Here is a 476,420-nt window from a genome sequence, read left to right as displayed (position 1 = left end):
CCTCTTCTGGGGTAAGAAAGCAAGTCCAACAAACTAAAGTCCGACACCTCATACTGAGTTTGTGGTCCAAATCCAGACATACTAGTCGTTTGAACCCTGGCCTCCAGGGTCCTGGCACTGTTTTTGGAGGGCCAAAAGGGGAATCCAGGCTCTCCCTCTCCTCCACCCCCCACCGTCTGCCTCCACCTCCCCCCCGTGTCTGCCTCCCTGTAGTCATAGCTCCTGTGGTGGGTCTCAAAATGGAGCTAACTCTCTTCCTGTGGATCTTCCCAGTTCTCCTCTCTCTTAACTTCTATTAGACCAATCTCAGAGAGAAGGAACTCCCAAACTCCTGTCTTTTGGGTCTCCTTAATACGAATGGGAAAAGGTACTAACATATTTGCAATTGCACAGTGCGTTTTTTGAGGCATAAACTATATGTCTTATGAAGTGTTATTAGCATGCAAAGGGAAGCTAATAGATCAGCCTATTGAAATGCTGTGAATGAATGTGATGCTTTCATCCTGGGTGCACTCACATACTATGATGATGGGCAATTTATAAACATCTGCAGCTTGTAATTCCTCTTCTTTTTACATATGTAAAAGTCACCAAACAATTTTAATGTCATTTGTAATCATTAACTGAACAAGTCATCTAGTCTCTCTTCCCCTCCTCCACCCTGAAGCCTAGGCCATCCCTGACAGATATTTGTCTAACCTGTTCTTAAAAACCTCCAAAGACAGGGATTCCACAACCCCAACGTATTCAAAATAGTGTCCTACACCCTTTAGTTTTCCCAATTTTGTACATGCCAGTTGAGAGGTATCTAATGGAAAAATCTGAATTAAAAATGTGTAATGTCTCCTAAAGCACACTTTCAATGGTTCTCTCAGAATTTACTAAAAAGTTAGCAAAAAATTATAAAGAAATATTTCTAGATGAGATTAAACCTTATTCAGTCATATTTGAGTCAAGAGTTAACAAGTTAAGAGAGACGAGCAGATAACACATTATCCCTTTAGATTTTTTTTTAAATTCTATTATGCATATAACTCAATATATTAAATTTTCTTTTAAGAATTGACTGACATTGCAAAGTTATGGATTTTCTACAAAAGAGCATAAAAGTCCTTATAGGGAGATGGTTCCTTGGTGCCCCTGCACAAGCTAAGAAAGGGGACTGAAAAACCCCAGATAGAAATTAATTGGGAGAGAGGGAAGATTCTGTTGAACATGATAGTCACTGAAATTTGTATATACTTATTAAGTAAAACAAGTTTCTTATGAAATCACATTTAAAAGGCCAACTTTTGTACAGTGAACTGTATTATGGCTGTTTTCACTGCATCGCTGAATAAGATATATCCATCATACAGAGTTTAGTAGAGCTTGAGTCATGAGGTTTTACACCAATGCAATTTATTTGAAACCAATGGCATTATAGCTGCATAAAATTGGAGAAACACAGTAGTAAATCAGGCCCAATATAATCACAGCTCTGCGTTGCACACATGCACAGAGTTTTATTAAAACATCTAGTGGTATATCCCTAGCAAACCCATTCTGTGCTCTATGGATATACGAAGAACAAGTCTCCATTGCCTCATGCTTTATGTAATAATTTTCACGTAGTGGACCTGAGATACAACCACTGATTTCATTAGAATTACATTGGCATAAAACTGGCGTGCCATAGTAGTGAAATAAACCCAATAAGTACAAAATTGGTGTACTTTGGTAGCATTTGATAGGTGTAAGTGCCTACACCTGTACAAGGCAATGGAGAATCAAACCCATGATCTCCAACCAATAAAATGGAAACCTTGTATGCTTCAGGATATACAATATATTCTGCATTCTCCTTCCATCTCATTTGAACATCCTCTAGTGATGAAAGGTAAGTTTGGTTTTTAGGATGGGCAAAATGGCCTAGATAAAATAGAAATGTCCTGCTGAAACTTATACCAACCCTTTCAGAGAGTCAAACAAAATCTTTGTGGCCTTAAAAAACCAAAATTCCATGAGGAAAGCTGTTCTTGTATTTTTGGCCTATAAATATGTATATATAGGCGGTCTTGTGAAAGAGTCTATACTCATGACATTTGCAGACCCAAGAAGTTTAGTTCTGCTTTCCATACAAGCTTTTCATTTTTCAGGACATACAATATTAAGAGCACGTGATCTTCTAAATTCTGTTTAAGTTCTGGGCACCTCATTATCAGAAAAAAGGAATAAAAATGATTAGGATGTTGGATGGATTGACTTCCAAGGAAAGACTGAAAGCTCAGGCAGCCGAGGCTAAGAAATGACAAGCTAACCACTTACAACTATTTGAAGGGTATGAGCGTAAAAGAAGAATTGGGATTATTTAGGATGGAACAAGATGGTATAATTAGGAGCAATAAAAATTACTAGTTAAAGGAAACTTTAAGCCCAATGTCATTAAAGTCTTTGCAACAGTGAGATTTGTGATGATGAACATTTATATAGCACCATTGCTATACACAGCAATTTATACACACATAAGGTAAATTCCCTTTCCTGAAGAGTTTCAAGTAAGAGTTTCCTATCTAATTAAAACAAGTAAACTAAATCATAGCACAGGGCAATAGGGCATGGGCTAGAGGACCAGACTATTATTGATAAGGGAGGGGAGAGTGCATGAAGAGGTGGGTTATATGGAGGAGAGAGGTTGCTATTGTTATCCCCATTTACAGTGGCGGTATTGAGCTACACAGAGATTAATTGATTTGCCCAGGGTCATATAGGAAGCCTATGGTAGAGCTGGGAGTAGAGCCCAGATCCCCTGGATCCCAGTCCTGTGTCTTAACCACAACCATCTTTTCATGATAGCAAAACAAAACAGCGGTCAGAAGTAAATACTGTTTTAGATGTTCCTCAGACACCTATCACTGTTATATCTAGCCAGCTCCCTAGTCTCTCATTGTTAGAGTAAGTTTTTATTCATTTTTATTTACATGGATTGTTTTTTAGTATTTTTATTTTTTCATATTTCACATGAACTTCATGTTCTTCATTGCTCTAAAGTGTAAGATGTGAGAACTTTTTATTTAGCCTTTTTAAGAAAAACCACAATGTTAATGGATATCATAGTGGTAATGTTATGCAAGGCTCCATTCAAGGTCCATTGAAGCCCTGACTGACAGTGCTCTGGAGAGAACAACATATATGCAAAAAGCCCTTAGGGAAAACTTTGAGTGGTGCTGAATAAGTCATAATTCCTGTTTGAATTATTAGACTGCAGAAGGACTGAGAGTTCAGTGAAGATGCAGCACCACCAAACTTTTATCCAGAAGCTTCTTGGACGTCACGATGGGCAGGTTATTACAGGAACTCCTCACTTAAAGTCGTCCTGGTTAACATTGTGTCGTTGTTACATTGCTGATCTATTAGGGAACATGCTTGTTTAAAGTTGTGAAATGCTCCCTTCTAACGTTGTTTGGCAGTCGCCTGGAACCAGACTGCTGGCACTAAACATTAAAAAGGTTGTAGAGCAGTTTTTAAACTAGGAGATGGGGGAAAGCCGACTGCTGCAGAGGAGCGTGTGGATCGGACACAGACTTCTCTTAGGGGAGAGTCTGATGATAGAGAATCTCCAGGTTATAGTCAGGAGCAGAGGAATGAGAAGTATAATGTAAGGGCCGGATCAGAGGATAAACAGTCACATAAAAAAGAATCTGGCACATCAGAAAAAGGCAGGCTAATAAACAGGGACAAGTTTTTAAAGTGCTTGTACACAAATGCCAGAAGTCTAAATAATAAGATGGGTGAACTAGAGTGCTTTGTGATAAAGGAGGATATAGATATAATAGGCATCACAGAAACCTGGTGGACTGAGAGCAATCAATGGGACACAATCATTCCGAGGTACAAAATATATTGGAAGGACAGAACAGGCCGTGCAGGGGGAGGAGTGGCACTATATGTTAAAGAAAGTGTAGATTCAAATGAAGTAAAAATCTTAAGCGAATCCACAGGTTCCATAGAGTCTCTATGGATAGAAATTTCATCCTCTAGTAAAAATATAACAGTAGGGATCTATTATCGACCACCTGACCAGGACAGTAATAGTGATGATGAAATGCTAAAGGAAATTAGAGAGGCTATCAAAATTAAGAACCCAATAATAGTGGGGGATTTCAATTATCCCCATATTGACTGGGAACATTTCACTTCAGGACGAAATGCAGAGATAAAATTTCTCGATACTTTAAATGACTGCTTCATGGAGCAGCTGTTACGGGAACCCACAAGGGGAGAGGCGACTCTAGATTTAATCCTGAGTGGAGCGCAGGAGCTGGTCCAAGAGGTAACTATAGCAGGACCGCTTGGAAATAGTGACCATAATACAATAGCATTCAACATCCCTGTGGTGGGAAGAACATCTCAACTGCCCAACACTGTGGCCTTTAATTTCAAAAAGGGAACTATACAAAAATGAGGGGTTAGTTAGACAAAAGATAAAAGGTACAGTGACTAAAGTGAAATCCCTGCAAGTTGCATGGGCCCTTTTTAAAGACACCATAATAGAGGCCCAACTTCAATGTATACCCCAAATTAAGAAAAACAGTAAAAGAACTAAAGAGCCACCATGGCTTAACAACCATGTAAAAGAAGCAGTGAGAGATAAAAAGACTTCCTTTAAAAAGTGGAAGTCAAATCCTAGTGAGGCAAATAGAAAGGAGCACAAACACTGCCAGCTTAAGTGCAAGAGTGTAATAAGAAAGGCCAAAGAGGAGTTTGAAGAACGGCTAGCCAAAAACTCCAAAGGTAATAACAAAATGTTTTTAAGTACATCAGAAGCAGGAAGCCTGCTAAACAACCAGTGGGGCCCCTTGATGATGAAAATACAAAAGGAGCGCTTAAAGATGATAAAGTCATTGCGGAGAAACTAAATGGATTCTTTGCTTCAGTCTTCACAGCTGAGGATGTTAGGGAGATTCCCAAACCTGAGCTGGCTTTTGTAGGTGACAAATCTGAGGAACTGTCACAGATTGAAGTATCACTAGAGGAGGTTTTGGAATTAATTGATAAACTCAACATTAACAAGTCACCAGGACCAGATGGCATTCACCCAAGAGTTCTGAAAGAACTCAAATGTGAAGTTGCGGAACTATTAACTAAGGTTTGTAACCTGTCCTTTAAATCGGCTTCGGTACCCAATGACTGGAAGTTAGCTAATGTAACGCCAATATTTAAAAAGGGCTCTGGGGTGATCCCGGCAATTACAGACCGGTAAGTCTAACGTCGGTACCGGGCAAATTAGTTGAAACAATAGTAAAGAATAAAATTGTCAGACACATAGAAAAACATAAACTCTTGAGCAATAGTCAACATGGTTTCTGTAAAGGGAAATCGTGTCTTACTAAGCTATTAGAGTTCTTTGAAGAGGTCAACATACATGTGGACAAGGGGGATCTGGTGGACATAGTGTACTTAGAATTCCAGAAAGCCTTTGACAAAGTCCCTCACCAAAAGCTCTTACGTAAATTAAGCTGTCATGGGATAAAAGGAAAGGTCCTTTCATGGATTGAGAACTGGTTAAAGGACAGGGAACAAAGGGTAGGAATTAATGGTAAATTCTCAGAATGGAGAGGAGTAACTAGTGGTGTTCCCCAAGGGTCAGTCCTAGGACCAATCCTATTCAATTTATTCATAAATGATCTGGAGAAAGGGGTAAACAGTGAGGTGGCCAAGTTTGCAGATGATACTAAACTACTCAAGATAGTTAAGACCAAAGCAGATTGTGAAGAACTTCAAAAAGATCTCACAAAACTAAGTGATTGGGCAACAAAATGGCAAATGAAATTTAATGTGGATAAATGTAAAGTAATGCACATTGGAAAAAATAACCCCAACTATACATACAACATGATGGGGGCTAATTTAGTTACAATGAGTCAGGAAAAAGATCTTGGAGTTATCGTGGATAGTTCTCTGAAGATGTCCACGCAGTGTGCAGAGGCGGTCAAAAAAGCAAACAGGATGTTAGGAATCATTAAAAAGGGGATAGAGAATAAGACTGAGAATATATTATTGCCCTTATATAAATCCATGGTATGCCCACATCTCGAATACTGTGTACAGATGTGGTCTCCTCACCTCCAAAAAGATATTCTAGCACTAGAAAAGGTTCAGAAAAGAGCAACTAAAATGATTAGGGGTTTAGAGAGGGTCCCATATGAGGAAAGATTAAAGAGGCTAGGACTCTTCAGTTTGGAAAAGAGAAGACTAAGGGGGGACATGATAGAGGTATATAAAATCATGAGTGATGTTGAGAAAGTGGATAAGGAAAAGTTATTTACTTATTCCCATAATACAAGAACTAGGGGTCACCAAATGAAATTAATAGGCAGCAGGTTTAAAACAAATAAAAGGAAGTTCTTCTTCACGCAGCGCACAGTCAACTTGTGGAACTCCTTACCTGAGGAGGTTGTGAAGGCTAGGACTATAACAATGTTTAAAAGGGGACTGGATAAATTCATGGTGGCTAAGTCCATAAATGGCTATTAGCCAGGATGGGTAAGAATGGTGTCCCTAGCCTCTGTTCGTCAGAGGATGGAGATGGATGGCAGGAGAGAGATCACTTGATCATTGCCTGTTAGGTTCACTTCCTCAGGGGCACCTGGCATTGGCCACTGTCGGTAGACAGATACTGGGCTAGATGGACCTTTGGTCTGACCCGGTACGGCCTTTCTTATGTTCTTATGTTATGTTATGTTCTGTTTTGTCCACTGCTTGCAGGAAGAACAGCCCTTGCAGCTAGCTGGTGGGTGGTTGGAACCAGGGTGGACCAGCAGCCCCCTATCAGCTCCCCACTCCCCTAAGTTCCCTGTGCAGCAGCTGTCCCTCCCTCCATGCCATGTGCTGCTCCTGCCCTCTGCCTTGTTGCTGCTCCCAGAGACTCCTTGGAGCTGCTCCCAGAGACTCTTGTTTGCTGTACGGGGGAGGGAGAAAGAGGGGGGCTAATGTCAGGGTGTCTCCTCCTCCCCCCTACTCCTGCACTCTGCTTACCCCATCTTCCATAGGGCAGGGGGGACACACGACCAAGGGAGGGAGCTTCTAGGCAGTAGCTGTGGGTCTCAGGTCTCAGCAAGTTGATTTAATTAACAAGGCAGTGTACTTAAACCTGGGGTCAGCTACTTAAAGGGGAAATGCACATTTTTTCTCTCACACACAGGGTGTGTGTCTCTGTCTGCCTTCCCTCCTTTCCTGGTGCCTTGTAGAGTGTTGTGAGAGTTAACCCTTGAGGGCTCAGTCAATTGCTAGTTCATTTAGCAGTAAGGCATTCCCTGGGAAATATCTCACCCTCTGACTCCTCCACCTCAACCAAGCTTCACAATCATCATCACTGTGTACCAGTATTAAATTGTTTGTTTAAAACTTATACTGCATGTGTGTATATATATGTAACGCTTCTGCCAGGCTGAAATGATAGCAGCAAGGGCCGGGTTCAATACATAGGGGTCCCTTCCCCACAACGTAATGCAAACCAGCTCGAGCCCCCACCCAATGACCTGGGAAAATCTTACACACACCCCTGGGCGCCTCAAGGAGGCAATACTTCCCCTCTCGCAAGCACAGACTCTTGGTGTAACAGAAAAGGTTTAATTACATGAGATAAACAACAAGCATTAAATTGGGAAAATACCTCAACTAGAGTTCATAGGTCAAACTGTGAGCAAAGACCCACCCCAGCAAATTGGGCTGTGCCCTTCTCTCTGGGCCCTTGAGTCCAGCAACCCCCAAATCACCCACAGTCCCAAAAGTCCCACAATCCAAAAGTCTCTGTCCCGGGTCAGTGCAGTCCCAGAGTTCAAGAGTCTCTCTGCAGAGGTCCCCCTCCCCAGCCTGGGTAGAAAGGGGCACCTTACGTGGTTCGGGGCCAACTGCCCTGCCTCTTTGTGGGGTTCTGCTTCCACTAGTCATCCCCGCAAACAGCTCAGCTCCGCTGGCTCTGTGGGCTGCTCCGCTCTGCCAGCTGCTCTGGTCCACCAGCTGTCCTGTGATCTGCTCCGGCCGTCCTCGCAAGCTGCTCGGCTCCACTCACCCAGTGGCTGCACAAACTGCTCCACTCCACTCTGCCAGCTGCTCTGCTCCACGGTATTGCTTCAGGCTCCCCCACTCATTAGCACAGTACTCAATGCTCTCAGCTCAGCAAGTCCAGCTTTTCAGCGATTTCAGCTCTTAGTGATTCCAGCTCATAGTAGGGGAACCCCAGTGCTAGTGAATTCAGATCAGTAACCCGTATCTAGATTCTTAAGGGAATCAAAAATTAACTCTGACATTCCACAGTGGAGAGGTATAGGTGGAACTGGTGCTTCTGGCTCACACAAGGCGCTTCTACCACCAAGTACAGATCTCTGTCCCCAGCCTCTCTCTTTTAATGGGTTTTGGAACCCATGTCCCTTGTCTAGCAAGTGCTTTTTAGTTGATAGTGAAACCCTTTATCATAAGACAACTTTGTAGTTCCTCATTTACTTAATCAGGGTGACAACATTTTATTCCTCCTGCCCCAATAACAAAGAATTTGGGGATCCCACAGCTGTGAAAATAACCATCCCAGGCTGCTAAGTGGGGTGGGAGTGCCAATGCAAATAACTGAAATGCTAATGCGAATACTTGAAACTTCTTTCTGCACTCCCCATAATTTACCACCAGATGTCAGGGTAGAGCTCATCCTGACTCTGCTTACATATATATAATATAGTCTTTTGTCTGGTGAAAAAAAATTCCCTGGAACCTAACCCCGTCATTTACATTAATTCTTATGGGGAAATTGGATTCGCATAACATTGTTTCGCTTAAAGTTGCATTTTTCAGGAACATAACTACAACATTAAGTGAGGAGTTACTGTACATAATTAATGTTCTATCCTCTGAATCACCTGATACTGTGCAATTTTGGAAACAGGACGCTGAACTAGATGGACCAATAGCCTGATCTCTTATGACAGTTTTGGTGTTCTTAAGTTATTTAGACAACCTATTGATGGTATCTGGTGGAAGATGACAGAGTGCCCTTTGCAATGATCCATATGCTTGTACTCTCATTCAGTCACAAAGGAATCAGATTCTGCTAATTTAAAAGTATCAGCTTTTAAATTTGCTACTAGCACTACAGAAAATACTTTGCTACTTTCATCAACAGCTGTTTAGTGGTAAGAATTTTTGCAAGAGCTCCTGACACTAGAGGACAAGACCACCACAGATCACTGTATTCTGCCAAGCAGTGTAAAGTACATTAGAAGTCCATTCTAAAATTAAGTTATGTGAAATGTGGATTATAGACTCAAATACAGAGGAGAGGGGTACATGTGAAAGTAGTCAGGAGTCCATTACAAATATCAAAGTACGGGATTTAAGAGCCTATAAAAAGTGAATTTTCACTTACACAGTCTCAGTAGCAACACATATGAAATAGTGTTCCCTTTATAAAATTCCTTCCTAAGGCCAAGAAGGCATCTGACTCAAATCCTTGAGCTGAAATCTAACCCGTACTGAGTCCTGACCTGGATTAAGTTCCTAAACCGAGTTTTTTCAAAACTAAAGCAAGCTTTAGAGACACTTGGCTCCAGCTCTTATTGGTTTTAGCCAGTCATCCCCTTCTACCTCAATGTATTTTTTTTCTTCTTTCTTTATGCTGTTTTTCCTGGTAAGAGTCGCAGCAGCAGCAGGAAGAGTAGGGCGGACCAGACTTCCTTTTCTTCTGCAACAAGTGCCAGCTCCTCCTGGAAGATTCCCCAGCGTTCCCAGGCCAACCGGGAAATATAATCGCTTCAGCATGTCCTGGGTTGGTCCCAGGGCTTCCTCCAGTGGGACATACCCGGGGCATCCTTATCAGCAGCCCAAAGCACCTCAGCTGGCTTTTCTCGATCTAGAGAAGTAGTGGCTCTACGCGGAGGCTCTCCTGAATAGCTGAGCCCCTCACCCTGTGTAGGAGAGTAAGCCCAGCCCACCCTGCAGAGAAACCTCATTTCCGCTGTTTGTACCCATGATCTCATCCTTTCGGTCATTACCCAAAGTTCATGACCATAGGTGAGGATGGGAATATAATTCCCCACAATGAACTCTCTTTTTTTAACTTTTCTTTTTCTGGTCAGGAAAGCATTGGGCTACCACTAACAAACCACCTAAAGCCAACTAATATGTACAACTTTTCCCACTCTCTAGGGGAAGCTGCAGTGCCTCCTTCCTAACACCAGATAATTATAAATTGCACTTAGAAGCCCCCTCTCATGGTCCATATTGGAGAGCACTGGTCTGCAGCAAGCACCATGGCTTCTCCTGGACTTAGGAAATACACTACCAAAAGGCAACAATCCCACAGGCAACAATCCCCAAAATTTCTACTCACTAAAATAAGAGCAAATGGAAGAAAGATGAGGCCTGCTCTATAGTGTATACCCTGCAGTAGGATTTTTCTCTTTTCCTTGGAAATTTACATATAACTCAGTTTAACTTTAATACAGGTAATGCACGTTGTTAAATTAATCCTTTCACAGATCTACCTCTTGGATTTCCATATTGTCTATGGTGGCTTGTTTGGATGCATAAATCAAATACAGTAACATAATTCCAGCTGCCCTGGGAATAGATAGGAAGCACTTTAGCTGTGCTTTGCCAGTCTAATTATGCTCCAGACATATCCATAACAGTTCCATGAAAGTCCTGAAATTGCTTGGACTGAGCTTGTGTGGTACCACTGAATCCCTCCTTATTACAGAGGAATCTGTTTTTAGTTTTTCAGCAATTGCTATATAGCATGGAACTCAGTTGCAACAGGGATCTTCCTGTGGAAAGAAAATAACTGATTTGCTGTTCACTGCTATTTTATTTTTTGCATCAGTTTAGTTCTGTTGAATCAGTATGCCATAAATCTAATAACCTTGGGTTGGTTATCAAATTAAACTTTTCCATGTATATCATCATATTATTTTACTTCACAAACATAGAATAGGAGTAAAAAATTCATCTAACGTATGTTTTAAGAAATATATTTTAATGCATTAAACTAAAGCTTCATAGCATATCTTTAAGTGTCTCTTCACATATTATTAGTGTGTCTGACGCATTCAGCTGTGCTACACCATTCTCTCAGCCTAAAACACAAGAGACACTTTAAAGATAACTGAAGCTAAAGTTTCTAATAGAAACACCATTTTAATAATTCCTTTGTAGCTGTCAGACCTATGGCTCCAGTCATTACATTCTAATATAGATGTAAATTTTCTTTTGGAGTTGGGAAAGTTTTAAATGTCATAATGATTTCCAGAGAGAAAGTGAGTCATTCATCTCTAGCACATTTAATCTTTATTGTTTGCCTTATATCAAGCAATCTTTTCAGACAGCTTTCATAAAATATGATTGAATTACTATTTTATAAGAAATATAGCGCAGATTCTATATAAAAATGTTTATAAGAAAGAATTAATCTCGCACTCTGGAGGTGATCAGGGCTGACAAAAGGAGGCAAGTGTACCAGGGCCCCAAGCTCCAGGGGACCCAACATGTATGTAGCCTCTGTGTAAATAAAGTGAGATGGGCTGGGTGGGGCCCCTTTGAACATGATGTATCAGGGCCTGGAGAATTTTCCCTCAATGGGCCTGGAGAAAACACTGAGAAATTAGCAAAAAACAATCAACACTTGACTTCTCACATTTTTATCAGAAAAAACACTTGGGCTCTATGACAGGGTGCACTCACCTCTCCTGCAGTGAGCGCCTCCTGTCGGCTGGATGCAAACCTGCACTCTCTCTCTGCTCACAGAGCCCCCTGTCAGCTGTTGCCCTTGTCAGGTAGGTTCAGATGGTTCTTCATTGACTAGCTCTCAGGCTAAGTCACACAGCCTCAAATGGATGAACCCCTGCCAGCGTAACAAAGGTCCTGCAAATGGTTGGCCCTCTGCAGTCTTCAGCCCCCTCTGTAAGCCCTTTAAATTCCAGCCCTGTGCTTGGGCCTCCAAATGAAGCCTGTCCCCTTCTCAGGACTTTGGCCACCCTGCCAGTGGGGGAACCCAAAGCCCATCCGTGGCCCCTACAAATAGCAGCCACATGCTGCTTTCTTTAATTGTTGCTGCTGCTGCATTCCCTGAGTTGCTTCCCACTCGGTTACATCACCTTCATCCACTACCTTAGGGTTACGGTCCTTGGGTCCCTCTGTCCTAGCCCTTCTGATCACAGCCAGAAACAGACCTGCTCAGTAGCAACTTTTATCTGAGCCTGCTGTGCTGACTGGCGGCTTTCTTGCAGTCCTGCTAGGCAGGCCTGAAGAACCCACCTTTCCTGCTCCTTTCCTGGGGCGGGGTGTGGTAGAACTACAAGGTCCTTCAACATCTCAAATTAAATCATGTGGCTATGACTTTGATTTTTCCCTGCGGTTAACAGATTATAGGACAGAATGTGGATTACAGGCACACTATGGAGTAAGTCCTCCACGAAGTGTAGATATGCCACCTTTCCGGTACACTCTAGATGCAGTTTTTGGTTTCTGATGACACACTTCCTGCTGGGGCAGAAACAAAGCCGTCCAGTCCAGGCCAGTGACAGGTTCTAGGTCCACAGAAAAGTAGGAAGTTGTTTATCTCATTTATGTATATAGTTTCTGTTCATAATAAAGTGTTTAACTTGATACCAGTCTGCTTGCTAATAAGCTACTGTAATAGCCAGGCCCAGAGTTAGTGGTGGTGTGGTGCTGCATGAGAAGGGAAGCATTGGCGGACATTCTCCTAGGAAGCAGAATGTTTCTCAGAGATCCCCAACTGGCAATGGAAAGAAAGCTAGCAGCACCACATTAGAGGGTATCACACACTCCCACTATGTGGCCAGTCTCCTGGCTGGTGAATAAAGGGGAGAGAGCTAAGTCTGCATCGATTTCCTGCTTAAGGAAATCACTGTTACTTGGTAGGGTTGAACCCTCATTTTCCCATGGTCTCAGCATGCACTTACTCTATCCATTTACCCTGCTTATTTACCATTTGATCCCCTAGTTCAGAGGAAGGTTCGCTAGTTCTTTGTGGGGACTGCCCTTGAAATAATATATGACATCTCAGCTCTGGCTGCTAAGTCTGTCATTCTAGCATCTGAAAAAGGTTTTTCATCACATGCATACCCTGACTATAGACGCAAACACAACTTGCTTTGGAATCTTTCCAAACAAATTTTATTGAACAAAATTCCAGTTAGTAAGTCAGATATGAACCTATTTTGCTGTAAAATGTGGAGTTTTTAGGAGACTAAATTGTTGTCTGCCACAGATGGAAACCAGAAAAGATGGAGGTGGCACCAGTGTCTGAAGCCTCTGCAATGGCAGGAAACTGGTGGTGTCAGACAGGCCAAAATGATTCTTGCTGACAACCCCTGTTCAATGTTGAAGAGGAAGTTGTAAAGCCAAAGTCTTGGCCAGTCTGATCTGGTGGAAAATTCCTTCCTAAATCTAAATCTGGTGATTGGTTTAAGCATGAGCATGAGAGCAAGAGTGGCACAGCTAGGGCCACAGAATTTCTTGAACTGCATCAGACCACTGGTTCCACCTAGCCTGGTGTCCTGCTTCCAGCTGCAGATGATATCTGATGCTTCAGAGGGAGTTGAAAAAAATCCCCATAATTCATCAGGCCAGTTTTGAACTAGGGGGAAAAAATTTCTTCCTTGCCCCTGTGCAGATGATCAGCCCTGAAGCATGAGATTAGATTATTCTTTTCTCAGCTACATAGAGTGTTCACATTATGGGAGCAAAACACAGGTTCATTTTCTTTCCATGGTGTGGAGCGATTAATTGTGCCACCCTTACTCACCTTGAGTAGTACCATACTCCACAAGTAGTACCATTCATTTCAAAAGCAGCTGCTGTGGAGTAAGGCACTTCTCAGTCTGAATAAGGGTGGCACATGGGAACCCTTATGGAACATAGCAAATGTGTACAGATACATGCCCAGGACTTGGCCCTCCCCAAATAAACAAAGGGCCAGACTCTGGAGAAGCTGCTTATCGTGGTGAGCTCGCTCTTGTTTGCAGTGGTCTAAAGGGTTCACAGTCTGGTCTTAAATAAGAACTTCAATCTCTGCTTCTTTGCACTGTCAGGTGCAAGACAGACTCTGATCCTCATGGTGTCTCCTGGTCTTCCTTGATAGTCACTCTCTTTCTCTCTGTCTTTCATCCTCTTTATTTCTCTCTCCACCTCTCTCTCTTTCTGTGTATGGAGTGCGGATGCTTTATGCACTGTGGGACCTGTGGAAAGAAATGTCATTATTAGAGCTAAAATCTCTAATGTGGCACCCCACTGATACCTTCCATTTGAACTGCTGCTGACCAGCTAAATGATGCATTTTCTCTAAACTCCTTCCCTAGTACATGCTCAGCTACCATCTGAAATAATAGCAATAATTATTGTGTTAAGAGAGTGCCTAGATACCCCAATCCCACTGGGGATCCCACTGTGCTAGTTGCTATAGAAATCCAGAGTAAGAGACAGTCTGTGCCTTGAAAAGCTTCAAGTCTAGACAGTCAAAACAAGCATGACAAAATGATGGAGAGAAGCAGAGACAAAGTGACTTGTCAAGGGAGACAGCAGGTCAGAAGCAGGGAGGAAAATACAACCCAGGTTGCCTGATTGCCACTCCAGGGCCCTTCAATTGGCTATTTTACTCAGCAGAGTGAGAAAAGACCATTTGGACCATTCTTATATTGTAAAATAATTTACAAAAATCTTTAGCCAAGTCACTGTGCAAGTATGAAAAGGGCACCAAAGGTTTATCATGAGAAGATCAGAGAAGGAAAACTGCACAAGAGATAAGTAAGAAGGAAAGAGAGAGATTGGAAAGTAACCTTCTTTGAATGATTGCACATGTCCCTTCCCCTGTAGGTGTGTGTGTGCCTCGTGCATAGCTGTCAGTACCCATCAGGGGTGCATGAGTTGCCCTCTGGTGCTTTGCACCACTGCACACAGGCAGGGGCGGCTCTAGGAATTTGGCCGCCCCAAGCACGGCGGCATGCCGCAGGGGGCGCGCTGCCAGTCCCGCGGCTCTGGGGGACGTCTTGCAGACATGCCTGCGGAGGGTACGCTGGGAGGGCGGCAGGCGGCTCCGGCGGACCCTCCGCAGTCATGCCTGCGGGAGGTCCACCAGAGCTGCGGGACCAGCGAACCCTCCGCAGTCATGCCTGCAGGAGGTCCACTGGTCCCGCGGCTCTGGTGGACCTCCCGCAGGCATGACAGCGGAAGGTCCACCGGAGCCGCCCGCCACCCTGCCGGCAAAATGCCGCCCCAAGCGCGCGCTTGGTGCGCTGGGGTCTGGAGCCGGCCCTGCACACAGGTATAAAGAGCTGTGCTGCTCCTGACCCAACCTCAGTTACTTCTTACCACCAGTGACAGTTGTTGTTGGAGCTGCAATCTTAATACCTTCGTATCTTCCCTCTCTTAGTGTATATAGCGCAATCAGTGTTAGTTTTAGTCTGGTATAGTAGTTCTATAAATAGTTATCAGTATAAATGTACAATACTATCTTTTTAGTATGTGGTTACCAGTGCCAAGTTTGGAATTGGAATTGGTGCTGGAATGATGCTCCATTTTTCTAGCTTCAAGGCCTGTATTTCATGTAATAGGTCTATGCCAGTGAATAGCCCTCGTCCCAGCTGCCTTAAGTGTCTGGGAGAGGCACAGGTGAGTGACCAATGTCACAAGTGTAGGCAGTTCAAACCGCATTCGGAAAAGGACAGGGCTACCAGGGCTGTTTCACCAAAAGGGTACTGAGCACATGAGAGTCTGTTAGGAATGCTCCTCCAGTTCTTACAGTCATCAGCCAGATGTGTCACCGATACCTAAGAGACTGCATAAATCTCCTAACAACTCAGTACCAGGACCTTCTAAGAGGAAGGCACCAAAGACTCATGGAGTGCCCTAAAAAGTTACACCCCCAGGAGCAATCTCTAAGCCAGGAGGGATTGTTGACTCCAGAACCCAGGAAGGGTCCATAGAGACCAATTCCTAAAGCATTGATGCACCTCTCAGTACCACAGGCTCAAGATCTCTTTCCGGTGCCGTTAACACCCAGGCATTCAAGGAAGCCAGGGAGTTACTTAACTTGTTGGTACTGGCTTCTCTTGAAATTCTAGAGCCTCAGTTAGTACTGACACTGGAACCACATGCTCCTGTGGTCCCAACTCAAGAGCCAGAGCGCCACCTGGAACCAGCCACTTCTTGCGGTGCCTCTGCATAGGATTGTGTCTCGATTTTGCTGGTACCCCCTTCTCCAGACTTGGAGCCCTGTTCCCTGGTACTGATGGGTAGAGCCCTGCATGGGACTATTGTAGAGCCCTGCAGTGGGACTGGGATCCTGCAGGTCCTCCTGGACCCACTGCCATAATAGTGGGAGTGTGGGATTAAAGAATAGTCCCATGCAGGGCTCTACCAATGGGTTCAGTGGTTAGAGTTTATCAGATAAGGTTGGGTTGTTAATTCATCCCTAATTGCTGGATCCCTACTCTGGAGAAATAACATCTCCAGAAGAAAGTGTAGGGGTGACTTCAGCTTCATCACCATCAGAAGGTGCAGTATTATTCTACAAGCTAGTGGATAGAATGACAAGGACACTGGACATTCCTTCAGTGACCACTGAAGAATCTACACACCCTGTATTTGACCTTTTAGATGGTTTATCTGAGCTGGCAAAGATAGTATGGGTAGCACCTTCATCAGTTCAACCTATGTCAAAAAAGACTGATAAAGTATATGAGTTTTCTCAGGTCTGCCTATGTTCCACACCCTCCTTTCCCCAATTTTGTTCATGGTTGAAGCTGCAATTCAAAGATCTAAAGGAGATCAAGCTCATTCCATGCCAACTGATAAGGAAAATAAAATAATGGATGTGGAGGGAAGGAAAATCATTTTGTCTGCTATTCTGGGTTTGCGAGCAAATTATCAGGCGGTGATGGCAAGATACCAGTATCATTTATGTGGGTAAATGTCACCTTATATAAATAATCTCCCGGAGAGCACACAGTCAAGCTGTTAGTGTTCAAACTCTGTCTAAATGGGGAAGACTCTGCATAAAAGAAGTTTATAAAGTAGCTGCAATCTGACTTTCTGAAGTAGTTAGCCATTAGTGCATACTCTACCAGAGTGGTGGCTTTTACTAAACACATTCCTCTAGTAGAGAGCTTTGTAGAGAAGCTACATGGAGTTCAGGTCATGCTCTTATTCAGCACAGAGTCTAAAGCATATGCTAAGTTTTATAGGCACTCTTTCAGTCCTTAGTCAGTTAGGACTCTGTGTCCAACCTTCCTGGGTAGGATGTACTACTTGTTAGTCTATCCCCTAAGTAGGAATGTGCAGAGGACACTCAAAGAAGAAATGAAGGTTACTTCCTGTAACTGGAGTTCCTCGAGATGGACTCTGCCTATTCACACTCCCTTCCATCTTTCCCTACTTCCTCAGAATCCTACCTGCCAAAGGACCTAGGGTCATGGCAGAAGGAATTGAGGTGTCTGGAGTGCTGGTCCCCTTTTATACTCTGTCCCTCACAATCACTTAGGGGAAGGGCAAACAAAGTGCATGTGCACGCCAATGGACACTGCTAATCAAGCCTCCACCATGCAGTCTGCACCAGTTGGAGCATCCCGTAAGTGGGAATATACAGGGTTCATCTGGAAGAACTCCAGTTAAAGGTAAGTAACCTTCAACCTCCAACCTTGTCCCCGTGGGTCCCCGCACTTCTAGGTGGTTTATGCTAGCCTCAGAGGCTCACTGCGACCCTCCACGTAGCCCTTCTCTCTCTAGGGCCAGGGTACAATCTACTGAGCCCTTTTCATCATAAGCCAGCAAGGAGATTGGTGAGAGAACTCCCACAGTCTCTGTTGTCCCTACAGGCTTATTCAAGAACAGTTGAGTCTCCTGTCCTGACAGGGGCCTGTCTTCCCTTCCCAGGAGGTGTTTCTGTAGTGGCGGGTTTGGGGGGAACATGGGCCCACCCTCTACTCTGGGTTCCGGCCTAGGGACCCTAATGGCGGCAGCTTTTTGGCAGCCAACCTTTCACTGCCAGAGTTGCTACATTTCCCTGGGCCACTTCCTCACAGCTCCCCTGCTTCTCTCTCTCAACGCCTTCTTCACCCTTACCTTAGAGCTCCCTTTCCAGTGGTTTCAGGGTGTCTTCGTTACCCAGCCCTTCAGCTGCACTTCCTCTCCCCTGGCTCCATGGCTCTCTTTGGCCTGACTGGAGTGAGCCCTTTTTATAGTATCAGCAGGGCCTTAATTAGAGTCAGGTGGTCACATTAGCTTAATGGCCTCACCTGACTCTTTGCAGGTTAATTAGAGTCAGGTGTTCTCATTAGCCTGGAGCAGCCCCCGCTCTGGTCAGTCGGGGAACAGAAAACTGTTAATCCAGTGGCCAGTATATCTGCCTTCTACTACTCTGCTGTTCCCAACTGGCCTGGGTCTATCTTAATATATACAAAGAAAGAATAAAATATCTTTCCCTGCTCCTTTCCAGTAACTTTGGGAGTTGTCCATCTAACTCCGCCAGCTGGTGAGAATGTCTGAGAGAGAAAAATACATTGACTGCTTTTACTTCACCCACCCACGAAACCCCACTCACGTTTGGGATCAGCAAATTGCTGTAGGCCAAGTATCTCTTTGCACGTCTGTCTCCAGTCCCAAGGTTGTTCCTTGCCTGGTCCCACCATGAGGCATCACTACCCTGGGTAGGTGTCTCAGTGTGGCCAATATCTGATGGTTCAGAGGATGATTGGGTATGTTTAGTCTGGAGAAGAGAAGACTGAGAGGAGACATGATAACAGTTTTCAAATACATAATAATGTTACAAGGAGGAGGGAGAAAAATTTGGCATTTTAGGTTGGACATTAGGAAAAACTTCCTGTCAGGGTGGTTAAGCACTGGAACAAATTGCCTAGGGATGTTGTGGAATCTCTGTCATTGGGGATTTTTAAGAGCAGGTTAGACAAACACCTGTCAGGGATGATCTAGATAATACTTAGCCCTGCCATGAGTGCAGGGGACTGGACTAAATTACCTCTCGAGGTCCTTTCCAGTCCTATGATTCTATGATACCTAAGCTGGTTTAATGATTCAGCTTTATTAAGATGCTGGGTAGGCAGGACCTCAGTGGAATCCATGCACCTCTGCTGCTCTTTTCTTCATTGGCTCTCATAGCAAAGTCCCTGGTCTGTTTAATTTCTTGCAGCAAGCTCCACTATCGATGTAGTCTTTCTCGGCAAAGTCCCCACCAAAGGGGAGACAAGAGCACTTTTGGAGCCTTGACTAGAGTCCTGGCTGCTTGGAAATAAGATCTCTCCTCTCACTGAGCCTACTACTGCCCCAAATCCAAGTTAATTTATACTTATGCTGATCACTGAGATGCCACTAAAGGAACTGTGGGTCGGTAGCCTGTGCAAAGGAAGCTACCTATAGCAGAAGTTTTTTCTTTTCACCAATACAAGAAGTAGAAAGTTCTTTTTCCCTCTGGAGCTTCTGGCCATAGGTCATACATGCATAAAAAAATTCTAAAGAACTGAGGTCTTTTAGGGGCTTGAGAGTCTCCTTGTATGTGTGTGTGTTACCAGAAGACAAGGAGCTCTCAGGCTACCAGTGTATTGCTCAGCCACTTTGGACATTTGTTACCCCGATGCTAAGGAAAGGGTGATAATGCTTTGATCCTCCAGATCATGCGCTAGTATTTCTTTGAAGACTGGTGAAAAAAACTCCATAATTCATCTGGCCAATTTTGAATTAGGGGAGAAAAAAAATTCCTTCCTGGCCTTTGTGCAGGCAACCAGCAAATGCCCTGAAGCATGAGATTTGATTGTTCTTATCGCAGCTAGAGAGACAAATGTTAATGTGCAAGCAAAGACAAGTTTCCTATTCTTTCTATGTTCAAACGTATTTTGTAATGTGTGCAAGACATCTAAAACTTATTTTTCGGAACAGAGGCCAGGTCCTCAGTCCAGTTAAATATGCATTCCCTAATCCTACTTTGCAAAACAGAGTTAAATAGCGAGATTAAGATTTCCCCAGAACTGGGAAATTCCTGGGTGCTGTAGGGTCATTATTAGCATCTCCTGTGCCTCTTCCACTCCTAGGCCCAATATAGGAGGTGTGGCCAGAGAGAAGAGTATGTGGCCAAGGATGCTGTTGCATTCAGCTGATTCCTATGCTGAAACAGCATCTGTTGTTGGCGGGTGCTGTAAAATAGAACAGAGTTTAGCGAGACAAAGTATGTGAGGTCATACCTTTCACAGGACCAACTTCTCTTGGTGAGAGAAACAAGCTTTCGAGCTTACCCAGAGCTCTTATTCAGGTCTGGGCAACTTAGAGTGTCATAGCTAAATAGAAGAGAGAAGAGATTGTTTAGCATAAATAGTTAACACATATTTCAAGGGACCGTTCACCATCTCCACGAGAGGTGTAGAGTAAAGGTCGATGTAGTTAGGTCAACACAGTGTCAGTGCAGACACTGCGTTGCTTATGTTGACTGTTACTGGCTTTCAGAAACTGTCCCACAATGCCCCACACTGACAGTACAACCAGTACAAGTGTTCCTGGTAAGGATGCACATGGACGACTTGTAGTGTATTAGCAGTGGTCCCTCCCACTCTGGGTCCGTGGGAGGCCACTCTGCTTCATTACATCATTGGGCGTTGCCCACAGTTAGGGAATTAGCCAGGCAACCCACAGCTTGTGCCTCTGGCCAGCAGTCTGGGCAGAGCGGTAGTCAGGGTCTCTAGCCCGCAACCAGGGCAAAGGCACAAATAATTATGAGTCCAAGCAGGGCAGCAAAGAGTCTATGGCTCAGGCCTGTACTCGGGGCCGAACAGCAAACAAACAGTTATGGGCCCGTCTTTAGTCAGGGTGGGGCAGAAAAGAGTCTATAGCTCAGGCCTGTATTCAGGGCCAAGCAGCAAGAGGGTTGGGCATCCTAGCTCCGGCATACGCCCGACAATCACAGGCTCCTTGGCTTAGAGAGGGTGGACTGCTACCCCAGAGGTGGGGTGGCAGGGTAGGGGGCACAGGTTCTCCCAACTCCACTGCGTTCCGCCACTGGGTCAGCGGGGAATCCAGCTGCAACACGCTGATGGGGTCTCTGGCAGCAATGCAGCCAGACTAGGGTCACTTCCTCCCCTCACCTCAGGGAATACCTGGATCCGTAGGGGGTCCTCCGGTTCATCTGGGTAGAAGGCCAGTGGCAGTCCCAGCGGCTCCTCGGTGCCTTGGTCAGCAGGTGGCTCCAACAGCTCTGGCCAGTCCTCAGCTCGGTGGGGATCCACTGCAGTTTCCCAGCTTGGGAGCAGTCAGGAGGCGTCTGTCTCCTTCGGCAGCTGCAGCCCAACTGAGCCCCAGGACCTGCCCTTTACACTTCCCGTTCCGCCCTCAGACTTCTGGTGGAAGGGGTGAGCATGCCCTGGCTCCGCCCACCAGGGTTCACAGAGTCGTCCCTCCCCCTCTGGCTCAGTGGGAGACCACTCCACCTCACTACACCGACACAAGGAGAAAAACACGAGCGAAGCATGAGCGATGTAATTACTGTGGTGGCTATATGCTGACGTAAGGGAGATGGACTTAATTTTGTAGTGTAGACATGCCCTGAGTTAGTTTCTCAGACCTGAGGAAGAACTCTGTGTATCTGGAAAGCTTGCCTCTCTTGCCAACAGAAGTAGGCCCAATAAAAGATATTACCTCACTCACCCTTGTCTCTCTAATGTCCTGGGACTGACCCGGCTACAATAATACTGCATAGAACACAATTTAGGCTGGTGCTAGTGACTGAAGCTGGCACCTGCCAGGCTCAGGGAGCTGCCCTTTCTCACCCTCACTCCACAGATTTAAGTTCAGTACAGCTCAAAAGATCTGGACCCAGGTTTCCTTTAGAATTTGGTCAACATAGGGTGAAAGGCAATAAATTTAGAACAATACATGTAAACAAGAGTGGGCAGTCTGCCAAATATTTCCGTAAAGCATCCTAGGGCCCCAACCCTGCAAAGACTTATGCTGGTGCTTCATTTACACACAGTGAGTAGCTCCATTAAAGTCAAAGACATGACTCACAGCACAGAAAATGAAGCATCTGTATAAACCTTAGCAAGACTGGGGCCCAATGTAGAGATGGGAAATCCATTTGCTTAGACTCTGTCAAATGTGTTCTTCATATTCATTTGCACATAAAGGGTCAATAAAAAGAACATATTGCATATACAGACCTGATGCAAGGAATGGAGGTTCTTTTTACAGAAACTCAGTGTTATTCAGTGAAATTACAATTCCCCCCATGCAACACAGGGGGAAACTGTAAAGAGCCAGGACTGTAGGAACACATTTGTGTCCTGCCAGTTTTTCTGCCAGTTTCTGCACTTTCTAGTCCATACATTTTAGTATACAAATAATAGGAGATTTGCTCTCCCTTCCTTTCTGTGTGTGGTTTTTTTTTAATGTCCTTCTTGGCAGAAAATTCCGCCCTATTTCTCACAACACAGCTCTCAGTTTCTATAGCACTCACTTTGGCAACCCTTTTAAATGTGGCTTCCCCCCTGGCTGCTATTTTCCAGCAATTTGGGGTTTTCCTTTACAATTTCATTTTGGAAACAAAAAAGTGTACTACAGAACTACTGGCATAGTCACAGTGAGACAGGCTTCTAAGTCATGTAGACACTTGAAAATTTTGCTCTAAGTTCCATTTCCAACAGTGATTTAGGGACTTTTGAAAATCAGATATAGGTTCCTAAATTTCACTGAAACTCAGTAGGACTTAGTCTCTAGGACCCAGATCCTAAAAGACATTTAGGTACCTAACTCCTATTGAAATCACTAGGAGTTAGGCACCTAAATGCCTTTGAGGCTCTGGGCTTAAGTAACTAGGATGTTTTTTAAATTGTTACCTACAGCCTAATTTTCTGCCATCATCAGAAAATTATAAACCGATCAAGTATATTGTGAGCTATAAAGGGATCTAAAAGAATACAATATAAATCATAATATGTTTATTGTAAACTTATTTTTCATAATGAGTATCACATTGTCTTGAGTTCTTTGATCTCCTTGGTCCAAAATTCTGCCATATGTCTCTCGTGCTCCTGTTCTTCTCAGGCTTTCAGGTGCTGCAATATCAATTTATAACCACCTCCCTCAAAATGAGCAATGGCTCTTGGGGCAACTTATAAAGTGTTTACTCTGTGTTGCAGTACTGTGTTGCACTGCTCAACACCTCCAAGGTATGATGCAAAAGAAAAGGGTAGCATGACTTCTAAGTTACTAAAAGTGCACATCACCAGGTTTCTATCCATCCCCAAGCTCCCTCACTTCCAAAATGAGCCAATAAAAGTTAGTTGCTTGTCCATCATCCTGAACTCAGAAAAACCCTCCATTGCAAATCTGGAGTAACTGCAAGAGTCAGAAGTAAATGGATTTCCTTTCTTCTTTTTCTTGCCACTTTCATGCCTTGGAAAATTACACATTAATCAGCTTGTGCCGTTTTGATTACTCTTGAGTACAATTATTTAAGGATTGAGTATGAGTTAAGGATATAATCTCTATTAATATTTTATACTATTCTGATGCCTATCATCTGGGGATCTCTGTGCTTTTAAAAATACCAGTTCAGCCTTACAACACCTCTGAGAGGCAGGTAATTATACACATTTTTTTAAATGGGCAAAATGATACAGATCTGGCTTGAATCTTTAGCAGTCTGGAAATTCACACCCACCACTCAGCTGAGCTGTTAAATGACCAGCATAACAGAGCAACTCAGTAGCAATGGAGAAAATGGATGGGACGCTGGACTGGGATGCCGCAGATGCAGGGTTTAGGCCTGGTTCTTCCACTCACTTGGGCAAGTGATATCACTTCACTTCTCTGTGCCTGTTTTCCCTCCCACCCTTTGGCTGCTTGTTCTGTTAAGATTTCATGCTGACCAGGTCAGGAACTCTCACTAAGGGAAGGTCTACACTACAGGGCTCAGGCGACCTAAGTTACGCAACTCCAGGTATGTGAATAACAGAGCTGGAGTCGATGTACCTTAGGTCGATCTTTAGCGGTGTCTACAACATGCTGGATCGACGGGAGAAACTCTCCCATCAACTTACCTTATGCTTCTTGTTCCGGTGGAGTACCGGAGTTGATGGGAGAGCCATTGGCGGTCGATGTAGCAGGTCTAGTGAGACCCGCTAAATCAACCCATGGTGCATTGATTGTCATGCATCGATCCCCTGGTAAGTGGAGACAAGCCTTATCTGTGTATGTTGCCTAGCACAATGGGGCTTCAATGGTAGTTCAGGTCTCTAGGCACTACAGCAATGCAAATAACCCCCCCCACGCAGTAATTTCTGATTATTAAACCAGCTAAGTGAGCTTTTCATGATATGCATGGTAAGAAACACATACTTACTCTGATAGAAAAAAAAAGTAGATTAAATATATAGATTCAATAAGCATCCCTCGTGTTCCAACAATACAAATGCAAGCACTTCTCTGTATTGAAATATGAGTTCCACACTACGTGCACCTCTAAACAGACTACTGAATAATTTACACCATAGTAAAACTGAACAAATCTCATATGCTTGCAAGAAATATTTATACTAGTTTCTTTGGTTTGATGAGTATTTCCTGCTGGCTGAATGCCTACCAGGAAAAAACAAACACCATACAGTGATAAGGGCAGAAATTCACATATGACAACTAGATTACATTAGGATAAAGTTAAAAGGCCAGATTCTGGATTCTGAAAAGGCTGAGCTGGCTGCTCTGGTGTAGGGGGCTGTTTTGGGAGGAGGCCTGTAGCCAGTGCACACTGTACTCCTCTGATCCGCAGCTTGTGTAATGGCCCTGAGGCTGCTCCAGTTTGTGGTGTGGGAGTGCAAATGTGGCACACAGTCTCCTTTACCTCCCACTTCTCCACTGGCCCTGCCCCACAGGGAACATGGCTAGACTTGGGGCAAAAGGGCTGACTCAGGCTTATTGGCTCCTCTGCTGAGTGTCTCAGAAGGGCGGGTAGTGAACTGAGAGCAAAAAAACCGTATGAATGGAGGCTTTGGCACAATAGGGTGAGTTGTGGATGGAGTTTTTGGCTTGAACTGTGAATTTCCAGACGGCTGAAGATTCAAGCCAAACCCTTAGCTTTAGTTTAATGTGGTTTTATGTTTGAATATGTCACAGTCGTGCGTACAGCTATGGTTACTGTTAATATACATGTTTTTTAAGAAAAGAAAAAAGTAAACTGAGTGATTATGATTCTGAGGGTGGCTTTGGTATGAAATTAGCTCATTTTATCTGTTTTTTTCCTTAACTGAAAATGAGGATTAAAAAAGAAGAAACACCTGCATGCTATATTGAAAGGGGGACTTTACATTATTTATTTTTGTGACCCTGAAGTCACTTTCTGCCTGAGCCGGCATTTGCTCTCTTGAATTTTGATTTTTCCTTTTGGTCTTTTGAACTCCCATGAGAATCAAATTACAAAACAATCCCACGTAGACAAAGTGGTTGGAGGAACACCAAAATAAACAGCCAACTGGTTTTCCAGATGCATACAAAGAGATTCTCTGTGCTGAAGGGCTATCACTAGAGTTTGGTCAAATGGGGCTGACTTGTGTTAGGTTAGGGGTTCTCAAACTGGGGGATCGCGAGGTTATTACATGGGGAGTCGTGAGCTGTCAACCTCCACCCAGACCCCTCTTTGCCTCCAGCATTTATAATGGTGTTAAATATATAAAAAAGTGGTTTTGTTTTATAAGGACGGGGGTCGCACTTATAGGCTTCCTATGAGAAAGGGGTCACCAGTACAAAAGTTTGAGAACCACTGTGTTAGGTGATTATTAATCACAAAACAAAACCGTCTTAACACGCTGTCACTATGGAAGGTCAATACAGCCTTCAACCCTTGACACTAGCGCATCATTTTTTGTAGCCATGCTTCTCCGTCTAAGGTTTTATGTGTAGAAATAGCCCTGTACTTAGCCACCCCTGCAGTTATGGTGAAGATGTACCCCCCAATTGTAAAAGACAACAGGTATAGCAAAAATAAAAAGTCTGGAGTGCTGCTGAGAATGAAGGACTGTATTAAATAGTGAAATTAAGATTTACAGCAATGAAAGCGGAACAAGATGGCAGCGAAAATAATAGGAACAAGATTAACTATATTTCCAGTTCTATTAAATGACTCCCCAATATTATATATTATTATTATTAATAATATGAATAATGGAAGTATTAATAAATAATACTAGCAGTAATTATACCTTTTGAGGAGAGTGGGTTATGGGCATGTAGGAAGAGAGGATTTACACTATTGCAGTTGCAGAAGTTCTCTGCTGAAGTGAATGGAAACTATGGATTTGATGGTTATTTCTGCAGGGTCACATTAACAGCCTTATGGTGCGGTGCTGTATTTCAATAAACAGATGAGTTGATCTATAAAAGCTCTTTGCTACTGGGAGTGTGCCTGATTCAAACTGCTTTTGTCTGTTTGTAGTTTAACATGATCTGGGTGTGTTCCGGCTGGAGAAAGAGAGGGAGTATTGCCAAGCCCAAGTATTTACCACTCATGAGTCTGGCTTCCCAAAATTATGAGATTTTAAAATATATGTATTGTGTTCGTCTGTGCCTTCGGTTTTCTGAGACTTTAGGGGGCATTCAGATCATGTTTTCAAGATTTTTTTCCACAAGCATGAGGGCTGGAAAATACTTTTGAAAAATGAAAGTTGAGATTCACACAAAATCATTTGGGAGCTGGGGCTTTAAGTAAAACATCAAATACTGTCAGAGTCAGGATAAGATCATGAGAGCTGGCAATACTGCATATGGTACCAAACATACCAATAGCCAGCCCGCATTGGCTTAAGCTGAATAACAGAGCCAGATTCTATAAAAACATACAGAATCAAGGTCTTTAGAACTGCAGACTTTTTCTCTGCCTTGAAAATATGGTTTGTTGATTTAGCATCTGTTCCAGTAGTGCATACTCAGGCAAATGCCCACTGATGCCAAAGGGAGATTTTCCTCACTGTCCTGTAAGGTTTCCCATTTTTTATGATCTTTCTGTTCAATATACCATGACTTATGATAAAGAATAGATTTTTCTTCATATTCATACATGGTAGGTCAGGGAAATATTTTTTCTCTTTTAAATCTTAAAGGTACAAAGCTTAACTGCATTGAACCACCTGCACTTTAAGCAGGGATTTATAGTATTAAAGAGAAATATTGCATAGATAATGTTTCACTTTTTTTTGGATGGGCTTTATAAAATACTTCTGGGCGAATTCTGCACCATAAAATTAAAAATTTTGTGAGCAATATTTTAAAATTCTGCAAAATTATGTATATTTTGTCAAAATAACACAATATAATCAATTATTTCGATCATTTATTTCAAAATACCTTTCAGAAAATATGTCTGTAACAATACAGACAACAAAAAAACAGGAAATGTTTTTTGACAAATAGATCCCTTACTAGGCATATGAATACAGAACTTTGAGTAATAATTCATTTAAATGACAATACGGAAACATATTTCCCACAACTCTCAGAAGCAGTGAGGGAGTTAGGGGTGATGGAGGTGCTGAAGGAGAGGGAAGTAATTGCTGGGAAGGAACCTGTGTGTGAACTTGGAGGGTTGTTGGGTGTGGGTGGGAGAAGTATGGAACAGGGTTGTTGTTGTTTTTTGGCGGGGGGGGGGGGAATTGTTAGGGAGTTGAGGAGCCTCCACCATGCAGACCCTGGCTGACCCCTAGCCTCTCTCAGTCAGGCACATCTGCCCCATCGCCCCTGTACCATCCCATCCCAATGTGTCCTTGCACACCCACTCAGCCACCCCTCCTCCTCCTGTGGCCCTGAATCCCCACTCAGCCACCTCCTCCTCCCATGTGGCCCTGCACCCCCTTCCCCATCCCCATGTGTACCCGCACCTCCACTCAACCACCCCCGCACCCCATCCCCATGTGTCACTACACCCCCACCCCATCCTCATGTGTCCCTACACTCCCCATTCCCATACATTCCTGCACCTCCCCTCAGCCACCCCCTCCTTTCTGGTCCCATGTCTCTGCATCCCCACTCCCATTCAGCTCCTGTCCCACTCTGTTCCCCCCATTAGTCCTTTTGAACCCATCTGGACCCCCCCCTCCCAAGCAGCTCCATCCCTTCCACACTGTCCATCCCCCCATATTCTGTGCCTCCTGATCTGGCCTCATGGGTGGGGCACTGTGAGGAATGCAGCCCCCTTCTCTTCCCTATCCACACCTGGGGTGGGTCCTGCCCAGGAGCAGCTGCCCTCTGTTTTGGTGCCACAGCAGCCCCTGATGGGCAAAAGGTGTAACTGCAGCATCTCTTCAGCAGAATACATTTTCTGTGGAGAACAAAAAATTCTGTGCAGCAGATAAATTCTGCGCATGCACAGCGGTACAGAATTCCCTCAGGAGTAATAAAACCACAATACATTTAAAAGCAGGGTTTACTTCAAAGGAGAGGGAGTAGGAGGCAAATAATACAGAAATTCACCTATAGAGACAGGAGTTCAAATCCTGACTCTAAGCACAAGTGAAGTTGTAGTGGAGCACTCTGATCCAAGTTTCCATGTGTACACACTACAAAACCACCAATTAATAGTGGAAATTACTGTTAGTGGGAAACCCACTAATAAAATAACAGAAGTATTACAGTTCACAGTGGGGGTGTGTATTAAACAGGACACTAGTAGCTTCCCACTGTGACGAACACAACACAGGTTCAACTGATTGGGCCCAGAGGAGGTTCCCATTTGGCTCAGCTGGTAAAACTGTTGCCAACAACCTAGCAGGGCCCAGTTTAACTGCCAGGTGTGCCTGATGTAATATTGTCCACAAACTTCTACTACCCAAGTTGAAAGAGAATCTCGTTTATCTAGCAGTAGTAATAAGGATTTTATCCTCTGTAGCCCAGCCACAGTGTGTTATGCTTTATACACCATTCAGTACATTCCACTATCTAGTCCATTTTAACCTCACTGTATTATGCTCTCAAAGCCAACATTATTGGTCCCAGTTTATAATTATTCTAGTGCCACCTGTCTGTTTTTCTGTATTGTAAAGTCCCAAGTAGACTGTTTCCCTGAAAGCTGACAGTCTAAATGACAGAAAGACTGACAGAAAAGACCAGACATAATCTAGTGGTGAAGGATAGTTTAGGCTTTGGAATGATTTCATCCTCACTTTCATAACCCAGTCGGTTATGTTTAATAAGACATGTATAATTGAACCACAAAAGACAATCCCCACAGATACCTAGCTAAATATCAGCCTGTATGTAGACCACACAAGGGTGAATGGGCACATTCTCAAAAAGATGACTCCATTTGCCAATAAATGCTTTCTAAGCCAAAGCTTCACCTTTGCCATCTTCAAGCAAATCCATTGATCCGATGACTGATGCATTCCAGATGGAAACCACATTCACTTTCCAATGTGTACACACACAATGAGCCTCACTGTTCTGTGGTCTGAATTAGTTCTGACTGTGATAAACCGTGACGCCCCAGAATTCTCCAGTCATCATTTTCTTTGTAAGGCATAAAAAAAAGTCAGAATGACAATAACAACGGGAATATCACAGTGACAACAAAATGAGTCAGTGCCAGTTTAGCTAGTCAGTATGCCATGATATACAGAGATGATACTCAAGGAAATGCTCTTTGTGCAAAACAGGTCTGCAGTATAACAGGTGGAGGGAATAGCTAAGGGTATGGCTACACTTGCAGCTGTACAGTGCCAGGAGTTAAACTTGTCTTCGTACAGCTGTGTAGGGAAAGCGCTGCAGTCTGGCCACACTGACAGCTACCAGCGCGCTGTCGTGGCCACATTTGCAGCATTTGCAGCGGTGTTGGGAGTGGTGCATTATGGGCAGCTATCCCACAGAGCACCTCTTCCCATTCTGGCGCTGTGGGTTGTGGGAAGGGGGCAGAGGGTGCGGGTCATTCTGGTTCCTGTCCCAATGCCCCGTGATGCATCGCTTCACATCCCAGCAATCCCTGTGTTTCCGTCCACATTTGGCACCATCTTTCCACAGTTTCTGTGCAGCGCGATTCTGTGTTCCATTTCGGTCTGCGGGAAATGGAGCCCTAACTGCTGAGGAGTATGCTGATGAGTCTCGCCAGCACATCACGTTTGGCAGTTGAGCTATTCCTTAAGATCCAAAGTGACAGTGAGGAGTCCGACAATGATAGTGAGTCGCGTAATGCGTACGACTCGAAATTGCTTGTGGCATTCACAGACATGCTCAGCACCGTGGAACACCGCTTTTGGGCTCAGGAAACAAGCACTGAATGGTGGGATCACATCGTTAGCAAGTCTGGGATGACGAGCAGTGGCTGCAGAACTTTCGGATGAAAAAAGCCACTTTCATGGGACTGTGTGAGGAGCTTGCCTCCACCTTGCGGCGCAAGGACACTAGATTGAGAGCTGCCCTGCCGGTGGAGAAGCGGGTGGCTATTGCAATCTGGAAGCTGGCAACTCCAGACAGCTACTGATCGGTCGTGAACCAGTTTGGTGTGGGAAAGTCGACCGTTGGAATCATGTTGATGCACATTTGCAGGGCCATTAATCGCATCCTGCTAAGAAGAACCGTGGCTCTGGGGAAAGTGCAGGACATTGTGGATGGCTTTGGACAAATGGGTTTCCCTAACTGTGGAGGGGTGATAGATGGGACACATATACCTATTCTGGCACCACCCCACCTAGCATCCGAGTACGTTAATCAGAAGGGGTATTTCTCTATGGTTCTCCAGGCGCTTGTGGATCACCGTGGGCATTTCATTGACATTAACTCAGGCTGGCCTGAAAAGGTGCATGATGCACGCATCTTTCGGAACAGTGGGCTCTTCAGGATGCTGCAGGCCGGGACTTTTTTCCCAGAGTGGAAGATCACAGTAGGGGACGTCGAAATGCCCATTGTGATCCTTGGAGATCCCGCTTATCCGTTAATGCCGTGGCTCATGAAACCGTACATAGGGAGCCTTGACAGCAGCAAGGACCAGTTCAACTACAGGCTGAGCCGGTGCCGAATGACTGTGGAGTGTGCTTTTGGCCATTTTGGCGATCTCTGTATGGGAAGCTGGACTTGGGGGAAAGCAGCATCCCCGCGGTTATATCCGCGTGCTGTACCCTCCCTAATATTTGTGAAGGGAAGGGTGAAACATTCAGTCAGGCATGGACCTCCGAGGTTCAACGCCTGGAGGCTGAATTTGCACAGCCAGAGAGCAGAGCTACTAGAGAGGCCCAGCACAGGGCTGCAAGGATTAGGGATGCCTTGAGGGAGGAATTTGAGGCTGAAAACCAACAGTAATGTTTGGTGCCCTGCACAGGAGCGAAGTACAGTGGTTACAATGTTAGTAGGAATCTGTGTTTGCTAATTTGATTTGCAGTGCCTGTTTCTTTCCTGGGCTAAGGTAACTTTAACTTTATGCAATAATAAAGACTGTTTTCAAAGCCAAAAATTCATTTATTGAAAAAAATTACTTTATTGAAAGAAACACAACTTTTTGGGAATCTGAAAGGGCAAGGGGGTGGGGTGGGGAACTGTACAATCACAGATTTGCATATGTCCTGTCTGGAGTGCTGTGCAGTGATTGCTGCACTTCAGGATGGCTATACTGCATGGTGATGGGGGTTGAGTGCAGAGGGTAAGGGTTGTAGTTCGCAGGGCTGGTTGGTGAACATACAGATGTTGAAGGCAGCTGGTGGTGGTAAGAACCCGGATGTTGGGGAAGGGGGATTGGAGCTGACATGGGGGCACAAGGGAAGGAGCTTTGGGACAAGGGGTGCAGGGCGGGGGCGGTAGTGCTCTGCCTGCATGGCTATGAGCGCCTGGATAGAGTCTGCTTGGCGCTCCAGGATGCTTATCAGCCGCTCCGTGCTTTGCTTCCTGTGCGCTGCGTTTTCCTTGCGGAACCTGCTTTCCCTCTCCCTCCACTCCTGCGCTTTTTGATTCTCTGTGAGAGATTGGTGCATCACTTCGTGCAGCATGTCGTCTTTGCTTTTTCGTGGTCTCTTCCGGAGATTTTGCAGTCTCTCAGCCGGTGATAACATGGACAGCCGAGATCTCAAGTTTGCATCTGTAAAGGCAAAATGCAACACTTAACAGAGGCAGCATTGTTTATACCAGACAGAGTAATTCCCCTTAAGGAGGCCACATACAGTCTTCACAATAGCATAATTTTCCCATCCCAAAGAGAGCTCACATAACCCACGGGAGCCCTGAAATGGTGAGTAAGGGGGACTGATTGTTTCAGGGCTGTACTGTCCTTGGCGTTTCTGTGCATTGGGGAGAGCCAACAGCTGCAGGGGGCACCTACACTGAACACTATCCCAACATTTTCCACAGGAGTTTATCCTGGAAGATATCTCGCTGCTGAGGGACACCTGGGAAGCAAGGGAGGGTCTTCTACTGCAATGCGGATTCTGCCCTGGCCCCTATGCAGCTTGCCTGTGTGCAGCAATGGTCCCCCCACCCCTTGTGGCACAGTGGTGCGGACGCATTAGGTTGACTGGGACAAGGACCACAGTGGCTTTCCCAATAAACCTGCGCAAGCGCATTGCCCATGTTCTGGATGAGACTTTTGAAGAGATTACCGAGGCCGATTACCGTGACGTGATAATCACATCAATGCGCTATTCCACATCTAGGCATGCATGCATGCAGCCCTAACCCTCCCTCCTCTCCCGAAAAATTTCCATCCTGAAAATAAAAGCCACTTACCTGGAACCTGCTCCTCTGTTTGTCCTCCACTAAGTACCGGCTGCTGTGACTGGCTACCTTCCTCCTAGCTTGAGAAAAGCTCCTGGCTGCATGCCTCCAGGGACTCCGAGGTGTCTCCCCCCACCCCAGTACCCTCACTCTCACTTTCCTCCTCCTTCTCCTCCTCCCCCTGCTCTGAAGTGTCCACGGTGGTCCTCGGAGTGGAGGTGGGGTCACCCCCAAGTATCGCATCCAGCTCTTTGTAGAAACGGCAGGTCGTGGGGGCAGCACCGGAGCGGCGGTTTCCCTCGCGGGCTTTGCAGTAGGCACTCTGCAGCTCCTTCACTTTAACCCTGCACTGCAGTGCGTCCCGGTCATGGCCCCTTTCCATCATGGCCCTTGATACCTGCCCAAAGGTATCGTAATTCCTACGGCTGGAGCGCAGCTGGGACTGCACAGCTTCCTCCCCTCAAACACTGATGAGATCCAGCAACTCACCATTGCTCCATGCTGGGGCTCGTTTGGTGCGTGGAGGCATGGTCACCTGGAAAGATTCACTGATTGCACTCCACACCTGGCTGAGCAAACAGGAAGGGGATTTTTCAAATTCCCAGGGAATTTAAAGGGCGGGTCTGATGGTTGGTCACCTGAGGCCAGGGCAGTAGAGTTCGAACTGATGAGCAGAGTGGCTAGAACAGGCATTCTGGGATACCTCCAAATATTTCTGGAGGCCAATAACGGCGCTTTTGGTGGCCACACTGGTGGGGCAGCACTGCATCAGCAGTGCTATAGTCTTTATTCCTCTTGTGGAAGTGGAGTACAAGCAGTGCTGTAGCCAGGGAGATAAAGCGCTGTATGTACCTTGCCAGTGTGGACGGTGAGTGAGTTACAGCGCTGTAAAGCCACCACCAGCGCTGCAACTCTCAAGTGTAGCCAAGGCCTTAGCGTCCTACATATCAGGTTTAGAACAGCTAGAATCAAAGCAGTGTTGACTAAAAAAACTGCATAGAACTCAGTTTTGTTTACTTTAGAAGAATGAAAGTCTACATAGCGGGGGCCTTTTTTGCAGGACACCCTAAAAATTGTGGTCCTATCTACACTTTTTCCCTATTAAGAATCCCAAGGCACTGTTAATAAGAGTTAGTATTTATGCTAGAATCCTTAGAGAAAGTCTTCCCACGCCCCAGACTTGATAGCATTTCAGAGATGGGTGAAGTGATAGGTAGTCTGCCTGAAAGCTGTCCTCCACCCAGAGATGGGTGCATTTCAGTTGTGGGCAAGGTGAAGTGATCCTTCTGTGTACGTACTGTAGTTTAGAAAGGGTTCAATTCTGCCAGCCTTGCTCGTGTTGAGTAGTGCTTTCCTCCAAAGTCAGGTCAATTGAAGTCAATGAATGACTTGTGGAGTTCACTTCTCAACTAAATAAGGCAGGCAGAATTGGCCCCAAATACTTTTTTGGGGATGAAAAAAGATCTACTGTAAATGTAAGACAGCATTAGGAAATAAACATTGTCACAAAGGGAGTAGTGTTTATCTACTTTGACTGAATTTAGCTTGACTGCTAGTTGGCTCTAATGGTAAATGTGCTAATCATGACAAAAGCAGAGCAATTAATGTGAACACTGGTAGACATAATGTTGGCATTGCTGACTACGAGCAAAGGAAATCTTCCCCTATTACAACACACATTTTCTTCCCCAGGGAGCTTTTAGGATAGTTATTATAGAATTGTTCATTTCAGTTACACCAGGGGAATGGTGCAGTGACATGTAATTGAGATTTTAATTAAGCCACTAATGATTATGATGTGTGAGAGGAGTCTTTGTTTACTTGCTTGTGTACTCAGAGTTAGATTTCTGTACAAGCTATGGGTTTTTCTTTGCTGCGTAGACATACCCTGTGTGACCTCACACAAGTCACTTAACCTGTCTGTATCAGATCCCCCTCTGTATAAGGGGGATAATTATATTGCCCTTCTTGGGGGGGTGCTGTACTTTCATTAATGTTTTTGAGGCGCTTAAATATGATTGTGATGGTGGCCATATAAATATTGAAACAGAACCATAAAGCATACTCTTTATTGAATCCTCAACAGCAAAGGGTTTTTTGCTGGGTCACCTACAGGAGGACCCACCTGTGGGGACGTGGTGGGAAATCGTTGGCAACAAAAAGTCTCTCTATCTAAGTCAACCCCTCCTCCAGCATTCCCTTGGATCCAAAACTATATGGGGGGGGAACCTCCTCAAGCTCTGGAGATGCTCGGACCTGGATAGTGCCCCCCCTCCTCCCCCATGCACATCATGTGACCTTGGGGGATAACTGCAGAGAGGAACCAGTAAGAGACTCCAGCTGGTAGGACCAAGAGCTGCCAAAACAGGAGCCACTAGACATTCCAGATAAAAATGTAGAATGTTCTCAGCCAGTCTGTGATTGGCTGTTTGCTCCAACCCTCTCCTCCCACTCAGAGTCATTTCACCTCAGTTTCACTCCACATAGATTCATAGATTCATAGACTCTAGGACTGGAAGGGACCTCAAGAGGTCATCGAGTCCAGTCCCCTGCCCTCATGGCAGGACCAAATACTGTCTAGACCATCCCTGATAGACATTTATCTAACCTACTCTTAAATATCTCCAGAGATGGAGATTCCACAACCTCCCTAGGCAATTTATTCCAGTGTTTAACCACCCTGACAGTTAGGAACTTTTTCCTAATGTCCAACCTAAACCTCCCTTGCTGCAGTTTAAGCCCATTGTTTCTTGTTCTATCCTTAGAGGCTAAGGTGAACAAGTTTTCTCCCTCCTCCTGATGACACCCTTTTAGATACCTGAAAACTGCTATCATGTCCCCTCTCAGACTTCTCTTTTCCAACTAATTGGAAACTAATATCTGCCCCTCTTGTCTTCTTCTCCTCCTCCCGACCACCTCATGCCAGTGTCCTTCCCTTTTATTTCAATATAACAGATCCCTTCTTACCAGCCCAGACCTCAAAAAACTGTGGAATGAACATGCCATCTGCTGCCATCACATTGTTCCTTCTGCTTGTGTGTTCCAACCCTTTGCCTATTTGGATTATAAACTCTTTGGCACAGGAGTGTCTACCTCTCTGTGTTTGTGCAGTGCCTAGCACAATGGGGCCCCATTCTTGGCTGGCCCTTAGGCACTATGTAATAAACACAATAATCATCCTATATTTCAAGAACTACACTGATTTCTCCTTGCAGGATTTTATTACCTCACAGTTGCAAGCAGAATAAGCCAGAGTGGCTTGGTTTAGCACTCCAATAGCAGAGATGAAAATAAATGTAGGAATATGTTTCCCAGTATGTTCTTCCCCATTAAAGTGAGACAAAGCCATGCTGCTGCAATCCACTTACAGATGACAGGTGGTTTCTTTCTCCACAAAACATTGAACAGCCAGAGGACAAATACCTCCAATATGCAATTTTACAGCTGGGGTCTTGTTTTGTCTAGAACCACTGTAATTCAGGTTTACATTCAGCTGTTTGCCAAGGTTATGAACTCTGATAAAGAGTCTCATGTGAAAATGGTCCCTATATTAGATTTATATGTTTTAAGACTAGAAGGGACGATCATAATAACCTCATCTGACATCCCGCAGTTGTGAAAAAGGCTAGTATCATTCTGGGGTGTATTAACAGGAATTTCATATGTAAGACAAGGGAGGTGAATTGCCCTGCTCTACTCAGCACAGGTTAAGCCTCAGCTGGAGTACTGCATCCAATTCTGGGCACCACATTGAGCAACAAAAATGCTAAAAGGGTTAGAAAACTTGACCTATGAGGAAAGGTTAAAAAACTAGCCATGTTTAGTCTTGAGAAAAGAAGACTAAGAGGGGACCTAATAACAGTATTCAAATATGTTAAGGGTTGTCATAAAGAGGATGGTGATCAATTGTTCTTCTTCAAGTGATTGCTCATATGCATTCCAGTTAGGTGTTCGCACGCCGCGTGCACGTTCGTCGGAAGATTTTTACCCTAGCAACACTCGGTGGGTCGGCTGGGCGCCCCCTGGAGTGGCGTCACTATAGCCAGGTATATACCCCTGCCGACCCACCCGCCCCTCAGTTCTTTCTTACCGCCCGTGTCGGTCGTTGGAACAGTGGAGCGCGGCTTAGCTGACCTCCACTTCCCTAGCTACTCGTAGTTTCTCTCGTTAATTCTTGTGTGTATATATAGTTCAGATTTATATAGTTGTAGTTAACTTTATTCGTTTGTAGTATAGTTAATGTATATAGTTCACAGGGGTTTGGGGATTATCTCCTTCCCCGCACCCGGTGCCGGGTACTATGCCCGGTTCTCAGGGTTTCACACCGTGCTCGGCCGGCCACAAGCCGATGCCGACAAGAGATCCTCTCCTAAGTGCCTCGAGGAATCTCACCTAACAGATAAGTGCCGCATTTGTAAGGCCTTTAAGCCGAGAACAAAAGGCGAGCGGGACTTTCGTCTCAAGCAGCTCCTGGGGGAGGCAGCTCTTACTCCTCCGCTCTCAGCACCGAGCGCTGGTCAGTCTTCAAGAAGCGCTCCCTTGGCACCGGATCGCTGGTACCGCCAAGGCCTCTCGGCACCGGCCGTCGCTGGCTCTGATGTCCGCTCGGCACGGATCCCTCTCCTGGAGGATGAAGAGGCACAAGACTCCTGCTGCGTCCGAGCTGCCTGCTCCGCAGCCCAAGCGCTATACTAAGTCAGACCGCCTGGCACCGATATCTGCCGTGGCACTGACAATATCGGCACCGTCGACTCCGGCCACGCATATACTAAGTCAGACCGCCCGGCACTGATATCTGCCGTGGCACTGACAATATCGGCACCGTCGACTCCGGCCACGCAAGAGCCGTCGAGTCCAGTGCCGAAAAGCTCCCCGGTACGAGCCGTGGTTGAGCTCACTATTAAGCTGCGTCAGAGCCGCCTGCTCCGCAGCCCGAGCGCTATACTAAGTCGGACTGCCCAGTTCCGATACCTGCTGCGGCACCGATAATATCGGCACCGTCGACTCCGGCCACGCAAGAGCCGTTGAGTCCAGTGCCTGAACGCTCCCCGGTGCAAGCCGTGGTTGAGCTCACTATTCCCTCCACGCCGGAGACATTTCCACAGCGAGGGAGTTGATTGCAATGATGGCGCCTGCGCTGCCTCAACCCCCAGCACCGCCGGTGCGGGTTATATAGTCGATCGGCAAGCCTGCCTTGATCAGACCACCCTGCGTTGGCACCGCAGAGCAGCACCATTCACGATCGCGGTCCCATAGATGTTCTCGGTCCCGTTGCCAAGCCAGGTGCCGATGCCGCTCGCAGTCCCGGCACCGTTCTCCATTTTGGTACCGGTCATACTCGCAGCACCGATCAGCATCCCTTTCGCCGACCCGGTACATTCGGCGCTGATCCAGCTCCCGGCACTGCTCCAGGCACTGGACTCCCGTAGCCACTCCCGACGTCGAGCCTCGAGATCTCAGTCGACCTCCCGGCACTGCTCCGGTCGCAGGTCCCGTTCTCGCTCCCGGTACCGGTATGCCTCCCGTTACCGATCCCCGGTGCCGCGTCGAGCGACATCAGCTGGAGAGGGAGACTCTACCCAGGGCTTTTTAGCTCCTCCATGGCCATCCATTCGGATGTGCACACGAGAGTCTTCCAGGTGCCCCAGGCCCAGGACCCTGACCCCCATCAGTGGTCACCCTGTACATCTCGGGCGTGCCATCAGACCAAAGGCGAGATGGGATCGCAGGTAGGCTCTGTTCCGTCAGAGCATTGGGTGCCAGAGGCGACAGTTAGCCGCCCCCCTCCGACCCGTACGGAGGAAGCCCCGGTTCAGCCACCGGATTCCAACATCCCACTGGATCAGGAGGTCATCCAGGAGTGTGAGCCCACACAGGACCCGCTTGTCCCCAGCCTTTCTTCTCCCTCCTCCTCCCCATATGAGGCGGTGGCAGGAGCGTACTCCTCGGGCCCATCAGGACCTCCTGAGACGGGTGGCACTCAATATGAATCTCCAAATGGAGGAAGTCTCGGAGATACAGGATCTGGTCATAGACATTCTGTCGGCTGACACCCCCACTAGAGTGGCCCTACCGTTCATTCCGACGATCAAGGCCGATGCGGATACCATCTGACAGTCTCAAGCTACTATCCCGCCCGCGGGCACGGGAGTCGAACGTATGTACATGGTATCCTCCAGGGGCTATGGGCACCTATATGTACATCTTCCCCCCTGCTCCCTTGTTGTCCAGTCCGTCAATGAGATGGAACGCCATGGCCAGCAGGCACCAGCCCCTAAATCCAAGGAGGCTAGGCGAATGGACTTAACTGGGCCGTAAGATGTACTCAGCAGGGGCCCTGCAACTTCGCGTAGCAAACAAGCAAGCCCTGCTTAGCCGCTACTATGGGCGGCGGTGGGCAAATTTACGGAGTCAGTTCCTCAGAACTCCCGTCAAGAGTTTGATGCCCTCCTTGAAAAAGGGACGAAGGTGGCGAGAGCTTCCCTCCAGGCCTCGTTGGATGTAGCTGACTCCGCAGCCACGACTCTGGCCTCGGGTGTTGCCACGAGGCGCATTTCATGGCTCCAGTTATCGAACCTTCCCTCGCAGCTGCTGCACACTATACAGGACTTGCCCTTCAGTGGCAAAGGCCTGTTCTCTGGGGGAAAAAAAAATGACCCTAGGCTGCAAAGCCTAAAGGACAGCAAGGTCACTATGCGCTGCCTCTCGGCATGCACACGCCGATGACTCAGCGCCGACCTTTCCGCCCCAGCCTCACCGCCCTTACCCTGCGCCTAGACAAAGACAGGACTTTGCCAGCAGGCATCGCTGAGGCAGTCGTAGGCGTCGGTCAGGACCCCAAAGGGGCCAAAATCAGGGTCCTCCTAACCACCAATGGGGCAAAAGCCTATCCATCCTCGTCCCTCTTAGGGACCCCTCTCACGAGCAATTCCTCTTGCAAGAGGTGCGGACGCTCCTCACCATCGGAGTTATAGAGGAGGTTCCAAAGGACGAAAGGAGCAAAGGGTTCTACTCCCACTAATTCCTAATCCCCAAGGAGAAGGGAGGTCTCAGACCTATCCTAGACCTGCGGGAACTCAACAAGTTCATGATACACCTGAAGTTCCGCGTGGTATCCATGGGGACCGTCATCCCATCCTTGGATCCCGGAGTCTGGTATGCCACCCTCAATATGAAGGGCGCGTATTTTCACATCGCCATTTATCCTCCACACAGAAGGTACCTCCGGTTTGTGGCCAACCGTCATCATTTCCAGTTTACGGTCCTCCCGGTTGGCCTCTATACAGCCCCAAGTGTATTCAAAGTGCATGACTGTAGTCGCCGCCTCTCTCTGCCACCGTCAGATACACGTTCTCCGTATCTAGACGATTGGCTCATTCGAGGGACCACCGGGGCCCAAGTTACCAGTCATGTGGGCGTCGACAAGGATCTATTCCTGTGTCTAGGCCGGATGATCCATATATAGAAATCCACTCTGATTCCCACACAGGGAATAGAATTCATTGGGGCCATCCTGGACTCCAGTCTCACCAGAGCCTGCTTACCTCAGCCTTGGTTTCACACAATGGTAACAATTATACAAGGTCTACGGACCTTCCCGACAACTTTGGCTCGCACTTGCCTAGGTTTCCTGGGTCACATGGCTGCCTGCACATTCATAACCAAACATGCCAGGCTTCGCCTCCGTCCACGCCAATCGTGGCTCACCTCGGTGTACCACCCGGGCAGAGACAGCATAGTCATGGTCGCCTCGATACCCCCCGAGCGTTCTAGGCTCCCTCAACTGGGGGTCGACGCCCTCCCTGGTGTGTGCAGGGATGCTGTTCCATCCACCTCACCCCTCGGTGTCCCTCATGATGGACGCCCCATCTCTCGGCTGGGGGCTCACCTGGGTCAGTTTCACACTCAAGGCCTTCAGTCGGCTCAAGAGCTGGCCTTGCACATCAATGTCCAGCTGACCCACCGAGTGTTGCTAGGGTAAAAATCTTCCGACGAACGTGCACGCGGCGCGCACACCTAACTGGAATGGATATGAGCAACACATCTCAAAGAACAACAGTTACAACGGTGAGTAACCGTCTTTCCTCCATGTCCACTGACGGTAGGACAAGAAGTAATGGGCTTAACCTGAAGCAAGGGAGATTTAGGTTAGCTGTTAGGGAAAAATTTCTAACTGTAAGGATAGTTAAGCTCTAGAAAAGATTTCCAGAGGAGGTTGTGAAATCCCGATCACTGAAAAACTTATAAGAACAGGTTGGGCTAACATCTTTTAGCTATGGTCTATCATGGGTGGCATGTAATGGAGGCTAAGCCTCCCCAAACCTCCACTAATGTTCCCTGCCATGCCCCAGGTCTGGGCTGTGGTGGGGCTCAGAGCTCCTCCAGGCAGCCAGAGCTTGGGGTGGGCAGGCACGAAGGCTAGCACTTGGGACAACTCAGGCAGGCGGGCTGGGGCTCCTCCAGCTGTGGTGGGGGGCTCAGGGTTCTGGCCCCAGCGAGTGAGAGCTGGGGGCGGGGTGGGGGTAGGGCCTCGGGCAGAAGGGATTGTCTAGGGGTCAGGCCTCAAGAAGAAGGGGTGGGGTAAGGGGCTAGCCTCCCCAAAAGGGGAGTTCCTGTGCTGCCCATGTGGTCTAGGTTTACTGGGTTCTGCCTTAGTGCAGAGGGCTGGATTTGATGACTTCTTGAGCTCCCTTCCAGCCCTGCATTCCCATGATAACATAGGCCACAAACCAGAGCTCTATGAACAGAAGATCTTGAAGAAGAATCTGCTGTCTCCCTTTCTCTCGCTAACACATACAGGAACTCAGATATCAGTGAAAAAGAAGTTTCCCATTGAGGAAATACTTTTGTCAGAGTTGATATGTAAAGAATGATAACACATAGACTCTATGCTGGCTGAGGGAATTTTAGAGGCATCGTACTCTGTGGAGGCCTCTGTCCATAGGAATGATACACCACAGACTTTAGGCTGACAGCACAAGGAACCCAGATATCAGTAAAACCAATACATTTTCCCCTGTGAAACAGACAGAGATACAAAATCAAAATAAGACTGTTCCCAGGCAAATTACAGAATGTAATAAAATGTAATAGGCCATTGTCTGCCAGAGTCTCACAAACCAGGGTTGAAGAAAATGATTTCCCCCCCTAGATTTTTCCAGCAGGACTAGAAAATGGAATTAAATTGACATCCTATTGAGAAACTAACAGATAATCATCTGAGCTGATGACAGGGAATTGACAGCCAAAGTGGAGAAACGTAAGAAATACTTGTTCATTGGGATAGGTGACATAGTGAAAATGACAAAGGCTTGAATTCAAAATACACCATGAACACCAGGAGGATAAATTTTCCAGGAAAAGGGAAGGGAAAGAAAAGCACTAAAACACACAAACGAAGGATTCTCCCCATTTATAACAATAGCAGGTACATAATTTTCAGATAGAAATGTGACTGGTTTTGTTCCACATTACCCCTAAAATTACAGTAACTGAAAGAGACTAGAGAAAACATTATTGAATTTTGTATATAGTCAGCTCCACTATTTGAATGACGCATGCCCTTCTCAGGACCTGCAAAAGAATGATTGCCAGTGATACCAGCCACAGAGCTGAAGCCAAACAGGCTGGTGTGCCCATAAGGTGATGGGGAAGCCAGTCTGAGCATGTTTGATGGTGTTGCTCTCAAGTCTTCACAAAAGACCAATCTACACCTTAAACAGGGATGCAGAACCAATCCTATAACATTCTAACGTAATTTGAAAAATGTTTCAAAATCTGCTATTTCAAGGATGTTCTATCAGAAGTTTCATTAGTTAATTTCCCCAAAACTTCAACTGGGCAGTGTTCCTTTAAGCACTCCATTGTGTTTTTGCCGATGCAGTTGGAACTTGAAATCACCCCTTGTTCAAGTTCTTTTATTAAAACAATGTGAACAGCAGGAAAGCGTGTAGGGTGTTTAACAAAACATGTAAAGATAGCATGTTATGATCTAACAGACAAAAGCTATACACAGGACGATAATGCAAATCCGAAGAGTTATTAAGAGTTATTAAGGAGGGGTTTGAAAGAAAGTGTTTGTTTGGGAACTGTGAGGATGTGCTCCTTGCATGTGGCAGCATAAAAAAGACTCACAGCAGAGAATGAGAGAAGTAGCCAAAGGAAACAGGCCAGGAATGAAAGGGCGTGTAGGAAGAAGTAATGTAATAAAGGAATTTAAGCCACAGATGGACATAACCTTAAAACAGACATTTTCACGACAGGAAGGAACCTTAAGCTTTACTTAGAGCTGCAAGATCTTAAAATCAGCCTCTGCAAGGTTACAGCTGTTTCTAAATACATAAATTAGTTAGGGACCAGCTTCCAGTTTTGGACGAAGAGTTCATATAGTTTATTTTCTCTTGCTGGCTTTTTCAGATGGCATAATTTTAGCAAAGTAGAAATGCACACTTCATTCTGACGATGAGGGACCCTAGAGATTTTTTCCCTTAATACAAGAAAATGAAATTTCCTGTGTAAGGATTTCGGAACTTTCCCCTTAGATGGAGCTCTTGTTCAAGAAAGCAGCCCATTGTGATGTGGATTAAAATCACACTAAAGGGAGACACGGCTCCTGTACAAGACAATCAGTTTTAAATAGCTTGTTTGTGCAATAATTGTGGATCCCCAGTTGGTCTTAGTACCAGTTCCCACAGGATAGGTACCTGTGTCACAAACCAGGATTTTTACAGGGCTTGGGACAAGACAGACAACACTTCCCAGGCCTAATGGGAGCACAGGGATGCAATGGGGAGTTGGTAACATATGAAGGTGAGCAAAACTGACAAATGAAGGTGGACTTAGCCAGTGTGTAGGGTAAAGACCACACTTAGTTTTAGAGGGTGCTGTACAATCCTACAGTGGCCTATACCTGATTTCCTATTTATGTCTAATAACGAAAAAATACTAAGGGCTTGTCTACACTGCAATGTTGTCGACAAAACCTTTGTCTTTCTCGGGAACTTAAAAAAGGCTCCCCCCCACGAAAGACAAATGTTTTGCTGACGAAAGTGGCAGTGAGAATGCGGCTTTGTCAGCAGGAGCGCTCTACTGCTAACAAAGCTAATGCCGTTCGCAGGGCTGGAAGTATTTTGTCAGGAGGACCGGCAGACCTCCTGCAGGCAAGCCGTTGAAGGCTGCCTGAGTGCTGCCCTCGCGGGGACTGGCAGGGTACCCCCTGCGGTTTGCCACCCCCAGGCACGCGCTTGGAGCGCTGGTGCCTGGAGCCGCCGCTGAACATTCTACAGTCACAGGCTGGCAAAGGGATACTGGTGCTGAAGCTGAGTTGGACTTGTGCTGTTACCACATTTGGATACCAGGGGGCAGCAGCCCACAGATCCAGTCTGAGTGTGGTTGGACAGCCTCTTTCCACCCAAAGGGAGTTGTAGGAAGTCAGGTTGTCACCTGAGGAATGCACTCAAGATGTGCCAAAGGGGTCTCGGGTGCAGGTCACCCATTGACTTTCAATGACCTGTAGGCACTTTCGAAAATGTGACCCGGTAAAATTTTCAAAAATAACATAGTCATTCAAGAGTTTTAGTCAAGTTTCTAGTGTTATGTGTAAGGTAAATTTTCACACATCACTACTATTGCTAACCACATATATTAACTGTAAGGATAAAAGATTAATGCATTTTATATTAGGTTGCACAATTTGCTGTAGCAATCTTAACTGTCCGCCAATACATTTTTGTGAGTAGGAATAAATGGAAGCTGTAGTCTCCAAGGCTTTTAAATCAACAGCTTTCATGACAATAAATTTGCTTTATTTAGGATAATTGGTATTAAGTGCCTAGGACAAATTAGAAAAATAACAACAGTGCTTATTAAGATAAATTAATTAATCTACACAGTCTGAAGATGAAGAGGGGAAATTCTCTGTGCAGGAGAGACCAGTTGAGACCATCTCTCTTTGAACTAAACTTGGAGAAATCGTTAGCAAGGCTATAAACATGCAAGCAGCCATTTTTTAAAAAAACTGGTCAATCAGTGATCCTGACGCCAGCAAACTGTTACTTAGCAACTACCCGGAGCTGATTAACCCTTTCGTGAGTACCATGTACGCCACACAATTAAAAAGAATGAAATACAGAATTTCAAAAATACCAGCCCACTGTTTGTAATGATCTGGATGGAGCATAAATTCTGACTCTTAGGCCTTGTCTACACTACCGGGGTAAGTCAACCTAAGTTACGCTACTCCAGCTCTGTAAATAATGTAACTGGAGTCGACATAGCTTCGGTCGACTCACTGCAGTGTCTACACTGTGCTGCATCGATGGGAGATGCTCTCTGGTCGACTTCCCTTACTCCTCTCATTCCAGTGCAGTACCGGAGTCAACTGGAGAGTGCTCTGCGGTCAATTTAGTGGGTCTTCCCTAAACCCGCTAAATTGATTCCTGTTGCATCGATCGCAGCAGCGTCAATACCCAGTAAGTGTAGACATGGCCTTACTGTAAAAGAGTATGGCAAGACAGAAGTAAATTAATTTAGTGCTGTCATCAGCAGTCAGATTTTTCCCAGTGCGTCATCCTTTGTCAGAAAAGGGTCAATAGATGCACGAAAGCTACTAGTGAAAAGGAATTAGAATTCATTTGCTGGCAGCTTTCAGCATTTACTCACATCCAGGAGGACCATTATTTCCATATTACACACAAACGCAGGGATTTATGATATAAGCCTTCTAATTTAGCTTTTTCAGTAAAAAGGAAAAATGTCAAGTGTTTCTGAAGGGTGCAGCTGCTGTGACACCTGTTGTCAGGGGCTGGGGGAAGGGGAATGCTGATTTTTAAACTCAAAGTGCCAGCCTGCGAGTAGGAGGCCATTGCATAGTAGCAAGAAGGGTGAGGGTAGAGTGGATGGGCCAGGAAAGCTGAATAAGACAAAGCAAAACTGTGTGGAGGACAAATGGTAACAGGAGAGGAACAGCTGATAAACTGTGCTGGAAGAATGGGAAACACGGTATATTTTGCCATTGTTTTGTAGGAATTATTCGAGGAAGGCTAGAACCCCTGGCTATATTTATATACTGCAATACACAGCTGAGGCCCCATTCCTAAAGATGTGTTCGTGACTAATCTAAATTTCATCATTTGGAACAGAGATTCCTAAGCACTGGTACCTCTTCACTAGGTTTTAATAGCAAATTGGCCTCAATTCTTGGTTTCCCCATTCCAGTGCTTGGGATAGGAACATGGTGTCTGTGTGGCCTGGTCTACACTAGGCGTTTAAATCGGTTTTACGAGTGTAAAACCGATTTAACGCCACAACCGTCCACACTAGGAGGCACCTTATATCGATTTTAATGGCTCTTTAAATCGGTTTCTGTACTCCTGCCCGACGAGAGGAGTAGCGCTAATATCGGTATTAACATATCGGAATAGGGTTAGTGTGGCCGCAATCGATGGTATTGGCCTCCGGGAGCTATCCCACAGTGCACCACTGACCGCTCTGGACAGCATTCTCAACTCGGATGCACTGGCCAGGTAGACAGGAAAAGCCCCGCGAACTTTTGAAATTCATTTCCTGCTTCGACAGCGTGGAGAGCTCATCATCACAGGTGACCACGCACAGCTCATCAGCACAGTTAACAATGCAGTCTCCTGAGAATCGAAAAAGAGCCCCAGCATGGACCGCTCGGGAGGTACTGGATCTGATCGCTATATGGGGAGAGGATTCAGTGCTAACAGAACTGCGTTCCAAAAGACGAAATGAAAAAGTATTTGAAAGAATTTCTAAGGCTATGACTGCTAAAGGCCACAGCAGGGACTCCGTGCAGTGCAGAGTGAAAGTTAAGGAGCTCAGACAAGCCTACCAGAAAACCAAAGAAGCAAATGGAAGGTCCGGGGCAGGTCGAAAAACATGCCGCTTCTATGCTGAGCTGCATGCAATTTTAGGGGGCTGCGCCACAAGTACCCCACCCCTGACTGTGGATTCCGAGGTGGGGGTTGTAATCTCTGCCATGTCTGAGGATTATGCAGATGGGAAGATGAAGAGGAAGAAGAAGAGGAAGACCTGCAGAGAGCACACAGCACTCCGTGACCCCAGCAGCCAGGAGCTTTTTATCACCCTGACGGAATTACCCTGCTCCCAGCCCTCACAAGCAACTATTGCAGAGAATGACGCCCTGGAAGGGAGCTCTGTGAGTGTACCTTTGCAAATAGCAAACAGTGTTTTTTAAGCAAGCCTTTTTTAATGATTGATTTGCCCTGAGGACTTGGGATGCATTCGCAGACAGTATAGTTACTTAGAAAAGTTTGTTAACATGTCCGGGGATTGAGAGGAAATCCTCCAGGGACATCTCGATGAAGCGCTCCTGTAGGTACTCCAGAAGCCTTTGCAGAAGGTTTCTGGGCAAGGCATCCTTGTTCTGCCCACCGTGGTAGGACACTTTACCATGCCATGCATGTAGCAAGTAATCAGGTATCATTGCGTGGCAAAGCATCGCAGCGTATGGTCCCGGGACTGCTGGCATTCAAGAAGCATCCGCTCTTTATCTTGTTCTGTTATCCTCAGCAAAGTGATATCGTTCAGGATAACCTGGTTAAAAATCAGGAATTTAAGTAAGGGGGGTGGCCATTTTTCTACTGGGTTCGTGGAATGCAGCAGCTTAAAAACACTTTCCTGCACGTAGCGAAGCGGGGAGGAGGGGTGAAATGCCGATGATCTTTTCTGTTTGGTCACCGGCGAGGCGATCTTCCCAAGCTACCGGACAAGCAGTGGGTGGGGAGGGGAAGGTTGTTGATTAGCAGGAGCTAGCGTGGTATTAGCCATGCGTTGGGGAGGGGTAAATCACTGAGACAGTGGCTTACCATGGCCGCATGCAAGCTGAATCCTGATGCCTGGACCTGTGTCTGTGAGATCTGTAACCCCAGAGATGCAAGCAGTCACTATTAAGATGAAAAATGCGACCTTGTAGGGAAATCACATGTGCTATGTAAGGTGAATAGTGCTTTTCACTGTGAAAGAGTATAACCATTGTTCTGTAAAATGTATCTTTCTAAATATTTATCTCCCTCATGCAGCTGCAAATTTTTCAAGCGTCCCTCCTCCATCCCAAAGGCTAGCACAGATAAGGCGGAGGAAAAGAAGACGCGAGATGAGATGTTCTCAGATATTATGGAAGTTACACGCAATGAAAGAGCTCATCTGAATGAGTGGAAGGACGTGGTTTCAAATTACAGGAAAGAGGCCAGTGAACGTGAGGACAGGAGGGATGAACGTGAGGACAGGAGAGACAACCGAGATGAGAGGTGGCGGCAGGAAGACCGGCAGGAAAATCAGCGGTGGCGGCAGGAAGATCAGCGGTGGCGGGATGCAACTCTGGGGCTGCTGCGTGATCAAACTGACATGCTCCGGCGTCTTGTGGAGCTTCAGGAACGGCAGCAGGATCACAGAGTGCCGCTGCAGCCCTGTATAACCACCCTCCCCTCACCATGTTCCTTAGCCTCCTCACCCAGACGTAAGAACGCGTGGGGAGGCTCTGCACCCGCCCACTCCACCCCGTGGACAGCCCAACCAGAAGGATGCCGTTACTCTGAATTTTTTTAATGGCCTTCTCCATCCCTCCTTTCCTCCTCCCAAAGCACACCCTTACTTCTCTCCCTCTTTTATAATGAAAAATAAAGAATTCATGCTTTTAAATGAGAGTGACTTTATTTGCATAAGTAAGCTGTACTCGAAGGGGAGGGGAGTTGCTTACAGGGACTGAGTCAATCAAGGGGTTGGGTGTTCATCAACAAACACAGCAGTCACACTGTACCCTGGCCATTGATGAAGCTCGTTTTCAAAGCTTCTCTGATGCGCACCGCTTCCTGGTGTGCTCTTCTAATCTCCCTGGTGTCTGGCTGCGCGTAATCAGCGGCCAGGTGATTTGCCTCAGCCTCCCACCCCGCCATAAAGGTCTCCCCTTACTCTCACAGAGATTGTGGAGAATACAGCAAGCAGCAATAACATAGGGGACATTGGTTTGGCTGAGGTCTGAGCGAGTCAGTAATGTGCGCCAGCGAGCCTTTAAACGGCCAAATGCACATTCCACCACCATTCTGCACTTGCTCAGCCTGTAATTGAACAGATCCTGACCACTGTCCAGGCTGCCTGTGTATGGCTTCATGAGCCATGGCATCAAGGGGTAGGCTGGGTCCCCCAGGATAATGACAGGCATTTCAACATCCCCAACTGTTATTTTCTGGTCTGGGAAGTAAGTCCCTTGCTGCAGCCGTTTAAACAGAGTAGTGCTTCTGAATACGCGAGCATCATGAACCCTCCCTGGCCATCCCACGTGGATGTTTGTGAAACGCCCTTGTGATCCACCAGTGCTTGCAGCACCATTGAAAAGTACCCCTTCCGGTTTACGACTGGGTGCCCTGGTGCTGCGGTGCCAAGATAGGGATATGGGTTCCATCTATCGCCCCACAGTTAGGGAATCCCATTGCAGCAAAGCCATCCACTATGGCCTGCACGTTTCCCAGAGTCACAACCTTTCGTAGCAGCAGCTTAGTGATTGCTTTGGCTACTTGCATCACAGCAGCCCCCACAGTAGATTTTCCAACTCCAAATTGATTCCCGACTGACCGGTAGCTGTCTGGTGTTGCAAGCTTCCACAGGGCTATCGCCACTCGCTTCTCTACTGTGAGGGCTGCTCTCATCTTGGTATTATGGCGTTTCAGGGCAGGGGCAAGCAAGTCACAAAGTTCCATGAAAGTGCCCTTACGCATGCGAAAGTTTCGCAGCCACTGGGAATCGTCCCACACCTGCAACACAATGCGGTCCCACCAGTCAGTGCTTGTTTCCGGCCCAAAATTGGCGTTCAGTGGATAGAATCTGCCCCATTACCATCAGGATCTCCAAAGCGCCGGGGCCCGCGGTTTGAGATAATTCTGTGTCCACGTCCTCATCACTGTCATCGCCGTGCTGCCGTATCCGCCTCTTACTCGCCTCGGTTCGAAGGTCCTGGTTCAGCATATACTGCACGAGAGTGCGCGAGGTGTTTAAAACATCCACGATTGCGGTATGGAGCTGAGCAGGGTCCATGCTTGCTGTGCTATGGCGTCTGCACGGTTCACCAAGCAAAAAGGGCGCGAAACGGTTGTCTGCCGCTGTCAGGGAGGGAGGGAGGGGTGAGGCTGTACCCAGAACCACCCGCGAAAACGATTATTGCCCCACCCGGCACTGGGATCTCAACCCGGAAAAGCCAAGGGGCGGGGGAGGCTGCGGGAACTATGGGATAGCTACGGAGTAGCTACCCACAGTGCAATGCTCCAGAAATCGACGCTAGCCTCGGACCGTGGACGCACACCACCGATTTAATGTGTTTAGTGTGGCCACGCACACTCGATTTTATAAAATCTGTTTTACAAAACCGGTTTATGCAAATTCGGAATAGTCCCGTAGTGTAGACGTACCCTGGGTGTTGAAGAGGAGGTGGGAGAGGCAGTGATGGCGTTAAGCCATTGAGCTACCTATATCTATGCTCCCCAGAGTCTGGGACAGACTTAGGGCTACTCTAATTCTATGCTCTGCCACCACGGGCCCCTGGAAAACAGAGAACAGCAGAGTGCTCTGGCCACGTCCCTTCTTTGTTTAAGCTCCCTCTCATATCTCCCGCACCCCACTCCTGTCATATCTCTGATCTGGAAGGTTGAGAGCAGGGCTGGAGTGAGAAATGTTAAGCCAGCTCTTCTTCAGCCAAAAAGACAAGGATAAAGCTTCCAGAGGGGCTGTAGTGTAACTGAGAATTGAGCCCATTAGTTCTCCAATTCACTACCAGGATCTGAGTTCAAGATTCTGTTTCCCTCTCAACAGTTAATGATACCACTGAAAGAAGGGCAGAGAATGGTATTCTCTGAACTATTTTAGGTGTTAGGATATCCTACGTGATTCTTAGACCATGATTCAGCATCGCCTCCCATTCGATCAGGGAGGGAGAAAGCTGCAGCCACAACCCAGAGCACTACAGTCTCAAATGACTTCATTATTCAAATCCTGCAAAGATGTCTCCTTTAGCACAGGCAGGGAAAAAGAGAGTCCAATACGGCTGTCTTGATCAGCTTTTACATGCTAAATATTTTATTCTTTCAAAGAAAGGTTGAAGCCATCATTCATCACCAAGAGCAGGAAAGGGCAAAAGATTAAATAAAAAAACCTCAATCTTTATAGTTAAACTTTAAAAATCTGCTAGTTTTGCATTCTAGGCCTTCATGTGTTGAACCTGGTTTTTTTAAGTTATTTATTGCTTGTTTTCTTTTCTGCCTGTTAGATACCACAGTGAAAGGCACCATAGAACCTTGAGATATAACAGTCATGGCAAAGGAGAGTGTGGTTTAAGTTTTGCTAAGGCTCACATTATCCTAAGGGATCAATACTGGTGTAAAGGTTTGCCCTGTGAATTTCCATGCAGGATCAGGCACTAAGGTTGCAACAGCACTTCTGTATAAGCCACCGTTTTAAGAAGCTTGTAACTTTCCATATATGTGATTTTATATTTGTGCATAGCCTTTTTTGAATGATGCCTTATAAAATGACAATCAGTAACCAAGGTAGCCCTAAATGGAAGGCAGAATAAATTTAAGCAGGGCTGGCATTTTGTCTCTAGCATTGTAGGCACGACTCTTTTTGGCCTTGTATGCACATACTATTAATAGCAATATTCACATCTTCCATCAAAGCACTATGTAAAATATTAAGGTCCCAACTGAGCAAGGTACTTCCGAGTGCATAAATAACTAAGCTTCACTGCACTCCTTAGAGTAGGTAAATTCTGCACAGAAATGAAAGAGATTGATTGTAAGCTCATTTGGACAGAAGGCATTTTTAGTGACATTACAACACTATGTATACTTATAGTCACTCATTAGTAATATAAATATTATTTTACTTTTGCATTGGGGTTAACTGCAGCATGGTCAGCAGGGTCCCAATTCCACAAAGTGATGAGGGTCCTTGACTCTGACTGAAGCTTCATTGGGAGTTGCGGATGCTCTGTACCTTGTAGGATGATGCTGTAAGTCACAAAGCAAGTCTGTGTCTGAGCTAAGAAGAGAACTAAGGAACAGTGACACCAAATCCCCTGTCCTAACCACTAGATGACATCCCCTTCATTTTAAGTTGATATTGGTGTATGTGGATGACTAGTGTTCCTTCTACTGGCCTAAAACTTATTTAATAAAGAGTTAAATTTTATGGCATAGTCCGTCCCACCCTTCTTTTCCCCGCCCCACTCAAACCATAGTCATATCATTTATTTAAATTAGAGCATATTGGGCATGCATCTAAATGTGCAGGTGTCGTTTTACATTCAGCCATGTAGAGAAGCAGGTTGTTTTTTCTAATCTTGGAAAAAGGCCATTTTTAAATCAAAACAATGTTGTTATCTTATGAAAACCGAGGCCCTTGCAAGAATACCTTCTTTGCTTTGTTTGGGTATTTTTATGGGTCTGGGGCCAACAGAAGGCAAGAGAGTTCAAGAGGGAGAAAGGTTCAGGTCTTACAGTTCTGAACGTTATGAATGTACTTGGGCAATACACTGTCACAATTTTACTACAGGACTCTAGCTTCTGTTTGCTTAACAACAACATGGAGACTTTATAGAGGTAAGAAGAGTTCAAAGGACTCGACATATTAAGATGTAGTTACAGTAATCAGAATGAACACCCTGTGGACAGAAATCCTACTGAGACAGGGTTGAGTATAAATTACACAGTTGCAAATTCAGACAGTGTGACTTGCTCATGGGTAACTGACATCAACGCTACATGCACTCCTGGCTGCATAACAGGCAACCCGCACAGGACTCACTTTTAATGCCATGGGCCAAACTGAAGTCACCTGCTTTTTCCATATTAAGGGAGACAATTGTTTAACTACTGGTAAATCCATCATTAAACAACACAATGCCACTCCCATCCGAGGCTGTTAGAGCAATTTACAAGCATTAATTGACGATCCATTTGAAGATTGATGAAGGGAACTACAGACAGATTAAGGTAAATATTTCCTCCCTAGCTTCCAGCCCAGGTAGATTAGCACGGGAGTTCTCTGCAGGTGGATTTGGGATTGCCTACACTGTGAAGTGGCAGCAGAGCCAATACAAGGAAGCTATCCCATTTAGGGTGACCAGACAGCAAATGTGAAAAATCGGGACGAGGGTGGGGGGTAATAGGAGCCTATATAAGAAAAAGACCCCAAAATTGGGACTGTCCCTATAAAATCGGGACATCTGGTCACCTTAATGCCATCCTAAAGGCTTATGTAGTTTTCACGACCCAAGTCATCTTCTTTCCCTTTACAAACATAGGGGAGAGAGGAAGACTGGAGGAATCACTGAGTGGCAATCATTTGGGCCAGACTAGGGTTGCCAGGTGTCCGGTTTTTGACCGGAATGTCTGGTTGAAAAGGGACCCTGGCACCTCTGGTCAGAATAGCTGACCGGGCCACTAAAAGTCTGGTTGGCTGCATTACCTCCAACTCTAGTGAGTACAACAGCACAAAGAGCCCTCTCTCCCTTCTCCATAGCTGCACTCTGTCTTGGCGGCAGAGGGAGGATCTCTCGAGTGGCAACCCCACAACGTGCCTGCAGCAAGAGAAACTTCTGTACCTATGGAGAAGAGGGCTGAATTTGGTGTTAGAAGACTTATTCAGGGCCATACAGGGAACCAATGGCAAAGCCAGGACTAGAAGCCCCAGCATGCAGATCCCAGGCCCAGTCTCTAAACATGAGACCATAACCCTACAACAACTTTAAACCAACACAAGGAATTTAAAGAATTCAGAGCATTCATGAATATGGTCATGTACGTATAAGGCATCAATGTCTTCATACTAAGGCATGTGCCCCAGGGGTTCCCCTATTCGTGATAAAATACTAATCCAAGTATAGAGATGAATGTCTTTACATGGGAACAAATTGAGCCGGTGCGCTTTCCAAAAGCAAGGATTCATTTGTCTATTACTCAAATTTAAAAACAACAACAATGAACAGTCCAGGATATCACATACCCCTCCTGCACCAGGCAAAGTTGAATGATAATTGTGTCCCCATTACATTGGTCATGTGTTTAGGAACAGGCAATCTTTCATGCATGGTCCTGTACTTTTCTCATCGATAAAAAGCTCTGAGCAAAGAAATACATTTAAAATGCAATTACTGATCATTTACAATAATTCCATCATGACTTTAAGAGACTGGACTATAGTACAGGATATGTGTGTCCCTACATTCCCTCTAAGCTGCGCAGCCACCTATTAAGCCATGCACAGGGGCTCAGGGCTGCGGCGGGGAGAGATGCCTCTCCCCCAGCATGGACCTGCCCTGGACTTGCCGCGGCCAGGGGAGAGGCACCTCTGCCCCAGCCCTGAGCCCCCTCCCACACTCCAAACCCCTCAGCCCCACCCTCACCACATGAATTTTGTTATGTGCACCACTATGAAGGAGTCACACATCACCTCCATATTGGTGCACATAACGAAATTCATTCCACACATGGACGTAAAAAAATTGAGGGAACAGGTGCTCTTCCCATTTCTCCCACTAATTTGTCATAGGGATCACAGAAATGTAGGGCTGGTAGGGGCCTTGAGAGATCATCAAGCCCTGATCCCTGCTCTGAGGCAGAACCAAGTAAACCTAGACCATCCCTGACAAGCGTTTGTCCAACCTGGTCTTAAAAATGATGGAAATTCCTCCCTGAGAAGCCTATTCCAGAAGTTAGCTATGCTCTCTACCCACCTTTGGAGTGTCTGGTGTAGGTGGTGTTCAACTGTAATCCATGGTGCACTTGCTGGTGGTCCTTGGCCAGAGGGTCATAAAGTTATAGTCAGAAAGTTTTTCCTAATATCTAACCTAAATCTCCCTTGCTGCAGATGAAGGCCATTATTTCTTTTCCTACCTGCAGTGGACATGGAGAACAACTGATCACCATCCTCTTTATAGAAGCCCTTAACATATTTGAAGACTCTTATCAGATCCACCCTCAGTCTTCTGTTCTCAAGACTAAACATGGCCAGGTTTTTTTAACCTTGCCTCATTGGTCAGGTTTTCTGTCCCTTTTATAATTTTTGTTGCTCTCCTCTGGACTCTCTCCAATTTGTCCATGTCTTTCTTAAAGTGTGGTGCCCAGAATTGGATGCAGGACAATTACCTCCCATGTTAATACACTCCAGAATGATATTAGCCTTTTTTTGCACCTGCATCAAATTGTTAATTTGTATACATTTTGTGATCCGCTATAACTCCCAGTTCCTTGTCAGCAGTACTACCACCTAGCCAGTTATTCCCAATTGCATAGTTATGAATTTGATTTTTCCTTTCCTAGGTGAAGTACTTTGTCAAACCACCTCTCCCTGCCTGTTTCCCCTCCCACTCTGTCTTTTCTTGTTAGGGCCAAGGAGTGTCTCTTGTGTTTGTACAGCACCTGACCCACTGGGATTCTGATCACAGTTGGGGTTTCTATGCATTACAGTAACATAAAATAATAATTTGTATTCCTAATGGAATAACACCTTTTTCAGCATTGGAAAATTGCCTCTACAATGAATTCAGATATTTGGAATTAGTAGCTACAATCTCTAAAAATACAGGTTTTTGTTCCACTACTATGAGGATTTTAGTCTCCAAAAAACTACTGTGGTAGCAGCTCTCTAACTACCTTTGGAGTGTCTGGTGTAGGTGGTGTTCAACTGTAGTCCCTGGAGCACTTGCTGGTGGTCCTTGGCCAAAGGGTCATATGATGCTTGCTGCTTTTCCTTGCTTCCACAGGCTATTTATTACAGTCATATTAAAGACAGCTAAAATGCCTGGTTAGCTTCCTAATAGTACTTTTTACATGTAAGCAGTTGTTGTAAATGCAACAGGGATGCTGGTTCTTTGGGAACGTGAGGGGAGTTGTCAAAGAGAAACCTTTAAGCTGCAATCCATACTCTGCGAAAGTGTGAGAATTCCTCTTGTATAATGCATACCTAATGGCACAATTCTGTACGATTTCTTGGTGTTTTTTTTTTTGTGAGGCCTATTGATCAGTTTATGCTCTGAAGAGTAACTATTAAAAACTCAAAAGTCAGGACACTTTGTTATGATTGAACACACAACCTTAACTCTGCACCCTGCTATTGCAGATTTAACAGTACAACTTTGATTTCTCAGTTCTCAAGCAGTTATTTGAAATGTAGTTATCTATGTCACATGGCTGCAGCTGTCCCCATCCATTGATACTAAAGACTTGATGAGACTAATTACATGCTTAAAGTTAGAAATGTGGTTATATATAGATGTAAAATGGCTGCAGCTGTCTCCTTTCCATTGATACTAACTAAAGCCTTGATAAGACTACATGCTTAAAGTTAAGCATGTGCTTAAGTGCAGATTTAACAGTACAACTTTGATTTCTCAGTTCTCAGGCAGTTATTTTAAATGTAGTTATTTATATCACATGGCTGCAGCTGTCCCCATCCATTGATACTAACTAGAGTGACCAGACAGCAAGTGTGAAAAATTGGGATGGGGGTGGGGGATAATAGGAGCCTATATAAGAACGGCCATACCGGGTCAGACCAAAGGTCCATCTAGCCCAGTATCTGTCTACCGACAGTGGCCAATGCCAGGTGCCCCAGAGGGAGTGAACCTAACAGGAAATGATCAAGTGATCTCTCTCCTGCCATCCATCTCCATCCTCTGACAAACAGAGGCTAGGGACACCCTTCCTTACCCATCCTGGCTAATAGTCATTAATGGACTTAACCACCATGAATTTACCCAGTTATCTTTTAAACGCTGTTATAGTCCTAGCCTTCACAACCTCCTCAGGCAAGGAGTTCCACAAATTGACTGTGTGCTGCGTGAAGAAGAACTAAGACAAGGGCAGGAGGGATGGCTCAGTGGTTTGAGCACTGGCCTGCTAAACCCAGAAGTGTGAGTTCAATCCTTGAGGGGGCCATTTATGGATCTGGGGCAAAAATTTGTCTGGGGATTAGTCCTGCTTTAAGCAGGGGATTGGATTAGATGACCCCCTTCCAACCCTGACATTCTATGAAAAAGACCCAAACATTGGGATTATCCCTATAAAATCAGGACATCTGGTCACCCTAATACTGACTAAAGGCTAATTACATGCTTAAAGTTAGAAATGTGGTTTTATATATGTAAAATGGCAGCAGCTGTCTCCTTTCCATTGATACTAACTAAAGCCTTGATGAGACTACATGCTTAAAGTTAAGCAAGTGCTTTGCTGGATCAGGCCCAGAGTGCTCAATATCTTGTTGGCTCAAGCCTTAACTACTTACTGTAGTCAGTACTTAGGGGTATCTTAGTATCTGCATCTGTCATTCTTATGGTTTGTAAACTATGCAAAGTGTGCTATAACTAATAATGATGATCATGTTTTCAAACTCTTTATGTCTCTTTGCTCAAGGAAGGATGCTAATGGAATGACCTGACAGTGTGAGCAAGCCCGAACTCGGGCATTTTTCAGTTTCACTTTTGTAAAGTGTGCACTTGCCCTCCCCCGTGAACAACGAAGGAACATAGTTCCATGGACTCAGATGACAGCAGTATTGTCAAAGGGAGCTCATGTCACTGATTCCCCATACAACATCAGTGTACCCCACAATCCAGCACATCGTTCTGAAAAGCAACACACTATATATGCAGGGAGCTCCCTTTAAAGACAATCCAGGACCTTATTTAAACTTCCTCTCGATTTAGTGACTGGCAGGTAATAGATGTAATGGAGATTATGTGCAGGACGTCGTGGGAAAGCAGTACAGAAGTGTAGCATTAAGCAAGGCCCATAATTACCAGTGAAATATAGCACCTATTGCCTTCTTGACTTCTTTCCTGAAACACTAGTTGCAGACATGTAATAGGGGTCCCATTGTATTAGGGTCCCATTGCATGAGATACAGACAGAGGTGGCTCCAGGCCCCAGCACGCTAAGCGCGTGCTTGGGGCGGCATGCCGCGGGGGGCGCTCTGCCGGTTGCTGGAAGGGCGGCAGGCAGCTCCGGTGGACCTCCTGCAGGCACGCCTGCGGGAGGGTCCGCTGGTCCCGTGGCTTCGGTGGAGCATCCGCAGGCACTCCTGCGGGAGGTCCACTGGAGCCGCAGGACCAGCAGACCCTCCGCAGGCACGTCTGCAGGAGGTCCACCGGAGCCGCGGGACTGGCGACTGGCAGTGCCCCCCGTGGCGTGCTGCCGTGCTTGGGGCGGCGAAATGACTAGAGCTGCCCCTGGATACAGACCTCTCCAGGGAAGAGCTGAATACCTTCTGTCACTGAAGCGAATGGCATATAAGGACACTTGGCCCTGGGCCAGATTAGGCCCTTAGCCTGTGGAGCAGTCAGATTTCAGCAGAGCTGGCTTCTAAAGAAGAAAAACAATACTCCTGGGGATCTTCCATGCCACGGAGTTACAACCTGGGGCTGTATTTTTTTTCAATTTATTTCTATGTCAGAGGATGAATGGCACAGCAAGGGTCAGAACCCAGGAGTCCGGGTTCCTAATCCGCTGCCCTGGTTCATGTTGTAAAATTAGTGTGATAACTAAAGTGACTTTCTCAAGGTCAGACTGTGCCTCACTTTACCAGATAATTCATTCTAAAATACCCTGGCAATTTAAAAATACTTTAGTCCAATCAGATTTTGAAGAGCAAGAGAGGGGAAGGACAGCAGGTGTGAATTGTTCTGGGCATAACTTGTGGAGTTGGTGGGTATGTGGTGTAGTTATCTTACAAGAAGCAGGCTAGTGATGATGAGAGAGGCAGGCAGAGTTCAAGGGTTCTCTCAGGCCTGGTCTACACTAGGACTTTAATTCGAATTTATCAGCGTTAATTCGAACTAACCGCTCAACCGTCCACACCAGGAAGCCATTTAATTCGAACTAGAGGGCTCTTTAGTTCCTCCACCCCGGCAGGTGGAGTAACGCTAAATTCGCACTTGCTAGCTCGAATTAGGCTTGGTGTGGATGCTAATCGAACTTAGCAGCTCCGGGAGCTATCCCACAGTGCACCACTCTGTTGACGCTCTGGACAGCAGTCCGAGCTTGGATTCTCTGGCCAGCCACACAGGAAATGACCCGCGAAAATTTGAATTCATTTTCCTGTCTGGGCGGTTTGAATCTGACGTTCTGGTTGCACATCGGGGCGAGCTCCGCAGCACCTGCAACGATGCAGAGCTCTCCAGCAGAGGAGTCCGGGCAATCCCAGAATAGAAAGAGGTCCCCAGCATGGAGTGACCGGGAAGTCCAGGATCTGATCGCTGTGTGGGGCGAGGAGTCTGTGCTCGGAGCTGCGCTCCAACAAGCGGAACGCCAAGACCTTCGAGAAGGTCTCTAAAGCCATGAAAGACAAAGGATACAGCCGGGATGCGATGCAGTGCCGCGAAAGTGAAGGACCTAAGACAAGGGTATCAAAAAGTCAGAGCGGCAAACGGACGCCCGAGCCCAGCCCCAGACATGCCGCTTCTACGAGGCACTGCATGCCATTCTAGGTGGGTCTGCCACCAGTGCCCCACCAGTGACGGTGGACTCCGAGGACGGAATAGTGTACCGGGACAGTTTCCCCTCCCTGTTCGCCGATGGGGAAGATGAGGAAGGGTCTTTAGAGGACGGCGCAGGCGACATCGAACCCACTCCCGCTTTCCCTGACAGCCAGGATCTCTTCATCACCCTCACAGAGATCCCCTACCAACCGCCCCCGCCTGCTAACCAGGACTCGGAATCAGGGGAAGGATCAGGCGTGTAAGTGCTACAAACAGGGAAACATTTATTAATTTAAGAAACAGGGATTTATATAAACAATAGAAATACTATATAAACATTTTTAAATATTTAACTAAACAAACAGCAGGTCTACACAAACAGCAATGGAGCAATAGTCCTCTGGGGATATTTCAAAAAGCTCTCAGAGAGCAGCTGGAAAAGCCTCAGCAAGAGGTTTCTTGGGAGAGGTGCTTTATTGGGTGCTCCGTTGAAGCACACTCTTCCGCGCCATGCCATCCTCAGGTAGAGGGGGACCATCGCATCTACGAGCATGGCAGCGGAGGGTCCTGGTCTGTGCAGGGCTTCTATTAACATCCGCTCTCTGTGTGCGCCTGACTCGCCTCAGGGTGATTTCGTTGTGGAAGTGCTGCATCTAATTAGTGGAATTTGTGTACTGTTACTATTGTGCATGGTAGACTTTTACTGTGCATAAGAAAGACCCTCGCTTAACAGAGTTTTACTTTGCATAAGAATGACCTCGCTTAACAGAGTTTTACTTTGCATAAGAATGACCTCGCTAACAGCCACGTGTTGCAGGCCTCAGAGGAAAAGCATACAGGGTCTTTCGCTCACTGGCGGGAGATGCCGATAACGCTCATCTTTTCTGCTTTGCACATTGCCTCCAGCAGGAGAGCAGCTAAGCACTATCTGATAAGCAGTCTGTACTGTAAGGCTTACCAGGACTTTGTGCAAGAGGGATGCAGCTGTCTCTCTCGCCAGCGCGCTATCCAGTGCAATCGCGCCGCCAATGAGAGCGTATTCCGAAATCTCGGACTAGTTCCGAGATCTCCTGAGACTTGGGTCCCTGTTTGGTCTTCTTAACTGAAAATGACTAGACTGTGTTTACTGTTGGCAAACATGTATTTGTTCAAGGAAATCACCTACTTTTTCGCATCACACAGCTTCGGCTCCTTCACGGACTGCCCCGCCATCCTCACGCAGAGGCTGGCTCAGATTAGACGCCGAAAGAAAAAGACAAGGGACGACATGTTCCAGGAACTGATGGCCAGCTCCAGAGCGGAGGCGGCAGAGCAGAGACAGTCGAGGAGAGCCTGTGTCAGCAGCATCGCACACACATGGAACGGGAGGATAGGTGGCGGCAGGAAGACCAGCAGGTGACTCAAACGCTGCTTGGTCTCATGAGGGAGCAAACGGACACGCCCGGCGCCTTGTAGATGTTCTGCAAGACCACAGGCAGGAGGAGAGCCCCCTGCAGTGCATCTGCAACCGCCTCCAACGCCAAGAAGTCCTGTCCCCTCACCCAAAGTGACAAGAAGGAGGCGGTAGGGGCCGTGAGAACTGTCACTGCACCGCAGCAGAGCGCTAATGTACAAGACACCTCTCGCTGTAAATTTGTAGAAGTTCTTCCCTTACAGGATCACCCAGTCCCAAATCCAAGTTTCAACCCCACTGTGTATAACATTATTAAAAGCGGTTTGTTGTTACTCTCTGTTTCCACGTTTCTCGTGTCAGAAGACTTTGTGGGGATTTAATTACAGTGCATAGCCCACATTACCAGGGTACAGACTTGGGGCAGGGTCAACTGCAGGGCACACACAGACTGCAGTCACTAGGCACCAGGGACAGTGTGTGTGGTGTATGCTGCCCCGGTCTTTCCTTGATGTGTAGGGTCCTGGTGCCTGACATCCCGAATGTAAAGGCAGGCTTCCCTTCACATGCATTTGGACCGTAGTCACGATCCTCCCGGTGCCCCGAGCCCCAAAAAGAGACCTCATCCAGGGGCAGATACTCACCCTTCCCCACACCCTCACCCTTCCAACGCCCAAACCCACAGCCGTCATGGTAACCCCTATCCAAGGACGGCACCCTCGCCCTTCCTGCAAACCCACCCATCAGTGCACACCTTAACCAGCACAGAATGCTTCCATGTTTCAACGAAGAAACAGAAATGCAAAGTCAACGAAAGATTTATTATTAATTACTAAAACATGTCCTTAGTTTTAAAACGTCCTTGGGAAGTGGGGAAAACTTGGTTTATGATCAGGCTCTCTTAAAATCAAGTGGACAGTCACAGGTTACCCTGCTCTGCGAGGAAACTCGCTTTCAAAGCCTCCTGATGCATATCGCTTCCCGCTGGGATATTCTCTCAGCACGGGTGTCTGGCTGATCATAAACAGCAGCCAGGCGATTTGCCTCAACCTCCCAAGCGGCCAAAAGGTCTCGCCCTTGCTCTCACAGAGATTGTGGAGCACACAGCAAGCAGCAATAACTACGGGATATTCTTCTCGCTGATGTCCGAGCGAGTCAGTAAGGTCCGCCATCTCCTTGAGACGTCCGAAAGCACACTCCACCACCATTCTGCACTTGCTCAGCCGGTAGTTGAAGAGTTCCTTTTCAGTGTCCAAGGCGCCTGTATAGGGCTTCATGAGCCAGGGCATTAGCGGGTAGGCCGGGTCCCCGAGGATCACTGTAGGCATCTGCACATCCCCAACCGTTATTTTGTGGTCCGGGAAGAAAGTGCCTGCCTGGAGGCGTCTAAACAGACCAGAGTTCCTGAACACACGCGCCATGAACCTTGCCCGCCCACCCGACGCTGATGTTGGTAAACGCCCCTATGGTCCACCACAGCTTGCAGCACCATTGAAAAGTAGCCCTTCGGTTAATGTACTCGCTGGCCTGGTGGGCTGGTGCCAGGATAGGGATGTGAGTCCCATCTATAGCCCCACCGCAGTTTGGGAATCCCATCGCGGCGAAGCCATCTATGATGACCTGGACATTTCCGACAGTCACTACCTTTGAGAGCAGTTGCTCAACGATTGCGTGGGCTACTTGAATGACAGCAATCCCCACGGTAGATTTGCCCACGCCAAAGTGGTTCGCTACTGACCGGTAGCTGTCTGGCGTGGCAAGTTTCCAGAGGGCTATGGCCACTCGCTTCTGCACAGTCAGGGCTGCTCGCATCCTTGTGTCCTGGCGCCTCAGGGCAGGGGACAGCAAGTCACACAGTTCAAGGAAAGTGTCCACGCATCCTGAAGTTTCGCAGCCACTCTGTGTCATCCCAGACCTGCAGCACTATGCGGTCCCACCAGTCTGTGCTTGTTTCCCGGGCCCAGAATCGCTGTTCCACACCATGAACTTGACCCATTGCCACCATGATCTCCACTGCCCGGCGTTCTGCTTTGTGAGAGGTCTGCGCCACTCCTCACCGTGCTGCCGGAGCCTCCTCGCCCGGTTTCTCAGCATCTGACTGTGGAAGAGGTGGACGATAACGTGCGAGGAGTTGACAACGGCCATAAGTGCAGCGATGATCGCAGCGGGCTCCATGCTCGCAGTGCTGTGGCGTCCGCGCTGTAACCGACCAGAGAAGGGCGCGAACAGATTTCGCGCTTTCAAGGAAGAGAGGGAGGGCGGGATTGACGGTTCAATGACGACACATTTTTCCCCCCAGCATGCATTGGGGGGAAATCCCACAATTCCAATGGGCAGCGGGGAGTGCGGGAACTGTGGGATAGCTTCCCACAGTGCACCGCTTCCAAAGTCGAAGCTGGCCCCGTGAATGTGGACTCAGAAGTTCGAATTTGTGTATTTAGTATGGATACACAAATTCGACTTATTAAGGTCGAATCCACAAATTCGACTTAAGTAGATTCGAAATAGTCCTGTAGTGTAGACAAGCCCTCAGTCAAATACTGAGACCTTGTGTTTCATCCATTGGCTGGATGAGATGAGACTGCCCACAGTACATCTCTATTCTGCAAGGCTGCACCTACTGGAATATAAATTCAGAGGGAGCTAGAAGTAGAGCAAAGTTGAACCTTTGGAGTTTCTTTGAAAATCAGGCCCCTGTTTTGCAAAAAATGTGATAGTGGCTATAACTTACATTGAAGCCAATGGGAACTGGAGGGGCTGAGATGTGGGTAGGACATGATTTTCTTGCTACCAGTAGGAATTATCTAATTTTCAAATGGGGAATAACTGAATAGCTAATAACAAATAGCTGAATTTGGCTTGTAATTTTATAAAGGACTTAAACTTTGTACCTCAGTTAAATGGGTATAGATCAGGAATACGTTCACTCAGGTCAGTGCAGGTACTTCTGATTGACATTGGCATACATGTGAGCAGAATTTGGCCCTCTGGACAAGTACAGGAAATCCACTTGCAGTCAATCATTGTAGTCAGGGGATTTGACTGCCTGCCACTTAAATGGTCTTATTGAAGTTGTAGTAAAGAGTCATTAATCATATGCAACATCCGTGTCCAGGCAGGCAGAATACCACAAAATCTGTCAGCAGCATGAAAATAACTCTCCGAAGGCTGGAAGGGAAAAAGGAAAGGACAATATGGAGAAAAGATCATCAATCTACTGGGACAAGAACCAAAGGAGGTGTTAAAATATACATTTGAGCCTACAAATGTAGTTAATGAAACATAAGGACAAGATAGGACAAGAAGCAATGGGCTTAAATTGCAGCAAGGGAGGTTTAGGTTGGACATTAGGAAAAACTTCCTGTCAGGGTGGTTAAGCACTGAAATAAATTGCCTGGGGAGGTTGTGGAATCTCCAACATTGGAGATTTTTAAGAGCAGGTTAGACAAACACCTGTCAGGAATGGTCTAGATAATTAGTCCTGCCACGAGTGCAGGGGACTGGACTAGATGACCTCTCAAGGTCCCTTCCAGTTCTATGATTCTATAAGATGCTCTGTCTACATTAAGGCTCTATGGCTATAAATATTTTGAAGAGGGTAAACCACAAAAAGGTAATTTCAACTCAGAAAAGCTTTGAGTTCTGCGTTGTCCTCGGTGGCTTGATATCTACTAACAGGTGGCTGAGGCGGGTTTCTGACATCAGCAGGGATGGGTAGAATGATTCCAGGTAAATGCTGGAAGTGCAGCTAGACATCATGCACCCACCAGTTACATGGGGTACACCACTTCTTGCTACTGGGGTTTTCTGCACCACGAATATGTTGCTAGCATAACAAGGTTCAGTATTATAGTAATAGGGAATCCGAATATTTATGCTAATAGTGCTCTCCAAGATTTCAGATACACTTCCCAGTCCCACTCTAGATGCAACAACAGGCAGTAGAAAGTTCTCATATTTTTTCAGTAAAATCTCAATATTTCCTATCATATCTAATGATGGATGAAGTACGAAAACTTAGATTAGAGTAGCTGGTCCACATTCTTTGTTTTGTTTTCAGTTCTGTGATAATCACAAAACCAGTGCGTCTTCAGGAGAGTAATGCAGAGGTGTTATGGTAAGAGGTGTACTGTTAAGGCAATACAAACATGAAATGTCACTCTTAATAGGTTAATGCAAGAAAACTCCTTTAAAAACTGCACGTTGAAAGGAAACCATTGACAGTACTTGTTAATTTCCCTTCTGGTGTTTCATAAATAAAAGGGGATTTGAGATAACATGTTCCCTGCATGTGGGCCTCTCTTATGTGTTGAGAAATTAATTCGAACTACCCTACTAAAGCACAGCCTTTCTACCGATTTTCATCATTGCCAAATTGTTTAATATAAGATGATCTAAAAGAATAAAAATAAAGAAGGAGAAACAGGAAACACTAAAATCACGGTAAAAATAACCAGTTTCATACTTTTACTCATTTTCAGTGAGGTTAGTACTCAAGAAGGAACTGGAGAGAAAACTTCACTGCTAAAGCTGTCACTATCCGAACTGGTACAGCACTGGGGACTGATTATACCAGCTTCAACACACAGCCCCCATGTGTCTGTCCAGCAGGGTAATTTAGTCCCACGCTCGTTCAACCGTTAATTTATATGGCAAATTTGAGGGCTAGTTATTGTAGTGCTAGTTATATGGAAGGTGCCTTCAGTCCAGTTCTCAGTAGAGAGCTCTACACATAACTGAAAACAAGCTATTTTATCTGCTTGGCAAATATGCAAATCAGGAGAATAAATCACCCCCCCCCACCGTATTTATTATGTACGATTTATTTATCTTACATAATAAATACAACACCACACAGTGGGACAGCTCAATCCCCTCACAAATCAAATGCCCCCCAACTTATCCACCACATAATAAACGACTATAATATCAGAGTGGCATCACCCTGCCTGCCCCCTCAGCACTCCAGCTCCGCAAATACCTGGGAAAAAAGACGGGCCTCTCAGCCTCTTCAGAGATCTAACAAATCCGGGCTCTGTGAGGCCAAGAGAAGACATGGTGCAGAGTTGAGGACCCACACAGAGAACACTCTGCTGGCAGCTTCCTCCTTCTGTCTAGAGTAAAGGAGCTATAGCTCATACCCCTCCACCTACTGCAATGGTGGTACAGGTAGAGAGGCAGCCTAAGGGATAGGTATGTACCAACCCATGTAGGGCTTCAAAAGTAAAAACCAACACTGAATTGCATGCTGTTTAATGCAGCTGGATAGTCTCATTATCCACATAAAGGGCCTAAGATTCTCGGCTGGTGTACATTGGCATATCTCCAGCGAAGACAATGGAGCTATGCTGATTGACCCAATGGACCAGATCTTCAACCTTTTGCTACGTTGAAAATCTACAGCAGCTAACACAGGGGTGTGTGTGGGAGTGTGTGTGTGTGCGTGTGCTCACCAGAGGAATTCTGTACTAGGACTGGAGTGTTTAAAGACCTGGCTCCTCACCAGTGGCGGCTCCAGGCACCAGCGGTCCAAGCGCGTGCCTGGGTGGCAAGCCGCAAGGGGCGCCCTGCTGGTCCCTGTAAGGGCGGTGGTCAGGCTGCCTTCGGCGGCTTGCCTGTGGGAGGTCCGCCGGTCCCGTGGATTCAGTGGCAATTTGGCGGTGGGTACGCCGAAGCCGCGGGACTGGGGACCTTCCGCAGGCAAGCCATCGAAGGCTGCCTGACTGCTGTGCTTGGGGCGGCAAAAAAGCTAGAGCCGCCTTTGCTCCTTACAGCTGATTGAAGTATTAAATACCATAAAAAACAGATGCATGTTGTTTAGGTTAATGACAACTGAAAAAATGTGGCCACCTCCTTTTCGGGTTCAACTGGGTTTAAGTAAAAAGTTACTTTACAGATAGCCCTTTGTAAAGGTAGAATGATGTGTTTGCTACAACACAGCAGTTATCGGTGTAGATATACCCATGATGAGTAACCTCAGCAAGATAATCAAAAGGAACTGAAATGTTATCAGACTAATGCTGAAATGTGAGGAAATCAAGTTGAGCACCTTATCTCAAAATGATGCTTGTTTCATTGCACTATGGGAATACACACATTCAGTGAAATAACCCAATCCATAGGAAAGTACCATTTAAAATTCTGTAAAAAATTCATGTTTTCTTTGTAAACTTTACCACTTACCTTTCACATTAGGGTGCCTATAGACGCCTTCAGCAGCACAGCCACTGTCTAACTGACTATGGCCCATCATGCATCTATTTCTGTGGAGTGGAGAGGATGGAAGGCGTGCACATTGCTATGCTCACAGGGTATCAAGCTGCCTGGGGCACCTGGATGATGGGGAGGGGAGAGGTGGTTTGTGACAAGTCATTTTTTTAAAAGTAACAAATGTACAAACAAAATATTAAGTTATAACAAACTAACAAGACTTGAGCAGCTTACAATTTGTTCACGTCAAGACAGATCTGTATTTCTCTATATGTTTCCACACTGCTGAGTGTTGTGTGATTCTGTTTGAAGCTCCTAGGTGCTAACATAATATAAATGTTAATAATCAGAAAACAACTGAATGTCTTGTTATTGTAACAACAGTCCTCCAGTGAAGAGTCTCAAATTATACTATAGATGAAAAGGGGGCATAACATCTGAAAACACAGTAAAAGGAACAAATTAAAAGTCACTAATTAGCTAGCTCTGCTTCTCTCTTCTCAACTGATAATTTATCTAGCCAAAGATTAGATCTTTATCATTTAACTTCACAAGCAATTGTATTAACAGGTACATACATGAAATAATGGACCTAGAATAAAGAAAAACAGTCAAGCACAGCAATATTTACTTTCCATTAAACATTTGACTTTTTTGGAGTGGGGGTGACGGGATGGAACATCAGACAATGCAAGAAGACCTTGTTAAATATACAAATTTCCCCTTGGCACTAGTACTTTTGCTTGTCTTTCTATTATTTATGTTTCCCATCACATCCATTTGTATCAGCTTGAGTCTTCAGTACGTAATTTCTTTAAAAAATGGATGGAAAACTAATCATTGCCAACACAGTGCACACAAATACATTATTAGAAATCATGGCTCTCATTTCTGTTCCTCATTATGAGGAAGGGGGTTATTTTTAATAGCTTTGTTTTTATTTATTTTTTAGAAAAAACATCTTTCTGGTCTCCAAATCTCTGCTGTGGCTGTTTGGTAACTTTTGTATTTTTAATGGCTTAATCCGGAGAAACTGTGGCCAACTGGATTGTTACAATCATAATATTTTTAAAATCTGTATTAGTGGAGTCCATTTGGAAAAAAGTTTCCATTAATAGTATAAATCAAAAATGACGAGCATCCAGAGGACAGGGGAAATGACCGAACATACTGAAGACAAAAAAACATGCAGGAGAAAATTGCTCCAGACAATACAGCTACTATACCGCAGGGGAGCATGAAAACAAATATCTTAGATATTTTATTGGGAAAATTTTATTTAATGGCTATAGTGCTGTTATTCAGTCAAATAAATATTTTTCTTTAGGTCAAGTTGGAATTCAGATGCGTATTATCTGGCAGTAATTTGAACCTGCCTTTGATTATCCCTTCAAAAATGGCCTCTGATTTTCTTCAGCCTGTCAGAGTCAAAACTGAAGCGGTGTTGATTTTGGCCCTATTGCAAAATGTTTACATTGATATTGCTAAAATAAGCTGCAAAAACAAATATGCTCCTTTATGGGCTTGATTTTACTGTCACATTTTCCTTGTAGCATCTCATTTACACAAGTGTAAATCAGTAGTAACTTCACTGAAGTCAATAAAGAGAATCAGCTCCAAAGGTATATTGACTGTTGAAGACAAATAAAGACAAATAATTCAGAAAAAAAATCTTTTTACTGGCAGTAAATGTATCTATTAAATCCAAGATGGCCATTTTCTTCTTTGGAATATAAAGTTATACTACTGAGAGTGCCCAGGAGGAATAAGTTTGCCCACCATAATTCCAGAATTTCATATGTTCTCCTTAAACAGTTGCTAGGGTATTTTTACACCTAGGTCATCCCCAATTTAAAATATGGCTTACTTCTGTGGAGGCTAATGACTTTTGGTCAATATCCTATAATGGCTGGACAGCAGCTTTCGTGGATTTGGGGATGTGGATAGCTGTGAGCTGGGCTGAGACCTCTGGCAACAAGAATGCACTGCCGTTTATGATTGTCAACTGGGTTAATCTCAACAGAGAAGGCAAGAGCTGAACAGACTCAAAGTGTCTCTATCTCCATCATAACCTGGCAGAACCTCCACTAGGACTAACGCAGGCAAGGCATTTGTGGACAGTTGTGTTGCTGCTGGCCATTGCTCTAGTTGTTCTGGAATTATTAATATAGAACACAAAAAAACCGTGTTAAAAGAACATTCAGGTTCCATAGTCCAGCACTCCAAAGCCAGCAGGTGCCTGAAGCCAGGCTGGCTGTACAACCTGAATTCATTTCCCTTGGGGGCTGCAATTTATTTCAAGAAAGTTTCAGTGTAATTTAAGGAATGTAATTTACATATTCATTTTGATACAGCCTTTAATTCCATGATCACATACTATTTTTCCCCACAGGAATCTCCACCATTCTCCCCTAAGCCAATTGGCTCGCAGTCTCAGTCTCCTTGCCCAAACATTCCCGCTTCCTCTCCCCACCAGCTCCCAGTCTCCTTGCCCAACCAGTCCTATCCTTCCCTGGCTCCCAATCCCATTCTCCTTTCCCAGCCAGCCCCTGTTTTCCCCTCCAACTTCTGGTCACAGTTTCTCTACTCCTACTCTCTCAGTCCCAGTCTCACCAGACTCCTTGTCCCAATCTACTCTTTCCCTCCCCTGTGATCTGGCTTTTGTCCCCTCTGCATTCAAAGCAGATGGTTTCTTCCTCATGCTGCTTGAGTTATGCGGGGATGAGGGGGTGTGGTCATTGAGTGCCCAGCCTCACTCCAGCACACAGAGCAGCTAGGAGCAGCAATTACAGGGAAAGTCCAACTTTGCCCCATAGCCCTGCATAGGAATATGCCCACTCGCTCTGTGGGAATGGCACATGTACAGTGTGGTCAACACTAAGAGCCGTGAGAGGGCTGAGCATGCCCAGGGAAGCAAAATATGTTCTCTCCTAGCCTTGTTCTGGGATATGGCTGAACTGTTTAGACTGAAATTTTCCCCAAAAAATCAGCCTGAGGCAGATACCTAGCATGGAAAATTTCAGCCCAGATAGTTAGCTTGGCAAAGCTATAACCACTGAAAACAGGGTCTTATAATGGGAAATATCGGACAAACTTCATAGGCAGTGCTACTAACTCTACCAATGTTTTATATTTACACTTTGGTCTGCAGGGTTGACCAACCTGTACTTTTCATAAATGACTGATATGCTCCTTTTCATATGAGTTTTGATAGACTGCAAGCACAATGCTAGCAAAATTAACTCCTTTTTATTAACTTTTTGACTTTCCAGTATAAAGACAAAACCTGCAAAGACAAAAATGTTGAACTTCATACCAATTCCCCATTCCCACTGAGGGAAATAATTTTGGTTTTACTTAATTCTAGAGATAGGAAAAATTCACCTAAATGCAGATCATTGGTTTGAACCAGAATATATGGTTTGTAGGAAGCCACTATCTAAAATGGGGTTAGCTGAAAGAGGGTTACACACACCCTCAATAAGCATAAGATAGCCTCTGATGGAAGAAACTTTCCCTGTAGGCCATTCCATAACTGACCATTATGGAGTTTCTTGTTCTTTCTTCTGAATCATCTGGGGGCCACGGTCAGAAATGGGAGCTGCCATACTGAATCAGATCAGTGGTCCAGCTAGTTAGGTATCTTGTGTTCAACATCTGGATCTGAACTTTATGACTAAAGAATCTTTTATCTTAATTCATTTCAAAATGTATAATCTCCACCAAATCTGAATCTGGAGCAAAGACAGCATGCACACACAAACATACACCCCTCCTCTGCACCCAAACTCACTCCCTCACATATAGTAATCAAGTGCTTTTGGTGCACCTGTTTGCAGCAGGATCATTAGACCTGTGAAGGGGATTAGACGATAAGGCAACAAACAGTATCAATGAATTACACTGAAATTTTCTTGAAATCAATTGTAGCTTCACAATGACATAGCACTTCAGATCAGAGCCACTTGAGATTGATTATTTTAAAATGTGAGACTAAGGATGCAAGTCTTCATTCATCTTCCATACACATCCAGAACAATGGACTTTGTGAAGTGTGAAGAATAATTGTTATTATGTGTCTGTATTGAACCTGACCCTTGGTAGAACTGTACAGTCAATGGGGAACAGTTACTCATATTATTCAAGTGCTCTGTATTCTTATTCTCTTTATTTTTTAAGATCAAGTGAACCTTAAAATGGGTTTTAAACTAATGAAGGTTACCTTCAAGAATTTCTTGTTAATGTAATGATATACTCGCATTAGTTTCAAATACTTTATCACTCACCAGCTACATTTTGAGATCAAGTCAGATCAAGTGAGCAAAGTGAGCAAAGGCAAATTATAAACAGATATGTGAGGCCATTACTACTGTCTCTTGTAATCTTTTCTGGAGGAAATCCTGAATTATAATTGACAGTGAGCTATTAGTGAAATGTCCACTCACATACTAATAAACCAAAGAAAACTAAACTTTGGGAATATCTTAAGTCTCTCTCCCCATGCTCAGCCAGAAGTTAACTGATTAGCTCAAATGACCATCCATATTTGTCAGTTACCAATATATTGCTTTATTTCTTGGTAGTAAATTAAGGCTTTATAGTGAGATTCACACAGTACAGGCCAATTGAAGACATTGGAGCCTTTAAAAACCATGTAGCAGTATTCATTCAATTTAGCATAGCCAGAAAGGTAGCAACTTTTTATAAACACTTAAATGTCACTAATGAGACCTCGAGTGCAAATGGCTCAGCCAAATTCACACCAACCTTGAGAATGGATTCAACAGCTTCACTCTCCTTGAGGACGGTGAAGAGAATAGCTAGCTGGGATAAAATCCACTGTGCAACCTCCTGAGAAATCAGCTTTGTAAAAAAAGGAAGCTAAACTGATGTTAATTGACATAAAATGGCACCACTCCCTAACATACACCGATTAGTGACAGAGTGGTAATGAGCAGCTGTAAGAGCTTTTCCCCGCAATCATTTTGGCTCCGACCCCTCGTCTCTTTTGGACAGTATTATTTAATTCAGAGGGAACTGAAGGATGCTTAATGAGTTTGCCCATGAAACCACAATATCTTGCAAGTGAAAAAATACACAAACTGACAAACGGAGAAGCAATATGCACAGGCTAAAGATCTTTTCTCACAAGTAGGACACATCCTGCCAGCTTTGCCTTTAAACATTGTGTGAGTGTGGCTACAGATTATTTCCTTAGTGATTATGTATGTTCTTAAAACACATGGATTTTCATTTCATCTCAGTGACATTATTAATGTTGTCTGGAGACGATGCAGCTACTGTTCTATGAAAACCAGACAGAGCGTTTTCCTCCCCACATCTCTCTAGCAGAGACATTTACAGTGATTGAGCCTAACATATGAATCAGTTGTCAATCATGTGCAGGGGGCCTGCCTGAAAATATCATCACTTCTAATGAGTCTGGCTTTCAGATCTAAGGACTGGATGGGACTTGCCAGAAATAAGTGGGGAAGAACTTCCATTACAGTCTTCTGGCAACTAATCATGAAATGATCACATGCTCAGGGAAAGAAGGGGACAATGAATAGGGGTAAGCCTCAAAATTGATTGCATTGGCAAGAGAGAGCAGCTATAACAGTAACACCTGTTAGACTAACAGTCTTCAACCATATGAGGCAGTACTGATACTGCAATTCTTTGCTCAACAGCGGCCATTTCTTCAGTTGAAAGGAACATGGTTATGGGACTTCCGAGAAGATGCTACTTAGACAAGGTGGTGTTGCATCAGCCATGTTGGAGGAATTTGGGGGGTGGGTTTCGAGACAAATAGTGCCTCTGCAGCTTCTTGAGCACAGCTGGAGCTCAGATTTAATGCTGCTCAAGTTGCACCTCAAAGGGAGTGATTATGTGCTATTCCCTTTGGAGAGCTAGTTCAGGCTAGGAAAGCGTCAGGGCTACCAGGGGTATAGCACTGCCATGGTGCTGTGGAGTACTCACTGCTTTTAGGTTAAGGAAGCATCTCCACAGAGACCCAATCAAATAAAAAAGTGATAGTTTAAAACAAAAAATATTCTTTTTAAAAAACAAACCTCACTAGCACCATACAAGAAAGCTGACTCCCACGAGCCATACAGAGAAAATCTAGGTACTGTATGTGGGAGCATGTGTTTATACATCAATGTTTTTAATCAACAGGTGCAGAGTGTCCTTTCAGAAAAAAGCGGGGTTGGTGTGCTCAATAATACAGCGCTTGCAATGGCGTTTAACAAAACGTAGAGCGTCCACGGAAACCTCACAGTCCTGCACGTTCAGCATCTGCAGGTCAAAGCAGTTCGCAGCTACGATCTGTAGGCCCTGGCCTGTGATGCTCTCACATGACTTCAGGCTCAGGCGCTTCAAGTTGAAGCAGTTCAGGGCCAGAAACTCCAGGCCGGTGTCTGAGACCAGCGGGCACTTGCCAATATCCAATGATTTGAGTTTTGTGCAATTTTTGGCGAGGTACTCCACGCCATGGTCCGTGATTCCCTCGCAGCCCCGCGCATTGAGGTAGCGCAGCTTGCTGCAGTATTTGGCAATGTAACGGATGCCCACGTCTGTGATGCGACCGCAGTGTGCGATGCTGAGGTACCGCAGGCGCGACTCCAACTTGGCGATCTCCCGCATGCCGAAGTCGCTGACGAAGCGGCAGTCGCTCACGCTCAGCTCCTTGATGGATGTGCAGTAAATCATTAGGTAACGGAGGCCTTCATCGGTGATGCGGACGCAGCGGCGCAGGTACAGATGAGTCAGCTGAGTGCAGTGTGCGGCGATGGTGTGCAGGCCTTCGTCCTCAAGCACAAAACAGTCTGTCATGTCCAGGTAGCGGATAGAGATCTGTTTGCCATGTAATGGGGACAGCTTGATGGAGGCTTCGCGGGTCAAACTAATGCATGTCACTTTGGAACAGCCTACATGGAAAAACACAATGTTAATAAGTTGCAAAGCAACTCCTCTGGCAGGATGGGGGAGGTTGGCGTGTAACTGCAGACCTCAACACACAGCTAGTTATGCAGGCATCTCAGTGCTGCCAGACCCCAGAAAGTACTTTGATGAAACAGACACTAGTCCAGGTTCTGCCACAGCAGCCATTCATCTTAAATAACTCCACTGAAGTCAATAAAGTTACTCCAGTAATCTAAACAACATCAGAACCACACAAGTGTGGTTTTGTCCATGTCCCAAATTAGGTCAGATCATGGCCCTCAATTTCTTTATGCAGGGACAGATTTTGATCTCTGTTACCCCAGCACAAATCCAGTAATGGTTTTGGACAGCACATCACACACTGTTCTCTGTACTGTGGCGACATCATCACTGATTTATTTAGGGCATGTCTATGCTGCCCCTCAGTTCAAACTACAAATGTGAATACCAGTGTGCACTGAAGTGCTGCACTGTATCACTTCCCTGTGGATACTGTGGGTGCAAATTAAAAGGTCCCTAGGTTATATTAATGTAGCCCATTTCTGACAGGGAGATGTTAACATGAGCTAGCAACCTTTTAGTTTGTGCCCGTAGTGCAACATGGGGGAGCTACAGCTCAGCACTTTGGTGCACACGGCTATTCATACCCACCGAGTCCAAACTGTGGGGCAGCGTAGACATGTCCCCAATTGGTGTTCCAGCATCAGAACCCATATTATGTTCAAGCATTGCAAGAAACAAAAGGGAAACCTCCAGGCCCAGATGGGCGAATGTTTGGGGAACAGAAATGTATGGTCTGCCCTACTGATGCAAATCGGGATAGTAACCAAGTGACACCCATCTAGCAACTGGATCACAATAATATTGTATGTCATGGCATCTTACATTCAAACAACACAACCAGCCTCACCCAACACAACCAGTGGAGAAAATCTGGAAAATCACATGCAGCGCTCAAGTGCTAACCTCTTCCCTCTCCATTGTGATTCCCTTTCAAAGTACATTATATTAAGCAGAGGACCTTTTATTTCTTATTTTCCATAATAAATAAATAATAATAATGCAGAGCACTAACCACCAAGCCAGCCAGCCATAGGATCAAACACAGAGCTACCAGGAATTCAGTCCAGGGACCAGCTTCAGCCCTGACGTGAACAAGTGCATTTCTCTCATTTCGTCCTTCTCACGGTCATGGGGAACTAAGGAGTGCAGCAGAGGAAGCATGGTCCTTCCCTGAGAGAGGGATGGGGTAGAGGAAGAAAGCACCAAATGTCACCCTAAAGCCCATTAACTCTGTAGTGACACATCTGGACTGCTTACGGGCAGAGTGTTCCATTCTACAGTCTTTAGCCAAGGAAGACAGGACAATGCAGCACAGGCCCTTTGGGGTGTGAGGAAAAGTAAAGCAAGAAAATCAGTGTAGATGCCAGGAGGAAACAAGTAAAGCAGGGAAATTAGAGGTGGCGTTAGAGCTGTAGGACCCTCAAAAATTGCCGGTTTGATTTATGCACTCATCATACTAGGTTTGCAGGATGAGTTTTGATTTAGACTTTTGCTTTCGTCAAACAGATGCAAAGTTTAGCTGAAATCTCACACAAAGTGCAAGTGGCAAGTACTGCACAGCACCGGGGGAAGCTCTAGGACCTTGAGACAGGGAGAACCATTTTGATTAGTCAACAGTGTCCTCAGAAAATCAATACCGCCTTTTCTCTTTTAGATATTCTGGTTCGTGTCCCTGCAGTTAACGGTCTGGTTTATAATGAGAACAAATGATCTAACCTGGCGCGCACACACGCACACACACAATGGATGCAAGGAGAGTTCCAAAGGGAAGCGATACAATTGGAGTTCAGCCATGTAAACCTTCCTTAGACTAGACAACAGAAGATGGCACAAGGGCCTACTCCTCCACTTGGGTCTGCACAAGTGGATGCTGGCAACCTGGCAGAGCCCCACTTATGTCAGTGGAGTTTGGCGTGAGCACGAGGGTCTCTCTGCACGAATCTGACTGCAAGACAGTGGTATAAATGTGGACTCTTTACAAACAGATGTGGATTTATTTTTAAAATTAGGATAGTGAGAATAAAGGTCTGCAGACAGAGAGAAGGACAAGAAAATTCTGCCTGTGGAATATTTGAGAAAGAGGGACATATGAATGACTAATGCATTTCTGATATGAAAATGAAAAGGTTGAAAGTCTCCCCGCAGGGCTGGATTTACTGTACATGGCCATGTGATCACAGTTTTGACAGGCTCAGCATCTTCTTGTTGTCTAGTTACTTTGGCTACAGCATATGGTATTTGATGGGAAGGGTGTTCAGAATGGTTCCACCAGAAGAAAAGAGTGCATGTTGATTATAGACTATTTTTTTTAAGTGAAGTGACATTTTTCTGGGTCTGTAACAATTTTTCTGTCCCAAATAATAAAGATATAAAAACAAACCCTCATACAGCAAGATTTTTCCATAGAGGAAATGTAACTAATTTAAAAGGCAGGAGAAACTTCCAAGTGAAATGAAAGAACCTTGGCCAGCATATGTTAGATAATAGTTTGCAGTCAAGCTCAAACAGCTCCTGGAGTTATCTGAGGCCTGCTAAAGGAGTGGATGTTGAGAGTTTATTTATTTATGTTGTGGAAAACTCTGATAGTTAATAGGGATGCCTGTTTTTGACATTAAAATACATCGCTACCTTGATATAACGCCACCCGGTATAACACGAATTTGGATATAACGCGGTAAAGCAGTGCTCCAGGCGGGGTGGGGCTGTTCACTCTGGTGGATCAAAGCAAGTTCAATATAAAACGGTTTCACCTATAACACGGTAAGATTTTTTGGCTCCCAAGGACAGCATTATATCGAGGTAGAGGTGTATTGATATCTTACCAGTGCCAAAGAATAGCCCTTAAGAACAAAGAGACAGGCTGAATTAAACATATGGAAGTGAAATTCTTTGAATTAATTCGGTTTTCTATTGGGTCAAAGAGATCTAGACTTTCATAGTCATATTGATAGACCATTTACTGTGACCAAGACTGCCAAGGTCTCCATTATGTCACACAGCACACCCACCCAAGCTTTCATGCTTGTTACTACACCACACGTCATGTGTAGGCCCAAGCCTTTTTGTTTCAACTGCCCCTAGCATTTAATCACAGAAGAATCTCATTATTTTGGGCTAGATTTTGGCCAAGAGTCCATCAGAGTCCAGCTAGACACATTACGTTCAGAGAGAGACTGCAGCTGTCGGAGCTGCCAGGAGAACATTACAACCAGAATTCCTCCTGGGGGCCCCCAAGCAGCACACTCTGGTGTGTGTCCTGCATCAGCCTTGAAGAAGGAGCATTCTCGCATCTCTATGCTCTACTAGTGCCTCCCTCACTCTTGGCCCCTTACGGGCACTTAGGTTCCACAGGGACTCTAGGAGAGAAAAGCATCGAATCTCCCCATTAGGATCCCACCTAGTCCCTGTGCACAGGCTAAAGAGGGAGGGGAACCTCTTTGTACCCTCTGCCACTTGTGCACCTGCACAGAGGCTGACCAGAATTTGACCCCTGGCTCTTAAACACCGCTCATGCAGAGCTGCACATTTGCAGAGCACTTCTTCTATTTAGGCTGCAAGCTCCTTGGAACAGGAATCCCCTCTTACTCTGCTTGCAAAGATAAAAACATGAGGAAAGGGAGTGGATTATTGATGAGAAGACAGTAGGAACTGTGGCTTGAATAGGAGCCGTCCATAGAGCTATTGTTTGTACAGCCCAATCTTCCCCTCCAGTTCCTGGGGTATCACCTACAAACTCTACACATGCTAATCCCCTTCTCTTCCCCTAAGCCCTGTTCTCCCCTCATCTCCCACATGACCCTTCTGTATCAGGGTGTCTCTTCCTGGTGACCCCCCCAGAAACTCACAAGGGAGAAGCAGTTTCCTGATGGCCCAGATATTCGGGTAGCGGGCTACCTGTCCCTCAGACGATGGGGGCAGAGCCAGTCCCTTCTTGAAATGGATGTAAAGAGAAATGGGAAACAGCAACTGGAAGGTCTAGGCTGGTTCCTAATGGTGACAAGAAATGAACCCGAATCTCCGTACGATCCAGATTTGGGAACCCCAACCTGCAAGGCCCTGATAGCCCCGGAGACACACATTAGAGCAGATCAGAGGGTAGGCGCGCCTCCCTGGCTACCCCCTCACCGCACTCGGATTCTGCGGCTCCCGGAAGTGTGAGCCGCCGCTGCCCCTCCCACAGCTCCCCCCCTCCTGCTGCCTCAGCACTCTACGTGGAGTTTTGCCTCCACATGCAGCCAGCATCTGACTGGCATGGGCCTGGTAAGGGGAGTCCCGGGGAGCAGTCAGGGAGCAGGGGGAGGGTTGGATGGGTCGGGAGTTCTGGGGGTCCTGTCAGGGGGAGGGGAATGGTTGGATGGGGTGTGGGTGTGGGATCTGTCTGGGGGCAGGGGTGTAGATAAGGGTTGGGGCAGTCAGGGGACAGGTAGGGGGTAGGGTTCTAGGGGGGCAGTTAGGATGGGGGGGTCTCAGGAGGGGGCAGTCAGGGGACAAGGAGCAGGGAGGCTTAGGTAGGGGGTGGGGTTCTGGGGGGCAGTTAGGGGCAGGGGTCCCAGGAGTGTGCAGTCAGGAGACAAGGAGCAGGGGGGGTTGGGGTTTCTGACGGGGGCAGTCGGGGTGGGAAGTGGGAGGGAGTGGATGGGGGCGGGGCTAGGGCAGGGCTCTCCCCTCTTTTTTGATTGTTGAAATATGGTAACCCTAGGCGAGGGGAGATCCGGGGGGCACATGGGGGCTGGCGCCCACATACATCCACTGCAGCCTGCAGGAGCCCCCGGGGGGGTGCCAGGCCGCAGCCTGGGCAGGAGGGGTGGGGGGAGCAGCTACTACCTGCTAGTGGCACCGCCATCTTTGCAGGGCTGCTGCCCCCCTGTACCGCGCCGGCTCCTCCATGGCTGGGGCTCGCTGCTGCTGCAAGCGGGACGCTCTGGCTCTCCAGTGCCTCCAGAAGGCGGCTCCTCCCTGCTGAGCTGCTGCAGCAGCCCAAGCTCAGCAAAGCCAGTGAGTAGACTCAGAGTGGGGGCCACCTGGGTGGGGTGGGGAGGGCTCGCGGGGGGGCTGTGCACCCTCCAGGGGAGTTCAGGGGGAGGGGAGGGGGGAACCTGGTCTGGGGAGCAGCCCCTGGGCACAGCTGGCCCCTGGGGTCTATAAAGGCTCGTTGGAATTTGCCCCTCAATGAACTGATGTGCAAGGGGGGAGGGCAAGGTGGAAGTTTTGCCTAAGTTGCAAAATATCCTTGCACTGGCCCTGCCCCAGGGGGGTGCGTGCACCCCAGGTTAAGAACCACTGCACTAAACTGATAAGATCTGCATTTTAATTTAATTTTAAATGAAGCTTCTTAAACATTTTAAAAAACTTGTTTACTTTACATACAACAATAGTTTATAGACTTATAGAGAGAGACCTTCTAAAAACGTTAAAATGTATTACCAGCATGCGAAACCTTAAATTAGAGGAATAAATGAAGACTTGGCTCACCACTTCTGAAAGGTTGCCGACCCCTGCCCTATCGGGTTGCATTTGGTTTGTTTAGGTAGATGCATTTCACCTCTCTTTGCATATGCCGGCAAGGACAGAGTAGGGTGCAAAGCATTTGAACAGTGACGTTACTCAGCAAGATCATTACACAGCATGGCATACTGCCAAGCAGCCCTTCACACACCATAGGCTGGCAGTGAAGAGGAGGTCAAAATAATACTCAGCCGTCGAGAGGAAGGAGAAATAATGGGATCTTGTTTTCGAAGCACTTTCATAAGTATCCTATATAACAAACACTTTGAAAATTAATTTAGAAGTGGGCTCAAGTCAAACTCCAGAGCAGAATGTTCCTGAGCTCCAAAAAACAAAGGCTAGCTGAAGATGCAAAACCTAGTTCTGGATTTTAAGCACCCCCAAAGTTCAAGAGTATTGGTTTAGTCCTCTATAGAGGTTAGGGCTATTCTGAAACGTCTGATGTTCAAATACGACCTTTCTACCATACGGATATTATAACTAGTTAGTTTAATATTATAACCCTCCATTTACGCATGGGTAATTTAAACCAAAGAGGCTAAAGGTTTCATATTAAGCAACACAATTACATCTTAGCTATTATGCTGACAATTAGTCAGACAGCTCCTGCTCACTTCCCTTTATTAAACCTCTTTCAGTTACCACCAACAGCCTTGTTTAGGCTTTGGCAAGCTACAAGCGCTGCGCCAAGCGCGGCAGCGCAAGTAGCAGTGTCGCCAGCCAGCGGCTCTCCCTCTCTCCCAGCTCTGTCCTCACTCTCCCTCCTGTGGGGGGTACAGCGCTGAGCTGGCTGCGCGCGCGCGCTGCTGACCACACTGCACTGGCGCTTTTTGCAGCGCAATTTGCAGCGCTGGAGAGGATGTGTTTTCACACCCTGCTGCAGCGCTGCAAATTTTTAAGTGTAGCCAAGCCCTCACTTACACTATAGTAGGAAAACCATGGAACTGACTGTACACAGTGTTGCCAAATGCACAATTTCCCCTGTTTGTTTGGATGTTTCATGCAGCAAGACAGCAAAGAAGAACATCTTCAAAATAGGAAGATGTGACTGGAAGGCCACAAAAATTGGCAGGGGAACTCGGGCTCCTTTGGAAACCCCAGCGTTTGTCAGTTTCCAAAAAGGAGTTAAAAGTAGCTCTTTGTTCTACTCCTGCCTCTAAAGAAGTTGGGCACCTAACTCCTTAAGGCTCTGTTGTGTCCTTTTAAGGGACTTTCCAGTCAACTGGGATTTGCATCTGGGATTCTCCAAGATTACTGTGGGAGTCACTACTGGAGCCAGGAACTGAAGCGTTCTAATCTCTGCTCTCAGTTCACTGAGCCAGGAGACGTGTGGTCTGAGCACAGGACTGCACATCCAATTCATTGCATGCTTTTCCTTTGCTCTTTGGACTAATCTTGCACCACTGAATGTAACTGGAAATTTCCTCTTGATTCAATGGTGATAAGATCAGGCCAATGTGTTATGAAGGCTTCACCATGGAGTCTGATGAATGCCATTTAAATGAATTATTAAAGCAAAGTTACAAGAAAACATTAACCTGCTACACCGTACATTACTTATTCAGGATCAGGTTAATACTCAAAGAACTTGGCTCAAGATTCTGGCTTGCTGGCTGGGGACCCCCCCTTCTCTGGACTATACTAAAGAGGGGGGACAACATTTCTAAATACCTATCCTCTTTTTGGTACTTCTCTTGTGCACATACTTGGTGTGAAAGCTTTTCCATTACAAGGACAATCCATATTTTACTATCCCACAATTCCATAGGAGGAGGGAGGGGGTCACATTTTTCCAATAATGTGTAATACAATGTCTAGCTGCTGACAATAAAAAATAAATTAATTTTACTGGCTTCTTTACTGGAGCATTAAGTAAGCAGGTCCAGGGATCTCTAGGAAGCTGGCGTTTTGTCATAAGAATCTCTTTCATTTCCTCGCAAGTGGTCATAGGGTCACAACCACCAAACGTGCAAGTATGTTTCCCTTTCCCCACAACCCCCCACAGAATGCCTCTTAGGAGCACAAATCTGATTGCTCTTAACTGGAGTCAAATGCCACCTATACAATAATTTATAAAAATTTTCTTTAGGAGCTACACAACTTGAAGAAAGTATATCCCCTTTCCGATATAGTGACCCGTTAATCCAGATCAGTTTCTTTTTGTCCAAATCTGTCTCCGATCTTTTCATCTGGGTTTATGCCTATCAAAGCATTTTTCAATCAAAATTATATGCATCTTAGAAATTAAACATTTTGTTCCAACTTGCTCCTGGGCTAACTCCTCAAATGTGGTTAAGATCTATATAGAGCTGCCGCATATCCAGATTTCACAATAAAATGTTTGATTTGTAAATACTGAAAATACGGGATCTTTATATTATTTATATTATTACATATCTCTTGGTCTGATTTCAAACCAGGACCCAGGAACAGCTGTCTGAACAGAGCATTCTCAGCTCCTACCTGCAACAAAGAGTAACTTTGAAATTTCCTAGGGATAAATTCCTGATTATTAATGCAAGTAAATAAGGGAGAAGGCCACTCTGACAGAAATGTAAAAAAATTGTCCAAAGCTGCTAAGGTGGTCTGGATGAAAAGGGGATTTTTTATTTCTGATCACCTACATTTCTTTTTAACGCAACAATTACTATGAATAGCTACATTTGGGCTCCAGTCTTATTTGAGTTATACCCAGTGTTTGGATGGTCGATTGTTAATCCAATTGATCTAATATTTTAATTGTTATGTGGTGAGTGCTATTTTTATGTCAGAGTGGGAGCATGCTCTGCAGTAACAATCTTTACAAAAATAAATACAGAGAAACTAATGGTTGACTACATTTTATATTTGTATCATGCTTTTTCTCCCAAGGCATTTCAATTACACACACATTTGATCACTGAAGCGCAGACACTTATGATGCACACCTCTAGAAACTAAGGCTCCCTATGTCACTTTCCATAAATTGTAGAGATTTAACTTGATCTTTAATGTCCATACAGAGTAGAAAGGGACTCCTCTTTTAAGGTCAACCCATAAGATTCCCCCTGGCTAATCTGCATGGCATTTAGTTTATCTACCTAAAGAATGTGAAGGGCTGAGTTCACAATGAAGAGATTTGAATCAGTGGTATAAAAGGGCCTCTTGTGTGGCTCCAGTGACTTCTGCTGAATACAGGACTCTGGTAGCCAGAGTTGATGGCTTAGTGGCCTAAGCATCAGGTTCAAAATTGCCATAGTTGCTCGTTTACTGTGCTTGCACAAACATGCATAATAGCAGATTTCCCAAAAGAGGCAGTGAAGTGCGTGTTGAAAGGTAGAAAAGTGGGCGCATGTGGGCCTGAGAGAGCTTGTCTGGCTTCAGTGTTGCCAACTCTTGTTAGTTTATCATGAGTTCCACAAACTTTTCTTTCTGGAGCAATGTCCGGTTGAGCATTGGCTCACCAGGCAACTGCTTCTTCACCAGTACAGCTAACATTTGTACTGGATGGAAATCAAGTATAACTGATTATTGCTGTAATATTACTAGGAGCTTTCAAGCAAGCTGATAAACTGTCACTTGTTTGTAATTTGATCTAGTCACCATCAAAAACATATGGAAACATTTTTAAAAATGCCTGAGTGGTGAGGTTTGTAGGATATTTGCAACCTCTTAAACATAAGATTTCCTGACATTTTCATTTTATGGATGTTCCCATGATACTGTGTGAGTTTTATGATTAAAATAAGCATTTAATAATAGAATGGCCACCTGATATAAACTTCAGAGAGAATGTCAAGATAAAATCTTTTTTTTTTAAAAAGTGTTATTACATATATTTATCTGTGTACTTGCCTGTAACTATGTCTAGAAATCAGAGTTAAAAACCTCTTACCTGTGTTGCTATTAATTATTATAATTCTTCATGCACTTATTTCAGCTGAACTCCTAGAACTTGGTCTAAATTCTACTCTTAATTGCACCAGTGTAAGTTCATGTACATCAATGAAGTCACTCCAGTTTTATACTGATGTAACTAAAGAGAGAGAAGAGACCAAATTCTGCTGTCAGTCAATCTTCTCCCCATATCTCGGACTGATTTACTATCAGCCTCTTCCTGCTCCTTTGGCAATTTCACTTCTTTGGATACAAGAAAATCTTCATCTGTAACTCTGGGCATTTGGAACAGTCCACCTGTTTTTAAATTTAGTATGAAAGTGTCCGCTCATATTTGCATAGACTCTAGTTTTCCTTTCCTTCTGCTTTCATTTTTAACTGTAATTCTATTTAACTATGCACAGTATGGTACACAGTATGTAAGAAGATTCTATAAAAATATAGTTGCACTGTATTGTTCAGAAACAATTTTAAAATCCACGTTATTTTTCAGTACCTATGGCATTCAGGCTAAATCCTAAAGTCATTCTTCTAATAAAAGATCCATCAGATCTGGTTCTGAACTCAGACTGATGGGACTTCATTGGCTTTAATTAGTTTATGTGAGAGTTAAAATCCCACTGAAATCAATGGTCCTAATTTTGCTCTGAATAAAGGTTGACGGCTTTCAACTTCCACTGAAGTTAGTCGCAGGTGAAGTGCTTAGGACCTCATGGGTCCAGGCCCCAGGGCACAGCCTGTGTTTACTTTTGTGGATCACTCAGTTTGGGGACAGGACAGGAAGACTTTTTCATTTCTAGTTACTTCCATTTCCTGGGTCTCACACACACTAGTCCAGTACTGAGTATAAAGGACTTTAGCTCTGCAGATGAATGTTTAAATGAAACACAAGGCAACCCTGACTGACACATTTTATATTTCTAGTTCTATTTTTGTAGGGGATCTTAGCCACATTTTTCATCCTGGTGGACTCTGTAGAGAGGGTGAGGTAATATCTTTTATAGGACCAACTTCTGTTAGTGAGAGAGACAAGCATTCCAGCTTGCACAGAGCTCTTCAGGTCTGTGAAAGTTATTCAGAGTATCACAGCTAAATAAAAGGTTTAAACAGATTGTTTAGCATAAGTAGTTAACACATATTTCAAGGGACCAATCAACCATTAACACACTTCCAGTCATAAAGAGGAAGCGGGGGGGCGGGGGGGCGGAAGCAGCTGGGGTGGGGTTGTTAGTGGGTTATAGATTGTTGTAATAAGCCATAAATCCAGTTTCTCTATTCAGTCCATGATTTTTAGTGTCTAGCAAAGTTATGAATTTAAGCTCCCGTCAACACAGCTACTACCTGTCGTGGGGGTGGATTAACTACATTGACGGGAGAAGCTCTACCACTGGCATAGTGGCATCTTCACTGAAGCGCTGCAGCAGCACAGCTGCACCGGTGCAATGTTTTAAGTGTAGACCTGCCCTCAGACACTTGTAACCACTGTATCAAAGTTCCTCTGACTAGTCTCTAGCGTTATGTGGATTAATAATGTACAAGAACCTTAGTGAAATCGAGTTCCAAATTCAAATTACACAGCAGGCTTTCACCTACATAATAGACCGAACCCAAACTTTTGGATCCAGACACCCCAAACACTGGAACAGCTTTTATCTAGATTTGTATTTTGCAGCTTAGATCTTGAGCTTGTAGATTGCACGGGGGAGCATACACCAGCCCTAGACAACTCCTGTGCTGGGTAAATTTTCCCCTGGATTGTTGCAGCTCCTGTGTGTCACTGGAGTAGTGACTGAGGATGGGGTGGGGAACAGATTCTTTGTTACTATTTCTCAGTTATTTTTAATATTTTCCTCTTTATAATTAAAAGTTCTCTCTCTGCTCCAGCACTTCATGAGACTGCAGTTCAGTACAGTAACTCCTCACTTAACGTTGTAGTTATGTTCCTGAAAAACGTGACTTTAAGGGAAACGATGTTAAGCATATCCAATTTCCCCATAAGAATTAATGTAAATGAGGGGGTTAGGTTCCAGGGAAAGACTATATATATATATATATATACACACACACACACACACACACAGTATAAGACTATATTATTATATATATATATATATACACACACAGTATAAGTTTTAAACAAACAATTTAATACTGGTACACAGTGATGATGATTGTGAAGCTTGGTTGAGGTGGAGGAGTCAGAGGGTGGGATATTTCCCAGGGAATGCCTTACTGCCAAATGAACTAGCAATTGACTGAGCCCTCAAGTGTTAACTCTCACACTCTACAAGGCAGCAGGAAAGGAGGGAGGGCAGACAGAGACAGAGACACACACCCTGTGTGTGTGTGAGAGATGCGTATTTTCCCTTTAAGTATGAAGAGTGGGGTCAGAAGTACACTGCCTTGTTAATTAGTTCAGCAAGCTGAGACCAGACCGCAGCTGCTGCTGCCTGGAAGCTCCCTCTGTCGTGTGTCCCCTCTGCTCTATGGAAGATGGGGTAAGCGGGCGCAGGAGCAGGGGGGAGGGGGTCACCCTGACATTAGCCCCCCTCCACACAACTAGCAGGAGTCTCGGGAAGCAGCTCCAAGGCAGAGGGCAGGAGCAGCACATGGCAGTGGGGGGAGGGACAGCTGCAACTGCTAGCCTGCTGGGCAGCTGCTGCACAGGGAACTTAGGGGAGCGGGGAGCTGATAGGGAGAGCTGATAGGGGGGCTGTCAGTCCACCCTAGTTCCAAGCCCCCACCAGCTAGCTCCACTGGGCTGCTCTTCCTGCAAGCAGTGGACAAAGCAGGCGGCTGCCAAACGAGGTTAGAAGGGAGCATTGCACAACTTTAAGCGAGCATGTTCCCTAATAGATCAGCAATGTAACAACAACACAGTGTTAACCAGGACGACTTTAAGTGAGGAGTTACTGTATCTGCAAAGGATGAATGCCTTTCAGTAAGGTCATTGCCAATAGGCTGTGTGGGTCTGATTCTCTGTTGCCCTGAACCTCTTGCAAACTGAGCTCAACACACTACTATTCTGATCCACTAGCAGCAATGTAAATAACTGCACAATGTGCAGGGCAACAGGGAGTCAAGTCCTGTGCTCATCCACAGATCAAAAGACACCCTGCTACCCTGGAGACAGATTTCATCTGCGAGAAGGGCAGTAACGTTCAAATCACCAGTTATAACCCAGAACACCAGAGTGAAATAAAATCAGAGAGAGTCAACGGGCCTGATTTTCCACGGCCACGTGCCTGGTGCAGTCATTTATACCTATGGAAAGTGGGTGAACTGCCATTCTGAGGGGGTAGTACTTCACACCATTTTGCCCAGCTCCCTATGTCATCATTTATGTCTGTGCAACGGGTAAGCAGAACCAGGTAACTTAATTCAGCCGTGGACTACACCCAGTGCAGTTGTGGGATCATGCAGAGGGTCCAACTCAGTGCTGAATTTAATCCCAGTGCCTCCACTGAGGCCCATCCTCCAACTCAAGCTCTGATCAATGCACAGGAGGAGCAAAATTCCCTATGGTTGACCTCTAATGAGAACCTCCTGCCTCCAGACAGAACATCTGGGGACCATCAGCAAAAGCATCTCTGCTGCTCTAAATCATTGCCACACCACACAGAAGCTAAGGAGGTCCCTAACGTACATTAGTCAAGTCTCAAACAAAATTAGGCAGTGCCTAGATGTCAAAATGTATCCCTAGCTGTGGGTCTTGGCCTTCCAAACTTCACTGTCCTTACCTCAGGGCTATATAGCTTTTGCGCTCCCAGAAAGCCCAGTTGCTGTGCTACTCACCCTTAAAGAGGATGTAGTGTGCACTCCTCACTGTAGGGCCAGCTGTGCTGGCTGGTTCAGAGGGAGAGGTGCGGAAACAACTCCTGCAGTACAAAGACTGCCACTACACCCTGTGCACTGATACAATGTGATGAGGAGTATTAACACCTAGATAGGTAAGACAAAAGGGGCGGGAGGAGGGGCTTGTCTTCTTGGTGCAGCTATAGGGGCCAGGTTATTCTCTGCCCCTCTGTGCCTTACCTCCCCCTTTTCACTTCTACACAGGATTGTCCTGTCTCTCTCAACCCGGATTATATTATTTAAATACTTTCACTTACCTGACACATCCAGGTGCTCAAGGTTTGGACACAGCGACACCACATCAAAGACTGCTTCATTGGAGATGTTGTAACAGCCCGACACCTCTAGCCTCCTCAGCTCTGGACAGCACTGGGCAATGGTGTAGAGTCCTCTGTCTGTGAGCCGCCTGCAGCCACTAACAATTACCGTCTCCAACATGAGACATACATTTGGCGTGTCCTGACAAAGCCTCCGGGTCAGCACTTTAAGAGCCCTGTCTACGTTGATTGTTTCGCCTGTCAGGCGAATAGTCCTCCAAAGCCGTGGGTCCCAGGCAAGGTTATACCAGCGGCGACACACTCGTGCACAACGGCACAACTGGTTGGTAGGCAGGAAAGAGAAAATTTGGATCATGGAGTGGTCTGGGAGACGGTCTATGTTGGCCTGTTCTTTCTGCTGTCTGGATGCCAGCCGGATGAGAGGATGAGTAAGGCGGGTTGGAGGAGGTGAATGGACCATAGCAACTGTCTCCCCGGTGACTGAGGATGAAGAAGTGGAAGATCCTCGGCCATTTTGGAAGCTGTGAGAATTCTGCGGACATATTAGCGCTGGGCTGGGTGTGCTGAGTGTCCGCATGCTCAGGTCGGAATCTGAAAGATACCAAAGCACAGAACAGTGTCCATTTATAGCATTCAATAGCAATTACAGTGTTTCTTTTGAAAAATAAATTGACCCTGATTTTAGGGAGGCTTGTCCCACCTACCAATATTGCAGGCAAGAAACTGTGAGCATGATTAATGGCACCTCTCTGAGACACACTGTGATTTCCAGGTACAGCCAGGGTCAGTGGTTAGACATCTAAATGCAATACATCAGCAACACTGGATGCCATTTACATGTAACCTCTGGTGTATGACCTCTCCTGTCCCACACAACTATGAAACTCACATTCTGGTGTTCTGAACTGTAAAAAATAATTGAACACACACACTTGCCAATCTTTCACTGCTGGCTGGAGCTGTGTGGCACTTGGCAGTTTCAGTTCACAGGGATTCATTTCCTTCAGCGTTGGTTCATGTAGTTTCACATCTCCTGAGCTTTGCTTTACGTTTCCATTTGGTTCAAAACTTGAAAATCAGAGCTGGCAAGTTTCACTGTGCTGAGGGCCAGAAACCAGGAATGTTGACTGCAAGTTCTCTCTTTCTGTATGTTGCTGCATGGAAGGAGAGCACCGTGTCCCAAATAGGGTGACCAGACAGCAAATGTGAAAAATCAGGACAGGGGGTGGGGGGTAATAGGAGCCTACATAAGAAAAAGACCCAAAAAATCAGGACTGTCCCTATAAAATCGGGACATCTGGTCACCCTAGTCCCAAGTGAGGTGTATTGGGTGACAGCACTGGCCCACCTGCATGCTCTGATAGGGTTGTAGGTGCCCTGCAGACAAATAAATGGTACTTGAGAGCATTGATTACGTCACTGTTTCACCGCTCTGAGCTCTGAGGATTTCAGTATGTCTCAGACTCTGCTCTCCTGCCTGTTATCAACACATCCTGAAGAGAGACTTCAATTCTTCAAAGGTTTGTTTAAAAAATGTAAGCTACCCCCCTGCAGAACTTGCGGCTAGAATTTTCAAGCTTGCATGTGTAAAACTGGGTGCCTAATTTCATGTTTCAACATGAAACAGTCAGAAATGCTGATCATCCTGCTGAAGTCGATGGGAGTTTTGACTGTTCAACACCTTTGAAAATCCAGTCACTTAATTAAGTGCCAAAATATGAACGGGGAGGGGCTAACTTTAGGCCTCTAAGTTTGAAAATTTTGTCCTTTCGTTTTATGGGCGCCCTTTCTGCTTGCTATGCCCTCTTAAATCATTTGCAATAATGGAAGTTCCAGATGTGTCTCCTGAATAGAGCATACCCCCTACACCTAAACTTGATATTCTTCATCTTCAGATCTGCTCCCCACCTCTGGTGTGGAAGCCTCCATATACACACCTACATCCCCAAGAGTAGTTCAGAATGAGATCACAGGATTGTGTTCTCGCTCAGACATGAGAGCCGGGAGAGCTATTACCATGCTATTGAACTCATAACGAAATTTTCGACTAGACTGGAATTCTTCCGGCAGCTTAGTGGCACATTTTACAGCAGTATTTCAGGCCCACTGTTCAATGCATGCTGATGAGGGGGGAGAAAAAGCAGGTGAGTCCCAGAGCTTTTTGCCAGTAAAATCATGGAGAGCCTTTCACTCGAGTTTAATCTCTATGAAGCACTTCACCGTAATCACATACCCTCCACTCTGTACAGTATTCTAGGGAGGGACTTAAAGAATTATCTAAACCCACAGCAGCTTTCTAAAACTTCTATTTTCCAATATTTACTAAGTGCTGGCCTACAGTTTGAGTCACTCTAAGATAGGATTTAATGACAGTGTGGCATCCGTAAATACAATTCCAAAAGGGCAATTTAATGCACACATGGCAATTTTCAACAGTTTCTCCCCAGCTAGATAATTGGCTGTTTTATGCAGGCACTTTTTTCAATGCACTGTTTGTTACAGCCCTGGAATACATATTTACATTTTGGTGACCTTAGAAAATCAAAATTTACAAAGCAGCCCTGCACTTTTTCCCTTTGATTACCAATGCTTTTGTACAAGATGCTTTTTATTATAGCCTTGTTCAGAGCCTAAGGATTGTTTGCTGCCATAAAAAAAAATGAAGTTTCTTAATGGTCATAAAAAACCTCAGAGGAAGGCTGGGCCAGCAGCAGAGCTATAAAAGCTGACATGAAGTGGGGGGAGAAGCGGGTGTGCACTTTGGGAGAACTTCCTTAGTCCATTAGGGAGCTCTGTTTTATTTCAAAAGTTTTTGGTTTTTATTTCCTTCCTAATTAATTTATAAGTTGTAGGGAATATATGTAAATAGAGATGAACCAAATCAAAATCTAGTGTCTGAACACCCATGCTTTAGTGAGGATGTGTAATCCCTGAATTTTAGTCAGTTGGACACAGAGGATGCACTTGGGATCTAACCAAAGCATGACATCCCCAAATATGCGATCATTGAAATCTAGCTTCTCTCTCTACATTTGCAATGTGCCCCTATTCTGATAAGACGACTTAGCCAAGATGGTCAGAAGAACAACATCATACTTCGTGGGTGTCTCTAAACCTTCAACTGCCAGAAGCTGGGACTGAATGACAAAGGATGGATTGCTTGAAATTGCCCTGTTCTGTTAACTCCTTCTGAAGCACCTGGCACTGGCCACTGTCAGAAGACTAGTGGCTGGCTAGATGGACCATTGGGTCTGCCCCAGTATGAACATCACCAACAGCCTTGAATTGTTTCTTCTATGTCCCACAGCAATATAGCCTCCAAGGAATTGTCATGTTCCCTTCGGCTCCTCTTGCAGCTCTGCAAATACTGCAGGATCAGGTGCTCCTGCATGCAATGCTCATAGCAATAGTGCAGGGCAGTGCAGCTCCAGGCTTCTGTCAGAGATGGCAGACAGCAAGGAGGGACATGCGAGTTTAGAGGGATTTTGAAAAGAGGTGTGAAATATTATGGGCTGCAGATGAAGTTATGGGATGGAGAACACTGCATTATGGCAGGTTTGCCCCCCATGTTCCCATCCCCGCTGTGTGACTCATTTTGGTCCCATGAGGCATTGCAAAAACTTCCCAAAACACACAGTGCTGGATGATGACGAGTTGCACAGTGGGATACCTACCCACAGTGCATTACCCTCTGCACTCTGATACAAGCACTCCTGGTGAGGACACGCACCCCTGACACAAAAAGAATAGTGTTTACACACACAAGCGACGTAATTCTCCGGAGACTGTATGTCGATGTAACTTAGATCGACATAATTTTGTAGTGTAGACATGGCCTAAGTTTCAGAGTTTCAGCTGCCAGACAAATAAGGATGCTCAATGTTACTTTCAGTTAACTCAGTGTTACTTTAGGTGCAGTTACTGCATGACATCTTTAGTTCTCTTTATGGGGAGTTTCATCCCGAGTGCTTATGTCAGTGATCCACAATGGGCAAGCCATTAGCAACTTTTACCATAACAATAACAATACAACCTCTATTATAAGGGCTTGTCTCCATGGGAAAGTTTTACCATTTATACCAGTATAATTAAAATCGATATGCGCTACCTCCGATTGAATTCCAGAATAAGAGTTGCTTTTTTTTTTTGCTTTAGTTTAAACCGCTTTCCAAGTGACATAAACTAAATTGAAAAAAGCACTCTTATGCTGGAAAAAACGTGTCCACATGAGGAGTCATCCTGCTATAACTCTCTGGGTTAAAATTCACACCTTCGGGCTCATCTAAGATATACTAGTATTAGCCAAGTTTTTTTTCATTCATAAACTGCTCTAAATATATTAATTGTTGTTTGCACTTTCTTTCACCAATAGCCGTTGGTCCAACAAAAGATCTTACCTCACCCACCTTGTCTCTCTAAATATATTAAGAACTGATACTTGCACAACCAGAATCAGAGTTAATGTCAAATGGCATTGAAAGTGAAGTAATTGCTATAGCTTTTATTAAGCAAATAAATTTTTCCTTCTGAGAATGCATTTGTGAAAAGCTGGAACTAATTCCCCCCTCCTCTGCTTCCCCCACTGATTTTGTCCCTTGCCACTTGGCAAGCTTGATTTTTCTTCCCGTATTTTGAACAGAGCTAAAAATACCATGGCTGTTGTTGGTTAAAACACAACAGTAATCTACATAAAAATCTACACAAAAAAACATCTGCAGCAGCTCTATGGGTGAGTTTGTAGGGCCGTCCCTAGCCATTTTGGTGCCCTACACAGCTCCCCTGCCTTGGCTATGGCGGTGAGGCTGGGAGCCAGGGGAGCGGAGCCGGCTGGGGCCGGGTTGCTCCACTTACCACGCAGTGAGTGCAGGGTCCGGCCCCTGCAGCAGTCCTCCGGGGAGTGGGGGCGGGGCTGGGGCAGAGCAGGGGCGGGAGCTTTGGGAAAGGGGCAGAGTGGGGGCAGGGCTGGGGTGGAGCAGGGGTGGGAAGGGGCAGGGTGGGGTGGAGCAGGGGTGGAGGCTTTGGGGAAGGGGTGGAGTGGAGGCGGGGCTGGGGTGGAGCAGGGGTGGGGTTTGGGAAGGGGTGGAGTGGGGTGGGGCTGGGGTGGAGCAGGGGTGGGGTTTGGGGAAGGGGTGGAGTGGGGGTGGGGCTGGAGTGGAGTGGAGCAGAGGTGGGAAGAGGCGGGGCAGGGCGGAGCATGGGTGAGGGCTGTGGGGAAGGGGTGGAGTGGAGGTGGGGCTGGGGTGCAGCAGGAGTGGGAAGAGGCAGGGTGGGGGCTTTGGGGAAGGGGTGGAGTGGGGGCAGGGCTGGGGTGGAGCAGGATTCACCTTTTAAGATTACAACAGATGAGCAACTTTAAATCAAGTTACTTGACATAAAATTATGGGAGGGATGCATTTTCAAAGTATCTCCAGTTTGTTCATGTGGATCAAACCCAAAACTTTAAGTGAGCCTGCAGGCTCATGCAAATTAAACATACAGGGTTTGCACAGCCCTAAGCCGGATGAAGTCCAGAAGGAAGAGGAATGTTTGTGTCTTAGCAACATTGAACGATGGAAAGATGTGACCACATGGTTGTGCAACTGAGATGAATTTTATCCCCTGTTGGCTACAAACAGTGTTCTGCAGCAAACATTCAACTTCCCCAAGAATGGATCCTCCAGCATATTTTCCACTTTTCCTCATCAGAAAATCATACTGTGTGAAATGTAGTGTTTTCTTCCAGGATCAAATCCTGCCTGCTTTAAAACACAAAACACTCAGTGAAGTTATGGGGACTGTTGAATGAAGAGGGTGAGCAGAATGTGGCCCTCAAAACTTTAATACTGAGAGAGGAGATTAGTGGAAAGGAGTAAGCTAAACAGTGGAAGATGGAAAGGCTGAAGGAGGCTTAAAGCTAAGGGTCAAGCCACAGTTAAAATTGATGTGCTCCACCCTAAACACTGTGATATTTAGATGCAAAGAATTATTTTAGTTGACTTCGGGCTTAGTCTAAATGCCTTCCTTGAAATAGGCCGAGGGTTTAGTAAACATAGGATTAACCTCTAATTCTGGAAAAAAAGAGCCCTTGAGATTTGGGTACGGTAATGCAGATGCCCAGAGCAAGGATCTCTAAACAAAGGGAGAGGAAGGTATGAAAGTGAGTTCCACGTGAGACAAACAGCCCAACTTGTAGTGGTCTGATCAGAGGAAGACTATTTTGGCTTATTTGGTCCAGCTGCTTCCTGTAGCCCACAGGTGACCTGGGTGGTTCTGCAGTGGTGGTGACATGCAGAACAGAAATGTTGACCCGTGTAATGTCTGTATTTTAATGCCTCAAACCAGCAGTGTAATTGAGTGGATTGGTTAATCTCCAGACACCATCTTTCCTACTATTCACATGAATGTATATGCCAGGCCTGTAAGGCAGATGAAAAAGGGGAAATAATACCTACAATGGAAAAAATATATACACCCTTATTCTGCGAAGCAGCTCTTCAGGTTTTTATCCTATGCTCATCACCATGTTAGCTGAGCACCTAAACCACAACAATAAGAGACTACAACTGAGGCTACTGACCAAGTAAGGTTTTTCCAGGCTTCTAACTAAAGGTATTCACCTCCTGCCTGACACTACTACAGACCCCTGCAATTTGAGAGGTGTGGCTGTAACTGAAAGCTAAATCGGGGCACCTGCTCTATATCAGATCTATTTATACTGCAGTTTCCTGAGTTTATTTTCCTTTCCAGTTCTGAAACTGATCCATCACACCTGCTAGTAGGCTGCCGAGTATTCTCCTTTTAGCTAGCAAACACCATATTTTTCTGGTTGTTGTTTCTTTCCCCCTTCCTTTTGAAATGTGGCCAAATTGCAAAAGCCTTTCAGAATTGAGATTTTTCTGGTAGCAGAGCAAGTCCTAGAGACTTTGTACAAGCTATTTATGAGACACCACAATTTTTCCGAATTTTAACTCTTTGTCTCCAGCCTCAAAACCATGCAATGCCACCTCTACCAAAGAATTATATAGGACTGTTTTAAGAGTCTTTAAAGCCATCCTTAATGAGATGAAGGAGTCATGGCTAATGATAAAAGTTCCTTCTTCAGGAGAGAAGCACGCTAAGTCCTAAATTTCCAACCCAGGGATTAAGAGGCTCTCCAGTATGGCAGGTCAGGGTATCACTCCAGTCTGACTGGTACACAAGAGCCAAGAGCAAATTGCAGCTTAAGCATTATAATTCAGAGATGTGGCACCCCGGAACTCTAGAAAAGACCCTCCATCTTTAAACCCTCGGCCAGACACAGGGTCTGGTTTACTAGGCTGAGGGTTTGAAAATGGAGCTCCTTTTCCAGAGTTCTACTTCTGTCTCAAAAACTGCTCACAGTGCTGAGAACCTCCTGTGAGGCACCCTCAGGCCTGTCTGCCTTTGGGAGTAGCACCAGTTCAGCACTGGTGGCCAGCAATTCATGTAGCTCATCAAGCGCTAAGTGTAGACAAGGACAAGCTGGGGCTTGGACCAACTGAGCGTGCAGCAGAGGAAAGTCTCTGTTAGTTCAATTGATCTATGTGTGTCCTTGTGTATATTTAGCAGTCAGCATTGGTGCAGCGTTGATTGCTACCACAGAATACTGAATTGGGGTTATTACTGCGTCTAGACCAGAACTTTGAGGGTACTCAGTGGAAACTGAGGGTGCTCGGCCCCTTTCATGATATATTCTGAACCTTGTGGAATCGGGCCCTTAGTCCTCAACTCACCCTCTTCATTATGTGTATTTGGCAATTACAACATACAAATCCCACAAGGATTTGCATATCAGGGATCCTCCCTTTTAACATAAGGGCTAAAGTATCTCTTGTTAAAGCCCCTCAGGTTGAAGGCACGTGTTGTCCTGACCAATGAACTCAACTACTAGAAATCTGCTTGGTTCAACAAGTTAACTTTTTCTGCTAAGAGACAGAAATCTCCAATATATTCTAGCTCATTCAGATGTATTTTTCTCTTAATCTCATTTTAGACCCACCATTTAACTGCACAATGGTGGGTCTAAAAATGAAAAGAAAGTGAAGGGAACTTAATGCTTTGAAAAAGGGCTGGATTGACAACCATGGAGATGGAAGTGTTCATTTGACACCCCCCTCCCAAAAAAAAAAAAAAGGTGTAGGTGCAAGCAGTTTGAATGCCAGTTTCCTAACATGCCACATTAGACTAACAGTATCCTGTATTTGTGTGAATTTCAGTAGCTTCCCAACCTCTCAGAAGCCATGACATGTAATTTCAAGTTTATTTATTGTATGTTACAACAAATATTAAATGAGTGCAATTTTCTTCTATTCTTGTCTTAACTGGTTTTATGCTACTGCGATGTCATTCAATAAAAATTAATATTAGAAACTAAGGAACATTTCCACAAACAGGGTGCATATCACTTAAAAAGTTTGAAAAAAACATTATTATCTAAATATCCTTCAGCATATATCTCAGCCTATTATTTTTCATGTCAATTTAATCCATGCTGGAGCTACAACTGTATCAAACACCACCACAGATGTTTGGTGGAATATGCAGATATTACATATGTCCTGGGGTGTAGTATTACCAACCCATGGAGTCATCTTAACAAGTAGGTTTAAACTGTGGGCATGCAGAATCAGCCTTTGAAATAAAGACAAGTTTGGGGATCCTGATAAAATAAAAAGCAAGGTTTCTTTTCCTTATTGAGCCAGAGGAAAAGATCCTCCATACAGCATAACTTTACCCGCTAATGTCCCCAGCCCGCCAGAAATGAAAAGCAAAGTAATTACCTTCTTCGAACAGCATGCGTATGACATTATTTGGAACTATCACACTATAGTTCTGAGCCTGACTGTAAAAGGTTCTAAGCACCTCCAGGGATGACTTTCATTCAGTTCCCATTGACCGCAGTGGGAGATGAAGGCTCTTAGTGCAGCATTACAAGATTAATCTTCACCACAAAGTTAACTCAAGTTGAAACTCGAGTGTTGCACCTAACCTGCATTCTGTTCACACACAGAACTCCTTGAGTATGATGGGGCTGGTAATCGAGTTAGCTGACCCATCTGGGGGAATAGGTTAGAACTCAAGTGAGCACAACCGAGCTGTTAACAAAACAACTCTGCAGTGTGGATGCAGGCTAGTGCACTTGAGTGCTGCTAGTTCTCCAATGGCTTCACATTATTCCTACCATGTGGCCAAACAAGTTCTCCCACAATTCATCGTGTACATTCATAAAACATCTCAGGTTACTACAGTGCAAAGAATTATGGGATTTGCCCTTATAAGTTTTAGTGCCACACACGAGTGAGTGCAGCTTCAGTGAGGACACAGCAACTCAAGGGTTATTTCACAGTGTAGACAATTCCAGTTAACTCTGCAGTGAAGGCCTACCCTCAGCAGCAGTTCAGAATTGTGCATTTGAAAATGTAGGAGACACAAAAATTAAAGCTTGTGAAGGGTGCCAGGATGACAACCTTCATGATTACTTAACAGAACAGGTCCAACATCATCCACAGTAGTACAAGTTTCCCCACACAGCCCTGGCAACATGATTTAGCTCTGTTCTGGACGGGATACTTCCTGGGGTAAAAGGGTGGTTCAAGTCTCTGGTCTTTTGGCTACTGTTTGGGCCTTGGATGCTCTGCTGTGAATGGCAATTGTGGCATTTTATTTTATTTGTAGCACCCAGTCTACTGAAAATGTCAGTCTAATTACTATCTGTCCATCCATCTAGGTACTTATAGAGCTCTCACTGCTATAGTATTTGAGCATCTAATGATCATCAAAAATTTTCACAGAGGCCATTGAACAGTCTTCAGATGATACTGGCTTTTGGTCAGGATTCACTTGCTCTAGATTTAAACGAGTGACCCCAAGGTGAAAGGCTCTGTAGCCATTAATAATCCGAAGAGCCTTCCAATCTCTTTTCCTGGGAACCTTGGAGGAAAGAATATACTGTAGATAAATTTGAGACAATCCAGAGAGGGAGGATAAAGGAATGATAAAAAGATTAGAGTACATGAACCAAGTTGAAAGGCTAAGGAAACTTACCATGCGCCGCTTGATGGAAAGGTGATTAAAAAGGACTGTGCTAACTCACATTATTGCTTCAAATATTTGTAGATATGAGGTAGGAGAGGGATTATTTACAATGCTTGAAAATGGAGATAAAAAGCAGCAACAAGTTTCAAACTAAAAGTTACATGTTAAAATTATCAGCAGTATGAGCAACTCGACAAAGGCACAATCTGCCTAAAGAGGGAATTGGGGTGGGCTGTCTGGAGCTGTTTAGCAGGCAGCTTGATAAAACAAATGAGAAACCAGTCTAGGAGGAAAATTGTGCTTTATGTTGCTGTTTAGACAAGATGACCCAAGAAGTCTTTCCCATGCTCTGTCATCAACAAGAGATTACTATTTTTCTGCCAGCCTAGCTTTTCTATCAGACACTACACACAAAGCTTTTATTATTATTTTTTTAAAAGCAACTCTTCATTGAAAAATGTTGGCACATAAAGGTAGGATGTAGGAAAAGCAAGGGGCAGGGATAAGCTAATCAAACTACGTACCCAAAGGGACACTGATACTGTGAACCAGATTCTTCCCCAATGGAGCTATGCCAGTTTACACCTGCTCAAGATCTGGTCCATTGTTTCCCCATCTAGTTTGCATAAATATTTATTTTAAGCTAGGAAGTGACACATTGGTTACAGTTTTCCAAGATCAGTAGAGTACCTTTCAGAATGGACTTCTATAACTCCATAATCAGATCATATTTCACAGACGTCTAAAATGATTACCCCTCTAGGGTAGAAAGAAGGTGAAATTCACTCCAGAGCACAAGGCCCACACAAGGTCACACGAGACCCAAGTTAAATGGTACAAGATTACCTCTGCCCTTGCGTGAATTTTACCTAATTTTCCTCCCCTACTTTGGCTGGAGTGTGCTGAACACTTTGATAATTCTTGTATAAATAACAATGATACAAATATGGCTGGGAGATCATTTATTGAATGGTTGTATGTTTGACCAGTTCTGAACTGGTTCACAGAAACTTCTGAGTGGCAGATTCTGTTGCATTGTTCTTCAGGCTGTGGGGCCATTTAATTGTGTAGACTTCCAGGCTGGAGCCTGAGCTCTGGGACCCTCCCACATCACAGGGTCCTAGAACCAGACTCTAGCTAGTGCTGGAGCTTTCCAGTTATACAAGAATGGACCGCCGCTCCTGACTCTTTGGTGATCACAGTCATAGAGCGAGGTCAGCCAAGGAGTACAACAAAGGGGACTTTCTATATAATTCAACAAGGTTCAGTATACAAAGCATGGGGAAAATGGGTTTTAAGGAGGGACTTAAAAGTGAAGGAGACAGGGGCCTAGTACAGGAACTCTCAATCTTCCTTTGTGTGGACCACTAGAGTGATGTGGACCCTCCTCCTCTTTCTCTCTCATTCACAACTGCACAACCCACCTCCCCTCCAAGTCACAATCACATAACATCCTCGTGGCAACTAAAGTGATAACTTACAGAGAAAAGTAACATAAGAAAATAGTCAGTGTATTTTTAGCAGCTTTTAATGTATTTGGAAACAAGGAGGAGAGCCAGCACCATGTGACCATAAAGTAAAACAGTCACAATTTTAGCTCCTCCAATGAGGAGATTAAAAATAGCTTATATTAGGAAATATTTCAGAGAAACACAGTGACTTCATATTTTCCAAGCTCCTGATTTACAAGCTGAGAGTCCAATCCTGTAGGGTGCTAAGTGCTTCCTGAGAGGTACAGAGCAACTTTCACTGCCAATGGCTAATGGAAATTGAGCACCCTCAGCATCCAGCAGGATCAGAACTTCACAGTCTATGTTAAGTCTGCAATTTTTACTGTGTTGGTACAGTCTCATTGCTATATTCTATTTATGGCAAGAGTCATGTTTTGCTAACATTATTGATAATTGTCTGTAAAGTATACCTCTAATTTTACACTGCTGAATTAGATTCCACAAATGCCAAGTTTGTGTCTATTTATAGCATAGGCCAAGTTCCCAGGAAGCATATAGCACATACAGTAACACAACACAGAAAAAGCATCAGTAAGTGAACTCCTGTGTTAAGGAAAGAAGAGAGGCTGCTAAATCTGGTCCATTATTATTAAAAGTGGTTTCAGCTGCATTTACTGATTCCCTCATCTTTAATTCAGTTTAGATAACATCCAGTTCAAATGCCATTTGGTGACCACATCTTTTTGTGTATTAGACACCATTTTGGAAATTATTATTGCAGTTTGGAGGGAACTGGGCAATTTGGGGATGGGGGTTGATAAAGAAATGTGGAATCCTTCACCATTTAAAATCCCATCTAATTTGAAAGTAACAGCTTTCATTCGCTACCTCCTGGCTGTTCCTTAGCCTATGTGAACAGGTATCTGCATCACAAACCACCATCACTAATTGGAATGCCGGTTGACAGTCTCAGCAAAAACCAAGGAAAGAGTAACCAAACAGACCAAAGCATCACCTTCCTCTGTTGGTGAGGAAATGCACGGATGCTTACATGCTACAGAGGACCTTGCAGCTCCATGGTGTTGAATTTCTTGGGCCGGATTCTGATCTTACACCAGTGTAATTCAGGGGCTACTTTTAAGATGATTCAACTCTACGGACTCAGTGAGAGAACAGGCTTAGGTCTTTTGTGAACCTTTACCTGTTCACTTGCACATTGCAGTATGGTAAAATGGAACACTTTATAATGAATTGAAAGCTGGGAAATGAGGTGTCAAAGAGATGCCTGGAAATCTTTGGGCTTGATCGCATAACAATACTGGTTTAGAAACAGAGTTAAAGTGGTACAACACATTTATATGGACACAGTTCTACTAGTATTAAGGTTTTCATACCAGTATAGTTTATTCCTATCTATGCTGGCCTTTCATAGGCTGGTGCAGAATACTAATGGGAGGGCAGACTGGGATAAGTACTTCCATAGATGCAGATTATTTGAGCTTTAGGTTGGTGGAATGGCTTTTGCTGTTATTGAATAATAGTTTCCCCTTAAGGAAAATGGCTATTCGTAGGTAGTTAGCCTCGTCAACTTCTTGTAGCTGTAGTTAAAATCAACCAGGCTTTAATATTGCATTGCCACTCTGTTTATTTCTACAGTCGTCTCTATTCCCTCACTACCTTTTAAAGAACATAAGCTTGTATTCCCAAATGATCTCGTTTTCTACAAGTCAGCTAGACCATCTGAAAAGCATGTGATAAGAAAATGCTTCAGGAGTCAGGATGGATAAAATTGATAGAAAGACTTTAAGTTAAATACAGTTTTTAATAAACCTATTTAAAATTAATTTTGAAATTGGCAATCTAAACTTACTATAATATACTAAAATCATTTACATTAAAAACAAAAAATAATATTAAGCAGTACATATTTGGTGCCAAGGTTTAAAGTAAGTCAAACCCCTGAACTGGTGGAACTCACTGGCTAAGCGCTTGGCTAAGCAGAGTTTGCAGAAGTGCTAAACCTGCTTTTGAGACCAGCAGTTGATTCTGCAGGAGCAGAAATTTTTTTTCTTCATTTTAGTTAAGAACATAGCATAAGAATGGCCATTCTGAGTCAGACTAATGGTCGATCTAGCTCAGTATCCTGTCTTCTGACAGTGGCCAATGCCAGATGCTTGAGAGGGAATGAACATTGAGAAGAGGCAATCATTGAGTGATCCAACCTCTGTTATCCACTCCCAGCTTCTGGCAGTTAGAGGCTAGAGACACCCAGAGCATGGGGTTGCAACCCTACCCATTGTGGCTAATAGCCATTAATGGACCTATCCTCCATGAACTTATTTAGTTCTTTCTTGAATCTCATTAGAGTTTTGCCCTTCACACCATAACCTGGTAATGCTCCACAGGCTGACTGAGTGTTGTGTGAAGAAGTACTTTCTTTTGTTTGTTTAAAACCTGCTACCTATTAATTTCATTGGATGACCCTTGGTTCTTGTGTTATGAGTAAATAGCACTTCCTTATTCACTTTCTCCACACCAGTCATGATTTTATAGACCTCTATCATATTCCCCCATAGTCATCTCTTTTCCAAGATGAAAGTCCCAGTCTTTATTCTCTCCTTATATGGAAGCTATTCCATACCTCTAATAATTTTGTTGTCCTTTTCTGTACCTTTTCCAATTCTAATATATTTTTTCTGAGGTGGGGGTGACCAGAACTTCACGCAGTATTCAAGGTGGGTACCATGGATATATATACAGACGCCCCGCGGGTTATACAAACCCGACTTACACAAATCCGCACTTATGGAAAAAGTTCCGTAAGCTAGAAATAGGAGTGGGATTTTTTGGGTTTTTTTTTTGCGTCATTGTCGGGTATATGTTTCCGACTTATGCAAAATTAGAGTTACAGTGGAACGCTTGCCTAAGTCGGGAGCGTCTGTAGTGACATTACATTTTCTGTCTAGTTTAGTTCAATGACTAGTTCATACAAAGTTAAGAAACCAATTAGGAGCTGAAAAAGTAGAAAAGCTTATTTTCCTCTTCCAATCTCTGTCTAAAAACTAGGTGTGAGAGAATGAGATCTGCTAGCTTTAAAATCTTGAAGGACACAGTGACCAGAAATCATCAGTTCAATTCACCAACATTCCCCAACATTTTTCTTTATATTTTTCTTTATATTTTCAGCACAGTAAAGGTAAAAAGATTAAAGTGCTATTTTTGTGCATTTAATTGGATTTGAATTTCCATCCAAATAGACCATGACACAAATCACATGTAAAAAAATGAATAATCTAGTAAATAAGAAATGCATCCATCACCATTTTCAAAATAAAAGAAACTATGAATCTGAATAAGTAAGATAATTAAGTACTAAGTAAGCTAGCAAGTACTTAAATAAATGCGTATAGAAACTGTGTATCCTTCTGGTTAGCAAAAAGAAGCACCAAATTGGTGTAAAGACTGTATTTTAGTTGCAAATCAACATATTTTAATGGTTACCAACCAAAGAGAAGCAACTTTTCTTTAGGAAGATAACTAAAAAGTTCAAATATAAAACACAATTAAAATCAATTATTTAAATCAAGATTTCCTGCTTGCTGATTTAAATTATTATTAAAATTAGTGATTTAAATCACTTTGACTTAAATGAATCCACCTTGTTCAGAGGTACCCAGAAAGTAAATTCTGCCTCCGCACACCTGAGCTCATATGTAGAACTAGCCCTGCCCAGAGAGGACCCTGGACGCATACTTGAGCAGCTGATACCCATGTTACCTCAGCTGTACTGCTATTATTACTGGAGATAGCTTTGATCTAGCTAGAACAAAGAGATTATTTAAAGCTTTACATTTTTTAGATTACTTTGGTTTGGTTATATTCAAATCCATCATAATTTTGAAAATACAGAGGGATGAAGATCCTTGTGTCACCAGCACTGATTTTAGTATCCTGGGTAGCGTGCACACACATTGGGGGTGCCTGTGTGCCTTCTGTACATCACCTAAGAATCATAAAATCATTGCTAGCACTGGTACCAAGACAGGCAAGTCTAAGCCAATGGCTCTCAACCAGGGATATACCTACTTCTGGGGGGTAACTCAGAGGTCTTCCAGGGGGTACATCAATTCATCTAGATCAGTGGTTTTCAAACTTTTTTTCTGACAACCTAGTTGAAGAAAACTGTTGATGCCCACGACCCAGTGGAACTGGGAATGAGGGGTTTGGGGTGTGGAAGGGGGCTCAGGGCTGGGGCAGAGGGTTGGGGTGCAGGGGTGAGGGCTGTGGGGTGGGGCTGGGAATGAGGGGTTCAGAGTATGGGAGGGGGCTCAGGGCTGGGGCAGGGAGTTGGGGTGCAGAAGGGGGTCAGGGCTATGGGCTGGGGGTGCGGGCTCTGGGGTGGGGCCAGGGATTGGGGTGCAGGCTTACCTATAGCGGCTCCCAGTCAGCGTTGCAGCAGGGGTGCTAAGGCAGGCTTCCTGCCTGTCCTGGCACCATGGACCGTGCTGCGCCCCAGAAGTGGCCAGCAGCAGATCCAGCTCCTAGGTGGAGGCGTGCAAGTGGCTCCGCGCAGCTGTCACCTGCAGGCACTGCCCCCGCACAGCTCCCATTGGCCGGCTTCCAGCAAATGGGAGTGCAGAGCGGGTACTCAGGGCTGCGAGCTGGAACTGCTGCTAGTCGCTACTGGGGTGCACTGTAGTGTCAGAACAGGTAGGGACTACTAGTTTTTACTGGCAAGCCACCAGGGTCCCTGGGTGCTGGGCAAGGTGACCCAGTGCCTTGCATTCTACGACCCAGTACTGGGTCGTGACCTGAACTTTGAAAACCACCGATCTAGATATTTGCCTAGTTTTACAACAGGCTACATAAAAAGCACCAGCGAAGTCAGTACAAACTAAAATGTCATACAGATAATGACTTGTTTATACTGCTCCATAGACTATACACTGAAATATAAGTACAATATTTATATTCCAATTATTTGGTAAAAAATGAGAAAGTAAGCAACTTTTAAGTAGTAGTGTGTGTATTTTTATGTCTGATTTTGTAAGCAAAGTATTTTTAAATGTGGTCAAGCTTAGGGGTATGCAAATCAGAGGCCTGAAAGGGGGACAGCAGTCTGGAAAGGCTGAGAGCCACCGATCTAAGCAAGCACGGTTACGGTGATTCCGGCACTTGCTCCCATCCCCAGAATACAACAAAGAGGAGGTATAATACAACTATTGATACCCAAGAAATGGCCCCTATTTCCTCATATGGCCCCTGTAGTGAGGCGGCCTGGCTCCCAGCCGCCCCAGAGAGGGACGAGCCCCTCTGGATGCCAAAGTGGGCGGAGCCACTGAAGCCTGCGCCCACCCCCCAGAAGTAAAGGCGCAGGACAGAAAGTATAAAAGCCCAACCCCAGGGCTCAGAAGCTGCCTGGCCGCCGGAGAGGCCGGATGCTGGTGCCCTAGCTCCCACTGGGGAGACTCCTGCCGCCTGTGACCGCCCTGAGGACTGGCCCTACCTGTTGAGGCCGGACGCCGACCAGACGCCGGAGAAGCCAGTAAGCCTACCAGTGAGAAGGGACCCAGAGGAGCTGCCCAGCTTATCGCTCGCGGAGCACCCCGAGGAGCCCATGGTGCTTGATGCCGTGGAAGATGCCGACCAGACGCAGGTACTGCTAGAGGGGGAGGTCGGAAGTAGCCCGGGGGCAGCCGACTCTAGTCGGGCTATGGCACACCCAGAGCTGAGGTCAGTGTGTTGCGGCCAGGATCCCCACTGACACAGCAGCAGGTTGCCTGCCGCTGTCAGGGCCCTGGGCTGGGACGCAGAGGAGTGGGTGGGCCTGCGTCCCCCCTGCCACCCCACTCCTGGGTGGCAGTCTCCCCCTCTCCCCGACGCTCAGGAGCCTGGGCTTTGCTCTTGAACTGTGTGTTTGCTGCCCCCCCCGACCTAGGGCCTGGGCTTATTAATGAACTCTCTGCTCAGCCCCTGCCTGAGGGTCTGAGCCCTGAACTGTTTGTTTGCTGCCCCGCCCCGATCAGGGCCTGGGCTTACCATTGAACTCTGTGCTCAGCCCCGATCTGAGGGCCTGAGCCCTTGACTGTTTCCTGCCCCACCAGGCTAACTCCCCGACTCACCGGACTTGTGTAGCAAGGCGACCTGGCTCCCAGCTACCCCAGAGAGAGGCAACCCCAACAACACATGCCTACAGCCCCCATTTCCAATTACAAATGAATGTAGACGTTCAAGCCCTAGGTTAACAAACCCAGGGTCTGCTAACTCGAGTTCTACTATTCCTGGAATTACATTGCAGTGTGGACATACCCACAGAGAACACATAGTTCTATCAAGGCTAATACCAAGACTTAAAACTGCATTTGGGGACCGATATTCTGCAGTGTTGAGTACTTGCAATTGACTTCAGTTGCTCAGCACTCTAAAATCAGGGTCTTGGTGCTCAGATACTTCACAGGTTAATGGAATACATATACACACAGAATACTGTGATTAAAGACAGCCAAAATTAATTCAGCAGCATTGTCAGCTTTTAGAATTTTATCATAAATCTCATGACATTTGGTGGTGTTCCTAAATCCCCGGTGCCTAGAGTCATATGAATGCATGAAAATCTCAGCTTTCATTTATAGCAATGCTTCTAGCCCACAGGGCATGTAAAAAGAACCCAAAATAGGCTTAAAAATAATTTCATGTGTCTGGGAGGCAGGGACACCATTTAGGGGTGTGTGTGTGTGGGGATCCCCTGCCACAACCCAGGCTTCATACTGCATGTTAAAACTAAAATTAAAACTTACCTATTTGCCCTTTGCTGGTAGTTTGGTTGTAGTAAACTTATATGAATTATTATTGAATATATAGAAAATAATCACAACAAATGTTCTCCATATAGCCTGATTTGTATATTTTATCCTTCAAAAAAATCCAAGAACTTCCAGGGGCCTAAGTGACGCCAGACCCCTGCTGAAAGTTGCCACCCCACACTGAAATCTGTAAGAGCACCCCCGTTGGGAGATTCTTAGTCATAATTTTTGAATGCTTGGAGTTGATGATACTGAATTAGGTCTACACCATTTCAGCTGTGTTCCTCATGAAAAATTAGGGTGACCAGATGTCCTGTTTTTAAAGGGACAGTCCCATATTTAGGCACTCCTGCAGGTGTCCCGACTTTTTCTTAAAAACAGGCAAATTGTTCCGTATTATCTGTCTCTCCTCCGTCAGTAGTGGTGGGTCCTGCTGCTGGCTGGATCCCTGCTCACCAGGCACCTGCCCACCAGTGGTGAGTGGGGGAGTGGGGTTCCAGTGGCCAATGATGTGGGTGGCTGTGCAAGGCTGGTGGCGGGGCAAAGCTGCAGTGTTCAGGGCTGGCCGCTCCCTCTGCTGGTCCCTCAGTGCAGCCCCCGCTGCATGCCAGCTCTCAGCCAGCAGGGCCCCTGTCCCCCGTCCCATTTCTGGCCGGCACTGGCTGCGCGCTGTGAGCTGCGGTGACTGGTGAGCGTGGGAAGGCGCCAGGCAGCGGCTGGCTACATGTTGCCTCTGCTGCCCACCTAGCAGCCCTTTACGTGCTCCCCGTCTCGCTGTCCTCTTCCTGCTTTGTCCCTTCACCCGCCACCCCCCCACCCAGCCCCGCTGTTTCTCCGTGTCTGTCTAGGCAGGGCATGCCCTGCTCCCAGTGCTGTGTGGAGAACCAGCCACTGGTCAGTGGGCTCAGCTCACCAACAGCCTGGCTGGCAGGCTCCTTCCTTCCCCCACTGGGCCAGCGCCCTGGGAAAGCCCAAGATTCTCCGGCTTGGGGTTCTGGCCAGGAGGAGCCAACCCCTGCATGTGCCAAAGCCCCACGCAGCACTGGCACGGGGCAGCCTCTCTGCCCCTCAGGTAAGCTGTGGAGTGGCAGGGAGGAAGCGATTTCTAGCCTGTCCGTGCCCCGACCTTGCAGGCTCAACAGCAGTCCCCTGGGCAGGGGCTTAGCACCCTCTTCATCTGACACCCTCCCGGGACCTTCCCCCAGGGAGCGTCAGACTGCTCTGTCCCCTAGGCACCCTCCTCTGCTGAATCACCTCTCTGGCCGAGTTTGCTGAAGCCCCTGCAGTCGGGTTCCCTGGGCCCTGGTGCACTGTGCATCCTTAGGGCTTAACCGCTTCCTGCCGCGCTGTAGCTGGCCGCTTGGTTATGTCAGTGGCCAGCAGCAGCCTGGAGGCGTTAGCTGCCTTTTGACAGTGTGCAGGCAGGAAGGGACAAGCTGCTTTCAGCCACAGGGGAGTGTGGAAGAGATGAGCTCTGCAAAGACACGGGCCAGGTCATCCGTTCCCCACGCCTTCCTCCCCTGTAGCTGGAAGCAACTCACGTCCTTTCTCTCCTGCACAGTGCAGAAAGGCTGCTCCTCGCCACACTAAGAACATAAGAACGGCCGTACTGGGTCAGATCAAAGGTCCATCTAGCCCTGAATCCTGTCTTCCAACAGTGGCCAATGCCAGGGGCCCCAGAGGGAATGAACAGAAGAGGTAATCATCAAGTGATCCATCCCCTGTTGCCCATTCCCAGCTTCTGGCAAACAGAGGCTAGGGACACCATCCCTGCCCATCCTGGCTAATATCCATTGACGGACCTATCCTCCATGAATTTATCTAGTTCTTTTTTGAATCCTGTTATAGTCTTGGCCTTCACAACATCCTCTGGCAAAGAATTCCACAGGTTGACTGTACATTGTGTGAAGAAATACTTCCTTTTGTTTGTTTTAAATCTGCTGCCTATTAATTTCATTTGGTGAACCCTAGTGCGTGTGTTATGAGAAGGGGTAAATAACACTTCCATATTTACTTTCTCCACACCTGTCATGATTTTATAGACCTCCGTCATAATCGTCTCTTTTCCAAGCTGAAAAGTCCCAATCTTATTAATCTCTCCTCGTACAGAAGCCATTCGATACCCCTAATCATTTTTGTTGTCATTTTCTGAACCTTTTCCAATTCCAATACATCTTTTTTGAGAAGGGGTGACCACATCGGCATGCAGTATTCAAGATGTGGGCTTACCATGGATTTATATAGAGGCAATATGATATTTTCTGTCTTATTATCTATCCCCTTCTTAATGATTCCCAACATTCTGTTTGCTTTTTTGACTGCTGATGCACATTGAGTGGATGTTTTCAGAGAACTACCCACTCCAAGATCTCTTTCTTGAGTGGTAACAGCTAATTTAGACCTCATCATTTTATATGTATAGTTGGGATTATGTTTTCCAACGTGCATTACTTTGCATTTATCCACACTGAATTTCATCTGACATTTTGTTGCCCAGTCACCCACTTTTGAGAGATCCTTTTGTAGCTCTCCACAGTCTGCCTGGGATTTAACTATCTTGAGTAGTTTTGTATCATCTGCAAATTTTGCCACCTCACTGTTTATCCCCTTTTCCAGATCATTTATGAATATGTTGAATAGGACTGGTCCCAGTACAGACCCCTGGGAGACACCACTATTTACCTCTCTCCATTCTGAAAATTGACCATTTATTTCTGCCCTTTGTTTCCTATCTTTTAACCAGTTACCAATCCATGGGAGGACCTTCCCTCTTATCCCATGACAGCTTACTTTGCTTAGGAGTCTTTGGTGAGGGACCTTGTCAAAGGCTTTCTGAAAATCTAAGTACACTATATCCACTGGATCCCCCTTGTCCACAGGCTTGTTGACCCCCTCAAAGAATTCTAGTAGATTGGTGAGGCATGATTTTCCTTTAAAAAAACCATGTTGACTCTTCCCCAACAAATTATGTTCATCAATATGTCTGACAATTTTGTTCTTTACTATAGTTTTAACCAGTTTTCCCAGTACGGAAGTCAAGGTTTTTACTGTAATTGCCAGGATCACCTCTGGGGCCCTTTTTAAAAATTGGCATCACATTAGCTATCCTCCAGTCATTTGGTACAGAAGCTGATTTAAATGATAGGCTACAGACTACAATTAGTAGTTCTGCAATTTCACATTTGAGTTCCTTCAGAATTCTTGGGTGAATACCATCTGGTCCTGGTGACTTATTACTGTTTAGTTTATCAATTTGTTCCAAAACCTCCTCTAATTACACCTCTATCTGAGACAGTTTCATTCTGGTGTGAACCCTGGCAGAAATCTGGGGAGGGGAGGTATGTGACCCTATGTGCCCCCTCCCCCCCACCGTGTTGCCTTGGGAAGACACGGTGCCAGGTACCAGGAGATGCGGGTCCATCCCAGGCCTGGAGCGTGGAGAGCGCGGGCAGGGAGGGTTGGGTCGGTTGGTCGCCCCCCTGTGTGAGAGAGGTGTATGGGAATGTGTGTATGTCTCCTCTCCCTGTGTAAACCCTAAAGCCTTAAAGATACAAAAGTAAATTAAAAGATCCAACTACACAGTATTTCTCAGTCAACTTGATGTTAATTTGAACGTTTGTACTGCATAGATTTGATTGATTTAGGGTTGCCAACTGTCTAATCACACAAACCCAAACACCCTTGCCCCATCCCTTCCCCAAGGCCCCACCCCCCTCCTTCCATTGCTCACTCTCCCTGAGACTCACTCACTTTCACTGAGCTGGGGCAGGAGGTTGGGGTGAGGGAAGGGGAGCAGGCTCTGGGCTTGGGCTGAGGGGTTTGGAGTATGGGAGGGGGCTCTGGGCTGAGCCTGGGGCAGGAGGTGCAGAAGGAGGTGTGGGGTGCAAGCTTTGGGAGGGAGTTTGGGTGCAGGAGGGGGCTCCGGGCTGGGGTAGAGTGCAAGAGAGGTGTGGGGTGCAGGCTCTGGGAGGTCGCTCAGGGCTGGGGCTGGGGACTGGAGTGCAGGGACGGACCCTGCCTTAGCCCCGCTGGGCCACCGACCGGGAGCTGCCTGAGGTAATTGGGGCCAAGGAACTCCATGTGCTGCCCCCTCCGTGTGCCGCTCTTGGAAGTGGCCAGCACGTCCCTGAGGCCCTGGGGGAGTGCAGGAGACTCCACGTGCTGCCCATGCCCGTGGGCATCACCCATGCAGCTACCACTGGCTGCAATTCCTGGCCACTGGTAGCTGTGAAGTTGGTGCTCGGGGCAGGGGCAGCGAGCGGAAACCCCTCCCCCCTCTCCAGCGGCCACAGGGACTTGCTGGCTGCTTCTGGGATCGGTGCTGTGCCAGGGTAGGCCCGGAGCCTGTCTTAGCCCTGCTGCGCCACCAGACTTTTAGTGGTCTAAAATCTCCCAGTTTGGCTTCAGTAGCCTCCGGGAGATAGGGCCTGATTCTGGGGGACTCCCAGAAACTTGGAGGGTTGGCAACCCTACATTAATTGCCATTGAACTCACTCGAACACAAATAATTTTACCAGGTGTCCCGTATTCAGCATAGGGAAATATGGTCTCCCTATATAAAACACACATAACATTTTAGCAAATCGGTTTTACCCCTTTCACTATTTCATTATAAAGTTACCTAAAATGTTTCTGAGCAACAATTTGCCTGTAGCAATAGACTGTCTTGTAGTGTTCCCAAAACTCAGCCTGAGTCAGAGGCACTTTTCCTGGGGTCAGGCCATTTTTAAGCTCAGTTCATGTTAAGTCCTAAAAACAATCACAGACTAAGTCAGCCCACCTTTTTTTTTCTTTTAACAAGCATTAGACATATTTACAAGGAAGAAGCACTTACATAGTTTTCATTGCAGCACTCTTCAATACTGCTCTGCTCATTGGTGCAACACAAAATTAAGGCAGTTTACTACAGTATGGTACAATAATCGGAGATGATATGCTGCTAAATAATAAAATTTCTACTGGATTCCAAAAGACTTATACCTTGTTAAACTAAATCCAAGCTACATATAGAGAACAACTTTTAGCTGAGCCACAGATCCCCTGATGCCCAATAAGGTGAAAGCTCCCTAATTCATACACCTGGCAACGATGCTCTTTATGTTTCCAAGGGCTTTGTTTGGGGCCTCAGCTGCAGTAATTTGTGTAATGCATACACTGCAAGCTCAGTCACTACGTGGACTCTGCTAACTGGTCAATAAAAATTAACACTTTTTCTTCTTCAAAAGGCTTTCCAAACATTCACTAATCAATTCTCCCAATACCCTAGTGAAGCAGGTGGCTTAACCTTTATATTACAGATGAAAAAAAAACAAAAAAACAATGCAGCTACATGAATTGACCTGTCCTAAACCACAGAGTCAGTGTCAGGAGTTTCAAGCTCCTAGCCCTGTGTCCAGACCACTAAATTACACCTCTCTGGCAACTGGCAGATAGCAGATATAACAGTAATTTATAGCAAAAAAATGACATGTACGAAGTATTGCTATTCATTATACATAATTTTAGGGATGACCCTTAAGTGTGAACGACACTCACAGAAGATCAGACGTTACACATAATAGCAACACCACATTTGCCCTTCCATAAGCCAGTTTGTACCTTTTGCTTTTTGTCTCTCCGTAACTACGCCTGCCACTATGACTTCCTCTTGAGAAATTCCCAGAGCCAGCTCCTTTGTCTGCTATAAACACAAGGAGCGAAACGTCAGCTAGAATGTAAACTTGGCGGAGGCTCACAAAATACACAACCAAACAATTCAGGGCCTTGTTGAGTCCAGCCCTTTTATTGCACGCAACCATAACCTTGACCAGCCCGCCCTATTTATATGGCTTCTCAAGTATATAAACTGTTGCTGTTAAATTATGAGTATCCTACGTTTATGAGAGCAATTAGTCTGTTTGTTTAGAAAAGCTATTTGTCTGTCTCCTGTATTATAAATGCTTCCCCTCCTTCTTTTGCCCAAAGCAAAACAAAATAATGTTTGGATTTTTAATTGAGGGTGGGCTACAGCCAAAGTTCACTTAATGCAAGGAAATCGCTATTATATTCAACATTATTGGGGGATGATAAACATTCATTAGAACTGGAATGTCTCTTTATGATGAGCATGTGTGTGTCAGGCATACATAAGAGTTTTATTTTTAAACCTTTTTATCCAAGTTCATTAAGAGAGGAGATCGTTTTGTTAGGAAATATTGCATTAAAAACTGCGCAAAGTGAATGACAGAAACCAGAATGCTTTTTATTTGAGGGTTGGGTTGGTGGTGATAGTTTTGTCCTCATGATCAGGACAGGTCTGGAGATAGAGTTGTATGACTGGGAATGTATCCCTTTAAATTTAATTTTGCAGTGGATTGAAGGAAGGGATGGAATAAAGGGGGCATGAGACTTTTGGTGGGATGGATTAAAACCCATTTTCAAAAGGAGAACTAAGCCTCTCTAATGTTGCTCTACTGTATGTTACCGCTCACGGTGGCAAATGCATCCAAAGGCAGTTACTGGGATATGTATCACCCACTGTGCCTGTCTTTCTGGATAATCTTCGCAGCCAGGGATAAAAATATGCAAATCCTGGTCTAACAGACACAGACTTCCACTACATATTGCAAAAACAAGATCCTAGATACCAGCAGTATTATTTCTACAACTCGGAGCCTGAAGCACTTGTATGAAGAGTTGTGTGGCTGGTGGCCAATAGGCTATTTACTTCTATGAGTGCAGTTCATTCTCCCTTAGAGGGACTAGCATTCCAAGCCCTCTGCTTTAGGGGACCCACAGATTAAGTCTTAAATCTTCAATTTCATGAAAAAGAAAACTTACAAGGCAAATTCAGCAGCTGGGGAAGTTAAGAGACTAGAGTTACCCTTCTCAGCACCTTTGCTTTGCTATTCTGTGTGAGCTAGTCTCTCCTCTTTCATATGCATGTAGCTCTGGTTAGTGTGGATGAAAGTTCTACGTTCTCATCACTATATATACCCTTGTAAAGGAGACCCATTGCAACACTTACAAGCAGATGATCCTGCAGTGGGTCTCAGAAGGGAAGTGAGGACAAATTAGGAGTAGTGGAGTGGCCATCTTGGAAAAAGGAAAAGTTTTTAAAACCAGAATTGCATAGTTCAATCTATAAATGCAAGGAAATACATGACTAGCTGGCATTATGAGAGTTGTGATATAGACAGAGAATCTCCAGTTAGTATTGGGACAAAGAATGTAAACACAGAATGAAGGAAGATTTAAAGGAAAACTGTGCCTGATTTGCTCAGCATGATGAGAACAAACTTGGTTAAAGGCACTTCTTATGTGTTACTCCTGGGGCAATTTTGCACCACTGCATATGCCACTGTGCCGTGCATATTTTTTTCTGCAGAAAATAACTTCTGCCAGAAAGTTGCTGCCTTTTCTCCACCAGAAGCCACTGTGGCGCTAGAACAGAGAAGCTGCTTCCGAGCCCTCCCCAACTGTGATAGGGAAGAGAAGAGGCTGCTCTGGTTTATGGATTTTGGATGGCAGGTAGAATACCCCTGGTCGGGGCTCTAGGGGTGTGTCAGTGTAGATTTGTTCCAGTGTAGGTTTGGTCATCTGCTCAAGAAACTCCCTAAAGAAGCACAGGAACAAATCTGCACTGACACACCCCTAGAGCCCCGACCAGGGATATTCTACCTGCTACCTGGCTATGTAGACTCTCCCCTCAGGCTCTACACTACCAGCACTCCCAGCTATCTTTGAGACACCACTGACTTCCTGAGGAAACTACAATCCTTTGGTTATCTTCCAGAAAACACCATCCTAGCCACTATGGATGTAGAAGCCCTCTACACCAACATTCCACATAAGCCATCAGGAATAACATCTCCAATATCATCACGGCAAACCTGGTGGCTGAACTTTGTAACTTTATCCTCATCCACAACTATTTCAGATTTGGGGACAATTTATACCTTCAAGTCAGCAGGACTGCTATGGGTACCTGCATGGCCCCTCAGTATGCCAACATTTTTATGGCTGATTTAGAATGCTTCCTCAGCTCTCGTCCCCTTATGCCCCTACTCTACTTGCGCTACATTGATGACAACTTCATCATCTGGACCCATGGGAAGGAGGCCCTTGAGGAATTCCACCAAGATTTCAACGATTTCCACCCTACCATCAACCACACAAGAGGTCCACTTCCTAGACACTACAGTGCTAATAAGCAATGGTCACATAAACACCACCCTATACCGGAAACCTACTGACCGCTACACTTACCTACATGCCTCCAACTTTCATCAAGATCACATCACACGATCCATTGTCTACAGCCAAGCCCTAAGATACAACCGCATTTGCTCTGATGCCTCGGACAGAGACAAACACCTACAGAATCTCTATCAAGTGTTCCTAAAACTGCAATACCCACCTAGTGAAGTGAAGAAACAGATTGACAGAGCCAGAAGGGTACCGAGAAGTCACCTATTACAAGACAGGCCCAACAAAGAAAGTAACAGAACGTCACTAGCCGTCACCTACAGCCCCCAACTAAAACCTCTACATCATCAAGGATCTACAAGCTATCCTGAAGGATGATCCCTCACTTTCACAGACCTTGGGAGACAGGCCAGTCCTTGCCTACTGACAGCTCCTCCCAATCTGAAACAAATACTCACCAGCAACTACACACCACACAACAAAAACACCAACCCAGGAACCAAATCCTGCTACAAACCCCAGTGCCAACTCTGTCCCCGTATCTATTCAAGGGACACCATCATAGGACCTAACCACATCAGCCACACCATCCAGGGCTTGTTCACCTGCACATCTACCAATGTGATATGTGCCAGCAATGCCCCTCTGCCATGTACATTGGCCAAACCGGAGAGTTTCTACACAAAAGAATAAATGGACACAAATCTGACATCAGGAATCATAACATTCAAAAACCAGTAGGAGAACACTTCAATCTCTCTGGTCACTCAATAACAGAAAGTGGCAATTCTTCAACAAAAAACTTCAAAAACAGACTCCAACATAAAACTGCAGAACTGGAATTAATTTGCAAACTGGATACCATCAGATTAGGCCTGAATAAAGACTGGGAGTGGTTGGGTCATTACAAAACCTAAACTTAATTTCCCCAATACTAATTTCTCCCTACTGTTACTTACACCTTCTTGTCAACTGTCTGTAATGGGCCACTCTCTTACCACTTCAAAACTTATTTTTCCTCCTTTGGTATCCTGCTGTTAATTGATTTATCTCATTAGACTGACCTCACACTTGGTAAAGCAACCCCCATCCTTTCATGTATTTATACCTGCTCCTGTATTTTTCACTTCATGCATCTGATGAAGTGGGCTCTAGCCCACGAAAGTTTATGCCCAAATAAATTAGTTCATCTCTAAGGTGCCACAAGGACTCCTCGTTGTTTTTGCTGATACAGACTAACATGGCTACCACTCTGAAACCTGTCACAATATTATATTGATATTCTGACAAATAAAATATGCAGAATTTTAAAATGTCTGAATAATTTGTTATTTTTTGGTGCAGAATTTGTAATTGTTTGGCACAGAATTCCCCCAGGAGTAATGTGTAAACTCTGAAATCTATTTCAGAATTAGGGTGTAGTGAGACATAATATTGTCAGGTAAACCAATGCCTTTGTGCAAGAGTCAGTAGCCATTTTATTCGTAGTGTGGTTGCAGCCTGTCACCCAGGAGACACTCACTCTGTGCTCTTAAGTGAAGACTATACTTTTTTATTTTAAAGGAAATCCAGAATGAACTCTAATTTTTAAGCTGAAAGTATTTGATGTCTTTTGTAAATTAAATTAAAACCTATACCACACATATATATATACATGACCAACATTCTGGAATTTATGGGAGATCGGTGACATCTTGTAAAGTAGATGTTTGTGACACTTGTTGTGGGACATACACATCACATCGAAACACATGAACTCATTTTCAGAGGTGCTGAGCACCAACAGACCACACTGGATTAGCAATGCAGGTCCTCAGCACCTCTGAAAATCATACTAGAGGTTCCCATTTTGCTTCTTGCTATTTTGTACTTTCAAATCACAGAGCAAAGCTAAATGGGTGCAGTTTTGTTTTAATGGAAAAGAGGAGAGAATAACCCTGAAAAATATCCAGAGGAGATCACAGTAGTATTAAATACCATTCTACTTTCCAGAAGCAGTGTATCTAGTCCCTGTTCCTCAATTTATTTATGTACCTTTTACCATCAACAACTGTTTTTATGAAGTAACTTTATGCCAGGCCCTAAACATGGATTTTATAGAAAGCTTTTGCTGTAAAAATAGTTGTCTGGTTTGATTAATGGTCATCTTGAACAGGAAATACTTGCATAATGTGAATACATCTTGGACACAGATCAGGCTCACAGTAGGTCTTTTGTGCTGCAGAGGCTAACCTGGAACTGTTCCCATTGATATCAGTTTGAATAGTCCTGCTGGACTGCAGAGTGTGGATACCCTTACGCAGCTCCACAGTTTTTAGGCTATGTGGTTTCAGAAGATGATTTATAAAATGCAAACTGTACCAGCTAGTCTGGTGGGGGTAAGAATCCAACAACAAGCTGTACCAACGAGCCTTGTATGCATTCAGTAAGGATCCCTTTATACATACGGTGCAGCATGCAGATCCACAGTATGGCTCTAGAGAATTTGGAAAGTAAGAGTCCAAAATCTGGAAAGTTGAAAAGCATTCAAGGAATTCTTCATAATCCGACAAACAGATTTTACAAAACCCCTGCAGGAAGGCGCCCTAAACAAAAAATCTTTCAAAAATTACCAAAAGAACATTTTAAAAAAACAGATCTGGAATAGACCCAGGACAGAAAAGGGATCAGCAGAAAGAGAGCCCAACAAGATAGGGGAGTGTTGCTGTCCAATAAGATAACTGGCATCCTTGTTCATTTTCAGCACAATGTGATTGATATGTAACTAATGCAGTATATTTAGTAGCAAAAGGTTCAAGCTCCTTTAGGTTCAAGGGGATGCTAGATCTGTAAATCCTTTTAGTGTTTACTTCCTGGTCTCTTCCAGTTTCACAGTTTTACTATTGAAAGCCAGCTGCTTTCGTATTGCTCTTCATTCTGTGGCCCAGTACTCGGAACTGACAATTCCTAGGTGAACAAATAATCTTTGGGGATGGCTACTGCAGGCTGACTGGTACAGAAAGTTATAAAACTCAGGGTTTATTGAGCACCTGGAAACTGAGGCTTTTGCAGATTGCATGGAAATGCTTGTGTCATAAACAGATAGTAAGGGTTAAGGTCTCTTTTACCTGTAAAGGGTTAACAAGCTCAGTAACCTGAGGAACACCTGACCAGAGGACCAATCAAGGGACAGGATAATTTCAAATCTCTGTGGAGGGAAGTCTTTGTCTGTGTCCTTTGTTTGGATTGCCGTTCTCTCTTTGGATTTAAGAGAGGCCAGACATATTATTCAAGTTCTCCAAGGTTTCCTGAAGTATTTTCTTCTATTCAATATAGTGAGTATTAGAAGGCGGTTTAGTCTTATAATTGATTTCTACATTTGCAATTGTGTGTTTGCTGAAGAAATATCTTTATTTCTGTTTGCTGTTACTTTGATTATTCTGAGGAAGGAGGAGAGGGGGAAAAGCCTCTCCAGGCTTCTAAGTTAGACCCTGTATTTTTTCATCCTGGTAATACAGAGATAGTGTACTTTTTTCTTTCTTTAATAAAATCTTTTCTTTTTAGAACTTGATTGATTTCTTCCCTTGTTTGGATTTTCAGGGGAAGGGGAGGGGGAAAAGTGAATCCCTCTTTGTTTGATTCAAGGAGTTTGAATCAAGGTATCTCTCCCAAGGACAAGGGGAGGGGGAAAATGGTGGGGGGGAATGGATTATTTCCCTTTGTGTTAAGATCCAAGGAAGTTGGGATCTGTGTTCCCCAGGGAAAGTTTGGGGGAACAGGAAGTGTACTAGACACTGGAATTTCTAGTTGGTGGCAGCGTACCAGATCTAAACTAGGATTTTAGTTTAGAGGAGCCTATGCAGGTCCCCATCTTGTGAACGCTAAAGTTCAAAGTGGGGAATAAACCTATGACAGCTTGAGAAAGTGATAGGCCTTCCTGAACCATGCTGAACTAGTACTGGGGATGGGGAGGGGATGGGGGGAAGGGACAAGGATAGGCCTTGGCAAGGGCACAGTGGCTTCAGTGCAATCCTGCACTTGTGTTAAGGATACACTTAAGGATACTCTTGCTTCAACCTAGAAGTGTTACTTAACCATCTTAAACTGACCTCAGGAGACCAGCTCCTGTAAGATTTCCACATAGCTCCAATTGGTTCTTCCATAGGAATCAGACTGGGCATCACCAGGTGCAGAGGAGTTTGCATGCCTCATTAAAAGGCCAATGCAGCAGTCTCCTACAGAGATTTCTTTTGCTACTGCAATGACTCTGTTTTCAGAGTAGCTGCATGGCCTGGCAGAGTTTCCTCATGCTTTGCTCCAGGTGCTACTGTTTGGTAGTGAGAGCAGCCACCAAGCTACTTACCAGACCTCTCTACGTAAGACCATTGCCTAGAGGCTTCTGTGTTCCTAACTGCCCTGGGTGTGTTTAACTGCTTGTTCTGTGCAGTTAAGTAACGGGCACAAAGAGGCTCTGATCTCATTTGGGCCCTTTAGGCAATAATGTAATACAAATAATAAATACCCAGGGAACCTTCTAGAACTTAAGCTCTAGAGTGCTCCAGAAAGATCTTATGACCCTATATTGTTTGTAAATAAGGAAATATTTTGCTCCCTCTCAAAAAAAATCTTGCCTAAATGCATTTATTTTAATAGGTCTTCCAATACATATGTAATAACATTATCAACTGGCCACACACCTTGAATGAGCGCTCCTGAAAGCAAGGTGGGGAATGTAACACTTGCTGTTTTACTATGAGTGTGAGTACTTCTTTGGAACTGAGTTCTTTGGAACTTATTATGGATGAAGTCATCTAAGAATAGACAGACGTGTCTAGATTCAAGGGAACACAGTCCTGTCAGCTGTTTTAATCCCAGGAAGGGAGCAGTCAGTTTATGTGAAGTTTACTTGGCAGTAGGCATTCAGTGAATTGTTCATGCTGACCTTAAAGGCAGCTCTGATTTACCAGTGCAGAAAGGTCACCTTTTCAATTATGTGCAACTTACTCTCAACAAAAACAACATTTTAAGAGCAGTGCTCTGGATACTAATTACATAAAACTGAAAAAACAAACAAACAAGAAAACCCTTTTAGAGTGTTTTCACAGACACAGTCAGAGGAGGGCAGAGTAAAACTGATTTCTGATGTAAAAACACCGAGGGAAAGGAAGTAATATTTTGAGCCATAAATGACAATTTTAAAAAAGAGGTTCCTTTTCATGCATAGTTTATTTCAGTGTTTCTGCTGTTTCTCCCATGGTTCTGATATGCTCTGGAAACAATTAGGACACTGGAAAGAGCCCAGAGATATAAGGTTCCCTAAAATGTGGATGACAGCATCTCTACGATTTACTTTACACCTTTTGAAATACAGAGCAGAACAATACTGCAGATAAAGACTCACTGATGCACCTCACTGGCCACAGCAAGAAAATAATTACTTAAAGAGGCCTTAAATTATATCCCTGCATGTTTTCACTAGAATCAAACATGCCCACAGTCCTGCCTCAAAGAGTTTACAACCCAGAGTACAAGAAATGCATTAACCATTGGCTGTATATAACCCCTTTTATTCATAGATGTCAAAGTGTTTTACAAAAGGTGGATATGTTACTTCCATTTTACAGACAGAGAAACGGACATTCAGAAAGTTTAAGTGAATTGTCCTAGGACAAGGTCATTCACTGAATCAGAATTAGAACAAGGAACAAAAATCCCATGTCCTGACTTTCAATACAGGCCAACAGGAATATCCTGTCTGCAATTCAAAGATCAAACACAAACACACTGGAAGACTCAGATGAAGATTAAAACATACATTTTGAAGTCAATTGTGACAGCAAGGTGAGATAACCAACAACCCTGAATTGGGGGAAAAAACGTTTCTTGCTACTAACAGAAAGGTTTTTGAAGGCTAGTGAAAGACGTGGAGGTTACTTATTGTAACTGGAGGTTCTTTGAAATGTATGGTCCCTATCTGTATTCCACATATGGGTATGCATGTGCACTATGCATCTGAGTTCGAAGATTTTAACAAGCAGTCTCTGTTGGCCCCATCCTAGTAGTGACACATCTGTTACAACAGTGGCACTGGGAATGGTGAAGGGAACTCCCACTTGCACCTTGCCTGGGTTTGACCACCAAGCGAAGGAGGTGATGATCCTGGTGGGGTCAGTCACCCTGGAATTGACGTGGTCTTTGTTGGGTGACTAAACTGAATTGAGCAAGGCCTGCAGGAAACATAGATGAAGCCTGGGAAAGGGTGTCCAAAAAGTACATGCAGTAAAGTATATGGCCTAACAGTGACAGACACATCTCACTGTAGTCCTTGGTCTGTGGGAAATCAAATAAATTAGGTGGTGCATCATCTGAAACCTTCCTGCAGGGAGGAAGGCTCTTGTGCAAACAAAGTCCAACATTGCCCTCAAAGTTTATTGTCCTTGAGGGGGATAAAGCAGACTTTTCTCTGTTCTTGCAGTCCCCCAGGGCTGTGAGGATTTGAATGAGATATTGAATAGCTGACCTGACCTCCTGTCAAGATCAACCTCTCAGGAGCCAACTGTCGAGATAGAGAAAAATTGTGTGGCTCTGATGTCTCATCTGGGCCATCCCCATGGAGAAAACACAAACACGCTGGGGGATGCTCTCGCTAGTGTGAAGGGGAGGATCCGGAATTGGAAGTGTTCCTGGCCCATGATAAACCGTAGGAATCTCCTGTGGGAAGGGTGAATGTCTACACAGAAATATGTGTCCTTCAGGTTGACAGCTGTGAACCACATTCCTTCTTGAAGAGACGGGATTATTGATGCCAGTATGAACATTCTGATTTTTGACTTCTGCATGAAGATACTGAAGATCCAGAATGGGTCTCCACCATCCATCTTTTTTGGGGACCAGGAAATACAGAGAATAGAACCCCCTTCATTGATACTGAGACGGGCCAGAATCTATTGCCCCTCGACATAATAGGGATTCCACTTCATGTTGAAGAATTACTTTGTGTGAGTGTTTCCTGAAGAGGGGAGGCAGGAAGAGGGTTTGTAGGGAGGGAAGGAGATGAACTCTCTGGAGTATTCCTGATGGATAATGTCCAAGACTCAACTGTTCATTGTGATTAGCTCTCAACTGCAGGCAAATAGAGTCAGATGGCCTCCAAAAGTGACAGAAGAAGGGGCAGGGTGGCACTAGTGATGGTGAGAGGGTCTTGACAAAAATGTCACAAATGGCTCCTAGTCATGGGCTGAGAATGGGTAGTGATCATGGTGGTAGAGGGGGCTGAAAAGCGGAGCCCCTGATTCTTTTGTCTCCAGCTGGGAGGCTTGGCAGGATGCTGGTAGTAGAATGGATGAGAAGGCGGCGGCGGTCTTGATTTATAAGTCTGCGTCTAGTACTTTCTCCTTGCGTCCGAGGTGTAGATCCCCAGGAAGTGGAGGGTAGACCATGAGTCCTTAATGAGTGGAGAGAATCACCAGTCTTCTTGTTAAAGAGGCTGGATTTGTCAAAGGGAAGGTCTTGGATAGTATTCTGGACCTCCCTGCAGAAGCCCGAGGACTGCAGCCACGAATCCCTCCTCATAACAATACCAGCGGCCAAGCTTCTGGATGCTGTATTAGCTGCATCAAATGTGGCCTCAAGAGCCGTTTTTGCCACCAGATTGCCCTCCTCTAGAAGGGAGAGGAACTGGGCTCTGTCCTCAGAGGAAAGTTTGTCCTGAAAGCCGCCAGCCTAGAGTAGATATTAAAGTCATTCTTGGCTAACAGGGCCTGGTAATTGGTGATGTGGAATTGCAAGCCCGCATAGGACAAGACTTTTCTCCCCGGGTGGTCGAGTCTCTTGGATCCCTTCTCTGATGGGGTAGTCATTAGGTATTAAGACCTATTACATTCCGTGGCAGCCTGTGCCACCAGGGATTGGGAGCAGGGTGGGAGAACAGAAATTCAGCTTGCTTTGCTGGAATGAAATAGTGTTTCTCACCCCTCTTTGATATGGGGGTACAGGATGCTGGGATGTGCCAGACCAATCTCGCCGGTTCCACTGTGGCCTTGTTAACTGCGAGAGCCACCTTACTTTGGCCCTGAGGCAGCAGAATGTCCAACAGTTGGTGGTGTAGCTCTTGGACTTTCTCCCAGGGATATTTGGAGATCACTAGCCACTCTTTGTAGTAAGTCCTCGTATTTTTCTATCATGAACAGAGAAAAGTATAAACAAGGCACTGTGTAACTGCTTGGAAAAATTACAGGTACTAAAAATATTGATAACAGTGTACCAAACCACTTCATAGGTTAAGCCAAGCCATAAAGTGGTCAGGAAAACAGAAATGTTCACCCTGAGTTCACCTTGAAAGAAAAATGGAAAGAATAATATAACCAGTAATAATATATACAGCCCATACTACTGGATTCAAAGTCAAGTAGCTGCCAATTTCTAAAAAGGGCCATGTTCCACATTTATCGTGTAAACTCTGGAAGTTTGGTTCTAATATGTGCTTCTCAATATGACTAGATGGTGCTGAACAGTAGTTTTGGTTAGTACAAGGTAACCTTTTGCAATAGTTTAAGTTCATATAGTTATACTGTATTGGACAAATGGTTTTGCTTCTTTATCACTCAAGTTTAAGTTATTCAAACTTTTAAACAATATTTTCTGTGCAATTTGAGGGTATGAAAACACCATAAAGTGAGAAAAATTACTTGATTCTGCCTGTCTTTAGAAAAAATGTATTTTATTTGTTGAGTCTTTATTTGCATATAGAGCATAAAGATTCTGTGGTTTAGCACTTATGGGAGTTGCAAGTTTCAATACTGGAAAATTTTGAGACAGACAACTGAGACTATAAAATGGAACTGAAGAAACTCTTGAGCAGCTGGGAATTGAGACAGCATGGGCTGCATTGTGTCCTTATTTGTTTTCAGGGAATTAAGACTTTTTCCTGACAGTCTGGAATTACTGGAAATGCGTATTAACCAGAAGAGAATTTATGATATCTGCACAAGACCTACTGTATGCCAAGGTAACATTTTTTGATCTGGAAATCTAACTCAATATTTATACTTGCAATTATTTTCCAATGATGAAAGTTTACATTTACACAATGCAGCATTCTTGCATACATTTTTTTTATATTAAAGAAGGGACAAATTCTTAAGCCTTCATTCAATTTTTACTCTAATCATAAGTCTGTGGGAGTTTTGCTGAAGACAGGTCTAAGAAAAGTACATGTGATCTATCAGAATCTTCCAGATCCTAGCAAAAATGTCACTGAAAGGAAAGGACCATATCATATAACTGTCCTAGCTAGCCAAACATATATTTTTCAGTTATACAAAATCCAAACATCTCTAGGGAGGACAATGTTAATAAACTTGATCATATAAACTTTACAATGAAATTCAATTTTACGTTTAATAGGTCTGTTAAATAGTAAAGTTTCTTACAAGACCAATAACCTTTAATCAGATTCTATCACAGAGATCAGGTGTTTCATTTTCATTTTTTATTCCATTTCTACAGTAGAGTCTTAGAACATTCCATGTCTCCCAAAAAGAGAAAATAAAAAATGCCAATAAAAAATGTTATGTTCTGCAGAATATTGGAATGATGCCTTCCCTTTTTTTGTCCAGAAAAACTTGCCTTAGGAGAGAAAAGCACATCTTTGCTTCTGTGATCCCATATTTGAGAATATCAAAATCTTCAGCCCCTAAAAAAGTTAAAAAGGCCAAATGTTGTTTTCATACAACAGTGAACTTCAGGTATAACTGCACTGAAAAGAGCAGACTTCCTTTAGTGTTTCAGACTACTGTCACTGAGAAAATAATTTGATCCAAGTTCTGTCACTCTAGCAATGGCAAGACTGTTGTCATGTAAGTTCACCAAGCAGGTCACAGGTCTCCATTCTTCCACCTTGAGATTAGGCTTCCCTACTACACTGTAGTATGCATACATACAAGGGTCCATACTCTTCTGCCAGCCATTTCTGGAAAAACTCTCATGTACTCAGGGCCGCCCAGAGGGGGGGGCAAAGGGGGCAATTTGCCCCGGGCCCCGGGCTCTGCAGGGGCCCCCAAGAGAACAGCTGAGGCTCCCGCCTCCGCCCCTCTCCTGGAGCCCTAGCGCATCAAGCGGCGTCCTCAGACAGCGCCGCAGCGTGTCTCCGCTGGGGCCCCTGAGCCCCGCCCCGCTCAGAGCTGCGTGGTGAGGGGGTGGAGCTGCGAGCTCCAGGCTAAGCTCAGCTCCCTCAGCTCGGCGTGGAGCTCACAGCCCCGCCCCCTCCCCACGCGGCTCTGAGCGGGACAGAGCTCAGGCCCCGCCGGAAACACGCTGCGGCTGTTCAGCGACGTGCTGAGGCTCCGGGTGAGGAGGAAGCCGGGGGTAAGAGGCTGGGGCCGGGGGGGTTGGCTAAGGGGCAGGGAGTCCTGGGGACAGTCAGGGCACAGGGAGGGGGCAGAGGTTGGGGGAGCGGTCAGGGGGCAGGGAATGGGGGGGTTGGATTGTGGGTGTTCTGGGGGGGGGTGGATAGGGTCAGGGCCGCCCAGAGGGGGCGGGGCAAGAGGGTGCAGGAGCTTCTTCGCTCCCGGTCTTCGCTGGTGGGGGGTCCTTCTGCTCCAGGGCAGAAGGACCCCCCACTGGCGAATTACCGCTGAAGCGGGACCTGCCGCCGATGTGCAGCCCGGTCTTCGGCGGTAATTCGGCGGCAGGGGGCTCCCGCCGCAGGTCTTCGGGGCACTTCGGCGGTGGGTCCCGGAACGGAAGGGCCCCCCGCCGCCGAAGACCCCGGGCCCCTGGAATCCTCTGGGCGGCCCTGCATGTACTTATATACTGTATTTGTTCCAGCATTTCTAAGATAACAACATGGGCATTTGCTAGATTTTCCAGTAATTCCGCCCTAGAAGGAAATCCCCAGAAGGAATTCAGTGGGGGAATCTGATCAACATTTTAAATATCTGTACATAAATGCATGGAGTATTGAGAATAAGCAGAAAGAACAGGAAGTATTAGTACATAAGATAACTTATGATTTAATTGGCATCACAGAGACCTGGGGTACGTCTACACTTACCTGCCGGTTCGATGCGGAGAGTTCGACTTTTTGGAGTTCGAACTATCGCGTCTGATCTAGACACGATAGTTCGAACTCCGGAAGCGCCGCGGTCGACTTTGGTACTCCACCTCGGCAGAAGGAGTTGGCGGAGTCAACGGGGGAGCCGCGGAGTTCGACCGCGCCGCGTCTGGACGGGTGAGTAGGTCGAACTAGGGTACTTCGAATTCAGCTACGCTATTCACGTAGCTGAATTTGCGTACCCTAATTCGAACCCCCTTCTTAGTGTAGACCAGGCCTTGGAGGGAAAAGTCTCTTGACTGGAATATTGGTATAGAGTGGTATAGCTTGTTCAGAAAGGACAGGTAGGAACAAAAGGGAGTAATGGGGGACTTTAACTACCCAGACATCTGTTGGAAAAGTAGTATGGCAAAACACAAAATCTCCAGTAAATTCTTGGCATGTATTGGGGACAGCTTTTTGTTCCAAAAAATGGAGGAAGTAGCTAGGGGGACATTCATTTTAAACTTGATTTTGAGCAACAGGGTAGCGACTCTAAAGGATAAAGGCAATTTAGGTGAAAGTGATCATGAAATATAGATGTCATGATTCTAAGGAAAGGAAAGAGTGAGAGCAGCAGAATAAGGATAATGGACTTCAAAAAAGCAGACTTTAACAAACTTAGAACTGGTAAGAAGAAAATCTAAGGGAAAAAGGAGTTGAGGAGAGCTGGCAGTTCCTCAAGGAGACAATATTAAAGGCACAACTGCAAACTATTCCAATTCAAAGGAAGATATGAAGAATAGTAAGAGGCCAATATTGCTTCATCAGCAGCTCTTTAATGACCTGAAAATAAAAAAGGAATCCTACAGAAAGTGGAAACATGGTGAAATCGATAAGGAGGAGTACAAAAGAATAGCACAAATATTTTGGGACAAAAATCAGAAAGGCTAAGGCACAAAATGAGTTACACCTGGCAAGGGACATGAAAGGCAATAAGAAGAGGTCCTTTAAATATATTAGGAGCAAGAGAAAGGAAAGTGAAGGTCCTCTGCTTAGCTGGGAATGAGAGCTAATAACTGATGACATCAAAAAAACTGAGGTACTTAATGCCTGTTTTGCTTTAGTCTTCACTAAAAAGGTTAATGACCAAATACTCAACACAATTAATATTGACAATGAGGGGGAAGGAATGGAAGCCAAAATAGGGAAAGAACAGGTTAAAGAATATTTAGATAAGTTAGATGTATTCAAGTCAGCACGACCTGATGAAATTCATCTGAGGGTACTTAAGGAACTAGCTGAAGCAATCTTGGAGCCTTTAGTAATTATCTTTGAGAACAAACTCCTGTAGGATAGGAGAGGTCCCAGAAGATGGGAGAAGGACAAACATAGTATCGACCTTAAAAAAAAAAAAGGGCGGGGAGGGGGGAACAAGCAGGACTCAGGGAATTACAATATAACTTCAATACCTGGAAAGATACTGGAGAAAATTATTAAACAATCAATTTGTAAGCACCTGGAAGATAATAGGATTATAAAGAATAGTCAACATGATTTGTCAAGAACAAATCATGCCAAACCAACTTAATTTCCTTCTTTGATCATGGATATGGGGGAAGCAGTAGATGTGACATACCTTGATTTTAATAAGGCTTTTGACACAATTCCATATGACATTCTCATTAGCAAACTAGGGAAAAGCAGTCTAGATGAAATTACAATAAGTTGGTGCACAACTAGCCGAAAGACCATACTCAACGGGTCGTTATCAATGGTTTGCTTGCAAATTGGGTGGGTGTCCTGAAGGGGTCATTCCTGTATCCAGTACTATTCAATATTTTCATTAATTACTTGGATAATGGAGTAGAAAGTATTCTTATAAAATTTGCAGATGACACCAAGCTTGGAGGGGTTACAAGCACTTTGGAGGACTGGTTCAAAATGACCAAGACAAAATGGAAAATTGGTCTGAATTCAACAAGATGAAATTCTATACAGACAAGAGCAAAATACTTCCCTTAAGAAGGAGAAATCAAATGCACAACTACAAAATTGGGAATAATTGTTTAGGTGGTAGTACGGCTGGAAAGGATCTGGGGTTATAGTGGACCACAAACTGAATATGAATCATGAGTGTGATGCAGCTGCAAAAAAAAGTTAATATGATTCCAGGGTGTATTAACAGGAGTGTTGTATGTAAGACGCAGGAGGCAATGTATGTAAGACGCCACTCTACTTGACACTGGTGAGGCCCCAGCTGGAGTGCTTTGTCCAATTCTGGGTACCACAATCTAGGAAGGACATGGACAAATTGGAAAGAGTCCAAAGGAGAGCAACAACGTTTTAGATAAACGTTTTAGAAAACCTGATCTATGGAGAAAACTGGGCATGTTTAGTGTTGAGAAAAGAAGACCGAGGGATGACCTGATAACAGTCTTCCAGTATGTTAAGGGCTGTTATACTGTTTTCCACGTCCACTGAAAGTAGGACAAGAAGTAATGAACTTAATCTGCAGCAAGGTAGATTTAGATTATATATCAGAAAAAAGCTTTCTAACTATAAGGGTAGTAAAGCCCCAGAATAGGCTTCCAAGGGAAGTCATGGAATCTCCATCACTGGCAGATTTTAAGAACAAGTTGGAAAACACCAGTCAGGGACAGTTTAGGTTTACTTGGCCCTGCCACAGCACAGGGGCCTGGACTTGACTTCTCGAGGTCCCTTCCAGTCCTACATTTCAATGATTCTATGATCATTTAAGGCTTTATTGTCCTTCACAGGCAAGCTTCTAATTTAGTAGATACTTATTTCTCCTTCCCAAGACATAATGTTTCTAGCACATTTAACAGCAATTCTACACTCTCACATGCTACTCTTATATATCAGTTCATTTAGTAATCAACAGAGTTGCAGCAGTGGCTGCTATTTACCCTTTCCCCCTCCCCCAGCAAGCATAAAAAGATACTCTGCCTGCTCATGATCTCTGTACAATGGATTTTCAAAAGTAGCCTTTTATTTGGGGTGCCTCCATTTTTGGGTGGTCATCTTGAGACACCGAGGACCTGATTTTCAGAGACACAGCACTCACAGTGCCCCTGATTTCAAGTGGAGCACTGAAGTGCTTAGCAACTCTGAAAAGTCAGACCCAAAGTGTCTCAAGTTGGGAAAACAAAAATTAAGGCACCCAAAAATCAAAGGGTGCATGTGACAGGGCGGACTGGCCCCGCATTGGGACTGAGAGAGTTAACCCTTCCCAGGTCTGGCTCCAGGCATCAGCGTAGCAAGCAGGTGCCTGGGGTGGCCAATGAAGAGAGGGGCAGCACGTGTGGCCGTTGAGCGGCAATTCGGTGGCAGGGCCGTCACTCCCTCTCGGAGCCAAGGACCTGCCGCCGAATTGCCGCTGTAGAAGAAGCGGTGGTAGAGCTGCCGCCGATCGCGAACGCCGCTTTTTTTTTTTTTTTCCGCTTGGGGCGGCAAAAACGCTAGAGCTGGCCCTGACCCTTCCCTGCTGGCAAAGAAAGCCACACCCCTGAGGCTCTGCTGGGCATGCTCCGACCGGGAGTCAAGCATAAAAGCCTGCAGAATGGTTCAGTCAGGGCTGGCAGCTGGGGAAGGAGGATGCCTAGTGGAAGCTCCAGCCCAGGAACAGTTGCGACCCTTACTGGAGGGAGCTGAGGAGCCAGGAAGTGGGCCCAGAGACTGGCAGCTGTTGGAACCCCAGGGAGCGCCAGATGCTGAGGAACCTGAAGACCCTGATGCCACAGGGACTGCTACGTTTTGAGAACTGGTAGGAAGTGACCCAGGGAAGGGAAAGGAGTGTTATCTACCCCCACTCTGAGGGCAGCATGTTGTGGTAGGATTCCCGACTGACCCGTGGTGGATCATGCTGTTACTGACAGGGTCCTGGGTTGGAGCCTGGTGAAGGCAGGTGGGCCCGGGCTCCCCTACCGGCGGTCCCCCCCCCCTTTGTGATGACATAGTTCACTGACCCCTCTCTCACCCCAAAGGAGATAGATGGACTCTGGCCACTGGGCCACGCTATCCCTCAAGGGGAAAAGAATTTAGAGACTCTGGCCATTAGGCCACGCTGCTTTAGGAGCATACTATAGGGACTCTGGCTTCTAGGCTGCGCTATCCCACCAGGGGAAGAAAGTGTAGAGAGACTCTGGCCATTAGGCCACGCTGCTTTAGGAGCACACTATAGGGACTCTGGCCGCTAGGCCGCACTATCCTACCAGGGGAAGAAAGTGTAGAGAGACTCTGGCCATTAGGCCATGCTGCTTTAGGAGCATACTATAGGGACTCTGGCCGCTAGGCCGCACTATCCTACCAGGGGAAGCAGATTTAGATGGACTGTGGCCATTGGGCCATTCAGCTCTGACTACCGGGGAGGTAGTAAGACAGACATAGATGTATCAAAGAAGGTACAAAACCCACCACAGTGCGTCAGAATATTTTGATTAATGCCTCTCACTACCACTGCTGGTGTGGTACTGCCCACAAGTAGCTACAAATTTGAAAAGCTACAATGTGGTCCCAAAGCTTCTGGCAAATTGAGGACAGTTATGGTAGAATTTTGTGTACATTTATAGTCACCGTTACCTTATTGCAATATTTTGGCTTTAATAGATCTAAAACAAAAATTAAGTTAGTTATGCCATCTCTCCTTGCTCTGTTTGGCTCCATTGAATAAACAATGGATTTGCAGCATATGAAGAAATCTGTCTACCCAATTTGTAACCACAAATGCAATTTGCAGACACAAGTCTGAGTTATGTGTGCACACAAACTTTAAAACAGAAAATGTTAGTCACAATTTTTGGATCCCCAGGTTAAACATTTGACCCTTAGTGCTAGATATACTGAATAAACAGGCCAATCTTTAATTTTGTGTGCTTTATTTTTTTAAAGTAATGTTTAGCACAATGTAAAATGTTTACCACAAAAGGGAAACAAATGTCTTGGTTATCAGGATACAGGATCCACATTCATAAGGCCAACCACTAATTGAAGGGTTAGGAAGAAATTTTCCTGTGGACAGAAACTGTCCATGATGGGGCCTTCCTGCACCTTCCACTGAAGTATCTGGTAATGGTCACTATTGAGACTATTGCATCAGAAGAAGTGAGCTGTAGCTCATGAAAGCTCATGCTAAAATAAATTTGTTAGTCTCTAAGGTGCCACAAGTACTCCTGTTCTTATTGAGAAAAAGATTCTGGACTAGATGTACTTGTTGTCTCTTGTGGCGTGGCTATTCTTATGTTCTATGAACCATTCCTAAACTCAGTATTTAGAAATTTTAGAGAATTTTCTATTTAAAAAAAATCTAATTTATTTGCTGAGCTTTTTGGTGTGTGTAAAGTGTGGTAGAATTTTTTATAAGTGTAAAATTAGTCTTGTATATAAGAAGTTCAGTTAATTATAACAGATATGTTAATGACTGAATGACTTTGTACTCAACAAGGAAATAAAGCAAGAAGAAAAGTAAGGTAGAAAAGAAAAAACAGGCTGATATGAAGGAAACCCACCTATACAATCCCTTTACAAATGTTGTAATTTTCTGAAATGTGTTGTTTTATTAAGTCCATTAGTTACGTTCTTGTACATTAAATTTTAGTGTTGTCCTAAATGCCTCTGAGATCTTCCTATATAAACACAGGGGATAATTCATTGATTGTTTAAGTTTAAAAAGGATGCCATGAAATCCATATGTGCAAACCAGCCCTTTCCTGTTGTCTCCTCACATGCCCAGTTCTTGGCACAATCAAATCCACCCAGCAACATTTAGAGGTTGTAGACAATTTTAGCATACTGGCATACGTTAACAGTGTTTAACCCTCTTTCATTTAATTGCCATGGTCACAGGCTTATGCTTTTTCCTAAGATTCTTTAGACGGGGGGATGCAGGGAGAGTTGCAGAGTATGGGGATGCAGCTGGACATCTACTTTTAGTATTAATCCCAAACCCAGAAGATATAAAAAAATAGACAAATGTTTGGAGGGCACCAACTCAAAGCAGCAGAAGCTCCCCGAGATGGAGATTCAGAGAGAAAGACAGAGAGTGAGCCTGCCTTCCAATATGGTTTTTACTACACATAGAACATATCCTTCTGCCAATGAACAAATAAGCAGGTGGCACTGATCATGGGATTGTTTGAGCTTCTCTGGAGTTTAGAAGAGTCACATTATCTGGGGAGCCACAGTAGCAAGTTATTTGAGAGGCTGCCTCTCTCGTTGAGATCAGCAGAAGCATTTGAGCTGAGGTTCCTTCAATATAAATGAGGGGTATTGTGGTGGGAAGTACTGAGAAATGGGGTCTACAGAGTGAAAGGAATGAGATAGAAGTCTGCGGAATGGAGAATGATATAGAGAGTGGTGGGATGCAAGACCTAATTTTGAGAGGTTCCAAAGAGAAAAATACCAGTCCTTGCCTCTCTCTGCAGAGTCAGAAGGTGTGTGAAGTACACACCTGTTCCCATTCCTACCTCTCTTGTACCCTGAGAAGGGAAACAAAATGTTTGATTGATTAGTTCTACTGTCCACTGAGCTAGTTGTTTAATCCATCTATTTCTATTTCCTATTTTTTAATCTTTGACATTTCTCTAACATAGGACTCAAATTAAAAGAAGACGACGACACACTTGCATGTTGAATATGTCGTAAGAATAAGTGGCATGTTCTTATTACAGTAGGATCAGCTTAAACTGAATTCACATATAATAAAATTCCGCACAGACTGAAATGGACTCCAAGTCCTAATAGCTTCAGTGGAATTAAATGGACTGAATTAAGTGGGGATTACTCACATGCTTAAAAGATAAGCATATCTTTAAATCCATCTCAGCAAAGCACATGCTTATAATCAGATGCTTAAAGCTCAGCATGTGCTTAAGCATGTTGCTGGATTGGTGCCAGAATGATGCTTTATACTACTTACAGTGAATATTTACACCACTATAAGTGAGTCCCATTGTACTAATGCATTTGAAATGCAGCTCTTCACAACGGGGTTTAAAATCCTTCTTCCATTCACAAGAGATGGGGATGAAAACCTATTGTTTTCTCCCCCCCGCCCTCCCAAGGAAGAAGGGGTAGAGGAAACTGACTTCCAAGCTTGTTGTATTGGTTCCCCACATATTTTATGTGGCCTAAGTGACTAATACCAGGCTTTTGGTCTGAGTTTCAAACAGGTTTTGGGAAGATTTCTCAGGCACTCTGGATTATTTTAGAAAGTTTTTTATTTTAATGGTGCTATGGGCAAGAGCACTATGAAAATCCTATTGAACAGAATACCAAAAAAGGAAGCCATTCCAGCCAGGTTCCATAAGAAGCTAGCTATAGATGTCTTGAGCCCTATTAACTGAGCGGATTGACTTCAAGTAGGTTATATATCATCTTTCCATTTAAACTTTTCAAAAATGCATGCCAATTTTCTTTTCATGTGTCAAAGAGAAACACATGTGATTCATGTGTGGCCTGGGGTCGGCATATGGCAGTAGAGATGAAAATGTTAGCATTTTCAATGTCCCATTATAGGCAGCTTTGGCATATGGCCATATGCTCGTGCAGGAGTAGCACATTAGTTACTGATTAAAGGGACTAACATTTGTCACATCAATTAGATTCTATTCAGTGTAGTCACAGTGTATAAAACAACAAGATACCATACGAGTAACATGGTGATCATAAGGCTGTTATGAGAATTGTGTGTCACAGTTGCTAGGTTGTAAGCCTACCTAATTTATCTGCAGAGTTACATACTTGTGTGGGATGAAGGAAAGGGAACACAGTCTAGTGGCTATTGCACAGGACTAGGAGTCAGGACAGCTGGATTTTGTTCTCATCTCCGCTATGTTTGCTCTGTGACACTGGGTAAGTCAGTTTACCTTTGTGTGCCTCAGTGTCCCTATGTGCAATATGGAGATAATATCTACCTGACAGGGTTGTTGTGAGGCTTCATTCATTACTGTTTGTAAAATGTTTTAAGATTCTCTGATGGACGGCATAATACAAGCGCAAAATAGATTATCTAGAGCCACATATAGTAATTTTACCTTAAAAAGGTGTACTAAATATAAACACAATAAAAATAACTAATTTCAGGGCCAGATTGTGGTCACCCCTTACCAGACAGCAAGTGTGACCAGACAGCAAGTGTGAAAAATCAGGATGGGGATGGGGGGTAATAGGAGCCTATATAAGAGAAAGACCCAAAAATCGGGACATCTGGTCACCCTACCCCTTACATAGGTGCACAGAGGAGGAGGAGGAAGTGAGGGTGTAGAGATCCTCTCCCCATGCCTCCTGCACAGGGGCATGCCACTGTTACAGTCCTTATGCATCCTACTACACTCCCCCCCAAATGTGATAATGGGCCGAGACCTAACCTAGCTTCCCACTCACTTCTAGCAGAAGGGCACATAAGCAGCACACCCTTAGGAGATGGAGCAGTGACTGTACTCATTGGGTGTGCCTAAGAGATCAGGGAGGCATTGCTACTTTCAAAGCAGGAGGCCTCCCACAGTACCAAGGCTGCTCCCAAGGCTGTAGTTAAACTCAGTCTGAAATGTTCAGAGTTAAGCATGCAGTCTACTAGCAATCTGCTTTTAAATTGTTTTCTACCTCCAAGTCAAGCTCCAAGTACTGCTGGCCAGGCCCTTCTCAACTCCATGTGATTTACTGTCCATGCAGAAGCCCATGATTGTGATTCATCCCCCAAGTCTTTAAGAACTGCAGGCTATTTTCTGTGTCTATATTTACACTGAAAACTTCTCTATTGTTTATATGTCCTCTCACAGCCGCCAGACTGTTTATTAAGGCATCAAGTAACGTCCTCACTATCAGTGATGTCCTCCAGGCTGGTGGTACTCTACGCTTACCACACAGATCAGACTGTGCCCCAAACTGACTGAACTGTCAAATAAGAGCATGGTCAGAATGATTTCAGATCCCTTAGGGAGACATCGCTTATCCCAAAGTATGCTCTACACTCCCAAACATCCAGTAAATATTTTGAGAAATGCTGTATTGTGTGGCTGCTTGGTTTCTTTAACCCCTTTTAAAAGACAGTTTGATGGATTAAATGGGAATTTCTCAACATGTGAAAAATGAATATACCGTGCAAGCTTCTTTTTCTGTAGTTGTTAACAAGTGAAAGGATACAGACGGCAGATAAACTGAGAGACTCAAAATGAGATGGGGTGGCATTGTGCTAAGCTTTACATGATTAGTAAGACAGTTACTACTTTGTAAAGCTTATGTAACCTACTGGGAAGTATTACAGGTACTCCTCTGTGTCGGAGCCACAAAGTTTGTGAGTCCATTACAGTCCTAGCTAGAGAGCATTGCTTTCCCCCTCATGCTGTAGCAGCCCATGATTTTAGCTATGGAGGTCCCAAGTTCAATCCAAAGTGTGCTTGTCAACATGGTAGCCTTCACATTTCAATCTAAATAGACAAAACACACAAAGTGTGAACAAGGAAGAATAATTCAAGTTTGTCCAGATGGGGATGGGAAACTGAGGCATAGAAGAGTGAGGGACTTGCCCCAAATTGCACCGAAGTCTGCAGGAGAGCAGACTGGAACTCAGACAGAGGTGAGAGTCTATTACAAACCTCAAAACCCTGGTGTCACTTAAGATGGTGGCTACCAGACTACTTTCTTTTCTACATAGGTTATGTGGAACGAGGGGATGGATTTACATGGTGGCATTATGATATTATTTGTCTTATTATCTATCCCTTTCCTAATGATTCTCAACATTCTGTTAGCTCTTTTGGCTGCCGCTGCACATTGAGCGGATGTTTACGGAGAACTATCCACAATGACTCCAAGATCTCTTTCTTGAGTGGTAACAGCTAATTTAGACCCCATCATTTCGTATGCATAGTTGGCATTATGTTTTCCAATGTGCATTACTTTACATTTGCCAACACTGAATTTCATCTGCTATTTTGTCACCTAGTCACCCAGTTTAGTATGATCTCTTTGTAACTTTTTCCGGTCAGAGTTGGACTTAACTATCAAGTAATTTTGTATCTGCAAACTTTGTCTCCTCACTGTTTACCCCTTTCTCCAAATCATGTATCAATATGTTGAACAGCACTGGTGCCAGTACAGATCCCTGGGGGACCCTGCTATTTACCTCTCTCCACTGTGAGAACTGACCATCTATTACAATCCTTTGTTTCCTTTCTTTTAACCAGTTACTGATCCATGAGAGGACCTTCCCTCTTATTCCATGACTGCTTAGTCTACTTAAGAGTCATTGGTGAGGGACCTTGTTAAAGGCTTTCTGAAACGCCAAGTACACTCTATCTACTGGATCACTCTTGTGGCTCTTCTGGCAGGTTTGGAGCTTCAGTCAAAAAAGCTAACAAAATATTAGGAACATTAGGAAAGGGATAGATAATAAAACAGAAAATATCATAATGCCACTATATAAATCCATGGTATGGCCACACCTATGGATATGGCATGGAGTTCTGGTCACCTCATCTCAAAAAAGATATACATAGAATTGGAAAAGTTGTAGAGAAGGGCAACAAAAAATGACCAGGAATATGGAACAGCTTCCATAGGAGGAGAGATTAAAAGCACTGGGACGTTTCAGTTTAGAAGAGATGACTAAGCAGGAGTATGATAGCTTAGATCTATAAAATCATGAATGGTGTGTAGAAAGTGAATAGGGAAAATGTTATTTACTCCGTCACATAGCACAAGAACTAAAGGTCACCCGATTAAAAGAAACAAAAGAAAGTACTTCTTCGCACAATGCACAGTCAACCTGTGGAACTCGTTGGCATGGGATGTTATGAAGGCCAAAAATATAACAGGGTTCAATAAAAAAATTAGATAAGTTCCTGGAGGATAGGTCCATCAATGGCTATTAGCTAATATGGTCAGGGATGCAACCCCATGCTCTGGGTATTGTTAAACTCTGACCGCTGGAAGCTGGGACTGGGCGATAGATGGATCACTCAATAATTGTCATGTTCTGTTCATTCCTTCTGAAGCATCAAGTACCAACCATTGTCAGAGACAGGATACTGGGCTAGATGGACCATTGGTCTGACCCAGTATGGCCATTTTAATGTTCATAAGAATGATCAGTGAATTAGAAATCGTGCCTTATAGTGATAGACTCAAGGAGCTCAATCTATTTAGTTTATCAAAGAGAAGATTAATAGGAACTTGATCATAGTCAATATACCTAGATGGGGAACAGAAATTTGTTCAGAGGGCTCTGCAGTCTAGCAGAGAGAGGTATAAAAAGATCCTGGGACTGAAAGCTCACACTAGACAAATTCAGATTAGAAATACAGCATACATTTTTAACACTGAGGGTAATTAACCATTGGAACAATTTACTAAGGATTGTGATGGAATCTCCCTCTCCATCACTGAAAATATTTAAATCAAGATTGGATGTTTTTTTATGAGACATACTGAAGTTAAAACAGGAATTAATTCAGAGAAGGCCCATGGCCTATGTTAAACAGGAAGTCAGACTAGATAATCACAATAGTCCCTTATAACCTATATATAAATTCACAAATATTTTAATGATTATCATCTTTTTGGAACTTTTAAAAATGACTTTTCTTAATTTGGAAAAATTTAGCTGAGTCTGGAAATTGTTACCATCAGGAGGTAATCTGGTGGATGAATTGGTTTATTGGTGTGATACTAGCAGACCAGCTGGCCAGTGTATAACTCATAACAACTTAACAAGAGGCACTGCAATTGTAATCAAGACAATCCACTTATGAATGGTATCAAAGAAATGTTAATTAGGCTAGCAACCCCCAACTCATTCACTTTGTATTGATAAGACTCAAACAATAGTTGCTAAGTGTATTTTTCTGCTTTTACCTGTATCCTGTTAGACGTTTACTAACGTAAACTAATTAGATTTTAGATGCTAATTCCCTTTCATGTCTTAATTGCCTTATATTATGTATGTGTCTGTGTTCAGTTAACCTTAAGATGAAAAATGTGAGATTCTGTGGGAAATTAATAATATCTACATTATCTTAACTGTCTCTTGTTATAATGGAGGACTGGTTAATTGCCTTATGTAAATAAGTGTAACTAGTTTACCTGTATATGCATAGGAAATAGAGGATTACCCTCAAAGCAAAAGGTCCATAATCCATCTGCGTTGCCTATTCTTCCTTAGAGGAAAGCCCTGCTGTGACGATTTCTGTGAAGCGGCTTGTTAGCCTCACAGAGAGCTACAAAAGAGAAACCCGAGGCCTGATCCTTTCATCACAGATCTGCTTAAACTTTAACAGGGAAGGTCTAAACCACAGGACAGAGATCTCCAGGTAGTTACTTCGATTATCCTGGAATTCTCATGGAAAAACTCTACAGGCTCTACACCTGAACTGCCTACTGGACTATAACCCTTTGAATTGATGCCAGAGTGACTTTTCCAAACCAGCAGATATACCAGGGGTCCTCAGACTGGGGGTTGGGACCCCTCAGGAGGTTGCAAGGTCATTACATGGGGGAGGGGGGTGCACGAGCTGTCAACCTCCAGCTCAAACCCCGCTTTGCCGCCAGCATTTATAATGGTGTTAAATATATAAAAATGTGTTTTTAATTGATAAGAGGGGGGTCACACTCAGAGGCTTGCTGTGTGAAAGGGGTCACCTGTACAGTAGTTTGAGAACCACTGAGATATACCATCACTGCTCTGATCCTGATCTATGAATGCTGAGAATCACTTGTATGTATGACTCCTTAACTATTAATAACTCTTCTTTTCTTAATACATCTTAGATTTAGTTATTAAGGATCGGCTGTACGCATGTATTTGGAAAAGATCTGAAATTCATACTGACCTGAGGGTAAGTGTCCGAGCCTTTGGGATTGGCAGAACTTTAAGTATGGAGAACAGGGTTTTCAGTAACCCCTCACTATATTAGACTTGATTGTCTAGATGGGAGCAAGGGCTGGAGTGCCTAAAGGGGACAGTGTTTGGCTTCTTGTTAATCAGTGGGATGCTACAGAAGCTCTTTTGTTACTGGCTCGTTGAATCTCATTATAGAACAAACCAACACTTTGGGGGATTGCCTGCCCTATTTCTTGCAGCCTGCCCTGAATGTGGCACTCTCAGTGTGGCCCTTCCAGGGACCCAGTCACAAGTGGTTTCTAATGTTAGGAAATATTATTGTGCTGCTATCATCACTGTAACTAGTAAAATCAATGTCTCTGAATTAATATGAAGAATTATAATGAAACATTGGAAAGAGTGATTTATGATCTTTGAGTCAAAAGCCTAATGTAAAATTTAGCACGCGAGGGCGTCCTCCACAGTACTAAATCATTTCATTTGCTGAAAATTTCAAGAACCGAAAGCAACTGCTACTTTCTGTGCCTGTAATTAAAAAAAATAATAATAAAGATGAGAACATTCACATTTTTTCTTATCTCCTAATCTCCTTAATGACTGACTGTGCAGCCAATGAACAACCATGTGCACTTTTACAAGTGTCTCCTTGTTCCCTGGTGTGGCTGCCAGGCTGTTCAATGTAGCACTGGCACCCTCTCAGAAAAGCTGCTGCTGCATTTATACAGAATCTTAGTATTCATGTACTCAGTGTAATGCACTCGCTTTTTCATTTGTGCGCACATGTAAATGTCGCCTTTTAGTGACTAGCGCCCAAGGAGGGTCATCCATTTACCGAACCAATCTGGGCTCTAATAGGGGTCAGTGACCAAGAATAGTGTGATTGGTGCACTGCGTTCATGTGTGTTTTAACTGTCACTTCTCCTCTCTCGTGTATGTTGACAGCATCTCCCTGTCCTCTTTTCCTGCTTCAAATACTATCCATCCAATACCATCCACAGGGGAGGGGTGGACTGCTGGCTGTTATTAGTGTAATGTCAACAGACCCTGGTTGTCGGTGGCGGGATCGAACCTGGGACCTTTGAAGCTTAGTGCATGACCCTCTACCGCATGAACTAAAAGCCAACTGGCTGTTAGCTAAGGCTGTAGAGCAGACTCAGGGTACGTCTACACTACGGGACTATTCCGAATTTGCATAAACCGGTTTTGTAAAACAGATTTTATAAAATCGAGTGTGCGTGGCCACACTAAACACATTAAATCGGTGGTGTGCGTCCACGGTCCGAGGCTAGCGTCAATTTCTGGAGCATTGCACTGTGGGTAGCTACTCCGTAGCTATCCCATAGTTCCCGCAGCCTCCCCCGCCTCTTTGAATTTCCGGGTTGAGAAATTCATTGTCGCGGGTGGTTCTGGGTAAATGTCGTCAGTCACTCCTTCCGCTGGGAAAGCAACGGCAGACAAGCATTTCATGCCTTTTTTCCCTGGATTGCCCTGGCAGATGCCATAGCATGGCAATCATGGAGCCTGTGTAGCCTTTTGTGACTGTCACCGTATGTGGACTAGATGCCGCTCACAGAGGCGATTCAGCAGCGCTACACAGCAGCATGCTTTTGCTTTTGCATGATAGCAGGGATGGTTATCAGCCATATTGCACCATCTACCATACCATAAATTGGTAATAAGATGATTGTGGCTACCAGTCCTTTTGCACTGTTCCATTTGCTGCTGTCATAAGTGCCCCTGGCTGCTCTTAGCCAGGGCGCAAAGCCAAAATTGGGAATGACTCCCTGAGTCAATCCCTCCTTTTTGGTATCTAAAAATAGAATCAGTCCTGCCTAGAATATGGGCAAGTCCCCTAGAATATGGGCAAGTCCCCTAGTCCTGCCTAGAATATGGGCAAGTGTACTAGAGAACCACTGTATCAGAGAACCAGAGAGCACAGCTGCTCTGTGTCAGATCCTGCAGAAATTATGAGCTGTATTCTATTCACAGGGGGTGCTCCTGCAACAACCCCACCTGTTGATTCCGTTCTTCCCTCAGCCTTCCTGGGCTACCATAGCATTGTCCCCCCACTTGTGTGATGAAGTAATAAAGAATGCAGGAATAAGACACAGTGATTTGTTAGTGAGATATGAGTGGAAGGCAGCCTCCAGCTGCTATGATAGTCCAGACAGGACAGTAAGGAGTGTGTAGGAGAGGAGCCCAGCATCCCTCTGCTAGTTCAGGGTCAGTTGAATCTTTTCTTTACAATTGAAGGGTGGGTGCTGATGGTTCTCAGCCCCGTGTTTCTATGACGATGATGGTTATCAGCCATACTGCACCATCTACCATGAAAAATTAGGACCAGGCACCCTTGATCGACCTAACAGATGCTGGTCATCATGGTTACCAGTCCTTTTGCACTGCCCCTTTTGCCAATAGGCTGATGATGAGGACGGGTACCAGTCTTATTGCACCATCAGCCACCCATGGCGGGGCGAAGCAAGGATGTTGGTGTTGAGTGCTGCAGCATCGGGTCTATCTGCAGCATTCAGTAAAGATAGGGTGACATGTTAGAGTCAAGAGAGGATTGTTTTCCCTTTCACTTCTGGGGTGGGTAGGGGGGTGTGTAAATTGCCGAGCTATGCCCTGACCCACCGCGGACACTGTGTTTGACCCTAGAAGCATTTGGAGCTCAGCCAAGAATGCAAATACTTTTCGGAGACTGCAGGAACTGTGGGATAGCTTGAGTCCTCCAGTCCATGAGCGTCCATTTGATTCTTGGGCTTTCCGTTACGTTTGTCACGCAGCAGTGCGCTGAGCCCCTGCTATGGCGTCTGTCTGGAGATTTTTTAAAAATGATTTTGAATTTCGTCTTCTGTAACGGAGCGCTGATAGAACAGATTTGCCTGCCCTTACAGCGATCACATCCGCATGGTCCATGCGGGAGCTCTTTCTTTATTTTGATTTTTAACTGCATCGCCACCCGTGCTGATCGGAGCTCCACGCTGGGCAAACAGGAAATATTCAAAAGTTCGCGGGGCTTTTCCTGTCTACCTGGCCACTGCATCCGAGCTCAGATTGCTGTCCAGAGCGGTCAGTGGTGCACTGTGGGATAGCTCCCGGAGGCCAATACCGTCGATCAGCGTCCACACTAACCATAATCCGATATGTTAATACCGATGCTAGCGTTACTCCTCTCGTTAATGAGGAGTACAGAAACCGGTTTAAAGAGCCATTAAAATCGATATATGGTGCCTCCTAGTGTGGACGGTTGTGGCGTTAAATCGGTTTTACGCTCGTAAAACCGATTTAAACGCCTAGTGTAGACCAGGCCTCATTCTCTCTCTCTCTCTCTCTCTCTCTCAGTGGCCTTAGTGCCACTAGATGGGACAGAACACCACCCGCAGAAGGTCTGTGGGTTATATTAGCATAAACAGAGGCAAACAGCACAGTGGCAGCAGCAACAGCTGAAGTCTGTTTAAAGTTCATCAATGTAAAAATGACCCTTGACAAATGAAAACACAAGGGAATCTCCCAAAGACTCCAACCCTCCTGCTATGGCAAAGAACTTCTGAAGTGAAGTTGTTTTCACATAGAATCTCACCAGTCTCTGAAGTCTTAATATAGTATACTGGCATGAAGCAGAGAGGTCAGCGACACTCTGGAGAGGACTTTGATTAACTTTCTGACAATAGAAAGTGAAAGAACAATGGTATCCTGCCTGAGTTCTTTAAATGTCAGTTAAGTTTAATTACTGACTTCCTTTTCCCTGCACTTCTTTAAAATAGAGACTTTACTAATATTATACCAGACTAACCAAAAGAAAAAAAAATAATGTCTACACACAATAAATGAGAAAACCAGAAAGAGAAAATCAATATTATACTTTGTAAAGCTCTTTGAGGTCCTTGGATGGAAGATGTTATTTGACCACAAACATTTATGATCTATTAATACCCAGTGACTTAACACCCACGTAAGGTAGGAATTTTACAAGATGTCAAGCAATTGCCCAAGGTCAAAAGAGCGTGTATCACAGATGGGTATAGAATCCTGATTTCCAGACATGGATGTTAGACAATTTTTCCATTCATGACATTAGATTCGGGGAGGGGGTTCTTTCTTTGAAGACATGCAATGTTATAATTTTAGCTATAGAGCACCAAGCTAAGAAATATGTATCCATGAGAACCATTACTGAGAATTATACAAAGTCAGTCTAAGTCTGGGATACACAACTAAATGCACTTAAAATTACCTTCACTGAATGACAACACTCCCTCATAGAAGTAGACTGCATCATAGAATGGGCCACCCAGATACCCTGAGAGAACCTGTTTCAATACAGGGGAAAAAAAACCCATATTAACCACACATCCCTACTCGTCACCTACCACCTCATACTGGAACCGGTATGTGGTATAATCAAACAATTATAATGCATATTTGATGGGGACCCACATCCAGAATGAAATCGTTCATAAACCGCCTCTTCTGGTCTTCAAACAACCTGCCAAACTCATCATCAGAAGTAAGCTCCCCGGAGACCCGGACACACCAACTCAAAGTGGCACCAGACCCTGCGAGAACAGCAGGTGCAAAACCTGCAGACATACCTCCACTGCTATGATTATCAATGTCCCCCACAACACACCTTTCAAGATCCAAGCATCCTACACATGCCTATCACAATATGTGGTGTACCTCATCCAGTGGATCAAATGCCCCAACAATTATGTGGGTGAAATGAGACAGTCACTGTGCTCTCAAATGAGCTCACATTGAAAAATGATAAAAGACAAAAACATCCTCCTCATCTTCAAAAAAACCCTGCACAACACCTTCAAAAGATGAGCCTGGGAACTTAAATTCCTAACTCTGCTAGACACTAAAAATCATTGACTTAAAGACACTGGTTTTATGACTCATTACAACAATTTGTAACACATCCTACTGCCTGTTAACCCTTAATTGCCCATTTCATTTTAAGTGGTCTTCTACAGCACATGTGAATCCCTTATGCTTAACAATCTGACCCAACTTGTTATTTAGCTTAGACATTCCAATTACCTTCCCCAGATCTGAAGAGCTCCATGAATCTCAAAAGTTTTCCCTCTCCACCAACAGAGGTTGGTCCAATAAAAGATATCACCTCAGCCACCTTGTCTCTAGTATAATGTAGAACAGACGGTGATGCAACTTTCAGAACAAAGCAGCATACATTTGGAGAATGTGAGGATTTAGTGAATTACTGGCTGGTTATTGGCTACCTACATTGTTTCTTAAAATTACTTATAAAAGTCCAAGATAAAAATGGTTTATTTATGAATCTACAAACCATCTGCAACTGGAAATTACTTTATGGACTGAAAAATCTTATAGATAGTTAAAAACATACATATAGCTGAAGAATATAAAATAAAAAGGAGCGACTATGAAATAACCTGGCAACTTTGTCCTCAGGAAATAGCTGCGGAATGTGTATCCCTGCTGATTACGTGTATAATAGCTCCTAAAGCCATGTTCTATATCAAACAAAGCTGTACAGGACAACCTTGTTTTCTTTTGCAAACAGCTCTCTAATTAAGCACTTTTGGAATGATGCACGTCTGTTTTTACAAAGGAGCAAAAAAAGTCAAGACTTGATTTATAGAAGTAACACATATGCACTGCTACATGAAATATGGCCAATACACACATACAATAAGCTCTATTAAAAACCAGACATTTCCTTTACCATGGCATCTACCTGTTCCAAAGTCTTTTTGGTATTCTCTATGCTCGTAGAGTCAGAAATATTGCAGTACATAGTGAATTTACCTACTGTTTCTATCAAATGGGATCCAATGTATCGTATAAACCCAAACTATAAAAATACGGTACACACACAGTAAGTACAGTTGAGGTGAACACTGAGACATATTGACACAGAACAAAACAAACCAGCAACTGAGCTGAAGGAGGTCCTCTGATTGGGATGAAGTCAAATTGTTTGAAGCCAAGAACTACATTCTAATCCCAGCTCTGACACAGACACCCCTTTGTACTTCAGCCAACTCATTTAGATAAGTCAAGCCAGTATTTCATTGAAATAAAGGGAGATAACAGTAAAGAATTTACCTACCTCAGGAGAAGTGGGGGTGTTGTGAGGCATAAATTATTCTTTGATGATTAAACATTACATAATGCTAACTACTTAATCACAGTGACCTGAAAGACTTCATTCACTACAGACATTGATTACTATTCAATGCTTTGACTAGAGCTGGGCAGAAGACAGAAGTTCCATTTCATGAAGGACTTTATCATTTTAAAATGTGGCTCCATTTTAAATAAGAACAAAACCTTCAAATTTAAAATTTATCTAAAGGAAAATTCTGAAAAAAAAATCATTTTGAATTGATCAAAATGTTTTGTTTTGATTTAGATTTTTTATTTTATAACTCAATTTCAAAAATTTCAAAACAAAAAGCATTTAAAAAACAGAAATCAAAATGTTCCTTTCCTAAAATGTGTAAATGGGATGCTTCAGTGGTGTTCGAACTTTTTTCCCTTTTTGACTCCAAAATGAAATTTTGGCAAAAACATGATTCCGTGAAATAGTATGATTTAGCTAGAATTTCATTTTCCATCAGAAAACGGTTCTGTTAATGTTTCCCCAACCAGCTCTACTTTTAAGCTGCTCATGATTTGCTCCCTCCCACAAAGCAAAACCCTGATGGCACACAGTTGAGTACTGCTGTTCAGCCCTGTATGCCAGGTCACATTTTGAAAGCAGTACTTTTGAATAGATGCAGAAGCTTGAAAACATCTTCTATTTGTATGGATTTCTAGAAAATAACTGATCAAATGGTCTTTAATGAAAGCATATCCAAATTCCTTTAAAATCCTTTCACTGTTCTCTGCTGATCGCTATTGGAAAATCAAAAGCTTCAGAAACTAGTCAATTAATAGATCTGTTGCTCTGTTCCAAAAGGATGCTGGCCAAATTAAACCAGTTGAAGATTTTCAACTGGATTGCTCTTAGGGTTGACAGTTTAGGGATAGAAGACAAGGTGTTTTAAAAAATAGGTAACAGGTATTCTTCCTGTCCTTGGCACTAGAACTAAGCTAAAGAAAGAAAATCTAAATAAAACCATTCTGCATGTAATTAAAAGCTCCTACTCACAACTGGCCATCCTGCTGCCTACTCAGCAGAGTCTTTTATGCTGATATTTATGAGGATGTGCCTGTGACTGGCCAGAGCCTGCACTGACAGCCACAGCTGGAAACAGCACAACAGTGAAGCTGATTCACCAAAGGGATGGAGGGAGCTTTTGTTTGTTTTTGTTTTGGATGAATGACATTTCTCTCACAATTACCAATCCCCAGGGAGAGAGGTAAGTAGTGGGGTCCCCCAAGGATCTGTACTGGGACTTGTGCTGTTCAACATATTCATAAATGATCTGGAAAAAGGGGTGAAGAGTGTGGTGCAAAATTTGCAGACAATACAAAAATTACTCAAGCTGGTTAAGTCCAAAGCTGGCTGCAAAGAGTTACAAAGAGATCTCACAAAACTGGGCAGGAAAATGTCAATGTTGATAAGTACAAAGTAATGCACATTGGAAAATAAAATCCCAACTATACATACAAATTGATGGGTTTTAAATTAGCTGTTACCACTTAAGAAAGATCTTGGAGTCACAGTGGACAGTTCTTTGAAAACATCCATTCAACATGTAGTAGCAGTCAAAAAAGCAAACAGAATGTTAGGATATCATTACTGAAAGAAAGTATCATACTGCCACTTTATAAATCCAAGGTACGCTCACACTTTTAATAGTGTGTGCAGTTCTGTTCTCCCCTCCCAGAAAATATATATTAGAATTGGACAAGATGACCAACAATGTTCCCTCTAATTTTTGACAGGCCATGTGCGCAAAAATTTTCTTCTGTGCAAATTTTTGAAGCAGAGTTCAAATTTGTGCGCCATGAGGCAAATGCGCCCAAGCGAGTAAAATACTTATACATTTAAAAAGTTTTAATTTGCACTTTGTGATAATAATAGTTTTACACCATGTGATTTTATAAATGTCATTTTTAAATACTTAGAAAAAGGAAATGTAACTATTCTTCATGAAGCAGAAGTTAGTTTTAAGCATTACGCTTTAGGATCTTTTTTATAGACAATCACAAGCATATATCAAGCACATATTAATCATGATCATTATCAGTCCATAGGCTTCTGCCCGTTGGTGTCCACTTTTACCTTTCATTCTATACACATGTCCCAAAAGATTTTGATAAACATATAATAAAGACAATTTAATAAGTATGCCATTATGTCAATTTATATGGGTTTTCAGATAGAGACATCATAAGTAAAAAAAGGAAAACAAGAGTTTGTGTTTTACATTTAAAATTTTCCTAAAAAATATCAATAAATGATTATCAGCCAAGAATAAGATATGTGATTACAAATGCATTTTAATTTCCTTATTGGTCAAAATGTCAAAGACTGCTAAACTAACCTTACTGTTTTTCCCTGCGATCTTTTTCATTTGCCCATTCAATATAAACTCTGTCCAGACCTATCAGTCCTCCGTCCAGCTGGTAACTCTTAATACACATCAGCATGTCCACATGATCTACTTGTAAACGATTCCGTAGTTTGTTTTTTAGAGAGTTCATTAAGCTAAAGCCACGCTCACAGTCTGTACTTGATGCTAGGAATGTTCCTCCAATGTCCATCAACTTTGCAAGATCCTGAAACTGTTCGTTCTGGTGAGCAAATGTCACCATATCCAGGAAACTTAAAACCAATTGGCTTTTGATTCTTTGGGCTACTGCAAACTTGAAGTCATTGTACTGACTGACTATAACAATCTCTTCAGCAAGAATGTCTTTGTATTTGAACATAGGGATTTGATCTGATGAATTCCAAAATTGAAGTCACACTTAACTATTGCTGCACAATCAAAAGTGGACTACTCCTGGACTTCATCCTCTGGAAATCTGTCTGCTAAATGTGCACACAAGATGTTTATGAAAGTTATTATGGAATTGGTATCAATTTCATTATTTTATTGAGAGCTCATATCTAAGGGAGCCTTAACTTTGTCACTCCATAAGACTGAATCTCCAAGGTACTGTCTTCTGATCTTATTCAGTTTACCTCAGGCAAGAGATATAAGGCCCCGTTACTGGAGCAGCGTGGATAGTTACGCCAGCTCCGACAAAACATCATTCAAAACTTCTGTTATTCAGTATTCAGCTTTTTGTGGCAGTATTTAGAAACTGGATCAGTATCTTTGTCTTGCTCAAAATATTCCAGAAGAGGATTATAGTTGCGAATAACTGCTCAAAGCACAAAGTGCCTAGATAACCAGCACACTTCACTGAGTGGCCTGAAAGCCACGGACTCATATTCAGAAGCATCCACTATTTCCTGAAATTTTCTCCTGGATGACTGACAGAAGACCGTGTAGACAGTTCTCTTGAAGGTTTCGATGTCTCTTATAAGTTTGACCTCCTTCCATGCACTGGAAATCCCCAAGTCTTCCCGGTGTGCAATGCTGTGTTGCTGGACTAAGTGTGGAATATCACATTTCAGCTGAGCTGCCAAACCATTGAGTTTGCCCAATATCATGGAGGCACCATGAGATGTGAACATCACCATTTTCATTAGATCAAGTTGGTGTTTTTTATAAAACTCTTTGATTGCAGACACTATTGAAACAGCATCACATTCTTGCAATTGTAATAGTTCACCAAATGAAGTTTTACAGTCTGCAGAATTTATGGATCTATATTTAAAGTAGAATATCAAGTATCTGTTAATGGATATAATAATAATATGGAGATATACCTATCTCATAGAGCTGGAAGGGGCCTTGAAAGGTCAGCAAGTCCAGTCCCCTGTCTTCACTAGCAGAACCAACTACTATCCCTAACAGGTCTCCCCTCCCCATCATCCCTAAATGGCCTCCTCCACGATTGAACTCATAACCCTGAGTTTAGCAGGCCAATGCTCAAACCACTGAGCTATCCCTCCAGGGCTTTCATCAACAGCTAGAGTATGAAACATTGCCGATGCTATTTCATGCATGAGGTCATTTTGGACAATGCAGCTGATAATTTCGAGAAATTCAAAAGCATAATTTTTACTTCTCCAGCTCGCTGGTATGCGCACATACTTTTCCATATGATTATTAAGAAAGCATTGAGCTGTTCATTTTAATAGCCAATGCCACACTGTCAATAAGTACCTTGATTTCTTCTGGGTTTGAGCACTTGCATTCAAGATTAATTTGCCTCCTCTGTTTTTCAGCTGGACTTTCAAGAATCATGCCAAGCAATCTGCTCCATAAGGAAGGGTTTTTGTTTCTAAGTCTTGTTACACCACCTATAAGAGTCTTACTTGACAGATGACGCTTTAAGAAATCCAACTTCCATACATCGTTCCACAGTCTTCCTGTTGAAAATTCTCTGGCATCTCGACAATATACACAAACCACTCCATTGTCCTCATCATATGTGAGTATTTCACGAAGTTTAACAAGCATTACACGATGTGACTTAGGTGTAACCGTGTCTATAGTCTCATCCAGCCATCCAGATTTAAAAGAAGTCGTTGTTCTTTTACGCTTTAGACCTCTAGACAGTGACATTTTGCGATTGATTTTTTACCAGATTGGTTTATTTAAAACTAATACTTTTAGTATATGGCTACTATTTCAATGCACTTAACAGCATGACTCGAGAAAAGAACAAACAGGAGATCATTCAGATCAGGATAAAAGCAAAAAAACGGGGGAAAATGGTAAAACATCACGAGTAACTGTATGAAGTCCAATGCCTTTGAAAGATTTCAATTACGAAAACAACACTTACTTTTGTTCATTTCTGGGAAATCTTTGCAGTTCTTTAGCAACTACGGCCAGGCATTTTGACTTATTCACACGTACTTGAGTTTGTACACAGCCAAATGAACAGACTACAAGGAGATGCGTGGGTCCCAACAGTCAGCATTTCGAACGTGGAACGTTGATCATGTCGGGACGGTCGGGACCCACACATCTCCTTGTAGTCTGTTCATTTGGCTGTGTACAAACTCAAGTACGTGTGAATAAGTCAAAATGCCTGGTCGTAGTTGTGAACAATGTCAAAAGTCGCCTGTAAATGATATTTCGGCCTGGTTCCGATGTAGTATTTCATTGTTTGTGTTTCACCATGTGTGCAGGGTGTGCACATGCGCACAGCTTAGAGGGAACAGTGGTAACCAATGCCAAGTTAAAACTGAAAAAGAAAAACTAGTACCCATGCAACCAAAGGAATAGCAATTCCTATTCGTAATGGCTCTACTTTCGAATATTAACAAATAGTTCTAGCAATACTCATTTTCTGCATTTAAAAAACCCACATATGTTTGAACATTGTATTTATCTGTTCATACTTTGATAGTAATATAAATTAATTGACAAATGAATAAAGGAGCCAAAAATCCATTAATATTAAGTAGTGGTATTATTTACATGATAGTTTTTATCTAAATATAGAAATTCTGCAATTATTCTAGTGACTATTTGTTCACATTTGAAAGCAGATGAATAAAATGGGAGTCCTAATCCTTCTTAAATTTAACAAAATAGTTTGTTCTTTATGCCTGTGGAAAAACTGACTCAGAACAGCTTGGGAACATGTGGCGACAATGGCAGAGGGCTCTGATGTTTGTGGAAAAAATGAAGCAGTGCCAGGCCAGTTGTAGCCCTCAAATGTCATATCTTTAGAAATAGTATTATTAATGCCTAGCTCTTCTATAGCACTTTTCATTGTTAGAGCTCAAAGCACTTTGCAAAGGTGGTCAGTATCTCCATTTTACAGATGGGGAAGACTGAGGCACAGAGCAAGGAAATTACTTGCCCAAAATCACACAGCTAGCCTGGGTCATAGACAGGAATGTAACCCATGTTTCCTGGGTTCCAGTCCAGTGTTCTATCCACTAGGCCGCACTGCTTCCCACAGGGTGGGATAAAATGGTGTAATGTTTTAAGTTACATAATATCTTACATTATATTAGAACTATCTGCAAGATAAGTTCTGCAACCCTCACTTATGTTGAGTAGTATAATTAAAATAAATTGGATTAGGTGTGTAGTAAGGTGGTATACAATATAACTCAAGGAGGCAGAAGCGGGAAATATGAGCTACGTGTAACCTACAAAAAGATCTGCAGAGTATCTCTAATTGCCGAACAGAGCAGATCTATGCATTCTACTGTAATTGCAGGTATGAACTGCTTGTTATAATGTACCAGTGTCTATACATTCTGCTGCTTTCCAGAAGATGCTAAAGCACAGCGGAACACATTGGTGAGCAGAAGAGAGAGGAGACCCTAATCACATGTTTTTCTGAGTGGCTCTTTCCTCATCTCCCTTCCCCAATAACCTATAGAACTATGGTATTCTGAGAACCCTTATGCAGATTATAATTGCAGCCTTGATTCAGAATTAAAAACCCCATAATAGAATGCTTTCAGAGACCTTGCCTCTCTTGTTCATTAAGTGGCTAAAATTGCACACCTTAATTTGACAGACATAACCTGGTTGCATGCACAGATACCACTGACACATGCACATTTGTTCTTTGGCAAGTCCAAGTTTAGAGGCCATTTTGGAAAATTTGGCCCTAAATAGCTATATTTAACCATGCAATTACAGCAGCACTCAGACCTCCCAGGTGTGAATGCCCTGGAACCTTAAAGTGCCCAGGTTTTCGCTACCTAAGCAAGATTTAACCAGACCACTGAAATACTAACCTGTCATCTGAGGAGGTTGAGTATCTCTGTTGCATACCTTTATGTGGCTAAACATTTTCCTAACAAGATTTTTTTTGTACTCCTGAAATGTTTTAGATCCTATCATTTTTGTGCTTAGGAAAAATGAGAATTTATTTTTCCATACAAAAAGCAAAATTGGTATAGTTATAACAGTTATAATTAATATTTTTTCAATTCAAACAGCTCGTACCCACAAATCTTCCTATAAAAATCAATTGCACAAATTCATCCCTGATGTGAATAGGCACATTTCTAGGGCTGAGTTTGATTTTCAGTGTTAATCACCCAGCTACATAAAAATCCAATTTAAAGTTAGAGCTTTGACATTAATTATTTTGCCAGTGTAAGTATATTTCTGGGCACCCATCAAATGGTTAATTGCTTGGCTGCTGCTGCACTAAGCACAACCAAATCCCCACACTGTTTATGCCTCTATACATGCCTATAGTTATATCCTGACATAATACTAATTACAGAAAAAAGTGTCAACACAACACAGTAATACAGAAACACATAGGAGATAGGAAGGCAGGCATAAGGAGCGAGGAAAGACAGGGGATAAGTCAACAGCAAGGAGTTAGAGAATGCACTTTGAATGCTTAACACCTAAATCTACATGCAACCACAATTGTATCAAATTAAAGTACTATTTATGATATATTGCTTCTTTTATTACGAGCCTTTAAAAACAAAACAACAACATTCCTTGTTAGAAGCATTTACATGACACCCATGCATGGTATCCTGTATTTGGAAAGGTGTATTGCTTTTAGATTTAGCAAAATAGTCACCACTTGATTTAAAAAAAGAAATAGATGCCTTATTCCACTTTTGCTAACAAAAATAAACAGGGTTTCAGCTGATACCACTACACAATTTTTAGTTATCAATTCTGTGAATTTGCATTTCTTAATTTAGCCAGCAGGGGGAGCCCATACTACTCTGTAAATGAAAAAAAAACAAATTACAAAGAACTATTAAAGCTACAATTGTTTTTAAAAAGGATAGGAGAATTCAAACATGCATTTTTGAATTCATAATGGGATTTTCCACCATAAATTAATCTTAGTTTTCATGAAATGTTTAACTAAAAGTGTGATGTTGGAATGGTTAAATAGGTGCAAACAAATGTCTAGCATTCTGGTAATGGTAATACCCCAAACTCTCCATCAAGGTTAGTTCTGTAGAGGCCCTATTTGTAATTTGGCTTTGACTGTGACTCTCCATACAAGAATAAAGCTCTTAGGAAGCAATTAAATCACAGATTAGCTTGAGAGGCTGAATGACAATCAGCTCTATTATTTTTTCCAAAAGTAATGTCAGGACTCCAGTATTTGGCTGGGTTTATCCTCTCTGCTGCCTTTTTTTCCAGCATGCTTGCCTTAAATGTCACTCCCAATTAGGCAAAAATGGCCTTGTTAAAACCATTTTAATCCTTGCGAAACAGAACTGAATTCTGTGGTTAGCTGCTTTAAACTGTGAATTGGAATGCAAGCAAAGCAGATGTAAGTTATTTTCTCGTAATATTTGCCTGCAGAGACTAGACAGAAATTTATATCTTCTGAATTTTCTTGTATTCATTCTACAGTACTGAGAACTACGTAAGAGAAATCAGGAAGTAATTTAAAGAGTATTTCATTATTATCTATAGGTAGGGAGAAAAAACTTGAAATATTATGTATACAAAATGTATCTCTAACTAAAATATAAATATACATATCTACTTGCCAGTGTTTTAAACAAGTATATTTTTATTTGTACTTTCCTTTATTTACATTTCTAATTGTCATTTTTTTGCCATTTTCCATTTTGCAAACAATAATTCTACCCATAATTCCTAAACCAGTCTCAGTTTGGAATGATGCTAAAGTTAAACATGATTCGTGGGAATCAGATGGCTTAGGAAACTGAGTACTTACAGCTCTAGGATGCTAGCATAAAAATAGTTCTGCACATTAATGAATATAGGCTTTTTTATTTTTATTTTTACTGTCTGCTGGCTATTTGGTGACATATTGGATATGAGTTAGTGGTATCAGTCCAGAGCCTACCCGACAAGTACCTTTGTAACATGATTGACAGCCTAGTTAAAAATCTCAGTTTGTCCAAGGAGTCAATGGTCTACAAAAGAAGCCATTAAGAAGTTAGCATTTGCCAGCTGTCACTAGATAGTTACCACAGATTTATCTGATTAACTATACCCTCAACCCTAGAGATCATCTTTCCCAGTCAGAGGACAATGTGGAGAAGCCTAAAACACCACAATATATCTGTTCCATGGATAAAGAGAAGCTTTCCACATTCAGCACCTTTCACCTTTACACCAGATCCAGTAACAGATTCACAGCATTTGGATCTAAATGCAAAATTCACCTCTTCAGTAAGCTCCTCCCTTACTAATGAAATTCTCCCATCACCATTTCATGAAAGAAAGGAAGGGGGAAAGGGGAAGAAAAGCAGCACCATGACAAGGATGAAGAGAAATTTTTTTTGACAGACTAGACTTTTGGGTCAAGTACAATGCTACTTTTAATTGTACTCCTATACCCAGATACCACAGTGGCCAGTATTTGGAGGGTTGTGCATGTACGATGTAGTCATATTATAGGATAACAATCCTTCCATTCTGCAAGAGAATGTTAAATTAGACATTTTAAAATCAGCAGGTCCCGATAATTTGCATCCAAGGGTTTAAAAATAGCTGGCTGAGGAGTTCATTGGACCATTAATGATGATTTTCAATAAGTCTTGGAACACTGGGGAAGTTCCAGAAGACTGGAGGAAAACTGATGTTGTGCCAATATTTAAAAAGCGTAAATGGGATGACCTGGATAATTATAGACCTTTCAGTCTGACATCAATCCCAGGCAAGATAATGAAGTGGCTGACGCTGAAACTCAATTAATAAAGAATGAAAGGAGACTCATATAATGCCAATCAACATGGGTTGATGAAAAATAGATCATGTCAAACGAACTTTATTTTTTTGGTTGAGATTACACGTTTGGTTGATAAAGGTAATACTGTTGATGAAATACACTTAGATTTCTGTAAGGCATTTGGCTTGGTACCACATGGCATTTTAATTAAAAAGCTAGAACAATACAAAATTAATAATGAACACCTGAAATAGATTAAAAACTGGCTAAATGATAGCTCTCAAAATCTAATTGTAAACTGGGAATCATAACTGAGCAGGTGGGTGTTTAATGGGTCCGACAGGGATCGGTTCTCAGCATGCTATTTAACATTTTTAATCAGTGAAAAGAAATAAAACATAAAATTACTGATAAAGTTTTTGGACAACAGAGAGAGATTGGGGAAATGATAAATAACGAAGAGGACAGGTCACTGATACAGCGTGATCTGGATCACTTAGTAAACTGGGCTCAAGAAAACAATATGCTTTTAATACAGCCAAATGTAAATGTATACAAAGAATGCAGGTCATATTTACAGGATAGGGGAGTCTATAGTGGGAAGCAGTGACTCTGAAAAAGATCTGGGGTCATGATGGACAATCAGCTGAACGTGAGCTCCCAGTATGACACTGTGGCTGAATGGGTTAATGCGATCCTTGCATCCATAAGCAGGGGACTCCTAAGTAGGAGTAGAGAGGGTATTTTACCTTTGTATTTGGCATTGCTGTGAATGCTGCTGCAATACTGTGTCTAGTTCTGGTGTCCACTCTTCAAAGAGGATATTGATAAATTGAAGAGGGTTCAGAGAAGAGTCACGAGAAAGATTAATGGATTAGAAAACATGCTATTCAGTGACAGATTTAAGAAGCTAAATGTATTTAGCTTAACGGAGAGATGGTTAAGTCTAGCTAGCTAATTATCTTTGGCATTTGCAATATGCCCTTAACCACAGATTTGCAAATTTCACCTCTTCCACATGTAAGGTTGGCTTGCGGCCATCATTTGTTTCTTGACTACTGTCCTACCATACCTGGGACACCATGTAAGACAATCCAAAGATTCAGAATCCACAAATGAGCAAGGGAGATGATTGGGTGGGTGAGGTGTAAGGAACAGAAAGCCTCAGTTTGGCTTCATTACCAGCTTTAGGTTCATTTAACTTTTAAGTTTTGCCTGGATTTAGTCTCGTGACAAATATCTAATTTTGTGTGCTTTCCGTCCATAACCATGAACTAATCTAGATTCACTGAAATGACACTGCCAAGGTTAGGAAGCCTCTGGTCCAAGGTTTGGATTTATAATGAAACCCTGAAATCAAAAGTATTTTTGAGCTGGTTTTGGCTTTTGATGAATGTTTTCGATAACTAATGTGAAAGTGAAGTCTAAAATGTAGAGCACTGCAAATCTGCATATATCCACGGACCATGTTTGCAGATCACAGATTGGATGCAGATACAAATTTTGTATCCACACAGGGCTCTATTAATATTCTGTGCAGCTACCTTCCAGAAAGATCTGCTAGGGAAACAAAATCCTGCATTTACAATGAAATAATAAATCAATCATCATTCTGGACCTGATTCAACACTACATTATTCCAGTTTCACATTCGTGTAAATCCACTGAAATCAACAGAGTGACTTAATTATGACTAGAATTACACAGTGGCGGTGAAAGTCCTTTTTTTTTTGTCCTCCAGCTCCCATCATAGCAGTTGGCATTTACACCCTAAGTACTGACAGTTAAAAACAGCACAAGTGATACCCCTTTAAAACTTCAACAATCCAGAGTGAAAGAAAAGATAAAGGGGGATGGAAAAGACAAAATACAGGGGCAAGAGTGGCAAAGCTAAAAAGTTTGAAAATTAAAAGCATTTTTTAAAGAAGTGGGAAGAGATTAAATGAAAGGTTTCAAAGGGGATTAACTTCAATTTAAGACCCATTGCTTACCACCTCATGGCTACATAGGGTGACCAGATATCCCGATCTTACAAGGACAGTCCCAATATTCAGGGCTTTTACTTATATTGGCACCTATCACCCTCAAACCCCATCTCAATTTTTCACACTTGCTATCTGGTCACCCTATGGCCACATAACGGGACTCACCACCTTGGCAGCCGCCTGAGGCCCACAGAGGTGGTTTCTGATGTAGCTAGGAGCTGCAACAACAAGGGCTTTAATTAGCAATAGAGCCATCTCATCAACCAATCCACCACTTCATAGGCAGCCAATGGAAAGAAGTCTTACTGTGATCACAGCTGTGAGAGCCAGCCTCTACATTTTGAATGTGTTGTACATGATGGAGCAGCCATGAGTAGAAGAAGTTACAGTAACTGAACTTTGACTATAAAGACATGTGTTGCTGTTCCAAGAACGTGGCACAAAGAAGTGTGCAGTCTGTGCACATTGTGGAACTGAATGACACTTCTGTATCATGTTTAACTTATTTCCATATTTAATACAGTACCCTGTCAGGTTCTGTCTTTATGTAATGCAATCTGTCTTTTGCCCACTGGTTAGAACTCACACACACAACTAAGGAGGTGTTCAGATATTGTTATGGTAGGGGCCATGAAAATACCTTGAAAGATAGGCAGGAAGAAAATAAAAAACCCAGAGTATAATACCACTGCCAGAAAAACACCAAACAAATCACACTGAGGCATATCACCTAGCTAATATTGTTTGCGTACCTTGACAACAGCCAGAGTGTTCCCAGAGGCCCATTTTCAACTACTGCCAATGATGCACAAGCAAATTAGTTTCTAGTTAATGGAGTCTGCTCTTTATTGAAGCAGTTAAGGGGGAAAAAAAAACAGCTTCTCACACATAGCCAGTATCTACAAACAAAAGAAGGAGCAGTAGGGCTTTGTTTTCACTTAAATTTAATTATTCTGTATATATTAAGAATGAGTATAACTTAGAACTGCTCTGGTTTCAAACCCCTGTGTGTGACAGAATGAGCGCCCCTATTCCCCGACTTTTGGAAGTGGAATTTGCCAAACGACCCTCTTCTTCCCAAAATATAAATAACCTTATCAATAAACATATCAAACAGACCTGAACCAAACTCCCAATCCAGACATCTGTGAACTCTTGGAGTGGTCACAACTGGTTCAACATTAGAGGTGAATCGGAACCACACAATGATAATTGAACTTGGAGAAAAGGGAAGGCTCACAGCATCAATCCAGAGCAGACAAAACACAACTGAAACTTGGTTGTTTCAGACATATCAAACTCTGAAAATAAATGTGGGCAGCCAGGAGCCCCAGTTAATGAACACTGCTGCATCTGCAAACTCTTTCTGTCCCTTTGTGCTACTTGTGTATTTTAGCAGCCGAGTCAAGTCCTTTAGATTTGTGTTGTGGCCTACTGTGTCCCATTTATTCATGTAACCCACATGGCTGTCTGCAGAAGAAAACAATTAAATGAAGCAACATATTGTTATTCTTAATTTCTCAAGTGATGCAAACAACTCCCAGCCAAAAGGTGATAACATGGATAAATTAGTTGCCTATGGCAGCAGTTCTCAACCAGTGGTCCGAGGCCCCCTGGGGGAGCTGTGAGCAGGTTTTGGGGGGTCTGCCAAAAAGGGCTAGCATTAAGACTCATTGGGGCCCAGGGGAGAAAGCCAAAGGCCCACCAGCCCGAACCCTGCGAACCGGGCCTCAAGCTGAAGCCTGAGCAGCTTAGCTTTGCGGGGCCCCGGGTGGCATGGGGCCCTGGTAGTTGCCCTGTTAGCTACCTCCTAATGCCAGCCTCGTTTTTACATGCAGAAAAACAGTTGTGGCACATGTGAGCCATGCAATTTTATAGCACATTAGGGGGGCCTTAGAAAGAAAAAGGTTGAGAACCCCTGGCTTAAGGAACTTTGCAGGCTTTGAAGTGATAGCGAGTGCACTACTGATTGGAGGAAGGGCTAACCTTCCAAGAGTCAAGAGTCAACTCTTCGATGGGAGCTAATGATGCCCAGTCCCCCATTGCAGGCCCTCCGCACCTTGAAGAGGCAGGCTCAGTGGGAACGGGTGTCATTTGCAATCGCTGGGTAGCACAGATTTGACTTCACTCCTTTACTATGAAAAATGCATGTTCAATCCTTACATCATTTTTGTACTGCCTGCCTTATTAACATACAAATTCCAACCTTTCATTACTCAATGGAGTGCATTTATGAACAAAAACAAAGTGTAAGAGCAATTAGATCAGCAATTACAGTGTTATGTCAGAGGCTAAAATATGGCAGCTGGATGCCTGTCATTTTGAGCAGAAAAAACAGAAAAGCCCTTAGAAGTAACTTCTGCATGCTGTATGTTAACAGGGACTAAAGGTCTCTTTAAAAGAGTAAAGCTGGAAGCCTTTGTGAGGCACTCATAAGTTCATGGATTTTCATCAGGGAATCAGAGGATTGATTATAATGATTTATAACTAAAAGTTCTGAAGTGGTATTTCTGTCAGCATTTTGGGGAGTCCTGTGTGACTGTGGCATCATCCACCATTTGTGTATCTCTCTTTTTCCCTCCAGTTTAGCCAGCAAGCAGACTTTCTTAGCGCACTCTCCAAGTTCTAGCTGCCTGTGTTTCTACCAAAAACGAGACAGGATAGAGACCAGCCAACAAATATGATACACAGCACATTGGACACAGGCTATCACACAGACAGCAACAACTTTTGTTCCAATGTAGAGGTGAATTTTAACTCAGAATTTATAGATGAAAGGCTCTGTAGCTCATTAGCACTCCCCGAGCCATCCGGTTTACATCTGATTGATTAGCTTAATCCCCCTCCACCCCGCCAAAAAAACAAAAACAAAAAACCCAGCAACAGTAATCTTAGAATGAAAAAAAAAAACCTTTTTTCACAGGCACAGTGCCCACAAAGCTTCCACCGCAGGCATGCTTTGAAAGAGTGCCCAAGAAAAATAAAAATACTTTGCATCTCCAGCAGCTCTGTTGTGTTTCAACCAGAAATTTGTTCTGCAAGAACTGCTATGGAAGGGCAACTACTACAGTTTCAAACTGCTGCCATCATCTAGCTCATTATTTTTATTTAAGAAAAGTGGTTTTCTTTAATCTGTTTCCAATACACATTGCCGTCCACAAGAATACTGTGAAGTAGTAAGCAAGGGTCCGGCAAACTTTCTCTGACAGTGGCCACTAAAGGTCTGGCAAATTGTTCAATGCTGCATGGAGGGGAACGGGGATTCTCTCACGACCCCTGTGAATGGGGATGTGCAATGAATGGAACGATAGTAGATAGCAATGGAAGAAAATGGTATTTGACCCTCAAATTTGTTACACTTCTAGGGAATGCTCATCCCCAGTATTCCTAGATAAAAGCCCAGATCCAATGCCCCTGATAGTCTTTCCATTGATTTCAGCGAGCTTTGAATCAGGCCCAAATGGGCTACTTTGCTGAATTATAGAACAGCATTACCCTGTAAAATGGGAAACCGAGGCACAATTCTACTCAATTTAGCTTAATCAATTTTTCACCTTTATTTATATATTTTCAGACAGTATCATTGTCACTTATAGTTTCAAATAATATACATATGACACACAATAAGATAAATAAGGTAGGGGGCCCAAGTTACCAAGTTCCAGAGTTCCAGGATACATCATCGTTGGCTACCCCTTAGTACAAGGATGATATCTGCCAGAGGGAAAAGTCATTGATGAAACTTAAGATGGCTGAGGAGTCCAATTTGTGCTTTACAGGTTTCTTCCCATATGTGACAAGTGGTTGCTTGGAGACAGCACAACTGCTGGCCAGGATGCTGTAACCTTTCCCTCCTCCTCTGCCATTTCTTAGCCTCTTGAGCAAGGCGATTCTCTTCAAAACGGGCTGAGGCTTGATGTATGATGTGATGACATTGCAGTCTATTGCCAGACAGCTCTTCCTAATTCGTGGGGTCAGTGCCTCCCTGTGACATTATCTGATTAAAATATGACTATATAGATAATTGTTGCAACTACTGTTCTATATTTGCAGCAAGTATTGTACAAAGGTTGTCGAGTGATGTGTCCATGAAAAGGTTTTGATCTGCTGGTTATGATTATGCTATCTGTATGCATACATCATTTTTGTATTTCAAGTTATAAGTATTGATTATTTACTATATTTGATTTTTCTCAGATATGACCTAGGTGATTTGTATTTAATTTTAATAAAGACTTTAGATGTAGGTTTCATTTAGTACTAGGCATGTTGTAAAGTTGGGGAGCAACTGTATGGTCTCAAAACAAAAGCTTGGTCAACTTTTTATTACTACTGGTTCAACAAATTTGGTTATACGTATTACATTGACTGATCCAATTATGGTTTCAAATTTAAGGATAAAACACCAAGTGGACTGATTAACTGGGAACATTCTCCCCTCCTCCCCCCATAATTGTATTTTAACTGTTATGTGACCAAACAATATTCTACATTTTCCACATATGTGGCTCATACGTGGCATCTATTCCAGGCACTCAGCTACACTGGCAATCAAGGTACAACCTTTCTTGGAGTTCATAGAGCATCACATTGGCAAATCCATCTTGCTCGCACTTCTGTGGAACAGTCCAGAAGGGGTGCTGTCCATCATTCAGTAGTATCACAGCACCTTTGCAGGTTCAGTTTCACTTCCTTTTACTTTCTAAAGAATTAAAGAGTTAATTTAAGTGCTCACTGCGCCCCACTGGGTTCAGGCCCCACTTCCCAGTGAGCTCACCACTGCAAGCTGGTGCAACACCCATGCTCTTTAGTCCTGTCTCCAGTCCCCACCACCAAGCTCCAACAATGTACAGATTATTTACAGGCTTGGTCTAGCACAGGCCTCAGTGGCAACAGGGTAGCAGGCTCCTTCTGTGCCCCCACACCAGACTCACTTCCTGCCAAGCTTTTAGCCCCTGTTAACGAGTCTGGCAGATGTGGCCAGTTTCCAGGCGAGTCCTAGGTAGTGGCCCAGCCCCAACCCGTTTCCCCTGAATGGGGCTGGAGTGGCAGGGGCTGATATGGGCTTCCCCTGCAGTGCCCTGCCACATACCTCCCCACCTAAGTAACTGCGGGGGGGTGGGGGGGGGAGCCCTGCCCCTTCTCCCCCTACCCGGGAGGTGATTTCAGGGAAGCTTACTGCCCTCTGCTGGGAGGTCCCCTGGATCCTCCTCACGGGGTTTGTCTGTTGCCCACCTACAAAAGTCATGGGGGGTGGACCACCGCACAACTCTACTTCTGCCCAGAGGTCTGCACACCAATCACAACAGGGTGGTTCCCCTCTCGGCTGGTCCTCCTTCTTGCTTGTCAGGGGAGTCGGCTGGGCCTGGCCCCCACACCGGCTGTCCTGGGCCTCTGGTGCAGGTACCAAGCCCAAGGGGGCCTGGCCCTCACTGCCTGGAGGATCCCCCTGCAGACATTCCCCGGGGTCTTCCCCCTTTAAACCTTGGATCTCTTCTCCTGGGGTTTCCACAGCAGGGCACCCCTTCGGTCGCTCGCTCTCCCCTTCTTTCCTGTCTTCTCTCTGGCTTTGTTGTCTAGTACCTGCTTCTGTCTTGTGGAGACCTGGATCCCGCCCGCCACACCGGGGCGGCCGGGCATAGGAGTTTGACCCCCTTTCCTGGGGGCTCCTCTCTCCTCCCACCCGGGGGTCTCCTCCGACGGCTGTTTTCCTCCTTGGGATGGGGCCCCCAATCTGTCTCCAGCACAACAGGGTACGGCAGCACATCTACTACCCCCACCCATTGCCAGGCGAATCTACCCCCCCAACCTCCATGTGCACCTGCGCCACGGGACAGGGCCTCCAATCCCCGTGGATGCACTCTAGCATCATTTGTCTCCCGGGGATGAACCAGTGTGGCTTCACCGGTCCGCGCTGAATGAGGGAGCTGCCTGAGGCCGTATCGACCAAACCCCTCTGGGGCTTCCTCCCCACCTGTATGGGGATGGTTGCTAGCCCTTGCCCCTGTTTCTTCTCTCCCTCACCCGTCCAACCACAAAATTCGGCAAGCCCGCACTCCATCACTGGGCAGTCCCAGGATTTGCGGCTCTGCTGCCTGCATCGCCAGCAGACCGGTTGACCTGGGTGACTGGGGGCCCCCTTAGCTTCCTCCTTTTTTTCCAGGCTTCTTCCAGGGGGAAGTTCTTGGGGCTTCTTCCCCCAGTCCAGGTTGCGTACTCCTTCATCATTTTGATGGAAGTCACCACGATTGTCGGCTGGTGCCTCTGGACCCAGACCCACATGTTCTCCAGGATGCCCTGCACAAATTGCTCGAGAATCACCTGGTCCATTATTTCTCCCGCCATCTGGGTGTTGGGCCGTAGCCACTGTGTAGCCCAGTCGGTCAATTTTTGGGCAGAAGCTCAGGGCTGCAAACCCCCCATCCACCGGGCCGCCCAAAAGTTTTGCCTGTATTTCTTGGCCAACAGTCCCATCTGGTCCAGGACAGCCGCCTTCACTGTCTCATAATCTTTGGCCTGGTTGTTGCTTAAGGCCATATAGGCTGCCTCACCTCGCCAGCCAGATAAGGAGCTAGTCTCAGGGCTCACGTCGCCTTATCCCAGCCCGCGCCCATGGCTACCGGTTTGAAAGTACATAAGAAGGTGCCGGGGTCATTGGCGGGACCCATTTTACAGAGACCCAGCCCTGTCGCGCGGTTTCCATCATCGCTCGGGGGACTCACCACCCGCTGCAGAGCCGTTGCTGTATATTGGCCCACTCCCAGGTAGAGTCCTGGAGGGATTTTTGTTGTTCAGCCTGCCACACAAGTAAGGCCTGCCTCTCGGCCTGGTGGGACTGTTGGAAAGCCTGCAGGGTCTTCTGCAGCTCCTCCTGCTCCTTAGCCAGCCACTGCACCGTGCCCTCCATTCTCTCAGATTGCCATTCTCTGGTGGTGGCTTTCAAATCCTGGACAAGCCTCCACGCGTAACAGGGTGCTCACCACACCTTGCTGGGTTCAGCCTCCTGGCCTCATTCCCCAATGAGTCAGGACCACTTCAAGCTGGTGCAACACCCATGCTCTTTATTCCTGTGTCCGGTCCCCACCACCAAGCTCCAACTATTTACAGATTATTTACAGGTTTGGCCTAGCACAGGCCTCAGTAGCAACCAGGTAACAGACTCCTACCCCAACCCATTTCCCCTGATTGGGGCTGGAGTGCCAGAAGCTGATTAGGGCTTCCCCTGCAGCGCCCTGCCACATGTTGCATACAACTTAAAGAATGATACTTAAAACTACTACTCTGAAGTTTTAAAGCCACAGCTGGACCAGTAAAATTGTTCTCTGCTAGAAATAGTACTACAAGGGGCTGAACCATTTTGACTGCTCAGTTAAGAGTTTACTTTTATGTAGCATTCATCATTCAGACCATCACAAAAAGACCTACACGGCCCCAGTCATAAGCTAAAGAGAAAAGGCAGTTTTTCAGTTGATATATCATGCCCCAATGGTTGGAAGAGAGAGAGTTCCAGACAGACTGCACAGCACAAAGATAGGAAGCACACGATAACTCCTAGTGGTGAAGTGTCAAGTGGCATCCTCTATTACACGAGTGGACTGTAGAACAGGTGCATTAGGGGCCAGAGGGGTATGATGGAGCAAGTCTACGGAGTAACTCAAAATTGCCAAAAACTTTCACAAACTTTTCCAGAGATAGATGTGAAACCAGGGAAGGCAAGAGAAAACAGGACTTATAAAAGACTACTTGGAGTGAGAAGGGAGTCTGATGAAACTGATCTAGACTCTCTAATGTTCAGAATAAGATTTATGAAGAAAGAAGAAACAATGATTGCAATAAAAGTGATTAAAGTTATAAATAAGAATTTTAGCAAAGACAAGGCCATGGTAAGGACAAATTCTGGCAATGCAGCACGTATGTATGCGGCATTACAGACAAAGGAAACAAAATCTGTGGGGAAAAAGGAATTAATTTACAATCCTCCCAGTTCATTTTATCTTTGAATGTAAGAGTGGTTTTCATCTGCAAAAAGCTGAGACTGCAATAGTTGGAATAATGGCAGAAAGACAGACATTTTTCTTCAGACCAGTGGGTTAAAGCTAAACGGTTTTAAAAATAGATTCTCTTTGATTAATTTCAATTACAGTAAAGATAACTGTACTCACAATTTTCTCTGCAATCATCAATGTCCTTGACTGAAGGAGAGTCTATATGTGATCAGGAGAACTGATTCCCAAGTCCCCTGCTCTGAGTTCTCTTTCTGAACTGAATTGCTGTGCGACTTTGAGCAAATGTGACTTGATTTACCTATCATGGTGTAATAATCAATATTTATTTTTACCTAGTCTTTCAGGGAAATTGTGAAGCATAGTTAATATTTGTACATCGTGTGGAGACCCTTAGATGAAAGATTCTGTAAAAGACCAAAGTGTTATTAACAGGATACACTGGAACATAACAGACTAGCAGTTTCTCTCTTTGGAAACTGAGTTACTGGCTCATCAAGCTAAGGGCATGTCTACATTGGCGCAGTTACAGCGCTGCTCAGAGAGCGCCGAAGGAAAACCATTGTTGTGCATTCACACTGACAGCTGCCTGAGCAATAGTGTGTTCACACTTGTGGCACTTGCAGCGCTATTTGGAGCGTTGCACTCTGGGCAGCTATTCCATAGAGAGCCTCTTTCTTTTTTGCTGCTAAAACTTGTGGGAAGGCAGGGAGGGGATCGTGGGGAATCCTGGGTCCAGTCCCAATGCCCCATGATGCATTGCTTCGCATCCCAGCAATCCCTGTGCTTCTGTCCGCATTTGGCACCATCTGTACTGCACGCCCTGCCTCTTTCAGGCTCCAGGAATGGATCCTGAACTGCTGACCAGTATGCTGCTCTCTCTGACCAACACGTCACGAGTGGCAGTGGAGTTATTCCTTAAACTACAAAGGCAAGAGGAGTGAAAGCTGCTTTACTGCGCAGAAACTTGCCACTGTAGACGGGGCCTGAGAGACTATCAACATTCCTTCTCTTTTTTTCGCTTCCTCAGCTCATTTAGCATTGGACTCCTCTCTACCCATGTCTATGTGACTTCAGTGGACACTGGATGAGAGACTTAGAACACAGAAGACAGTTCCTGCCTTTAGAGTTTTATATGCTTGTATAGTGCCTAGCACATTTGGGACACTACGGTAATATAAATAGTTAATTATTAATCAAGCCTATTATTTATTTAACAACAACCCCAACACCATGAACCACCTCCACTCACCACAAAAATAATATAGATATATCCAGAACAAGTAAAAGAAATAATGGCAAGACACTGTAAATCTGGAAACAAAATTTGTAGACTCCTGCTTTAAATGTCAGGTGACCCCAGCAATTTCAGCCAGGCCCTTCCCTCTAAATTATTTCCTTACTTTTGTGGGTTTAAATCAAGTTTAACCCTTAAAGTTCTGTAGGTTTGATTAATTTACAGCTTGACCCACTACGCTAATATTTTCATTCCCTGCTTTGCTGCCATTAGTTTTTCCTCTTGTTCCTTCTGTTAGGAATGGATCCTTTTCACAGCAACATCACAGCTACTTGGAGTCCTGTGTCCAGGGGTGCTTGGAACAATTTGTATAGTGGAGGTGCTAAGAGCCATTGAACCAAACGGTAAGCCCTGTCATGTCCCCTGGGACACTGCGATAGCACAGTGAAAGTCTCAGAGTGCAGCTTGGCTTACTCCAGGATTTTTACTCTGCTGTAGGTTCACACCTTGGCTTGCTGCACAGTAATGTGCCATGTAAACAAGCTCTAATAAGGGTAAGTGAAAAGCACAGGAAAATACCAGGCAGTGGACGAGGAGACAACTGAATCCATGTTCTCCTGTCTCAAACTAAATGCACATTCCCCTAAGACATAGGGCATTTTGAAGGGAAAGTCTCTCCCTTGAAATCCAGGCAGACTTGGAAGTCATGGTAAATGTGTCACACAAAATGCAGGTCTGGCACAAACTGTTTTTTCTTGAGTAAATAACAAGAGGTTGCCAGCGAGAGTGCATCAGTATCTCATAAATCTTGGTGCAGGCTCTTCTCTTTGATCCCATGGAATTACAAAGTAATTAAATGAGTGCAGTCTGAAATAGGTTAATGTAATAGCTGTAATTCATCCAGTAAATCTAATTCTTCCCATAAATCACCTTTAATCCTGCTTTCGACAATAATTTGAAGCCGCTGAATTATTTAGAGCCTGGCATAGGGGATGCAGGTAAACATATCTTGGACAGTTATAATCTATTTTATTTCCCTAATTGCAGATTTAGGGTGTGATTCAAAGCCCTCTAGTCAATTAAATTGAAGTCAGTGGAAAGACTCAATGAAAGTCTTTCCACTGACTGCAATGGTCTTTGGATAATGCCCATCACCAGTGTCTTGGCCAAATAGGAGAGGAGACTGAAGCTTCAGAAAGAAATAGTTCTAAGATTTCTTGCCCTGAACAGTGTAAATTGAGGTTGTTTTTTATTGTAAATGTCATGACAGCCACCCGACTGTGTGAGGTTCATTTTACATATTCTTTTATAAATTAATTAAACTGGTTGATATGATATTTATTTTCATCCTTTCCATGGTCAAATCAATTTGCATAAATAAAACAGAACAATTAATTGTAAACACTGCCAAATTACATATAAATGCAATAATGTTACAAAATAATTTAGTGAGTAATTGCTATTTTTTCCAAATATGAAATTTAAAATGAAGAGAATATTAATACAGGAGCCTTGATCTTATTGCTCTAGACTAGAAGACAGAAACCTCCTCAATCTAATGTTCTCAACAGAGATCCAGATTCAGTCCCCATGCCGAGTAGAGCTTTGCTTTGTGGGATGCCCCACTGACATAACTGGTGTCTTGCAGAGTAAAATACTATACAATTTAAGTAAGGGTGACAGTTTGCCCTCTTTTACATAAGAACAGCCATACTGGGTCAGACCAAAGGTTCATGTAGCCCAGTATCTGGTCTTCCAACAGTGGCCAGTGCCAATGCCAGAGGAAAAGAACAGAACAGGTAATCAAGTGATCCATCCCCTGTTGCCCATTCCCAGCTTCTGACAAACAGAGGCTAGGGACACCATCCCTGCCCATCCTGGTTAATAGCTATTGATGGACTGATTACCCTCTATGAACTTACCTAGGTTTTTTTTTAATGCTGTTATAGTCTTGGCCTTCACAACATCCTCTGGCAAGGAATTCCACAACTTGACTGTGCGTTGTGTGAAGAAATACTTCCTTTTGTTTGTTTTAAACCTGCAGCCTATTAATTTCATTTGATGACTCCTAGTTCTTGTGTTATGAGGAGTAAATAAAACTTCCTTATTTACTTTCTCCACACCAGTCATGATTGTATAGACCTCTATCATATCTCCCCTTAGTCATCTCTTTTCCAACCTGAAAATTCCCAGCCTTATTAATCTCTCCTCATATGGAAGCCGTTCTGTACTCCTAATCATTTTTATTGCCCTTTTCTGAACCTTTTCCAATTCCAATATATCTTTTTTGAGATGGGGCGACCACATCTGCATGCAATATTCAAGATGTGGGCATACCATGGACTTATATAGAAGCAATATGATATTTTCTGTCTTATTATCTAGCCCCTTCTTAATGATTTCCAACGTTCTGTTGCTTTTTTTCTGCTGCACATTGAGTGGATGTTGTCAGAGAACTATCCACAATGACTCCAAGATCTCTTTCTTGAGTGGTAGCAGCTAATTTAGACCCCATCATTTTATATGTATAGTGGGGATTATGTTTTCCAGTGTGCATTACTTTGCATTTATCCACATTGAATTTCATCTGACATTTTGTTGCCCAGTCACCCAGTTTTGTGAGATCCTTTTGTAGCTCTTCGCTGTCTGCCTGGGACTTAACTATCTTAAATAGCTTTGTATCATCTGCAAATTTTGCCGCCTCACTGTTTACCCCTTTTTCCAGGTCATTTATAATATGCTGAATAGAATTGGTCCCAGTACAGACCCCTGGGGAACACCACTATTTACCTCTCTCCATTCTGAAAACAGGGCCCCCATTCTAGTCATAAAGAGCCCCATGGTGCCACCCTACCCATTGTTATTTGTAAAATTATCTTACATGTAGTCCCGTTAACGTCAAGAGGGTCATTCATAAGTGAATGCCCTCTTGAACATGAGCCAAGGTATCAGAATGTGCCCAAATGTGACTATTAAAGATGGCAAAATTTGGACAAAAAGGACTGGCTGACAAAGAACCTGATTCTGATCGCACAATGGTGAAACTTCATTTAAAGAAATGAAGTTAATCTTGATTTATGCCAGCGTACAGGAGATCATAATTAAGCCCAAACACCTGACACATTCATCATCAGCAGGTACAGTAACATTAGTTTATAATTGTATTATCTTTTTTTATTTCCCTTGCATTGCAAAATGTACTTCAATTTTTTTTTAAAAATAAAAAAGGCAGCTGCTGATCAAGCTCATAATACATCTTTGAAAAAATGCCTTCAAACATCTCTCTAAACAATGGCTCGGTATTTAAAAGGATCTTGAATTCCAACTTAAAGTAGCCCCCTGTAAAACTGTACTGTGTTACAGCCAGGCCCGCTGACAAAAATTCCGGGCCCCATGGCCAGGGCCATCTCTGGGGAGGCAGGGCCTGGGCAGAAGTGATGAATACGTCACTTCTGGGACTGCCCGAGCTGGCCAATCACGCTGGCCTACGAGGCCCCGCCAAAGCACAGGGCCCAGAGTGGTCTCACGTGCCTAGAAGCCCAATTTAAAAGGTCCCAGGGTTCCTGGCCGCCACTGCCACTACTGCGGTAGCAGCCAGGCACCCACGGGCCAGGGGCAGCTCTAGGCACCAGCTAAACAAGCAGGTGCCTAGGGCGGCAAAATATATGGGGCGGCATAATGCTGGGGCCCCAACTCATACCTGAAGCAGCATCCCAGGCTGGATCCTGACCGCCTCGGCAGGCGGTAACCAGCCTGTTGTTCTGTCACCGGGTGCAGTGGGGCAGGGAGCCAGCTAAGTGGGGAATGTGTCCCTGCCACTCTCCTGCGGGCAGTGGCCACCCCCGACCCCTCAGGAGGGAGCCGGTAGCACGGCCCTGCCCTGGCTGCAGAGGACAGGCTACTCCTCCTCGCTTGTCCCCACTGCTGCAAGCCGAGGAGCGGCCTGTCCTCTGCAGCCGGGGCAGGGCCGCGCTACTGGCTCCCGCTTGGGAGGGTGAGGGGGTGGCCGCTGACCATGGGAGAGCGGAGCGAACAAGCCGAGGAGGAGCAGCCCGTCCTCTGCAGCCGGACAGGGCCATGCTACTGGCTCCCGCCTGGGAGGTGAGGGGTGGCCACTGACCGCGGAAGAGCATTGCAAACAAGCTGAGGAGCGGCCCATCCTCTGCAGCTGGGGCAGGGCTGTGCTACCGGCTACCGCCTGGTGGGGGTGGGGTGGCTGCTGACCGTGGAAGAGCAGCGGGAGCCGGTAGCGCGGCCCTTCCACAGCTGCAGAGGACGGGCCGCTCCTCCTCGGCTTGTCCCCGCCGCTCTCCCGTGGTCAGCGGCCACTCCCCACCCCCCAGGCGGGAGCCGGTAGCGCGGCCCTGCTCTGGCTGCAGAGGACGGGGGGGGAACGTGGTGCCCGGGCGGGCCGTTCCTCCTCCTCCTCCCCTCTGTGCCGTCTCCTGCCAGGGGAGGGGAGCAGAGCAGCAGCCCGGGCTGAGCCTAGCTCGTGCCAGGGCCAAGGCAAAGACCAAGGATGAGCGAGGCTGGGATCCAGCAGCAGCCCCAACCCCTGGCCCTGGGAGCGGTGGTGATGGGAGCTGAATCTGCCTCGGGCCAGATCCGCAGCAAGGTAAGAGTTGGGCCAGGTGGGAGGGTTTTGTTAAAATTAAATGTTAAAATTACACTAGTAGGAAATTGTTTTATTTCACTAACTACAAATTCTCTGTTTTCATTTTTTTTAAATTTTAAATAGTCAAAACAAAACTGCAAAGTGCAAATGTGTAAAAGCAAAAAAAGAGCTGGGGGGGGCAGCCAACATTTTTTTTTGCTTGGGGCAGCAAAAAACCTAGAGCCGGCTCTGCCCCGGGCCCTTTTAAATCATCCAGGCCCTTGGGAAATTGCCCCTTTTGCTCCCCCCCTCCACTGTCAGTGGGCCTGGTTACAGCAACCATTTCATTTAGTATGCACCAGATACTCTTTGCTTAAAGAATCATTTACACCAAGAGCTATGCAAAACTATCATAATCAAAGTGGTAAGCTTGGGTCTGGTTCACCCAAAGCTTTGAGAAAGTCTGCCAGGACTTCAATATCAGGAAAGGATTTATGGCTTCAGAAGGAAACCATGGCACCTTATGACAGGTTTCTGCCTGCAGCAGATCTTAATGGGTATATTAGAAACAGTCTTATTGTTGAGGTTTATAATGGAAATGTCAACAATTCCTAATTCTAGATAGACCAGAGGGTGCCCCTGTCTATTTGAAAACACCTCTAGCTTCCACTGTAGAGCTGATGTTACCCGTTACAAAAAGCATTTATTCAGTTTAATTTTCAAGACACATGCATTGATTTACCTGCATAGACCCAGACCACATTTTGGGGATATAACAATTTCCATAAAACAAACCACATCATCATTACCTTATAATCCACAGTAAAACACAATCCCAGATTTGCATCTTCATTTGCATCTTTCATGACTGGAAAACATAACCTGACAGTATTTTATCATTCCAGGTTTCAAAAAAAATTATCAGCCCTTACTCTTTTCACTCTCACTATGTTTACACTGGTGTAACTGATTGCCATGGATTTATTCCTAGTTTAGTAGAATATTTTGCCTGTCTTGGCAATCATCTCTCACCAGGGGCGGCTCTATGTATTTTTCTGCCCCAAGCACGGCAGTCAGGCAGCCATCGGCGGCATGCCTGCGGGACGTCCTCCGGTAATGCGGATTCGGCGGCATGGCTGCAGGAGGTCCGCCGGTCCCGTGCCTTCGGTGTACCCACCGCCGAATTGCTGCCGAAACTGCAGGACCAGTGGACCTCCCGCAGGCATGCCGCCGAAGGCAGCCTGACTGCCACCCTCACGGCAGCCCGCTGGTTGCCATGAGGGCGGCTTGACACCCCAGGCACACGCTTGGTGCACTGGTGCCTGGAGCTTCTCACAGAGAGCAGACACAGACATCGAGATTGAGCACAGACTCCGCTGTGCCAGCTTTGCCTTTGGCAGACTGTCTTGCCGGGTGTTCAACAATCACATCATCAGAACACACACTAGACTTTTAGTTCATAAAGTGGTGGTAAGCCCAACTCTCCTCTACAGCTGTGAGACTTGGGTGACCTATAGAAAATACCCGAAAAACCTGGAACATTAGCACCAGCACTTTCTTTGGAAGATCCTCAACATAAAGTGGGAGGATCACCGCACTAATGTCAGTGTCCTCACAGAGGCCAACAGCTTCAGTGTTGAGGCCCTGATTATCCAGCACCAGCTGAGGTGGAGCAGGCACTGTGTGTGCATGCCTGATGTATGCTTCCCAAAACAACTGCTGTACGCCCTACTCACCAAAGGAGAAAGGAAATGGAGAGGCCAAAAGAAACACTTTAAGGACACCCTCAAGATACACATCAAGAGATGTGGCATTGACACCACAGAGTGGGAGTCAGTAGCCCAGGATAGGGATAACTGGTGAAGACTTGTCAGGGAAGGAACATCCACTCACTTTTGAAGAAAATCACCTTACTCTGGTTGCAGAAAAACACAAAAAAGGACAGACGACCGTCACACAGCAATTGTGGCCCAACCTTGACTTCCAACACAACCTGCAACATCTGCCAATGAGCCTGTGGCTCAAGGATCGGACTCCTCAGTCACCAAAGGACCCATAAAAAATAACACCTGTGAAAGAGATCATCCTCGACCTTGAGGAATCCCCGCCACTGCCAGTTCCATTGTAAGTGAGAGAATAATTAGACCCATTAACTCTGGATTAATTTATTAGTGAGACAGTATTGCATTCTTCACCTTACTGGTGCTTTATACTTTAGGTTGGACACTCACCTAAATAACACGTATCACCCCAAACAATACAATTTGCCATAAAACCATTGATTTCCACATGATGAACACTGAATCCCATGGGCAATTTTCTTAGGGAAAAATCCTAATTTAATACTGAGAAAACTGCCAGTGCTCTTCAAACACAATTGTGTTCCAGAGTATGCAACAATTCAAGACAGGCACAGTATGAAAGCATCTGGCCCTCAAGTTTCCTTATAAAGGTAGTAAGCCTGTTGCAGGGAAGGAGGAATTAGGATCTAGTGGCTGGACTGGCAACAAGTTATCAGACAAAGTGGTACAAGCTACAAGCAGTCACCCATTCCTGGTTTCAAGAACTCACCGTTCCCCAGATATCAAAACCATCTGTACTTCTGCCCATTGCCAATGTGACAATTGCATCTATTTTATAAGGGTTTTGCTTTTTTACTTCAAAACTTTGGTCACCTTATCAGAGTGCTGCTAGTACCCGGAGTCATATTATTTTTCAAAAGGTGGAAAAGCAGCTTTATAATGCAAACACTAACATACACCCACACTCTGTGATGCAAATTTGATTTTACAAACAGAATAGGCTCCTCTCCTGATTTAAACTGGGGTAATTCCAATTAACATAATACTGTCATGATTGTGCAAATCCAGTTTAAGTGAGTGGCGAATCAGGCCCTGAATTTTTAGTGGCAAAGAAGAGAAGCTGAAACCATAATCTTGTCTCATCTCATTTCATTGTGATCTTTTATGTAAAGCACTCATTTATCCAATTCCCCAGTATTTTTTTTAGGAAGAATAACTCACAAAGAGGTTCTGTAAAACGTCTGCAATAAAAAAAGACCTTTGTTGCATCATTGTTCAAATTGAACCTCTTATTAATTACTCATCTAGGAACAACTACCTGACACTCATTCTATTCCCTCACTTTTGCTAACAACCAATGAAAAATAGAGTGATCGTGTATTACTCTCCATTTGTCTTTCTGCCATCTATGGCAACTTTTTGAAACTGTGATATTGCACCCATCTTCTTAGGCTGGTATAGTGACTTTAACGAAGTTACTCCTGTTTTATCTCAGAGCAAGTTAGATCAGAATCAGGACCATGGTCTTCAAAACTTGCTGGTGCAATATTCATGAGACTCACAAATATCCATCATCAAGGTAAGCATTATCAAACTAGTCTCCCACCCTCTATTGGTGGGTAGGCAGGCTACTCACACCCCACACTCAATTCTCTTTGAAATCAAAGTAAAGCTTAAGTGAAATTATTATTCTAGTACCACCTGTATATGGGGCATAACACTTCCAGCGTTCCACCTGCACACTCAGTTCAGCCCACTTCAAGTGATGACACTCCGGTGGAACACTAATGATTTGAAGTATGTTACTCCAATTAACTGCTGCAGAAGGGCTACAGAAGGTATCAATAAAATTGTCCCAATTTATTACAGTTAACTTCTCACCACATCCACAAACACTGGTTTTGTTTTACTTCAAAATCTGTTACTGTGCAAATTCCAAGAAGCAGAGTTCCACCAGCCCACTTTCAGCTCACCACTGTTCATGAACACAATACCTTACTATAATGTATAATAAGGATAATATCCCATTGAGAAAATCCCATTATTTACAGTATTTACATTTGTAATCCCTCCAAGAATTGACCTCTGCAGCTTGGAAAGAGGATCAAAAATAAAACTAGCATATTTATCTGGAGAAAACACACAAAAGCCTTTCCTGTTTAGAAATAAATTAAATTTTCTAATTCAGTCTTCTGGATATTTCTGGATAACCCCTTCCCCCACAAAAGCAATTAACTTTGATTATCACCTGCAAGTGGATAATTCTATAGAAATATGCCAGTGCTGTGCACAAAGCAAGCATTACTTTTAGAATGTGTGCCATTAGTCAATACTGTGTTTGAATTAAGAAGAAATAGGTCAAAGGCCTCCTGTACCACATTGGTCTGAACAAATTAGGGTGACCACATGTCTTGATTGTATAGAGACAGTCCTGATTTTTGGGGCTTTTTCTTATATAGGTACCTATTACCCCCAACCCGGTCCTGATTTTTCACACTTGCTATCTGGTCATCCTAGAGCAAATGGAAGGCATGTGATCTGTTGCTGCCCTGCTTTAAGATATAAACAGCAGGAATATGCAATGCGCATGGCATCCCTGTAGAGCACTCTAAACCATCAGCAAGCAGTGAGGTGGTGACTTGTTCAACCTGTGAAATGGCTACCAAAAGTGTTTACAACTCCTTACCAGGTTCTGGATCAAGCCAATAGTTAACTGGAACATCACATTCTGATATTTGGTGCTATGTTGACACAAATTAGCTTCCTATATGTTATGACATATTTTGCTCATTAACTTCATTGCATCAGTGTTAATGTGAACAGTAATTCTGTTCAGTACAACATAATTACTTTGTGAAGGATCACCACACTGTACTGCAGGATAACAACGAAGTTAGCTAGTGTCCCCATTGTGGTATCATGCACTCTTCTTTCTATGCTAGTTCACTGTAAAGAATGCCAGAAGGGGTGGTCTCCCTGATTTTCATTTTGAGGGATTCTTTAATAGCTCTTTGCTTCCCATCATAATTCCACAGTATACTCTGCTGTCACTTCCCAAACAGAAAGTAGAAAACTGGAAGAGGGAGGTATTCTTTATTCAAGTGATTGTAAAGAAAAACCCAAACTTTCAGCACTGCAAGCCCACAACTTCCTGCTTAAGACAACATGTTCCACCCATCTTCAATGGACTGTTATTGATTGATAGCAGCAGCTTTGTTACCTACTTCAATGGTGCATTTAGAAGTTTTACAGCAGTATGCTACTCCTTGCCAAACTTTAGCTGCTTAGTGTGCCATTTTCTGAGCGCTCAATGCAAACAGCTAGGGTAGAGGAAAGATTTTTGTTTTGCTTGTAGAAGCCAAGTTGTCTAGATCATTGCAAATCTTCCTGGTGGTCTGAATTATAAACAAAGCTTCTTCATTCAACTTTTTTTTTTTTTGCTATTACAGCTTTGAACAATCAGTGGAAACTAAAATCCTCCTTCAGCCCCTTCTTTAAAGGAATTCCTCATACTTGGAGTAAGGGGTTGCATACTGTAGTGACTAATTTTCTCACCCTAAAATTTTGACCACGATTTTCAAAAGTGACTGGGGACTTTGGGTATCTAACTTGACACACCTTATCAGACTCTGATTCTCAGAAAGTGCTGACCACCCCCCCCCTTGGAAACCAGGCCCATTCTGTTGTGTCAAGTTGGTCACATAAAAAACCTCTAGTCACTTTTGAAAACCTTGGACTTTGCGCATGTGATGCACCATCCCAGACAGAAAGATCCCTGTCTCTATCAACCACATACACGCTACCATTGAGAGAATATAATTTTGTGCTCCCTGGTCTTTTCTACCTGTTCTCTGCCATTTGCTCTTCAGTTAGCCTGTTACTAATGGTAAGGTAGAGAAAAATATTTATTGTTACAGGATCTACCTGGCTTAGGGGCTGAACATTTCCCTCCATGTTCACAAAGAGGCTGGGGTAACAAAATAGAGTCCTCTGGAATCCCCTCACTCAAGCCACTAAGATACACAGTGTAAGTTAATATAGTGTGAGTTTGTGTGAAGCTGCACAAAGTTTTGCCTTCATGCTTTCTGAGGAGGTGCTCCAGGCATAGCTTCTGCAAAATCATGGTTTCTGCAAAAGCCACTTACAAAACAGGGTAGTAGAACAGAGGAGCACCCACAGGGATGTTTCTTGACTTCAGGGAAATCTGAGTGAATCTTGAGGGACCTGTGGTTTAAGAAAAAACTGCTTGTCCCACAGAAGGCAGAAGGGAAAGGGTAGAGAGGGCAGAGGTAAAGATCAGAAAATGAGAGCGTAAACCCTTGAGGAATTTGGAAAGTGTTGAGGAAACCAAATTTCCTCTCTAGAGTGCATTCCAGTACAGAGCAAAAAGTGGCCCTTGGTGTTTCTTGCCCCGTTATACATGCTCAGCACCTCATGTAGCAGGGCCCCCAATCTCTGACTGGGACCTCTGGGCAGCAGCACTGTCACTATAAGCCACCACAACTAAAGTAATGAGGGCTGCATATCAGCTGGGTGGATACATTTCAGCAATCTAATTTTGTGTTCAAAATACTGTTTGAATTCTCAGACCTACTATCCCAGTTCTGAATAGCAGCTAACGTAATGAAGATGGAGGCCAAAAAAAAATCTGTTAGTCATTTAAGTATGATGTGTACTCATGCAATTTAGAGTATAAGGTCTCTGGCAGATGTAAAAGAAGCTAAGTATATAGACCCTACCAAGACTGCCTCTCTCGCTGTTTACCGTTGATATTGACTGAGCCTTAGTGGACTATGCGCTAGTTTTAAATGGATTTAAGGTACAGCACTTGAGACATCTGTGATACAGACACCCTAACAAGAGTGGCTTTTAACCTCTTTTCGGAACCCCTCTAAGAATATTTAATTGTTATGGTGTTTAAAAAAGAACAAGCTGGTCCCTGATCAGGAAGAACTTTTTCACTTTGAGGGTCTTGATCTGCAACCTTCTTTGATACAGATGAACAACTGTGGTGTGGAAAAAGAATTCTGCATGGCTAGTAAAACAGATCAGCAAAATTCCCAGTCCTTTCAAGTCACAGCACTACAGTGAATTCTCAAAGGAAAGAAAACAAGGCAGAATTTACAACCTAGCCCCAAATATTTCAGCTCTGCATGTCCACTCCAAGATCAGGCACGATGAGTCAAAATTTGAGTTGTGATGTTAGTGATCACAAAGCACTCTCTTACACTTGTCAAATTTTTCTTGCAAGCAAATCAAGATTTAGGTCATTTACACCATGAAAATTACCTAGAAAAGACTCAATGAGTGAACAAAATTCTTCAACGCCTGAGAATATCATGCTGGACTGTGTATCTTAGTTATTTGCCAGAAAGAATATACAGCTTTTTAAAGCTCTTGCTACCAGACTGGTTCAGGAACAGTTTCATTCTAGTAATATGTATTAACAGTAAATCAGGACTTCTAAATTGAAATTCCAGTTTCTACTGATGATGGGATTTAACAGAGAAAGCCTCCTCCTGTTAAAATAGATCAGTGAGTGGTTTTAATTCTTCTTCTTTAAAAGGCTCGGTTCCACTTCTCCACCTGTCGAGAAAGTCTTCCTTAACTCTCTAAGCACCCACAAGTCTCACTGAAAACAACAGGCTCTGTGGGTGCTCAACAGCTTTGATAATCTAGGCCAGTTAACTTTACCTGTTTTAGGGTTTTAAAATGTCACCAATCACCATGGTATCTGCTACTGCCATCAGAGTCTCTGGCTCCCTTACTTTTTCAGTATGAAATCTCTTCTTGAGGTATTTGTATACTTTTGATTGTTTTCTTGGTCACACAGGTTTTATGATGGGGCTTGGGTATCTGAAGATTTCACTTTATCACCCATAAATTATAAACATTTTATGTCTTCCTTAATTCCATCTGCCACAGTGAAGGGTAGTAAGGAAGCAAAACTACACCTGGCAGCACACAAACTTGCTCTGGATCCAACTACAGATGTTTGATATTTCGAAAGGAGCTGCATGGGGAAAAAAGGAGAATGTTTTGAATCCACCCTTTCTCTTCTCACTGGTAGGTGAGAGGTGTCGTGCATTAGCCTGTCCATCACCTTAGATATATTGGTTGTCATACCGCCAAACCCAATTAATTTCCCCATTTTTTCCCATTATTTGCCGACAGTTGTTTTACGTAAAAAAACACCTTTGGTCAATAGACTCATTTACTACACATTTGACTAACACAGCAATCAAGCTTTCAGAAATTTTGGAAAATGAAAGAATTTTTTTCAGAAAATGAGGAGGACGTGCAGTTGATCCTGTGGTAGTGAAAAATCTGGGATTTACAGTCTGTCTCCTTCTGATCAAACATTTTTGTCCTTAATTGTCCCTTCCATTATCTGAATGAGTGAACTGCCTTGATTTTTTTAATAGAAATTTATGCTAATGAAATATCTTGTTAGTCATTGGACAGAGAAAACCTTCTGCTTGCCTCTCTCACCTCCTGCATTTCTAATTAAAGAGAGATTAATGCAACAGTCTCCCGCTTTGCTAAAAACTCACATTTAGTGTGCAACTGTTAAATGGAAGTTGTTAACCACTTTAATAAAAACACCAATGCCTGATCCTGTGAGATCCTGAGTGCCTCCTGCAAACCCTTAACTTGCTATGGCTTCAGTAGCAGTTAATTGAACTAAGCATCTTCCAGGATTGGGGCCCTTAAAGAGCTTAGCAAGTTTGCATGTATAATATGTTAGTAAAGATCTTTGTTTCCATGGAGGGAGCAGAGCTATTCTCCATCCAAGCCCTGCTTAGTGCTGTTAATTAATGTTTTCTTCTCTCTAAGGGGCATCTCATCATTCACACACTGAGATAAGTAGCTGCAATAATGTTATAGAATGCCAATAAGGACAGAGTGGCTATTGAGAAAGTTTCAACAACAACTGGGAAGGAAAAGGACACGTCTAGCACCAAAGTGTCAAAAAGATGTTGTAACTGAAAATTAAAGCTCTCTCTATATAAGTAATTATATATTTTATGTTACTATTGACAATTTATGTTTCTAGAGATGTTGAAGATGAAATGGTTGTGAAAGGCAGCAGACTACTGTACTGTGTATATAGTCACAGATGGCTCCATTTGAGAGTCGTACATAGGGCCTGATTCATTCACTGGTTTCTGTTACTAGGACCTCGGGTACAGATCCCTAACTGGGAATTCCACCAGAAGTATTGCTGCAGTGGTGCAAGGTGCCTGCAAACTCCACTTGGCTGGGAAGCTGAGGGCTTGCTGGCATAGACTGGCATAGGAAGCTGTTAGGGCCAGCAGAGTGAGGTGGGGGATATGCCACTACCCTTGGGGATGAATTCCTTATCATGCACAATATAGGTACTGAAGTGGGCCCATAGCACCTTCTGTGCCTGCAGTGATGAATCTGGCCTTTATGGTCTGTAAAGTGATTTGGGATCTTTATAAGAGGTAACACCATTTTATCTGGATCTAACAAGAACACCCAAACAAGAAGATGATCAGCTGGAGACTTCAAACAGATCTCACCACACCCACAAATACCAGCCCTTAACATGTCCTTATCTCACCAAAACTTTCAGTATAAAGATTGTGTCCAATATGTTTTCAAGCACAAAAGGTCATTTCATTAGTCCACCCAGCCCCTGATCCCAGCACATCCATTTTTTAAATTTTATTTTACAGCACTCAAGTGCTCTAGGTGTCTCATAGCTACAGTTGGTCAGGAATTTTTTGATAATGTTTTTTCCATCAGAAATTGCCAATTCATCAAGTTTTCTCAGGTCTAGGATAGACTCTCTGGTCAGAGTGAGAGAGAGCGCTCAGTGGGTAGGGCCCTCACCTGGGATGAGGGTGAACCAGGTTCAAGTCCAAACTTGCCTGATTTACTGGACTGCTGGCTATCCTTGGGTTGTTTCTTTCTGAAAAATTTCCAAAGGTCTGTTTTGCCCCACTGTAAAATGGGAAAAATTCTGAAATCTCAAAAGTTTAAATATTTTTTTTCAGGACAGGAAAACCATTTCCCGCCCAGCTCTACTCACAGTAGAGAAAGTACACATGGGCCCAGCCACAAAGAATTTATCATCTGATTTCAGACAACACACAATGAAGGGAGGCAATGAAACAATAGGATGGATATGGGGAAGAATGACTGTGATTGCAGCAGTGAGATTATATGGTTACTTAACAATAGCATCTGCTGCTGTATTATATGGGCACAGGTACACTTGCTTATTTGCTGTTTGAACAAAAAGCCTACCAGTAACATATGGAACAGCATGACCTACATTGCTATAGTTTTTGATCATGACAACTACATGAAATGACAACAGTGACTTTAATTCAACCACGGCTTCTCCATAAAATAAGTAAGATGACTGAGATGCTCAAAGGACTGGTAATGGGATGCAGATCTTTTAACAACTGACAAACTAGAAAAAACTCAGCTGATGTGAAAAGTGTCTAAATCACTAGCAGCTGATATTTGTTTGGTGATGAATGAAAAGTGAGTTGGGGGAATCTCAGTCCAGTTTTCTAGGGATCTCACTGCATCACAAAATCTGAAATTAAGTGTGTCACTTGTTGCATTCTTTGCAGAAAGAGATGGATGAATCATTGGAAGTGGAGAAGTGCTCACATTTGGGGCTCGTCTTTACAGAAAAATGATAAACTTGCTGAGAACTTTGGGTGCGATAAAATTCTTTAGACAGTGAGTAACTTGTTAGTTCAGCTTAGTCTCTAGAAAGTGTATTATTATTTTGTTTTATATGTGTAAGCAGAGTCAGGATGAGCTCTACCCTGACATCTGGTGGTAGATTATGGGGAGTGCGGAAAGAAGTTTCAAATATTCGTATTAGCATTTCAGTTATTTGCATGGGCACTCCCACCCCACTTAGCATACCACAAAGCAGCCTGGGATGGTTATTTTCACAGCTATGGGAGCCCCAATTTTGTTGTTATTGGGGCAGGAGCAATAAAATGTTGTCATCCCGATTAAGTAAATGAGGAACTACAAAACTGTCTTATGATAGAGGGTTTCATTGTCAACTAAATAGCACTTGCTATTTCCAAAACCCAGTCAAGAGAGAGAGGCTGGGGACAGAGATCTGTACTTGGTGGTGCAGGCTCCTTGTGTGAGCCAGAAGCACCAGTTCCACCTATGCCTCTCTCCACTGTGGAATGTCAGAGTTAATTTTTGATTCCCTTAAGAATCTAAATGCAGGTTACTGAGCTGAATTCACTGGTACTGGGGCTCCCCTACTAAGAGCTGGAATCACTAAGAGCTGAAATCACCGAAGAGCTGGACTTGCTGAGCTGAGAGCACTGAGCACTGTGCTAATGAGTGGGGGAGCCTGAAGCCATACTGTGGAGCAGAGCAGCTGGCAGAGCGGAGTGGAGCAGTTTGTGCAGCCACTGGGTGAGTGGAGCCAAGCAGCTCGCGAGGACGGCTGGAGTGGCTCACAGGACAGCTGGTGGACCAGAGCAGCTGGCAGAGCGGAGCAGCCCACAGAGCCAGCGGAGCTGAGCTGTTTGCGGAGATGACTAGTGGAAGCAGAACCCCACAAAGAGGCAGGGCAGTTGGCCCCGAAACCATGTAAGGTGCCCCTTTCTACCCAGGCTGGGGAGGGTGACCTCTGCAGAGAGACTCTTAAGCTCTGGGGCTGCACTGACCTGGGACAGAGACTTTTGGATTGTGGGACTTTTGGGACTGTGGGTGATTTGGGGGTTGCTGGACTCAAGGGCCCCGAGAGAAGGACATGGCCCAATTTGCTGGAGTGGGTCTTTGCTCAAGGTTTGACCTATGAACTCTAGCTGAGGTATTTTCCCAATTTAATGCTTGTTGTTTGTCATGTAATTAAACCTTTTCTGCTACACCAAGACTCTGTGCTTGCGAGAGGGGAAGTATTGCCTCTTCGAGGCGCCCAGGGGTGAGTGTAAGATTTTCCCAGGTCACTGGGTGGGGGCTCGAGCTGGTTTTGCATTATGTTGTGGGGAAGGGACCCCTATGTATTGAACCCGGCCCTTGCTGCTATCGTTTCGGCCCGGCAGAAGGGTTACATATGTTACCATGTATTTCCAATATTCTGACTTGCTATCTTCTGAATCTCTGTTCTTTGATAATAAACTTATTCTTGTTTTCACTATAAATATATCTAAGTGCAGTAGTGTTAAGCAAAGTGGTGATCCTAAATTTAATCTTACATGCTGGTGTGTTCTGTTCCTTTGAGAATGGCAGGCCTGGTAATTCTCTCGGTGTTCAGTGGATAAGAGGTTGGACACTACAGGGAATGCTTCAAAGACTATGGGGTTGATATGTGCCTATTGCTACCTGTACAGAGACAGCAAGGCCTGGAAGGTGGTGCTTTTGTTGCCAGAGGCTAGTGGGTTCAGGGAGCTGCTCCACAGCAGGCACAGGCAAGACTTCCTCATGCTAAGAGAACATAGTAATGAGATGCCTCACAACCCCGGATAGTGTTACACTATCTGAAGTTCTGAGCTTTGACCTACTTTGCTCTCACTGAAGTCAATATGGGTTCTGCCATTGACTCTGATGGGAGAAGAATTAGGTAAATGTTGAACAGGGTTTGAAAATCCCACACTTCATCTGGGTGCAAATTTACACCAACACGATGCTGATACCAATGGTGAGTGCAATTGAAAACAAATTATATACATAGTGACGCTGATGTTTCTTTTTGAGATGCAGTGAAGGTTGATTTTTAGCATTTTTATGAGCACTAAGATGAAGACAAAGATGTAGCTTATTCAAGAGCTGGGATGTGACTAAACCAGTGACAGCCAAGCTGGTGTGTGCAGCTCCTGTGAACTGTTAAGGGACTAGATGAATAGAAGTTTAATGCAGTGCAATTTGCTGGGGAGCCAAGGCTAGGCAGATCTTGTTTTAAATATGACCCCTTTCCATGATCTTAAACATGTGGTTACTCAGCACCAGAACACTTTCCTCAGTTCTTTCTGGTTGCATGCTTCTGTTTAGAGTTTTATTTTTCTTCCCCTCTCCTCTAGAATGCAAAGGTTTGAATGCATACTGTTTCAAAGAACTCATCGAATACAGTTTAGAAGTGTTTCTTGCTATGCAGAGCAGGTGAACTTGTGATCATTCCGGAAGTTCTTGGGTTTTTCCACCTCACCAGTGTACATGTACCCAGCACTACTTAGAGCTGTGTGAAACTTGGTGGCATTTCTCTGAGTGTATTTCCCATCCCCCAGCTATTTGTTTTACATGTCTGATCTAAATTAAACTACAAACAAAGCAAAACACATCTGAAAATTCCTTTGCCTGGTTTAAGGGTCAAAATGAGATGGAAACCATGGGGTTTCGTTTAGTTTCCATCTTTACCATGTATCATCCTAAGTGAATCTAAAGTTGGCCTAGGCTCCCCTAAACATTGACCCTGGTTGGAGAAATTTGGTGAATGTTCTGAGACCCTAAGAAGAGTTTAGAATTTCCTAAGGGGCCAGACTCCGATACCCCTTAATCACATGCAATAATGCTTTATTCCACATAAACTATCCCACTGAAGTCAACAAAATACCTATGGAGTCAGGTGCTACCTGAGATGAGTCAGAGGGCACCAGAATCTGGTCCTTTATTTTGGTCTTCAAATACAATTAGAACTGCAAAATCTTTTCTTCATTTTGTATCAAACTCAGTATTGTCTCAGGAAAATAAAACACGAGGATTTCAGTTGTGAAACATGGGATTTTTCATTACATCTGATACAAAGACTCCTACTACTTCAGAAATAACAAAGGTGTTGTCCTGTTACTGTGCTATAGAGCTGCTGCTGCTGCTACTATAATGATGTCACTAATGGCTCTTAAAATATTTTATTCTAAAGGGGCAAAGATGCCGAGAAATATTTAAAGTTAACACATCTGGCCAAAACAAAAGTAACAGCAGTACTTCATTAAGACTTGAACCATGCAGAGACTCCAGGATCTGTCATCAGTAGACCCAAGTTCAGGGGATTTTTCCCCCCCCACAGAAACAGGAGAGCATGTGATAGGTGAAAGAGAAGCCTAAGCTGAACTGTTTCTTTTCTAAACTGTCCTTATGGAAAAAAAAAAAGAGAGACTTTCAAGGGAGAAGTGTGTGTGAAATTTGGCTAGTCGACTGCTGTGTGTGCTGCAGCACAGATGTTTTGATTATCTGCCATCACAAATAGCAAAATCATTCCAGCAACATACAGAACAGTGGTCTCAGTAATGTTGCTACAGCTCATGATAGCTATGCCATGTGATAGCAGTTGTTTTTAACTGAGCCACTGCTTTTTCATTTGCTCTCTCTGGGACAATAGATTGTTTACCTATTCAAAAAATAAAAAAGAGAGGAATGGATAGCTCAAGCCATTAGTATTGAACTATTCAGCCTTTAACCTCTAGGTCACCTATCAAAATTCAACTCATGTCAGCAGTGATCAAAATAGTCACTACTTTCCAATGTGTGGTGACTTCGTGAAACATAGTATGCATCTGTACACTTCCCAGCAGAGGCAGACAACACCAGGGTTGGACATTTTAATCTGAATGGTTAAAGAGTCAATGGCCATAGACCAGTGATTCTCAAACTTTATTGGTTCAAGTATGTGATGGTTTCTGGAGGTGCCCAGGCTTGTGAGGCACCTCACTATCACCTGGCTTGTCTGTGCCTGCCATGGGTCTGCTCCTCCACAAGCACTGCCCTCTAGGCCACATAGGCCCTGTAGTCACACTGCAGGGTGGCAATAGGCACACCCCACCCATGATTCCTCCAAGAGTCTCCCTGGAGTGTCCAACTTCAGGTCCACTGGACCCTCACAGTATTCACCAATCCGCTGCTTCCAAAAAAGCAGAACACCCCAGTTCCACCTCAGATCACCTCTCCATTTAACTCACACCACTTGATTTTACTATAAACAAATCTAAGCATAAGTTTATTTAACAAAGCATAGAGACTCAAGTAGTAGCAAGTAGAAATATTGGAAACAAATGGTTACATATAAAATAAAATCACAATATGCAATCTAAAGCCTAGACTTAAACAACAAGATACTCTCACTCATGTCTATAAAGTATTGCTCACCCAAAATCCCATCAGTGCTTTACAGCCAGGCAGGCTGAGACCCTTCGTTTATGAGACATGCAAGCTGTTGTCTTTATTCATAAATAGGATACCCCACTGTTTGTTCCCTCCTATAGATTTCCTTTCTAGTAGACTATGCAATTTCTTACTTTGCACTTTGCTCAGTATGCAAATAGGCCCATAATACACAATACACAAATGGCCAGACAAGGTGATAGGTGTCAGTTATCTTGCAAATGTTCCTTTCAGGCAGAAGGTATGTCACCTCCTGGTGACCTGCCTTAACTCAAAGACCTTAAGAACTTAATTTTTATTATAGATACATAACTCTGTAAATATTATCTGTACATACATTTGCAATGATCATGATGGGCTACTGGCTCTCAATACAGACCTTACATGTCACCCTTCAGTGAACTATTATGCAGATATTCGATCCGGGGGATGAGAAGGTTACTCTGTGCAGTAACTGAGGTTCTTCAAGATGTATGTCACTGTGGGTGCTCCACTTTAGGTGATTGTGCCTGTAGTCGAAGAATTTCGACAGCATATGTGCTCTCCCCATCTCGCGCCTGTAGCGGCACTTAACTAGTACTGTGCGACCAACCCTCCCCTCAGTTCCTTCTCTACTGCAAAGGACCTTACTAGAACTCTGAAGTCGAGGGGAGAGAGGGAGAGAAGTGGAGCATCCACAGAGACACATATCTTGAAGAACCTCAGTTACTTCACAAAGTGAGTTACCTTCTTTTCTTCTTTGAGTGATGTCCCTATGGGTGCTCCACTTCAGGTGACTGTTGAGCAGTTCCCCTCAGTGGAAAGGAGGGGCTTCGGATTTCGGTCTGTGATTGATAAGACTGCGTCCTAATAAAGTATCAGATGTTGAGTCCTGCTCAATTGCAGAGTGGTGAATGAATTTATGGGCAGATGCCCAAGTGACTGCTTTACATATGTCTGTAATAGGTACATTATTAAGGAAGGCTGCTGATGTGGAGAGTGACCTGGTAGGATGTGTTCTAACCCTTGATGGGGCTTGTAGTTTGTGTTAATGGCAGCAAAGATAAATGCGCTTTGAAATCCATTTGGAGAGTCTCTGCTTAGATATGGAGAGATCTAAAGGAGAAGCTATATTTGAAAGAAAGAGCATTGATGCCTTCCTGAATGGTTTAGTCCATTTGAGATAAAAGGCTAGTGCCCTTCTGACATCCAGAATATGGAATGACGCTTTTTGCCTGTTCTTATGAGGTTTAGGGAAGAATGCGGGAAGTTGGATGGGTTGGTTGAGGTGGAATGAAGAGGACACCTGGGAAGTGGGAGGATGTGTGGTGGACATCTGTTGTAGGTATGGGAACAAAGTTTGCCAGGGCTATGTGGGGGCTATCAGGATGACCCTGGAACAATTTTTATAGTGGGGGTGCTGAGACCCATTGAAACAAACTGTAAACCCTGTATATAATGGAAACCACTTCAAGTCAGGGGATGCTGCAGCACCCCCTGAACCCCTAGTTCCAGCACCTGTGCCTGGGTTGGTCGGTCTTGATCTTTTGAACCTGGACAACAACAGGGTAGGAGGGAAAGCATAAAGAAGAGGAGCATCCCATCTCAAGGAGGAAGGTGTTGCCTCTGAATCTTGGTCCCAAGCCCGCTATGCAACAAAATGTTAGACATTTGCTGTTCTGATGCATGGAAAATAGATGTATTGTGGGGAATTCCCATTGTTGGAATATGTCTTGTATCACTGAGGTGTTTATTTGCCACTTGTGATTGTGGGAGAATTTTCTGCTTAATATGTCCGCTGTGGTGTTCTGACATTCTGGTAGATAGGCAGCTGATACGGTGATGTTGTGTTGGATGCACCGGTTCCACAGTCTTAAGGCCCCGGTGCAAAGGGAGTGTGACCTCGCTCCCCGGTTTGTTTATATGGAACATGCAGCTGATGTTGTCCATCAAGATCTGTATGGATTTGTTTTTGATCAGGACAGGAAGTGTGCACATGTTGTGCGAACTGCTCACAGTTCCATAATGTTTATGTGCAGTAGTGATTTAGAAGGAGGCCACCTGCTCTGTACTGTCTGGTTGTTTAAATTGGTGCCCCAGCCCACTAGGAAAGTGTCCGTTGTGATTATCATTGCAAGGGAAATCTGTACAAAGGGGACCCCTACATACACATCGTGTGAAGGGTCCACTACTGTAGCGAGTCCTTGACCTTTTGTGGCACATTGAGAGGCTTACTCAGACTGTGTTTGTATGGGATGTACACTGTCCTGAGCCACCCTTGAGGGCAGTGCCTGCATAATCTGGCATGTTTTACAATGTAGGTGGTTGCCCCCATGCGGCCTTATAGTCGGAAGCAAGTCCTGGCAGATGTTTGTGGACTGTTCACTGGAGCACTGATCAGGTTCATCAGGCTGGAGAATCTGTGCAGTGTTAATGAGGCTTTTGCCTCCACTAAGTTTAGGTGAGCCCCAGTGAATTCTAGTTCTTCCATTGGTGTCACTGTTGACTTTTGAATGTTTATTTGGAGGCTGAGTTTTGTAAAGAGTAACATTGTCTTTTGTGTGGCTAGGACAGCTTCTTCCCGAGTGGAGGCCTTGAGTAGACTCATCTAAATATGGATAGAGCATGACCTCTGGCTTGCGTATGTGGGCCGCTGCCCCTGCTGGAACTTTGGAAAAAACGTTGGGAGCCATGGAGACGCCAAAGGGCAGTACCATGTATTAGTAATGATCTTGTCCCAAAACAAAATTGGAGAAACCGCCTGTGTGATGGACGTATGGCAACGTGAAAGTATGCGTCTTCCAAATCAAGAGCTGAAAACCAGTCTCCTTGTTCCAGTGCTGGAATTACTGTTGCTGAAGTGACCATCCTGAACCATTGTGTTTTCATGAATTTGTTTAGGTTTCTCAGACCAAGAATGGGCCCTCAACCCTCAGTCTTTTTCTGGATTACAAAACAATCGGAATAAAACCCCTTCCCTCTGTGTTGTACCAACACTGGTTCTACTGCTCCCAATTGCAGGAGATGGTCTTCTTCCTGTCTCAGAAGGTGCTTGTGAGAGGAGTCCCTGAAGAGGGATGGGGCAGGAGGGTGGATTGGGGGAATGGAGGTGAACTGGACAGAATAATCAGTGTTGATAATTTCCAGTACCCATTTTTCCAAAGTAAAAATTCGCCAGGCTGGGTAGAATGGTGTTAAATGATCTGTAAATGGATGGTTCATAGAAAGTGGTTTCAGCAACTGGAATTGGGGGAGGTCTGTTGAGCCCTCAACCAAACCTTCAAATTTGATGTTCCGATGCTGGTTGTCGCAATGTGGGAGGTTGAGATGGTGTTGGCCTACATCTTGTGGGTCTTTGTGTCTGCCTCTGGGTATCATATTGCCTCTGTGGCGGTGTGTTTGGCGCCGGTCTTGAGCATTGCACTGAGTAATATCTGCCTTGTTTTCATTTTTGTGCAGGTGTGTACATGCCTAAAGACCGAAAAGTCACTCTAGAGTCCTTCAGTGTATGGAGGAACTCGTCAGTCTTACCTGCAAACAATTTTGGACATTCAAAAGAGAGATCCTCTACAGAGGATTGCACTTCTCTTGGGAATTAAGACAGGTGAAGCCAAAAGGCCCATTGCATCACTATGGAGATCGCAATGGATCTCGCTGCCATGTCTGCAGAGTCTAAGGATGCCTGGAGAGTTGTTCATGCCAGGAGGTGACCTTCAGAGATGACTGACTTAAATTGCTCGTTCTTGTCTTTCAATATTAAGTCAATAAATTCAGACAGTTTGGAGTAATTGGTGTGATTTTATTTTGCCATCAAGGCCTCATAGTTGGCAATTCTGAACTGTAATGTTGCTGATGAAAGGGCCTTGCAACCAAAGAGATCCAATCTTTTCCACTCTTTTTCATATGGGATGGTCATTGAATAGTGTTGCCTGACCCATTCATTGACCACCTCTACCACCAATGAGTTTGGCTGGGGGTGTGAAAATAAAAATCCTAGTCCCTTTAATGGGATATAATATTTTTTATCCGCCCGTTTAAAGGTAGGGGGAATTGTAGCGGGGGTCTGCCAGAAGTTCTTGGCAGGCTCCATGCATGTTTCATTTATGGGAAGAGCAATTTTGGATGAGGCTGACATGTGCAGTATGTCCAACAACTGGTGTTGGGACTCAGCAACCTCTTCCAGGGGCATTTGGTGCATGTCTGCAATTCTTTTAAACAGCTCCTGAAATTGCTTAAAATCTTCTCCTGTTGTAGGTAGCGGAGTCATGCTGGTCTTGCCTTGAGAGGAGGAGGTATTAATTGCAGGAGTGGCCTCCTGATTTAAAGCCTCCTCTGTTTCTTCAAAAGTCTCTTCAGGGAGCTCATGGGGTCCTTCCTCTGACGTTCATGAGAAGCATCTCTGTCTTTCCCTGGAGGTACTGGGAGGCTTGGAGTAATGTTGCCTATATACTGCCCATAGGTTCCAGTATGGCCATTGTAGTGGGAATGGCATTGGTGATGGCATCCATGGATGTCCATACCATTCCTGGGTGCCAGCTCTGGAACAGTGTCCTGGCTGTTCCTGTAGCTCTGATCTGATGCTCCCCTGTATGAGTGAAGAGTGTTTTGATAAAATCTCACCGTCCTCATCGTCTTCCCCCTTGCAAGAAAAAGGAGGGGTAGATCTGTCTGTTGGCATTGAAGCTGTGCCACGTTGTATCAGTGAATCCGGTGTCACAGCAACTGTTAAGTCCTTATGCCAGAAGAACTGTTGCATTCCAAGAGGTCTTGGTACCGATGGTGGCAGTTGTAGTTATTGCTGTACTGGGAATTGTTGTGGTACTGGAAGGTGTTGCGGTGCCGGGAGAATCAGTGCCAAGGATGTCTGTTCTGAAGGAGATAAAGTAGACTTCAGTACTGATGTCTCTGTGCTATGCGCAAGAGGGCAAGAAGATAGTACCATCAGCTGACGCACTGCAGAGGTGCTCGGTACCAAATGTTTTGCTGCTGCAGTCTGTGCCATGGTAGCAAGGGAAGTCTTGTCTGCATAGGGTCTTTGGCTTTAGTGGTACCAGAAGATCCTGCCAACTCATAGGTACCGAGCTGTGGTGCAGTTGGTACCAATGATGTGGAGCGAGTTGGAGAAGGCTGTCTTTGTAGAAGTGGTATTTTTCTTCTTCACCCCTTTTTTTAGGGGACAAGTCAGAAGCTGAGGTAGGCGACTGATGACCAGGAGGAGTTTGTGGTCCTGGGTCTGAGGCCGGGCAGAGAGATTTCTCAATAAGGATACGTCTGATGTTAAGGTCCCTCGCTTTCCTGGTGTGGGCCTTAAGGTTGTGGCAATGGGAGCATTTCTGGGTATGTGCATGTCCCCCAAGCAGAAGACACACTGGGAATGTCCGTCTGAAACTGAAATTGCCTCTCAGCAGGAGAGGCAACATTTAAACCCGGAGATCTTAGGAATTCTCAGGTGAAGTTATTCCCGAAAGGGATGAACGAAACGTAAGGTAAAATAATATATGTTTTTTTAATGGGGAGAAAGAAAAGGGATAATACAAGTTCTAATTAACAATTCTGTCTACTACTATACAGTTAATCCTAAATCTAGATATAAAGTAAGTTGTGTAGAGGCACCGCCAGAGCTCCGACTCAGACCAAGAGCGGTTGAAAAGGAACTGAGAGGTGGTTGGTCGCACAGTGCTAGTTAACCACCACTACAGATGTGAGACAGGGAGAGCGCATGTGCGGCCCAACTGGGTACTGCTGTCGAAATTCTCCACCTAGAGGTGCAGGGGCTCACAATCACTTGAAGTGGAGCACCCACAGGGACATCATTTGAAGAAGAAACCTGTAAATCCCTATGCACCCATATGCCCTCTGTCAGTTGGCTCCAAGGGGTCACTGGGTCCACATCACTTACTTAAAATTTTTTTTCTGAAGTGAAATGATGAAACATCAAATGTATATACCACCAGTGATAAATGTACCACACTTGGGGAACCACTGACAGTGGATGAACTACCCAGCCCTACACCTCAAGTTCATAAATGAAACCATATCAAAAGAGTTGGGGCAGTTGGGAAGGTACGAGCCCCCATGAGGGACATTCAAATATTGTGGTGCTAAGAACTACATCTATTGATATCAACTGGTAAGCAGAAAGTTGGTATATGTCCCATGTTGTTCCACAGATAAAGAGACAAAGATTTTAGTCAGGTCATCACATCTCAAACAATACTGAATTCAGGTATAAAAAGAAGGTTAACACATGGCTACACTTACGATTAAAATCTGAAAAACAGTTAATTCTTGTTCACATGGATCACAGACACATTACAGGACAGAGAAACTGAAGACTAGAGATGACTAGAAACTAGGTGCCTGACTGGGACTCCTCAAGATAAACTGCAGTGCAGTGCCAGTGCCAAGGCACAGGTGAAAGAAGAGTTTTTTCCATTACAAAATTCATTTCTGATTTACATGATATGAAATGGAATAAAGCAAAAGCCTCCTACAAAACTGTTGTGAAGCATGTTTAAATTAAACCCTAAACTAAAAAGAAAAAAAAAAAGAAAGAAAAGCCACAGCAAGCAGCATATAGCAGTGGTCAAGTGGTCAATGCAGTGGTTCCACTCCACCTGCCAAAGCCAAAGGAAAGGAAAGCTAGGCAGAGCACCAGCATTACCGACACAGATGAGGTTAATTAATTCATTTTCATTTTTCATTGCTGCCAAAAAAGGAAGCAAGGCTCAAATTAGATCCTATTGAATTTTGAATGGCACCTTTGGGAAGAAGGGTACTTACAAAAGAGGTGCTTTGAACTCTAAATACTTTATTGATTTGTCAACTTTAAACAAAAAAAGCAAAGCAAAAACCTGTTTAAAAAAAAAACAATGAATTAAATAGTTTGGTATATATTTTTTTTTTACAGGTGTAGTCAGGAACTGGCACTAATTCTTTCTAATCCAATATAGTATAGCAGTACTAACCTACTTACCAATCTTTCACATATGTTATTGGAAAACATTTATCTTAGGGAGACACGTTTAAGTCTGCTCCTCATGCTTCCAATGGCAGCACAAAACAACTAGCTTTTACCGATGCATACACAGCAGAAGAACAATGGAATGTTCTGAAAGGTTATTCCAAAAATCCTCTCCTGGTTATTATCATCACCACAGATCAACATCCCTCTTCCAAAAGTGGAGCTTGGCAGAAAGAAATTGAACATTAATTTGCTCCAGCTATAAGCCAGCACAACCAGTTGATTTCAATTACTTGATTTTTCAAATGTCACTTTACTGTAGATAGTAGCATTCTGTTGAAAACTCTTTCAAAATTATCCTTGCCTGCTAGAATTTGCAACAGACAAGGGAAGAGAAATTAAGATGGCAATTACAGTGTTATCTTCAAATTAATTATGGAGCGATACCAATAGCAGTTCACCAATAATTTAAAATTAGTTTCCCAGTTCACCCGTATCTCACGGAATGTGAAACCTCTTGCTGTTTGTTTTACAGGTAATTCTTGCCATGCCCCTGCCAATCTGTTTAAATTCTTTTAATCATGAAACATTGGGAGCATATCTGGAATATTAAGAACTGCCAAAGACAGTAGAGTACCAACACCATCTGCACACAATAGATGTAGATTATTAAATACATTATGCGGAGAAGCAAAAAGACTTGCCTCAGTCTTTAACATAGTCAAATGGAGAATAAACCTGACAGAGCAACTGTTTGCATGCAATAAATACACACTGTCAGAAATTAGAACTCAAGCCTAACCCTCTTCCCACCTACACACAAATTGCACAAACCCATGGCTCAGACCCAGGATCCCAGGACCCCATGGGGAAGGAGAGTCCGAGCCCGTATCAAGCTGGGACCGAGGGTTGACGCCCTATTGCTTTGCAGTGTAGATGCAGCCCCATTGGACTTGTGCTCTCAGAGTCTGCCAAAAGTTTCCCACAATTCAATGAGCTGACTTTCTTTGTCCTCTGGACAGTCATGCTTTCCCACAGTGCACCATGACCAAAGGGGCTAGACCAGTCACATTTTGTGAGGACTCTAGGAAGTCTGGGACATGGGTGCTTGGACTCAGGCCCACGTAATGCAGTGTAGACACTGGTCCCCCAGTTGGGACCCAGGGTTCAACAATTCCTAAACTGGTATTAAAAATGAGCGTAGATGCGTAACCTCCAGGTTAACAAACTCAGGATCTGCTAATTCGAGTTCTACTAACCCTGGGCTTGCACTGCAGTATAGACATATTCTGAGATTGCTGAGGGTCCTGTCACTGCTGCTGTTATTGGAGTGCAGTCTAGCCTTGAAGATCCTTCATAAAATTTCAGCAAAACCTGAACTACTGCTGCTGTTCCAGCACAATTTCAGGATAGCTTTCATTTTCTCTTTTTTATACCTCCATAGAAGCAGGGATTAATAACCTACCTCAGCACCACTGCTGAGCTGGTGCCTTTCCAAATCTGCTCTCCAACAGTTCACTCACTATAAAGAGTCCAAACTCACCCTCTTTGTTGAGCTCAGTTACAGTAACACAGAAATATACAGTGATCTAATGTAAATTTCAGCACCAACCTTCTCCCCAAGGCTTGGCTGCTCCTAGTTTCGTTCCTCTGTGTTGCTCAGTCTGTGCCCTAGATTAGAGGTTCTCAACCTTTTTCCTTCTGAGCCCCCACAACATGCTATAAAAATACCATGGCCCACCTGTGGCACAACAACTGTTCTTCTGCATATAAAAGCCAGGGCCAGCATTAGGGGATAGCAAGCAGGGCAATTGCTCCATGCCACAGGGGCCCTGTGAAGCTAAATTGCTCAGGCTTTGGCTTCAGCCCCAGGTGGCAGAGCCTGGAGCCCTGGGCTTCCGCCTCAGGCGGTGAGGCTTCAGCTTTCTGCCCTGGGCCCCAGCAAGTCTAGTGCCAGCCCTGCTTTGCAGACCCCCTCAAACCTGCTTGCAGCCCCTCAGTGGGTCTCGGACCCCTTGTTGAGAACCACTGCCCTAGATCCTCTCTCTAGAAAACCAAACCCACCTCCATTTGTATAGTATTGTATTATGTCCGTTTGGGTTATGAGTCACCTGTTTCATTGTGTCAGCATTATCCATTTAACATTCCTCCAGCAAGATCAATGCCTGCTAGAAGGGTGGAGTTTCAGCTCGTTAAATAATCATTCCTCTGAATAGTGTGATATTGGACACTGTGTAAGAGAGGATAGTGGATTAGGACCATTGCTGGTCTGATCTGGTGAAGACACTGTATGCATTTCTAACATATGTAAGGTTGTCCAGATACTACAAAGCTGGAACATAGAAAAATGTGTAATAATTTCTGGGGAAATTTTCACAGAGACTTTAGCCTTGGCATGATTTTGCAGGTGCAAATTAATGTGGACAAACAAAATTTATACATGCAAATACTACTGGCACACAATTTGCAAGTACAAATACTGAGGCAACACAGAGGGTAGCAAAATATGCCATACTAGCTGGAAGCCCATACTGTTGTACAGGTGTCATTTGCAAAAGCGTAAAAAAGAGGAAAATGTCTGAGAACTTAAAACTTGGATGGTAACAAACTGTGGATTCCAGTGATGATTGACCCTGGTGATAGGCTGAACAAAAAACAATAAAAGCTCATCGCTTCACTCTGTCTAAGACATTCTAGGCTTCAGAGTGACAATCCTGGAATCCTATTATGTAGATTATGGGCCAAGCCCCTGATTGTAGGATAGCCGTAGCATCTCTTGGGTCCCGGAAAGTGTTAAGCAATCCAAAATGAAGTTAGGGTTCCAGAGCTCTGGGGGTAGAGCCAAGCAGCAACTTTGGAGTTTACATGCTTTCTGGGAACCAGGGAATTTCCAAGAGGAAATCTACCCACAAGTAATGCAGGTTAAACCCTTTGGGAGGGGACAGGATTGGGTGCAGCCAACCTAAGTGGAGAAATATTCATGACAGTACCGGTCCTGAGAGACCCATTTTTGGGACTTCAAATTAGATTTGGGATTGGAGCCACTCTGTGCTATCACAATCATCTTCAGGGCTAGATTTCTGCCACTAGCAGCCTTATGTCCTGGTTTACTGCAGCAGAAGCTGATGCATCCCAGAGATGAATATGGCTCAAGGTATTTATTGCATTGTTGGGCGCACCATTAAGCATTCTCTAACTGAGATATACTCTTAAAGAGGTCTATTGTACCCCTTGATCCACTGATCTTAATACTTTTATGTGTGCATATCAAGGGCAGGACAGAGTTTTTTTCCTTTTAAAAACAATGCTGTAGCACAGCCAAATAGTTCCAGATTTCCAGTGCCAGTGCTGACATCACTGGCTCAGAAAGATTCATACACCTTGCTTGATTTTGCAATCACATTTTTAAATGTCTTCTCTAGCAATCAGTGGGACTGTATGCTGAAGTGAAAATACAAAAGAGAAAAGCTTTCCCCAGAGATTAATTCCTCTGTTAGTTCTTGCCTGTTGCTAAGCCAAATCTCTATCTGTAGAGGAAAGACCTTTGTGATTTTTTCCTGCATTATTATGATGTTGAAAACAATAGACTTTTTGTTCTGGGGCAGGCGTACAGGAGCCGAACCTCAGCACACAATGGTGTGATCATCACACAGGCCTGCATCCCAACCTTTTAGAAATGCTTCAGCCACAGAGCCAAGTGACTGACTTCTGAAAAGATAAAGGAGAGTCCCAGGGAAACAATGAACAAGATTGTCACTTTGTACAATGCAGAAGGCCACTTCTTTATTCCCACAAAGGCTTGCCAATTTTTCCTTTCCCTGTTCATGCTCTCCTCTCTGTTAAAATAGGTGATATTAGTTTTAACCTCTGCATGTTTAAGCAATTTATTATTCTGAATATAAATATTCTTGGGAAGGATGAAAAGACAGGCCTCGTAGAGCTCTGACAGGCCCCAGAAGAAACATCTGCTGTTTTGTTTTTTCATAAATATTATAATAATCGTGCTAACTTCATGCCTCTGCATGTGAACAATAAAGGGAGCCTGATTACATGGGATGAGCCACACTTGAGAAATGTGAAGAACCAGATGATGCTCGATACCTCAGAAATAATGCTCAAAGTCTCACAGGTTCAAGGCCTTAGTCATCATTTCTCCCAGTCACTGTGGATGATGTTTAAAAACAGGAGGCAGGGAAGGGGCAGAAACTAACAGAACTGTCAAACCATGTAGAAAGCGTCATTCTAGGAAGGAAACTAATTTCTAGGATCCAGTGGTTGACCTGTTATAATATATTTAGAGCTTTAATGGTATAGATTGGAAGAATCCTGGAATAGTGACTTTGGTTCAGATCCTCAACTGGTATAAACTGATGTACCTCCACTGAATCCAATGGAGACACACCGATTTACACCAGGTGAGGATATAGCCCAATGTCTTTATCTTTGTTCCATATAGCACTGAAGACACTGCTGGTATTCCTTTGTTAGAAGTTAATTGCTTCACCCAAGTTTTACTAGCATAAAATCTGCAAATTTACACTAGTGTAGTGCATCTACTCTGGGTGTTTCCTACATGCAAAAATCCTTAATGTAGATAAGCCCTCAAGACCTGAATCTCCAGCAACTGGTACCTTGAATTGTCATTAACATTTATTTAAATCAGAACATTTAGCATTTTTACGCCTGCTTTGTACAAGTATAAATAACTACGCAAAGTGTAAGCCAGTGGTGAATCATATTAGATATATTTGCACTGGTATAACTACACTGATGTACTAAGGTAAGTTACCAAATTTAGCTGCACTGGTGCGGCGCACATACATTTGAGGATTGCACTTATATAACTTAACTACAGCAATATAGTTATAGAGTGCAAGTTTTAACAGGTAAGCCTTTACTCCCCCTGGATTTGTTAGTTCTTGTTTTAGTAAAGTTTCCAGATTGCCCTGTGCACAGACACAAATAATGCCAAGCATGAAATGATCAAGTTTTAAGCCATCTCATACATTCAGTGCAGCAAAGCAAGATTACACAGAAATCTCACAGTATTCAATATTGGCTGCCGAATCCGCGGGACCGGGGACCTCCCGCAAGCAAGCCGCTGAAGGCAGCCTGCCTGCCATGCTTGGGGTGGCAAAACACCTAGAGCCGCCCCTGTTCACTATTATGCTAAACTGATGCTCTCGGAAATTGAAAGAGAAAGAGCTTTTTAGGAGAAGAAACTGCTAATAGTTAAGCAAAATGTATTATTTGCAGACCCTTATATTTTCTGCAATTTAACAGGATGCAGGGGGATGATTATTTTGGGAAGATGGCCTAGTGAGATTGGCAAGGAGCAATCATGGAATGAATCATGAATTTGAGAAAATTTTTACAACTATTTAGTCATGGTAAGTTATGGCTCATAAACAGCTGAAGGTAAGTAGATGACTTCACTGCATAAGAAAAAATGAGCCTATTATCACCCCTCCCCTGTGCTGGAGCTAGGGCTATCAGTATCTTGCCGGCATGAACACTAAGAATATCCAGAGAAATGTAAACAAAAGAGACAAGACTTCATACACACACAGCCCCATCAAAACTGAACTCAACTGTGCACTGTAAGCCCGATTATCCACTGCATTGCACCTTGCATAGTCATGCATGCTTGTGCAAAGAACAAAAAAATCATAATGGTAACATTTTGCTCATTCTGCAGTGCCTGCTACTTGATGCACTACAGGAAGACAGGTCACAGGTCTTAAAGCTCTGATGTTTTAAGACAGCAGAGGACAGGAAAAAGACGGTTACTCACCTGTAGTAACTGGTGTTCTTCGAGATGTGTTGCTCCAATCCATTCCAGTTAGGTGTGCGCGCCGCGCGTGCACGGCATCTCGGAACTTTTTTCCCTAGCAACCCCGGCGGGCCGGCTGTCGCCCCCTGGAGTGGCGCCGCCATGGCGCTAAATATATACCCCAGCCGGCCCGTCCGCTCCTCAGTTCCTTCTTGCCGGCTACTCCGACAGTGGGGAAGGAGGGCGGGTCTGGAATGGATTGGAGCAACACATCTCGAAGAACACCAGTTACTACAGGTGAGTAACCGTCTTTTCTTCTTCGAGTGATTGCTCCAATGCATTCCAGTTAGGTGATTCCCAAGCCTTACCTTAGGCGGTGGGGTCGGAGTGAGACGTGGCGGAGTGTAATACCGCAGAGCCGAAGGCTGCATCGTCTCTAGACTGCTGCACCAACGCGTAGTGAGAGGCGAAGGTGTGGACTGAAGACCAGGTGGCCGCTCGACAGATGTCCTGGATCGGGACGTTGGCCAGGAAGGCAACCGATGAGGCGTGCGCCCTTGTCGAGTGGGCGGTGAGGCGGCATGGCGGCACGCGAGCAAGCTCGTAACAGGTTCGAATGCATGCAGTCACCCAGGACGAAATTGTCTGGGAGGAGACCGGCTCACCCTTCATGCGGTCGGCGACGGCGACAAACAACTGGGTCGAACGCCGGAAAGGCTTCGTCCGCTCGATGTAAAAGGCGAGCGCCCTGCGGACGTCCAGGGTGTGAAGCTGTTGTTCCCGAGGCGAGGCATGCGGCTTCGGGAAGAAGACCGGGAGGAAGATCTCCTGGTTGAGGTGGAAGGCCGATACCACCTTAGGGAGGAAGGCCGGATGTGGCCGAAGCTGTACCTTGTCTGCATGGAAGACGGTGTAAGGTGGGCCCACCGTTAGCGCTCGAAGCTCCGAAACTCGTCTCGCGGATGTGATGGCGACGAGGAAAGCTGCCTTCCAGGAGAGGTAGAGTAGTGAACACGTGGCCAAGGGCTCGAAGGGGGGACCCATCAGTTTGGCCAGGACGAGGTTCAAATCCCAGGTCGGGGTCGGACGCCGCACCGGCGGGTATAAGCGGTCCAAGCCTTTAAGGAAGCGGGAAACCATCTGGTTGGAGAAGATGGACCGACCTTCCAGCGATGGACGAAAGGCGGACACTGCCGCGAGGTGAACCTTCAATGAGGAGACTGCAAGACCTTGCTCCTTAAGGTACCACAGGTAGTCGAGGATGGTAGGTACCGGAACGACGAATGGATTCAGAGAACGCTGATCGCACCAAAGCGCGAACCTCTTCCACTTCGCGAGGTAAGTGGAGCGCGTGGAAGGCTTGCGGCTTTCCAGGAGGACCTGCTGAACTGCCGCGGAGCAGCCCCTCTCTGCGTGGGTCAGCCACTCAGGTACCAAGCTGTAAGATGGAGGGACTGCAGGTTCGGATGGCGGAGTCTGCCGAAGTTCTGGGTGATGAGGTCCGGCCACAGCGGGAGGGGGATGGGTTCCCGAACGGAGAGCTCGAGCAGCAGGGTGTACCAGTGCTGCCTCGGCCAGGCCGGCGCTATGAGAATGACGTGGGCTCTGTCTCTCCGAAGCTTCAGGAGCACTCGGTGCACGAGCGGAACTGGAGGGAAGGCATAGAGGAGGCGATCCGTCCAGGGGTAGAGAAAGGCGTCGGACAGGGAGCCTGGCGAGCGACCCTGGAATGAACAAAACCGGTGGCACTTCCTGTTCTCCCTGGAGGCGAATAGGTCTATCTGGGGAAACCCCCACCTCCGGAAGATTGTGTGGGCGACGTCTGGACGGAGGGACCACTCGTGTGAGAGGAACGACCTGCTGAGCCGGTCGGCCAGCGTGTTCTGCACTCCCGGAAGAAAGGATGCTTGAAGGTGAATGGAGTGGGTCACACAGAAGTCCCACAGAAGCATCGCCTCCCTGCATAGGGGGGAAGAGCGCGCTCCGCCCTGCTTGTTCACGTAGAACATTGCTGTCGTATTGTCCGTGCATACTGTCACACATCGGCCTTGCAGATGGGGGCAGAAAGTTTGGCAGGCTAGACGGATCGCACGCAGCTCGCGGACATTGATATGCAGGGCGAGCTCCTGGGTCGACCAGAGGCCTTGGGTGTGGAGATCGCCCAGGTGGGCCCCCCAACCGAGTGCCGAGGCGTCCGTGGTGAGCGTGGCGGACGGGCGCGGAGGGTGGAACGGGATCCCGGCACACACGGTCTCCGGGTCGAGCCACCATCGGAGGGACTCGAGGGCCACTCTGGAGACCGTCACCACCATCTCGAGCGGGTCCCGATGTGGCCGGTACACCGACGCCAGCCAGGACTGGAACGGGCGGAGGTGGAGCCGCGCGTACGCGGTCACATACGTGCAAGCCGCCATGTGGCCCAGGAGGCGGAGGCAGGAGCGCACCGTCGTGGTCGGGAAGGTGACTAGGTCCGTGATGAGGGTGACCATCGTTTGATGGACGTCGCGATCGAGACATGCCCGGGCTATGGTGGAGTCGAGGACCGCTCCGATGAACTCCACGCGCTGAGAAGGGATGAAAGTGGACTTCTCGACGTTGATGAGGAGGCCGAGCCGCCGGAAGAGGGACCGGATCTCTGCCACCTGGCCCAGCACTAGTTGTCGAGATTGTCCGCGAACCAGCCAGTCGTCCAGGTACGGATACACGTGGATCTGACGACGGCGGAGGGCTGCGGCGACCACCGCCATGCATTTGGTAAAGACCCTCGGTGCGGTGGAGAGACCGAATGGCAACACCGCAAACTGGTAGTGGGCGTTGCCGAGCACAAATCGGAGGTAACGTCGATGAGGAGGATAGATGGCGACATGGAAGTAAGCGTCCTTCATGTCGAGGGCGGCAAACCAATCTCCCGGATCCAGGGAGGGAATGATGGTCCCCAAGGTGACCATGCGAAACTTGGGCTTGAGCAGGAACTTGTTCAGCTCGCGAAGGTCCAGGATAGGACGTAGCCCGCCTTTCGCTTTGGGGATAAGGAAATAGCGGGAGTAGAATCCCCTGCCCCGCCTGTCTTGAGGCACTGCTTCTATGGCACCCACGCTCAACAGAGTCTGGACCTCTTGCAAGAGGACTTGCTCGTGAGAGGGGTCCCTGAAGAGGGACAGGGAGGGTGGGTGGGAAGGCGGGGGCGAAACAAATTGAAGGCGGTATCCTGACTGGACTGTTTGCAACACCCAGCTGTCCGATGTCAAATGGGACCACGCCGAAAAGAAATGGGAAAGGCGGTTGTAAAATAACGGGGAAGGATCCGGTAGGGAGAGAGATGGGCCGTCCTCGAGCGTCCCATCAAAAAGCGGACTTGGCCCCCTGTGGAGCCTTGGACGAGGCCTGCCCCTGGTTCCGCCGATTGCCCGACGGGCGACGGCGGTTTTGGGCCGGTCGCCGGCTAGAATACGGCCGATAGCGCTGTTGGTAGCGGGCTGGTTGCGGCCGGAAGGGTCTGCGCTGTGTCGCCGGCGTGTGCATTCCGAGCGTGCGGATGGCGATGCGACCGTCCTTCAGGGTCTGGATCCGAGAATCCGTCTTCTCGGAAAACAGACCCTGGGTGTCGAACGGGAGATCCTGGAGAGTATACTGCACCTCCGGCGGCAGGGTAGAAGATTGCAGCCAGGAGATGCGCCTCATCGTCACGCCCGATGCCAAGGTCCGAGCCCCGGAGTCCGCGGCGTCGAGGGCAGCCGTGATAGAGGATCTGGAGGACCTCTTTCCCTCCTCCAACAAGGCCGAGAACTCCTGACGAGATGTTGATGGCAGGAGCTCCGTGAATTTCGCCAGGGACGTCAGGATGTCAAAGACGTACCTGGCGAGAAGGACCATAATGTTGGCAATCCGCATTTGTAAGCCCCCTGCGGAGTAGACCTTACGGCCGAGCAGGTCCATGCGGCGGGCGTCCTTGGATTTGGGCGCTGGGGCAGGTTGGCCGTGTCTCTCCCGGTCGTTGACGGATTGAACGACCAGGGAGTCCGGAGTAGGGTGGGAATAGAGGTACTCATAGCCAGTCGGGGGGGCTAAGTACTTACGCTCGACCCCGCGTGCTGTAGGCTGAAGAGAAGCGGGGGTTTGCCAGAGCGTAGTTGCATTTTTTTGAATTGTCCGCACAAAGGGCAATGCCACTCGGACGGGAGTGTCCGCGCCGACCACATTGGTGATCGGGTCCTCATCCTCCTGGACCTCCGCCACGGGAAGGCCCATGGCCGCCGCCACGCGGCGAAGCAGTTCCTGAAAGGCCCGAAGGTCAATGGGCGGGGGCTCGTTGGCCACAGCCCCTGCCACCGCCTCGTCCGGCGAGGACGATGAAGAGACGCCCTGCCCGATAGGTTCTGGCACCGGGGCTGGTGGCTGGACCTCCGCTTTCTCTTGCGGAGTGGCGGGTTGGCGGTCCGTAGGAGCGGGGACCTCGTGCGGAGGAGAGGGAGGCGGTCGGCTAACTGTCGCCTCGGGGAGTCTGGTCCCGGCGGTCCCATCCCGCAAAGGAAAGGGGGTGCCCTGTGCCTCATGGTGCGCCCAGGGGACCCAGTAGCCCCACTGCTCGTGATGGAGTCCTTGCGGGGTCGGCAACTGCTGGGCGGCATCGTCTGCACCGGAGGCCACCGACGCTGGGCGGGATGGCCAAGGCGGTGCCGAGGCGCCGAGGGAATGACCCGCAGAGGACGGGAGACCCTCCGCCGACGGAGCCGAAGGTCGATAAGAGTAGCGACGGCTGGACGGCGATCGCGACCGTCGGCCACCACGGTGCCGGGAGCTCGACCGGCGCCGGGAGCTCGACCGGGACCGGGATCTGCGGTGCCGGGAAGGACTTCGCGAGTCGCGGTGCCGCGAGCGGTGCCGGGATGGAGATCTCCGGCGGTACCTGCGGTACGGTGACCTGGATCTGGACCGGTGCCGGGAGTACGACCGGTACCGAGATTGAGAACGGTACCGGGACTCAGACCGGCGACGGGATGGTGCCCGGTGGCGGGATGAGGAACGGCGTCGGGATGGTGCTCGGTGCCGAGATGAGGAGCGGCGTCGAGATCCCGAGCGACGGGACGGCGACCTGCGGCGGGACCGGGATCGGGACCGGGAGCGCCTTCCGTGCCGTTCGTCCAGGGAGGGCGGCCGTGTCATCCTGGCCGGTTTCCCCACTGATGTGACAGTCCGCACCGGCGGTGCCGGGGGCTGGAGGCTCGGTGCCTCTATGAGCCGGATTAGCTCACGCGCAGAGGAGAACGTCTCCGGCGTTGACGGCAGCCTTGGCTCCACCACGGTCGGTGCCGGGGAGCGCGGCGATGCCGGACTCGACGGCGCTTGCGGTGCCGGAGTCGAGGGCCCAGGGCACGCCTTTCGCACGGCCGCAGCCACTCTCGCGGCATCCTCCGTGCGGGCTTTTGCCACTGCTTTCGCGAGCTGCTGACTGTCTGAAGGCGAAAGCGAGCGGCGCCGGGTCTTCTTGGTCGCCGGCTTAGGCACCGGGGCCGCGGTGCCGGAACGGCTCGGTGCCGCAGGTGCACTCTGCACCGACGAAGCCCTCGGTGCCGGCGCGGGCGGTGCCGGGGGTTGGAGGGACGCCTCCATAAGGAGCTGTTTGAGGCGAATGTCTCGCTCCTTACGGGTCCGCGGCTTGAAAGCCGAGCAGATAGCGCACTTGTCCGTGCGGTGTCCTTCGCCCAGGCAACGGAGGCAAGAGCCGTGGGGATCACCAACCGGCATAGGCCTCTGGCACGCTGCGCAGGGCTTAAAGCCCGGTGCCTTGGGCATGAGCCCGCACCGGGGGAGGAAAGGGAGGAACTACCCCCCTTATCCTTACCTAAATCACTAACTAACTAACTATTGAACTAACTATACTAACACTAAACGAACTATGTACAAGGAAAAGTAGCGAGAGCTAGGGTTGTGGAGGACAGAGAGCACTCCACAGTTCCAACTGGCCGTCACGGGCGGTAAGAAGGAACTGAGGAGCGGACGGGCCGGCTGGGGTATATATTTAGCGCCATGGCGGCGCCACTCCAGGGGGCGACAGCCGGCCCGCCGGGGTTGCTAGGGAAAAAAGTTCCGAGATGCCGTGCACGCGCGGCGCGCACACCTAACTGGAATGCATTGGAGCAATCACTCGAAGAAGAACAAGTATAGAACCAAGTATTTGCTGGAATTACTTCTTCTTTCAAATGGAAAATGTATATAATAATAGTGACAGCAGGTTGGAAAGAGAAAAAAAGGAGCACTATTTTAGAGGTTGGTAGGAACCACAGGCCTGACTTTCCTCTATCTTGCATCTTGTGCATGTATCTCTGTGCAAAGTGCATGCAAAACAGGTATAAAAATCATGGTAGGATGGTATAATTTTACACTGATTTTTAACCAATGTAGAAGCAGCAAAGAATCCTGTGGCACCTTATAGACTAACAGATGTTTTGCAGCATGAGCTTTCGTGGGTGAATACCCACTTCTTCGGATGCAAGCAGTGGAAATTTCCAGGGGCAGGTGTGTATATATAAGCAAGCAAGAAGCAGGCTAGAGATAACGAGGTTAGATCAATCAGGGAGGATGGGGCCCTGTTCCAGCAGCTGAGGTGTGAAAACCAAGGGAGGAGAAACTGGTTCTGTAATTGGCAAGCCATTCACAGTCTTTGTTTAGTCCTAAACTGATGGTGTTAAATTTGCAAATGAATTGGAGCTCAGCAGTTTCTCTCTGGAGTCTGGTCCTAAAGTTTTTTTGCTGGAGGATGGCCACCTTAAGATCTGCTATTGTGTGGCCAGGGAGGTTCAACCTCTAGCAGATCTTAAGGTGGCCATCCTCCAGCAAAAAAACTTTAGGACCAGACTCCAGAGAGAAACTGCTGAGCTCCAATTCATTTGCAAATTTAACACCATCAGTTTAGGACTAAACAAAGACTGTGAATGGCTTGCCAATTACAGAACCAGTTTCTCCTCCCTTGGTTTTCACACCTCAGCTGCTGGAACAGGGCCCCATCCTCCCTGATTGATCTAACCTCGTTATCTCTAGCCTGCTTCTTGCTTGCTTATATATACACACCTGCCCCTGGAAATTTCCACTGCTTGCATCCGAAGAAGTGGGTATTCACCCACGAAAGCTCATGCTGCAAAACATCTGTTAGTCTATAAGGTGCCACAGGATTCTTTGCTGCTTCTACAGAACCAGACTAACACGGCTACCCCTCTGATACTTAACCAATGTAAATGATTGCACACAAGGTGGAGGGCCAGGGAGTAGGAGGCCCCATGCCTGTCAGGAATTCAGCTGCCTCTAGGCTCAAAAGCACCCTCACAACACAATGAGCACAGCTAGGCCCAATAAACCCGCCCTGATTGGTCAGAAAAGCCAACAGATCACTATGTAAGCCCTGTAGCAACAGCAGCACAGTAGCTACTCAATGCATTCCACAGCTGCAGCTGCATAGACCTGTTTTGTGCTGCTGGTCCAGCCCTTGCTCCAGCCCTCACTGCTCTATTCCAAACCTAGTCCCTGCCTACCTCTGAACTCCTAATTCTTGACTCCTTGCTCTGACAATTGGCTTGTCCCCTGACTGCAACTCCATTTCTGCCTTCTGAATCTTCTCTGACCACTAGGCAAGACACCTGCTCTGACCAGTAGATCGTACCACCTACACCTGGGTGTGTGATAGTGTGAGCAGCCCACAAGAAGATATGTAGGGACTGCACCCCACGGCATGGAGCTCCTTTTGGATTGGCCCCAGCAGGAGCCTAACACACCTACTCGTATGTTGATGGATCCTGCAGGCTCAACCTGCACGTTACAAGACCAGAATGCAGCCCTCGAGCCACAGGTACAAGCCCAGACAGAATGTTCTGTCCCCACAGATCTTGCATCCACTTGTGACTGCTGGCAATTACATTACTGCCCATCACAGCCTTAGGAGAAAAACAAAGCGCAGACAACAGCCTATTTAGACAGTCTGGCTTGCTGGGGAAATCAAAGCGAAGGAAGAATTGTGCACCTTGAACAAAAAACCCAGGTCTCTGCCCAAGAGAGGTGACAGCTAGGAGCCAGGAGCCTAGAGTGGTAATACAGGTGCAGGTGCCCTGAACTGTGAAAGGTACATCTCCAGATATACCCTAGTCCTGATCCACATTAATGTGAAATGTAAAAATAGTAATAGCAAACCATGGGCCTGATTTCAATCTCTTGTAAATAGAGAATAACTACAAACATTGGTAACTCCTGAGAGAGATCAGAATAAGTCCTGTACAAGGGGATGAAAAGAAAACTAACATAGATGTACCAAAAAGAATAAAAAGATGGAAGAGAAACATATCTACATCTTTAGTATAAATGTGATAAATTTAATATTTGAAAAAGCAATACAGTTCTGAAATCCTTATGGAGTAAAATAGTTTCACCTAAGAAACATGAAATCCAGAGATGATATATTTGCAAAGAAATGCCATCTTCATAAATGAAAATTGTGGTAACTAACCAAATATCTTTGAATATAAGAAACTATAGGGAGAACTGAGAAATTTACAGACTAGCTAAAGGGTGACTATACTAACCAGCATGGGGATACCAGAGACCTGAGTTTTCATCTCTGTGTCTTCTCCCTACCTGACTGTCTTCATCTGAGTTATGTATAATAGGCTTATTATAATATGTTACAAAATATTCCTAGCCCTTCTGCTGCTAGTCTGCATTAAGCAGTGTGTAGTCGTACTCAACAAAAATTATAAAAAGCAATTCAGACAACTCATGGCTGCCCAAGAAAAGACTGATTTATGTTAGCCCTTGTGGAAGATGGTACAATGAATATCAAATTGCAAAACTTTTTCATGGACACATGAACAACCAGACTGTGGATTAGTGGCACCTCACTATTGTACAGTCGATCTTTCAGAACACCAGCTGTAGTGCTTACCACTGCAACCTAATAGACAAAGCAACTGAAGAGAGTTGGCAGGTCAAACCAAAACCAAAATGTGTTTTTATAGGTTAGCATATACCCACATAAAACAGTAGTGCAACACAAGCCCAGTCAATATTGGACCATAGGGACTTCTGTTTATGTATCGTGAAGCCAGCACACATTAAACTCTCAAGTTCTTTCTAGTGTTGGAGGTTTGCAGTGTGCCTTGTACAGACATTGGAAGGACTTCTGCTTTACTCTGCCAGTGAAAACATTACAGATGGATCCATCAAGTCCTCTTGTTTAGTGTCTCCTGCTTTTCTAACTAAACATGCTAAGTAACAAGTATCACTCATCAAATGGTGAACTCAAATTCTCTTCCATCACCCGTGAACCATGTTTCCAGGACAGAGTGAGCAAGCGTCGAGACAGACAGTTTTATGTTACCCTCAGAATTCACAGTATAGCTATTCTAGACTCTGTTTTAGACCTACTGCATTGCAACTTGCTACACTCTTGAATGCTAACCTCAATCCAAAAATCACCAAAGTGATTTTTCCCATTACTTATGACGTATTCACCCTTTTCCTTATTGTTTATCTGTGGGCAAACCATGGACATTTGTTTGACTGTACAGTTATCCTAAGGGTAAGTCAGTGTGTATAACAATGCTAAAAACTGATATTGAATTTGATACTGTTTAGGGTATGATTCTATTACCTCCACTCACCGTTGAATTACTCATAGAAGTAGTCCCACTGAAATTAGATAACTATTCATGTAGGACAGAATTTTCAAAAGTAGCCAGCATTTGTTTGTCTCACTAAAGTTAATGGGAGTTTTACTGTTTACTTCAATATGAGCAAAGTTAGGTCAACACTGAAGGCTTTTGAAAATCCCACAAATAAGTGTTTCAGAATCAGGCCCTAAAGGGTATACAGGACAAAAGGGAATATTGGGCTCACAACATTTAGCTCCTGTCCCTACTCTCTCATCTATCTTCCATGCTATACCTGATGTTGTGAAATAATTTTAGATACAGTTAAAAGTTAATTAATGTAACATTACAGAAAGTAGCTTTTTTTTTATTTAAATATATTGCTGTTTTTAAAAAATCATGAATTCCTTAATGATTGACACCCACTACAAAGCTACGTGGAGAAGCAATTCATGAACGGAGTAAAATTATACACAATTGACATATATTTGTAGCTACCAAAATTTCATGTGGAAAGTTTGTTCAACATCACTGCCACTATATAATCTGAGTAATTTAATGCAGTTCACTTTCCTCTATGAAAAACAGCAACAATATTCCTGTAATAAATCCAGTGGAGCACCAGTTAATCAGAGCGCCAAGAAAGGAAAATGGGAATTTGGAAGACTAATATTGGCACAGTATATTGGTAGAAATGGAAAAAGAGGAAGCACGCAGTTCAAGCAATGTAACATATAGGCAGTACAGATGCAAAGAATTAAAGATCTACAATCACAAAGAAACAAACTCACTGATCAAGCATATACAACAAATCAAGAACACCTGCATTTTTAAAAAGTGTCTCATGTTGACTTTTATGAATAAAAAATACTTGATAGCTTATTAGGCTTAAATTGTTTCCATGGCAATTGATGCTGTGTTTTGCAAACTCTAGCATCCTGTGGCAGCAGAAATAATTGCTCAGTTCCTGTCTCTCCACAGGTGCAGTGTCGGTGCCTACATTTTATTTTTCCTGTCAGTTTACTTTGCAAGTACTTATGAAGAATGACAGCAAAAAGGCGAGATACTGAATTGTTTACCACTGTACAATCACCTCATCAGTACCAGGATAATGTTGGGTATTTTCTCCTCTCAGTGATGCCACTCTTTTCAACTAGCAATTCAACAATTTGTTTTCTTTTCCCTGTTACCTTCTAATTGAAATGAAGATGAGTACCTAACATTCCTAAGTAATGGTAACAGCCAATACTTTCCTCAAACAGAACTGCTTAGTACAATTCAGAGTAGCTCTAAACATGATAAAAGTATTATCTGCCTTATTTTCACTACATCATTTTCCTCTATAGTTGTTTTAATGATCAACAAAGGAGATTATAATTCCCAATGGATGAATCTGAAATATTGTTTTATCAGCAAAATATGCAATTATTATTAATGCCTCTTGTAGCAGTTTTCATCCATAGCTCTCAAAGCTCTTCATGAAACAGATCAGTATCATCTCCATTTTACTGATGGGGAAACTGAGGCACAGAGGTGAAGTGACTCACCCAAGGTCATTCAGCAGGCCAGTAGCAGTGTCAGGAAGAGAACCCAGGTCTCTTGAATTGTAGTCCAGGGCTCTATAGGCTAGGCATTATGGTAGCTACTTAGCTTAAATCAAGCAACTTCGGCCACAGCTGCATGGAGGAAAGGGAAGATGTTTATTTTTGAAACACTAGTGTTGGAGGTGGCTGTGAAAAGGAAAAGATTTATACATCTTTCGATTGTCTTCCTGCATTCTCTAAAAGTCAGTACAGCAGTATATCCCTGTATCTATCAACACATACAGTGTTAGCACCTACATTGTAATTCTGTTATCTGTTGAAGGGAAACTAAAGTAATATGCCTCTTTAATAAAAATCATCCAATATAATGCAACTGTCAACAGTGATCTATTTGATGTTGACATCCAATAAACTACTCACTTTAGTCACTTTGCTCAAGCATTGAATCAACAAAATCAACAAAAATTGAGGGAAAAATTATTAAAGGTCTAGAAAATATGATCTATGAGGAAAGACTGAAATCCACCCCCCAGGGTTTGTTTAGTCTGGAGAAGAGAAGAGTGGAGGAGCTGGGGGGGAGGGGGAAAGGGAGAGGGACATAATAGTCTTTTAGTACATAAAAGGTTGTTATAAACAGAAGGGTGATAAACCATTGAGGACAGGACAAGAAGTAACGTGCTTAAATTACACAGAAAGATTTAGGTTAGTGTCACTGCAGGCAGCGCCTCCTGCTGGCCAGCCTGTGGATTTGCTCCAGTCAGGCATTGCACCCTCCTCTGGCAGTGTCTCTCTTGTCATCCTCTTGCCCTACAGAGCCCGCACACTCTAGAAATCAGAGTCTCCTCTCCATGACGTGGCCTTCCAGTTGGGTCACCACACGTGTTCCCCCATTCCAAAGTCCCTCTTGAAAAATGGGTTCTGGCAGTCTGGCTGCTCACTGCCTCACCGCTGCCCCTTCATCAGCAGCTAGTAGGGGGACCCGGGTCCACCCTCTACTCTGGGTCCTGGCTCAGGGGCCCTCTCCTCACTTTAATCTTCTCCATACCTTGTTGCTTTTCCCATGAGCCTTGCCTATCTCGCTGGTTCTCCCTCTCCTCTGGGCTTGCCAAGCCACACTCCCAACTGCACCCTCTCAAGGATTAACCATGGACTACTCTCTTTACACACCTCCCTTCAGGGAATGACTGCAGACTAGCTCCCCTGCAGCCCCCTTCTGCTCTCAACCCTGGGCTTCATACAGCGCTCTCCTCTTCCTGCCCAGCTGAGCCTCATTTAATCAACCCCGGGTGTCTTGAGGAGTTAACTGGCCTACCTTTTCAAGCCTTCTGTGGGCTGGACACCCCATCACAGTTAGACATTAGGAAAAACTTCTTAACTCTGAGGGTAGTTAAGCACTGGAACAAATTACCTGGGGAGGTTGTGGAATCTCTGTTACTGGAGAGTTTTCAGAACAGGTCAAACCAGGGGTTGGCAACCTCTGGCACGCGGCTCGCTAGGGTAAGCACCCTGGCAGGCCGGGCCAGTTTGTTTACCTGCTGCATCGGCAGGTTTGGCCGATTGCAGCTCCCACAGCAGGCCGAAGGATGTGCTGACCGTGGCTTCCCACTGCCCCCATTGGCTTGGAGAGGCGAACCACAGCCAGTGGGAGCTGCGATCAGCCAAACTTGCTGACGCAGCAGGTAAACAAACTAGCCTGGCCCGCCAGTGTGCTTATACTGGCGAGCCGCGTGCCAGAGGTTGCCGACCCCTGGGTTAGACAAACACCTAAACTGTCAGGGATGGTCTAGATAATACTTAGTCCTGCCTCAGTGTAGGGGACTGCAGTAGACGACCTATCGACATCCCTTCCAGTATTACATTTCTATGTTTCTATAATCGGATCCACTGGATAAGGGGCCTACATACACACACATATAACATATGATACTCCCAGATGACACTGCATCAATCCTGCTTGAAAGAGCAGATTTTTGGAGAAACTGAGTGAATCTGCTCCATGTTTCTTGTAGTGCCTATTAAATGGACTGGAAGATTTTTGGTTCCCCATTCCACTGTGAATCTCTCAAGCGTTATCAGTCCATGGGGAAGATGTGTGCGAATTGCCAGGATTGAGCTCTACTTTTTCTACAGAAAAAAGGTAACTACAACTTTATAGTGTAAACTACCCCTCGAAATACTATATCCATTAAACCCAAATCAAGAGCATTCCAAAATATTTGCTTTCTTGAGTTTCTTGAGTAAGTCACAGAGTGTGTATCTCTAGGTTAGATGCAAAACATGCTGCTCTGGCTGGTATGGGTACATTTTCTGACAGGAGCTTCCTATAGGACATCCATTCAAATGAACAGAATTTCAAGGCTCACTCTACATTACTTTTACATAGTGCAGTGGTTCTCTACTGATGGTGCACAGAACACTTCCAGGTGGCCCACAATGCTGGTTCTGTGCCAGTTGCGAAACATCTGTCAGTCTTCAAATGGCAACAGGTCCTGCTTGTTGTATAATTGGGTGGGTGTTTGCCCACAAGAGACTCTCTCAGAACACGGTCCACAATACAAAAAGCATTGAGAAGCCCAGACACAAGCGCCTTTCATTGAAGGATTTCACTGTTTTATACAAATATTAGCTAAGTGTCATGCATGACCCTGTAAGAGGTAGGTACCAGTAAGTTCTATTGCATCCATCTGACTGGTGGGGAAATATTCTCCTTCACTAACTGCTAGACTATTCCGCTTCTCCACCAGCCACACAGGACAAATTATACTTTCCCATTTTATTTCACATGTTGTTCAGGTGTGTTCTGGTTAGCTAATTCAACTTCAGAGTTAAGGAAACAATTAATACAATTAGGATAAGCACTCCTCTATATTATTATGCCTTGCCTCTTTTATTATATCCTTCTCTTCTGTGCTTCCTGAGTAATGGTAAACACAACTTTTCCAGAACAGATTGCTAAGCCACCACATCATCTTGAAAATGTAGAAGTAGGACATGAGGGTGGGGTGTACTACGTAGGGAGCTCATTGCACCCATGCAGGGTTTAGCCATAATTTAGCCGCCACACTAAGTGCTCTTGTAATGTGAAGGAGAAGGGCAGCTGCCACTGAATGGGCATATATTAGGGGTGGGGAGGAGATATGGCCATGGCCTCATCTTCCGGGTGCTAGCTAGTGCTAAGAGGCCGTACAAGCTACATCTATTCTACACACACATTCACTGCTTAGAAAAAGACACTCTTACCAGCAGTTTTACAGTCATTACGAGCGTTTCTGCACTATGCAAACCGAATGGAGCTGGCTACTTGCGTAGAGAGTGCCTGCTGACCATTCCCACTGTAGTAAGAGGAGGCCCTGAGATATAAACCTTGGTATCAGAGGCCCGGTATGAGGCCTGAGGCCTGAACTAAAGTAATGGTCAAGACTCTGCTAACATAAAGCAAAGTTAAGCTGTGAGCCAGAGGCAGGCCCTGCTCACAGAAGCTGGCAAGGAAAGGGCTGATGCTGCAAGAAGATACGTACCTAAAGGTACTGAACACGAGATATCAGAACATTCACATACTTGCACATTCCACACAGATAACAAGGAACAGGCTGGCCCATCCCAATGACAGGAGCAAAAGGGTAATATGATGGATAGAGTTGTTTTGATCGAACCAACATGTACAAGGTGAGAGGCGGCACCTTACTATGTAGAGGGGTTGTACCTTGCTACGTAGAAGGGCTGCACCTCAATACGTCAGGAGTAATGTGTAACTTGTTTGTACCTGTGTGTAAGAATGTATCCCTGGGGCGGTGTCTTTGTCCGGCCGAGGGGGCAGTGGAAAGTCCCGCCACTGACTGAGCCGTGTCCATTGACCATGGGCGCATATTCGTAGTATGCCCTGAGTTAGGCTCAGAAACCTACAGGGAACTATTATTGTGTCCAATACGGCAATAAACCAGGTCGACTTGCCTTCGTACCTTACTAGACTCTGTGGTCATTGGGGGTTCTCTTCGGGTCTGCTGTATCAGCTATCTGCAGAGCTGGGGCAGCACACAGAGGGAACACACGCACACAGCCGAGTGATATCAACAAGGAGAAAGCAGAGCACCACACCGGTAGCACTCTGACAACACCCACATGTTTCAGTATCCTTGAGCCATAGTAGAGCCCACTTCATATTTATTAAGGAAAACACAAAAAAAACTTTGTGAAACAGCTGAAGTTCTTACACACAACATGCGATACTCAAAATTAAAAAAGCAAGGAAATTAACGTTTCAGCCACCTAGCAGTACATACTCTCTGCTCCTCCATCCACAAAGAGACACCCTACCACTACCAGATGGGGAAACTGTGCCTTAGTTTCCCCATCTGTAAAATGGAGATAATTATACTGACCTCCTTTGTAAAGTGCCTGGAGATCTGCTGATGAAAAGCACTATGTAAGAGCTAGGCCAGTGATACTCAGACTGAGGCTTGAGAGCAGCAAGTGGTTCTTTAATATTTCTCCTGTGGCTCTTTGCAGCACATGATATTAAAACACTGTGTGATTTAATTATTAATCAATCTATGTTATTAATCAATCAGGATGCTTTTGCTATGTTATTAACCAATTAAGTTATTAACTAAATATTTCCCGGTGTGCAGTTTAAATATGAATATATAGCACTGTAATAAATGAAATAATGAATTCACACTGCTGTCGCTCTTTTCGGTAATGTTGATCACTAATTTGGCTCCTCAGTCACTGAGGTCTGAGTATCACTGAACTAGGTATTATCATCATCATCACAAGTAGTAAACACCACATATCACACGCCCAGGCAGAGATACCAGACTTCAAGTACCCCTTTTGGCAAAGTATCCTCTCCAAATACACCAAACTCTTCCACTAATAATATTGGGAGGTGGCAGTGGGGTGAAGGGGATGCTAGAACGGAAGGCTGAAGATTAATCTGGAGGGTATTTAGTAAAAGTGAGGGCATAAAGGGTTGCATCTGTGGGTGAGAGGGAGGTAAGTTAAGCTTGCAATGTGTGGGAGTTGTGGTAATGGAAAGAAGTGTCTCTCTACAGTACATATTCTCTACTCTTCCACATAGAGAATGATGGAATAGTTTGGTATATTTGGAGAGGATACTTCGGCGAAAGGGTTGCAGAAAACCTGGCAGAGCTGAGGCTGTGGTGTGTGATACATTGTGTCTACTAGTTTTGGGAATACGTCAGGTATGTTAACATTTAAGCATTGATCATAGAATCATAGAAGATTAGAGTTGGAAGAGACCTCAGGAGGTCATCTAATACAGGGGTTCCCAAACTTGGCTCGCGGCTTGTTCAGGGTAAGCCCCTGGCAGACCGGGAGATGCTTTGTTTACTTGAGCGTCCGCAGGTATGGCTGCTCGCAGCTCCCAGTGGCCGTGGTTCACCGTTCCTGGCCAATGGGAGCTGCGGGAAGCGGTGGCCCAGCCTGCGCCGCTTCCTGCAGCTCCCATTGTCTGGGAATGGCAAACCGCGGCCACTGGGAGCTGTGAACGGCCATATCTGTGGACGCTCAGGTAAACAAAGCCTCTCCTGGCCCGCCAGGGGCTTACCCTGAACAAGCCGCGAGCCAAGTTTGGAGATTCCACCACCTCCCTAGGTAACCCATTCCAGTGCTTCACCCTCTTCGTGAAATAGTTTTTCCTAATATCCAACCTAGACCTCCCCCACGGCAACTTGAGACCATTGTTCCTTGTTCTGTCATCTGCTACCACTGAGAACAGCCTAGCTCCATCCTCTTTGGAACCTCCCTTCATGTAGTTGAAGGCTGCTATCAAATTCCCGCTCACTCTTCTTTTCTGCAGACTAATGTTGATGTTCAGACATACAGTCAAATCCCTGATTTTCAGTGGGAGCTCAGCTTCCAGGTGCGAAGCATTCTTAAAAATCAAGGCATTTATTCTGTTATCCAACTGGATTTACATTCCCAACTTTAGGCTTTTGTGTTTTTAAATCTTGGCCAGAGACAGCATGACAGAGGGGCACCTAACTTCTTTGGATCTTCACATCCCTCCTTTCTTTCAGAAAATATAAGAAATATCTTAATATTTGTCTGACAGCCAGGGCCGGCTCCAGCTTTTTTGCTGCCCCAAGCAGCGAAGCAATAAATAAATGAATAAAGCCACGATTGGTGGCACTTCGGCAGAAGCTCTACCGAACCACTTCATTCTTCGGCGGCAATTCGTCAGCGGGCCCTTCACTCTGAGAGGGACTGAGGGACCCGCCGCTGAATTGCTGCCAAAGACCCAGATGTGCCGCCTCTTCCCATTGGCCGCTGCACGCACCTGCTTCCTTCGCTGGTGCCTGGAGCCAGCCCTGCTGACAGCTTTCTCTCACAACCTTGGAAATGCCTAACATACCCCAAATAAGCTAAGATGGATATTTGAAGGAAGTATATGTATTTTTGTAAGTTTATTGTCTTCCTTACCAAAATCTTATGGCTTGTTTTCCAGCAGTGCTTTTCTTTGAATGTTTTATATTGGAAACACATAGAATTTTGGCCTTGTAAACACTTGTGAACTAATGTTCTGCTCTCAGCTACTAGCAAGTAAGTGCACAATCTTCAATGAGGCCACACGGGTGTAACTAAGAGCAGAATTTGTCCCTATAATCTTTCAACTACTCAGTACTTTAAAAGGGCTTTATTTCTGGGTGTACGTCTTTAATTTGTGAGGGATATGATATGGTAATATGCCTTAATGTTCATCCCATTTAGCTGGGATAAATAGGAGAATGTTTGAATCACACATCCAGCACTAAAGAGATCCTCTGCTTTATATTCAAGACAAGCCAAGGAGTTTTTGCCTTGCAGAGTAAACTTGAAGGTTTTATGCTTTCCTAAGGATGAGAGGGGAGCTAATAACGGATTTTGGTAGAAAAGTCTGACAGAAAGGATTTTTTGTATGAGAATCTTGTTATATAGCCATGCTCTGGGCCAGAGGCTCTCAACCTTTCCAAACTACTGTACCCCTTTCAGGTGTCTGACTTGTCTTGCATACCTCCAAAGTTATACCTCACTTAAAAACTTACAAATTCAGACATAAAAATATAAAAGAAGTGTCACAACACACTATTTCTGAAAAATTGCTTACTTTCTCATTTTTACCATATTATAAAATAAATCAATTGGGATATAAATATTGTACTTACATTTCAATGTATAGTATATAGAGCAGTATAAAGAAATCATTGTCTTTATGAAATTTTAGTCTGTATTGACTTCACTGGTGCTTTTTATGTAGCCTTTTGTAAAAGTAGGCAAATATCTAGATGAAGTGATGTACCCCCAGAAGACCTCTGTGTACCCCCCAGGGGTACCCATACCTCATGTTGAGAACCACTGCTCTTGGATATCCAGTGGACCAGTCTACAGCAGTTCTAAATAGCATGTTTTTTAGAAAAAATGTTTAAATGCATAATCTGAACCCACTGTGGACCGGGAATAAACCGTCAAACGAAAAAAGAGTTAAAAAAATGCTGAAGTGAGGAAACTTAACTGAGGTCAAGAAAAAAGAGGTCACAAATATTAACCACTCAGATTGCATTTGCCAGTGATTGCCTCCGAGGTCAATACTAGTTAATTTTCAATTTGTAACTTCATCTCCTTGCCTTCTCAGCAATTCTATTTCAGAGGTTTGGGGCCACATTAGAGGATTAATAGAAAATTGACAGATTCAGGGCCAAATTCTCTTATAATTTACATTATTGTAGCCCCACTCTTCACCACAGTTGCATCACTGTACTGGGCAGCACAACTGGGTTGCCAATGTGTATAGAACAATTAATTTATTTTATGGTGAACAAATTATTTATCAATTGGATAAATAATTAAAGAGGCATTGGAGCAAGGGGACTATATCCTGAGTCTCCCACATCCCAGATGGTTGCTTTAACCAGCTGGTTACAGAGTCACTCATGCTCATACTCTCTCTCTCTGGCCCAAATGACTTGTCAGGTATTTATCCAGAGAGCAGCAGCTTCATTAGGAGAGACTGAGGGAGCCCCACATCAGAATATTCCACAGCAGACTGATTAGAATGCTCACACTGGAGATGGCAGATCCCAGTTCAAATCTTTTCTCTCCCACAGGTGGATGTGGGCCTTGAACTGGGGATCTCCGACATCCCAGGTGAGTACCTTAACCAACAGGCTAAAAATTATGAAGGAGTGCCTCCTTTTCTCCCCCTGTTCCCTACATGTCTCTTGCTAATATGGCATAGGTGCCTGACTCCAGCAGAAGGATTACAGGTTGTGGATTCCAAGCAGATATAGATGCCTCCCTGCAACCTGGACTTAGGAACTTATCTCTCAGTGTGGTGGGGCTTAGCACACATCCCTCTTCTCAGGATCTCCCATTGGCTAATTTAGGCATTTCCCCCCACCTAGCACACTGGCTTTTGTGAATTTCAGCCTAAGGCCCTTACTTCACCCTATTCACTGTAGAGGAGCCTACACACCTAACTTGGGCTTTCTGAATCACAGCAATTTTCTAGGCACCTAAAAGATAGGTGCTGTAACACTCAGCATCACAAGGCCTAACTTCTTTTGTGCATCCAGACCTTAGAGACTTCATGCAAGTGGCAAAAGTTAGGGGGTGTGCAGACTGACCCACTGGATCAGGAAGCCATAACTAGCTCCCTTGCTGTGCACCCTCACAGCATTCCTGGCACTCAGTGGAGCTTGGTGGGGAAGACTGAGACATTATCTTTGAACATAATGCTCATTTGATAAATGCTCAAAACAATATTTTTCTGTGACTCACAACAGCTATTCCCAGCAGTCCTACAGCAATAGTACTAGAGCACTAGTTCTCAATCTGGGGGAACACAGCAGTGGGCTCTGGAGAGCTAGCAGTTCACATGGAACTTGCTCCAGCATGTTGTTTCCATCCAGGCTCCTCTTTGCAATACTGGAAACAAGGAAGAGCAGGCAGCTTGACTCCATTAGTGGGTGACTGATGTATAGAGAAAGGGAGGAAAGAAAACAGCTGCTCTTTGGGAACAAAAGAAAGAAACCAGGATGCTGGGCTGCATGTACAGGAAGAGATGATGAAGGCCAAGGACCAGGGAAGCATGCATAGATGAGTCAGAACAGGGGACCAGGAAACAGGGGAGGATCAAACCAGATTTGGGTCAGGGGGAGAAAGAGAGAGGAAATGAACAAGAGGAGACTGATTATTTTACCTCAGGAAGCAGAAAAAAACTTTTAGTATTAAACAATTAAAAATACCAACATGCACTATGTAAGCAATTGTAAATGGATCATGACTGAGGAAAGATAAAGGGAAGCTGTCCATGAGAATCTCTCTATTTAAAAGGTGAGTTCTCCACTGTGAAAATATTTAAAAACATCAGCACTGTAGATTTATTTGTGCACCATTTCTCCAGTGATAACAGCACAGTGATATAGACTGGGTTACAGGGGGACTACTTTTCTAGACCTAAATAAAGGAGAAGCAGTGAGCTGGATGGACAATTTTTAAATAGCGTGATGTATTGATACAAGACTGCATTTTGGCCCTCTTCTTCGGACAAAGAAGTCATGCTATTCTGTCCTAGATTCTGAATATCTATTAGGCAAAACATTTACCTAAAACATATCCCATTGATTTTTCATTTAGGTCAGTGATTGCAACCACTAGAGAGAGAGAGAGAGAGTGAGAGAGTGTGTGTGTGTGTGTGTGTTAGTTCTTGATATGACCTTATTGTATACAGTACTGAGTACACTGACATCATATATTGATGTTAGTGTTAATATCAAGTTGGACAAGGTGTGCAGTGATGGATAGAGAAAAATAAAACAGTCTTCAGTGAATCAGTAACATTCTTAATTTAACGAATCACTTCCAAATGTGTCATCTGGTTCTAATATATTTGGTGGTTGGGAATGGTGGTGTTTTTGTTGTACATCGTCTCCACAGTTAAAATGCAATTCTTGCAGCCAGCAGTGAGAACAACATAAGCACCAAAACCAGCCCCACTGTCTGCCACGTTAAGAAAGTTTCTTGGATGGTTCTCTTAGACTGGGGATATGGTTCAGATTGCTGTCTGCCAGACATACATGTACTGAGCGGTCGCTGTAAGTTTTTTGGACTGTTTATGATTCCTGTCTACAGCAGGCTGTCAGATAAGGCTGTCCCTTATAGTACTCTACACTGCTATAGCAAAACTACTGTAAACTGTGGTGTTAAGCCATTATAGTTACATAAAGGCAACATGTAACCATGCAACAAAAATGAGCCTCCTGTCCAAGCCACAGGAGTTATGTGATGCTTGCCTTTTCTGGAAGTAGATCTTTCTATACTGTGCATCAGGAAAAGAGACTTACAGTGTGAGACGAATGAGCTTTGTTTCCTCTCTCTTGTCACAATGAATGTCATTCACTGAGAATGTGTTCCTCTTTTCAAGGACAGAGTACAATGATCATTCAAAAGCCACCTAAATTAATATGCCTCCTCTTTTTGGAGCAGATTCTAAAAAAATGCAATTTCAGCATAGTAAACATGCAGCAATTCTTATCTACACAGTAAATGTGCATACACACATCCTACTAAAAGGCAGATTAGGGATTCTAACTTGGGACCTTTGGTTCAGTAATAAGAACATCTAATATACTTTTAGATAAAGGGCCTGCTTCCCTAGAACATCTAATAGAGGGTACTGTTCCAAATAAAGTAATCCCTCATGCTGCAGAAAAGCCTAAGTGGTTTTAGGTACATACTAAGAAATCAATGCTGCACAAGAATAAAGAAGATTGGTGCAGAAAAAAAATCTTCCTGCATGTAAAGAGAAACCTTCTGATGCTGACAACAATAATCTTTCAGATTAGCTTTGCTATCCTACTGCAGTTTGTATGCAGAGCTTTGTTTGGGTGAATTTTAATTTTTTTAAGTAAAATACATTTGTTAAGTAAAAAAAGGGTAACAGATTCTAGCTTTGATAACTTGATTTATGGACTTCTGAAGTCTTATGTTTTTCAGATCAATTTCACATGTGAAAGCACGAGTCCACACACATGCCCTTTAAAATATCTATGTCATAAATGCCTCAACCCTTCAGCCTGCCTTCTTACTTTTGAAGATGCTCATTAACTCAGTCTCTCTTGATGAACTTCTAAGTGAACACAGGATGGCTTGGAGGTAGAAAAAAGAAGAGGGAGCAGGAAGAGATTTTTAACACATTTTAGAAGGAGCCCCATTTATTCAGCTATTAATTCAGCAGCACTTGAGAGAAATTCCTTATAAACTACAGGTATTGATCATACTCTCAAAGTTAGGATAAAGTTTAAAATTTTATTAATTCAAAAAGTAAATATGTTATGTAATAGAGGAGAGTTCATCTTGTCCTACAGTGTTATGTATGACTTTTGCCTTCTGGACATGTCTACTCCTAATCTTGTGTCATCTTCGGCATTTTTACTAGCTGTTCAGTCTGTTTCTTTAAAAAGCATCCCAGGGGCTGTTATTGAGAGAGAGAGAGAGAGAGACTTCAAATCTGAGAGTTTCTTTCAGCACTGCAAGTCATTCGTTGAGATGAAAAGGACCAATGGGGGGAGAAAATCACCCCATCTCTTAATCACAATTCATTTTTGGTATCTTTTCAAGTAACCCCTCTTTTAGCCAGATTCTACCTTCCTTCCAATACCCAGGAAAATTAATAGCAAAGAGTTGGCGGGGGGGAAAGGTTGTTAATGAATAAACTTCCTGGCTCTGATCTACATGAGGAAAAGCACCTGGAATTTCAACAAAGTTATCTAGCAATATGTGTCCCTAAACTTTCTTCAAAAATGTCAGATATGCAGTTTGTATACTATCTGCAGTAAAAGAGTAGATTGATTCCTTATTTTTATCATCAACTTACAAGCTTGCCTCCAAATGGGTCAGGAATTAATTGTACAAGGTCTTGTGAGAACTGACACAGATAAATGAAGTAGTGGAAATTCCTACTGCTTAGCACACCAAGAAACAGAAGTCATTAGTTATATGGGTCTCCCCTCTACCTTGGACAGCAGGCCAAATTCATGCCTAGGTATAACTGCACCGAAGTCAGTGGAGTTACACCAGGGGTAAATTTGGTTCACTGTTTATAAAAGGAAAGCTTTGTACACGTGTTCTGTACATTTCTTGCTATGATTTCTTAAGTAGAAAAGCAGCCATTTAACCCAATTCCATGTACACACAATACAAGCCATGCTTACTGCCACAGTGCCGGATGGCTGCGGTGTCCCTGCTATTTTCTATCTCCATCCTGGACATAACGCAGTAATATTTTTGGCATACAGACTGCTACAAACAATTATTTTTAAAAGGAGAGAGGAGGAAATTACCTACTCAGAAGATTAATGCTACAGATTACTCAACAACACACTGAAGCAGAGGAAAGGAAATTGAAGAAGCAGGTTCTTTCCAACATCAACGTAATATGTTACCTCTCATAACATCTCATTCCCCTAGTTTGCACTTCTACTGCACCTATCCAAGACAATGAACAATGCAGGCTACTTTTGGGCCATAACTCTCTGGAGGAAGGATACGTGATCCACACTCTCCCCTTCTCTACTCTTCTCCTGTTTGTAACATGCTTGCAGCTGTGTGCTTTCCAGAGTCACCTTACAAAAAACAAGGCAGCGTTCCTGTACGTTATGTCCCTGGCTGGTTTTGTACATCTCACATCCTTTTTTGCTTCAGAAGGGGTTGAAGAAAAAGGCAAGAGAAGGAGTCAGTCACTCAGGACCCAGTCCTGGCAGGGGCTCAGTGCCTCCTGTCTAGGTGCTGACAGTTCTCAAATCCCACTGACTTTAATGGAAGTGGAGGCCACTCAGCATGTCATAGGACAGCTTCACGATGTTCCTATGTAGGAAATGGAATTCAACCTCCCTGCCCAATATATTACAAGCTCTTTAATGCCACCATTACCCTAGTTATGGTGACTTAATTTTGTAGTGTAACCATATTTCCCTATGCTGAATACAGGACACCTGGTAAAATTACTCGTATTCAAGCAAGTTCAATGGCAAAAAGTCAGAATGATGCAGTACAAACATTAAAAATAACATCAAGTTGATTGGGCCCCTGTTAAAAAGAAATACTGTGTAGTTGGAGTCTTTTTATTTACCTTCTTATCTTTAAGGTTTTAGGGTTCACACAGGGAGAGGTGAGACACCCCTCCCCCATACACCTCTCATATACAGGGAGGGTGACTGACTGACCTGACCCTCCCCTCCCTGCCTGGCGCTCTCCGCCCTCCATGCCTGGCTGGGCCCCCAGGACGGACCTGCCTCTCCTGGTACCTGGTATCGTGTCTTCCTGAGGCAACACGTGGGAGTGGCATGCAGGGCCACATGCCCCCATCCCCAGATTTCTGCCAGGGTTCACACCAGAATGTGGCCAGCAGCAGCCTTTTGGCACTGTGCGGAAGGGAAGGGACAGGAGCAGACATGCCAAACCCACGGAAAAAAACACAGAAATTGGGCTTGTTTTTGGCTTAATTGGCTTGTGTGTTGCTTGTTGGCTAGTTTTTGGCTTGTAACTTGTTTGGCTAGTTGCAGGTTTTGCTTCTTTTTTTTCTAATCAGCTCCCGGCAAGCAGGGTCAAGCGGGGGAGAGAGTCAGGGGTGCACAGGGGGCCTACCATAGTCCCAAACTGCACGCCAGGGGGATCTAGTCACATAGAGTGTTGGGGTTCTTATGGATTGGCTTGTTTTCAAATAGGATTACCTTGATTTTTGGCTTATTGTGAAAGTTGGGGTGTTTATTTACTGTGAGAAAGTTGGCAACTGTGGACAGGAGCTGTTTCCCAACACGGATGGGGGGTGGGGGGAAGAAGAGGGATGACCTGGCCCATGTCTTTGCAGAGCTCATCTCTTCCCCTCTCCCATCCCCTTCCCCGGCAGCCCACTCCCCTGTGGCTAGAAGCAGTTTGAGCCTTCCTGCCTGCACAGTGTTGAAAGGCAGCTAACACCTCCAGGCTGCTGCTGACCACTGACATAAACAGGCCACCCCCTGTTCTCCAGCTACAGCCTGGGCAGGAAGAGGGTGAGCCTAAGGATGTATTGTGAACCTGACTGCAGGGGCTTCAGCGAACCTGGCCAGAGAGGTGGCTCAGGAGGGGAAGGGGCCTAGGAAATGGAGCAACCCCACGCTCCTTGGGGGCAGGACTGAGGGTGGGGGAGGAGGGGAGAGGGTACTAAGCCCCTGCCTGGGGGGCTGCTGTGGAGCCCACAGGGTCGAGGCGTGAATATGCTGTGAGACATGCTGGAAATCGATTCCCGGCTCCCGCTACTCCAGAGCTTAGCTGAGGAGCAGAGAGACTTCCCCATGCCAGGGCTGCGTGGGGCTTCAGCACATGCAGGGCTTGGCTATTCTGGGCCAGCATCCCAAGCTGGAGGGTCTTGGTCTTTCCCAGGACACTAGCCCAGCCAGAGGCAGTGGGGGAAGGAAGTAGCCTGCTAGCCAGGTTGTTGGTGAGCTGAGCGCTCCAACCAGGGGCTGGTTTTCTGCATAGCGCTGAGAGCGGGATGCTCCCCACCCGGGGAGGATATGGAGGAGCAGCGGGGCTGAGGGGTGTGTGTGTGTGAAGGGGCAAAGCATGGCAGAGCCGCCCAGAGGATTCAGGGGGCCTGGGGCAAAGCAGGGGAGCTGCGGCGCTTGTACTTACCCGGCGGCAGGCTGGGTCTTCGTGGCGGAGGGCCCTTCAGTCACTCCACGTCTTTGGCAGCATTGAAGGGCCCCCCGCTGCCGAAGACCCGGAGCAACTGAAGGGCCCCCTTCTGCTGAAATGTCGCCAAAGACCCAGACCGCCGCCGGGCCAGGGCTCACAGGGCCCCTGCAGGGCCCGGGGCAAATTGCTCTACTTGCCCCCCCACTCTGGGCAGCCCTGAAGCAGGGAGAGGACAGCGAGAGGAGAAGCATGTAAAGGGCCACTGGGTGGGCAGCAGAGGAGACACGTAACTGGTTAGCGCAGAGGTGGGCAAACTACGGCCCGCAGGCCAGCCCCTCCTGCCCGGCCCCTGAGCTCCTAGCCCAGAAGGCTATCCCCAGCCCCTCCCCTGCTGTTCATCCTGCCCCGCAGACTCAGCTCGCCCCACCACTAGCGCAATGCTCTGGACGGCTGGGCTGCAAGCTCCTGGGGCAGCACAGCTGCAGAGCCCGGCCTGACCTGGTGCTCTGTGCTGTGCAGTGGCGACAGTGTATATGAGATCAGCTTCCAAAGTTTGATAGTCTCAGAGCAGCATGTTAAAAATCTGAAGCATTCATTCAAAAAATGTCATATGGAACCATTAGGTGTTTGCATATTCAGAAACATAGTAAATGTTGTGCTTTTAATTATTTCCACTCCCAATCTGGTTTCTTTAATTCCAGCCAGCCTAACTTCATAGTTTTTAAGATGTATGTATACTTTTCCCAACTCCATACCTCCCGCTGAACCAAAATGGCCAACTGATATCTTGTTAATAGAGAAATCAGAGAGAGGAAAAGGCTACCAGAGCAGATAAAGAAAAATAACTTTGCAAAGTGCAGAGTGACCTATTACTATACTTCATTTTAAAGCTATTTGTTTCTCAGTTTCTAATCACTACATTGCTTTCCATGTAAATGTAAGGTCCTCATCCCTTATACCGGACAATCCTCTTTTTGGTTGGTTTGTCCCCTAGCCGGTACTGGGACAAAACCAGATGTGGTTTTGCCTGATATCAGATGGGAGATGTTATTTCAAACAGTGTACTGCTCTGCCCCCACCAGCATGACCTTGGACAGATCCTGCATGCGAGGTCAGGCTGGCAGGAGCAGGGCAGCGCACTTTTGAAAATGGCATCCCCCCATGCAGCGTGACCTTGCAGGCAGGGGCAGGCCCACAAATGTCTCTAGAAGAGAGGTTTAAAAACAATTTATCAATCCTTATTGTTTATATTTAGCAATACTTTTTATATTTAGCAATACTTATTTTTATAATTAGTGATGATATCTATATAATATGAGAAATGGAAGCTGCCCCTTTAAGAATATGGTGGAGGCAGGGTGAGCGAGCCACAGGGTTTGCTGTGCCTGGATCTGCAAGAGGAGGCTGGCCTGCAGCTGGGCAAGGAAAAGTGTCTGCAAGAAGCTCCTAAAACAAAGGGTTTGAATTTCCAGAACAAACCATGATCTCTTTGAAAAGCTGAATCTCATGATTAAGGGTGTACATAAATGTGACTAAGGGTACGTCTACATTATGGGATTATTCCGATTTTACATAAACCGGTTTAGTAAAACAGATTGTATAAAATTGAGTGCACGCGGCCACACTAAGCACATTAATTTGGTGGTGTGCGTCCACGGTCCGAGGCTAGCATCGATTTCTGGAGCGTTGCACTGTGGGTAGCTATTCCGTAGCTATCCCATAGTTCCCGCAGTATCCCCTGCCCCTTGGAATTCTGGGTTGAGATCCCAGCGCCTGATGGGGCAAAAATCATTGTCGCGGGTGGTTCTGGGTAAATGTCGTCAGTCACTCCTTCCTCTGGGAAAGCAACGGCAGACAATCATTTCGCACCCTTTTCCCCTGGATTGCCCTGGCAGACGCCATAGCATGGCAACTGTGGAGCCTGTTTTGCCTCTTGTCACTGTCACCATATGTGTACTAGATGCCGCTGACAGAGGCAATTCAGCAGCGCTACACAGCAGCATTCATTTGCTTTTGCATGATAGCAGAGACGGTTATCAGCCGTTCTGTACCGTCTGCTGCCATTGTAAATTGGAAATGAGATGACGGTTACCAGTCCTTCTGTACTGTACTGTCTGCTGCTGTCATGGGTGCCCCTGGCTGAGGTCGGCCGGGGGCGCAAAAGACAAAAATGGGAATGACTCCCCGAGTCAGTCCCTCCTTTATGGTATCTAAAAATAGAATCAGTCCTGCTAGAATATGGGGCAAGTGTACTAGAGAACCAGCGTATCAGAGAACCAGAGAGCACAGCCGCTCCGTGTCAGATCCCGCAGAAATGATGAGCTGCATGCCATTCACAGGGGGTGCCCCTGCACCAACCCCACCTGTTGCTTCCCTCCTCCCCCAGCCTTCCTGGGCTACCATTGCAGTGTCCCCTCATTTGTGTGATGAAGTAATAAAGAATACAGGAATAAGAAACAGTGACTTGTTAGTGAGATAAAATGAGGGGAAGGCAGCCTCCAGCTGCTATGATAGTCCAGACAGGACATTAAGCAGTGTGGGGGAGAGGAGCCCAGCATCCCGCTGCTACGATAGTCCAGGCAGTACAGAATCTTTTCTTTACACATGAAGGGCGGGGGCTGATGGAGCTCAGCCCCCTGTTGCTATGATGAAGACGGTTATCAGCCGTTCTGTACCATCTACTGGGAAGCAGTAGCACTCATAGGCTGATGATGAGGACGGATACCAGTCCTTCTGCACTGTACCATCTGCCACAAGACTGATGATGACGATGGATATCAGTCATATTGTACCATCAGCCACCAAGGAGAGGGGGCGAGGATGCTGCAGTTCACTGCCGCAGCATCGCGTCTACCAGCAGCATTCAGTACACATAGGGTGACATTTAAAAGAGTCAAGAGATGATTTTTTTCCCTTTTCCTTCTGGGGACGGGTGTGTGTGGGGGTAAATTGACGAGCTATGCCCTGAACCACCCCGGACAATGTGTTTGACCCTACAGCATTGGGAGCCTGTAGAATGCAAGCCAAGAATGCAAATGCTTTTCGGAGACTGCAGGAACTGTGGGATAGCTTGAGTCCTCAGTCCCCCCTCCCTCCCTCCATGAGCGTCCATTTGATTCTTTGGCTTTCCGTTACACTTGTCACGCAGCAGTGTGCTGAATCCCTGCTGTGGCCTCTGTCTGGAGATTTTTTAAAAATGCTTTGGCATTTCGTCGTCTGTAACAGAGCTCTGATAGAACAGATTTGTCTGCTCATACAGCGATCACATCCGTACGGTCCATGCTGGAGCTCTTTTTGGATTTGGGACTGCATCGCCACCCGTGCTGATCGGAGCTTCACGCTGGGCAAACAGGAAATTATATTCAAAAGTTCGCGGGGCTTTTCCTGTCTACCTGGCCACTGCATCCGAGTTCAGATTGCTGTCCAGAGCGGTCACAGTGGTGCACTGTGGGATACCGCCCAGAGGCCAATACCGTCGATTTGTGGCCACACTAACCCTAATCCGATATGGTAATACCGATATTAGCGCTACTCCTCTCGTTGGGGAGGAGTACAGAAACCGGTTTAAAGAGCCCTTTATATCGATATAAAGGGCCTCTTAGTGTGGATGGGTGCGGCGTTAAATCGGTTTAACGCTCCTAAAATTGGTTTAAACGCGTAGTGTAGACCAGGCCTAAGGCTATGGCTTCACTGCAAAAAAGGTAGGTGTGTGGGAGGCTTGGTTTACATTGGGATAACTAATACTATGCACCCCCACCCATGGCTGACATCCTAGTTTACCTTGCAGTAAGAACTACAGGGTCTGGTCTCCAACAGGATTATACATCAGGATAGCTAACAGGCATTTATTACCCCCAGATTAAAAAAAACAAAACCAAAAAAAAACTTTTTGGGCGAAGGGGGCGGGGGTGGGGGGAAGAGAGAAAGTGAAGACAAAGCCTAACGGATCCAGAGAGGTTGGCGTGGCAACATTTCCCACTCCCAAGAATGATGAAAGTGTGAACGGAGCTCTCCTTGCTAACAGCCAAGGGAAACTGTAGATATTCCAGCTCCAGCTGCAGCCCAGGCTCTGGGACCCTTCCCCCTCCCCCCCCTTGCAGGGTCCTAGAGCCTGGGCTCAAGCCCAAGCGTCTATACTGCAATTAAACAGCCCCTTCGCCTGGGCCCGAGTCGGCTGGCCCAGGCCAACCATGGGTGTCTAACTGCTGTGTAGACATACCCAAACAGACTCCTAGACTGAGCCTTTGGGCTCCAGTGCCCTATTTCTCACCTTGCCTCTCAATAGCAAGTCCGACTAAAAACAGTCTCAGAGAGGTTTTACCTTTGGAAGCTCTGCACAGCGTATTTGCAGTGAACAGAGCAGCCCTTTTAAAGCAAGGTAGTATTTATTAGTCACCTGTAATATAGCATAAGAGTCCTTAGGTTAGCAGGCAAAACCCAGTTTAAGGCAGCGTCCATACTGGAAGAAGCAATGGCTTCATCAGGCCATGCTTCTCTCTGGGATCCATCTTCTCTCTCTGTCTCTCTCTCTGTGTCGGAGTCTCACCCCATCCGAACAGTCTTTTCTCACCTGTCCTGTCTCCAGCTCCAGCATGTTGTGTTCACGTGTTCAGCCTTGACTTCCCAGTTGTTAAGTGTTAATGGCCCAGACCGTGGCACCTGGTCAACTCAGGATCTTCCACTGATTTGTGTAGGTTCTATTCAACTCTTGATTGGTGCCTCCTTACCAAGTCAAACTACCTGACATTCTTCCAGCCCTCAGTCATTCCCCTTTACACTCAATGTTTGTGTTCAAGTGCAGAGAGAAACTCAGGTGCACATCTGGACCATAAAAATATTACCAAAGTTCCTACATTCATCGCACCCTTCTCCATTTCCCTCATGCAGTCCCACTTCTCTCTCCATCCTCAGTAGATCCCTGACCCCCATCCCTGACTGGGTAACACAGGTCTAGAGAAACATCTGTTTTTTGCCCAGGAACTACTACTCTGGTCTGATTCTCCGGGAAAGAACATAAGAACATAAGAATGGCCATACTGTATCAGACCAAGCGTCCATCCAGCCCAGCATCTTGTCTGCCGACAGTGGCCAATGCCAGGTGCCGCAGAGGGAGTGAACCTAACAGGCAATGATCAAGTGATCTCTCTCCTGCCATCCATCTCCACCCTCTGACAAACAGAGGCTCGGGACATCATTCCTTACCCATCCTGGCTAATAGCCATTAATGGACTTAACCTCCATGAATTTATCTAGTTCTCTTTTAAACCCTGTTATAGTCCTAAGCCTTCATGACCTCCTCAGGCAAGGAGTTATACAGGTTGACTGTGCGCTGTGTGAAGAAGAACTTCCTTTTATTTGTTTTAAACCTGCAGCCTATTAATTTCATTTGGTGGCCCCTAGTTCTTATATTATGGGAACAAGTAAATAACTTTTCCTTATTCACTTTCTCCACGCCACTCATGATTTCATATACCTCTAACATATCCCCCCGCTTAGTCTCCTCTTTTCCAAGCTGAAAAGTCCTAGCCTCTTTAATCTCTTCTCATATGGGACCCATTCCAAACCCCTAGTCATTTTAGTTGCCCTTCTCTGAACCTTTTCTAATGCCAATATCTCTTTTTTGAGATGAGGAGACCACGTCTGTACGCAGTATTCAAGATGTGGGCATACCATGGATTTATATGAGGGCAATAAGATATTCCCCATCTTATTTTCTATCCCTTTAAAAATGATTCCTAACATCCTGTTTGCATTTTTGACTGCCGCTGCACACTGCGTGGATGTCTTTGGAGAACTATCCACGGTGACTCCAAGATCTCTTTCCTGATTAGTTGTAGCTAAATTAGCCCCCTCATATTGTATGTATAGTTGGGGTTATTTTATCCACATTAAATTTCATTTGCCATTTTGTTGCCTGATCACTTAGTTTTGTGAGATCTTTTTGAAGTTCGTCACAGTCTGCTTTGGTCTTAACTATCTTGAGCAGTTTAGTACTGTCTGCAAACTTTGCCACCTCACTGTTTACCCCTTTCTCCAGATCATTTATGAATAAGTTGAATAGGATTGGTCCTAGGACTGACCTTTGGGGAACACCACTAGTTACCCCTCTCCATTCTGAAAATTTACCATTTACTCCTACCCTTTGTTCCCTGTCTTTTAACCAGTTATCAATCCATGACAACTTAATTTACGTAAGAGCCTTTGGTGAGGGAACTTGTCAAAGGCTTTCTGGAAATCTAAGTACACTATGTCCACTAGATCCCCCTTGTCCACGGTTGTTGACCCCTTCAAAGAACTCTAATAGATTAGTTAGACATGATTTCCCTTTACAGAAACCATGTTGACTTTTGCCCAACAATTTATGTTCTTCTATGTGTCTGACAATTTTATTCTTTACTATTGTTTCAACTAATTTGCCCGGTACTGACATTAGACTTACCGGTCTGTAATTGCCAGGATCACCTCTAGAGCCCTTTTTAAATATTGGCATTACATTAGCTATCTTCCAGTCATTGGGTACAGAAGCTGATTTAAAGGACAGGTTACAAACCATAGTTAATAGTTCCGCAATGTCACATTTGAGTTCTTTCAGAACTCGGGTGAATGCCATCTGGTCCCGGTGACTAGTTACTGTTAAGTTTATCAATTAATTCCAAAACCTCCTCTAATGACACTTCAATCTGTGACAATTCCTCAGATTTGTCACCTACAAATGATGGCTCAGATTTGGGAATCTCCCTAACATCCTCAGCCTTGAAGACTGAATCAAAGAATTTATTTAGTTTCTCCGCAATGACTTTATCGTCTTTAAGTGCTCCTTTTGTATCTTGATCATCCAGGAGCCCCACTGGTTGTTTAGCAGGCTTCCTGCTTCTGTTGTACTTAAACATTTTGTTATTACCTTTTGAGTTTTTGGCTAGCCATTCTTCAGACTCCTTTTCTTATTACATTTTTACACTTAATTTGGCAGTGTTTATGCTCCTTTCTATTTACCTCACTAGGATTTGAGTTCCACTTTTTAAAAAATTCCCTTTTTTCTCTCACTGCTTCTTTTACATGGTTGTTAAGCCATGGTGGCTCTTTTTTAGTTCTTTTACTGTGTTTTTTAACTTGGGGTATACATTGAAGTTGGGCCTCTATTATGGTGTCTTTGAAAAGTGTCCATGCAACTTGCAGGGATTTCACTATAGTCACTGTACCTTTTAATTTCTGTTTAACTGACTTCCTCATTTTTGCATAGTTCCCCTTTCTGAAATTAAATGCCACAGTGTTGGGCTGTTGAGGTGTTCTTCCCACCACAGGAATGTTAAATGTTATTATATTATGGTCACCGCTTGTACAGTGAAGCGGATTTAAACCACCACCTAAAGAGCCAGCAAAAATCGGTTGCCTAGTGTTTAATTAAAGGTCAAAACAAGTACTTGAAACACTGGATACTTCCAAATGGTTGCATATTAGAGATGGTCCATAGTGAAGGTTGTTCTGTAGGTTTTGTTTTGTTTTTAAGAAACTGAAACATGCCATGTTTGGCTGGCTCCCTTTGTAGCTCAACGGGGTATGAAGTGCAAAAAGCCATGTTTAAAACACACATTTCTTATTCTACTCACTCTAATTTCATGCTTCATTTTGGTAAACTTGAAAGAAATTTCACAGCAGTACAGTGGATACCATGTATAAGGCAGGGTCTGACAAGGCTTAACTTATTCTTTAAAGTTTAATATAGGCAGCGCAGAAAGTGACTTAAAATCTCTCCTTTGCCCCGATGCCTACAAATAACTTGATGATGTTTCGGCAACTAGTGCGCTGTGACCTCTACCTATCATGAAGACCAGTATTGTCGCATTGTTTCCTGTGCTTTCCATTCTGTCTGTATCCTCACGGTTCTTGTCTTACACTTAGACTGTAAACTCTTTGGGAGCAGTTCCATCTTTTTGTTCTGTGTTTGTACAGATGGAGTACACTGGAGTTCTTGCCCTGATTGGGGCTCTTGACACTACTGCAATACAAATATTATTATTAGCATTGTTTATAGTTAAGGTTAAAACTTTCCACCTTGAAAAAATTTGCAGCTTTAACAGAATGAGCTACAAAACTAGAAATAGCAATTTTATCTTTAGAAAGAAGCCATCTGAATCAATGTAATAAAGAACTTTAGACACATGCAGATAAAGTTAATGAAAAGGATCTAAATGTGAACAGTGGGTTTCCAGAGAGCCAAAATTCTTTGAGTATACTACCTCAGATCTATGCAAAGACCTAGTGTCCTGTCAAAACCCAGATAAAACAAACCATTTCATTAGAACAAATTTAATCCTCTTGGAGATACTTTAATGGTAAAGAGTCATAGTGGTAAAAAGTTTAACACAAAACCTAAAATCGTACCAAAAAAAAAAAAAGGTCATTTTGGCAGACATAACATTGAAGAACATAGCTATTTGGGACAAGAGTTCTTGCCAGTTAAGTTAGACACAACATAACAAGTAAGGGCAATAGATCAAAAGCAGGCAGGGAGAAGTAAGGAAGAGTTACATTAATAAGATCATGCAGTTACTCATGATATACACATCTTGCAGTCTCAAATTAGCAGAAATTGCATATGATTAGCTGATTATATGAAAGTTCATCAGTGGGGGCTAAAATCTCATGTGTTTTTCATTACATTGAATCTTACTCCAGAGTCAACTTCAAACCCTAACCTAAACTTAGTCTGGATTGACATCCAAGTAACTCCTGTTAAATCATTGCCTACCTCTATTACAATAACCTGTATGACCGTCCTTTGCTGTATTGATTTGCAAACCTTTTTGGCCTCTGAGTGCTGCTATCTTATCATTATATATAAATACAAAACTTCAAGGGAAACTGAAGAGATAGCCCTAGTGTTATTGCTATGCAACTAGTCCTATAGGGAACTACTCTGAGAAAGCTTGCTACATAAAAAGGAGAGAAGACTATTTCCAGAGAGAATGTTGGCTCTCTGGAAACCCACTGTTTACATGTAGATGCTTTTCACCATACAGCCTCAAAGTGACTTTACTGAAATCCCAGAACATTCAGCTGCTGAAAAGAGATGGAGAAATGTATTTCTTCATCACAAGCTAGTAATGGTCCCAATCCTGAGACGTGCTCCCAGCAGATCCACAGTTCCTTCAACATATCAGTTCCTGTTATTTCAATGAACAGAAAAGCTAAAGTGGGTGGTCCTTCAGAAATAGTCATTAGAGCTATATGGGGAAACTTTGATGGAACCAGAGTCCATTGGAATAGGTGGTTCTGTTGAAATCTAAGCACTTCAAGTCAATTTTATCTGAATTTCATTTTGGAAGAAAACCAGAAGAAAGTGCCAATAGTGTCCAAACAATCAAAAATATTGAAATGAAACATTTCAATTTTCAGTTCTGAAATTACTGTTTCATTTTAAAATTATATATATTATAATAAAAAAGTTAAAAATCAAAACACAAGGATCCAATGCAAAAATTTTGAGTTTTCCTTAGGAGAAATTAATTTTTTTTGTTTTCATTCCCATTCATAACAAAGGCAAATTTCAAAATCTCAAAATTCTTTGTGAAACTGAACTTCCCATCTGCCAGACAGCTTTGTTAATCGAGTTATCTAGTCTTATCATGGAATCATATTCCTCAAGAGATGTACTCCTATCCTGAATGGTCTTAAGATATATATAAAGAATGTCACTGGAACTAAATAAAATAGCTAATTGTCAATCATCCCCAAAATCTGATTAGTCTAGCTCTTGGCACATGTAAAAAAAATTCTCACATCATGTCAGGTCCATGTCAAAAATTAAGATAAAATGTTTAAGAATCCTATATTAAATCAAAATGAACGCAGCATAGCAATATGACATTTGGAATTAAACCCAGACAGAATGATTACCAGAACTGCAGTTTCTCACCTGGAGAAACTTGGTTATCACATGCTAAGTCACAGCTGAACACAGGATATAAAAGAAATTGAATTGGGAGACATCTCTGAAACAATGTGTTGCTTTTATTTCTTTTGAAGCAACAAAGTACACGCCTACACATTTACGATGCACGTTTAGGAACAGGAATAGTTGGGCCAAGGGATTTACAACATGTATTTTGATTGCTTCTTTTCAACTGGTGGTGTATCAGACAAGAAAGGGGAACAATATAATTCAAGCCTCCATACATTAAATATTACTCCAGACTGCAACAACTAAGCTGTTCATTACTACCAGTTTTATAGTCCCTGTTTGGTTTCATCTTCAGTTTTCTGTGGCTTACATTCTTTGCTTAGATGCGTCAATCCCTATAAATCACAGCAAAACTGATGTCTAGGCAACTGCACACACAACTCAGCCAACACTAATCAACTGAACCCATGGCACAAAATATTTAACAAAAATGTAGTCTGAATATCTACAAAACCACACAGATTTTACAGGTTGTCTATGGGAGTAAAATTAAAATCCACTGAATCAGCAATCTAGTGTGGAGATGTGAAGCAGCAGTGCTGTGAAAGCTGCCTCTGCCCACAGAAGCCTGCTGAAGTTAGGCAGAGAAAAGGCAAGAAATCCCCAACCAATTTCTTGTGGCAAACTCTCCTGGGAAGAAGTCTGCTGCATGAGAGTGAGGTGACTGCAGCAGCAGGGAAAGAGCTGGCTGAGAATGAGTTCCAGGTCGGGGAAAAGCCCAGTAGGCAGCCTGGCTGAGTGTGTGGTCCCATGACCCTGTGCTACACTGCACAAAAAAACCAGCCAGATCTCCAAGGGGAAGAAGAGGTGGTAGATACAGGGGCAGATGCACATTGCCTCCTGTGTCCCTATGAGTGCAGTGGTGGCAGCTGCTGCAAGGACCCAACAGGCTAAAAGTTGGAGCTCTGGACCGGGAAGCGTCCCGATCCATGACCCATATCGAACAAGATGACTGCTGTTGATACAGTTGAGTTACTGACAATGATGGAGTGATTTCTAATTCCTCCTGCCCCAAAGGCAGTAGAAGGGGACTCCAACCCAGGACAAGGAGGGCAGAGTTTAGAACCAGTAGCAGGAAGGGAGCCCCTACTGGACACTAAAGCGGTCTTCATAGGACATTCTGGCTCCCATGACACCCTCTCATTTGCAAAGTTGGTAATGCTCTGTGGAACCCAGATTGGTTTAGTTTCGTGGTCTGGTGCTACTCTCTCTGAAGTCAATGGCACTTTTACCACAGGATCAAGCCCATGGTTTGTTTGGCCAGTTATCAGTTTATTGTTTCAACTATGGGCCAAACTCTTCTCTGATCTACACCTTGTTCAGCCCCATAGTACTGAATGCAACTATAGTGTGTAAGTGTGACAGAATGTACGCTTGTATTCACACCCAACACACTACTGTAATAATCTTTGCACAAAGTATGCCTTCTAAGATATTATTTGAAAACTTATACTTCACTGATCAGTATCATCCTGATAAAATAGGTTTGGCAGCAATGTATGTAAAGTTATTAGATTCCACTCTATGGTGGCAATAACACATATTCCAATCCGAAGTTGGCAAACAGGCCTGTCTTAAACAAAGGAACGTATGCTCTGCTTATTTTGCATTTAAGCAGTAAATAGAGTCATCAAGCATGAAGGGAAACAAAGGATGCTTAAACAGGTGAAAAAAAGCAGCAGGGAACATCCTTCCCCATAGACTCTGTCTCTTGGGACCCAGCTTAGAATGTTTTTTCAAGAGGGGGACTGAAATTATAAGAAGGAGGAACAAATATTCCAAGGCACCCCATCTCTCTCTGCCCATTGATTCTCAGCACCTGAAGCAACAGAACCTTCATTGGATTCTGAGAGAAAGTATCCTGACTTAGAGGGTTTAGTCAGTGAGACCACTGAAAGCATATGGTGAGAAACTTTGCTTGACTCTGATATAGTTTGTTAAGTAAGATGCCAGTAGCATTTTAACTTTTTTTTTCTTGTAACCATTTCTGACTTTTATGCCTCATTATTTGTGCTCATTTAAAATCTCTTTTTAGTTAATAAACTTGTTTTACGGTTTTATCTAACCCAGTGTGTTTAAATTGAAGTGTCTGGGAAACTCCATTTGGAGTGGCAAGTTGTGTGCATATTATTTCTCTTAGAGTAATAATGGACTTTATATAAACTTGTATTGTCCAGGAGAGAACTGGGCAGTACATGACATACATATCTGCAGGAAAATCTAAGTGTAGAGGGTATGTTGGGGTCACCCTGCAGTATAACCCAGGCTGGTAAGAGCCAAGGTGTGGCTGGCTGGCTTCAGCACACACACAGAGACATAGCTGGGAGTGACTTGCAGGCTGGAAGGTGTTTGCTACAGTAGCCTCCAGACTGGACTGCTCACAAAGTATTGTAAAGGGCACCCCATGTTACAGGGCAGGAGTGACACAGCTATTCAGTTTGGATTGTACTCTAGTATGTCTCAGTAAATCAAGAGAAATTTCATAATCCTTCACATAGAGAAGCTCCCAATGCAGCGAGCCACTTTAAGCTTGTTAGACTAAGGGTCTCGCTCAGTAATGAAGTTCTGCTCTTTGGAATTTACATATCAGTGTTCTCCATTCTATTCTCCCAAGTCCATATGAACTGGAGAGATCAGGGGCAGTGGGGAAACTGGTTGAGTAACTTCTCCAAGTTGTGGAACTCCAAGCTCTGTTACTAAGTCAGTCACTGGGCATGACAAGTTTTGCCTAGATCTCTCTAGGGGGAACTCCTGTGCGACAACCCATGGTAAGTTTTATTGGCCTGTGACTGCCACCAGCCAAGTTTGTTCAGTTGGGAAATTTAAGCGTTGAAGAGAGAAGTAGGCATCATGAAGACACGCCTGCAGTTGTGACATTTAATGCTTAAGAAAATACACAAGAGCCCTGGTTGTCAAATGGTTTAGGTTGCAACACGCTTGATACAAAACCACAAAGGAAAGGAAAGGAAAAGTTAAGCCATCTAACAATATGCACCTTCTATTCTTCCATCCCCAGAGGCATGCATCTTTCTGCTACTACAACCATACACCAAAGACCTACATGTCATAACTGTAACTCTTCCTCCCCACCCCCCAGAAATGCTAAATTTCCAGCACCCTCTTTACCAAACTAATCCCTCCAAAATTCACAGCTAATTATGTTGTGAAGGTGCTAACTTGTGTCATGAAAAGGGCATGCAGAAGGCAATGTTGTCAGGTAGTCTGGTGTTTTGGGAGGGGATCAATTGTTAAAGGAGGTGCTGGAAAGCTGGCATTCTTGATAGAGCGTAGTTAAGGTTGTGGTGAATGATCTGTGGTGTGTGGCAATGATAAAAGTACATGCCTGTGGGTGCAGGAATAGAGGGTATGTATGGTAAAGTGAATTATAACTGTTCATTTCTTTTTCATGACTTCATGATTCATGTGCTATGTGTAGCAACATTGACTGTTTATTAATGTACAAGAAATCATGCAAACACATACGTATGCACTGAATAATGGCCCCATTTCCAGAGATACCAAGCATCCCTAGTTCTCATTGAAGTTGCCTCCAATATTTGAGTGCTACAAGTAGCCTACATTTCAACACTGTGTCTTTAACCTCTCTACCTCAGTTTCCCCATTTTTATAATGGGAGTAATGAGGTTTACTCAGTTTTGTGAAGAACTTTGAGATGTACAAAGGAAAAGTGCAAAGTATTTTCAAAAGAATAAGAGTGTCCTGGCCAAGTTTTAAAAATCAGTAAAAAACGTACTTCTGCAGAGGTAATTGCTGCACCCTTTGTAGCTTTTGTTTACTATAGTTTTCTTCACATCTGTCCTGCAGCATTCTGTTTGTATTGCTGTGCAGCATTTAACAGTTGCCATGCTTTATCCCAGCGGTGTCTTCAGTCCAGCATAAGACAAAAAGTAATTTCAGGACTTTAAATAACATATAGCCTGGTCAAGCGAACCTGGAACAGGAACTCAAGTTTGCTCTCAGTTCTGCCTGACGCTGACTTCTTTTATGGCCTTCGGCAAATGCATTATCCTCTATCTCTTCTCTATTACGCTATTTTAATAGGGATAATATCACCTCCTCTCTCAGAGTTTTTGTATGAATTAATGAGTTAGTATTTGTACAGAGCTTTCTAAAGTGATGCATATTATTACCAATATAGTTTGTAAATTGCCTTGGGATCCTTTGAGATAAAGACTACTACTATATATAAATATGTAATTCTTAATCTGGGTATTGCAGAATAACACTGACTCATCACTGAAGGTATCACTATTTGCCAAATTTTAGACATCAGTACTTATGTAAGAACATAAGAACAGCCATACTGGGTCAGAACAATGGTCCATCTTGTCAAGTATCCTGTCATGCGAGTGTCCAGTGCCAGATGCTTCAAAGGGAATGCCTGGCACTGAAGTTAAGTTTACCGGCCTGTAACTGCCAGGATCAGTCCTGGAGACTTTTTTGAAAATTGGTGTCACGTTAGCTATCCTCCAGTATTCAAGTAATTTTAAAAGATAATATATTCCCAGTGACTCCTAGAACCCAAAATTTAATATTTTAAGGAATCAGGATTTCTGGAGCAAATGTCATGATTTTTTTAATGCTGGTGGGGATGGCAATACTGTTTCATACCACCTGAGGTGCACAGAACAACATCTATCTACAGTTAAATATTTCCTATGGAATATACTCTGAACTAAGATCTAACGGTTGTCCAAGACATGATAGGATACCTTTGTTTTCAGAGATACCAACCCCATGCAGAATGTATTACTTATGGCCTGATTTCACCCACATGCAGCCACTAAAAATAAGAATCACACACACAAAAAAACCCCAGCCTTCAATCATTTGTGGATGCAACCCACTGCATGTGGGTGTAATAGAAACAGACATTTAAATACCTAATTTATGGGTGCAAGGAATATTTGCATTTGTACATTTCGGAAGAGGGTCTCAACATTTTATTATTTGTGGCTCCAATTTTGCTTCATCAAGTCACTATGGTGTAATTAACCAAAAAGAAAATTAGATAAAAAGTTGGCTCATAATGTACATATACCTCAGTCTTCAATTTGCTGTCCTCATTTTAATCTTTCTCTTTAATACATCTGCAGAATGTTTCGTAATCTGAGAATTTTGAGTCACTTACTCAACTCTGATCTCTTTATGGCATTGCCTGCTCTCCTGTAACAATTTATCATTGCATACTAGTGAACCTCCAGCTCTTCTACTTGTTTTGTTGTATAATGTTAGCTGATACACAGGGAATTATCTTTATTGATAAATAAGAACCAAATGTTGCGAATATCAGCAATGTGCACAGGACTTGATATTTGCCATTGATCCATAGTGAATGTATATATAAAACAGACTTTTTTTTAAAAAATGTCTCAAATATAGGTATGTTTCTCATAATCTTCAGACCTCCCTTGGGGTGATATTCCCTTGTGGCTTGTGAGTGTCATACAGTGCAGACAGCAGTCTAAGCATACCACTGGAAATATAATGAAAAGGTGTTTTCTTGTATCAATGTCACAAAATTCAATAGGCAACAAGTATTATACATAGTGTCATCATCACAGTCTAGACTCAAAGCTTCCCAACAAGTATGCATGATCCATGTTTCCAGCATATTTTTTGTTTCCACGATTTGGCTTGACCTTTAGTTCAAAGCCACTCTTTACTAGACAGCATATTTTTGCTGGTCCCTTGGGTGGTCATTTAAAACAGGTTATACTGCACTGTATTAGGTCAGTTTTTCCTGTAGAAATTATGCAGAAAGACTCCATGTCAACACCACAGCATTTTGATGGTATTTTACAGAAAAAGGTAGTATGAAACCACTCTTACAACCCCCCCCCTTCAAAAATATGGAATGAATAAAGGAGAAAAGCTTGGAAGCAACTCCATATTACACTTATATATAAACTCACCAGAAAGAGAAATAAATAAAGGGACCTGGTGTACAGTGGAGGAAAATTTCAATGAGCAGCACATTTCCAGACAGCTGTTTTATTTCAAACAAACAGACTGGGTCTGACTAAGGAAAAATCAGGGTTTTCTACTAACATATTCTTGGCTTGATAGAGGCCAGTAATCAGCCATCCAAAGTCCATCATAGGACCCCAGCTCCAACTACTGTCTAGAAAACACCCTATTAGAGAGCAAAATTCCTGTAGTTGAGGGCTAGGAACATTACACATTTTGAGGAAATGTTGTGCCAGGGAAATAAAACAGACTCCTCTCTTGTGATGAAAGTCTCTCTCTGTCTCATTTATTTCATAAAATGCACTTGATGGTGAAAATCTGGAACTGGAAGCAGAAAAAAACTGACAATGACATTTTCTGCTGTTGTTACAATGTGCTCTGAGGCCAAGTACAAACTCTTACCCCTATGAAGAGGGTCCCAAGATCTTTACAAACCATACAGAGCAGACAGCACCTGCACAAAGTCAACTTTAGACTTTTCCATGTACTTAACTTGAAAGACTTAGGGGCTGAATCACCCCTACCAGCTGGCAGAATTACAGTTTTTGTGGTGGCTACTATTCCTCCCCACCCCCATTTCAAAGTGACATGCAACAGCGTCTATTCACTATATTAGCTAATCTGTGAGAAACTGCTGCAGGCTCATTGGTCTCCATGACAAAATAGTTTTTTGTATCAGGGCTCATTCATGTATCAATTCAGAATTGTGAAGGAGAGGATTAGGCTCTGGTAAGCTTTACCCACGGCTTGACTATGCATGTATTCAGCAATCAAATTTCTTCCCTGTCTAAGAGTTCTTAAAAATTAAGAATCTGTGATCTTAACACAAGTAGAACATTGAAGTGCAATTTTGTTCTGAAAAGTTTCTATGTAAAACTGGTCCCTTCTTATTCAGATAAGTTCTGTTACACTTTCAACACTGTAATGACAAAAAGGACAGGAGTAAAAAGAAGTAAAAGTGAACACTGCAAAGTCAACACAACCAAGATGAAAAGAGCTGAATTATATACCAACCTGTTCACCACCACCAAAAGTTATTTACTAAATTCCAATAAGTTACACCTATAGACCCACATGAAAGGACAGGAAAAGTTGTCATTGGGGGCATTAGTAAAACACTGTGGTACTGCACAAGTGTACCTGGAGAATAAGTTTAGCCAGCAAAAGCTTTATTATTGGTAATGTGGGAGAAGTAAAGAACCCAGCTTGATTTTCAGATCCCAAAATTAATTTGTAGGACTGGCAATTGGAAAAAAAATTGCTTGGAAATCACTGAAGGGAAGATTTTCAGAGGCACAAATAGTAGTTAGACATCTAATTCCCATTGAACTGTTTTTCAATAGGAATTATGTGGCTAACTGGTATTTATGCCTTTGCAAATCTCCACTTCAGACAAACACGAAGCCCCATGATGCTGTTATTCAGAAACACTCTGCAGAGCAGAAACAAAACTTAAATGCTGCGTGTAAAAGAGATTAGTATGTTTAACACACAGCAGGCCATGGCACACTGAAAAATACTGAGCTCTAAAGGGCCAAGCAGCAGAAAAGCCATAGTCGATGCAGAGCAGGAAAAGGTGCTGAAGTTGTGAGCCACCACCAGATACAGTAGCAGCTATTAGTCAACAGTATGAAGTGTGACAGTGCTTCACAGAAGCAAATTGCCATTTGGGTTCCAAAGCCAGGTGGATTCCGTCACCTGAAACTGTCCCATTCATGGAAGAGAGGATGATTTTCTCCACACCATCAAAAATGGATGTTAAAAATGTTTCACAAATATGTATTCATGACACAAGAGAACAGCTGGCTATTGACTGGGTTAGAACATGCACAGCTGACATTTAAGAAAATAAAGTGTTTTGGGGATGAAAAACAAACATCCATAGAATTAATGTAAGGAGTATTTTGTTCCGTTTGCCAGAACCTACTTTCAAATATTGAATTATAAATCTGCAATTTCTAAAGAGTAAAATAAAAGCATATCATGGGCAAAAGATTCACCAAAGAGGATTAAAATTACTAAATTAAACCATCTGTTCATTTTTTCCCCACTAACTATCTTAGAGTGCTGGAGAAAGATAACTTTTGTCAATCATGAAGTGCTATTTGACATGAGGGTTATTTCCAGCAACAAGCGTTGTAAAGCACATGCTATTGTAACAGAAAAAGCCTTCTGCCAATTATAAATTGAAATACTGTCCTGTCCTGCTCTCCCTCACTTCTCTACACACACTTAACAGCTGTCAGGGAAAAAAATGCCTGAATTTAACTGATGGCAAAACATTAACAGTGACAATGCAATTCCATGTCTGGGAAACTCTTCATTCCCCATAATTTGACTAAAGAGACATTCTCAAGTTTATTATCTCTCACTGGGAGCTGTATCCATTGATTTTGTCTCACAGCCCATAAAGTCCTGTATCAATGAAAACTGTTCACATATTTTTATTGCTAAAGTGTGTTTGGTGCCCCCACGAGTACTCCAACCCTTTGTTGGCTCTTCTTCTGCACCTAGTACTGGAAATGCTGGAATTGACTGACTTTGTACAGAATACTCTGTGCCATCCTTAATCTCATTTGCTGCCGTGTGTACAGTAGACCTAGCCCTACTGCCTTCACTACAGTTATTAATTCGGCTGAGAGAGAGGTATTTATATGGCCTCCATTATCATAGTGTCTAAGCAGATCCCAATCTCTCAACATCCCATGAGGTGCAGAAGTATTATCACCCCCGTTTTACAGCTGAACTGTAGCACACAGAGAATGGGTGATGTGCCCAAGGTACTGTGGAACAGCAGAGGACTGAACCCAAGTTTCTGCCATATACTTGTTTTCGGCAGAACAAGATCATCCACCATTCAGCTCTTCAGTGAATGAAAGAACTGAAGATCCTGCTTAGCAAGTAAGACTCTTCTCCCTCTTTCTTACAACACTAGCAACTAAAGAGAAAGTTGTTAAGTTTCCCAAAGCCATATCTGGCCAAACAGCTGAACTCAGGAGTGAAGCTGCCCCCTTTATTACGATTTGCTTCCCATTCTCCTTGACCAAGTTTCAGCTATTTGGACAAAAGGGGAATTACAGGAGCTTGTAAAAAAGCTGAGAACTCCATGCCTGCACATTACATTAAAACAGGAATTTTCAAAGCCGTCCAACTGTAATCAAATCCGAGCCTTAAAGCACTACATCTAGGATGTTTCATTGTTGTAAAGCAGGGTGGTGAGGTAGTTCAAGTGGTTCATTTAGCCTCTGTATCAAATACAAGTCACAAACCTTCCATTCATAAAAATATTTTACTATATTAAAACAACACAGGCCAGAATTTTCAAGTGGGTGCTTGAAGTTGCACATAGATTTGAGTGCCTAACTTTTGGCACTGAATTTCAAAGCAATTTTCTATGTCAAAGTTAAAAAGTGACCTGCCTAATCTTATTGAGAAGGGACAAAATCTTCCTCTGTGACCCTGAGCAGCAGCCATTCACAAATCAGCTGAGAGCAGAGCCATCCTCCATTTTCACACCACCAGAAACGGTAGCCCTGTTCCCCTTCTGCATAGACCCTGAGGCTATCACAGCTGGCCAAGCAGTATGGAAAGATGCGCTGCACCTATTTAAAGAACAAGGGAGCATGTGTTCCTATGGGAACCCCCCCAAAAATATTTGGTGATCCCTGATTCTTGTGTTTTGAGGAGTAAATAACACTTTTATTTACTTTCTCCACACCAGTCACGATTTTATAGACCTCAATCATATCCCCCCTTAGTCATCTCTTTTCCAGTCTTATTAATTGCTCCTCATATGGAAGTGCTGTATTGTAGTGCTGCTTGCATCATTTCAAGTGTTTATAAGGAAACCCAGTAACAACTCTGGCAGTTGTAATTTAGTTAATACCAAGTACTAGTACTGCCAATCTTATGAGACCAAAAATCACGAATCTGATCCCCAAAATCATGAGACTGGCCCCACAAATCATGAGATTTTAAAAAGTCAAAGGACAGGCTAAAAAACATGGTTTGATTTTAACTCCCCTCTACTCTTCTGCCTGTGTGTGAGAGAGAATTTCAGGTTGACAAGTCAACATTTATGCATATAAAAATGCATGCCTCTCCCTGGCTCCTCAAATGGAGACTCCATTTACCCTTTTACGATCCCTAGGATAGGAAATGACTGGCAGTTCCCCTATTACTGTCTTGACTCCTTCCCTCTCACCCCTCTCACTGCCTGCTGGTATCAGGGCCCTGGACTGAGCAGCAGCCTTCCCCCATTTCCCCTTCCACCCCAGGACCCTTTTACTGCTTTAGGACCAAAAATCAAAGACAGGACTCAACGGCAGGACAGGTGCCTGTCCTTCACCCTGAGGATGCTAGGTCACAGCTCTGCCTAGCCTTGACAGTCATGGAGGAGCATCTCACATCATCATGACAGATCTTCCTGCAGGCATCAGAATCCTGTGATTCCCAGTCTGAGAGAGCTGGCAACATGGCCTTCCCACTCCCACTCCATTACTATCCACTGCACCACTCTCAGCCTCCTCCCTGTCCCCACATCCCCCTTCACCTCATTCCCCTGCAACTCTAAATCTGTCTCCTGCTCCTCAAGTGCCTTACTCCTCTCTCTTCTCATCCACCTTTCACAGCGTCTCTGCTGTTCCCCACAGTCTGTGTCCTCTCCAGCCCCATGAACTATGGGTAACAGCCATTTTGCCTGTGGGCAGGTTTCGGATTCACATTGAAAACAGGGAGAAGTGGAAGACAACTTAATTAAGGGCAGCCTCACTTCCATGTGCAGAGAGACTATAGGGAAATGGCAGCCATCTTTCTGGCTTCATCTCCATTTACTGTCATTGGAAATGTTGGCTATTTTGAATAAGAAAAAAATTCAGGAGTGGAAGCCTTTCATGATGTTTTCACAAGACAGGTAAAATGCACCTCAAAATTGTTAGTTGCAATAAAATCAGAAGAGTTGGCAATACTGCAGATACAAATGTATTAAAATAGTGAGTTCTAGCAGTGGAAGAGTGAAGTTGTAGTACAATACTCAGTGTGAAAATTTATTTCAATTATGGTACTTAACGTAAGGTTGTTTATAGCTCACATTGCTGAAGGAACAAAACACAGGGCTAGGTTAGTTCTTGTTAGCAAAAGCACAGCTGAAAAAGAGCTCCTGAATTTCTTTAAACAAAGTATGTGATTTAAAGTAATCTATACTCCTGCTCCACTTCACTTTAAGAGGAAGAATGAAGAACTCATTAGGAAGACAGTTTACAAAGCTACAATGTGCATTAAGCACCTGCTCTTGCACCCAGTGAATTTGCCATTGACTTCAATGAGTGCAGGATTGGGCTGTATGTGTCTGGGCCCAACAACGTGAGGCCTTTTGTATTAATTTAAATACGTACAAGCAGCCCAGAAGTGTCGTCTACAAGCAGGAGGAGGAAACTGGAGACAGGACAATCAAGATTACAGATGTTAACTGGATCGCAGAGAAGAGTGAGACCTAAACAACTGCTCTGTATTTTTCTTCATCACAGAGCCTTTCCAGCTCAGCCCAGCCCAAAGATTTCTTCTCACTTTAGAATGTTTGTTTTTTTTCCAGCTTCAGAATTTACAGTTTGAGGTAATTTAACACAGATTCCCTTTTTTTACATCAATCATGCTCTTTTGTACTGATGGCACTGACTCAAAAAGCCTCTGGACAATATTTGTTTCCTAGAGCCCACAAGAACAAAGCTATTTTCATGCCAATACCTAGAATGCTGAACATTCTGACATTTTGACATTGCAATGTGTAATTTTTGGAAGGCTTGTTGTATTACATGGATGATTCCCCCGCCCCCAAATATGGTCTTTACTTCTTTACTGAGCACAGAGGCTCAGCCTATTAGCATACAAGGTTTTTAAAGTTTTTTTTTTTAAACCAAATGCAAATGTCAATCGAGTAACAATTCTTATCTGAGAGGATATTACTGCCTGTTAGTTTTTCTGGAGCCAAACACTCTGATACACTATCTGCACAGGAAAGATGTCCTCCTGATACTGGTTGAACAGCATTAAACGTATTCTTGTTGTGGAGAATAAATACAAAGGAAAGGATAAGGAAAGTTACTTGTCAAATTATGGTAGCAATCCTCATTATACCAAGCATTGTAAAAAAACATGAATAGATTGTCCTTGCTCCAAAAAACTCAATACTAGAGCCCTACCAAATTCACAGCCATGAAAAACGCATCATGGACTGTGAAATCTGGTCTCTCCCCATGGAATCTGGTCTTGTGTGCTTTTACCCTACACTATACAGATTTCACAGGGGAGACCAACATTTCTCAAATTGAGGGTCCTGACCCAAAAGGGAGTTGTGGGGGTGGGTGGGTGTTGCAAGGTTATTTGAAGGGGGGCGCAGTATTGCCACCCTTACTTCTGTGCTGCCTTCAGAGCTGGGTGGCTGGAGAGAGATGGTTGTTGGCTGGGCAACCAGCCTTGAAAGTGGCACCCTGCCAGAAGTAGCACAAAAGTAAGGGTGGCAATACCATACCATGCCATCCTTATTTCTGCGCTGCTGCCTTCAGAGCTGGGTGGCCAGAGGGTGGCGGCTGCTGACTAAGGGTCCAGCTCTGCAGGCGGCAGCACAGAAGGCTAGAGGTTTTGTAGGGAAGCGTGTGACCTGGCTCTAGCAGCAGTCAGGTTATAAAGAGCCAGTCATCCTAGAACAGTGGTTCCCAAACTGGGGTTCGTGAACCTCTGGGGATTCATGAAATGTTACAGGGGGTTCTCAGGAAAAAATTCCCTAATGGTGGACAGAGCTGTCCCTAGGGACCCCAGGCAGCACGGCGCCTGCGGAACTTCCAAGAGTAAGCAGATCAAAGTGAGCATATCTATCACACTGAGGAGATTTAAACTTCAGGACTCCTTTTATGAAATAGAAAGGGAGGTGGATATTTTTTGCTGTTTTTAAAATTAAATAGGCAGCTAGTGTTGTTTTTAAAATTATTATGAAGAACAAGTTTAAGCTTTGTTGTAACGTGTGTTGTTTGCCTGGATTGCTCAAGACCTGAGGAGGAACTCTTTGAGTTGGCTTCTTAAATATCTTCATGCTGTTTCATATCTGATACTCCTTGATGAACCATAGGAGCCAGAGGTGCCAGAATGAGGGAAGCAGGGGTGATAAGGGTCACGTGCCCCGGGGTGCATGGGGGGCTTTGCCCCCGCACCCCTTTTTTCTACTGGTGCCTCTGATAGGAGCTTTGTCTTATAACAGGCTTAATCAAAAGTGATACAAGCTACAAAAGTGAGATCTTGGAAGAGTATGGCCATTTTCTTAATAAAAATACTGTAATGATAAATAATAATTAATAAATAGCGTGTAATAAGCATGTCATAAAAACAAATTTTATATTTCCAACATCACTGCTTTTATAATTTATGCTGAGGTAAGGGAGAAAATCCCTGGAAATATTCATTTTTAGGATGGGGTTCACGAGATTTGAAATTTTAGTGAAAGGGGTTCGAGGGTTTTTAAAGTTTGGGAACCACTGTCCTAGAGCAATATAGGGTATGTTTTACCTCTCTGCAGCAGGGAGCAGCCTGATTTTGTGTGTTAAGGCTCAGAATTGCAAGATATTTAGTGTTAAAACAGACTTTCTGGAAGGTTGCAATGTGTCTAATTTTTATTTGTATGCCATGAACATGAAGTTTTGGCCAATTTTGCAGCTGAGGCTGAAACCAGGTTTCCATGCAAAGCCATGTATCCTTTCTCTTGCACAGTTTTTCACAAGTAATATTTCCCTCCAACATTACTTGCAATTAACATGGGGAGAAAAAGTCAATTTCTAGTTATAAAAAGTTAGATGTGACCCCATTTGAAATTACTCAGAGTGTCTTCAGATTTTATAGGCTGCTCTCAATGAGGAATAGCAACTATTCTGAAACTTTATATTCACACAGGTGTCAGTGTCCATAAGACTCATATACAGCAGAGTTTAGGGGAAAAAGTGACTTTTATGGTGTTAATCTTTGGCCCCAGTCCTGCAAAGGTTTACAGATGTACTGAACTTTACACAAGTACTCCCACTGAAGTCACTAGTACAGGGGTAGGCAACCTATGGTATGCGTGCCAAAGGCGGCACGAGAGCTGATTTTCACTGGTACTCACACTGCCCGGGTCCTGGCTACCAGTCTGGGGGCTCTGTGTTTTAATTTAATTTTAAATGAATCTTCTTAAACATTTTAAAAACCTTATTTACTTTACATACAACAATAGTTTAGTTATATATTATAGACTTATAGAAAGAGACCTTCTAAAAACGTTAAAATGTATTACTGGCACGTGAAACCTTAAATTAGGGTGAATAAATGAAGACTCGGCACACCAATTCCGAAAGGTTGCCAACCCCTGCACTAGTACTACACAGGTGATTCTGTTTACATTTTTGCAGGTTTGAGGACCTCAGTCATAGCGACTGTCAGCAAAGCTACCATTTGCAGATTTACCATCACTCTGTAGCAATGATCAAATTCCACTAACCTTCAAGTTCCATCTTGAAGAAAAGCATCTTAAAAATAAGCCATTCACAACAGCATGCAACATCGCTCTCTATTAAAACTCCTGCCATGAATGGAGCATCTCAAATAAATTATAAAAAAGCTATGAAAAAGCTGCATCAAATCTGAAAGTTCTAATTTTGCAAATATCCCAGGAGTCCATGTACAAATTGGGGGCCAGATCCTGATCCTATTGAAATCCATGACAAAACTCCCACTGATTTCAATTGGAATGGGATCTGGCCCTGAGTAAATGGCTTTAGGAACCAGCCCAATCAGTCTACTGTTCTGTTGAATCCCTTTTGTCCCTTATATAGGAAACTTAAGAGAAAAATAGTCTATTGTCCAATGTAAGAGCTGCTCAGAATTTTATATTTCCTGGCATGGAAACTTCCTATGTCGTTACACCCATGAATCTGAGTCTAATCGCAATGTGGAGCATAACTGGAGCCCAATAATTAGTGTGATTGTGTAATTACTATAACCTGTTCCCTATCCAAAACAAACCCAACCCAAAAGGAACCAGAGGGAAACAGAAGGTGGTTGTTATTATTGCAGGAATTGGAGCACTTACAGAGTACTGGGCCAGGGTAAATGGGATAATGATGGATAAATATTTTTCTAGTAAAACTCAAGCGATAATTGCAGAATTTATTATGTCGACAATTTAGAGAAAACCAGCACATATGTAGATAATAGTAAAATTTGCTAGTCGGTGCCTGTTTTTCCACTCTCGGTATGTAGATGGATTTTGTTCTTGTAAAAGCTCCTGAGTTTTCATCCATAGATATTAAAATTCTCCATTTAAGTCAAAATATAAAATTCATAATGGAAAGCATCAGCAACCTAAAAATATACAAGTTGCAGCCACTCTCATTTATAGATCTAAATAAGCATCTATCCACTGAAGCAGCAGCACAAGCTTCCCCGAACATTGGCCCACTCACCTGGAAAAGCCATCTCTAAAGCTAGAGTAGCAGCTCACTTTCCAGAACTATTGAATCCAGGGCCTTTCTGCTGAAGTTGCTGACAAGGCAAGGTGCTAGTTTCTGCAAACTTTGCTGATACTTCTTGCAGTGGATACCTGTCCACTGAAACCATCAACATGTTTCACACTAAAACATCAGGTAGCAACAACTTTTGATCACTAGCAACCTGGGCTGAATTTGAATGGTTGATTTAGAGGTGCTCAAAGAAAATCAGTAATTATTGCTATTCATTCATATTAAAATTTAAAACAAGAACAAACACTGGTTTACTCAAGTTTCCAAAACCCTACTTCCTTTACCCTTTAAAACACATGGGTTCAAGGGAGAACTATAGCATATGCAGGATGTCATTAAGAAGCGAATCACTAGGACCTCCTCCAACCAAGATGTTGTCAACTATCTGAGCAGCTCCCTGGAAGGCGAATTTAGAAGAGATGGGGGAGACTTTGCTTCTCTCTGGACTTGCGCCTGCAATGCTACATGACAACTGGAGAAGCATATCAGCTGCTGCTGGACTTGGTGCAAGGAACACTAGGAGCTGGGAGTCCTGGTGCCACCGGTGAAGAACACTGAGCATACAATCATCACTCTGAGAGCCAGAACCATGCCGGAGAGGACCCCGAAGGATGCAATCCGCTGCCACTATGTAGAAAACCTGAAACGGACGCCTGCATTCGAGATGAAGGGCAAGTGGAACACTAGCAACCACTTCCTCCCTGGGGATAGCTTCACCCAATTTGCTGACTGGAGGTTCATTCACAGGGCCTGGCTCAACTGCATTCCACTGAATGGAGCCATGGGAATCAGGACAAGCGATGCAGGAAGTGCGGCTATGCCAACGAGACACTACCCCATGTCCCGTGTAGCTGCAAGCCCCATTCTAGAGCCTGGCAGCTGTGACAATGCCATCTAAGATTGCCTGGTCAGAGCCATCCCGCCACCCGTAGGGAAGGTTGCCATGAACTCCACCATACCCAGAACTGACAGCCAACTGCGACCGGACTTCATCATCACCAGCGAGGACCAGAAGAAGATCATGATGGTGGATGTCACAGTGCTCTTCGAGAACAAGACCCCAGCCTTCCACGATGCCCGAGCTTGAGAAATACGCCCCTCTGGCTGACACCTTGAGAGCTAAGGGTTACCAGGTTCAGACACACGTGCTGATCATAGAGCCCTGGGCGCATGGTACCCAGTAACGAGCAAGTGTTGAAAGAATGCAGAATCGATCAGCGCTACGCTCGGCCGATGTGGCAACTCATGGTGTCGGACGCCATCAGGTGGTTGAGGGACATCTACATCTGCATCACTGGACATGGGCAATACCAGGAGGGATTAACTGGAGTGCTGATGGGAAGCACAGTGGGGAAAGTAACTGAAATACTTTCCTTGTGGATTATAATTTTCCAAATGGACAAACCTATGCTAAATTCTCAATTATTGAGGGACAATCTTCACTCATTGCTATATTTGCTTTCCTCAAACAACTCTTTGTATAACTTCTCATGAGTGATGTACCCAAATACTTGGATGCTAATATCTAAACTGTATTATTAAATTTATTCACTTAAATTTGGGTTATTGCTGATTATGCACTATATGTATCTTATGACTTTAAAAACAAGATTTGTATTTGTGAATAATCTAAGCACTATACCCAGATGTAAGACACTCTTTTTCTTAACTTGTGTACTATATAATTTTTTAACATTACTTCTCCTCCTCTTGTCTTGCAAATTGTCCTAAATGCAGTAACGTCTTTTGTTTTATTTTATTTTGGGGGTCTTTTTTGTTTTGAAGTGTTACTGGTTCCAAAACACTTCAAGTGGTGTTTTATTCTGAAGAGTTACTAAAAGGTAAAAATCCACATTTAGAGTCTCTCAATTTCCATATAAAATACATTCAGTTGACAAACATACTTTTTTCTTACTGACAGACCTGCAAACTTTGCTGGGGATCTGAGAATCAAGTTGCATTCTTTCCTTATCACGCATGACCAGTAACAAAAATGTCTGCAGGCCTGATTAAGCTGAGCAACATCTCTGCTGCCCATTGAAGACACTAGGTTTGCACAGGTATAATGATTAGAACTTTGTAATCAGTTCTGTGAACAATACAAAGAAGGAACAGAACCAGCCCACTCCCTCAGCTATGCTGGCTCTAGAGAAATAAAAGCATTAATATCAACCTATTTTAATCAAAGAAGGCAGATCTGCTGAATAAAGATGCCTTTTTACATCACCATTTTCACAGTACAGCCATACTTTAATCCCAGTCTTTAGCTAATGTATTGTAAAGCTTTAACTTCATGCTTCATTTTAAGCAAGGCCATGACTAACCTCCTATCACACAGTACTTCGTTGATTAAAATTTTTTAAATACCACTACAGCATAACAGTTTCTCGTATCCTCTGAAATTATCTTTTAAAAAGACTGATTTAGCACTACAGCCTCTCACCCCAAACCTCTTACCCTGACATAAATCCTGGAGAAGTTATTATTCATCATCAGTGAGACACAGGAGATAATGATCCATCACTGCACTGACTACATATACACGTCTGATAACTACAGTATCAACACTAGAGCTCTCAAAAACTGAAACTAATCTGTCTCTGAGGAAGAAAGGAAATTAGAAAAGAAACTGGTCAAATTGTGCTATGACCTTTGTGTGAAAAAATGCAGTCACCTCAAATATTACTCATTGGGTGGTATCTATGGTCCTTTTATCCAGGACCTACTACATTTTTTCCAAATAACTCAAATACCTCTTAGGTTTTCAGACGAAAATAAACAGACCATCCAATGTCTTAACTGACCAGCTGGATGGTTCATATGCATGTAGGATGGGATATTGAATTTTTATATTTTGATTCTCGATCCATGTTCTATGTCCCTTTATCTAGTAATGATCAAAAAATAAAGAAAATGGAATTGTTCCTGTTAGAGAAGGATCGTTCTGTCACAATTTAGGGTTAAATTTTACTCCTCCCCATCAACTTCCAGTTTTCTTTGAGGGCACCCTCTTCAGGTTTCCAGATCCCAGCTGTCACTACTCTCAGGCACGGACCTGCATCTCTCCCGCTCCAAACCAGGAGTTTAGGCTTATTGTCTCTCTGCATCTCATTATGGTTTCCCCAACAGGTCTGACCAGGGTCCAGTACCTGTGGTTAAGCTCTCTCCAGGGGCTATAATGGCATGCCAACCAGACTTCTGCACAAAGCAAACTGCATTTATTGTAAGCATTAAAGGGAAACAAACAAAACAAAACAAAACAAAAACAATAAAAGAATGTACACACAAGTAGGCAAAATCTTTCTAACCCTTCTGAAACTCTGTTGGACAGAAGGTTCTATCCGTGTGCTGGATCAGAAATAAGTCCTTAGTCAGTGTTAACTCAGCTTTTTACCCAAAACTCCTTTATTTGTTTGATGGTGTCTGGAAATCCAGTTTGAACAAGTATATGTGAGCTCCCTAGGGCGTGGTACCTCTCTGGATGCGTTACAACCTGGGTGATTTGCCTTAATCCCCTCTAACTGCTTTTTGATTTCTGGAGAAGCTGTGGTGACCCTCTCCTCTGGAGTTGCATGCAATCCTTAGCCTACAGTAAACATAACTTAATACAATATGGTTCCCAAAGATATTGCATGGGATTACAATACCTGTCACAGATAGGTCATGTAATGTTGACGAAGGTACCATGAAAAAAAACCCATAGCATTTTGTAAAGAAAGGAATGATAATGTGGACTCCTATCAAAAGGCCCCTTTATCTCCAATGTTTCAAAACATCTCATTCAGAGAAGCATACTTCCTTAAAAGCAATCTCCTGAAGATTACACCAGCAGCAATGACTGAGCATATCACATCAGCCAGGAAATACTGGGGTTAATCAATCCTGATATAACAGTTAATGGTGGATTGTCTTCTAGAGCAGCAATCAAATTCTGAATATGAATCAATTTCCAAAGTCCAGGCAGCTCATATAAACCAAACCAACTTGTAGGCTTGCACTTCCTTTGTGCAAAAGTCACATGAAGAGATCTCAGTGCAGCTCAATATTAACATTAACACTGAAATGTCATTTTCAACCACTGTTCTTTTACTTGATATAATGAAATAATCCATCTCTTAGTGCAAGTAACATTTATAGAACCAAGTGTGATCTTAAAACAAAGTCACTCTTTTTCAATATTTGCAAAACAGAACTGATATTTGTTTTAAAAGTGACAGGTTTTTCTTCTTCACAGGAAAAGCCTGCTATTTTCACAGCTGAAGGCAATAATTTCCAAACTGGCAAACATTTCCAAATGAGAAACTTTTAATTATCACTAAGCATAGCTGCTGTTATTGTTTGTTTTCATTACAAACAGTCCTCTGAAAAGAAGGTCAGATACACACACATGTGGTATCTGTGTACATAATGGTGGGTATTCAAAGTACTTAAGCACTTACAGAGGGCATCATTATAAATTTCACATTTGCCACTCTGCAATGATTGTAGTATTGAGCTCTCCTCTTCCTAATACAGGAGGACAGAATTGTTACTACAAGTGCTATACTTGAGGTAGCAACATGAACATTGTAAAGGTACCTACTGTATGGCAACAACCATCATACTTTTCTCGATAAACTACAACTTGCACGAGTTTGGTGCTGTCTCTCAAAAGGCCCTTTACAGGATTAATTTTACATGCTAAATGCAGTCCTGTTTTACTTTTATGTAGCATTGTCCCTCATGAAGATCCCAAGGCACTTCACCACCACTGAAATGCAGTCACTTCTGGGGTATGATCATACAGAGTAAAGTCACCCAGCCTCCTCAGAAATCCTGAAACTCCAGTGATATAAAACACACACTGAAAAATGTTTTGATAAGAGCTGCATCTGCTGGAGAATTTTAGCTGTTTAGATTAAGCTCTACAGGCTTTTCTAGCGTGAGAACAATAGCCAAGGTGAGGTTGGGAAGAAGAGAATCTTATGGTAGTAGGAAAGAAGCTAAAAGAGGATCACAAACTTTTAAGTAACAAAGAGTCCTGTGGCACCTTATAGACTAACAGACGTATTGGAGCATAAGCTTTTGTGGGCAAATACCCACTTCGTCAGATGCATGTGGTATTCACCCACGAAAGCTTATGATCCCATACTTCTGTTAGTCTATACGGTGCCACATGACTCTTTGTTGCTTTTTACAGATCCAGACTAACACAGCTACCCCTCTGATACTTTTAAGTAAAGATAAACGAGAATCAAGAATAATTAGGATAGCATGTGCACCCTTCTGGAAGTTGTAAGTAGTTGTATAAATAGTTTAGATTCTATTTACAGGCTTTGCTCTCCTCAGCACTATTCAGTGTTTTAAACTCTTTGCTCTTTGAGTTACTAGCAAAATCTAATTTAGCTGAGGTTTGACTATGATCACCCTTTATTTTCTCAAGGCTATGTGAATGAATTAATTAATATAAAAAGGAGCTGGGATAATTGAAGAATGATCCATTCAAGTAATTTATGTAAAGACATCACCTCATTTTGACTAAAAGACATTTAAGTCCAACTATACTTGGACACCAATGGATTTCTACCTGTGAGGTAGGGAAAGTACTATTATCCCCATTTTACTTAAGGGGTACTGAGGAACCAAGAAGCTAAGTGACTTCACCAGCATCAAGTGGTAAAGTCTGTGGCAGAGCAGGGAATTGAATGTTGGTTCCCAGAGTCCCAAGCTAGCACTCTAACCACTGGATTGGACCATACTTCCTCTTCCAGTGGGAATAATTTACCATGATTGCAAAATGTTTGTGTGATGACCGAAAATGCAGTTGACCTTATTTTTCCTCACTTCCAGCCCGATTCTGAAGTTATTACACAGGCAAAGTTTCCATTAACATCAGTGGGATGCAAGAAAGTTAATTCTTCCTTTTCTGACAGCTATGGGATGTACAACGTGTTACACTATACACCTAAAGGATACGGATAGGGAGAACTGTGATGTACCAAAAGTAGACAATGTCAATAATTTGATCAAATCCCCCGCACCGGATCTCAGTCTAAAAGAAATAATACTATCACCCACAGAAAGGATTATCAAAAGGGCACTGGGTATACTAAGTATAGCTTAAAATACAAATCAGAATTTCTATCCTGGGGGAAATTCTGATATTTTAACATTTTTTTTGTCTCAAGTTGGGATGAGAAGTTGAAATATTGAAATTTCACAGAACCTAAAGCTCTGAAAAAACAAACAAACCACCTTTGGATTCAGCAATACAAAAATATTTTGTCTCAAAGCAATTTAACATTAGACTGCATCTCCTCATGGTGCAGCATTGCCTCATGGTAGTAGCAGTTCTCATGCCCCCATTCTCCTCTCCTGGGCTGTCAGGTGAGACATCTCATAATGCAACTGCAACAATGCAACTCCCATGATGCAGTGCACTCTGGTCAGAGTGCAGAATGTTGCATCATGGCATTTGTAGTCCGGCCAGACAGCCTGATTCATATGAGAGAATAGGAGCATGAGACACGCAAGCTACTCCCATGAAGCACTGAGGCACCAGAGACACACAATCTAATGTTGAACTGACCCTAAACTGAATATTTAGGGACATCTCAATGAACTGAATTTTTTTTTTGATTTTTACCAATGTAAAATGAAAAAATTTCAGGAAAATTGAAATTTTCCTACAGAAAAATCTTGATGTTGCAGAAACTGTGTTTTCCATTCAAAAAGTCACAGTTGAAAAATTCTTACCAAGGTGAAATACAAAGATTATTCTTTACCGATAGTACAGAAGTATGTTTGAAGTGTCATAGTCAGAGTACTACTTTAGCATTTGATTGTAGTAGCACTTACTCAAAGTTCTATTGAATTAAATTGACTACATTTGTAAGTGCTACTCAATATAAGTACAGGCTGAAGAATTGGGGCCTTAATGTGCACCATTCATACAAATGTTCAGTCAGCATGTTGTACACAAAACAGCTAATCAAGGCATTTCATGCAGCCAGCTATTAGGGAAGACCCAACACAGTTAATGATTGGACTATATTGGTAAGAAAAACACATCTCATGGGACATGTAGGCAGGGAGCAATTTGAAATACAATACCAACATAGACTGCTGTACTGTGTGCACTAACAGAGAATTTCAGCCTTATGCTGCAAAACCATGCTAAGGGTATTTTATTTTTTGCATATTGTTATACAAAGCTGTATTACTGCAAATAATGAATTATACTCCTTTAAGCAGTCAGCAGTGCACAGTCCAAAGTACTTTAAAGACAGGCCTCTCTGGTAAAACATGAATATATTATCTTCTAGCTCAAGCCCATCAGGCCAGTGTGATTTAATGCTGTTCATTATGCACAAAGGAAACAGCTTTAGCAAGAACAGAAAAGCAGAATCCTCCAAAGCATACCTAGCATTACACTATGTAAATGAATACAAGGAAATAAGTTGCAGATGGCTTACTGAAATAACTCCACCGATAGTCCATTGTGCTCGTCTCCTTGAACTCTCAAGAAACAGTTATTCATTTCATTACCTTGTTGACACCATGTTTTTTTCAGATCTTCATTACTGGGGGAACAGGGCCCTCTTCCTTCACTTACATCACTCAGTTGAGAAAAAGATAGTCTTTATCTGCTCTGAGACCAAAGGCTTGTCTATACCATTTCCGAATTATTTACATATATAGGTTTAGTTAAATTGGTGCAACCCCTTAGCATTCCCGAAGTTATACTGGTAAAAAGGAATGCCTGTGGGTATAGTTATTTACTGAAATTGACCCCTTCCCCTAGATGGTAGTCTTACTCTTGTTCTCTCTTTCTCCCTCCCTCCCCTACCCTCCCACCCCCCGCCATTCTGCCCTTGATGTTTCTCTCAAGTTAGGCTGATAAATGGCAGAAAGCAGATGTATACTGGCTTGCTGTTCGGCTTTAACTGTGGAGTTCCGATACCAATGATCCTGTGCTATGAAAGCTTAGGTTCCCCCGCTCCAGTGTGCAGTGCAGAGAAAAGCAAGTTCTTCCTCATTTCCCCGAAGAACCCTCTGGATGCAGGGCAGAGTGGCACATAAGCACACCTTAAAATTAGAGAGCCCCAAGTGCGGTAGTGATCTATGCAATTTATTTCTCCATGGAGCCATCCTGGTGTTCTCCAAAACCCAGGCCAAGAAACAGTGTGCACAATTCTTTTGAAACCAGACTACAAGAGACTATTCTTTTTTTAAGCCATAAACACTCTTCAAGACATGACTGAGGATTCCATTTGCCTAAGACCTAGTGTCTTGCGTGCCTCCATTGTGATATGCAAAGTCCTATGGATTCATCTCTGAAAAGGAGACTAGTGGAGGCTTTCAGACCTTTCCTTGAAGGTACAGAGTATTTGGTAGTATCCTGTATTCCGCTCTTAAAGACGTTATGGAGACAAAAAGCTCTCTCCACTTTGGCTTCACATTGCCATAAGCCAAAATCCACAGGCCACAAGTACAGACCTAGCCAGCTGAAGTTCCACTAATAGCTGTTTCATAAACCCAAGTCAAAACCAAGCCATACCAGGACCAAGAACAGTCAGATTTCAACCACCCTCTCATCAGAAGTTTCTCAGATTAATAGTGAGTTGTGCATTCACTTTTAGTTCAAGTAATTTCTTTCATTTTGGCTTCAGCTCCCCATTCCTTTGCAAAAGTGACAGAAGCAGCCCTTAGGAAGGAAGGCATCTCCATAATTCCATGCCTCAACAACTGGCTTATCTTGGTTATATTGCTGCAGCATGCCTGCCAGGCGATGTCTCACCCTCTGCTGAGGTTTCAGACACTGGGAAAGATTTAACTATCCCAATGCCTTATTCATCAGGGAGCATAACTTCAAGGTTAGCCTATCTCAATCCGCTTCTGTGTGTGGCAAATGGGGAGTCTGATCTCCTGACAGCATTTGGTTCCCTGGGCCCAGTAGCACATTTTGTCCTTTCAGCAGTTTCTAATGTCATCCTTCCAGACACACTAGCTTGTGTTCCACAGAAGAGCAGATGGCACATCAAAATTTCAAAGGTGCTGGCAAATCAGATTCTTCCAGCAAATCTGATGGAGCCAAAAAAGAGAAGAGAAGAGACAACACACCGGAGGCTGCCAAACTCAACAAACAGAGGGAATAATGAACAAAAAGTACTACCACTAGAACTGGCCATGCTCTTTCATTGGACCATAGAGTACATCCTCCTCTCCTCAAGGCCTTGCACGACCTGGTAAAGCAGAACAAACTGTTGGAAAGTTTATCTTTCACTCTATGGAGCTGAGTTCATTGGATGAAACACCAAAGAGAACAATATTATTACTTTTATTACATTTGGGCTAGGTGCTGTACAATCACATATTAAGGGCATGCCTGCCCCCAAAGATCTTATAGTTTACCAGTTTCCATTTGAGTACTCCTCAAGAAAAACCACCTCTAGATAGGTGGGACCATTTTGGTTTAAAGAACGAATCTTTCACACCCAAAAAAAATGAACCCAAACAAAGCCTTTTTGGGTTGTTCAGATGGTTAAAATATTTAAAACTTTGTGAATTTCTGGTTCTCTAACTAGGCAGAAAACAGAAGTGAAGTGCCAAAATATCATAAGTGAGAAATGCCAATTTAATGTCCTTAAACTGAAAGTTACATGAGTTTTACAGATTAATTTTGCAGACTTCAAAGTCCAAATAAGCTCTGGAGATTGAGCCACCAATTGGGAATATCTAAAATCTCCATTATGAGAAAATGTATGAAGTGAAAATGGTTGGTTTAACACAGAATTATGCCTACAACTGCACGGAGTTGTTCACCATGAAAGATCCCAGAGGTCGAACAGTGATAATAAGGTATGTGGGCAGGTACTGTCCAGCAAGTCCTGCAAAGTAGCCAATATAAAAATGTGTTAGGGGGAACAAACAGGTAAGTATCAGAGACTACAGAGAAAAGCTTCTGATGGTGACTAAGCAATGTTCACTAAGCTCCAGGCCAGGGGGAATGTTTGAGATCAGAGTCAGCTGTCTAAACGGCAGCTCAAGAATTTTTGTGTGGCTAGGGGGAATTAAATATTTGCCCTTTTTGTAGATTTTCACAAACCTCACAGGTTAGCAATGAATAATGAGGAAAAAAAACCCTTGCCTTCCTCTAAGTACATGCAGCAAATTAAATTACTTTCTATGTACAGAAAGTGGCAGACAGAAACTCATTACAATAACTAATGAAGATGCAAGTTTTAGAGATCCAAAAGAGCACAGGGCGGTGTAGTGAACAAATGAGAATTAGAAATAAACAGAACATGGGCAAGAACCTGAAGGCTATGAAGAGCAAGTCAGATCACATTTCCTACAGCCAAATCTAAAGACATCTGAAAACAATGCACTTACAAGAGTTATTGAGATAGTACTGTGAAAGAAAATGGGAATTGTAATCATATGGAGCTATTCATTCAGTCATTTTTGCATGGTTGATAATGGCCTTCCCCACCATACATGCTGCATTTAAGCATGTTCCAGTGGAATTAATTCCTTTAGACTAGCTTCCACAAGCTAGCCAGCAGGTCAGTAGCAAGAAGATTTATCTTACTTGCCATCAGTAGAGGGTTTCCAGCTACTGTCCTGGGCAGGGAGAGATGTCTCTCCCTTCATCTCCGGAAGCTCTCTTGTTCAGCTTCCAAGCCCTCCAAGAGAGGCTCCATCCTCCCCAACCGGCTGCCTTCCCCATCTCCTGCACCATTTACCTAATACTGATATTCTACAGCACTTGCCCTCTCTGATTTTTAATTTGTAAACCAAGTAGGAGAGTGGATTTGCTGCTTGACGTTTTAGCCGTCCATTTCATGGCACAACAGAATTATATTTACCAGTACAAGAGCATCTCTTAGGAGTCAAGGGTACAGATGGACTGCACGTTGCCCAGAGATATGCCTCTAGTCAGAGTATTATTCCAGAATATTTGCAGTTAGCAGTATTGACCAAAGTGAAAAAAAATATGATGGGGCATTCCAGTTTTTATCCCTAACCAGAAGTCCTGCAGCCAGCGAGTTGGTACCCAATATGTTTTATGCACTTTTTGACAGCCAGTCCAACGCTGTTAAGAACAAAGTGAATAATTTTTCAAGATTCTTCAGAAAGGGTCAAGTTCTTTGTACTAATCTAACCTTTATTTAGGTGCTAGCTTCAATGGGAGTTTTGCCTGGATAAGAATTGATTTTAAGGGATTCTGAGTCCTTAAGAGCAGTATCTGTGTTAGTTAAGACACTGCAATTGACAATGGCAGGCAAAAAAGTAATGACCCTAGTTTTCTCTGTACTGTACCAAAGCCAAAATAAGAAATTCTGCAGGATCCCAAACGTTCTTACAAAAGGAGAGGATAACCTGCTTTAAGTTCAGCTGTGCAAAATTGTAATGAAAATTGACAAACCTAGGCACAAAATATCTTTGCCTAGCCTTTTGCACAATGATAGATCATAAACTTACTTAAATCTAGTCCTCAAAGTGCCTAGACAAGTAGAATTTTGTCAGAATGCAAAGTTTACTTGACAAGGATCCCTCCCCCTTAACTAGCCAAGGGGAACAGGGACTGGGAGTGCTTTTAGCAATGGAGGAAGTAATGCTGTCCCTCAGTTTAACTCCTGAGCAAGACAAAACACAATGAATGAGCATTCACCATGCCCTCACTGCACTGCAGTAATTTACACCCCACCACAGGCATGTGATATCACTCATGAAGTATTTTAAGTAGTTTAATATGTTGCCTTGTGAAATAGCATGCAGCATTCTAGAGAAACTCATTTCACATTGTTGTGCATTTCAACTATAGCCATGAAATACATGATACAGTTAACAGCGAGAAGGAGCCCACTAGGTGGAGTTTTATAAAACAGCATGACCGTCTTATGCCATTTTCCTCTGGAGGCAATGATTCCAATTGTCTGGTTAGAATTGTTGCAGTAGAAACTTTTAATAAAACAATGCCACTTACTAAAATCATAATATTTTGCCCCGCAGAGTAAAAATACTTTATTAGTGGCTGGATTTTTTTAAAGGGTTGGATTTTCATGTCCAAACAACAACATTTTAAGAAAACATGGCTGTAATAATACGAATCGTGTCTCATGGCTCAAACACACTGCTATATATTTCAGGAAGCCATTTTTGCTCTCACAGCAATTTCCATCTTGCAAGGTTCTTTATTTAGTAAAAGGAGAAGTGAACTTATCTTCCTCTAACACATCACTGTGGAAGCAAGATATTAAATTTGCTAAACCAATGGTCTAAGCCAGTCTGGCAAATCCCATGTCTACATGGATTAGTTCTGAACTGGAAATTGGAGACTGAATTACAGTTAGTGAGTCAGTGCCAACAAGTCTGACACAAAATATCTGTGATGGCACAGATGATTCGAGTTCCTGACAGGTAAAATTTGAGTGCTAATGTTGAGAGATAAGTGTTGTTTATAAAGTCACATTCCCACTAACTCACATTTATCAGAAGTGGCAAAGTACTGAACATCTTCAGCAGGGCATGCAGGAGCAGCATCAAAGGAACATTTACTCTCCAGGAACCTGACTAAGCTTAAAACTGGCGAGTATGGGGTATTTGTTAATTATTGGTATGGTATAGCACGGACTTTTCCATTTATGCCTTCATTAGAGTGATACAGGATTCAGGTCAAAACAAATACCTTCATGTGAACACAAATGCAATATTAGCACTTGTAAGGTACCAACATGGTAATTTTGAACATTCTTTGAAATGCTACTTTTTACATCATCACTCCACTCAAGTCAGTATTTGTTTTTCTACCATTCTGACACGCCCAATGTCAATCTTCTCTGATAAAATGGCACAAAGAATGGTGCCTATAAGGGCCTTGTTTCCCACTACAGTCAAAAAAGTGACTCCCCACCCACTATGACCTACAGCTTATGTTCTGTTCATGTATAACATATAGTACAGTAAGAGCCAGATTCAGTTCTAGTGTAAACAAATGAGTTCAATTTCATTCAGTATAAATGAAGGCTAGGGAAAATGCATCTCCTTAGAGCAGGACTGAATGTATGCCTTCTTAGGTTAAAAAACAACAGCAACTCTTTCTACTCCCAAGAGAGACAGTAACCATCAATATAAAGTTACATTACCATAAGCCCTTTCATTACAGACTGAACGTTTTCATCCTATACAGAGGATCAAGTAGCTAATTAGTATCTTGGTGCATGTATACACTGCACAGACAGCCCATGTTGCTGGCAACAAGTCTTTCAGGATCCATGCATGCAGAGATAAGAAAGTAGGATAGCACATAGCAAGCACTGATACCAGGCTTTGAACTGCATAGGTCCTCTGATTTCTTTATAAGCTAAGTGGACTGATGCAAAAGATACCAAGACTGAGATAGCTTTCAGAGTGGTAGCCGTGTTAGTCTGTATCAGCAAAAACAATGAGGTGTCCTTGTGGCACCTTAGAGATTAACAAATTTATTTGGGCATAAGCTTTCATGGGCTAGAACCCATTTTCTTGCATGCATCTGATGAAGTGGGTTCTAGTCCACGAAAGCTTATGCTCAAATAAATTTTTCAGTCTCTAAGGTGCCACAAGGACTTCAAGATTGAGATGTTACCACAACTGACAGCTGTCTCCCCGCCCCCGATCCCAAAGTCTTTTATGTACTTGTCAGAACTCCTGAGCATGGGGAGTCCATGTTTTACAGCCCTCCACCCCTACCTTGAAGCTCATGAACTGGTCGCACAATGATCCCACTCATTGTACATAAGTCCATACGGAACATTATAAATGCTTCTCCATCAGCTAGAGCAGCAGTTCTCAAACTATGGGGTGAGCTTCCCAAGAGAGGTGCGGGAATGTGTCATGGCAGGCACAAGCTGTGTGATTTAGAGCGCTGGCTGTCAGCCCTGGGTGGCTGGAGCTCATACAGAAGGGCCATGCACACCTGGGAGGTGGGGATAAAGCGGATAATCGGAGCCCTGCCACCCCGGGGCTGACAGCCAGAGCCCCACCACCCAGGTTCGGGCTTTCCTTCCCCCCCGCCGCAATCCCTCACCAGGAGGCAGTCCAGGCTCGAGCCCTCCCCCGCCCCAATCCCTCACCTGGAGGAAGTGGGGCTCCAGCTGTCAGCCCAAGGGTGGCAGCAGCAGCGCAGAAGTAAGGGTGGCAATGGGGCACTAAGTCTGCTGTGAAGATGGATATTGACAAACATCACTTTTCACATTGCCATCCTTGTTTCTATGAAGCTGCTGGCATGTCGCTGCCTTCAGAGCTGGGCACCCTCTCTCTGCCACACTGCTCTCCGCTCTGCCTTCAGAGCTGGGTGGCGGTACATGTACTTAGGAGGCAGGGGTGGGGGTGGAAACATCTACAGACACAAAGAAGGGGGGCTCCATCAAACCAGTCTGAGAGCCACTGAGCTAGAGGGAGGGAAGCAGTCACTGTTCAGTAATAAAAAGTGCTTCTTCTCCCACATGGATCTAAGTGTTCTGCCAGCCTGGGGAAGGACAGATCAAAATAGGGAATACTATTAGGTCTGATGTAATGCCAGTGTAACACCAGGTGAGCTAGGCCATCCTTTCCCTGGTTAATGTATCTTATAATGGAAGGAATGTATGTCACCTTTTGGAATTCTGCTGACAGAATTACAGTTGGTACCTCTTCCTGATGCATTTTCATGTACAGATTAAAGAAATCCTGGTGCGTTGGTTTGTGTGTTTCTGAGCAGGAGAGAAGGGATGGAGAAAGCACTGTCAGACTAACTCTCTCCCTAAGCCACTTAATTCACACACTGTATTCATTATATTGCCACAATTTGTGATAAGTAGACGCATCCACTTTTTTCTTTACCCACTCCACACTTCCAAGGTTTAATGATTACCCACCATATGTGCCAACGCTGAGCCTCAAGTCACTGGGAGCCCAACACACACACCCATGACAAGTTCTTCAGTGCACAAGTGACATGCTCTTTTCAGCGTATTGATCCATTACTGCTTTGGGTTCCTGTTTCCAAGGATCACTTCCACGGATGGATGACTAGCCAGTTGTATGGAACACCAACCAGCCTCACAACCAGCAAAGGAATCCAATGGTGGAGCAAGGTAAGAAGCTGCAACCTGCAGACTTGAGAGAACTGTTACATTTCACCTCGGTCCTGCTTCTAAACAGCACAAAGAGGAATATCACTGAACTTGGAGTTTAAACATTACATAATTAAACTTTTCTCCTTGGGAAGCAATACCATTCTTTAATGAGGACATTTTCCTTCACTTAGCAAATAAGCTCCTGCATACATCAGCTTCATTTTGATTTCTAGGAAGTAACTAGCCTGCAGCCACTCCTTAATGTTGTGCAGGATTTCTTGTGTCATAGGATTATGCTGTACAAATTAATTGATCTCCCTATGTTAAACTCTTTGGGGAACGAGTCCTCTTCAGTTTGATTCCCCATAAAGCATCTGCAGTTTAACTACTGACCCTGACACACACACATATTATATATGGGGGGGGGGGGGAGAGAGTGTCACAGATTTGTTACAATGTGACCATACATCCACAAATCTTTGGTACAGTATCAATAAAATGCAGAGTGTGTACAGGGAAAAGACCAGTATATAGTTGGCCCAGGATATCAGAAAGAAACATTGTTTTTCACAGTAGCACCATATCAGTTACAGTATTATGGAAAAAAAATAAATCACAGAATTCCTCTAGTGAAAAAGTCTATAATTGCCCTCAGTAGCCAAAGAGTTACACACACATTAGTGACTTAAAAGAACATTGCTCATTGACCTTGTTATGGAAATATACCAAAGGGAGCTTTTAAACCATTCAGCTTTGATCAAATCGATGGCAAACACCCTTGAAATCAAATTAGTGTAGTGCATAAAACCATATTCAGGACCTTTGAATTTTGATTGATATTAATTTGTTTATTTTACACTCCAAAATGTCAGAAATAGTAAAGTACTACTGTTTTTGTCTCTTCTGTCCTGAAGTGAACAAACTGATTTTTTTGAAAATGTGTGTTAAAAAAAAGATTGTTCCCAGACAGTGACTATTTAAGACTATATAAAGTTATAAATCCTTGAAACTAAGGTTTTTAAAAGAAACACTGGCAGAACCATAACTAAGGGAGCAAAACCAAAGTATTTAAATGTAAGTCACTGGCAGCATTTATTAGTTTTCAGTTACACATGTTTAAAAGTGTACTGTAATTCTGGATTAATACATGGAGTATTCTATTAGATAGTAACTTTTTACATTATCTCTCCTCTCAAGTCAGTATTTGTTTTTCTGCCATTCTGACATGCCCATCCACATCAATCTTCTTTGGAACAATGGCATAAATAATGAAGACTATAGGGGCCTCATTTTCCACTACAGTCAAGAAAGAAGACTGAAAGAGAATCCAGAATGATACATTTGAAAAACCCATGTCTTTATAGGCACATTAATTGCTTTTCAGTGGTCTCCTTATCCCCCCCCCCTTAGTCCTTCCCCCACTCATAACCCCAGGCTAATTCCCAATTTAGGCATAAAGAACATGATTGATAGTAATAATGGAGCTTTACTATTTTTGCTTCTGAGAGGATTTATTTTGCCTTAAACTGATTCAAATATTTAAAAAAAAAAAAGGTTGAAGGGAAGTGCCAAACAGTTTCAGAAAAACCAGGAAGTCAAATCTAAATTATGCAACATCAAAGTTTGGTTTGGGTTTCATCCACACACAGGGGTATGACTATCCAAACTGAGTTCCTTCTATTTATGTCTTTGGACTGGGGGAGGTGCCCTTATTAGGAAACATTTGGCCTAAAATTCCAAGATGTAATTTTGGGTGCCCAGACTGAGACAGCTTAAAAAGACCCAAAGTTTCAGAAAAATACTGAGCACCCACAATCCATAAATTAAGCCCTTTTACAGTGTTAAGTTGGAGATATAAAAATTGAGGCACCAAAACTAGGCATTTCTGAAAACTGAGGTAATTTATCTTTGAATATTCCAAAGAGAAAAGCTCATATTCAGGTTTCCCATATTCTAGTAATGGAGGGAGCTGGATGCTTGACAAAGAACTGTGCAGTCATCTTATGGAATATAGAGATGAGGGTAAAGTTGGCTTCCACCCCTCCACCATTAGTCAAGCTTACTGGTTAAAAAAGTGAGTGTCACGGATGTTTAAAGCCACTCAACACACCCCTCTTGAGCAGAAAAAAATATTTTTTAAAAATGTTGCAAAAGAGGCATTAGAGACTATTTAGGTATAGAACAAGACTTCCTAAAGGTGTACAAGTATGCTTCAGATGCTCTCTTTTAGTTCCCCGACTTTATCTAGAACATTGCGTAATTCCGAACAAGAGCCTGAAGAGGTAAATTAGATACAACGATTTAATGCAGAAGATGTGCCTGTTTCATGATGAATGGGCAGGAGGTAAAAATTTTAAATGGTCAGAAAGATCCGAAAAATCCAGTTTTTTTTTAAAGAGGATATTATTTCCCCAAGTTTAAATAATTTCTTTAACTCTCTACTGCATGTAATCAGTTTCCAGCGTTCCATAAAGCAAGGATCCACAATCCTTGGAGAGCAGGCTGTTGCTGATACTTAAATTCTCTTGTTAAACTTCTCTGTTTAATAGCTAATCACATTTTTATAACAGGCATGAAGCGCTCTACAAGACCCTCGCTGAGCTGTTCCTCTAAATCAAAACCTTATTCCATCGTTCTACTTGCTGGCAGTGGAGTAGGGTTACTTTTACCATTTATGGTTGTAAAACCCATCCAGCAATTTTTTTTTCAGTTGCAGTCTTTTCTTTCACCTTCTCTTCCCTTCTCTGCCTTGCTCGCAGAAATAGATATTCCAGGCTCAGGCAAACGATGCCAGAATGCAGTGCTCTGATCTTTAAACCTTTCCTGTTCTTCCAGGGATTCCTTACAGCCTCATGAATACACCCAACAGCAGGACAACTGATGGTTTAACACAGTATGAGCTCTACAGCAGTGGTTCTCAACCTTTTCAGGCTCTGGATCCATCTGTAAGCTTTGATGGTCTGTTGCAACCCAGAGACCCCCAGCATGGCCCCAGGCCTGATGCATCTGCCAACCCCCAGCTCCCCTGCTGAGGTGAATGGGGGTGGGGTCCTCAGAGGTAAGATTCAAGATGCTCCAGACAGATCTGAACAGCTGGAAAATGCCCCCAGTGGGAAGGGATGGTGAGCCAAGACACCCCCCCAAAACACACAGCTCCCACCCCAAGGGGCAGAGAGTATAGGGTGGGGAAATGTGGGGACCTGGAGATGAAGTGGGGCAATCAGGGGATCAGAGAGCGTAGTGAGGAAAGAGATGGGGGGGGCTGGAGAAGGATATGGAGGCAGAGAGGGGTGGGGATGGGGCAGAGAGACACCAGCTCCCAAAAGAGACAGCCCCCCACACACACACATGTGCCTGGGAGGCAGAGGGTAAAGGAGTTTGGGGCAGAAGAGGCAGAGATGCAGTGGGGGGAAGGGGCTGGACAGTGAGTATGGAAGATGGGGTTTTGCCCAGCTGCAGGACAAAGGGAGACTCGTTGGGGGGCTGGTACTTAATAGAGAACGTGACACCAACTACTCCCTCCTGGCTCCTGTCCCATGGGGCTGGCTGAACTCAGCTCTCCACTCTGGGCATCAGTGCCACTCGGGTTTGGCCCAGCCACACTGGTGGGGGGCCAGCTAAGGCAAATTTTGAGAGTGTGAAGAAACCAGGTGCATGGGGATCAGAGAACCACTCACTCAAATTTGGCCTGGCTGACCTCCCATGATGGAAGGATGACTGGGCCAAACCTGACTGGTGCTGTAGGACATTGCAATGCCCAGAGCTGAGCCCAGCCAATCCTGCTACCCATTCTGGCAACCCAATTTTGAGTTATAACCCACGGGTTGAGAAACCTCTGTCTAGAATCCCACTGTGATTCTAATATAAGACACACACACAAGGTATAAACTAATAGCAATAGACTGCAAGGGTTTAAGGGCAAAGCATGTTATTTACTGTGTTCTGTACATATAGCACCTCATACAACAGGGCCAGATCTCAGTTGGGGGATCTGAGGAATTCTGCAACATAAACAATAAGCATCCAGTCTACTGGATGGGTGAACAGGGAGGAAAAACTATACGGTTAAATCTACTCTAGTATCAGACCACCTCTGAAGAGGTGGAACATTTTGGATTCAAAGAGTAAAGCTGTGAAAAACCCTTAATATATGCTGTCCAATTCCAGGCACACTTTTATTAGACAGGATATTAGCAGAACTGGTTAGCTTCTGTTCGAATGGACTCAAACCAAAACCTCAGATTCAAATATGTCTGAACTTTGCCAAAGTTCAGAACAGGTCTAAAACTTCACATCTCTGGCTCATCACTCTTTTCTGTGCATGCTGCACATCCTTCCATAGGATTAGGAGAGTGGTAGGACTGACACCCATCTACCTGTGCCTGCCCTCACGCAATGCCAACATGATATTCAGACGATTCTTTGCTCAAAACTTGGGGAAGGGGAAAACTCCTTACCAGCCCCATATTTGACAATCTGATGAGCCCCATGAAACATGTTACCAGACAGTGGTCACCATTCAGGGATGCAATCAAAGCCAAAGCAGCTGGAAGGAAGTTTTGGGACAGTGCAGGGAAGAGTGGGGTGAAAAGGAGGAGACCCCCTCTCTTTCCCAATCCCAATATCCATCCAGTCATAGATACTTATACAGCCCCTAGGACTGTAGTACCCAAGTGCCTCACAATCATTAATTTGGGCATAAGCTTTCGTGGGTAAAAAACCTCACTGCTTATGCTCAAATAAATCTGTTAATCTTTAAGGTGCCACCGGACTCCTTGTTGTTTTTGTGGATGCAGACTAACATGGCTACCCACTGATACTTGACAATCATTAATGTATCTATCTTCACCTCTGTGAGGTGGGAAAGCACTTTGAGATGTATTGACAAAAAGCACTAGGTATTATTACTATTACCACCCCTGGAGGGTTTTTTGTTTTTGTTTTTTCTACAAATGGGAAAACTAATGGACTCACACAGGTAGTCTGTCGCAGAGCAGGGAACTGAGCCCAGGCTTCCCAAGTCCTAACCACGGGACCATCTTTCCTTTCTGTTCTCCCCCACCCCTTCAAAAGTATCCCCACTGACTCCATCTTAGTCCCTGCACTGTCCCAGCATCTTCTCCCCAGCTCCTCAACCCCCATGTCCCATGCTGACACCAACCTCTCCATAGGGAAGAAGAACTAGCCTGTGTTGGACAGACAAAAAGATGGGAGATGAGATGATGCAGAGGCAGTGAAGGGACCAACATGCAGCCAGGGCATTCTGTGGTCGGGGTAACCCTTTCAAAGAGCCAGAGGCAGTGGAAAGGGAGAGCTGGGCTGTGGTAAATGGAGAATCCAATAATTTTTTTTAATTAAAATTGAAATTAAATTTGTTAAAAATATACCAAAGAAGTTAAATACCCAAAAACTTCATTGGCAGAACTAAGTCTGCCCAGTGGTGCCTTCTGGCTTTCCAGAATGTGGAGAGTGGCTAAACTTAAAAACTTCTGAAAACCAGGAATTGAAGCATTAAGATACATGCTACCCCTCACAATGCAACCTTAACTCTGCCCTCTTAGAACAATGCTCCAGCATGTCAAACATCATACGTACTTGCACTCTGCCCTCACAGAGACCACAGACCCTGTTAGGAACACAGCACATGGGCCTTGCAGCATGAAGTCTACCACATTCTGTTTGTTACAGTAAAGCTCAGGTGTAAGCTAGGTGTAGCAAACAGGAGCTACCTGTGCCTGGCCTACACTCAAACACTGAGCCTACCCCACACAAACCACCCCAGACTTGAAAACTGTTACCAACCCTTCACCCTTGCCCTGAGGATTCCTTCTGAGACAAGGCCTTCACTTAACCCTCTATAAACCCTGGAGATCAGTCGTGTATGCCAGACTGCTGACAATCCCCATGGCAAAACACCCTTGTGCACCACTGCAGACACAACCTATAAAACGCAGCACTGAAATGAGGCATAGTTGAGCCTTTGAAGTACATGTGCACATCTTATCATATCATGGTAACAGCTCTGACAAGCAGCTCCCACTAATCCCTCGGTTCAGTACAGCTACAGCTAACACAGTAAAAACAGTTGGAGTACATGCAAATAAATGCTGGAATTCAAATCTGTAGAGCACAAAAGAAATAATGGCACATTCACTTATAATTTCCTCATGTTTACTTATTATGCCACCTTCTTTTTTACTCAACCATTCCCAGTGACCATTGCTAGCTCCAGAGGGCAGAGTTAATGTGGCATTGTGGGGGCGGCACATACCTGAACTTTGTATTTCCTGGTGTTCAAAGGTTAAAGTTTAGCCAAAGTTTGTTTTGTGATAGCAGAGGGCTCTTTAATTTAGCAGCCTTCTCCTCATACAGCCCTTCTAGACTGTGATAAATACGTCTAATCTTTGTGAAATTAAACAAAATAGAGATTCTTTAGACTCAGTGTAAGGCACATTTTCCAGACCTCAGATCATTCTTGTAGTTCTTTCCTAACCCCTTTCCAATGTATCAACAGCCTTTCTAGGACGTGGACACTAGAACTTGGAAAATTCCTCTCCCACACGCATTCCCAACCCTTCAAAACTTGTTTTCATTCTGACTCAAAATAAAAGGTCAAATTTCAAATTTCCTTGGAGAACAGAAATTCAACAAATAAATAAATAATTCAGAAACATTAAAATGTTTCAATTTACGTCAAAATAATCATTTAAATTTTAACATTCTTGTATCATTCCTATTAGAATATAAAAAAGGAAAAAAGGAAACAAAGTAAAGTATTCAACACTTTATCATTGAAAATTTCATGTAATTTGACATGTTCTCATGAAACATTTCAATTTAGACAAAAATTGCCGTGTCAAAGAATTTTCAGCCCGCTCTCAACTGGACACACTATTCCAGCAGTCTTCCTTATGCAGTATACAGTATTAATGCCACTTCCCCACTTGTATTTTTCCACTCCCATATAATCCCGGACATAAACAAACATGACAAATTTGCCACTGAGCATCTCCTGCTAACTATCTTGTACACAAATCACTACAATTGCTATCCTGTGCCCTGTTGCCAAGGAAAGAGACTAGGATGTTATCCATTAAATCATGGACTGAGGGGGTGCTGTTGCCTAAACAAAGTACTTCTCATTTTCCAATGCAAGACTGAAACATTGCAATTCATCTATTCGCATTTAACATAATTAGTTACAGATAAATGCCTTCGAGAGCTGTGAAAGAAGGGGGCGGGAGAGAAAAAACCTTGGCATAACCCCTACCCCCAACAGGGAACAAGCAAAAGGCAGGCTGCTTGTTCACCAAAGTGATGGGGCAGATTATGATCGCAGTGATACCAGTGTAAATCTAGAGCAACTCTACTGAAGTCAATGGAGGTGCCCTGGATTTACACAAGCACAACTGGGAACAAAATCTGGCTCATTATATTCAAAGTTGCTTCAAGTATTCTTGGCCAACATGTGTCATTATAGTAGCTGAAAGATTTGAAGAAAGTTCTACTTGGATGCTGTTCTTCTGAGTAAAAAAGCAAAAGATCAGATTCAAATCCTAATGTCAACAAGCCCAGAGTCAACAATATATTTATCTTGTAATGAGTTACCAGATCTCAGCTGTATTGCTGTCCCATTATCTCCTGGGAGAAAGGAGAAATTGGTTAATCAGGTTGCTTCCAAAACAGCCTTCAGAAGTAGATACACCTTCTAGGCTCATTAGTCACTACTTGGCCTGAATAGGGCAGACAGATAAGACTTGCTGACTACAGTTGATTCTTTCTTCCCTCACCCACCAAAGTCACAATGAATTGGATCTTTCAGGCATGGTTTACTGGGAAAACAACAACCTAAATGGAAGTAATTTAAAACAAACAAACAAACAAAAAAACGCACAAGAACGAAGTGAGGATCAGTTCAGCTGCTACCCAATAGGAACACATTTTTGAGCATTCAAGTTTCTACATCTACATTTTTAGACACAGAATGTACATTTGTCAGGGACCTAACATCAGTTATGAATCCACGTATTTTTGTTTACAAATCAGCTTTTACGTAAATCAAAATATGGAAGACATGGAAACTCAAGTGGCCAAAATCTTAGGTGTAGAACCACAGATACCAAAAAAAAAAAAAAAAAAAACACAGATGAGGAAAAAGGGTCCTGAAATTTTAGAGCTAGGTAAAAGCCCTTCTGAAAATTTGACTCATGTCCACCCTATTTTGCAGACTGGGAACCAAGGCACAGAAAGATTAAATGCCTTGTATAAGGTCACTGAGGAAGTTGGTAGGAAACGGAATGGAACCCAGCTCCATGAGCCTCAGCCTAACAACAATCACAAAATAATCTTTTTTCTATTCCCATGAGTAAGGGATCAAGGATTAGGAAGGATTTTGTATACGTATCTTCTTCCTCTTTGTCCCTTCAGTTAGGATTGGTGGATCTTGTTAGTGTCCAAGCATTCTTGCCAAGTGTGTCTTTCAAGCCAATACCAACCTGCATATCCTCCTTCAGCACCTTGAACCACCTTTTTCCTAGGTCTTCCTCATGGTCTTAGTTCCCTGGCTACTAGCTCTTGTTCTCTCTGACCAATATATCCCACCACTTGTCATTTCAAATGACCAAGCCATCGCAGTCAATACTCCCTCAGCTGTTCTTTGATGGGGGCTACCTGCAACATGGCTCATTCAGTTTCATTGTGAAGCCCAAGGGTCGGCAACCTTTCAGAAGTGGTGTGCTGAGTATTCATTTATTTACCCTAATTTAAGGTTTCGCGTGCCAGTCCGTTTTTAGAAGGTCTCTTTCTATAAGTCTATAATATATAACTAAACTATTGTTGTATGTAAAGTAAATAAGGCTTTTAAAATGTTTAAGAAGCTTCATTTAAAATTAAATTAAAATGCAGGGCCCCCCGGACCGGTGGCCAGGACCCGGGCAGTGTGAGTGCCACTGAAAATCAGCTCGCATGACACCTTCGGCACACGTGCCATAGGTTGCCTACCCCTGGTGTAGCCTATCTTCTCTCTGACCCAGTGCCTTACCCAGTATTCTTGGAGCATTCTTATTTCAGCAGAGAGAAATGCTAATTCTTTTCTCTTCCTCATTGGCCAGCATTCTGACACATACATCGTGGTTGGCCTAATCATGATCTTTTACGCTTTACTCTTCTGTTTACTTGGCATATTCTTATTGCAGAGCATTTCTGTCAACACCCTCCCTTTACACCAAGAACTCTTCATGCAGCTCCTAACATCCATATCCCCATTCCCATCATGGCTCAACACTGAACCGAGGTATTTATATTGTTGCACAGACTAACTCTATACCATCTAGTTTTACTGGCTTTTCATTGTCTCTCTCAACGAAGCATTACATGTATTCTGTCTTTTGTCGGCTGATATGTAAGCCATGCTCTTTAGTGCATAAGTCTATAGCTATAGGTCACTTTCCAATTCATATTTATCGTCACAGCACAACATGATGTCATCAGCAAAAAGCTAGCTCCATGGAGCCTCTCACTTAGTTTCCCGTGTCAAGGTGTCCATTACAATCACAAATAGCAATGGGCTTATGGCTGTTTCTTGATATAGTCCTACTCTCACAGTGAATGACTCATTGTAGCTGCAGCTGTTTTTCACTACTGCTGTGCTACTCTCATATACGTGCATGACAGTCTGAACACGTGTCTCCAGCAGATTGCACGACAACAATTTTCTAGGAACTCTGTAATAAGCCTTCTCTAAATCCACAAACACTAAGTGCAAATCCTTGCATTTCCCCCTGTAGCTCAGGCTGCAAACATTGCACCCATTGTTGACCTTCCTGGTATAAACCCACATTGGTTACAGGATGCTCCAGCTCCTCCTGAAGTCTCTTCTCAATAATTCTTTCCAGCTGTTTCCTCATGACTCATTAAATTGATGGGCTGATAATTGCTATATTCTTGCACATCTTTACATTTGAAGATAGGGACTAATGTTATCTTCCTCCTCTTGTCAGGCATTGTTTCCAGTACGGAGACAAAATTGAAAAAATTCACCACCACCATTCCATCATGGACTAATACTTTAAATGCCTGAATTAGTATCCTGTCTGGTCCCACTACCCTCCGCCATTTCATTATCTCGAGTGATGCCTGAGTCTCCACCAGGGTGGTAGGCCTTCTGAGTTTGTTGCTTGCACATACTTCCCTCAATGGTTTCTTTGCATTCCCTTTCATTGAGCATTTTCTCATTAAACTAGTGCCATCATCTAATGATTTCACTGTCTTCCACCAGTACTCTTGTTTACATCTTTGCAACACTGCAGAGTTCCCAAGTCCTCTGGGCTGCTTTGCCGAATCTTGACTAAAATACTGGTTTAGAGGGGCAGTGAAGGCAGCTAAAATAAAATATATAATAAAGGGGAAGTTGATAGTAATGAATATAAATCCGAAGCTGGGAATTATAGGAAATGGATAAGGGAAGCAGAGGGACACATGGAGGAATCTATGCCAAGTGAACTTAAGGACAATAAGGAGGCATTTTTAAGTATATTGGGGACAAAAAGAATCCTGAGAATGGTATTCTTCTATTAACAAATAGAAATTGAAGAATTATTAACTCAGAAAAAGCAAAAGTGTTCAAATATTTCTGTTCTGTATTTGGGAAAAAGATGTAGTCATATCATACAATAAAACTTTTTCCAGTCCTCTAGTTAAACAGCAGCTACCAAAGTTAGAAATTTTTAAAATCAGCAGGCCCAGATAACGTGCATCCAAGAGTTTTATAAAAGTTGGCTGAGGAGCTCATTAGACTATTAATGCTGATTTTCAATAAGTCGTGGAGTACTGGAGAAATTCTAGAAGACTGAAAGAAAGCTAATGCTGTTCCATTATTTAAAAAGGGTAAACAGGATGACCTGGGTAGTTACAGGCCTCTAAGTCTGACGTCAGCCCCCGGCAAGATAATGGAGCAGCAGATATGGGAACTCATGTAATAAAGAATTAAAGGAGGGTATTGTAATTAGTGCCAGTCAACATGGATTTATGGAAAACAGTCTGTCAAATTAACTTGGTATAATTTTTTTTATGAGATTACAAGTTTGGGTGATAAAAATAACAGCATTGATGTAATAGACTTCTGTAAGGCATTTGACTAGGTACCACGTGACACTTTGATTAAAAAACTAGAATGATATAAAATTAACGTGGCATACATTAAATGGATTAAAAACTTGCTAATAGATAGCCTCACAATGTAATTGTAAATGGGGAATCAAATAGATATGTTTCTAGTGGGTCTGGCTCTTGGTCCTCCACTATTTAACATTTTCATTCATGACCTGGAAGAAAACAAAATCCTTACTGATAAATTTTGTAGATAACAAAACTCGGGGAAGTGGTAAATAACTAATAGTACAGGTCACTGATTCAGAGCAATCTGGATTTCTCGGAAAGCTAGCACAGGCAAACATGCATTTTACTATGTCTAAATGTAAATGCATACATCTAGGCACAAAGAACGTAGACTACATTTACATGATGGGGGACTCTAACGTGGGAAGCAGAGACTCAAAAATATTTGTGGGTCATGATGGATAGTGAGCTGAACATCAGTTCCCAGTGAGACTCTGTTGCCCCAATGGCTAACGTGATCCTTGGATGCATAAACAAGGGGTTATTTTGCCTCTATATTTGGCAGTGGTGTGACTGCTGATGGAGTACTGCATCCAGTTCTGGTGTCTACAATTCAAGAAGGATCTTGATAAAATGGAGAGGGTTCAGAGAAAAGCCACAAGAATTATTAAAGGATTAGAAAACATGCCTTACAGCAGGGGTTCTCAAACTGGGGGTCAGGACCCCTCAGGAGGTCGTGAGGTTATTACATGGGGGGTCGCGAGTTGTCAACCTCCACCCCACACCCCACTTGCCTCCAGCATTTATAATGGTATTAAATATATTTACAAGTGTGTTTAATTTATTAGGGGGGGTCACACTCAGAGGCTTTCTGTGTGAAAAGGGTTGCCAGTAAAAAAGTTTGAGACTCACTGCCTTAGAGTAATAGGCTCAAGGAGCTGAATCTATTTAGTTTAAAAAAGAAAAGGGTAACTATTACAGTCTAAGTATCTACATGGCAAACAAATATATAATAATGTGCTCTTCAATCTAGCAGGGAAAGGTATAACACAGGGGTCGGCAACCTTTCAGAAGTGGTGTGCCGAATCTTCATTTATTCACTATAATTTAAGGTTTTGTGTGCCAGTAATACATTTTAATGTGTTGAGAAGGACTCTTTCTATAAGTCGATAATAAAAAATAATTAAAATAACGTTGTATGTAAAGTAAATAAGGTTTTAAAAATGTTTAAGATTAAATTAAATTAAAATGCAGAGCCCCCCCGGACTGGTAGCCAGGACCCAGGCAGTGTGAGTGCCACTGAAAATCAGCTTGCGTGCTGCCGGTATAACACAATCCAATAGCTGGACGTTGAAGATAGACTAATTCAGATTGGAAGTAAGGTGTATATTTTTAATAGTGAGGGCAATTAATCATTGGAGCAATTTACCAAGGGTTGTGGTGGATTCTCCATCCCTGATCATTTTTAAATCAAGATTGGTTGTTTTTTTTAAAAGACATGCTCTAGGAATTGTTTTGAGGAAGTTCTATGGCCTGTGTTACACAGAAGATCAGAGTAGATGATCACAATGGGAATCTACGACTCTATATATTTCTTTTCTCCCCTTCCTCCATTAGTAGTCTTGAGGATATGCCTGACTCAGATCCTAACTCTTGGGTACAGAATCTGGCTCTTGTAATTCCTTCAGCTCCTACCTGGTGACTACTTCTATTAATGATGCTTTCCTTGAATGTGTGTGTCCTAGCTGAGTGTTTCACAACTGTTAATCATGAGTTCAGTAAAGGAACGGGAGTAGGAGTGGATGAGAAGTCAAGTATTACCCAGGATAGTAGAGCAACCAAATATTTGAAAAAAAAATCTTTGTCCAGATGAGGTGAATGTCAGGCTTGTCACAAGTTGTCTTGAATACATTTGGCAACTAAGTGGAATGTCAGAGGGTGTTCTTCCTGCCCCCTTGGAACCCCTGCCCCCATTCAACCCCCTATTCCCCCCAACCCCTATCCACACCCCCGCCTCCTGACCACCACCCCAAACTCCTCTGCCCTCTAGCCAACCCCCCTGCTCCCTGCCCCCTTACCACACTGCCTGGAGCACTGGTGGCTGGCGGCGCTACAGCTGCGCTGCCCGGCTGGAGCCAGCTACGCTGTCGCCACTGCGCAGCACAGAGCACCGGGTCAGGCCGAGCTCTGCAGCTGCGCTGCCCCAGGAGCTCGCAGCCCCGCCACCCAGAGCATTGCGCCGGCGGATGGGTGAGCTGAGGTTGCGGGGGAGGGGAGACAGCAGGGGATGGGCTGGGGCAAGCCTCCCGGGCCAGGAGCTCGGGGGCTGGGCAGGACAGTCCCGTGGGCCAGATGTAGCTCACAGGCCATAGTTTTCTCACCCTGATCTACTGTCTCTACAGTGGCAGGAACACACTGGTGCCGTTTTTTTTTTCTTTCTGCTGAGCCTTCTTAGTGCTGGAAGAAGCATCCAATAAATAGATTTAGCAAGCTAATCTAGGGACTCCAGATTCTGAGACATACCTCTATATTTTTGACACTTTTCTCCCTATGTACAGCTATTGTGTTTATAATTATTCCTGAGTTATGTACTAGAAAAGAATTTCAGTATGGATGAACTAGGGATGACTAAGTTCTCATCAACCTGCTACTTTTACAAGTTTTCAAATGTTTTGGCTGATAGAAAAAAACAAAGTATTTGATTGTGGATAACTAAGATGCAAACACTGACTAATAGAGTATATGTGTCTGCTTTCTTATTTTGAAGCCAATACTTTTTAATTAAGCTTCTATTAAATGAATATTTTATCATGAAGAGAAGCAAAATGCATAGCAGAGAGTAGTAGGAGGCTCCCATCTTTAAGGTGGGAGAAAAATTAGCCCAATGCAGAGCACTTCTAAAAATCCCTTTCTAAAAATTTTCAATGGGGCCTCAGCCTGGCCTCCATTTATACAAGCACAGCTATCCATGCCTACCTCTGCAGTTTTACAGCAATCAAACTTAGATGCATAGACCTCAACAGGACAAATAAGGTTTTGTGTATGACAATTCTATACACTCATGAAATTGTTAGTGCTGGAAGAGTACATGTGCAAAGTTGCAGACACAAAAATGGAGGTTGGAGTCTGAAATATCAAACAGAAAATATACATTCAGTTCAAAAGATTAATCTAACCATATTCCCATAAATGAGTCTCTCTCTATGCTGTGATGTATTACTAAATGAAAAATCTTATACATGGATTTAACACACAAAGCATAAATAAAGAACCTAACATCCAGCCCTAAAATATACACTATATAAATTTGTGGAATGCAAAAGCTTAGTGCTCAGAAAGCATCTCCCAGGTGGTTTTGAAAAAAATCAAATACTGAATTTAAATGAACTGCATAGTACTTTGGACCCAATTTTCCAAGGTGCTGTGTGCCCTCAATTCTCACATTTAAGCGAGTTGCCACACAGGATTATGCCATACATCTTGGTGCACAAGAACTTCATTTAAAGTTTTAAATGATTTTTTTTAATAAGACAAGTTACAATATCATCATAGTTCATCTTTGGCTACTGCATATTCAACTATGTAATTTTTTGTGTGTATTTTAGAGTTATTCAATGGCCTCCATTAAGTTATGCATTTTCTGGTTTGGTGCAATCTTTTTCTCCCTGCCAAATACTAGTTAAATCTCACCCGAGTGTCCCAGGACATGGAATACATCCATTAAAAAGGGCACATGTACAGTCCAATGGGTGTATGCTGTTTGTCATGAAGACACATATTTGAAAACAGAAATGCCCTTAAAAGCACAAGGCCCTATGGTGTCAGAGGGTTCAGCAATGCAGGAGTTAAGCAGTTACACTGAAGTTTGGGCAGAAATTCAACTCTCTGGTCTACCCTAGCCTTGCTTTCACACAAGTCTTGGAACAATTCCATGTATCAAATCAGCCTCTAACAGAGAAAGGAGAAAGGAGTAATGCAATTCAATACTGTTAACAATTCTCTCACTATAGTTCCATGTATGTGGCATAGAAGTGAAAGGTAGAAGGAAAAAAAGTGAAGTCTGAAGTCTCCAAAGGCTGGTTTCAAACCTTGCTGCTTCTGAAGTGATAAAACTGCATTTGATAACTCTGTGCATTCAAATAAATTCTCAGGTTAACCCTAAAACAAAAATAATGCTTCAAGATAATTTTTAGGTGAGGCTAGGAAATGAAAACATGCATTTTCTGCATACTCCATGTGTCTCTCGCAGGGTTTTTTTATTACTATTTGGAACAATCAAAAGAAAGTTGACAGTAACTTAACTTTGCCTGAATGTCTGATAAGACTGAAGCACCTCCAGTAGAAATTTTCGTAGCCACTGGATGCCCTGTATTCATTAGTTAGGACGTAGAATAATTTTATATGTCCTGATATATGTAGAAACATATGGCTATTGAGTATTTGTATTTTGAATATTTCCAAAGAAATTGACAATATTATTTTGACATTAGTTCTAAGATAAATATTCTTATATGCATGTTTGATAAATCCTCTGAAATTAACAAGCAAACATAAGACACCCTGGTGCGTCAACACATGTAAAAGGGAAACACACTTTCCATATAAAGAAAATGTTTCATTTATTTGGGGAAGAGATGTTCTATAGCACATGAAGGGTTACAAAACGACAGAAAATGGTGCCAATAAGAAGATGCTAGGGATGAGCTAATGAACAATTCTCTAAAGGTTCTGAGAACTATGAGCCTACTGTTTTCCAAATACAAGAGAAAGCCGAAATGTTTAATTTAGCTCTGTGAGTGTATTCTGTTGCACTCTGATTTATGAAGCACCATTTTATCATTAAAGCCTCATTTCAGGAAAGCACTTAAGTGCATGCATGACACTAAGCATGCGCTAAAGTTCCACTGAGTTCAATATGATTCAAACACATTCAAGTGCTTTCTTGAATAAGGATGTTTTTCTGAGTCAGGGCCTAAAATATTAAAGCTTTTGATTAAATCAAGTGATTATGAAAATATAAGCCTCACATTCTGGGCCTCAGGGGTGGCTCCAGGCACCAGCACGCCAAGCGCGTGCCTGGGGCAGCAAGCCACGGGGGGGGATGGGCGCTCTGCCGGTTGTTGTGAGGGCGGCAGTCAGGTTGCCTTCGGCGGCATGCCTGCGGAGGGGTCCGCTGGTCTTGCGGCTTCGGCGGACCTCCCGCTGGCTGCTGCTGAATCTGTGGGACCGGGGACCTCCCGCAGGCAAGCCGCCGAAGGCAGCCTGCCTGCCGTGCTTGGGGCGGCAAAATACCTAGAGCCGCCCCTGCTGGGCCTGATTTTCAGTGGGGCCTCAACCTGGCCTCTATTCAAGCAGGTACAGCTTTGTGCACTAACACCTGCCTGTGCACTTTGGCAGCACTAACACCTACACAGCAAGTGCTGGTATTTGCATGCAATATACACATGAGATATTTCTTCCTCTAGGAAATGTGATCAGTCATTGACGTTGTTTTGTGCTTTTTTCTTTAAACCTAAAACTGAAGTAATATTTTCTAGGTGAAGGGTTTTCACATTTCATAGTTTAAAAACCAGACACAACCACTTGCTTTCTTAAGGAAGGTCAAATACAATGAGCAATACAATCAGACTTGAACAGAGACCGAAGTGTGATGGTGTGAAGGTCATACTGGTGTGCCCCCTTTTGGTCAGGAGTAGTGTCGCAGGTGAGTCCTGCCTCCCTTTCCTTCACCTGGGTTATGAACAAGTCCAGACAGACCCCTTTTTAACCAGAGAGCACCCCGCTCAAGGATCTCATTTATTAACGACAGTCATCAGCACAAGTAGAAGCGCAATTGGATACACCCACATACATTCATCACCTTGGGCATCATCCAACTAGGAGTCTTTGGCTCATTCCTTCAGGAGACTTTTTTCCTCTGCCTGAAGACAGTCTGGGCTCCAGGAACTCTTTCCAGTTCCTCCTCAGGGTTACCCCTTTTTTGTCCTTCCTTAAGCAGGAATCCCTTACTCTTTTCTTTGAAACTGGGTTATATTAGTAGGCTCCACACTTTCTCCTTAACCAGGAATCTCCCCATCTCTTCTCCTTAGAGCTGAGTTCTGTTAGTCAGATTTTCTAGTCCTTCCTAAGCAGGAGCCTTCAACCTCTCTGGAGCTGAGTTGGGGATTAGCCAGCTGTTGGGCCTTTTGCAGCTTCTCCCCCAAACTGGCCCCTTTTCCTTAATTGACTTTCAGGCTTCTCAACTGGTATCTCAACTGGTACCAGGCTTCTCAACTGGTGCCTGCTTTCAGGCTTCTCAACTGGTGCCTGCTCTGCTGTGAAAGAGGAGGAAGCCTTTATGCTGGTCGCCTTCACGCAGTTCATCCCCAGTTGGTTGGGTGAAAGGGGAGCCTTGCCCTGCCCTCTCTGCAAGGCTGCTCGCCTCAGGCCCTTAAACATTAACAGGATTTCCTGCCAAGCACTTCTTACTCCCAGGACCACTTTCTCTCTTCCGGTGTCTCCCAGATCCTTGTATATATAGTCAGAGCATTTCAACCTCCTAAAGGGCTATGCCACATGATGGGTTGAGCTGATCATTAGGCCCCACTACCTTGTAAGGGACAGACTACCATGCCACACAAAGCCAACAGAATGAATTAATATATTGTAAGGAACTTCCACAAAGCACTTTGAGATATGGGCAATATTGTGATACAGGTAGGCCCGAGGGCTACCAGGAATGTACTATATACCTCCAATCTGGTGGTATTGCTACATATGATTCTATTCAGTTCAAGTCCACATGAATTATGGATAAACATGTTCAAAAGTGCCAAGCTAGTCAAACAATCCAATGTGTTCTTCATTAAGTAACTAGGATGCAGCAATAGGAATATTTCAGATTTAAGTCTGCAGAATATATTGGTAAACTGACTATCAGAAGATCTCTGCTAGGTTGGTTCCATAACACCCACATACAAGGTGGCAAAGACCAAGACAACATGAAATGAGGGGCTAGGAAATCAAAGGACTAAGAACGTGGAAAGGAAAAATGGAGGCAGTAGAGATCAGAGCAACCCTCTGCCTTTGACTTCTCACCCTCAATGTTCCTAGAACTGGCAACGAATGTTTACAGTAACAATTACAGTTTGTAAGATCTTTGGGGAAGGAGCTGTCATCCACATATTCATATAGCACCTAGCATAGTGATGCCCAGTGAAAAGACAGCTTTTAGGTACTATTGGAAAATTAATGTATCATAATTCTAGTATCCTTGTACTGTCTTTCTAGCTAGATTCCAAGTTCCTGAGACAGATCTTGGTCTTGGAGAATTTTATATGGCATTTAACACTGTCAAGTCAGGGTCCACATTCATGAAGGCTAAGTTTCTGCAGAACAACAAAATCAGACCTAGCTAATCTGTCACAGCAATAAATTGGGAGCCTCCTATTACAGAGACATCTTCCTCATCTCTATTGCCCCATGATAAATTTCAGTATCACTGCAGCTAAAATGAGACTTAAAAATAATATATATATATATATATATATGGAGATATACCTATCTCATAGAACTGGAAGGGACCTTGAAAGGTCATTGAGTCGAGTCCAGTCCCCTACCTTCATTAGCAGGACCAAGTACTGTCCCTGACAGTTCTTGCCACCCCATCCCATCCCAAAATGACCTTCTCAAGGATTGAGCTCACAACCCTGGGTTTAGCAGGCCAATGCTCAAACCACTGAGCTATCCCTCCCCCTTAATACCATGTATTGCTTTACACAGAAACAAATAGCAATGGTATGACCTTTGGTATGAGAGCAACCCAACAGATCACCTCTCTTCTAGTGCTCTGCTACAGCACCTGAGATCAGAGGTGCTTGAGTTAGTATATTCTCTTGATATAAATGCCAGTATGTGACTGGCGGGGCATCCTTTGTGAGCAGCCCACAACTCTGGAATCTGCTTCTCTTCTTGGTCTGACAGTACCTACATTTGTTCACCTTCCAGGGTCACCTCTTTGCCAGGAAAACTCAGGTGATGTTCAGTTGCAACTTCTGCTTTTTACAAGCACTTAAGATTCAGAGAGGCACTTAAAAAAGTTACAGTAGAACCTCAGAGTTAAGAACACCAGAGTTACGAACTGACCAGTGAATCACACATCTCATTTGCAACTGGAAGTACACAGTCAGGCAGCAGCAGAGCCCCCTTCCAAAAAAGCATGCAGTACTCTGTTACACTATGAAAAAATAAAGGGAAAACAGCATTTTTTTCTGGACAGTAAAGCTTCAAAACTGCAGTAAGTCAATGTTCAGTTGTAAAACTTTTGTTCAGAGTTACAAACATTTCACAATTATGAACAACCTCCATTCACAAGGCATTCATAACTCTGAGGTTCTACTGTAGATAGATGTTAGAAATTTAACCCCCTTCAGACAGAGTTGTTAAAACTAAATCATGAAATATCCAAAGCATTTATAATTATCTATCAACAATGAGCATTGTAAGTCTCCAGTCCTGGAGCCTTGTTAGTTTAAAAACAAACAAAAAACAAACAGAAATCTTTGTTGCATTCTTACTATCAAGAGGATTTGGTGGAAAAATAATCAAGGTTTCCACTTCATGCAATCAAAACTCTTTCTGTTTGTGGAATTAGATTAGCAGGCAGTTACTTTTTGACTGCCACTGCCCATTGTTCATTGTCAGGAGAATTATGCACAGTGGTGCACAATCCTTTTCAGGTGGGCATCAAAATCCATTTAGGAGTTTACAGAGCCTGCGGCTATCAGAGGTGGAAAGTGTTGCTCTGGATCAAGTGATATTATCTGCCAAGTACACAGTACCCTCACAGTCTTACAATTCAAATATGAAAGAGGAGGAAAATAGGGAAGTTCAGTGTATTCTCCTCCCCATTTCCAATGGCTCACTCTATACATACAATAGGTAGTATCATGATGGCTGGGATTATGCAAGTAGTCCAGGTGTTTTGCTGAAACCTTGTACACTAGTGAGCAGTCGGCCCAGGTTCTCGAATGTATGTGATCCTAGGTTGATACACTTAGCACTTCCCTGGCTACAAAATTCTCCTCTCCTGGCAACCAATCACCATACAAACCAACTCTCTAGTTTAGTAAAACCCAGTCCTGAGAGGCCCCCTACTTACCATTCATGTCTTCAATGGAGAACTGATCACTCCTTTCATCTTGTCTCTTCAGGAGAAGCAGGGCGCACAACAGGTAGGACCATTAGGATTTTCAGGTAAACCAGACAGAGACCTCCCCTAACCCTCACGTAGCACACAACAGGAAAGTCTCTCTCACCTACCAGACCTCTCAAGATAACTGTGGAGGAAGATAGGAGCCAGGACTAAGCGAAGAGTTCCAAAACTTTTTGCTGGCACGACCCCATTTTAATGAAGGCTTTCCTGCCAGGACTCCGGACAGCAAGGAGAATGCCATTTTGAACAGCATTCAGAGTGAGCTTGTACATATAGTGCGTGTGAGGTCATGCTGTGCAAAGGATGCCATTTTGTAGAGCAAAAAGGCATCCTCCAAGCAACAAGACCTCGCACATGCCATATGCATAGTAGGCATTTCTGTGATCTCCATCTGCTGAAGGTGCAACCAACAGTTTGGGAACTGCTTCACTCAGCCTTCTGGAGGACATCCCAGAAGACAGTGTTTAGTAGAGGGACGTGAGAAGAGAAAGAGGAAGTTCTCCCAGGGTCTGCGGGCAAGAATCACCACCAAAAATTCCAAAAGCAGCAGAAGGGGTGGGCCCAAATGTCAATCCCTGTGGAAAGGCACTGAGTGGGACAATTCATTCAACTGTGGGGCCTCAATACTGGTGCACCTCAGTCCTTCTTATTCTCGGTTTGTGGCACGTAACAGTCTAGTCTCCTGTGAGTTGTAATATTTTGGTCTCTTTTTGCTGGTTGGGTTTTATGTGCAGGTGCTGGGTGGTGTAAGAGACCTGTGATACACAGGAGGTCAGACTATATGATCTCATAGTCCTTCTGGACTTAAACTCTATGACTACATATACACTTGCTGGCATCTCTGGGTACTGGTCTAAGTACTGCTAACACATGTACCCCATACCCACAGAGTGTCCATTTATGCCATGCTGTGCACAGGTGCATGCTGTGTATATGCTTATGCCCACATCCATGGTGCCCCTTTTCAGTGCACCTTGTAAGTACTACCATTTCATAGAATCATAGAAGATTAAGGTTGGAAGAAGCCTCAAGAGGTCATCTAGTCCAACCCCCTTCTCAAAGCAGGACCAACCCCAACTAAATCATCCCAGCCAGGGCTTTGTCAAGCTGGGCCTTAAAAACCTCTAAGGATAGAGATTCCACCACCTCCCTAGGTAACCCATTCCAGTGCTTCACTACCCTCCTAGTGAAATAGTTTTTCCTAATATCCAACCTAGACCTTCCCCACTGCAACTTGAGACCATTACTTCTTGTTCTGTCATCTGTTACCACTGAGAACAGCCAAGCTCCATCCTCTTTGGAACCCCCCCTTTAGGTAGTTGAAAGTTGCTATCAAATCCCCCCTCACTCTTCTCTTCTGCAGACTAAATAAGCCCAGTTCCTTCAGCCTCTCCTCATAAGTCATGTGCCCTGTACCGGGGTGGTTACCTGCTCCTGCCCTGAGGGGTTTAAAAACAGCACAGGAGAGGGCTGTGGCTGGGGCAAGAAGCTTGGGCTGATTGGGAAGCTGTGGCCATGCCACAATCAGGCCCAGCTGGCCCCTATAAGAGGCAATGAGCCAGGAGCCCACTCAGTCTCCCTCTGTCTGTAGAGGGAGAAGGGCCTGGCTATAAGGTGCCAAGAAGGGAACCTAGATTGGAGCAGGGCTGGGGAAAGGCCAAGGGAGCCGGGGAGCTCTGGCCTAGGAAAGTCCCAGGCTGCAGGCCTGATAAGGCCTATTAGGTACTGGGTTGCAGGGGGCAGCCCATGGATAGGCAGAGGCAGCAGGACCGAACCCCCTTTGCGTATGATGAGTGGCTTACACTGCAGTCTGCCCCAGTGAGTGGGGGCTAGACGGCAATTGGCAGTAGCCTAACACTGAGGTGAAGTGGGGATAGTGGGTGGGGGTTTCCCCTGGGAGGGGGAGACTCTGAGGCTGTGAGGGGTTACTGCCAGAGGGGTAGCACCCCAGGTAACAGGGGCACCGGGTCCTGGGAGGGACACAGGCCAGCGGTAAGGCGGATCACTGGCCTGCAGAGGGCGCTCCTGGCTGGAAAAAGAGCTAATTCCTGAGGACAACCAGCAGGAGGTGCCGCAGAGGTGAGTCCACCTGCTACATGCCCCAACACTTTTGTTGCCCTCCACTGGATTCTCTCCAATGTGTCCACATCCTTTCTGTAGTGGGGGGCCCAAAACTGGATGCAGTACTCCAGATGTGGCTGAATAAATGGGAATAATCACTTCCCTTGATCTGCTGGCAATGCTGCTACCAATGCAGCCCAATATGCCGTTAGCCTTCTTGGCAACAAGGGCACACTGCTGACTCATATCCAGCTTCTCATCCATTGCAATCCCCAGGTCCTTTTCTGCAGAATTGCAGCCTAGCCACTCGGTCCCTAGTCTGTAGCAGTGCATGGGATTCTTCCGTCCTAAGAGCAGGACTCTGCACTTGTCCTTGTTGAACCTCATCAAATTTCTTTTGGCCCAATTCTCCAATTTGTCTAGGTCCCTCTGTACCTTATCCCTACCCTCCAGCATATCTACCTCTCCCCTCAGCTTAGTGTCATCCGCAAACTTGCTGAGGGTGCAATCCATCACATCATCCAGATCACTAATATGATGTTGAATAAAATCAGCCCCAAGACAGACCCCTGGAGCATTCCGCTTGATACTAGCTGCCAACCAGACATCGAGCCATTGATCACTACCCATTGAGCCTGATGATCTAGCCAGCTTTCTATCCACCTTACAGTCTATTCATCCAATCCATACTACTTTAATTTGCTGGCAAGAATATTGTGGGAGACCGTATCAAAAGCTTTGCTAAAGTCAAGATATATCACGTCTACCACTTTCCCCATATCCACAGAGACAGTTATCTCATCATAGAAAACAATCAGGTTGGTCAGGCATGACTTGCCCTTGGTGAATCCATGTTGACTGTTCCTGATCACCTTTCTCTCCTCCAAGTGCTTCAAAATGGATTCCTTGAGGACCTGCTCCATGATTCTTCCAGGGACTGAGGTGAGGCTGACCAGTCTGTAGTTCTCTGGATTTTCCTTCTTCCCTTTTTTAAAAGATGGGCACTATATTTGCCTTTTTCCAATCATCCGGGACCTCCCCCCGATCACCATGAGTTTTCAAAGATAATGGCCAATGGCTCTGCAATCACATCAGCAAACTCCCTCAGCACCCTTGCATTCATTACATCCGGCCCCATGGAATTGTGTATGTCCAGCTTTTCTAAATAGTCCTTAATCTGTTCTTTCACCACTGAGGGCTGCCCACCTGCTCCCCATTCTGTGCTGCCCAGTGCAACAGTCTGGGAGCTGACCTTGTCTGTGAAGACCGAGGCAAAAAAAAAGCATTGAATACATTAGCTTTTTCCACATCATCTGTCACTAGATTGCCTCCCCCATTCAGTAAGGGTCCCACACTTTCCCTGACCACCCTCTTGTTGCCAATGTACCTATAGAAACCCTTCTTGTTACCCTTCACATCCCTTGCAAGCTGCAACTCCAACTGCGCTTTGGCTTTCCTGATTAAACCCCTGCATGCTTGAGCAATATTTTTATACTCCTCCCTAGTCATCTGTCCAAGTTTCAACTTCTTATAAGCTTCCTTTTTGTGTTTAAGCTCACCAAGATTTCTCATTTAAGCCAAGCTGGTCGCCTGCCATTTTTGCTATTCTTTCTGCCCATCTGGATGGTTTGTTCCTGCACCCTCAATAAGGCTTCTTTAAAATACAGCCAGCTCTCCTGAACTGCTTTCCCCCTCATATTAACCTCCCAGGGGATCCTGCCCATCAGTTCCCTGAGGGAGTCAGTCTGTTTATCTGAAGTCCAGGATCTGTATTCTGCTGCTCTCCTTTCTTCCTTTTGTCAGGCTCCTGAACTCGACCATCTCATGGTCACTGCTGCTCCGGTTGCCACCCACTTCTACTTACCCTACCAATTCTTCCCTGTTTGTGAGCAGCAGGTCAAGAGGAACATGGTCCCTAGTTGGTTCCTGCAGCACTTGCACCAGAAAGTTTTCCCCAACAATCTCCAAAAACTTCATGGATTGTCTGTGCACTGCTGTATTTCTCTCCCAGCAGATGTCAGGGTGATTGAAGTACCCCATGAGACCCAGGGCCTGTGATCTGGAAACTTCTGTTAGTTATCCGAAGAAAGCATCCTCTACCTCACCCTTGTGGTCTGGTGGTCTATAGCAGACACTCACCATGACACCACCTTGTTGCTCTTGCCTCTAAACTTAACCCAAAGACTCTCACCAGGCTTTTCTCCAGTTTCATACTGGAGCTCTCAGCAGTCATAGTGCTCTCTTACATACAGTGCAACTCCCCCACCTTTTCTCCCCTGCCTGTCCTTCCTGGTATCCCAAAATTCAAAGGCAACACTCTAGGAATTGCTTTGCTGCATGCTGCTGTTACCATACACTGCCTTCACACATTTAGTGATGGAAGTTACTCCTCATCTCCTCCTTCTGCCAAAATGCATGAGAGACAGGGAGCAAGTCCATAATGATGTGCTTTTGCTCCTGCTCCTGGGACACATGTTCACGCAGTGCAGTACTGGATTCTGGATGGAATGAGTCCACAAATATTTCGGAAGCTGAAGACAGTAGACCAAGAGGGTGAATGAAAAATCTACTGGGTTCCCATGGAAAAGATGTGCTGAATGCCAGGATTGCAATGGTATGCCCATGGATGGACCAGCATTTCTGGTCCCAGAGAATTAGCATGGAGTGGAAGGACCTCTTTGTGTTAGAAACCTGGGATGATGACTAGCAGCTGCTTAACTTCTGAATGAGGAAGCAGACCTTCATGGAGTTATGCCAATGCCAACCCTCCAGCACCACGCCATTCAATTACGGAAACCAAACACCCATACAAAAGTGGGTGGCTACTGCCCTTTGGTAGCTGGCAACACCTGACAACTACCAGTCAGTTGCCACCCACTTCAGGGTTGAGAAGTCAACTGTTGGGGTGGTGGTTGTACAGGATTGCCACACTCTCAATACTGTTATCTGGCCACAAGTGGTTGCCAAGTCATAAGAACATAACATAAGAACATAAGAAAGGCAGTACCAGGTCAGACCAAAGGTCCATCTGGCCCAGTATCTGTCTACCGACAGTGGCCAATGCCAGGTGCCCCAGAGGGAGTGAACCTAATAGGCAATGATCAAGTGATCTCTCTCCTGCCATCCATCTCCATCCTCTGACAAACAGAGGCTAGGGACACCATTCCTTACCCATCCTGGCTAATAGCCATTTATGGACTTAACCACCATTAATTTATCCAGTTCTCTTTTAAACACTGTTATAGTCTTAGCCTTCACAACCTCCTCAGATAAGGAGTTCCACAAGTTGACTGTGCATTGCGTGAAGAACTTCCTTTTATTTGTTTTAAACCTGCTGCCTATTAATTTCATTTGGTGACCCCCAGTTCTTGTATTATGGGAATAAGTAAATAACTTTTCCTTATCCACTTTCTCCACATCACTCATGATTTTATATACCTCTATCATATCCCCCCTTAGTCTCCTCTTTTCCAAACTGAAGAGTCCCAGCCTCTTTAATCTCTCCTCATATGGGACACATTCCAAACCCCTAATTATTTTAGTTGCCCTTTTCTGAACCTTTTCTAGTGCCAGTATATCTTTTTTGAGATGAGAAGACCACATCTGTTCGCAGTATTCGAGATGTGGGCGTACCATGGATTTATATAAGGGCAATAATATATTCTAAATCTTATTCTCTATCCCCCTTTTAATGATTCCTAACATCCTGTTTGCTTTTTTGACCACCTCTTCATACTGCGTGGACATATTCAGAGAACTATCCACGATGACTCCAAGATCTTTTTCCTGACTCGCTGTAGCTAAATTAGCCCCCATCGTATTGTACGTATAGCTGGGGTTATTTTTTCCAATGTGCATTACTTTACATTTATCCACATTAAACTTCATTTGCCATTTTGTTGCCCAATCACTTAGTTTTGTGAGATCTTTTTGAAGTTCGTCACAGTCTGCTTTGGTCTTAACTATCTTGAGCAGTTTAATATCATCTGCAAACTTTGCCACCTCACTGTTTACCCCTTTCTCCAGATCATTTATGAATAAGTTGAATAGGATTGGTCCGAGGACTGACCCTTGGGGAACACCACTAGCTACCCCTCTCCATTCTGAGAATTTACCATTAATTCCTACCCTTTGTTCCCTGTCTTTTAACTAGTTCTCATTCCATGAAAGGACCTTCCCTTTTATCCCATGACAGCTTAATTTATGTAAGAGCCTTTTGTGAGGGACCTTGTCAAAGGCTTTCTGGAAATCTAAGTACACTACCTCCACTGGATCCCCCTTGTCCACATGCTTGTTGACCCCTTCAAAGAACTCTAATAGATTAGTAAAACATGATTTCCCTTTACAGAAACCATGTTGACTATTGCTCAACAGTTTGTTTTTCTATGTGTTTGACAATTTTATTCTTAACTATTGTTTCGACTAATTTGCCCAGTACCGACGTTAGACTTACCGGTCTGTAATTGGCGGGATCACCTCTAGAGCCCTTTTTAAATATTGGTGTTACATTAGCTAACTTCCAGTCATTGGGTACAGAAGCCGATTTAAAGGACAGGTTACAAACCTTAGTTAATAGTTCCGCAACTTCACATCTGAGTTCTTTCAGAACTCTTGGGTGAATGCCATCTGGTCCTGGTGACTTGTTAATGTTAAATTTATCAATTATTCCAAAACCTCCTCTAGTGACACTTCAATCTGTGACAGTTCCTCAGATCTGTCACCTACAAAAGCCGGCTCAGGTTTGGGACTCTCCCTAACATCCTCAGCCGTGAAGACTGAAGCAAAGAATCCATTTAGTTTCTCCGCAATTACTTTATCGTCTTTAAGCGCTCCTTTTGTATCTCGATTATCAAGGGGCCCCACTGGTTGTTTAGCAGGCTTCCTGCTTCTGATGTACTTAAAAAACATTGTTATTACCTTTGGAGTTTTTGGCTAGCCGTTCTTCAAACTCCTCTTTGGCTTTTCTTATTACATTCTTGCACTTTATTTGGCAGTGTTTATGCTCCGTTCTATTTGCCTCACTAGGATTTGACTTCCACTTTTTAAAGGAAGTCTTTTTATCTCTCATTGCTCTTTTACATGGTTTTAAGCCAGGGTGGCTCTTTTTTAGTTCTTTTACTGTGTTTCTTAATTTGGGGTATACACTGAAGTTAGGCCTCTATTATGGTCTTTAAAAAGCGCCCATGCAGCTTGCAGGGATTTCACTTTAGTCACTGTACCTTTTAACTTCTGTTTAACTAACCCCCTCATTTTTGCATAGTTCCCCCTTTTGAAATTAAATGCCACAGTGTTGGGCTGTTGAGATGTTCTTCCCACCACAGGGATGTTGAATGCTATTGTATTATGGTCACTATTTCCAAGCAGTCCTGTTATAGTTACCTCTTGGACTAGCTCCTGCGCTCCACTCAGGACTAAATCTAAAGTTGCCTCTCCTCTTGTGGGTTCCCGTACCAGCTACTCCATAAAGCAGTCATTTAAAGTATCGATAAATTGTATCTCTGCATTTCGTCCTGAAGTGAAATGTTCCCAGTCAATATGGGGATAACTGAAATCCCCCACTATTATTGAGTTCTTAATTTTGATAGCCTCTCTAATTTCCCTTAGCATTTCATCATCACTATCACTGTCCTGGTCAGGTGGTCGATAATAGATCCCTAATGTTATATTCTTACTAGAGCATGAAATTTCTATCCATAGAGATTCTATGGAACATGTGGATTCACTTAAGATTTTTTCTTCATTTGAATCTACATTTTCTTTCACATATAGTGCCACTCCTCCCCCTGCATGACCTGTTCTGTCCTTCCAATATATTTTGTACCCTGGAATGATTGTGTCCCATTGATTGCTCTCAGTCCATCAGGTTTCTGTGAAGCCTATTATATCAATATCCTCCTTTATCACAAGGCACACTAGTTCACCCAACTTATTATTTAGACTTCTAGCATTTGTGTACAAGCCCTTTAAAAACTTGTCCCTGTTTATTTGTCTGCCTTTTTCTGATGTGTCAGAATCTTTTTTATGTGAATGTTTATCATCTGATCTGGCCCTTACATTATCCTCTTCCATCCTCTGCTCCTGACTATAACCTGGAGATTCTCTATCATTAGACTCTCCCCTAAGAGACGTCTGTGTCCGATCCACATGCTCCTCTGCAGCAGTTGGCTTTCCCCCATCTCCTAGTTTAATGCTCTACAACCTTTTTAATGTTTAGTGCCAGCAGTCTGGTTCCACTTTGGTTTAGGTGGAGCCCATCGCTCCTGTATAGGCTTCCCCCATCCCAAAAGTTTCCCCAGTTCCTAATGAATGTAAACCCCTCCTCTCTACACCATCATCTCATCCATGCATTGAGACTCTGAAGCTCTGCCTGCCTACCTAGCCCTGCGTGTGGAACTGGGAGCATTTCTGAGAATGCCACCATAGAGGGCCTGGATTTCAGTCTCTTCCCTAGCAGCCTAAATTTGGCCTCCAGGACATCTCTCCTACCCTTCCCTATGTCATTGGTACCTACATGTACCATAACCACTGGCTCCTCCCCAGCCCTACACATAAAAGTGTGTCTAGATGCCTCGAGAGATCCGCAACCTTCGCACCAGGCAGGCAAGTCACCATACGGTTCTCCCGGTCATCACAAACCCAGCTATCTACATTTCTAATGATCGAATCTCCCATTACTAACACCTGCCTTTTCCTAGAAACTGGAGTTCCCTCCCCCGGAGAGGCAACCTCTGTGCGAGAGGCAACCCCAGCACCATCTGGAAGGAGGGTCCCAACTATGGGACAGTTTCCCTCAGCTCCCATTGACTGCTCTACTTCCCTGGGCCTTTCATCCTCCTCAATAGCGCAGGGGCTGTCTGACCAGAGGTGGGACAATTCTACAGTGTCCCAGAAAGCCTCATCAACATACCTCTCTGCCTCTCTCAGCTCCTCCAGTTCCACCACCCTGGCCTCCAAAGTCCGTACGTGGTCTCTGAGGGCCAGGAGCTCCTTGCACCAACTGCACACATACGCACCCCCCCACCCCGCCCACAGGGCAGGTAACACTGCTCTACAGCCAAAATGCTTCTGAAATAAATGTAGTCAAACGTTACTAATTCTGGGTCACTGAGAACAAAAATGCTGCTTAAAATTGTTGATTGGCTCTAGTTTTCAAGTTATGCTATTGGGTCAGTATATACGACCCTTGACTTGGGAATAGCGGAGGATAAGTGAGTTATAAAGGGAAGGGATCTCAATTTAAACCAGAAATGACTAAAATACATCTTTGACTGGATCTATGATAAATCTATGACTGGGTTTGGACAGTACTTACTTTTTAGGCAAAACAATGAATGATACAATCTGAAGCTGGTATTGCGTCATACATGATATGAATTGCATCATGTTATTCCTAGAAGTCATGGATGATGCAATCATAACGAAGCTTACATCACTCTGCTGAACAAATTGCCCTATATCAGCTCTAGAAATCATACAGTGTCATGCTCTCTTATTTGTCAGTGTTTGATTTTGCAAGGGACACATTTCTGTTTAGCCAAAGTGAGCAGAGATGCCTCGTACTTGTGTGAGCAGTGCAGATAACTTCTGCTATGTTTGTGGTGAAGTGACTTTTGCATCACAAAAACGCAGTATAACCACTATGGTTAAGAAAGCCTATCACCTTTATTTTGGCTGCAAAATTGGAGATCAGGACAAGAGGTGGGCCCCACACATATGCTGCAACACTTGTGCAACAAATCTTCGCCAGTGGTTGAACAGGAAAAGGAAATCTATGCCTTTTGCAGTGCCAATGATTTGGAGAGAGCCAACAGATCATACCAGCAATTGTTACTTCTGCATGGTGCCTCCAGTTGGGAAAGGTGTGTCAAAGAAGAAAAAGTGGGCTGTGCATTATCCAAACATTCCATCAGCTATACGCCCAGTACTCCACGGAGAAGGACTGTCGGTTCCTGATGCATCAGAATCATTCTCACTTGAGTCAGACGAGGAAGAGGAAGAGGATGAAACTTCTGGTCCTGAACCATCAATGTCACAGGACCCACATTTTCTCCCATTCTCCTCCTCTGAACCACACCTCATAACACAAGGTGAACTGAATGACCTTGTCAGGGATTTGGAACTACCCAAGAGTAAGGTAGAGCTGTTGGGCTCCAGACTACAGCAGTGGAATCTCCTGGCAGGTGATGTTAGGGTTTCCATGTTCCGTGACCGTCAAGAGGATCTTGTCCCATTCTTCTTCATGGAAGGTGAGCTTGTAGCCTGCAACAACATCGATGGTGTGATGGCAGTCCTCAACATCGTTCACGATCCAGATGAGTGGAGACTGTTCATTGATTCATCGAAGACGAGTCTTAAAGCTGTTTTACTGCATAATGGCAATGTTTTGCCATCAATTCCAGTTGGTCATGCAGTCCATATGAAGGAAACCTATGACAACATGAAACAACTTTTGAGGTGCATAAACTATGACCAACATCAGTGGCAGCTTTGTGGCGATTTGAAGGTTGTTGCTCTCTTGCTTGGTCTGCAGACTGGATACACAAAGTACTGCTGTTTTCTCTGCGAATGGGATAGTCGTGCAAGAGATTCCCACTACATCAAGAAAGATTGGCCACTCAGACAGTCATTGGGAGGAAAAGTGTTCAGCATCCACCACTTGTTGAATCAAGGAAGATTTTGTTACCACCCTTACACATCAAGCTGGGTCTGATGAAGAACTTTGTCAAGGCCATTGACAAAACACAAGCAGCTTTCAAGTACCTCCGTGGAAAATTTCCAAGGTTAAGTGAAGCTAAGATAAAAGAAGGTGTCTTTGTTGGTCCTCAGATTCGTGAACTTCTTCGAGATGATGCATTTGACCATGCACTGCGTGGCAAGAAAAAGACGGCATGGAAAGCCTTCCAGTTAGTGGCAATAAATTTTCTCGGAAACAACAAGGCAGACCACTACAGGTTGTTGGTGGAAAACCTCCTCAAGGCATACAAAAGCCTTGGTTGCAACATGTCGCTAAAAATACATTTTTTGCACTCTCATCTAGATTTTTTTCCACCGAACTGCGGAGCAGTGAGCGACTAGCACGGCGAGCGATTTCACCAGGACATTGCAACAATGGAGAAACGCTATCAGGGCAAATGGAGCCCATCAATGCTTGCAGACTATTGCTGGACAGTGACAAGAGATGCTCCACTTAATGAATACAAGAGACAAGCCAAGAAGCGCCGAGTAGACCCTGAATAGGACTAAACTATGTACATAATAGTTTTTTGCCTTTTGTTTCATAATAAATTTTTGTTATATAACCCTTTTGCTGATTTTTAAAGTGTTACATAAACAGGACAGGTGAAATATTATCATGTAAAGCAACCATAAACACATGAAAAGACCTAGGTTTACAATTTCTGATTAAAACTCTACTATCTACACAATATACATAGACATAAAATGTAAAAACTTACTTAACTTAGAAACAGTAGCCAATCAGTTGTTTTAATTGTCATATTTGAATTCAACACATCAAAATACATAATAAATAGCACATTTTATCTCTGAAGCAGACGATGTCTCAAAAATTGTAGACCAGTGTAATCATACATGCTGCACTCAGTGCAATAAAATGGATAGCCCCCACTCTGCTGCTGGGCTTCTGCCTGCATTGTCTCCTAGTTACTGAAAGGGTTGTTTAAAGCAATAAGTTTTGAATGTAGTTTTGTTTATAGGTTTTAAAGGGAAACAGATAGAGTGTCAAGGGGCCCCCCGCTCCCTTCTAAACTCCCTTGCGAAACTCCCTGTTAGCAGCCCCTGGTCACAAAGCTCCCTAGTCACTTGTGTGCTGCTTTATAAAGCCCTGGCCTGTGTGAATGCCCTGTCCACTGATTAAGGCTCAACCAATTACCAGAGGCTTCTAGCTTTCAGACCTTCATTTGAAGTCCCTGGAATTACAGCCAGATTTCAGAGGATGGGTTTTCTGAATTGCGCAGGGCCCATCCATGGAACACACATCTCAATCCTTACCCACCAAAAGGGGCCAGTGATACATGAATCGAAAAGGTTCATTTTCCAAAGCTTAGTGGACTACAGGGGTTAGTTCATGAGCACCAACTTTGAACACCCAGGAAAAATTCATGATGCCAGAGTGTTCAGGAGATAAGAATTGTACTTCACAAGGGAATAAGACTTTATTACCCTGTGGAAGCAGGGAAAAAAATAACAAGGATTTGAAGGGAATTTTAATGCATGTCAGTCAGTTAGCAAGAGTTAGGCTAGCTGTAACCCTAATGACGTGAGACTTGTAGAAGCAAAAATAGTGTGAGGCGACAGGAAAAGAATTGTGTAAAAAGTTATTACGACCTTGTACTAATAACCAAATATGCAGGCTTGCGTTTTAAGGAGTGAGACGAATAAGATAGCAGAAAGGCTTATGTATAAACAAAATGCAGTTGTTCTTTATTGTCTGTATTATTGCTAGTTATTGTCTGTAACAAAAGTATAAAGGCTTGCTGTAATTGTTTACCAGTTGAGAGAGACCTGTCCGGAACTAGGGCGACCCTGTGTCCTAGGGCACTCCCTCCCTCCATTGTAATTACTGGAGAAATAATAAAGTATTTGATTTTGCTGCACCCAAAGAAAAAGCGAGAACTGAGTTTTTCTCCGACACCCAATACATGGTTCTGTACAATGTTTCTGTGCCAACAGTTAGTTATTTTGGGGGATCTGCACACCTGCTTCTACCATAGCTCATTAAGCCATACCCTGACATTGCCACCCCAAGAAAAAGGGATTTCAAATACAGACTGAGTAGCTGCAGAATGGTGAAGGAGTGTCTCTTTGGACCGCTGAAAGCTTGTTGTTGATGCCTGCAGACATGTCTGGATACCAATGGGGCTAACACGGTTCACAGATTCGTGGTGTGCTGTGCCTTGCACAACATATGTAAGGGGATATTTCAGGAGCAAGTGGTCACCAGACAGATTTGTTTTGCAAATCCTGTACAAGCAGCCAGATCCCACCCATGTGCACACTGCTCCTGGTTCCCGGTGGGAAAGGGGAATTTGTGATGCTATTTGCTCACACATCATGGAACAGCAGGGAGCCAGAAGACTACTTGCACTGTGCCCATGGATACTATGTGATACTGTGGTGTTGCTGGAAATGCTCATTAGAGAATTGCCACGGTGGTATTGTGACATAACATGGAGAGTTTTGATCCTGGCAGCCAAAGTAAGTGTACCAACTGAAAGCAAACAATTATGTAAACCCATCCCACAAGTTTAACACCTTTTGCTGTGGTTTTGTGCTGTGGAAGGTTTATATGTTATTTAATGCCAGAACTGAGCAATGTTTTTGTTATCTGTTAACAGGTCTGTTTAAGGGCACTTTATGCAGAGCACTTAATCATTATTAAAGCACTTGAAAAACAGTAGTTTTGGGAGAGGCTTCACATTCTCTTTCTACAATGTTTTCTGACACCCCTGCTCACAGCATGTCCACTCTTATGCAAGAGTATTCCCAAGGCTGCAAGCAGTGAATGCTTGTTGGGATGGGGATGCGGGGTTGTTAACATGTAGCTTAGTGTCAGATAGCTGCACGGATAATTTTATAGTTTTGTTTCCTTTCTCTGTATTGTCACTTGCATTAAATTACAAAGGTATAAAGATATTCATATTCACATCTCTTCTGTTCTGTGTGCCGGTGCTGGGGACAGCATTAGTTATTTCAAAGTTTAGTTCCTTGTGATAACTCCTCCCCCCCACTTTTTTATGATTAGGGGATTAATGGCTGTGCCTGGGGAGGGACAGAGAAGAGAGGAGGAACAGAGAATTCATTGCATTTCTATGGCACCACAGTTACAGAAATCAGTCACAGTGATGTGTCCTGAATCCTGCTGACCCATTCAAAAGGTGGGAAATATTTTGTTGACTATATTCAGAGCAAGGTACGCAGCTTAAGTGAACACTAACCTTTATTTAAAGAGAACCATGGAACACAGAATAAAATATTTTTTAATGGGAACTGGAAACTAATGGGGAAAAAAGGGTCAAATTCCTTGAGAAATGTACAATGTTTGTAGACCGGTCTCCTTACCATTCTCCTCCCCGGTGCCCTGAGAAAGCAGGGGGGGAACTGCTGTAGAATATTGTACATGGGGACAAACAGGAAAGTCTCCTGCAGGAGGTTTGGGGGAGAAACACAAGCTGGGCTACAGGGACTGGTTCAGGCTCACTGATCCCCTCCTGCATGCTCTTGCGGGGGTACGTCAGAGGGTTTCAAGTGCCAGGGGAGAATTTGTGCCAGGCATCCAGCATGCTCCTCCCTGCCATGGGGGTAAGGTGGCTTCACCATCTCAGCAGCAGCCTTGGCAGCAGCTGGAGTATTAGTACAGCCACTGGGAGGTGGCAGGCAGGCCCTGAAAGCTACCAAAGGCAACTGTGCTGCTGAAGGTCACAATATTGACACTTTTTAGCATCTCAGGAATACAACTGTTGCAACCTCCTTCCTTCTCATACAGCTTTTGCAGCCCACAAGCAAAGAGCTGAGGATAATAATGGTAAGAGACCTGCAGTACAGTGCTTAAAATGCTGTAATGTTTATAGTGCATGAAGGGGCCAGTTAGGGTGGGGTTTAGTTCCTTTCAGGAGAACCATTACTAGTGACACCTATTTGTTTTTTAAAGGCTGGTGGCCACCATTTGGAGACCATGGCTTTGAAGAGAGGTATCTTTCCAGTCCTGGGGAGATCTGCCCACCTATGCCAGAGACATGTTTCTGCTAATGGTCAGCCCTCTACAGATTGCTGAGTGGAGGCATTTAGTGAGCTACAAAGATGGGCCAACTATATTTGCCCCCCCGCTAAACCTGAAGAACCGGCTTGAATTTCTGCTACGCCAAAGCTGTGCTGAATTATGCTTACAGGTACGAGGAGGCAATGAGAGAGGAAACTGATGGTATAGTAAGATACCAGATAGAGTTCCCATGATAGAGGAACAGAGAACCACAAAGAACATCCACCTCTCCCCTAATCTAACCTGCATCACCAGAAAGTCCAGCTCCTGTATCAAGCAAGCAGCACTGAAAGGGACAAGGAAAGGGTCACCTTGCAAGTGTATTTTCTTCCCTTAATTTGGGATTAACTCCACAAGCCAGTCACCTCTCTCCACTGCTAAGGGACACAGCATTGTGTTTATGCAACTACCAGAGCAGATCCTTCATCCACCCCTGCTTCTTCCAGTTTCTGCACAGTAGCTCAGCAGAGGAGACACCAGACACTAGGACCTGGGATTCCCAGGCTGGAAATGGTAAACAAACATTTGAAGTGTCTCAGGCTGAAAGGACCACTCTGACATTCCTCAGGCAACCAAAAAGTGTTCCCTTTCCTTGGCCAGGCCTGCACTCAAGCTAGCAACTACCCCCACCCCCTTCAGCACAGCTCCTAGTCCTAAGGGGAAGGAAAGATGAGTGGTGGGAGGGGAGGGTGTTTTCTGGTCTTTGAACAACCATAAATGTCAAAACTGTTCTTCGCTCCCGAGGAGCTACCCTCTCCTTCCCTTTCTTGCCAGTCTGCATGGCCCGGGGACTTTTACTGCCCAAGTTCTGGTTGAGAAATGTACAGACTTAGTGTACAGTAACTGCTCGTTAATCTTTGTTATAGCTTCCACTATATGCATTATAGTGGTTTATGGGGTTTCAATAAAAAATCATTGATTTACAGCTGTGTTTTTCTTCGGGACCATTTATCATCAGAGGAAGGGGGAATATTTCCAGGGAGTGTGTGTGGGGGGTCCATTTTAAAAACTTACCAGCCTTGGGTGCTGGTTCCTATAGCAGCTCGGGGTCCTCCTTAACGGGGTCCACTGGATAGAGGAGCAGAATCACATGCTCTTCTTTCTCCGAGTCTCCCTCGGCAGTCCCCAGTACCTCCTTGCCCTGCCCTTCATCAGCATCCTGTCATAGGATGAGGCCGGCAGGGTTAAGCGGGGGTTGTGAGTCACTTGAAGTGCTGTACCAGCAGCCCTGGAGAGCATCTGGTCCAGCTCATCATGCCAGGGGCCTGCACAAAGTCCCCTGGCAGAGTGACTGAGTCCTTCACCCTCCAGTAGAAGAGCCTCAGGTGCCTATTTCCTCCAACTTCCATGAAATCTCCTGGTACAGGTATGTTCCTGCTGCTCCAGGAAAAGTCATGGAGGATGGTGTACTCTGACCACACACTGATGACAATCTGGGTGTGCTCCAGAGACTGGGTGGCACCTCTCAGTACATGATCCGTGATCGCCTGGGCTGATCAACAGAGTTCACCAATGAACTGTTCAGAAGTGTTCAGCGCCCATCTGCTGGCAATGGGGTGGCATAGGGTGTGTGCATCAAGGACCTTCACACATTTAGATCAGGGTCAGGCAGCAAAGGGCTCAATGCATAGTATGAATAGCCCTGGAGTACTACTGATACGCAGCCCTTGCTCATGTCCACGCTGCACTATAGAATGGTTATGGGGCCATGACACAGCAGAGGGGCACACACACACCCATAAATCCCTCCTGCATGCTAGTTTATTTGTTGTGTGTTCTCCTTCAGGGCTTCAGATGTGAACAATAGGAACCGTGTACAGTTGCAAGTGTAGACATAGCCTATGACATACAAATTTGAGCCTGTAGACTTTTGTTCAGCCCTAGTGAAGACTGTTTGACTGCATCAAGGAAGGGGACCTGCATGGCTGTGAGAAGATTTAATTTAAACAGGAATATTGGATTCCTATTAGCCATTTGCATTATGAAGTGTCGAGCATGACTCAGCATTCCAAAGTTAACCAGACTGCAAAGCAGCTTATAGTTTAGCTCTTTTCCTAGTTAAGATCCCATCCAGGGGTCTAAACACCAAGCAGCTCCTTCCCAGACAGCACTGAAGTAGAAGTAGTTTGTGAATACCAACCGATTTTGACTCCTGCAAAACCACAGGTCTTCTTCATCCCCAAGTTGTACACTCAGAGCAATGCAGCCATATTTTATGCATCCTTGGAGAGGATTAATTTAATTTTTATTTCCTCTCTGTGTTTGCTTTGGAGGTTTTCACATATATTGCTGAAGCTGACTAGAACTTGGCAGCAAGCAGACTGTAATATGAGGTATATCACTTCAGCCTCACTCAGCCAACTTGGCCAGCACTTCAAGGAAAACAACGAGCAGGCAGTGAGGACAGCTTCATCTCATATTCAGCAGGCAGAAGACTGTGGTCTAGAAACAGAGGTGGTAGGACATTTCATTTCCAGCCATTGGATTTTAGAGGGACTGGCTTTGATATATTCCAGCTGCCAAGTAAAGAAGACATTACAAGACCTGGCAGATAGCGTTTCAGTCATGGAGAGAGAAGGAAGGGGCATATCAAAGCTGTTTAAAATCAATAAAATCCGCTCATCCAAGGGGGCTAGTTTAATTATTTGCAATTAGTATCTTCTAAAACTGGAAGATGCTGAAAGCAGAGCTGGGCCAAGAGATGTACCATTGTCACAATTCAAAAAGTATATCAAGCAAGTGGATTTTGTTTGGGGCAAGGTCAGGGTGGGAATGGACACACATGAGTCTCGTGTTAGACTACAAGAATTAAAGTAGCAAGTTTTTCCACATATAGTTTAAGTGTGAATACTACTTTCTTAGTTTTAAATTACAGCTCTCTGAATGAAATGTGCACTGCTTTGCCACCCAATATTCTTTTTTGCAGTTAATAAATGCTACAAGTTTATAAAATAAACAAACAATCTGAATCTTAACCTATCCATTGCATTTTGAAAAGAAAAGTGATGGAGCACCACAGCAGTTGAAATATTGAACCAGTAACTGCACTGTGCACAATGACAAGCAACTTCTACAGCATTCATTGGATCTTTGCTGCTAGTTTATGTAATTTTTCATAACTGAAGTGTATTTGATTCATCTCTTAATTCAAATGCTGGGTAAGTATGTGTTTCTTGGCAGTCACAGTCAGCACATTAACACACTTAACTGTGGCTTCTTTGAGTATTAAGAACATTCCTTAATCCCATAATGCAGTAACTGTATGGACAGACAGATTTCTTACATAGCCAGTTACAGCACATTGGCCATAAACATATGACCATTAGTAGAGCCCTGCACAGACACAAAATTTATATCTGCCGCTATAAAGTGGATATCCATAGAGCTACAGGGCTCTGGCAACATAGCGTGAGACCAGCAGGGCTATGGCCAGCAAGCGGGCCAGGAACTGCAGCAGCAAAAGCAGCAGCATGTTGGGCAGTCTCTCACAGGAGCTAGTGCCCAGCCTGGGCAGCCTCTCAGGAGTGGCTGTGCAGCCCCCAGCCCTGCCCCAGGCACCAGGCTCACCAGCGGCTGTCCCTAGTCACAGCCACACCTGAGGAGCTGCTCGGGCTAGGCGCTGGCTCCTGTGAGAGAGACTGCCCAACATGCTGCTGCTTTCACTGCTGAGGTTCCTGGCCTGGTCGCTGGCCATGGCCTTGCTGGCATCGCTCGTTGTTACTAGAGCTCTGCAGCTCTGCGCATATCTACTTTACCCTGGCGGATATGGAGATAAATTTTGTATCCACACAGGGCTCCAACCACTAGAACTTTCAGCCCTTATATAATGGAACCTGGGACTGCATTCAGAAAAAAATATCAGGTACAAAAATTGCAAAAAGGATAGTTTGGAAAGGAAGCATAAAGACTGTTTTGGTGAGTTAAATAAAAATACGTTGTCATACTGAACTATTGCTTTATAATTTACTGTCTTTCACAGATTCTCTAATCCCCAACTCTGGTAATCATTTATTGTTGACAGTATTGAGCTTGTGGTCCAAAAAAGGGGATTAAGTAGGATTTCAATCCAAGTTGGTCACTGAGGGTTGGATACACAAAAGAAGTCACAGTGCCTACCCTTAAGGAGCTGTCACGGCTGGGTCTTAGCCAGCCAGACCTAGTAGTCAGAGACAGTCCACAGTCATGAGACAGGAGTCAGGACCATCAGGATACCAGAAGACAAACTGGAGATCAGAACCACAAATCAGATGCCAGGAGTCACACCAGGTCAGGATGCCAGGAAGTCAAGCCATGGGAGCAGGAAGCGCAGGGCACACAATCCAGAACAGGGTGGAGCCCAGTTGTTCAGACAGCTTCCTGTTCCTGCCACTAGCTTAAGGAGGGCAAGCAGGACAATCGGCTGTTCTGCAATTCTGTCAATAGGACTGCAGGAGCAGAGCCTCAAACAGGCTGTACTTTGTGCCCCAGGTACGCACATGGCAGCAGGCTGGCAGATGGAGGGTTCAAGCGTAGCTGTTCCTATAAATCTTGAAGACCCAGGTTCAAGACCCATGGGTCATGACATCACCCTTTCCCCCAGTGGCGCCCTCTGAGCGACCTGGCTCCTATGGAAGACCTGAACCAAGGAAGGAGCATGAACATTTTTCTCTGGCTCCCAAATGTGTTCCTCTGGGATTATAACCTTCCCAATTGATCAGGTACCATATTTTGCCCCATTTCATTTTAGCGTTGATACTTCACGTACAATATATTCTTCCTGATCCTGTACCTGTACTACTGGGGTTAGTGATTGGGCTCTATAGAGAAATGTGTTCTCAGTGTATGGTTTCAGAAGTGAGATGTGGAATGCAGGTTGGACTAGTTTCTGTGAGGGTCTGTCCATGCGGAGGTGTTCTGTTGAAAGCCACATCTTTTGTCCTATCGAGTAGGCGGGTCCCTTTGTCTATGTTTATCTGCATGCCTTTTGTAGTCCTCCTTTGCCTTTTCAAGGTGTCCCTTCACCTCCTCTTGGATGTGATCGATGCGTTCTACTAGGTCCAAGGAAGGTGGGTTGGGGGAGGATGTGGATAATTGTAGATGAACTTGGGGTTGTACCCGTAGTTGATAAAGAAGGGGCTGTGGCCTGTGGATGCATGGTTTGAATTATTGTCTGAGAACTCAGCATATGGTAACAGTGAAGACCAGTCATCCTGGTGGTGGTTGATGTAGCATTATAAGTATGGTTCAAGGATCTGGTTGATTCTTTCTGTTTGACTGTTTGAATGTGGATGGTAGGCAGAGGACTGGTACACATGGATTTCTACTAAATGTAGCTCCACATGCCAGAAGCAGGCAGTAAACTGTGGTTCCCAGTCAGAGGTGATATGATCTGGGAGGCCATGAAGATGGATTATGTTGTTTAACCAGAGCCAGGCGGTTTCCTCTGCAGAGGGTAAACCTGTTCAGTGAATAAAGTGATCCATTTTAGAAGAGCAATCTAGGACAGTCAGGATGGTGGTGGAAACCACTGCATTCTGGTAGTTCCACCACGAAGGCCAAGGAAATGGCTTCCTGGGGCCAAGACGGGGTGTCCAAAGGTTGGAGGAGACTGCAGGGTTTCTGGTGAGAGATCTTGGTGCAGACACACCTGGCAGGAAGCTGTAAAAGGTTTTTATCATGGAGCACATTCAGGGCCACCAGAAGAAATGGATGTTAATAGTCGGGTTTTATATCATCCTAGGTGTTCTGTCATGGTGGAGTCATGGCACAGTTGGAGAGTCTCCACCCTCACAGGTCCGTGGGGGAGGGGCACTTAGATACCTTCACAAACATGATCCCCTCCAGGGTGTTGTGCAGTTCTCAGTTGGCAATGGCCAGCTCATCAGATGGAATTCCGGAGATAGAGGCAGAGTGCATGAGTGTGAGCAGGGCTTGGTGGCAAGTTGCATTAAGAAAGTTACGGGATTTGAGTCTGTGGGCTGGTTCCAAACTGGAGCCTCGGGGTCAGTGCCATATCTTCGGGACAAGGCATCGGCTGTGCTGTTCCTGATTCCAGGGAGGTAGGCCAAGGTAAAGTTGAACCGGGAGAAGAATAGGGCCCAATGGTTCAGAGCCTTGGACTTGCACAAGTATTTCAGGTTCTTGTGGTCCGTAAACACTTGGATCAGATGACAGGCCCCTTCTAAGTAATGTCACCATTCTTCACAGGCAGTCTGAGTTGCCAGGAGCTCCTTGTCCAGGATCTCATCATTTCGCTCAGTAGGTGTGAGATTCCTTGAGTAGAATCCAATGAGATGCAGTATTTGCTCAGGTCCACGGCTTTGGGAGAGAATGGTCCCAATTGCCATACTAGAGGCATCGGCTTCCACAATGAAAGCTTGTGCCATATCAGGATGTGTCAATACTGGAGCAATGGTGAAGGCAATTGTTCAAATGCATGCTGGGCCTCAGGTGACAAATGGAACTTGGTGCTTTTTTCAGATAGGGCAGTGAGGAGCTCAGCTTGTTTTGAAAAATTCAAAATGAAACTCTGGTAGAAGTTCACAAAGCCTAAAAAATGCTGTAGGTCATGCACATTTTGGGAGGCTACCTAGTCATGGAGAGACTGGACTTACATGGATCCATCTTGATGCCTTCTAGGGACAAGATGAAACCCAGTAACCTTGCTGAGGTCTGATCAAATACATACATCTCTAGTTTAGTGTACAGACTGTGATGTCATAGCTTCTCCGGGACTGTGCAGCGTGAGTGGTGGGTTGGTCGGTCCAGATCGTGAGAGAATATCAATAGATAGTACAATAAACACATTAACTGGTCCAGTAGCTCTCATAGTACATTATTAATGAAATGCTGGAAAGTTGCTGGAGCATTAGTCAGTCCAAACGATATAACTAAATATTTGAAGTGGCCATTAGGGTCCAAAAGGCGATCTTCCATTCATCACCTTCTCAGGTATGGATGAGATTGTAAGCTCCCAAGAGATCCAGTTTTGCAAATATGCAGGCAGTTCCCACACGGTCCAACAACTTGGGGATCAGAGGTAGCAGGTGATGGTTCTGGTTTCAGGTCAAGTGTTAATGCTTTAATATTAGACTGGAACATTAAACGTGTCATATGATGAAACTTTCATTGATCTCTTTGGGAAATTATTCAACTACCTGATAGATCTGTCATGGAACATTCTGCCAAAACATCAGAAATATTTCTAATTTTAATCCCCTTCCATACCACTCAGTTTTTCTCCCCAATTTCCTGGCATTTGCACCTTATAATATTTGTGGACTATACTACTTCACTCATATTTAGAGAGGTGTTGATCTATCTTTGCTCAGAAGTCAGTCTCCCCTTCTCCCTGATCATTTGTTATTCTGCTCTTCTCACAGTTATCAGTCACTCTATGTATCACTCTACTATCACCACACTGCTCAGCAACATATTGCCTCTGCACAGGCAGCCCAAAACTGCACTGGTCTTTTTTTGCTATCATATTGTATTACAGTTCCACATTTAACTTCCAGATCACTATCACCACTAAATCTTTTTTGCTCCACTGCTTTCTCTTTCCCAGTGAGCCTCTAAAATGATATTTCTAAACTCACATTTTTCCAATTTAAAGTCTTATTTGGCAACCATCATTTTTAATCTGTAATAGAGCTAAATTAATTCCTGGTAGAACTAATCAAATACTCTGTTGAACTCAATGAGTGTCATTTTGCAGTAACAAGTACACAAATTATACAATGGGAATTTAAAAAACTTCTCAGGATTGGTTTAAATCTGATCCCATTTTAAATCCCACCCTTAAAAGTAGCTTATCAAGTTCATGAATTAACTAACATCTAATTCCCTTAGAGCCCTAGGATGCATTTCATCCAGGCCAGTGGTTTATTTATATTCAAACAGCAATGGGAGCTGGTGGCTGCTCATCACTTGAGAATCAGATCATTTATTTAGGTGCTTAAATATTGACTTAGAAATCTATATTTACATTTCTTATTTTTTTGGAAGTCTTCACTAATAGGATCTCTTACTCATCTACTTTACTTTGGTCTGCATGTCTCTGCCTAAATACTATCCTAAATGAGACACTAGGCTACAGGCATACATTGTGCATTGTACTTAGAGCACAGCTACCAAAGCTACTTTCTTCCTTCACAAATTTGCAGGGCTCAGTGCCTTCAGACATTTTTCAATGCCTAGCACCACAAGAGAAAATAGCATACTAGCATAGGCAAAAAAAACACGTTATGCTAGCATAGGACTCAGAACACACTTGGACCAGCTGAATCCAGCAAACTGTGTGCAAACAATTAAGTCAGCCTCTGAATAAGAAAAGCACAGAAGTAAAGCCATACCAATTTTATTTTTTTCAAATTGATGGCTTAAAAAAGGGGTGGGGGAGGGGAGAATGACTTTTGGGTTCACATTAAAATGTTCCGGCTTTCTGGCAAACCAAAAAAGTTTAAAAAATTGTTTTATATGAAACATAACATTGCATTCTGAGGGTGATTTTTTTTAGCTTTTAAAAAGGAAGTTTGAACTAAAATTCAAATCAACATGAAATTTGTTCCAAACATGTCAAAGCAAAGTGATGAGTTCTTTATTAATTATTATTATTAGTTTTTTCCAAACAAAAGAATTCTGCAGATTTGACAGTAGTTAGCCAAAATGTTTTGATCAACCCAAATCTTTATAAAAATATTTTTTTCCCCAACAAAAAATGCAGAAGAGCCAGATAACTGGTCTGGTCCTGAGCTGAGCAATCAAAAGTTACCTCAACACTGCAAAGTGTGGCTATGGTGAAACTGAGTAGCTAGATAGGTAGCGTACTTTTGAGGCACAATGAACCACATTCAACAGATGATCCATTAGCCAATGACCTATCACTAAAATGCGTGCAACTAAAAATCATAACACTTACTATATTTTGCTTTATTTACAAAGTGTTACCAGGACCAGTGTTTCCCAACCGGTGCGCTGTCAGGACCATACAGGCGTGTCAAGGATTTTTTTGAAAAACTACAAGTGAGAACAAAAACACCTTCCCCTGTATTTTAATCAGTGTCAGAGCTGGATTGCATTATGTACTTCTGCTCTCCGGGACGAGGCCGCTTTCAAATATTATGCATGCATCACTTTCCATTACGAAGCGAAGATAAGAGGAATAAAAAGTAAACAAGATGTGCCCTGATGAATGCAATGAACCTTTGATGATGCACATAAAAGAGAGACACAATTTAAGACTACATTTTATATTTACGTTTGACTTGGGGTAAAAACCAGAATGAGCCAGACCCGGAACAGCATTATTATTAATTATATTTCAATTATAAACAGCAGAGAAAGTTACACACACTTGAGAAGAACATTTTGGAAATGAAAAGGAAAAATTAATTAATTGCTTGTCATTCCAAAATATTATTCTCAAGTGCATGTCACTCTCTCCAGTGAGCATGCTTTTGTCCAGAGTTCTTATATTTAGCTTTAAATGTTTGTTTTCACTGTTGAAAATGTTAATTAGGAGTACAAAAGACAGATCTAACATTAGCCACCATGGTGGTTTTGATTTTAACCCTACTAGCCTCATTCTGGATTGGCTCATGAATAATCATGAGACAAAATTAGGAGAGAACTATGAGAGATGCAATGTTACGCTACGCTCATATGAACTTGACTTTACGGGAGTCACGTGGTGGTCAACGTATTTTTCAAATTTTACAAATCTCAGAAGTTACAACAGTGAATTGTGAATTTATGACCCAAAAATGGACAAATATTTGAAGAAAAAAGATTTTGGCAGTTCCACCTCTACTTGCAGTAATGAAGCTGAACATAAAACTAAGAAAATGAAAGTGGTAAACCAACACTTCTGTGAGAGCTATCTGCAATATGGATTTTCATCTACAGGGGAACCATCTTGCTCTCTTTCATAACGTCTCATGCGTGGGGAGAAAAATCTCAAAGCAGGCCATGGTGCCAGGTAAGTTAAAATGACATCTTTACAAGCAAACATTCATCCCTTGCCAGGAAGGGCATTTTTTTTTAAAGCATTTGAGAGATCAGAACAAAAAGCAAGTATGATTGACAATAGACTGTGCAACTGTTTCTGACAACGCGCTGGAAGCAAGCTACGTGGTGGTCACTGAGCTTGTAGCAAAGGCAAAAAAGTCACATACAACTGCAGAAATATTAATTTTACCAACATGCAAAGAAATATTGAGAGTAATGGTAGGTGCATGTATAGTCAAAGAATTGAAAAAGTTCTCCTTTCAATAAGTCACCACACTGATGACGTCAGGTGATATTGAGGGGGTGTTCCAAGAAAAATTAAAATCAAGCCAAAAATTAGTATTGCAGCTTGATTAATCAACAGATATCAGTAGCCATGCTCAACTCCTAGCTAATATAAGGTACATTGATGGAGACAGTATCAAAGAAAAAAATTGTTTCACAAAGAACTGTCAGGTCATACGACTGGAGAGGAAATATTCAGTGTGACAACAGCCAACATTGAGGAAAGTGAACTTTGTTGGAAAAATTGTATCAGTGTTTGCAGTGATGTGGCAGCCTCCATGACTGGCAAAGTGAAGGGGTTTGTAAGCAAGGTCAGGGAAGAAAACCCAGATGTGTTGGTGACCCACTGCTTCCTGCACTGTGAAGCTCTCATGGCCAAAACGCTGCTAGAAAAACCATCTTAAGTGTTAGATGGAGCAATAAAGATAGTGAACTTTATAAAACTGCAGCCCTGCAAAATCACATCTTTTCTTCTTGCTGTGTAAGGAAATGGGAGCAGAGCACCAAAGTTTACTTTTGTACACTGACGTATGCTGGCTTTCCAGCAGTGAAGTTCTCTCATGCTTCTATAAGCTGAGAGAGATCAAAATGTACTTAACTTCAGAGAAATCCATGTACACACACTGATGTGGCATGGTGTGCAAAGCTTGCCTACCTGGCTTATTTATTCTGCCACCTCAATGAACTGAACAGGAAAATGCAAGGTAGAAATGAGCATCTTCTCTCCAGCCCAAATAAACTGCATGGGTTTAGGTTTAAGTTAGCCCTCGAGGATGAAAAAGTAACAAAAGGGACAACAGAAATATTCCCCTTGGCAAATGCAGCAGATCCTGCTGACAGTATTTCAGTCAGTCAACGTAATTTCTGAGCATTTGGAAAGTCTGGAAGAAAAATTCAGTTCACATTTTCCTTCAGTTAATGTAGAAGATTTTGATTGGGTCCAAGAACCTCGAAGTTCATCTGCAATATGGGGGGAGGGATAGCTCAGTGGTTTGAGCACTGGCCTGCTAAACCCAGGATTGTGAATTCAGTCCTTGAGGGGGCCATTTGGGGATTGGTCCTGCTTTGAGCAGGGGGTTGGACTAGATGATCTCTTGAGGTCCCTTCCAACTCTGACATTCTATGATTCTATGAATGCAAAGTGCTAAGAATACTACAATAACTGCTCAAGCTCAGCTTGCTGAATTCAGGAAAATAAAGTTTGATGATGTGCCATTAAGACTTTCTGGTTGAAGGTTGGAGACTAATATCCTGTAATCTCTGACCATGCTATTTCCATTCTATTGCCCTTTTCAACAACATGCCGGTGCAAACTAAGTATTTCAAGCCTGACTTACATCAAGAACAAACAAAGAGCATCTGAGGTCGGAGCAAGAGCTCAGAGTAGCACTGTCAACACTTCCTCCCAGAATTAAACAAGCTCAGATCTCATTAAAAGTGGGGTTTTTTTTGCTATTTATTTTTATATATATATAATATTTTTATATATATAATGTATATAATTATAATTTGTGGTCATTCATCACAGAATGTGAATCACAGAGTGCAGACCTGTTCTATTCATCATATTCAGGGCAGCTTTTCAGGGTTCCATTCCATGTCAGATTGTCCTAGGCTTGGATCTTTCACTTGGAATTTGGCATATAATGTTGCTCACTTCCAGAGGTAATGCCATAAATCACGACACATAATATTGTTAGTTGATGTTTCTTGATTGGTACATGTCAAAGGTCTCACCCCCACTTGGAACTGTTGGGCTCCAATGTGGGGACCTGACTTGGCTTCCCTCTAAACTAAAATCTTAGTTTAGATCTAGTAAGCTGCCACCACTCAATCAGGAAATGTGGATTGAGACACAGTCCTTCCCCAAAATCCTAGGGGATTCCAAGAGCCCCAAATCCATGGAGTTCTTACACCCAGGAGAAATAAACCATTCCCCCTGCTTCCTCCCCCCTCCCTTTTCCTAGGAGAGCTACCGGGATTTAACTACAGAGGGATACCTGGATTCAAACGCCTTGAATCTCTACACACAGGGAAGCAGCCCACTTCCCCCCTCTCTCTCTCCTAGCCACTTTGGAGAGATATACACCGAGTCAAATCCTTGACTCAACACGAAGAGGGACTCACTTCCCCCCTCCCCTTCCCTTGAACCTCCACAAGAGAAGGAACTACCCAAGTTCAAAGAAAAGAAAAGAATTTATTAAGAGAACAAAAAGAAAATACAGAATCTCTATGAGCCCAAGCTGGACACTCATAGGGTATAACCTTATCAATCTCTGGAGAGAATTCCCCCTCCCCCTTTCTTTCTCAGTGAAAGCAATATCAGCAAACAGGAATAAAGCATTTCCTTTAGCAACCACACAATTGCAAATATAGAAATCAAATCATAAGACTAATTCGCCTTCCTAATTAATACTCACTATTAATTAGTAGAAACTACTCCAGGAGAACTTGGAGACATGACTGTCTCTCTTAGATTCAAAAAGAGTTCTAACAAAGAACACAGACAAAGGCTTCCCTCCACAGAGATTTGAAATTATCTCGTCTCTGATTGGTCCTTTGGTCAGGTGGTCACCAGGTACTGCATGTTAACCCTTTACAGGTAAAACAGACTTTAACCCTTAGCTATCTGTTTATGACAGTACAACTTTATTATTTGTTCTCCATCATATAATAAAACAATTTATTTTTTATTTGGCATCTTGTTGGTGTGAATGTGCAACTGAAAATACTTGTCAAAGACTGTACAATGAAGTTAATGATGACAGACTCTAACATCATTATTGTACAGACTGTGAATGGCAAGGGTAGTAAACCGCTTAAACCAAGGCGATAAAAGGGTGAATTCATTTGGAGACAATCCGGTGATGTGCCTCAAAATAATTAAAACGATATCAAAGTGTGCCACAGCAGAGAAATATTGGAAACCACTGACAAAGACAACAAAACCTTCTTACTCCCACATACACAAAAATAATATACAATGTTGCATGTTTTGGAGTCTGTTTCAACACACTTCAGAGGCAAAAGCTGCAACAGTTTTCACACCCAATTTATCCTCTTATGCAAGGTTTAAGAAATATTGTACATACCGATAGGAAGCTAACATTTAAAAGCATTACACTCATGCAAACCAAACTAACAGCAAACCTACCCCCCTCCCTCCAATTTGGTATACATATAAAGTAGGCACAAGAAAGGAAAATAGTTGAGTTACAATAGAGATGAACACCAAAATCATCAGTGATACCTTATTGTATTTTACAACGTTGGTGAATTTGGCCCTTGAACTACTGCAAGTTGAAAGTCATGTCATGTTTGGTTTAAAAGGTAGTTTTCTGTAGATTTGCAGGAAGGTCACACATTTGACATAACCCTGGCTGCCATTATAATTTGATGATTCTCATTATATTCCTTACTCTGACAGATTTCAACACTTGTGTTTTGTAAAACATTAATCTCGGGGGAATTTTTATTTGTCTACCCTTTCAAAATATTAGTCCTTTCTTGATCAATTATTTCAGCGCATCAATAGCTTCTTGGAAAAATGGGTACTGTATTTACTGAAAGAACAAAGGCTATCTACTCAGTTCTGTGCTGTTCCGGGGGAACTAAGTGGGTCTGCAAAGCAGTGGCTCAAATGCTGAGAACTTGAATTTAATGAACTTTCTTTGGGTACCCAAGAGATTTTTATTCCAAAATTGACTCTTTCTGAATGATAAGATGAAAACAATACCACCCCTGCATAAATTGTAGGGCTCTCCGATTAGCTGAAGTTCATATCTGTTGCAGATTTGTGACTAGGGGGATGGATTATAGTAGGTTTCAGTCCACAAAGAAAAAAGGAACCATGTTTTGCAACAGAAATGTTTCTTTTCTTTTTTTTTTTTTAAACTAAAAGCAAAGAGTCCTGTGGCACCTTATGGACTAACAGACGTATTGGAGCATGAGCTTTTGTGGGTGAATACCCACTTTGTCGGATGCATTTTTTTTAATTATAGTCACAATCTCAAGGTAAATAATGAAATTCCATACATTGTTAGTACCTCTATCTTCTGGGATGATTAGCATATATAGAATATATGAGTTACTCTATTATATTACCAATCTGCTTCCTGATGTAATGTGATACATCAGTTTTTCCAGCAGCAACCAATTTCCAGAAAAAGCTCACAGGATTATTTGCTTTTAATAATTCACTTATTTCCTACAATTTATCCTTTGCTCTTGGGAAATCCTCCCCCTCCCTGAAATGTTTAACCACTTCTTTCCCTGACGAAAGCACACCATCAGTCAAAGACGGTTACTCACCACTGTAACTGTTGTTCTTCGAGATGTGTTGCTCATATCCATTCCATGTAGGTGTGTGCGCGCCACGTGCACGTTGGTCGGAAGACTTTTACCCTAGCAACTCAGTGGGTCGGCTGGGCGCCCCCTGGAGTGGCGCCACCATGGCGCCGGATATATACACCGGCCGACCCACCCACTCCTCAGTTCCTTCTTGCCGGCTACTCTGACAGTGGGGAAGGAGGGTGGGTTTGGAATGGATATGAGCAACACATCTCAAACAACAACAGTTACAACGGTGAGTAACCGTCTTTTCTTCAAGTGATTGCTCATATCCATTCCATGTAGGTGATTCCCAAGCCTTACGTAGGCGGTGGGGTCGGAGTGAGATGTTGCAGAAGGCAAACTGCTGAGCCAAAGGCTGCATCATCTCTGGACAGTTAGACCAAAGAGGCAAAGGTCCGGATAGAGGACCAGGTAGTAGCATGACATACCCTTCCAGGGGCTATGTGAGTCAGAAAGGCAGCAGAAGAAGCCTGAGCCCTGGTGAAACGAGCAGTAAGGTGGCTCGACGGAACATGGGCCAAGTCACAGGAGGTGCAAATGCATGATGTCACCCAAGATGGAAAGCTCTGGGAGGAGACAGGTAGGCCCTTCATCTGGTCTGCCAATACAACGAAGAGTTGGGGGCGTACAAAAAGGCTTGTCCGCTCGACATAAAAAGCGAGCGCCCTACGGACGTCTAGGGAGGGCAAATGTGCTCCCGTCGCGATGAATGGGGCTTCGGAAAGAAGACCGGAAGGAAGATATCCCGGATGATATGAAAGGTCAACAGCACCTTAGGGAGGAAGGCCGGACGTGGTCACAACCACCCCTTGTCCTTACGCAACATAGTGTACCGTGGGTCCACTGTGAGAGCCCGAAGCTCGGAGACTTGTCCAGCCGATGCAAAGGCTACAAGGAAAAAACTGTCCCTCAGGACAGGTATCTCAGCGAGCATGTTGTCAGTGGTTCGAATGGAGCAGGCATAAGTCTGCTTATAACCAGGTTGAAGACCCAGGAGTTGGTGGGGGCGGTGAACCTGGGGGCATAAATGCCCCAAGCCCTTGAAGAACCTAGAAACCACAGCATGTGAGAATATGAAGCGGACACTCTCCCTTGGGAGGAAGGTAGAGACGGCTGCCAAGTGCACCCTTAATGATGAACTGCGCCAGGCGCTGCTGTTTGAAGATCATAGGCAATCCAAGAGGAAATGGATCAGAACCTCTGTGGAGGAAACATTGTGTTTCGTAGCAGCAAGAGAAAGACTGCCAGTTGGGCGGATACGTTAACCGAGTGGAAGGCTTCCTACCACCCAGGAGAATCCTGTAGAACCGAGGCAGAACAACGTAACTCGGATCGGTTTAGGCCCGCAGCAGGCATGCGGAGATGTGCAGGGATTGCAGGTCTAGGTGGTAAAGCTTGCCGTGATCCAGCGTTATGAGGTCTGAGCAAAGAGGCAGGGGAATCGGTTGGCTACCGACAGGTCTAGCAACATGGTGTACCAGTGCTGCCTGGACCACGCTGGAGCGATCATGATCAGATGTGCTCTGTCCCTGTGGAGTGTTAGGACCTTGCGAACCAGCGGGAGCGGTGGGAAAGCGGACGGCAGATGGCTCATCCACGGCATCAGAAAAGCAGCCAAGATTGAGCCCGGGGAGAGGCCTTCGCATGAGCAGAACTTCTCTCTCGTTCTGTTCCCGCTAGAGCGAAGTTCCGGAAATGTAATGGATAACATCCGGAGGAATCAACCACTTGAGAGACAGGAAGGAACTGCTGAGGCGATCCGCCAGAGTGTTCCGGACCCCTAGGAGAAAGGACGCTACCCAGGTCCGCCGATTGAGCTGTGCAGGCGTCCCGGAGCTGGATAGCTCCCTGCAAAGAGAGGAGGACCGTGCTCCTCCGTGCTTGTTTATGCAACGGGTGTCCGTTGTGTTGTCTGTGAACACCGAGACACAACAGCCTTGTAGGTGCTGCTGAAGCTCCTGGTACACAAGGCAGACTGCTCTCAACTCCCGGACATTGATGTGCAAGGGCAGCTGTTGAGCCAACCAAAGGTCTGGAGTGGGAAACTGACCCAAGTGAGCACCCCAGCCAAGAGATGGGGGCGTCCATCATGAGGGACACCGAGGGTGAGGGTGAGGTGGATCGAACAGCACCCCTGCACACGTCAGGGAGGGCGTCGACCCCCAGTTGAGGGAGCCTAGGACGCTCGGGGGGATTGAGGCGACCATGACCATGCTATCTCTGGCCGGGTGGTACACTGAGGTGAGTCACGATTAAAGTGTATGGAGGCGAAGCCTGGCATGTTCGGTTACGCACGTGCAGGCAGCCATGTGGCCCAGAAAACCTAGGCAAGTTCAAGCCAAAGTTGCCGGGAAGGTCCATAGACCTTGTACAATGGTTACCATCGCGTGAAATCAAGGCGTAGGTAAGCAGGCTGTGCGATACTGAAGTCCAGGGTGGCCTCAGTTAAGTCTATTCCCTGAGTGGGAATCAGGGTGGATTTCGCTATATGGAACATCAGGCCTAAACGCAGGAATAGGACCTCGTCGACACCCACACGAGTGGTAACTTGGGCCCCGGTGGTCCCTGGAATGAGCCAATCGTCCAGATACGGAGAACGTGTATCCGACGGTGGCGGAGAGGGCAGCGACTACAGCCAGACACCGTGAATATACAGGGGCTGTATAGAGGCCGACCGGGAGGACCGTAAACTGGAAATGACGGTTGGCCACAAACCGGAGGTACCTTCTGTGCGGAGGATATATGGCGACATGAAAATACGCGCCCTTCATATCGAGGGCGGCATACCAGTCTTCGGGATCCAAGGATGGGATGACGGTCCCCATGGATACCATGCGGAACTCCAGGTATATCATAACTTGTTGAGCTCCCGCAGGTCTAGGATAGGTCTGAGACCTCCCTTCACCTTGGGGATCAGGAACTAGTGGGGCTAGAACCTTTTGTCCCTTTCATCCTTGGAACGTCCTCTATAGCTCCGATGGTGAGGAGCGCCCGCACCTCTTGCAAGAGGAATTGCTCGTGAGAGGGGTCCCTAAGAGGGACGAGGAGGGATAGGTTTGCTCGATTGGTGGTTGGGAGGACCCTGATTTTGGCCCTTTAGGGGTCCCGACCAACGCCTACGACTGCCTCAGCCTCGCTTGCTGGCAAAGCCCTGTCGTTGTCTAGGCGCAAGGTAAGGGCGGTGAGGCTGGCGGAAAGGTCGGCAGTGAGACATTGGCATGTACATGCCGAGAGGGAGTGCATAGTGACCTCGCTGTCCTTTGGGCCTTGCAGCCTAGGGTCAGTTTTGAGAACAGGCCTTTGTCATTGAAGGACAAGTCCTGTATAGTGTGCAGGAGCTGCGAGGGAAGGCTCGATAACTGGAGCCATGAAATACACCTCGTGGCAACACCCAAGGCCAGAGTCATGGCTGTGGAGTCCGCTACATCCAACAAGGTCTGGAGGGAAGCTCTCGCCACTTTCGGCCCTTTTTCCAGGAGGGGATCAAACTCTTGACGGGAGATCTGAGAAACCGACTCCGTAAATTCTCCCACCGCCGCCCATAGTAACGGCTAAGCAGGGCTTGCTGGTTTGCTACGCGAAGTTGCAGGGCGCCTGCCGAGTACATCTTATGGCCCAGGAAGTCCATTCGCCTAGCCCCCTTGGACATAGGGGCTGGTCCCTGTAGGCCATGGCGTTGCGTCTCATTGACAGACTAGATGACAAGGGAGCAGGGGGAAAGACGTACATATAGGTGCCCGTCGCCCCAGAGGATACCATGCACATGCATTCGACTCCTGTGCCCACGGGCGGGATAGTGGCCACTTGGAGATTCATAGTGAATGCCACCCGTCTCAGGAGGTCCTGATGGGCCCCCAGGCCGATTAGGGGAGGGCCCAAGGAGTATGCTTCTGCCACCGCCTCATCTGGGGCAGAGGGACAAGTGGGTCCTGTGTGGGCTCCAGCTCCTGGACGACCTCCTGATCCGGTGGGATGTGGGAATCCGGTGGCACAACCGGACTTCCTCCATACCGGTTGGAGGGGGACGGCTAACTGTCGTCCCTGGTACCCAGTGCTCTGACGGAACAGAGCGTGATGGGATCACAGGTAGGCCTTTGGCCTGATGGCACGCCCAAGGGTCCTGGCCTGGGGCACCCGGAAAACTCTGGTGTGCACATCCGAATGGATGGCCATGGAGAAGTTAAAGCCCTGGGCAGAGTCTGCCTCTCCAGCTCATGGTGCTCGACGCGGCACCGGGGATCGGTACCGTGAGGCCTACCGGTACCAGGAGCGAGAATGGGACCTGCGACCGGAGCGGTGCCGGGAGGCTGACCGAGATCTCGAGGCTCGACGCCGGGAGTGGCTACGGGAGTCCAGTGCCTGGAGCGGTGCCGGGAGCTGGATGGGCACCGAGTGTACCAGGTCGGGGAACGGGACGCTGATCGGTGCTGCGGGTACGACCGGTACCGATATGGGGAACGGTGCCAGGACCGTGAGCGGTGCCGGCACCCGGCTTGGCGACAGAACCGAGAACATCTGCGGGACCGTGATCGTGAACGATGCCGCTCTGTGGTGCCGACGCAGGGTGGCCTGAGCAAGACAGGCTCGCCGATAGACAATATAACCCGCACCAGCGGTGCCAGGGGTTGAAGCAGCGCAGGCTCTGTCACTGCCATCAACTCCCTCGCTGTGGAAATGTTTCCGGCGTGGAGGGAATAGTGAGCTCAACCACGGCTCGCACCGGGGAGCGTTCAGGCGCTGGACTCAACGGCTCTTGCATGGCCAGAGTCGACGGTGCCGATATTGTCGGTGCCGCGGCAGGTATCAGAACCGGGCAGACCGACTTAGCACAGCGCTCAGCTGCGGAGCAGGCGGCTCTGACACAGTTGAAGAGCGAGCTCAACTGCGGCTTGTACCAGGGAGCGTGTCGGTACCTGACTCGACGGCTCTTGCATGGCCGGAGTGGACGGTGCCGATACTATCGGTGCCGCAGCAGGTATAGGTGCCGGGAAGTGCGACTTAGTAGAGCGCTCGGCTGCGGAGCAGGCGGCTCCGACACAGCTTAATAACAGGCTCGACCACGGTTCGTACCGGGGAGCTTTCCAGCACCGGACTCTACGGCTCTTGCATGGCCAGAGTTAGCGGTGCGGATATTGTCAGCGCCGTGGCAGACATCGGTGCCGGGCGATCCGACTTAGCATAGCGCTTGGGCTGCGGAGAAGGCGTCTCGGACGCAGCAAGAATCTTGAGCCTCTTCATCCTCCAGGAGAGGGATCCATGCCGGGTGGACATCGGAGCTATCGACGGCCGGTGCCGAGAGGCCTTGGCGGTACCGGCGATCCGGTGCCGACGGGGCGCTCCGTGAAGACTAACCAGCACTCGGTGCCGAGAGCGGAGGAGCAAGAGCTGCCTCCGTCAGGAGCTGCTTGAGACGAAAGTCCCGCTCCCCTTTGTTCTCGGATTAAAGGCCTCACAAATGCGGCACTTATCTGTGAGGTGAGATTCCTCGAGGCACTTAGGAGAGGATCTCTTGTCGGCATCGGCTTGAGGCCGGCAGAGTATTATAAAACCCTGTGGACCGGGCATCGGACCCGGCACCGGGTGAGGGGAAGAGGATAAACCCCGAACCCCTGTGAAATAAATACACTATACTATACTACAAAGTTAACTATAAAAATCTGAACTATATACGATACTTAACGAGAGAAACTACGAGTAGCTAGGGAAGTGGAGGTCAGCTAAGCAGCGCTCTACTGTTCAAACGACCGACACGGGCGGTAAAAAGGAACTGAGGATTCGGTGGGTCGGCTGGTGTATATATCCGGCGCCATGGTGGTGCCACTCCAGAGGGCGCCCAGCCGACCAACTGAGTTGCTAGGGTAAAAGTCTTCCGACAAACGTGCACGCGGCGCGCACACACCTACATGGAATGGATATGATCAATCACTCGAAGAAGAACCCCAACATGTGCTTACTTTAAGCACAATACATAAGCACAACCACATTGTAAGAATTACAAGTGTGGTCACCCAAGATTCCAATCCATACAGTGTAAGAGAATGTTCCATTTGTTTAGATTATTTTTCCTTTATATAATTGTGCTACCTGTGACTGGCTGAGTTTTTAATTTCTTATATTAAAAAAATCAATCCAATCTTTCTATTATTTTTCCTCCTGAAGTGTGGCACACCTGGCTATGCATATTTAAAATCGGGTTACTCTACACTTTATGACCCATAAGTGTTAAATTAAGCAGCAAGATGTGATAGTTCATAGATTGTTGTGCATCTGTTCTGATTTATCATATTTCTTAAACACACAAGAAGTGAAACTTATCTCTTACACTGATGTAAATAATGAGTAATTCCAATGTCATTTGCTTCCTATTGCACATGTACACACACACACACAAACAAAATGATAACCCATCTCAGCAGTGTAGGAGACACCTTCACCCAAACTATAATGCCTCTCCCTCCAAACCCAAAGCCCCAGCTCATCTGTCTAGAAGATATTGGGAGGATTAATTCATTCATGTGTTTACAATGCTTTGATATCCTTGGACAGAAGGTGATATAGAAGTGCAAAGAGTATTAGCCCCATAGTTTAGAGACTTTTTTTTTTTAATATATAAGGCATGCAGTACATGCACTTTATTGCAATTTTACAGTATTTCAAAGAGTTACTTGCCTTTACGTTACGAGTAGATACTAGAATCAGGATATGCTGGATTACCATTTTTCTCAGCATATTAATTTTTAGTCTGCATAAGGGTGGTAGAACTGAACCTTTTATTAAGTAATGTCACAGAAGTCAAGGGCCTACTTATGTGCTTCAATGTAGGTACCTTGCTGAATCAGGGCCCGGGGAAGGTAATGGCCCAGTCTGATTAAGGGTGGTAGTGTTAGGCCAGAAATGACAAGTCTCCAATTCTGAGCCCTGAGTAATACTGCATTATAACAACAATTCTGATCTCATATCCAATCATATCCGTTGATTTCTGCCAACTTTTTAATTCCAAATGGACCTATGTGGCAGGAAATATTTCCTCATTGCTGAGAGTTTCCTACACCACTGTTTTTTAGAGCTTCTCCCACTTTCTCACCATAACCAATATTTTTTTTTAAAAGGTTGACATCGCCTATTAAGCCTCAGGGAGGCAGAATAAAAGTGGTGGATAACTGTTGACTGGGTAGGGAGACAGAGTAAGCAGCAACTATTTGGGCTAGGTTGTCAAATGGGTTTCAACCCAGCCTCCACATGCTGACACACTTACACATTAACATCTCTATGCAGCAGACTGAGGGTACGTCTACACTACAAGACTATTTCGAATCTACTTAACTCGAATTTGTGGAATCGACCTTATGAAGTCGAATTTGTGTATCCACACTAAGGACACTAATTCGACTTTGTGAGTCCACACTAACGGGGCCAGCGTCGACTTTCGAAGCGGTGCACTGTGGGAAGCTATCCCACAGTTCCCGCAGTCCCTGCTACCCATTGGAATGCTGGGTAGAGCCCCCAATGCCTGCTGGGGGAAAAAATGTGTCGAGGGTGGTTTTGGGTAACTGTCGTCATTGAACCGTCAAACACGCCCTCCCTCCCTGAAAGCGCCGGCGGGAAATCTGTTCGCGCCCTTCTCTGGTCGGTTACAGCGCGGACGCCACAGCACTGCGAGCATGGAGCCCGCTGCGATCATCACTGCACTTATGGCCGTTGTCAACTCCTCGCACCTTATCGTCCACCTCTTCCACAGTCAGCTGCTGAGAAATCGGGCGAGGAGGCTCCGTCAGCGCGGTGAGGAGAGTGGCGCAGACCTCTCACAAAGCAGGGTACGCCGCGCAGTGGAGATCATGGTGGCAATGGGTCAAGTTCATGGTGTGGAACAGCGATTCTGGGCCCGGGAAACAAGCACGGACTGGTGGGACCGCATAGTGCTGCAGGTCTGGGATGAATCACAGTGGCTGCGAAACTTCAGGATGAGTAAGGGCACTTTCCTTGAACTCTGTGACTTGCTGTCCCCTGCCCTGAAGCGCCAGGACACCCGGATGCGAGCAGCCCTGACTGTGCAGAAGCGAGTAGCCATAGCCCTCTGGAAACTTGCAACGCCAGACAGCTACCGGTCAGTAGCGAACCACTTTGGCGTGGGCAAATCTACCGTAGGGCTTGCTGTGATTCAAGTAGCCCACGCAATCGTTGAGCAACTGCTCTCAAAGGTAGTGACTCTAGGAAACGTCCAGGTCGTCAGAGATGGCTTCGCCGCGATGGGATTCCCAAACTGCGGTGGGGCTATAGATGGGACTCACATCCCTATCCTGGGACCAGCCCACCAGGCCAGCCACTACATTAACCGAAAGGGCTACTTTTCAATGGTGCTGCAAGCACTGGTGGACCATAGGGGACGTTTTACCAACATCTACGTCGGGTGGCCGGGCAAGGTTCATGACGCGGGTGTGTTCAGGAACTCTGGTCTGTTTAGACGCCTCCAGTTTCTTCCCGGACCACAAAATAACGGTTGGGGATGTGCAGATGCCTACAGTGATCCTCGGGGACCCAGCCTACCCGCTAATGCCCTGTCTCATGAAGCCCTATACAGGTGCCTTGGACAGTGAGAAGGAACTCTTCAACTACCGGCTGTGCAAGTGCAGAATGGTGGTGGAGTGTGCTTTCGGACGTCTCAAGGGGAGATGGCGGAGCTTACTGACTCGCTCAGACCTCAGCGAAAAAAATATCCCCGTTGTTATTGCAGCTTGCTGTGTGCTCCACAATCTCTGTGAGAGCAAGGGGGAGACCTTTATGGCGGGATGGGAGGTTGAGGCAAATCGCCTGGCTGCTGATTACGCTCAGCCAGACAGCCGTGCCGATAGAAGATCCCAGCGGGAAGCGCTGTGCATCCGGGAGGCTTTGAAAGCTAGGTTCCTCGGAGAGCAGGGTAACCTATGACTGTCCACTTGACTTACAGAGAAGCTGAACCTGAGCCTGTTTCAGTGACTGTTGACTTCGATCTGCGGTTACATACCCCGTTCTCCAGGTTTCCCCCCTTCTAACACACGTTTTAAAATAAAGTTAATGGAACACTGATTATTAACAAAGTTTTCTTTAATTATGAATTCCTGTTCTAGGGTTGAAACATGGACGCAGACTGTGGTGGGTACGGTGTGCACTGATGTACAGACCGCTTCTACACTAGAGGAATGACAGGCTCCTGCTCCTACAGCGGTCTCTGGGGGGAGGACGGTTGCGGGTGGGTGTGCAGGAAGGGGTGAAGGGTGCCATCTCTGGGACGGAGTTTGGATGCAGGCTCTGGGCTGGGGGTTGGGGCGTAGGAAGGGGTGAGGGGTGTGTGGGAAGGGTGAGTATGTGTCCGTGGATGAGGGCTCTTGCTGGGGCTCAGGGCATCGGAGAGGCTCGTGGCTAGGGTGGAAGGGCATGGTAAGGGCAGCCTGCCTTGCCATTTGTGGATGGCAGGCGCTAGGACCCTGGGGCAGCATACACCTCACAGACTGACCCTGGTGCCTAGTGACTGCAGTCTGTGTGTGTCCTGCTGTTGATCCTGCCCCCAAGTCTGTATCCTGGTAATGGAGGCTGTCCTATGCAATTAAAAAACCCCTCCCCCCCCCTTCACACAAAGTCTTCTGACAAGAAAAACGGGACGGAAACAGTGAACAACAAAAAACTACTTTTAATACTCAACTACACAGTGGGGGGATGAAACTTGGATTTGGGACTGGGTGATCCAGGAAGGGAAGCACTTCTCAAAATTTATGGCATGAGAGCTGTGTGGTACATGAGCGCTCTGCTGGGGTGCAGTGACAGTTTTCACGGCCCCTAGTGCCCCTCCTTCTTGTTATTTTGGGTGAGGGGGGGACAGGACTTTGTGGCGGGGGATTGCGGTTGCAGATACAGTGCAGGGGGGCTCTCTCCTCCTGCCTGCGGTCCTGCAGAACATCTACAAGGCGCCGGAGCGAGTCCGTTTGCTCCCTCATTAGCCCAAGCAGCGTTTGAGTCGCCTGCTGGTCTTCCTGCCACCACCTGTCCTCCCGTTCGATGTGTGAGCGCTGGTGCTGACATAGGGTCTCCCTCCACTGTCTCTGCTCGGCCGCCTCGGCTCTGGAGCAGGCCATCAGTTCCGAGAACATGTCGTCCCTAGTCTTTTTCTTTTGCCGCCTAATCTGCGCCAGCCTCTGTGAGGGGGATGGCGGGGCAGTTCGTGAAAGAGCCGCAGCTGTGTGATGGGAAAAAGGAAGTGATTTCCTTGAAAAGATACATGTTTGCGAACACTGAACACAGTCTACTCAGTTTCTGTGAACAAGACCATACAGGGCACCTAGTCTCACGATCTCTCAGGACAAGTTCGAGATTTCGAATACGCTTTCAGTGGCTGCGGTCTTGCACCGGAGATCGGACAAGCGGGGCGGTACAGCTGAATCCGTTTATCAGCCAGGCCTGGTAAGCCCTACACTATAGGCTGCTTAACAGTTAATGGGTAGCTGTGCCCTCCCGCAGAAGGCAATCTGGAAAGCATAAAGTCTGACCCTGTTCCAGCCCCTCGCGGCTGTGCCCGGGAAAGATCCTTGTATGCTTTTCCTCTGCGGCCTCCAACACGTGGCTGTTAAACGAAGGTCTTTGCTATGCAAAGTAAAAGTCAAGCATTCACAATAGTAACAGTACACTAATTGCCCTAATTAGATGCAGCAGTCGCCGAACGACATTACCCTGAGGCGGGTCACTCGGAGAGAGAGGATGCTGCGAGAATCCCTGCACAGACCAGGACCGTATGCTGCCATGCTGGTGGAGGCAATGATTCCGCTGTACGTGAGGATGGCCTGGCGCGGAAGAGTGTGCTTCCACGGAGCACCAAATAAGGCACCTCTCCCCAGGAACCTCCTGCGGAGGCTTTTCGAGCACCTCTACGAGAGCTTCGTGGAAGTGTCCCAAGAGGATTTCTCTTCCATCCCTATATGTGTGGACCTTCTTTTTATATAGTTTTATATGGAAAACTTTTTATCTAGTTTTTATATAGTTTTTATTCCTGTTTTTTAAGAAATAAATGTTTCCATGTTTATAACACTTACCAACTGATCCTTCCCCTGATTCTGAGTCCGTGTTAACGGCCGGGGAGGGTTGGTAGGGGATCTCTGTGAGGGTGATGAAGAGATCCTGGCTGTCGGGGAAAGCGGTATTGTAAGCGCTGTCGCCTGCGCCGTCCTCCACAAACCCTTCCTCATCTTCCCCATTGGCGAACATCGCCGAGGAACTGCCCGTCGACACTATGCCATCCTCAGAGTCCACGGTCACTGGTGGGGCAGTGGTGGCAGACCCACCTAGAATGGCATGCAGTGCCTCGTAGAAGCGGCATGTCTGGGGCTGGGCTCCGGAGCGTCCATTTCCCGCTCTGACTTTTTGGTAGCCTTGTCTCAGGTCCTTGATTTTCACGCGGCACTGCGTTGTATCCCGGCTGTATCCTCTGAGTGCCATGGCTTTGGAGACCTTCTCGTAGGTCTTTGCATTCCGTTTGTTGGAGCGCAGCTCCGAAAGCACAGACTCATCGCCCCACACAGCAATCAGATCCAGGACTTCCCGGTCTGTCCATGCTGGGGACCTCTTTCTATTCTGGGATTGCATGGACTCCTCTGCTGGAGAGCTCTGCATCGTTGCAGGTGCTGCTGAGCTCGCCCCGATGTCCAACCAGGAATTGAGATTCAAACTGGCCAGACAGGAAAAGGAATTCAAATTTTCCCGGGTCGTTTCCTGTGTGGCTGGTCAGAGAATCCAAGCTTGGACTGCTGTCCAGAGCGTCAACAGAGTGGTGCACTGTGGTATAGCTTCCGGAGCTACTAAGTTCAATTTGCATCCACACCTAGCCTAATTCGAGATAGCCATGTCGAATTTAGCGCTACTCCCCTTGTCAGGGTGGAGTATCGAATTCGAACTAAAGGGCCCTCTAGGTCGAATTAAACGGCTTCCTGGTGTGGACGGTTGAGCGGTTAATTCGAATTAACGCTGCTAAATTCGATTTAAAGTCCTAGTGTAGACCAGGCCTGAGAATAACTTGTGAAATAATTTAAACATGCAAAGTTCAATGCTTGTGTAAATGTTAGTACTCAAGAAGTGTGCATGCAGGTGTTTGCACATGTATAAGCAGACACCATTTTTGGGAAATCTGGTCCCGTATGCTGAGGAATAACAGTTTTATTGGAGACAAAGTATTTAAAGAGGGATCTGTTAGCAGATTCACCCAAATTATCCCTTATTTTTCAGAGAGAGTCATAGGAACTTGGACTTCCACAACTATCAGACATAGCGGGGAAGGATCACAGTTGAATATGCAAAGTGTCTTAAGGGTATTCTCTGCTCATTAGGGATAGCTCCGTGGTTTGAGCATTGACCTGCTAAACAAAGGGTTGTGAGTTCAATCCTTGAGGGGGCCATCTAGGGAACTGCGGTAAAAAAATCTGTCTGGGGATTGGTCTTACTTCCAGCAGGGGGTTGGACTAGATGACCTCCTGAGGTCCCTTCCAACCCTGATATTCTATTATCACATTAGGAGGAGTATTGGTTTATTCTTCTAAAGAGAAATTAGTCCCAAGGGAGCATATTTGTCAAAATGACACATCACACTGTCAATCACAGTACAGTGGATGATGAGTTCCTACTAAAAGTAGACAGAACAGAGTCAGAGCATGCTAATTTGAATCTCCTGCTACATCCAGGCAAGTGCAATTCTTACTCAGTAAGGGATTCAAATGCTGAATGCCATGAGTGCTTTAAAAATATTAGTATACAACAGGAAAGAAAAATATTTAGTGCAACTGAATCTCAAACAAGGGTGTAGAAATCAGTATAAGAAGTTATGAGTGCTGGAATTGAACAGCAAAATCACATTGGACTGCAGTCTTGCACACTGCTTCAGATTACAAATGATCACTAAAAATTTTGTTTGAATGGCAGAAGGGTCACAACCCTGGAACAAGAGGAGTTCAGGAGGCAGAGTTCAAACTAACATGCTCTCCCAGCCCACAATAAAAAACACTAAGTAAACATTAGCCTTCCAAGCTAGAGCCCTCTAAAGACAGTCCAATTACATTTTTGTCATTTCAACCACATTTGTTTCTATTCTTGAAAGCTAACTGTGCTAGCAGTTCCTCCTCATGCCAAGAAAACAAAACTACTCCTCTATGGAGTAAAACTTGACAGAGCTGCTGAGGTTTCAGGCGCCACACAATTCCCATTAGTTAAATGAGAGCTACATGGCTAAAAAAAATGCAACACTTCCAAAATGTTCATGTCTCAAATGCAAAAATCCCAACAGTGAAGCAGAACTACAGTTGAGAATGTGCAGTCCTATGAGGCAAGTCTCATTCTCCAGCTAGGAGCAGGACTCTCTTGCTATAATTGATGTCCCTACTAAATCTAGACTTGACAGAATTCTTTTAAAAAAATAATTTCAGCAGATAATATCAATGTTTAAGCATTTTTTTCATTTTTATATTTAAAGTTCCCCAGCTGCAGGAAATTATGGAGCAGTCAGGCAATGGGGGTAGGGTTAAGAATTATTTAATGACAGCAGATGTTGAGAGTCAAAAAGCTAAAAAGCTTTAAAATAGTTAAAACACACACAAAAACCCTGTCAATATCCTATGTCAAAATATACAAAGTAAATATCCTTAAATCAAACTCTAATTAGTGCTTGTGCAGTATTTTTCTTACTTTGCCCATCTGTAAATTTTGATTACTAAAATCAATGGAAACATTTTTCATTGTGTGTGTGTGTGAGGTGAAATCAACATTCACCGACAGTTACCAATGAACATCTAATCCTTCCAAGCCTAACTATATCTTACTAAAATTAAAATCTCATTTATAGAAACCCCCATCTTTTATGTGACTAGCAGTGACCTAATTTCTTTAGCAGTAACAAGCAGAAGTAACTTTTTGTTAAGATCTGTAGGAGAAAAAGTCGCCTGAGAAATGGAAGATTAAGAGTTAAGGATCCCAAGCTAGAATTTCACTCTCCATCCATCCAAATCAAATCAAGTGAATGAGCTGCTTGTCACCCCAGTACAACAGAACCTATAGCTGAAAAACTTTACAGACCATAGGTTAGATTAGATAATGGATTTGGTATGGTGTGATCTAGAGATATTATCAGCACGGCTGCACTGTGTAATTCAAGACTTTGCCACTTCTGAGTTATGCAAGTCATCCTAAGCAAATGCCAATAAAACCTTCAAACCTCATCAGAATCATATTCTCAGATGTTTTTACAGACAGACATTTTCTGGAGTTGTTAGTTTTAACAGACTTGCAGTTAATGGATCTCATATTACACATTTAAATGCTAAGTAAAATTTCCTTTAAGCATATTTGTTTGCTCAAAGTTGACAGTCTCACCACACATCCTTTAATACATCTGCCACACTGTCTAGAGTAGCTCACAACTGAGTGCGCCAATTTCAGGTCAGATTGTCAGAAAACAGGGCAGACACCCCCAAACTTGTGGCATATTCTATAATTAGATTTCACCAAACCAGGAACAAAATGTGTACCCCTAGATTACTATATTAATCTCATCATGGAGTCACAAAAGAGTCCCCTTAGGCTTTCCAGCACATCTTGCTGCCCAGACAAACTAGACTTTATTATATTGGTCACTATACCAAACACATCAGATTACTCCCAACTCCAAAGGGCCAGTCACTTTACCCCAGGTTAAATCTGTACTCCAGAGCCACCAAAAAGACAACACTGAAGCCAGTTTCTCTAGTAAACTAACTAAAGGTTTATTAGCTAACTGGGCTACAGACAACAAAATGAAATTCAACAAAGATAATATAAGGTGCTACACCTAGGGAAGAAAAACCAAATGCACTAATACAAATGGGGGAAAACTGGATTGGCAGCACCACTGCTGAAAACAATCTGGGAGTTGTGGTAGATCACTACCTCAACTTGAGTCAGCAATGCAATGCTTGGGGGGAGGGGAGGGAAGGCAAACACAATTTTAGATTGAATTAACGGAAGCATAGCATGCACGTCATGGGAGGTGATAATACTGCTCCACTCAATGCTGGTTAGGCCTCAGCTGGAGTACTGTGTCCAATTTTGGTCACCAATGTATAGAAAGCACAGAAAAACTGGAAAAGATCCAGAGGCAAGTGATGAAGATGATCAGAAGGATGGAATGCAAGCCATGTGAGCAAAGGCTGAAGGAACTGTGTATGTTTAGTTTGGAAAAGAAGATTTAAGGGAGAATATGATAGCGGTCTTCAAATACTTAAAAGGCTGCTGTAAAAAAAATGGAGAAAAGTTGTTCTCTTTTGCCACAGAGGCAGGACAAGAAACAATGGGTTCAAACTACAGCATAGTAGATTTAGATTAAATCTCAGGAAAAACTTCCTAAGTGTAAGAACAATAGGAAAATGGATCAGACTGCCTTGGGAGACTGTGAAAGCGTCTTCACTGGAGGTTTTCAAAACGAGGCTGGATAGCCATCTATCTTGGATGGTTTAGACACAACAAATCCTGCATCTTGGCAGGTGGTTAGACTAGATGGTCCTTGCATTCCCTTCTAACCCTATGATTCTAAGAAAAAAGGGATGAGTGTTATTGAGAGGTTAAGTATCAGAGGGATAGCCATGTTAGTCTGGATCTGTAAAAAGTGACAAGAGAGTCCTGTGGCACCTTATAGACTAACAGAAGTATTGGAGCATAAGCTTTCGTGGGTGAATACCCACTTCATCAGACGCATGTCTGAGAAGGTTAAAGCAGGTAAAATACATTAAACAGGTGAGTCCAAGTTTGGAAGTCTAAAATGTTAACAGAGTTATAATAATCTGCTAGATTTCCAAAAGTTCCTCAGGGTTACTCAGTGTAATTCTGGGGATCTCTGTCCACTTGTTCAGTATTTCACTCTGTTAGAATCCAAAACAGTTCAGAGATTTAAAAAAAATAAATAAAAAGATGCAGGATAATTCCCTTAAACCAGTATTTATAGATCCTGCTCACAGAAGACAATCTGAACAGTGTCTTCACCCATATGGCTTTCTGAAGAATAAGCAACGCAGACAGTCTGTGAATTCCCATTGTTGCTTAAGTGCCCTTGCTTTGAAGTTAGCTTCTTCATTTACATCCGCCAAGACTCCATCTGCATTTAATGGGTTATTTCGTTACAAGGCTGTTACAGAATTCCATTGCCTGCCATTACATTATAATAGGTTATATAAGTGAAAACAATACAAGTAATACTTCATTAGTTTTCATGCATCTTACACGTCAAGTAAATGCTTATCTTTACTAACACACTTTTGATCTAGTGTTAAGTACAGGAATATACATAATATAATGCAATAGTGCTTAACAGGTCACAGATAAGTGAAGACAGTATTATTCAAATTTCCTTGAGTGAATTTAACTTTTTTTATATTCATACACAAGTGAATTGGCCTATTGCTCTGATCTGAGCTGGTCTGTCAGCATCACAGCCAGGGTTGCCGATGTCTGGTTTTTGACCAAAACACCTGCTTGAAAAGTGATTGTGGTGGCTCTGGTTAGCACCACTGACTGGGCCGTTAAAAGTCCCATTGGTATAGCGCTGGCGAGCTCTCTACCCGGCTCCATATGGCTCCCCAAAAGAAGTCGGCATGTCCCTCCAGCTCCTAGGCATAGGAGCAGCCACGGGGGCTCTGCATACTGCCCCCACCCTGAGTGCCGGCTCCAAAGCTCCCATTGGCCGGGAACAGCAACCATCTGCCCCAGCCCTGAACCCCCTTCCACACCCGAACTCCTTCCTGGAGCCCCCTCCCGCACCCAAACTCCCTCCCAGACCCCAACCCCCTGCCCCAGCCCTGAGTCCCCCCCACGCACACACTCCAAACCCCTTGGCCCCATCCTGGAATCCCCTCCTACATCCCAAACCCACTCATCCCTGGCCCCACCCCAGAGCCCACACCCCCACCCACATCCCAACCTCCTGCCCTAGCCCATTGAAAATGAGCGAGTGAGGGAGGGTGGAGGAGAGCAAGCTACGGAGGGAGGGGAGGTGGATTGAACAGGGGTGGGGCCTCAAAGAAGGGGCATGTCAGGGGCAGGGCCTTGGGGCAGTGGTGGGGTAGCAGGCAGGGCAAGGGTGTTTGATTTTCTGCTATTAGAAAGTTGGCAACTCTAGTCGCAGCATCATCATGTACAAGATTTTTCATATCCTAGTACAAGGAAATGTCTTTTCAGCACAACTCTGAGCTTTTTAGGTTGTCATCTTGCTGAAATGGGTCTCTTTCAGACAAGGCCATTGCAAATATAAAATAAAAGTACTAAGGTCACAATTCTCAGAATCAGTGAATATCAAAACCAGGCTAGCACTGGCAGGAGCTTAAACAACTTAATACAAATTCGTAGTGTCCTCATTAATGCACGGATATATTATTCTTAAGAAATGTCTGCCCATGTGGGAAGGGCTAGTTTTTCCCCAGGCCTGCGTAAGTGTATGAGGAATACAGTTGGAGAGCACAGGGAGCCTTTTCCTTTTTGAGTATTGTCACAATGTCGCAAGGATTTCAACTGTGCTACTACCCTATACACAAGTGCTCTCAAAAGCGGGCGGGACTGGGAGGCATACAGGCGTGTGATCTTACACCAGGCACAGCTCCTGTATTGAGGGAAGGAGCACACATTACAAACTGCAGCAGCCATGCAACTCCCCCAAGGACATTCTGGGCCTGAATCTGAATTCCAGCAAAATGGTCCACCCAAGTACTTAAGCTCATGCTTAAGATTGTGCATAAGTACTTGCCTGAATAAGGATGGATTTAAGCACATGCTTGACTTGCATTGAAATCAGTGGAGTCATGTCAGAGATGAATTTTATCCAGTTGATGCCTTATGTGGACACTCGCTAATTCTTTTCCAGAAAACTGATGAGAGATTTTTCATTCATTCATGTAAGGAAACATACATTTCCCCATAAAAGTAGTTCACATGCTTTCCTGTATTCATGATGGAATTCTAGCTGTAACTTCACAGAATATATAGGGTTACCATTCGCCCGGATTCTCCCAAACATGTCTGGCTTTTTGGGTTAAAAATAGAGTGTGGGGGGGAGGAATTCGTAAATATTTAAAAATGTCCGGGATTTTCCCCCCCATGCAGAGCGTGGCGCGGCTGACAGGGTGGCCAGCCGGACTGAGCCACTCGCATGGGGCTCCGGCAGCCAGAATCCCTCCCTCCACTTCCCCCCTCCTCTCCCCTGCAGCTTCAGATCACCAGCTGGGCGGCCTCCGGCAGCTCTCAAGCTCCTCCCTTCTCCTCCTCTGCTGCTGCCCAGCACGCCGCTCCGCAGGACTCTGCGGGGGGACGGGGACCGCGCTGTGCACTCTGCTGGGGCACACAGAGCCTGACACGCTGTTCTGAGTGGCACGGTAATGGGGCTGGGGGGTTGGAGAAGGGGCAGAGAGACAGGGAGAGTGGAGGCAGCAGTCAAGGACAGGGAGTGGGGGGGGTTGGATGGGTCCTGAGTCCCGGGGGTCTGTCAGGAGGCAGGGAGCGGTTGGATGGGGCCTGGGAGTCCCAGGGGTCTGTCGGGGGCAGGGGTGTGGATAAGGGTTGGGGCAGTCAGGACAGGTAGGGTCCAGGGGGGGGGGGGCGTCTCAGGAGGAGGCAGTCAAGGGACAAGGAGCAGGGGGGTTGGCAGTTCTGAGGGGGGGCAGTCAGGGGGCGGGAAGTGGGAGGGAGTGGATGGCGGCAGGGGCAGGGATCCCCTGTCCTGTTTTTTTGATTGATGAAAGATGGTAACCCTAGAATATATCTATGTATATTAAAGCTAACATTCTGGTGTACTCTGTCCACATGCATCTCAAAATGAAAATGAGAAGATCAGTACAAAGTTGTCTTCTATCTTTGTCTCCATATTCAGTTTGGAGAGTCAGTGTGGGTTAGTGGATTGAGCATGAGATCAATACAGTAGTAGGAATTTGGGAGTTCCAATCCCAGTTCTTAGAACAACTCAAACTGACTTTTGTCCTGACTAGAGACCAACTTCTCTACAGCTTCTGTATCTGAGTCAGAGCTAAGGGAGGAAAGTCTACGCAAAGTCATTGTGGCCAATGCCACACTACAAGGGTGCAAGTCCCATTCCATACACAGAATGAAGGGCAAGAAGCAGTCCTTCTCAGCTGCTTTCTTAGGCATACTTCTTTTCCGTGCTGTTTTCTACTCCAGGCCACAATTGTGTACCGCCCCACTACCTCAGAGAGACAACTATGAAGAATCATTGGGAAATTGGATTAAAAAAACCCCACACAACTCAAACTTGCTTGTCTCAGCCTTCCATTCTTGTTCCTCAATTTAACACCCAAATTAGAAAAAGAAAAAATGCTTTTGGGGTAATTTACCATAGATAACCTGAAGTATTGCACAAGGAAGCTCTGATCTACCCACCTGCTTCTATGAAGGCAGAAACAAATTGGCAGGATATTTAGTGGAGGAGCCTAGCTGCTGCAAATGACTGAGAGGTTTAATTCCATCCCAAGCAGGATGAAAACCCACAGACCTCACTTCATTGGAGAACGTATGAATCTGACTTCACCACAAAACTTACTGCAAACTCTTATTACTAACATTTTAAAGTTATCTGTGAAAAGAAATCCTAGCTGCATTCTGAAGGGACTCTGCACACACACGAAGGAAAAAAAAACACCACTAAGTCTGGGCAGCTTGGCCCTCCAAGCTCAATGCTTCAACAGGCTGGGACAGTTACCTGTTTTTCTCATCATAAAGTTTCCCCATATTTCAGAGATTAAATATACCTCAAAGTAGTCTCAAAACTTTAGAGGCTCCCAAACCTCAATCCATCAGGTATTACATTTAAGAGCAAAAGGAGTCTTAAGAAATTAGCATGAAAAAGAATCAAAACAGAGATAGTTGCTGAATATGCAATAGACACCAAAGCCACAAGGACAGTGATTAAGCTGTGAGGCTGAGACTAAAGGAAAGTGTGAGCTGCCACTCACAAGAGTACATTTATGTTTATGAGGCCAGTCAGTCTAGTCTACTTAAACCTACTAAATTCACTAGTCTTCTACGAATTCATCGTCAGAGAATTCTGACAATATACAAGCCTCTGGAGGGAAGAGTTTAGAGAGAAGTAATACACCATTTCTGCAATGCTGGCAGACAGCTGGGAAATCCCAACTCTAACGGGTTAAGAGAAGAGTTTGGCAAAAGGAAAAGAATGTAATAAGGCAATAAATCCAAAGCAAAATGTTTCTAAAGTTAGTTGCTAGCTTTATTAAAACTAGGAAGAATTGTTGATAATACAAGATTCCCCACCCCTCACCCCCTTTTATATAAGGATTAGTGGAGAGATTGACATAAGAATGTCCCTACTGGGTCAGGCCAAAGGTCCATCTAGCCCAGTATCCTGCCTTCCACCAGTGGCCAATGCCAGGTGCCCCAGAGGGAATGAACAAAACAGGTAATTATTAAGTGATCCATTCCCTGTCGTTCATTCCCAGCTTCTGGCAAACAGAGGCTAGGGACACCATCCCTGCCCATCCTGGTTAATAGCTATTGATGGACCTATCCTCCATGAATTTATCTAGTTTTTTTTAAACCCTGTTAGGGTCTTGGCCTTCACAACATCCTCTGGCAAGGAGTTCCACAGGTAGACTGTACATTGTGTGAAGAAATACTTCTTATTTGTTTTAAACCTGCTGCCTATTAATTTCATTTGGTGACGCCTAGTTCTTGCATTATGAGAAGCAGTAAACAATACTTCCTCATCTACTTTCTCTATACCAGTCATGATTTTATAGACCTCAATTATATCTCCCCTTAGCCATCTCTTTTCCAAGCTGAAAAGTCCCAGTCTTATTAATCTCTCCTCATACGGAAGCAGCTCCATACTCCTAATAATTTTTCTTGTCCTTTTCTGAACCTTTTCCAATTCCAGTATATCTTTTTTGAGATGAGGCAACCATATCTGCACACAGTATTCAAGATATGGGTGTACCATGGATTTACATAGAGGCAACATGATATTTTTCTGTCCTATTATCTATCCTTTTCTTAATGATTCCCAGCATTCTGTTCACTTTTTTGACTGCCACTGCACATTGAGTGGATGTTTTCAGAGAACTATCCACAATGACTCCAAGATCTCTTTCTTGAGTGGTAACAGCTAATTTACACCCCATCACTTTATATGTATAGTTGGGATTATGCTTTCCAATGTGCATTACTTTGCATTTATCAACATGAAATTTCATTTGCCAATTGTTGCTCAGTCACCCAGTTTTGAGAGATCCTTTTGTCACTCTTTGCAGTCTGCCTGGGTGTTAACTATCTGTAATAATTTTGTATCATCTGCAAATTTTGCCACCTCACTGTTTACCCCTTTTTCCAGATCATTTATGAATATGTTGAATAGGACTGGTCCCAGAACAGACCCCTGGGGGACACCACTATTTAGCTCTCTCCATTCTGAGAAAGGAAACAAAGGGTAGGTATAAATGGTCCAATCTTTTAACCAGTTACCAATCCATGAGAGCACCTTCTCTCTTATCCCGTGGCAGCTTACTTTGCATAAGAGCCTTTGGTGAGGGACCTTGTTAAAGGCTTTCTGAAAATTTAAGTACACTAATTCACTGGATCCCCTTGGTTCACACATGCTTGTTGACACCCTCAAAGAATTCTAGTAGATTTGGTGAGACATGATTTCCCTTTACTAAAACTATGTTGACTCTTCCTCAACAAATTATGTTCATCTGTATGTCTGACAATATTGTTCTTTATTATAGGTTCAACCAGCTTGCCTGGTACTGAAGTCAGGCTTACAGGCCTGTAATTGCCGAGTCAACTCTAGAGCCCTTTTTAAAAATTGGCATCACATTAGCTATCCTCCAGTCATCTGGTACAGAAGCTGATTTAAATGATAGGTTACAGCAGGGATAGGCAACCTTTGGCACGCGGCCCGTTAGGGTAAGCACCCTGGTGGGCCAGGCCAGTTTGTTTACCTGCCGTGTCCACAGGTTTGGCTGATCGTGGCTCCCACTGGCCGTGGTTTGCTGTCGCAGGCCAATCTGGGCTGCGGGAAGTGGCACGGGCCGAGGGATGTGCTGGCCACTGCTTCCCGCAGCCCCCATTGGCCTGGGATGGCGAACCGCGGCCAGTGGGAGCCACGATCAGCCAAACCTGTGGACACAGCAAGTAAACAAACTGGCCTGGCCCACCAGGGTGCTTACCCTAATGGGCCGCATGCCAAAGGTTGTCGATCTCGGGGTTACAGACTACAGTTAATAGTTCTGCAATTTCACATTTGACATACAAAAGGGAACAGAGCAGAGTCGAGTCAGTATAGATTACGCATTATAAATTAATATTAACAGTGTGCTCAAAGAAAGATTGTCAAATTCAAAATCATGAGCCTGATTCACCACTACATTATTCCAAGCTGTTTGCATTGATTTCAGTGATGTTATCCCAGCACAAATCAGAGCCCAGAGCCACTCAGTGACAAGGAGTCCCAGCTATGTATCTTGTAAAATGGATAAACACGATGTACAGTTCGTTTTGTGCCTCATTAGTCTTTAATGCATTGGCTTGAGTCATATTGCATTAGAACAGACTAATTGTGCATGCAAGCTGATTTTTCCAATCTGGTGAACTCTGGGATCTCTCTGAATCACCAGAGAGCTTAAAGAGTTTTTCCCTGACCTCCACTTCTCCAAAAGAAGAGCCATGAGTGGGCAGTACTCTAAGGGTATGTCTAACCTGCAAAAACACAACACACACCAATAACCACCCAGAACAAAAAACCCTTCAGCAGTGAGTTGCAGAGCTCAGGTCTACAGACTCAGGCTTATGCTATGGTACTAAAAATAGCCACGCAGATGTTCCCACTTTGCTGGGTTTCAGAGCCTGAGCTTCAGCCCCTGAAGCCCAGCAATGGCCAAGCAGCCTAGTCACAACAGCAACAGAAAGGAGCAGAATCCAGGCCAGGCCCCCATTATGCTAGGCACTGTACAGAAGTATACTTAATTACTCACGTACCTATTTGTTAGTGACTTACTGCAGTACACTACATTTGGGACCTAGTTATCAATACTATTTCTAAAAATCAGACCTCTCTCTCTCTCTCTCTCTCGCTCTAAAATAATTCAGACCTCTTCCCTTGCAAGATTTAGGTGTGGTCTTTACTACAAAATATCAGACCTAGCTTTTAACTAAAAACCAGCTTTCTAAAAGGCTGTTTTCTCCCCCAAGCAAGTTATTCTGCTTTTGAGTATAGTGTAAATGCATTTTCTCTGATAAGTCTCACATTTCAACTTGTTTGATCTGCAGCTTTACAATTTTATGTACCTTTCCAATTTGTCCTTAGTATTGTTTGGGTAAGAGTTTTAAACATTTGGCTATAGAATTTCAATCCAAATTAGCTAGAATAATGTAAGGTTTCAATTTGCAGCTTGAGTCTTGCCAATGTCCCAGCCACCTTTTGTCTTGTATTTGAACTCTGACTCTTAGATACTGATTGCAGTGGTATTGTTATAATTAGCAGAGCAGCTTTTTAAGACTACAGCCTATTAGATAAATGCATAGTACAACGTGGTTCAAAATAAAAATACCTAAAACCAACACTATGGACTATTCTTAAGGTTTGAAGGATTAGATTTTTTTCAAATCAGTAAATGCCAATTTTACTTCATGTACACAAACCGACAAAAAATATTTACAATGATAATAATCAAAGTTTAGCAAGATCAAAAATGCTGCCTGAGAACTTACAATGTGATGGTAGTGGGGCAGTTACCCCGCTCCTGGGGAAAACGTAGGCTGGCTGAGGAGCCAGTCACAGCTGTGTTCACACCCAATGAGGCCACAGGGCTAAGGGAGGAGCTGGGTCAGTCTCACTCCAGCCTTGGAGTGGGAAGGCCCTAGCTGCCTGAAGGAGCACAGGGTACCTGAAGTAGAGCAGTACTGGGGAAGGGCAAGAGGACCTGGGGAGCTTAAGGCCTTGCTGAAGGCCAAAGGGAGTACTGGGACTGCAGGGAGACAGTGGGGATAGGCAGAAGCAGCTGGTCCGACCCCCTTGTAAGTGCTGAGTGGCCATTACAGACTGCAGTTTGCCCCAGAGAACGGGGGCTAAATTACAACTGGCAGTAGCCACTGAGGCAAGGTGGGCATAGAGAGTTGGGGGTTTCCCTGGGAGGGGAGACTCAGTGTGTGGGGGCACTGCAGTGGGTAGAATCCCAAGGGAAAGAGGACACCGGGGTCCAGGAGGGACACAGAGCCTGAGGCAGGAGAAACACTGGCCAATAGGAGGCGCTCCAAGTGCTGGAATTGAGCTAATTCCCTGATGACCAGCAGGAGGCAGTGTTGCAGCGAGTGCCTGATCTGCTACAGTGATTTAAGGAAATTTACTTTTTATATTTTGACATAGGATGTTGATAACTTGTGTTTTAACTGTTAAAGCTTTAACATTTTTATTCTCAACATCTATTAAATAGTCATCTGACGCCTCCATAATTTCCTGCAACTGAAAAATTAAATTAAAAGTACTCAAAAATAAAACAGGTATTATCCACTTAAGTGATTAAAAATCATATTCAGCCAAGCCTAACTTCTTTGTATTTCTACATGCTGCTTGAACCAATTACATTTGCGTATGCATTCAGATATGTTGGTTACAACAAGTTTAAATAAATAGTGAATGCTGTTTATTGTGCCAAAGTGTTTATAATTTTGGATTTATTAACTGTCATGCCTTCCGCCCCACACCCTGATTTTTGGCTTCAATGATGCGTTGCTGAATGTACCAAAAAGTAACATTACAGTCATCTAGAGTTCTGCTGTTTGCAAAGACTCAAGAAACTACAGGAAACTCAGTGGTTTTGTGTTTCAAAACCAATTCAAAACAGCCCTCACTTACACTCACAGCCAACTGAACATAGGCCTAATTTCAAATGAACAGGGGTAGATTTAGGATTTCACATCAAAACCAGACAATTTGCTGAATGCAATAAGACCCACTTAGAGAACAGATATGCAGCATGGTCCCAAGACAATGAGTTGCACTCCCTGCTAAACGCTGTTGCTGCAAGAAGAGAAAGAGAGAGATGAGGTGAGGGATTCACTGGTAAAGGAGCCAGGGATCACACATATACTTATATAACATCCAGAATGTGTGTTATCTGGATATTCAGCATTCATATTAGAATCAGCTTCTAACATTGCACAAACTGATGTAAAAAATAAGAGCTGGGTTTATGAGAAAATACCTCAGCCAGTATCAGATTAAGAAGCAGGTCATAAAGTGCTTACAGCAAAAATTCACTTGGCTAGACGTTTACATCCTTTCTTTCAGCTTTGAACCTTGCTACACTGATCCATTTCTCTGTCATCTCAGGAATGGATCAGTGCAGCGGTTTTTAACCTGTGGTCCACAGACCCCTGGGGGTCCACAGACTATGTCTAAGATTTCCAAATGGGTCTGCACTGACATTCAAAAATTTGTAGGGGTCTGCAATTGAAAAAAGGTTGAAAACCACTGGATTAGTGTAAAAAGCACTTATAAGGGGATACATTGCTAGACTTTTCAAAAGCTTCAGCTAGTGCAGAACATGAGCTGCCTATGTTACACTTGTGATCAGTGATGCATTTGAGGACCATTAGTTCTTTAAACACTTTAACTGCCTTGAGTACACTCTGTCAGAGACCATGTGTGATGTTGCACTCCATATGTTTATGGAAATGCGCTTATGAGTGCCAATATAATGTCACTGGAATATACTTTATGCAAAAGGTCTCTTGTAAAGTATCATTACAAAGCTTATAATCTACTGAGTGTGTTCAACTTATTTGTATGAATGTATCATTCTTGTATTTGAAGCTAGAAATATGAAGTATTACTCTGAAGTCTTATTGTAACTATGCAAACTGTGGGCCATTAATGGTGGCTTGGAATCTTGATGGCTCCCATTAACCAGGACAATTGGTTGTAACTGGCTCTGTTTACTTGTAAGCCTTCCTGTATATGTGGATGCCAACCAGTGGGTAATGAAGTCTCACAGGACATGCGAACATGTCACATGACACTGGAATCCATCTTAAAGCTAGTGCTTTTCCATTTAGAAGGAAGGGTGGGAACCCAGAGAGACAAACAAAGGATTCCTGCCTTGTGCCAAAGATATAAAAAGGGGGGTAGAACAGAACAAAGGGGGCTGCCAGTCATGAGAAATCCCCTGGTTACCGCCTGGGCTGGAACTTTCAAGAAATGTACCAGGGAAAGGATTGGGCCCAGACTCAGAAGGAGTCTAGTCTGTGAAAAAGCTTATTGGAACATCTCTGAGGGTGAGATTTACCTGTATTCAGATTCTTAAATGTATTAGGCTTAGACTTGTGTCTTTCGTTTTATTTGTCTCGGTAACTAACTTTGTTCTGTCTGTTATTACTTGAAACCACTTAAATACTACTTTTTATACTTAATAAAATCACTTTTGTTTATTAGTAAACCCAGAGTAAGTAATTAATACCTGGGGGAGCAAACAGCTGTGCTTATCTCTTGATCAGTGTTATACAGAGTAAACTCAAAAATTGTCTGCCGTCTATAAGCTTTATACATAGTAAAATGGATTTATTTGGGTCTTGGATCCCATTGGGCACTGTGTCTCTGGGTGCTGGAGCAGTTTTGGTTTTGATTTTGATGAGCAGTTTTTGGTTAAAGCCTGCAGCTTTGTGGGTGTGGACCAGACCTGGGTTTGTGTTGCAGCAGACTAGCATGTCTGGCTCAACAAGGCAGGATTCTGGAGTCCCAAGCTGGCAGTGGAAAATGGGCTCAGAGGTAACTTCAGGACGTCAGGTGACAGTACCAAGGGGATGTCTGTCTGGAAGACAGCAAAGGAGATAAGTGGAGGCTCCTGAGCCAGCCCTCCTGTGTTAACAAGCAACGCTTTGATAGAAGGACATTTTCAGTGACGGGTCCTTTACTCTTGAACTTATTTCCCACCTTGATTTGAGAGAGCCCAAGTCAGTTCATCTTCAAGGCATCCTCCCTCCAACCCTCTCCCTCCTCCTGTCTCTTGAAAAGGCTATGGATTTGGGAGCATACAAGTAGGTTAAACAGGGGTAAGCAGTTTTAATGCTGACATAAAAATGATACCCCAGGTGAAGAGAGCCCATATTCTAAATGTATTTTGTACGCTTTATTAGTGCTCCAACATGCATGCACCTGTAGGGTGTAATGAAATGCATGTTTAAGTGATCCAAATAAAACTTTTCTATGCTCGACTCAAAACAATAAAAACGAGGAGTCTGGTGACACCTTAAAGACTAACGGATTTATTTGGACATAAGCTTTCGTGGGCAAAAAACCCATTTCTACAGATGCATGGAGTGAAAATTACAGATACAGGCATAAATATATATTGGCACATGAAGAGAAGAGAGTAACCTTACTAGTGGAGAACCAATGTTGAAGGCCAATTTAGTCAGAGTGGCTGTAGTCCACTCCCAATAATTGATGAGGTGGTGTCAATACCAAGAGAGGTGAAATTGCTTCTGTAATGAGCCAGCCACTCCCAGTCCCTATTCAAGCCCAAATTGATGGTGTTAAGTTTGCAAATGAATTGTAGTTTTGCAGTTTCTCTTTGAAGTCTGTTTTTGAAGTTGTTTTAATTGAAGAACGGCTCCTTTTAAATCTGCTATTGAGTGTCCAGGGAGATTGAAGTGTTCTCCTACTGGCTTTTGTATGTTACCATCGTCATTTATCTTTTTACGTGCCCTGACTAAATTGGCCTACCCCTCTGAAACTCAAACAATCACTGTAAAGCAGTGATAAAGACTTTCTGTTTTAGATCTCCGTTTTTTCTGGGAAGGAAGGTTGGTTATATGCAGAGAGTCAAATAGCCCATATTTCATAAGGTACTCAGGACAAACATTTCATCTTTCTTACGGCTAGCAAGCACTGTGAGATGGTTTCAAGAAGAAGATGTATAAGGATGTGAACATATTGCTTTTACAGATTTCATTTATATTTGTTAACTTAATTTGTCTCTATGGTTCATGAAAATTATCTGAAAGTTGGCTGCTTATGCCATTCATTGGAACCTTCTAAAACAACCACCACAAAATGTTTTCGATACAGCAAGGGAAAAGTACATGAAGTTGTTAGATTTCTAACTGGGAAAAATAAGCAGAGAGTTGTTATGCATTAATGAGTTTAATAATTTAAAAAGTCAAAAAAAGCTTCATCATTTGAGCTGTAGGGTTACTTTTAAAAGACACCGGAAGATATATATACACTGTAGTATCTTATCACATCACAAGCAGTGCTCTGAAGCATAGAACAAAAAAGTTGGAGGGAAGTCACTTTCTTGGGATTCTAGGGAAAGCTTTGCTGAAATCAGTTCCTACGGCTATCCTCTCCCCCCAGCTATTTTCAAGGACTCTTATTGCTATTTGGTTAAATAAGAGCTTGAATTGGATAGATAACTTTAGTACCTCAAGCATTTCCATAATCAAAAGACAAGCTACCCAAAGTATACCTCTACCTCGATATAACGCTGACCTTGGGAGCCAAAAAATCTTACCGCATTATAGATGAAACCATGTTATATTGAACTTGTTTTGATTCACCGGAGTGCACAGCCCCGCCCCGCCCAGAGCACTGCTTTACCACGTTATATCCACGTTCATGTTATACCAGGTGGCGTTATATCAAGGTAGCGGTGTATGTACCTGTATGCCTTTCCATATCCAAGCAAACACGCAGCATTTCCAACATCGGCTATCTACATTCAGAACAAAAACTAAGGGCATATCTACATTGCTGTTAAACCACCGTGGCTGGCCCATGCCAGTTAACTTGGGCTAATAGGACTCAGGCTGAGGGGCAGTTTAACTGCAGTGTAGACATCCAGGCTTGGGCTGTAGCCTGGGCTCTGGGACCCTGTGAGGTGGCTGGTTCCCAGAGCTTGGACTCCAGCCTGAGCATCTATACCACAGTTAAACAGCTCCTTAGCCGGTGCTCCTTAGCCCGAGTCAGCTGGCATGGGCCAGCCACGGGTGTCTAATTGCAGTGTAGGTATACCCTACCAGTCCCACTGACAGACACCTTTAGGGATGCATAAAACTCACAACCAAAGTGGGACTCTCCCAATATTTCACATACTGTAGGACTTGATTGTCAAGTACTACAGTTCTTAGTCTGAAAAAGGAGGAAATGCCCATTCTACAGCCCTCATTTCTGCTGCAAACTCTGTAGGGCTAGGAATCTACATGTGAGGAGAGGGCAACAGCAAATTCCAGAGCAAGATCAATCACAGTCAATGTCAACTTTTCAACAGGCGTCTTCTGGTCTGTGTAACTCTCTGTGATAGCAGGAAAAAGGATAGCTGAGGGTAGGGACCTCGACAGCAACACTACTGAGTGAATCTCAGCCAGATGCTTAAAAACTCTCCATCAAAATGAAGAAGTCATCTGATATTGTGCCTGGCATAACACCCTTATGACGACATTACAACAAAGGATATCACCTTTACAAACACCTTATAATGCTCCTCTTTAAAAGTTATATTTCACATCACAGACACAGATATGCTTCTTAGAAGTACAATCCAGTTTAGCCAAGTAAGGGCAGATGATATACCCAGAAACTGTACACTGCCAAAGAAAGGCAGCAGTAAGTAGTGGTCAGATCATGACTACCAGGGCCATAGCCCTCTAGCACTGCATGCACAATACAGATGTCATTTTCAAAGAAGTGCCACTTAAGTGGTGTGACAAGTATGAATGGATGCTACAGAAGCAATTAGATTTTCACACTGAAACAGTGTGCAATTCAATCATAGCACACGTGAAACAGCACTGCAGGTAGCACCTCTAGAAACTCCTCTCTGCTCTTTTCATGTCCTCTTTTGTATGCACATATTCTCTGTAACGTAATGATTATTTTCAGCTACTGTACTGAAGGTAATTTGTGGATAATACCATGGAGATGGATTCTTAAGAAAAATGCAGGCTCGAATTCAGAAGTTACCTCAAAAGAAAAATCTCCCCTTCTACCAAATTGCTTGTATAAATCAGCTACAGTTAAGCCAAATGCAACTGAATATTGCAAAAATAATTATAATTAGAAGTCAATCTCAACTGGTTCTTGTAAGACAAATTAAAAAAATCAAAGGTTTCAGAGTAGCAGCCATGTTAGTCTGGTTTAAAAAAACAAAATCACACTGCTATAGCATGGTTTTTGGTTCCTGGGACAGGACACAGGTGCAAAGCATTTCAGGGGTTAACCCTTCCCTGAGAATATTTTTCTTTTCAGTCATGGATTTCAAAATTTGTTTTTACCGGCCTGGAAAAAATAAGCTATTAATGTGTTTTCTGGAACTCTCATAAACAGGAATGGTTGAAGGACTAAATAACACTGCCAGTAACACTGCTGCTTCCACAGTACCAGGTAACTATCACAAAATACACACAGATCAAACAGCATTCATCTCCCATTGGAAACTGAATAAAGTGAATGTCACTGATCCAGGCTGAAAAACAAAACAAAATCTGGTTTTGTACAGGGTGCCCACTACAGCTGGATGCCCAGGGACAAGCAGTGCAAGGATATTACAATAGCCTCATATTAAGAGCCAAATTTTAAATGAGATGATTGTTCAGCCTAGACTGTCTCTAGTAAACCAACCACGTGGGTCTTAGAGCATTTAAACAATCCATGACAAAAAAGTTTCATCCTTTGGTTCCCAAAACAGAACCAGGCGTAGGGAGACATAACATGTTCTTTAATTTCTTTAACTTTAATTGGTTAATGGGGAACAAATTTCAGCCAGCCTCTGGTATTGGGAGGGAGGGAAGGAAATGCAATACATGCAGAGTTAGACAGAGGATGGTGGCATACCAACAAGCAGGGGCGGCTCTAACAATTTCGCCGCCCCAAGCATGGTGGCACACCATGGGGGGCGCGCTGGCGGTCGCCGGTCCCGCGGCTCCGGTGGACCTCCTGCAGATGGTCCGCTGGTCCCGTAGCTCCGGTGGAGCATCCGCAGGCATGCCTGCAGGAGGTCCACCAGAGCCGCGGGACCAGCGGACCCTCCGCAGGCATGTCTGCGGGAGGTCCATCGGAGCCGCCTGCCGCCCTCCCGGCAACAGGCAGAGCGCCCCCCGCGGCATGCCGCCCCAAGCACACGCTTGGCGCGCTGGGGTCTGGAGCCGGCCCTGCCAACAAGAGGAACTGTGCCACATTAAGCTGTGTGTATTCATGGCCTACAGTTATTCTGTTTCTGTCTTAACGATACTGTGCCAATCCTAGACAAAACAGTGTTTAGAAGAGTGCCCAGGCATTTTCCCCACCTTATAACCCACCCCTTGCATAAGGAGTAAGTATAAACTCTTGTGCTCAGAGATTAAAGGCTAACTAGTATAGGCACGAGTCTGAAAAGGAAACAGGAAGAGCTGGGGTCATGCCTCCTTGCCCTTTGGTTCAGCAAGTGAAGCTGCTCAGCTATGGAGACTAAGATATGCTGCACCCCTCTGAGAGGTGGAGCAGCAGCATTCTTCCCAATGCACCTGGGAGCTTGGCATGCATTTTGTCTCACTGAGTCACAAAACCACTCATAGCTCCTATAGGTGCGGTGCAGCTGTGCCACCATCCCCCACATTAGGCTGTGTCTTAAAAGCCACAGTTTAGTCAGAGTTTTTCCCGATCTCGAGTGCAGTACATGACCCTAAGCCTCACCTTCAGCACCCATTCACAACAATGGCAATTCCACTGTTGTAAGCCCTACGTCATTCCATCCAGGGTTTGAGGAAATCTCGTGAGGGCGAAAAAAAGACTTCATTTTGAAACTGCTATCTATTTGCTGTCCTCATGCCGTGGTGGAATTACTAGTACAGCACTAAATATCGGTACAGAGAACAGGTGTCAATGTTAATGTAGTACATGGGATTTAGACAGTATTTCCATTTTGTGGAAATGTCCATTTGATCTGATGGCAAGCTGACATGCTCTGAGGCTATTCTTGATGTTGCCTTGCCCCCTTATAGTGGTAGGGTCCAATTTGCCATTGCCCTGAACTACCTATAGTCATTTGCACCACTGCAAGGCGGAAGTAAAGTGCTCACATTGCTCTGGTGTGAAGTACTACATAAGTTGTAGGGCAACAGTGAATCAGGCCCATAGATTTCCTTCCTAGCTCTTTCATGGAAATTCAGTGCTATAACTTCAGCAACAGCTTTGTATCAACAGTCTCAAAGGAAAGGAGGGAGAAAGAGCACACAGCACAACTGGAAAGAATTAGGGTCAGTTTGCAAAGCTAGAATTCAGTTTGGGAGGCAGGGTAAGAATAGAAGGCCTGCAACTTCACATACTTAAGTTCCTGATTTCCTAACCCTACAAGGAGCATAGAATTTAGCTGCCACTAGAGACACAATGGTATTTTTAAAAAGCAGTTATCCACTTATCTGGTGTAGCGTGTTGCATACCGTTCAAAGTCAAGTGGAACAATTCTGTTGGCATCCTTTCATAACCTCCTCTCAACACACACATGCACATAGTCCATTCACAGGACGATTTATGGTACTGTGAACTGTGCCTACTAGTAAGAGTAAAGGATAGAATTAGAGGTTCTCAGCTTTGCCATAGACTTACTGTGTGAGCTGCAAAATCACTTGAAGCTCAGATACTATGGTGATGAGGGCCATGTAAAGTATAAAATACAGTCTTTTTGTGGGTAAGGACTACTATACCGATTCTATGGAAGACTGAAGCACCAAGTATTCTAAAGATAAATTGACTAACAATTGTAGAATGCTTTGTAAACAACAATAAAAAGGCACAACAATTACTACAGTTTGTACAGTGCCATACAATGGGGTTCCATTCTTGGTTGGTCTCTAGGCACTATTGTACTAATTATTAATAATGAAATAATTGAAAGTGTTCTCACAACCTGGAACCTTAAGATTCCATTCAACCAGCAGGAAGGACACATCTTGAGTCTCAACAGGACTATGTGCTATTCAGTTGAATTCACCCTACTGAACAGAAATGAGTTTTAAAAGGTCCCAAGACCTGAAACGGCAGTTTCAGTGTTTTGAGGTGTACAGGATAAGTCCTTTAGCAGGGCACAACACTGGTATTTTGTGGGCTGACAATCACAAGGGAACAAGATATACAAGGAGATGAAAGCAGCACAGGCACACACAAAAAATAAATAAGCAGAGGTGTCAACGTGCATTGCCTGTTGGGAAACACCTATGATGAGAGATAGGTTTACACAGTATGAGATAGTTTAAATACGAAAACAAGATATAGAAAAAGCTATGAGACTCCATTACTCTGGACTCCTTCTAAACCTTCATGACAATTCAGGAAATTCATTTGTCCACTATTTTAGTTCTGCTGGGCCACAGTTTAACTCCCCTCGCTGGTGTGTGCCTGATTAATACAATAATGCTGAATACCATGCTGGCCCTGAAGTTATCCATCACTATTTAAGGACTATTGTGTAAAGCGGATAGATTTCAATGAGAAAATTTACATCATACATTAGCTACACGTAATATTTTAAAAGTTATTTTGAAAATATATGTGATGTTATCCTTAAAGGAATTTTGATTACTGAACACTTCAGTGTTTGCAGCATTGATTAGTTCAGGGGTCGGCAACCTTTCAAAAGTGCTGTGCCGAGTCTTCATTTATTTACTCTAATTTAAGGTTGTGTGTGCCAGTAATACATTTTAACATTTTTAGGTGGTCTCTTTCTATTAGTTATATATTATATAACTAAACTAAACTATTGTTGTATGTAAAGTAAATACGGTTTTTAAAATGTTTAAGAAGCTTCATTTAAAATTAAATTAAAATGCAGAGCCCCTCAGACCAGTGGCCAGGACCTGGGCTGTGTGAGTGTCACTGAAAATCAGCTCGCTTGCCGCCTTTGGCACACGTGCCATAGGTTGCCTACCCCTGGATTAAATTATTTCTTTATTTCCCTGGATTTAGTACAGCAGCATTCTCGAAGTGTTACCTTATACTTCATAAATTCAATTTTAGGATTTATCAACACAGTTGCAGCTATTCCACATTAGCCATTCTAGGCTCTCCTCCTCCCCCCGTAGAGGAGCCCTTCATTTTTGCATCAAGGCATTTTTCTTGACAAAATTTATCTAAGGTGAAACTGGAACCTTAAAGGCTACCACCCACCATGAGAGGTAAAATCTATTGCTACTAGAAATAGGCCTAAAGCAGGATTTTGATCCAGACTGAAATTTCCCCAAATTTCCTACTGTTTACACCCAGCTCTTGTTTTGGGACCATCTCCGGTAATTTTATTTTGGGGTCAATCACTCTTAAGTAAATCTGTTGATTTACAGTAAAACCTCAGAGTTATGAACAGAAGTTACAAATTGACCAGTCAACCACACACCTCATTTAGAACCGGAAATAGACAATCAGACAACAGCAGAAACAAACAAAAAGGCAAATACAGTACTGTACAGTGTTAAATGTAAACTATTAAAAAGGGGGGGAGTTTAAAAAAGATTTGACAAGTTAAGGAAACTTTCATTTAAATTAAGATGGCTAAAGGCAGCATTTTTCTTCTGCATAGTAAAGTTTCAAAGCTGTATTAAGTCAATGTTCAGTTGTAAACTTTTGACACAACAACCATAACTTTTTGTTCAGAGTTACGAACATTTCAAAGTTACAAATATCCTCCAATCCTGAGGTGTTCGTAACTCTGAGGTTCTACCATACTTACAGTTTAAAAGGTAAATAGCTGTAACCAGAGAGCGTTGTTTTATTGAATCCACACTTTTGTTTGTTTGTTTGTTTAAACCATTAAGATGTGTCAGAAACAAAGGCAGGTAGAGAGTAATGACTGCTTGCAGCTTAAATTTGTTATGACAGGAAAAACTGAAGAAATTAGAATAATCTGTTCACAAATTAACCAGATTACATACTATTAAGTGGACATCTTCATGTCTGAGTCATCAGCTAAACATACTGCCCAAAGATCAGATACTTTGCAGCCTGCATCATTAATCCTGACAGATGTGTTTGGTGGTTCCCAATCAGCTACCAAGAGCATTACTGTAAGGTCTAGAGCCAATATTCGTGTGTCCTAACAAAATACAAAACCAGCACCACTTTTCCTTGAATGCTCACCAGTTATGAGATGTATTTTATTAACTTCTCATTCCCAGCAGGAAATGATTGGTGGTTCACCATACTATAGTTCCCTGAAATGCATTAATAAATCAGGGATTTCTATAAGGTGTTAATACAGACATAAAATCTTCCCTCTCCCCCTAAGACACCAAAAAAGGCCATATCTTGAAGTTGACACATACCTTAATCACTCCAGGTGAAATACATCAGTCTGGCCAAATCATTGTCAACTCTCTAGGTCTATAACTGTATTTATTTTTGAATCCTTGGCACAAACTTCCAAGCACATCATTAAATATTTATCACATGGCATTCATAGTAGAGCAATAAAGTTAACTTAGAACTCCACCCACTGTGTTTTCATGAAGTATTTTCCTTGGAAATAAGCTTGAGGTCTGATCACATCCATCTTAATACACAACTACCACCTCCTGTAATAAATGTCTTGAACAAATTCCTTTCAGCAACTCCCTTACACTTATGTTTTGCAGAACTGACTTAAACCCTTACACGATTAAAGCTAAAATCATACAAATGAAGATGTCTGAAAGAGAAGTTTCGTTTTAAATTTACAATGCTCCCAAGGAACCGTGGAGTAGGTTTGGGGAGGGGGATTTAATCTTCTGAAAATAGCCAACATTACACATGGGGAGGGATAACCTAAGTAATGAACACCAGGCGTTTACCTTCACTGGTAGCCGCATTCTTCTGGGCTTTGGTTGGTGTGTGATCTGTACTTGAACTCACGTCGGATGAGATGCTTGAGCTGCCTTTGCCTGCAAAAAAGGCGTGGGAGAGAAACAGCATGAATATTAACAGCAGAGAAGAATCCTGAATATCAGAGGCTGATGTTCAGTTTGTACTGGGTAGGGGCAAGAAATAAATGCACTATAGACTACAGAATAAGTCTCCTTTTAATTAGGGTTGCAAGTCTTACCTGTTTGTGGGAGGCTCCCACTGCAGATTTTCACAGCTCCATAATAAATTTAAAATTTGAATTTATCATTAGCAGTTGCAAGAGAAGAACTGGACATTTACCAAAGGTTACTAATGCAAAGGTAGCCCAGGTAAAGTAAAATAGGTATTGACCCTGCTTGGTGAACATGTGGATTAATCAAAATTTCTAACAGACTGGTGTATATCGGACTATATCACTAAAAGCACAATAACCAGGGAGAGAGAATGCATGGTGTTGAAGTTAAGGCCTTGCACTAAAACTCAGAATATCTGGGTTCCATGCCCAGCTCTGTCACTGACTTTCAATGCAACATTTGGCACCTGCCTTTATCACACTCACATTTCACAGACTGATAAATTGCTTAATTGTATAGCTGATTGACTACACTTATGGTTTGTTATGAAAAATGTTCAAGAGACCAAATAATCAAACTTAACCAAAATGTGTTATCTAAAGATGAAACAGTACAATACAAAAAGGAGATACACATACCCATTTTCCAGGAAGTAATTATCTCTCAGCATATTTACCTTGCACAGAAGGTACGCCCTCCCAAGACCACTTGTATTTGTAGGATGGCTCCTTACAAGTTAGAAATCATTTCATACATCACATAAGAGCCAACCCACCAGCTTGTACTAGCACTTTAACATGTGGTTCTGGATACTAGTCTTCCAGGTCCTGTTCTGTGAAGCTATCTCTGCAGAATATTAATGTATTTTGCCTTTGATCTGTTTACTATCCACTTAGGTCAAATGCTAAGTTGTCCTGTTCCAAGATATTGTGGGATATAGCAGTGAACAGCACTGTGGGGAAAACAATACAATTCAGTTGGTATAACACTGTTTCCCAAACTTGGGACGCCGCTTGTTTAGGGAAAGTCCCTGGTGGGCCAGGCTGGTTTGTTTACCTGCCGCGTCAGCAGGTCCAGCCGATCATGGCTCCCACTGGCCACAGTTCGCTGCTCCAGGCCAATGGGAGCTGCTGGAAGTGGCACGGGCTGAGGGACGTACCAAGTTTGGGAAACACTGGCATAACTGCTCAACATTCATACATACAATATTCATACTGTGTAATACATACATATTAATGTAGTATAAATAATGCCTATGGCAAACATTGACTGCTCCCTGTTTGCCAGATTCTTACCTATCTTACAGGGATATGAGAGAATAGAATGTATTAACTGTGAGGTGTGTAGATTATATGGCTTCACATAACCATACTAACACGAAGACAGACAACTTAACTTTGGAAACATTGTTGGCAGCCTCAACAATCAATTCGCACGGACACTGAACTATCTTCGTCCAGAGGCATGGTCCCTCCAGAACAGGATTCAGGCACTTTGCTAACATCCCAGGCTTGATCTGTTCTGAAGATGTACATCCTGAGGACTAGTTCACCCTCCTTCATGTCCACTAAAACCACAGTTGTTAAATATTTCTTCAGTGTTGAAAAACATACAAGGTAAAGAGCGTAGGTGAAAAATTATGGTTACTAACTTAACATTTACCAAACACCAATATCATCTGTGAACCACCAGTATCTACATCAGAGGGTGAAGCTGTGGTATCCCAGATAGCACTCTGAGAAAACTGTTGCCAAAGACTGACATTTTGATGGCAACTATTGTACCTGGCAGCCTTATGATTCAATGGACTGTTAGTCAACAGAAAACAATTTCCAGAACACCTACAAATAAAAGGGTTAAATTAGCAGACAAAAAACTCCTCAAAATAGTTAATGTATTTCCTTTTCACATGGCTCAGAGTAATTAAAAAATTCAAGTCAATGGGTCATATCACCTAAACAGGAAAATAAATCAGCTTCTATTTCCTCACACCTTGACATATTGCTTGAAATGACAACATTCTGGAACTAAGCACCATTTATTGTTGCTGCTTTCTCCTGCTTTTTACCACAAGCCAGGACAATGCAATGCTACTTTGCATCAGCTTTGTTCAAATCTCTTGCCACATTCCACTATACCAGTGGTTTTCAACCTGTGGTCCGTGGACCCCTGGAGGTCTGCAGACTATGTCTAAGATTCTCAAAGGGATCTGCATCTCCATTTGAAATGTTTTAGGGGTCTGCAAAATTAAAAAAAAAAAAAAAGTTGAAAGCCACTGCACCAACGCTCTTGGGTCCATCTGAACAGTTATGCTGTATTCAGATACAAAGTAAAAATACAGAAAGAAGCTAGGGTGGGGAGAAAAAATTACCGTGGCTAAATACCTCAAGAGAGCTAGAACATACAAGATGGAGTGCTGTTTTAGGTTAACACCTTTCTAATTCCTGGTAACGAGACCCACAAGGCCCCACCCAACTCTGCCTCTTCCCCCAGCCCTGCCCCCATCACTCACTGCTCCCTCCCCCTCACTCCCATCACTTGCTGGATCATCTCAAGGAGTCTGCCTGCAGGTAGGAGATGGCCCTAGCTGAGCAGGGGCTGGTGTGGGTTAATGATCCGATGACTCCCCACCCCGTGGTAACCGCGGTTTTAGTTCAGGTGCCATTTAGGGTTGCCAAGTCCCCTTTTTGACCAGACTTTCCAGTTGAAAACTGGGCACCTGGCAACCCTAAATGGCACCCAGACACAAAAGCCAAAAACCAGACTGTCCAGGTAAAAAACAGATGGGTGTCAATCCTAGTGCGCTTACCTTGTTTTTTGTCCAAGGACACAAAAGTAGGAGAAAGAAGTGCAATGGGAAAAATCTGGGCTTGTAAGAGGAGATAAGATTAGAGAGTGAAGGAAGATAAGAGGGGAGGGTTTTAAAATGGACAGTGCGGAATAGGGCGGTTACTTAAAAGAACAAACCAAATTTAAAAGCCGGGTTGACACAAAAAAAAGCAGAACTGAATCGCCACTGAATTAGCACTATGGGGCCTGATTCAGTTTAGACTAGCATACCCTTACCCAGACTATATCTACATTATAGCAAAGACTTTTCCTGCAAGCACAGACTGGTACTCACACTTGTTAAGTATTGCCAAGGCACAAGCTATGACTTTTCTACAGCCACAACTGTGAGCAACAAAGATCAACCAATCAGCAATGTATTTGATAGTTCTAAGAAAATGAAGGCTGTACAATACAGTTACATTTAAGAAGTGTCCTATAGCCCAAGTATATTACAATTAACTACAGCTGAAGAATGTTAAGCAAAGCATTTTAAAGTTATGGTGGGTTTTTTTTAAATAAAGTTACATTATATGCAGAAAACTAGCTGACACCATGTTTCTGTCACTTGAGTAAACCTATAATCATAGGAATGTTAGCAAGAGACTTTTCTGATCTGTTATTTCAATCAAGCATTCCTTGGGGTTCTGCATTAAAGTATGCCTGGTTTTCATAAATTTGGATGTAAAGAGGTCTGCTCTTTTAAACGTGCCACAGCAAAATGAGAATTTAACTTTTTTTTTTTAAAATGAGAAATGACTGTTGAATATGCAAACCTAAGGGCCTTCTCAAGCCAGGTACTGCCACTTATGCCTTAGGTCAGTCCCAAAGAAGCAGTCTCCACCATAAAATTGCTCAAGTTGACGCGTTCCCTGATATGTGAGATGAGCTATGGAGTGGGGGTATATTAAGGGAGCAGGAAGAATTAAAAAGAAACACTTGAGCTAGTCAGGGGGAGGTAACCAAAAGGTTTCATCAGAGCCCATATTCTCAATGAGTCACCAGTTTGGTTCCTTTAAACTTAAAAGAATGTTGACCAAAAATAACTTGGGTAGCACATTGCTTCCACTGCTCTGATGCAGGGACAAGGAAAGAATGGAGGTGTATGAAACCCACAGTCCTTCACAAGCTGCCCCAAGTTAATAGGCCTCCAAGCTTAGGTGTCAGTGTTTGTGGTGGGAGAAATCAAGTTGTGCACAGAGTACAGAAGGCATAGGGTTGCCAAGTTTTCTTTTGGGGGGTGAGGTGTTAGATTTTATTTTTAAAACACAAGCTTCAGGAAGAGACCAGAAGGTTTGGGATATTTCACAAGCAAGGACAAAACTCAGTAGGTATTAGCCGCATAAGGCATCAAATCACATCTAACACTGCACCCATGTACTGGGCATTTCAGCTCTAAAAGCAGAGCAGCATTTCCATAGAACATTGTCACATTCTGCTGCAGCATAGAAACTACAAGACTAAACAGATAAAGAGGATAGGATGACAAGGTCTGATTAACAGTACAATATAGTCTTTGGAACCATTTCTTCCAATGTGGTGAATTCTTTCACAGGGAAAGGAAATCAATAACACAAACCATGAACAAGCCACACTTGCCAGCTGCATGCATGAAACAAACAGATATTTGCATTGTTGGAGCACAAGGTCTTGTAGTGGGAGCGAAAGCTGTCAATAGTAGCAAATCTTCTGTCCCTCTACAGGCAAGCCACTAGAGCAGAAAACTGAGCAGCTAATGGCAATGTATTACTTAGGATGGTATGTTTCTGTAATGCTCTTGAAATCCCAGTCTATATTACCCACTTTAAATGCACTTTTAACATTGACAAATTCCAATAGGGCATGTAATTTACAAATATTTGTTAACAGCTTTAAAATAAATCCAATTATACAGAATGATTGTAGCCAGACACCAATTTTGACATAATTATAAAATATTAACAGAAAAATAATTTCCCACAAAATGGAGCCGTTTCAACAGAAAAGAGGGTGCCCCAACCCCAGAATAGCCAATAGTCTAGTGCTTACAGAACTCACCAGGGCTGTAGGAGACCTGGTTCAAGTCCTTGCTCCAGACCAGGTATTTGAACCCAGGTCTCCTTCATCCCAAGTGAGTCCGTACTCCTGGTTTTGGGGCATAAGGGGGCCACTGCTGCCTCTTCCACTTGGCGAATGGCAGCTAAGTCTCCTTTTGTCTTTGGACCAAAACATTTTTGGTGGGGCTCTAAACTGTTCAATGAATGAGGACACTAATTTACAAATCATTTTGCAGCAACTGAAATCACAGTTTTTGGCAAATACGTGATTAATCTGAAAATTTTTGCCCATCTCCACTCATCCCAATAATTTTGCCATTCAGTGTCTTGTAGGCAATGCTAGTTTGAGTTCTTGCTTCTCTAAGAAGGTCTGTCCCTCCCCAATAGACAGCCAATAAACATTTTGCTGCTCCTAATATTTTGGTGCCTTAGGCAGCTGCCTCGCTCTGCCTCTGAGAAAACCAGCCCTGCTTATAAGCCTAGACTGGTAATGAGCAGCAACAGCCGCCACCACATGCCAACAATCATAAATTGCATGTATTGATTTAAAAACCAGAAACAAAACAAAACCAAAACAAAAGACAGTAAAAATCCTACGGTCCAGAATAAATTATTTCAAAAGCTGCACTGGGAGGAGTGTATAACCACAGAGAATTTCAATAAAACAGACAGCAAGCAAAAGCAGATTCTTACATGATGCCCTATCCCACTCTCAATTAAAAATACACATTGCATTAAGACGAACCTTTTGATATTTCAACATAAATATCCCACTGCCACAGACACCGCCAGATCAGGGCCGCCCAGAGGATTCCGGAGGCCCGGGGTCTTCAGCGGCGGGGGGGGCCCTTCCGTTCCGGGACCCGCCGCCAAAGTGCCCCGAAGACCCGCGGCGGGAGCCCCCCGCCGCCGAATTACCGCCGAAGCGCAGCCCGGTCTTCGGCGGTAATTTGGTGGCGGGGGGCCCTTCTGTTCCGGGACCCGCCGCCGAAGACCAGGCTGCGCTTCGGCGGCGGCGGGTCCCCCCCGCCCCGGCCCCAGCCTCTTACCCGAGCGCGTCTCCGGCGGGGCCTGAGCTCCGTCCCGCTCAGAGCCGCGTGGTGAGGGGGCGGGGCTGTGAGCTCCACGCCGAGCGGAGGGAGCTGCCCCGCCTCCTCCCCACGCGACTCTGAGCGGGGCGGGGCTCAGGCCCCGTTGGAACTCCCAGCCCCGCCCCCTCACCACACGGCTCAGATCGGGCCGGGGCTCAGGGGCTCGGCCGGAGACTCGGCGCTTGATGCGCTGAGGCTCCAGGAGAGGGGCGGAGGCGGGAGCCTCCGCTCTTCTCTTGGGGGCCCCTGCGGAACCTGGGGCCCGGGGCAAATTGCCCCCTTTGCCCCCCCCTCTGGGCGGCCCTGCGCCAGATTGTTACAGACCCTTACACAGGTTTGCAGGGGGAAGCACACCATGAGTGCAGCCTGCACAAGAGCATGACGCATTGAGGAAATCTATCCAGTAACAAGAGACAATTAATGCCACACTTCTTAGTAAGAGAAAGGTGTGCTATTATCATCCAGTGGGGGGGAAATATTGAAGGTCTACTATGTTTAACAAAATTACAGGATACTTTAAACAAAACAAGGAGTTAAGATAAACAGGAGGATGACTGGATATCTGGCTCATTTTGGAATGACAAGTGATCAGAGGTTTGATGTTTTCAAGCCAATAAGAATAGGCTTTAAGATTACTATCAGACAAATTAGGACCTATTTTACAAAGCTGTGCAGGGAAATATGGGGACAGGTGTATGTTATGTGCACCACAGGTGGAAGTGAAGGGAGACAGCAGCCTCCAGAGGAGCATTACTCCCCTTCTCACGCAGGTGGGCAAAGAGGGGATTGAACTTTAGGGAAATAGTTTCAGGCCCCCTCCACACCACAAAAAAGTGCATTTTCCAGTGAAAAACACTCAAAAAAGTTGCCAAACTCTACTGGTAACTAGAGTCCAGATCACAGGATGCTAGACTCTCTGGAAGAGATGTGATTTATAACACTGCAAATGAGGAACTTATCTAAATCTTTAACATAGATTTGAATTTTCCTTGTCTGATATACCTAATAGATATGAACCATGATGCTTACCTGTAAATGCCACTCTTTCCCTTTTTCCTAGATCAACATGCATTCATTGATCTTTCCCTAAATGCAGCTTAATTTTTCTCGTAACACTTCAAAATATGGTTTTTAAGGCATGTTATATATATTTGATACATCGAGAAGGTATGAAATAATAAAACTTAAAATGTATAGGACATACAGCAAACAAATGTATTTTCCACTTCATTTCTAAATGATACACATTACACTGATCAGTCTTTCAGCCTTTAAAAGCTCTCTGGTATCTTCTTGCACAGAGCGCTGCCCTACATGGGTGCTTTACTTTTAGAAAAAAGTGTTATTTTTATAAGTTTCTTTACAGTAACTGACAACCCACTGTAGTAGCTGGATTTGAAGGAATATCTGGCTTCTATTTCTACAGAAGATATACTTTGAATAAATGAATAAGTACAGTAAAACTGGTGTTGAAAAACACACCATTGACTATCTTTTTCTAATATCAAAACAAAAACAACCACTTTGCGTTTATGCCAAGGAGATTATATACTACAGAATTGGCTGGGTTACATTCCCTAACTCTATTGCTTCGTAGACTTCTACTTAATAAATGAGGCACCTCTAATCCTTTTCTTGAAGTATCTGACCTATCTCAAACATACCTGAATTAAAGAGTAATATTTACACATTCATCTGTTTATAAAAAATACACAGAAGTTAAGTTTCAGTAATATTTCAAAACAGAGCTTTCATTTATTCCTTCCCAACACGCATATGTCCCTTCTATAGCCTTTATAAATAATGAAGCTTGAAAATTTTTATCCCACTTTGAATGTTTATTGATCCCACATCCTCAGAATATTTATTGATTACCATAAATTCTTCCCAAATTTGGCTACACAGAAGAGTCTATTTGATTATGATATTGGCACAATTCACAACAGATCAAAACAAAATGTTTTAGTTAGACCCTAAAGGAGCGTACTCATTATACCTAAACAACAAAGACTAAATGGTTTCCGTTCAGAAGGCATCATAGCATACTTACACTTTGAAGAATCGAAAGAAACCAAGATGTACAAAAAGTTAGTGGACCACCTTAGAAGGCCACAAAATCATGACCTGGAGTTACACTCTCAGGCCTGGATTATTTCATCTAAAAATCCAGCCTTAGTATGACTAAAATCCAGTCTCTCACACTAATCCTCGTATTAATAAATAGGCCCCTTATTATAGCAAAGCCAGAAATCCCAATTATTTGTGTTCTCCTATTAAACTGTAAGTATTATACCCCATAGTGGCACTATACTTACAGCAAGTTAAGTTTATACATGAGACAGGATCATAAATCAACACTCCTAACCCTAAAACAGAACAGGTGAAATACAAAGGAGGAGGAAATCAGAACAAAAACCAGACTTGAGGGTAAGCTAAGATCAAAACTAATTGATTCTGTAATTTTAGGGGGGGGGGGGAATCTAGTAAATTTATATAGTATTTCTGAAGAGTGCTCAAAACTGCAACCCAAGAAGGAATGCTAATTAAATAATTTGTTAGTATAATAGGATGGGTCCAGCTATAAGTGATCAAATTAATCTAATTGGAGATGAATTCATGAATGATTTGTTTCAGAGACAACACTAGATCAGATTTGTATTTATGATGTTTCATTTGCTGACCTTTTTGAGTATTTGGCACCAGAGGGCAAGTTTTCAAACACAAAGTTTCTAAGATTTGGTAAATCTTCATTGTAGATCAAAAGCTGAAGTTCTTACTCAGTCATGACTACCACTTTGAGGGCTTCTGGATTTGGCCTTTAATTAGTATTAAGATACATGTTACAGGAAATTACAAAACTCATCTATAACTTTACCCCTCGCCTTGTTCTGGCTTTTTCCCCCCCTTTCAGTCACTGCTTTTTATATCACATTGGGCTTTGAATTTGTTACATTTGTTGTATATATGAAAGGTCACAAGTGACATTGCGAATTTGTACTGTGACTCTGTAGAAGGGCTAGTCCGAGGCTCGTCCCTCCGCGGGGCTGTGGGGGATCCCACCGCCTCACAATAGTTCACTGTGGGCCCAGCCCTGGGTGAGGGCAGGGCAGCAAACAGTCTGGTGCTCAGGCTTCTGAGTGTCTGGTGCAAGGGGGAGACTGCCAACCGTGATTGGGGTGGCGGGGGGGACACAGGCCCACCCACTCCACTGTGTCCCAGCCCGGGGCCCTGGCAGCGGCAGGAGACTCGCTGCTGTGTCAGTGGGGATCCTGACTGCAACACACTATCATGGGCTCTGGCTGAGCTACAGCCAGACCAGAGTCGACTATCCCCGGGTTACTTCTGGACGATGCCTCGTAGGGTACCTGGGTTAGGGCGGTGTCCTCGGAGGTTTCCGGCACCATCGGTTCCTCCGGGTAACGGGTAGGCTGGGCTGCTCCTCAGGGTAGCTGGCCAGGGTAGGTTTGGCTGGCCCAGCCAGTCCTCGCATCGGCTGCAGACTGCCAGCGTGTCCCAACCCGGAGTTAGGCCACAGGCATCTGGCCTCTCCAGCGGCTGGCTTTCAAGTGAGCTCTGCAGTTGGGCTTTTCTACTTCCCGTCCTGTGCCCTGCCCTCTGGAGGGAAGACACAGGACACGCTAGCGCCGCTGATGTTGGTGCTAGGCGAGGCTTGTCCGTCCGCAGGGCTGTGGGGTATCCCACCGCCTTGCTACAGACTCATACTAAGAATATAATACACAGATTCTACAGTGTATACCCCGGAGGTTCTTAGAATATAATGTATGGGCTACTGGTGCCCTGGTGAGAGCGAGATGGTCACATGATGCTGGCTCATTACCATCTGGTAAATCAGTTAATACAACTACAAGTACATTAAATACTTTCCTAGTATTACTTTCCCATATAAGAAGTTACTGTAGTTGCCACAGGGGTATTGTGTAATCAAGAATGAAAAGGGAGATGGTCACAGAAATCACGAATACTGAGAGGTTTCCACAATACAATCAGTATTGTAATATGGTCCGCATGGCAAAAGTGTTACAGAATCCTTGGTATGTGCCTTACTATTTGATTTAAATAAAGTATTAATTATGAGAAAGACAGTAAGAACTGCTGTTGAAGTCTAGAGAATGGTTGATTGGTGCTCATTTTCCCTTTTCATTGATCATGCTTTGGCATGTTCTGCCTCAATTCAGTAATTTTCAAAAAGCCCCAGTCTCTTACACCATCATAGCTAACATCAACTTTGACAGTTCATAACTGAGCTCACATGGCAGCATTTAGATTAACAGGATTTATGTGGAATAAGTGAGATCTGAATTGTATTGAGCCTTGCTTGGACAGATGGTTCCTTTGATAATTAGGCACACTGCCCAATCTCTCATGGAAAATAAATTTAAAAAAACAGGATAAACAATAAGCACAGTGACAAAAACTAGGGCCAGTTTTCAAGATGTTCCAAATCTAAGATCTTTGGATGGGGTATCTGCTCATATGCCATCTAGTCCTCTTTTTTTGCTATGTTTATTTGTAAAACTTCCAATAGAACTGTTGAAATTTTAACTGCTACTTATTTAACTCCTTCGCCCTAGGGACCAATTAGCAAAGTGGAGTGATGAGTGGTGGAAATAACTGAGTGATGCAGCCTTGCATGCAACAAGCATGTCAAAAAAAAAATCATGTCGAAATCAAAGATGATAGGTGCAGAACACAACAGGAAAATAAAGAATGGAATCCATAATATTGGAATAGAGTGTACAAACAGGGTAGAGCATGAGTGTGTTTCATCACCAAGAACAGAACAGAATGTATAGATGAGGGAAAAGCAGATCCCATTACAGGAGAAGAGTAGAACCATAAAAGCAAAGTCAAAAGATCAAGACAAAATAGGGTATGAAAAGGTAAATTAGCACTGGGAAAAGTGAAGTAATGGTACAAAAAGAGAAAGTGAGATTAAAAAGTCAGAGTAGCAGAAACTGCTACAAACATACTTTAAGTAAAAGTTAGTAGGAACAGATATTCATGAATGACAAGGGTTTCATCCTGATATGCAAGAGAAATAAAAACAGTACTAAGGTCATAAATACCATAAGAATTTCTCTCTTGTAGATGGATGCCTGAAAGGTCATAGGAGAGCATTCCATTTTCCTCCATAGTTCACTTCCCTTGACTGCATCCTGTAACTGTAATTCTGTTTTGTGGCTGCCTCCTCAGCATCTGCCCTTTAGGAGGCAGACAAGTATGATTTTACAAACCTGGGCTGCTACTTGTAAGAGGACGGGCCTTCTAAAGAAACACATTTAAAGAACTCTGTGGCTCTGAGTCAAGGGATACATACAAAACACCTCAAAAACCTGCTTGATAGGTTTAATAGCCCCAAAATCTTGTCTTTGATAAAGTCAGTCAACAGAGTAGAAAGCCTTAGATGCAGAAACTGATACCAGCTTATCAATACTGAAATGAAAAACAAAGCCTTAAGCAATGTCTATGCTAAAAATGCTACAGAGGTACAGCTACAGTTGTAGTGCTTCAGTGCAGACAATAACTACAGCAACAGGAGGGGTTCTCCTGGCACTGTGGGTAATTCACCTCACCAAGAGGCAGTAGCTAGGCCGATGGAAGACTTCTTCCATCGACCTAGTGCTGTTGATGCCAGGGGTTAGGTCAGTTTAAGTAGGGGTCTCAGGGATGTGGATTTTGCATACCCCTGACAGACACAGGTATGCCAATATAACTGTTCAGTGTAGACCAGCCTTTATTCTCTTTGCAACACAGCACAGAAAGGAGTAAACACACAGAAATGAAGCCACTGGGAGTAGTTAAAGACAACATGGAGCTGTGTGGCAGAGGCATTGTGTCCATAAAAGGAACAAGTGCAGCACTCCAGAAGAGGGAATGAACTCTTTCCCCTACCTGTCATTCTTTGAAAGTCTAGGTCTCCTCAATTATGTGGGCGGGCGGGCGGGGGGGGGGGGGGAGGGGGAGGATATCTACTCCATGTATATTTTTGCAGGTAAAATGACTAAGGCCCCAAAGTTATGAGTTATTACTGTTATAAAAGGCCTTGATGCCTGGGCAATTCTTAGGGTACGACCATACTACCCAAATCGACTTCTCGGAGTTCGCTATATCGCGTCTCATGTAGACGCGATATAGCGAACTCCAAACGCGCCCCCGTCGACTCCGGAACTCCACCACCGCAAACGGCGGTGGCAGAGTCGACGGGGGAGCCGCGGACTTCGATCCCGCGCCGTTAGGACGGGTAAGTAGTTCGAACTAAGGTAGTTTGACTTCAGCTACGCTATTCACGTAGCTGAAGTTGCGTATCTTAGTTCGAACCCCTCCCCCCCCCCAAGTGTAGACCAGGCCTTAGACAGCTATAGCTTAATTTGCCTTATGCAAGCTGGAATAAGATGCATAAATACTGGAAAATTCCAGCCCCAAAAGTTACACCTCATTCCCCTGGTTAGATGGTGGGAGAGATCAATTCTTATATTGATTGGATGTTTCAAATCTTTGGAAGTGTGGGTCACCATCTGATCGGTTCATGCCAGCACCACCACAAAACAGGAACCAAATTGGACCACCCAGCAGAAATGGGATAAAGTAGCCTGTCTCCTTCAGCACATCACTGCCTGAAAGCCAAAGATGTGCAAGGGAGAAGATGGAGGTACAGTGAAATCCTGCTATAACGCGATGTTTGGGGTCCAAAAAATTCCATCGCGATAAATGCGGGGTCGCGGTATAGCGGGGTTTCAAGCCAGTCAGTTTAAGTCAGTGGTCCCCATTGATGTGCGCTGCCTAGTGCCTAGTGTCCAGCAGGGGAGAGAAGCTGCAGCCCTGCGCCTGCCGGGGACAAAGAACTCCGAGGCTGCGGGCACCCGTGCTCTCTGTCCCCGGCAGGCGAGGGGCCGCAGCTTCCCTCTGGCTTCAAGAGGAGCCGTGGCCCTGCACCTGCTGGGGACAGAGCACCGGCGCCCGCAGCCTCGGAGTTCTCTGTCCCCGGTAGGCATGGGGCCACAGCTTCTCTCCCCTGCTGGGCACTAGGCAGGGACACATCAATGTCCCGGTGGGTGCCATGGCGTTGGGGACCACCGGTATTAGGCCTTAAAGGGAGCCAACATATGATCACGTTATATGCGATTTCGCGTTATGGCAGGACGTGTTATTGCGAGGTTTGACTGTACTTGGCCAGCCACCTGGGAGTCCTCCTAGCAATATCAAGACCTTAACTAAGATAGACATCTTTAACTGTCTGCTTCTATTTTCCAGAAATTTGGGTTGCCCACTAGCACACCAGGAAGAGACTATAGTCATGGCTGTCCTTCACTCCTCCTGTGTTTGCAGTATCAACTCCTGCTGGGAACAGTAACTGAGCTGAAAGCGGACAGCTGAGCAAAGATCTGGCGATTAGACAGACAGACCTGCTCTTCAGTAATGACCCAAATCAATCAGTTGACTTCTTCCTGGAACCTGGTACTCAGTGAAAAAGTGTATTTGCTTATGTATGTGCTTTAAAGATAGTTAAAGTAGGTGTGTCCCTATTCTGTAATAGATCCTGTGACATTGCACCCCATAAGGCTTTACAGAAATATGCTTATGAGTGTAAATATGACATAACTTGTTTTATGCTAGATATGCCATATAACATATCTTTGCAAAGGTTATGATCTATTGAATATATTCATCCTATTTGTATGCATATATCCTTTTTATGTCTGAAGTTATGAGCATTGGCTCTATGTTTGTATTCAAAGTGTTTGCTGGAGGAAGCACATAAGGCAGATTTGGTCAACATAGTGTGAAAGGGTTATTCAAGTAATTGGGAGTACTTAACTAACAATGGCCTTTGGGAGACACCAATCCACATCTGAGCTTTCCTGGGAACGTTCAAACTATCATGTAAACAATGGTGTCAGCCTGCAAAAAGCTGAATCATCCATAGACATGTGACTTGCCCAGGTGGCTACAGACTCCATCTTGTTGCTGTGATCTTGCACAGGAGAACAAAGGGGTTTCTGCCCACAAGAGAGAATACAGAAGACCTTGGAAACCCCTCCATTTTGTCTTCAGCTGGCTCAAAAAAAGATAGCCTCTTCACCCCAAAGAAATGCCTGAAAGAAACTGGAACAAAGGACAGTAACTAAGGGGGTGTGAGTGATTGCTGGACCCAGACTAGGAGGAAGTCTAGTCTGTGAAAGAAGCTTATTGGAACATCTCTGAGGGTGAGATTTACCGGCATTTAGTTTCCTACTGTATTAGGCTTAGACTTGCATGTTTTTGTTTTATTCTGCTTCACAATTTACTTTGTTCTATTTGTTATTACTTGGAACCACTTAAATCCTACTTTTTGTATTTAATAAAAATCACTTTTTGCTTATTAATTAACCCAGAGCAAGTATTAATACCTGGTGGAGCAAACAGCTGCACATGCACATATCTCTCTCTCTCTCTCTCTCACACACACACACACACACACACACACACACACACACACAGAGGGCAGACAATTTATGAGTTTACTCTGTAGAAGCTTTATACAGAGTAAAATGGATCTATTTGGGGTTTGGATCCCATTGAGAAGTAGGTGTCTGGGTGCTAGAGACGGTGGCATTTCTTAAGCTGTTTTCAGTTAAGCCTGCAGCTCTTGTGGGATCTGGTTCAGACCTGGAACTGTGTTTGCAGCAGGCTAGCATGTCTGGCTCAACAAGACAGGGTACTGAATCCCCAGCTGCCAAGGAAAACTGGCTCAGAGGTAGTCTCAGCACATCAGGGGGCAGTCCCAAAGTGGTCTCTGTCACCCAGCCCGTCACAGGTTCCAATGCAGACTGTCGTGAAGTAGCTTTGAAACGGAACAAAGTTACTGTTGTAGATTGTGAAGCACTGTACATGGGTCTACCATAGTTAATGGTTTCATACTGCCTTCCAAGCTCTAGCTGTGTACAGACAAAAAGTGAGAGCAAGTGGGCAAGCCCCTTGAATTGCACTCAGTCCATACAGTTTGTCAGAAATACAGGAGTTCATGTTTTAGAGCGTTAGAAGCATTAATCAGATTCTGGGGCTAATATAATTCATGGGGAAGTAAGTTAAAGGGTTAACTACTATACATTCATTAACAAGACAACCCTGGTGAATTGGTGTGTAAGTACTAGATTGAGTTGTCTCGTGCTCTAGCTTTGGATTGTTTTTGCTCTTGTGTTAGCACTTCACCAGAATTGATAACCAACTGGAACAAACGAGGCCTTATTCTGAGGGACTTAAAAAAAAGTCATCTTCCCAGAATAGAGGTGGCTAAGTACAAGTGTCATTTTCTATTGTGATTGTGTTATTTGATTCTTAAGACCTGGATGGACTGAACAATTTTCTAATTTGTAAGCAAAACCATAGTACAATATGTTTTTGCCTTATTATATCCTATACTCTTAGATTTATTAACTATCTTTAATAGCTATTAAATTCAGCTGGAGTTCTTTTCTCTAGATAGTCAATCAAAATCCAAAAACCCTAAGAAAAAGATGGCACTGGTAATCAGTTAAACAGGGTTGCTTTATACCTTTCTTAGAAGAGCCATGGATATTCATGTAAAACTGTTTTTCATAAGCATCAATATAGAATTAATTTTACTCTATATTACAAGTCTTTCACTGTCCATTGTATGTGTAAAACAGATTGTAAAAATCTCCATACTAAGACACAATATAAAGCAACAGCCCATTAGTGTTACTGAGAGACTCAACAGATATTCATATTCCCAAATGGCCCCAGCAATTTTTTCCAGGGCTGTTAAGTTTCTCTCAATGGATTGTTATTCTCTAACAACAGCCTAAATAGGAATATAACAACAGCAATTAATGTATTTCTGAGATATCTGAATAAATAAATCTGAAGAAAAAAGTTATACTAGGAGGATGGTTGCATGGCTGGATCTATAGTTTTAATACACACTTGATGTTATTGGACATTTGGCTTTAGGGAACTCTAAAGTATTTCGTGAACATGTATATCCAATGAGGAGGGCCATCAAATTGTTGCTGGTATTGCTAACACTAGTCTTTGAGTAAACTGTCAGCAATAAGTTAGAGTTGGCTGATGCTAGGATGCAATAGCCAGAAGCACTAGTTGATACATCTCCTAAATAGAAGACTCAGTTCTCAGTGAACCCATCAAGTAATATATTAAACTCCAAAACCAAATGGGTGACAATAACAGATGATATACAATATATCTTTATTCACGGAGACCGGTTTGATGGCCAGGCTGACTATGAGTTCCTCTTCCACATACCTATTCCACAATAAGCTTTTGAGCTCTTTGCCATTTGTTGTTTCAGAAACAAATTAAACCTCAACTGCTATCACTTATTTCTATTTTTAAATCTGCACTGGAAAATCCTCTCAAAAGTTACCCCAATTTAATATTTCCAATTATGATTTTACAGATTAAACAAACAGTTCACCAATATTCGGCTAAGTGGGAACAGAATAGCAAATCTCTGTACTTATCTAATGCTCATTTTACAATAAACCGCTCTCAAATTAAGGAAAGTTGGGTTTTAAGTTTTACCAAATTTTATCATTAGCTATACAGCTTTAGAGGATATAGGTTCCAACTGTTAACTTCTCTTTAAGACAAGTTATCATTACAAAAGCTTTATAAATTAATGTTCTTCTAGAGTTTTATTTTCAAGGAAACAGAAGAGTTCAGTAGTTACTTTCAAATTCTAATGGCTTCTCTATTACCAAAGGACCACATGATGTAGTCAGAAGTACATACTCTAAATGAAGTTACAACTCTTGTACATGCTAATATACCATCAATTTTGAAGCACAACTCCCTGGTTTCTGTTCCAATTAAAATAATACAATGGTCCAATGTGATTCACCACTAACTTTATTAAGACCATAAAATGTTTCTATTAAATGTAAGACCATTTAAAATTTTGAAATGCCAATAAAAGAAACTAATACACTCATGAAAGATACCTACTTTGCAGTAGTTTTACAGATGTTTATATTTCATTCTTATATTCACATCTCCCAACAAAAAATAAATCCATACCCCAATCAGAGTTTTTACCCCAATAAGGGAAAGCATCCAGAGACTAGGAAATCTACTAGGTACTTTACTAATGCTATTGATTTTATAAGGAAAGCATTCAGATACTACTGTGATGGATGGTACTATACAACCCTAAGAGATAAGAGCTTTAAAAACATTTTACTCAGTATTCACATAAGTCCCATTCTCTTAGGTGACGAAAGCCTAAGTTTCATTGAGAGTCAGACTTCAGCTCTTAAACGTCAAAGTGCCTGAGTCACTTAAAGGGATTTTGTAACCTGAAAATTTTACTAAATTTTCTTTTACTCAGTATTAAGTATTCCAAATATACAGTTGCTTGTTCTAAGAGAAAGTACGTCACGTGGAAGATAAAGTAAGTTCCAACACTACAAAAAGATACCGTATCATTAGGATAGTCTTTGAATTCCATAGACTGGATTGAACATAAGCTAAACCCAGATAGTAACTGAGCAATGTTCAAATATTGTTTCAGTGTACCGACTTTCTGGACAGTAAATTTAAGGGCAAAACTATAAAACATGAGTGGCTTAGGTTGAACCTGGCATAAAAGTCAGTCTTTGTCAAAAAGCCCAGAACTATAAGAGCTTGAAAGCTAAATAGCTGTGAGAGGTGATTTCTCTTGTATCAAAGCAGCGTTTTGTTTCAATTAGTGGCACCTTTTAGTCACATTAGTTTTCCTGCTAGATTTCACTTACGTACTTTGTTGCATCACTAGCAATTCTGTCACAAGGAGGAGGGTTGATGTAATCTCTCTGCCCTTGTCATGTCTGAGTATGCTAGCACAAAGAAATGATATACAAGACACAGCTGTAGTCTAAGAGCCAAATACTGTCCTTGACACAGACATGGAACTCTCATTGGCCTCAGTTCATTGTTACAGATGGAGGGATGTATGTGGCTGTTCAAGTACAAACAAACACTCGATTACTCTAAAAGCAAAGAGCTTCTGAATTTGAGATGCTCCTACTAAGGCGAATATGACTGAATATCTACAGATTATGTAACAAAACCTTCCAAATCTGACAAATTCCAGACATTGCACTACTGAGTAGTTTACAAAAAAATCTGCTTAAAAAAAAAAAAAGAGTTCCATTAATTCTAGTATCAATAGAAGGATTAATGAATGTTGAAAGTTTATTAAAAAAAATTTCTTGAAAGAATAACTAAACTGTTAGCGGATGAAAACCAGCATCTGAAATTGATCAGGCTGATGTCGGTGCCCAGTGTAAAACAAAACTGCATCCATGGTGAAAAGTTGCATTTAAAAAAAACAAACAAACCACTTTTTCTACTCTGTTAAAAGCTTCATGAGGATTTAATTTAGATTTAGTGCAAGTCATGTTAAAAGAATAGACATTTAAGGAAATAGGACTCAAACCTGAAAGGTGCCAGGTATCCTCAGTGCTGAATCACAACTAGAGTTCAGGGCTTTTTGCACATTTCAGAAACAAGCTGCAACTCAGGCAGGTGTTAAGCATATGCTTAACTTTGAGCATGTGAGTAGTTCCAGTCAAGTCAATGGGATTATTCAGGTAGTTAAAAAGTATCTCCCTGAATTGCATTCTGAATGAGCAATTCTCATTTAATATATCTAGGGCATCTAACATTAAACAATTGTTGCAGCTTAAGATATTATATACCCTCTGTACACTGCATCCTGTGCAAGGTAAGGCAAGGATTCTGCAATAGTACTGTTTTGCCCAGGTGTTCATATACTATTGCAATGCACAAGTACAAGGCAGAACTGTTTGGCAAATTCTTCAAGAGGCAGGGCGCTAAGAGTTGGGTCTACTATATTAGACATCTTGGTTCTATTCTCAGCTTGTGTAACCTTGGTGGGGCAGGAGACCCCTTGCTCAGTAAGACTTGTGGAGGGCACAAAATTATTAACACAGTCCATAGAAGAAAAGAAACCTGAATTTCATCTCCTGGTTCACAACCCAGTACCTCTTCCCCTAACCCAATGGGTATTTTGACAGGGAAAGCAGCAGCTGCTGCTGGCACTATTTTACCTGTGTCCTAACTAGAGATGTTCTGTGTGTGCACAGAGGGAGGGGAGGGGGGAAGAAGGGCACACTACAGTGAGACACCAGGATGATACATGCATAGCACTAAACAGAATGATGAGTTTTTGACAGCAAGCCCTAAACAAAGGTTTTGTGAGTAACTGACGGAGAACAGATTTCAAGAATTTGTAACTTCACCAAGTTTGTGCTTATTTACACAGGAGGTGCTTTTTACTCAACAATGCCAAAGACTATCCCCCAGCCAAATTTGAAAGTCCAACTGCACATCATGAAGGTTCTAAAAGCCTTCGGAGGCAAAAGAGCTCCATGTGTATTTAGAATGGTAAGTGCTATGCAACCTTAATATAGGTTTTGCTGCTGCTTCCAGTACTGAGATAGATATCTGTGTATTAGTTAGCATGCATGCCAGTATAGCTGGAAAAAAAATATATTTTTATATCTATCTATCTATCTATATATACACACACACACACCTCCTAGAACTGGAAGGGACCTTGAAAGGTCATTGAGTCCAGCCCCCTGCCTTCACCAGCAGGACCAACTACTGATTTTTGCCCCAGATCCTTAAGTGGCCCCCTCAAGGACTGAACTCACAACCCTGGGTTTAACAGGCCAATGCTCAAACCACTGAGCTATTCCTCCCCCCAAGACAGACACAGACACAGACACACACACTTTATGTTCCCACAAATATGCATCTACAATGTAATTGCTAGACCTTAGGCCTGGTCTACACTAGGACTTTAATTCGAATTTATCAGCGTTAATTCGAACTAACCGCTCAACCGTCCACACCAGGAAGCCATTTAATCTCCACCCGGCAGGTGGAGTAACGGGTGTGGATGCTAATAACTTAGCAGCCTCCGAGCTATCCCACAGTGCACCACTCTGTTGACGCTCTGGACAGCAGTCCGAGCTTGGATTCTCTGGCCAGCCACACAGGAAATGACCTTTGAATTCATTTTCCTGTCTGGGCGGTTTGAATCTGACGTTCTGGTTGCACATCGATGCAGAGCTCTCCAGCAGAGGAGTCCGGGCAATCCCAGAATAGAAAGAGGTCCCCAGCATGGAGTGACCGGGAAGTCCAGGATCTGATCGCTGTGTGGCGAGAGGAGTCTGTGCTCTGAGCTGCGCTCCACAAAGCGGAACACGAAGACGCTCGAGAAGGTTTCTAAAGCCATGAAAGACAAAGGATACAGCCGGGATGCGATGCAGTGCCGCGTGAAAGTGAAGGACCTAAGACAAGGGTATCAAAAGTCAGCCCCAGACATGCCGCTTCTACGAGGCACTGCATGCCATTCTAGGTGGCTCTGCCACCAGTGCCCCACCAGTGACGGTGGACTCCGAGGACGGAATAGTGCGGGACAGTTCGATGGGGAAGATGAGGAAGGGTCTTTAGAGGGGGCGCGCAGGCGACATGAACCCCACTCCGCTTTCCTGACAGCCAGGATCTCTTCATCACCGGAATCAGGGAAGGATCAGGCGGTAAGTGCAACACACGTATAAACATTTATTTTTATAACATTGTTATAGAAAAATAGAAACAGTATTTACAAAATTCTAAATATTAAACTATAATATATATTAAATTATATGAAGAGAAGGTCCACACAAATGGACTTTAAAAAATTCTAAATATTTACAATTTAAAACATTCTAAATATTAAACTATAATATATATTAAACTATATAAAGAGAAGGTCCACACAAATGGGGATAGAAAAATAGTCCTCTAGCGACATTTCTACGAAGGTGTCATTCAGTTCAAGCAGACTCTTCCACGCCAGGACATCCGAATATAGAGTGGAACCATCGCCTCTACTAGCATTGCTGCATATGGTCCTGGTCTGTGCAGTGCGTCCCGTAACATGCGGTCTTTCTGGGCACGAGTGACCCGCCTCAGGGTGATCTCGGTCTGCAAATACTGCATCTAAGTAGGGCAATTAGTGTAGTGTTACTATTGTTAATGGTTTACAATTAGGTTGCATAACAATGACCCGCCTAACAGCCACACAAGTAGAGGCCACAGAGAACAAGCATGCATTGATCGTTCCTGTGCGCTGGCGGGAGGGGCTGCAAAATCCTTTCTGCTTTGCACATTGCCTTTAGCAGGAGAGCACAGCTAACCAGTAACTGATAAGCAGTATGTACTGTAAGGCTTACCAGGACTTTGTGCAAGAGGGATGCAGCTATCTTTAGTGCAATGGCGCCGCCAATGAGGCGTATTCCGAAATCTCGGACTAGTTCTGAGATCTCCTGAGACTTGGTTCCCTCTTTGGTCTTGTCCACTGAAACTGACTAGACTGTGTTTACTGTTGGCAAACATGTATGTGTTCAAGGAAATCACCTACTTTTTCACATCACACAGCGGCTCCTTCGAAAAGACAAGGGACGACATGTTCCAGGAACTGATGGCCAGCTCCAGAGCAGAGACAGTCGAGGAGAGCCTGTGTCAGCAGCATCGCACACACCTGGAACGGGAGGATAGGTGGCGGCAGGAAGACCAGCAGGCGACTCAAACGCTGCTTGGTCTAATGAGGTAGATGTTCTGCAAGACCGCAGTCAGGAGGAAGAGCCCCTGCAGTGCATCTGCAACCGCTCCAACGCCAAGAAGTCCTGTCCCCCTCACCCAAAGTGACAAGACGGAGAGAACTGTCCCTGCGATAATGTTAGAGACAACTGTTGTAAATTTGTACAAGCTCTTTCTTTACAGCATCAACCAGTCCCAACTCCAAGTTCAAACCCCACTGTGTATTACATTATTAAAAGCGGTTTGGTGTTACTGACTGTTGGTGTCAGAAGACTTTCTGTTGTTCTGTGGGGTAATGTCACTGCATAGCCCACAGGGACATGCTACAGACTTGGCTGCAGGGTCAACTGCTGGGCACACACAGACTCCAGTCACTAGGCACCAGGGACAGTCTGTGTGGTGTATTCTGCCCCGGTCTTTCCTTGATGTGTATGCTTGTGCAGGGTCCTGGTGCCTGACATCCCGAATGTAAAGGCAGGCTTCCCTTCACATGCATTTGGACCGTAGTCACGATCCTCCCGGTGCCCCGAGCCCCAAAAATAGACCTCATCCAGGGGCAGATACTCACCCTTCCCACACCCCTCACCTTCCAACGCCCAAACCCACAGCCGTCATGGTAACTTCCTGCAAACCCACCCATCAGTGCACACCTTAACCAGCACAGAATGCTTCCATGTTTCAACGAATAAACAGAAATGCAAAGTCAACGAAAGATTTATTATTAATTACTAAAACATGTCCTTAGTTTTAAAAAAACTTGGTTTATGATCAGGCTCTCTTAAAATCAAGTGGACAGTCACAGGTTACCCTGCTCTGAAACAAGCTTTCAAAGCCTCCTGATGCATAGCTGGGATATTCTCTCAGCACGGGTGTCTGGCTGATCGTAAACAGCAGCCAGGCGATTTGCCTCAACCTCCAAGCGCAAAAAGGTCTCGCCCTTGCTCTCACAGAGATTGTGGAGCACACAGCAAGCAGCAATAACTACGGGATATTCTTTCGCTGATGTCCGAGCGAGTCAGTAAGGTCCGCCATCTCCCCTCCACCACCATTCTGCACTTGCTCAGCCGGTAGTTGAAGAGTTCCTTTTCAGTGTCCAAGGCGCCTGTATAGGGCTTCATGAGCCAGGGCATTAGCGGGTAGGCCGGGTCCCGAGGATCACTGTAGGCATCTGCACATCCCCAACCGTTATTTTGTGGTCCGGGAAGAAAGTGCCTGCCTGAGGCGTCTAAACAGACCAGAGTTCCTGAACACACGCGTCATGAACCTTGCCCGCCGTTGATGTTGGTAAAACGTCCCTATGGTCCACCACAGCTTGCAGCACCATTGAAAAGTAGCCCTTTCGGTTAATGTACTCGCTGGCCTGGTGGGCTGGTGCCAGGATAGGGATGTGAGTCCCATCTATAGCCCCACTGCAGTTTGGCATCTATGATGGCCTGGACATTTCCGACAGTCACTACCTTTGAGAGCAGTTGCTCAGCGATTGCGTGGGCTACTTGAATGACAGCAATCCCGGATTATTTGCCACGCCCAAGTGGTTGGTTCGCTGACCGGTAGCTGTCTGGTGTGGGGTTTTCCAGAGGGCTATGGCCACTCGCTTCTGCACAGTCAGGGCTGCTCGCATCCTTGTGTCCTGGCGCTTCAGGGCAGGGGACAGCAAGTCACACAGTTCAAGGAAAGTGCCACGCATCCTGAAGTTTCGCAGCCACTCTGTGTCATCCCAGACCTGCAGCACTATGCGGTCCCACCAGTCTGTGCTTGTTTCCGGGCCCAGAATCGCGTTCCACACCATGAACTTGACCCATTGCCACCATGATCTCCACTTTTCTCAGCATCTGACTGTGGAAGAGGTGGGCGATAATGTGCGAGGAGTTGACAATGGCCATAAGTGCAGCGATGATCGCAGCGGGCTCCATGCTCGCAGTGCTGTGGCGTCCACGCTGTAACCGACCAGAGAAGGGCGCGAACAGATTTCCAAGGAAGACAGGGAGGGCGGGATTGACGGTTCAATGACGACACATTTTCCCCAGCATGCATTGGGGAAATCAATTCAAATGGGCAGCGGGAGTGCGGGAACTGTGGGATAGGTTCGCTGGCCCTGTGAATGTGGACTGAAGTTCGAATTTGTGTATTTAGTATGGATACACAAATTCGACTTATTAAGGTCGAATCCACAAATTCGACTTAAGTAGATTCGAAATAGTCCTGTAGTGTAGACAAGCCCTTAGTAACTGTCCTCTTAATATTCAACTGCATTTCTCCCCCACCCATCATCATATTACAACTTAACACTCCATTTATCACATAGGCTATCAGGTATCAGAGAATAACTTGTAAAGTCCATTACATTGTTTCCCAACAGACAGTGAGGAAGTATCAAATGAGTACCAGTTTCAGGATCTGCAATGAACAAAAGCAATGCACATGCTATCCCTGAATGGTAGAAGTACACCACACCCTTCTAGAAAGATTAGGTGGTGTTCTCCATGTACCATGAGCTTGGAGATGAGCACTATAGGACTCTCCAAGCATTAGGCTCTACAATTACCTAGAGTATAAATTCCTAGGAATTTGAGTGTTTATGGGAAGTATTTTAGAAACAGTGCTAGCAGAATAGGAAAGGCCGCAGATACACTAGCCACAGTGACTTGAAAAACTACCATATAAAGATCAGACTCAACTCAGCCCCCATGGAAGAATTTAAATGAAGGCTCCTGGACGGTTTCCTGTGTGTTCCTCATACCTACGTCCCTGAATACCCATTTTAGTCCATCTTCCTCTGAAATGCTTAATTAAATATAGGCTCATAGGTCCCAAAATCCAGACGACAGTGCCACTGTCTAATTTCAGTGGTGACCCATCTCCTTTTAAGCTACAGCAGCAATACTGGCTACAACAACATGAAAAATCATGAATTAGGCCCGCTCAAAAGTCATGAGATTTGCTTAAAAGCAGTGAGGTTTCGTTTAATACCTTTGCATGGTTTTATTTGCCCTCCGGTTTGAATATTTTAAGGTGCACTTGCCTCATGTTTTCAGACTTCTCTCTGCAACCATGCAGCCTCCTTAAGACTGATGCTGCTGGAATAGAGAGATTGCATAAGAATCTCTGCTCTCATTTAAAAAAAAAATCTGGCCACTGGAATATTCCACTTCACTAATGCACAAATGTGTGCACATACTACAGGAAGCAAAATACTCACAACATAGACTATGTAAACAAATGTTACTGTCCTAATTTTATATCTGCTTTCTAATCCACTCCATGAAACCAGTCAACTTCTGTAAAAACATGCTGAATTAGTATAAGTGCCTGAGGCAGAACAGAACGGAGACACTTTCTGGCTTTATACCCATAGCTGAGGATGTTACTTCACCACTGAAAATTTCCACTAATGACAGTTTCAAATCTACTTTTCCACATCTCCACTGAAATTTCAGATTCCTGTCCTTTTATATAAAAAGGAAAGTTCATCAGTTATTCAGGACACAGTGCCAAACACAGTAGAACAGACTGCACTTGCCCAGTTCCATGAGGAAGACTGCAGTGGGAGGAAGAAGATTGTGAGGACACGTGCCAATGTAGACACTGCTACCACATAAGAATTTATTACACTGAAATGCATCAGGCATTCATTACTGTGTTGAACTCCCATTAATATAATGAAAAATATAGCCCAGAGGTCAACATTTAACAGACTAGATATAAAATACTGTACATTTTCCACAACAACAAAAAATTTGTTGGTTACAGTTATGGGCCCCAATCCTTTAAAGATGTATGTATGTGCTTCATTTTACATGAGTAGTCCCACTGACAGGATCAGTGCCCTGGTTGCTGTACCATTAAATACATACATCCAACACAAAAATTGCAAACAAGGAAAACCACAAGGTAAGGTTATGTAAACTGTTCTCATTAACCTGATCACTCACTTCAAAAAAAAAAAAAAAAAATCACTAAAACTGCAGTATTCTCAATGATCATCTCCACCCAATTTATCTGAACTCTGCCCAGACTACCTCAGTTTTCCATTTTAGAGTTGGATACAAAATGTCCATTTTTGCCAAAGGTAGTCATCCCTTTGATTTCAATGGGGACTGGGGTGGGGGGAGGGGAGACCAGCCTTTGTAAGTTTAACATTATAAATCTGTACATTGAATATATTTTTGAATACACATGCAGCATAGTGTTTGATGGTTCATATCATGAATAGGTCCTGTTATAATGCAATGCACAATTTGTGATGATCAAAACTATACAACTTACTCCTATAGATCATACAATATTATCTCCAATGAAGTGTCTAATTAGGAAAAAATTGTAATTTGCATTTTCTTAGATTCTGCAGCTATGACTGCTGAGCAATTAGATAGTTGGGTTTTTTTTAAACTATTAGGGAATATGATTTCACAGATAGTTTGTGGAAGGCCAAACTTTATAAAGCCTGTATGAATAAGTGTTTATGCACAGATCACATAGCTTTCTGTCAGAAGAGTGCATAAGATTCATTCACAGTTTGCAATTATTTTGAGCATTTAGGTATGAATTGTTTGGATGACAGTTATTGGGCGTGTTGCTGTTTAACAGTGGTCTTTTTTTTTTAAATAAAGTTTAGCAAACTTCCCTTTTTGTTTTGGAGTTTCCATTGTTTTTTCTGGTAAGTCTGATTTACTATGAGACCAGGCTTCCACCCACAGCTTTATGCAAACTGTTCTTTGCACTACAGGCTAAAGGTTGACTAACACTTAAATTTTACCTGCAGGCCAGGGCATGCAAAGGTTTTCCCCTGAGCCAACTGGGGACCAGATCCAGCAAAACAATCAGTACAGCTCTCTCTCAATTGGAAAGTCTGCAACTTTGACTACTCAGCTAGTCTGACTGCACAGCTTACTCCTTGGCTCACAGCCAGCCCTAGCTCCCCGCTCCCAAACCACCTTTCCCATGGCTCTCAACTAAAGTCCCCAGCAGGTGAGCCCTGTTCCATTGCATCCTAGTATTTCTACCAAGAGCCAAAAAAGCTTGCATACCTGAACTTTGCCACCCCTTTCCATAGCTGCTTCAGCTCTTCTTGGCCTCTACAGTTAACCCTCTGTTTAGTCACCCAGATCTGCAAGGGCACTTCAGAAAAGGATTCTCGCATAACCTTTATGGTATTCACTTGGGATGTGGGAGGCCCTGGTTCAAATCCTTTTGGTCAAGCAGAAGGGAGAATTGATCAGGGTGTTTTGATTCCTAGAGATACCCAGGATTGTAAGGCACCACCCTACCACCAGCCTTGATCGTGCCTGCTGTGGGTCCATCAACCCCACCAGCCACTGGCAACAAATAAGTGCTCCCTTCTAGATCTCCCAGACCCTGCTGTCACTTTACAGGTTAACAATAGGCACACAGCCCAACTCTTGAGCCTTCTGAGCATCCTCCTGAAGCGTCCACCCCAATTGACTGAAGAATTGCTATTCATGGATTTGGCCGCTTCCAAAAAACAGTACACCCCCATTTCCCAATTCCACCTCAGATCACCTCTCCACTTACCACATAGCACTTAAATGTTTATAGTGAAATCAAGTACAACAAACCATAGTGATGCAAACAGTAGCAAGTAGAAATATTGGAGACAAATAGTTACATATATGCATTCTAAAGCCTAGACTTAATGAGATACTAATATATAGTAGAATATTGCTTACCCAAAACCCTTGCAGGGTTTTACAGACAAAAAAAAAAAAAGTATGCTGTCAGCTTGCCCTGCACATAAAGGATTCAGTGTTTCTTACCCCACCTCCCCTGGAAAAATATACCAGTTCCATCCTTTGCCTTATTCAGAAAGAAGGCCCTCTGCTGTTTGTTTCATCTTGTAGATCTCCTTTTCTAGATTGTATAATCTCTTACCTTGCCTCTGGCTCAGTATGCAAAGAGGCAGAGAATATATAATATACCCATGGCCAGACAGGGAGATAGGTGTCTTGCATCTTGCCTGAAAAGACTGTTTCTGAGGTTTGTCACCTCCTGGTTACCTGCCTTAATTACCAGTACTTAAGAACCTAATTTTTAGTATTGATACACAACTCCTTAATATCATTAAGAAATGTAGATATGGGTAATATTTATGACAGCCAGCAGGCTACTGACAGTCAGATTTCACACGCTACTCTTTGGTGAACTATTATGCATATATCTCAATCCTGGAGGAGGCCACTTAGGGATCTGGGGCAAAAATCTGTCGGGGGGATTGGTCCTGCTTTGAGCAGCGGGTTGGACTAGATGACCTCCTGAGGTCCCTTCCAACCTTGATTCTAATGAATGTAAAAAAATATCTGAGCCAGGGTCTCTCTTTAAAACCCTATGCATCCCCTGTGCCCTCTGCCTGTTGTCACCAAAGGTTTCCTGGATTACACAGGGGTTCTGCACATGTCAGGTGAGTACCATTTAGGTGCCTATGTACTTTTGTGGATTCAGGCCAGTATTCCCCATGACTGACCTAGCTCTGCTGCCCCAATTCCGACTGTTCCAAAATGTACTCAAGTGCTTAGAACTTTAAATATTAATTGCTCAGTAATGAAAAGTTTAGATAATTAAAACTCAGGAGAAAGTGCTATGTTGATTTTTTTTTTGAACTTCAGCTTTATGGCTTGCATATCATTATGACAGCACTAAGCAGTTGGCAAGTCTTTTTTTCTTCTTGTCAGTTAGTTTGAAAAGAAAGCCTACTATATACACCTGGATCTGTGAAAGTGTGAGAAAATTGGAGTTCTGGAACATTTGAAGGGTCTTAGCATTGTCCAGCATAATTGTAGCCTGCAATGGCACTACCAAAATGACACTCAGTAGGAGAAGTGAATTATGAGAGGACAAATAAAAAGTCTTCTCTACCCCACCTCCTTAAAGCATTTGCTATAGCCATAATAGCAAAGAACAGAAAATTGATCATATCAATGAGATGCTACGCAAGCCAGACCAACTTGATATTTAGATGAGACTTGCATCCAAAACTTGGGGGGGAAAAGCCTGTCCACATAGACATGTGTTCATGTAACTGAATATCCTTATTTGTACATTTAAGTCAGGCAATAATCAGATATTTAAACATGGACCCTTGTATGGTAACTGCATGCAAGATATAGGGGTGTTCAATTACACAGAGATTGAGGAGGTTGATCTTTGACTTTTTTTTAATTGGTGTCTCAGAACAAAGGGTCCATGACTGGTATCATGCCTCTGCCTATGTTGTAGCTTTACAGAAGTGTGGGAAAAACTTGATTAACTCAACCAATTGTGCAATGATATTCCATGAGGAAAATTCCTTCCTGATCCCCCTCCAAGTGATCAAGTTACTATTAGCAGCTTTTGTAGTTTTTACCCTCATGTTAACTGCCATTGCTGTTTAGAGTTCATAGAAGTGTTTGCACTTAATTATATTGACCAATTAATCTCTACAATATCCTGTGACAGGAATCACCACAAATATATAGCCCATACAGAATGTGAGTTCAGGCTTTGAAATAGCAGAGACAGTACTTTACTGGGCTAGAGAGTCCTCAGCTGAGCATTCCCTGTAGGTTCTCATATAGAATCCACTGTTGTAGTTCATACCCGAGTACCTTTTTGCCTTTGCCACAATTAACTAATGTCAACAAAAATACATTTAGGATGACAATTTTTAGTATTTCTTTTGCTGCATTTAAGAGTAATCATAGTCTGAGGTGCTTTGCAATCAAGAAGGAAAATACAGATGGCTACGTATTAACATCTGTTGCTGGCTAATCAATAGAGTTAATTGTTGAGTAGCAATTGTTAATTGTCAACTTAAAGTTTAGACTTCAATGAAGAGCTTCAGGCGGCAGCTGTTACAGTTCCTAGCCTTCCTTTCTGTCTGTATCATGCCTAAACTAGTTTGTCTCTTAAGTTGTAAAACACTTAAACTTAGACTAATTATGTGCTTTATTAGAGCAATGCAGCCCCACTGACATCAAAATACACAGACGTAATAGAGTATGAAACAGACATTTTAAATGAGAGAACATGGAACCAGTTGTTACAGGCATAAAGATGTTTTGACAGGGATCGGAGAAGTGGGTTTTGGCAGCTGGGGACAGGAGAAGGAAAAGAGTTACCACTTCCCCACTTCTTCAGCCACGCAACATCCCCTCCCTCTTCTCCATCACTCTTGGGATTTTACTCTGTGCAGAAGGCTGGTTTGTAGATGTGTATTGGGGGGGCAGGCAACAGAGGCCTCATGCGGCCTGCAGGGATTACAAGAACTGGGATAAAACATGGATTTTTGTAAAACTAAATGGAATAGATGGTCATCCCATAACTGAAGATGTGACACTTGGGCCCAAATCCTGCATCTAAAAAGTCTCTATATGCGAATACATTTTTCAAACCGTCTTTTCCATGTTGTCTGACACTGCCACCCCAAGTTCTGAACCATACATTTGTGGCTTCAGAGTGAGGAAAAAGCAGGAACTTCTGGTCACGAGCACACCGTTCAGAATTGCTCTTGTAAAGCCATATGACTTTTGTTATCTTTCTGCAATGACAATGCAGTCAAAGGTATCAAAAGGATTAATGAAGCCTTAGACCACCTGAAAAGCAAATTTGAACCTGAGCATTGGCTGCAGGGAAAATAGAAAGAACAAATTGTATTATAAGAAATACAGTAACTTCTCACTAACCACAAAATGTCTGGCAATGTTAGCTCAGTTACACAGTAAGGGTAGTTACAATTCCCAAACTGATTTGTTTCTTTGCATATATTTTTGTCCCATGATGTATCCAACATCTGTCCTAATTCTATCAAATATATTTTATGTTCATTGGCACTAATGTTAAGATACATGTCATATTTATTACAATCGGCGTAATTACATTCTTCCTACCTAAAATTCCCTCTGTAGTTTCAATTGTATAAGTTATTCTTCCCTTCCTAAGTTTTTACATAGTATTACTGTGCACTCGATTAAACAGCTGCCACAGTTCGCTGCTGCAGTAGCTTGTTGTGAACAGTGTGATGCAACTTGTGTATTAAATGGGCACTATATACACAAAATAGAGCCTGCCCTATGCTGAACTAAGGAACCTATGAGACTCATCTCCAACCAGTAGGACAGTATTACCAACAGCATTCTAAGACAGAGAGCTAATGTACGAGTTTAACAGTCATATTTGCAATATGATCTGTGGCCTAAGTGGAGTCACTTAGGGCATATGGTGCATCAGCAACAAGCACTAATCAAGGTGCACTTTGCTCCTATTTAGCAAAGCAGATGTGTTCCAAAAACATCCTAACAGTGCTACTCTACTCTGGCTCACAGGATGTCTTTTTGCACACACAAAAGACCCCATCTCACAGTCTCTCTCATCCCTCTTCCTTACATTAGAAAAATTCTGGAAAGAGATGCTATATACAAATAGTCTATTTTGGGGTAGAGAAGACCCTAAATATTCAAAAGTGTTGTTCCCCTCCTACACCCTTATCCAACCCTGATAGAGCATAAGTGGCCAACCACTCCCACTCCCCTAGATTGCATCAGGTTGAGCCAAATAAGTAGGCTACTCAATTGCAATCATTACTACTTTGATTCCACATAGCTGCATTCACAGAGCTCATAGCCCTTCCTAGCATCTGCCATTCATACTATCACTGAGGTATAAGCTAGCCTTCCAGCTCAGAGTAAGCATCACAAACTACATTCTCACATACTCCGTATAACACAAAAGTTTCTAACAAGGCAATCAAGGCAGCTGGCTTTAACCACCAAGACGCTGAACATCCAGAGAAGTAATATTGTTTCCAGCGATGCTACAATGACATCAGTCCAGAAGTGGAATGTAAAAGCTCAATCTTTGCTTCCAAGCACAACTTCTGAAGTAGCCATAAAGTATATGCTAACACTAAAGATAGCCTCTGAATGCCTCTTCACACCATATTATTCACAAAAAATTAATGTGAAATAAAATTCCTCATACTCTTGTATAATAAATCTATCCTACAACGTCCAACTGTTTTTTGTTTGTTTTTTAAAACCCTCAAGCACTTTCTCTTGGTGCTCTGACAGAAATCTGCTACCCATCACTCCCACTTGGGGTCCTTAAAAAAAGAAAGAAAGGACAGAGAGACACTGACCTTCAAGGATAAAATGGCACATGTGGTATGGACTTCTGAGAGACTCCCTAGGGAAAGTGCTCTGCTTTGCCCCAGACATTAGTCCTTCATTAGTAAGCCTCAAATCAAGACATTCAGTGTAGTCCACTGAAGACAGCTGACCATAACCACTGGACCAGTGAGGACCACGAATACATGAGATCCTGCTTTGCCTTTCATTGCCCTGTGTGCACCTTTCCATCTTCCTCCTGTCCTCTGTTGGCTTTTCACCTAGCCTGAAAAAAACTGCACTGCACAACACCAGTATGATGGGAGGAGACGTCCCACGCAGTTCTGCCCATCCTGAGAGAGTCCAGTGAAGGAGAGGGACCTGACTGGGCCAGGAGCTGTCATCCTAGACTGGCAAAGCAAGCCAAGGTCTGGAGCAACAGCTGTCATGACCAACCTGCTAGCTCAGAGCAACTATATATAACTGACCAGCTGTCTTGCATCCTGAGAGCAAAAGCCACACTTCCCCTACCTTATGCCATCCTCTCTCTTCTCCCTGTTTGTGTCAGTTTGGTTAAAAACAGGAAAAAGTAGCCACCATTCACAGTGATCAACTTGAAATGAAACAGCATTAACCCTTTCTTCTCAACTACAAAGGATTACTTGACAAAATAAGAGACTAAACACTTATCTTCTCTAAAAAAAGAAAGACTGAAATTTTGATTGTTTTGCATTAAAAAAATCAAATTTCAGAATAAAATAAATAATAATAAACTTTGCCCTGATTTTTCCAGTGTCTTTGCCATGGGAACAAGCACGCCAAACTTCAAAAACAGTGTTGTACAATGACAGGGTCATGTTGACACCTTTGATTCTCTTTACTCATGTATTCCATTGAAATGAACACAATATTTCTCTATACCTTTCAATTTCATCTGCAAGTAGAAGGACGATGCAACTGCATGGCAAAGCAGTATTTATTATCTCCATTTTCGAGGGTCACACAGAAGAAAGTGTAATATAGTGGTGAATACAAGAGTCCCTTGTTACCACTCTTATGCTTTAGCAATAAGAATTTCCTCTTCCTCCTATTTTGATATCATCTAGTATTCAGGTTACAGATGGCACTGCACAAGGTCATACCTAGAAATGTTTCCAGGATTAGTAAGCATAGGCTTTTGCAGTTGTATGTGATATTAATAGTCATTTAATTCCAGGAAAAATACATAGTTTACATGAGTCAAAGGGAAAAACCTGCATCTCTCTGGTCCTCTCTATGCCCATGCACATCATATCAAAGGATAGATGAACTCAAAAGAATCTGCAAGAGAACTACTCCAGTGTTCATTTATAATGTCCTTTTAAAATAAGAGATTATCCTTAGGAGAAATTACATTTAGGAGACCAGGACAAACATTGCTAACCACTCATTGATAATTTTTCTAAAAGTATGTTTTGATTAAGTCCTGTTATAAAGTTACAAGCAGACAAAGGTTAGTTGACTATCAATAACTAATTTATTCCTCTAAAAATATTTAGCACTGTAAAATGCTATCTGCATTAGGGACAAAAAATTACCACCACTACAGAGTCCAATTCCCATGAAGTAAATAAAATGCATTCACTATCATTGAAACTTTCGCTGCTTTGTCTTCTTCGCCATTGGAATTATACAACATTTAATAGAAAAAAGTATAGCAGCTAAGCCACAGGAGGGGTTTTTTTTGTTTGTTTTTAACAAAACTCTGAACGCCTTCAGTGGATTTCAACAGAAGTCTATACATTAGGCTGTTTTACTGTTCCACTACCAATTCATTAGATACAGGAAGCAAAAGTGTTTGGATAAGAGTGATTACATGGAACAAGTTATCTTGAAAGAGAGAGCACTGAAAAATTGACTGCATGTCTGCTAAAACAGATCTCAGATGTCTTCAAAGCCACAGAACATATTAACTGAGCTAATTTAAAAAAGGTACCAAAATATGGTTTCAGCATACAGTCATTCATATTTTTCCTCTGGGTATTCTTTACTTTCAGTATAGGAACTCTTGAGCCAACAGTATTTTGTCCTAGCTAGGATAAATTGAGTGCAACCACTGCAGCACCAGAAAGAATCAAGTCTAGTGAAAGTGATAGGGTCATCAGTAAGTCTGGACTGATCACTCCCAATACTTCTGTGTAGGAGGTGCACTTAGTCCTTTGGAGTCCCTTGGGGAGGGGATCTACAGCATTTCACAGCACACCTCAATTTTCTCTTTACTGGAAGTTCCTTGTGTTTCCATGAAATCTGCATCGCCACCCTCAACATTCCTGGACAGTCAAAGAATCCTAGAGGGAAAAAAGGCAATATAGAGAACAGTGACTCCAAATCCCTATTGATTAGAAGCCTAATATGGAGGAGAAAAACTAAATCCTTTTAGATAAAAAACAGAAGTTGATATAAATACTGTAAAAAGTGTGTTCAAATAGCAATATAAGCATGTAGAATACATTGGATGTATGCATTAAGTGTTTAGTTACAAAGTTCATACTTGACCTTTAAGCAATAATAAAACTAAAGAAATTAAATGGAAAAATGGCCCCAAGCAGAATGACTTGGTTTGCAACCAAAAATGCAAGTTACTACATGTTTTCCACAAAATTCTCTCCCACCCACATGGACAACTTCTTTTGTATATTCTCTACCTGCAGTGCAGAAGAGATCTGTAATGCAGATCAGAGATTTACGAGTTAAGCCAAATTCTAAGGACTAAACTCCTACAGGTCAGTAGGGTTGGAACAAAATGAGAAGACTGTTTCTCAAGAGAGACATAGTCAGTACACTTGAAACATTTCTTTCATCTTAAGATATTTATTGTGGTTTCCTACCTTAAAAAGGGGATTCTCTCTCTGACTAGTTGAATCTATTATAAATGGAAGAATTTTGTCATATGACCAGTGTCCAATTTTATGACTTTTAAAACTGCACTTCAAATTTTAGAGCTGTACTAGGTACCCACTTAACTGCCAGGCACAACCTCCCTATGTGACTGATGGAAGACTTATGCTCCAAACAAGGACTAGCATGTGCTATTTGTACCTATGTGCATTTTCTTAGCTCCCAACCCTCTACACACATTACTAGGTGTAGTGCTTCCTACTCTGAGAAGACCTATTTGCTTCAGTGGCAATAAGTGTTTGCATGCTCAGACCCTAATGCCGCTCAGCATCCAGGAGATTATTGGTCTCTGAGGAATACAAACTAGATTTATATTACTGTTTTGTAATACCACAGTTTGAGGTGATGGAAAATACAAAAACAAAGCCCTTTGAAAGTTAATTTGTCCTTCTTGAAACAGTAGTGAAAAATATGAGACCTATACAATTAAGCATTTTTAAAGAATTCCTGCAAATAAAAATCAAAAGAAACCAGCTGTAGATTAGTGTTTGATACAAGTTTTCTACTTTAATAAAAGGTTGTTAGGACTTTAACACTTCCTTTTTGGAAAGTTTCAATAAAACTCCTTACCCACTGAAACAGACTATTACAATAAAAAATTGTGTGATCACGCTGGGGGGAAAAAAAAGTGTTGTCATGTGGAGAGCGCTCTTCATACTTCTCCGGGTCGATTAATAGTCACTCCCTACCCATTCTCTTCTTTGTAGGGGCATTTGAGGTGTGGGGGAGAGGTACAACAGGTTATCCATTTCAGCTTTGCGCATTCTCAGTAGTAAGAGAGACACAAACACTATGTTTACCCAAAATTATTAGTACTAGACTCCTACCCTCAGCAATAGGTACTAGAAGGCAGTGGTTTGTAATGCGCTCTATGGAGCGGCGCAGGTGACTGAAAGCAAGGACTCCTAGGCCAGGCCACTGAAGTTCCGATGAGTCAAATAATCTTGACAACAAAATGATCAAACTCTGCTGCCTGAATGAACAACCCAAATCCATATTTAAGAACCTAAATAAATACCCCAAATTATAGAGGTGCTGAGCATATACAACCCCCACCAGAGTTAATGGGAGTTAGAGATGCTCAGCTTCTCTGAAAGCCCAAGCAATTGCCTTAGCCTCATTGACACTGGGACAAATTACAGCATGGATTTACAAAAGGTAGATCGTGCCAAACCAACCTGATCTCCTGTCATAAGTAGTTAGTTAAGGGTTAAGTTCTACCTGTAAAGGGTTAACACAGACCTGGTGAAACACCTGACCAAAGGACCAATCAGGGAAGAGAATTTGAAAATCCCAGAGAGCGGGAACTTGGGTCTCTGTGTTCTTTGTTCTGTGTTCTTAGCCGTCTGGAACTACACCAGCCCAGACGCTTAATCAAGTCTGCTCATCTTTCTGAATTAATTTCTTCTATTCAAGCTAGTGAGTATTAGAAGTACTGGGTAATTTCATCTAAGAATCCTGTGTCTGCAATTCTGTGTGTTTGTATTGATTATTCGTAATTTTGCCTGTATTGTTTGTACTGAGGAAAAGGGAGAAATTTCTCCAGGGATTAATAAGATTAGACCCTATGAATGTCTATCTTGGATTCATAGAGATTGTGTATTTTTTTCCTTTTTTTATTCTTTTAATAAACTCTTTTAGGTTCAGGACTTGGTTAAGTTCCTTACCTGTGGATTCAGGGGAAGGAAGCTAGGCACCACTCTGTGGAGATAAGGGTTGTCTCCAAGCAGAGAAAGCAGGGAAGGGAGAGGGAAGTGAAAGGAATCTTTCTCCCTCTGTGATTTGATCTGTGCTTCCCCAGGAAAGTCTCTGGAAGGAGGAGGGGGGAACAGAGGGGTGTCTCGATTCACCGAATCAATCGAGTGGTGGCAGCGAGAAGGAAACCTACCCTAAGGGTTAGGGTGGGGGGAGAATACCTGCGGGTCCCCATCTTTGAACTCACAAGCTCAAAGTGGGGGTGAGACCCTAGGACATCTCCTTCTTCGAGAAAGTAACAGATTTTTTAGACAAGGGAAATGCAGTGGATCTAATATATTTTGATTTCAGTAAGGCGTTTGATACGGTACCGCATGAGGAATTACTGGTTAAATTGGAAAAGATGGGGATCGAAATGAAAATCCAGAGGTGGATAAGGAGCTGGTTAAAGGGGAGACTGCAGAGGGTCATATTGAAGGGGGAACTGTCGGGTTGGAGGGGGGTTACCAGTGGAGTTCCTCAAGGTTCGGTTTTGGGTCCGATTTTATTCAATCTATTTATCGCTGACCTGGGAACCAAGAGTAGGAGTGGGCTGATAAAGTTTGCGGATGACACCAAGTTGGGAGGTATTGCAAATTCGGAAAAGGATAGGGATATCCTCCAGGGAGATTTGGATGACCTTGTAAACTGGAGTATTAGTAACAGGATGAAATTCAATAGTGAGAAGTGTAAGGTTATGCATTTAGGGATGACTAACAAGAACTTTAGTTATAAGCTGGGGACGCACCAGTTGGAAGTAACGGAGGAGGAGAAGGACCTAGGAGTCCTGGTTGATCGTAGGATGACTATAAGTAGGCAATGTGATGTGCTAGTCCCGTTATATAAGGCGTTGGTGAGACCTCATTTGGAGTATTGTGTGCAGTTTTGGTCTCCCATGTTTAAGAAGGATGAATTCAAACTGGAACGGGTACAAAGAAGGGCTACTAGAATGATCCGAGGAATGGAAAGCCTGTCGCATGAAAGGAGACTTGAGGAGCTCGGTTTGTTTTCCTTAACCAAAAGAAGGATAAGAGGAGATATAATTGCACTCTTTAAATATATCAGAGGGATAAACACCAGGGAAGGAGAGGAATTATTTCAGCTCAGTGCTAATGTGGACACGAGGACAAACGGATATAAATTGTCAGTCAGGAAATTTAGGCTTGAAATTAGATGAAGGTTTCTAACCATCAGAGGAGTGCAATTCTGGAACAGCCTACCGAAGGAAACAGTGGGGGCGAAGGACCTCCATGACTTTAAGATTAAGCTAGATAAGTTTATGGAGGAGATGGTATGATAGGATAACGGGCTTAGTCAATAGGTCAATTAAGTGCCACACTGGTAATTAGTACAATGGGTCAATGATAGGATATTGTTAGCCTTTTTCCAGAGGGTATGGCTGGAGAGTCTTGCCCGCATGCTCGGGGTTCAGCTGACCGCCATATTTGGCGTCGGGAAGGAATTTTCCTCCAGGGTAGATTGGCAGTGGCCCTGGAGGTTTTTCGCCTTCCTCCGAAGCATGGGGCAGGGGTCGCTTGCTTAAGGAGTGGGTGGATCGGCTTATGTGGCCTGCATCTTGCAGGAGGTCAGACTAGATGATCATAATGGTCCCTTCTGATCTCGAATTCTATGATTCTATGACACACATTTTCAACATGACCTTTAATTGTGAGTACCTAAAGCATGGAGACACCCAAAATTAGTGGAAACCTTACATATTTGGCCACTTGTATCAGTTTAATCTGGCAAGTGTATAACTAGAGTTATATTAAATACCTCACAGGGATATTGTTAGACTAAATTCATCAGTGTTTTTAAAGCACTTTAAGATGTTCAAATGAAGATTAATTAATAGGGACTAGGCAACTTTTGAAAGTCTCCCCCCCTCACCTTCTATATGGTATTTTACATAGTGGTATTTTAAATTGTCCTAGTGCCAAGATTATTATACATTACGTCGTACATTCAATAGTAAGCCAATAGAGTTTAAACACATTACTCAAATTCCAGAGATTTTAGATTTTTTATACATATACAGTAGAACCTCAGAGTTACAAGTACCTCAGGAATGGAGGTTGTTCATAACTCTGAACAAAATATTAGGGTTGTTCTTTCAAAAGTTTACAACTGAACACTGACTTAATACAGCTTTGAAAATTTATTTTGCAGAAGAAAAATGCTACTTCCCCTTTTTTCTGTTGGTTACGTTTAACACAATACTCTACGTTGCCCTTCCCCCCCCCCTTGGTCTCTGCTGCTGCCTGATTGCATACTTCTGTTTCAAAATGAGGTGCATGGTTGAGTGGTCAGTTTGTAACTCTGGTGTTCGTAACTCTGAGGTTCTACAAGGACAAAATAGACTACAAAAAATTCTCTCAATGGGCGTCATCAGCTCTAGTGATATACAAACTGCAGAAGTACTGCCACAGAGTCAAGTGAGTGGGAATATTCTCAACACATGCAGAAACTCCCTTTTGAGGTAATATTTGTTATGAGTTTAAACTGTGGAGCACCAGGATACTCCTAAACGCCTTTAAAATTATATGATGCAAGAATCCACATAGCTCTACACAATGGACCAGATTTTCACCTGGGGTAAATCACAATAGCACCATTTAAGTCCATTGAGCTATGCTCAGAGGCAGCTCCAGGCACCAAGCGCGTGCCTGGGGTGGCAAACCGCGGGGGGGCAGCGTACCGGTTGCCATTAGGGATGACTGCAGGAGGTCTGCCATTCCTGCAGCTACGGCGGTGGGTACGAAGGCGCGGGACCGGCAGATCACCCACAGAAATGCCACCAAATCCGCATGACCAGTGGACCACCCGCAGGCATGCCGCCGAAGGCCGCGTGACTGCCGTGCTTGGGGCAGCAAAAAAAATAGAGCCACCCCTGGCTATGCCAGTTTCTACCAGCTGAAGATGTGGCCCATTTTCTTTTAAAAAGAGGCCTCGTGTATTTCTAATTGTAGCTTTGATTGTCCAATGCAGTGCAGTGTGTAGTCTTGCAAACTGGATACATTCCATAGCTATACACGCAGTTCAGTAAAACATAGGGTATGGCAGCACGCAGTAGAAGCGCCATCACTACATCTAGGCCAGTGGTTCTCAAACTTATTTGATTGTGGCCCCCTTCCTTGGGTCCAGTAGTAGTTTACATCCCTCCCCTCCTTCTGCCATACAAGTACTTATACAGATAAATTAATCAACATGCAACTCTCACTCAATATTAAAAAAAAAAGAGTCAGGCATTGATTCAAACGGACCCAACAATCATTTATAATATGAGCAAAAGCAAAACTGAGATGATGCTTACAACTGAATGTGCATCCCACATCCTAGCAAATGGATCAACCTACAGATGATGACGACTTTGTATATTGCTATATAAGCTTAACAGAAATCCACCAAAATGCACAGCGCCATCTAGAGTCAAACGTACAGCACATCTGAGGACCTGATATGTCTGGAGGAATCAGCTTTCCTAGTTATTCATTGCTTTGGATAAAATGTGTGCACTAAGGTTCCCCCCCCAAAGCATCTCAGCCCCCTTCCCCTGAATATATTGTGCACCCCTGCAAGGGGGCCCTCCCCCCAGTTTGAGAACCTCTAATCTAGGCCTAGAGAGAATGGGCACTTATCTGAAGGCAGTTGCAAGAAAGCCAGTTCTTCCAAGCTCCTGGTTTATAGCAGCACTTCAATTTTATTAAATAAAAAAGTTTAAAATGTCATTGTTTAAACAGTGAAACATTTGTTTTATGCAGGGAGACTGACATCCCAAACCAGGACTTGAAACATTAGAACCTTACAAAAGGTTGACTTTGTCCCTTAAATCAAGTACTTTTTAAATCCCAGCTATCGAAACAAAGCCCTTAACTAGTATAGAAGAAAATGATAAATGCCACAGCAGCAACACAGGGGAATCTTTGTGGCTGTGTGTTTCTTTAAAGCATGTTTCTTGCTAAGGTAATTTTAAATCTCTTTTCCCCTCCAGTGCCCCAAACTGTTTGCCAGAGAATTTTAACAAACAAGACTCCTCAGTTACACTTCACAACCTTGCTCCTCATCCACTATAGCTTTATTGACACGAGCCCCAAAGCTCCTATTGGGCTAGTGATGAACTGGGAGCTGAAGTAGTAACATGAAAGATACTCAAGCCAGCAGAGCTGCTGCTGAATATGAATTCACAATAGGAATGAGCAAACTGGTACCCATAAATCCCTCAGTACTTCCCTTGCCCTCCCCAAACATTCACTCATTTACAGAACAGAACCATAATCAACCCTTTAAAGTTCTGGAATGTTTGCTTATCTATTTTTTCAGCTCCAATTGCTGCTCAGACCAGAACAGGAAGATATAATGGGATATACATCCAGCCCAGATTGGAACAGGTGGTGCTGGAAATCTTGAGACAGCTCTACTTGTGCTAAAGCCTGTTTTTGTAGACTCAGCTGTTTTAGATAAACTTTCCAGATTATTTAAATATCTGAAGTCTTGACATCTTAAGGTCCATTCATCCCTAAATAAAAGTTAGGTAACTGCTTTCACACTCCTGTTCTGACTGTGAATTTGTTGAGGGGGGGGGTCACATTGGAGGCTGGATAGCTGCCAGTAGCAGAAGAAATAAAAGGAGAGAAGGAGCCTCAAACAGCACTTTCAAGCACTGGGGCCAACTTTAAAAAGGTATTAGCATTAAAACCATGCCAGGGCCTACATTTCTGAGAGCTTTGGTCTGTCAGTACCCCATACAACTTTCACCTACAACAACCCATAGCCACCCTGAAAGATGGACTTGGGACTATACTGACCAGCAACTTTGCTCATTTTCTCCACCAGTTACTGAAATTTACCGTCACCCAGGCCCAGATTTTTAAAAATATTTAGCATTGCAGCACTCATCATTACAATGCCTGATGAGGAGCTTAAGTCATTTTCAAGTGTATTTGGCCCTTAAAAACCTAACCCATAATAGGATTTAGGCACATAAGTGCCTAAATCACTTCTGAAAGATTTAGGCTTCTAAATCATCTGGGCCCCCATTGACAAGCATTCAAACCCTCCTGCCAGATAAGACGCTCCTACATCCCCTTACTGACAAGTACCTCAACCCCCACAGCTTTTTACCTCTCCCACACTGCCTCCATGTGCTCTGTGGGTTACTGAAGTCTGCCTGAAGTCATGAACTTCTTACACCAGCGGTTCTCAAACTTTAAATCAAAATAAGGGTCCTCGGGGATGCTAAAATTGGTCAGGGACCTCCAAAACCCCTGCTCAGCCCCACACCCTGCACCCACTCCACTCCTTCCCCCAAAGCCACACCTCACCCCACTCTTCCCTGCCTCCCCCCTCTCCCCTGAGCAAACCCCGTGCATGCTTCTCTCCCTCCCGGTGCCTCCTTCACACTGGGGAACAGCTGTTCCCTGGCATGTAGGAGACACCGGGAGGGAGGAGGAGAAGGAGTTGATCAGCAGGGCCTGCAGACCCCCTGGAGGTCCATGGACCCCAGTTTGAGAAACGCTGTCTTACCCCAAACCTGCCCCAAAAATGCTAGGACTAATTCTGCTCTCTTCCACTCAAAACTCAGCATGACAGAAGGGGATTAGATTTTAGATTGAAAAATAAGTTTCCAAATAGCCCTCCACCAAACACAGTCATATCAGACATTTATTAGAGACAAATTTTGTTTAAATGTAAAAGTATCACCTAGACATAGTTGCCTAACTAAATTACCATCTACTGAGATTTTCTTCTCCACCCTCTTCCCAGTGTGTGTTACGGCCACACTAGCCTTTCAATTGCATCTTTGAAAATGGCAGCTCGTCAGGGACAGGGACATGGTCTTTTTGTGTTTTCTGTGACATGCCCAGCACACTTGTGTAAAGATATATTATGGTATCCACAATGTAAGGAGTTGTAGGATGGAAATAAAAATCAAAAGTCATTTTAAATGAAGAGCTGCCATCTCTGGAGAGGAGAGAAGCATTTAGGCAGACAGACTGTGAAAAACAAATGGGAAAGGAAACCAGGACAAAACCCTTCTCTTATAAAATAGGCCATGTTGTCTTGGATTTCCATACAGGACAGATAGAGCTTTGTTTTCAGGTCTGGTCTGAAAGCCACATCACCTTCTCAAGGCAGGAAAATACAGGACTACAAAGTTAGTGAAGAGCTGTGTTGACTATGCCAGGATTCAAATCTGTGTTTCGTGCGTGCCTGGGTGAAAACTGGTGTTAAACACACTGAGGGCTTCTCTAAGAGAGTTCATGCATGGCAACCAGGGATGTAAATCTACAGCACACTAGGATGCCACGCACCAACTGTCCACGTGGCCCATGCTACTCTGCACTGAAAATTCCCTAGTGCACTTTGATCTACTCCACTTTGCCCTGGTCTACACTATGAATTTAGGTAGAATTTAGCAGCATTAGATCAATTTAACCCTGCACCCATCCACACGATGAAGCCATTTTTGTCAACTTAAATTGATTTTAAGAGCCCTTTCTGTACTCCTCCTCGACGAGGGGATTAGCACTGAAATCGACATCGCCAGGTCAAATTTGGGGTAGTGTGGACGCAATTCGACAGTACTGCCCTCCAGGAGCTATCCCAGAGTGCTCCATTGTGACTGCTCTGGACAGCGCTCTCAACTCAGATGCACTGGCCAGGTAGTCAGGAAAAGCCTCACGAACTTTTGAATTTCATTTCCTGTTTGGCCAGCATGGCAAGCTGATCAGCACAGGTGACCATGCAGAGCTCATCAGCAGAGGTGACCATAGAGTCTCAGAATCGCAAAAGAGCTCCAGCATGGCCCGAATGGGAGGTACTGGATCTGATCGCTCTATGGGGAGAAGAATCTGTGCTAGCTGAACTCCGTTCCAGTAAACTAAATGCCAAAATATTTGAAAAAAAATCTCCAAGGGCATGAAGGACAGAGGCTATAACAGGGACCCGCAGCAGTGCCATGTGAAACTTAAGCAACTCAGGCAAGCCTACCAAAAAAACCAAAGAGGCAAACGGCTGCTCGGGGTCAGACCCCCCAGACATGCCACTTCTATGATAAGCTGCATGCAATTCTAGGGGGTGCCCCCTCCACTACCCCACCCCTGTTCGTGGACTCCTGCAAAGGGGGAGTCTCACACAACAGGGATGAGGATTTTGGGGACGAGGAAGATGATGATGAAGATGAAGAGGGTAGCACACAGCAGGCAAGCGGAGAAACCGACAGCCAGGAACTGTTTATCATCCTGGAGCCAATACCCTCCCAAGGCGGGCTCCTGGACCTTGAATGTGGAGAAGGCAGCTCTGGTGAGTGTACCTTTGTAAATATAATACATGGTTTAAAAAGCAAGCGTGTTTAATGATTTATTTGCCCTGAAGACTTGGGATGCATTTGCGGCCAGTACAGCTACTGGAATGCATTAAGCATCATCCGTTCTTCATCTCTCTGTGTTATCCTCAGAAGAGCGATATCATTCATGGTCACCTGGTTGAAATAGGGAAATTTGATTAAAGGGACATTCAGAGGTGGCCATTCCTGCTGGGCTGTGCACCTGTGGCTGAAAAGAAATCATCCCCACTGTTAGCCACACAGTGGGGGGAAGGGTGAAGCGATCATTTCAGAGAATTGGGTGTGGGGCAGGGGTTTAGTTGGGTTTGTGCTGCATGTTAACCGAAAACCGGCAGGCCCTCCAAAAACCGGCAGGCCCTCAATATAAGAGGTAAAATGCGACTTTGTAACAAAAGCACCTGTTAACAGGTTGGTTAACCGTGAAAGAGTCTACCCATTGTACTCTAAAATGTGTCTTTTTAAAGAACACTCTCCCTTTTTGACTCCTGCAGCTGAAAATGTTTCAAACGCTCCCCATATCATCTCTGTCCCAGAGGCTAGCGCAGATAAGGCAGTGAAAAAAAAACAACAAAAAAACAAAAAAAACACCCCACACTCGGGATGAAATGTTCTCTAAGCTCATGCAGTCCTCCTGCACTGAAAGAGCTCAGCAGAATACGTGGAGGCAAACAATGGCAGAGTCCAGGAAAGCAGAAAATGAACACGAGGACAGGAGGGATGAGCAAGAGGAAAGGTGGCAGGTTGCAATGCTGAGGCTACTGAAGGAACAAACTGATATGCTCCGGCGTATGGTTGAGCTGCAGGAAAGGCAGCAGGAGCACAGACCGCAGCTGCAGCCTCTGTGTAACCGCCCATCCTCTTCCCCAAGTTCCATAGCCTCCTCACCCAGACGCCCAAGAATGCAGTGGGGGTGGGGAGCCCCTCTGGGCACCGAACCACTCCACCCCAGAGGACTGCCCAAGCAACAGAAGGCTGCATTCAATAAGTTTTGAAGTGCAGTATGGCCTTGTCTTTCCCTCCTCCACCACCTCACCCTGTGCTTCCCTCCTCCCCCCACCCGTCCCAGGCTACCTTGGCAGTTATCCCCCTATTTGTGTGACAAATTAATAAAGAATGCATGATTTTGAAACAACCATGGACTTTATTGCCTCTGCAAGCGGTGATCAATGGGGGAAGGTCGGCTGGCTTACAGGGAAGTACAGTGAACCAAGGGAGCGGGTTTTCATCAAAGAGAAACAATCAGGACTCACACCGTAGCTTGGCCAGTCAGGAAACTGGTTTTCAAAGGTTCTCTGATGCGCAGCGCGCTCTGCTGTGCTCTTCTAACTACCCTTGTGTCTCGCTGCACGTAATTAATGGCCAGATGATTTGCCTCAACCTCCCACCCTGCAATAGACATCTCCCCCTTACTCTCACAGATACTGGGGAGCACACAGCATGCAGCAACAACAATGGGAATATTGGTTTCGCTAAGGTCTAACCGAGTCAGTGAACTGTGCCAGCGAGCTTTTAAACGTCCAAAGGCACATTCTACCACCATTCTGCACTTGCTAAGCCTATAGTTGAACAGCTCCCGACTACTGTCCAGGCTGCCTGTGTACGGCTTCATGAGCCATGGCATTAAGGGGTAGGCTGGGTCCCCAAGGATAACTATAGGCATTTCAACATCCCCAACCGTTATTTTCTGGTCTGGAAAGTAAGTCCCTTCCTGAAGCTGTTCAAACAGACCAGATGTGAGCATCATGTAACTTTCCCGGCCATCTCACACTGATGTCGGTGAAACGTCCCTGATCCACCAGTGCTTGCAGCACCGCTGAAAAGTACCCCTTGCGTTTTATGTACTGGCTGCCAAGGTGGTCTGGTCCCAAGATAGGGATATGGGTTCCGTCTATCGCCCCAGCAGAGTTAGGGTAATCCCATTGCAGCAAAGCCATCCACTATGACCTGCACATTTCCCAGAGTCACTACCCTTGATGGCAGCAGCTCAATGATTGCGTTCGCTACTTGGGTCACAGCAGCCCCCACAGTAGATTTGCCCACTCCAAAATGATTCCCTACTGACCAGTAGCTGTCTGGCATTGCAAGCTTCCAGAGGGCTATCACCACTTGCTTGTGACCTGTGAAGGCTGCTCTCATCTTGGTATTCTTGTGCTTCAGGGCAGGGGAAAGCAAGTCACAAAGTTCCATGAAAAAGTGCTCTTACGCATGCAAAAGTTTCTCAGCCACTGGGATTCATCCCAGACCGGCAACACTATGCAGTCTCATGCATAGTGCTTGTTTCCCGGGCCCAGAATCGGCGTTCCTGGTGGCAATGGGGCAGGCTCATGCCGTGGATGTCCAAATTGCCAGGGGCTGTACTTTGAGAGAAGTCTGTGTCCATGTCCTCATCACTCATCACCACACTGCCGTCGCTTCCTCGCCTGCTTTTGCAGGTTCTGGTTCTGAACATACTGCACGATAATGCGTGAGGTGTTTACAATGCTCATAACTGCCGCGGTGATCTGAGCGGGCTCCATGCTTGCCATGGTATGGCGTCTGCAGGAGAGCAGAGTGGCAGCAGAAGCGGTCACTCGATGATGATGGTTAGCAGTCCTACTGCACCGTCTGCTGAAAGCAGTATGGCGCCTGCATAGAAAAAAGGTGCAAAACGATTGTCTGCTGTTGCTTTCTCGAAGGGAGGGGCGACTGATGACATGTACCCAAAACCACCCGTGACAATGTTTCTGCCCCATCAGGTATTGGGAGCTCAACCCAGAATTCCAATGGGCGGCGGAGACTGCAGGAACTGTGGGATAGCTACTCACTGTGCATCGCTCCAAAAGTCAGCACTAGCCTCGGTACTGTGGATGCACACCGCCGACTTAATGCGCTTAGTGGGGACACACAATCAACTGTATAAAATCACTTCCTTAAAAAAAAAAAAAAAATATCTACCTAATTTTGTAGTGTAGACATACCCTTTGAAACTTGAGTGGGGTGATGTGCATTGTGGAACTGGCACACTAGTGAATTGTAGATTTACACCTCAGCTTGCTGCACACTGAATGACCACGTAAACAAGCTCTAAAATAGTCCCTCTGAACATTCCCGTACGATTGCCTTACATGGCTATATTTCAGAATTATGAAAAAGGACACCAGGCTACTGCTACACAATGACATTTCTGCAGAGAAGAAATATGGTCCTATCTTGTTAGCTGTATATTTGTTTTGTTGTTTTCCGGGCAGTCTATATTACTATGCAAGGTGTTGTCTACAGTATATGTGTTAGTATTGGATAGAGGTTATCCATCAGAATTATCTATTTGGATAGCATTTCCTTCCCAATCTGCACACCCTCTTAACCTGAGTCCAATAGCACATACTTGCTACAAGCACTTACACTGCCTAGAAATACTGCTTTTGGTATTGCACAACAGCCTGTGTTTAACAAGCTAGTTAAGTGCGTATTGTCCTTCTCTAATGGATGGTCCACAGGGGATAAGAACCTATTACTACTAGAAGCGAATAGAGATTTATTTGAGCTAAAAGGAGCAAAGGCCAGTGTTTTGGGTGCTCAGACTCTTGGATTCCATTTCTGAAGATGTGGGAAGATGATTCTAATGCAAAACAAGGATACAAATGCCTGTAGGTCTCAGAGAAGCTATCCCTGACAGGAGAACATGCAACAGTGGCTGCACATGCCACAGCTGTAGCGTCTTTTTGATGAAAAGACTGGTGTCAAGATAAACCTTGTATTATGAACAGGAGCTCTGTATAGAAAGAGGTAACAATCTGCCTACTCCTATGTGTAGCAGGAGCCTGTGACTGCCTTGTCCTGGGCTGCTTTGTTTCTGCCTCAAGAACCCACAGACCACCTCTAGACTGACCAGGAAGCGTGGCATCTCTGCACTTCCTGGAGGACTTTATAGCACAACAGCCACCTCTCACGGATGAGCCACATCAAAGCATGAGAGATGACTATTCCTACTGTGCAACAGCATTCATCAGTACTGGAGAGGCCAGTACAAGCTACACTGAGATTATCCTTCTCTGATGACCCAGAGTGGGGGTGAGAAGGAGGGTGAGGGGGGGAAGTCATATTTGGATTTACTGAAATTCTATATACTAGAAACAAAAGTCTAAGACTACACTGAAGACGGATATTCTGTACCCTGCTTCCAGGGGCTACCTCAAACATTTGTCAGTGTTCCCTTGAGATGATTACCAAATATCACCCTTAGTGAAAAGTAACATCTGATTAATCCCCCACTATACCAAAAAGAATACTTGGGGGAATCAAGTCCAGCCAGGCTTAAGTAGCTGGGAATGTAGTGACTGATGGCGTTACGCCTCAGACTTTGAGGTATTATCAAGCTTTGAAGTTCAGTTCTCATTTTGTAGGATTCAGCCAATTGTCAATAGAAATATTTCATGTCCATTTGCTTCTCTTCCACCTTTACCAGGAAGAAAATACAGACCTAGGGATTCTGTTACTCTTAACTGGAGGAGATCCACTCAAAAAAAAAAAATCCAACAAGTTATTGGAGAGTCTTCGGTCTTTTTAAAGGACATTTCTAGACCACCAAAAGTGCTACGTAGATGCAGTTATGCCAGCAAAAAAGTGCTTTTGGCACTATAATTTTGGTCAAGGAACAGGTAGAAACTATGAGGCAACAACACCTCTTCTGCCAATTAAAATCTGTGCCTAAGCTAGGAGGACTTGCCATTAATTTATAGCTATACTAATAAACCTTTTCTAATGTAGACTAGGCCTTGGATGCAGTTTCTCTGAAATCCATCAGTAAACTATTAACCAGTGCTATTTTTACCTTTTATCATCACTTTGAAATCATTTCTCTTTTCACTGAAAGAGGTTTCCTGATAAATAAGCCTATCTTCTGTATGCAAATAGTGAGAGTTGGTGCTTGCAGACAGAATGACTCAGTGAGTGAGAACCATCATATGAGTGGCATCATAATCAAGTCTGGGCCAGGGCTTGGAGTATAGCAGTCCCATGGGGAAGGATTTGGATAAGTTACTTCAGGGTAAGATGAACTCAAATGACATTTGGGGATCTTCGCCTGTGGGCAGATGGATGTGTTGGTAAACACCTATGTGACGCTGGTAGACCAGGTGCCAGCTCTTGCCAAGTCTGTAGGCATCAGGTGAGCACTGAAACTAGCTGGAAACCAGATTAGCTTATCTGTATGTTAGTATTGTTTGAGATAGGTGTTAGTGTTTAAACTCTTTAAAATGCTTGTAAGTTGCTGCATGCATTAATCTTACTTGGAACATCTGTATTCTATGTTATAAGATATGATGAACATTTTGCTTTATAATTATAAAAATGCCTGCTGTGAACTTGTGAACCTAGCAGGAAGAGTGGTTCCCCTGCCCATTTAGAAGGACTATCAAGACTAAATGGGCCACTATAAGACAAACATTCTTGATTGCTCCATCCCCACCCTTGAAGAAGTTACATGCAGGAGCTCTCATCCCATCAGTTTGAACTCTTGGGGAAGGGTATATAAAGACGCTCACAAGAGGGAATGGTTCTCTTTGCTGTTTGAACAAGGGCTGCAGCTAAGAAACAAAAGCAAAGATCCCCAGGTTCCACCTGGGTTAGCCTAAAAGACATTCAGTGGACACATTACAACATTTCTGTCACCCTTTGGCACCACAGACTGTAGCTTATTTGTGTTTCTATGTTGCCTGCTTTAAGCTGTAAATAACTCATTTCTTTTCCCTAGTTAATAAATTCTTAGTTTCCTATGGGATTGGCTGCCAGCATTATCTTGGGTGTGAGATCTAAGGTACAAATGGATCTGGGTGAGTGACTGATCTCTTGGGACTGGGAACAACCTGAATATGGTGTGATTTTTGGTGCGAGTGACCATTTACCACTAAGTCTGCCTTGCCTCAGAGAGTAGGTAGACTGGATGGCCCAAGAGGATTGTGACTCCATGTTAAGACTGTTAACAAATATGATCACTGTACTGGGTTGGTGAAATCTAATTACAGAACATACCCCAAAACTGGTGGTGTCTCATCTGCTTTTTGACACTCTGCCCTGAGGTTGGCACTCTCAGATGTGAATAACTCCAGACAGCATGACAACCTGAATCAGTGTAGTCCTGTACCTTGAAACACTGCCAGATTAGAACCCGAGCTGCATGAGAGGCTTTGAGAGAATGCCTTTATGCTAAGGACTAGGGGTTGCTACGCACTGATGGAGGTTCAGTGAATTCTTTCATCTACAGTGAAGAGCCCAGGATTATACACAATTGGGTTATGAGGTATTTGCACACACTGCTTTGCAAAGGCTGAGAGTGCAAAAACTGCACTGAACAGCAAGCAGAAATGGATCTCTCCTGCCAGCTTTCCTGTGTCGCTACTGCTGTGGGGCTCAACGAGCAGGTATCAGGAAGGTAATGAATCATTTAAGATAATATCTAACAAGGAGCTAAGTAGCTGTGAGTAGGTTTTATCATAGTTTAAAGGCCTTTTTGATTAAAACGTGAGCCTGGACCCTAGCTTTCATTCGCTATTCTCCTACTGTAAAAAGATTGTCATCCAATCAAGGAGCGGAAAGGATACCATGAGACTTTGGTGACCAATCACACCCAGAAAAGTGAGCCTACTCCACAATATTTGGCAAATACTTGTACCTTCAAGTATCTGAAGCCACAGCAATAGAGGTCTGTTTAAAGCCAGGCTTCAAATTTGATCCTATGCAAATTCACCTTGCAAGTTCACCTCTTTCCTTTTTACTTCTTCTGCAAGGGAAGAGTCAGTTCCTAGAGGCCCTTTCAGAATTTACCTCTTCATGCATTGCTAACTGAGCAACACCCCTGGCTTTCACCAGGTCATGGCTGCTCCCAGAGGGCTTCCCTACTGTATATTTTAGCACAATCCACTTCCAGTGCACAGCTTCCTAGCCTTACTACTTAATTGTTAATTATAGATCACACTGAGAACACTCCCCTACAAACATTCAAATTTACAAACACTGATGGAAAGACACTGACACAGATGCCATGTGTCTACACTACATTCAGTGCCAAGAGATAAATGAGCAGGTGAACAAGAAGATATTTCTCTGAATAAAATCATCAGGGGAAGAAACAGCCATTGTGATACACAGGCTCCCTTCCCTGTTGAACACACTAGCCCCAAGAAAAGAAATTAATGCAGGAAGCCTAATGGTCTAATTAAGCCAGAAATAACTCAATTCTCTTTTCACACTGTGGTTTTCAGTCTATTATAGATTTCCGCCTTGGAGGAAAGAAATATTCAGATGCCCATATGTAAAAAAAGGTAGAAAAGCTGGTCCACAACACAGACCCTCACAAGTCAAGTACATGTACTGGGTTAGCAAAGTATGTTAATGAAGCCCAAGGAAGCAAGTACCATTTGAGGTTACGGTATCAACCATAATCAAGATGTTCCATGCTAAAAAAATTAGATCACATGTGTTACTCAGTAAAGAGCAAGCAGCACTTGGAGATAAAGGTGGTATTTCTATTGCCAAGGAGTCAAAGTACTTTGAATGTTCATTTTTAAAAAAATGTTACAAAACAAACAGCAACTTCTACCCTGTTTATTATGGCCAAAAGCCCAGAGTCACATTTTTTTGCCTGCTACTGTTCCATCTGAGCCTTAAACTGTTTCAGCTGCAAGGAAGTGCTCAGGCCACATAGACTCAAATGACCTGCAAAGGTTGCAATCTCTACAGTAGAACGGTTAAGTTACTTCACAACACTACAGGGCTCACAACTAGTTTACATGGAGTGGGATCCCACTTCATTTGTATCTGTTCATTTCAGTTTATAGTATATGTGTATCCTTACTGTCCATGACTGGGGCTTCTTGGTACTACAGTAATAAATACTGATTCATTTTGCAGAAAATGTTCATTGACTTTCAACACTATAAAACATTCTCCATGGCACAAAAGATGCCCTACTCACTTTAACCTACCTCTAAAAAGTGGGTGGAAAAATATACTTTGCAACATGCAGTGAAGATCAACATATGTTCAGCCTCTCCCAGACTAAGGCTCCAAACTCCACAAACATTTGCACTCACCCAACTTTACAAAATGATCCCTTTGACTTCAGTGGGGCTATTCACAAGGCACACAGTTGAACACCTGCATAAAGCCTTTGCAGAAACAGAGCGAAGGGTAGAGATGAATCTTAATGTCAAAAGTTCTATACTAAAAAGGTCCATCCCTCTATACCAAGATTAACTGTTTTTCTGGAGATCTGTTCATGTCAATTGCCCTGTTACACTGGAAGAGATGAAGTCTTCATAAAATGACAAGACCCAAACCATGAAGGGTTTATTACACTAGTCTGAGTAGATATGTGAAACTTTTCCAAAACTCTAAATATAGGAGAATTTGTCACTGGAACTTTCAACAAGATTCATAAACCTTTTTATCGAGGCCAAGCCAAGAATTGACCAAACCTGGACAGAATTATTGTTTTGCATTTAAGTGCGACTTAGTTAAAAATGGAGGTTACTTACCTGTAACTGGCAGTTCCTCAAGTTGTGTGGTCCCTATCTGTGTTCCACTCACGGGTACACGTGCGCTTCATGCAGCTGAGACAGGAGACTTGTAACAAGTAGTGTCCATTGGTTCACACATCTGCAGTTGCTCTCATGTTCCAACCCAAGGACATAAGTAGCAGTGTGGACTGATGCCTCTTCAGTTCCTTCTCTTACTGTGAATCAGGTAAGATCCAAAGCAGAGGGGAAGGATAGCAGGTTCAGTTTGACTTCTTCCTCCGCAAACTCCAACGGAGCCAGCTGGAAGAGAAGGGTGGTGCGATTCTTGCGTGGATTTGGGTTGCCTGTTATACAGATCCCATGGGGCCCAGTAAGGCCAGTAGGAAGGAAAGATCAACCAGCTAGCGAAATGGGGAGGGGGCAAGGTCTAGGGTACTAGCAGTCCTCTGGGTAGTCATAACCAGGAGATGGAGGATGGCTCCAAGACCTCCTGTGGATTCTGTCCAGGCTTCTTTCCCTGGAAGGGAAGGAGGTTCCTCTGGGGCAATGAATTCATCCTGTGAAAAGGTAAGCTCCTTTTCTACTGGTGGAGAACTGGAGGAAGAATGCTCCAATTTGTGGATGCAGTAGGGGAGGATCTTTGCTCAAAGTGGTTTCTAGCACTGAAATGTCTCTAAGGTGGACTGGGCCCAATAGAAGAGGAGATTGTGGATACGGCGGAGCAAAGATATCCTCTTAAGGTGCAAAAAGATTTCAGTATTTACTGAATTTTGGCATCCCTGAGGCAGCGACAAATAGATTCAGGGCATTCACTGATCTGATACTCAAAGGATCCTAGTTGAAGTGTGCTGGGACAGAGGTGGTACTATTGGATCCTTCTTTCTTTGTGCTTTTCCTCTTGGACAGAAGATCTGTGCAGACCTAATTCCTTAGGACCTATGTGTGAGGACTCACCAGATTTAGACTGAGATGAGGAGGGATCCTTTTTTCTTAGAGGCAGACCTAGATTAGGCTCTGTCTTTAAACCTATGGTCATGCCCCCTACACTTGAGGGTTTCCGGGGCTTAGCTGTTTTGGCCACTGTTCTGCGGCTCATGCTCAGAGGGGTACTGCTTGCAGTTTGAGGCTGCTGTACATGGGGATCTCCCCGATGTGGATCCAACTAGGGGCTCATGGCCTTTTCCAGAGGTGCTTCCACAGATGGAGGTCTCACTCCTCAGGGGTTCAAGGAGGGAAAGAGCAGCAGATGCTGCACACGGTGGCTGTGTGAGCCTCTCCAAGGCAGTAAAGACAGCTCTGGTATTCACTGCTGATGGAGAAGAAACAGGGACAGGAGAAACAGTTTTTAAAACCCTGGGACTCTACATGGGGAGAAGCAAAGCAGGGAGAACTAACTAACTAAACTGGCTATAAAAATAATAACATGCTTAAGTCTAAGCTTATACTTATAACTATTTACATTTAGATATTGAAAGTAGAGAAAGATCACAACAGACACATTGAGAATTCCAACGCAGGCCATGCAGTGGTAAGAAGGAACTGGAGAGGCATCAATCTGCACCATCCTTTATGCATTCAGTTCAGAGCATGAGGAGAACAGCTGCATATGCAGGGACCAATGGAGACTAACATCCAGTCTCTGCACATGGTGCGCATGCATATACCCACATGTGAAATACAGGAACTAGTACTCTAAGAAGAGCCATCAGTTGTTTTTGGATTTCTTCAATCCCAAAAGTCAATACAGATTTTTGGGGTTGAAAATTCACCCAAAATAAAGTTTTGCATGAACTGCCATGAATCACACCTAACTTCACACTAATCTGCACCTTTTTAGCAAGAAAAATCATGATAAAATATTAGAACATATGAAGGAATTAACATAGTCACCATAAACAAATCAAGGTAAATCACTTCTCATAGGTGGAAAGGCAAAAATGCTCTCCAGAAACTTCTTAGAGGCAGTTCTCATAATTAGTCAAAAAAACAACATTACAAGCTAGAAACTGTTTGTCCCTAAACAGAGGGCTGCAACATTAAGAGTTGTAGATTTATTCTCACATATCTAGACAATAGCCTCATATGCCCTTTGTATAGATCTTCACCTATAGATGATTTCCCCTCTTACTTTCTGCTGACAAAAATCATGTAAGTTAGATTTGTTCAAGGTATTTTCATTCCTATATACAAAGCTTACGGTAAGTGTGCAGCAGAGAATGATCATCAAGTCCTATTGTTAGCATTTATATCCTGCTTTGATTTAGAGAACCGTAGCTAGTCTTATGGGCTCCTCTGTCATCCTCTTTTCCCCTATATTTCCTGTGCATAATGACTAGAAATATTCAATAAATCATCTTTTGGCTGGATCCCAAAAGACATTTGATAAAAATAGTCTAAAGAATGATTGGCGATGCCCTCTCCCCCATTCAGTTTTACTCAAAATGAGTCATGATAGATGTATTGATGACAAATGTATTTAAAATGAAGCAAGGGAGGCTTTTCAAGTGCAGCAACAAGCGTGGAGCAGAAAGAGGATATGGTGAATTGGGAAGGTCCAATACAGGACGTGAGGATCCAGAAGCAGCAGATGTCTGCTGAGATGCAACTCCCGGTCAAGTCTCTGAAAAAGGCTAGACACCAATTTTGTCCCTCAGAGATTTGAGCTCCAATTCCCAAAGAATTAGTATGATGTTCTTATGGAAGTTATGGAATGGATCCCTTGCCTCTCCTCCCTTAGGTATCACCCTATCTGGAGGGCATTCCACCCAAGAACCCCAGCTGGAGACACTCCAGTGCAGCTTTCCTGCCTAGTTTGACTCTCACTGCTCCAAGTATTTTTCCAGTGGTTATTAGATTTTAACACTGTAAAAGTAGTGCTAGGTGCCCACAGCAAAGTTGAGGGACTACACCCAAATTTTCTTATGACCTTCTGAGAATGCTCATCTGTTGCTGCTGCATAAGTTATCCATCCATATATTGATATATTAAACAGATGAGACACAGTACATTAATTTTGGAATCTGTCTAAACAAGTTAGATGTATTGTACCTAGTTTGCCAAATGCTAACAGAAGAAGTAGCCCCTCTCAAACCCCTCCCTTCCCCCCCCCCGCATATGTTGTTTATGAAATAGTTTCTTTTAACCCTAACTTTAGTCTCACCACCCTAAGTTTTGTTTTCTTAAAGAAGAGGGCATCTGGTAAAACATTCTTTACTTCAGTCTTATACCATGATCTCCTGGTGTATCTACTGAAACAAGTTTCATTCCCTTTCACACAAGGGAACTCAAGTCTTGTTAAATACAAAAGTTCGTTTTGTTCATTTTTAACATATTGGACATATTGACAAAGCAGAAAGTGAATATTAAATATGCTTCATGTACTAGGGGTATGATACAAGAGAATTAATTAAATGCCTTATGGGCCAGATCCTCAAGTCCTCTTAAGCTATTCTAGATCCAGGACCATAGGAAGGAGACAAGAGTAATATTAGACCACCTTGGCATTTCCCCATTCCTTGGGGCAGTTGGAGGCCTACTCAGCTTTCTGTTCTAGAGTAGGCCAGCACTAAGGTTGTTTTACCCCAAATCAGCTGCAATGGCCTCTTAGAAGCTGTTTCAGCCAAGGGTCTTTCAGATTAGGGCCTGGGATTTTAAACCTATGCATGCCTTAAAATTAGAGGAGATGATAATATAGAAATTTTTACAAACAGAAAAGTAATCAAAGTCAAGGAGGAAGGACTGGGATTACACTCTAAGCCACTTAACCTTGGAAGCTAATTAACTGGAAAAAAGACTTGGCAGGATATTTGAAATTTCACATCATAAGGAAAAAAGTTGTAAATATACTTGGATTCCAGATCTTTTCATGAAGTCTAGGAACTTCTTTCTTCTAACAACAACTTCTTTATACAGGAAGGACTAATGAGATAGAAGCAAGTTTGAAATTCTGCCTCTTATGAATGCACTATGCTTCTTGTGCAGAAATGCCTGCATACCGCCAACATTGTATGCTCTAAATGACTAACATCTGCAGCAGCAGCATGTATAAATTAACTTTACAGAACATCCATCAAGTGGGAAAAAAGCCTTCCAGGAGACGTACGTTCTCCAGCCATTCTAATTCATTATAAGCCTCTTGCAAAGATAATTACCAATAGGGCTCACAGAGTAACATCAATGTCACAGAGAACAGTTGCACTTCAGCTGCCAGACAGCTCAGTGTCAAACCAAGAATTATCTAATTAAGGTAAACTCACTATATCCAATAACCAATCTGGCTCCTTTTTAGTGCCATTCATTCTTCTTTATGGGTTGGAAGACACTCAATGCATAGACCTCATTTTAAGGATATATGCTGGAACTTTGGTTCCAGAGGCTTTTAACCTCAGGCTTCATACCTGCAGGTACGACGAGCTACAGTTCTCATCTTCCAAATGAAAGATGGGAACTTAACTCAGCTAGCACTAGAAAGTTAAATACTTGTCATTTGCTGTTAGGATTGGGACGGTCACATTTTTCTTCCATCACAAGAGTGTATAATTATTGAAATATATTGGGGAAAACCTGTTAATATTAACCAAGCAGTTCTGCCAACCATCTGTAAGGCATTTAAGCATTTTGTTTTAAACTAAAAGGAAGGAATTTTGTACATTAACCACTGGAAACTTATATTTTTGTCTTGTAGAATTCACAAGATTGAGGTGTGTTTGGGGGAAATGGGACAAAAAGTGCCCTTTTCACTGCAATCCACTATGGGTATCTGTAATCGATTGGGCCGGGGCTCGACCCTCCTCAGGGTAGGAGGGGAGCCACACCGACTCACTCCACGTCTTCTGTTGAACCGGCTGAACAACAGTAAACAGTGTTTAGGAAGCTCAGGCCCTCTGGTGCAGGGGCTGAGTGGCAATACAGTACAATGAGCTCAGGCCCTCTGGTGCAGGGGCTGAGCAGGAAGCACACAGTAGGTGTATAGGCCCAAGTCCTTACACCTGAGTGTTGGGTGAGGGGGAAAACTGCCACTCGTAGGTGGGGTGGCAGGGGGGACACAGGCCCACCCACTCCACTGTGTCCCAGCCCAGGGCCCTAACAGCGGCTATTACCGCCGCTGGTCAGTGGGGTCCTGACCGCAACACACTGACATCGGGACCTCTGCGTCTGCAGCCTGACAGGGGTCGGCTACCCCCGGGCTACTTCCACTTTCCCCCTCAGGGCCTACCTTGTCCGTGGCATCAGCTCCAGGCCAGTCAATCAGCATAGGCTCCTCAAGGCCAGGGCTTGGTGGCAGGTCTGGCAGCTCCTCAGGGAAGTCTGGCCAGGCGTGCTCAGGCGCTCCTCCGGGTAACAGCAGGGATGGGGAAGCTCCGGTGGCTCCTCTTTGTAGTGGGCGCAGGGGAGTTCCAGCAGCTCCTCCCAGTACCGGTCACGGGGAAGCTCCAGCAGCTCTTCTTCGTAGTGGGCGCGGGGAAGCTCCGGCCAGTCAGGACAGCTGCCTCGGGTCCTGGAGGGTTCCCAGTCAGGAGCTCCTGCCGGCACGTCTGCTCCCGGTGGCGGCTGGGCTCTGACTGAGCTCTGGCGGCCGGCTTTTCTACTTTGTCCCACCCCCTGACTTCTGGGGGGCGGGGACAGGTGGTGGTGGCTCCGCCCACTTGGGTGCCTGCAAGGGCGCTCCCTCTGCTGGGCGGGGGGGGGAGCCACACCGACTCACTACAGTATCTTAATATCCTGCACCTCTTCATGCCCATGATAAGCACTCACTTCAACTGTTACACTGCTTAAGAATCTCCTACATGAAGGCTTTTTTTTCAAGCAACATTGCAGCAGCTGTGTCAGTGTGTAGCTACAAAGTCCAGAAATGGTCACTGTCAGATAAACACCGCATAACTGCAACTTGTAAATAAAAAGATCAAAACTAGGTCAATCTGAAGTGTGAGACCTATATAGCCAACTAAGGTCCAGGAACCTTCCACTGAGATGCCCTCAATCTGACCCATTCTATGGTCCTGTCTGATTTATGAGCTAGCTGGCATTGACAGAGAAGGCATTTCCAAACAAAAAACAAACAAACAAAGAGGGAAGTAGAGGAAGTTATATTGCAGCCCCACTACTTGCTGCTCAATCCACATAGGTATTTCACTAGAGGCTGCAGAGCCTCAAGCCAGTGGATGCAGGGAAGTTACTACAACCTGAGTGGGAATCACTGGAACGATGAAGGGGGGAAAAACAGATGGCTACTTTCCCCCCTTTTCTCAAGAATGTGAGTTCTGGAGGGATAAGCAAGGATTTTAGAAGGCTTCAGGGGAACAGGCGAGGTTATAGATCTATTGTTATCTATATAACAATTTGGCGGAAAACCCAGCCTACATCTAAAGTTTTGTCTGGGTCTTTTCAAATAAATGTGCCTTAGTTTATTTTAAACTTATTTATTGTAAAGTTAAGGGGTCCTGAAAGCACGCAGGTTTTGCACCTCATCTTTGTACATCTACTATAGGATTCCCCATGATGAGCCAGTCACCTAGATACAGAAGGATTACAATATATTGCATTCCAGTATGTAATGCTGCTCTTGCCAAATACATTGTCAGTATTCTGAGTTATTTTATCACTGAAGAAAGCTCCATAGTGGAACACTGATTCATGTAAAGGAACTTCCTGAACTTCTGCAAATTGACACATAAAAGATGTATCCTGCATACCCCACTCACTGGGGTACCCATTGGTGAAGTGCCAGCATCTTCTGCCTTTGGTAGAGGATGATTTAGCTCAGCTGCCAGGATTCCCACAATAAAATCTTGTTATAAATCAAGACTAATGTGATCTTGACAGTTTACACTGTTAAGATTGATTTTTAGCCTATACACAAACTAGGTTCTAAAGGTTGAAAAGCAATAATCTATTCAGGATTTCCCTCATCATCCAACATATATGCACTTTTAAAATGATGAGAAAGTTAGCAACATGTAATTTTGTTGCAGAACAACCTAATTTAACCTATAAAATTTGGTTAAATACTCCAGCAGTGTCCACCTACTGTAAGTCAGAGTCTTACATCATGAAGTGATAATAGTGATAACTGTATTTAACCCTTTTAATAGGTCATCACACTGCAGTACACCTGCAGGAGGAAGTAAATTTGGTAACTCAGGTACTATGAGGTGATAAGCGCTTTAATGGTGAGCACTGTACAGTTTTCAAATATGCATACATAAAGTATGCATTGAAAGTGGTAATGGTACGCTTCAGTTGTCGTTAAGAACCAAATTCTGCATATTCACACCTGCGTAACTCCTTTCAAATCGTATATACCCATGGATAACAGTATAAACTTTGGCCCTAATGTTTTTCTTCCAAATTATCCTGAGTCCCTCTTGGAGCCCAAAGGATGCCCCCATTTGTCTGCTATTCACTCCTGCCCCATCAGCAGCAGTCTTTCTAGATGACTAGGAGTGGAAACAACTCAATTAGCAAGATGCCTCACTGGAACACGTAATTTTGTCCTCCTCCATCTCTTACCTGGAAGCTGAATATGCAGCTACTCAAGAGCTACCAGTCTTTACTGGCCACATTCCAAAAAGTATGGCTCAGTCCTTGAATAAAGTGAAGATACTGGTCTTTTTTGTTGGCTCACTTAAATAAAAAAAGTGAGAGAGACTTGTACTTGAAAAGCTCTTGTGTCTGGCTGTGTTCATTCTAGTTTAGTTTGTTAGCTTTCAGGTGGGTAGAATCTAATCTGAGATTTTTTTTCCCCCTCTCAAGGACTGAATTAAGAAACCTTACACTTCCGTTTTAAAAAAAAAAAGTGGACCTTCTCACAAGGCTTTTCAAAGTGAGGCTTGGCAAACAGGGAAGCAGGAAACCCAACATTTATCACCAACATTTTTCTTGTGTTCAGGTTTTGTAGGAAGTGGAGAGGCTCAACTCCACTTGAGTAAATGACCAGCAAGGGCAGAAGCTCAAGGATTCAATTTTGCCTCAAATGTGAGTCATTTCTAGTTTGGCACTTATGGCAATCCCATATTGCCATAAATTATGTATCTGGGGAAGACACTTCAGACTTCTCCCCTGGCCCAGAGCTCTAAATGCCGCTAGTTTGCCTGCAGTTTAATATTGGGAGTGGGAGTGAGCAGAAAGAATAAGCATCAACACAGAAGAGAAGCTGAAGTGTCTTCCCCAGATACATAATTTATTGCAAACCCATATTGCCATTTGATGAAATTGATGGTGGTGAGGCTATGAAGGATCAGAGAAAGCTAGTGTGTTTAATTTACTTTGTAGATTTCCAAGGTAACACACAGTATGACTTTTCTTCCTCTCCCCTCCCCCCCCCCCCCCATAAGTGCCAAACTAGAAATGACTCACATTTGAGGCAAAATTGAATCCTTGAGCTTCTGCCCTTGCTGGTCATTTACTCAAGTGGAGTTGAGCCTCTCCACTTCCTACAAAACCTGAACACCTTGCTTATTAACCATCAGCCAGGGCTGCTTCCTACCTGCAGACAGGCTCCCTGAGATGATCCAGTGAACAACAGGAGGAGGGGCGGAAGGAGTGAGGCCTCAGGAGAAGAGGCAGAGCAGGGGGTGGGGCCGCGAGGGTCCAGTTACCAGCAATTAAAAAGGTGGCAACCCTAGCCTGGATTAGCTGTCTGATAAGCCAGCTGCTGCACCTGGGGAAAAGATGTAACTTAATTAGCCGACCCTTATAGAAGAGGGCTGTAAGAAGGGAATCTGCAACAAGTGGAAGTTCTCCAGTGGTGCTCCCACTGGAGCTACTGCGGAGACAAACTGCTCCAGAAAACCAAATGGACAAGAGAGGAGGTTGTTTGGGGCGCCCTTGAGGGCTGGAGACTGAGCCAGGAAAGCTTGTTATGGGAATTGCTGGCGTAAGAGACCAGTCTGGGGAAGGGACTGCTGTGCTTGCACAGACTCTGAAGTAAGTCTGCAAGTGGTGGAAATTGTGTTAGTTAAGAAGATTCAATTAAAAAAAGAAAAATCCCAGTTTAAGATAGTTTCCCCAAATTCCTTGAGAAATCACAGACATGGCTTAAACCAGGAAGTGAACTGACCTAGCAGAATAAATCTTGGTCAGGCAGGAGGACAGCACTATAAAATAGGCCCAACCTGTTACACAGACTATATCACACTCTGTATGCATTTGAAAGAAAGTCTAATTTTGAAAGAATTTAAGTCATTTAAATATGTTTTATTGGTATTCTTTTTTCCAAGGCTTTACATATATACACACTTCTTAAGCACTGTGGGAGAAATTCTGGCTGCTCTGACTTCAGCAGGGCAGGCTATTTCACCATTATGAGTTGGACTTTAAGGACTTCTCCATATCACTGGAAAGTTATACCTAAATTGAGCACTCAAGAAGTGGTCAGGACACTGACAGGTAGTTGAGTCTAAGGGCTTGGCTACACTTGAAAGTTGCAGCACTGGAGGAGGCTTTCCAGCGCTGCAATTAGTAACTGTCCACACCTGCAAGGCACATCCAGCACTGCAACTTCCTGGCTGCAGCACTGGCTGAACACCTGGTCTGCTTGGGGTGTAGCGAGTGCAGCGCTGGTGATCCAGCGCTGCTCATCAAGTGTGGACACACACCAGCGCTGTTATTGGCCTCCAGGGTATTAGCAGATACCCAGAATGCTTTTAACTAAATTACTCTGTTTTGTTATGCAGCCTCTCTTTGTTTTGTTGTGAACTCGGAGCTCTGGGAGCTGCTTATCAAACACCTCCTGTTTGCCGTGATCAATCTGTACCTGACTGTGAACAATCACAAATGAGATAACCCCTGTGAATGAGGCAAGCAGGGAGTGAGCGTTTGCTTGACAGAAACAGCGGGGGCAGAGGGGAGAGAGGGAGTCCATTGGATGCAGGCTGTTTGCAGTTAAGAGTTAAGGGTAAGGGATTGGGAACATTTTCTGATTTTGCAAGGCAGGAAGCTAAACACACAGTGTTGGCTCCAAAAATCCACTCTCTCTCTCTCTCCCTCCCCCGCTCCCTGTCACACTACAGCCCCACCCCACCCCCCTCTTTTGAAAAGCACGTTGCTGCCACTTGAATGCTGGGATAGCTGCCCATAATGCATCACTCCCAACAGCGCTGCAAATGCTGCAAATGTGGCCACACACCAGCGCTGGTAGCTGTGAGTGTGGCCACACACCAGCGCTGCTCCTACACAGCTGGATGACCAGCGCTGTAAACTCCGAGCGCTGCAACTCTCAAGTGTAGCCACGCCTTAAGAATAATTTGTGGTAAAGTGTTGACAAAGACATTTACATTTGTGATTGCCCATATAGCCTGAGGGACAGCAACAAATGTACAAATGGACGATCAACTTTTGTTTTTTGGGTAATAGGGAAAGCTTAAAAAAATTATAAAGTAACTCCCATTTGCATTCCTAGAAAGAGCTCCAGCTTTGCAGAAAGCTTACTGTGTCTTTGCAAAGCACTGGGGAATTCTAGTACATCCTTCCTTGTTTACCATCTTTAGATTGAAAGCATTTTACAGTAGAACTTCAGAGCTACAAACATCTCTCTGGAAGGGAAATTGTTCCCAGCTCTGAGCAAAACATTATGGTTGTTCTTCCAAAAGTTAACAACTGAACATTCACCTAATACAGCTCTGAAACTTTACTATGCAGAAGAAAAATGCTGCTTTCCCTTTATTTTTATAGGGGTTTACGTTTAACAGTACTATCCTGTATTTGCTTTTTATTTTTATATTTATATTTTGGCTTCTGCTGCTGCCTGATTGCATACTTCCAGTTCCAAAATAAGTGTGTGGTTGACTGGTCAGTTCATAACTCTGGTGTTTGTAACTCTGAGGTTCTACTGTATAGTTTAGATCGCTGGAAAGTAATCCAGAGTCCTTTCTAAACTCAGTAGTTAACCTGCTAAATAGAAAAACTGTCAGAATAATATGGATCTGTGATTTAACTCCTTTTGAACCAAATTTAAAAAAAAAAAAAAAAAAGTCAGGGAAGCAGCAAATCCTTACCTTTCTAGCAGGATATGTATTTTAGTCATGTATTCTTAACTAGGATTTGATGAGCTCAGGGCTGTATCAGTGTGAGAATAGAGGACAGGATTTCCTTCCAAGTTTAAAATAAATACTGAAATGATTTTTCATCTATGTTTGTTTTATTTTATACTACAAATTATACTCTGTTCATGATCAGTTACTTTTTATTGTAATTTTCTAGGATGGTACAATGTAATCCTGTGCCAGTGACACATTATGAAGCAAGTTGAATTCCCTTGAGTTTAGGAAGCTTGTTTTTAATTGTCGAAAAATATTAAAAACAAGTTTGACAGATGGCAGTCTGCCAGAAATAAGTAGAAACTGAAGTTCTTGCTCCTAAACTCTCAGTGTGTCTATTTTGTCCAGTCACCTCTCCTATTAACTGCAAGTCTTAGGGTGATTAAGTTACAGTACACAGAGAGCAAAACATATGCTTTTAGTCATCAATGGCTTTTACTTAAGGGGGAAAAAAAAACAAGAATGAACAAAAGTAAAGCCTCCATATGCAAGAGCATACATGGAGGATGGAGCCAGAAAACAAAATAGCTTTCATGTCTGCAGAGACATTTCTTAGAAATGTTTAGGTGCAATACACACACACACGTACGTACGTGGACGAATGACAAGGAGGAACTAAGGTTTCAAGGGATAGGCAGTTTTTTATACACAAAAAACAACAAACATCTGTATCTAGCTCCATAGGTTTCGTGAGATACAAAACTGTTTTTACAAACTTAAGTGCTGAAATTATGTAAGGCCCCAGTGAAGGTAAGGCCTAGTCACTTCAGAACGAAGTGAAATCACTGCCGTACTTCAGTTTTTTGACTTTCAACAATGCTCAAGGTATGGCCAGGTATAGTTAGGAAGTGTGCTAGTGACTTTTTACTGTCTGTATCTGCCTAAACTGTCCAACACTATGTGAAAAAGACATTGAAGGAGAGTTTAGTGGGAACAGGAAGAAGTTCATATAATGGCCACTGTCAAACTTTTCAATGATCCAGTCAATTGTAGCAATCTATACAATCCCGTGGCACACTGCACACAACTGTCCAAACACTTCTCATTTACTACTACTGAAATTCATAGGAAAGCAGCAACATGGGACACCAGGAAAGCAGAAGCTTTCTGATTGCCTGAGAGCTAGCACCACTATGGATTGTAACAGAGTAACATTTTAAATGCATGCTCCCTGTTTTGGGGCAATTATACCCATCCCTCTTAAATCCAAGAGTTGGAAATTAAAAAAAAAAAAAAAAGAGACATGATCTTCAGTAGAACAATAGTTTCCACAATTTAATTATATTTCACATTTCAGAACCCATTACTGATCAACTTGATAAAAAAGTAATTACATTTGTGACACTGATAAAAAAGCTCCCTCAAATATAGTTTAATATACTAAACAAAATTTATGAAAAATAGAGTTAAAGAAGATCTATTAGGTAGTGGAATCTATCTCCTTGTCGTTCAGCATGCTTGTCTGTTTTATACTTTGATTATAAACAATTTCGGCCAGGGACTGCCTGTCTCAAGTTTGTTCATTACCAAGCACAAGGGGCTCCTGGTCAACGACTGGCATTCCTAAACAATATCAATAAATAAGTTCTACATGCACGCTTTCTTAGTTTCATTCCTTCAATTCATACAGAAGTCATACAATCATGAGTAGTTCTGCAATCCCTAGTGTTTACACTTTTAAAACATTTGTATACTCGTATATCCTTTGAGTCATTTATTGACGTTTTAACACACATACACAATCAAATTAATTCCTTCTGCTCTTCTACAGACTCCCTAATGATGTCATCTTTCTGATACTGTGCTAGTTAGATTATTTCAGTGTTCCAGATGAAGTCACATCAAAGCTATATAGACACCATGCTTTGTCACACGATACCTACCTCTTCAAGCACAGCCCCAAGCATATCCTGTTTTTTAATACATGGTTTTGCATTGTGGTGAGGTAGTACTTTGCTATCTTTTACTCCAAACTCTCATTCTGTATTACTGATTTCAGGACAGGTGGGGAGGGGAGGTGGGGGTTAAATCCCATACAAAGCATTTAGACTCTCTCCATCGGAGAAGAGAACTGTGGTGTTCTGCCAATGTTTCCAGCCTCTCCACTCCCTTTACATTAGTTCTGTTCACACTGATGTTCAGAACTCCTCCTTACATAGCATGACCAGCTGTCATTAACGTGCTGTTTAATTCTTCTTCCAGGTCAGAGATATTTAAAATGGGGTCTAACATGGCAGTTCATTACAACACATTCCCTCCAGCTTGATATGTTGATGCTACCTCTTCATTATGGTCCTTATGTAGTTTGCAATCCAAGCAATATACTAACTACACGTGGACAGATCAAAGTGTAACAATATCATGATTACCTGGGTATCTACACCCCAGTCCAGAATAGTTAGACAGCAAAGCACTCTAGCCACTCCTCCTCCAGCACAACCTTATGAAGAGGGGACTGCAAATTCAGTCCTATACTGCCCAAGGTCTGGGAGTCTTCAGGGGAGCATGCACAGCCTCTCGGTGAGACCAGACCACTGTGATGGAGGACATGGCTAGGGCCAAAATCTGACCCAAGAAAATTTATTATGGGGACTACACTCAACTGTAAGCAGCTAAATGCAAGCTCCAATTTTCAGGGCAAACTCATTTCTGCTGCATCAGATAATTAAATTTATGGAGCAAAGCAACATAACACTGTCTCCTTCTGACAAAATAAACCCATTTAATCATTTGGCTGTGGTCTAATAAACCTGGACCTTCAGAGCCCAGAGATGTGCTCATAAATATACAATTCCACAAAAAACAAAACTCCCAGTGTGAATCACTTGTCCATAAGTCCCAGAGAGAGAGAAAGAGACACTTCACATGATTTAAAACATTAATGAGACAAATTTATGTAGCTGTAGACAGGAATTTCCTGATTCAAACACAAGCACGAGAGAGAACTTCCTGTTTCCTCTTTCTTTCCTCCAAGAAAGATTTTTAGGAGGATTTACTAGTACTCCAAGCCATTAATTCCCTGGAATATATAGCTCAGGTTAGGTATAGGATTACCATTTACTGTACTGAAGCAAGAATGTAATGTCTATGTTAATCTAAACATGACTCTACTCTGCAATTCAGAAGTGCCACTGTACTGTGTGTTTCGGTATGCAGGTTGCTACACCAATAATGCATGTCCAGACCCTGATCCAGAAGACATGTACTAGGACAGAACTGAGACCAGAGTAAAAACCATGGCAGTCAATGCAATATTCAGTATACAAATTTTAAGTTAAATGGTCTTCTGTGAACCTATCTATAGGATCAGACCTTAAGACTGCATTTTTAGTCAAGGACTTCATTGATCATAAAGAGTCATAAAAGAAAAAAGTTTAAATAAACATTCCCAATTATCATTGCCTCTGTGCCAGTTATGCATCCTAAACATATAGGGTACATTGATATAATCCATAGGGGAAGTTTATCAAAAGAAAAATATTTGTCCTAGAACATGGGTTCTCAGCCTACAGGGTTGCAAAGTTGGAGGGAAGGCGAAGTGGTCATGAGCAGCCTCCCTTCTTGAAAATTAAATTAAATGGAAAAGGCCAAATACTTTGTAACACAGGGTCATACTATGGAACAGGTTGAAAACCATCTTCCTCCTAGAACTTCTACCCCACTGCTAGGGCACCTCAGCTTATTACCATCACCATAACTAACATTTGGGGATAGGGAGAACCAGTTCAGATTTAAAGAAACTGACCTAAACCTTCTCCAAAGCTCCATCCAACTCATACCTTTTACTTAAAGTATCCAACCAAGCACAAGTAGAACAAGTTCTGTCCTTGATGTAACTGGCAGCAGGATCTGAACCAGAGCTAAAAACAGGGGAGCTTGGGGAGAATGGTTTTTTTTGGGAGAACGGGATTGGGTTCTTGTTTTTCCTTCTTGACAAAAGATCGGAGGGAAAGACTATGGCAGCTACAGAGAATGGAAGAGAAGATCTGAGGTTTGGAGATGCAGCTAGAAACTGTGGTTGAGTTTCAAAGGGGATTTGAGCAGATGATGGAGAGGAAGGCTGAAAGGAAACCTCAAGACTTTCAGACACATGCTGGACCAGAAAACTGAGGGTAGAATGCTTGATGAAGAAAGTAGCATGTGACTATGAGAACAAGGCAAAGGAAAACACTGGCTAATGAAGGAGAAATACAGCTGAGGAACAGGTTTCCTGAGTTGGAAAATGCAGGCAACAAGAGGAGGTGTGGCAGGCAACAAGAGGAAGTGGAAAGGCAAGAAAAAAAAAGGAAAGAGCAGTGTGATAAGTTGCCCCCCCCCCCCCCCGAGTGCCACCTGATGCACTGGGGTCCCACTGAGCCTACCTATTCTACCAGCTTGGGCTCCCTCACCCTGTCCTGCTGAGCCAGGCCCTCAAGCCTCCTCCAGCACATGCATGCACACACACACACGTAGGGCCACACCCAGCTGCAAAAAAGTCACAGACACTGATCAGCTCTTGGTGGGAAGACTCAGCTCTGGGATCACCCAGCACTCAAGTGCATACCCTCTCTGGAGTGTAAACCCAAAATTGTGTTGTCTTGCTCTGCACAGAAAACTATACAGCGTAAGTTCATGAAATTCACTCCCTCTCAATGTGGAGGAAGATATGCACAGCCTTTTGCCCCCCGACCCCGTTATGAATTGTGCAAACTGGGTTTTAGAAAACAAAACAAAGTTATTAACTACAAAGGATAGATTAGAACATAAGAAAGGCCGTACCGGGTCAGACCAAAGGTCCATCTAGCCCAGTATCTGTCTACCGACAGTGGCCAATGCCAGGTGCCCCAGAGGGAGTGAACCTAACAGGCAATGATCAAGTGATCTCTCTCCTGCCATCCATCTCCATCCTCTGACGAACAGAGGCTAGGGACACCATTCTTACCCATCCTGGCTAATAGCCATTTATGGACTTAGCCACCATGAATTTATCCAGTCCCCTTTTAAACATTGTTATAGTCCTAGCCTTCACAACCTCCTCAGGTAAGGAGTTCCACAAGTTGACTGTGCGCTGCGTGAAGAAGAACTTCCTTTTATTTGTTTTAAACCTGCTGCCTATTAATTTCATTTGGTGACCCCTAGTTCTTGTATTATGGGAATAAGTAAATAACTTTTCCTTATCCACTTTCTCAACATCACTCATGATTTTATATACCTCTATCATATCCCCCCTTAGTCTCCTCTTTTCCAAGCTGAAGAGTCCTAGCCTCTTTAATCTTTCCTCGTATGGGACCCTCTCCAAACCCCTAATCATTTTAGTTGCCCTTTTCTGAACCTTTTCTAGTGCTAGAATATCTTTTTTGAGGTGAGGAGACCACATCTGTACACAGTATTCGAGATGTGGGCGTACCCTGGATTTATAAGGGCAATAATATATCCCTAGTCTTATTTTCTATCCCCTTTTTAATGATTCCTAACATCCTGTTTGCTTTTTTGACCGCCTCTGCACACTGCGTGGACATCTTCAGAGAACTATCCACAATGACTCCAAGATCTTTTTCCTGACTCGCTGTAGCTAAATTAGCCCCCATCATGTTGTATGTATAGTTGGGGTTATTTTTTCCAATGTGCATTACTTTACATTTATCCACATTAAATTTCATTTGCCATTTTGTTGCCCAATCACTTAGTTTTGTGAGATCTTTTTGAAGTTCTTCACAATCTGCTTTGGTCTTAACTATCTTGAGCAGTTTAGTATCATCTGCAAACTTTGCCACCTCACTGTTTACCCCTTTCTCCAGATCATTTATGAATAAATTGAATAGGATTGGTCCGAGGACTGACCCTTGGGGAACACCACTAGTTACCCCTCTCCATTCTGAGAATTTACCATTAATTCCTACCCTTTGTTCCCTGTCCTTTAACCAGTTCTCAATCCATGAAAGGACCTTCCCTTTTATCCCATGACAGCTTAATTTACGTAAGAGCCTTTGGTGAGGGACCTTGTCAAAGGCTTTCTGGAAATCTAAGTACACTATGTCCACCGGATCCCCCTTGTCCACGTGTTTGTTCACCCCTTCAAAGAACTCTAATAGATTAGTAAGACACGACTTCCCTTTACAGAAACCATGTTGACTATTGCTCAGTTTGTGTTTTTCTGTGTCTGACAATTTTATTCTTAACTATTGTTTCAACTAATTTGCCCGGTACTGACGTTAGACTTACCGGTCTGTAATTGCCAGGATCACCCCTAGAGCCCTTTTTAAATATTGGCGTTACATTAGCTAACTTACAGTCATTGGGTACCGAAGCCGATTTAAAGGACAGGTTACAAACCTTAGTTAATAGTTCCGCAACTTCACATTTGAGTTCTTTCAGAACTCTTGGGTGAATGCCATCTGGTCCCGGTGACTTTTTAGTGTTGAGTTTATCAATTAAATCCAAAACCACCTCTAGTGACACTTCAATCTGTGACATTTTAAGTGATTATAAGGGATAGCAAACTGATCAAGGTAGATTACTGAGCAAATAAAGCAAACACGCAAATTAAGCTTAATACACTAAAGAAACTGGCTACAAGTAGTCACTTCTCATCCCAAATGTTGTTTTAAGCAGGTTGCAGAGAGATCCCCTACGACAAATTTCTTTTGCTTGCAGCTTAGAATTCCAGATATTCCCTTCATAGGCCAGGCACCTTCTAACCTGGGTCCAGCTCTTCCCCAGTTCAGTCTTAGGTGTTTTTAGCAGTCTTCTTGGGTGGGGATTCAGTGAAGAACCAACCCTGATTAATACTTGGGAGTGAGTTAAATAGGATTTACATGTGGCGGTAATCCTTTATTTGCCAGTTTCATCTCCACCCCTTTTTTTGGAAAAAATACTAGCAGGTCAAGATGGGGTCCAGTACCAGGTGACATGATCACATGACCCTGCAGTGTCAAAGCAGCATCTCAGGAAACTTCTCAGGAAGGTTGGAGATTAGCATTTTCAAAGTCCTGTTCTCCCTAATGGTTTATTGACTAACCAGCCAGACTGAGTCCATTTTGTCTGGTGGGCGTTCCCCAGGTGCAAACACTTTTGCAATTGATACATGGGAATATTGACTAACTTCAGATACAGAAATGATACAAATAGAATAATCACATTCTGTAAATCATAACCTTTCCAATGATCTCTCACATGACCCATCTTGCATAGAACATCTTAACTATGCCATATTCAGATCATAACATTATCTCCATGAAGAATATGGGGTGTAGTGTCACAAGTGGCTACTCCCATAAGAAATAATGGAATAGCCAGACTTGGGAACCCCAGGAGAACAGAGGATCAGTCACAGAAGACAAGATTACTTGCAGCCAGAAACAAGGCCAGAGAATCATACCAACACCAGGAAGAGGCAGGTCTACATGACTGAAGACTCCCTACTATGAAGAACAGACAAGCCTGTCATCAAAGCTGATCCAGAGAACAGAAGGGTGTGCTGTCTTCTAGGAGCTAAGATATGGGATGTGGATCTGAAGCTGAAGAAGTTCCTAATGGGAGCAGGAAAGACTGTCCTTCATGTGGGAACAATTGATACAGCTAGATTCTTTCTGGGATACATCAAGGGAGTCTATGCCAGGCTGAGGAAAAGTCTTAAAGAAATGGAGACTCAAGTGATCTTCAGTGGGATTCTACCTGTCCCTCTTAGAAGAGAGTGAAGGTGAGTCAAGATTATGATGATCAACAAATGGCTCAGGCAATGGTGCTATGAGAGGAGAGCTTTGGGATGTTTGACTACTGGAAAGCATTCACAGACAGAGGACTGTTCTCTTCCTGAGTAGGGAGGCAAATAGATTTCTGAGACGGAGGCTAGCACAACTGATTAAAGAGTTTTAAACTAGGAATATAGGGGTCTACTGAGAGATGCTCATGTAATTTCTGGCCCTGATTCTGATATTGACTGAGGCCTGGTCTACACTAGGACTTTAAATCGAATTTAGCAGCGTTAATTCGAATCAACCGCTCAACCGTCCACACCAGGAAGCCGTTTAATTCGACCTAGAGGGCTCTTTAGTTCAAATTCGGTACTCCACCCTGACGAGGGGAGTAGCACTAAATTCGACATGGCTATCTTGAATTAGGCTAGGTGTGGATGCAAATTGAACTTAGTAGCTCCGGGAGCTATCCCACAGTGCACCACTCTGTTGACGCTCCGGACAGCAGTCCAAGCTTGGATTCTCTGACCAGCCACACAGGAAACGACCCGGGAAAATTTGAATTCCTTTTCCTGTCTGGCCAGTTTGAATCTTAATTCCTGGTTGGACATCGGGGCGAGCTCAGCAGCACCTGCAATGATGCAGAGCTCTCCAGCAGAGGAGTCCATGCAATCCCAGAATAGAAAGAGGTCCCCAGCATGGACAGACCGGGAAGTCCTGGATCTGATCGCTGTGTGGGGCGATGAGTCTGTGCTTTCGGAGCTGCGCTCCAACAAACGGAATGCAAAGACCTACGAGAAGGTCTCCAAAGCCATGGCACTCAGAGGATACAGCCGGGATACAACGCAGTGCCGCGTGAAAATCAAGGACCTGAGACAAGGCTACCAAAAAGTCAGAGCGGCAAACGGACGCTCCGGAGCCCAGCCCCAGACATGCCGCTTCTACGAGGCACTGCATGCAATTCTAGGTGGGTCTGCCACCACTGCCCCACCAGTGACCGTGGACTCTGAGGATGGGATAGTGTCGAGGGGCAGTTCCTCGGCGATGTTCGCCGATGGGGAAAATGAGGAAGGGTTTGTGGAGGACGACGCAGGCGACAGCGCTTACAATACCGCTTTCCCCGACAGCCAGGATCTCTTCATCACCCTCACAGAGATCCCCTACCAACCCTCCCCGGCCGTTAACACGGACTCAGAATCAGGGGAAGGATCAGTCGGTAAGTGTTATAAACATGGAAACATTTATTTCTTAAAAAACAGGAATATATACTATATAAAAACTAGCTAAAAAGTTGTCCATATAAAACTATATAAAAAGAAGGTCCACACATATAGGGATGGAAGAGAAATCCTCTTCGGACACTTCCACGAAGCTCTCGTAGAGGTGCTCGAAAAGCCTTCGCAGGAGGTTCCTGGGGAGAGGTGCCTTATTTGGTGCTCCGTGGAAGCACACTCTTCTGCGCCAGGCCATCCTCACGTAAAGCGGAATCATTGCCTCCACCAGCATGGCTGCATACGGTCCTGGTCTGTGCAGGGATTCCCGCAGCATCCTCTCCCTCTCTCTCTGAGTGACCCCGCCTCAGGGTAATGTCGTTCGGCGACTGCTGCATCTAAGTAGGGCAATTAGTGTACTGTTACTATTGTGAATGCTTGACTTTTACTTTGCATAGCAAAGACCTTCGTTCAACAGGCACGTGTTGGAGGCCGCAGAGGAAAAGCATACAGTGATCTTTCCCGGGCACAGCCGTGAGGGGCTGGAACAGGGTCAGACTTTATGCTTTCCAGATTGCCTTCTGCGGGAGGGCACAGCTACCCATTAACTGTTAAGCAGCCTATAGTGTAGGGCTTACCAGGCCTGGCTGATAAACGGATTCAGTTGTACCGCCCCGCTTGTCCGATCTCCGGTGCAAGACCGCAGCCACTGAAAGCGTATTCCGAAATCTCGAACTTGTCCTGAGAGCTCGTGAGACTAGGTTCCCTGTATGGTCTTGTTCACAGAAACTGAGTAGACTGTGTTCACTGTTCGCAAACATGTATCTTTTCACGGAAATCACTTCCTTTTTCCCATCACACAGCTGCGGCTCTTCCACGAACTGCCCCGCCATCCCCCTCACAGAGGCTGGCGCAGATTAGGCGGCGAAAGAAAAAGACTAGGGACGACATGTTCTCGGAACTGATGGCCTGCTCCAGAGCCGAGGCGGCCGAGCAGAGACAGTGGAGGGAGACCCTATGTCAGCACCAGCGCTCACACATCGAACGGGAGGACAGGTGGCGGCAGGAAGACCAGCAGGCGACTCAAACGCTGGTTGGGCTAATGAGGGAGCAAACGGACACGCTCCGGCGCCTTGTAGATGTTCTGCAGGACCGCAGGCAGGAGGAGAGAGCCCCCCTGCACTGTATCTGCAACTGCAATCCCCCGCCACAAAGTCCTGTCCCCCCCTCACCCAAAATAACAAGAAGGAGGGGCACTAGGGGCCGTGAAAACTGGCACAGCACCCCAGCAGAGCGCTCATGTACCACACAGCTCTGATGCCATAAACTTTGAGAAGTGCTTCCCTTCCTGGATCACCCAGTCCCAAATCCAAGTTTCATCCCCCCACTGTGTAGTTGAGTATTAAAAGTAGTTTGTTGTTATTCACTGTTTCCGTCCCGTTTTTCTTCTCAGAAGACTGTGTGTGAAGGGGGGGGAGGGGTTTTTTAATCGCATAGGACAGCCTCCATTACCAGGGTACAGACTTGGGGGCAGGATCAACAGCAGGACACACACAGACTGCAGTCACTAGGCACCAGGGTCAGTCTGGGAGGTGTATGCTGCCCCAGGGTCCTAGCGCCTGCCATCCACAAATGGCAAGGCAGGCTGCCCTTACCATGCCCTTCCACCCTAGCCACGAGCCTCTCCGATGCCCTGAGCCCCAGCAAGAGCCCTCATCCATGGACACATACTCACCCTTCCCACACACCCCTCACCCCTTACTATGCCCCAACCCCCAGCCCAGAGCCTGCATCCAAACTCCGTCCCAAAGACGGCACCCCTCACCCCTTCCTGCAAACCCACTCCTTCCTGCACACCCACCCGCAACCGTCCTCCCCCCAGAAACCGCTGTAGGAGCAGGAGCCTGTCATTCCTTTAGTGTAGAAGCGGTCTGTACATCAGTGCACACCGTACCCACCACAGTCTGCGTCCATGTTTCAACCCTAGAACAGGAATTCATAATTAAAGAAAACTTTGTTAATAATCAGTGTTCAATTAACTTTATTTTAAAATGTGTGTTAGAAGGGGGGAAACCTGGAGAATGGGGTATGTAACCGCAGATCGAAGTCAACAGTCACTGAAACAGGCTCAGGTTCAGCTTCTCTGTAAGTCAAGTGGACAGTCATAGGTTACCCTGCTCTCCGAGGAACCTAGCTTTCAAAGCCTCCCGGATGCACAGCGCTTCCCGCTGGGATCTTCTATCGGCACGGCTGTCTGGCTGAGCATAATCAGCAGCCAAGCGATTTGCCTCAACCTCCCATCCCGCCATAAAGGTCTCCCCCTTGCTCTCACAGAGATTGTGGAGCACACAGCAAGCTGCAATAACAACGGGGATATTTTTTTCGCTGATGTCCGAGCGAATGAGTAAGCTCCGCCATCTCCCCTTGAGACGTCCGAAAGCACACTCCACCACCATTCTGCACTTGCTCAGCCGGTAGTTGAAGAGTTTCTTCTCACTGTCCAAGGCACCTGTATAGGGCTTCATGAGCCAGGGCATTTGCAGGTAGGCTGGGTCCCCGAGGATCACTGTAGGCATCTGCACATCCCCAACCATTATTTTGTGGTCCGGGAAGAAAGTACCTGCCTGGAGGCGTCTAAACAGACCAGAGTTCCTGAACACACGCGCGTCATGAACCTTGCCCGGCCACCCGACGTAGATGTTGGTAAAACGTCCCCTATGGTCCACCAGTGCTTGCAGCACCATAGAAAAGTAGCCCTTTCGGTTAATGTAGTGGCTGGCCTGGTGGGCTGGTCCCAAGATAGGGATGTGAGTCCCATCTATAGCCCCACCGCAGTTTGGGAATCCCATCGCGGCGAAGCCATCTCTGACGACCTGGACGTTTCCTAGAGTCACTACCTTTGAGAGCAGTTGCTCAACGATTGCGTGGGCTACTTGAATCACAGCAAGCCCTACAGTAGATTTGCCGACACCAAAGTGGTTTGCTACTGGCCGGTAGCTGTCTGGCGTTGCAAGTTTCCAGAGGGCTATGGCCACTCGCTTCTGCACAGTCAGGGCTGCTCGCATCCGGGTGTCCTGGCGCTTCAGGGCAGGGGCCAGCAAGTCACAGAGTTCAAGGAAAGTGCCCTTACTCATCCTGAAGTTTCGCAGCCACTGTGATTCATCCCAGACCTGCAGCACTATGCGGTCCCACCACTCCGTGCTTGTTTCCCGGGCCCAGAATCGCCGTTCCACACCATGAACTTGACCCATTGCCACCATGATCTCCACTGCGCGGCGCACCCTGCTTTGTGAGAGGTCTGCGCCACTCTCCTCACCGCGCTGACGGAGCCTCCTTGCCCGATTTCTCAGCAGCTGACTGTGGAAGAGGTGGACGATAAGGTGCGAGGAGTTGACAACGGCCATAAGTGCAGCGATGATCGCAGCGGGCTCCATGCTCGCAGTGCTGTGGCGTCCGCGCTGTAACCGACCAGACAAGGGCGCGATCAGATTTCCCGCCGGCGCTTTCAGGGAGGGAGGGCGTGATTGACGGTTCAATGACGACAGTTACCCAAAACCACCCTCGACACATTTTTTTCCCCAGCAGGCATTGGGGGCTCTACCCAGCATTCCAATGGGCAGCGGGGACTGCGGGAACTGTGGGATAGCTTCCCACAGTGCAACGCTTCCAAAGTCGACGCTGGCCCCGTTAGTGTGGACTCACAAAGTCGAATTAGTGTCCTTAGTGTGGATACACGACCTTATGAAGTCGAATTTGATTCCACAAATTCGAATTAAGTTAATTCGAAATAGTCTTGTAGTGTAGACATACCCTGAGAGGAAAATCAAGTAAAATAGGACACAGCAATGAAGAAGAGAACTTAGGGTAATAGAATGGACAACAAGAGGAAAGATACTGCCAAGCTGGCTGTAAAGTGACTGTAGCTAATCGAGTGAGGAACCTGGATGAAACCATGCAGAAACATCTAAGATGTCTGTGTACCAATGCAAGGAGTGCGGATTAAAAAAATGAAGGAACTAGAACTACTGGTGCAGGAAGCGATACCAGATATTATAGGAATAATAGAAACATGGTGGAATAGTAGTCATGACTAGAATACATGTTGATCAGGAAAGACAGAAAGGAGTAGCATTGTACATTAATGAGGAGATAGACTATAAAGAAATTAGAATTGGTGGAATGGATCAAATGTGGATATGGGTAGAGACCTCTAATATTTTTAATGAAACAAACACTACTAGGAATGTGATCATGGGAGACTAATGTCCCAAACACAGATTGGAGGACAAGTGCTACCAATAATGGTAGGGCCCTGCAATCCATTTCCCTCCTGAAGAGGATGCATCTTCACAGGTCAGCCTTATCCAGAGTAGAATCAGGCATATAGATCAAATTTTTCTGGTTGAGACGGTTTGGGTTAGTTAACTTAAAGGTCATTTCTAGAGAAGTAGTGCATTGCCCACTGGATCTCACGCCATGACCTTAAAGCCACCTTTGTGCATACAGCCCTCCTTGTATTAAGTGTGCGCTCCCAGTCATCTGCACCAGAGATTCTAAAACTGGACAGTTAGAGCTGGCCAAGAATTTTCCATTAAAGTATTTTATCGATGGAAACCAGTTTCAATAAAATCAGTTTTTCATGGTTAGCTTGTTTTGCTGAAAGTTTTCAATTCTCTATTGGGAAAACAGACAAAATGTTTTGATTAGGGTCAGCCATATTAATTTACATGGAATAAATGGGCAAAAGGTGTAAACATAATCTAGTCCCTATCCAACATTAAACAGTTGGAATAGAGGTCTGGGTTTTGGTATACAGAGACCTTAGCCTGCTTAGTATTAGAGAAACATACCCTTGAGCATCCCTTTTATTAAAGATTCAGAAAAGAGACATTTCAAATGCTTTAACTGTTAAGTATTAAATAAGGCTTTCATTTAGCAACATCCCTTGTTCCCTTTTTCCTTCTAAAAACTCTCCCCATCTAAAGGGAAACTCCCTTCTTTGACTCTCTCTTATATGGCAATAACTTTCCATTTGGGGAAAAGAGAAGTTAGTTGAGACGAGCTGGAACTGTTGGTATTTCTGTTGTTAGAGTCCCCATTTTATCCCATATGGTGTTTGAGATACAGAAGCAGCAATGTAATCAGGGTCTCTTTTTCTGTCCCAGCCTGATCAGGACATCTCTCAAGATCAGGATGAAGAAGGCAGGGGTCCCCAGAGTGGGGGGAGGGGGGGGAGAAGAGGAAGAGAGACAACAGAAGGACAGTGAAGCATGTACCAGTAAACAATTTTTCTGCCAAAAGTCTTTTTTTTTTTTTAAAGTACCCCCAAAAAAGAGTGGTGGGTAGAACAGCCTGTCCTCTCATTTCATCCACCAATTAGGCCTGGTTTCCAACACACCAGTCTTGGTTTATCCCACGCTATTCTTGTTCACTAGGCATGGTCATAACATAGCTCTTCCCCAGCAACATTTGTTATTATAGGTTATTGTGACATCTTATGAACTTTCACATACTTTTCACAGTTGAGCTCACAATTGGGCCTCCAAATTTATCCTAATTATCACAACAAGTCAACCCAAATGGATTCACAAACTGAAAAGTTTCTAACTAAACAAAACAAAATATTCCTTTCAAATCAGTTAGACAGTCTGTTTGCCTGAGATCATGCCCCCATTTCTCCTCTGAACCAGGCTCCCTGGTCGTACTACACCTCCCATAGCACACCATAAAAAGCTCAGAGGGGAGAGTTTATTGGGTCATTTGAGACCCAGCCAGGCCAGGGATCCCAGCCCACAGAAACAGTATGAAGCTACAGCTTCCATGAGGAGCTGCAGAATTTCAATGTCAAAATGAAATATTTTGATCCCATAACATCTAAACATTTTTTTAAACAAAAGACAAAGGAATTTTGTTTTGTCTCAATTCAGGATGAAAACAATTGTTGAAATATAACTTCTTACAGGAATGAAGTGTCAGTTTTCAACCAGATGTGATCCCTGATGTACTCATTTACATGGAAATACCCAGAATGCTCTTCCAAGTCAGGGATTTCAAAGCAGAGCAACAATTAGCTTCATTTCAGAACAAAAAGTTTAGGGCTTACTCAGTTTCACCCCCCACATGTTGAGGTGTCTCACTTTCAAAGTGAGACATGACTTCTTAACACAGTGGTTCTCAAAGTTTTGTACTGGTAACTCCTTTCACATAGCAAGCCTCTGAGTGTGAAACCCCTCCCCCTCCCTTATAAATAAATTAAAAACACTTTTTTCCTATAACACCATTATAAATGCTGGAGGCAAAGCAGGGTTTGGGGGTGGAGGCTGACAGTTCATGACCCCCCCCCCCCCCGTGTAATAACCTCATGACCCCCTGAGGGTCCCAACCCCCAGTTTGAGAACCCCGGTCTTAACAGGACCCTAACCCTGGAAATATGGGCAGATTTTGAATACTCTCCAATAATAGGCTCTGTGACAGGTTATCCCCACCTGGGGTGGCACCTGATGTACTGGGGTACCACTGAACCTGCCTGTTCCACCACCCTGGGCTCCCTTACACTGTCCTGCTGAGCCAGGCCCTAAAGCCTTCTCCAGCACACACACAGGTAGGGACACGTCCAGTTGCAGAAAGACACAGACACTTAGATCAGCTCTGCATGGGAAGACTTCAGCTAGGGAATTGCTCAGCACTCAAGGGCACACTCCCTCTGGAGTGTAAACCCAAAATTGTATCATTGTGAGCTTCACAGAGATCTGTACAGCGTAAGCTCATTAAATTTGCCTCCTCCCTCAATGTGGAGGAAAATGTGCACAGCTTTTTGCCCCTCAAATGAATTCCACAAACTGGTTTCAGAGAAAACAAAAATAAGTTTATTAACTACAAAAGATAGATTTTAAGAGATAAGGGTTAGCAAACAGATCAAAGCAGATTACTTAGCAAATCAAACAAAAGCAATCTCAGCTTGAACTACTAAAGAAACTGGTTACAAGTAGTAATTTCTCACCCTAAATGTTGTTTTAGGCAGATTGCAGAGGCTCTTGAAGGCAAGCTGCTCTGGTTGCAGCTTAAAACTTCAGATATTCCCTTCATAGGCCAGACACCTTTTCCAGACTGGGCTCAGTCCTTATCTCCCCCCCCCCCCACGTCTTTGTTTATTAGTCCTTCTTTACACTATGCATGAAAGTCCATCTAAGCTAAGTCAACTTGTTAATAGTGTAACTCAAGTTGACATAGCTTAGATCTACTTACCGCAGAGTCCACACTATGTGGTGTCGACTGGAGACGCTCTCCTGTCGACCCCCCTTACTCTTCTCGATCCGGTGGAGTACAGGAGTTGACAGGAGAATGATCAGTGGTCGATTTAGCAGGTCTTTACTAGACCCACTAAATTGACTGACAAGCCCTTAGATGTTCACAGCAGTCATCCTGGGCAGGGATTCAGTGAAGAACACACACTGATTAGGTCACTCCCCTGCCTTAAGTAAGTTTTACATATGGTGGGAACCCTTTGTTTTCCAGTGTGGTTCTCCACACAAACCCTCTGTGGGAAAATACTGATATTGTATCATGGAGTCCAGTACCAGGTGACGCAATTACATGACTCTGCAGTGTCAAAGCAGCCATGAGTTTCTAGCATCCCAGGAAAGCAGGAAATTAGCATCTTTAAAGACCTATTGTTCTCCCTATTGGTCCATTGACTTGTTCCCAGCTAGAAAGCCAGACTGATCGCATTCTGTCGGGTGGGTGTTCCCAAGGAGCAAACACTTTTGTACTACAGATGTGTAGTCAATATTCCTAACTTTAGATACAAAAAGGATGCATGCAAATAGGATAATCATATTCAATAAGTCATAACTCTTCCAAGGATACCTCACATAATCAAAATGTATTTTATGCAAGACATGATATGGTTGTGTCATAACCTAATATTACTATGAAAAATATGGGAACCATGTCACAGGCTCCATGAACATGGAATGGGTTTCCAACAGCATCTCCTAGTGTCAATCACAAAAAAAAAAAAAAAAAAAAGTACCAGACAATCACTGTTCAGACAAGCGCATAGAGGTGCACCAGGAAAACTGTATGATAGGAGAGCTGCACAGCAACTGTCTGCACTACATGCAACTCTTGCCTGAGCTATCAATTAAATTCAGCCTCATGATTTTATTAATTAATAATGTTATGTGAATTATTTGTTCAGATTGCACATTTTTAAAAAAATGTCATTGCTTCAGGAGCAAAAGGAAAAAAGAAAATATATTTTAACAAAATATTATTGAAAAAGCTGAACTTTGGAATGTTTAATAATTTTTAGAGGTAGGGTTAATCCTGCAGAAAAATATTGTGTAAGAACAAGAAAATTTTAATTTAAAACACTTCAGCTGTGTACACAAGTTTGCTTGCCAGGAAGATGCATGTGACCAACTTTATTTTTATGAATGCTCACAGAGCACAAGTTTTAAATTTTTATGCCAGAATATTACCAGAAAGTGAATTTACTTTCTGCAAAGATGTGCAGTGTCTCGAAAGTTATCCCCATACAGATCCTGAAACTGAAACCTCTTATGTTTAGGCTCAACTCTAAGCATGCAAGCAGACCCACTAAATTCAGCATGACTACTTACATCCTTCAAATATGAACCATTAGTAACTAAGGATCTGAGCTTCACTCAGGAAACACAAAGTACCCTGTGATTTAGGGCAACCAGTCACACCCAAGCAAAAGCTCAAATTTTGGATTTAAATTTTTCAGAAAGCAAGTCACAGATAAGAGGTTGTCAATACTGAACATGTTTGAGAAGAGTCTCAAACAAAGATTCAATCTGTCTTAAAGGCAGTGTCTGTTGGGGATGCACAAGTAGTCTCACGAGGGAGATGTCTTTGCCCTAGTCCCACTCCCATCCACCTCAGTTCCTTCTAACCACAGAGTCCCAACATTAAATAAGATTACACAGTTGGGGAGGGGGCATGGCAAGTAGTGTGAATGCACAGGAAATTCTTGAACAACAGTTACCGTTAAGTAACTTTTCAAAGGTCTGTTGTACCCCCATTTGACAGAGATTAACAAGCAGTGCTCCACCAAGATGACTGGACAAGGAGTTTAGCTTAACATACGCAGTAGGGTAGCTCTCTGAAACTGATCACTGGAGCCCAATGCTAAATCCAAGGGGTAGTGACTGGTGAAAGCATGCACTAAACTCCAAGTACTCCTTTGCAAATGTACACTAAGGGTACGTCCATACTACCCGCCCGGGTCGGCGGGTAGCAATCGACTTCTCAGAGTTCGATATATCGCGTCTCATCTAGACTCGATATATCGAACTCCGAATGCGCTCCCGTTGACTCCGGAACTCCACCACCGCAAACAGCGGTGGCGGAGTCGACGGGGGAGCTGCGGACTTCGATCCCGCGCCGTGAGGACGGACAAGTACTTCGAACTAAGGTACTTCAAGTTCAGCTACACTATTTGCGTAGCTGAACTTGCGTACCTTAGTTCGAACCCCCCCCCTTAGTGTAGACCAGGCCTTAGAGAACCAAGGCATCATATGTCACTCTTAGAAATTGCCTAGCAAGTACACGACTCTCAGTGACCAGGGTGCTGGCTGCTTCTTTCTGTTCCCCAAGCAGAGACTCCAGTGGGGTTCAGGGCATCCCATAGGACATAATTAATGGGACACAGTATGACAACTAGCTGGATGAATAAAACATCCTGCCAAAAGCATCCAGCTTATGCCCTCCTATCAGAAGGGCCAACAAGATATCTCACTGTGCCCCTTACTCTCTTCTGTGTTGTCCATTTCACCTATGGAGCTGGTCAGAGGGAGGTGTCCTTCAGCTAATACAGGATACACCTTACCACTCTTGGATACAGGAGGGGGATGAGAATGAAGAGGGAGACAGCCAGCCTTAGCCTGCTTGAGAAGGCCAGAGCTAATGGGTAGGACCGGCTTCTCCAGGGTTTGCATTTTATTAAGTTCAATAGATGTCTCTGCTGTGGCACACTGTAGTGTGCAACTACAGCATATTTCCCTTTCTCCCCAGTAGTCCCTGAAACTGTCTGTTAGTCATGAAGGGAAACAAATGAAGCACCAATCTGATCTTCTGCTAAGGTGCCATCTTATGTTCCTCCAAAGGAGGAGATTTTGAAGATTCCTCTGAATGAGTCTTATCCCATTTCTCAGATATAGGCAGATTCTCCCACAGATCTTAAAGGTCTGGGCTGGGGCTGGTATCACTGCTGGAAAGGAAGGTTGCCATCTGCAACAGAATCAGAGTCAGTATCAAGATCAGTGAAGGAGTTAGTCTCACAGCCTCCAGCAAGGGTATGTGGTGCTACCTCAGAAGCTTGAGAGGGCCCTGCACAATATCCTTCCCTGATGTCTGGATCTGAAGGGACAAAAAGTGACGGGGCTCTTGAGGTCAAGTTGGGGAACCCTCCAGGTTCATCTCTTAAGGGGTTGAAGGCAGTTCCAGACTGAGACTGAAGAAGTCAGTACAAGCACACAGGGCCAGCTCCAGGCACCAGCTCAGCAAACAGGTGCTTGGGGCAGCCAATGGAAAGGGGCGGCACGTCGGGCTCTTCGGCAGCAGGTCCCTTGGTCCTTCTCGGAGGGAAAGACCTGCCGCTGAATTGCCGAAGCAGCAGCAGGGGTGTTGGAGCTGCCGCCGAAGTGGCTTTTTTGGGGGTGGGGGGGGTGCGCTTGGGGCGGCAAAAACCCTGGAGCTAGCCCTGCAAGCACAGAATCAAGCAGCATAGAAGCATGTGCTTGGACTGGTTAGTAGCCTCATTTGTGCCCCTCACTTCCACCCCCACCCCCAAACAGAGGCCAGCATGGAGAAAAACGCAGGCATTACTGAGATCTTAAATACAGAGGAGACCACGTCAGTGCAGAGCTGTCTCCCTCTATAAGGGCATAGAAGAGACTACAGTGGTGCCATTGGCTAGTACCTGGGGCCTTCACTGAGCTACAAGTATTAAGAAACAGAAAGATGGTGCTTCCACTTTCCTTTTGCTTACATCCCTCCTCTGATGACATTTCCTTTTTCCATTATCCTACCTGTTACCTGTGTGGACTTATAGAACTGAGACAGAGGCATTGGCATCAGAGAATAGATGCTGAGTTGGTGGCTGGGGTAACTATGTCAAACGAGGAGTAGAGACAGAGCTGGGTGCTTCCGTGTTAAGGCTATTGAGGGCTGAATAGGTAGTTGCCAGTTTGGTCTTTGGTGTTGCTTTTGATTTAGCCAGCACCAGTGGCATGAGGTAAAAGATTCTGTCCCAGCATAAGGCCAAGGAAATTCCAGTCTTGGGCCTATGAGAAAAAGTGAAGCTGAGACTGGAACAGAAAAATATCTTCAATCCCATGACAAAGAATCTCATAATTTAGGCTGGCCTCAGTACACTCAATGAGTGCATCAGAGTATCAGGTTGTATGTGTTGAGAAGACAGATGAGCTTGGATCCTCAAACATCTTTCCCTTCTAGTGCAGGGAATGAAGTCATGGCAAACTGCACACTTGGGTTACCAAGCACATCTGCTGCCAAAATAGAAGGCACTGGATGTGGGCATCAGTCTCCAACACGATCTGGTAGCAGGTGGCGCATCTCTTGAGGCTCTTAAGGAACTCACAGGGATTTTGCTGAGCCCCTGAGGGGCCGAAGATTCCTGAGACAAAGGCAGATCATGTATGATAAGCTATCCTATACCACTCTACACAAACCACCTATAAGGGGGGGGGGCGCGGGGGAGGGGAACTACAATTAGGGAAGATCTAGCCTGAGGACATGAAGGCAGCAAAGGAACTGAGGTGACAGGGAGGTGTCCACTCCCTTACACAGAGCAGGACAATGTCATATGAAATCTCTCACGCACCTTCCCCCCTCCATCATGGATATCTGCACCCTAAAAAGTCATAAAATCCCTGTACCCCCATCTCTGTTAACTGCATCAACCCCATAATCCCCCTGCATGTTGTTAAAGGGGTTCATTCACCAAAAGCTCTACTGCACAGAATGAGGGGCGGTGGGGGGAAGGGAGAGACAGCTGACCATCCCAGTGCAGGGTCCCCCACCCCTATTCACCAAAGACAAAATGGCACTTTGTGAATTGAAATTAGGGCTCTAAGAATTTGTGAAAAGGTTGGAGAAAATATTGTCTCCATCCCTCAAACATAGCGTCCCTTTGCAACCAAGGTTTCAGCTGACAAACCAGAACTAAAGCACAAGCCCATTCCAATTCTGGATCTAATGTGTAGCGGTGAATTTAGAGGCTGGGATTAGAATGCTATTTCTCCCCCACAAAACACTCCAAGGTGCAGATTTCAAGACACATGCTTGGTCCATTTCTAGAATAAGTTCTGATAGTAAAAATTGATGTGAACACCCGTACCAGAGTAAATCAGATCTCTGGCTGGTAAAATTTCTGACTTCATAGGCTCTTTTGAAGGGGTAGCTCATTTGGCAGTAAATGAAAGGAATTTCAGTATCTGTATTAAAAAATGGTGTTTCCTTTCTGTCATTATCTTCATGCATATTTTGGATGTGAGTGACGTGTATTCTTTGGCATTTGCCTGGAGTCTCAAAGAATGTAACAGATCATAGGCCTAGCTACAAACAGAGCTAGTGATCTTATACTGTCCTGGGTACCATGAGGGTAAATTGTACAGGAGATCATTAGACATTTAAGAATAAAAATAGAGTGCGTCTTTCGTAGTCAGAGCAACAGAAAACTTTTAAACTTTCCTATTGGTCCCCTATTACCAGCTGACCTTTTCAACAGTGACCTACAACGCTTCAGTGCTGACCAAAATTCATTGCTGGTGCAAGCCATTGAAACCAATAGGTTTCTATAAGGATGAATTAGATCCTGTGTATCTAAAACCAAACACAGTAAAATTTCACTGAAGTGAAATTGCAGAGGTAGCATTTATGGATAACAGCTGGAGAACATTAACTCTGTCTCTTTCTCTTTCTCCCTGGGGTTCAAAAATGTTGCTGTTCAGACAGGAAGCAGTCATATACCACACTGCATACTACAAGATTTATAGGATACAAGAACAAGTTGCAAAGCATTAGAAAATAATGCAGTGAGGGAGGGGTTGATGAAGAACCTATCACAGCAGAATAATTTTAATTGCCTCATATTTTAAGCCTCACTGATGTAGTTTACATAGAACAGAAACTGGTCCAATGCCTGAACATGAAAACTGGAAAGGATTTAGCCATTTAAAAATGGCTAAATATCACTCTCCATTATTTACCCTTCTGCTCATCTAGGGCCTGATCTAGGGAAGTGCTAAGTGCACTTAACTCCCACTGAGGTCAATGGGCATTAAGATGCTCAGCACCTACCTGAAGGTGCTCACAGCACATTGTTAAAACTAGGACCGAGATCATGTAAACCAGAGGTTCTCAAACTGCGGATCGTGACCCCTGAGGGGGTCGTGAGGTTATTATGTGGGGGGGTCCATGAGGCCAGCCTCCACCCACAAACCCCAATTCTCCTCCAACATTTATAAAAGAGTTAAATATAAAAATGTGTTTTTAAGGTAAGGGGGGGTCTCACTCAGGGGCTTGCTGTATGAAAGCGGTCACCAATGCAAAAGTTTGAGAACCACTGATGTAAACAAAGAGGTAGTACAGTAATTGGAAAGGCTAACCAGTTGTTTGATTTCACTCAGCAGCAGACAAACAAAATGAGCCTTGGGATAAGTTATTGACATGACTAAAAATACAGACTCTACTGGTGGTTTCAGGCAGATACAGCAATAAAGGGAGCATGAGTTACAGCAACAAAAGCCAAGTAACACGCACACCCAACTACTTCAGCTATCGATGTGTATATGTTTAGTCATTAACTAGTAACTCAGACCCTACCTTGCCACTCCCTGTGCAGAAAATGCCATTATTTAAAAATGCAGTTTTATAATGGCAGACTATGTCAAAGTTAATACCCCTACAAATAGGCTATTGTAGTAGAATTTATTCAGTTAAGTTACTGCAGTTGTGCTCACGCTTTAAAAGGGGAAAGCCAATTTCTTTTTCTACAAAAAAAAAAAAAGAAGCACGTTTAGTCTTTTACCCTCTCTGGCAGCTTCTTTCAGAAGCTTTCCATTTGCCAAAAGTCTTGGAAATATAAACGTTCCCTGCCAATAACTTTGATGACACGAAGATAACCTAATTATCATTGCTTAGCCAACACAGCTGACACAGTCTGCAGAGAGAACAGACACATACAAGGAGCTGTCAGGGAGGGAGACGGGTCAGTTGACACACCAGGAGAACTTTGCTGTAGACACTTCAAAGCTATGTAGCAGCAGTTCTGTGAGGCAGAGGCAGAGCCACCCAGGTGGGAAAGGGTTACTGCATGTAAAGCGCATACAGGCAGCACTCAAGAGCGATGTAAAAGTAACCAGATTTGCGGAGTGACCAATTGGTGTCGATACAGGAGTGGACATAAAACGTAGCTGAGGCTGAAAAGGAAGCGCAGTGAGGCTGGAGAGGAGCGGTGTATTTTAGACCTGGGGTTTCTAGCTCCCATCTACGGTCCGGCTGCTTTACACGAATGTATATGAAATATTTGTTTGCACACCCCTGATACTGCCTGTGCCACCCATCTGGTGGCCGGAAAGCTGCCCCCTTCCTCCACAACTGCAAGCAAGGAGATGCCCGAATAAAACAAGCCTCAAAAGTTGGGATACAAAGGGAAGCGAGCCAAACCCATCCCGCAACTGGCCAGCCCCCTCCCCCGCTCTCCCTACTGCCTGGGAAGGGAACTTCCCCCACTCTCGGCTGGGGGACACACAAAGCCAACTCCGCAGCAGCCGGCTGAGCGTCCCCGCCCGAGGAAGGAGCGGGGGTCCCGCCCAAGGCGCCCGGCGAGTCGCTGGGCTGGGCTCACTCACCCTCACTGCCGTACTGTTTGCCATTGTTCGCGCCCATCCTGCAGGCTTCATGCTCCCCCGCTGCCCGCGCACACCATGGCTCCCCGGCGCGGAACGGAGGCGGCGGGGCGGGGACCCCGCTGGTGCGGAGCTTCGGCTTTTACATGCTGCAGGCACTCGGGTCCTTCAGGCAGAGCCAGCCCCGCCCCAAGCAGCCACCCCAACGGGGGGCGGGAGGGGAAAGTCCCCAGTGCACTTGCCCCTCAGGCCCCCGCCGCGGGCACCAGGGCTGGGCAGCAGCTCCAGTTGTAATCCACACACGGCTCAGCAGCAATCCCGGGGCGCAGCCTGCACCCGCTCCCGCCGGCAGGGACCGATGCGCCTTGCGCAGCTCGCTGGGGCGCTGCCGGGCTCCCCCTTCCCGCCCGCCCGCGCGGCCGCCACTTGTTGCTCGGCCCCGCTCCAGCGCCGCAGAGTTTTGTTCGCGCCAGGCGCCTCCTCCCCGCATCAGTCGCTCCCCGGGCCGAGAGGGCTGGGCCAGGGCAGGCCGGGCTGGGCTTGGGGGGGCTGCAGCCTTTTAAAGATACAGCGCGCGCTCCCCGCACGCCCCGGGGGACTGAACCGCGGAGGCTTAAGGAGGCGGAGCGGAGAGGCGCGTATTTAAGCAGTTTGTAAGGTTTCTCCGGCTTGCGAGGCAGGCTGGGGCTCTGTGCGTGTGTCAGGGAGGACACAGATTTCGTATGAAACGCCCCTGATTGCAACCCCGGCCGATGCATTTGAGGGAATCGGTTGCCTCTTCCACACCTATCTGCTCCCTGCCAGGGCATGTGTTTTCCCCTGGTTTGCGTTGTAATTCGAGACAGACTGATGAGCTGCTCTCTTGTGTCCCACACCCTAACTCCCTCTCAGAGCCCACACCCAAATCCCCTGCCCCAGCCCCTCCCGCAACCCAAACCCTTCATTCCCAGAACCACACCAGAACCCGCACCTCCAGATGGAGCCCGTACCCCCTCCTGCATCCCACTCCCCTGCCCCAGCCTTGAGCCCCCTCCCTGCACTCCAAATTCCTTGGCCCCAACCCAGAGCCCCCTCCTGCACCACAAACCCCTCACCCCCAGCCCCACCCCAGAGCCCACACCCCCAGCTGGAGCCGGCACCCCTGAAGTGGGAGAACCCCCTCCCACACCCTGAAGTCCTCATTTTTGGCTCCACCCTGAAGCCTGCACCCCTGCTAAAGCCCTCACCGCCTCCTGCACCCCAACTCCCTGCCCCAGCCCAGTGAAAGTGAAGGTGGGGGAGCGCGAGCAAAGGATGGGGTTAGGGGGATGGACTGAGCAGGGGGAGGGTAAGAGTATTTGGTTTTATGCAATTAGAAAGTTGGCAACCCTACCCTCACTCCAGTCTGTCCCCCTCACTAGCCCTTCTAAACCACTGTCTGTGACACACACACACACCCCCGCAGCCCCATGTGCCTCAAGCTGTCTGCCCCGCCCCCCATATCCCTTACCTCCTCACCTGGCCCCACAGGCAGGGCACTGTGAGGAACACAGCCTCTTCTCCTCTGTATTTTGCTGCTCCTGCCTGGGAGTGGCTGCCCTCTGTTCTGGTGCCACAGGAGCCTCTAGTGGTTGCAAGTTGTAATTGCAGAACCTCTCCAGCAGACTTTTTCTGCGGGGAAAATAAAGTCTGCATGGAGCCATGAATTCTGCACATGCGCAGTGGCACAGAATTCCTCAAGGAGTAACACATGCCGAATATATTATTTCAAGCTTCATTGGCCACTGGGTATTGTGTCCCTCATTTAGGGTTCTGTGATACCTAATTGAAAGGTCATAAATTTGCCATAGCACTTTAGAGGTATACTCAAGACACTCTGTGTAGAAACTCAATCCCTTCTGAATTTAGGGGAAAAATTGTCTTAAAAATTGACAGTTTAAGACCAGTTCTACATCACAATGGTTTGCAGAGCAGAGTCCACAAGCAGGTTCACAAAGCCATTTGCAGTGCATAAAAACTCTGATCCTACAAACAATGCTACTGGTGCCCCTTTTGGCCCAAGCAATTAGCCAGTAAGTGGGGCCTTGGAGGACTTGTCTGTATGGAGAAAATGAGGATTCAAGTCAGGTATGTCTATGTAAATAAACAGGATTGCAACAAAGAGCGTACAGAGTCCTGTTCACCTGAACGCAGTAAAAACAAACAGCAGGAGGCAGTCTTCACAATTCCAAGCCTGTCATTTCAATCAACACTCTACCCAAAAAGAAGCTTCTTTGGTTTACTTTCAAGGCCATGCTACCAGTGCTTCTCTGGTTTTCTGGCTGCTTCCTCCATACTTTCAGTTTGCTTGCTCCTCTGACACACACACTCATAAATGCAATCTAATGAATGCAATAGTCCCTGTGTTTACTATCAGTTCCCAGGGAAACCACCTCTTATTCTCTCCAACTCAGTTCTTTTCTTAGGCTTTCCATGTATCCAGTGCTTTATGCAGTAGTTTCTATTGTTTCATCTATCTTATTCCACGAAGGAGCTTCATTGCTTCCCCTCACCCCCACCCTTTACTCAGAATAAACGGCAGCTAGCATGTTCATTAGCTTCACCAAGGTCTGTGATTGCCCATAGATTAGAGACACTTGCTGGCAGTTACCAACACCCTCCAATTTAACACTACATCTTCTTATGTGCCGGTTGACAAAGAGCTCCATGTACTATCCACCTTGTGGAAGCACCAGGCACACAGCTCCATACTTAAAATTGTGTTGAGTTGAGAAATCCTGCTGTAAATACAATCTGTTAGGTATAGAAAAAGGGATTAGTCTCCCAAGAACATCAACACTTACTCTTTAAGTAATGGTTGTGTCTACAGGTTACTGGTAATAAACTGGTTCCAGAAAATTAAATGTAATTAGTCTAAACTAATATCTATTCTTAATTTATGTCCTTAAGCAGATCTTTTTAAGAAAAAAAGATAGCCAGTTTGTGTGTTCACATATATAGGGGCTATTTAGTGGGTATAGCTGATATTGTAGTGGGAAGCGATGGCACTGGTGACTGACAGGCTGTCTGAGATGGAATTAATTAAGCAGTAATCCCAATGAAGCAGGTCATTAAGGCTTTTTTTTTCTGGATTGCTTTTATAAATGCTTGGGGCCTGATCCCAGATGGTGCTGAATGCCCTCATCTCCCCCCGGGAATCAGTGGAATTACAGGCACACAGCACCCCACAGCATCAGTTAGTTGCTCAGGTGCTTAAGTCTTTGCAGGATCAGGCTTTAAGGGTGCACACAACTTCTGGTCTCCAGGCTCAGAAGATGAGGCTCTGACATCGAGATGAACTCCCTTTCTCAAACAGTATTTTATTATAGTATAAACACTCTTCGTGTGCCAATGTATGTTTATGCCTCTATCTGTAATTTTCACTCCATGCACCTGAAGAAGTGGGTTTTTTTACCCATGAAAGCTTGTGCCCAAATAAATCTGTTAGTCTTTAATCTCCTCATTGTTTTTGTGGATACAGACTAACATGGCTACCTCTCTGATTCAGGAGCTTTATGATGCCATTATCCTCTATGGGCCTGGCTCCCCAGCTGGACTACATCTTCTATGATGCAACAGGGTCTCTTCCTCTTCAAGAGGATGCTCAGCACCTCTCCAAAAGAGGGAGACCCTGTTGCATCCAGGAAGACATAGACCAGCTGGGGAGCCAGGCCCCTAGAGGAGAGTGGGATCATAAAGCCCCTGAACTACAACTTCAATGAGGCACTGCAGCTGCATTTCCAAGACAAAATATTTTTATTTGGGGATTTTTGCCATTTTTTTTCCAATTTAGACGAATTTTTCCATTTTTGATGTTTTCCATGGGGGAGGGGACATTTTCCGATTGACTCCAGATTTAACTTCAGTTTGAAAGCCACTCATCTCCCATCCATTCCAATGTTGAGCTAAAATTGGTGTAAATTAGGACACAATGTGATCAGGATTATTACTTTCTATTGGGCAGGCATATGTGTTTTCTCACATGGGGGGGAAACGTACAACTCATTCTTTGTAACTAAATAGTGATCAATGGACAGTCAACCTATGGAACTATTTATCAGAGGATGTTGTGAAGGCCAAGACTATAACAGGGTTTAAAAAAAACCTAGATAAATTCATGGCAGATAGGTCCATTAATGGCTATTAGCCAGGATGGGCAGAGATGGTGTCCCTAGCCTCTGTTTGCCAGAAGCTGGGAATGAGCGACAGGGAATGGATCACTTGATGACTACCTGTTCTGTTCATTCCCTCGGGGGCACCTGGCACTGGCCACTGTTGGATGACAGGATACTGGGCTAGATGGAACTTTGGTCTGACCCAGTATGGCCGTTCTTATGAAGCTTTTATTATTCTGTATTATTCCTTTAACATTGTACAAGCCAAGTAATATTTTTCTAATTACTTCTACTTTTAGACTCCAATCAGGATGTTTAAACTTTGAAACGGCTGCACATATTTCATAATCAGACACTAAGATCATCATGTTGACTGCTGTTGGGCATACTAAATTGGAAAAGAATCCAGAAGAGAGTCTGACTAATAAGTTACTGGCCACTTAAATAAAGCAATCAAAAACATATTTTTCAACTACAAAATGACTCAAATTCAAAGATTATCTTGAGACTGTAAGTAGTAATCTATTTTGATTTCAAAAGTTACAGAATCACTGTGGCATTATGTCGAAAGTCATGGCCCTGGTCCCAAAGACTTTGTGTAACTTGAGCCATGTGAGTAGCCCCATTAAAATTAACATGATTATTCACATGAGAAAATTCATACATGTGCCTAAATCTCTTCAAGATCTAGGCTTAGATCAGCTCATATTATAACCCATTGTTTTGGGTGGAACCTGTTCTGCTCTGCCATGGAATATAGCACGCCACAGCATCTGTGGCAGGCAGTGTTGTCTGGTTTAGAAGTTCCTGTGCAGTCTATGTGATCGCTTGTTTTAGTTGTCACAAGGTCCCTGATAGGGTAAACAGTAAACCGGAGTACCCACAATGGTAAATAATATTTGGGAAACTGATGGACTGTTAAACCAAACAGTATTCAATAGTAAGTCAACTGGTCTTTATACAAACTTCCCCACTTTATTGGTGTTACATACCTTTAAATCCAATGTTTCACCACAACATTTACACTTCTATACTTCAGTACACAAATATTCCCCTATGATCATTTTTCAGGGATGATTTCGCAGTCTCTGTAGTGTGGCCATAATATATAGCATGTGACACCTGGGTTCTTTAAAGCTTGAGAAGAAGAACAGCATCCTCAGTTCTTTTCTATCCCATCAGAGGCTTGTTCGTAAACAAAAGTCTGGAAATCATTCCAGCTAGCAGGATTCCAGCCGTTGGGTTAATAGCTGGGGACCCCTTCCCCAAGAGTGTTGAGTTTAAAGACCCAGATCCCTCATTAAAATGTTAGTCTTTATATTTAAATAATCATATTAGATTCATTTTCTCTGTTTTGAAGAGGCCTTCTATACATTTTCCAGCCTAAGCCAGGTTAGTCCAGACCTCCTAAATTGGCACTAATGAAAGGGACTTTTCCTTCTCTCTGTAGAAAGAACATGGAAAGAGAAAAAGAACATAGCGATATACATGTGGCTCACAAATTCTGTAGCAAGCACACACATATGGTGCAAATAGAACATTTGGATGCATACTTGTGTATAGCTGTTTATGCTTCATGTATATAGAGAAAAGGGAGAGTTCACACACTCAGCTCTGTATACACACTGAAGAAGCTGTTGCTCAAGAATAGCAAATTTCTTATATTGGGGGAATGTGGGAGAGCTTATCCAGTCTGGCATCAGGAGTATCCACTGCCACCATTTCCCCTCAGCAGTCATCTACAGGATTATAGATTGCAGTGGTGCTCTTATGTAGGAGTCTCCTATGTGTTGTAGCACTGAGGTGATTTAGCCCTTCAGAAAACTCAGAATTCATCCCTTCCTGAATAAAGAGTCCAAAGGAAATAAAACCAGCCTTCTACTCCACACTCTTGTCATGGCACGCGTCCTCTGAGGGTGCATCCTCTTCAACAGTCTTTAGCTCTTCTGTATAGCTCAATTTTCAGCTCTCATGGGCCCCTAACAATCTCTTTTTGTTGTTGTTAACAGGGGCAGTGTGCCATCTCATCGAGTAGCATGCTACTACAGGTTTCAGACCCTGCAACACTTACAAGTGAGCTCTCCCTTATACCTCACAAACCACTGAATACAGGCTGCCTTTATAGCCCCAGCAGGCCTGGTTCTGAGTCACATGCTCCCCCAACACAGGATCCTCCTGGTCACAGGTGAAGCTGAGCAAGGAGCACCAGAAGCTCCCTAGAAGTGGGGGGGTGCCCAAATGTGGCCGCACCCCCACACCCTGCCTCTCCCCCCTAGGCCCCGCCTTCACATTGCCTCTCCCTCCTGAGGCCCCACCCTCCTGTTGCCTCTTCCCCCCGCTTGCTCTTCTCTGCCCCTCCCCTCTGTCGCTCACCCCTAAGGCAGGTAAAAAGTGATGGGGCAATGGCCCCTTGGCCCTTCCCCTCCATTCCAGCACCCCGAGCTGAACCAAGACTCTCTTAAAGAACCAGCTTACACCCTGCTACGGGAAATGATGAACATTCTCTAATAGACAAAGCAAGTGCAGATTACATTTCTTTGTAATTAACTTTCCAATGAAACTAACATTATTTCCACCCTAGTCCTTTCTAAACAAAAACCAGAACTTAGGGAATGAGAAGGAAGACATGGTAATCCTAGATAATGGAATAAAAAGTCAGGAATAAACATATTGTTCATAGTAAAGTATAACTGAGGTACAATGCCCTCATTAAATAAAAGGGTCAACAGTTAACTAAATTCAAAACATCAGACTTTAATCCATTACAACAAGCTAAGGTGTGGATGTCCAGAACCCAACAGAGGTCATTGATGGTAGTTGTCCTCATGCAAAGAGGGGTCATTCCCCTATGTAAGTGGGCATTTGCAGATGTACCTCTTCATATATGGCCACAAAAATGTACTTCCCCTTCTTTGTCTGCATAATACATCATCCTCATGTGCTTTGTATACTTTATGCAGATCCTTAACGGTATTAGGCACTTGATTTCAATGGGAGTTAGGTGCTTAAATAACTTTGAGGATCTGGGCCCAGGTCCTTTAGGCTGTATGTCAGCATCATTACCTCTATCTTAGGAGCCTGTTCAAGCTGTGTCAAAAATTCCAACAAAGTGGATGCAGTGCACAGTATAGACCTAGGAACTAGGTTCAGCAGAAAGCTCCCTTTCTCTGGTTTTCATCTCCCACTACTAGCTTGACTTGTCTCATGTGTCGATGACTCATTCTGAAATTTACCAAAAGGGCACTGTCTATGTGGGGAATAATGTAAATCCAACACAATTACTATACATGTAAATTCCAGAAATTTACATGACCCATCGTATAATTGACTAATTTCTGGTTCAATTAAAATCAGTCACTTGCTTCTGGAAAACAAAGTAGCATTGCTTCATTTCTAACATATATACATATTATTCTTATTTTTCCCTGTACATATTAAATCACTTCCATATGTCCTCCATATTTAACAGAGCTAACATAGGGTCTTTATTGTCACTTTAAATTATCTGGCAGTAAGATAAATGCAATATTTGTAATTTTGTTTGTTTGGGGCTGGCAGGCTGAGAGACAGCGGCTGGAATTTATGTTGGAAAATGAGGGAGAAGTAGCATGGGATGAGGAATGGCTTCAGATTAGGAAAAAGAAACAAAGAAAACAAATATCTGTATCTGAAGCAGAGGGAGCAGACAGGGATCGAGAAGAGAGTAAGGAAAAGGATCATCATCTTATAATTGCCAAATCACTAGCTGAAGATGTAAAGATAGGAGATGTTAAGGAATTAACTAAGGAGGAATGGACTAAGCAAAGTATCAGAAATATATTAAGAGCTAAAAGAGTGTAGGGCGGAGATTTATTGTACACCTAAGGAACATGCTGAGAAACATCTTAAAACTATACTTTTAGGGAAAAATAAAAGTAATTTGCCATCTACCTAAATATATGATAGATGCAAGAGGGATAATGTATGGGGTTTCACTAAGCACTGAGGATGAAGTTAAAAGGGGTATAGGCAAGTACCAAATGCTGTTTGTTAAGTGACTGATTAGCAGGAGAGGTGGAGAACATCAACCTTCCACAGCCAGATTAAATTTCAAAAATGCAATGCTACCTGATAGGGTTAAAACAGGATATCAACTTTTCTACTTTAAGCCATATGTCCCAGCCCCTTTGAGATGTTATACATGTCCAAGGCTTGGGCACGTGGCGGCTATCTGCAAGGGGAAAACAAGTTGTGGTAAATGTGGAGCAGAACACTTGCATGAGAACTGTGTGGAAGAAATGGAATTAAACAGAACACAGCAATTGCCAGGAAAAGCACAGTGCAGCATACTGCATGGTGCATGGTGGCAGAACGAGCTAGAGACATACAGAAAATTAAAACCATCCATAAAATATCCTGTGCAGAAGTTACCAAAAGATATTCGCAGTGCAAAGTGGAGAATGAGGAAAACATCAGTGAAGGAAAAAAGCTACTGCTACAACAAAATGCAGTTCAACTCAGGAAAGATAATATAAGGGGAATAGAAGAAGATGTACTGCTTGTAGGCAAAGAGAAATTTGTAGCATTTATAATATAAGTGATTAATTGCACTTTACAGACATGGAAGATGACAAAGAATAAAAATAATAAAAGTGGCAGAAAAGTATGTATAGGCAATCTCTCGATAGACTGCATTTAAGTAATTTTAAATTAACGTAATATATTTAAACATGTTTCTAATCATTTTTTTGCTGGAAAACACATAGTTTAACACCACATGGTTGGGAATTAAAGAAAACTGTTTTCGAAATGGAAAACAAACCTGACATGGTGTGAGTACAAGAAACATGGATGCAGGGGCGGCTCTAGGCATTTTGCTGCCCCAAGCATGGCAGGCAGGCTGCCTTCGGCGTCTTGCCTGCGGCAGGTCCGCTGGTCCCTTTGGAAGCCACGGGACCAGCGGGCCCTCCGCAGGGACGCCTGCGGGAGGTCCGCCGAAGCCACGGGACCAGCGGACCCTCTGCAGGCAAGCCGCCAAAGGCAACCTGCCTGCTGCCCTCGCGGCGACCGGCAGAGCGCCCCCCTTGGCTTGCCGCCCCAGGCACGCGCTTGGCATGCTGGGGCCTGGAGTCGCCCCTGCATGGATTGTAAAAACTTGTTTAGACTTCCAGGATATGATGTTTTTAGACATGACAGAGAAATAACAAGAAGAGGAGGGGTCTGTATATTGATAAAGGAAGGCCTTAGTTATATCAAAACAGAAGTAGAGAACTTATGTTTTGAGTACCAGACTGGTGAGTTTGCTTTACAAAATAACATCTTTTTATGACTCTATAATGTCTATAACCCGTGTGTGATGCTGAACCAGTGAGGGTTAAGCAACCAGCAGGCTGAGTGACCCAAAATCAATCTTTAAGAATCTACTAGAAAAGTATTGAAATGTTAAACAGGGCCATTCCTTGTAGATAATTAGCAAAGCCATGTTAAATAGACTACAGTTCTTGAAATATAAGCCTATATTGTTAGAGAAGCAAAAGTAGATACTAATTGTATTTGTCTATATTTAGCTATATTTTGTTAGACATTTAACAATGTGAGCTAATTAGCTTCTAGATGCTAAACTCCTGTTCCTGTCTGTAATGTTTCATTACTATGTTCTATTGATTCAGAGATCAAGAAGTGATATTAACACTGAGATGGAACTGGTGGTGTAATATTATTGTTTTCATTTCTCTTTGAAATTTATGACTCTATATTGTAAAACTACCTGTGAACTGCTTGAATGGTTAATTGCCTTAGATTAATTAATGCAACTAGTTATGGGTGTGTGCCTAGGAAATAGCGATTTACTTCAAATCAGCAATGTACATTACCTATTATTCGTCCAAGGAATGCCTGCTGTGATCATTTGTTGACAAGAGGCTAATCAGCTGAGCTTTGGCTATAAAGGGAATTTGGGGTCTGATCCTATTTTATCTCAGATCTGCTTCAACTTTCATAGGGAAAGTCTAAATCCACACAACTGACGTTTCCAGTTCTACTCTGGATTAACCCTGCAATTTCTTATGGAAAAATTTGAGCAAACTCTACACGTGGACTGCCTATTGGGCTATAACCCATTGAACTGATTCTGAAAGGACTTTTACAAAATCAGCAGGTCACTATCTTTGCTATGAAACTGACCTAAGAACTTTACTCTCATCGATATGTATGATGAACTTTTAATCACAAGTCTCTTTCTTTCCTTTAATAGATCTTAGATTTAGTTAATAAAAATTGGCTGTAAGCATGTTTTTGGGTGAGATCTGAAATATTCATTGCCCTGGTGGATAATGTGTCCAATAATGTGTTGGTAGAACTTTATATATGGTGAATAAGATTTTAAATAACCCTCTCTATATAGACTTGGCTGTCTCAGTGGCAGCCAAAGGCTGGATTGCTTTAAGGGAACTGTATTTTAGCTTCTTGATAATCAATAAGGTATTACAGAAGCTGTTTTGTTACTAGCTTGGTGAATCTAATTATATTATAAACCACCAGTTTTAGGGATTGTCCACCATATTCTTTGCAGTTTGCTCTCATTGAGCATTCTCAGTATGGCCCCTCCCAGCGACCATGGTCACACCATGTAAAAAAACCCTAGACCATCTAGAATTGGTGAGTTAGTTAGGGGTGTCAAAGGCCCAAGCATCATTTGCAGAGACTGTAATAGCCATAATTAATTATGGAGAATTAGAAAAACTAATTATTCTAGCAAGTGCCTGGGACAGTTGGTTGACATGAACAATGTGGTATTGCTAAACACTGCAGCACCTACTAGGTTTAATTCAATGGATGGAAGATCTTCAAATTTAGATTTGGGAATTGCAACAAGCAATATAGCAAGTAAATGCAGCTGATAAATCTATAAAGAAGATGAAATGGGAAGTGATCAAATTATATATGAAAGCCAAGGTAAAGCTGAAATCACTGAAGGAATCCCTACCTGGAGCTTTAGAAAAGCAACTTGGAGACTCTTTTTAAGAGTAAGTCTGATGAATATCTAAGGACCAATTATATAAGTGACAATTTAGAGGAATTTCATGACAATATAATAAAAGGTGTTGTAGCAGCAGACAGCTTCACTGTGTACAAGATATTGAATTGCCACACACTCAGAAATCCAGTTCTCTGATGAAACAAAGATTGTAAACAGCAATTAAAGAAATAAATAACGTATACAATCAAGCAAAAAATACAATGAATAGCAAGGACCTCATGAAATATAAAAGATGCAAAGCAGTGGCACAAAGACTTATTAAAAAGGCAAAGAGTGTCACAGAAGTTATTGTGGGAAAATGAACAAAGATTGCAAGGTTTCAGAGAGATATAAACAAGTTAAAAGAATGACTGGGACACAGAGTGAAAATAAATTTATACTTGGTCTTATAGTAAACGACAAAGTTAAAGTTCTAACTTAGGAAAATAGGACATTTTAGGAAAAGAGTTTTGGAAAGTTAGTAGTGATACAAATCAAAGTAAAGAGTTTTGTGAACAAAAAAGAACATTTTCTAAAGAAAACTGTGAGCTCCTCAATGGCTGGCTAGACAATAAAGATGACATACTGAATGAACATTTTAGCATATAGGAACTCAAAAAAGCTATCGACAGAAGTAAAAAACTACAGCCCATGCAAAGATAAGCACTTACTGGAAGGGAGTTTAAGAATTTTATTGAAAGTTTATAATAGTATCTGGGGAAAAGAAATACTACCAGCAGAATGGAAGCAAATAGTGGTTATACCACTAGGAAAACCTGGAAAATTATGCACAAGACCTGATGCATATAGACCTATTGCCCTCGCATTGTGTTTGTCAGTGAATTTCCTAGTTTTTTGGTTTTTTTTTAAACAGAAAAATAAATGTTGGTAGGAGTTACTGGTCACTTATGGTCAATTGTAATAATCATATAGGTGTGTAGTTGAGATGCTGCTGCAGCCATGTAATAATACTTACATTGTAAGGATTGTAAGGAAGGAATCATTACCCCTACTTTACAGATGGGGAAACTTAGGCACAGAGGTGAAGTGAATTGGCTACCATCACCCAGCAGGCCAGAGTCAGGAACAGAGCCCAGAAATTCTGAATCCCAGTCCACTGTTTGTGCCACTAGATCACAGGGTTGCTGTGTGATTCCCTGGTGCCTCTCTATATACTTCATAACAGAGAAATGGGAATAGTGGTTGTCATTTGAAATGTGTGCAATATGTAGTTACTATCAGGGCTGGTGAGAGAAATCTCATAGAATATCAGGGTTGGAAGGGACCTCAGGAGGTCATCTATCCAACCCCCTGCTCAAAACAGGACCAACCCCAACTAAATCATCCCAGCCAGGGCTTTGTCAAGCCTGATCTTAAAAACCTCTAAGGAAGGAGATTCCACCACCTTCCTAGGTAACCCATTCCAGTGCTTCACTACCCTCCTAGTGAAAAAGGTTTTCCTAATATCCAACCTAAACGTCCCCCACTGCAACTTGAGACCATTACTCCTTGTTCTGTCATTTGCTACCACTGAGAACAGTCTAGATCCATCCTCTTTGGAACCCCTTTCAGGTAGTTGAAGGCTGCTATCAAATCCCCCCTCATTCTTCTCTTCTGCTGACTAAACAATCCCAGTTCCCTCAGCCTCTTGTCATAAGTCATGTGCTCCATCCCCCTAATCATTTTTATTGCCATCCACTGGACTCTTTACAAGAAGGATGTGGAAAAATTGGAGTGTGGTCTATGTCACAAGAACTAGACAGTTTTGTTACACAGTGGTTGCAGTAATTTGAAGCATATGAGAGTAGACTGGTGTCTCTCTCCTCCCTTCTCCCCCTCCAGCCCCAACAACCTATACCTCCCCTCTCCTCATTATTTGTAGCTCACCTTTCTCTTCCGGACCCATTAAGCCATTAGCAGTTTAGAAACAAGGTGTGAAAAATAACAACAACAACAAAAGTCAGTAGGATCTTTACCAAAATCTTTTTTTTTTGGAGGGGGGGGGCTGTATCTCAAAGAACCCCTTGATCAGATGACCCCAGATTTGGATCACTAACCCTACCCTGTGTCTCCAATGTACAAATGTCAAGGCAATCTGGGTATACATGCAGATTTTAGAGCACTTAGAAGAATAATCCTTTAAACAGAATCTCAATCTTAACTGTAGCAGAGCTACAGTTATAACTCTGTATGAAATTAATCATCAGCAACTTCTTTGCTATATCCAGATCCCTAGCACAGGATTATCCTGAAAGCATAGGAATCTTTGGGAGGTGTGAAGGGGCTCACTGATCCCTGTGTGACGGTCTGAGATGGCTGAGAACACTCCCTGGAGATGAATACAGCCTGAAAAACAGATCAGAGATATGAACTGCTCCATTCATGTCAGGGGTGTTCCCATCCTCCTCTTGAGTGCTGAGAGCCTATGATATTCATCAAGCATGCCAACTCCTACTTCCATGTGTTCAAATCATGGTGCATGCTCTCAGCATGCCTGTACTCCCTCCACTCAGAGAGGCAGATAACTGCTCACCTGGAGAGTGACAGGGAGTGGGGTTCAGATATCCATATAGGTATAGATTCCTGTACAAACATAGGAGAGGAGAATGTGTGACTGACAATTGCCTCCTGCCCCAATCCCTGCCATGAATCTCTAAGTCAACCTCCCAGTGTCCCACCCTTCTCTTCCCTCTCTCTGTCTCCTTCATCCCCAACCTCAATCATCCAGCTTTACTAATCCCTCTCCACATAATTCCCCTTCCCTTTGCTGCAGATCCAAACCCTCACTCCTATTTTTCCCACTCTCTCCCAATTCCCCCTCTTCTCCCAGCAAGCATATGCAATTTATTTTGTTTTCTAAAATAACCTGAGTACCTGCTGAATTTTCTGCTGTACTAAATTTCTTCCCCTTCACTCCCCAAAAAATAGCCCTGTGACAGAGGCAGACCATTACAAGATTCCTCCTTCTATTTCCTGATTTCTGCCCAGGACTGAACTTGAACTCATAATGCTTAGCTGCCACTCAAGTTGATGTCCAAAACATTCCCCTGGAGCCATGCAAGTTCAGTGAGTCACATGTGGCAAGCAACCCTCTTGGCCTATCTGCACATGTGCAGTGTAATCCATTTGGCACATGAGCCTTAGGAATATTAGCTGCATGACTAAACATAGAGCTAAACTCTTTAGCTAATAAAGCTGTAATTTGTAATTTGTAATTTGTCTAGAAAGGGGCATGTCCTCTTTGGTGGTAACTCTCAAGTGACTGAGATCCTGGTTTGATCCCTATCTGTAGGCATAAAGTACATTGGTAAAATCCACACACCTTAAGAAAAATCAGGTTTTCTGGGGTGGCGATATCTCAGGACCCCCATGGTGAATAGACACCACATTTCTAAACCCATACTGCATTCCGATGAGGTACACAACATTTCAAAGCAATCTAAATGACTATGCAGATTTTAGAGCACTTACAGTCTAACTTTAAACAGAAAGCTTGACTAAGCCTTACCTAAAGCATACTTGATACAATGGCTAATACTGAACATAAAAAAAAAATCTTGGAAATGGTTTAATCTACTGTTGCTACTTGTAACACCAAATATTACTATAACTCAATGGTTTTCAACCTTTCCAATGCTATGAAAGCTATGTGGAAATGACAGAAATGCTAAATGAGTTTTCTGTTTCGGTTTTCACCAAAAAGGGTAGTAAAGATTAGACATCTAACATAGTGAAAATGAGGTCGGATCAGAGGCTAAAACAGGGAAAGAAAAAATTAAAAATTAGATGTCTTCAAGTCACCAGGGCCCGATGAAATACATTCTACAACACTCAAGAAGCTGACTGAGGAGATATCAGAGCCATTAGTGATTATCTTCAAAAAGTCATGGAAGACTGGAGAGATTTCAGAGGACTGGAAAAGGGCAAATATAGTGCCCAACTGTAAAAAGGGGAATAAGGAGAACCCAGGGAATTACAGACCAGTCAGCTTAACTTCAGTACCCGAAAGATAATGGAGCAAATAATTAAGCAATCGATTTGCAAACACCTAGAAGATAATAAGGTGATAAATAACAGTCAGCATGGATTTGTCAAGAACAAATTATGTCAGACCAACCTAATAGCTTTCTTTGACAGGGTAACAAGCCTAGTGAATGGCGGGGAAGCAGTAGATGTGGTATATTTTGACTTAGTAAGGCTTTTGATATTACCTCATATGACTTTCTCATAAACAAACTAGGGAAATACAACCTAAATGGAGCTACTATATGGTGGGTGCATAATTGGTTGGAAAACTGTTCCCAGAGAGTAGTTATCAGAGGTTCACAGTCAAATTGGAAGGGCATATTGAGTGGGGTCCCACAGGGATCAGTTCTGGGATCAGTTCTGTTCAATATCTTCAGATAATGACTTAGATAATGGCATAGAAAGTACACATATGAAGTTTGTGGCAGAGACCACAAGCTGGGAGGGTTTGCAACTGCTTTGGAGGATAGGATTAAAATTCAAAATTATCTGGACAAACTGGAGAAATTGTCTGAAGTAAATAGGATGAAATTCAATTCAATTCAATGAGGACAAATGCAAAGTACTACACTTAGGAAGGAACAATCAGTTGTACACGTACAAAATGGGAAATGACTACCTAGGAAAGAGTACTGTGGAAAGGGATCTGGAGGTCATAATGGATCACAAGCTAAATATGAGTCAACAGTGTAACACTGTTGCAAAACCAAAAAGCAAACATCATTATGGGATATATTAATAGGAGTTTTGGAAGCAAGACATGAGAAGTAATTCTTCAGCTCTACTCCGCGCTGATTAGGCCTCAGCTGGAGTATTGTGTCCAGTTCTGGGCACCTCATTTCAGGAAAAATATGAACAAATTGGAGAAAGTCCAGAGAAGAGCAACAAAAATGATTAAACATCTAGAAAACATGATCTATAAGGGAAGATTGAAAAAACTGGGTTTGGTTAGCCTGAAGAAGAGAGGACTGAGAGGGGAGATGATAACAGTTTTCAAGTACATAAAAGGTTGTTACAAGGAGGAGGGAGAAAATTATTCTCCTTAAACTCTGAGGATAGGACAAGAAGCAATGGGTTTAAATTGCAGCAAGGGTGTTTTAGGTTGGACCTTAAGAAAAACTTCCTCTCAGGTTAGTTAAGCACTGGAATAAATTGCCTAGGGAGGTTGTGTAATCTCCATCAGGTTAGACAAACACCTGTCAGGGATGGTCTAGGTCCTGCCATGAGTGCTGCACTTGACTAGATGACCTCTCAAGGTTCCCTCCAGTCTTATGATTCTATGTTACAACTAAAAAGTTTCAGCACCATCCCTACCCCAACTCCCATCTAGCTATAAAGCCAGCAAAAGTGGTTGCAATGGCCCTGAACCTGCAATTTACAGATAAAAGCCTGGTCTACACTAGGCGTTTAAACCGGTTTTAGGAGCGTAAAACCGATTTAACGCCACACCCGTCCACACTAGGAGGCACCTTATATCGATTTTAATGGCTCTTTAAATCGGTTTCTGTACTCCTCCCCGACGAGAGGAGTAGCGCTAATATCGGGATTAACATATCGGAATAGGGTTAGTGTGGCCGCAAATCGACGGTATTGGCCTCCGGGCAGTATCCCACAGTGCACCACTGACTGCTCTGGACAGCATTCTGAACTCGGATGCACTGGCCAGGTAGACAGGAAAAGCCCCGCGAACTTTTGAAATTCATTTCCTGCTTCCCCAGTGTGGAGAGCTCATCAGCACAGGTGACCACGCACAGCTCATCTGCACAGGTAACAATGCAGTCTCCTGAGAATCGAAAAAGAGCCCCAGCATGGACTGCACGGGAGGTACTGGATCTGATCGCTATATGGGGAGAGGATTCAGTGCTAACAGAACTGCGTTCCAAAAGACGAAATGAAAAAGTATTTGAAAGAATTTCTAAGGCTATGACGGATAAAGGCCACAGCAGGGACTCAGTGCAGTGCAGAGTGAAAGTTAAGGAGCTCAGACAAGCCTACCAGAAAACCAAAGAAGCAAACGGAAGGTCCAGGGCAGGTCGAAAAACATGCCGCTTCTATGCTGAGCTGCATGCAATTTTAGGGGGCTGTGCCACAACTACCCCACCCCTGACCGTGGATTCCGAGGTGGGGGTTGTAATCTCTGCCATGTCTGAGGATTATGCAGACAGGGAAGATGAAGATGAAGAAGAGGAGGACGACCTAGCAGAGAGCACACAGCACTCCGTGAGCCCCAGCAGCCAGGAGCTTTTTCTGACCCTGACGGAATTACCCTCCTCCCAAGCAACTATCCCAGACAATGACGCCATGGAAGGGACCTCTGGTGAGTGTACCTTTGCAAATAGCAAACATTGTTTTTTAAGCAAGCGTTTTTTAATGATTGATTTGCCCTGAGGACTTGGGATACATTCGCAGACAGTATAGTTACTTAGAAAAGTTTGTTAACATGTCCGGGGATTGAGAGGAAATCCTCCAGGGACATCTCGATGAAGCGCTCCTGTAGGTACTACAGAAGCCTTTGCAGAAGGTTTCTGGGCAAGGCAGCCTTGTTCCGCCCACCATGGTAGGACACTTTACCACGCCATGCATGTAGCAAGTAATCAGGTATCATAGCATGGCAAAGCATAGCAGCGTATGGTCCCGGTGATTGCTGGCATTCAAGAAGCATCTGTTCTTTATCTCACTGTGTGATCCTCAGCAAAGTGATATCGTTCAGGATAACCTGGTTAAAAATCAGGAATTTAAGTAAGGGGGATGGCCATTTTCCTACTGGGTTCGTGGACTGCAGCAGCTTAAAAAAAACCCTTCCCTGCACGTCGCCACGGGGGGGGTGGGGAGGTGTGAAAGGCCGATGATCTTTTTTGTGTTTGGTCACCGGCGATCTTCCCCAAGCTACCAGCCATGCAGTGGGTGGGGGTGGGTGGGGGGGGAAGGGTGTTGATTAGCAGGGAACTAGCGTGGTATTAGCCATGCATTGGGGGGAGGGGTAAATCACTGCAGAAGCCGAAAGACAGTGGCTTACCATGGCCGCATGCAAGTTGAATTCTGATGCCTGGACCTGTGTCTGTGAGATCTGTAACTCCAGAGCTGCAGGCACTCACTATTAAGATGAAAAATGCGACCTTGTAGGGAAATCACATGTGCTATGTAAGGTGAATAGTGCTGTTCACTGTGAAAGAGTATAACCATTGTTCTGTAAAATGTATCTTTTTAAATATTTCTCTCCCTCATGCAGCTGCAAATATTTCAAGCGTCCCTCCTCCATCCCAAAGGCTAGCACAGATAAGGCGGAGGAACAAGAAGACGAGATGAAATGTTCTCGGATATTATGGAAGTTACACGCAATGAAAGAGCTCATCTGAATGAGTGGAAGGACGTGGTATCAAATTACAGGAAAGATGCCAGTGAACGTGAGGACAGGAGAGACACCCGAGATGAGAGGTGGCGGCAGGAAGACCAGCAGGAAAATCAGAGGTGGCAGCAGGAAGATCAGCGGTGGCGGGATGCAACTCTGGGGCTGCTGCGTGATCAAACTGACATGCTCCGGCGTCTGGTGGAGCTTCAGGAACGGCAGCAGGATCACAGAGTGCCGCTGCAGCCCCTGTATAACCACCCTCAACCCTCACCATGTTCCACATCCTCCTCACCCAGACGTGTAAGAATGCGTGGGGGGAGGCTCCGTGCACCCGCCCACTCCACCCCCGTGGACAACCCAACCAGAAGGCTGTCGTTAATGTGAAATTTTTTTAACGGCCTTCTCCATCCTTCCTATCCTCCTCCCAAACCACACCCTTCATTCTCTCCCTCTTTTTTATAATGAATTAATAAAGAATTCATGATTTTTAAACGAGAGTGACTTTATTTGCATAAGTAAGCTGTACTCGAAGGGGGAGGGGGAGTTGCTTACAGGGAATGAGTCAATCAAGGGGGTTGGGTGTTCATCAACAAACACAGCAGTCACACTGTACCCTGGCCATTGATGAAGCTCGTTTTCAAAGCTTCTCTGATGCGCACCGCTTCCTGGTGTGCTCTTCTAATCTCCCTGGTGTCTGGTTGCGCGTAATCAGCGGCCAGGTGATTTGCCTCAGCCTCCCACCCCGCCATAAAGGTCTCCCCCTTACTCTCACAGAGATTGTGGAGAATACAGCAAGCAGCAATAACATAGGGGACATTGGTTTGGCTGAGGTCTGAGCGAGTCAGTAATGTCCGCCAGCGCACCTTTAAACGGCCAAATGCACATTCCACCACCATTCTGCACTTGCTCAGCCTGTAATTGAACAGATCCTGACCACTGTCCAGGCTGCCTGTGTATGGCTTCATGAGCCATGGCATCAAGGGGTAGGCTGGATCCCCCAGGATAACGACAGGCATTTCAACATCCCCAACTGTTATTTTCTGGTCTGGAAAGTAATTCCCTTGCTGCAGCCGTTTAAACAGAGTAGTGCTTCTGAATACGCGAGCGTCATGAACCCTCCCTGGCCATCCCACGTGGATGTTGGTGAAACGTCCCTTGTGATCCACCAGTGCTTGCAGCACCATTGAAAAGTACCCCTTCCGGTTTACGTACTGGGTGCCCTGGCGCTGCATTGCCAAGATAGGGATATGGGTTCCATCTATCGCCCCACCACAGTTAGGGAATCCCAGTGCAGCAAAGCCATCCACTATGGCCTGCACGTTTCCCAGAGTCACAACCTTTCGTAGCAGCAGCTTAGTGATTGCTTTGGCTACTTGCATCACAGCAGCCCCCACAGTAGATTTTCCAACTCCAAATTGATTCCCGACTGACCGGTAGCTGTCTGGCGTTGCAAGCTTCCACAGGGCTATCGCCACTTGCTTCTCTACTGTGAGGGCTGCTCTCATCTTGGTATTATGGCGTTTCAGGGCAGGGGCAAGCAAGTCACAAAGTTCCATGAAAGTGCCCTTACGCATGCGAAAGTTTCGCAGCCACTGGGAATCGTCCCACACCTGCAACACAATGCGGTCCCACCAGTCAGTGCTTGTTTCCTGGGCCCAAAATCGGCGTTCAATGGATAGAATCTGCCCCATTACCATCAGGATCTGCAACGCTCCGGGGCCCGCGGTTTGAGAGAATTCTGTGTCTACGTCCTCATCACTGTCATCGCCGCGCTGCCGTATCCGCCTCCTCCTCGCCTCGGTTTGAAGGTCCTGGTTCACCATATACTGCACGAGAGTGCGCGAGGTGTTTAAAACATCCACGATTGCGGTATTGAGCTGAGCAGGGTCCATGCTTGCTGTGCTATGGCGTCTACACAGTTCACCAAGCAAAAAGGGCGCGAAACGGTTGTGTGCTGCTTTCAGGGAGGGAGGGGTGAGGCTGTACCCAGAACCACCCGCGACAATGATTTTTGCCCCATCAGGCACTGGGATCTCAATCCGGAAATGCCAAGGGGCGGGGGAGGCTGTGGGAACTATGGGATAGCTACGGGATAGCTACCCACAGTGCAACGCTCCAGAAATCGACGCTAGCCTCGGACCATGGATGCACACCACCGATTTAATGTGTTTAGTGTGGCCGCGCGCACTCGATTTTATACAATCTGTTTTGCAAAACCGGTTTATGTAAATTCGGAATAATTCCGTAGTGTAGACGTACCCAAAGGAATAAAAGTTATCCATTTCTTCACTTTTTTTACTTATTCCATGGCAGTAAGTTTCCCTGTTTTCCCACTATAAGTCTTCTCTTTGGGGGCCTTTTGAAGAACTTCGATAGCACTGTTCAAACAACTTTTACTGTATAAAATAAGTGTCCATGTTTTGTTTTATCTTTTCTAAACTGATTCACAAAGGGCAATATACCTGAGGATAAGGCTTGAAATATCCAGACTTCCTGCATCCACAGCTTTGAATCCCAGCAGGGTTGATTATGAACTCATTAAACTGAGCTCCAAACTGCTTTCTTTGAGTGGAAATTCCAGATGAGGCGTTACTGACACATTCTGATACCACACTTGTTAGGATGCTAAAGAACATGCTATGGTGTTTTGGCCAATTTTCCTTTTCCCATGATACTATACAATGTACAGTAACTCCTCACTTAATGTTGTAGTTATGTTCCTGAAAAATGCGACTTTAAGTGAAATGATGTTAAGTGACTCTAATTTCCCCATAAGAATTAATGTAAATGGGGGTGGGGGTAGGTTCCAGCAAAAAATTTTTCACCAGACAAAAGACTATATTTCAGTGATTCTCAAACTGGAGTTGCTGCTTGTTTAGAGAAAGCCCCTGGTGGACCGGGCCGGTTTGTTCACCTGCCCCGTCTGCAGGTCTGGCCGATCATGGGTCCCACTGGCTGCAGGCCAATGGGAGCTGCTGGAAGCGGCGGCCAGTAAGTCCCTCCGCCCACATTGCTTCCAGCAGCTGCCATTGGCCTGGAGCTACGATCGGCCAGACCTGCGGATGGGGCAGGTAAACAAACTGGCCTGGCCCGCCGGGGCTTTCCCTACACAAGCGGCGACCCCAGTTGGAGAAACACTGCTATATCTATATATATATATATATATATATATATATATATATATATATATATATATATATATATATATATATATATATATATATATAAACAATTTAATACTGTACACAGCAATGATGATTGTGAAGCTTGGTTGAGGTGGTGAAGTCAGAGGGTAGGATATTTCCCAGAGAATGCCTTACTGCTAAATGATGAACTAGCAATTGGCTGAGCCCTCAAGGGTTAACTCTTTTTTTGTTAATGTAGCCTCACACTCTACAAGGCAGCATGAATGGAGGGAGGGGAGAGAACATGGTAGACAGAGACAGAGCCACACACTGTGTGTGGGAGAGAGATGTGGGTTGTTCCTTTAAGTACGCTGACCCCACTCTAATTACACTGCCTTTTTAAGTAGATCAGCAAGCTGAGACAGCAGCTGCTGCCAGGAAGCTCCCTCCGTCCTGAGCCCTGTCATGTGTCCCCCCTGCTCTATGGAAGATAGGGTAAGCCAGGTGCAGGAGCAGGGGGGAGTGGAACACCCTGACCCTGACATTAGTCCCCCCCCCGCCCCGCCCAGCAAGCAGGAGGCTCTGGGGAGCAGCTCCAAGGCAGAGGGCAGGAGCAGCACATGGCAGTGGGGGGAAGGGACAGCTGAACTGCCGGCAATTGATAGCCTGCTGGGCTGCTGCCGCACAGGGAACTTAGGAGAATGGGGAGCTGCTGGGGGCTGCTGGTCCACCCTGGTTCCAAGCCCCCACCAGCTAGCTGCAATGGGCTGCTCTTCCTGCAAGCTGTTCCTGGAAGCAGTGGACAAAGCAGGCAGCTGCCAAATGACTTTATAAGGAAGCATTGCGCAAATTTAAATGAGCACATTCTCTAGCTGATCAGCAACGTAACAATAACACACCATTAACCAGGATGACTTTAAGTGAGGAGTTACTGTGTTGGCTGGCACCCTCCACCTGAGATATGATTGTATTTTCATAGGGCTTCAAGTACTCTCTGTACAAAACATAGTTAATAAATGCTTTCGGGCAGAGATTCTGAAACATGTCACTATATAGGCCATTTTTAAATGTAGGCTGTCTACCACCTCTCTACCTGTTCCTAATCACTTACCTTTATGGCAGCTGCAGCAATTGTTGACATTGAAAAGTGCTATTAATGAAGAGACGTATGGAGACAAATAAAAATACAACTTAGTAGCTGGAAGGAGCCAGCATCATGTGACCAGCCAGCCCTCCAAAGCTCACCACCAAGTGCTCCAGGCTCCACAGTTTCAAAACCATTTCCAGATGAAAGTCATCAGGTTACCGAACACTTTGTACTGTAGTTCTTCTCAAGAACCCATATTTAGCTCCAATAGCCAGAAATCCCCTTCTCAACCTTAATTTGGCAAGAATACTGTTCCCTCTACTCTGATATTGACCTAGAAACAAAAGCACACCCCTTATAACTCCACACCATACACTGCGTGCTGCTTCTATAAAGTCCGTTTTGCAGCTTTACCCTCACTCTCCTTTCTAGTGCACTAAATAGACTACATGGTGTCCTTCAGGCCATGTCTGCACTATGGATGCTACAGCAGAATAGCTACAGCATTGTAACCTCAGAGCGTAGATGCAGACTACAGAGATGGAAGGGTTATTCCATCACTGTTGCCCACCTCTCTGAGTGACATGGAAGCATTCTTTTGTTGACCTAGCTGCATCTACACCAGGGGTTAGGTTGGCATAGCAAGGGCACTCAGGGAGGTGGAGTGCTGTAGCTATGTCAACCTAAATTTTAAGTGTAGACCAAGCATCAGTGACTGCTTCTCATGCTGTTCTCCACCCCAGCAGATATATTCAACTTGGAAACTTAAACTGATGGCCAGAACTAAACTGGGGGTGGGGGGCTGAGAGAGGCAGGGCAGTCTCAAGCAATGGCCTTACACTGGGGAGCGCCTCAATGCCAGAGAATAAGCTGAGCTAAAATGTGATCAACTGTAGGAACACTGCAAGACTCGTCTCTTTCTTTAACCTTTCTCCCAGCAACTAAGCTGAAAAGTACTAAGGCTGCTTGTTCTTGGAAGAATATCACCTTGATTATATCCCTTTAAGTAGCTTCATTATTTAGGGGGGAGGACTTAGAGACTTGTGTCCCCTTATTGGCTTGAGGAGCTTCTATTTTCAAGTCATGGTGCCTGTATGCTCTGCTGGTGGAGCCCTTGGAATGGTACATAAAAATGAATGAATAATTAATGAATAATGCACTACCACTCTTGGAAGTTTTCTTCACATCCCTACTATACTAGCAGTCAGCACTAGCCTTTATTACAGCTCAAAACAGTAAAGCTCTTCCAAGGGTATAAAATAATCGCTCCATGTGCAATCTATAGAAGTCATATTACACAGATTGATACTAAGCCAATATTCTACAGAAAGTGTCTACTTAAAAGGCTTAATTTGTCAACAATTTCACTCACCATTTGCCCAGAGTTCTCACATGCAGCACTTCACTGTGCCCTTCCCCTCCAAGTAAACTGTAGGCAGTTTTGTGCTTCATTAATCATCTTTTCATCACTGGAAGTTCAATGCTGCTTTCTCTGTAGGACACCAAGAGGATACACTACCAGAAAGAAGACAAAGTCATGGGAAGAGGAGAATATACATATTCTAGATAACTAATGCATCCTGCCCATCCTAGTCACAATCACTGCTTTATACATCAATTTCTAGAACTCCACTTGTAGCCAGGTCTGAGAATTCAGCTATAGAATCAAAGTGAGTCTTTCTGAGATGGAAAAGGTCAGAACAGAGGTTACATCAGTATGAAACCAACTTCTTCCTTCTGGAATTGCTGAGAGATAGTTTTATCTTAATAATAAGAAAAAAGCCTCCAGATGAAGATGATTCTTTTAAAAAACTATTTATGGAAATTCTCGCTTCAAAAGGCTTGGCTTAATAACTAATTTTAAAAGCCATTACTGTCGATTGTCAGCATTTTTCTGCAAACCACAATGCCCAAGGGATGAGCTGATGGAAAGTAATTAGTAAGGCGGAGAGTGAAACCTACTGCATGTAACTGATACTGCTTGTAAAACTGAGACTCAGGATTCTCCTGCTTGAAAGAGAAAAGACAGATGTTTCTGCTTCTTCAACAAGGAACCAGGAAGAACAAGTGAGTGAAAAATTGTACATCATTCCATAAATAAGCAATGAAATTTGAACTACAATATTTTAATCCCTTTTTTGTTTCCTTCCATTCCCCCACACTCTTGTTAAGCTTGATGTTGAAAAATGGAAGCTGGGGTGGGAAATCCTCTGGTGTAATTGCTGAGGCAATAATGTTGATAAATCTAAGGTTTATTGTTTACTGTATGTCATGTCCATTATCTCACCTGAGTGGCACAACATCAGCAGTAAAGTTTGGTTCTCAAATAGATAAGGAATTCAGAAGTGATTAGATGAAAGTTACTCTATATGCAATTGGAAGGCTGGACAGGTATGAATTAATACAGTATTTTATATGTACTTAGGTACATAAAACCTACTTTCTAAAGTGGAAGACAAGTAAAATAGCAAGTATGGGTGGAGCTTTATACTAAGGGCAAAATCCTACTCTTGAGAGAAAGGCATGCTGGTAGGGTGGGGCCAAGGGGTAGCATACAAGTGGAGGGTCTCCTAAACATAGCCTACACAGGAAATGATGTGATGACATGGAGGTCATGGAAGTCATGGAATCCATGACTTCTAGAGACCTCTGTGACTTCAGCCATGGCGTCCGGGAGCTGCAGAGCACCCCTGCCACCCGAGGCAGCAGGTCCCCAAGCTCTGGCGGCAGGGGGTACCCCGCAGCTCCAAGCCGGCACATATGGCGGGGGCCCTCTGGAGCTACAAGTAGCTGCAGGAGGTAGGGGTACCGCACTGCTTCCAGCCACCACTAGCGGTGAGGGCCCCTAGAGCTCATGGGTGGCAGGGGGATCCTGGAGCTCTTAGCCACTGCAGGAGGCAGGGGGACCCCACAGTTCTGAGTGCGAACAGTGGGGTGACTCCACAGCTCCAAGCCCCCATGGGTAGTGGGAGCCCCCAGAGCTCCAAGAAGGGTCCCCTGCAGCTGCCCAGCCACCGTGGGTGTTGTGGGAACCCCGCAGCTCTCCATGGACATTTTTAGTGTAACCCTTCTGCCCATCACAGTTGGCAACAACAAGGGCCGGGTTCAGGATCTAGGGGTTCCGTTTCAATAACACAATGCAAAACTGGCTTGAGCCCTCACCCAGTGACCTGGGACAATTACATACCACCCCCTAGAGGCATTACCTCTAAGAGGCAATACTTCCCCTCTCGCAAGCACAGAGTCTGAGTGTAGCAAAATCCTTTTAATAAAAGAGGGAAACAATGCGGCATTATGTTGGGGAAACACCACAAACAGGATTCATAACACCAACCATGAGCAAAAAAGCCACCCCAAGTATGTTTGGCAGTGTCCTTTTCCCCTCAGGGTCTTAAGTCCAACCACCCAAAAGATCACCCCAAAGTCTCTTGAGCCCAGCAACCCAAAAATCACCCGAAAGTCCAACAACCCAAAAGTCTCTGTCCCTGGTCAGTGCAGCCCCACAGTTCAAAAGTTTATCTGCAGAGTTTTACCCCCCAACCCCCAAGCTGGGTGGAAATGGGGGAGGGGAAGAAAGGGGCATGCGGGGTGTTAAGAGGCACCTTACGTGGTCCAAGACCGACTGCCCTGCCTCTCCGTGGGGTTCTGTTGCAGCCTTCACCATGAGCCACTCCACTCCACCAGCTGTCCCGTGAACTGCTCCGCTCTGCCCCGCTTCACTCCACTCGCTGTCCCATGGGTCGCTCCAGCCATCCCACAAACTGCTCCGCTCCACTCCACTCGCCATCCCATGGGCCACTCCAACCATCCCACAAAGTGCTCCACTCTGCCAGCCGCTTAGCAATATATCTTCAGGCTCCTCCACTAGTTAACACAGCACTCAGTGATCTCAGCTCTTAGCAATTTTAGCTCTTTAGAGATTTCAGCTTGTAGTAGGGGAGCCCCAGTGCTGGTACACCATTGGCCTGAAATGAATTCAGCATAGCAGCCTGTAACTAGACTCTTAACAAAATCAAAATTAGCTCTGCTATTCAACAGTATAGAGAGCAGGAGGCAGCAGCACAGCAGTTGGTGTTTCAGGCCCTCAAACAGGGGCCATACTATCAGGTACACATGCCTGTCCCCACCCTCTCTTGATTCACTGGGTTTTGGAACCCATGTCCCTTGTCTAGCGAGTGCTACTTAGTTGATGGTGAGTCCCTCTGTCATAAAACAGTTCCACTGGCCTTGATTCACATAATCAGGGTAACAACACTTTATTCTTCCTGCACCAATAACAGAGAAACTGGGGATCCCACAGCAGATAAAGTGACCATCTGGGCAGCTGTGGGCTCATGCTAGGCAGAGTGGGTGTGCCTATGCAAACAAGACCAGCCCCTGAAGTTCTTTTCCACAACTCGCCACAATTCACCACCGGATGTCAGGGTAGAGCTCATCCTGACTCTGCTTACGTCAGTAAAAGTCAGAGACAGGTCAGGGGCTTCCATGAATATTTCTTTATTGCCTGTGACCTGTCCATGACTTTTACTAAAAATATCCATGACAAAATCTTAGCCTTAATGATGGTATCTACTTTTATAGCTAGCCCCTTTTGCCACAGTGAGTAAGTGCCCAACAAACACTCATAAATTTATTCTCACAGCTCCCTTGTGAGGGAGGAAATAACTCTAGTTTAAAGCTGGGAAAACTGAGGGAAAGAGATCATACTACTTATCTAAGGTCACAGAAACTCTGGCAGGGAAAGGAAGTGAATTCAAGTCTTCTTAGGGCCAGCCCCAGTGCCTTGCTTACAAGACCATTCAGGACTCTCCTCAGGGACAGCAGGAAATAATGGAGCCAAAAATGAGCAGGGGCACAAGCTGGCCAGTGTACGCTGCTAACAGCCGAATGTTTTTCAGGGGGACATGCATCCAAACATGCTAAACATGTCCCCTTAAGGCCAAGCATTATTATAAAGTGCATTAGCTGCATTCTTAGATTGCTGGTACCCTGCTTGGTTGTCTGCACACTCTTCCTGCTCTGGGAACTTGCACAAGGTGGACTAGGATTTTGCCCTGTGACCAACACAGTTAATAAATGCTTTTCTGATGAACACATCAAAAGATTGTATCTTGCTTCATATTGCACTAGATACTCCTTAATGCTTTTTCTGGTGCCAGAACAGAGGCAGTGTTCTCTGTGCTTACCTATTTCCTAATACAAACATGCTTTTGAATGAGTCTAAAACACTTAGAGAACTATGGGTTTGCTTTGGGAGTGCAAAGAACTTAGTGGTGTTTGCTTCAAAAATTGACCATAAACTGCAAAATTAAAGATACATAATTAAAAGCATTCCCCCACTTCTCCAAAATTAAATTACAACAGTTTTTCTAAGATGCTCCACAATACATATTCACTGCTTAGTAGGACTCTTATCTAGCTGCTGAAAAGGACAAGCTAGAGAGTTCTGTCTCAGCTCCTCTTCCTTCTGGCTACTGGGAGCTTGTCCTACTCAAAGTCTACAGAAAAGGAGAATAGATCCTTTTCTTATTTACATGGGTATATTCTTGTAAGTCAATATTTCAGTGCCCTTAAATTACTTTTGCTGCTCTGACATCTGCTTCTTGGAAACAGCAGAGCTGTTTGTAGCTGGCAGAAAAGCCCATCTGGCAGGAGAAAACGAGAAAAATGTATGGGAATATTCAAATAGGAATATTTTAAATTTGCATATTTTGCTTACTTTTAGTGTTTAATAGATTCAGCCTCTATTTTTGCAGTAGTAGGATCAATAACATACTAAATAAAATAACCCCTTGCAAAAACCATCTAGAGAATTTAAAAATATGCATCTTGAAACACTTTAAATGTGGTTTTTAGTACGAATGTGACTGTAAAAATTCCAGGGAGAGTATTTAATTCTGTCAGACATAATATATTGAATTTTCTCAATTTACAGAGTCAAAGATATTTTTTCTCACTGTCACCACACAAAAGGCAGCATAGTCTGCAAATCCAGCTCCTAAATCACTACCAGTTACAGAAGATTCTGCAATCAGAATTTAGATGCATCTTCCTTTCAGTAAGCCTTGAAGAATTCACTGAAAACCTAATGCAGTCTGAGGCTGCATTGACTTCTCAGCAGCACCCCTCTGTGCTGTGGAATCTCTCCGTGGGCTGTTCCCAGAACAACAGGGGTGAGTGAGTTCCTGACAGCATGATTCCACCAGTGCTGTACTGTCAGGGAGTTGGAGTGGGCACTGGAGCCAGCACAGATGCACTAGACCTCTATACAGATGGCCCTGGCTGTTAGTGGAGATGCCTCATATTCATACTCTGGGAGGCCAGACACCCTGCCCATCTTGTGACAGCTGGCACAAAGCCTGTAGAGTATTCATTTCTCAACATGTCAGAGTGTCTTTGATTTATAAACAATAGACAACTCAAACTTGAATTTCAGTTGGTGCATTTTTTTTGTTTTTTCTTTACCTTGAAAACATAATGAAACCCTGCAAAGCTCTTGGAGTCTAAACATTTCTTCATATTAATATCACAATAGAAATGCTAATCAGGGAACCAGTGCCCATTGTACTAGACACTGCATGCACGCACACACACAACAGAAAACCACCACACTGCCTGCCCTCAAGAACTTGCAATCCAAGTGAAGCTACCTACTGTTATCTTTGGTAACACCAACAGGTCTCATCCTTAAGAAATTTGATATCCCTATTTAAAGTTACATGAATATCATGCACACTAAACTTAATAAGTTAGCTGATGTGAACAAAGTACAGAAAAAGAGGCCCCGAAACACATTAGTCTGCTAGAGTAGAGAAGTCAGTCACTTAAAATACCACAAGAAGTAGCTTCAGAACATCATAACTTTGGCTCCCACATCCAGCCATTTTTAAAAAAAAGAGTGGTGATAGGTTTCCTGAGAAAGTATTTTTGTTCCATGATTATACCCATTGTCCAACATACATTTTTATTCTATTTTTCAAGTTATCATAGCATGCTAACAAGAGAGACTGTAATGAGCAAAAGAAGGAAAGGAAAACCAGAAACTAACCCAAATAAGTCTCTGGAAAAATACTACACTGAACAAAGTTGGTCTATTCTTAGCTAATCCTTAAATGTTATAGGAAACATTATTTCTGTTAACCAAAGCATAACACTGAGCTATTGTAAGTGTTAGTAAAGATAGGTAATCTCCATAAGAGTAAGATACAAAATAAGGAAAGACAGAAGTTAAATACTCACCAATTAGTGAAGAAAAAAGATGCAGTTATCAGCTCTCAGTTACAAAATGGTTATTCTAGGTCAGGATTACAACAGCTGTTCTCTGCCAATTCTAAAGGGCCAGGTACCACAAAGGCATGGTGGGGGCAAGTTTTTAAGAAGGTCATCTCTGTGCCTTGGAAAGTTAATAGAAACTAAGATGTCTCAAAGGTGTGCATTTTTTTATTTTGTCAACTCTCATACCATTAATAAGACCATAGATAGTAAAAAATCTATAATAGATCTTAAAAGTAAGAAAAGTGAATCCATATTTCATTATTAGAGAGTAAACAAAATCCCATGCTGTTTCCAAAAGTATTAATACAAAAAGTGTTTATTGTGAGTTTCATATGTACACAAGAAGGCAAAATCCTTAAAGGCTGAATTTTGTCAACTTGGACTATGTCAAATCTTACTCTGAGAGTATTACTACTGTAATCAATGGTACAAGCTAGGATATACAGTATTACTCAACAAGTATATAATGATAAAGGATGAGACTAGAATCTTTAACCATATTAAGTTTCCATAGGGGGTTTCCAGTTCTAGATAGCCTCTCCAAAACTGCTGTATAACTGCATGCATTTCCTATCTTGAGTGCCAGGCAGTTATCTAAGGTATGTCTACAATTATGACAGTATGTATGGTACAGGCATTGCATGCACTGCTACCATGTGTATAAACAGCAGTATAGATGGTGAGGCACTGTTTAAATTAGTAGACTAAACTAGAGTGCCTTACATCCCTGCACCCCTAGGATACATACTCTACATGGCTCTCGTATGTCTACACTACGAAATTAGGTTGAATTTATAGAAGTCAGTTTTTTAGAAATCATTTTTATACAGTCGATTGTGTGTCCCCCCACACAAAATACTCTAAGTGTATTAACTTGGCGGACTGCGTCCACCAAGTAGCGAGGCTAGTGTCAACTTCTGGAGCGTTGCACTGTGGGTAGCTATCCCACAGTTCCCACAGTCTCCGCCACCCATTGGAATTCTGGGTTGAGATCCCAATGCCCGATGGGGCAAAAACAGTGTCGCGGGTGGTTCTGGGTACATGTCATCAGGCCCCCCCTCTCCCTCTCCCTTCCTTCCTCCCTCCTTCCGTGAAAGCAATGGCAGACAATCATTTCATGCCTTTTTTCCTGGGTTACCTGAGCAGACGCCATACCACGGCAAGCATGGAGCCCGCTCAGCTCACCGTCACGTTACGTCTCCTGGGTGCTGGCAGATGTGGGACTGCAGTGCTACACAGCAGCAGCTCATTGCCTTTTGGCAGCAGATGGTGTATTATGACTGGTAGCCCTCATTGTTGTATTCCTGTGTGCTCTTTTAGCCGACCTCGGTGAGGTCGGTCAGGGGCACCTGGGCAGACATGGGAGTGACTCAGCCAGGTCATTCCCATCTTCTGCCGAGCACCCAGGAGATGACGATGGCTAGCAGTCGTACTGCATCATCTGCTGCCAGCCTAAGATGTAAAAAATAGATGGAGTGGATCAAAACAAGAAATTGACCCAATTTGTTTGTATTCATTTGCTCCCTCCTCCCTCCGTGAAATCAACAACCTGCTAAACCCAGGGTTTTGAGTTCAATCCTTGAGGGGGCCATTCTGTGTGACAGTTGTTTGTGTTTCTCCTTGATGCAAAGCCACCCCTTTTGTTGATTTTAATTCTCTGTAAGCCATGTCGTCAGTCGCCCCTCCCTCTGTCAGAGCAATGGCAGACAATCGTCTCATGCCTTTTTTCAGCACAGATGCCATAACATGGAGCCCTATCAGATCACCGCAGCAATTATAAGCACTATAAACACCACACATATTATCCTGGAGTATATGCAGAACCAGAACCTGCGAAAGCAAAACCAGGCGAGGAGGTGATGGCAGTGCGGTGACGAGAGTGATGAGGACATAGACATGGACACAGACTTCTCACAAAGTACAGGCCCCGGCAATGTGCCATGGAGGATAGAATAAGGCTGCCCTCCTCAGAAACCTTTTGCAAAGGCTTTAGGAGTACATCCAGGAGAGCTTTATGGAGATGTCCCTGGAGGATTTTCGCTCCATCCCAACATGTTAACAGACTTTTCCAGTAGCTGTACTGGCCGCTAATGTCAGGGCAAATTAATCATTAAACACGCTTGCTTTTAAACCATGTCTAATATTTACAAAGGTACATTCACCAGAGGTCCCTTCTCTGCCTTCAGGGTCCGGGAGGCAACCTTGGGTGGGTTCAGGGGTTATTGGCTCCAGGTCCAGGGTGAGAAACAGATCCTGGCTGTTGGGGAAACCGGTTTCTCCGCTTACTTGCTGTGAGCTATCTTCAACCTCCTCCTCCTCATCTTCCTCGTCCCTAAAACCCGCTTCTGTGTTGCGTCCTACTCCATTGATGGAGTCAAAGCACAGGGTTGGGGTACTGGTCGCTGCACCCCCTAGAATGGCATGCAGCTAATCATAGAAGCGGCATGTTTGGGGCTGTGACCTGGACCGGCCGTTTGCCTCTCTGGTTTTTTGGTAGGCTTGCCTGAGCTCCTTAATCTTCATGCGGCATTGCCACGAGCCCCTGTTATAGCCTCTGTCCTTCATGCCCTTGGAGACTTTTTCAAATGTTTTGGCATTTAGTTTACTGGAACGGCGTTCAGCTAGCACGGATTTGTCTCCCCATACAGCGATCAGATCCAGTACCTCCCATTGGGTCCATGCTGGAGCTCTTTTGCGATTCTGGGACTCCATGGTCACCTCTGCTGATGAGCTCTGCATGGTCACCTGTGCTGATCAGCTTGCCACGCTGGCCAAACAGGAAATGAAATTCAAAAGTTCACGGGCCTTTTCCTATCTACCTGGCCAGTGCATCTGAGTTGAGAGACGCTGTCCAGAGCGGTCACAATGGAGCACTCTGGGATAGCTCCCAGAGGCCAATACCATTGAATTGCGTTCACACTACCCCAAATTTGAACCAGCAAGGCCGATTTCAGCGCTAATCCCCTCATCGGAGATGGAGTAAAGAAATCGATTTAAAGAGCCCTTTAAGTTGAAAAAAAGGGCTTCGTCGTGTGGATGGGTCCTGGGTTAAATCAAGGTAACGCTGCTAAATTCGACCTAAAATCATAGTGTAGACCAGGCTGAGTGTCCAAGCAGTGCCCCCCACCCCTACACTACTATTTTTAGCAGTATAGTAGGCCACTGCCAGAGCCTTTCCCCACTGCAGTGAATGGCTCTGCAGTGGGGAAAGGCTCTGGCAGCAGGAGGCAGTGGGCAAAGCCTCCAGCAGCGGGGAGGAGCCAGAGACCTTCTCTTCTGCCTCCCCCGCTCCCAACAAAGTCTTTCACAGCTGTGTGTAGCTACACACCGCAATGAGTGTGGACACAGCCTGCCTTTTACTGCTGCGTGTAGCTTCACATACCCTACATAATGCTACAAGTGTAGACAAGGTCTTGGATAACACCAGGAAAGAGAGAAAGAGAGAGAGCTGATTCATACAGTAGAGAAAAAGGACTACAGAGCAACAATGTGTGGAAAGAGACTTTGCAGTAAGGTCTCTACCACAAGTAATGAAACAGGGAGGGCAGACTGTGGTGGGACTGGAATACTGTAGTTCAGCCAAGACAAGTAAGTGTAATAGTCACTTATAGAAATTAAAGGATTTATTGGGACACTACAAGTAACAGACAGGACTCAAAGCTTCCTCCCCCAAATAGACACACCATAACCTCCAAATAATAAGTACTAAGATAAAGACACAGCACCACCCCTTGGTGGAGGTGTTGTCTGCACTGATCGTTACATAACTAGTACTGGTTGGGGTGTGACAGAGAGAGAAAGAGCAAAGGGAATCGATTACATTGGAGCAAGAGATGTGGCTCCACAGGTTGGGGAGAAAGAAAATTAGCACTGAAATGGAGGGGCAGAATTATCCAGGCTGGGACTGAGGGCTGTCCATAAGTCATATAATATATGAGTGGAGGGGCAGGTGGGTCCTTAATTGTCTGTGTTTGTTTCAGTGTTATAAAGTGTTACACGGGGTGGGTGGGTCTTGAAAAAAATCACCAAAATTGGGTTGTGTAATTTATGGACACCTCCTTGAACCAGAATGCCTGGGTTCATTCCCTGATCCTTGTATAAAAGGGATGTAAACAGAGTTACTGTACTGGATGGATCTGTGTGTGTGGCATATCCACACACAGCCCCTAAAGGGTGTGGCTGCTCCCACAGGGAAAGGATCCCTGACCTAGACAATAACCCTGAGAGGAAGGTCACGGGAGAGGGGTGATTCCTGAGGGAAGGCAAAGAGGTTTGTGAGGATTGGGAGCAGCACCAGCAGGAGGGGGGCTGCCTTTGTACCCTCTTCCAGTAATAAATATGTCTTCTGTTGTTACTGAGCTTGTGCCAGAGTCTCTGCCTGCTTCTGCTAACCCACAAGAAAGAGAGTGCAAGCTCACACACCCAGGGCCAAAATTCCCTAGGTTCTCTAAATCCATACACATAGGTTGTGTGTCTTATTGGACAACACGGATGTATATGGATTTACTAGTATATATAAAATGGATATACATGTTACTTGCATTTTGCAAAAACTACAATTCCCTGTTAAGTGATGTTCAGGTGCAATAGGGGTCATAGGCCAGAGGTCCTATTTTGGCCCCAGCTGCCTACTCAGCATTTTCAACTCATTCCCACGGCCACCTCTTCTTTCAAGGAAAAAATGTATAATTAAAATAGAGGGAGCTATGAAAAGAGCAGAAGTTAGATTGTGGATGATGTTTGGAACCCCACTGTGGTTTTTTTTTAAAAATTCTGTTCAAATATGCAAATTAGGGTAGATCACTTGCATAAAATCTCCAGATTTCTGGACCATCAGCCCTATCCAACATGTAATCCACACAAAGAATGATTCAGTATTAATAGTGTAGTGAAGACAGTGATTAAGGGCTTGACCTCACTGGCAATTTACAGTGCTGCAACTTTCTCGCTAAGGGGTGTGAAAAAACACTTCTCTGAGCACAAGAAGTTTCAGCACTGTAAAGTGCCAGTGTAGACAGTGCACCAGTGCTGGGAGCCACACTCCCAGCCTTAGTAGCTACGCCCCTCGTGGAGGTGGGTTTTTTAGACATGGTTGCCAGTGTAGACTAGCCCTAAGGGTATGTCTGCACTTAAACCTGACAGTGGCACAGCTGCGCTACTATAGCACTTCAGTGTAGATACTACCAACACTGACGGAAGGGGTTCTTCCCTCAACATAGGTAATCCACTTCCCCGACAGCAGTAGCTAGGTTGACCTCGCCTGTCTACACCAGGGGTTAGGTGGGCTTAACTATAAGTGGATTTTTCACACTCCTGAGTGACATAGTTAAGCCAACTTAATTTTCTAGTGTAGACCAGACCTAATAGTCATACACCAGGAAAGAAGAGTGTTAGTTTCCATTCTACCTGCTGACAATGCAGTGCAGTATGAGGAGGTGGTGTTTTGAGGAGATTTCATTCAGAGCAGATGTTAAACAGACCTTCTGTCTGTATGAAGGTTGTTCAGGTGTAAGTAGAAGTTCAGGTGAGGCTCCTTGAAGATTGCTTCTCTGCTCTTTTAAGTGTTCTGTCCAACGTTTAGGTTATGTAATTCAAAGCTGTCAGTACAGCCTTTATAATCAGCAACTGCTCTAACTACCAGTATCCAACTCAGTGCTTTGTATAAGTGTTTGGAGTTGCTCTGACTGTATCAAGCACCTTTCATAGCCAAAGTCAAATCATGTCTCTCTCACTATAGATATATATAAAAGCAAAAGTTGCATCACAATGGTCTCTAAGTTAAATTTCAAGTTCAAAATAGTCTGTTGAATTCTGAAATTCGCATTTGTAGTTCTAATAGCACAGAATGAAAAATAACCACAGAAACCATCAGGAAGATTTCCTTGTAGAGAAAATTAGATACATATAGCTATTGATTGATCTGATTGAACTAAACCAATAATGGCAGTGTCAGGATTCTACTCCAGGAAGGCAGCCAAAAGTACTAGAATAAGCTCATTTCAGGGCTTGTCTTCACTACTGGGATAAGTTGACCTAAGTTACGCTACTTCAGCTATGTGAATAATGTAGCTGGAGTTGAAGTAGTTTAGGTCGACTTATCTGAGTGTCTTCACTGTGCTGTGTCAATGACAGATGCTCTCCGGTCAACTTCTCTTACTCTTCTCTGGGAGCTGGAGTACTGAAATCGACTGCACTGCCATCGATTTAGCAGGTCTTCACTAGACCCACTAATTTGACACCCGCTGCATCAATTGCAGCAACGTTGATATCCCCAGTAGTGAAGACAAGCCCTCAGTAAGGTGCTGCTGCTATGGGATGTACTTGATGTAATGGAGCTGCAAGATTATCATAGATGGCAATGTATACCAGAATGCAAGGCAGCAGAAAGAGAGGAAGACTGAAGATAACTGAATAGACCTTGTAAAGAATGACATACAATAAAAAGTTGTAAACATGAACAAAGCCGTGAAAGTGGTACAAGATAGAAAGCAGTGAAGAGACTTCATTCAACTCCACCATCACTGTTAAGCTGATGGACAGGAATCAAAGAGACAATAAAAATTGATGTAAACCAGCCCAGACCTTAGTTTGCAATGGGAAAGGCTCTTTAATACCACTATGCAAAACAACATGGTCTACTTTGTACTGTAACTTGTACAGTTCACTGTAATTAACACCTAATCACTGTCAGTAACACTTAAATTTGACACTAACTTCTTAATGAAACTCTTGCATCTTGGAAGATTATATATATATATACATACACACACACACACACACACACACACAAAGCGACAAGACTCACATCTTTCTTAGGCCCCATTCATTAGAATAACATTTCCCTGGAAAACTGCTGCAGCAGCAGATAAGAAATTGAAGAAGGGGTTAAGTTTAGTTTTAAAGTGGCAAGTCTAGCCACTTTGTTATGGTCTGGTCATTTGAACAATGCTTACTGAAAACTGTTGTGAAGGGAACAAAGCACCACTCTAGAAGCAGTGAAAGGGTTAAATTTTAAGTTATAAATGCTCCCCACTTTATCCTGCAGCTGAAACTGCTTGTGCATAGCTTAGTAAAGGTGAATTAAGAGAAAACAATACTGTGTACATAACATATTCAACTATGAGTATGTAAAGAATGTATGTGAAAAAGTTGCATATTTTTGTTTGCTTTTAATTAGGGATGGATTCCTGATCTTCATTATTCCAAGCAGAAAATCAAGACCAGTCCCTGGAATTGAGCAGTCTTCCCTTTGTGGGCCTCTTCTAGGTTTATGTAAGGCTTTAAACAATGCAAAAAAAAAAAAGTAGTTGAGTTGTGTTTGGTGGTGTTCTTAGAAGGAATTGTGAAGAAGGTTCTGTGTTTTTGTACAGTTATTTCTGGGTGTTTCCTAGCAAAAGAAAACACACAGCTGGAAAAAGCACCAGCAAAGTGACATGATATGTTCAAAGCATACATTGCTAATCAATTTCATGTCCAATCTATTAGTAATCAGCTCAGTATAAACATCCTGCTTATCAACCCTGCTTGTCGGTCTTGGGAGCCGCTGCATCATTTCCTCTCAAATTGTGGGTCCTTGTTACCATATGCTATATGTGATAATTGGTCTTGGCCCATTCAAGAGAATGAAAATGACAAATGAGGTGATGAACAGATAATGTGACCATGAATTCTGATGGTGACTCTGCCCTCCTATTTGAGGTGATTACATTTTGTGTGCTGTATTTCCATCTGTAACAAACATTCTAAACAAAATTTACTTTATAACTTATTGACCAGCCTCTTAGAAACACTGCTAACTTATCAGAGAGAATGCATTCTGCCAACACCTCTGGGTAAAAAGCACGGTTGGTGACTCCGGAAATACATATTACATAAATATCTTCAGCAAAGAGAAAATGTAGCCAAGCCAGTTCTCTATTGGAGAAAATATTCCTATACATCCCAGTTTTCTTACATTTACCATATGCTTCCACACCATATACTTCCACACCATATACTTCAAATCAGAATGATATTCATTTTATATCAAGGGAACAAATGAAGCATGAATAAAGCCTTGCCTACACTGCAGAGTTTTGCTGGCAAAAGGCAGCTTTTGGCATCAAAACAGTGCAATGCCACGTTTGGTGACAAATCTCTTCTGTTTTGGCGACAAAATAAAACCACCTCGACACAAGACATAGGGCTTTTTGTGCAAACGTTTTGTTGACAAAGTGCCAGTGTAGACATAGTGCTTGATTTTATCACTTTAATTGGCCTCCCAAAGGTGTCCCACCATGTCCATCCTGACCTCTCGGGTCAGCAGTTCCAATTCCGCTGCCCTGCAGCCAGGTAAGCAACCATCCACCCTCCCGCTTTAAAGCCTCAGGAATTTTTGAAATTCTACTTCCTGTTTGCTTGGCGTGGCGAGCTCACATCACATCTTCCCAGCTGACAATGGCAACTCCATGTAGCAGACCCTGTCCTGCGTGGACCACTGCAGAACTGCTGGATCTGCTCAGTATTTGGGGAGGCTGTGCAGTCCCAGCTGTGCTCCAGCCCCAGGAATTTCAGTACCTACAGGCAGATTTCTCGAGGCTTGTGTGAAAAGGGCTATAATTGAGACATGGTGCAGTGCAGAGCACAGATCAAGGAGCTGAGGCAGGAATGCTAGAAAGCGAGGGAGGCAAACCGTTGCTCTGGTGCTGCACCGAAGACCTGCCATTTCTATAAGGAGTTGGATGCTATCCTCGGCGGCGACCGCACCACCACCACCAAGAGCCCCATGCATACTTCAGAGGGGCTGGAGCCGGTGGAAAGTGGACCTAACTTAGAGGACAAAGTCATTGATGAAGAGGTTGATCCCCATGGCGGGATCACCTGGCAGCACGTCCAGTCAGGAGCCGTTCTCCACTCCAGAGGTGTCTAGCCAGTCTCAGCAGTTGCACTCCAGTGAGCAAGAAGCAGGAAAGGAGCTCCCTAGTAAGTGGTTTTTCTTTGTGTAGAGCGGAGGTCGGTTGAGGTAGAAAAATGTCCAAGGCTGCCTGTGTTTCTGTGTGCTGGACATTTTCCTATGCAGCTAAGGTGCAGAATGGCAGAACAGAGTGTTGATGCACACTGATATTTCATGAGACTCCTCCATAGAAATCTCTAGGAAACTTTCCTGGAGGTGCTCTGCAATCCTTTGCCAGAGGTTCCTTGGCAGAGCTGCTTTGTTCCTTCCCCCATTGAAGGAAACTTTCCCGCACCATTCTGCAATCATTTGCACAGGGACCAAAGCGTCACACAGGCAAGCAGCATAGGGACCAGGTCCGAAGCCGCAAGCATGCAGTAGATGCACCCTTGCTTCCTTGCTTACTCTCAGGAGTGAGATAGCTGCTACAATGACCCCCGCCTGTGGAAAACAGTGGGAAAATTTAGAATATTGTCCCTAGTCAACTGCACTGCTACCCTTTACATTGCTTTTCTCCCCATGTACAATGTCTCCTGCCCCAGGATAAACTCACCATGTGTGCTTGTCAAGGGTGAGCAAGAAAGTGATTGGTATAGTATTAGAGGTTTATTTTAGTATACTGTTTCAATTCTGTGCGTGTACTTAATCATGCTTCTGTGTATTGTTCCTTGTGCTTTTGCAGATGTGGCCTTCAGAGGCACCTCCTGCACACCCCAAGACGGAGCAAGGAGGACATGTTCCAGGAGCTGCTTCAATAGTCAGATGCAGAAGGGGGAACACATGGAGTGGAGGGAAATTGAAAGGCAGGACAGAAAAGACAATGAGGCCTTCGTTAAGGACGCTACTGAGAGGATGATTAAAGTTATGGAGGAACAAACTGGACGCTGAAGTCCCTCATGATGCTCCAGACTGAGCAGATGTGTGTCCGCCCTCCCCCTCAACACATTCAGAACTCTTTCCCATCCCTCCCCAAACGCCACACGTGCATTTCTTTTTGCTTTCTGGGACTCCTTGCTTTCCCATTCACTCCACACCCACAGACACCTTTTCAAATGATAGCTGGACTTACACACAGCTCTAAAAGTCAGCCCTCCCCTGGTACCGTCTCTCCCACCAAGTATGTGTGTGTGTGTATGGTTATTTTTCTGTGCAATTATATTGAATGATAGTAATCTTTATTTGTTTCCTGCAAATTGTGATAGCAGATGGCAGCAACACATACACGAGCAGTTTAATCATTTCCTTATATGGAATCCTAGGCCATAAAAATAAAATATGCTTCCTAGAAAAACTTGATTTCATTAAGCATTGCAGTCCTGAGCATAGTAGTAGACATTACTGGTTCTAATTTTCAAAGTGTTGCCTCAAAGCCTTCCTGATTCGAATTGCCTCCTGTTGTACTCCTGTGATAGCCCTCATATCTGGATGCCAAAATCAACAGCCAGGTGGTCTGCATCAGCAATCCACCCCTGAGCAAACTTTTCACTCTTCACTTCACAAATATTGTGCAACGTA

General features: G+C 44.0%; 1 protein-coding gene across 9 annotated transcripts; it reads right to left on the bottom strand.

The window, feature by feature from the left end:
* Positions 1–63,694: 63,694 nt before the first annotated feature.
* On the bottom strand, positions 63,695–437,641 carry FBXL7 (F-box and leucine rich repeat protein 7). Of its 9 annotated transcripts, XR_005594277.1 has the most exons (7): positions 435,985–436,514; positions 348,839–348,928; positions 87,323–87,934; positions 71,589–73,750; positions 67,056–67,143; positions 66,795–66,943; positions 63,695–63,779 (listed from the first exon to the last, which is right to left on the bottom strand). XR_005594277.1 is itself a non-coding variant. In XM_039525487.1 (4 exons), exons 3-4 carry the CDS (start codon positions 87,918–87,920, stop codon positions 73,014–73,016), a joined length of 1,335 nt encoding a protein of 444 aa, XP_039381421.1. In that variant the 5' UTR covers positions 87,921–87,934; positions 348,839–348,928; positions 437,471–437,641; the 3' UTR covers positions 71,384–73,013. The 9 variants fall into 9 exon arrangements, 8 of the variants coding, with proteins under 8 accessions (XP_039381421.1, XP_039381422.1, XP_039381419.1 ...); XM_039525487.1 differs by lacking the exons at positions 63,695–63,779; positions 66,795–66,943; positions 67,056–67,143; positions 435,985–436,514 and adding an exon at positions 437,471–437,641 and having other exon boundaries at positions 71,384–73,750; XM_039525488.1 differs by lacking the exons at positions 63,695–63,779; positions 66,795–66,943; positions 67,056–67,143; positions 435,985–436,514 and adding an exon at positions 437,479–437,641 and having other exon boundaries at positions 71,384–73,750.
* Between the last annotated feature and the right edge of the window lie 38,779 nt (positions 437,642–476,420).

This window comes from Mauremys reevesii, linkage group 2 (genome assembly GCF_016161935.1).
Source record: "Mauremys reevesii isolate NIE-2019 linkage group 2, ASM1616193v1, whole genome shotgun sequence".
Classification (NCBI taxonomy): domain Eukaryota; kingdom Metazoa; phylum Chordata; order Testudines; family Geoemydidae; genus Mauremys; species Mauremys reevesii.
Note: the sequence above shows the minus strand (reverse complement) of the source record. Positions and strands in the feature narration are given on the sequence as shown.

What these genes read in the sequence shown, in the direction of transcription:
- FBXL7 (XM_039525485.1), bottom strand. Translation starts at nt 436,021, where the DNA reads ATGGGCGCGAACAATGGCAAACAGTACGGCAGTGAGG. An exon ending in GAATGCGGCTACCAGTGAAG is followed by an intron (nt 87,935 to 348,838) that starts GTAAACGCCTGG and finishes GGTATCTTTCAG; the next exon opens with ATTCCGACCTGAGCATGCGG. An exon ending in TGAGCACCTGGATGTGTCAG is followed by an intron (nt 73,751 to 87,322) that starts GTAAGTGAAAGT and finishes TTTTCCATGTAG; the next exon opens with GCTGTTCCAAAGTGACATGC.